Here is a 576,716-nt window from a genome sequence, read left to right as displayed (position 1 = left end):
ATTTCTTACTGATTTATCCTGCAATCATTATCTTGAAGTCAGAAGCATCCTCAGGGTGGCATTTTCTGTGTGACTTCAGTTCAGTGATTTCAAGATAGCTTGACAGTAGGTGTCCTTCTATCTTAGAGCTGCCAGTGGCATTTTCTGCCTCAGCCACGAAGAATTTGTCATTTGCTAATGGAATAAAATCAGACAGAGGGGCCTTAGCTGCCTTCCCGGTTTCCAGTAGAAACACTTTTGTGACGGAATAAGTGGCACTTGTAAAGCGGTTCCTCAAATCACAAGAAAGAAAATGTTTTTCTCACTGACTAAAATTTCGGAAGCACAATGGAGTGATTTCCCCCTTATTTTGCCTTAGTTGGGGAATCCTCATGCTCAATAATGCCCCACTAGCCTGTGTCTTTTATGAAGTGGTGTCCAGCTCCTGCTCTCAAAGAGCTTACCATTGGTTTGGCACGAGAAAGTTGAAAGCAATTTAGGGCGTGACATGGTGAGGGGTGTGTGAATCTCTCAGGAAGCAAGTCCTGGAATTCAGGAATGTGAGTGATTTCTAAAGAGCTTATGTTGATCTCCCAAGAAGAAGACTTTTTACTTCAATTTTCGCATGATTACTGTAATTTCATTCATGTCTCTGGTCCAAGGTCCAAGGTCACCTCCCTGGAGAAGCCTTTCCTTACTACTAGGTCTAAAAAAAAAAAACACACCTGGTACCATTCTTTACCCCTTTATCATGCTTGATTTCACAGTTTCCCTACCAGACGCAAGCTCCAACAGCAGAGGATTTTGTTCTGATCATCGCTGGGTCCCCAGCACCTGGAACGTTGTTGGCACGTAGTAATGTTCATATTGCTTGTTGAAGAAATGGGTGAGGGTGGGGGTGACTGAATACACGGGGAAAAAGGAAACTCAGATGGGAGAAATGTCCTGAGCAAAAGAATGGAGGCTGGCATACAGCAGGCCATTTTGATGGGAGGGGGTGGCTCCTTTGAATGAACAAGGGAAGAGTGGGCAGTTAGTTTATGAGTTAGGGTGGGGCTAGATCGTAAAAAGCTTTGAACAGCCAACTGTGGAGTTGCTATAATTGAGGGATATGTGGGTTGGGCCCTGGTCGAGGGACATGGCAATGAGAATGCAAAGGTGGGGAGATGCTATACAGAAGCCATTAGTAGGATTGGGAAAGTGACTGGATGCTGGGGAGAGGGAATCCACAGAGATGGTTCAGCTGTTGAACCTCCAGGGTTGTTGGTGCTCTGATGATATTAGTAAATTCAAAGTAGACACTGAGTTTGGAGACAGGCAGGTGGGCTTAGTTTAATCTAGGTGGAGGTTAGGGGAATGGCAGGACCTTCAGCAGAGATGCCGTGCAGCCATTGGTGCTGTCAAATGGATGCTTCCAGATGAGGCTGAGTCCTGTTTCTAGCCTGCCCTGGGAGCTGGCTCATGGAATGACTCGTTCCCACTACACTTTTTCTACAGTGCACACCCAATTCTTGTCATCAGTCCCCGGCGGGACCAGCTGCTCACCTCCCAGGTCTTCCTCTCTTTCTTGTACTTCCCCGTCCCCCGCCCCCAGAAAGAGATGTTTCCTGTCCTTAGCCTTTTCTTGATAGAGGCCAGTGTTCATGTAGATTGACAGATACTTCACTTTGAGAGTAAGATCAAGGGTAACTATAGAAAAGTACAAGTTGTCTTTGGACCCTCTACCTCCACGCAGTGGCCTGTCGTGGTCACCCTCTCCCTCCTTCTGTAGCCGCCCACTCAGGTCCGCTCGTCTCAGTAGGTTTCCCCTTCTTCCCTCCTCTTGTTAGAGTTTATGGTTGGAAAGGGGTCAGGTGGGACAGAAGGGGTTTTAGGGGCAGAGAGACTTTGGGTTAAATCTAGGGCCTGCTCCCATCAGCTGACTGACTTTGAACAGTATTCTTAACATTCTGAGCTTAATTTCACCATATGTCAAATGCAGAAAATACCATCTCAGAGGGTCAGTGTGAGCAATCACCCGTTTGGTGATCTTCACCATTGAGTGTGAATGTGATGCCAGTGCCCATGGGAACGTTCCATAGAAGTTAGCTTCTCTGTATGCTTTTCTGGGACAGGATCGGCTGAGGATGGTCTACTCCATGCTAAGGTATTAAGAGCCGACAAGGCTGAAATTTCCCTTACTCCAGGGAAGAGAGCAGTGGTGAGTTTTTAGGCACATCCAAGAGTCTCTGAACTTCTGGGAGGGGCAGCCTGTGGAGCCCCGAGGCTCCCATATTGCGGCAGCAGGACAGGTGGCTGTTGGGGGCACTCTCTCTTCTTTTCCCTTTTAGCCAGGTGTGGACCTGTTCTCTTTTTCTTCTGAAAAAGCCAGGAGTGATCTGAAGCAGCGTTCCTCAAAGCCTGGGCCTCTGTTTACCTGCTTGTTAAAGGTTAAGCCTACCAACTGGCTCTTCTGGGGGCGGGGGGTGAAATTTGGGAATCCGCTTTATAAACAATTTCCCAATGATCCACAGGTCTAGAGAACCACAGATCTAGAACTTAAAAGAGGATCGTTTTACTTGGGTTCCAGAGGTGACCCAGCAAATAAATAGAGGTACAGTGAACCAAAATGATAGCGGTTAGGGCTCTGGCTGCATCAGGATCCTGAACAGATACTCACATGTCCATCAGGGGTCTATCTGGGTTGGAAGACCTTCCATCCTCTCAGATCCTTCAGCGTTCTTCCGTCTCAAGCCTTGATTCCAGGTACCCCCATGACTGCTCAGAGTTAACCTGCAAATCTGGTTTGGGTACCCCTGTTGGAGACAGGAACTTCCCTAACAAGCTGGCCAATTCATTGTCTCCATGAGGCCAGTCCTGGATCGTTTACACATCTTTTGACCCATGATCTTCCCATCTTCTAAACACATTGCACCTTTTCCCCTTCCTTCCTGTTCTCCACATAGATCACGAATGTGCAAGCATGTACACACACATGCACTGACACGCCCAAAGAGTTCAAAGCCTCCATAATTTGATGAGGCCAGTGCCTAGCACAAAGTAGGTACCTTATAAATATCACTTCTCTTCCTCTGACCACTTTCTGTCTTCCAGCTGCTTCACGTGAGTGCAAAAATGTACCCCAGATTGAGAAGGACTTAGAGAGGAAGGTACATTACTACTAAATTCCAAAATCTAATCATTGCATGGGCTGGCTGCTGGGTTTCCATGCCTGCATACCGATGACTCTGCGTCTGGAGTGGAATAGTCGGTGCGCGCAAACCATGACCTTCATTATCTGTGGAGGCGGCCAGCAGTGGCAGTCCCTGTAGAAATCTTCCCCATCCCTATTGCGAGGGTGGCGGAGGAGACGAGTTCTCACCATTCATCTTGGCAGCGCTAACAAATGCTTTCTACAGGGTTGTGTGAAGTACATTCTCCCCCTATTCTTTCTGGCTGGAATAGGCTTTTTTTTTCCCAATTAAAAATTAAAATAGCTGCTAAATTTATATTCATTTGGGGGGCTGCAATTCATGCTCCATTTCTCATAAGCTGCCTACATTATCATGGAGCTCATCTACTTACATTGCCTTTTTGGAAACAGCCACTTAAATCATAGCTTGGTTACAAATGGTTCTCTCATGCCAGAGTCCCAGAGGGCAGTGTCACATGGAATCAAGTCTCCCGAGAGTGACATGAGGCCATGCAGCTCAAGCCCCTTACTCGGATGGAACTCACCCAATGCCACCTTGTGGGTGTCTTGCCTCTTCCTCAGTCATAGGGGAGCAGCTCTAACTTTTAGAAAGTTCTTTCTAAGTAGCTGTAATTTGCATCCCTGTAACTTCCATTTCCTGTTCTATGTTCTTCCATTTGAGCCACACAAATCAAATCTACTACAAGAGAGCTCTCTGAATATATGTTGAAGTCCCAAACCCCAGTATCTTATTTGGGAATAGGATCATTGTACATGCATTTAAAGTTAAAATGAGGTCATAGTGGAGCAGGTGGGGCCTTTAATCAGAGATGACTGATGCCCTTGTGAGAAGACACACAGACACACAGGGAAAACACCTTGTGAGGATGGAGGCAGAGATGGGAATGAGGCAGCCAGGAGCCAGGGAACCCCTCAGGCTATAGAAGTTGGAAGAGGCAAGGAAGGGTCCTTTCTTAGAGATTTCTGAGGAAGCATGGCCCTGTGGACACCTTGTTTCTGGACCTTGGCCTCCAACGCTGTGAGAGAATAGATTGCAGTAGTTTTAAGCCCCCTGGTGTGTGGTACTTTGTTGTGGCAGCTCGGGAAACCAATGCACCTGCTGAGACTTCCTCGAGCTGAACACGTCCAGCTCCTTCTGTTGTTTCTCATGGTATAATCTCCACCCGGTCCTCAATTTCCCTCCTTTGAGCATATTTCAGGTACCAAGCCACTTGCTGGAGTGGTGGTCTGAGCAGCACGCTTTGTTCTGGGACCATCACCTTTCCCACTTCTGGATTCTGTACCTCAGAGCACACTGACTTTCCAGGCAGCTTTTTCGCACCTCAAATTCCCACTGAGTGTATGGTCAGTTAAGTCCCACGACTCTTTTGTGCTGCTAACCCACATCTCTCCACTGGCATGGCAAGTCTGTTCAAACTCTCATCATTATGCACATTATTGTTCTGCCTTGTTCAGATATTTTGAATCCTGCATTGATTCACCAATATATTCAAAAATCTTTTCAGCTCCATTCTTATTTTATGTATTTTCCCCAGAAATCCCTTTATGTTTTCATTAAATTATTAATCATGACAAGCTGAGGACAGAGAACTCTGGAATATTATCAGACTTCTCCGCAGACTTCCTGTGACTCCACCATACATTTGTTCACTCAGTAAATATTTACTGAGTTCCCACTGCACACCAGACATTCTGGGCACCCAGCGTTTGGTGATGAGTGAGACCAACCTCGGTCTTCATGGAAATGAGTGTAACACGTTCGTTAGTCACACTTGGGGATACACCTGACCATTAGTGGAATGTGTGACTATCTGGGATCTGGCAGATTCCTTATCTTTTCACAAATGTCAGTTCTGAATTTCCTGAGCCGGGGGCCTGGGGTAATGCTGTTCCTGAGCGAGGGACTGAATGTAGGGCTGTTCTTCTCAGCAAGCAAGAAGGTTCTCCTCGTTCTTCCCTTCTCTGTGACCAGGCGTAGTCCCCTCTGGGCTTTGGGCTCATTTTGCCACTTTTTCTGTTTATCTGCTGATCATCAGGGCAGCTTAGGGTTTGGGTGAGTGGAGTTGGGAAAAGCTGAGCTCCAAGCTGCCCCCACCGTTTGCTCTTTGTACTCCATCAGGGCCTAGCATACTGTTTTATTTTCTCCCTCCTTGAGTGCCAGAAAAGCTCTTATTTATGTTCCGAACACACTGTAGACATCACCTTCTCTGGGAAGTCTACTTTGGCAACCACGTCTGCTGCTGCTTCAGAGCTAATCACTTTCTCCTCTGTGTATTGTACATGATTCTATTGTTGTACTTATCATGCTGCATTAGAATTTCCTTTTAAACATTTATTTCTCTCCTAGTAATTTGCATTCTCAGACCAGGAGCTATTTGTCATGCATATTTGCAACTCCAACACTTGCCACTCGTGCCTCAGTGCCTCGATAAAGGCTTGTTGAATAAATGGATGAGGAATTGATTGAGAAGAAGATAAACTAACCTGTTACAGGCCAGGCATTGTGCTAAGGGCTTTACATACATAATCTCCTGTAAATTCTCATAACAGGAAGATAACAAAAGAGAGGGCCTCAGGCAAATCCAGCACCTTTTCCCAAGGTCAGGCAGCTAATGAGTGGTCGAACTGGAATTGGAGCCCTGGTTTGTCTGATGCCAAAGCCCTTGCTGTTTTTTACTGTGTAAGCTGCTTCTGTTGCACTGATTGTATCAGTTTTCATTTGCCAGAGTCCTCACTTTGACGGCGAGGAAACTCCATTTCTTTAACACGACCCTTTCTCCTTTCTGTCTGTCCACTCCCATTCTTAATCAGTAAGCCCTTACTTAGGTCATCAAATTCTGGTCCGTATTAAACTGTCAGTATTAGACTGTCTTAGGAGCAAAGCCTGTGTTGACCACACAAAGAGAGTTTTGGTCGAGCTAAAGGTAACATCTTGACTTTGGCTGTGTTTCAGCCCCAGACCCATGGAAGAAGACTACCCTAGGGACCTCACCCTCATGACAACAGACAAGAAGTGCCATAGCTGACATTGGGACCTGATATAATGATCAGCTACTCCTTATCCTGCCCCAAACCAATCAGTAGAGCCCATGACCCCATCTCCTTTAGCCTCATGATGGATAACTTCCCTCCATGTAACCCATCCCCAGGAAGCCATGGGAGAACCAGGTCTTTTAGCACTAGCTCACCTGTGACTCTGGGCTGGGCAGCATTTCCTTAACTAATCGACCTCTACTTTCTTTGCTGCAAACTCCTCTTTGTGTTTGACTGGGCAGGTGAATGGACACCTTTAGTCCAGTAACATCACCACTCCCTCTGCTCGTTTGTAGGCATCTGAGTCCTCTTCCCTGAAACTCTTTGCTCCATTAAATGATGCTTCTTGGTTATAGTTAATCTGCCAACTATGAACCTGTTTCACTAACTAATTCTCTGGCCTTTACCTCACTAGCCCCTCCACAGGGCCCCACAAGACACCTTGTCAGACCTTCTGGAAGCTCAGATACATGCCCTCTACTTAATTTCCTTGGTCTGTAGATCTAATAACCCATGAAAAAAGGAAAGGACAGTACCTGTTCTTGGAAAACCTGCGCTGGTTCCTGGTGCTGCTTCATTTTTAAGTGTTTAGGAATTGATTAGGCAATATTCCCAAGCAGGAATAGAGGATGAGCTATAGCTTGGGGTTTGAGGCTGCAGCAAACTGATCTCCCCAGGGAGGACCATGGCATGGAGAAAGGGGCAGGGGCTTTAGATAGAAAAAAGAAACCAGTGTTTGAGTTTGTTTCAGCCACTTATGAGTGTCTTTGGGCAAATCCCTCCTCTGTAGGCTTTGGTCTCATCTACACACAGGGGCTGATTTGCTAAATGTGGCCTCAACCTATGGAATGAAGCAACTATTTCTCAGCTAAAAAGGTTACCATGTGTTTGACTCCCTTTCCCATCCCTTCCTTCCCCTCTGCTAACCACCATTCTGTTGCCTGTGTCTATGCGTTTCTTTTTGTTTTGTTTTCTTTGTTCATTACTTTTATTTGTTTTATAGTCTACATTTTAGTGAAATCATAGGTTTTTGTCCTTTTCTGTCTACAACTGCAAAAATGAGTAGTTACAACAGAGTTGGCGGGTCTCACAAAGACAGAAACACTGGTCACTTATGGAAAGAGTTTTTGGACCCCTGTGGTTACCACACTTTGTGAATTCTTAAAAAGCTCTTTTCAAGAGTGAAGTGCATTGATGGGCGGAAAGGAGAGAGGAAGAGTGGGGAAAGGCCTCTAGGCCCTTAGCCAGTGTGTGCTTTCAGAGGTTTCTGCTCTAAGGGAGGGGAGCAGACCTGGGAAGCCTGGGATTCTGTCTACACCCTGGAGCCTTTGGTAGCTCCAGTTTTGGGTTCATGGACCTGTGTGGAAGTGCCACAGGACATGGCTTCTGAATTAGTGCTGTGGGCGGAAGGTGGGAGGAACAGGACTGCACCTGGTTTCCAGGCCCAGATTTTGCAGCTGGGGTCTAGGAGATGTCTAGTAGTGAGGTGGCAAATGGCAGGTCTCACTTTGTACTCTCCCTCCCTTAGTTCTTAGTGGAAAAGTTATGGTTTTCATTGCCACTGGCCTATGCTTTGACAGATGCTGGGTTGTTACCAAGTCTTTGGGCAGCCTGTCCCTCTGGCCTGCTGCCTTGCTGATGTGTGACGAATGTAGGCTGCCATTGTGTTTGAGACGAGGAGACCTGGAGTGTGTCCTTGGCACCAGGGAGATGTGATGATGCCTCTCTCAAATGAAACATGACAGGTAGCACCTCAGGAACTGGGGTTAGGATTGGTTACTAAGAATAGGTGAGACAGATTTTTTTTTGTTAATTAGGAACAAATGTCCATATGCCCCTTGTCCAGCTCGTAGAGACAGTGGCATGGAACTCTTTGTGAGGTGGCACAGTTGGCTTTCTATTTGAGGATCACTTGTCTCTGTGTAGGCCCACTTATAGAAATGCATTCAGCTCAGTTCCTGTCCTGCATGTTTTACAAAAACAGATTGTAGGGTTTAGTAGCATGTATATGTAGTGCATACTTCCATGTGTGTGCATGCATTTACCTGTATGGAGTATAAGTCACGGGTATAGATCGCTAATGACTATAGCAAGGAAATGTTTAGCAAGTGATTGAAGTGTGCTACTCTTTAGACTGTTGTTGCAAAGGCTTGCTGTTGGCTTATTTTCAATAATGATGATGAGAGTAATACCAAGTACTTATTGGGTACCTACTATGTGTCAGGTACTATAGTAAATGCTATAATACATTTTTTAAAATACAGTTTTAATCCCAGGATCCCTTTCAAAGTAGATGTATTCATCTCCATTTATCCCAGAAGAGTGACTAGAGTTGCCTGAACTCACAAAATCTCCAGCTTGCTGCTCTGCAGGTAGATAAGGGGAGCCCTGGGTGCCCACCGTCCACCCCCAACCTCCCACCAGCTCTGCCCACTGGGTGTCTTCATTGCATTGGGAGGACTCAGTTGGGGTTTGCTGTTGAATAGACTCCATCATGCACTGGCTGCTAATCACATTACCACTCTCTGCCACAGTTCCTCACTGGGCTGTTGAGGGGGGTAGATATGGCAACACTGTGGTCTTCATACTATCAGTGGCTTTTGGGTTTAACCAGGGGCTTCGGGGGCTTCTGTGAAACAATGAGGGGCATCAAGCAGAGGCTCCTATGCAGCTCTGTTCAAATCTGTTCTGCTGTTCTCTGTTTTGTAGGAAGAGGTTCTATATAAGACTTCAACAGAAAAGCTTGTATTGTCCCTACACATACGCGGGCACACATGCATAGGCACATTTACACACAGGGTTGAAAGTGCTGTGCGTGAAGTGTCTGGCACATATTAGAGATTTCATCAATACATACAATATGCATCTGTCGTGCTTCTACTGTGTGAGTGCCAAGGGCTGTGTTAGCAGCTGAGGACACAGTGGGAAACAAAACAAGTGCGGACTCTGCCCTCACGGAGCTTCCATTCCAGGGGGAATGCATCACTGTAAAGCGCAAGAAAGGTCGAGAAGACAGAGTATAAGGTTCCATCCGAGTATATACCAGGGTGATATGCTCCAGACCAGCCCCAGCCAACAGAAATACGCTGTGAGGCTTAAATACAGCCACACACGTAATTTAAAATTTTCTGGTAGCCACATTAGCAAAGCTTAAAAAGAAAAGAGAAGTGAAATTAGTTTTAGTATAATATTTTATGTATGTCTAAAATATGATTAGCCTTTCAACATTTAATCAATATTACAAAATTATCAGTGAGATGTTTTGCATTCTTACCTTCATACTAAGTTTTCAAAAACCCGCTGTGTATTTTACATGTGTGGCACCTCTCAGTTGGGACCAGCCACATTTCGAGTGCTTAGTAGCCACATGTGGCTAGTGGCTACCTACCGTGTTAGTGCAGCTCCAGGCCAGGGGGGTCAAGGAAAGGCCCCCTAAGAAGAGGACTTTTAGCTGAGATCTGAAGGATGAGGAGAAGTTGAGGAGGCAAACAGGGGGCTTATGGGGAGAGTGGTCCTGAGGAAGGAACAGCACATTCCTGGGGGCAGGGCACATTGGGAAGACCTGAGAGACAGTCAGTGTGGCCGGGACCTGGTGCCTTGGGCAGAGCATCCACAGTGAGCCTCACACAGTGCCTGGAAGCTGCCTGGAAGCTTAGGTTAAAACATATGTTTCATGTTCTTTAAGTTTTTTCTTTTTTAAATTTTAGTAACAACAAGAAGCCACTAACAAATTTTAAGGTCAACATTCAATACATGGAAATGGAGCCCAGAAATGCTTTGAGGCCTCCCGAAGATCCTCAGCTCTTTCCCCAGGTTTCTGTGGAGGCTGAAGCCTTCCTCCAGGCTCCGAGCTGCCTGGGCTCACTGAGCAGCTCTGTTCTGCGTGTCTATCTAGAGCCACTAGCGTGTGGCCCACACGTAGTTGCGTCCTGGGACAGTGCTCATCAGAGGAGGGGCAGGGGACGGTAAGCTTGCCTCCTTTTGTGCTGTGATGACCACCCAAAGGACCAGCCCTAGAACTGCTCTGGGTTTGGAGGTGACAAAGCCATGCTCCCTGCTGGGGGAAGCCTGTTCCGTGATGTCTCTGGAGCCCACCAAGGCTTCCTCACGCCAGGCTCCAGGTTCCCCCTGCTCAGGGGCCCCGCCTCCCTCTGTTCTCTGGTCTCTTTCCTTCTGTCTGGGCATCTTCCTGCCTGGTGTCGTTGAAGGTAGGCCTGGGAGGAAGGGAGACCAGTGCTCAGACCTCCCCCTTTCTCTCTTTCCTCAGAATCCTACCCTGACCTGGGGAAGGTACTAGGGGCATGGAACTTGAGAAAAGCCTCTGATACAGGCTTCTCACGTGTAAAGGGAAACCTTAAGAAAAGAGACAGTAAGCATGTTCTGGGTCAAGGCAGAACCAAGACCAACGTGTGGGAGTTGCAGAGAGACATGTTTGTTTTTCTAGAAAGAAGTGCCACTGAGTAATCTGAGCTGTCAACCGCATCTGGCTGCCAGGCAGTGAGGGTGAGCAGAGGGTCCTGGAGACCCTCTTGGGCAGTGGCTCCAAAATTCCAGGTCCTCGGGCTGAGGCTGATCCAGGATCATTTCCTGCTGGTCTCTGGTAAAACAGAGAAAGTGCAGAAATTTTCCAGAGAACTAATTTCTCAAAAGCTGAGACTGTCTTCCCTGCTTTTTTTTTGGTAATAACATTTAGCTTCTTCTGTGAAATGGTGGTGATTGCAGATTATTGTTATATTTATTTCCCTTATCTGGTTGCCAACATTATAAAATCTCTCAAAGGGTAGTTTTGAAATTGTGCTGGTCCATAAAATCCAAATGCCTGAAATCATTGATCTAACATAACTGTCCTGTTCTTCCCAGAAAATCTAAATCATCAGAATGTGCTCCACACCGCTCAGCCGGCACCACGTGCAACGGCAGCCCCAGCACTTCTCACCGCTGAGGTCTTGTCCTTGAGCCTCAAACCTCAGTTGCATGTCTTGCCGACCTGTGGGAACATTGAGAAATGCCAGTCTCCCATTCACAACCTGGGAAGGGCCTGGCCCCTGAGCACACCAGGACCTCACCAACAGAGACCAATGGGGACTAAAGGGAACTGGCACTGGGTAGGCTGGGGACTGACACATGGCCTGGCTGTGGGTCTGGTGCCAGTGGGTGTAGTGGGTCCTCTATTGTCCAAAAGCCAAGAAGTTTGACATCCTTGGGTATAGACTACACACATCCATGCCAGGGGCCGGTTGGTGGGTGAGGTCAGAGTCCCTTGGGTGGTAGATAATTGGTGAAGCCACGTGGGCAGAGGCACTGTAGTGGTCTCAGTAAACATTCCAGCTGTAGGAGGCTCCCAGGAAGAAACAGAATATCTGGTTGCAGAACACAGCCCCTGAGGAGTGGGTGGCAAGAAGAGGCAAGGGTCAGTGTCCCACCAAATGGGGTAAGGTTCAGAATGGGGTTCAAGTTCAAGTGCTGGGCAAAGAAACTGGACAGAAGCCCAGCTGTAAGGAGTGAACCACCTATGGTGAGGAAGAAGGTCAGAAGCTTGAGCAGGTTATGCTCAGCAGGCACTTGGAAGTCAAGGTGTTTCTTCTTTGTCCGTATGATCTCCTTGAGGCCCCCCGTTGGTGAGGCTGAGATCACTGTTGTCCTCCTGCCCTGGTCAGATTCTGCCCAGTTGGGCTGGACAGGATCTTCAGGTAGGGGACTCAGCATCTGGAGCTTAGAGGAGAAAGGAAGGTCAGAGCTTATGTGGAAGAAAGCAGTTCCCGTTGTGTGCTCCCTGTAACACGGTGGGCAGAGGGATTTGGTCAATTCTGCAGACTCTGCCCTGCCCTTGGAGGCTCACAGCACCTGTGAATGTGCTCGAAGTCCTGAGGAGTCCTGTGGGAAGCAGGTGACTGCTTACTCCCGCATTCTCCAGATGATCAGAGCATAGGACCCTCTGTGAGCCCCAAGCCTATTAACCTTCCTTGACACGAGTGTTGACAGACACCCTGTGGGAAATGCTGCTTCATCTCAGGTTGGACCTTGAGGCCAACAAAACCCCTCATGTTTTGAGGGGTGTTTGTGTGAATGTGCACACACATGTACATGAGAGAGGGAGAGAGAGATATGAATCTTCAAATTAACCATGGGAATTGCACATTAATACCACCATCTGCTAGCTGAACTGGTCACCTTAATGGGCTCTGACAAGAACACTGAGTCTTTGCTTTGCTTTGGGTGCCTTCAATTCATTCTCAGGGAGGGTCTGGTCAATTTACTTTGACAGCAGAAATATGAAAAATTCAACAGGACAGATTTCCCATAACAATGCTGTGACTCCTCCTATTCCCTCCTGGTGTCAGGGCAGTTATATTTCAATTTGTTTTTTCATGGTATTTATTGCCAGCAGCTGCTCTGGGATGTATCACGGCTGCCTGGCAAGGGCTCAGCTCAGCAGGTGGCAGCCCCCATCTCCATGCAAAGAGGGTGAGCTGTGCCCTGGAGGGCTCTACTTGTTAGAACAAAACCCAGAAGTTGGTCTCAGCTCTCAAGAAGGAGTCTTTAACTTGCAAAGGATGTCTGACCGACCAGAGGTGACCTGGTTTCCTTGAGCCTCCCCTTCTTGGAGGAGGCAGCATTGCTTTGTGGCTTAGAGACATGTGTGCTGGAGCCTGACTGCCTGCATTTGAGTGTTGGCTGCAACACTAACCAGCTGTTTGGCCTTGGGCAAGTTGTTTAACCCCTCTGGGCCCTAGTTTCCTCACCTCATGTAGCATCTAGTCCTTGGGTTATAGTGAAGACTCAATATATGCAAAACTCTTAAACTACAGTAAAGTGTGCTATACATGCTAGATATCACAACTATTGGGGGTTTTCTTCTTCTAATGTTTACACCTTCCTTGGTTTCAGATTCAGAGGGGCAGGGAAAGTCTTTGCCTTTCAATACTTGGTTCAGATGTAGATATACACTCCCTCTTTAATTTTAAAGAGTCTATGGAATAAGAGAAACAAATGTGAAGGCTACAAGCATCATCCTCCCAGTCCAATCACGCAACACAGCATTTACCTGTTCTCAGGATTTAGGGAATAGGATAGTGTGTGCACAGCACTTAGCACAGTGTATCTGCATAGCAAAGATTCACTAAATTCTATCAAGGTGCTCCCAGCGTTTGAGTGGGAAGATGAATTTGTAGAGGGCTCCATGTGTTTCTAATTTACTTTCTCTGTAATAAGGCACTAGGATGAGGGATCAAGGGCTCAGCATATAGTCAACTCCCATCTTCGCACAAGATCTGCTTGTCTCCATCAATGTGTAAAGAGTCTGGCTTTTTAAAAAATGGTTATTGATTTTTAGAGAGAGAGAAAGGGAGGGAGAGAAAGAGGGAGAGAAGCACTGACTGGCTGCCTCTCATTTTGCCCTGACTAGGACAGAACCCACAACCTAGGTATGCACCCTAACCAGGTACCGACCCTGTGACCTTTTGGTTTCTGGTATTACATTTCAACCAACTGAGCCACATTGGCCAGGGCAGAGACTTGCTTTATAGTTGAGGAAGATAATGAGAAGTTGGCTGGAGTCAGGGGCTACAAGGGAAAATGGAGACGAAGACAACAGAACATGACTTTTGTTCTCTTTTTGATCCCTTGGATGTTGTCTGCGTCTCCAAGGTTAGGAGGGTGAGGCTAACCAATTTCTGTAAGACGGTTTGGTGAGTTGCGGGCACAAGTAGAAGTGCTTTGGAGTCTCAGGAAAAAGCCAAATACAGATTTGGGAACTTGCCAGTCTCTCCAATCCTGCATGGAACCCAGCATGTTTCTGGCTTCCCAGGAATATTCTGGGTACATTGGGAAATGACAACCTGGCAGAGCATGGTAGACCCTGTGTTCTAATGGTAGGAGATAGTTTTGTAGGTCTGTGTGAGTCTATTTGAGTTTGGGGGGCAGTATCTCTAGCAGCACTAGCAAATCTACAACATCCTTGCTGCCGTAGTAGTCCCCCCTTAGACGCAGGGGCCATGTTTCGAGATGTTCTGGATGCCTGAGACCATGGAAAGTACCAAACCTAATATATACTATTTTGTTCCTACATGTACATACCTATGCTAAAGTTTTACTTATGAACTAGACACAGTAAGCTGTTAACAACAATAACTAACAATAAAAAGAAAACATTTATAACAATACATTGTAATAAAAGTTATGTGCATGTGCGCTCTCTCTCAAAAATATCTTATTGTACTGTACTCACTGTTTCACCTAAAGGGAGCACTTTATGGGTTCTCATTGGCTTGTCAGAATTGCCAGCACCACTGCTCTTGAATCTTGGGGCCACGATAAGTGAAATAAGGGTTATTTGAACACAAGCACAGTGATAGAAACTGATGTTCTTGTAAAAGAGGAAGAGGCCTCCAAGATTTCTCTCTTTCTCTCCATAGTGTGAGGACGCAGGGAGAAGGTAGCCATTTGCAAGCCAGGAAGAGAACTCTCAGCAGAAGGTGGACCCTGCCAGAACCTTAATCTTGGACTTTCCAGCATATGAGAACAATTTTCTGTGGTTTAAGCCACACAGATATGGTATTTTGTAATGGCAGACCAAGCTGGCTAATATATTCACACATCTTATGTGTGGGGCCCTGTGGTCCGCACTGAGGGTACCCAAATCAGAAGGGTATAGGATCCAACTTCAAAGACTTCATTGCCTTTGCTAAGAGGGGCAGATAAAGACAACCATATGACCAGAGGCTAAGGGACACCACATTAGATCTATGTTTTGGTAAAAGTGAACACGGTGTGGTATATAGCACAGTGTTTGGGTTTTGGAGTCACACAGACCTTGGTGTGAAACCTTCAGTCACAATATGACCTCAGTCAAGTTAATTATCCTCTATGAATCTTAGTTTTTTCACTGTAAAATAAAGTTTTCATGAGGATTAAATGAGGTTAAGCAGGGAAGGTACTTAGCGTAGACACATGGGAAAGTACTAATAGTTATTTACAATATTATTGTGAATAGCACTTGGGAAGGGCATCATATTGTTGGAAGGATGGTCAAAATGTTCTGAGAAGAGATCAAACTAGAGCTGTGTTTTATAGGATGAGTAGCAGTTAACCAGAAGAAACGTGTGAAAGACATTTCAGATGGAGTGGATATGGTATTTCTAATTTGGGGGGACAGGAAATAACATGCTACATTTGAAGGACCTGATAAACTCAGTACAAGGGCTACGGTGGGAGCATGTAGGAAGTGGTGGGGATGTGGAGCAAGAAAGATAGTCAAGCCCCTGCTGGTGTGGCTCAGTGGATTGAGTGCCCGCCTGCAAACCAAACAGTCACCAATTTGATTCCCAGTTGGGGCACATGTCTGGTTTGCAGGTCAGGTCCCCAACATGGGGCACACAAGAGGTATTTACACATTGATGTTTCTCTCTCTCTTTTTCTCCCTCCCCTCCCCTCTGTCAAAAAACAAATAAATAAAATATTTTAAAAAAAGAAGTTGGTGAGTCCCTTAAAGAGAGCAACCACTTCATCAAAAAGAGAGAGAGAGGTAGTTAGGAGTTATGGGGGCAGAGTTTGACCTTTATTCTGAAGACTTTGAGGAGCCACTGAAGAACGCTGAACAGTAGGGCTTAGAGTCATCATCAGATTTACATTATTCAAAGCTCTCACTGGCACTAATGTGGAAGATAGACTGGGAAAGGGTGGATAGGGGGTGGAGAGGCTTAAATGGATATTTTAGTAACCAGAGGAGATGTGACAAAGGGTCTGAATTAGGACAATAACAATGGGGGCAGAGAGGTTGCCGGATCTAAGACATTGAGAGATTAGATGGGGAAAGTGTTAAGGAGAGGCAGCAGGTAAGGAGAAAGTAAAAGAGAGAAAGGACAGACTTGACTCCAAGTTTCTCTCTTGGCTTCAGGATGGATGGTGGTCTAATTCTTTGAGATTGGAAAGGATTGGAAAGGACTTGGGGGGTTGGGGGATGTGTATGTGAGACACAGGCCTTTGGTGTCTGTGGGTCTTCCACATGGAAATGCCCTTCAGTAAAAAACTGAATGTAGAATTCTAAAACTCTGTGGAGAGTTCTGAGTTGGAGAGTTAGATTTGGGTTTATCTTTATGTTGGAAGTTGAAGTTAAGGTTTGAATGAGGTCACTTAGGGAAGATGTATGTAAGCAGAACACTAAGGAAATAGCACGGTGAACATAGACATTTCAGGAACGAGGACCAAAGGGACTGAATGAGGCTAGAGTAGTCATAGGGTCAGGAGGAGGGAGTGGTGTCACTTAATCGAATGGAGGAGAAAGCTTTGGGAAGGAGGACATGTCACCTGCGCAAATGCCACAGAGAATCAGACACAGTAAGGCACATTTGATCCAACAGTCAGTCACAGGTGGCATTTTGGGAATTTTTCAAAGCTGATTATTGAGAAAGCTTGACCTTAATTAAGGGCTAGGTGTGTTCATGGGTATCTATGGTGGCTGAAGTTAACACTAGAAAGTTTCTGGATTAAAAATGGCCAGGAATTATGAGGGGCAGGGTCTTGGGAGGGTCTTCTACATCAGTGATTCTAAAATTTTAATGTCTGTGTGGGTCACTAGGGGATATCGTTAACATACAGATTCTGACTCGTGAAGTCTGGGGAATGCCCCTGCGATCCTTCATTTCAATAAGCATCCTCAGTGACACTGGTTTCGTTGGTCTACAGACCACACTTTGAAGTGCAATGTCCAAATGAACACTGAAATGGTCCAGGACGACCAGGATGCTAGGTCCAGGGTTGGAGAGGATGTTCTTACCTGTGGCCTTCCTTGTTAAAGGTGCTTCTGACTTCTCTCATGGAAGGGAGATGGAGTGGGACTGAGGAAAGGTGAGAGGGGGAGCCAGCTCTCTCTGGCATGTCCCACAATTTCCCCATAATAAGAGAAAAGCCTGCTAATTGGCTAGTAGCACTTGATATTAATTAACTCAATAGAATCGTTCCCTTGAAGCCTGTTTTGCATAATTAATGAATGCTTAGCTAAAATCTGCTGAAAACACTAAAGCCAAAGTGTTACAATTTTCCGATCAGCTAAGCAGAAACACCACAATCCATACTGTTTGTGGACACAGTGAAAAGCTTAACTCTTGCTAAGTACAGAGATTGGCTATAGAGCCCTTGGCTTTCCCTTGTCCTCAGAGGGGGAGGCAGGGCTGGACTGAGACACGTGGGCACCCCAGGCAGATTGATAATTTGATGCCTCTTCGATGAAATATTCTTAAATATTTGCTCAACATTTGTTAAGAGAAGATGCTGAGTGCAGCATTGAGGAGAAGCAGAATAAAAAAATGCTGGGTCAGTGCAGTTTTCCCTGTTATTTCAAGCAATTCAGCTCTGGCCCAAACTTTCATAACGTACTCTGCAGAGTAAGACTGTAGTTAAAGGCCCACCCTCCTTAGAAAGCAGGTTTGCTGTACCTCTGAAGATGATTAGAGATGCCTCTAAGAGGTGCTGTCTTCTGTACCAAGTTGTTCATGGAAGGATCCTTTTTAAGGGCTCTTTCAACAAATAGATTTTTTAACCTTGTTACATGTAGGCAGAAGTTTAGCTTCACTTTTCAAATGGAGCCATGAGCAACTGCTCAAATGGCAGTGTCTTTGTTTGACTCTGGGGGATGGTGCTGGGATAGGTTAGTGTTCTTAGCACTCAACCAGGACAGAAGGTAGTGAGGAGAGCTCATGCACTTTTGTTATTAGAAGTTACTACCTGGCTATGGGTAAGTAACTTCTCTGAACCTTGTGTATCAGAAGACTTAATATTGGTAAGATGGCACTGTTCCAAAACTGGTGTACAGATTCAAGACAATTCCTATAATCCTATATCTTCTTTGCAGAAACTGAAAGGCTGATCTTACAATCATACAGAAATTCAAGGAGACATTAATAGCCAAACAATCTTGAAAAAGAGAAAAAGTTGGAGGACTCACACTTCCTGATTTCAAAACTTTGGCATAAGGATACGCCAATGACATAAAGATAGGCATAAAGATCAATGAAATAGAATTGAGAGTCCAGAAATAAACCTTCATGACATTTTTGATCAATAGATTTTTGATAAGGTGACAAAACAACTCAATGAGGGAAAGAATTGTCTTTTCATCAAATGATTCTGGGACAATGAGCTATTTCAATGCAAGAGAGTGAATCTAAGATCACATTATAAGATCTTAAGTATAAGATCTTATTATAAGTATAAGATCACATTATATGCAAAAACTAATTTAAAACAGATCAAAGACTCAAATGTGAGATGTATTTAACCCTATGTTTCCTGATTTTGAATTAGGCAATAGCTTCTTTGCACAGGTAACAAAAGAAAGCCAACCTCATATTTGGAGGTGCCGACTAAGAGCCTATGGGGTTTACCAGGATCCTGCCCCTCTGGAAGAAAGTGTCAGCCAGAAATAAATGAGCCCTCACAGGTCTGAAACTCAACTTCGAATCACCTAATATCTGATTATAATTAAAGGAGATCTGCCAGAAGCAAAAGTAAATCCTCTCTGGAGTAAGATACCAGAGCCATAAATTATCTCTACAGTTTGTCAGACACAATGTACAGCATGCAATAAAAACAATCAGGCATGCGAGAATGATAAGGGACTCTTCATTCTTAGGAGTTAGAAAATTTTAGTGTAAGTAATAGCTAATACGCTTAGTAATCAAGGCATGTAAAAGCTATTGTTCCAGGAACTGAAGGTATGACCCACCCTGACTCCAGGAGACCAAAAGCATTCCACCTTTGTGCCTCAGGAGGACCGCAAGCAATTCAGGATGGGATCTGAGCCTTCGTGGTCCAGGGTGAGACGATCACCGCCCAGGACACTGCTAAAGACCACCGCCCAGGGCAAGAATGCTGAAGATTTTTTGTAAACCAATTAACTTTCCCCTTAATTCCGAACCCCTTGCCTACACTTTGTTCTCCTTATAAAAAGGGCCATTTTGGAATGGAATTTAAGTTATCTGGGTATGAATCCGCTGTCTTCTCAGATCTCTGTCCATCTGAATAAAGTGCCCATGAAGATTCAATCCTTGTCTGTGTGTGTGTGTGTGTGTGTGTGTGTGTGTGGCTTTGTTTATTGGGTTTGGTGTGTGACAGGCAGCATGGGTGCTGGTCCTCTCTGGTTTCAAGAAGACAAAATTTGCCTAAAAATATGAGAGAAGAAAGCAAACAAAAAGACATATTCAAAAAGATCCTGACATTAGCATTTTCCCACACAGATTTTTGAATAATTATATTAATAATTTTAAAGATTAAATATCAAGGCAAAAATATTTGGCAACTATTTAGAAACTATAAAAAATAACTAAATTAACATTCTGGAACTGAAAACTCCTTCCTTCTTGAAAAACCATGACCCCCCCCCCCTTTTTTTGGGCATCAAGCTATGTGATTTCAGAAAACTTTGCTCAGTGCCTCAGCCTCTCAATCATAGCTTTTGGAATTGGCTCCTGCCTCTAGAGAAATCCCAAATGCTAGTCTAAACTCTCATTTCTCTATTTTATCCTTACCATGCTGTAAATTTAAAAAAAAATAATCTTAGAAGCTTTCCTATGCCTTCCAACAGATTTTCAAAATATATTGTTTGCATTGTGTAATCATTTTTAGAGAGAGACTTGGGCTGAAGCAACCTACGCAGACAGAAGCAGAAGCCACCAGAGTTTTTCAAGCTGTCACCTGGGCTTAATTTACGCTGCAAAACAAGACCCTAGTCCTGTTTCCTACCAACCAGAATCTGGATGACCACCACACCCTAGATCTGTTGCCCCTGAAAACCACAGGCTTTCTGTTACACACAAATTAAATCTAAGTTCCCCTGTGAGAACTGCCTTATGGTCAGCAAGGCAGGTGCTGAGCTTTGATAGGAAAGGTCTCATGAGACTGGGAAGAAGTAGGGGAACCTAGTAGTCCTGTGTTAGGGAATTTCAGAACTATTTGTAAGAGATGCCGATAGCCCATGCTGACATAAGAAATATCCAAACTTGTAGAGAATATTTATGAGTTCATTTGACTCAAACTGATAATATATGCCAGGGAGAAAGGTCTTGAGTGCTCCCACAGAATAATGGATTGCAGCTTCTTTCATGCATTTGAAATTAATGCGGGGGTGGGATCAAGGGTGGGAAGTGGGGATGGCGGGGATGGGGCAGGAGTGGTGGGAAGAAAATGGAGACAGCTGTATTTGAACAACAATAAAATGTGGGAAAAATAAAATAAAATAATCCAAAAAAATAAAGAAATTAAGGTGGGAGCTAAGGAAGATTACATGGAGGTGGGAGAAAGCAAGGTAGGGGCCAGATTACAGGACAGTTAACAAGATTGTGTGCTCTTTTGAGGGTTGATACTCTCAGTGAGGGGTAGTGCTTCTGGTGTTTCCAAGGTGGATTAACCCAGATGTACAAGAACAGTGGTCAGGTCTGGCTTCAAACCCTCCACTAAAGAAGTTGTGTGCTGGGAGCATGGCTTCCCACCATGACCTGCCCAGTTAGGGATTTAAGATCCGAAGTGACTCTGTGAAGTGGCTTTCCACAGAACCCCCCTTTTTTATCCACACGTGCATTGTAGATGATGTCCACCATCGTGCCGAGGGTTTAACTTTCTTTGACAGACAGCTCACATGGTATGCCTCTCTCTCTGTTGTAATGGGCAGGGCTGATTTCTTTATCCCTCGCTTCTGGCTAGTACTGTTTCAGTTGGGGAAAGAGTCTGGGACAAGAGTATGCATTCCAATATTTGGTAGAAAGAAGGCATTTACCACTCTGTCCCCTTCCTGGTTCCCTGTCATAAAAGGGACTGGGGAGCTTCTGGAAAGAAGCTGGTCTCATTTCTGGGAAGTTCCCCTATCCAAACAATTACTTTGGCTGAACTTGATGCTGCCCTTGGAGGCTGCTGATAATTCCCTACATTGTGTACTGATACGTTGAGAATTTCCAAAGTGGCTGTCACTTTGAGTGGCATAATTATAGTTTGTGCACACCCCTTGACAGGAACATGGAGAAGAAAAAAACAACAAGATTTTTAAAAAGCACCCGAAGATAATGAAGGTGGTAATAAACTCCAAGAGCACAGAATTGCTTTGTTTTCCAGGGGTGAGGAGGAAAGGAATAGAGAGAAAAGTTCCTTGTTGAACCCAGGGGCAATTCTGTCCTTCTAGTTCCTCTGGCAATCAGGAAAGCAATGACTAGAGTGAGAAGAGGCTGCATGGAAAAGCTTGGGCTTTAGAGAGAGAAGGATTTTGGTTCTGCCACTTACTCAGTGCCTGATCTGAGAATACTACTCCCTCCTTTGAACCTCATCTGGAAGACGGTGGTGATCACTCCTGCGTCACAGGGTTGTTGCGAGGATGAAACGTGGAAACCATGTGCAAGTGTTACATTCAGCACTATTAGGCAGAAAAAGGGGAAAGCCTGGTGTGGTTAGTGCTGTGGTTAAATATGCAGGTTGTGGAGTCCAGAGGCCTGGGTTTGAATCCTGTGTCCTTCTTCCTCATCTGTCAGGATTAAGTGCGATGATGCACATCGTGTTTAGCAGTTTCTGCCACGTGGCAAATGCTCCGTGCCGGTTATCTGCTGTCATTGTTGTTGTTTGGGGGGGATGGTGATTCGTTTTTGCTCCTTATTTTCTGTTCTGAGAGGAGGACGTTGTTTGCTGTAGTCAGATGAGGTCTTCCATGTCTGAATACTGCGTGGCCTTTGAATGTAAGATCGAGAGAGAAAGACAACAGGATTTCTGGAGAATTTCTGAACTCTTGCTACAGAATGAGACTTAAACATAGTTCATTCTACCTTGACCTGAGCACAGGTATACATGGCTAATTATAAACGACTAGAGAGCATTCTGGTGAAAATATCTACTGGTTCCTCATGAAGGGACCAATGAGCATCCTCACAACGGAAGCCTCTCGGTAGGTTCTAAAGAGTCCCTTTTGTGCTGTTTGAGGCTCCTTTCCTCCAACATTGGAGCTGAAATCTCACCTCCCCAAATGTCAGGGACCTTACCACCACAATCAGCTCCTCATCTTCCAGGGCCAGACCAGTCTGAGGAGCACAGTGTAGCAGCATCCTGGTAAATGCTCCCCTTCCCAGAAGGCCCTGGACAGCAGGTGAGCTGCCATTCATCCTCCCTTCCTTGGGAGTGGGCAAGGAAGGACAGAATTGGAGGCTGAGCCTGAGTGATGGTGGAGAAGCCGGGAAAGAGGGAAGGTCCTGGTGTCAGGCAGCTGCAGGCTTGGAGGCAGCATTTGGCTGGCGATACAGAACACACTGAATTTATTTTTTAATTAATGATTCTCTCCTGCCTTATTGGGTTTTTTTCCCCAAAGTTTTTGATTTCAATGCTCAATTTATTTGAGGCAGAAGATGTATGTTGGTAATGAAACAGATGGATTTTTAAATAAGGACTTTCTCTAAAGAATGCTTTGGCTGTACCCTATGGATTTTAATATGTAATATTTTCATTTTTATTATTTCTCAGATATTTTTACAGCAGGTAGAATTCTTTCAGCAGCAAATAACAGAAAGCCCAGACTCACATGCCTGGACTTACTGTTTTCCATAATGAGAAGTCTGAGGTAGGAGTTTCAGGGCTGGTTTCTTTAGCAGTTCACGTTCCTTCAGGCACCCATGTCCCTGCCTGTCCTGTTCTGCCATCATCAGCGTCCTGGGCTTGTCCTCAGGCCATTTCCTTCAGGGTGGGAAGATGCAGCTTTGAACTTCACAGGCCTACAATGGTTTCCAGTTGCAGAAAAGGGCTATTTTTGATTAGCATTGAAGGAAGCCTTTCCCGGAAATCACTCACCAGATTTTCCTTCCTTCAAAGTTTATTTGCTAGGATTGTTTTCTGTGTCCACCCTGAACTCATCACTGATTTAACGTAAGCCAATCAAGATTCACCTTCTGTGGGTGGGAGTAGAGCCCACTTCACCTGAAGCAGATGGCTGCCTGGAAAAGAGATTTGGAAGAAGAGATTTAGAAGATTTAGAAGACTAAATCAGGGTGAAGTTTGAAATAAGGGAAGAAGAAAAATAGTTATAGAAGAATGCAACTAGCAGTAATCACTTCCATCTGCGATTGTGGTTTTAATTTCTTCCTAAATTAAGACTTGTTTAGGGTATGGGAGAAAGTTTTAAAATTTAAAAATGGCCAGAGACTTCATTTTGTTTCTGACTTAATTTTGAATTATAAATAATAAGGTTTGATGTTTTTACTTTTTAGAAATTTTGAGGTTTTTTTCCTAATATATAGAGTGTTTATTGTTCATGGCTACAGGAGAATAGAGAGTAATTTCTGTTCTTAAGTTGATATCATTAATTATGTCATGTAGCTTTTCTATATCTTTTTCTTTTATTAACTTGATTTTCTTCTAGAATTTCTATTTTGGAATAACTTTAGATTTACAGAAAAGTTGGCGAACATAGTACAGATAGTTATCCTCTGGGGTGAATTCTCTGGTTTCGGGCTCACACGATGCTGGTGAAGTTCAGTGTGTTGGGGAGTAGGGGCTCTGGGTGGGCGTTGCACTTTGTCTATGGCCAGTGATAGCCCTCCTTCCCCCTCCTCCAAGCTGGGTGTGGAAATGCAAACATTAGTAAGATTTTAAAGAATGGTTTTTTTTTTTTAGTCTCCTTGACTCTATTTTGCATCCTCTCTCTGACGATTCCTATAGTCAAATACCTTCTAATTCAGTTTTAGGTTACTTCTTGAAATTTGTGATGTGAGATTCAAATCCTACTATAGTTTCAATGTCAGTGATCTATTTGCTATTTTCTTCTTTTTGTTTACTTATGTGGGTTTTGGACAGTAGAGTTTTATATATTTGCTCATGTGCTCTCATCTTTTTCTGAATATTTTATTTTTATAATAAAAATTCAAATTTTAATCTTTCATTTATATGGTGCTTATTTTTCTGTGTGGTATAAGGTGGAGACCTGACTTCACTTTGGCCTAGTGGTTAGTATTTTGCATCAAATAATTTATTGAATAACCATGGTTTCCTTGGTCATTTGAAAAACGACTTCTACTGTAAGCTAAAGCCTCATACACACTGGGATCTATTTTTAGTTTTCTATTCTGTTTCACTGAGCTTACAGATTTTTGTCATTGTTCCACCTTTCCATCCCTTGCCACCCCAGACCCATTCATGGTGTTTGGGGTGTGACAACCTGAGCCAATGACCAGACTCGAATCCAGTGCGTTCTTTATTTTCCTGCTCTTTGAAAGCAAGGTGTGTGCTGTCCCCTCCGGTCTGGCCTCATCAGTGTCCCTCCCTCAGAGATTCGTCTGAGTCTTCAGAGGTTCCTGATGAAGTCCTGCCACCCTCTCACTCAGTTTGTGTTTCACAGAGGACAGGGATGGCTTCCAGCACCTGAGACGTCTGCTACCACCCAGTCCCGAGGAAGGAGTGGGTGAGCTTTGTAGGGCACAGACTTGCAGTCATCTGCAGCCCACAGGCCCACCAACTCCTTCCTCAGATCCTCAGTGTGGCCACTGGGAGACCCCACACCCTCTCGTCTCAACATCAGCAAGATTTTTTTCTAGCAACCTCTTTGTAGAACTGTGTGACTACATCCTATGGAGCATCTGAACTATTTGAAATTTGAGAGTGTATCTGTCTTCCCCAATCCCAGGGGTGTACGGGCAGCTCCACAAGCTCCCTTGTTCCCCTCAGAAGAGATCAGAGCTGAAGACAGCATGTGGTGTGTGTGAGTGTTCAGAGCTGCAGAAGGACTCTTAATTTGTTTAGCAACTTCAACTTTTCAGGAAGTCTGAACCTACTAGAGGGGAGACATTGACAGGAATATAATTTTTTCCCGCTTCATTAAAAAAAGGGCAATTTTAGGGAAAATTGAAATTTATGATAGAGTTTTTTTAGCACTCTGTAAATCTGAAGCCACCTTGATAGCTGCAGAACATAAAAATGTATTATGGATAACTTGGTTTGCTCATAAAATGATCATGCTTGGCATATTAAATGTCAAAGTATGGTTTATGAAGGCAGCGATTTTACTAATTGGGTTGACTGTCGGATGCATCCTGGTGTGTAACGGACAGAACGGCAGCACGGCGGGGTTTTGGGAGCGGGGCACCTCAGAGTGCTCATACAACAGCACATTTCTCTCGGCTCCTGTATGGATTTCATGGCCAGCAAAGCAAGTGGAACCCAGTCACCAATGTCAGCTTCCAGAACAGGAGTTGTCTTCTTCCTCTGTATCTCGAGAGGCAGGGTCGTGTAGTGGTAGAGACCATGGGCTCTAGAGCCAGGCCGTGGGGTCTGAACCCCAGCTGTGCCACTAACTGGCTGAATGACTCTGGTCAAGCCTCTTCCTCCCTCTGTGCTTCAGTTTCCCCATATACACAGTGATATTATTGTAAGGATTAAATGAACATGTGTAAAGTCTTTAGAGGAAGTCTTAGCATATAATATGGATTGTATAAATGTTAGTTAACATTACTGTCAAGACTTCGTATCAATTGTCTAGGATCTATCCCTCAGTAGGAGGAAATACCCCCAAATTTCTTTTTTCCTTTTCATTGAATATATTGGGGTGACACTGGTTAACAAAATTATACAGGTTTAAGGTATGCAATTCTACAACACATCACCTCTACACTGTATTTATTGTGTGTTGACCACCGGAAGTCAAGTCTCTATCCATCAGCATTCATCCTCTCTCTGCCCAAAAACTTCTTAAAGGAAGGAATACATCAGTCTCTAGTTTAAGGACCACAAGTCTGTAGCACTGGGAAAGCAAATTCAGTTCACAGATGCGTTTTGTTTGACTTGGAAGTGTTTACAGTTTTTGAAGGCCTTTGGGAGGGAAATGTATTCCTTGGTTAGCTATAGTCCCCAACCTTCCCTAATACTTTTTACCTGGCTAAATTTATTAATTTGTGTTAATAAATTATAGGCCCTTATAGGCATTTCATTTAAGCCAACAAGAAAGCATCTATAAGCAAAGAGAATACAGAGTTCTTTATTCTTTTTCCTTGGCAACAGAAATGCAATAGCAGAAACAGCTAATAACAGGAATAATTCCACAGAGGATTCAGATATTGAAGTTATCAGGCAAATCTAAAATAACTGTGGTTACTATGTTCAAGAGAATAATAGAGAAGGCTGAAAATCTTGGTAGGTATCTAAAAACTATAAAAAAATACAATACAGTAACTATAAAGACTCAGAATTCTTCCCTACACCCAGGTTATAGAAGAATGTTTTCCTCTAGTATTTATGTAGTTTAATTTTGTGTATTTAGATAGTTGATTTATTTCAACTTTACTCTTGTATTTGGTATGAGTAAAGGATATGATTTTTACAAGTGGCTCTCATTTTCCCAACCATTTATAAAAGTAATTTTTGCCCCAGTGATCTGAGATATTCCCTAGACTATACCTGTGTTTTCCACATGTGCTTAAATCTGTTTCTTGAATTTCTGTTCCATTTTAACAGTCATTCTGTCTGTTCATGCGTTAGTGCCACACTGTTTCAGTTAGAGAGGATTTGTAATATGTTTAATAACTGAGAAGGCTATTCCATCTCAAAGTCCTTGCTTTTCAGTATTTTTCCCAGTTATTCTGTGTGCATGTTTTTCCATGAACTTTAGTATCAGCTTGTCTAGCTTCAGAAAAATAAGTTTCCACCCAATAAATTAAAACTAGAACATTTGTTCTAATTGGCCTTATGCTGGGTCACAAAACATGTCTCAACAAACTTCAGAGAACTTAAATCATACCAAATATGTTCTCTGACTAAAATGCAGTTAAGCCTGAAATCAATAGCAAAGGCATAATAAAAATTTTCTGGTTTTCTTTAGAAATTTAGAAATACATTTCAAAATAGCTTGTGGGTCAAAAAAGAAGTCACAAGGAACATTAGAAAAAAATTTTGACCTAAATAATAAAAGTATCAAAATTTTTGTGTGTAGGTATGTAAAGAAGAAAGTATTTTTATACTGTGATACTACAAGGTAACACATCAAGGTTTTTTTTTTTGTCAGGAAGTTAGGAAAAGAATGACACCTTAATAGCAAAGAAAATAAAAGTAAATGAATAATAAATACATGCAGAAATTAATGAAACAAAGAAAATACAATGGAGAGGGTCAACAAACCCCAAAATTGGTCCTTTGAAAAGACTAATATTTTTGATATACTTCTACTGAGTATATCAGGAAGAAAAGAGAGAAGTAGCATATCCTTAATAGCATATCCAAAGTTAGGAATGAAAAAGACAATGTTGCTAGAGATTCTGCTAGTATTAAAAATGATATGATGATAATAATATGTATTATTAATAACATTGCCTAAGTTTATGAGCTATATTCTGGAGTAAATGAAACAACAAAAGTAAAGATCTTCATAAATTTGGTGTATGGAAAGATTCCTTAAACAGGATATTAAACAAGTGCTAACTGTAAATAAAAATATTAATGCAGTATACTCTATTGAGATCATGTTTGTTCATCAAATAACACCATTGAAACAGTGAAAATTTAGCCAAGAATGGGAGAAAATATTTGCTGTATACATATCAAACAGCTGATACTAAGAATGTACAAAGAACTTCGACAAACTGACAAGAAAAAATCAAACAACCAAATACAAAAAGGCAGATGATTTGAATAAGCACTTCACAGTCAAAGATATCTAAATGATTAACAAACGAATGAGAAGATATTGGACCCCATTTTCTATCATGGACCATAGGTTAAAACCATGAGATACCACTACACTCAATGAAAATGGATAAATTTTTAAAGTCTGGTGGTAACAAGTGCTGGAATAGACGTGGGATGATTGGAACTCTTCTTAACATCTATTGCTGCTGGAAGTATAAAGTCACACAACCTCTATGGAAAAGAGTTGTCATTACATTCTAAAGTTGATCGTATGCATATTCCATGACCCGACAATCTGTCCCCGTTTATACCCAACGGCATCCATGCACCTGTGTACTAAGATGTTTATATAAGAACACTCAGAGCTACTTCATTCACCATGGTCCCAAACTGGAAACAGCCGAAATGGGCATAGCTAGTCAAGATGAATGGTCTAGAGCTCTATGCCAGTGGGAAAGTTTGACTCAAAAGAATAAATATTGTATGATTCTATTTATATGAAATGTAAAAACCAGGCGAAATGTTACTCTTTAGGGGTATATATTTATGTAGCGAAATGATAAGCATGGAAGTAATTGCTATAAAAATCAGGATAACTGTTGAGAAGAAAGCATGATATGGCTTCTGGGGTGTTAATAATCATCTAAATCAGAGGCCAGCACATTAGTCTGGTGCTTGTTTTTGTAAATAAAGTTTTATTGGAACAAGTCAGGCCCACCTATTGAGTATTGTCTGTGGCTGCTTTTGTGGTACTCTGGTAGAGCTGAGTATTTGCTAAAGGGACCATGTCAGCTAAGTATAGTATTTACTATCTGGCTTTTTGTAGAAAAAGTTTCCTGACCCCTGACCTAAATCTTCACCTGGAAATTGATTTCACAGGTGTTTCTTTGTGACAAACGCTGCCCCTCCACATTCTTTCTTTTTCTTTGCTGTACATTTTTATTTTGTGTGTTTTTTTAAAAATAAATGTTATATTTTACAATAAAAATGATATTTAAAATCTCTAGTTGAGTTCAAGTGGAGACCACCAGAGCTGGGTGGAGCTGTAGGTACTGCGCAGTGGGTGATCCACTCCCTTAGAACCATCTAACATACAGTTTGTCTGACCCTAAGGGGTCAGATGAATTTGCTAAGGCAAATTCACCCTTCATGGGTTTTCAGGGTTACTCAATGACAGTCAAAATAGCAATGTCCCCCAAACTAAGGCTCAGAGAGAGGCAGTGTCCTGCTAGGATCTCAGAGCTTGGGTGGGTTAACCGGCAGACGGGACGTGCACCCATTCTGTCTCGCTGTAACATCCACGATCTTTCTGGCATAGACCACGGGGGATGTGTTGTTAGAAACAAAACAGATCAGGAGGGAAAGGAAAGCAGCCTCATTTTCAAGCATTTTAAGGACTATGTTCAGCCCCTAAATTTTTACAGTGCACTTTTTTCCCTTCAGAACACAGTAAAAGAATGCTTACCAAATCATATTTTTAGTGTCCTGAATAAATTGCTTCAACAAAAGGTTTGTGGGGCAGGTGGGTGGGGGAAGAATGGGGCTTTGGAAACATCTAGTAACTTACATAGGAACTTACATTGTAGTTACAGAGGGGAACTCACCTTCAAATCCAAGACTCCCAAGGCTGGTGGAGGCCTGCTGGTGATAGATGACTTTAATCAGCACCACCCCTCCAAACCTTCCTATAAGCCATTAGCACGAAATGACAGGACTGGCCTGAGGCCACTCATTCCCTGTGGGTGCTTGTTTCCTCTGCACTGTGCCCAGAGTCACAAATGAAACAACTGCCTTTTTCCGAGTAACAAGTAAGGCAGGGAGGTCTTTGCAGGTTCTGCTCTGTTCTGCTTTGGCAAAACCATTAATGCCTCTCTGCTCAACAGTTTACACAGTATAAATAATGGAGCAGATTAACCTGCCTATTATTACAATTGTTCACTACCCCTTACACCAGGAGCCATTACACGGAAATTAGTGGGAGTGCTATTTACAGCTGCTGGCCAACTACCCTGTGGATGCTCCTAAATTCATTTACATGCTTCTTCCATGGAAATCCTCAAAGGATTTGGGTTACCAAGCTTGTTCTCCAATCTTTAAGTAACTTTAAGTTGTCCAGGTCATTTATAGTGGCATTTTCTTTGCCATCATACTTGAGATTATTTATGTAACAGGCAACGTTATGTCCCCCAGGCTCACCAGACCTGAAGATATTAGGGGCAGTACAGAATAATGTGCTTGATTTCGGCATCAGACAGCCAGGGGTTCAAATCCCAGCTTTTCCTCTTGCTAGATTGGTGATGTGGATAAGTTATTTAATCTCTAAAAGGGTAAGGTTCTTTACATATGAAATGCACAGTTGTTGCCCTGGCCAGGTGGCTCAGTTGGTTGGCACATTGTTGCATACACCAAAAGGCTGTGGGCTGGGATTCCTGGTCAGGACACATACTTGGGTTTTGGGTTTGTTTTCTGGTTGCGGTGCATGTGGGAGGCAACGGATGTTTCTCATATCGGTATTTCTCTCTCTTCTCTCTCTCTCTGTCTCTCCCCCTTCCTCTTTCTCTAAAATCACTAAAACATATCCTTGGGTAGGATTAACAAAAACACACATTGTTAAGATTCAATGAGATAATAGATAATATTGAACACGGCATCAAGACTCTGGGAGATATGGTAGCCGGCATATCCAGTATCCATTGTTACTGTTGTTTAATGAGACACTAATTTTACTTACGGACTAGACAGGCTAGGAGTGGCCAGAAGGAATGGGGAGGGCTCATGGGGCCTGTTGCTGCCCAGGTGGTCTGAGCGCGTTTAGTCAGGAGGAGGCTTGGGAACAGCACATCTGTGGCGAACCCCCGACACCCCAACCCTGCCCTTCTACCAACCACCCACATTCCTGGGTTCCAGTGCCCAACCTTTTTTTCCTACCAATTTGTGAATTTTAATGGTCAACTTAAAAGTTATATTTTTCACCTTTTTATAGTGGCAAAATATACATAATATAAACTTTACCATGTTAACCATTTTTAAGTTCAGTGGCCATAAGTACATTCACGTGGTAGTGAACGCATCAATTCTATCCATCTCCAGGAGTCTTTCACCTTCCCAGACTGAAATTCTGTACCCACTTCACCATAATGCCCTGTTCAGCCCTTCCCTGTTACCTGGCAATCATCATTCTACTTTCTGTCTCTGTGAATTTTAATATATGGCACTACAGGTACCTCATATGAGTGAAGTCATACAATATTGGTCCTTTTTGTGACTAGCGTATTTTATTTAATATAATGTCCTCAAGGTTCACCCATGTAATATGTGTCAGAACAGAGCCCAAAATATTAAACTCGGTATCCTTGAGCAATTTCCTTTACTGCTTACGTTTCCTCACCTGTAACAGTAGTGAGTGGCAATAAAGTACCATGTAAAATACTCACATTGAGAGCTCAGTAAATGCAATCTACTATTACTACAGTCTTCTCTGATATGGTTCCAGGGTTCTTTTTCAAGATCGCCTGTTCTGCTCAGTATGGTGTTCTCTGGCCATCACACATGCAGCACCTGGCCTGGTGGCTCTCAGTACGCATTTGAGGCATACGTGTATGAATGAAACTTTTTCTCTCCCCAGTTCTGACCCTAGAGGGTCCGGTGAGAGACCAACTCTCTAAGATGTGACAGGGAGAAAAATAAGACTTTCTTGAGGACCACAGTTACTTAAACTCTAATCGTTTTTTTAAAGTATAGTTGACATACAATATTATATTCAACAGTTTTTAATGTGGTGCTGAGCCCCAGTGGGAATGAGTTAACACGTTGAGGTCAGGATGAAATAGGAAGCGCCACTGTCTACACTTGGAGTCGACAGGCCCAATGTAGGACTGAAGACCTCGCTTTGCTACTTGTTGGGGGCACAACCTTGGACGACTGATTTCCTCTTGATGAGCCTCAGTTTCCTCATCTGCCAATGGGGACGATAAGCCCTGCTTTCCAGGGCTGTGGCGGGCAGAGCATGAGGGTGTGACGGGAATGTGTGCTCTCTATTTCTGCACGCCCGGAGCCGGCCCTTCCCTGGGGAGAGGCCTTGCTCCGAGGGTCCCAGCTGCCAGGCAAGCAGCACGTTATTTGCAGTCTGAATTCAATTTCCTCCTGGTTCTTCTTTTTGTTATAAATATAATAAAAGTGTAAGAGACAGATGGCAAGACTTGATTCACTTTCACCAAATGTTTTCAGCGTGTGAATATAAAACTGAAAACGAGGAGAATGAGAAGGTGGTTTGGCCTCTGGGAGAAGGCAAAGCCAGGCCGTGGAGGCCTGTGGCTCGGACAGCGCCATGTGGCCTGTCCTTCCGCCATCCTGGCCACGATGGAGACTCTGCTCTCAGTGAGGAGAGATGGAGAGTGGAGGGGCTTCTGCCTGAATATGGCCCCACCTCTAAGGTACACAAGAAGGCAAGACACTGGCTCTGGGGTCAGATCTAAGGACGCCACCTTTTCCAGAAGGGTGAGGACAACAGTCTCCAGCCCACACAAGGGCAGCTCAGTGCCTGCCCTGAGCCAGGGTTCACCTGCAACATTTTGTTAGACTGGGGGTTCTCAGCCTTGGCATCACCAACATCGCGGGCTGGATGATTCTTTGTTGTGGGGGCTGCCTTGTGAACGTTTCCATGTTTTGTGGCATCTCTGTCCTCTACCCTACAAGGGCCAGTAACATCCCTCCGCCTTCCCTCCTCAAATTGAAAAGGGCAAACTGTGTGCAGACAGTGCGCAATATCCCCCAGGGGACAGAGTTGCCCTGCTTACTGAGGCCATCAGTGAGGCCCGACTGCCCGCCTTTGCCCTCCTCACGGGGTGGGTAACTCAGAATGGCATAGGCAGAGTTATTTAACAGCTGGATCCTTCCGGGTCTCTCTCCACCCCTGTCTGCCACGAATAAAGGGGGTCCTCTGCCCTCTGGCTTCCAATGGGCTTAGGGCAGTGGAGAATGAAGGAGGAGATTTGAGGAAGGGGAGGGAGTGAGGTCTCTACAGGTAGAAAGGGGCCGGCTGCCCCCTTATGAAAGGCCACAGCTCGGGTCAGGTGGCCTTCTCCAGGTTGGGTCACTGCCCCTCCCTTGGTTCCACCAGGCCTGGGGTGACAACAGCTCTGTCTCCCCTCACTGCTACCAGCCCAGGGTGCTGCTTGCCCTGGCCAGTGCCTTAGGCTATCTTGACCTTGTAAACTCCTCTCAGGACCCAACGTGGATGTGTTCTCTGTTGCTGAAACTTGACTGACCCAAACATATCATGTGACCTTTAAAAAACATTTTCGTGAACAAATTTTTGTGTGTGTGTGTTAGTTCATTTGACCATTTATTGATTCAATTCATTGTTTTTTACATCTGCTTATTCTGGGCTTGGTATGATGCCCAGTTCTGGGGGCACAGACAGGGATCAAACATGCCCTTGCCCAAAGGGAGCTTCCGGTCTGACAGTGGAGTCAGGTGTGCGGATGGTCATGGTCAGAGACAGGTGCTCAGGTGCTCTGTGAGAGCTGGGACAGACCTCCTGTCTCCCGAAGGAAGGGCATGGAGAGAGTGTGGCCTGAGGGAAAACATGCCGGATCCCCCCGAAAGATGTCATGTCATCCAGTGGCTCCATGAAGAAGTCGTCAGATCCTGCCAGTGTGTCCTTGAAAAGTAAAGATGGTCTGTGGGCTCCTCTCTCCAGGCCCTGAGCGCTCTGTCCTGGGAGGAGCAAGCTCCACATCTCCCGGCTGAAAGCCTCCTCCCACGGGCCCCAGAGCACATTCACCCCAGGGCCCCCCCCCCCCCCTTGGCTGCCTGATGTCAGGAAGAAAGAGAACATTCCGCAGCAGAGAAGTCCCTCCCTGCAGCTGCTACTGAACAGGCCCCTCCTGTCCAAGTGCCTTCCTGCGGCCCGCCCACCGGCCCGCCCACCGGCCCGCCCACCTGCCCGCCAGCCGCACAGCAGGGTCACTGTTTCCTCCTGGCGGTTTTCAGCCGAGCTGGAGTCTCCAGGACCCCAAAATAAATTAAAATATCGATTGAGTCTTAATATTCTTTCAAATCTCCCGAAATCTCTGGGTCTTATATAAATCAATGTGCCAGTTACAAGGATTTATTTAATAACCCGCAAAGTATCCTGGTAATTACTTTTGGGTTCACCCTATGGTAGAGGTGGGCCACCTTTCCATTATTGTTAGGGCCCTGGGCACAATAAGCTATTGGGGGACTCTCATTTCTTTTTTTAAAAAATTTTAATTACTTCAGCACAGTGCATGCTCGGCAGAAGGAAGCCCACATGCTGGGATGAATCTGCGGGGCAGACCCAGGTCAGGAACCCGCAAACTCGCCACCTCTTTGCTGTCTCCTCTGCCTCCCTGGCTCTCCCTCTCTACCTGTGACTCCACTGTCCTTCGCTTTCTGGCAATGACAGTTCAGAAATTAATTTAATAGCACCTCATTTCCCGGATTAAGTAGAAAAGCTTGCTTATTAGGGAAAAGCTGTCTGAAAGCTGCAAGCACATCCACCCCTCTGATGGGGCCTGAGGCGGCTGCCTGGACTTTGGGAGTGGAGGTGGGCTGGGGAGGAGGACCAGGGAGATGGGCCATAAGCCTCCTAGAGCAGCGCTTGCTTCCTTTGTGGTAAGTTAACAAAGTGACTTCAGCTCATTAGGGACTAATGAGCTTCTCTAGGAAGCGGGCGTGCTCCTAACGAAGCTGGAGGTGCCGCTTTCTGCCAGGCCCTCCCCATCTGGCCCCTGTTATTTCTGAGCCCTGCGTTCTGCTCTGACTCCCTCCCATGCTAAGCTCCAGCCAGATGGAAGGCCAACCATCCCCGGAACATGGTTTTCTAAACATTTTTAAATTTGTTTATTTTTATTTTTATAGGGAGGGGAAGGAGAGAGGGAGAGAAACAGCAATGTGTGACTGTGTCCTGCACGTCCCTCACTGGGGACCTGGCCCACAACCTGGGCATGTGCCCTGATGGGGAATCAAACCAGCGACCCTTTGGTTTGCAGGCCCATGCTCAATCCACTGAGCTACACCAGCCGGGGCCATGTTTTACTTTTTTCATCATTCTTAACTTGTGAATTTCTTCTCTCTCCATCTGGGATGCTTTCCTCTTTTTTTCCCCACGCAACAAACACCTGGTCATCCTTCAAAGCCTAGTTTTAATGTGAAGTCTTATGGGGAGCTCCATGCCCCTTGCTACACATACCCTACATTTTCCTCTGTGAATCCAGATAAAGCTCAAAGGTATTTTCAGACATGTCTAGGGGGATCTGGCTCTCACTGTGAACTACAAGGCGCTTCGTTATCCACCTTCTACTGCCTCTCAGCTGGCTCATCTCCTGCACTCGCCACTGCCCACCAGGCTCCAGCCACACTGGTTGCTTTACTGTCCATCCAGATGCTGGGCATGGTCTGCCCTCAGGCTCTTTGCATTTGCAGTTCCCTCTGCCTGGGATGCCCTTCCCCACTGACCTGTGTGCTTCACTTGCTCACCCCTTGCAGGTTTCTGCTCATCAAATGTCATCTGTCCATAGTGTCCTTCCCTGACCACTGTATTTAATTAATTTATTTTTAGAGTGAGGAGAAGGGAGGGAGAAAGAGAGGGAGAGAAACATTGATGTGCAAAAGAAATATTGGTCTGTTGCCTCTCACATACCCCCAACCAGGGATTGAACCCATGGTGAGCTTTTGGTTCACAGGCTGGCACTCAATCCATTAAGCCATGCCAGACAGGGCTGCTTTTATTTATTTATTATCTATATTTCAAACTAAATTTTAAGTTGTACGAGGGCAAGGATGTTTGTCTGCTTTTTTTCATTGTCATGCCTTGGAATTTAAACAGTGCCTGATATACCAGGTGCTGTTGAAAAAATGTATATATAGTTTATAGGAAAATATATATATATACAGCTTATGTTATGAAATGAATGAATTAATGGCGAAGCTCTAGCTGTGGGAGTTGATTTGCTATCTGGCCCATCTCCAGCCCCTGGACGGGTGCCCCAGTCCCGTTTGGGGAAGAGGCTGCAGGCAGAAGCCGAAGGAACTGTTCTCACAGAGCGGACATGTGGGGTACACACTCCTGATCTCCACATGAGCACGTGAATCGGGGTCAGAGAGTGGGGCCTTCTGCCCGCCTCTGCCTGGGACCCAGCAGTGTGACGGCACACAGCAAGCCTCAGGGCCTCCGTGGAGGTACTCTGTGAAGGAGGAGCTGGGAGACTGGAGATCACGAGACCTGGTGGGAAATGGAGAATGGAGAATGCCACTCAAGGCGTCACATGGGGACCCGGTGCTGCAGTCTTGTATAGCAGAGGAAGTAATGAGACAGTGAAATCTGAGCTATTACTGTTCCTGGGAACTCATTTCTACCCACGGGCTTGAAGAGCGAGCAGTTTATCGTAGTCTTGATGGGGTGCCCTGGGTGACAAACAGATTTTAACCTGAGACATGTGTACCTGTTCAAAGCAGCTGTAGGTTTAGGTCATCATTGCGAATAACATTTTTTAGCCAACCTCCTCAGGCCTTTTGGGAATGTGGACAAATATTCAAGTGTATTGTCTTCAAATAGCTGAGCGGGGCATAAGACAATGTTTTGGTATGTCTTCCCCCAGGCCGAGCAGGTGAGGCGACTGAACCTTTTAGCAGAGTGTGGCCAAGGATCTGTGTAATCTGTGGAGGGGCCACCTGGCTGTAGGTGGTGAGTAATCCCTCCTGCTCCCCAGACAATGGGACATACAGATCCTTCTAGGGGGGAAGAGAGCGCATTTCCCCCCAACACCCTTTCTTTTGGTGACCCAGGCCGCCCCCCCCCCCCCTCGGTGGCTCCATTGGCTCTGTCGGCCAGCCGTGGTGCTCCTTCACCCCAGCCCCACCTCCTGACAATGCAGTCAGTCCAGGGCTGGGCATACAGTCCTCAGGCAGTCACCTTCTCTGACATCCTGCTCTTCCCTTTGGAGAGTTAGCTCTGAGGACAGGGACTTGAGTCACGGAGAGCGTCTTCATAGAAGCAAGTCGTCACCTCGGTGGCAGCCAGGCAGAGGGAGGGAGAGTCGGAGCACCGTTGACGCCTTTTGAGCCCTGGTTCTGGCTAAGCCTGTCAGTGCACCCTGAGCTTGTGAGGTAACAACACCCAGTCAACCCCCTTTTGCTGTGGCTAGTTTGAGCGCGACCTGTCACTCGCAGCCAAAACGTCCTGACTGAGACAGTTCAGTTTCCTCCGCTCTGCAAACCACCGGGCCTGGGGTCCCAGTGAAGGTACAGAGATAGGAGAAAATGGGGAGAGTGAGGAATCTTCTTCCTAGAGCCCTTTCCTTCCCTTCTTACCTCCCCCACNCCGGTGCTGCAGTCTTGTATAGCAGAGGAAGTAATGAGACAGTGAAATCTGAGCTATTACTGTTCCTGGGAACTCATTTCTACCCACGGGCTTGAAGAGCGAGCAGTTTATCGTAGTCTTGATGGGGTGCCCTGGGTGACAAACAGATTTTAACCTGAGACATGTGTACCTGTTCAAAGCAGCTGTAGGTTTAGGTCATCATTGCGAATAACATTTTTTAGCCAACCTCCTCAGGCCTTTTGGGAATGTGGACAAATATTCAAGTGTATTGTCTTCAAATAGCTGAGCGGGGCATGAGATAACGTTTTGGTATGTCTTCGCCCAGGCCGAGCAGGTGGGGCGACTGAACCTTTTAGCAGAGTGTGGCCAAGGATCTGTGTAATCTATGGAGGGGCCACCTGGCTGTAGGTGGTGAGTAATCCCTCCTGCTCCCCAGACAATGGGACATACAGATCCTTCTAGGGGAGAAGAGAGCGCATTTCCCCCCAACACCCTTTCTTTTGGTGACCCAGGCCGCCCCCCCCCCCTCGGTGGCTCCATTGGCTCTGTCGGCCAGCCGTGGTGCTCCTTCACCCCAGCCCCACCTCCTGACAATGCAGTCAGTCCAGGGTTGGGCATACAGTCCTCAGGCAGTCACCTTCTCTGACATCCTGCTCTTCCCTTTGGAGAGTTAGCTCTGAGGACAGGGACTTGAGTCACGGAGAGCGTCTTCGTAGAAGCAAGTCGTCACCTCGGTGGCAGCCAGGCAGAGGGAGGGAGAGTCGGAGCACCGTTGACGCCTTTTGAGCCCTGGTTCTGGCTAAGCCTGTCAGTGCACCCTGAGCTTGTGAGGTAACAACACCCAGTCAACCCCCTTTTGCTGTGGCTAGTTTGAGCGCGACCTGTCACTCGCAGCCAAAACGTCCTGACTGAGACAGTTCAGTTTCCTCCGCTCTGCAAACCACCGGGCCTGGGGTCCCAGTGAAGGTACAGAGATAGGAGAAAATGGGGAGAGTGAGGAATCTTCTTCCTAGAGCCCTTTCCTTCCCTTCTTACCTCCCCCACAACCCCCCACCCACCCACCCACGGACGTGTGCCTGCCGCCACACGTTTACCAGCAGCTGCCCTGGCCTTTCAGCCAGCTCTGTGGTCTTTCTCTTTTTGTCTCACAGCTCTAAAGTCTCAGGAAAAGATGTGGAGAGTTGTCATAACCTCATCCCTCACTCCTAGGTGAGAACTCAGGTTGTGAGACAAAATGTCTAAATTCTTTCTACAAGAGAGGACTAGGGGCTAGCCTAGCACAGGCCCTCCCTGGGGCCGCATCTAGAGAATGGAGTCTCTCAGTAGGACAGTAGGAGATGTTAAATAAGACAGGGCTCAGGGCTACGCAGAAAGCTGAGGTCCAAGGGGAGGCAAATTAAGTGACTAATCTGATGAGGCCAGAAGAAATGTCAAAACTGGGGCATAGACTCAGAAATCTGGGGACCAGGGAGACGAGAGCAGGCATAGTGGGCACAGAGGAAGCGAGGAGGCTCTGAGACAGTTACCTGGAACAGGTACCGTGTTTGCTGTTAGCTTTCACAGATCCCCGAAGTGGGATCAATGGGTGGGTGGGGCAAATTCTCCCGGGTGGTTGACTTCTGTGGACATTAACTGCTTCTTCTGTCCTAGTCTTGCCTTTACATGCAGGTGGGCAAAGTAGGTTTACAGTTGTAATGCAAGTAAATAATACAATAAATAATAATACAAGCATGAACTCTGTGTTTTGCCTACTGTGGCAACCCCTGTAGTTTTCTTACTTCCTTTAAACTAATGAGGGATAGTATTTATTAGAATTTTTTTCTTAAGAGAAGTCAGATCTGAACTTATCCATCTTCATTCATTCCGCCCTTGTTTTCTTTATGACAACCAACACGGCTCTCATTCTACACGTCCTTCAAGGAGACACTTTCAAAGACTTTCATTTCTCTTACCCCAGGGGACGCTGTAGCCCTCAGCAGAGACTCAGGACTCTGGAGTTCTAGATCCTTCCTTACGGGCTGTGTGACCTTGAGTATGTCACCCACCCCCTGTGGGTAGTTTACACCATCTTTAAGGTCTCCCTGCTCTGCTACACTGGGATTCTGTAAGTCTGCCTTCCTTACCGACTGATCTCTAAACCGCAAGCCCCACCGGAAATGCCATTCAGAATTCTCACTGGTGGGCAGGTGTCTGCCTACAGACCCTGTTTCCCAGATGCGACAGACAATTTGGGAACTATATTTTTAAAGTCACCACAGATGGGAAGACTAAAGTGAAACGAGACTTGTTGGAAATGCTGCTTTTAGCTCCGTAGCCCCATCTCTTCATCCCTCATTGCATTCAGCTTTTTGGATAGCTGCCCAAATAGCCCATGGTCTTCCAGACTGCCCGACACAGTGTCCTGGAGAAGGGCCTTGGATCTCTGCCGGCGCTACGGCCCCTCCTCCCTGCCACCCCACCATTCGTACTCCGGTCCACTGTAGGGCTATTCCAACCCCATGTGATCAATGTTATGGCCTTTCTAACAGCCTCTGTTATCTGCATAAACATGGGCAGATTTGCTTTTTCATTGTGCCCCAGAGATCTGTAACAGCTTCTATTATATTCCCTACCAGATCAGTCTGTAACCTTAATCTAACTTCTTGGCTCTGCTGGGTTCATTTTTATATGTCATCTTTTTATCCACACAGTAATGCTCTTCCTGCCTCTGTATTGCTGTTTTCCTTGTTTGGAATTAGTCTCTTTTCACATAATATCTCCAGAACTGGGACTGTTTATAACTCTAACAACATCGACCCTGGCGTGGCCCAGGGGCTGGTCATGTTCTTGGGGCAGCATAGCGGTGGGCAGAGCCTCAGGATGGTGGGTGGAGAGTGAGTTGGGAGCCAGGCCCAGGCCAGGGTGCAGGTGTGGGCAGCACTGGAGTCAGGACAGGTGAAGTCGAAGCCGGGAACCAGGAATCAGGGATAGATAGTGGATTTCACAGGTGAGAGCTGGATCCAGAAGCTGGGGAGCTGAAACCCAGGGCAGCTACGCTCGATCAGTAAAGGAGGTGGATATTGCCTGGAGCCCAGGTCACGTGGCAGCCCAGGGCCCAGAGAGGCACCTGCCCGGGACCTTGCATGAAAATCAGGGCGAGGTAGTCTGAGTTTAAATCCTGGCTACGCTATTATTACAGCTAAACGACTTGGAGCAAGTTATTTAACTTTTCTGTGCTTCAGTTTCCCCATCTGTAAGTTGCATAACTATAATAGTAACTTCCTCATGGGGTTGTTTAAGTAAGTTAGAACTTGTAAAGTTCTTAGAAGTAGTACTTGGCCCATATTGGCATTAAATACAGCTATTGTCTTTAACTTCTAAAAGAAAATAAAGAAACTAGATCACTTTGCAAGTGGAGAATTCTGCCCCGAGGCTATGTCGCAGGTTTGGATCAGCTTCTGACGTGTGGGTCTCCTACCCAGGGAAGGTGTGGCGCTGGTTAGCAAGGTGCTCCGGTCCCAGTTCTTGCTGTCTCCTAGTGCTTATTGGTTGGGTAATTGGACAACTATCCCTTTTTATTTCTAAGTTTCACTGGAGAGGTGGAAAATGAACACTGTATTTCTGAAATAGTCAGAATGTGGGCTTTGGCATTAGTCAGTCCTGGGTTCAGACCCCCATTCTTCTATTCCCTTGTCACATGCCATTTGGCATGTTTTAACCTGTTCAAGTCTTGGTTTCCTCATCCACACACTGGGGGTACTAATATCTACCTCACAGAATGAATTTGACATACAGTGTGTAAAGCACATGACTCAACTCTGGGCCAGCCAGGGCTGCAACTTTATTTGGGGAGTATCCACTTCCAAGCCCACTCTGATGGATTTTGGCAGGATTCAGTTCCCCAAGGGCTGGTGGACTGGGGACTATCAGCTGGCTCTGGGCAGGAGACCACCCTCAGCCCTTGCATATAGGTCTCTCACAAGATGGCAGCCTGCTTCCCTCGGGGCAAGCAAGCGAGAGAGCAACAGAGGATGAGCAAGATGGAAGCCAGAGTACTTCGGTAACTTAATATCAGAAGTGATATCCCACCACTATTCATTAGCAACCCACCCTCCAGGGGAGGGATTACAAAGGGATGTGAACACCAGGAGGTGGGGGTCACTGGGGCCCGTGTTGGAGGCTGCCTACCTCCCTCTGAAACAGCCTCCCCTGGACGCAAGTCCTCATTAGCCACAAGCTCTTCAAAGGCCCGCCCCCTCCACAGGACTCAGCAGCCACAGCCTCTGAGTCACTCTTCACTTCACCATCTTCTCACTCTCACCCAGAGCCAAACCCCACATGCATTGAGGTCGTCCTTTGACAGCAAGAGATTTACCTTAACAGAGGCTTCTAATATGGGAATTACTATTTTTCACTTGAAGACTTCTTTTCTTTTTTCCCCTCTGTAGCCCTCTAAAGTTCCCATTTCTTTTAACAGAGAAAGGGCAGCTTTCCCTTCCACCCACCCTCCAAGGACTGCAGTATTCTGTCTGAAGCCTGTGTTTCACTGTAGGCCAGTTGAAATCCTTTACCTGGTGTCCGGAAAACTTCTCACGTCAGGAAATCACCTGTGGCCTGGCTCGGATGGCACGTTTCTTCGAGAGGTGGGGAGGTGGATTAGCACTGCCTTTTATGCCGCAGCTGAGACACATCTGTTCAGAGTTTGCTGATTCCTTCTGCCAGGACGCATGCTGGGCTTCAGTAACGGTCAGGTTGAAAAGGAAACAGCAAAGAGATGTTGAGATGGAAAAGCTGAGAGCCAAGCGGGACCAGCCCTGAGAGGAGGCAGAGAACCATGGGATGGAGATGGTCATGAGTCTTGGCGCTCCGCTGACTGTCTGTGCCACAACCCTACATCCAAGCCAGGGGTCAACATTCAAAGCAGGTTAGAAGCAGCAGTAAAATCAGCAGCTGGAATAATCCTAGAGACTTAATAAAGTACTGAGAGGCAGGCACTAGTATTAATGGAAACCTGAGGCTCAGAAAGGTAGAGCACTTTGCTTAGAGAGGTAGAGCAGCTTGCTCGGGGCCACACAACCTTGAAGTGGCACCTGGGTGGCATATTCCGCATACCCCTTCCTCCAGGCCAGGTCCAGAGCCCTGGCCCCGGGAGGAGGAATCAGACAAGCCCAGGCCCTTTATGACACAGGCGTGAAAATAGACCCAGCAAGGAAAGGGACTTGCCCGAGGTCACATAGCCAGGCAGCAGCCCAGAGTTCCCTTGTAGCTGCACACTACATCTACTACAATGAAATGTATGGCTTTTTGCTGGGACAGGCTGCATCCAATCCAACCACCTTTCCTGAGCTCCTGCCCCAGCCCCTTATCTCAGTGCTCCCAGCCTTCCCATCACCACGGATACCTCTGTGTTGTTTTCTCCCTTGAACTTTCTGTTTTGGAAAATCTATCTACCATGTACTCTTCACGTGCTGACAACAAACTTAGTTTTACAGTTTTATTCCTTAAAACCAGATATAACTACCAATCAGATCTTCTGCTCCATAAGTGACAGCATAATTAGTAGAAAGATTGAGTTGATATAAATGAAAGCTTGCAGCTTCATTTAGTTTTTCGGTGGGGGGTTTACTGACAAAAACATGCAGTTGCACGAGGATCTTACAGTGTTTGAAAATAGCGTGTGGAGATCTGTGACTGTGGAAGTACCACAGGGCCCTGACGCCCCACCTTTCAATACGAAGCTCCCTGAGCCCCCACCTACAGCGGCCTAAGGGCAACATTTCCTCCCGTCAGGCATTAAACCCCCTTTCTTGGGCTCTAGGGGCCCACAGGAGCCTTGTGGGCAGGACCAGATGCCTTCTCATTTAAGGGGAACCAGGCAGGGCTCTCTGTCCTGTGACCCCATTTTCACCGCTCACCTTTGAGCTCCATTTTTTTTTTTTGATGAAGCAAATATACTTGGGAAGGCGGACAAGTTGGCACAATTCAAACTATGATGAACAATTTAGTCCTTGTTATCGGCTAAGCTCTTTGTAGAGCTTCCTGACAGCTCCTTAAACGAAGTGATCTGAGGTCCCTGCAAAGCCTCTGGGAGGTGGTGGCGGGTGAAGGTGGCCTGGGAATGGTTCCCAGTCCTCCGGGTCCTGTGTCTGTGGACAGGGTGTATCCAGGCCTAACGAAGAGGTGGGCGGCCTGGTTAGCTGCTGGCACCCCGACTCAGCACACCATCCCCAGTTCGGACACGTTGATTTCACACTTGCCTTCAGGATGCTGTTGGCAGGAGTGCAGGCCTGGGGCTGAGCCCACACAGGGCAGAAAGGTGATCTCCATAGAGATGAGGGGGAGATAGAGGTGCCCAGAGAGACTGGCTCTGTCTTCCCCACGTGCTGAGGTCCTCTTCCTGCCCAATTCTCCGCAGACTTTCTGCTGCTCTCCCCATACTCTACTGAGAGCGTCGCAATGGACCTGGGGCATGATGAGGAGGCCAGACCTTGCAGGAGGGAGGCCATGGCCCATGGGACTGATCTCTCATTCTCCAGGTGAGGCTGATCCTGTCAGTACCCTACTCTGAGGGACCTTCTGTGAGGGACCGCCCATGCTATGCTGGAGACCAGATTATTACTTTTTCCCCCCCCTGACAATAAAAGGTAGGATACGGCGGATTAACTTTGCCTTCTTCGGTAAATATATCTACTATGTAAATGTGTATTTAAATACATATGCATTTCATTATTGAATCTTTATTAAAGGAATCATAAAAGATACATATGATACTTTCAATAAAATTTAAAATAATTTAAAGTTTTTAATTTATTAGTAGGAACTGGGGAAGCTACTTAAAGATTCAGGTTAAAAATGCTGATGGAACTGTTGAGTCTTTAGAAGTACATAAAAAGGTAAATAATGAGTTTAAAAAATCCTTGCCTTTCAACAAATACTGCAGAAAAGCACCAGTTTATGTCTAGATAGTCTGATCTAGGATGCCCAACTGTTTAATAAGAGGTAGTATATTGTAAGAGGAAAACATCAATAATGAAAAAAATAATAGTAATAAATAAAATAAATCCTATAGGAAAAAAAGCTGACCCAGACTGAATTGTCAAGGAGTTGTCAGAAGGAGCTTATTACATGCATTTTTCAGCAATTTAAAATTAGGTCAGGCTCCAGTGGGCCCAGAGACCTGGTTTTAGGGATACATCCACACCTATCAAGCATGAATCCTGTGCCTTTAACACCTCTAATTGTTTGGGTTTCTTCCAGTCCCAAAGGCAGTAATTCAAATGTCTCATTGACTTCTTAAGCCATCCCGATTTTTAGAAGCTTAAGCAACGCATCTCTTTTCACGCCTAGAACCTGAACTTGGCTTCAACAGACTCTTTTTTCTTTTCCTTAAACTCCTAAAAATACTGCTCCTGGTCAGTGAGTGAGCCTGTGCTGTCCTTCAAACCAATTTTCAGGGTCAAGGGCAAAGTGGGAGGTACAGGGGGAGTGGTCCCCTCTGACCTGTGGAGGAGGACTGCCTTCAGTGCGGGCACTAGGGGACCGGGGCCTGAGATCAAAGGGCCCCAAAGAAAGGACTCTCACGTTTTCGGCTCTAAAGCTTCTGACAATTCAAGCTGCAGCATTAAAGTTGGTAAAATAGGTTGGAAAGGACCTTTCTTCTCTTAAAACCTCAAAATTGTTTCCTATACTTCTCTAAGTTTAGCCCTATGGGCTGTAGGAGGTGTCCTCAGGTGACTACCTCAGACCTATTCTCTCCCTAATAACATTTTTGTGTACGCAGATTCGTGCTGCTTGACAGCTGTCTTGTCACCCTGGCCACAGCTGACTGGACCAGTGCCCCTGGTGTTGGACCAGAGGGAAGACACTCCCACCAAGGGGTATTGGCATGAAACCCCTCAAGGATCCTCCATTAATAATAATATCCTCCAATACTAATATCTAAATATTATTAGATATTGATGAACCAGCTCAACGAAACCTTTAGTTTGGGAAAGAGTACATTCAAGATACACACAGTGGAGTGGCAGTTACTTGAATTCCAGTTGCTTCCCAAACGATAATGAGTTATACAGTTCCGCTTCTCTGGGAGAGGCCAGAGTGCATGTGGAGGTGGGGTGTGGCATCCCGGGTTCCTGGCTGTATTAGTTTCCTACGGCTGCTGTAAAAAAACAAAACAAAACAAAACAAAACCCCCCCCACAGACTTGGTAGCTTAAAACCACACAAATTCATTCTCTTGGAGTTCGGGAGTTCAGAAGTCTAAAGTCAAAATGTAGGTGGGGCTGTGTTCCTTCAGGAGGCTTCAGTAGAGAGTCCATCTCCCTGCACTGTTTTTTAGCTTCCAGAGGCTGCCTGCGTTCCCTTAGCTTGGGACCTGTTCCTCGTATCGCTCCAGTTTCCTGTTTCTGTTGTCTCATCTCCCACGCTGTCTTTGACCTCCCCACCTCCCTCTTCCAAGAACTCTTGTGATTACACTGGGCCCACCTAGATGACCCAGCATAATTGTCCCATCTCAAGATCCTTATTCATACCTGCAAGCCCATTTTGCCGTATAAGGTAAACACTTTGTCAGGTTCCCAGGATTAAGACGTGAACATCCTTGGGGGACCGTTGTTCAGGCCTACCACCCCTGCTTTGCTATGTATTCTTTCAACAAGGCTGCATCTCTGATAGTATGGGATCATCTGTACAATCCCATACCATCTGGGCTTCAGCATCGGCCCTGCTCATGTGCCCTGGAAGGGACAGAGCAAGTATGACAGGACTCCTCTCTCCTTGGCATGGCAATGGTCGGTGAATAGCTGATGTGTTTTCTGGTTAATGACCTGTTGGCCTACTGACTTGCCTTTTACCAGCCAGTGCTTCTGTTCTAAAGAATTTGGATGAAATTCCACAGGGACTGTAGCCAGCTGATGGCGGTTTCTTTAGGCTAAACAAATAAAGTCACCTAGAGTCTGGACTAATGGCTGCCATAGTGGGCCAAGTACAGTGTGTGTAAGCAGAGGAAGCCGCTTAAGTAGAAACAACTAGAAAGACCATGTGGCCTTAGAGACGCCAAGATATTCACAGGCCTAGACCCCAAGGGGCCTGGCTATGCCTCCTGTCGTGTCCGTCTAGTCTCAGTTCTCTCTGTGTCACTGTAATAAACCACATCTCTGTTCCTGAGCCAGTTGGAGTGACATTTGATTTGTTGCAACAAAAGCAGCTCCAAATAGAACAGTCTTTTTCCCCTTGGTAAGAAAGGTGACTTACACGGCGCTTTAAACCAAAGACCATGGATTGGAAGAATTAACATCATCAAAATGTCCATACTACCCAAAGCAATTTATAGATTCAATGCAATACCTATTAAAGTTCCAATGGCATATTTCACAGGCATAGAACAAACACTTCAAAAATTTATATGGAACCATAAAAGACCCCGAATAGCAGCCGCAATTTTGAGAAAGAAGAACAAAGTAGGAGGGATCACAATGCCTGATATCAAACTGTATTACAAGGCCACTGTACTCAAAACAGCCTGGTACTGGTATAAAAAACAGGCACATAGACCAATGGAATAGAACAGAGAGCCCAGAAATAAACCCAACTCTCTACAGTCAATTAATATTTGACAAAGGGGGCAATAACATAAAATGGGGTAAAGATAGCCTCTGCAACAAATGGTGTTGGGAGAACTGGACAGCTACATGCAAAAAAATGAAACTCGAGCACCAACTTACACCATACATCAAAATTAATTCAAGGTAGATAAAAGACTTAAATATAAGCCGTGAAACCATTAAAGCCCTAGAGGAGAACATTGGCAGGAAAATCTCAGATATTCCACGCAGCAAGATTTTTACTGATATGTCCCCCAGAGCAAGGGACATAAAGGAAAGAATAAACAAATAGGATCTCATCAAACTTAAAAGCTTCTGCATGGCCAAAGAAAACAGTATCAAGATAAAAAGAGAAGCAACAGTGTGAGTGAAGAGCAAGGAGGGCTGTGTGTCTAAACACTGATCCAGGGGAGATGGTGATGACGGAGAGCGTGTGTGCGGGGGACAGGGGTGGGTCAGTGGGTATGATGTAGGTCATCTTAAGGCCTTGTAAGCTGCTGATTGAAGAATGGGTTCAAGAAAGAATGGAGGCCCTGGCTGGTGTAGCTCAGTGGATTGAGCGCGGGCCTGCGAACCAGACAATCGCGGTTGGAATCCCAGTCAGGGCACATGCTTGGGTTGCAGGCCAGTTTCCGGCAGGGGTCAGTTCCCTGCAGGGGATGCACCAGAAGCAACCATACATTGATGTTTCCTTCCTCTCACCGTCCCTTCCCCTCTAAAGATAAATAAATAAAATATTAAAAATAAAATAAAATAGTTATTAAAAAAAGAAAGAATGGGAAGGGAAGGACTGGATATTTTGAGTATGGATAACTCTTGAGGAATTCTATAAAGGAAAGTGGAGGNAGCAAGCAAAATATGTCCAATGACACTCAAATACGGAACAGGCTGACAGGGTCCAGAGGGGAGAGGGGAGAGAATCATAGGGGAAAAGGGAATGGACTCACATGAACAAGTATAAAGGACACATGGACAATAACTAAGTGTGAGGGGCGGAAATGGGAGCGAGGCGGGGAGCATGGGGCGGGGGCCAGGGCTGGGAATACAAGAAAGAAAACTGTACTTGAACAAGAGTTAAATAAAAATAAAAATAAAAAAACAACCAAAGACCCATGTTCAGAAGGGGTCGTTGAAAGTGTGGAGGAGAACGATTGAGGAGAAGGTGGGTTATTTCTGCTCGTGGTCTCCTTGGGTCGGAGGTGCGTCGGCTCCACTTCCTGGTGGGCCTCACCTCCCCCAGCTAGAACGATTGAAGCCCTAAGGGCAGACCCGCGTTCTCCAACTCTGATCAGGACAAGGAGTTACTGACAATTTTCTCAGGGTTGACTTGCTGAGAAAAACAAAAAACAAAAACAAAGCCTCTACTCCCACATTCCTACCCTCACCATATTATCTCAGCCCATAGGTCTAGACTTCTGCCTCAGTTTCCCTGTGCTGAGCTCTGATCTTTCACTCTCAACTCCCCCTGCCCAACCCTCCTCTCCAGGGTTGGCTGCCCCTGGTTTCACCCCTAGACATCGGATGGAGCTGTGCTGTGGCTGAGCCATCACTCAGAACCTTGTTGCTGAAGTGCCTTCTGCTGTCTGGACTGCTGTTGCAGCCCACCCACCAGGGACTGGCCCCTGCTCCCACCGTGCCTGGCTTTGCCTTGTCCTCTGAACACCACAACCTGCATCTTCCAACCTCCTGGTGGGCTCCTTTGGGTCATGCCACTGTTCTGCCCAATCGGGGCTTCCTCTTGTTCCCCCTCCGTGGATGTGAGTGACAACCTCACCACCTCAGGCTCCTAGCCACTCTCTACCTGCCTGAGGTGGGAGGCTTCATAAAACACCTGGAATCCTGCTAATGACTTGATTTTTGTTCATCAGCATGCATTCTGTGCAACAAAGTCTTAATGGGGTCTCTGCTGCCTCTCAGGCCTTCGCTGTCTGGGGAAAAATGAAGAAAACCTGAAACTGCTGGGGAGCCAGCTGGTGATTTAATTTTTCCTACCTCTGGGGAAATTGCCAAACTCATTGAAAGCCAGACCTCTCGGCTCTGCGGCAGTGTGTGAGCGGTTGCCCCAGGAATGCAGATCCACGGGCTCAGCTGGGGGGTTTCAGGTCCTGTGGTACAGGACCACTGGGGGTCCTGAGATAGTCATTCCTGTCCCCCTGCTGCCCTGCCACAGGATCCAGGGCCCGTCCCAGGGAAATCCTGCTCTGCAAGGCTGCTGAGAGCAACTCTGCTCTTGAGTGACACTGCCAGAGGCTGCTCTTCAGCATTATTTCCCCCCCTGTGGCTTTGTTTTTTTCTGTAATTTTGGGGGGATGCCAGACAAGACCTGGGTGTGCAGACAGGAACCCAAGGTGTAACGCATTGGTTTCCTAAGCCCTGAGCATGGAGCTGAGAGTCCTGCTGTTGGTGCTGTGAGTCCAAGATTGGGTTCAGTGTGCAGTGTTTCCCAGGTGTGTTTGGGTTTGGAGCACTCGGGTCTTAGAGCCCGGATTAACATCTCCCTCTAATAGTAGTGTTCAGTGGGACACATTAGGAAAATGTTACTCTATTATAAGATTTATCATACCATATAGCCATGATTTATTTGCACGTCCACTTTCCCTGCCAGGCAATGTTTTCTGAAAGGGCAACAAATGTATCTTATTCATCTTTTTATCTCCAGCACTAGCACAGTACTTCTTCTTAGAGTTGGCCCTCTAAACACCTCTTGCCAAGGTCACAAAACAACCTTCCTCTCTGTTCTCAGCTTATTCAAATCCCCAGTAACCTTTTGCTCCTTTTGGCACTGCTTCCTCCTTCAAACACCGTTCTCTCTTGGTCCTGTGGCACCACCCTTTCCTGGTTTCCTTCCACAAACCAGCAGCTCCTTTGCAGTCCCCCTGCTGAATCTTTCTCCCTGCCAGTTACCTAAAGATGGGAGTGTCCAGGCTCCATCCTTGGACAGTTTCTCTGCTCCGGCTACACTCTTTCCCCAGGGAACCTCAAGCAGACCCGCAGCATAGAATGCTTCCTCTAAGTGGATAATCATCAGGCGTAGTTCTCTAGATGTGACCTTTCTCTTGAGCCCTGGACTCACATCTAGCTGCCTATTTGACATCTCCTCTTAGGTGCCAACATTTAATAAGTTTAAACTCTTGCTTTTACCCAGCACCCTGGTCATTTTCTGGTCCTTCCTATATTAGCAAATAGCATCAACATCCACTCAGCTGTTCATATCCAGACTCCAAGAGTCATCCCTTTTCTTTTTCTTCCCTTCCCATCCTTTAGGATGTCCTACCAGTACCACCTCTGTGATGTTTAGACTATTATTCAGCAAATGTTCACTCCCCTCCCTCCTCTGAGTATATTGCATCCCACCCCCTGCCATTGATATTGGACTTGGTTAGGTGACTTGCTTTGGCCATTGGGATGTTAGTAAATGTGTCCAGAGCCAAGACCCAAACTGTTTGAGAAGTGTGGTTTGGCACTTACATCCTATGTCAGTTATCAACATGTTACCTGTCAGTTCCAAACTCAGTTTGTTGCCTGCACTATGGAAAGCAATAAGAGCCCTTTACAATCTTTTTCCTTTGCCAGCTAGCATGATGTTAAGCTTTGTTAGCAGAGGGCCCTGGAAGTGCCTGACTCCCTCTGCACAGCTGGGCACCAGCCCACAACCCCTGCTCCCCAGAGGTGTCCCTGCTTGCCTGGTGGCTGTGGAGCTGCTCTGGCTTAGGAACCCAGGGAGCTCATCTGCCATCGTATTTCTCTTGGACTAGGCTCGTAGCCTCTTGATTGGTTTTCTTTTTTCCATTCTTGCTACTCTGCAGTGTATCTTGATCCCAAATGATTAATGATGCTTCAGTTATTATACATCAAGTTTTAATATATATCAAGTTCTGCTTCAGACTAATTTATCCTATTCTAGCATATTGATCCATCTATTTATTTGATTTTTATGTCCTTACACATCAGAATTATAATATCTTCTAAATAATCAGTTACTCTTTCCTGTTCACTCTTCCAGATAAATTTTAGAATTATTTGTCATATTCCAAAACCCCTCCAATATTATAAATTCATTTAGAAAAATTAATATCTTTAAAACTTTATTGATTTTTTTTAAAGATTTTATTTCTTTATTTTCAAACAGAAGGAGAGGGAGGGAAAAAAGAGAGTGAGAGAGACACCGATGTGTTGGAGAAACATCGATTTGTTGCCTCTCACATGCCCCTACTGGGGACTTGGCCCACAACCCAGGCATGGCCTGCCCCCAATCCACTGAGCCACACCAGCCAGGGCTATTTATTTATTTTAGAGAGAGAGGACGGGGAGAAGAAAGAGAAGGAGAGAAACATCGATGTAAGAGAGAAACATTGATTGGTTGCCTTTGGTTACACACCCCCACCAGGGACCGAACCCACAACCCAGGCCTGTGCCCTGACCAAAAAGTGAACCAGTGGCCTTTCGATTTGCGGGACAATGTCCAGCCAACCGAGTCACACAAGTTATGGTGGAACAATGAATATCTTTAGACTATTGAGTTGTTTCCATCTAAGAAATTGGTATATCTATATTTAGTTAATTTGTTCAGTAAAGCTTTCTGATTTTCATCACATAGGCCGTGCCCTTTCTTCGTTAAGATTAGTTGTAGGTCTAATCATCAGAGAAACACAAATTAAAACCACAATGGGATATCACCTCACGCCTGTCAGAATTGGTATCATCAATAAATCCACAAATGGCAAATGTTGGCAACGACATGGAGAAAAGGGAACCGTCACGCTCTGTTGGTGGGAGTGCAGGTTGGAGCAGCCACTGTGGGAAACAGTCTGGAGAGCCCTCGAAAAATTAAACATGAAGCTGCCTTGTAACCCAGTGATTCCACTTCTGGGTATTGATGCAAAGAATCCCAATACACTAATTTGAAGGAATCCGTGCACAGCTGTGCTCATTGCAGCATTATTTACAATAGCCAACCAAGCAAACCAAGCCCCCATCAATAGATGAGTGGGTAAAAAACTGTTATATAAAGGATGGAATATTATTTAGCCATAAAGAGAATGAAATTCTACCATTTGCAGCAGCACGGATGCACCCAGAGGGTACTATGCTCAGTACAATGAGTCCGACAGAGATTTCACTTACATATGGAAATTCAAGGACAAAATAAGCCCCCCAAACTGAAACAGACTCATAGACACAGACAGCAGACTGGTGGTTGCCAGAGGAGAGAGGGTTGGGGGAGGAGACGGAAGAGGTACAGGGATGAGGAAGTACAGACTGGTAGCTGCAGAACAGTCACAGGGATGCGGTCAATGAGACTTCAACAACTATGTAGGTGCCAGGTGGGTAGGGGAAATATTGAGGGGAACACTTTGTAAAACATATGATCGTCCAACCACGATGCTGCACACCTGAAACCCATATAAAATAATAGTGAAAGTAAACTGTGATTGAAAAATAAAAAAATAAACATACCACACAAAAAAATGAGTTGTAGGCATCTATGTCTTTTGTACTATTGTGTACAGGATTCCTTATTTTTCTATTATATCCTTTAAATGATTGATACTGTATAGAGAATTATTGGTTTTTGCATATTTATTCTGTAAGGAATCATTTCATTGAATTCTCCTTATTAATTCTATGTGTTTTCAATGGATTCTCTCGAGATTTGGGAGTATGGAATCATACTGACTGTAAATAATGATGTTTTTTCTCCTTGTTTCCGATAATTTTATCTCTTATGTTTGTATTTTATTATGCCAAACAGAACTTACAGAACTTTGTTATATTAAACTACTATTGTAGAAAAATTTTATGTTTATATGCAAAAAACAAACCCTTTCTTACTCTGTATACAAAATTTAACTCAAATGAATCATAGACTCAAAAGTAAAAGTCAAAACTATAAAATTTTTAGAAGCAAGCATAAGGGAAAAATGCTTTGTGTTCTTGAATTAGGCATTAATTTTCTGGATAGGACACATAAAACATGAATCATAAAGGAAAAAAATTAAAAATTAAACTTTATCACAATCAAACTTTTGCTCTTTGAAAGACACTTTTAAATTTTATTTTTCTACTTTATTTTTATTGCTTATTCTATTATAGTTGTCCCAATTTCCCCCTTTTGCCCCCCTCCATTAACCCACCTTTTCTCCCACAGTCCGTCCCCTCTCCATTATCCATGTCCGTGGGTCACTCATACATGTTCTTTAACTAATCCCTCCCCTTTCCTTTCTTCCTTCCTTCAGATACTCTTAAGAAAATGAAAAGACAAACAAGAGCGAGAAAATATTTGCAAAACAAAAATCTGCTACAGAACTTATGTTCAAAATATGTAAAGAAATCTCAATAATGAGAAGATAAATGACTACATAAAAAATTAGATGAACAGTTTGAACAGATGCGTCACCAAAAAAGATATATTGGTGGCAAAGAGACACATGAAAAGATGCTCAACATCATCAGTTATGAAAGAAATAAAAAGTAAATCAAACCAAGATACTACTGCACATCTACTAGACAGCTAAAATGGAAAGATGGACAATACCAAGCGCTGCTGAGAATGAGGGCAAACGGCAAGTCTCGTAGAGCGTTAGTGGGAATGCGAGACAGGACAGCCCTTGGGAGAGTAGTTTGGCAGTTTCTTAAAAGCACCTAACATGACCCAGCGTGTCCTACTCTTAGATATTTACCCAATAAAAAAAATACATGTTTACATAAAAACCTTTACAAAAATGTTTATAGAAGCTTTACTCATAACAGTCCGAAACTGAAAACAACCCCAGTGTCATTGAATGGATAAGCAAATTCTGGTGCATTCATGCAACGGAATGGTGCTCAGGCACCAGTATGGGTGAAACTCAAAAGCCCTGTGCTGAGGGAAAGACGAAAGACACCAAAGGCTACTGTCTGGTTTCACTACATGAGATTCCACAGGAGGCCAAACGATGGAGAAAGAAATCAGATCAATGGGTTAACCAGGGCTGGGTTAGGAGAGGCAGTTACATTTAAGGAAGCTTGAGGGAACTTTGGGGGGAAACAGAAATAGTTTATATGTATATTGAATCCCATGGTGCTTAAATGACTGCATGTATTTGCTACAACCCATCAAAGTATATGCACTTTAAAAGGGTAAATTTTAGTGTATGCAAATTGTACTTTAACAAACCTTTTTTTAAAAAAGGCGTGGATGCATAGACAAAAAAGCAATCATGGTCTTAGCTATAATCCTTGTTTTGTTCTTTGTTTTAATAAGAATATAGGTTTTATGGTTATTTATTATTTTTTGGCCACAGGTTTGGAAAAAACAGACATTGTTTCTTACGTTAAGGATGTAGCCTTCTGTATTACTGAGGTTTCTTAGCTGCCAATAACATAAATTGATTCTGGATGATTAATGCAGACACGGAATTTATCAAGAGGATTCTGGGTAGCTCAAAGAATCACCAGAAGGCCAGGTGCAAAGGGGGCCCGGGCACCTTGTGCCAACCTCAGGTCTTGATGTAGAACAGGGAGGACAGGCTGCTGCCGTGTGGGGATGTGATGTCCCCCAGCTGGCCTCGCCAGCACGGTGACCCCCGGAACCCAGGGGCAGCGACCTGCGTTATGGCTGCTGCTGGCCCTGCAAACCGATGTTGCTGTGATTACTGGAACCACACAAAAAACTCTCCTCTCAAAAAAGCTAAAATTAAAAAAGAAAAAAATGTCTGTGCCTATCTTTGCGCCACCATCTGAGCTGAAGCCAAGTGCCTCGTGGCTGTTGCAAGGGTGGGACCCGTGCCCAGAACAGCACACATCTGTTTTCCCCATTTCTAGAGCAGGAAGTCACTCTGCCTCCTGTCAAAACTCAGACTGTGGGGAACTTCCCGAACCTAGGGAGGGGACTCCGATGTGGAGTCCCCTCCCTCCACAACCCCCCCCAAATGTCCACTTGTACATCTATCTATTCCTAGTACTTCAGAGAATGTCTCCCTTAGGAATGGATGTTGAGTCTTCGTAAATGATTTTTCCACTCCTATTGAGATAGTCATATGGTTTCTCTTATTTGACCCATCAGCGTTCTATAAACAGATTTACTCGTTTTAAAACAGATTCACATTCTTTGGGCAAACCCCACTTAAAATTATTCTTTTAATATACTGTTGAATTCATGTTGCCGGCATTTTGTCTAGAATGTCTGTGTATATTCGAGTGAGATCAGTCTTGTTTCCTTTTATGTTATGCTTTCTCTGTTTGCTTCAGTGACATTCTGGACTCTCCCTCTCAGGGGTTCCATGCTCCCTGTTTGGGACTGAGCCCTGAAACCTTTTTCATTAATCACATACCTTATGACAGTGCACATGCCTCCAGTGTTAGGAAATGATGGGGGTGGGCCTAGACATGATTGGCAAGTCCAGATGTCTGAAGTGCCCCTTTAATTACTCTGAGGGCTGACCCTGTGCCAGCTGCTCAATTATCTAAGCTTCAGCTTAAATAGGCTTCTCCTCTGTGGAAGTGGAGACTGTAAGAGGAGACCTGAAAGGCCATCTCATCTACCTGTGTTTTATCACCATGAAGAGGAAACAGAGAAGGGAAGAGATCCACCCAAGGTGTATACCTGGGTTTTCCTGACTCTCTGAACTTTGCTTCTCCACTTCATCATAGACGGGGTAGCCAAAAAACCCAGCTGAGATCCTGGTGAAACATTTCACCAGCAGGGGCAGACAAGCCAAAATCCTTACCACAGTTAGTACTAAGAGGCTACATAGCTGGGTCCTAGAGCCACCTCCTAGACACCTGGGCCCCTGGAGACCTGTGCCAGCCTGCCCACCCCTGACTAGTCCTATCTAAAAATAGGTCCATGAAGCATCAGATACAGCCAGATGTTAAGTCAAAGGTGTGGGGTCAGGCTGCTTGGATTCAAACCTTGTGTCTACCATATCGGAGCCGTGATACCTGGGATTCCGAAGCCTCAGTTCCTCATCTGCAAAATGGGATAATGAGAGTGCTTAAGATCCAGCCTGTCCTGGGACCCGAGAGAAAGCACTCAGCTATTTCTGTAAGGAGCCTGCTCTGTGCCACACCTGCATCTGACAGTGAAGCAACAGGGGTGTCTTAGACTCAAAATGATGCATTATTGCAGTGCAAACACCTGTTTGTGCCCTGTAATGGAGAAGTGGGAACCGACACGACACACCCCTGTAGCCGGGTGTCCGGTGCCCCCACTAAGGCTGGGAAGTCAACGTGTGTGGAAAGGGCTGTGCTCTGCTGTGGGGCCCCTGCAGCCATGCTGAGGGCCGTGCTCGGAAGTCCGCAGGCCCCGGAGGCACCAAGCGGAGCTTCACAGTGTTCCAGGGAACACCCAGGCTGATTCACTGCCTCTCCTCAGAGCTTGCTAGAAACAGGCAGACAGTTCCTATGATGTCACCTACTACAGGCCTCCCCAGGACAGTCTAGGTATATGTTCTCTTGCCTCCAAATTCCCCGACTCCATCTGTGGTGATAGAAAGCCACCGTATACCCTGTACCCACACCCTCCAGACCGAGCCAAAACAGGGAATGTTTATTCTGAGAAACTTGCTTGGGTTCTGGGGATTGAATGGTGAGCAAACAGGTAATGTTTCTACCCTGAGCTTATGGCCTAGAGCAGAAGGCAGGTGAATCCACACTGTGCTGTGAAAGGGAGGAAGGAGCAGGAACTACAAGAACACTGACCTGACGGGGTGGGGGGGGAGGTGGGGGCCACTCCAGGGATGACCTCCCTTGAGGAAGGATGCTTGGATTGACGTGTGGCGATGATGAATGAATGACATTTCTGAGTGCCCACAATGTGCCTGGCACTAACTGCTGTACCAGCACCATCTCCTTTATTCCTGCAGCTGCAGGTACTGGTATCACCTCCTTTTACAGATGAGACTGAGATGCGGAGGGCTTTTGTAAATTGCTCAAAGCCACACAGCTGAAAAAGTGCTGGAGCTGGGGGTGTGAAGCCAGACCTTCTGCCTGCAGGTGCAGCACACTTAACTACTATCCACAGTGGAGGATAAGTAGGCAAAAGTGGGGGGAGAGAGCAGGACAGCCTGGAAGGCACTGGGGCGGGGGTGGGGAGGCCAGCCTGGCTGGAGCTGGCAGATGAGGCACGAGGCCTTGGGGGTGCTCAGAGGCCACCCAAAGAATTTTAATCTTCATCTGGAGCACAGTAAGCAAGAAGACACTGAGGGAATTTGAGGACAGGAAATACATAATCAGAATTGTATTTTTTTAAAGATCATTTTGTTTGTAGAATGGAGAACAGATGGGAAGGGGGTAGGCATAGATGTGAGGAGTCTAATTTAGAGGCCACTTCTGGGCCCCAGAGGAGGGATGGTGGCAGCTAGAAGGAGGGGACAGTGACGAGAGATGTGGGAGGCAGGACTGAAATGTTCTCTAAAAGGTAAAATTGACAGGGTTTGGTGACAAGGGGGCTGCAGGGGAGGGAGGTGTCAAGCAGAATCCTCAGATTCTCGCCCGTCCCCGTGGAGGGAGAGTGGGGCCAGTCACTGAGCTGGAAGACGCTGGCAGGCTGTGCCTATTTCCTGCCTTTGTCCACAGTGTCATGACTGTGCCACTCACAATCTAAGGGCAATCTGACTTTGAGGTTTAAGAATAGCTGTGTGCAAGGGGGTGGTTGATACCTCTGCGAAATGACAAAATGTCAGCTAGTCTTTCCTGCCACTTACAGACATTGCACTGTCACTTAGAAAGCGTCTTGGAGGATGGCACCAGAGCCCACCACCAGCAGAGTAAAGGGAATGAGATTTTTGGCAGCCTCTCTGGAGGCGGTCTCAGCCCTGCTTTCCAAGCTCGCTTTGTGGGAATTCGATATTGCCTGTGAGAATTCTGCATTCCCCAGAGCCTGGGTTCTGCCAGGGAAGCCTGAGAATGGGTACATCCATGTAACAAGATGAAGAAGGTGTGAAAAAGTTGAACAGACAATCCCAAGGAAGGCATGGGAAGGTCCATCTCTAGCCACTGGAGTAAAGGCCAGGCAGACTCCAGGCCCAGTCCTGGGTACCAGGCATCAGGGTGACCTGATTTGTGGGACTCAGTGCAAAAATGAAAATGTGGGGCTCCTTGTTCAAATGATTAAGAACTTCAAGACAGTAATGGCAGAACATTAAACCAAGCACTGGGCCTTTGAGCGCAGGGCCCTGGTGATGGTGCAGGTTGTATGCCTAGTTTGGGGGCTGTGAGGAGTTAGGGATCAAGTCCAGCCCTGTTACCTGGATGAGTCCTAAGGCAGTGCTGCTCACCTCCGCTGTGAATGGGCATCACCAGGGGCTGTGAATATGCAGATTCTGACTCCAGAGGTCAGGGTGGGACCTGAGGGGTTAAGGCTTCCTTGTCTGACCAGTGGTCAGCCTTCGCTATGTTGCTTGGGCTCAGCACCCTGGCCTCCACGTTCCAGATTTCTATTCGGCTAACATTTCAGGAAGAAGCTTGTGGTTGAGAATTGTTGTCCATCCATATGGAGCATATCTAACCTTCAAAGAAACTGAAACACCAACGTTCTCTTTGAGTGTGACAGAGCAGCAACAGCTCACACTGGGGTAAGAAGGTTTTGGTTCTGATCACAGCTGTGCCATTGGGCAGCTGTGTGACGTTGGAAATATCACCCAAATTCTCTGAGCCATGGTTTCCCCATCTAAAGAGTGAAGGAGTTGGACTAAATTTAAGTTTTTACAAAAGTGCCCTGAGCTCCCACTCCAAGCTGGGCCCAGTGCGGGGCACTAGGGATGTAAAAATCAGACGCCAAGGCCCCTTGCCCCAAGAGGCTTCATCCCAGGGCAGTGAAACGCCCCAGCGGCGGGATGAATTATCTACTAGTCATTTGTGGCTCTGGCGTTCTGGAATTATTCCCATTCTCACTCCTGGCTCCTGTCAGCAATGCTGGGCTGAGCAGGGAACAAATCAATATGTCTGGGGCTAGTCTTTGCTCTTTCTCCAGGTACCCATTCTGGTTGAAGAAAAATTCCTTTAGGTGGCAATCTGAGTTCTGAACCACTGGCTTAATGTAGCACCTGTCCCCAACAAGGTCTTCCTACTGGTCAAAGTCCAGTGGCTTCTGAAATTCAGATCCAGTGATACTCAATGTGACCCCGAGCTTCTTTGTGTTGATGAAGACAGGCATTGTGAGGTCACCTCTGACATTCTACGAGCTCACCTCTACCCTTTTCCAGGAGGCCTCTGGCTGGTGCTTCAAATCAGCAGTCCTGGAGCCTTCTGTCTTTGTAATTCAACAACTACAGCAGCTGGTTCTTTCCCCTTAAGATTTAATACTTGTCATTTATCTGTGTCAAAACTGCAAAGGAGCAAGTTTCCAAAGACACATTTATTATGTGTGCTGAGTGTCTCAGGTGCAGCAGTGCATAGAGATGGGCTGAATTCCCTATTTTCCTGGGGGTTTTGTTCTGTAAAAATAGCCACTTTTACTTTGCATTCAGACAAGTGAGAAATACACAGTCTTGAGCTGTGAGTCACCACGGGGCACACAGAAAAGCGACATCAATGTGGAACTGAGTTCTACCTAGTGCTTTCGGGGTCAGCTGCCAGGCTTGCACAAGTGTTGGCTTATGTGAGGAGCGACTTGTCACCAGAACTGGCTACATAATTTGTGAGGTTCATTGCAAAATGAAAATATGGGTCCCTAAGGTTAAAATGCAGAAAAAAGTGCTGTTCTACATAAAGCTTTTTCCTTTTTGTCTGCTGTTTCTCTCACTTGTCATCGTGTTTTTTACCTGCTATTTAATGTCATTCTAAGAAAAAGTAGTTTTCAATTATTAGCATCAATTTCACTGTTTATCTTTATATTGTGCAATGCAAATATAGTAGCATGTAATTTCTAGGGTGGAACCACTGAAATTATACAATTCCTATTTTGTAGCTCTCTCCTAGAGGGTGCCTTGAGCTGGCTAGAGAGACAAATCCAAGCCAGCCTCCAGAAGGTTGAAAAAGGAATACAGGATTTCCCCAGGCATGGAGCTGGCTGAGGGGTGCTCTAGGCATGGGGACACTTGTAGGGGAGTATGCATCCTCACTGGTGTCCCGGGGCCTCCTCCCACTATGCAAGCTCTTCCTGGCCTCAGGGCTGACAGCTTCCCCCTCCGGGCCCTTCTCCTGATTAAAGCTTCCTGCAGCCACTGAGGGTCTGAAAGAATCAAGCCAGGAATCTCCCCTTAACCAAGAGCTCACCACCCCAAAGCACAGCAGATGTGCTTAAAAAGTCTACCCACTGACTTTTTAAAGACCATGCTGAAATGTTATGGTACCTGGATTGTGGGTAGGCGAGAGGCTCCACCCCCTGGAGCCTTGGCTTCTGGCTGGCTGTCCACCAGAGGCATGGTGTGCTGCTAAGCCCTGCCCCCAAATGCTGCATGTAGGGTGTGTGCTGGACCCCAGTCCTCCCTGTGCCTTGACTGGGGAGGGGGCAGGGAGAGAGAAACTCTACAGCACCTCCCACCCTGAGATTGTGGTTTTTTTTGGAAAGATTTTATTCATTTTTAGAGAGGGGAAAGGAGGGAGAAAGAGAAGGAGACAAACATTGGTTGCCTCTTGCATGCCCCCAACTGGGGACTGGGCTGCAACCCAGACATGTGCCCTGACCAAGAATCAAACTGGTGAACTTTCACTTTGTGAGATGACGTCCAACACACTGAACCACATGGTTTAAGACTCTCCCTGAGAATGGTTTTTGAGAGGTGTCAGGAGGCAGGACCATGAGCAACCTGAAGCCCTAGGCCCCGTGTGAATGCTCCCTTGTCCCATCAGACCTCACTCAGCAAACACAATTCAAAAATAACATTATGAAGAATTTTAAGATAGTGACGACAGAGCATTAAAGCCCAAGCACAGGGCCCTTCTGAGGAAGCAGCCCTATACGACTGCACTGCCCACGAGGCCCACCCTCATTGTGACCCTCGATCCATAGCACTGCAAGGACTGATAATCTGCTGCCTGGAAGTCCATGGGGCGCCGGCCCCTTCAGGACCATCAGCCAGCAAGCCAGGGGCTGTCAGGCCATGGGTTGGAGAGGAACAAATGCAGGACTTAGAGGCAGAAACCCTGGTCTCTAGGCCTGCTTCTGACCCTATTGTCTGTGTGGTCTTCCTAAAGTCATTTCACTTTTCTTTGCATGGATTTTATCATCCAGGTGAGAATGATAATGCCTCCCTTTCTCCTTTGCCTCCCCAGGATACTTGCACACAGAACTCTGAATGCACCTGATGCAAGTGTCTTCAGTCCTTAGGAAGCAAATGTCAGAGTCACAGGGATAATAAGAAACTAGAAGCCAGCTGGTCAGTTTCTTGTTTCAGGCTTCAATTCCTCCCTCCACATTGCCACTAAGAGGTCGCCTTGCCTCTGCTTGAACATATCTTGTGACACAGAGCTCATTACCTTCCAAGGCATCTCATTCAATGGTTGAATAGCTCCTATTGCTATAATGCACCTAGAATAGTTTGGGCACATATTAGGTTCTCAATAAATGTTTGTTATGATCAAAATACTCTTTATGTTGAGCCCAACTCTCCCTTTCTGTAGTTTTCACCTGAGGTTTCAGTTTTCCTTTCTGGCGCAGAATAAGGAAACCTAATCCATCTTCCAGGATATTCAGGAGATTGAAGAAACTTCTCCTCCTTGGGCCCCCTGCCCCTAGGTCCTGCTTCAATGCAAACAGGAGTCCTCAGGTGCAATGGTTCTGGGTCCACTCACCATCAGACTGCGGTGCCCAGTGTCAGCCACAGTGTGCCTGATGTGCTCTAACTGTCCTCTGTTTTCTCCCAAATAGAGTCTAATGGGCTCCATTGAGCGTGGTCGCCATGCTCCTGCTGTGTGAAGAGCTGCCCTAAAAGAGGCTATGGAGGAGGAACTAGCTCCTCCTTGTTCCCTCAGGGCTCGAATTGCATCCCCTCTTCCCTTGCTGGGGACTTTGACCAGGCAGCGTGAACCTCTCACCCCGGCATTGGCTTTGGAGGCTCAGGCCTGCTCACTCCTGTCGTCCACAAGCAGAGCCACGCTGACCAGCCCAACAGCGCATACTACACCCGCAGGTGCCCAGAGATATTGTGGGGCCAGCACTGGCACCTCCTAATTGACGAGCAGTCAGGTTCTAAAGGCATGAGCTCAAAAGCCAGGCTTCACTGGGTTACTCAGCGTTCCTGGCCTCCATTTTCCTAATTCCCTAATTCTGCCCTAGAGGTGAGTCAGCCCATCCCCCACTTGGGAGAGTAACTTCAGGTCTCCAGGTTCCCCCCCCACCAGCCAATCTTCTTGCCTGGAATGTTCTTTTTGTCTTTTCTGCCACTGCCTTCAAAATTTAGCTCACAAGTTATTAATATAAAAATAAAAAAGAAAACCAACAAACATTCTTAGCTTGTAGGCCACACCAAAAGCAGGCTGAAGACAGGATTTGGCCCTTGGGCTGTTGTCTGCTGACCCCTGATTCAGGAACCACACAACAAGAGTACTCTGTTGTTGAGTCAGATGGTGTTTCCCAAAGAGATAAAGCATCTTTATTCGGGTCTGCCTCCTGTGTAATTAACATCTCAAAGTCTTGCTACTCCTCTTTGGTGATTAAAATATCAGATATCACCCCCTGTTTTTATAGAAAGTTGAAGATACCATAGTTTAAATTCATGAGCCAAAATGGAATTTGCTAGATAACTTACTACTATCTAATTAATGTTATAAAGAAGGACTACAGATCAAAATCTTCTAAAAACAAAGTCATCATTCTGGGTAGAGGGCCTCCAACATTAAACTGACTTATGGGCCATAACCCTAAGGAACAAGTTAACTGATTCAGTCCCATAGTCATATATTTCGCAAACAATTTAGCTTAGAGAGGGCATCAAGAAACTATATTTCTCAAGGTTAAATGTTCCTTGGGTGCTTATAGAGATGTTTTATGGACAAGATGGGTATTTGGTTCACCTGATTTAAATTTTTTCCAAGCAGAAATTACTGCCGTTTGTGCTCAGGAGGAGAACTTTGGGCGCTTGATTGCTCTTTTGTCTGCGCTGGAGTGCAGCCCAGGTGCTTCCTGAGGAGGGTCCTGGCCCACCGACGACTCCTTTTCCTTCCTTCTTCCACGCACAGGTCCTCGCCGAGCTCCTCAGCTTTCCAAAGGGGGCACTGATCCTTACCCTGCTAGCTGAATATCGAGGCAGATTTTCCCCGTGCTCAAGTCTGCAACATGGCGAGCTGTATCACATGTCCACAAATAAAAGTATCTACCTGGAAGATCAGCTGGGCCCTTGAGAGACTCCTGTATGGTTAGAGAATTGTCAAAAAGATAGCCCATGAACTCTTCTCTTCCAGAGGTTCTGAAACTTTGGGGAGCTCAAAGCCACCACTCATAATCTGATGAAAACTGCAAAGCCTCTCCTCAGTGGGAAAAAAGTTGCTTTAATTTCATGAATCCTCGTGTAAGCAGCTGTTCTACGCACTCTAAACTGGGACATCCAAACCTGCAGCCTGAGGGCTGCATGCGGCTCAGGATGGCTATGAATTCAGCCAACACACAATCGTAAATCTACTTAAAACACAAGATTTGTGTGTGTGTGTGTGTGATTATGTTTCACAGTGTATTTAATGTGAGGCCCAAGGCAACTCTTCTTCCGGTGTGGCCCAGAGATGCCAAAGGCCTGGACACCCTGCACCCATTCCTACGGGAAGCCAGGCAGCAGGGACGTTTTGCCAGCCCTGTGGAAGTGCTTGCCTGGATGGTGCTTTGGGATTATCCGGAAAGTCACCTGCAGGGACACTTCAGTATTTCAGGATGTTGTTGAGGACGTTGTTTAGTGTACCACATGTGCCCTGTAAATGAGGAGCCATGGGGGGACTTTCTCTCTATGGTCTCAGCAACACTTCTGTACTTCCCTTAAGGAACTGTTAATGTTTGACTCGTTATTCATTTTTCTTTCTATATATTATGAATACAACTCAGTGACTTTCCATCCTGGCCACACTTTTGAACCACATAAGAGCTTTTGCAACATAAAGATGCCCATCCAGACTGATAAGTCAGGGTCTCTGGGGCGGAGCCTGGGAGTGTTTTTTTCAGATGCTCTCCAGGGTCCCCAGTGCAGAGTCAGGGGTGAGAGCAACTGATGCCTCCTGACTCGTGCTCTTTGTCATTTGCCGACCGGTAGCAGCAAACTCACGAGATCTCGTGGCTGCCGTTGGTATCCCCTCCTCTCTCCTGACATCATACTAGCGTTCAGGTCTCATTTTCTATTTTGTCAACACATTTTAAGTGTGAGGTTATCTTGTTGCAATGCGTTTTATTTTAGCTAGAGACTGTGGATAACCTACTTGATACTAGCTTAAGCTAAAAAGTATTAGGAGGGAGTTATTGTAATATTCCAGGTTATCTCATGGACACAGGGGAGGAATGGGGACAAAAACTGGGATTGAGAGAAATAACAGAAATGAAGGCATCCCTTCCCCCAGTCTCTCTCCTTTTTCTTCCCCAAACACCCGATTTCTATTTTTTGCCTGTTCCTCTGTTTCCTTTTGTCTGCCTCTGTAGACCACCTTTGTTCTAAAAGGTAGGTTGACGTGGTCTCATTGAGCCAGTTAGTGGGAGGTAACTTCTGTCTCCAAGTACCAAGTTCACATTCTCAGGAGAAAGATGGCTGTTGGCCCAGCCTGGGTCAGTCACCTGCACCAGGTCTCTTCACCCAGGATCATGGGGGAGGGGTACTGAAGTTCAAACTTGGCTTCCAGACCCACCACTATAAGAGAGAGGAAGCCCTCAGAGGAGGGTGGTCACGGGCCAGGCAGTCACCCTAAAGACGGCTCCAGCAGCAGTATTTGTGGGAGCCACTACGAGCCTTTCTGACATAAGGAGGAGGAGTGTAGGTGTACAAATGGACAGGGCACTCAACATGAATTCCACCTGAACCCATCTGAGAATTTGTTGTAGGACCCTTATAATATAGGGAGACGATAAAAAGCTTCATACCGATGGCAAATGGACACTTTCGGAGTCTCAAATGCTATCCAAATACATTGGCTCCTCCAAAAGACCCACATGAAGCCATTTCTCAATCTCGCCTAGATAACACACCTGCATGTGAAATCCACGTGGGACATGATTCTAGGAAACCTTAGTCATTGCCCTTTCAAGGATTTTGACCTCCCTTGCCAGAACTGCTTTAGAAAACTGTTCAAAGCAGAGGGCAATAATTCCATGTTAACAGACGTTACTGTTCATTGGGGTTCCGTTCACACGTCTGATGATGCTCAGCACGGCTGCACAGATTTTGACAAATGTCAGAGTCACTGCAGCAGAGTCAGGGCTGGACAGGGCTTCATTTGTCTGCACAGTGAAATGAAGTGGGTAGTGTTAGCTGTAGCTCATGTTTATCGTGGAATAATTTATACTGTGGAGCCGCAATAAAAATAGTTGTGATTTACTTGAATAATTACTGTGTGCCAGGACCTGTGCCAAGAAATTACTGTCCTCAGTCTTGGTTATAACACTATAGCATAGGTGAGATTTCATAAACTTTTTTTGTTTTTTAAAGTATATTTTATCCATTGCGTATTACAGTTTTCCCAATTTTTCCCCCTTACCCCCACTCTGCCCTGCACCCCCAACCCTCCAGCACTCCCTCCCTTAGTTCATGTCCATGGGCTGTACATATAAGTTCTTTGACTTCTCTGTTTCCTATACTATTCTTAACCTCTCCCCATCTATTTTTATGTCTACCAATTAGGCTTCTTGTTCCCTGTGCCTTTTCCCCTCATTCTCCTCCTGTTCCCCACTGAAAACCCTCCATGTAATGTCCATTTCTCTGATTCTGTTGCTGTTCTAGTTGTTTGCTTAGTATTTATTTTCATTGTTTGTTTTTTTTTTAGTTTCGGTTGTTGATACTTTGTTCATTTTACTGTTCATAGTTTTTATCTTCTTTTTCTTAGATTAAGTCCCTTTAACATTTCATATAATAATGCCTGGGTGATGATGAACTCCTTTTTTTTAAAGATTTTTATTTATTTATCTTAGAGGGGAATGGAAGAAGAGAGAGAGAGAGAGAGAGAGAGAAAAATATCAATGTATGGCTGCCTCTCGTGCATCCCCTGCCAGGAACTGGGAACTGGCCTGCAACCCAGGCATGTGCCCTGACTGGGAATCGAACCGCGATCGTGTGGTTCGCAGGCCTGCGCTCAATGCACTGAGCTACACCAGCCAGGGCTTGATGATGAACTCCTTTAACCTGACCTTAACTGGGAAGCACTTGATCGGCCCTTCCATTCTAAATGATAGCTTTGCTGGATAGAGTCATCTTGGATGTAGATCCTTGCTGTCCATGACTTGGAATACTTCTTTCCAGCCCTTTCGCACCTGTGAGGTTTCTTTGGAGAAATCAGCTGATAGTCTTTGAGGAACTCCATTGTAGGTAGCTGTCTTCTTTTCTCTTGCTGCTTTTAAGATTCTCTCCTTATCTTTAATCTTGGGTAACTTAATGATGATGTGCCTTGGTGTGTTCCTCTTTGGGTCCAACTTCTTTGGGACTCTCTGGGCTTCCTGGACTTCCTAGAAGTCTATTTCCTTTGCCAGACTGGGGAGGTTTTCCTTTATTATTTGTTCAAACAAGTCTTCTATTTCTTGCTATTGTTATTCTCTTTCTGGCACCCCTATAATTCAGATGTTGGAACATTTCAAGTTGTCCCAGAGGTTCTTAAGCATCTCCTCATTTTTTTTGAATTCTTGTTTCTTCATTTTGTTCCAGTTGGATGTTTATTTCTTTCTTTTGTTCCAAATAATTGATCTGAGTCCTGGTTTCCTTCCTGTCACTGTTAGTTCCCTAAATATTTTGCTTTATTTCACTTTGGGTAGCCTTCACTTGTTCTTTCCTTTTTTGACCAAGCTCAATCAGTTCTGTGAGCATCCTGATTACCAGTGTTTTGAACTCTGCCTCAAATATGGGGCTATCTTCTTGTTGCTTAGTTCTTTTTCTGCAGTTTTGCTGTGTTCTTTCTTTTGGGCCCTTTTTCTTTGTATTGGTGCACCTATTAAGGGGGTTGGGCCTCAGGTATTTTCCAGGGCAAGGTGAACCTCCTTGCTGCATTGTGGTGCTGTCTGGGGAGGGGGGGGGTGTTCAGAGGGGGAACAAGTCAGCTCCATTGCTGGGCTCTAGCCTACTTTCCGATGAACACTTGTGTGAGACTGGGACTTTCTCCCACTGTGGCAATCGCCGTAGCCCACAGTCAGCTCTGAGTCTCAGTTCCCTGTTCAGCCAGCTCTGCCTGCCCTGTTCGCCATCTTGTTTGGGGTTCTCTCAGCCTTGCTGTGCAGTCTGGTCAGCTGCCTTGCTGCAGGTTGTTTCAGCCAGCCCTGCCCTCGCTGTCCACTACTTTGCCTGGGTTCTCTCTGTCTACCTGTCTCCCTTCTACTGATCTGATTGGTCTGGTTGATTGTTCCTTTAATTCTTTGGTTTTCAGAGTTCCATGCAGTTTGATTTTCTGGAACTTCCTGTTGTTCATTGTTTTTAGATTGGTTGTTATCCTCTATTTGGTTGTGTGAGTAAGCTAAGGGTTTCTACCGATGACTCCATTTTGGCCAGAACTCTTGACAAAATCAGATTTTATGAAGTTTATAGTGATGCATAATGAATGTCTCTGGTGCACATAGTATAAATGTGGAGCTCAGTGAGTTTTCACAAATGAAACACGCATAAGTAATTAACACCAAGATCCAGAAACATCATGACCAGTACCCTGAAGTCCCTCTTTGTGGTTCCTTCCAGTTACTACACCTACTCAAAAGTGATCGTTGTCCTGTCCTAATGGCTAACAGTACAAGCTAGTTTTGTCTTTCACTGTACTCTGTATAAATGGAATCATGAATAGAGACTCGTTGGAGTCTGCCTTTTCTCACTCGATATTATGCCTTCTGAATTTCATACGTATTGGTGCCTACATGTCCATTCTGTGGAATGCATAGTATAGCATTCCATTAGGTCTCCATTTGTTAGTTCATTCCGTCCTCTGCTGATGCACATGCGGGCAATATCCAGTTTTTTCTCTGTTACAAAAGGTGCTGCCGTGATCATTAGAGCGCATATTGTTTGGTGGACACATGAGTGCATTTCTAGTGTATAACTAGAAGTACAATAGCTGGGTAATAAGGCACACAGATGTTCAGCTTTATGAGACACTGAAAAACAGTTTATGGAAATAATTGCACCAATTTACACATGCACCAACAGTGTAGAAGAGTTCACTTGGCTCCACATTCTCACCAGCCTTGATTTGGAACTTTCTGATTTTTCTTTTTAGCCCTTTTGGTGGAGGTGTGGTGATATCCTGTGGCTTTACTTTGCATTTCCTTGAGGATTAGTGAAGTTTATTTTATTTTATTTTTTTCAATTACAGTTGACATTCAACATTATATTAGCTTCGGGTGTACAGCATAGTGGTTTGACATTTATATAATTTTACAATAAGTGATCCCCCCAATAAATCTAGTACCCGCCTGGCACCATACACAATTATCACGATATTATTGACTGTATTCTCTATGTTGTACTTTACATCCCCATGACTATTTTGTAGCCACCAATTTGTACTTCTTGATCCCTTCAGCTCTTTCATCCAGCCTCCCGCCCCCCACCAGTCTGGCCACCATCGGTTTGCTCTCTGTATCTATGAGTCTATTTCTATGATGGTTAATGAAGCTTAGTACCTTTTCATATGGTTGGTTTGGGGTTTGGGGTTTTTTTAAGACAAAAAATCAGAAGGATAATATTTTGTGGCACATAAAAATGTTACAATATTCACATTTCGGTGTCCAAGTATAAACCCTTCCTGGAACCCAGCCGCGCACAGGCGTTTGGGTGCCGTCTGTGGCTGCTGTCCTGCTTCAGTGGCAGAGCCGAGGAGTTGCTGCCCAGACTGCGTGGCCCCCACACCCTGACGTTTGCTACCTTCCCCTCCGTAGACAAAGCCTATAGATCCTATTCTAGATGAACATAAACAACATCTATAGTGAGCGCATGTGACCTGGGTCCACAGATCAGGCCACAGAAATGCCGAATACCACCAGTGACCTGACACTGTCCTCAGATTTTTCCCTTTAAGGAAAAATACAACAGTCAGGAGTAGTAGAATAACTAATATGAAACACTGGCTTGAGAAACTTAGGTTTACCTTTTGATTGGAAAACAAAAAGCAATGACATACATTTAGATGAAATATCGAAAAACAATAGGGCACACAATGAATGGTCTTAAAGATGGCAGATACGATTTGTTGAGGTATTATTTCAATGAATGTTTATAGGTAATTTACTATGTGCCTAAACCATCATGTCCAGAGTATTCATGAACAGAACCAGACTCCAAAATCCAACTGTTGAGACCCTCCTTGAGAAGTTCTGGGTGCAGACAATTTTCTTCAGGGGTTTTATTTAGCTTGAGGACTTTGTTTTAATCAACTGTATAAAATAAGAGATTATTTACCAGGCCTCAGTCAGAAAGTGGCCTGGGATCCACAAGGTTTGAATAACTGACCTCACATTGTGAAGCTGTAAACATTAAATAGCCTTTTCCTCAATCACCAAACACATGCCTCCTGTAATTATTTTCTAGACTTTGGTCCCGTTGCTAGTCCTATGGCCTGAGTCAATCACACCTGTGGAAGCTTGGAGTACAATCAGGAGCCATTGGTGAGGTTTCTCTCCTCCTCAAGGTTATTGTTTAACTGAAAACTAGGTGAGCACCTCATTTCCTCGGATACAACAACACAGGCAGAAGTGTATTTAAGTAATCAACTTTCTGTTTGGTAGGAAGTCAGAGAGAAAGCATCTCCCATGAGGCAATGGTAGCAGAGTTGAATAGCCCCATAGATGGAAACCGGTCCCAGCAGGGTCTTAATGACTTGGAGATGAAGGACTTAACGACAGGAAGTCTCTCCCATGGTGTTGGAGGGTATGAGGTGGTAGGCAGCGACAGCGTAGCCTCCATCGAGTGTGTCAGCTGTACAAAGAGAATTAGAATTCTGGGGAGGGTTAATGGGGGTCTTCCGGAGTTTTAGGGTGGTGGCGTGGAGCAGAGCTCCTTGAATAGGAAGGGATAGCTTCTGAAAGGAACAGAGTGTAGGACAAATGCAAGGAAAAAGGGCCCCAACCTCCTCTCCTTATTGGCAGACTTTTCTCTTGCAGCTATAGCTATTGCTGGCTGGCCGTGGTAAGAAGAAATGAAAATTTTAACATACAGGGTCTGGCAGAAGTAACGCCTGCTTGAGGTAGGGTAGGCACCTGCCTCACACAAGATGGATGGCAATTTGAACATTTCATCTAAACTGTCATATGGTGTGCTTGAGTGTGATATTGTTATGTTACAGAATTACACGCTTATGATTTTATAATGAAAAAGAGGTGTTATTTGTGCCCGACCCTGTGTATGAGGGAAAAATGAGTAAGATTATTTCAATCATGAGAGGCAGTATGGAAGGTTAGGAGATTGAAACAACAATAAAAAAGAAATTCACATTTTAAAAATATAAATCATAACAAAGGCAAAAGGCTAGCAACTTAGAAATAACAGTGGAATAAAATGGATGAGATTTAAAAGAAAATATAAAGGGCTATAAGCCCACAAAAATAAAAGGTTAAAAACATAAAAGTAAATGAGATGAAAGATTAAGATGAAAGGGTAAAAGTAAAGTAAGAAGTAAAAATAAGCACGCGTAGATGAGATTTAAGGACTAAAAACTAAAAGTAAAAATTAAAATTGTAAAGGTAAAAGCATATAAAGACACAGAAATAGTAAGATTAGAGGAACATCTGTAAACAATTTTTAAATGTGTATGTGAGGGCAAGAGCCGGAACCAGCTGGAAGAAACAAAAGAATGTCCTGGGGTGGCCCCAGGGGGTGGGCCAAACCTTCCAAGTAGGGCACAAACGGGGAAAGCGGTGCCTTACATTTTCAGAACCGCCTTCTCTGTAGAAATGAGCGCTGTAAAACCAGGCAGGGCTGTGCTCTTGCCTGCAACAGAAGGAGGCATGACTCCTTCTCACAAACAGCTGGGGGTCAGGGTCCGCCCCCGTCTGCCTTTGGGCAACTTTCCAGTAAGAGCAATCATTTCAGGTGGGTATCAACATCTCCACAGTCCAGGTAAATACGGTCGCTTAAAATCAGACAGGAGAACCGCGAATTGAACACAAGTCTAGTCTTTATCCTATAGCTTTGCTCATCCTAAAGCCTCTGAAGTCTAGTCCTCAGTTGCCAGACTCAGTTGCCCTCCCTGTTCAGTTAGTTTTGAATGGTAGCTACTGACTCCCACCTATTGAGAATGAAGTAAGCGAATGATGAAAACATTCGCTTGTTTTCATCCTACCATACTTCACAACTCACTCTTCTCTCACTTCTAAATTCATGGAGTGCGTACTATTTATCTGCTATGAGGTCACTTTTACCTCCACATTTGTTTTTATTTTGACTCTTTGGTTAAATATATTTAATGCTCACTGTCAATCTTTTTGTCTGGTTTTCCCTAATGACCTCATTAGATGAGAATTCTTTTTTTACTGTAGTAGTTGTAAGTCAGAGTTCTCCAGAAAAACAGGTTGTACAAAGTCTGCCTGGAAAAAGTTCAGCCATTGTTAATACAACAAGAATGGTTTGTGTGACTTCAATGTAACCTGGCAGGCAAGGGGAGTGGACTAGCATGTACATTGGTGAACAGTGACGACTTTACTGTACTAGTTAGTGGGGGCTGCAGATGCCATTGAGTGAGCATGCTGTCACATTCAAAATGGCTGAGTACGTAGAGCAAGAAATCTGCATCAACTTTTGCTATAAGCTTGAACATTTCTCTGGGAAAACTATTCAGAAGATTCAGAAGGCCACAGCTATGGGCAACTGATGATTCGTGGCATGCACATGCCTCATGCAGAGTGTTCTGGTGAAATGTCAAGTTACCCAGGTGCCTCAGCACCCCTACAGCCCAAATTTGGCACCCTGTGAGTTCTTGCTTTTCTCAAAACTAAAATCACCTTTGAAAGGGAAGAGATTTCAGAACGTTGACGAGATTCAGGAAAATCCAACGGGGTGGCTGATGGCAATTGGGAGAAGTGTGTGAGGTCCCAAGGTGCTTACTTTGAAGGGGACTGAGGCATTGTTGTCCTAAGTACAATCTTTCTTGTATCTTCTTCAATAAATGTGTCTATTTTTCATAGCCCATGGCTGGATACTTTCTGGACAGACCTCTCGTGTGTGTGTGTGTGTGTGTGTGTGTGTGTGTGTGTGTGAGTTATTATAAGGAATTGCTCACACTCTTGTGGACACTGAGAAGCCCAAGGTCTGCAGTTGGCAAGATGGAGACTCATGAGAGCCATGATATAAGTTCTAGTTTGAAAGCAGGCAGGGTTGAGACCTAAAAAGAGCTAATGTTCCAGTTCCAGTTTGAAAGTCAGAAAAGACCAATGCTCCTGCTTGAATAGTCAGGCAGAAGAAATTCTCTCTTACTTTGGGGAAAGTCAGGCTTTTTGCTCTAGTTAGGACTTGAACTGATTGGACAAGGCCCATCCACATTGGGGAGGGAAATCTGCTTTCCTCAGTCTATCAGATCTTCTTATTGAAAAATGCCTGCCCTGACCAGGTGGCTCAGTTGGTTGGAGTGTCTTCCCATACACCAATTTTGCACGTTTTATTCTCAGTCAGGGCACATACCTGGGTTGTGGGTTTGTGTTGGGGTGGGTACAGGTGGCAACCAATTGGTGTTTAGCACATCAGTGTTTCTCTCTCTCTTCCTGTCTCTGTGAAAAACAAAGCCTGCTATTCTGTCTTTAAAACAAAAGGGACTATCAGATGGTAACATTCGCCCACTACTTTAGTGTTGTTAGCTGTAGCCAGGAGACTTAGGAGGGGTAATCAGGAGTCTGGGTAATAATTACTGTGGTTCTGGTTTCCATGGTCTTGTCTATCAAGCCACTGCAACTCCCGATTCCCTTCTGCTTTACAACTCTTTCTCAAAGAACTTAAAACATACTCCCCAGGAGCAGAAGGCAAGTGACTATGTTAATAATTAGGGAAAAAAGCACTTCTAATTTTACATACACTGGCACAGAAAATTATGTTGCTAAAGAAAAATCGCCATATGGACCATATATGGCATGTCTTATTTTGTAAATTAATAAGAAGCTATTTATATACATATAGGTACGTATCTATCTTTAGACAGAAAATGTCAGGAAGGATGGACAATGGTTATTATGGCAAAGAGGGGAATTCATGTTAGGATAGAGAAAAAGAGTTTCATTTCTTATTTTAGTAATTTAAAAAGGTATAGTGAGTTTATACATAATTTGTTTCTTATTGTTTCAAACATATTTTTCAAATAAAAAATAAAAATAAAGTGCACCTCTTCTCATGACAGCCAGTGTCCTGAGCAGGGTCATGTGCCTTCAGCTCTTATGTTGAAGTGAGCTTTCTGCTCTCTCCCCACACGGGTCTAAGGCAGCCTTTGTCCCCTCTTTTGCAGGGAGTCCAAGGGCTGGACAGTTAGGGTCAAAGTCTGCAACCCTATTTCTCCAGGACATCCTAGTGGCCTTCACTGATATCTCAGGGTTCCTAGGCTCACCTTGAAAGTTAGCCTCCTCTCCCCACTTCCAGTTTTTATTTTTTAAAATGACTGAGGAGATACATGAAACATAAACAGTCCCAAACAAAGAAGCTATTAAGATGCCTCCTTTTCTCCATCTCTGGAAGCCCTTATTTGAGTTTTGAGCTGGATTTATGACCAGGAGCCCTGCTATGGGGTTGCTAACCCCAGCCCCCTGTGGTTCTCCTCTGGGCCAGTGTCCATGTATGTCACTGGGAAAGGACAGAAGTGCCTTGGTTACCCATCTTCAGTGGGAAGGTGAGGCTTCCTCCAGGGACTGGATGTGGCTGGCGGGATGGAGGGCAATGGTAGGTGTTGGCCTAAACTGAAATCCAAACATGGTTGACAAACAGAAGGACAGGGGATCGTGGTGGGGGCTTCCCTACAGACTCACAGACATTTTCCATCATTTCCTAAAAGTTTCTTCAAAATCTCAAACTTGCTATTTTATCAAGAAAAAATGAAATAGTTGTTTTTATTAATAGCAAAACTTCTGAGACATCTCCTTGTCAGGCAAGACTCTATTGCTCCTACAAATAGAGTTCATTATTTTGTCAAAGTGAGTTAAAATAGAATGTCACTTACTGAATGTCACTTTTTTGGATGTGACATTGTATATAAAAGGTCCTTTTAAGGAAAGAAAATATGAAGACTTGGTAGGAAGCTCACTTGAAGAAGAAGAAATATAGATGTTTAAAAATCCCACTTGGGTTTTAAAAATTCCTTTCCAAAGTGACAGTCTGGTAGAAATCAAGTAGATTTTAGCTTCCAAAATACAATTTTGATTAAAAATTTATAAAGCTACGTGGAGAAAAGATACTACATAAATTGAGAATAAGTCTTATAGGTCCCTTAGAGAGCTGGGAAATTTCCACATTGAAGTGGTAAACAGTCCTCACTGCTACAAGCATCCTCTTCAGTGTCTGGAGTGAATCTCTCTCCACATTCCAGTGGTTTATGCCTGTGGAAGCATTAGCATGACCAGAGACACTGGAGCATGTTGGTACCATGAGGACTGGGCTCAGTCTAGGTGGGCTGGGTGGCCCCCGGCAGGATCTCCTATACTCAGGAGTCCATGTCTTCCTTACCTCCGATCATTTCCTGAAAATTGGAAATCATCACCTCTGTCTCCTGGTGACAGGTAGAAGTGGGCAGATAAAGAGAGGAATGTTTTATCTTCTCCTGCTCACATAAATCCTCCCCAGAGCACAGGATTCATGATAGAAATCTGAGATAATTGTGAAGTAGAAACTATGGGAGCCATGGGCCCATTTCCAGGTGGTTGTATTTTGTGTGCTCGCCTGTCCTCACCCAACTCCTTCTCTGCTTGATGAACTCTCACTCAAGTATTCCTTCTCCAGTCAAGATTCCCCCTCACTTCTAAGCAGGAATAATCAATTCTGGACTTACAAAATACATTGTATATCTCTCCCGGGAACCAAAAATGTTCTAATGCAATTATGTATATAAATGACTATCAAATCCAATAGACTGTGAGTTCCTTATGATTAGAATTTTGTCTTCGGGAACTATATTGCTAACACATAGTATGGTACTTAGCACAGAGTAGGTGTTCAGGAAAGGTTTGTTGAATAAATAATTAGCTACATAGTGAATAGGTAAATGAATAAATGAGTGAGTGATTGAATAAATGAAAATGCAAGTGAATAAAAAATTCAAGAATAAAAAATATGAATGAATGAACCAATGAATAAGTTATGAATAGACATTTATCTATTCTGTTACCTATCTATCTATCCATATACATATAAACTTCACAACACATGTTATTTATTTTGAAGTAACTTATCCCACATTAAAATTTATTTCCTCATCCTCAAGAAAGATACCAGTAGGATTTGAGATCATTCAGTTAAGGAAATTTGGGAAACAGAGTAGTCTGTCCCTGTTGGAGATTCCTGGGGGAAGTTACTTCTTGGGGATTGGCCATAGTGGCCTTATTACTGACAGTCTCCCCATTTAAGGACCTGCTCTCCATTTTTGACCCTGAACATCTCCTTGACTCATTGGCTTTAAGTCCTTGAAGAATATCCCTGAATTCCAACAAATATCAGCCAGAACATGACCATGACCATTAGTACCTGCTACCAGCCCCTGATATCTGCCCTCCCTCCATGGAGAATGGGGCAAGAGGCCTAAGGCCTGAAGTGTGCAGACACTTCCACTGCAATGAGGTCCCAATTTACACCCCAGAGTATTGTGATCCAGGGATGTGCCCAGGTACACAGAGTACAGCATATCTTGCTCCAAATCCTTCTTTTGCCCCTTACTTGCTATGTGACTAGAGTAACCTCTTTGAGTCTCAGTTTACTCAGTTGTTGAATGGGGATAATAATATATGGGAAAAGGGCAGACATGATAAGCACATAATAAAGGGCAATTTCATTCCTGTCTGATAAAAAAATTAAAAATAGTGGCATTTGAAGGAGAGAAGCTGCTCCTTAGCATGAAGTCCTTGACATTGACCACCTAAGACAAGGCTCCAGAAGGGCATTGACTCCACTGAATTTCCCCCATTGGCCCCATCCCCTCACCCTTAATGAAGCGAGGGATCCTGGATCGTCTCCCAAGGCAGCCAATAGCTCCCAGGGGCCACAAAGAGCTGCTCTGCTGAGCAATTACACAAGCACCAGGAGAGTGCCATGTGGATAAGGACTAAAGACAAGGACATGGGAGATAGCTTGGCTCTCACTTCAGGACAAAACTTGTTCTGCTATCTTTGTTGACCAAAGACCAAGAATCTTGCAATGGCCTCAGTGAGAATAATGGGTCCTCATTACTGCAGACACTGCTGTCCTCATCGTGTTTGTTAGAACGGCAGAGGAGAGGGCGGCCGCAGTTTCTGCAGAGAGAACCCAGCCATCAAACCAGTGTGGGCCCAGAGAAGCCCCTCCATCCTTTGGGGGTCATTTTCCAAAATAAGGTTGGCAAAGCCAGGAAGGAGAGCTAAGAGAAAACGGTGTCTTAATGAGAGCAGAAGGACCCTGGAGTCATCTGGATGTGGATTCGAGCTGAGCAGAAGTGGGCAAGTCACACTGGCAGGGCTTGGAGGGGGCAGCCACACAGAGAAAGCATCGTAAGTTTTGCACCCTAAGTGCCTGCCTCACTTGCCTCACCCAATACTGGTGTTGGTCACAGAACCTTAGGTGCCTCATCTATAAACTGGACAATATATAATAGCCCTAATGTATCAGGAGTATTATATTAGGTTAATAAATAACCTAATATAACAGTTAATGCGGTTGAGCAGGGGTGTCCAAACTTTTGGCATCTCTGGGCCACACTGTAAAAGAAGAGTTGTCTTGGGCTGCACGTTAAATACATTACAACACATAATCATACACACACACAATCTCATAATGTTTTAAGTAAATTTATGAGTTTGTGCTGGGCCGCACTCATAGCCATCCAGGGGCCGTGGGTTGGACTCTCTGTTTGGGCATTATGATGTTCACTTAACTTGTACTAACTGATTTGGCCCTCGCAGCAATGATTAGCCCCATTTTACAAATGTCAAAACTGAGGCACTGTGCTATTTAGCAGTGACTTACCCATATTCCCCCATCTAGTAGGCAGCAGAGCTGGGATTTGAACCCTGGAAGCCTGGCCCCAGTGTCCATTCTCATCACTGTTATGTCAAACAAGCTGCAATGCAGAGAGATGTGAGGAGGACCATGGAGGGTAAGAAAAACAGGAGATCTATGCTGAAAGAGAGGAACTTTCATTAATAAACTGAGAGGGCACTCAGTCACCCTCTCATCTTAGCTTCTTCTTGATGCATAGCCAAGCAGTTACAAGGGAACAACACCCTGAAGACTTATTACAGGCACCAATAATGTTGAGACAGTTTTTTTAAAAAACATATTTTACTGATTATGCTATTACAGTTGTCCCATTTCCCCACCTTGATTCCGCTCCACCCTGCACACCTCCTCCCACCGGCATTCTCCACCTTTAGTACATGTCCGTGGGTCATACATATAAGTTCCTTGACTTCTACATTTCCTATGTCATTCTTAACCTCCCTCCCTCTATTTTCTACCTACCATTTATGCTACTTATTCCCTGTACCTTTTTTCCCCTCTCTTCTCATCCCACTTCCCTGCTGATAACCCTCCATGTGATCTCCATTTCTGTGATTCTGTTCCTGTTCTCGTTGTTTGCTTAGTTCTTTTTTTTTTAGGTTCGGTTGTTGATAGTTCTGATTTTGTTTTGATTATTCTGTTCATACTTTTGATCAACTTCTTTTACTTAGATAAGTCCCTTTAACATTTCATGTAATAATGGCTTGGTGATGATGAAGTCCTTTAACTTGACCTTATCTGGAAAGCACTTTATCTTCCTTTCCATTCTAAGCGAAAGCTTTGCTGGATGGAGCAATCTTGGATGTAGGTCATGGTTTATTATGACTTTGAATATTTCTTCCCAGTCCTTTTTCACCTGTAAGTTTCTTGAGAAATCAGCTGATGGTATTATGGGAACTCCTTTGTAGGTAACTGTCTCCTTTTCTCTTGCTGCTTCTATGACTTTCTCTTTATCTTTAATCCTGGGTAATGTAATTATGATGTGCCTTGGTGTGTGCTTCCTTGGCTCCAACTTCTTTGGGACATTCTGAGCTTCCTGGACTTCCTGGAAGTCTATTTCCTTGGCCAGATTGGGGAAGTTCTCCATTATGTTTTCAAATGAATTTTCAATTTCTTATTCTTTCTCTTCTTCTTCTGGCACCCCTATGATTCGGATGTGGGAACATTTAAAGTTGTCCTGGAGGTTCCTCAACCTCTCACTCAATTCTGGTTGAATATTCATTTCTTCCTTCTGTTCCAAACCATTGATTTGAGTCCCGGCTTCCTTCCCATCACTGTTGGTTCTCTGTACATTTTTCATTATTTCACTTTGCATAGTCTTCACTTTTTCCTCTATTTTGCAACCATAGTCAACCAATTTGCTGAGCTTCTGGATTACCAGTGTTTTGAACTGTGCATATGATAGGCTGGCTATCTCTTCACTGCTTAGTTGTATTTTTTCTGGAGCTTTGATCTGTTCTTTCAGTTGGGCCTTTTTTTTTTGTCTTGGCACACCTGTTATATAGTAAGGGGGAAGAGCCTTAGGTGTTCACCAGGGCAGGGCAACCTAGTTGCTGCGTTGTGGTGCTATATGTGGAGAGAGGTCCGAGAGGGAACAGTGCCACTTACTCTGCTCTCTGCCGGTTTTCAGTCACTTCCTCCACTACCCACAAACAAATTGGGTCTTTCTGATGCTGATTCCCAGGTGGGTGGGTTTGTGTACCTTCTAGGACCCTGTAGGTCTCTCCAATGAACCTCTTCTGTGAGGCTGGGAGTTTCTCCCCACACCACAACACTCACAGGTTTTTCAGTCAGAGGTTTTGGGGCTTTCTTTTCCTGCACTGGGACCCTGGGTTGTGCGGTCTGTCTCACTCCCCAGTTTTTTTCCCAGTTATCCTCACGCAAATGTGGGTCCGCCCACCCCACCCGCCACCACCTCACCTGCTCCACCAGCCGCCCCCTTGCCGTGAGTCCTCTCGGTCCTGGCTGCCCATCTCTGTCCCTCCTACTGGTCTGGATGAATGTTTCTTCTTTAACTCCTTGGTTGTCAGACTTCCATACAGTTCGATTTTCTGTCAGTTGTGGTTGTTTTTTGTGTTTAAATTTGTTGTTGTCTTTCTTTTGGTTATGCGAGGAGGCACAGTGTGTCTATCGACACCTCCATCTTGGTCTGAAGCACCTTGAGACACTCTTGCTCCAGCAGATTCTGGAGCCAGGGTTTTCTGGAACACACTCAAGACCTGTGCTCTGGGTGGTTGACTTCTCTCCCAGGGCCACCACCTTGACATTCTCTTTTTCTCTTTCTTTTATTTATCCTCATCCCAGGACATGCTTATTGGTTTTAGAGAGAGGAGAAGGGAGGGAGAATGAGAGAGAGAGAAACACCCATGTGAGAGAGAAACATTGGCTGGTTGCCTCCTGTGCACACCTCGACTGGGGACCGAACCCACAACCTAGGCATGTGCCCTGACCAGGAAACAAACACATGACCTTTCGGTTACAGGATGACACTCTAACCAAATGAGCCACACCGGCCAGGGCTTGACATTCTTGACATCTGTAATCCAGCCCCTGTGAAGCTGTTACAAGTTTCATTCACATGCATATTAGATAATACCCAGTAGTGATACCCATTAATTAAGCAGAGCAATTTGTTTATAATTAACTTGAGAAATTTATGACTTTAGAAAACAATTACAGGAGCTGATATAAACACATTAGGTAGCGATAGCAATGCCAAATTTAATTGCTTTCAAGAACCACTGCTATGAATGCTGTAGCCATAACTTGTCACATTTGACAGTAACTTGTCAATTCATTGGTTCATCTCTGAGCCAACAGCCCTGGTGATGTAGAATGGGGAACTCCAGCTCTCAGAAAATGCTGATGCTACAGTGCTAACTAAAAAAAGCAGGCTTGAAAATTATGTACAATTCATTCTCGACTTGGTAAGAACTAGTCTTTGTATGCTATTTCCTGCATAATGTATATAATATATATTTATGTGATACTTGCACTTATGAATATATATGTAGACATATAAGTAAAAATATTTCTTTCTGGGGAAAGAAATACATAAATATGAAAAATATGTGTGGAATACATATAAAACAGAAATAAACATTGGTGGTTTTCCATGGATAATGAAATTACTATTTTAATTTTTTTCTTTATGACTTTTTAAATTGATTTTAGAGAGAGAGGAAGGGAGTGGGGGAGAAACATCAGTTTGTTGTTCCACTATTGATGCATTCATTTGTTGATTCTTGTATGTGCCCTGACTGGAGACTAAACCCTCGACCGCGGCATAGCAGGACGATGCCAGACACACTGAGCTACTTGGCCAGGGTCTTCTTTATGACTTTTTGCATTTTTCCAAATTTTATAGGAAGATTTACTCTTTTAATACTAAAAAAATAGGAATTATTGAAAGGGTAGAAATAAAAGAGAAAAGAATGAAAAGATAGATATAGTTCTTTTTCAAGTAAATTACTTTGAAAAGATAAGCAGACCCTGCTGTAATCACTGTGTGTGCTCCTGTGTTGGCATTTTAAGGTTATTTCCATTTTCATATGAGAAAATGGGAAAATGAACGCACCATGTTCACAGACGTGGTCGTCATCCTGGGCCCATTCCTGCCCTGGCTCTGCAACTGGGGAAGACAAGCAACAGCCTTTACCTTTTAAAAATATCAATGCATGAAAATACTGCAAGAAGCTTCTGGCCCAGCTCCGACACTGTGGGTGCCTGCAGATTCATGATAAAATGCACCAACCAGTCATTCTGGACAAGGACAAATTCTCGAAAGACTCTGAATAAACCTCCTGCTGACAAGCATATGTATTTAGAAGAGGGGCGAGGACCCAGCCTTGCCACATAATTCGTCTTCCCATGATGTCACAAGGAAAGAAAAGGGGAATCTGGCTAAAAGCAGTGAATACCCTTTCATAAAATGCACTCCCAGAGCATCAGAGGGCATCTGATCCCACCTGCTCCCTTCCCAGATGAGGGGCGATAGTGTGACCTATGGGGTCATTGGCCAGTGAGAGACACTGCTCATTGTGAACACAGTTCGAATACCTTTTCTGTTAACATTTAATGAACACCAACACTGGGTCAGGCAGTGGCCTCCTAGCTTTCATATTGCAACACACTTATCGTGATAATTCAGCCTCTCCTTGATAAAGATTTTTTAAGCCCATGATCTGGGGCTCCCCAAATGTAGCCATTAGAACATTCGTGTGGCTAGGTGTTCCTTGAAAAGGGTTCTGTAGTCCAGAAGGTTTGGGAAGCCCCAATTATTCTCTTTTCTGGAGATTCCTAAAACATCAGTTTATCAAAGTCTTGGGGGGACCCCACAACATAGAAGTTTACCCTTGTTTAATAAAGTGTTTTTCAAACTTTTTGCTGGCATGGAACACTCTTGGTCCTATACTATTTTTTTAAAGCATAACTTTTTAAAAATTATATATTTATTTATTTTTACAGAGAGAGGAAGGGAGGGAGAAAGAGAAGGAGAGAAACGTCGATCAGTTGCCTCTCATAGGCTCCTGATCGGGAATAGAAGTGGCCGCCTTTCCCTTTACAGGACAGTGTGGAGCCAACTGAACACCAGTCAGGGCCTGCAACCTCTTTCAACCGCTGGAATTAGAGTTCCTCAAAAGATCCTTTGGGAAAAGTCAGCAAGTTCACTTAGTTTGAAGATGCAGATCAATTGAATTTAGGACTGTATCAGCCCGGCAAGTTATTGCCTCCACACCTGACCAGGTTGTAGCTAACACAGAGCACTCCCTCATCAAACGTTAGTGGAATCAGAGGACGCTACGAAGACCACATCAGGGAACAATGGGCTCAATCACACACTCACGATCAGGGCTCTGTTTTATTTCGTTTTTTCATTTGTGATATTTTCTTGTTTATGCTATTACAAATGTCCCATTTTCCCCTCCCTTGCCCCCTCCACCTAGCCAGCCCCCCACCCTCTGTGTTATTTTTATGGCACACACAGGAACATCCTACATCAAATAAAGTAGAAATGTCGTCTGTAGAATTTTATTCATTTGGCAGTGAGCACATTCTCTTGCTTGGCTTGGAAACGAAGAACTGTGGGCCTAAGAAATCCAACGCACCATGTCAGTTTAGGGGTGAAACTGGTGTTCACAAAGCTGCGTGATGTGTCCAGAGTCACAGGGCTAGGAAGGAGGTCCAGGACTTCACTGAAGTCTCCTCCCTCCAAGCTGGGGTGCTTCCCAGGTTCCGACCCTGTGCATGCTCTCCTCCCCGCAGCATGGCCACTCTGAACTGGTGCAATGTGAACGAATGAACAGGGTCTTTTAAATGAGGTGGATTTGAATGTTAACCCTTGATCTGCAAACCAGCAGTTGTGTGACACAGGGCAAGTGGCCTAAACTCTTTGTGCCTCAGTTTCCCCACCTGTTAAATGGTAATCATAATCTCACCTCACAGAGTCATTGAGAAGATGAAGTGAGATCATTCATAAAAAAACTTATTGTTTTTTTATTGCTCAGTAGGTATATGGGATCAATTTTATTTCCTTTTTATTGTAATTTTGGAGAGGTCTTGATTACTTTTTCTGCTCAGGATAGGAATTCAAGTTTTTTTTTCTCTGTGGCTGTCACTCTGGAGTGGTCCTTTATGTATAGTAGTAAGAACCTTTCAATATTAATAGAATAAAAATGAAATTAATAAATAAATTGCCTAATAATGAAAAATTGATGTTGAATTCTAAGGGTGTGATATTGAGAAAATAAGAGCATGGGATTTATCATACTCTGGGCTTTGTCTTCCAATAGTGCTTGTAGACATGGAAACCGGGTCACCTCAGAAGGAGGGACTGAGGGCCCTGTTCTGACTGACACATTGTCATTAGTTCTGGCCTAGTGGGACAGCCACGGTGACTTGGAACCTGGCACTATCACAGACAGGCTCTTGTTGCAGACAGCAGTACATTTCCCTAGGTGGGTCATCAACTTCAGGCTGGCAAGAGGGCTTGCTTCCACTGACTGCCACACGGGCTTGGAGCATTTTGCAGACAGATGGGCCCTGTGCATGTCTCACCATGCTGTTTGCCCACAGCAAAATAAACATTTATTTACTCCTTTGAGATAGACTTGCTTTCAGCGTCTAAAGAGACACCCTCCCTCTTCTTTGCCTCCTCTCATTACCCCCTCTCCACGCCTTTACTCCAGGCTCCATTGTGCCAACCTCCTAACTGGCCTTCCAGCCTCACCTCTAGACCCCTTCCTTATTGATCCTCCACAGCCAGAATCATTTTCCCAAACTGCTGACCTCCGATGGCTTCCTATGGTTAACAGAAAGAAGTCCAAAAAACTTAATTTGACATTTAGGATTCTCCAAATATGGCTAGTCTACCGTTAACCTTATTTTATATTTCTCTCATATCTGCTTCCTTCACACCAATCATTTTAATCTTTTTATTTCATATTGAGCTTCTTGACATTTGTTTTTTTCTGTTCATACCCCGTGTTTTAAGCCTTTAAGTTATTGCAGTGGCTATTTCCTCTGATTGGCATCTCCCACTGTTTTCATCTTCAACACTCAACACTTCAAATGTCAGCTTTCTGATGTCATATTTCCATACTTGTTAGAATGAATCATCTCTCTTGGATTCTCACGCTATTTCTTCATTACTCTTCACAAACATTTGTAAAACTTTTCACTCCCCCCACTGGATTAGGAGCTTTTTAGTGCTAGGCCTATAGTTACTTGGTGTCTAGCACATGGTATCTGTTCAATAAATGGATGGGTTAATGGATGATGAGTGGATGAATGGGTGGATGAATGAATGAGTAGAGGAAAGGAAGGAAGGACTGGTGAGTGACTATGTAGATGTGGTAGGGGAAAAGTACCCCAAATAAATTTAAAAGCTTGAAGTCCTCTCAAGGACAACAGTCAGAAGGTTGCAATTGATTTTGTGATAAAACTAAAGGAAGCTGAAATAGAAAGTAGTCAGAAAAGGAGATTTTTTCCCCCTGAAGAAGTCTGGGTTTCTGAGAAACTGTAAGAATAACGGAGCACTAAGGGAACAAGAAGTCACGTTGTTCCTGCCAATACTTGGAGAGAGACAATGAGGAAGGAATCAGGCTAGAGAAAACCACTGTAACAAAAAAAGGTGAGTAAAAGTCCAAACCATGGAGAAGGGTTTTGGCATTCATCTCTGAATTGCCTAGAGTCTAGCACAGTGGCTGGCACACAGTAGGTGCTCAATGGATCCTTACTGAATGAATGAACACATGTGAAAAGGACCTATAGGACCCTAAGCAGATATATTCTTCCCCAGGAGCAATAGGTGATCTGGAGAGTTCCTTGTCTCTGAGCATCACTGAAAGAGAATTTTGTAATTTCTACAGATGCCAAATTATACCTAGGGGCTCAGGTAACATTGGTTGACTTTCCTCTTATTCGTTTTTTTTTTGTGTGTGTGTTACTATTATTTTCAAACACTGAAACTTTATGAATTCACTGCTCTGGGCTATTGAGTAGAAGGCCTTTCCCCCCTGAGCACAGAGGCATGGGCAGGAGAAAAAACCTATTTTCCCTTGATGGTGGGGCCAGAAGAATTGGACACAGCACTACAACTGTGTCTCACCTGTCCACAAGATATAAGGTCCTGAGGCTCTGAAGTGGAGACACAGCTCCAATTTTAAAGGATTAAAACAACAAAATGGAATGTGAGACAAGGAAACATCCTTACAAAAGTTTACCTGGCTATTGGGAGAGCGGGATGCTTGTGCTGGTTGGATTCAGTTGCTAAAGGATTTGGTCTGGCTTCGGTGTTTTGGGTCTGTGATTAGAAAGACGCCAACATAAAATCCAGTTTCTATATTCTTCAGATATGGGAGCAAAGGGATTTTGAAAGGCTCCTGCCCTCTTTATTATAGTATTTTTAGGCCCACAAAACAGTTTTGAAGCATTTACTGTTTTCTAAGAACTGAGTTAGACTCTCCTCCGGAACAGCCAGAGGCAACAAGAGCCCGGGGCTTCTGTGTGAGGGGCTGTGAGTCCAGCAAAGGGGGCGGGGTGCTGATGGCATTAACACGGAATCCCCATGGCCCCACTTCTTCAAGTTTTAAGGTGTTCTTATCTTCTGGGTGCCCAAAGCAGAAAGGGGCATAGCAGAGGTGGCAGGAAGAAGGCCTGAGCACTGCTGGGTGGATGCTTCAGCCCTCACCCTTCCTCATGTTCAACCACAAGGGGCGCACTGCCGCCAGCTCTCCTGATTTCCAGCCTCTCTGTGTGGGGAGGAAAGACTCCTTGATGGTGTTTCAGGCCTGTGTTTCTCAGACTGAATCAGTGTTCTTCCCTTGACATTGGATATGTTTCCTGTCACTTCTCAGAAGGGATTGGTGGGTGGGAAGAAAAATTCCTTCAGTTAGGAGCAAGTTCTGCTCAGATTCAAATATTCACTCCCTGCTTCCCCCCAACTGTGGGGACGAATTTGCCCTCAAGTCCCCCCGTCCACCATGGATGAAAGTAAACACTACCAAGACATGATCTGCTTGGGGAGGAGAGGTGGCCAGTTTCTCAGAGGAAAAAGTCCTGGAGCCTTTTCCTTCCTCCAGGGGCTTTTATTGGGTTGTAATACACAGGAATACAGGCGGCAAGGATCAAACAGTAGATAACATTTCAAAGAAATCTGAGGGATTGGTTCTAGTCAGTGTCTGTCAGGAAAGGGGTTTGCAGCAACTTTGGGAGATGCACTCATTTCCTTCTCGGACCCTTAACATATGAATGGAAGCACTCCTAGCAAAGCAGGTTTCACAGGAATTTTAGAAATTCTTATGCCAGATTTACCCCAGATCCTGCTCTAGCAAGGCAAGGAGCTGCACCCCCTCCCCATCAGGTTTTCAGGCTTAAGTGGATTTGAGCCAGGAAGTGCTTCTCCCAGAGAACATGGGGACTCAGGCTATGTCACATAGCCAGGGGGCAAGGGTCCATTGCTCCCTCTTTGTCACAGCCCTCCGAGTCCTTCCATGATGAACTCCCAAATAATCGAGTCTGGCTTAGGTTGCCCCTCGCTGTGAGGAGTCGTACCCGTCGTCAACATCGACCATGCTTTGGGGGCAGGGGGAGTAAACTGAGGCAGCATTTGAGAGACAAGCTTTTGTCTCCTGTGGCTCAAATTCCAGAGGTCGCTCGCTCATCTTTAGCCATGGGGGGTAGTTAAAATTCCTGAAACCGGGCAGAGCAGTTCCCAACACCCAACCCTGCCCCACTCAGCTCCCCACTACAACCCAAAAAGACCCCCTGAATATCCCACACAAAAGACAATGTCCTAGACTTGGTGATGGGCCTGGATGGGAGGGGCCTCCAGAGGCTGGACCAAGTGATAGAGAGGATGGGGGGTAGTTAAGAGTGTTCAGTGGCCTGCTCTGGCCATCACCAGCTATGTGACTGGAGGCATGACCCTATGGGCCCTTTTGCCTTAGTGTCCTTACCTGTCTGGGAAATGCCAGAGGCAGAAAGGGTACACGTAACTAGTTTTGGGAATTTTTTTTGATAGTTAGTTCCAAAGTAAGTGGAATAGAGGGTGTGGCTCTACTTCCTACCCCTCCTACATATTTCCACATGTGAACACACATGTAAACACCCATTCACACACATGTACACACTCACTCTTCTGGCAGAGTCAGAAACTGCCATGCCTGGACTCCCTGAAGGTGGATCTCAGAGTGTTGTACAGATTGCAATCTAAGATAAAGTCAGGACAAGAAATAACATTTATGGGCTCCCACCACGGGGCAGACTGTATGCTGTGAATTTTTCTGCATTACCTTATTTAGCCCTCACAGAATTCTGTGTAAGGATTCAGAGACGCTAACCCATTTACCCAAGGTAATTCAGCGAGTGAGTGACTTGAACCCCAGGATGTCTGGCTCCCAATGCCATGCCCTCTTAGTCCCGCTGTGCTTCCTCTGACAAAGGATGTCTATTACTGTGCACCTTGCCTAGCCCTCTCCAGTCTGGGCTCTAACCAAGCTCGTGCTCATCCAGGTGACTTACTGAGAGCTCCCTGACACAGGTATCTGATGCCCCTTCCTGTGCCCCAGTTCTCTGACTCCTATCATCCTTAGTTTGCAACCCAGCTCAGGGTCCAGAGTCTCACCTTCAGAATTTTCCTTTAAGTCAACTTCCTAACCCGTGTCATTTCTGACTGGTGTTTTCTCAGCTTCTATTTTAGACAATATGTTCCCTCCCTATTTTCCAGCTACTAGTTCCCCCTGTTAGTACAGGGTCAAATTGACAACTGTTCTCTCCAAGGGACAGACACTGGTCAGGGCTCTAGTGCTGGGTGGGGAAGTTCCCTTTGGGCTTAACTAGCAGAAATGACCTTAGAACTCCAACTCATCCCCATTTCCAGGCTCTTGACTGTGCTTTTCCTGTTTCTTCACCTTTGTTGCTGACTTTGGGTCAGAGGGTTTGACACTTGTTCTGCTCTTGGCTTTCCCAGAGGCTTCCATGTGAGGACTCTGGTTGCCAGTCCAAGATTTTGTCTCTTGGACCATGGAAAGATCTTGCTAATAAATAAGGCAGTGATCGATACTCTCCCTGCATGCTGTCTTGTCTCTTTCCGCTATTGCAAGCCCAGGGCTGTGGGTGTGTGATAGACGCTCTGCCCATCTACTCTCACCACTCACCACTCACTACTGACGGCTCCCTCTGCAACCCTCTGCCTGAGGGAGGAGGCTGGAGGTACTGGGGAGCTGACACTCCTGGAAGCAGCCCTTAGCCAGTGATGGACGGGACTTGGAGGGTAAATTGCCCAGCTTCCTCATCCCTCAGGTGAGACATCCTGGGGTGTATTGGTCACTGTCAGGTGTTCCCACCGAGGTTACCTCAGTTCCCTGCAGCAGTAACCTATTCGTTTGTTCACCCAAGCTGACCCTCTTCTTGTCCTGATCTCACTCCTCATTCCAGTAAAAGGACTTCTTGTACAAGTTGCTTATACTCAAATCTTTCTTAGGATCTGCTTCTGGGGGAGCCCGACCTGGGACAGAATCTTTAAGCTGATGGTCTCAGTGGCTCTGGCTTTCACGTGACTCCATTTCTGTGGGGCCATAGTCCCCAAACTCCCATAATGGTTTCAGGATGCAGGCAGTATATATGTCAAAGCTCCGGCGAGTGTGGGAGTAAAGTGAAAATTGTTTAACATAGTCATCTTTAATGGAAGCAAGTTATGGAACTAATAATACTGATATTTTCAATAGACTGGATTAAATTATGCTTCCCATCTTGTATCTTAATTAAAGGGATACAAACTGTTTCACATTTTAATTAGCAAGTATGCCTTGGAAAGACTTAAATTAATATGGGAGGCATCACCACAGGAGAGCAGCCTTCTGCCAAGATTCACGAGGCCAGAGAGAGCACAGAGAGCAGAGTGGGGTTTTCATTGTGAGCGAGTGCAGCCACGGCTGGAACTCGGAAACCTTGGCTCTTCAAAATTTCTAGGAGGATCAAAGCAGGAGCTTGGCGCATTGTGTACCTGGGAGGTACGGCCATTTTCTTTTCTGGAGGGATCCACTTGCTATGTATGATTCTTCTTTAAGATGTCTGAATGCTGGGTCTAGAAAATGTGAGAGTAACAAGGACCCTTTTAATGATAGCTCTGCCTCCGCTCATTCTCGGATGAGCGTCCCTGTGGGTTCTGGAAGCCTCCTGGACAGAGCCTGAGAGCACAAGGAGCTGTGGCCATGGGGCTGGCCTAGCAAGTGTCCTGTGCGGGTTTCAGAGAGGGGCCAGGCTCCAGTGGCTGAGTGTGCTTCCTCTGTCCAAGAAGGAACATGGTCTGCAGCAATGCTTACTCCCTCCTACATGTCAGTAAACTTGTTTTTTTTATTTCTACTTTTTACAAGTAATACACACTTATTTAAAAATTTGAAAATACATATAGGCAAAGAAGAAATTTTTTAAAAAAAGCATAATCCTGTCACCCAGAGAAAACCACTGATAATACTTGATGTGGTTTCTTCTGGATTTTCTTGGTGGCGTCTGCTTCCTGGAGTCCTCTCGGCTAAGGAGGATTCTGGGCAATGGGGGAGGAGGGGAAGAGTCCAGTGCCCACGAGTGCTTGCTGCTCTTGTGCTAAACTCTTGCTCCAGTCGCCATCTACAGCCTTATCTTACCATCTTCCATTGCTCTTGTCAGCTGTCCCAGCTTTTTCTGTTCATTTGATTTTAATCAAGAGCTGGCTGGCTCTTCCCCCTTCACTTCCCACAGGATAGTTCACATAAGTCTATTGCATAAAGACCTGAATTAAAGGGTTTGGGTAAAATGGGATTTTAACGCAGAAAAAGGAACATTAGACATCATTACTCGTTTCTTGAGAACTTCTTACTGCCTTTGTCTGCTTGCTCCGAGATCTTGCTGGGCCCTGCTCTGTCCTCTAACTCTTCTCCTACCTTCTCCCTTCTTGGCTGTCTCACATTTCCCCAAACTCCTTTCTCCTGAGTGGCCAAGGGACAGCTTCGGAATTCCTATGCCTTTCTTATGCTAGGTAACTTTGTTTGTTTGTTTGTTTGTTTTTGTCTGTGTCTCTCACATACAGACTAGTCCAAAGCTTTTTCCTTTCATTGCCAAAAGGCCAGGCATTTTCTAAATGGGATAGGCAATTACTCTTGAGATGAATGTGCCAAAAAAAAAGTAGTGGAAGTTTCATTTATTTACTGTGTTTTGCCATGTATAATGCACACTTTTTCGTTCAAATTTTTGAGGGAAAAATAAGGGTGTGCATTATACATGGGTATAATGATTGCATGCCATGGGTATAATAATGGGTATAATAATCCCACGCATAATGCACACAAAATGTGGGAGCACATTATACACAGGAGCTCATTATATACAGCAAACTATGGTATCTCACTTCCCCTCTTTTTATTTATTTTCTCCTTCCCCTGAGATAAAGTTTTAATGAACATTCTTTTAGCTAAATTGGAGAGGGGTGGGGTGTGCGTACAAACCCTCAACTATATTTTTAGACTCATTTCTTAGAAGTGAAAGGCTGGGTCAGGAAATAGGAACAAGTTCAAGGCTATTGCTTCTTTCTGCCCAATTGCCATTCAGGAGGGAAGTGTCATCTCACATTCCTCCAGTGCTGCAGTGTGAGCTTCTGCTTCTGCCTACCCTGGCCAGCCTTGGATATGATATACTGTAGGGCAGGGGTGGGGTGGCGGGGTGGGAGGATGGCAGGGGGAGGGGCAGAGAATTAGTCATTTTGAAGGGTAAAAGTCACACCCCAGTGTTGGTGTACCTTCAAAAGCAGTTTCAGAGTCATGTGTGGGCACAGCCTGGGAAGCAAGTGCCCTCTGCGGAAACCCCACATGTCACCTCTTGGACATCAAGGTTCCAAATGGAATCTTAAGTTCTGCACAGCCACTTATCAAAGAGTTTCAAATGTCACTTTCCAATCTGCATTGGCCCTTTTTTACATATTAGATAATGTGATTCTATTACTAATGTATATGTTTTTGGGGCTCTACCTAAATTTGCATTGGAAACTCAGATGAGGCTACAGAATGAGCCAGCTTCCTGGGGGAAATGGTCCAGTTGCTTCCACTTGTGGCTGGTTCATGAGGATGTTGTCAAAGGGGTCACAAAAAGGTCAGCATCCACTTGAGCAGCCCATTCTCAGTCTCTGTCATCTCTGATGCTCAGCTTGGCTCCAGCCCAGCGCTTGACCATTCTGTCCTCATGCTCTGGGCAAAGCTAGGTTTGATTCTATGGTTTCTCTTGTTCAGGACAATGACCCTACACTAGAGGGGTTTGGCCCCTTGCTTTGCCCAGGGGTTTTGTCTGTGGGGGTCTTCCAGGCCTGGAACTATGTTAGGAGTTTCTGCAGAGGTGACATGCAGGGCAGGGAGAACCAGGTGGCAAAACCAAGTTCGAGTTCTTTGGGAAAAATTTTTCCTAGCATTTGATGATGCCTTCGCTGCGTCCTCCTGGGGTCCCAAAGGCAATAGGTGCCTTTGAGCATCACTGTGCTTGGCAGGGCCTCAGGTCCACTGGGTTTTCACCCTACTCTGGAGTGTTTACCACTACCTATTCTGCCAGCCTTTTCTCTGCTCCTCCCCTTCCCAGGCTTGAACTTGAAGACAGATTCACTCCCAGTTGGACTTTAGTGGCTTCTTTAGAGGTTTTGGAGGAAGGGGAGAATTTGATTCTCTGCACTGAAGCCCAGTGTGATGACTTGACCTTTCTAGCTGAGCATAGGGCTCCCTGGCTGGCACCACATTACCTTGAACCCTTTAAATTGGCTTCCCCTCACCCCAGTCATGCACTGAGGTCCTGCTGTCCCTCCAAGGGGAGCAACAGTCTTTCAGGACGACAGCACTGGGGCTGGTTGTCGTGGCCTGCTTTCCCTCCAAACTCCATTTTTGCCCCATTCTGAATTCTTGGCTCTATACCCTGATTTTGATTCTGCATTTTGAGACTTTGGTGCTGTGGCTTGTCTTCCAGGTGGCTGAGTCTTAGTTTTCCCTGGGACTCTGAGATACATCCGTTACTCTGTTTTTCAGGCTCCTGTCTAAACTCAGTCCTGGCCCCTGACCTAGGGACCCTCAGCCAGGCCCCTTCAGGGTCAGCACCAGACTGTCCTTCCCTTGTGCACATGGGTGATTACTGGGTGCACTGTGGAGAGGAGAAAATGAAACTCCATGTCAGAGAAACTGAGCCCAACTTGCAGAGAGTTGGGAGAGAGTTAACTGGCCTTGCACCTGTTCTTTCAAATGTACAGTCAATCCATGGAAACAAGGTCAGATGTGCTCATTTCCCCTCCCCCATACACACCTGTCAGACCACACACCTTTCCATAGGGCATCATAGAAATCTTTGGAATTGTTTGACCTTGGACCCAGGTCCTGCTCCTGCTTGCCCCATCTCTACTCAGCAGCAGCAATAAACCTCTTCACCATAAGACCATGAACCCACTCTGACTAGGACCAGGAGGGCATTTGAAGCCTCAGCCACACTGTCAAGTGGAGGGAGGAGTTTCTGAGCTTCTATCATCAGTGTGCAGTTCTTTGGGAGAGACCCAGGCCCCTCATCTCTGACCCAGGGCCAGCCTCTGCTTAGAGCCACTGAAAACACCCGTAGCTAGTATTTCCTGGTTTGTCCCTAAGTCTTTCCAGAAATTGAGCCTGTGTTGGTTTGCTAGGGGTGCTGTGATGAATAGCCACAGACTGGCTAGCTTAAAACAACAGAACTTAGCCTCTCACAGTGAGGAGGCCTGAAGTCCAAAATCCAGAGGCCGAAAAGATTGGTTTCTTCCTCAGGCCCCAAGAGAGATGTCTCTCCAGTAGTCCTTGGTGCACCATAGATTGTAGATGCATTGTGCCAGTCTCTGCCTCTGCCAGCGCACCACCTTCTCTGTATGTCTCATTGCCCCTTCTTCCGCTTTTGTAGGATGCCAATAATTGAATTTAGAGCCCACCCGGGTAATTCAACCAACCACAGAACCTTACCCTGAATTGCAGCTGACATGGCTGGATTCACATCCTTATTTGGGTTCCCCAGAAGATGGGCTTTGTCCCCAAGACACTGGAACCCTTGCTGATTTGATGTTCCAGCCTGGGACCCAGGACAACCTTGTTTAGCTCCAAGCACTACCTATGCCTGAGCTCCTCCGGCAATGCTCTCCCTATTTGTTGACCAAATTCTTTGCTCAACATGTCAGAATTAAGCCAGAGTCCACCGTACCATGAGACATAGAATAATGGATCCTGGACCCTGGCTAGGCCAGGACACAGGAGAGGGCATGGGCTTTGGTGAGACAAATCTTGGGTCTTGGCTCCAAGACTCATTCCCTATATTAGAGGACACTCAACGTTTCTGAGTTTGGTTCTGTCAGGTGACAGAAGGGGTTGGACCATGATGTGAGAAACACATGGTGAAGGGGCCTAGGGTGCTCGTGGTGGCACAGGATATTCTTACTTCCTTTTCTCTTCTCCCTGCCCACCTGCTAGGGTGAGGGTCTTGTCTTTGTAGAGACAAGACGTGACATCCCTACAGTGTGGTAATATTGTGATATGGCGACATAGCAGAGTTATGCTAGTGAGGAAAAGCATATGCCATCGCTGTACCCCACCGCCTCCTCTTCCTAATATAAAATAATATAGAACTAAAGGCCCTTGATCCAGGACCCCGGGGATTCAACAACAGGGTAAAAAGACTGAGGGGACTCTGGGAAAGAGAAGAGAAAGAGAAGTGACCCTCAACATCCACCTGAGACAGATTCTGTATGAAACGCCCACTCTTGTAATATGCTGCACTTGCAGAACTTTCCAGAATTTGCAGGTACAATTAAGGGGTTGCCAACAAGAAGTACTGAATAAATGTGCATTTTTTTCTCCTCCTGAAACCAGTGCTCTCAGTCCTAGCTCCATCCTTTGTGCCCCAAGCCACCACTAAGTCAAAGTTTGACCCAATGACAGCGCACAAATCTAATATCCCCACCATTCCCAGTATTCTCACCATGAATGAATTAATCCAGAGCCCTGGGTGCCAAGCTCAAAGCCACCATCATCATGACTGGGCAGGAAGAATGTTTACTGCCATCCTGATTCAGAACTGGGCTGATGATTGCCAGGGGGTTGGGGCTGGGAGTGGGTGGGATGGGGTAGGAATGGGAGAGAGGGTGGGTTGTGTTTAAATGTAGATATTGGTTAGTTTAATTTAGTTGGCGTCTACCTTTAATTGTAAGTTTCACACAAGGCAGATTGACAGTCTATTGTATTCCAAAGCAAAATGCAAAACCGAAAAGTCTTATCATTTTTTGACAGTCACTACGGATTTCTGTGTATGATTGAATTTAGTTTAAACAACTCACAATTGACAATGAATATGCAAATAGATGTTAATTAAAGCTTTTGCCTATCTCCCTATTCCATTTCCTGTACTAGGCCACATCTGGTCTTGCTAGTATACCTGTCCATGCCCACCTGGAGTTCCTGCTGGATTGTCCCCAGGTTGTCCTCAATCTCCCAATGTTACTCAGGGCTTGAATGACATACAACTGAGTTCAGGTCAGCCTTTCTCCTCCACTGAGGGAGCACCCACTCACACAGCCATCTGAATAATTAACTGAGTTCTGCTGAGGGCCTTTTTCATGGATGGATGGAGAAGAGAGAGCATGTAGCCCTTTAAACATGCTTAATTAAGCTGGATGAAATACTGGACTCCTTAGCAACGGGCTGGGCCTCAAAGACAGCCTTTGGCATATTTACACAACGTGTTCTGTGTCTGTGTCTATGTGTTTGAAATGGCATTGATCTGTCTGGGGGAGGCCTTAGAACATATCGACATAATTTTTCTTGGCAAGGTCAAATTAGAGGAGAGCTCAGAGGTTCTCTCCAGGACTCTCCTTCTAGATGAGCTCGGATTCTCCTGTTGAGGGAGCTAGGCCAGCTGGTTCCATTCAAGGGATACAAGATGTAGAATTGTAGTGTTAGTCAGAAGTGGTATTGAATAAGCACAGGCTCCAACCATCAGGACAAACAATAACTATAAACAACAGGTAGTGTGGTTCTGGTGTGTACCCGCTGAATTTCAGCCATGGAAAAAGATATAGTATACAAAGAGTTTTACCCATAATGTATTTCCCATTTCATCATAGCCACAATTCCATGAGATGTGCCTGAATACTTTTCTAATTATAGAGATGGGAAAGCTGAGGTTCAGACAGACTATGTGGCTTCCCCAATATCACACAGTTAATGCCAAAGCTGGAAGCCAAGCACCCTCCTTGTTCTTTCTACTGTGTTACTTGGCTTGTGCCTGTACAGATCCACCAGGTCCAGGAAGATCAGGGTGGTGGCTGGGCCAGATACTGGTAGCCCAGGGCCAACATGAGAGTGAGGGCAGGAGCGGAGGGTGGCAACGCTCTGAGACTTGTAGTCAGTTAGGGTGGTGCCCAGAGCCAAGTTTGGGCCTTTTTGTGCCCTGTGATCCCATGCGAGCCTCAGAGGAAGAGAGGATGATGCCAAGTAAGCACAGAGAGGAGCATTTTTGGAGGTCAAGGACATCGATATTTAGGTGGAAGGTGATCCTAGAAAGTGCAGGGAGGAAGTTGGGCAAGTTGGATATGGAAGAAGAGAATACTAATGAACAAGTCACCAACATGGGCAGCAAGGCTCAGTCCCCTGGGGACCTTCTTAAAACCATGTGGCTGGCTGTGGCCACCGAATTGTGCCAGTGGAGGATGATGGGAAAGGGACTGGGGAAGGCTGGGGCACTCATCTAGCCAATGCCATTCCCCAGTCCCAGGCATTTCCCTGCGCTTCACTGTGCCTGGTGATTGAGAGAGGCTGACAAGACGGAGAAGAGAGACTGGGTGCTGGGAGCGAGGGTTGACAACTGTCTTCACAACTCAGGTGAACTCTGCCGGAGGGAAATGGAATGGGCGTCCACAGCACCTGCTATGCCCACAGATTCCAAAGTTTGCCGGAAACAACAAGTGGGCTTTCGCCTTTGGGGACTGGTTTTCTCCAGGTGAGGGAGGGAGGCCAAGGCCAGGACAGAGCTCAATTTTCTGGGAAACTCTGGGAATGTGCTCCTCGACTCTCCAGCTACAACATGTTCCTGTTTAGACTTCCCACTCCTCATCTTCTGAGTTACTTGGGGAGCCTCTGTGGTTTGGAGGTGACTTGCTTGTAGCTGTAGTGGAAATGCCACCCTCTCCCCCAAGGCTGACTGTCTCATCTCCCCCACCACCCCTACCCTCACACCAAGCTGTTGCTGGCACCTGTACCCCGCCAGCGTGCCTGGTGGGGAACATCTGACAGATACAGAACATTTTAATTTTGGGAGCCATTGATCTAGAGCACATTAACAAATGGCACCTGTCTGTCCAAATGTTGTTTACCATCCATCTTGCTTTATCTGAGCAGCAACTGCATCTAGTTAGGAGATGTGTCGGTCTTTAGGGACAGACTGTGTGCAGCCTGCCTCTACTCCCCCCAAACCAAGAGGAACTGTCCCACAAGCCTGTTAATAACAAGGGCAATGCCCCTGAGAATGGCTCAGGGGCCAAGGATTAGAGAAAGTAGCAGGGAATTTCCTGAGACTGGCTAAGGAAAAGGTCTCTCTGACTCCATTCTAGGGGGTAGTGTTCAGGTACATCTTAGTGGTTAAGGAGAGCCTAGACTATGATCCCTAACAGCCATCAATAAGCAGCTTCATTTATATAAAAGGTGCTAGGCCAGAGATTCATCATGGGGACCTTGCCTCTGTCCAACTGTGGGAACCTGGGCACTTTGTTTGCTTTTTTTCCCTCATCATACTACCTATAAAACAAGCATAGAAGTCTCTGCCTTGCTCCCTTTCATTAGGCTACTGAATAGAGTTGAGGCAGGAGAGCATTGAGAAAAGCCAAAGGAACCACAGGGATGCGTTTCATTCAAGTCCATGTGGGCGAATCAAAGCCAAGAAAACCTGCGTGGGATGGGTGAGGCTGGGCAGTGATTCACTGGTAGCTCTGAGACAGAATCAGGGATGCTATCTCTTCCCAACAGAGACAGACAGAGCCAGCACAAGGGAGGAGGTCCAGCACAGAAACTGGCCATCAGAGAGGAGGGTTGTTATTCCATCCTCAGCTCTGCTCTAGAGATGGTCTTCTGCTTTGGGAGATGGGCAATTCCTGGATCTTGGTGCAAATAATCCTTCCCACTTCCGAGTATTCCTCTTGCCTTATTCTGACACATCAGGCTGGCTTCTAAAGAATGTTTCTGTGTACTCGATGCTATAAAGGAATCTCCTGGTAGAGGAACCACCAGTTGGTTTTGCTGTCTGGTATTGTGGTCCCCGTACACATTTTCCCTCTCTTTTACCTACTCTCAGCCCTGGGCTTTGCACCAACTCTTGGTTTAGGGATGAAAGGTCCCTAGTTTCCTAGGTAATCTAGGCCTCAGGCAATCAGAATATAACATTCCTCTGCTGGCCACAGGGATTAGATCAGGGATGGCTACAAGACCTGCAAAGAGCTGACAAGATGCAATGCGGTGCTTTATTGGGTTTTCCAGAATAGAATCTTTCACTCTTGCTAACTAGACTTAAAGCTGAGAAGATGGGATCCAGGTCATCAGAAAAGCCATCTTGCCACCAGGTCTAGCTGAAGATGGAAGAAGACAGACCCAGAGAAAGAAAAAACATTGAGTCCCATGGCTACCATTTGAGCCCTGAATCCAACTTTACCTGAAACCAGACTCATCTGTGGGGCTTTCAGCTTTGAGAGACAATAAATTCCTTTTGTGTTTTAAGTCATCCTGAAATAGGATCTGTCTCTTCTAACCTACAGGGTATCAGCTGAAACACCTGGACAAGGGAGAGCAGCACTCTGGTCATCTTCATAAATAGTTCACTGGCCTTCTCACTTTGCACCAGTATCTTTTAAGCCTGGATTGTGTGAGTTTTCCCTGCAAGACGGATTATTTTGGTTAAACGGAGAAAATCCACTGTTCGAACCTGGATGGCTGAGAACTTTGCCAGGGTTTAACCCACGGAAGGAAGATCCTGCCAGAGTGGCCATCACTGGCACTGAATGGCATCTCTGTGGTCACTGTGGGTGGCATCCTCTTTGTGGACCCTCCAGCCCACCCACATACTGTCATGGACCTTCTTTCATGATGAGGCTAGGGAGATAGCAGGTGCTAGGTCATCTATCATTCACACTTTTATTCATTCAGGCATTCTTTAATTCATTCAACAAATAAATGAAGAAGAGAATGGTGAACAATAAATCTAATAAAGTTGACTGAGGCAGGGGTAGTCTTTAAAATATTGCACTTAACAGCCAGCATGTGGTATTCTGTGTGTGGTTTTCAATGTGGTGTACTGCCAAAGCTATAGTTCCCAAAAGTGCCCACGGAAGAGATTCTTTAGGGAATGATGGTCCATATCGAGGGCCTGAGCCCAGCAAATGCCAGCTGGCGAGCCAGTGCCAAATGCCATCAGAGGCTCCATCTTTCCCACCAGGGTTCTGGCCAGGAGCCATGTGGGCAAGGGTGGTGGCTGGTGAGTGGCAAAGGGTCATTGGAGAAGCACAGAGGTATTTCAATATTTTAACAGCTTTATGGGTGAGTATTGGTTGCATTTCAGGCCTAAATGGAGACCAAATCTTGAAAGACTTTGCATTCTGAGTTGAAGGACCTTTATTCTACCTTGAAGACAATGGGAGCCACTGAGGGTATTACGAAGGAGTCCAACGTGACCAGATTTGTGATCTAGAGACACATTTCTAATGACAATCTGGAAGATGTTGGGATGAAGTACCAGAGACAGGTAGCCTGGAAAAGAGGCTGACTGCAGCGGTCCAGGCACAGGGGGCGGTCCGCATGAGAACAATCTCTTCCCCTTCAGGAGCTACTGAAGCAAGTGGCTTGGAAAGCTGTGGCTTTGAGGTGACATGTGTGGGTTAGTTAGGTTTCTATAAAACTTGACACTTTTTCTGACGGCGTGGGTTAAAAGCTGGTTGTTTCAGGCTTTTCATTTCTTACCGTATTTAGGAAGTTCCCGAACACTCCTGGGAAACCTGCCCTCTCGAGATAACATCCTCTATCCCTTAGCCTGGATGTTCCCACTGGGGCTCCGAAAAGCTTCAGTTTGCTGATGTACATCGGGAGGAGCTGCTGAGCTGTTTAATCTTCTGTCTCTATCAGAAAGGCCTGAGATACAGTTTCCTGAAGAAAGGTACTTCCTTCCTTTATTGCCTGAGGGAAGGGCACCAAAGTGGCTTAGATCCTCAACCAGCCACACCCAACAAGCAACCTGGAGAGCCCCCAGAATGTTAACTTCATGACTGGAAGCGAGTGGATCATCCACCTCTGGGAAATTCACTCGTCAGACATTGCCTCTGATGGGCTAGGCGCTCTGCTCCTCTCACACCTGCACGTCATCAAGCACTTCACTAGCCTGTAGATGGAAGTGGTGCTGGCAAATCCAACGGCCCTCTTCGATTTTCCTTTAAGGCAAAGCCCGCTCTGCACCTGGGCAGCGTCAGTAGCCAGGTCAATGTAGGAGCTCCAGGAACTGTCCCCTTCCTGGGTCTTCCATTTCCCTAAGGTAATTCTTAGGTGTCCAAAGACTATAGTTGTAAGAAGCCACAAGTCAAAAGCAGTAAGCAGCATAATACGTCACCTTTGTCATTCTTGAGTGTAGGAGAGCAAAGCTCCCACCAACATTCTCTATTGTACCATGATGTCTTCTGGGGAACCTGAAAGCAGTAGTTATGAGGGTCCAAATTGGCCACTTATCCCAGACTAGACTTTGGCCTTAGGGATGGTTTTGCAATTAAGTATGCAATATGGTTCTCTGCTGATAATCTTCTTCCTGCTGCTGGGAAGCAGGCTCAAAGCTTATTTTCACTGGAAAGCTTTTTAAAAAAAAATTCAAAATTGGGCTCTTAAAGGAGATAACTAACTCTTCCTATATTGAACATTCAAAAATTGCCCTGGATGGTGTAGCTCAGTGGATTGAGCACGGGCCTGCGAACCAGAGGATCGCGGTTCGATTCCCAGTCAGGGCACATGCCTGGGTTGCAGGCCAGTTCCCGGCAGGGGTCACACGATACATTGTGTGTCCTCGGCAGAGGCAACCATACATTGATATTTCTCTCCCTCTCTCCTTCCCTTCCCCTCTAAAGATAAATAAATAAAATATTTAAAAAAAACTTATACTCATTAAAAAAAAACCCCTATCATTGTGAAGGACACCTTTTGAATGACAAAGACAGAGTAGGTTCCTCACATGGACTCTCGGGGTAGCTGGTCTGATATCGGGTGGGTGTGGGGAGGGGGTCTCGTGGGGAGGAACTGTTGAGGGTGGAAGGGGACATAATGGGATCCAAGGGAAGGGCACAGAGGAGACAGGCTGAGGGAGGATCCTTGTTCTGAGGGCCGGCCTTGCGGATGGGCGCAGAGGGGGTGGACAACTCCCCGAGGGTGCCCAGGAATGCCCAGGCACCCAACAGCAAGGATCCAATGGGATCCTGGATCAGGATTAATGCTAATAATAGCTAATATGTCTCTTGTACTTATGATGCACCAAGCGTTATTCTATGTTCTTTGCACATATTAATGCATTTAATCCTCACAACAACCCTTCAAGATAAATGACATCATTGTTACGATTATTTTCCAGATGAGGAAATTGAGACAGAGGGAAGTTGAGTAATTTGTCCAAGTCACAGAGCCAGTGAGGGTAAAGCAGAGCTGTGGAATCAGCTCCAGAGACAGTGCTGAGGACCTCTGTGTGCAAAAGGGGGTGGGAAGGGAGCCCCACCCTGCACCAGCAGGAGGGCCCATGGTAAGGTCCTGGGACCCTTGTTTTTTCACCTTGGCAATGGGGGAAGGGTGGATCATGTTGGGTCATGGTGAAGGGTGAGTGAGACAGCATGAGGGAAAAGTGCTTTGTGGGCTGGGGGGCTCTGTACACATGTTCAGTGAAGTTATTTAGTTTGTTCTTGGAGCGAGGAAGAAAAGGGAGGCCGAAAGACTGGCTCTTCTAAGGAGAACCCGCTGGTGCCCCAGAGACTATGGGATTCCAGGAGGCTGGAGAGATGAAGGAGGCAGGGAAGAAGCACTCTGGGAGGGAAGTGAGCCTGGCAGTCAGCCCTCTTCAGGGACCCGTCCAGACACAGAAGTGAAGGTGGAGTGCCTACTTCATGCAAGATCCCATCTGTGGAGCCCTCTTGGGGTCTCTAAAGAGCTGACTGGGGCCCAACAAAGTGCTTCTACAGCTGACCTGGCTGCTGGCTCTGCTCTTCACAGCCCAGGGTTTCCAGATACTCTGTCATTTGGACCCTCCCTCAAGCCCTTTTCCCTCCTCCCCAAACTCTACTCATCTTTTAAGGCACAGCTTAAAGGCTGCATCTTCCATGCTATTTCGATGGCTAAAAAAACCTCAGCCTCCTAGGACTCACAGTGCTGTGTATTCTGCTTTCTTCCTTCATCAGATTTATGTGCATCGATGTCCTGTGAGCTAATGGAGCATGGGGAACTTGCTTACTCACAGAGCAGGCCCTGGACACAGTTTGGAAGTGGCCAGAGCTTTCTTGCTAGCTGTACTGTGTGACCATGAGTTAGTCACAAAACTTGCCTGGGTCACAGTATTCTTGTCTGACTAGCTGTACTGTGTGACCATGAGTTAGTCACAAAACTTGCCTGGGTCACAGTATTCTTGTCTGATGGAGAGATGGTTGAGCTGGCTAATTTTGAGGGTCCCTCAGCCACCACCTTCCCAGTGTTCTAGAGATGAAGTGCCACCAAGTGGGAAATCAGTGAGCAAGTGCGGGGTCAGCCTGCATGTCTGACAGTCACATTGGCCTTCGTCGTGGTCTTGGTAGGCCAGACTCTGTGCCTACCCTGTCTTTCATGCCCATTGGTTCTCTGGGAGGGGGGCATCTGAAAAGTCGTTTAGGACCCTGAGTAGGTAGAATCAACACTTTATTTGCCTGACAACAAGAATTGGCTGGCAATACACTGCTCTGCCAATGAGAGAGTAATCACTTCTCTTGAGATTTCCCCTCACCAGTAGCTGTTCTCAAGTCCTTTTCTGGGCTGAACTGGCTCTGAATCTGAAGGAAAAAAGTTAAAAATGAATTAGATGCCAGGATGATGGATTTAACAAAGGTCAAAGGTACCTTGAGGTTTTTCCTCCTGTAGAGAGTCCCAGGAAGTGGGGAGTGGGTCACACACAACCTGAAGAAGCTGGCAAAGGAATCTGGGGTGGCGAGAGCTAGCTGCTCCCCGCAGCCTCACTGCCAGGTTGTACGAAAATGGGATTCAAACCCAATCCCACCACACGGGCAGACATCTCTTCCCTGGCCAAGCGGGCGATAGGAGTTCCCACACTTGCTCTGTGAGCTCAGTAAACCCCAGATCTCCACCCTCTTGTCATACATCCACCCACACCTGCATGACCAGATGAGACAGACGCAACCAAATTCCAGATGCGGGATTCTGTGCTTCTCATCACCCTCAGACAACAAGAAAGCCCCTAAGAACGATGGCAGACCCAGAACCCATGCCTCAGGGGTCGGGGGCACGGCCTGCCTGGATTCTTAGGTCCTGTTCAGGGAAAGCAAGTATCGTTTCTGTGTTTTCAGCCAGTTCACATATCTGAACGCCAATCATTCCACCAATGCAAGCTAATTTCTGATATTCATCTTGCTAGTCAACAGGCCACTCTTTTTTTTACCAATAAATCTCATTCCGGATATGCAGCATGCTAATTTTCAGAATCTCAGCTGTTCTTTGAAATACAAATAACAGAAGTGCTAGTGTGAGTTCTGACACATGGGCTTCTTCTTGAGCGTGCATGTTAGCTGATAACCCCTGATCTGTGGATTCTCCATCAGGGCCAACACTTTGAAAATTGAGTTCCTTTCTATGCTGAAGTATTTGAAAGTAAATTATGGCCATCATAACAAGGAACCAAAAATGAGAAACCTTGCAACCATGCAAATCAGTGAGCTTGGGAAGAGTTATTCACTAAACCTTATCTCATATGCAGGTTCTATTCCTGGCTGGAGATTAGGTCACTGAGATTAGATCCTGGCATGACTCCTGACCCTCATTAGTAGCTGACCTCTGACCTGGGCCACAAAGGGAGTCAGCTAATGCTCCAGAGCCTGGGACCCAAGCCACCTTCACCTCAGCCACAGAGGAGCCTAGCGCAGATCTTAGGACAGTACATGATCATGGCAACTAAGTCACAGGATGAGTCTTCAAGCCTGAGAGTTCTCTTCATAAATTCAGTTTGGTTTGAATTTTATGTCAGTTGCATTCCTGGGAGAGACATGGGTTTTTACCTCCTTATTATACAAGCCACTAATTCAGGCCTCCAGGAGTTATTTTGTGAGGGGCTTTTGCTTCCTGTAAACATACTGCCTAGCTTTTTGGCACATTTGGGGACTCAGAGTCAGTTTAGCATTTTAAAGAAGCTAAAGAATATGTGAAGCATCCTAATAAAAATATAGTTAGAGCCCAGGTGGGAGGAATAATCATTACATTAACGCATCGGCTCATATTCCCAAAGGCGCTTTTGCTTATGTAAAATCTTTCCCCCTCTGGTTTCGGTTCTCAGGGAATGGCAATGTATTTACATTGAGAACATTGGAATTTCAGACTCTGGTTTTTGAAGTTCCATCACTGTTTTATTTATGAAGCAAGGCATAATATAGACAGGGCTATGAATGAATCCCGAGTTTTGGAATCAGGCACCCTGGTTGCCTACTGCAGCTCTGCTTCTGCCCAGCAGGGTGACCGTGGGATCTTATTTTCACCTCTCTGAGCCTCAGGGTCTAGACTGGCAAAATGGGGCAAATACAACTTATCCTACTGGGGGAACTAGGCTGATCGATGTGTATAGTACTTGTCATTGGTATGTGCCTGGTGAAGGCAGTTGCTGTTAGCCAAGGTCAACCCAGCACAGAGGCTGTGCGTGGACACCCATGGGGAATGCTGCAGTAGATGCGGTGAGTGCTTCTATTCTGAAGAATAATTATTTGTGAGTCTTAGTGGACCTAAGGCCTGGCTGAGGGTGGTGGTGGGGCCTCGAATGAGGGGTACAATGCACTTAACACTTGATCATGGGGATCCCTGGCTCTGGGCACTGCTCAATAAGCTCCAGAACTATAGTCACGGCGTGGGAGCCAGAAATGGGCTAGAGCAGCTCTCCTTGGGTGAGGTTGACTTAGTTTCCCACAGTCCTTCCCAGAGTTCACTGTGCCTCTGAATCCCTGGGGGATCTTATAAGTGGATTAAGATTCAGCAGGTCTGGGGCAAGGCCTGAGAGTCTGCACTGCTAACTAGCTCCCAGGTGATGTTGATGTTGCTAGCCCATGGACCAGACCTCCAATAGCAAAGCTCTCAAACAGAGGTACTCAGACCTGGCTACACATTATAGTCACCCGAAGAGCTTTAAAAAATACCACATCTACAAAATACCTTCACAACAACACCTAGCTTAGCATTTGATTAAATCACTGGGTGATTGTAGCCTAGCTTAGCTGACATATAAAATGAATTCTTACACTCTCTAGTGAGTCCCCTTCTGTAGTTGCAGAATGCAAGTGCCTTAGAGGGAGTGTGGGTTTGCCTGTGCATCTGTACCCACAGATGTATACTGGTGTCCAATGTATAAACAAGATGTTCAGTGGGATGGGAGGAGGCCCCCTCCTCCTCCACCCCTGCCCAAGTTCAGGTCCCTGTCACTCAACGCCCGGACCACTGCCACAGTGTCCTAACCATCGCTTCCAGCCTCTTTTTTCACCACAGTATTTTTCTCTGCTGTGCTACTGCCAGAGAGATCTTCTTAAAGGACAAGGCTGTTCAGCTCACTCTTTGTCTCCCTCTTTAAAGTACTGGTGTCCCATGGGGTCCCCTTCGGGCCGATTAGCATCATGTTCTTTCTCCCAATGGGCTGAACAGAGGGGAATAAGGGTAGTACAAGCAATAGCTTGAAGGTCCTGAGTACTTACTACATGCCAAGCTTTACATTACTTTTTGAATTTTCACAACTCTGACAGACAAGTACTTTTTTTGTCCCCACTTTGCTGGTGAGAAAACCAAGGCTCAGAAAAGGCAACTCAGGCAGGAAAGGGAAGCCAGTGCTTGAACTGACGTCAGAGTCCACCCTCAGCCCCCATGCTATGTACCCCCCCCCCCCCCCAGGCAGCGGGAGTGTGCAACTGGGCTGAACACTTCTGTGAAAGCACTTTGTTCAAAGCAGCTTGATTCAGACCACGATTTGATTTTAAAATAGCATTTCCACATTTATATTTACAGGTAATATCCATGCATGATGAGGTTCCTTCTAATTTGTTTATTTTTAATTAAGATGTGATTCATATATCATGAATTCATCTCTTTCCAGTAGACAATTCAGTAGTTTTTAGTATATTCATGAAGTTGAGCTCCATCACCAATCACTATCTAATTTCAGAACTTTTTAATCCCCCCCCCAAAAAAAACCCCACATACTCATTAGCAGGCATTTCCCACCTCTCCTCCCTTCAGTCCTGACGATCACTAAGCTACTTTCTGTCATTGTGGGTGTGTTTATGCTGGACATTCCATGTAAATGGAGTCGTACATTATGTGGCATTTTGGGTCACTTCTTTAACTTAGCCTGTTTCAGGTGTTGTCAAAGCTGTAGCATGTATTAGTACCTCATTCCTTTTTATGGACACTGTTCTATTGTACGGTAAGCTAACAGTGACTCCCAAAGATATCCATGACCCTGAACTGTTACCTTATATAGGAAAGGGGGCCTTTTAGATGTGATTGAGGAAGGATCTGGAGGAGGGAAAATTATCCCGAATGATCCAGGCAATTGTGATGATAAAAGCAGACTGGAGCGTTGCACTGTGAAGATGGAGGAAGGGACCACAAACCAAGGAATAAGGTGGGCACTAGAAGCTGAAGAAGGTGAGGAAATAGGTTCTTCCTCCACAGCCTCCAGAAGAAAATAGCCCTGCCAATGACTTGACTCTACCCAATGAAACAGATGAAGGACTTCTGGCCTCTGAAATGTAACAATAAATCTGTTTTGTTCGAAGCCACAAAGTGTCTGGTGATTTGTAACAGCAGTCATAGGAAACTAATAATATGGATATACCATAGTTTGTTTATTCATTCATCAATTGACGGACTTTTGTTTTGTTTTGTTTTACTTTTTGGCTTTATGAATAATGCTGCTATAAATATGCATGTGCAAGTTTTGTGTGGACGTATTTATCAATTCTCTTGGTTGTTCTCTAGGATTGGAATTGCTGGGTCATAATGGAACTCCCTGCTTAACTCGATGGGGTTTGTTTCGCAAACTTCTGCACATCCTGAGAGACCAGTGAACTGCTTCAAATAGGGCAAGCTGATTATCAAGCAAGACCTCGCAGATGCCAGGAAGCCTGGAAGTTCCAAAGAGCATTTCTAAAATTCAAACTGTCATTTCATGTGTATGTAGTCCTCCCAGAACACCAATGAAAAACAGGATTGTAGGTTGTTTTTGGTACGAATTTGTTTGAAAATAGAAGCAGGTGTGCTATTTTCTAAAACTGGTGCTGAAACAGTATAGATATGACTAATTTGGTAAACATAGCCAATAAGAATTTCACAGGACTCTCACAGCAGGCACAAACAGATAAGGGCTGTGTTTGTCCAGTGGATTCAGACATAACCTATATTGCCTGAGTTACTTACGTGAGTCTCAGGCCAGGCCCTGGCATGGGCTTTTAAATATTGTTCTTTGGAGTTAGTTTTCACTAGAACCCTATCGAGGAAGTATTACTTTTCTCCATGTGTTAATTGAGGATGATGCGGAAGCTGAGAGAGCAGGGTGTTTGCCCAGGTCACAGGGCTGTTAGGGGATGGAGTCAGAATTCAAATCATATCTGCCTGCCTTGAATTACTTTTAGTTGTTTTCTTTTTTTAAAAATCCTCACCCCAGGATATGTTTTTTAAAAATTGATTTGAGAGAGAGAGAGAAAGAGAAACGTCGATGTGAGATAGAAACATTGATCTGTTGCCTCCTGTATGCACCCCGATCAGGGATTGAACCCACAACCTAGGTATGTGCCCTGACAGAGAATCGAACTTGCAACATTCTGGTGCATGGGATGACGCTCCAACCAACTGAGCCAGCCAGCAAGGGCACGGATTACTTTTATTTCAATGGAAAATAAAGACATTTTTTAAGGTATTTGTTTGCGTTTTTAAGTACACACACTGAGAGGCCTCCAGCAGTCATTCAGTCTGAAACTTCTTTGGGTCACTTTACAGTGGGACGTCCTTGTGAGGGAAATGAGGTGGAGACAAATGTCTTATAACTCCCATAGGAAGTGAGCAGGGCAGTGGTATTAAGCAGTCTGGTGGCGGTTTTGTTTTGTTGTCGTTTTTTTTGTTTGTTTTGTTTCTTGAACACCTACTACTAGGCAAGCTTCTCTCTCGGTGCTCACAGCATCCTTTTGAGGTAGTCACTATTATCTCCACTTTTTGGACCAACGGAAGGGTATAAGGAGAGGTTACATCCCCAAGGTTATTCAGCTGGTTAATATCAAAGCCAGGATCTAATTACAAACTTAGTGCTTTTTGGTTTGGAATCTGAGACTCAGAAAGAATTAGGATTCTTCTTCCTGGGAAACAGTGAGTGAAATGAGAGAGCAGAGAGGCCCAAACAAATGAGGAGTGCGTTTGGGAAGGAAGGGTAGACTCCCAAGCTGGGGTGGGCCAGAGGGACGCTCTGGGTCCAACACTGAAGCTCAGGCCAGGAATGGGCGCACAGCCTGGCTCTGGACAGTGTGGGGCTGAGGGGAGAGCACGAGCTGGGGACCAAACCTGCTCCACCACTTACCACTGGGCACACACTGGAGCAAGTGGTTTAACCAGAGACATAGTCTTTCCATTTAAAATGTGGATGAGAGACCCTGTGAAAGTTAGAGAAATAGGAAGTGACCTAGCAACAGGTGTTCAGGAGGCCCTGGCTTTCCCGGGCCACGTAGCCCTAAAGGGTGAAGCAGAGCAACCCCTCCTTGCCTAGCCATTCTTGGAAGCTCTTTTGAGTCACATGAGGCAGGAGAGGCTCCAGCACTTTGTTTTTTCAGTCAATGCTGGGAGGCTGAGTTCTCACTCATCGGCTCATGGGCTCTGTAGGTCACTGACAACAGCAGGACCTCGGGTGAGTGGTCAACACTCTTGGGCAAAGAGCTTTGCAGGGGTTGGAAACCCAGCTCAGCTTTTCCTCAGCCTGCCTCCCAGTGAGACTTAAGTAACAAAGATAGAGCAATCCCGCCAGAGGCTGCTTCCTTGTTGCTAAGCAACCAAGTATTTGATATTAAGTTCCTGTTGATGAAGCTAATTGCAAAGGTTAATTGTCCTCTGAGAAGAGAAATGCTCCAGGAATGTATTTAAGAGCTGGTCTTTGTGAACTTCCAAAGAGAATGTGATTTTGAAAAAAACCCTGTATTTCAGACAATGATGGCATCAGTGCTTGGTTCTTCCTGCTTTGTTCATCCCTTAGTGAGGAAGTTTCCAAACTTAACAAAAGAGCTATTCAAGGGGACTCTTATATAGAAACTAACTATAAGGAAAAGATCAAGATTAGCTAACAGGGAAGAGGTGGGGTGGAGGGTAGAGCCCCGCCCAGTGGGACACGCCCACTCATAACCACACCCACTCAGAGTCCTCTCCACCCCTCATTCCCCTCACTCAGTAGCTCACCTGTTGGGCTGGTTGCTGGTTTCCTATTTGCCTCACCTCTATTAGACTGTGAAGTCCTTGAAAGGTAAAGCTGTGCTATTTACCTCTGTGTCCCAAGTGCCCTGCATAAAACCTGTTCAAGTGAATAGCAAATGCATCTCTCACAAATGGCAACCTTATCTGTCCTGGACTAGGCTGGGTCAGGAGAATGCAGCTAAAGTGTTTGGTTCAAAGAACAATGTGCCAATACTGTTCCAGTGGCTGGGTTATGGGCCCCTAGGGAAGCAGGTGAGTGACATGACAAGAGAGGAAATAGTTTAACGTACGGTTATGTGACCTTGGGCAAGGGCCTCGGTTTCCTCATCTTTAAATGCATGTGATTAAGCCATTTGCCTCTCTGGGCTGTTCTAAGAACTGGTGTTGATTATGTAGAGTATGAGGCCCCAGTGCCTGGCACAGAGCAGGAGCTCAGTGAATGGCAGCTATTTTCTTCGTAGTTGCCGTTTTCCACCGAGAGACGGAAGCATTCACTGTGGGGCAGCCGCCTCGCACGGACAGGCAATTCTGATGTGCACAGGAGGTTCAAGGACAAACGGAGCATCCCCGGGGGCAGGAGGCAGAGTTACCGAACAAGGGTCCGAAGCGGGGGCAATACTTGGCCCACCGAGGGATGCCAAAAACTGCTACAGAAAACAGGGGCCTCTCCCAAGGACAGTACACTAATATCTATAGGGCTCTTCTGTCCACCACCAATTGGAAAGACATCTCTCAATGCCAGAGATTTGTGAAAAGGAAACAAAATGTTTATTTAATGCTATTCAGGCCTAATGCCTTCCTTAAAATATTAAAGTCTTTAAGGGTATACACCTACACACACACACACAGCCACACAGCGCTCCCTTCTCCCACTGTCCCAACTCCGGGTACCGTAAATCAGGAAAAGAGCACACGTCCGTTTTCAGGTCGCTGGCACGTGAGCTGTGTCGCCTGCCTGTCCAGGCAGGATCTCCAATTAATCCAAAGTCATGTGGCACCTTTCACTGGCAAGAGTTCTTTGTACCAAGTCCTAGTCAAAGTCTCTCCTGGTTTCCAGGCCACTCAGCCAAAGCTGCGTGGGCCTCTTCTACCAAAGCCGCACTCCACCAAAAGCGCGTCTTTCTTCTTCACCTGGCTGCAGGGATCTCCATTCTGGCCAAGCTGCGTGGTTTTCCCTTTCACCTGGCCAAGAGGGGGGTCTGCACTCTGCTGAAACCGCATGGCTCTCCCTCCTAATGGTACAGGGGTCTACATCTTTCCAAAACAGCGTGGCTCTCCTCCTCACCTGGCCAAGAGGGGGTCTTCACTCTGCTAAAGCCACATAGCTCTCTCGCAGGCACTCTCTCAGAGAAGCAGCCCCAGTTCCAGCCTGGTTAGCCACCACTCACTTCTCCCTGGCCCAAAACTTGGCCACAGCTCTTTAACATATCTATGAAACCAGTTAAAGGTTATAGATATGTTAAATGACCATTCCAAAGGTTAGCTGCAAAACTGTTGCTATGCAACACAGCTCTCAATGGCCCTGCTCCATTCGTCCCTTCCCCCAACTGACACCTTGGGGGAGGGTGAGGATATCTTAATATTTCCTCCAATATTCCTGTACACTTTGAGTTCTGGACACCATTCCAAATCTTTTCTGGGGCCCCCCTTGGCTGCACCCTGTATCAGCAGGGCACAAAAAGGAGTGGGGTGTGGCTCTCCAAATTAACTCCATTCACAAGTGAAGACTGAAAAGGGGTTTCCTTCCCAGGAGATGCTCATCCTCTCACATGAGAGCTGCAAGTGATACTGGGATAGTGATGTAGAGCCCTGCTACTGGTTCCTTGTCAGTGCCCCCTTGGGGACCGCTCTGCAGTTAGTGACATCACAAAGCCGTGGAGCTTCCCAGTGATACAGGGTGGAGCCAAGGGGGGGCCCAGAAAAGATTTGGAATGGTGTCTAGAACTCAAAATGTACAGGAATATTGGAGGAAATATTAAGGTATCCTCACCCCCCCCCCCAAGGTGTCAGTTGGGGGAAGGGATGAATGGAGCGGAGCCCTTGAGAGCTGTTTTGCATAGGAACAGTTTTGCAGCTAACCTCTGGAATGGTTATTTAACATATCTATAACCTTTAACTGGTTTCATAGATATGTTAAAGAGCTGTGGCCAAGTTTTGGGCCAGGGAGAAGAGAGTGGCTGCGAACCAGGCTGGAACTGGAGCTGCTTCTCTGAGAGAGTGCCTGCTTGAGAGCCATGTGGCTTTAGCAGAGTGGCGGCTAACTAGGCTGGAACTGGGGCTGCTTCTCGGAGTCAGAGTGCCTGAGAAAGAGGCATGTGGCTTTAGCAGAGTGAAGACCCCCTCTTGGCCAGGTGAGGAGGAGAGCCATGCTGTTTTGGAAAGATGTAGACCCCTGTAGCCATTAGGAGGGAGAGCCACGCGGTTTCAGCAGAGTGCAGACCCCCTTCTTGGCCAGGTGAAAGGGAAAACCACGCAGCTTGGCCAGAATGGAGATCCCTGCAGCCAGGTGAAGAAGAAAGACGCGCTTTTGGTGGAGTGCGGCTTTGGTAGAAGAGGCCCACGCAGCTTTGGCTGAGTGGCCTGGAAACCAGGAGAGACTTTGACTAGGACTTGGTACAAAGAACTCTTGCCAGTGAAAGGTGCCACATGACTTTGGATTAATTGGAGATCCTGCCTGGACAGGCAGGCGACACAGCTCACGTGCCAGCGACCTGAAAACGGACGTGTGCTCTTTTCCTGATTTACGGTACCCGGAGTTGGGACAGTGGGAGAAGGGAGCGCTGTGTGTGTGTGTGTAGGTGTATACCCTTAAAGACTTTAATATTTTAAGGAAGGCATTAGGCCTGAATAGCATTAAATAAACATTTTGTTTCCTTTTCACAAATCTCTGGCATTGAGAGATGTCTTTCCAATTGGCGGCGGACAGAAGAGCCCTATAGATATTAGTGTATCGTCCTTGGGAGGGGCCCCTGTTTTCTGTAGCAGTTTTTGGCATCCCTCGGTGGGCCAAGTATTGCCCCCCCCTTGGACCCTTTGTTCGGTAACACCAGGATCTGGGTGCCACTCAGAGCCTGACACCTGGGCTCCTAAGGAAATAATTTCTTCAGAAATGGCATCCATTCAAGTCTGCCACACATTTACTCATTCCTTCACCCACCCCATGTTTAGGGAGCCATTGTGGGCTGAGATGAGGGTGTACAGAGATGGAAGACATGAGTACCACTTTATGGAGCTCACAGTCTAATGCAGGGGCTGGCAAACTTTTTCCATAAAGGGCCAGCTTGTAAATATTTTTAGCATTGCAAACCAAATGGTCTCTGTTGCAATCACTTCACTCTGCTATTGCAGTGTGAAAGCAGCCGTAGACATTAGAAAAACAAATGGACAGACTGTTACAATTAAAGTTTAATTAAGGAATTAAGTGTGGCCCAAAGGCTGTAGTTCTCTAACCCTTAGAGAAAGACAAAGGGGTAAGAAGGTCCTCACAGAATGACGCAGTGTCATTGGCAGATGTCACATGGTATCTTTTTTTGTTTGAGAAGCTTCCCAAAGAGATCAGCTGCATGCCTTTGGGAAAGTCACTTTCTACATCTTGGCTTCTTCAATGGAATATTAACATTACAAAGATCACAGGATAAATAGGAGGGTTTACACACCTAACATAGTGTCTGGGTCACAGTTATCTTTATAAGCCAACTCAATAAATGTTAGCTAATGTTTTTGAGGGCCTTCGATATGCTGGGCACTCTTTCAGGCATTTTATATATATTATTTCATTTAAATCTTGTAACGACACTACGAGAGATTTACCATTATTCCTTCCACTTTACATATGAAATAACTAAGGCACAAAGAGGTTAAATAATTTATCTAGTAAGGGCAGAGCCAGGATGCAAAGGCAGAATCCAGAGCCAGAACTCTAGCCACTGTGCCCACAATTACCACTGATGTTACAATTTTGGCCCCAGTCAAGCCAGGAAGAACAACTGCTGGTCAGCAGGCCTGTTTCTGTGGACCAAGGGTTGTGGGCTCCACTGCTTACCCTCTGGAAAAAGAGCCTGACCCCGAGTGTCTGGGTCTGGCCGGAGACGAGGGATGCTCATGCCCTGCTGTGATGACCCCAGGTGGTCATTCCAACGGTGTCTGCCTCAAGCACTCAAAGACAGGTGTGTGGTGGTGTCTTCCAACCCTCTGTACCTTGCTAGAAAGGATATAACACACACATACACGTACATCCCCACACACATTGTTTCTACTAGGGTCAGAATCCACTTGCAAAGAAGGTAGGATTCTCACAACCAGATCAAGATTTCTGTTTTAGACAACAAACTCACAGCTATTAACAACTGGACCTAAAACAAAAACAAAAACAAACTAAGCAAACAACTAGAACAGGAATAGAATCACAGAAATGGAGATCACATGGAGGGCTATCAGTGGGGGAGTGGGAGGGGAGAGAAGGGGAAAAGGTACAGAGAATAAGTAGCATAGATGGTAGGTAGAAAATAGACAGGGGGAGGGTAAGAATAGTATAGGAAATGTAGAAGCCAAAGAACTTACATGTATGTATGACCCGTGGACATGAACTAAAAGGGGGGGATGTGGGTGGGAGGGGGTGTGCGGGGCAGAGGGGAATAAAGGGGAGGAAATGAAACAACTGTAATAGCATAATCAATAAAATATGTTTTTAAAAAGATTTCTGTTTTACTTTACAATTGAGAAAGCAAGCTTGGTAAGGTCACGTAAATTGCTCCTGGTTACACAGTGTGGAGGAGACACAGCTGGAGGTTTTTTTTGGTTTGTTCGGTTTTTTTTTTTTTTTTTTTTGACAATCAGCATCATCTATCTCATCAAGTGGATACCGATTGACATCATCGGCAGAGCTGGAATTGACACCAGAGTGTTCTCATTTTAAATCCAGTGTGCTTCTCATCACATCAAACCTCGCTCCTCCCCACCCCTTGCTCCTCTTACCTCCAATCACCAGATACTCCCCAAAACAAAAGAAATATATATGGAGTCCTGCAAGGGTGGGCGATGATATCCTTACTCACCATTTGGAGCCTTCTTTCTAGAGTTAGATGTTTATGCTGTACCCACCATAGGGGTGAATGAGCCAACTCTATCAAGACACAGAGCCATAAGCACTGTGAGCTTAAGGATGCCTTTGTTTGCTCCTTGACTGATGGTCTCCCAGGGACTGGGTGATCTGACTTGCCATCTGTGCTTTTAGCAGCTAATTGCATTTCTTAACTCTGCTGCTTCAGACCACGTTACAGAAAGCACAATTCCTGGAAGTCTGACACAGCGTGTCAGAGCACAGGGCAGAGCTCCTCTTACCGGAAATCTCCCTTGGTCCCTGGAGGGGACTCCGTGCTGCAACAGTCAGGAGCCCCAGTGCCCTTACAGCCTCCAGGGCTTCCAAAGACAGTTGGCCCTTGAAGTTGGGGTGTGAGTCAGCACAAGTAGTCCTGTTACAGACAGCTTTTCTCTGTCTGGGTCCTGTCTAGGTCAGAAGTGTATGCCCTGTAAAGAGGGACTGAACTTTGGTTCAAAGTTAAAATTCAGAGCATCGGAGTCTAGGGTAGAGGTCCATNACAGAAAGCGCAATTCCTGGAAGTCTGACACAGCGTGTCAGAGCACAGGGCAGAGCTCCTCTTATCGGAAATCTCCCTTGGTCCCTGGAGGGGACTCCGTGCTGCAACAGTCGGGACCCCCAGTGCCCTTACAGCCTCCAGGGCTTCCAAAGACAGTTGGCCCTTGAAGTTGGGGTGTGAGTCAGCACAAGTAGTCCTGTTACAGACAGCTTTTCTCTGTCTGGGTCCTGTCTAGGTCAGAAGTGTATGCCCTGTAAAGAGGGACTGAACTTTGGTTCAAAGTTAAAATTCAGAGCATCGGAGTCTAGGGTAGAGGTCCATGTCCAAGGACTGGCATCTGTACCCAGTTCATAATGATGCTAATCATCGTCATCGTCATCACAACAATAGATAATATTGATTGAGTTCCTGTGGCTCAAGAACCACTTTTGCCACACTCGCCAATATCGTCTTGCTCTACTATAAGGGCCAGTTCTTCGTGGGCTTTGACCAGCCTTCAACAGGTACAGTCGGAGAGTTTCTCCCCTCAGGTACGTACATGTGACCCCTTGCATCCCACAGGGGGACTTTCCCATGGATGCCACTGTAAAACCTCACTCTGCACCCACACAAGTGGAACACAGAAGTGCCAGGGCGTTAGTGCTGCGTGAGATGTTGACCAACAGAAGGTAGAGCCACAGGATATGTTTCCCCCTTCCTCTCCCTGATAGATGGCCCCGAGACACGGTTCACATGGCCTAAAAGTTCTCAGAGATACCACTATAATGAAAGCATTATGGGATTGCTTCTATTAGTCATAGCCAGAATCCAGTGGCTACATGTGCTCAGGATGGAGGATTTCAGGCATGGGTTAGGGGAGATGGTCCCTGGAGCAGGGTTTCTCTGGGATACAAAGTTCCCACTAAGGGTTAAAAGGCATCAGTTTCAGTGGTGAAGATGAGCCAGATTGGGTTAAACTGGAATCCGATAAATGACCACAATACCAAAGAGTTCTGACCTACATTCTTGACTTTCTGAGGATGTCAGCTAGTTGCTAACACAAATGAAAAATAAATTGAAAGCTCCCTTCCTGCTCTGGCATGCCCTCCCTTTCGTTGGTCCCAGGGTTGAGCTATGTAGCTAGCCAAGAGCTTTCTGGCCCAAGCATTAATGGAATATTAGGTAGAAGAGGGATATTTTTAGATAGTATTACATCAGCACTTGAGCCAAAGCACCCACACAGCCTGTAAAATCCCAGACAAGAAAGACCTTGGGTTTGGTAATATCTGTCTTCAGCACTACGTTGATGCAGAGCCTGGAGTTCTTTGCTGCATCATGCACGTTGGGAGGAGAGTTACATGCTAACATGTGGGGAACAAAGAGGAGATGGTCCAGTCTAGGGTTGTTTCTGCCTGTGCTGGGGGTCGCTCTTCTGCTGGCTTTAACTAGCAATGATTTTACCCAGTAGTCACCAGTGGAGTGTGGCAGAGACAATGCTGGTATAGGAACATAGGGATATTGTATTTCACAATTTCCCCTGCTGTTGGAAGTGGCCCTGGAATAGGTTCTAGCCAATGGGAGACAGGCAGATATATGCTATGTTTGGTCTTGGCCATGAAACTCTGTGTACATTCTCCCACTCTTTCTCTTTTTTCTCCTTCATGTTGCTGGGAGGAAAAAACTCCAGCTACATGGAGCCCACGATGAAAGAAGCTCGAGCCTTGACACACAGGAAAGGCACCTGCCCCACATCAGGCTGGGTCAGGCCACTGAGATCTGGCTTATTGGGTCGTCGCTCACTAATGCTAGCAAAGTGGAGGGCCAGTGCTCGTCCAGCCCTCTTACTCCCAAATCACCACAAGATGGTTAGGAGCAATTATGTTTCCTCCCCTGACACCTCCTGGCTCACCTGTCTTTGCCATCTGGGTCCTGATGGTGGCAAAGGAAGGTTTTCCTGAAGGGCCAGGTAGGTTTCAGAAGAACAGCGTGCTGGGGGAGGAGCAGAGTTGGAAACTTAGCACGATCATTTCTCTGTGGGCGTGGGGGAGGGACCCTGGAGGAGCAGTCGGAGAAACTCCAGAGCTTTTCCTTGGTGCCATCTGGTGGCTCTTCAAGTCCCTCGGGTTTTGTCCCCATCTTTGGTTCCTCACAGGTAGATGAGATTCCACCTCAGAAATCCTTTAGGTCTTGTGAACTGGGGCACTTCAGACTTCCTCTCAGCTGATAACGGTGTTGATTCTACTGCCCCTGGGAAGGAGAGGTCGGGGTGCCTGGGAGATGGTGCCACAATCTCCTCCCGGCAACACTCACGGGGCTGAGGCCGATTTCCTCGCCGGCTCAGGCGTATCGGAGAAGCAAGCGAACCTCTCCACAGAGCATTACTTTTTCTCGCAGACAACCTAGCACAGGCTCATCTGAGGAAAGGCCATTTTTCTTGGTAGGAAGTTTTGACCCGTAAGTGTCACCAAAGAGTGACACTTGTCACGAGTGTGTAGGATGCTTGGCTCTTGTCTGGGCCTGGCTTAGTTTGTGAAGGCCACCAACTGAGCTATCAATAGCTTCCTTTTTTGCCACCCAGAAGAGACGATAGCCCCTCCTTTGGGGAAAAATGGTTCCCAAGTTATTTTAGGCTTTTGGGGGCATTCTCAAGTTATTTCCATACTCTTCCCAATAATGTATGTAACTATACATGTACACACACATACAACCATAGAAGATAGATAACTGTATTTCCAGGGCACATTCTCACCTCAGGGCCTTTACACTTGCTGCTCCCTCTGCTCGGAACACCCTCCCTCAGATCTCTGCCTGGCTTGCTCCCTTCTTTCCTTCAGGGTATTGTTCAGGGAGGTATTTGCTGAACCGTCTAATAAAATTGCATTCCTCACCCCCCAGCATTTGATCTTTTTTCTCTGCTTTGTGTAATTACCCAGCACTTACCACATTTCAACATGCTGTGTATTTTACTTGTCCATTGTTCCCTTCTCCTAAACAACTTAAAAGTTCTAAGGAAACAGGATTTTAAAAAAAATCTGTGTTCTTTCCTGCTCTATCCCCTGCATCTAAATCAATGCCTTGGAACATGGCAGATGTTCAATAGATATTTGCTATATGAATTAATGATTCCCTTTTACAGAAAAAGAAGCAAAGTCTCAGAGGTGGTACTTAGACTCAGAGCTAGTGAATGTCAAGAAAGATTTTAAGCCCAAGAATTTCTGCTTCAAAGCCTTATTTTCTGCTCTAACATCAGACTTCCGGCATGTGCAATGCGGCCATGGGGCTGTTGTTATAAACCGATGCAGCCACGAGGAGATTATCTGCTGTCCGACCCCAGGCACCAACGAACAGACTGCTCCAGTGGCTGTGAACTGTTGGCAACATTTCTGTTCTACCCACAGAGGCATTGACCTGGTCAGTAGCATCTGAATTCTTCAAAAATGCTTCACTTCTCTGTGGCTTCACCTTCAGCTTCCCACCTGCAAATACTGCCTTTGAGGTTTTCAAGCCATGCTTAAATCCCATCAGTCTTGACAGGACCCTGGTCAGGTGTTTTGTGACCCTGTTGGCAGCCAATCATGCCTTCCTTTCCCAGGTGGCCCTCGCTCCATAGGAGGTGACTTGTGATTAGCCACTCATATCCCGCTGATTAGGATTGGAACTGCCATAGTCACCTTCACTTCAAGCCTTGAATCAGTGCGGGCTTCAAATAATGCTGATGCCTGCACGCCACCCACAGCGATTCTGACTCCATTGGTCAGGGCATTGGAATGTTTAAAATCTCCCCAGGTGATTTTAAATGCTCAGCCAAGGTTGGGAATGCTGCTTTGTTGGCTGTAAAGCCTCTTTCTGAGGAGAGATAAGAAAACATATTGCAGTTAAAAGCAGAAGCATTTCAGAAACAGTCACATCTCGTCTCCAAATTCTCCTGTGCTTCCTCATCTGATGTGCTGGAGACTGCATTCTCCCTCATTTTGTTGCAGAATTCTGATATTTCTGTTTCCTAGATGCTTTTCTTTCTACAAATGATGGCAACTCTGGCGAGGATGGGGTTCTTTCCCCTGACTACATGTACTTTAGTTTTCTCATCAGTAAAATAGGCATAGTAATAATACCACTGATACTGTAGGTCTGTTGAGGTTTCAGTGAGCTAATACATATAAATTAGTAGTCAAGTGCCTGGCACAGTTGGGTGACTACTATTTTTGCTATTAGGCATCTGGCTTATAAAATGCTACCTCCAAAGTCCATTGCTTCAGATTTGGTATCAGCTACAAAATGACCTTTCACCTAGGTTTTGCACAACTCTTAAGGGCCTTGGGCTTAGCCATGAATCTGGCACACTCTGAAGGGGTTACATGGAAAGTCTCACCCCATGTCTCTTTAAACCTGAATGGCATTATTGCAAATCTTAGGCCCCTTGTTGAGAATTTCCTGCTGGGGTATAGGCAAACCTTACCTGCTTTTAGGTCAGCTTTCTGGACCTGATGCCGTAGTGATGACTATTCCAGGAGTGGCTGTGACTACACCTCCTATAGTCAGGACCCTGTTTTGGGCCTTTGGACGGAGAATCAGGAGCCTAGCAGCTGGGAACTGCTGCCAGTGGAGGCAGGGCTGACACAGCAATGAAAAAGACATATGGTCCATTCAAGAGATAGCTAGTTAGTGAAGAAATTGCTCTGGAAGTAGAATGTTTCAGAGATGGATGCAAAATTCACAGGTTTTAACCATAGATCACGTCATGTTTTCAAATGCATTTCTCTGTGTCAACAATATCACTTATTCTGCAGCTTGTTCCCGATTCAAGAGCTGTAATTCCTGCCAATGAGGCTGGAGTCATGTCATTTGGGTTCCTAAATTAGGCCTGTATATTGCAGCTAAAAGGCTGTCTCTCAGTTTAGGGGAGCTGCAATTTGAGGATGCACCATCAGCACAGCCACAATGACAGATGAAAAACCTTCAGTTGGGCAGGGCTGCCCAAAACAGAGCTGACTATGCCCTGGCAGGCCCTGTCCACACCTGCTGGCAATTCTCCTCATGTGTGGCCCTCTGCTTTGGGGAAAATACATGGATACTAGAGGCAGCTGGTGCCCAGAACTCAAAGGTCATATGTGGTACCTTGGACAGCTGCCTCCAAGATTCCACAAGTCACAGTTCACAAGGACCAGCAAAGCGTAGAGACACTGGGATGCCCTGAAACCCAGAACAACCTCCTGGGGACCTTGGAGTTCTGTGTAAGGCAAGGCACCTGCAGTGATGAGGAGCCTGGTTGAGTCAGGCTTTGTGAGTTCAAAGAGGAGACATGCACAGACAAGCTGCAGTGGTGGGGGTTCTTATAGGTATACTGGGCAATGTGGGATACCTTGGGCATCTCCTCAACTGATACACACATTTCCTCTGTGTCCCAGAGTTCCTGGGACTGGGCCAAGATGCCAGATTCCTAGGGAACCCATAGCTCTGTATTATGCGGGCAGAGGATTTTTTTTCTTTGCAATAAGATTTTGGATGGGGCTTCATCTGCTTTCTTGGAATTGTAAGTAAAAACCCAAATTTGAAATCAACAGGTGACATGTATTCCCACATTTCTAAATGGGACTACTCGATGCAGCTGCTCAGGACACCACTCTCACACACCACCTGTGTATACGAGCAGGCGACAAGGGGTGCTTGGGGCCATGACTTATCACTGTCAGGGTAGAGTGCTGGGGCTTTTCCCTCTCCCCTGGTAGGGAGAGAGTAGGGGTATCTGCCCCCTGCCCCCAGCTGAGTGAGTGCAACTCCAAGGAAATGGTGGGATCCGAGGATGAGGAGGGCTGCTGCCTCACCCCCTGGGAGGATTCCTACTGGGCCACTAGGGCATTAGACTTACCTGCGTTCACAGGAAGGTGGAGAGGGAGACTGGAGGGGGACAGGGGCAGAATGAAATAGAAGATGAGCAGCACTTATGCCCCTTGTCCCCTCAGTGTGATGTGACAAAGGGACACAGATTCCATGGGACAGGAGTATCCTGTGAAGGCAGCATGGCTGAGCTGTCTTCCCAGCACCTCACCTAAGAGACTGTGGGGCTTATCATTGCAGGCAGGAAATGAGAGGGTCAAAGTCGGTCACCGGTCTGCCTCTCAGAGGGCTAAACTCTTCAGGAAGGTACACAGCAGGTGCATGGCATCCACAAGTTGGACAAGTGACATTTGCCCCTCCCAGCCTCCCACAGAAGAGGGAGGGGTGCAAGAACAAGCCAAACTCCTCTCCATACTGCAGGTGTCCTGGGCCAGGTCTTTAACACTGCCAATGTTTTCCCATGGTCATTCAAGATTTTGATTTTGGGGGATTAATGTAAGTAATTTGAATTTTGCTAGAAAACTGTTCACTTCCTCTAGGGTTTTAGAAGTGTTGATGGAAAAAAGTCCCTCTGGTTTCTGGTCCAGCTTGTAAGAAGTTTGGGAATCACCACTCTGCCTAATGAATAAAAAGCTGAACAAATGGAGAACTCAGCAACTCTTCTCAGATCCATAAGAAGAGAGAGGTCACAAGGTGAACTGCTACCTCCTTACCTGGAAAGACCAACAAGTGAATACAGAGAATCACAGCTTGCAGGAACAGAAACCCATGCGCTGAAGCCTTCTTGGGAACAGGGCTAGGTGACAGAACCCTGACTATAACTGATGGCTAAAGAACAAGGGCAACAGTGAAAACACAGTACCAAGCATGGTAACCATTAGTGAAACTATATCAATAATCACTAAATCCACCAATTGAAATATCATCAAAGTGGGTCAAAAAGAAGACCCAAGAAACTATTTAAATATAAAGATACATATATTAAAACTAAGCAGATACAGAAAGATATGCCATGCTAACACTAATCAAAAGAAAGCAGGAGTTGCTATATCAATTTCAGTGAACTTCAGACCAGGAAAGTTATCAGGGATAAAATGGGCGTTACATAACCAATTCTCCGAGCAGACACAATTCTTAATATGGATGCTCCTAACAACAGGGAGTCAAAAGTACTGCCATCTAGTAGCATGTGCTGTTCTTTTATCGTTTGTTTGCTTCCCCACTCTCAACTACTACCCACACTATTATCCCTCTGAAACTACAGAGAATTTAGCTTACCTCAGAGCTGCCAAAGGTCTGAAGATACATACTGTCCAGACCCAGGGTTGAAACAAGGGCTTTGTACAAGGAATTAAGGGAGGAAGTGTTGGCTTTTCACGGAGGGAGGACTGCTTTGTATCAGGGCAACATGCAGAGCTGGGAAAGGCGACAAGAGCTAGACCTTGGGTGGTTCAAGAGAACTGGGGAGAACAGGTAAATGGGGATTTGGTTTAGCTAGGGCTCAGGTCTGTTTCCTTGCTCCTCCAAAGAGGTGCTGGGGCTAGGTCTCAGGGATGAGCTAGGCAAGGTCTACCTTCATTGGGAAAGAAAGGATCTACAAGTACATCTCTGACAGAGGCTTCTAACGTTTGAGCTGTCTTCATTACAGCCTTTGCTGCTATGCAGACCAGTATGGGAAGATAAAAAAATATGCAGATGTCAGTTCAAATATATTTAGTTCTACCTCAAATGGCCCTTCTCAGCATGTCACAGAGACACAGGTTAACTCCATAGGGTAACAGATGAAGCATATGAGCTCAAAATAATGCTTAAAAATTTATGAAGATCCATTGGGTTCATATGAGCAAACCACAGATGCTCTTGGTATACTTTGATGAGTCATCCAGCCAGAGACTCAAGCATACATACATACATTTTTTTCTTTAGATAATTAACTGAAAATGCAGAACCTATGTTTTATTTAAATTTTTTGTCCCCCAGAGCCTGCATGTATGCTTAGAAGCCAGGTCTTAAAAATATTAAGTTTGTTTCTTTGGGGTGTTGGGCTTCTTAGAGCAAACCAGCCCTAGTTGACATTTCAGCATGGCATGTCTCAAAGTGACAAGGGTCCCTGTGATTTACTGCAGGACAGACCATCTCTGTCCCCTTTCTTTGCTAAGTGATGGTAGCAGTTAACCTAAAAAGAGCATGCAGAGTGAAGTCAGAAACTTCCAGGCTTTCCTGTTCCATTTCATTCACCTCTCCACAGAGCTCCTGGTTTCTGGTGGAGCTGAACCAGGAGGTGATTCTCACTGGCAGATACCAGGCTGCTCTCAGAGTCACCCCTCCCCCAATCTAATGGGTCAAACAAGAATAATAGCAGCCAATGTTTATCAGGTGCTTACCATATGCTAGGTACTGTGTTAGGCACTTTGTATACTTTATTGTTGACTATTATGAGTTGACTCAATTCTCAATAACTGTACTAGTCAAGATTCTTTCAGTTGTAAGTTACAGAAACTCCAACTACAACTAGCTTAAGCTTAAAAGGCCACTTAATGGAACTTTTGGCCAAGATGGAGGTGTAGGTAGCAACACTTTGCCTCCTCACACAACAAAAAGAAGGACAACAACAAATTTAAAAATAAAAACAACCAGAACTGTCAGAAAATTGAACTGTATGGAAGTCCAACAACCAAGGAGTTAAAGAAGAAACATTCATTCAGACTGGTAGGAGGGGTGGAGACAGGCAGCCAGGGTGGAGAGGATGGGCAGCAAGGTGGCAGCTGGAGGACTGGGTAGGCAAGGCAGTGGCTGGTGGATTGGGCAGTCCCAGATTTGCATGTGGATAAACTAGGAGGAACAACCGGGGAGTGAGACAGAACTACAACCAAGGATTCCAGTGCAGGAAAAGAAAGCTTCAAAACCTGGTGGTAAAAACCTATGGGGGTTGTGGCAGCAGGAGAAACTCCCAGACACACAGGAGAGTTCATTGGAGAAACCCACAGGGTCCTAAAATGTACACAAACCCACTCACCCAGGAATCAGCACCAGAAGGGCCCAATTTGCTTGTGAGTAGTAGTGAGGGGAGCGACTGAAAGCTGGCCAAGAGCTGGGCAAGTGGCATTGTTCCCTCTTGGGCACCTCCCCAACAGACAGCGCTGCAACACAGCAAAGTGGGTTACCCCACCCTGGTTAATACCTAAGGCTCCACCCCTTACAGCACATCAGGTGTGTTGAATCAGAGAAATATGACCTGAAAGAAAGAACAGATCAAAACTCCAAAAATAGAACTAAGGGATGAGGAGATAGCCAACCTAACAGAGGCATAGTTCAAAATACTGGTGATCAGGATGCTCACAAAAATGGTTGAGTATGGTTGTAAAATAGAGGAAAAAGTGAAGGCTATGCAAAGTGAAATAAAGAAAAATATACAGGGAACCGACACTGTAGGGAAGGAAACTGGTACTCAAATCAACAATTTAGAGCAGAAGGAAGAAATAAATGTTCAACCAGAACAGAATGAAGAACCAAGAGTTACAAATAATGAGGAGAGGCTTAAGAAGCTCCGGGACAACTTTAAACATTCCAACATCTGAATCATAGGGGTGCCAGAAGAAGAGGAAGAGTAAGAAATGGAAAACTGATTTGAAAAAATAATCAAGGAGAACTTCCGTAATCTGGCAATGAAAATAAACTCCCAGGAAGTCCAGGAAGCTCAGAGAGTCCCAAAGAAGTTGGACCCAAGAAAGCACACACCAAAGCACATCATAATTACATTAGCCAAGATTAAAGATAAGGTGAGAATCTTAAAAGCAGCAAGAAAAAAGGAGACAGTTACCTACAAAGGAGTTTCCATAAGACTGATTTCTGCTTCCATATCAGCTGATTTCTCAAAAGAAACCTCACAGGCAAGAAGGGTCTGAAAAGAAGTATCCAAAGTCAGGAAAGGCAAGGATCTACATCCAACATTACTCTATCCAGTAAAGCTATCATTTAGGACGAAAGGGCAGATAAAGTGCTTCCCAGATAGGGTCAGGTTAAAAGAGTTCATCATCACCAAACCTGTATCATATGAAATGTTAAGGGACTTATCTAAGAAAAAGAAGATGATCAAAACTATGAATGGTAAAATGACAAGAAACTAACAATTATCAACAACTGAACCTAAAAACAAACAAAATAAAAGCAAACTAAGCAAACAACTAGAACTGGAATAGAATCACAGAAATGGAGATCATGAGGAGGGTTATCAGTGGGGAAGGGAAGGAGGAGAATGGGGAAAAGGTACATGGAATAAGAAGCATAAACGGTAGGTAGAAAATAGACAGGGAGAGGTTAAGAATAGTATAGGAAATGGAGAAGCTGAAGAACTTGTATGTATAACTCATGGACATGAACTAAGGGGGGCAGGCGGAATGCTGGTGGGAGGGAGGTGCAGGGCAGAGGAGAATAAAGGGAAGAAAAAAGTGGGACAACTGTAATAGCATAATCAATAAAATATACTTTAAAAGAAGGACAAAAGTCAACTTATTGACTTAAGAAACTGGAGAGTCCAATGCAAGCACAAGCCAAAATTAAACAAAACAGGGCATGGCTACCTCTGGGTGGATGTTAGATACTTTATCTTTTCCTTTGTACGTCTCTGTTAAGTACTCATTGACACTAGATGTTTACTATTTACTATTTTCATAACCAGAGAGACTTTATTTAAATGGGCTGACCTTCCATTGTGTCATACATTACAACCAACTGTGACTCTTGTTCCCTGGACTGTCCCCTCCTCAAAGGCAGGGACATTTCCTTATGTGTCTTTGTAGCCCCTTCCTTGCCTTTTCAGTCTGTGCTCAAGGATATCTGTAAAGTGGACTGAATTCACCTTTCTCATAAAGGCAGCGTTTTGCAGTTCCAATTCTTCCGGAAGGCAGATGATAATAAGAAAGTAGTTTACACTTGATCCAATACAAGATTTCTCAGGACAAACCATGTAACCTCGAATGGTGGCAATAATCCCAGGTTATTGTGAAACTCAAATGACTTCGAGCCCAGTGTGAGCTGTAAAACTCTGAACACATGGCAATTGGCAATGACTGGGTTTGCAGAGCCTTCTCATTCTAAGGCCTCTATCCAAGGTGAGCCAAATCTATCTCTAAATTTTCCAAGGACTGTCATTATCTCTTGATGAAAAGAAATGATCCAGGAGAGGGAGAAACTGGGGACATCAATTCAGGACACGTTATTGGTCTGCTGTCATGTGCACACTCCACACCCACGTGTCCTATATGGTTGGACATCAGAGTCTTCAGAGAGAGCTTGATGGGCCCTTAGAGTCAATAGGTTTAAGACGACAGGATCCTGCTTCCCAGATTGGTCCTCTTGAAGTGTTCTCCATCCCAGGAATGATGCCTCCCTCCATCCCCAATTCTTCTCTCTTCTTCAGGTTCCACATTCAAGCCACTGCTGTGATCTGCCTACTTTACCCACTGCACAGGGCTGAGAAAAGGTAGGTTTACCACTGTTCATATGGAAAAAGACATGCAGGTTATGATTATTGTGACAGCTTTACTAACCCTTTGTTTTGTGTATTACAACTGTAAACCTACTTTTTGCCCACTGTATGGCTTTGGACTTTATTCTTCTCTCCATCTTCACTCATGACCCCAGTCCAGGCTGCTACCCTTCCTCCCTCCTGATACACCCACATAAAGGTTTGCCTTCCTTCAATCAAGTCCACTTAGCCAAACAAAACTCTGATTATGTCACCTGCCACTTAAAACCCTTCTGGGGCTTCCCTCACTCTGAGGACACAGGCCCCGTCTTTACCCAAGCATACCAAGGCCCTGCATAGCACTTGCCTTCCACCCTTGGCTTTCACCCCCTGACTCTTTCAGCCCCATGTGAGCTTTCTCACAGGCCCTCCCACCTGCCCCTCCCTGTGCTGTTCGGCAGAATAGAGGGGCATCGCGCCAGCCCCCCGTTCATCCTTCTCAATGCACACATCCACTCAAATGTCACTTCCTGGGCATCGTCTCTCATTTTCTTGACTAGTTTAATCTTCTTTATATACTCTGTCAGTATATAAAGCAGATTCTGTGTGTCTCCTTCTTAGTACCTACTAACAGTTGCAATTTTACATTGTTTGTTTAATTATTTGATTACTACTCATCTTTTCTACTGGACTATAAGCTCTATGAGGGTAGGGACTTCATCTCTTTTCATTCACTGTTGTATCTCCAGCATACAGTGCCCAGAAGACAATAGATACATAAGTGTGAATGAGTGCCTGAATGAGTGAGTGAATACAGGTATGCATGTCAGGCTCTGTGCTGTGAGCTGGGGATACAATGTATTGTTGCTACCTGGGAAGTCCTCCTGGCCTAGTAGGAGAGACAGTACAGGTAGAGAGATGATTTCAAAAGCTCTGTAAAGACCCTTCAAAAAACTGTTTGTTGGGAATAAAATACATATAAAAGGGAGTGAAGAAGGGTCAAGGTACACCAATGTCAAAAAAACTAACTTGTATATATACTCATGTACACACACAAAACGGGGCTATGCATAGGTGCACACAAACATGCATTCACAGGCATGCAAACTATCTCACAACACATTCACTGAGGGATACAAATAGCATCCTTGTGCACACAGGCACATGTGCACAAGCAAGCATGCCTACCTGCACTCACAAATGCTCCGCACACCTGCCCCCATGCACATGCCCATGCACAGGCACGCACACAGGCTCACCCAGGAAAGGTGGACACTGGTCTTCCTTTGTTTGCAAAGGGTGGAAGTCCCAAGGGTTTTGACGATGGGTCAGTGTGTGAGACAGTCTCAGGGAGGGGTTATCTTGCAGCCAGACCCAGTGTTCAGTCCCAAGCGAGGGGGCAGGGAGGGGGCCCAGGGCCAACAGGAGGTCCCGGCCCAGGCCTAGCAGGGCCGCAGCCTGTGAGAATGGAATGTTAACCAGGAAGCGAGCAAGTGTAAGACAGATCCCTTCACTCCCAAGAAATGATAGACGAAGCACAGTGACCATGTTTTAATCAGACTCCTTTCTCATCTCTTACACCTCACACCCAGTCAGCCATTCACCTGGCTTGATAACTTTTTTAAATCTCCTCTCCTTTCCCATAATGTTACTCGAATTCGGATCTTTCTTGCTGGCATGTCTTTCTTTTGCCTTTCTCATTCAGAAAATTCCTATTCACCCAACACTTGGTTGTAACTAGCACCGCTTACCTGTAGCATGCTCTGACTGTTTCTGGAAGACTGCACACACACCATATGTACATCTCACTCGTATCTCTGTGAAAAACAGCAACAACACTGGTCTTGGAGTCTGAAGACCTAGAAACAAATCTGAACTGTTTCACTTCCACTTGCCGGCTCTGAGGCCTCAGGCAACAAGGCTTTGAGCCCATCTGACCCTCTTCCGAGTCTCTTCTGTAAGACGAGGACTTAATTTTACCTCACGGACTATTGTGATTGTGAGACTTAATAAGGTGTGTGCCAAAGCGTGTAGAAGATAAACGTGCTTTGTAAACAACTCAATGGCTGACTATATTTTACTTCTGGTCACCTTGAACCCTGGAGATGTGCCCTCCAACCTAAGATATCCTTCAGACCATGGGTGCCCCACAGGAGACATCTGCTTCTGCCTTTGGCTCAAGGAGAAGGTCCCAGGCCAGGAAGGTCCTAAAAATAATCATCACAACAAAGATTTGATTAAAACCTCAGTGCCAGGTACTGAGGTAAGTACTTTCCATTTATTTTCTCATTTAATATTCATTATCATTATTACTCCCATTTCACATCTAAGAAAATGGAGGCACAGAAAGGGATCTATGGAAGATAGGCAGCTGAATACATGCCTATGCAAGCTTGCACGGCCACTGGACGGGAGGGAGCTGAGGGCCTTTTTCAGTGTGGCCCATTGGGTGGAGTCTGGACAGACCGTTCTTATTTGATACCCCCGGCTTGGCCAAACCACCCAAATCCGACACAGAGGAGAGAGGCGTTCTGCCCCTCCTGCGCCCTTGTCCATCCGGGTGATTTCCCTTGAACCTTCAATTGTGAAGCTGCGTTCTGAGTCTCCCTGAGGGCGGTGCTGTACCCAGGCATCCACGGCCATGGGCACAGGGCTCCGAGCACCCTGCCTTCTGCCCACCCTCCCCCCGGTCCTGCCTTTCCCCGTGGCCCTGCCTGGCGGTGTTGTTGTCAACACCGAAGGGTAAATGCAGTCCTATATTTCAAAGTCACTGGGCAGATCTGATTAATTTTAGAAATAAACAACATGAAGATTCATCACAAACTTTCAGGTATGAACAGCAATAAACAAACCTCGGTGTGGAGCACTATTTATTTATTAAAACAGTAAATTGAAGGGAAATGGGCTATTTATTCTGCACGATGTCTTCCACAGAAATAATTGGCTCATTAATCACACTCTCACTGTGGTCACGTTTGGAAGGTCAGGCTCATCAGGGAAGTGAAACAGGGGGCAGTGTTTATAGTTCTGTTTGCCTGCGGAGCCCCGCGGGGCTGCCTTCTGGGGGGCCTTGGCATGGTCTGTAGGTTCCTTATCACACAGAGGCAGCCAGGTGGCTGCGGGGTGGCACTGCCCAGAGGTTGACAGCGCAACCTCACAGCAGGGGGCCTGAGTTCAAATTCTGACTACTACCACTTGCTAGCTATATGATCTTGGGCAAGCTATTTAACTTCTATGCCTTGGTTTCTTCATCTACATAACGATGCTAATAATGGAACTTCCCTTGTAGGGTGTGGTGTGTATAATTGAGTTGGCAAAGAACCAGTACAGGTCCTGGTCAGGTCTGGTGCCCCTCTAGGTATTAGTGAAATTTGCTCCTTTGATCCAGGTAGAGCCTCAGGGTGGGGCACTCTGGTATCAATGAACACTTGGAATATAAGGTTATTGTGGGGCTCCCTGGGCTCCCAAGGGTGGCAGAGTGGTATAGCAGAGGCTAAGAGAACAGGCTTTACAGTCAGTCTCCCTGAGTTCAAATCCAACCTCTGTCTCTTACTAGTTATATGTCTTTATAGGGTGGTTTGGCCTTCCCATGCCTCAGTTTTCTTAACTATAAAATGGGGTGGTGAAAATGGTGCTACTCGATAAGTTGCAATGACCACTAAATTAGAAAATAAATGGAAAGTACTTACCTCAGTACCCGCTCCCAGAAGAATCAGATGTTTGTTGTGATGCTGATTATTTTTAGGATCTTTCTGGCCTGTGACTTCCACCTAAACACAAAGCATGGTAGCACAGTTAGTGAGTGGGCACACCGAACTTCAGCCCTGTCCCCTGGTAGGCAGGGGGAGGGGGCAAAAGCCCACAGCGGGAGGGGCTGAGGGGAGTACACGTACAGCAAAGGCAGATGCCACACTGCAGCTGGAGGGTCTATGCAATTTGGGCAGGTGACCGCAAAGACCAGGGGTTGGGGTCTGTGGGCAGGGCACAGCACTGATGAGTAGGTAGCCTCTTGGCAGCAGCACCCCAGCCAAGGAGGGGCTTCGGAGCCTCTACCCAGCAAGCTGAAGTTCGTGGAGAGGCCCAGTCCCATCTGAGAATCCAACTTCTGGAGCAGCACAGTGGAGTGGGGTGCAAGGGCAGGACGGAAAGACCAAATAGGTAACACACCTGCATGTCTTGCCTCTCTCAGGCTCATCTGCTCTAGTTCTCTTGCCTATGGAAGCCAGAGCTTCAGAATTGTTCCCAATGCATCAGTCCAGGCAGCCGTGACCAATCAAATGCACTCACGTAGGAGGGGTCTGTTAGCTAGTTCAATGCTACAAGGCTGAGGCCCATCCTAGGCTCTTCTATGACATTGAGACCAACTCTAGGCCCCCAGGTGATGGTCAGGAGGACCTTAGATTATTGAAAGAGGCCTCAGTCTTATTGATGCANCGGAAAGGCCAAATAGATAACACACCTGCATGTCTTGCCTCTCTCAGGCTCATCCACTCTAGTTCTCTTGCCTATGGAAGCCAGAGCTTTCAGAATTGTTCCCAACGCATCAGTCCAGGCAGCCGTGACCAATCAAATGCACTCACGTAGGAGGGGTCTGTTAGCTAGTTCAATGCTACAAGGCTGAGGCCCATCCTAGGCTCTTCTATGACATTGAGACCAACTCTAGGCCCCCAGGTGATGGTCAGGAGGACCTTAGATTATTGAAAGAGGCCTCAGTCTTATTGATGCAAGTGCAATTGGAGAGGAGGAGGCAAAGTTGACAATGTCCTCAGGGACTCAAGCTGGATGTGGGACACCTCTCTCCTTCCTCCCCTCTCTTTCACATCAGAGAAGGAAGAGTTAAATGGGAAAGTATGGGTGTGGTTAGTTTCTGTGCAGGAGGCATTCCGATGCTGAGGGAGGGATGTGAGCTGGGAAGACGGGAGAGGCGGTTAGGTGGCCTGGGCTGTCCAGACCAGAGCGAGCTCGAGGTCTTTGCTGGCTACTCTCTGGTCTGCTCTGTGGACTGCGCCGGTGGCTCCTCTACCTCTGCCTCCAGTTGGGTTGGGCCAATGGGCGGCTCTGGTAGAACATCTGGTGGCAGGAAGAAGAAGATGTGGAGGTATTTTCCCCAAGTCTTACGGCTGCCCCCCAAAGGCTCCCTCCCTGCTGGGTTGTGGGTTCTACGGTGGGGGCTCCACCTAATTTGCCTTGGATCCTGTTGGGCAGCCCACTTCCACGGACAGAGCTGTCAGTGGGGTTTGGAAGCACCCCTCCCTCTCCCTCTCTGTTCCATTAACTAGAGGAGTAGGAGGCGCTTTCACTCTCACTGCCCTTGGGAGCTCCGCCTGACCCCGCCCACACCGCTATCACGCCATTCAGCTCTCACCCCAGTTAACCCCTGAGTGCACCATCTGTGTCCAGCTGAGGTCCTGACTCATACACTGAGTACGGAAGGGTCTTTTTTCCCCCTGGTCAGGAAGGGGTCAGGTCATACCGGGGCTATTTCCACCATCAGGATCTAAAGATGACCAGGTCCACAGAAAGATGTGACTAGAACATATGGGAGCAGAAAGTATGGAAGAAAATAACTCCCAGGCTGTCTCATTGGTCTGGGGATCATTCTTTTGGAGTCCCCCTTTAGTAGTTCAATCCTTCTCAGGAATCCTAGTGTTCCTCATGAAGGAATGCAGGGATGGGATTTGGGTCCACACTTCAGACAGAGCACAAGGGAGCACAGCACCCCCTAGAGACTGTTGTGAGGGTGGCAGCAGAAGCCAGGGGAACGGGGTGGAGAAGCCCATTTTGAAGAGGAAGGGGGTGGGATGGGGAAAGGGAATAGGGGAGGGTCACAGGATCTGGACCCCTGGCTGAGTTGCCTCTCTCACCAGGAGCAGCTCATCCTGGGAGAACGTTCTGTGCTGGGGGCACAATTGGGCATTTTCTACAAAAATGCTGTGTCACCGGCAGGATCTGCTATATCACTTGTTGGGCCTGGTATAAAATGAAAATATAGAGCCCCTTATGCAGAAATTAGGAAGAATTTCAAGACCACGACACCAGAGCAGTAAACTAAGCTTGTGTACGTGTGGGTGTGTGTGTGGGGGGGTGCGGGGAGCTCAGGGTCCCATGCCGCACACCCACGAAGCTGGCGCTGGACACAGGTTCTGCCCTGTGGAAACCGTGGAAACCGTGGTGAGGCCCCCTCCCCTGGGTCCAGCAACAGGGGGGTCGACCACAGAGACAGGGGCATTATATGTGGATGGACAGTCTTGAAAGGGTGGCTCCCAGGTGTGGCCACACTGTGTGATTTGAAAACACACCCCTACTAGAACTAATGCCTCCATAAGCTCTTCCCAGCTAATCAAGTCCACAAAACACCAAGGAAGGACAACGTTCCTGCCTGAGGGCGGAGAGAGGAGGGCAGAGGCCGCAGGACCAGGCAGGGCACTTGAGGGGCCTGTGGGTGAGGGGTGTGGTGTGGTCTGAGGGGACCGCCTCACTGTCATCCCTTCTCTTTGGCACCGAGGCCGCAGAAGGAGCGTGGCCGAGGGAGGGCACGTGTTTGGGGAACCCCATCTCGCGTTTGTTTTCCTGAGCTCCAGGCTGCTGTGGTCATGGGGAAAATAAACACGGAATCTTAAGGCCAGAGAGCCCCTCGTCTTGCCTTCAGGACTCCTTTGTGTTTCTTGCCTGTGGTTAGAACAAAAAGGTGAGAATGAAAGAGCTTCCATTTCCAATAGCCTCTTTTTTGCAAAGGCCATGTTAACTGATGCTAAATGATGGTGGCCTTATCTTTACAGAAAGGATTTTTGGGGAGTGGGCAGAAATAACTTTTCTCATTGGGGTCAGGGCGAGTGTCTCTCTCTGCACATTTCTGTGTGGCACACTGCATGTCTGTGCACACGTGTGCTATGTGAGCCTGTGCTTGTGTGTTTGTGTATACCGAAGGTGCAGGTGCATGCCCCTGTGTTGCACATGTGCACAGCAGTGGTAGGGATTGTGTATGATTCACACACGTGTGCGGGTCCGTGCATGAGTAGGTCCTGGTGTCTAAAATCTTTCCTCCTGCTTCAGTCAGTCTTGTTGGTTGTAAAGGTGCCACCCAATAAGCTCACAGAAGAGGAGAATCAGCAGCAGCACGTCTCTGGGGTGGGTCTGGGGTGAGGAGGAAACTCAGGCAGCTGTGAGGCTGTCGGTTGTCTCCGTCTCTGTCATGGCCACATGCGACTGCTCCCTCTTGATGGCTGTGCTGCCTCTGTGTGTCAGCTCCTTTCTCTCCTCCGCCCAGCGGTGGTCTCCCCCGGTGGCCACAGCCTACACAGGGCCCTCTGTACCCCAGGAGCATCTCTCTGCATGGCTGTGGCTCGTGGCTTCCTCACTAACGGGCTGATGCTTTACGTGGGTCATGGTGCCGGTGCACCGACAGAATTCGATTGGCCCGGCTCATCGTTCCTTGGGCTGAGTCATTGACTGCTGTTCAGTGTGTGGACACCTGCCCTGCGGTCAGGCCAAATCGGCTGTGAAGAGAAGAGAGCGCAGTCATGGCACAAACGGGGTCATCCCTGGGACCGTGGTTGGGGCAGTTTTCCTTAAAGAGGTGTGGACACGAAGGGCAATGCTGAACAAATACCTCAGGTCCTTATGTGCAAATCCCTGTCACGTGTGCAGGGCCCAGCATTTTCCCTGTAGAGACAAGGACGAGTGGGGGCGTGCCAGGCGAGGACGGTGTGAGTGTAGGCAGCATCCAGGAGCCTGGGGTCTTCCCACCCCTCCCCTGCTCCCCTGTAATGGGTTGAACTGTGCCACCCAAATTTATTAATATAGGTTGTAGTCCTCACCTCTTGTTCCTTAGAATGTGACTTTATTTGGAGAGAAGTTCTTCATGGAGGTCGCTAAGATAGGCCCTAATCCGGTACAACTGGTGTCCTTTTAAGAAGAGGAATTTTGGAAGCAGAGATGGGCCTGCGCAGCGAGCAGATGATACAAAGAGACACAGAGATAAACAGCCATCTCTAGGCCCAGGAGAGGGGCCTGGCACATGTCCTTCCCTTCCAGCCCTCAGAGGAACCAACATTGACCTTGGACCTCTGGGCCTCCAAACTGTGAAACTGCACATTTCTGTTAAGCCACCCAGTCCACGGCACCATGGCACCACAGCACCATTTACAGGAGCTCTAGCAAACCAACACCCTCCTGAGGGGGGTCTTCTTGAAAACAGGAAGACATGGAGCATGAACGTCCTTGGAAGGGTGGACAACCAAGGGTGTCCAGTGGGTGACAGCCAAGAAGCCAGGGCTCCTCGCAGCCACTGCCCACCCTTGTGTCTAAAGTCCCTGACCTGGAAGCTTCCCACCCTCAGCCTCTGGGTTCACTGAAGGAGAGATCTCCGAGTCTGGCACCTCAGTTCGATTTTTTAGCATTTGTGGTAAGACTCACTGAAGGTGTTAGGCCAGGAAGGAGTATGAGCACATTTGCATTTCAGAAAGAGCCCTGTGATTACCAGGGTGGGCAGGTGGGGGAGGAGTGGGGGAGACTGGAGGCCAGGAGGCAGGTTCACATGAGTGATGGAGAGGCCAGGGGACTTCATGGGGTCATGAGGAGGCATCACTGCCTGGGGACGGGCAGGAGGTTGAGGAGTAAGTGGTTAGGGACCAGAGGAGCCCTCTGACTTGAGCTCCTGGTGGAAGGTGGTGCAAGTGCAGGTGGGCCTGCGAGGAAGAGTGATAGGTCTGTTTTTAGCACATAGGCCAGCACTGTCTGAGGGACAGCCACCCAGCTGCCCAGAGCCCATCAGCAGTGGAAGGTCAGGTCTGGGGCTCAGAGGAGAGGCCTGGGGTACGGATATGCCTTTGGGTGGCACTGGTGCTCGTGGGTGTGGGGGCCACTGCACAGGAGGGTTGGGGTGGGCTGCATCTCCCTGGAGCAGCCCTAGAGATGGGCTTTTGGGAGGTGACAGTGCAGCACAGGGAGGGAGGGGGGAGATAAGAGGGGAGGAGAAGAGGGTGCATCAAGGTGGGCCACTGGGGCTCAGTCCCACTGGGGCCCTTTAAGAGTCTGGAGGCTCAGACCTCGCATTTATTCCTCTGGAAGGTTGGAGGCCTGCTTCTCACTGATTGAAGGTTGCTCCTGAGGGATAAACTCTGGTATGTCCAGTCCGAGCATGTGCCTGTGGCCAGAAGGGCCTCAGACAGAGATGCAGGAAGCCACAGGAGCTGTAGGACTGTGGCTGTTGGCAGGTGACCTTCGGGGCCAGTCAGGATATGGCCAGGTCACTGCCGGCTTGTGCTACTATTCTGCAAACAGTCAAGTCCATCTTCCAGTGTGGAGAGGGGAGCCTGTCTTCCTCCTTCTTTACTCATAGCAGGTGGGGCCTGGGTGGGGCCGGCTGTGGAGCTGAGCTGTGGCCGCAGGGCTGGCTGTCCAGGGAATCCCACTGTGCAGGCTAAAAAGGCTTTTCCAGCATCAGCCAAGCCAGTTGAAATGGGAAACAAAGTTGTTCAATGTGCAAATCATTAAAAAAATAATGATCTCACTCCAGGGTGTTCATGAGCCCCTAAACAGCTGTTAATGAGCTGTTAATAGAGCAACAGCAGAAAAAGCAGCCAGCCAGGCTGGGGTGGGCTGCGGCCTCCTTGCCCGCCTCCTTTCTTTGTGCACTCACCTCCTGCCTGCCCCACACCCACCGGTGCTTCTGCTTCAGGTACACAGGGCCCTGGGCCTCTGACCTCTGACCCCCAACATACAGTGGGGCCTGGACTGGCCACGGAGTCCCCACTCCTAGGAGGTGAGGGCCCTCAGGGTCATCCCAAAGCCTGGGCAACTGGGCTCAGGGAGACAGTGCGTGGTGTCCCAGGAAGGAGCTGCCCTGTCCTGTTTTAACCACCACCAGGTTAGCTTCTGGAGGAGGGTGCCATTCTTGGCTTTGCTTCTCAGGGTGAAGACGTTGCTGGGAGTGCTTGATGTCAAAGTGCCTACGGTAGAGGGCAGGGTGTGTGGAGCTTGCAAGGCTGCGGCGTAGGTGACGAGGAGGATGAAGACAGGTGCCTCAGGCAGGTGGTACAGACACGGGTGGGTGTTAGTGTGGGAGGGGTGGGCTACGGATGTCCACAGGCATGGCGAAACGTGGGTGTAGGTAGATATAAAGGTGCGGATACTGGTGAGAGCGGATACTGGAGTCAGGATGTCAATGGGGGAGATAATAATAGCTAAGACTTTGTAGCACTTATTACGTACCTATCACTGCTCTGTTTTACATGAATTTACTCATTTCATTTTCATAACAACCCCACAAAAGAGATACTATTAGTCTCCCCATGTTTTAAGGGGAGGAAATGGAGGTACAAAGAGGTTAAGCATCTGTTCAAGATCATTCAGCTAAGTAAGTAGCAGGGCTGGGAGTTGAACTTGGGCTGGCTGGCTCCGGAGCCCATGCTCTTGCTCCTTCGGCTCTGCATGGGTTACAGTGTGGCTGTGACAGTGCAAGTGTGGGTGAACATGGGAACACTCTGGATGGGGTGTGAAGTGAACAGGTGCAGTGGTGTGAGTGGACGTGATTGTGGGCGGAGGAAGGGCATGTGTGCACTGGCTGAGATGGGCTGGGCAGCCATCCTCAGACTTCAGCAGGGAGTCACATCAGCTGGCTGGCTTGTTAAAACCAGAGTTGTTTCTGATTTGGGAGGTCTGGGTGGGGCTAGAGAATTGCACTGCTAGTAAGTTCCCAAGTGACGCTGATGCTGCTGGTCCAAAACCTGGACTTTGGGAACACCAGGGGAGGGAAGTATATTATGTATGCCTGGGAAGTATAGGAATTGGTATTTTAGAGGGGAAGAGGGAGGCCGGGAGAGTGAGACCAGAACAGAGTGTGACTTGAGAAGTGTGGGGTGGTTACCATGGTAGGGAGGCGTTTGTTTGAGTGAGAGCAGGGATGCGTATGGCTGAGGGAGGCAGGGAGGAAGGGGAGCCTGTGACAGTGGCCTGAGAAGCCCCTGGTGGCCCCTCTAGGGTGAATCCTGTGCTTGATGCAGTTGTCAGTGTGCAAAGGTGGCCGAGACAAGGTGGCTCTTCCCTTGGGTCCCTTAGTGCAAGGGGCTTCTCTAGGTTCATCAATTGATTTTTCAACTATAAATTACTGATCCCAAACAAGTGACTGCCAGGGTCCCAGAGAGCTTGAGGGGGTCCTGAAACCCAGAAAGGGTTTCCTCTCCTAGGTCAGTCTTTGAGCTCATCACTTACCATGGTTCTATACAAATGTGTTGGAGGTGGTGTTGGGGAGGAGGGTGCTCCAAACTAAGTAGGAGCCCCATCCTTGGACCAAGACAGGAAACATTCAGCGGAAGCTAATGGAGGGACAGAGGATTGGGCAACAGGCTGCTAGTACAGTTCCACTCTGATGGTCACCAGTTTCCCCAGGCTGGGCCTGCAGGGGTGAGTTGGAGCCATAACTGACTAAGCCATGGTATGGGTTGTGTCCCCCTCAAAAGATGTGTCCTCAACCCCAGTCCCTTAGAATGTGGTTGCTTTTGAAAACAGCCTTTACAGAGGTATCAAGTTCAAATGAGGTCATTAGGCTGAGTCTTAATCCATTGGGACTGGTGTCCTTATGAAATCAGGAAATTTGGACACAGAAACACATACGGAGGAAAGACAATGGGGAGGCACAGGAAGAAGATGGCCTTCTACAAGCCAGGGGATGCCTGAGGCCACCAGAAGCTGGGAGAGGGGCCTGGAACACACTCCCCCTCTCCGCTCTCTGAGGGAACCAACCCTGCAGACACCTCGGTTTTGGACTCCCAGCTTCCAGAGCTATGGCAGAGTGACTCTGTTGCTTAAGCCATGAAGTCTCTGGTGCCTGGTTAGAGCAGCCTGAGGAAATGAATGCACTGTGATTCATGGAAGGAGCCAGCTGGCATTAGCAACTGGAAGGGGTATTTGCTGTAGGCACATGTCACTGCTGAGGGCTGGAGCAGTGGACAGCTTTGGGAGGTGATGGAGGTGACTTCAGGAAAGGGCAGTGTGACTTCAGGGGGTGGCCAGCAGATGACTGCCCAGTGGCCCATGAGCAGTCCTCATTTCTCCAGGAGCGAGGAACTGAGGCCGTGTCCCAGAGGAGGCATGCCCTGAGCTAGTGGTGGCCTTCCTGCCACCCTGGGCCTAGCAAAGACAGCTGGCAGCTTGCACAACAAGCTCCCACCGTTTGCAGGAACTCAGAGCCTCCTTTCTCAGGATGTGGAGCAGGAAGGGCCAACGGGGATACGTCTTTGGCTATAGAACTCCAGGTTCAGAGGAGCCAGGCATGGATCTCCGCCACACATGAAACCACTGCAAAACACCTTTTTTAATCAATAGTATTTATTGACAGTTATAAATATTTTCCATTTGTCCCCTATTTACAGTTGCAAAATAGTTTATGATATTATACCTTCACCCACCATTCAGCATCTTTCTAGAAACTCCATGAAAATTGGATAGGAAATAAAAAGCTCTTCAGGGGGCCCACTAACCTGGTTCCCCAGACCTCAAACAACCCCACAGGGACAGCAGACGACGTTGCAGCAGGTGCTACACAGTAGCAAAGGGGCGGGCAGGCAGCTCCCGGTGGGGTCAGGACGCCAAGCTCCTCAGGACATTGGTGATGCTCCAGTGCTGGCCCGAACACTTCTGCAGCACCAGCTGGAAGCCGAACTCTGAGTCACTGTTCTCCTGCAGCTCCAGACAGCGCTTGGACTTGCGGTTCTGGATGGCGCCTCCCTAGGGGCCAGGGTGGAGAGTGGGGTCAGAGGGTGTAGTGGCCACACCGGGAAGTCTGGGGAGCCTGAGGGCTCAAGGCTGGTGCAGGCTGGGGCTATCTGTGCGTCTAGATGTCTGGGATCCAGTGAGGCTATGGAGGGTCTGGGGCCAGCATACCCATGAAGCCTTGGGCTCCCTGTCTCTGGTGTGTGGGTCTCCTCTCTGAGACTGAACTTGTGCTTCCATTTTCCTCCCAGAGCCCTAGTTCTTTGCTAGAACAGAGACACCCCACCCTCTGCCCGTCTATCTGGCTGGGGTGTGGCATGCTGGATTTCTCCTATAGCTCCTGTCTGGGGGTGGGGTCCCTGCTCCCCATAGCCATAGGCTGGGCTCTGCTCTGAAAAGCCTAGTTCCTTGTGACCATCCCACAATCAGCCTGAATGTGAGTATCTCCAGACCTGCTGCTTGTAGGGTCTGTGCCCCCCAGTTGGACCCCTGAGTCATCAGTGTTGGCCTCAACCAAACTCAGTCTCCTGGATTCTGTCTATAAAGCCACAGGGCTCCCTCATTCCTGGATATGCATGCTTTCCCCAGGCGACTGATGTTCCAGAATGTTCTGTAGCTGTGCATACTCAGTTTATACCCCAAACACTCTGGGGCTGCTGGCTCTGCGCCTTTGTCTGTGGCAGTGTCTGAGTATCTGTGAGTGCTGCTGGTAATCTGCTCAGCTGGGCTTTGCCCACAAATGAGCAGAATGGCTTGGGCTGGGAGGTGGCTGATGTGAGTGGGCCCCCTGTAGCTTAATGGGACCTGAGTACATGCTCAAATCCCCCTTTCCCCAGAACCTACTGTACTTCCCATCCTGGCAATAACCAGGCAGGCGTCTCTGTGAGGAAGCTGGGCATTTTCGGTGACACCTCCACCTCTCCCCAGCATCTGATTAGCCACTGATTCCTGTCAATTCCGCCTCCTTCAGGCCTTGTGACTGTGCCCTTACCCCTGGCCCATCGTACTTGCCCTGATTCGGGCCAACATCTTCTGTCCCCTGGACAACCGCTACGAGCCTCCTTGCAGATCCCCCATCCCACTTCCAGAGGCAGGAGGAGTAATTTTTCCCAGTGCACACTTGGCCTTGAAGAGGGAGCCCAAGCTCCACAGCACAGCACTGGCGGCCTTTGTGGCATGGTGCTATTTCTCCCTGGCCTCGTCTCCCTCAACTTTCACACATTCTGCTGCAGCAATACTGAACTCAGCATAGTTTTCTGACCCTACCTGCATCTTCTCAGGATTCCTAGACTGTGAGCAAGCTGCGCCCTGTGCCTGGGGTCCTTCCTTCTCCATGCTTCTGTTGCAGGCTAGGCCATAGTCACTTGAGGCTCAGCTCTGGCTTTGTTTCATCCAGAAGCCTCTCACTGCCCACCCCAGCCCCACCACTCTGTCCTCCAGTCCACCCGGCTGGCAAGGTGCCTTCCACCATGTGCTTTCTCCTGCTCAGCACTAATTGAATGACAGTAAGACTTCTTATTTACAAGTCTTTTCCCCCACTAGACTGAGAGCTCTATGCCTTACCAATTTCTGTCCCCTCAACATCCAGCAAAAAGGTTGCAACACGATAGGTGATCATTAATGTGGGCTGTTACAACCTACATAGGTGAGAAGGGAATCGGTCACAGGACAGGGTGACCATGTTGTGGAGTTCACCCTCAAGTGGCCCTGGCAGGCTGGTGGCAGGGAGAGGGAGGCCCCCACTTCTTAACACTCCGCAGCTCACCCCTAGCTGCATCCCTGCCCATCCCAGGGAACAGCCCACTGGGAGAGGGAGATGGCAAGCCCCTTCTGGAAGTCATTCCATCTACCACCACCATCCCCATGGCAACAGCTGACATCTCAAGAGAACATCAAGACTCAGTTCTCACAACCACCTAGAAAATTGGCAGCATCTGTCGCACTTGGACAGACACCGACTTCCCTGGGACCAGCAGTTCTGTGCCTGTAGCCAGCTCCAAACCTGGCAGGAAGGTGGGCACCAAAGGCATGCACCTGAGTGCTTTCTGAAACATGGTTTGCAGAAGCTTCAATCTGGAAACAGCCCAGACATTCATCAATAGTAGATAAGTAACTTGTAGTGATTCACATAATGGAACACCATACGCCATCAAAAATGAACCCACCAGAGCTCTGCTCAATAAGGACGAATTTTGTAACTGTGATGTTAGCAGAAGAAGCCAGGCAAAACATGTATACATAACCCTACTTCTATAGACTTCCCAGACAGGCAAAATAAGACCACAGTGTGCAAGTCAGAGTGATGTTACCTTTGGGGGGGAGGGGGGGCGCAACAGGAAGCAGGAAGGGGCTTCTGGGTGCTGGCAGGGTGCTGTTTTCTGACCTGGGTGGCGCTTACATGGGTGTTTTCTTTAAATCATTAAGTCGAGTACTTATTTTTGTATATATGTTGGCATGGTTTTGTATGTATGTGTTATTCTTCAGTTTAAAAAAATTAAGAAAAAAGAAAATCCAGCTCCCCAGACGGGACTTCGAGTGGGTGAAGGAGGCAAAGAGTGAGAAGCCAGATGGCAGAGGGGGTCAGGAGTGTGTGTGTGTGTGTGTGTGTGTGTAGGGACCAGGTATGGAATTCCCAATGTCCCGTGTGTAGGAAAGGGCCCTGCGGTTGGCAACCCCCTTCAGAAGCATTCGAGGGAGTACAGAGGTCCCTCTTGCTGTGTCCCCAGCTCAGCACCTCCTCTGAGGAGAGCAGTGACTCACTGCCCCCAGGAGCACAGAGACATCAGGACGAAGGGGAACAGAAAGAGCAAGCCTGTGGTGGAGCCACAGAAAAACCCACAAGCTCGGGCCCTGAGAGGGGACAGGCCAGTGGCCATGGGACAAGGGCTCTGAAAGGACCCTACAGCCTTCATGTTGGAAGACTTGGAAGGCTGACTGTCTTGTTCTCATCTGCAATCTGAGTGGTCTCGGTACTTCAGCCACGGGGCCCTTCAGCTCTGCGTCTCCACCCACAGGGACAAAGCACTGAGCCCCCCGAACCAGCACCTCCTTTCCCAGCTGGCTCCCCCGAGGAGCATTCTCTTCCTCCTGAGTAAGAACATGTCTCAGGGGCATCTGGTCTGGGGCCCAGACCATGCATCAGGTCCCCATACTTGGGTCGGCTCCGGCTTCTCCGCCCCTTCCCTTCCAACAGGGGTTGCTGAGGCCTATGTCCCCCAGCTCTACGCCTTTCTTCCACATTAAACACTCCCAGTTCCTTGTGGAGCAATTCTGTATAATTTTTCCATTCTGGCTGTCCTTTCATTTTGTGTTACTCCGAACCGACCACAGAGCACAGGCCTCTTCATTTCCACTGGACAATAGGCTCTTTCAACGCAGGCAAGGAATCGGCACCTTTGGTGGCCACACCACTGTCCTGAACTGCACAGGGGTGACTGTAGAGGACTGTCTCAAGTTGTCCCCTCAGAAGCTGTGGTCTGTCTTGGTCATCCATCCTGTCCCTCAGAGGCTGGACTTTTGGGCCCAGGGGTATCCCTTGTGACACTGGCTCCAAGCGAGGCCAGCCCATCGCTGCGCCTGGCCCAGGTCTCTGTGGCTTCTATGTGAAAGCTTGCAGCCTCCAGGCCAGAGCACATCTGCTGCCCACCCACAGGCTGGGCCGTGCCACTGGGGCTTCTCTGGTGGGCCTGCAGCCAGCTTCTCTGGACCCTCCCACACCCCGGCCAGCCCAGCGGCATGGCCAGCTGGTGGCATGTCCTACCCCACTATTGGGGGTGGAGCTCATTCACAAGGCCTGCTGGGGTTTCGGCACTTCTGGCGGGGACATGGAAAGGGGACAATGCTAAACCAGGATGCTTCTCCTCTGGTTGTCAGCTGCATGGCCTTGGGCAAGCCACTCCACCCTTATGGTCCCACTAACAGGAGATCATTTCTGTCCTGATTACTGGAGGATGAGCTGAAGGACACATGAGAAATTCCCTTTTCAGAGAGAAAACCACAAGTGGATTTGCGGCTGTTCACAGGGTCAGGGTGGGTACTCCCGAAGAAGTGCCAGCAAGCAGAGGGGCCAGGTTGAGTGCCTGACATTCTGAAGATTCTGGCTGTGCAGAATTTCCTCAGGGGCTGGGCTGGGCCGGGCTGGGCCAGGCCTTGCCAACGGTGAGGCTGCTTCAGCACCCCCTGGGCCATGGAAGCTTGGAGAAGCTGTTCCAAAACAGGAGGCTGCAGCCCCTGCCCCGTTTCCTGCCAGCCACACAGGCACATTCTAAGCCTTTTGCAGGGCACCTTGCCAAAGCCAAGAGAGAGGATGAGGGGCAGAGAAGTAAAGTGTTCCTTTAGGGATTCAACTATGACATTTCCCAGGCCCTGTCCTGGCTCAACCATGCCCTCAGCACCCCAGAGACAGGAAGCACGGTGACCCTGGGGCAGAAACAGCCAGGGTGGCCTCTGGGAAGAATGTGGAAGAAGCGGAATGAGGCCAAGAGCAGGGGGGTTGGGGGGTGGAGGAGACACAGCCTCTGTGAGAGCATCTGGGTCCCAGGGAGGGCGGAGTGTGAGGCCAAGGAGGTTCCGAAAGGGGAACCGTCTGCAATAGAGCAGAGGCCACCTTGGAGGCCTCGATGAGCAGAGCCCTGGCATGCGTCTGGGGACACTTCTGGAGAGAAGCGCCGGGCCACCCTTCAGTGCTAGAGCCCACCAGCCCTGGCGCTGCCTCCCTCCTGTCTGCCTCCTCAGACCTCAGACCTGGACAAACTCAGGGGTCATGCCCTCTCCCTGGGCACTTCCATTACCCACAGTAGGAGAGGAGCCTTCCTCCCCTCCACTCAGTCCCTTCCTGGTAAGTTCAGCACCCTTGGGAGAAGCCTGGCATTGTTACTACCTGTACCTCTACCCGGAGGCTTTGCCCCCAGGATAAACGTAATAACAGAGAGCACTTGTTCACCATGTGCCCAGCGTTGTGTCGGATACTTCACATGCCCAATCTCATGTGTTCCTCACAGTAACCCTGAAAGGTGGAGATGCTAATGGTCGCCATGCTATAGAATTGGAGATGAGGCTCAGAGATGCGTGGCTTAGATATTTACCAAGGATCATGTGCTCAGTAAGTGTGGAGCCAGGCTGGGAGCCCAAAACTTGGCCCCAACCATTTGTTCCTCCCCATGTCTGTCTCAAGGGAGCAGACTAGACTGACCGCTGTTGGTGTCCCAACACCTGGGGTCATCTTGACTAGAGAAGAAGGTCACCTTGATCTCTGAGGGGCTGCGGGGAGCCAGTGTCATCTAGTTCTTTTGACGGCTCTCAGCAGAGACACATTTTATCCATCCATCCATCCATCCATCCATCCATCCATCCATCCATCTTTAATGAGTGCCTACTATGTGCCGGGAACATCAGAGACTAAACAGGAAAGAATCCTTATCTTTGTGGAGACTATCCTAGTGAGGGAGGAAATAGCAAATACTAAAGTCTACAGTGTTAGAAGGTGTTAAGGCTACGCACGAAAATGTAGAGCAGCGCTATGGGCGGTGTGTCTGTGCCCCTAGGATTCATGTTGAAGCCCTGGTCCCCTATGTGATGGTATTTGGGGGTGGGCATCTGGGAGGTACTTAGGCTATGAGGGTGGAGCTCTCGTGAATGGGGTTATGTGAAGAGACACGGTGAGAAGGCTGCCATAGGCAAACCAGGAAGAGGGCTCTCACCAGACAGTGAATATTTTGGCACCTTGATCTTGGACTTTCTAGCCTTCAAAACTGTGAGAAATAAATGTTCGTTGTTTAAGCCACCCAGTCTATGGTTGCTCTGGTAAAGAAGCCTGAATGGACAAAGACAAGCAGGGCAAGCAGAGGGATTGGAAATGGTGGTGAGGCAGGCTGCAAGTATAAGAGGTGGTCAGGGTGGTCCTCATTCAGAAGGTGAGACCTGAGCAAGACATGATGCCCGGTAGCCTAGGGGACATCTGGGGAGAGTCCCAGAGCCCAGAGCAAAGCTCCCATACCAGCAGAGGCCTGGTGTGTTCAGAGAACAGCACAGGAGGCCCCAGTGCGGAGTAGGCATGGGGGAAAGGGTAGGAGAGGAGGCCCAAGAGGCTCTGGGTGGCAAACACAAGGCCTGCGGGCTGAATCCGGCCCTCCACCTTGTTTTATCTGGCCCAGCACCTTGTTTCTACCTGGCAGCAGCACTGAGCTCTCACTTAACTGTTAAGTAGTTACATTTATACAGTCCTAGAATTACATTTGGCCGTTTGAAGGCAACCAGGAGGCTGATGTGGGCCCCGGTGAAAATGAGTTTGACACCCCTGCCTGAGAGGCGAGTGTGGGCAGGTTGTGTGGGGCCTCATAGCCACACAACAAGGATTTTGGCTTTTAACCTGGTGACAGGGCCAGCCAGTACAGAGTAGGGCTGACATGTTAACCAGGTCACCCTGACTGCTGCGCTGAGCACAGAGCATCGGACGGGCAAGGAAGCAGGGACACCTGTTGGCGGGCTCTTGTCCTCACACCCCGGGCCAGCCGGCAGCCTCTGGGCCAGCCCCAGGGCTCTGGGGCCTGAGGCTTGACGCAGAACCCCTGACTGGCCCCGACCCCTGTGGAGGGCACAGTCACTTGGTTTACTAGTCCAGCCATCTAAATTATTTGTGTAATACTTAAAACTACAGGATCTGGAAACATACAATACTTTTAATTAAAGAATTTAAGTAAGGGCAATTAAACCTGGCAGGAGAGATGCTGTGGCACACAGCAAGCTTAATTGGAATGGGAAACAAATTAAATATAGAAACGGCATTAGAAAAATTGAGAGCTGAATGTATAGAATTAAGGAGGCTAATAATAATTCCTAGAGCTGGGTGCCCAGCCTCCAGCCTAGTTGCTGCTCCTTCTGGGCCTCTCTGGAGTGGTGAGTAGAGAGGGAATGGGAGGCGGTATGAGCAGAAGCCAGAACAAGGCACTCTGCTCCTAGCCCTGCCTCTGGCTCTCCCTGGCCATGACCCTGGACTAAGTGGCTGAGCCACTTTGGCCTTCAGTCCTCTCCTTTGTAAAGGGTTCCAGAGCACCGGGGACACTGATTTTGTCTCCACATGGAGCAGTGACCGTGTGAATAGTGGCTCATGGATCCATGGTCTGTCAGCCCCTTGGGCGGAGGCACTGAGGAGCTGACCCTAGATCACACAGCTGTGTTTCCCCAGGTGTGAGCCTGTGGCGGCTGGGGGTGGAGCAGCTAGTGTCAGACTAAGGCACCTGGTTCCTCCCAAAGATGCAGGCTGGGTAGGTGGATTAGACAGAGTTCCTAAAGGGCTTGTTAAGCCATAGGTCACTGGGCCCCACAGTTCTGGTCTAGTAGGCCTCCAGTGAGGCCACAAATGTTTCTCTTTAAATTTCCAGGTTTTGCGGGTGGTCCTGGTCTAGGCACCACACTCTGAGGACCACCAATAGCCACCACCCTGTCTCAGTAAAGGGCTGGGCCCAGCTGATTGCTTGCACTGGCTTCCCTGAGGTGCAGAATTTGGAGTGTCAGGACTGAGCTCAAGCTGGTCTCCCATTTGCAAGCAAGGTGCTCATGAGGAGGTGGTGTGCAGACTGAATCCCACATTGTGAAGATTGCCCTGTTTGCGGCAGGGCTCCTGTTCTGCTATTCTTTCTAATTAGTTTTCCATGGGCAAGTGGTCCGGGGGGCTTTAATCACAGTGGGCTTGGGAGTTTCCAGGTTAAGTAGTTCATAATTAGTAATCAAATACTTCAAAGCATAGGTGGGAATTTAGTGCTGATTACAGAAACCTGAATTAAGCCTTTTTGTAGAGGAGAGTGGTCTTTCGGTGATACGATAATTCCACACCCATTTATTCCATGGGTATGATGGTGTTCACCTTTCTTCAAGGAGTCTTGGGTGCCTGAGGAGATCTGCTTGGGATTTGTGGTGAAGCTCTCTCAGACTGAAGATGGCTCAATGACAATGTCAAGGGGGAAAGAAAAGGTGAAGGGGGGAGGTTGTGAAGACAGCAGAATGGCAGGAGGGGGGTTTGCTGAAGAGGCGGGAATCCAGCCAGTCCCGGCGCATCTGCAGACCGGCTGGGCAGTGACACCGCAGCCCCAGTCCCATGGCAGCCACCCGCTGACTCTCCAGAGCCGAGACAAAGGCCCCAAGAACAAAAGAGCATGGACCCCATATTTGACAGAATTCCCAGATTTGACTTTGGACAAATTATTCAATTTTTCTGTGCCTCAGTTTCCTCATCTGTAGAATGAGGATGATTAAAGTACCTAGGGCACTACCATGGAAATTAAGTACTATTTATGAAGCAGTTATGATACTAATACTACCTGGCACATAGTAAGTACCGCGTAAATGTTCGATATATGCATTTCGAAGTCTCCTCGGGTCTAAGTGGTGGGGAACCGAGCCACCACACCTGGCCCCAGCCCCTGAGCTCTGCGGGGTGAACAGGGGAAAAGGGGAGTGCCAACTGCCGTCAACTAAAAATAACTAGGGAGACATCCAGGGCCTGAACAAGGCCCTGTCAGTCCCTCCCAACTGGACAGTTCCATACTTGCCCCTTCTTATGACACAGAAATGAAAAGCTGTTTTGTTCCAAAGCTGTAATGAAATACTCAACTATGGTCTTTTGTTCTCAGTACAAAAGGTTCTTCAAGTTAGGCTTCCTGATGGAGCTTGGGGATTGGAGTGAGAGAATGTCAAGGACTCCTCCTCCTTGCATGTTGGGAAATTCTTGGGCAGAATTAGTGGTGCTCCCTGGGAAATGTGCTCTGTAAATAGGTTCTGTTTTGTGTGAGTTACTCATCTTGCATCAAATGGTCAAATTACACTCCACAAGTCAGAGCCGATAGTCCCTGGATGGGTGGGCTTGGCTCTGGTCAGTCCTCTTTCGGAAGTCTCCTCATACTCTGGAAAATCTCTCGCTATCCAGGATGTTCCTCATTTAGAAACCTCAGAAAGGCTGCACTGAGAAGGGGGCAGACACACAGCTGAGGTGTGGAGACAGCCCGCCAATGGGAACCCTGATCTGTGTGCCCTTGAACTCCTTGAGGGGTCTTACCAACATTTCCACCAAAGAACCCTGCTGACCATGGGAGTTAGGGCATACCCCAGTCCGGGGCCAGCAGATACAGTCTGAATGCCTGAGGGTCATCAAAGCCTCCTGTTTTATGATATTTGTACAAATTTGTAGTTCCCCCAAATCTGCAGTTACAGGGCGGAGTGCATGTTTATCCTGTAACTTGGAGAACCCCACTTAGTATATGCAGCTGGGATGTATTACCACCTAAAACTTTTCTTCGTAGAACTAGGGATTTTCCAGTTGAGCAGGGCCCTTTGATTATTCTATTGAAATGTCCTTGGAATACTGCAGTACTAGTTTGTTTCTTTTTGGCATGGGTGGATGTGTGCAAGGAAAGTCACTGAAGATTGGGTTTTGTTTGTCTTTGAATCTCCCACAAACTGAGCTCAAGACTTGGCACATCAGTGGCTTTTCATTAATATTTGTGAATTTTAAAATAAGGGACTCCTTCCTCCAGTCAACAGCACATTGGGTGCCTCCTCTTTCCCAGGCTATCATCAGGGGTGGGAGACACTGAAAGTGTCAGTCCTGCCCTCCAGTCTGTTGGCTGACAGAAGACAGGGGCATGGAATGAAATAACAATTCCATAAAGTGGGGTCAAAATGACTCTCATACAAGAAACTCAGCTCATTTTCAAATTCAAGCTGATTTATGAAGGCAGGCCACTCTAGAGGGGCTTCCAGGTACGAGAGCCCTTCTGAGGACTGCTGTCTAACTTCAGCTTGGGATTACAGCCCCCAGGGCTGGTGGGCCCTGCAGGCCACCCCATGCAGCTCCATCTAGAGCTGCAGGCCTTAGATGCCTGCGGAGTGTCTGGACAGCTCTATGAGAAAGCTGTTCTGTAAACTGTCCTTGATTGTCCCCACTGGTCCTCCCTCTGTGCCACACAGGACAAGTCTGCTCTCTCTTGCACAGGGCAGTTCTTCACATTTTGAAGGCGCAGCTCAGGTGCTCCTGATGTCTTCCTGGTCCAACAGTCCCCAATCCTTCAACTACACAGTCAAAGGGATAGTCAGCTTTTAAGGAAACTGGATCTTAGAGGACACCCACCGTAACAGCCTTCCTATGGCAAGAACCCTTTCAGTAATGCCAGCATTTACTGGACCACTCAAAGTAATGGTGGCAGAGGGGAGATTGGGTGTCTCGTGACCACCGAGGGGCAGTCCACTGCTTTGCTTGACAGGCGTCTCACCACAAAGTTCTCTTCCACAATGACTTGATATCTGCTTTGTCCCTCTCTTTCCATTGGCCCAGGGGCCACTGACTAAATGCCCCTTCACTAACCCACGTCAGCAAATTGCAGAATTTCCCGAATCTCAGAATGCAGCGTACTCTCGGAAGATCAAAAGTCTATACCACATGCACATAATTTATAATCCCAGTAGGTAGTTTAGGGAATTCTTTAAACCTGCAGGAGTCACAAGTAGACAAATCAGTGAAGGCAATGCTTACCACTTCTAATGCTAATCAAGTTTCACCATGCGTTGGTGGGGGGAACGTAGGCTGTTCAGAGGCACGGGCATTGCTTGAGAGGGATGACTCGGACTGCCCACAGGCTCTTCTTCAAACCCAGAGCCCGGGGCGGTCAGGATTAATAAGCCTCCCTCATAACTACTTCTGTTTCACCCATCGCTGCTTTCAGTAGACTGTGAAATGTCTCTCAAAGTCCTCCCAACAGCTGCCTGGCTCCACAGGCCCCTGGAGGCCAAGCCACCCTGGTTTCCCAGGGGTAGTGGAACAGCCCCTTAGCTTTCTGGCCATCTGAAGCTTCTTTTCTTCCAACCCCTCCGCAGTCTGCTGCCAGAGGGACTCGGACCCCTCATCGCAGTCACTGCTTAAGAACCTCCCTCAGTTCCTGCCTTCGCTGTTAGAGTGCAGTCCAAACTGAGCGTAGTTTTCAACACCCACCATTATCTGCTCAAATTGACTCCAGTCCGATCTCTCGCTTGCTCCACTGAAAATTCTAAATTCCGCTCACACCAAAACTGGATTTCTATTTCTCAAGTGTGCTCTGCTTTTTCTTGCCTTTGCCCAGGCTGAGCCTCTACATAGAAAGTTCTTCTCTCTTTCTACACATGGGAACTGTCCAACGACTTTCAAGATCCAGATCAAACAAGCCTCAAATGTTCCCTGAGTTCTGCAGACAGAGCCTGTCACACGGGGCTCCCAGAACACTGGCCCCTCCTCATTTTTGCTCTCATCACCGAGTTTGGTTGTGTTTACATGCCCACCAACTCCTCCAGGGCACACAGGCTGTGTCTGATTCATACCTGCACCTGCCTCGCCCAGGCCCTGTGCTCCATAAATGTTTGATGAAAGACCAAAGGAAAGAATGTTCGTTATTGGAAAACCGCTCGTCAGAGCTTTGTGCATCAGGGTTGCCAAGAGATGATCTCGTCAAACGTGGTTTCTGTGTCAGAATAGAGCGCTGCCCTGATTCATCCCCAAGCATTAGAGATTCAAAAGAGCTTCCCAGGGTTAGAGGAAAGGCATGTTATTTGTTAAACAGAAAACCAGGGTATGAGTTGGAACACTATGCAAATGTCTATCTTCTTTGTAGGAGAATGGGGGAGAATCATACTAGATTATTTTGAAATTAATTCAGCCTGAGTGTCTGTAGAGTTTAAATGCAGTCCTCAGGGGAGTAAATAATGCAGAATGTGAAACAGGAAAAGAGATTTGAAATCTCTTTTCAAAAGAAAAAGAGAAAAAGCTCCTCTCAGTCCAACTTCTGTATCAGGAAATTCTAGTTGGTAGGATCCCCACGTAATTTCAAAGATGAAGACCTGTTGCAAGAAAATCCGCCCGAGCACCTGACTGTAATCATTTCAGAGTCCCCCAGCTTCCTCTGGCTTTATCAATAGTAGCTCCTAACCAATGTGGGCTTGGGGACAGATTTTTGGTGGCTTGATAAATATTAATGATTTTGCCTAAAACAAAAATTTCACATATGTTAATTTTAAGATATCAGGTAAGAGTAGATGTTCTGGATTTACAAATAGGGATTTAAAAATGCTCTTTCCAAACAGTTTCCTTGCTAGAAGGATTAAAGATGTGGCTGCCAAAGTACTCTGGGAGTTTAATTAGATAGATGCCTAAGTGGCCGATGGCTGCCCCGTCCCCAGGGCTCCACATGCCAACATGGCCCGAGTCATTGGTCACTGTGTCCCTTCAGGCAGGAGTCATGTGTGGCTGCCTTTTCAATGCCGTATGCTGAGATGAGGGGAGGAAGGAGCTGGATTTGGGGGTGTCTGTTTCAAGAACACGCATCTTAGTGGAATGTTCCTTTCTCTGTCCCCATGAGGGATAGAGAGACGAGATGAAGGCCAGCTAGGGCAGCAATGCATCCAGACCTGCCCAGGTGAGCGGAATCACCACAGCCCATGGCCCTGGGGCATGTGTGGGGAGGCCGTCTGTCTGTCTGTCTGTGAGGGCTGGAGAGGAGACAGATAGGCCTGCCTGGGTGGCTGGGGTACTGAAGCAGCCTGGGTTCAGATGCAGCCAGCCTGCTGGAACTCCAGCCCCACCGCTCTCAGGCTGTGTGATGGTGCCCAGGTCATTTACTCTCACTGTGTCATCTTTGAGATGGAGTTGCCATGCTTGTCAACATCAGACTGCACGAGGCTGGACACAGGGGGGCCAAGGCCTCACACATGGAGCTTTATTTCCCTGGTGATGCCACAGCCCCTGGGAGGAGCCAGGCCTCTGAAGGGGCCAGGGATCTTGCTTTAGTTCAAGAACATGTGTATCCAGGGGACACAAAGTCCCCACAGCAGCAGGTGCCTGGCTGGGCCTTGACCTCCAAGAGCTATTCTAGGAAATCCCTGGTCCTCTCCCCGCCTCCTCTCCCACTGTATTGAAGCAGACTACCCTCCACAAAATGACCTAGAAACACTGCCCTGGGTGGAAACCTGCCCCTAGAGCGACCCCTACTGGGAGGAAGGAAGGGAGGTCATGGATCAGACGTGACCCAGCACTGTCTACACCTGGGACACTGGGGCTTCAGCTCCTGAGAAGGGGCTTGTGGAGAAGAAATTTGAGGTTTTAAAGCCAGAGAAACCCAAGTTTAAATCCCAGCCCCGACCCTTGCTGTGTGACTTTGTACAGGCGACTCCCCACTCTGAGCCTGTTTCCTTCTATCTAGAAATTAAATAAAAGTGATAATAAACCAGTAACAACAATATAATAACCTCCCTCAGAGCCCATATTAGGAGTCCATGAGCTAATGTATGTGAAACCCCTGGCGTGTAGTAAGTGCTCCGTAAACCCCGAGAACTGGCTGGAGTCACAGCCTTCCTGTAGCCACGGTACCCCTCTCCTCCCACACCCTTCCTGGCCCGGGCAGCCCCTCTCCCCACCATCTTCCCTCTTGTTCTTCCCGGGGGCTCTGGGCTGTTACCTGAGAGAACTGCCAGTGCAGCTTCATTCTCTTGGCTTTGGCATAGCTGCACTCGATGAGCCGCGGCCGGCTGTTGACGTCCACCAGGCACCGGTTGTCATCGTCGTCGACCGTGGGGCTGAGGATGCCCACGTGGATCTGCTGGCCGCTCGTGTAGTACACGTTCTGGGGGGCGGGAGAATGGGATTAATTGCAAATGACCAGAGAGGCGGGGAGGGTAAGCTGGGCTTCTCCCCAAGCGGCTGCTGAAGAGATCAGAATCCAGAGGTCTTCAGATATTTTCTATTGCAATGGACAAGAGGAAACCCGTGTACATTACGATCCGGTATAGCATCGGGTCCACATGTGTTACTAAAACAAATTTTTCAAGAAATGAAATTTAGACTCCCTATATGCAACGCACTCTACTTCCTATTCTATTCTTCCATTGAAAGGCATTGGTTAAAACCTTTTAAATTGATTTTACCACCCATTCTTTAAAAATTACTTCTTGAATCCATTCTCTACAGGCTTGCTGACTTCCTCCCTCCATAAATTGTTTCTGTAAGATACTGTGAATGGCCAGGAGCTATAGAGCAAAAGACCTGGGCCACAATTCTAGGAAGTTCAGAGTCTTGTGGGATGGGAGATATATAACAGGACACTTCCATCCGTTCTAAGACTATAGAGTAGGGGTTGGAAAACTTCTCCTTGAAGGGCCAGATAGCAGATACTTTCTGGCTTTGAGAGGTCCCTAAGAGCCCCGGTTTCAATGATTTGCTAAGACTCACAGGCCTCAGCATATGGTTGTACTCATGGCTGTGATTCGTTACAGTGAAAGGGTACAAACCAGATCAGTGACGGGAAAAGGCACGTGGGGCAAAGTCTGGGGAAACCAGGTGTAAGCTCCTGCAAGGGTCCTCTCCCAGGGGCTGCACAGGATGCACAGAACTCCCCCGGCAAGGAGCCGAGTCAGCCTGTGGGAAGTGCTGTTACAGACTCAGCACCCATAGTTTCTATTGGGGGTTCGTCACGTAGGCAGCCTCTGCCTGGTACGTTACAAAAATTCCAGACTTCCAGAAGGAAAGCAGGTATTGTTTGTACAGTCAGTTTAGGTCCAGTGAGCCACTCTTATCAGCGTGGGGATGGTGGGAACTCTCCTAAAATCTGAGTTCCCAGATGTCAGTCAAGGGCTGACCTTGTAAGCAGGCCCTTCCAAGGAGGCCAGTCCCTGCTGTGTTGACTGTTTTCTGCACGAAGGACCAGATAGTCTCTACCAACCCCACTCTGCCCATGTAGCATGAACAAAGCCACAGGTAACACATTGAGGAATGACTGCATTCCAGGAATGTTTTATTTGCAAAAATGGGGGCTGTCTCATGGCTGTAGTTTGCTGGCCCCGGTGTAGAGGAAAGCCACGTGACTCTTGGCCTCCAAAGTCTCCAGTCACTTCCCTGAGTGCTGGTTCCCGACAGGGCTCTACGTGTGCAGTCACACGGCTCTGTGAGCCCTTTCTCGGCACTCCTAAAGGAAGTAGCGCCCCACCCGTGATCAGACCTCTGGGCAAATCAAGATCCCACATTCTTTTGCTTTAGGATAGAATTCAGGATAGGCCCTCCTATTATCTTGATCTACTGAAAAATTCTCACTGGTAAACATTTGGGATTCATTCCAAACGGCAAAACTAAGTATTTCTTGCTTTAGTAAAAGAAGGCGGCTGACACTGACCCTCAAACATGGGCATAAGAGGGGTCGTGGGGTGAGAGGGCAGCGTACTTGAGGAGGGTGAGTAGGGGGCGGTTCTGCAGGGCCAAGGTCTTCCTGATGCTTAGAAGGCCAGGGAAGAGGTGGAGAGACAGGCAGCGTCACTTCAGACCTTAGAACATAAGCCAGGGTGTAAGTCAAGGTACTAACAGGAAACAGATGGTACACTCAACATAGGGGAACCACCAAGGACGTACTAAAGACACAATTGTCAATGCTGCAGGTAGGGGTAAGGTCCCACAGGGATAATAGAGTTCCCTGAGGATGGTGCCATGGAGCCATTACCACTCCGAGGCCCAAAGGTATGAGAGGAGAGAGCAGCTGCTGGAACCTGTAAAGGAAAAGTTACATATTGATAGAGAAGGTTGACTATCAGTGAGAAGATTCAGGGAGGGAGCTTTGGGAGTAATGGTGAGTGGTGGTAAATAAATACCCCGATGCAACCTCCCATCCCCGCTCCATCCTTCCGCTGGACCAGCCCACTGGCAGAACCCATCTGGAAGCCAGAGAACACAGGAGCCCACTGAAACGTCCACAGAGTCAGCCTCACAGGGTGGAAGGAGAAGGGTGGAGAGCGGGTCTAGCGGGACAGACGGAGACCCTCATTACAGTGAGGGTCTGCTCTATAAGGTAACCTTACAAATGATCAGGTTTGGTGAGTCCACAGAAATAGACGATGGAACTGCTCAAGTTGACTGGTCCTTCCCATAGATCACAGTGACAAAGGTTCTGAGCAGCGGCCACATGCAGAACACCTGGCTTCAGTGTGGAAATGTGACCAGAACACAGGGGCCAGGGGAGATGATTCGACACCTAAACTGGGTGAGAAGTGGGCTTTGCCTCAGCCTCCTGAGACCATTGTCGTGTGGCCTGGATTTCTAGTTGACCACCAAGGAAAGCCAATGACCTGCTGTGGCTTCCAGTTCACTGGAGCTGAGGGGGAGTTTGATAACTGATAAGGTTTAGGAAATTCAACAGATGCAGTTAAGCATCTCCTCCATCCACTCACCCACCCATTCAACAACAAATAATCTCTAACTTGGTTCTTAGAGATGAGAAAGCTATGATCCTGTCTGGAGGATCCAACAGCCAAGTTGGGAAAACTAACATTTCAGGAAACGATGGCCCGAATCACACTAGCATAAGAACCGTCTCTGCTTCTTCCACTTGCCTCCCCCGGCTCTTGTTACTTGGAGGACAGAAATGAAAACTCAGCACCTCCAGAAAGCCTTCCTCAATGTGCAAGCCTCCGCCTGCCACCTGGGCTCCCTCCCAGAGATGTACAGCTATTTCTGCCCTTGGGTTAAATGCACCACACTCCCCCCTGGGGACAGAGTGTAGCTCTTAATCACCTTGCATGCCAGGACCCAGATTTCCTGAGGCTCAGGGGCAAGGCAAGGACAGTCAGGGAGCCCGTCACGGCTGCCCTTTCCTTCATCCCTGTCCTGTGGTTTCCAGTGCAGGATCCACAGACACAAGGGGCCACCCAGGTAATAGCTGAAATCAGTTGTCCCCGTTTAGTGGCTCTGAAGCGCCAGGGGGAGACACTTGAGAGATGAGTGCACTTACTATCTGGTACAGCTGTCATCCGAGCTGTTTACTGTTCTGGTGTCTGGGAAAATCATAATAGGACAGACAGTTGTTTGTTATTTACAGAGCCAACAACGAAGTGCATTTTGAGTGGTGCAACTGCAAAACCAGCCAATCACAGGGAGGTTCAACAGAGCTTCTCCGGGTGTCACCTGGACACCTCAGAAGCCCAGCCAGTAGTGGACTGAATCAATTAATGGTCCAAACACAAGAGAGAGAGAACGGGTAAGTACCACATGCCCCACTGGAGTGCCTGTGGGCCCAGCAAGCACAGCTGTGCTTTCTGAGCGATGGGAGCCTGGAAGATTCGAGGAAGAAATGACTCAGACTGTGGTCATCAACAGGGGGCAGCTTTGCCACCCAGGGGCTATCTGACCCTGTCTGGAAACAAGTTTGGTTGTCGTGATGGGAGCAGGGAACGGGCTGCTACTGGCATCTATGGGGTAGAGGTCAGGGACGCTGCCCACATCCTGCAGAGCACAGGTTGGCCCCCACAACAAAGAATTACCCAGTCTAAAGTGTCGGCACAGCTGAGGCTGCGAATGCTGACTTAGACTGCTAGCAATGAAAGCTGAAATACTTTTAGGTCTTACTCTCTGTCAGATTTAAAATAATGTATATGCTTTATGCCAGTGAATCCTAAGAATAACTATGAGACAGGGGCTATTATTCTTACCCCCATCTTGCAGATGAGGAAACTGAGGTGCAGAGGTAACTTGTCCAATGTCACACAGGTGGAGAACAGCTGACAGGCAGAGGCAGTTCGACTCTAGAGCCACGCATGACCTCTCACCTCACTCGCCTCCCTCCCTTGGGTCACTCCAGGTCCAGCGGCCAGGCCGGAGAGAAAGAGGCTGGAGGCTGGCTTGGAAGCTTCCCCGAGATCCCTTCGAGCCACGAGGGCAGCCTGGACTAAGGCAGTAGCAAAGGACTGGAGGGGACATTACTGAACGGCCCATAACACAAGATGGTACAGAGTGCTGAGGGTGACATCCCTCCTGTAACTCGCATCGGAGGCGGAGGACGAAATGTTAGTCTGTCTGTAGGTATTTTACAACCTCCCCCCGCCCCCCGCCAGGCACAGCAACGACATCCCGACCACAAAGCTCCTCCTCAGCTGCAAATGATGGATTCCACTCATTCTCCACATGGCCCAGAAAGCTAGGTAGGGTTATAGACCCCAGCTTCGTGTTTCATTCCTATGCTTACAGGAGAAAGACAAAAATCACAGGTGAGGTGAAAGAACAAACGCATCTGATCTCAGGTCTCACTGGTGGCATTTTCCTCTCCCCCAGACTGGGGACAGAAGTAAGGGGTAATAGCTAAGCTGCACAGCCTGCGAGAGAGCCAGCCCACAGCGCCAACTCAAGCACACTTCTGCCCTCAGGGCCACAGAGCCTGGGCCAGGCAAAGACCGCCCCCCCCCCCCCCTNCCCCCCCCCCCCCCCCCCCCGGGCTGGAGGTTCCCCTTGCTCTGTCACTTTATCTCCAGGACGAGCAATGGTCCCTGTGCTGCGGGATGAAGGTGGTCCACCTGTGAGGTGTCCTCAGCATCCCGTCTCTTCCAGGCAGGCATGGAGACGGGTCTGCCTCTCTCAGAGACCGAGGACAGGACTTGCCCTCACAGGTATCAAACATCACCTCCCTGATGGGATGAAACTGCCTCAGGAGGGGGAGGGGGAGAGGAAAACACACATATTTTCGTATGCCTGTACACCAGGCCCTCTGCTTGGTACCTCCCATGCCTGTGGTCACCTTCCAGTTTTGAGGCTAGAAAACTGAGGCTAAGAGAGTTTAAAAACCTCACCAGGTGCACATGTAGACGGCTGCCCTCTCCCCTACTGCCCTGGGGGAGGTTCCAGGGGAGGCTGAGTCCCCGGCAATTCAGGGCATGCATCCCACTCCCTGGGTCCCCAGTCCACGGCAGGTCCTTCCCTCAGCCTGGGCTGGAGCTGGGGCACCACCTCCAACCAAGTCCCAAACCGGCTCAGGCCCAGGAGCATGGCTCCCTCAGAACCATTCTGAACTCACTCGTCCCTCAGAACCAGCAACAGAACCACCACAGCCATTTCCATCAGGTTGTTCGCACTGAGCCCTGGGAGCTCCAAGAACTGGGTTCAGGGGCCCCTGAGGGGGTCAGGTCTGGGAGGACCCGGCCTGGTGGATGGGGTTTAGGGCCCTCTCCCAGCCCAATCTAGGAAGATCTGTCTTTCTTACGTTTGGTTTTCACATAGCATTTCGGTCAAACACATGGTTACAAAGAGTGAGAAGGCAATGAGAAAGGTTTAAAAAGTGTGGAAAGCACTGTGCTAAAACAGAGGCGTTCCTCCGGGGCGGGGAACCTTAAGGCTGAGTAAACCTCCATTCTTAGCTTCTGCTCCACCAACGGAATTTGTAAATGCTCAGACGAATAGCTCTAACTTCCTGCTTCCCACCAGCTCTCTTGCATTCTTTAATCAGACCAATTGACCTACTTTTCCATCATCCCATCCCTCTTCTATCCAGACTTCCATAGCCCCTTCAGGATGCCTTTGCCCCTCTGGAAACTCTGGAGCCAGAGCTGTCCCCAGGCTGAGCCAGCCCTGGATGAAAGAATCGTGGAATGGGCAGAGGGAGCGGGCAGGGGGGCCTCCCAGACAAGCCAGGCACGTGGAGCAAAATGGGGCTGGTTAAATAACTTGATAATAGAAACATTTCAAGATGCAACTGAGGTACCAGTTCTCTCCCACACACCCGGCATGTAGATTTTGAGGAGCTTTATTTTCCCCATTAAGTGCCGTTTCCTTGGCAACACTGCCAGCCTCTGCTGTGGGGGCCCTTGAAGAGGGAGGCATCTTGGAGATGGTGTTAGGGGTCCTCTTGCTAGAGCACAGAGGGGCACTGGTGGTCTTCAGCTAAAACCTTCCTCAGCCTGGAGAGCGGTGAGGAGGGTGCAAGGGAGAGTCACCGTGGGACACTCTTTGTAAGAGGTTCTAGAACCTAGCACACGGGAGAAACAACTCTGTTTGGAGGGTGCTTTCATGAGCAAAGTGACCCAGGGTGACCCCGCATCCTCATGGTGACTTCTTTGCATACTCAGAAGGCATCTGTGTCCTAGGGGACTGTTACAGTCCACAGAGCTGTAGAAGCCCAACTCTCTGAGGAAGGGACACAGTCTAGGGGTCAAAAATCACACATAATGGGGTGATTATAGTGTCAAAATAGGGGGCAATGGCAAAAAATAGGGGAAAGGCCAACCTGTGGGCTGGACCACTGCAATGGGGTGGGCTTCCTGGAGGAGGGGACGTGTGCTGGACCTTGGAAGAGAAGAAAGATGAGTGAACAAATGAAGTGGGGGAGGACAGAGCAATCAACAAGACAGTCCTCAATGCAACGCTCTGCGCCTTGCCTGCACACTGGGATCATCCAGAGAGCCTCAATGCCCACAAATCACAGTCTCGGCAGGTGGGGCCTAGACATGGGCTTCTGCTTCAGGTGGTTCCATTGTGCAGCCAGGTTAGACACCAGCTGTATGAAGGAGACACAGAGCAGCTGAGGGAGGAATGCAGAGACAGCACCGAGACCTCCCAGGTTCCAAGCCTCCCTCTGATTTTCGGGAGATGGCTGGATCCCCTATTTGCAGGGGCTTTGTTTTTATAACTCTGATGAGGGTGGCCAGGAGGTTGAAGAGCACTGCTGGTTAGGGCAATGGTCCTCAAAATGTGGTCTCAGCATCACCTAGGAACTTGTTAGACATGTACATTTTTGCACCCAATTCTGCAGACCAACTGGATCAGAAACTCTGACAGCAGGGACCAGGAACCTGTGTTTTAACAAGCCCTCCAGGTGAGTCTGATGGGGGTGAACATCTGAGAACCACTGGTCTAGGACAAGGGTGGCCGCTGGGAATAGAGAGAACTTGAGCTTCCAAGTTGGGCAGGTCTCCACCCTTACCTCCTGGCCGGGAAGTCACTCTGAGTTTTGGTTTCCTGATCCATAAAACACAGCTGTGCGGACTGAATATTGATAGCTCCTACTCTGGCCACAGGAACTGCGGGGCAAGAACAAGGCAGCAGGGACAGAGGCATTCATTGGAGGGCAGCAGAAACCCTGGTGAGGGCCCAGCTGCCCTGCCTCCTCAGCCCTGATCTCTGTGACCTCAAACCTCATCCTGAGTTTGATTGGCCTGGAGGCCTGTGGGAACAGCTGGGGCGGGGTGGGGGGGAGGGAGGGGGCAAGAGCATGGTGGGGGGTAGGTGGAGAAAGAGCAGAGAGCCTTGCTTTGTGAAATTTTGTTAGAGTGGTGGCTGTGACATCCATACTACATTTTGCCATGTCTAATGCGCAATTTCCTTTTTGGCCCAAATTTTTGAGGGGGAAAAAAAAGGATGCTCATTATACATGGGTAGTGCCTGAAATACCTTGTATTTGTTCTTGTGTTTTGTAATTATTTGTTACATGAAGTGTCTTGTACCATAATACATTCAAAAATAAATGCTAAAACTCCTTTATAATACAAAGACCAAGTCTCTAAATGTAAGTAAATAAAAAATTGCATTAAAAAATGAAAACAAAAGACTTTTCCCTGGATGTTTGAGCCCACAACGTGGGTGTGCATTGTACACGGGTGTGCATTGTACACGGGTGTGCGTTTACAGGGCAAAACACGGAATGTGCTAGAAATGGGCTCTTTGTGCTCGTCACCAACAATGAGCACCGCGGGGCCCCTCCGCAGTGGGGTGGGCTGATTTAAGGGTTTGGGCACCGGTCATTAGCCCCTCGACACAGAGGTTAGTTCCCTTGCTCAGGGCCCCAGGGCACTGATGCTAAATCAGGAATAAAGGGTGGCCCTTTCCAAAATGATCTTACGCTCACTAACCACAGAACCAGGTAGACATAGGGACCGGAAACATCGATAGGGGTTCTGCTGGCTGTAGCTCCGAAGGAGCAGGAACGTGGAAGCCAGGTCCCTAGCACAGAGTGGAAGCCCATTTCCCTGGAGAGGGGGGAACAGGCTAGGCTTAGCACAGGGGCTGGAGAGAGATTCGTAACTGGCACTCAGCCCATGGTGAGCAGTTGATCCGGTTTAATCCAGCAAATGCTCCTCTGTGCCCTCTAGGGTATAGGCCTGAGCTGGGCATGGGGGAGCAGAGAGGAGGCAGACATACCCTCCTTGGAGAAGCTCTCAGTGTGGTGGGGAGACAGTCATGCTGAAGGGTGAAGGGAACAGCCTCGTGGCAGGCTGATAGCAGACTGTGCAGGTGGGAAAGCAGGGGGAAGATGAGGCTGGGGCTGAAGAGTCGGGACAGCAGGAAGCCAGAGGCATGACTGACTTCATGTCCACTGTCCCTCTGCTTATCAGCACATCTGAGGGGTGCTCAGAATCTTCTGAGTCAAAAGCATTCAAGGGTCTTGGAAAGCAAACTTGGCCTAGAAGTGACTTGGGCCACTTCTGCAGGCCAGTCTGGAAGAGCTGAGTTGTGGGCCTGCAGGGAGGCAGGAAGACCAGCAGTGCTTGGACCAAGGAACTCTCTTTGAACAGAACACAATAGAAAAGGCTAAGCTAGGCTTGATTTCGGTCCCCCACCGCGCACCTGAGCTGGGCAGCTGGGGAGGCAGCTGCTCGGCACTCTTGCCAGGCAGGGGGGAGCCAGATTCATAGCTGCTTGTCTCTGTGTGTCCTTGCTTCATTCTAGGCCTTGTGCCCATAGCACAGGTGTCAGCCATCTCCCTATCACTGGCTGGGGGGGTTGTATGCAGCCCAAACTGTCTGATCAGCAACCCTAATCTGCCACCTTGCTGTGTTTCCTCTTCCTGTGTCATGCTGAGCTCCTGGTGTCCCCTTGATCCAATGTTTCCCTGGAAGCCCCTCTGTCCCAGGAGGGAGCCAGGTGACAGGAGTCATCCTGGGCTTCCTGCATGGAAACTGAGGTTTGATGAGTAGTGAATTACCACTGAGAGACCAGAAACAAACCAGATATGAGGGCTGCAGGATTCTTGATGCTGAGAGTTTTATTTGCTTTCTTATAATAGCGTTTTGGACTCACTCTTGCCATAAGGGTAGGCATGTTTCACAGGCTGGCCAGTCAGAGAAGCCCCTTGCCTTGACCCAGGGGTTGCTTCTAGAATGGGAATGTGATCCAGTCTGGGTCAATAAAAGTCTTTCCCGAGATTTTCTGTTAGTAGGATCACGTTGGAAGGCTCTGAGCCCAGTGCTACCTGCTGCCTTCTTCCTCAGGTAAATCAGGGAAGCTCCTGAACCAGAGCCAGATACGGACTGGTCAGTTACATGAGATGATAAAATTTCTTTTGCGTTTAAATTGGGTTGAGTTGGGATTCTGTCACGTACAAACAAGAGTCTTGACTGATACAAAACATACAGGAGACATTTCCAGAACGCCAGAGGGGGTGAGGCAAAATGTTCATTAAGTCACATAGTCCAGTGGTCCTTATCCACAGGGTGAGTGTAGGTGTTGTGTGTGTGTATAAGGTTTATTCATTCATTATGACGAAGCAAGTCACTTGTTTTAATAATAAAGTACTGAATTTATAAATGTCTCCCCTTTTTTTTTTACGAGATAAGGAAATGTCTCACTCACTTGCACGTCAGCGTGCTTTCTTCAGTGGGAGAAGACCTAGTGAGCCTGGAGGTTCACACAGCCTTAGTAGCCCCTGGGAGTGGGCTGAGTATGTGACTATCACCCAGCATTTGGGTAGAAGTAGAGAAGATGAAAACTGCAGAGAAAGCTTGAGTTATGGGGAGATAAGGTCACCGTGGGGCAGGATAAGAACGAATGCCCTGGACTGGGGTCACAGGCTGAGCCCTGTTCTTCTGTAGCCTCCTGCATCTGTCTGTAGGGAGCAATGCTTCCAGCTGCTTCGCCTGGGCCTTTGCCCTCACCTGGGTCTGCTGCTGTGGCTGCCCCTCCCCGTTCCTCCTGGTCTTGGCCTGCACTCCTGAGGATCAGCCTGGCTGCCTGACATGGGTGCTTGTCTTCGTAGCTCCCTCCAGCAGAGCCCTCTGACACAGACAGGGGCTATAAGCAAAGGCTGCTTCCGACAGAAACATGCTGCTGAGGGAGAGACTGCAGAGGAGGCCCAATCACCAGCAGTGCCAAGGCGGCAGGTGAGGCCCCAGCAGCGGAAGACCTGGCCTTGTTGTGACGAAGAACGGTGTGTGTGCACTGGACAGGTGCTGCTGTGAGACAAGACAAGAGGGTGCAGAGCCAGGGATCCGGGCAGGCAACTGTGAAGGGGCAGAAGGAGATGTCATTGCACTTGGCCTTCCATGTTTAACAATGAAGAATGGCTCTGAGAATGGCTCTGACCAAGGGTAGACCCCGAATGATCTGTATTCTGTGACTCTATGTGCCCATTGGCGAGAGGGGAAGTGTGTAGAGGCCAAGAAGGCTCTCTCCTCCCGGGAATTTAAAACATGAAATGAAGAGAGAGAGAGATGAGGCAGCTCTGCAGCTGAGGCACGTTTAGGTGGAGAAGATCCGTGAACTTTTACTGCTGAGGCAGTTGGAGCAGCCCCCATTCCTGCCTCCACCAGCCAATCCTCCCTTTGAGTCTACAAGATGAGTCACCCCAGGTTTTCTCTTTGTTTCTGGCTTCGGCTACCCAGATTTGTTTTAGTTCTCATTGTTGGTCATAACCCCCTTCCCTGAAATGAACAAACACAGTTCACGGGTTCATCATGAAGTGGTCTTCAGGAAATCTCCAACACCTGCTAGCTGGCTGCTGGGTGCCATCTGGGCCCCTGTTCTGGAAGGTACGGCTCAAAGCTCTTTAGAGCTGTCTGTTCGTCTTCCGCGAGCTGTGTCCACTCACCGACAAACAGTTAAGATGGAGCATGTCAAGTGCACTGCAGAAAAGTGTCCTGACTTCCTCGTATCCAAGCATAACAGTCTGCCAGCCCCGCATCAATGCGTGACAGTCAGCGCAGGCTCCTTAACTCCTCTGAGAGATGGACATATTGCTCCGTCCTGTCAGGCCCTTCTGTGTTCCCCTCCCCACTGAGCCATTACACACCACCTCGTCGTTAGGTCAGACCTGGCCACGTGTCCTTAACCTCTGCACTGTCAGTGGGAGAGACACGCCCTTTCCAGTCACAAGCCCTAAGAGCAGTCATGGAGCCTACCCAGCAGTCTGGCACTGTCCCAGAGGGGCTGGTCCTCTGGTCCTGGAAGAAGGTGAGGGGTACAATGCTGAAGCTGAGCCATAATGGCAATGAAGCAGCAGCAAGAAACAATCATTTCCTGTTTTAAGCCACTGCAATTTGGGGATCATCAGTCTAAGCTGAATGATAGAGAAACCGATACTAGAGGAGGAGTGGTGCCAAACCTTAAAGTGTGGGACATTGACCTTGGGGCCAGGAGGTGGGTGGTGAGGGGCTGTCTCTGGATGCTGGAAAGGTGGTGGCCTCTTTTATGCAGTGCAAAACATTTGGCAAAACTGCTGCCTGCAGTAACTTGGTAGATGGATCGCATGGCCAAAGAGCTGAGCTGTGGATGACGAGCATCCCTTTGTTACTATCGGCTGCTTTTGACAAGGCACTGCAAAAGGAAGAGAAGGTGGGAAAACGCTTGGACATGTAGCATGACCGAGAAATGTTTATTTTTGTACAGCCACGTGGGTTTTGAGGTCATTTGTTACTGGAGCACAACGGGGCCTGAACTGACAGTTTTGCTCTGCTCCTTCACCAAATAATGCCACAGAATAGAACCACAGATGCAATGCATGCTCTTAAGGAAAAGTACAAGGGGATTGAGAAGTACGTACTGAGGGGACTTGACCTAGTGGGGGTAGAAGGAAGGGCATTGATCCAAAAAAGACTAACTCTGGATCTAAACTGCCTGGTTCAAGTTGCCACCATCAGTCCATTTGCTGCATGACTACAGACAATTACTTGGCCATTCGTGCTCTCCATTTCTTCTTCTGTAAAAGCAGGAGACAATATGGTACCTCTCAAATAGGGCTGTCAGGGAGTTCTACGGACTCAGTGCTGGTTAGTGTTAGCGTTAGTAATTCTCTTCCAACACTGGCCACTCCCTATCAGGTTCCAAGTCCCCTGAGGGCAGGGACCGTGCTTGCCTTGCTCACTATTGTACCTCCACTATCTAACCCAGCGGTTCCCGACCTTTTTGTCACCAGGGACGAGTTTCACGGAAGACAGTTTTTCCACAGACCAGGGTGGGGGGATGGTTTCAAGATGATTCAAGTACATTACATTTAATGTGCAGTTTATTTCTATTGTTATTACACTGTGATACATAATGAAATAACTACACAACTCACCATAATGCTGAATAAGTGGGAGCCCTGAGCTTGTCTTCCTGCAACTAGAGGGTCCCACGGGGGAGCGATGGGAGACAGTGATACGGGGAGTGTATCACGTGCGTCCAGTCCACTCCGTAATCTTGTCTTGGCTGCTGTCACTGCAGAAAACCCTGCTTCACAAACAGGATGTTGGAAACGGATGCAGACTTTTCAGTGCTTTTGTGGCAACCTCAGGATATTCCACCTCGACTTTAATCTAGAACGTATGGAGACTTGAAGTTGTCTCATACATACTTTCAAAGCCACCGTCATTTGCGACCTCAGGCAGTTGATCTTCTTCTATCACGGACAAAGTTGGTTCACCTGGCTTGTTCACAAACAGGTTGGACGCTCGTTTCTTACTCGTTTTGGCTGGGGTCAGCGGGTGGGCTCATCACAACTGTGCCCGTGACAAGTGCGCAGCACCGGAAAGAGGCACGGACAGAAGTGGCGAATAAAATAATGGGTGGGCCATGTGTGGACTAACATGAGTGTCGGATTCTGGCTTAAAGCCAGCCACCAGATGCAGCTGTACAATTGAAGTTGTACACTTGCCACTCCAAAGCCTGCCACCAGATGCAGCCTAATTGTCCCCTGCCGCTCTCTGCTAGGGTTTTGATATGAGTCTGCAAGCAACTGATTTATTGTGGTCTCTGCGCAGTCCAACCTCTCTGCTAATGACGATCTGTATTTGCAGCCACCCCCAGTGCTAGCTTCACCGCCTCAGCTCCACCTCAGACCACCAGGCAGTAGATTCTCATAAGGAGAACGCGACCTAGACCTTCAAATGCGCGGTTCACAGCAGTGTTCGAGGTCCTATGAGAGTCTAATGCCTCTGCTGATCTGACAGGAGGTGGGGCTCAGGTGGTAATGCAAGCAATGGGGAGCGGTAAATACAGATGAAGCTTGGCTTGCTTGTCTGCTGCTCACCTCTTGTGGTGTGGCCCAGCTCCTAACAGGCCTCGGCTGGTACCTGTCCGTGGCCCAGGGGTTGGGGACCCTGATCTAACCCACTGCTTGATGTACACATATACTCATCACATACTGGTTGATCACATGAATAGCAAACTGTACCAGGGGCTCTTAACTTTAGCTCAGAAATCCACCCAGGCTCCCTCCCTGGTACCTGTTTCATACTCTTACTCTCAAACTCCTCTGAGTTTCTCTCTGCCCAAGGTTTGGACCAGTATCTTGGACACCACCCTCCATGGAGCCCTGAGGGTTAATAGCTTGGATGGAACAGGATCCTCTCTGCAGCACAAGGTCCTCAGTATTTACCCCTAATAACAAAGTCTGTGTTATTTACCCCTTAATATTTAATATTTATCCCTAAAGACACAGTCTGTGCCAGGCCCACCTGGCTCTGGGAGCAATGAGGGGGCTTGTGACAACGGTTTCTCTGCACTGAGCCGGGAGTTCAGAAAGCTCCCCAGGGAGAAAGAGTATGTGTGTGCATTTGTGCACACATGTGCATGTGTAACAGAGATTTTAACATAAGGACAATGGGGGTCTGGACTCACCAGCAGACTCAGTGATCAGAAAGATGGGAGGAGAGAGCAGGGTAGTAGAACCTGCAGGCTAAGGTCCAGCAGGGAGAAAGAAGTTAGCCCACAAAAAGAGACTTCATGTGGATGGAACAGTGGTGCCTGATTTTAATTTGTACATATAAGTCTCTTTATTTTGCCTCTTCCCAAACCATCTCTATTTCCATCTCCCTCTTCCCTGGGAAGAGGATAACTGTTTCAACGGGGAAAGAAGGTCCAGCCCTGTCTTCCCTGGATGTTGCGGACCTCAGAGAGCAATGGCGGATACACTGCACCACGACAGAGAAAGTGTTAGAAAACCAGCGCCACTCTTTGTAGGGGCTCTTTTCTTGCCATACCACAAGGCAGGTGCTCAATGAATACTTTGGGGTGAATAAATGAATGAGCAAATGAGTGACTAAATAATACAAAGTGAACACAATAGGGTATTATGATAGGTCAGATTTTCCCTGTCCTTGCATACAAACCACTTTGCAATTTAACTTTGTAGCTCCTCTTTTCAAAGGAATCTATTTTCTGTCCTTTGAATCTGACCATGTGACTTTGGCCAATGGCAAAATTTCCATAGCAAATGTGACATGAGCGAAGCACTCACGCAGTAGCACTTGCTGCTCTTAGACACCCCGGTCACCACTGTCGTGGGAAGGAGCCGGGCCGAGCCTGTTGGACGATGTGGCCCAGAGGCTCCCTCACTACAGATGCCGGGGTGAGCCCAGCTGGGACTAGCAGAAGAAAGGGCCAGCCCGGTCTTGCCCAAATGGCTGACCTGCACAGTCTTGAGCTAAATAAATGGATAAATAAGTAAGTCACTAAATTTTGGGGTAGTTCATTATGTAGCAAACATGGTCTGTTGTAGGTGGCCCATTCCACAGGTGTGTTTGTAAAGCATATGTCGCAGAGTGTAGGCGCTCAGCAAATTGCTGTTCTTTTTTTCCCTCCCGATTGAAAAAATAAAATAAATAATTATCATAATAATATTTCCCATTTAATGAGCTCTTTCTAAATGTCAGGGATGCTAAGTGCCTTACAAATACACTTATTTAATCCTCAAAATAACTCTGAATAAGTGGGATAAAGCGATCTGCATTTTTAGGTGAGAAAACAGAATCAGAGGGAAAGGAATGGATAGCAAACAGCAGAGCTGGGAACTGAACTCAAGTCAGCTGGCTCCAAACCCAGCTCCCAACCATTATGATATCCCACTTCTTTTTAAGGAGAGGAGGGATTCCACCCCTTCTACCTGTGCCCCTGCTGCTGAAGAGCTCTTCCCACTCTGCTTTCTCTCCACACACCCTGCAGTTCCTTCATGGCCCAGGTGCAGCTGCTCCTCCTCCAGGAAGGCTTCCCTGACCTCTCAAAGTCTCTGTGCTTTACTCCTCAGCGGCTGGACTCCGTCCCCTTCCTCTGGCAGAGTGGAGTCTCCGCAAAGCCCTGCTGATCCTGGACTGAATGCAGCGTGATGTGATGGGGAAGCGGTTCAGTTGTGAGGACAAAACGAGCTTCGAAGTGGTTGCTTTGTGCGGCGCACACAAGCTGGGAAGCAAGGGTGACTGCAGTGGCCACAGTACAGAGATGTGTTCCCCCAAACTGGTCCTGCCACCCCTTTTCCCCCAACCTCCTAGTTCCCATGGGGCCTAAGTGTGTACATACAATTTAATTTTTGTTGTCTTTATGAGGCTTTCTAGTCCTCTCTAAACTCCTGATACGCTGTTCTTCCCCTGGCTTCTTTCCCCTCCCTCATGTGTCTTCTGAAACTGCACATCAAGCTGGCGGTACCTTTCAAGGACAGTCTTTTCTTCATCTTTTTAAAAAATATGTTATTTATTTATTTTTAGATAGAGGGAAAGGGAGGGAGCGAGGGAGGGAGGGAGCGAGGGAGAGGAAGAGAAACATCAGTGTGTGGTTGCCTCTTCCATGCCCCCTCCTGGCCCACAACCCAAGCATGCTCCCTGACTGGGAATCAAACTGGCAGCCCCTTGGTTTTCAGGCTGGCACTCAATCCACTGAGCCACAGCAGCCATGGCAAGTACAGCCCTTTCTAACCAAAAGGGACTCCTCCTGTCCCTACCAAAATGGCTCTTCCCAGGGGACAGTGCCACTTTTGTATGCTATTATCATCAGGGACACAGATTGGAGCTGACACTCTTCTCTCCCTGTGTCACCCCTACTATATGTCTCAGCTATGCCATCCTCATATAAAAATATTTTCTTCTGATTCAGCAGAAAGGAAAAAGGACTCAAGGACATGAACAACAGTGCTGTGATTGCTGGGGTATAGGTATAAGGGGACATAGGTATAAGGAGACTAAATGGTAATGGAAAAAATAAAATAAAGATTACATTTTCAAAAATCTCTTCCTGAAGCCTCTGACGGCACACACCACCATGCTCTGCCCTCCTGTTCTTCTCAGCCGAGTGTGTCCCAGGCACTCTGCCACGCCCATCAAGGTCATTGGCATCAGGCTCACAGCTTCCTCTACGTTCCACCGGGCAGTACTTCAGGGTCTCAGACAATGAATGAGGCAACCTGCACCGTGGCCTCCGGTTCCAGGGAGAGCCACTTGCATCCCACACCCAGACCCTGGCTCTCAGTGAAACCTTTCCCTCCATTCCCTGCTTTCACCCAACTACCTGGTAGGTAAGGCTCACTCCCTTACTTCCAAAGCACCTGCTCATCAACCTAACAGAGACCTTTGGAATAATAACCTTTATTCCTTTCCTCCCATTCTTTCGCCTCCTTCTGGAATCTCCACGTCCTTAGAAAGGCTGCTCCCAAATTCCTTCAACTACCCCCTTGCCAGCATCTTCAAGTCTGTAATTCCTGGTTCTTTCTGCCTTCGACACCCGGTAAATCTCACCTCCGCAGCCTTGTTCAGCTTCTCCACACCTGTTCCCTGGATGCTGGGTGCTAACCAAGAAAATCACGGAACTGGGCAAATGAGACCCAGCACAGTCTCCCGGTCTTCAGCTTTAGCTGGGTCCCCCCACACCACCTGCTTTCAGCCTGCTCGGCCACGGAGCCAGTTCCCCTTAACAGACTTCCTAAAGCTTCTCCACGCTTTAATGAAACCAGATCCTTCTGGCTTTACCTGCAAGACAGCCTGGAGGTTCCTCTTGAACCCCCTCCATCCCGCCCTCAGGCCTCAGAGGCAGAAGGTCCTCTCTTGCAGCCCAGGGCCACACCCACTGGCTTTGGACCCCATCCTCTCCTGTCCTTGCCCTGTCCCCACTCCCAGATTGTTGCTTCATTCTCTCCACATGCATCCGGTCTGCTTCTCTACTAACTTCTTTCTCTCACCTTCAAAACATGCTCCCTTATTGCTTTCCTTCAAAATCAAATCAGGACACACTTTCTCTCAACACCACACCCTTTCTGGTGGCCAGGCCCCCTTCTCTATCCCTTGGTAGCGACCTCCAGAGAGGAGGAGTCCACTCGCTGACTCCGATTCCTCACTCACTTCCCTGGACAAAGGCGCTCTTGCTACCACGTCCTCCTGGACATTCCACAGCCACCACGTGTGTCATGGGGGACAAGACGCTCCTGCGGCATCACCTGTCTTCATTTCCAGGATCAGGTGTCAGGGCGAAACTTGCCACCCAAAAGTCCCCAGAGGGACTGAGAGAGGGAACACTGGCTCGGTCCATCTTGTTAGCATCACTTAAAAGGCTTCGATTTTTCCATGAGTTTCCTCATTCCTTTATTCAGCATGCACTTACTGAGCACCTGTAACACCCCAGGCCAATATGATTGAGTGACTTCTGAACGGCCCAGAATACTCCAAGGAGCTAAAGAGACTGCAGAGATGTAAATGTGTTCTGCAGCCCAGTTCTACATGAATTAAGACCAGCAAGTCCTTCTTCCTGCAGAGAAAAATGCTATACAATTTTCTTTTTAAAGCATGTTCTTCCTCCTGTGCCAACCTCCCCCACCACACACACACACACACACACACACACACATGCGTGCGCGTTTGTGCATTTAATAGTATATGTCTGAGCAAGAAAAAAAGAAGAAAGCCGTTTTGGTGATTGATTTGGAGGGCCCAGCTCTGCTAATATGTCCAGTATAACACGGTGCTAACCTCAAGGCCTCCACTAAAGCTCTGTGTTGGCAGGATTAATGTGCAGCGAGAAACAGATTTCAGAGAAAGCAGCTGGGACGAAGGCAGTGCGGGGCAATGGAGTTAGCGGGGAAAATCAAATCTAATAATCCATTTATGCCCATGATATATTCTGAACACATCTACTTAGGAACTTTCTTGAAATAAACAAGTACATCCTTAAGCTGCCCTGATATGAACACCATTCAAATGTCCCCACTCAGTGCCACCAACTATTCCCAAATCCCAGGGCCAGTTTCTTATGCTCCTTCTTGGTCACATTCTCAGTTAGGGGTGGTACCATCTCCTCCAGGGCCCCTTTGAAATGCACGGGAGTGTCTGGGCCCCACATTGACACTGTTGCTGGTCAGGGCCCAGGAAGGGGCAACATCCCGCACTTGAGTAGAGCAGTCAGTCCCACACAAGGAAGAACCACCTAGCCCAAAATGCCACTGGCACCCTACTGAGAAACAGCAGCAAGGAGCAGAGAATAATGCCGCTCACTACTTGAGGGTCTGTACTCTGTGCAAAGAGCAGCATAGCACTCACATGGACTATGAGGAAAGCTCCCCACTTTCTGCTCCAATTAGATGAAAGAGGAAGTCCCTGGGTGGGGGGCGGGGCAGGGGGGTTTGTACCTGTGCTATTCAAGAGCTGACTCCCTCCTAAGACAGAATGCTTACAACTTATCCTCTGTTGCTGGCTCACTGCTCTTGTGCTGGGCTTTCCTGGATGCAGTTCTTCAAGGCAGTCTGGAGTGGAGACTGAGTTATGGAAAGCTCCAAGGCAGGTGTGGGAGGCAATATCAGTCAATGTGGCCTTACCATTAGGAGAACCCTGGGGCCTGGGGAGTTTCTTGAACCTGGGAGTTGAGTCAAATGAAAAGGCAGGCCAACTTCCATGTGCCAGCAAGTCTTGGCAGCAGGAGAGACCTTGATGGAAGGAGGTGTCTCCCATTCCTGCCCAAATGCACACAGTGGTTGGCCCTCATCAATCAAGCAAATGGCCAGGATCTGGCTTCCATCCCAGAGGAGCAGGGCGCACCTCCCAAGCTCCCATCCCTGGGTCTCCAGGAAAAAAAGAGACCAGGACTAAAGGAGGCCCCACCAGACCTCACCTTGACTAATAATAACTAATGCCACCGATAAAAGCAAGAGCAACCTCAACATACTGGTTGAGGACTTACTGTGTGCCAGGCATAGGGCTAAGAACCCTATGTATCTCTCCATTTAATCCTCACAAAACTCTATCAGATGGATGGCTTTTGCTCCATTTTACAGAGGGGAAGTCAGGCTCTGGGTCGAGGCTGGTAGGTGGCAAAGCCAGTGTGTCTGAGCGGATTGCTAGGAAACTCCCTTCACTGACTCAAAAATTCACCAGCTTGATGCACAGATCCATGTACCCACCAGAGGTGCATGAGCGCCTGCTCCTAGCCAGGCAGTGTGCTGGGCACAGTGGATGTGCTTACATACGGTACGAGAACTGTGACGCAGGGATCAGGTGCAGAGACTGGAGAATAACGAGTGCAGTAGACAGGGTGGTCAGGAAAGACCACCTCAGGAAGTGGTCTTAGGCTGAGACTGAAGGATAAGAGGTGGGGCAAGTCGGGGGCTTTGGATCTGATGCAGTGGCCCTGCAATGCTGAGACTAGACACCTTCCAATGGGGAGATGGTTGCCCCAGTTCCTGGGAGGAAGAGGGGACCCCAAAGGCAAGAAGCACATGCAGACCCCCCTCATGAGTCAGAGCTGAGAGAGCTGGACTCCCTGCGTCCTGCGTCCTGCGTCCTGGCCCAGGGTGTGCGGGCAGGGCAGTGTCAGTGGCGGGGGGGCATTTTCAAATCTCTTCGGTCCAGTTTCAGGGGCCTGCCACAAGATCTTCCAGGGAGAAAACTACAAATTAGACTCAGTCTTCCTTTACATCCTAAGAAGAAAAGCACGCCCAGTGGTTGGGTAAATCAGCTGAGGCCCCTCCCCCGACCTCTCACTGCAGCCTTTATTCACCCAGCAAGCGTGCTCTGACACCTCCCAGACACCAAGCTTCGGCACACCCCACTGGGGAGGCTCACTGTCTCATCTGGTGTCCAGAGAACGTCCTGGGAGCAGAAGCTACACACTGAATGAAACCAGGGAGGCAGTCCCGAGTCCAGCTCTGAGCACGGGCTCTGCGGTCAGGCAGCCGGGTTCTCCCATGTAGTAACTTTGTGCCTTGGGGCCCAGTTTTCTCCCCTGTACAAGTGGGTGAGAGCAGAACCTACTTCTCAGGGCTGCTGAGAGTATTAACTGAGATTATATGTGCAAAGAAACATGCTTAAACGTAAGCTGTTGTTAAGTATTATCATCTCTGGGCAGACCAGCAAGGTCTCAAAAAATGTTGACAGACTTCCCTGATTAGAACGAGAAACTAACGTCACTGAGCCCAGTTCTACGTCAGTTTTGGTCCAAGGCACATATGGATTTGTTACTTTATCTACATCTCCAACCCGTGACATCTTCCTGACCAGGAAGCTGAGGCCCAGAGAGGCAAAGTGCCTTGTCAGAGAGAGCAGGGCCAACGCGAGATCTAAGCTCAGCTCCTCTGACGCTGGCTCAGGGACCTGTTCCCATGTCCACGTAGGGCTGAGGAGCAAAGCTCTGAGGAGGCTCAGCCTCCCTCTGGGTAGTGAGCTGGAACCACTTTCCTCAGCGTTGCTCCACTGTGGTGCTGCTAATAACTGCTTCTTCCCAGCCTGTGGGAGCTTAATAAAAGTCATGCAAAACTTGCTGTTTAGCACTCTAATTGAAGAGTTTGGACGTGAAGAACATATCATGTGGAGTGAATAACAAATCAGGCAGCTCCTTTTTTAGCGCCGAAGCTAAAAAAGCGAGGGGAGCAGCCATCACTCCGTGAGAGAGAAGGTCACCACTGAGGCAGCCACATCTGTGTGCCCAGCACACCCGCCCACCCCCTCCCTGGGGACCCGCACCCCACACTGAGCTGATGTGCTGGGGCCACCAGCTCTGCTCCATGTGCAGTGACCAAAAAGGATGTGGAAACAAGGTGCTTTCCAAAAGCAGGGTGATGGAGAGGGAGCCCCACCCTGTGGAAGCAGACTGACTCTGGAGGAGCCAGTGCTGGGAGAGAGAGCACCCCTGTCAGCTCCTTCCTCACCCAGGAGAGGACGCTCTCGGGTGTGACGCAATTACCCCTACCCCCATGTTCTAAGCACCACGTGTCTGCCTCCACCTCGTATTAGGAGTGGGGACTTGGGTACACCTCTATGTCTTTGAGCCAGCATCTTTAAAGTGGGAATAAGCTGACAAAGTGGTTTTAAGATGAAGTGAATTGACATATGGAAAGTCTAGAGACTGACACAATAATTACGTATAAACACACGTATCTTTTATAAACATAATGTATATTAGTAAACAAAAAATAACATAGTTAAGTACAATTTACTATGAAGCGCATTTTGTTTTAAACTACAGATATTTAAGGTAAGAAGAAATGAAGTATCCTGTCCCAGGTGACACGGCTAAGACGTGGCCGAGCAGGGGTTTGCACCCAAGCAGCCCACGGGTCCAGCACAGGCTAGATCACGTTCTTTCAATGGGGCTGGAGGGAAGAGCGAGGCTGCAGGCTCCAGTAACGAGACCACTCACTCATTCATCAGTTACTGAGGAGCAGTCAGAGAGGAGCTCCTGAGCCCTGGGAAATAAGCCAGGTGCAGTGGGCACCTGGTCTCCATAGACGTCTCCAAGAGCTGTAAGGATGAAGGGGGCCACTTCAGCCCTGGGGATCCTGGGCTGGGGAGGGGAGACTTGACTGCAGGTGGTCAGCCCTACTCATTCCAGCCTCAGGTGCACCCCTCGTTCACTCTGGAAGAGGCTGCCGTCCGGGTTGACATTAATAACACCTACCACGTAGTCTAGGCACCGGGCTACGTGCTGTCACATACAGACCATCAGCACCCTCCCAGTTTTTCAGTGTATGTTGCTGTCCTGCATCCACAGATGAAAGCATCACTGGGCATGAGCGAGAGGAAGCCACTTGCCCTGATCACACGTGTGGTATGGGCAGAACTAGCGCTAGGTGCCAGCCTTGCCTGACCCCAAGCTTGTGAGTGCACTGTCACTGCCCTGGGTCCCCAGGAGCAACAACTACTCCCTCAGACATCCAGCCTGCACTGTGGATGTGGAATTGCCACAGGGAGGAGGTGAGGGATCACCGTCCAGAGGGAGTGCGGAGAGCAGGGCCATTACGGGGCCGGGCCACTGCACCGCCCAGAGGCACCACGCCCTGTGCATCCTATGGGAACCATGGCCCCCGGAATGAAACGAGGCTTCAGCTCAGAGGCCAATAAACAATGAGATCCAAACAACTCTAGCTGGACTAGGCCCCAAATAATGCAGGCCTGAAGGGACCAGCCAAATTTGCAGGGCTGGTTGAGGCTCCCTTTAAACTGTAACCCAGTCAGGGCCCCACACCACCATTCACCAGCGATCAGAGGGCACCTGGGCAATACAGCCACACACAAGGAGTGGTGGAGGGCGCAATTTCATCCCATCAGAGCCGAGGGGTAAACCCAGGGAAGTTTTACAAAACCTCACAGCCAATCAGTGTCTGGCACTCTAATTTATTTAGAAAGAAAAATCACAGAGAAGTGGAGAAATCTCTCAAAGTTCACAGAAAAGTGGCTGATGACTTAAATTCTTGGCCCACAAAATGAAACCTTTTCACTTGTCCCCGAGATGTTACTTGAAAGGTCTGGGGGTTCAAGCACAATCCATGAGAGGCCTCTAATGTTCCACGCACTGTCACTGGGTAACTGCCAAACAGTGGGGATGAAGGCATCACTCTGACCCCATGTGTGATTGGCAGTTTCTAGAGAAGTAGCATATGGAGAAATAAGCAAGTTTGCTCATTCATCTCTCTCTCTCTCTGTCTGTGTGTATATAGATGTATAGCCAAATAAGAACTTTCACAAATGATAAATAAATTCCAAGAAGCAACGGTACCAAAGTCCATTACAACCCCACACTTTCCTTACTTTTATTATACCTGATCTAACACGCGAATTCAGCTCTGGGTAAAAATAGAACACTCCTTTCAACTCGACTCTAATCTTTACACCTTGAGTCAGAAAGCACTTCCTGAAGCATAAATGTGGCAGCTTCGGTATTTCAAAAGCTTTAGAAGGAATTAAAGTCTCTTTCATCTTCCTTCTTCTACAGCCAAGAATTTACCTTCCCATAGAAAAATTTTCCCTGGGTCTTTTATAGTCTAGAAGATTTAGGCAGAAAGAATGAGCGGAGTCCCCAGACACTGTCCTGTCCTGTAGTCCCTCCTTTGATGGGCTGATGAGAACGTGGTTTGGGGCAGTAGGTTGCACGTGCTTGCCTTGTACGAACTGTAATGATCTGTTAATAAGTGCCTGCCTCCCTCTCTAGATCGGGACTCTGCCAGCTCGGGGACCTGGGCAAAGATGCCTTTGTCTGTCATAATTCTTGGCTTAAAATATTGCTCAATGCATGTTTCTTGAATGAGCAAATGAATGAATGAATGAATGAGTGACTGATTGAATAAGTAAAAAGTCAATGGGGAGACCCTATTGTTGTAGTTTTCCCAGTAGAAGAAATTTTCCAAGCTATTACACTAATTAGGACTAATATTCTCAGTTATTTTGAGAATTGCTTGAAATTTGCTGCTAATTTAAATGAAATGCTTATGTTTACTCATTAATTAATTAGCATGCTTCCCGCAGCTTCCCTTCACTAATTTGGTTAGTTGTACTATGCTTTCTTCTACCCGGGGCTTTCCCTGAGACCTGGGTATATCATAACCGTATCAGAGTGAACTTTTGAAACAAAATTTAAGCAAAATTTCCGAAAGGGTTTAAACCCAAATGAGAACCCAGCCTCACTTTGTGACCCAAGGTGTCTTTGGGTCCCTAATGTCTTAGGACCCTGCTGTCAGCCATATGATAAGTTGCTGTAGGGGGAAAAAGACAAAAAAAAATTCCTACCCTAGACCAAATCAGTTTTTCAGGGGAAGCGAAACTTTCTAAAACATGAGGACTTTCTGAAAGACAAGCTATCCTATGTTTAATGAGTAAAACTGGAGGAGAAACTGGAAGTCAACATATAGGCCTCTTTCCTAGTTCTGCCTTTGCCAGTAGCTTGTGCTGTGACCTCAGGCAGGTCAGTTCACATCCCCAGAGGCCATTTCCTTGTTTTCTTACTTGCCCGAAGTGAGACTGATTTAGAAACCATCCTAAGCGGTGTGACAGTGACCAGGCTTCCTGGGTATGCAGAAAACCCTACCTGCCCACACGCTCTGCAGTTAGGCAGGCCCAGGTGGCCCACTCGGGCCAAAGACTTGAGAGGAAGTCACACGAAGCACTTTCCAGCCAAGGCATGGAGGTCAGATTTCTAGTCACACTTTTCTCTTGTAGTGGTACTATGCATTGAGTTGCGTACCTCAAAAATTCCTATGTTGAAGCCCTAAACTCCAGTACCTCCAAATGTGACCTTATTTGGAAATGGGGTTGTTGCAGATGTCATTAATTAAGTTAGGATGAGGTCAGATTGGTGTGGGGTGAGCTCCTAACCCAATAGGATTGGCATCCTTACGAAGAGGATGAATTTGGACACAGACAAGTGCACGGGAGAACGGCAGCCTGTGAAGCTGGAGGGATGCTGCCACAAGCCAAGGAGCTACCAGGAGCTCAGAGAGGGAACACACCCTTCCCTAGTGCCTCCAGAGGGGGCACGACCCTACTCAGGCCTTGATCTTGGACATCTAGCCTCCAGCACTGTGATACAATAACTTTCTGTTGATCAAGCCATCCAGTCTGTGTTCCTTTGCTGCAGCTGTCCTAGGAAACAATATAGGAGTAGAGGGACTCTGGCCAGGAACACACAACCCATCTGCAGGATGACCCAGTCCTCTTTGGCTCTTCTGGCTCACTGGGCAGGACAGATTCAACAAGATCCTGCCACAGCAGAGTCCTTATACCATCCTGTTCTGGGACATATGTCTGATCTGAGGCTGGTTTAAAGCAACCTTTCCTCCGAGCAGGACAGCTGTGCACCCCAGCTATGGGCCTGGTGGGAGAGGGCAACAGGACCCAGTGTTCTCTGTGTAGCCCAGGTACATGAGGGTGCTGTGGCTTTGAGGAATGGGGAGGGGGGCCAAGTCTTTAAGACTTGCTATAGCTCACATCAAGAAGCTGACTTACACAGCTTCAAGGGAAGACAGCTCCCGGTATTCCTGGCAAGCACAGGACAAACTCACAGATTCCCAGGCAAAGTGAATTCAAAACAAAAGGATTCAAGGTAAACAGATCATCAGAGCTGGCAGAGCTGGGCATGGAGCTGGCCAGTCCAGCTTCCTCACTTGCAGATACAAGGACAGGCCCAGACGAACCCAGTCAGTGGTACTGGAGACTAGAACTGTTGGCTTTGGGCAGAGATATTGACCAAGAGGAGGGAGGAGGAGCCTCAGTGGGATGAGGGCTTCATAGGGGTGGTAACTGTACAGTGTCTACCAACAGAAATTCATTGAGCTGCACACTGTGCGCTTTATAGTAAGACTATACATTAGTAAAAGACTAAAACAAAATAAAGTCCCAGGGGCAGTTAAGGGGACATCACAAGTATGCTGCAAGATCAAGCCTAGGACTCAGGCTTCCTGATGCCCTGCTCCCTGTCGGTTCCCCTAATCTGCTGTATTTTTGCTGCCGTAGCAACTCAGTGATGCCAGTCTATAGGTGGGCTTTGACCAGGGAAGAAACCCATGGAACATGGAACATGAAGTCAAGGAAGGTTCGTCTAGTGTAGTTTGGAGCTAAAACCTTGAGGGTATTTACACTGAGCAAGGCTAAATGAGCTCTATTATTACTATCATTATAGCAATACCGATGGCTAACATTTATTGAGTACTTACCATATGCCAGGCATGCTTTAAATGCCTTCATGTATTAAATCTTCATAACAAGCTTTATGGTATATGCCATTACTAATCATATTTTACAAATAAGAAAACAGCCCGGATTTGAAAACCTGCTCGAGGTTATACAACTAAAAATTGTCAAAGCGGACATTTGAATTTAGACAATCTGGCTCTAGAACCCACGCTCCTAACCATAATACAGATCGTCCCACACTGAACCGTCTGCACCTGGCAGACTGCCAGCCTCTGTTCAGGCAGTCACCCATCATGCCACAGGGGAAACACCGACATTTGTCCAATGGTCCAGGTTAGCCCCAGCCCTGCAGATTTCCACGTAGAGTTGTTAAAAGCAGGTTCACCCATGGTCTCCTGGATGGTAAGTATTAAAAAGCAGAAAGGAAATTTACCAAAAGGCCAAACTACTTGTGACCTGGCCACCTTGGTCTACTCTTGAGAACTAGGCAGGGTGTTCTGAGCTGAAAATTTAGGTGCCTGACTGCATTAACAATCAGAGAAATGCAAATTAAAATCACAGTGTGATACCACTACAGACCTACTACAATGCCTATAATTTAAAATGACAGATAATACCAAATGCTGGCAAGGTTGTATAGCAACCAGTACTCTAATATATGGTTGGTGGGAGTAAAAATTGATACAACCAATTTGGAAAACTGTTTGAAATATTATTAGTTGCCCCTGGCTGTCACAACAAAACACCACAGGTAGGTTGGCTCAAACAGCAGAAACTTATTTTCACATGGTTCTGGGAAGTCCAAGGTCAAGGTGCTGGCCTATTTAGTGTCTGGTGAGAGCTCTCCTCCTAGCTTGCTGTGTCCAACTTCTTACTGTGTCCTCACATGGCCGAGAGAGAGGGAGAGAGCTCTCTGGTGTCTCTTCTAATAAGGACACCAATCCTAAAGGATCAGGGCTCCACTTTTGTGACCTTATATATCCCAAATTACTTCCATGCTCCACGTGCAGTCAGGATTAGCAAGCACTTCCACATATAAATTTGGCAGTGACACAGTTCAGTCCATAGCATTCTGCTCCTGGCCCCTCACCCCCAAAATTCATTTCCTTTTCCCATGCAAAATATATTTAATTCATCCCAGCAGCCCCCAAAGTTTTAATTCATTCCAGTGTCAACTCTAAAGTCTAAGGTCCAAAGAGCTTCTAAATGAGACATGCATGAGATTCCAGGTATGATTTATCTGGAGGGAAAACTTCTCTTCAGCTAAGAACCTGTAAACTGACAAGTTAGGTGCTTCCAAAATATGATGATGGGACAGGCACATTCCAAAAGGGAGAGAGTAGAAGGGAAAAAGGGCTGATGGGTCCGACCAAGTCCTAAACCCAGCAAGGCAAATTCCACGAGATCTGAAGGCTCAAGAAGTATCCTCTTTGGCTCAGTACTCTGACCTGCAGGCCCAGTGTGGTGGCAGCAACACCCCCATGGCTCTATAGGGCTCCCTGCCCCTTTGGCTCTCTGGGGTGGTCCTGCCCAAGCTTCTCACTGCTTTGGTCCCACCCAGAGACCCCTCGCAGGGTCATCCTGGCCCACTGAAACCCAAGAGGCATGCCTACCCTTTGAGGAAACAGCCTTACCTTCGGGCCTGTGGTGGGGCGGCAGCCCTGATAATCTCCCAATTGCCTTTGGCACCATTCTTCCCTTTTCTTCAGGAATAGGGCCTGAAGAACTGAATAGCTCTATGGTCCCATTTTGGAGACGCCAAGAATCCAACAGCCTGCCTTCATCCTGTCTCCCTTTCTCTTTAGTTCAAACTGGCAGTGTCTCTGCTGGTATAGCCCCATCTCTATCTCTGGCTTCTGTCCCTGCGATGGCTGATTCATTCCGTGAGTCCCACCCATGATCTCTTAGTCAAATGATGATTCAGTCACGCTTCTAGTATTCTCTTCAGAACAAGCTTCCTCATGTTTCTGCAATATGGGTAGGCTGAGAATTTTCCAAATTTTCAAGTTAAGGTTGAATGAAGTCATAAGAGTAGAGCACCGATCTGATAGGACTAGTGTCCTTTTAAGAAGATACACCAGAGCGCTCACTCATTCCCTGTCTTTGCTATGTGAGGACACACTGAGAACGTGACCACCTGCAAGCCAGAAAGAGAGTTCTCACCTGAAACCAAATCGGTGGCACTTTGATCTCAGCCTGCCCAGCCTGCAGAACTGTGAGGAAATACACCCCTGTTTAAGCCACCCGGCCGTGACGTTTTGTCACAGCAGCCCTCGCAGACTCATCCAGGCAGTGCCTGCTGAAAGTGAACATGTCAACCCCACGACTCAGTGATTCAGCTCCCAGGTATAACACAGAAGAGATGACTGTATATGGGCATCAAAAGCCGTGAACAAAGATGATCACAGCAGCAGCCCTGGTAATACTCCCGAACCGGCAACGGCCCATGTGCCCGTCAGCAATAGAATATGTAGTGAATATGGTATATTCACAAATGGATTACTACATAGTAATAAAATTGAACAAATTACAACTCCATGTAACGGCATAGATATGCTTTATGAATATACTGGTGAAAGAAAGAAGCCAACATGAGAAAGCATACTCTGTGATTCTATTTATGCAAGATTCAAAATCAAGCAACAATGTCCTTTTTCTTGATCTGGGTGCTGGTTACAGGAGTATGTTTGCTCTGAAAAGATAATAATCTGTATATTTTGATTTTTCCATTTTCTGTAGCCTATGTCATATGTTAGTACAAGGTTTACATAAAACACAGGCATCCATGGCAAAAGTCACATCGTTGTAAGAATGAAGTGTGAGTTGCTATGCTGTGCAGTGTGGGGACAGTGTGTTGTGCTGACCTGTGACTGACCAGTCGGTGATGTCACAGCAGCTCAGCACCAGAACAAACGAGGTGGTGGGGGTAACAGTGGGCGATTGCCGGGAAGTCTCAGCACAGCACATCAGGTGACACACACATCGTATTATCTGTCCTTCAGTTGTGTTTAGGAAGGTAATGACTATTTGACACACTAACTTGTAATTGCACAAATACATGTATCTTCTATACTTTTTAAAAAAATACCTTTTTTAAAAATACCTTTAAAAAAAGGTATTTTTTAAATCATTGTGCATTTCTGGAGGTAAGATAAATAAACTCTGAAAAGGCTGTCAAGTCAGAACAGGTTAGTCTATGGTATTCCTGGTCGATGATTGTCCATCGTACATTATTGAATAAGCCATTTCTCTTGCCTGTGTCCTTGACATCCTCTTTAGGCATATAAAGCCTGGGCTATGGATGGGCGGGCACAGTATGGTGTTTCTAGAACCTATTTCCTGGCAGCTGCTCTTTAGTCTCCACCAGGAGAATGTCATGGTGTTAGAGAGGGCCTTGTGGCTATAAAGTCGGGCCTTAGCTGTGATCTGCTGAAGGGCAGAGGCTGGAGGCCTTGAACTGGCACTCCGAAAGGACTCTGAGGTACCCGGGAGTTTGGGGGGCCCGGGGTTCTTCCTGCTAGGGAAGGGCATGGCTGCCAGAGCCAGGGCTGCAGTTGGCCTCGAGCCCCTAGAGGAGGCAGGCGCTCCTCTGTAGAAAACTGCCGCCTTGCTTGCTCTCCACACTGGAAGACCCTGGCATCTGCACCCCCTTGCCTCCTTCCAGGGGAGGCAGTCAGGACTCTCCTTTTTGGCCCTTGACAACACTTCTTAATGAAAAGCCCCTGAGGCCCCTGGGCCCAGAGTGGCGACAGAGTCTAACCATCCTTCCCCACACCAGCCACACACTGCCCCACCTGGGGCAGGAGCTCTCAGAGCACTCACCTGGGGCGTCATTCCATGGCAGATATACACGATGGGAACGTTCTCTGTGTCTGGGCCCTGATCAAGACACAAATCGGTCTTCATAGAGTTCTGCAGCTGAACACCAGGGCAGGGGCGGCCACACCAAAGGGAAAGGAACAGAAAGACAAATGCATCAATTCAGGAGAAACAAGCTTTCCACTGAGACAGGCCCCATTTTCGCAATCAACCTAAGGCCCCTTGGATACTATGGAAACCAGCAAGCACCGGCTTTTGCTTTGTGTAAAGGTGCTAAGGTCAAGACCAGTCCCTTTGAAGGAGAAGTATTCACATGTTAAACAGCAAGCTGGGTCTGGGGAGCTGAGCCAGACTAAGTGAAAACAAAAGGTACACATGCACGCACATACACGAGATAGTGCTAGGTGTTTCACCTCTCCATTTCCACAGGAGTAGTGCAATGGCCTTCAGAGGTGCCTGGATGGATAGAAGTGTTTGCTCTTGAGGGTTGGGGCGAGTGAGCAACATGCCAGCTATTTGGGGGGCCTGGGACCAGGCCCTCTCTGCTGTCTGCAGATCCAGCAGTGGTTGGCCAGGCCCCAGTAGAGGCCCGGTTGATGAGGGTTCTCCACAGTCGGGGTTTGGCAGGTGAATAAGAGAGAAGAGGGCCAGGGTCGGGGCAGGGAAGAGAGGTAATTCTAACCCCCACCTACAGGCAATCAACATAAGACAATCAACAGAACAAATGTGGTGGCCACTAGAATGATAAGGCTAGGTAGATTGGGGATGGGGGGTCTGTTGGGCTGTGTGCAAGCAGAGAAACCCAGTTGCGATCAAGGAGGAGGTGAAGCATGAGGCGAACAGAATTAGAGACAAGAGAGATCACCTTGCCCCTGCTGTGGTTTTAGTGGCCCCCAGCTCGAGTACCCCTGTCCGGCTGTCCTTCAGTTCCTACGTCCATGAGAGAGTCTGTGGTATCTCTAACCACCTTAACTTGAGTTAGCTTAAACAGCTTATCTTAGCAATCAAAGCACTCTATTTAGAACAAGGAGGCTGGAAACAGAAATCTAGGGGGCCCTGGCCAGTGTGGCTCAGTTGGAGGATTGACCCATAACCAAAAGTTTGTGGGTTCAATTCCCAGTGAGGGGATGTAACTAGGTGGCTGGGTGTGCACAGGAGAAAAGCAACCAATAGATGCTTTTCTCTCACATTGGTCCCCTCTCCCTTCCTTTCTCTCTGGAAGCAATGAAAAGATGCCCTCAGTGAGGACAAAAAACAAAATCCAAAGGGATACCAGGGCGATGGACCACAGGTGAGTCATCTGTTGGGGAAAGCCAGTGACAGGCCATGGCTGAGTTTTGGTAGTCCGGACGGATTGTGGCAGGAGCTCAGAGACCCCCAGTTAAGGGATGTGAAATGGAACAGACAGCCGGAGGTACATGTGTGGTCTGTGCATACTCTATTCTTGACAGTGGACAAGGAACAGAGTCAAATTCTTTTCTCTTGAGCCTCCTTTCCTTTACTGGTAGCAGCTTAATCTCAAACTTATGGTGCTGAGGTTCTGAAGAAATATGACCATGTGCCAGCTCCCTGGGCAGGGCCCCAGAAGTATCTATGTAGCCAGTCCTCTATGACAAACCGACTACTTGGCTGGCCTGTGTGGGAGGAGCACATGCAAACACTCTGGACTGCTCCCGCAGCCCGGAGACGGGTGGCACATCCAAGGCCTGACACTGTAACCATGAGCGAGGTGTGCTAACTGCTCCTGCAAAGAGAAAGGCCCAGAGACCCCTGATGTCAGACTTGGTTCTTGCTGGGATCTCAGTCAGCTTCTGAGTGAGGGTGTGGGTGGGGTCTCTGATAAAGCCCACCACCTTGGCTGTGTCCTCACTCTCCCATTAAGCAGGTGGTCTATCAACACAGTCGGAAGAGAGACTGGGATGGACTCCTGGCTCCAGCTGTGTGGTCTTGGACAAAGCAACATAATTCCTTCTCGTCTGTTTTCTTCTCTGTCAAATAGACGTAAGAGTGCTGACCTCATAGGGCTGTTATGAGGCTGAAGAGAAACAATATCTACAAGGGCTTAGCTCAGGACCTGGCAAATGGCAAATGTGCAAAAATGGTTAGCGCCTCTTATGACTGCTGTACTTTCCTGAAAGCCATTCATGGAATCCTGCTTTTGTGACCGCATCTATGTGCTGGGTACCACTGAAGTGAGTTCCATTCATTATCCCACCTAATCCTCAAAATAACCCAGCCAGGTTGGTAATATTATCTCCGTCAAGGATGAGGGCCCACGGTCAGGAGCTCCGCCTCACCTCTGTCTGTAATGCTATTCATTGTCACTGCATGGGTGCTCTGCTTTGGCCTCCTCTTGCCTGACTAAATCCTCCTCCTCCCTTGGCTCTCAGCTTTTCTGTCACTTTGGAAGCCTTTCCTAACCCAAGTCTCTGTGTGAACCCACTACTCTATACTTCACCAGGACCCCCACTTCTCTTATTCTAGCGCTTGGCATACTGCATGCTGGTTGCCTCTTCTCTTGTCTGTCTCCTCTATTAGTAAGTCACCAGACTAGGTCTCAGTCTTTCTCATGGGCTGGCTCTGGTACACAGTAGATGGTAAACACACGTGGAATGAATGAATGAATAAAATGAACAAATGAATGGCATCGCCAAATGAATGGCATCATAGCTGAACAAGTGGCAGAGCTGGAGTTTGTCTGTCTCCAAAGTCTAGGGTCTTTCTATTGTGTAAATGGCGACAATCCTGAGACGGGGAAAGATGCTTCATGAAACGGTATGACCAGAACCTTTAAGGTTTTGTAAATTGTCAAGGTTACACCGTGATTAAGTAGCAGAGATAATGTTCAGAAACCAGGTATGTCTGTCTCCAGATGCTGCTCCAGCTCTACTGTCAGCACCAGAGCTGGATGTTCTCCAAAGCCACTCTGTCTCCCAGACGTGGAGCTCAATGATCCAGGGGAAACCCATGCCCACAGGACAGGTCCACAGCCTGCAGCCTGCAGGAGTCACTAATGGGGCCTATTAGTGGGTTAATGGACTGGTTTATACAGACTTGACACTGGCCCAACTGACAGTCCCAGGGGGTTATTTGACCTGAGCAAGGTGGTTTAGGCACGGGTTGGAAGGGAAAATAAGAAACTCTGTGACTGAGAAGACATCTGGTCTCTCCATGGCAGAATGAAAATAATCCCCAGGAAGAGCATTTCAGCAGATCCTCTTGCTCTTGCAGCAGCACCCTGCTTTGCCTGCCTTCGCCCCATTGCTCTCATTGAGGGTTCATTATGCTCCCTGACAATCAAGCGCATCTATGCTCATGTCAGAGGTGAGCCTGTGGAGGAGGTGGGAGCTATGGGGAGGCTGAAAGGGCCCTACACAGGGGCTGGCAGATAACCACCCAGGGTCAGAGCCCTCCGTCAGCCCCATGGACTGGGTCTGGTGGTGAGAATGTTCCACGGTCAACCTGCTGTATGTGTTCATAAGAGGGGACTCTTTTGCTTGGAAAAAAAGAATGCCTTTGGCCAAGACCCAGAATTGCAATGGCCGCATGCACACACCTCCACTGTTACTGCTTTCCCTGCATCTTTGGCTGAATTTGGCTAATATTGTTCTATTACAACTGACAGCTTGGTGAGAACAGGAGTCTAGAAGCTTGCCCTGGCTCAGAGGCTTGGGGACAATAGTTTCTCTAGAGCCACATTAGCCTAACTGTCCTTTTTGGACTGGCACCAAGAATGGCCAAAGAGCACACACAACTTGGTACGATAGTGTGGAGGCACCAGTAGCAACTGTGCCCTCAGAATGGTGCTGGGGAGGTAGGTGAGCTAATGGGCACTTCACAGGCCAATGTGTTTCCATGGTGACAACAGGCTCTTGAGTCTCAGGTGATCACTGGGCAGCACCAACTAAGGATATTCCAATACACCAGCCTGAGAAGTGGAGAGGCAAGAGGCAACTGGGCCATTCTCTGAGGACATGTCAACCATGCCATGGGGACTCTTGTGGGAGGATTGACACCTTCATGCAGGCTGGTCTCCAGGGAGGAGAGGTTCCTGGGATCTTGGCTCTGTTTCTGTTCGAATCCAAGGATGTTAGAGTTGGGAGGCCCACATGGCCCACTCACAGAGCACACTCACAGAGCACACTCTCAGAGCACACTCACAGAGCACACTGAGACCAATTCTTACACAAGGATCCATCGCCTCCAGGCAGAGGCAGAGCCCATCACATTCCTGCTGAGACAGGCCTCAAACTCCATTCTGACCACAGACCAATAAAGGAAGAGGCCTCAGTTCTCCTTTAGTGTTTCACCCTGGGACATCAGAAAGGTCTGAGGGGACACTCTCCAAAGGGAGGAACTGAAGTGATGTCAGCAGCTGATGTTTTACACTCAGTGTGACAACTGATTACGTGTGTACAGATGGGCAAGTCACTTTGCCACTCTGTTTCCTCATCTGTAACACGGGGTGAGGTAGGTAGCCCCAGGGGGTAGTTTTGAGGGCTTGAATGTCAGAAGAAAAAATTTACATGTTTGTTTAGTCAGCAAATATCAAATAAGATACCCCCAAATTAATCAGGTGTCATTTAAAATGCTGTAAGACTACTATGGTCCCGAGGATATTGGAAGAAATGAGAGAGTTTATCACAGTCAAAGTACCTTAGATATTACTCATGTGTATCTATCTTATGCTTTCTCCTACCCTTTGCCACATGAACACACTGAGGCCCACAGGGCAGGTGTCCTGATCAGGACTAGAACCAGGTCTGCCTGGATGCAAGCCCTGTGCCCTGCCCTCCACCTTGCTGCCTCCCTCCGGGGGAACTGCTCTGCACCAGTCAACAAGCAGTACTAAAATATCCCTCAAAATACAGCAAACTCACAAAGGTTCTATTTCCCAGAACCCCCCTCAGGAGGCTCTGGGTGAGCAGAGTCATGCGGACTGGTTGAGAGAACCTTAGGCGCCCACGTTTGGGGAACACGGGTGTTTGTTATGTGGCCTTGTGAACTTAACCTAACTGCAGGTTTTTGTTTTATCACATGGAATAGGCAGGCGAGGGCCAGAGCTGAGTCGCTCAGGACTATTTGGGAGAGTCTAAGCACCTCTCCCAAGGGACTGGAGAGGTCTGGTGCAAACCAAAGCAAAGGCTGCCTTGCGTGCGACTCTAGAAGGCAGCCTCTCAGCCACAGGTCTGCCGCTGGCCCCTGGGGAGGCCGAGAGGCCCTCTCCCTCCTTTCCCCGACTCTCTCTGGGCTTGCTCTCCATCTGTGGCTGAACAGAACTCCGAGGGACTGGCTCCTTACCACCCCATAGGCGATGATGTCTGAGTACATCCTCATCTCTGGGTACACGCTGACCAGGTACCACCGGAAGGTCTTGCACTGCAGCTGTTTCCGCAGAGCTTTCCTTGCAGTAATGTCCCCGATGTCGATTCCTGAGTCCTACACGGGGATGCAAACACAGAGATGCAGCCACCACCGGGGCACAGCCCCCAGACCTCCCCACTCAGATTCCCGGGGACGGTCTAATGAGGGGACAATGGGAACTTAACTCACATTTCCCTACACGTACATTAATTAACCCATAACCCCATTTGGAGTTTGGAATGTGAGCTTGATGGGGACTGTCATCAGGGGCCACTGAAAAGAAATCCTTAAGTTTTAAACTAAAAAAAAAAAAAAAGCTGTAGTCCAGCTGTAGGTGGCAGAGTGGGAGGAATACAGTCAGAGTGAACGTTTCCTACCTGAAGAGAGAAGCCAGAGGTTCTGAGTTGGGAGGGGAGAGGGAGGTGGAAGGGAAAAGAGCAGAAGGTGGGATAATGCTGATTCCAATACTATTCCTAACAGTCATGTGCTAGACAAACATATGTGTTTATATTCATATACTTAGATTCATTTATATTTATGTATATTGTTCCATTTAAACCTATGGATTAGGTACAGACAAGGAGTTAAGACAAGAGAGGTTCAGTGATCTCTTTGGTGACCTGCCTAAAGCCCCACAGTTGGTAAATGGAGCTGAGAGTTGAGCCCAATCAACCTGGGTCTGGAGTGTGGACTTTCCAACCTTACCCTGTGAATTTGCAAGAGTGGGCCCTTCCGCTGCCTCAGCCCAAGCCCCTGTGAGAGAAGCAGACTCCCTTTTAAGCTGGGGGGTCTCAGCACAGACAGCACTTGTGTCCCACACTTCCCAGGTGTGTCAGGAAGGTGGTCCCTGAGCCATTCAGGTGCAGCAGGCAAGGAGCAGTAATGGGGCCATGAATGTGCTCTTGAGTGAGGGGGGAGAGACGCCGTCATGTTTCTGGTGGCCCCAGAGCCGAGTGCAGAACGTGCGAGTCCCTGGGCCTGCACCCCAGCTGTGGAGCCGAGCACACAATCCACTGGGCAAGAGCTGATGCCACCGCAGACAGTGGAGACTCGCTGACACCTCAGAGGTAACACCGTGGAGCCAGGGGCCATGGGATCTGGTGAGACAGATGCCCCGAGCGCAGACAGAGGAAGACGGGGTGGCACGGCCTGCCCACTGACACTGTGGTCTGCGTGGTGGCTGCACCAGCGCTCTGGCTCTAGGCTCAGCCCTGGGGATGGAGTAACTGGGGTGGGAAGATAGTGAAACTGGCAGAGTGCAGGTCTGAGATGTCTGAGAAAAACCACACAGAGGGCTGCTGCATGTACCGGAACGTGATCATAACAGGTCTTTTATATCAGACAATGGGGGCTTGTGTAAAGAAAAAAATGTAAATGTGGAAGAAATACACTTATTTTTGCCCATCAGAGTTCAGGTAATGTGAAAATTTAAACTTGCTCCAGCCCGAAGGTTGAAGATCCTAGGGAGAAATTTCAGCGGGTACTTTTTACCTCATCTATAATTTGTCTACTCTTGGCTCCTGCCCTGCGCCCTCTCAGCAACCGCTGCCTGGCCTCTGTGCCCGACCCCGGCTCCATGGTCGGGAAACATGCTGGACTCATCTCTGTGCCCTGGCCTAGCACCTCACCTGAACTGCATTGACAAGCCCAGTGCAGACAATATCCATGAAGCGGCAAACACAGCAACTGGCAATAAATGGAACCAGCTCACGCCCACCCCCACCGCCACCCCACCCCAAGGGATCTCTGTAAGTACTGTCCCTTTAAACTTGTCTGCACTTTATCCTTGTATCACAAAGCTATGTACCTGGGCGCAGGCCTTCCCCTTTCGTGGTATAACTGCCTTTGTACGGCACAAACTAACACTGTGCCTCAGCTTTTACTGGGAGCCACTGGAAGGACGTGTCTCAGGAAGGCCTCTGTTTTCCTAAAACTCTGGGTTCCCGTGGGAGAACTTTCTTTCTACTGTCAGGATCAGGGAAAGTTGGTCTCACTCCTAGCTGAAGGTGGGAGGGCTGCAGTCTGTCAGGGTCCACCTGTGCTTTAACTTCTAAGAGACTCAAGAATCAGAGTTTCCTCAGTTTATATTGCGGGATATCGTGATCCTTTCCTCCTCCCATTTATTAATTGACCTACGCCTTTGTGTTTTGTTGGTTCGGCACTTCTGAGTGTTTGCTGTAAACGGCATCAGGCTCTTTCAGACCAGGGGCAGGAATTAACAAACAAGCAAACTTTCACAGAGAAGTTCACCTTGGCCCTTATTATTAGAAAACAATACACATGTGTTTTTTCCTTTGCTGAATACTTAGTGGAGTGGGTTGAAGCATGTTTCGCCCAATTTTTGCCTACCTGGACTTCCTAACCTCACTTTATTTGGAAATAGGATCTTTGTAGATATAATTAATTAGAGACCTTGAGATGAAATCACTGTGGATTTAGGGTAAGCCTAAGTATTTATAAGAGAAACGAGAGGGACATTAGGACACAGAGAGAGAGGCAGAGATTGGAGTGATGTATTTATCACCCAAGGAACACCAGGAGCCTCCAGAAGCTGCAACAGGCAAGGGAAGACACCCCCACCCCCACACGAGCCTGCGGAGGAAGCACAGCCCTGCAGCACGTCCACTATGGGTGTCCGACTGCCAGAACTGTGACAGAATACATTTCTGCTGTTGGAAGCCGCTCTGTAGTAACTTCATTGGCAGCCGTAAGAAACTCATACACTTAGCCACACAAGAAGCTGTCCAGTATTCCTGCCTGAGTCTTGCAGCCGCACACTATTCCCTGTAGCCAGACCTAAAGAAGGGCCGTTGCCTGAGCACCATGGGGAGTCATCCCTGGCACTCAGTCTGCCTTCCAGCAAGAAGCAGCAGGAGCAGGTCAGGAGGCCCTGAACCCTGTGTAAAAAAAAATATTGATGCTTTGCTGCATATTGACTTTCAGTTTGTTGAAAAGCAAACTGATTTTCAATTGAAGTAGAAGGAAGCAAGAGCTGGAGGCTCCTCTAGCCTTCTAAATGCTTGAGACTGGACACGGTAAGGGAGTGGGTGAGAGAGTCACTGCTGTTCGGTGCACAGCCTAGCAGGACTCAGCACAGAAGGCAGCAGGACAGGGTGACTGCCCAGCAAGGGCACTTTAACGCTGGGTGCAAAAGCAGAAGGCATAGCAATAGCATCCACAAGAGTTAACACTTACCTAGGGCTTTCCATTTGCCAAGCACTGATTCAAGCCTTTACAGATTATTAACTCACTTAATTCTCAAGAGAGACAGGAGGCGGGGTTGAGGGTTCCAGCTCTACGTTTGCAGCTGAGATGAAAGGGTAAGTAAATAGAACACAGACGTGCTCACTATTGAGCTGATGGTACAGTATTGGGATGTCACCACAAGGGCAGCTGGGCAAACATGAAGGCCACGCAGCACCTACACTTCCTCTGTCTTCTTTGTTCTTAGCTCAGCCTTACTGGGTGCCTAGCATACGTTAGGTGCTGTCCTAAGCACTATGTATCCATATAGGAAGACGTCACAGTGTGCCAGAAGGAAAGTCTGGAAGACCCAGACAAGTAAACAGACTCTCTGCACACTGTGTGAAGCATGGAGGGAAGAGAGACAACAGAGGAGGGGCCCTTAGTCCACCTCATGGTGTGGGGAAGCTGGGGCAGTGGGGAAAAGGAAGTGAGCAGTCAAGGAAGGCTTCCTGGAGTAGGTGATGCTAAAAGTGAGTTTGGAAAGACGAGCATGATAAGCTAAACAAGTGTTGCCCAAACTTGACTGCCCCAAACCAGCACCTAGAGAACTTTTTACAGATCCTGGCACTATTATACATCAGAATGTTTGAAGAAAAGACCCAGAATTACTATTTTTTAAAAGTTCTCCAAGTGATTCTGCTATAGTTGGTCTGCAGATCTACCTTTAGAAGCCACTAACCAAGGGAGGAAGGGATTAGACACACGGCCAGCAGATTCATTTGTTAATAAGCATTAGCAGATTTCACTGAGTTCTGACCAGGTGCCCCTCCTTGTGCTCGGCACGTTAACACCAATATGAATAACACAATCTGTCAGGAAGCCCCTGGTCTAGTGGGGTGGTTCAAAGACTGGGTGGACATTAGAATCCCTGAGGAATTTTCCAAAAATAAAAGGATCCCTGATCTCTGTCCAAACGAATTAAGTCATAATCTCGGGGGGCTGAAGCCCAAGTGGTTTTCAAGTCCAGCCAGATTTGAGAACCTCCGGTCTCTGAGAGAGAGACTCAGATAACAGAACATTCTTTTATAGGGTGGTGATGCAATGACAGAGACATCCATGCGAAAAGGAACATTCTCCCCAGCTCACGCCAGCTCCCCAGAGGGGAGGTCAGTGGGGCTGTGTGTAAGAGGATGGAGGGGAACTGGTAAGGGTGGAGGCTGGGAAAGGATTTGCACATGAAATCCCAAGCTGAGAAGACAAAGTTGGCAAACACACAGAGGTGAGACAGCATGGAATGGACAGGTTGCTACAGGTAGATTTTCAGGAAACACTTTGACCCCCTTTCTTCTCCATCTAAGGCTTTATCCTGGATACCACGTCTCATTTGCTGGCCTGGTATCCACCACCACTGCCCTGCCTTCGCTTGGTTTGGATCATCCTCCTGAGGAGTCACAGACAGACACTGAATTTCATCATTTCCAATTATTTTTAACTCACTCTGTTCTCACTGGATTTGCTCTGGATTTCAACATCTAGCAGCTGCAATTAGGAGAGGAGGTCTGCAGGTTCGGAATACAGAGAGAAGGGAGCAGGAGTATGAACAGGACTCTGGTCCTTTTGCAGAGCCTGGGGATCTACAATGCCTCACTGGTGAGCTCCTGGGAGTCTGAGTGTTTGTAACGTTTTTCTACCAGAGGACACCTACTGCGGGGCTCAGCGTGCTGCCCAGAACACTGTGATCCAATGCCCACAGCCACAGATGGGCCCAGAGGCACCTCTGTTTCCTTAGAAACACTCCCACTATCAGGGATGCGATCCTGGGGCTGGTTCATTAGGGTTGGGCACACGCCGACTGGTACTCACTGGCTTCTCGTTCTTTCTCCCAAATGTTGCAATCTCACAGCTGGTGGGAGTATGCACACATCCAGTCCCTCCCCCAAGGTGGTGGTGGTGGTCGGGGGAGTGGGGTTGCCTAAAAGCTTGTACCCATAGCCCAGCCTACTCAATCACTCAGCCAGAGAAACATCAGCTTAGGGGAGAGATCAGGAAACAGGACTTTCACATGGAAACTTCAAGCAAAGATCAATCATTTCCCTGTTGGGAAGAGAGAGCGGAGGCATCCTAACGGACTCCCAAGGGGAATCCCGGCCTCAGGAGGAAAGAAGGAGGTCATGAGGTCAACAGCTCTGACTCACACAAAATGCAACAATGGGCAATGACCTCCAGGCAGACAGGCTACTGAGCAGGTTGGGATCCTGTGGCTGGCATCAGTTGGGCTCTTCCAACTCAGTGGTCCAAGGTCATTTCCATATGACACATGACAAGGCTGAACAAATTGACTAGACAAACATTGTTTTCTCTCTTGTACTTCTTAAGTATACATGACTAGAGGGATGGTGGACAGTGGCAGGCAATGGTGGGATTCTGTGAAAATTAGAAGCAGCCTAAAAAATGTCCAGAATAGTTCCATTCTCCTGAGGGCCCCTGTGGGAGTATATCCCATCTCCATTCATGTGGCTTGAGAAATCCCAAAGGCATGTGGACATTCCTTATTTCTTCAGTCAAGGATTTGATGGCCATGGTTTGGTGGCACAGTTGGCTGGAGCATAGTCCCATACGCCAAAACGTTGAGGGTTTGATACCCAATTGGGGCGTGTACGAGAGGCAACTGATCCATAATTCCTCTCTCACATCAATATTTCTCTCTCTCCCTGCCTCTTGCTCTAAAATAAATAAACACATCCTCAGGTGAGGATTGAAAAGAAAAAAAGACTTGATGGAGAGTCTTGAATCCAAACTATAGGGAGGTTAAGGTGCACGTTGTGAATTTTGGTAATGACTGGTATATTTCTAAGTCAGGACCACAAAGTAACCTTGAACTACCTGGTCAACTTTTCTCATTTAAAATGAGGACACTAAGATCTGGAGAGAAAAATTCCCCCCTCAAGCATATTGACCAGGGATGGGGGTGGGGACAAGCCCTGGCTTAGCACCTCATTGTCAGCCCCTTCCTTCAACAGTGGTATATTTTGGGGTTGAGTCAACTTTACATGGTAAACAAGACTCTGGTCTACCCATGGGAAGAAGGACTTAGTCCCATGTCTGTTTGTTTTTTCCCACCACACCCCAATAAACCTATCCCACGGGGGCTCCCTACCTCTTGGGGTATGTTCCATGCCATGTACACATGGCTTTTAAATTCATCCATCCAGACTTCAGCCACCCTGAGGGCATTCCTGCGCACGTGAGCAGTGAGGTCCTCAGTGTAGGGCTTGTGGGCTCGCTCAATGTGGGCAATCCGAGAGCAGGGCAGGACCTCCACGCTCCCACCACACTGCCACACCTGCAGAAGACACACAGCCACTGTCAGTTCCCAGACCTACCTCTGTGCCTCTAAGCCAGGCCGCAGGTGACCATGCAACATGAGATGGATCCATGGATGAATCCAGCTCTCTTCACCTTGTCTCTCCAGAACACTGTCTGCAAAGGGAGACAGCTGTACCTTATTTTCACTCCTACTCAAAGAGATTGTTAGGTCCTTAATTTGTGTCTTGTTTCTTCTTGCTATGGATTTACCAGCAAATAGTTATTATACGTTCTCTCTCCATACCTTTCACCCCTCCAAAGACTCTAGACATTTTGTTCCCAAAGATCTGGGTTCTCTTTGCCCCAAAGGAGAAATGAACAAAACCCTGACAGTGATCCCTGCAGCAGCGCTGACAGGGAGGGACTGGCAGGGACTGCCAGCAGACATGTCGCCTTTACGTGGACTACATGGCCCTGGGCGAGGACTGGTGATCACCACAGGGAGAGGGCAGGCACGCTTCTCCTCCATCTTTCCAGGGCCCTGAATTCTGATAGAACCCAAGGGAGAGAGAGCTGCAAAGAGGGTGATATCAAACTTCTCCATATCCTTGGTGAGTAGGAGCTTCGACTAGATGCGGTTTGATTTTGAATTTTTAAAAAAATGCCCCTGCATTCTGAGCATCAAGAGCAGCGTTTTGGAGCTGCTGCCACAGTCATTCCAGCCACTCTGAACTTTCAATGTCCCAGAGCATGTCCGTGCCCCTGTGTCTTGAGGCTCTTGTCCACCCTGTTTATGATTCTAGAATGCTCTCCTCACTCCTTCTCCAGGCGAAAAAAAATGTCATCTCTCAAGACCTCGGCCAAATGACCCCTCTGTTGTGAGGACTTAGCTCAATTCTTGGGGCACAGCCAATTGCTTCCTCCTCTGGCCCTCGGAGCGCTCGATATCACAGCGTACCTGCTGACAGGTCAGCCTGCCTCCCTCCCTCTTGTTCCCAGAGGGCACAGCCCCTGTCATATCTCATTCATTTCTCATTTCTGGCACCAAAGACAAGGTCTGGTACCTACAGGTACTTTTTAAATATTTGTTGGATAAATAAAAGATTAATGCTTAATCATTTAATCAATCAACACGTGGTTGATACTTAGTAAACTTGGGATGAGTCTGAAACGCCAGGCCAGAGCTGATGAATGAGGCTTCTGAGGGAAAGCAATCAAGGTCTCTCGGTGGGCAACAGTGGACACTTGTCAGGAATTGTCAACCGGACAATTGGTGGGCAGTGTTTACACTTAGAAAGTGTACTCCTCAACAACCACATGTCTTCATCCAAGATAAGGTCAGCTTTGGATTTGGCCTACTTTCCCTATGTCGCTTAGGAAGAGAATTCCTTCTCTTCCCTCAGTCTCTCTCACACCAGTTGGTCCCTACAAGCTGTTAGAGTTGGAAGGCAGTTTATTGATTTACCACTTTCTAAGCTTGTCTTGCACTTAGCATATTATTTAGGGACAATAACAAGAAAATAAGCACTCCCACTGAGCATCTACTACACTCCAGGCCCTGGACTGTGCTTGTGGGGAGGCAGTATAGCCTGGTGGTTATGAGCCAACAGGTTGCAATCAAGTCCTGGCTGTTTCTTACTACCTACGTGACCTTGAATAAGTCGCTTGATCTCCTTGTGGTTCAGTCTCTCCATCTCAAATAGGGATCATAAAAGTACCTATCTCCGGAAGTTGTTGAGAAGATTAAAGTTATTGTGTGCAAAGTGCTTACACAAATGGCTGGCACAAGATAAGCACTCCATGAAGCTCAGCTATTACTGCAGAATTTACACAGCAGACTCTTCAGAACACCCCGTGAGGCAGTTGCCGAGACTAACGGCTGTCCCCTGCCGGAGACCTCAACTGGAAATGATGACAAAAGGATCTTTCTGACTCCCACCAAAGTTAAAGGATGACCCCATGCTCCCCCAGGATGGCCCCCCTTTTAAAGCGTTTCCACACCCAGAGTGGTCCTGAGGACCAGAGATGCGAGCCATGGAAGGCTCTGGACTGGGCCCCTTCATTTCCATGACCTGTATGCTCAGGGAATTGTGCTGATTTTTAGTTCACTTTGCTTAGATTTTCCATGGAAGTCTGTTAATACTGTGAATGTTATTGACAACATGAAGAGTTGGGGTAATTATTCTTTTTGCAGCCAGAACCAGAGGCTATTACTTGACACATTTCAGCAACACAATACAGAACATGATTCATAACAGATGCCTTTTATTATGGAGCCTGTTTCTCAAAGAGTCAGTTCGCCATTTCACTGTAGAGTGGGTGATTCTCCTAGTTGTAATAAGAGGGTGGTGGTGGCACCTCCCATCATACCCTTAGACACAGGAAAAGGAGCCATGTGGACTCACTGTGGACTCTTGAACACCCCCCTTTCCCTGTCTTGCTGCCACCACCCTGTGTAGACTAAGTCTTGTCTCATTCGGACTCTGCAACAGCTTCCAAACAACTGATTCCCTCCTGCCTTCCCCCTCCAGTCTCTTCTCCCCCACAGCCAGTGGAATCTTCTGAAGGTGTAGGTAGGACCACCTGCCTCCTGTCCCATGCCCTCCCCAGCATAGCCCCCCCTGAAGCTCCTCAGGGCCTGGCCCCGGCACACGGATCCAGTCTCCTGCCTGCTTCCCCACACTCTCTGTGTTATGGCCACGCTGAAATGTTTTTACTTCCTCTGGAGTGCCAGGTCTTTCTCTCACCTCTGGACTTATATACATGTGATTACATGCCCCACCTTGGCCCACATCCCTACTCATCCTCAGGGTATCAGTTCAGCATCCCATCACTGCGCCCCCTTCAACCAGGCCAGCCTGCTGTACTCCGTGGTCCCTGCCCTGTCTTTCCCAATCATAGCACCCTTGGACTTGTTTAGTTTTATCCTTCCCTCTTTCAAAGTGTTCCTAAGCTTCACCAGATCCTACTGTAGACATGTGCTAAATGGGGCCTGGAGAGGGGACCTCCGGCCAGATGGGAGCAGCACGTTGAGTTCTAATGCACAGCTGTGGAGCCAGCAGGAACTGGAGTCCTGTTTCCTGGCCACCACCTGCTGCTGTGTCACCTTTGGCAGGTTGCTTCTCTCATGCCTCAGTTTCTCCCAGTGAAGAGGGAGATGATGTGAGGAGAGCTGTTACCCTGTGCCTGCCTCAGTGTGAGCACTATAGAGTGGCAGTCAAGGGGGTGTGGACAGGCCATCGGGTTGGTTCTAACCCTGCTGTGTGCTGGCTGAGTGGCGACTTTAGGCTACCTAACCTCACGTCTGTGAAAAGCACATGATGGAGCTTTCCCCACTGGACGTGGGCTTGGGAAGCTCCTGCCACAGTGCTGGGAATGTTGTAAGCCCCCAGTCTGTGCCCATTACTATTACTTTATAGTAACCATTATAATTGCTACTATTTGGCGCTTCCTGTACATCTACCTTCAGGGAGCAGAGGACTCACATGACGGAAGCCCAGGACAGATGGGTTGCCTTCCAGAGTCCCCTGCTCTACCCTCACCCCTGGAGATGGGCAGCACTTACTAACCTAGGGGTCATCCCCCCCTCTCCTGTCTTTGGTGAAAAGGATCACCTATGAAAAGGATGACAGCCTTTGGGTTCCTGGCAGCTTCTGGGCATTGGGCACTGGGCATGCGTTCCTACCACTTCTGGGCCCTGGCCAATGACACTGAAGTAAACACGAGAAAGCCTGTGCTCTCTCATCCCCGGGTGATGAGCAGCTCCTGCTGACCAATGGCTGAGACAGAGATTCTCAGGAGTCTTACGGCTGATCTTAGAGACCCTCTCATGGTTGGCAAAGGATAGGAAAGGAAATCCCTGGCATTTGGACTCCATGGAGGGAGACATCAGGAAACTTCTGTGGGGGCTTGGGAAGGGTAGGGAAAGAGAAATCAGAGAGGCAGCTGGGCCTGGGACGCATGGCACAGCTGGTGTGATGAAGGAAGACCCAAAGTAGATGGAGGCTATAGATGGCAAGGACTGTGCCAGGGAAGTACAGTCACTGAAGGAGGACAAAGACACAGGGAAGAACAAAGGCTTAGCACTGCAGATTCTAAGGGGATGGAGATGCCAAGAGGAGAGAGGGCAGGGGAAGTGGATACCAAAGAGGTGGTTGAGAACTGAAGACCAAGGATTAGTAACCAAGAAAGCAGGTGAGGTCATGAGGCACGGGAAGCAACTGCCAAAAGGCAGAACTTAATTTTTACATAAAGTGCTTGTGACTTATGCTCGTTATAAGAAGTGAGACACGTGCCAGTCTTACAGGCACAGAGGACCCCTGACAGGATGTCAGCCCAGAGCTAGACCTGTGGTTTCCAGATGGGCACTGGTCAGCATGTTTCTTGACCACACCAGGTTCTTTCCTGTCTCTGTATCTTTGCACCTGCTGTTCCGTCTTTCTGAAATAATCTCCCCCTCCCACCCCTCTTGTTACCCAGCTCAGATATTACCTCCTTTGACCCCCCCAATTTAATAAGATCCCCTTTAAATACTTTTAGTGCCCTGTCCTCTTTATAAATAACACTTATTCACAATACTTCTATTTATGTATTTATTCTTTCAATGTCATCTCCTCACCCATCACTAGACTCTAAGCTCCAGGAAGACAAGGATCACATTGTACAGACCAGCACCAGGCATCTACTACATATTCAATAACTGTTACTTGAATGAGTGATTTTAGCAATCCAAGAGCCCTGGACTTTAACTATAGAGAGAGGTGGTTTTAAGCAGCTCAGCAAGATCCTCTGATAAAGGCAATAAACATAAAATGTGGCCAGATTTTACTGAACATAATGACTTCCTTCAGACCCAAGTGGTTTTTCAGCAAAGTTCTGATACTTCAGTGCGTACTGCAGCGACCAAAAAGAGTTACTTTGGCTGCCGCACTTAAATGAACACCATAAAACCTGGGAAACCATCAAATGAGGATGGGCGATGGCAGGTGGCTTCTTTTTGTAGAACCCTGGACTCTCTGGAGCAGCAATTTCAACCCCTTTCATCTCCTGGCATGCATAAACTAATCACTAGAATTCTGTGGCACACCAAAAAATATAGTTTTTGCCCACCTGACAAAAAGTAAGTATAATTTGTGTTCATTCATACTGTACAGCTATCGTTGTGTTGGCTCTTGTCATTGTTTTACTTGACAACCTAAGGAAAAAGAGGTCGGGCTAAATAGCCAGGCATTGCACGTTTTAAAACTTATTGCAGTACACCGGTTAAAAATCGGTGCCCTAGAGAAAGCCCCCAACCGCGCCAATGCCTGCTTTCGCCCACAAAGCAGCTGCTGGGACCCAGACGTGACCGAGAACCTGAAGAGGAAGACATCAGTTATGCGGTAACGTCCCACTCACCACCAGCTTTTCCCAGAGAGCCCTGACTGTGTGACTGTTTCTGAAAAATGCTCGAAGCATCCACCTGGAAACCAGGAGAAGGGGCGCAGGTCTTGGCAACTGGTGGGAGGGTTTAAATCTTGCCACTGTCCCAATTTAACCTTTGAATTGGGCCAATCTTTGGATGCCAGTTGCCTTCTTGGGGGGAATAATGATAGCCTGGGAGGTTTAAAAGAGATGCTGTATGAAAAGTTCCCATCGGCAGAGATAGGCACATAGTGAGTTCTTAGAGAAGGTCAGGTTCCTTTCTCTTCCCAGGACTGGGAGCAGCTGGTACAAAGTCAGGGTCATAAGACTGAGTATAGGCTTGTCTCTTACATAAATAAGCATTTCCCTCCTAAACCTCGGGTTTTTCAGCTGCCAAATGGAGGAGCTGGACTCAGTAAGGCCTTAGATCCCTTCTACTTCTTTCATGGCGTGATTCTGGGTTTTCTTGCCAGCACCTCAAATGACACCTGATATTTGAGACGCGATAGGCAGAGCTGTAACCTGAGAGCTGTGAAATAGGGAGACACTGGGGGCGATCCAACAGGACACACACTGTGACCGTCTCTCCTACTCAGAGCCTCGTGATCACTCTGTAGTCTATGGAGGGAACAGCAGATAACACTCCTGTGTTAAATCCACGTGCTTGTTAATGTCCTTCTGAAGCACTGTGTTGAGAAGGATTCTGAGGCTCTCCCTGGGTTTAGTGGAATAGCACGCCATAATTTATTACTACTGTTTATGTGGATAAGTGATTGGGGGTGGTAGCACTCCAGCATTTTACTTTATAGCTACGGTTCCCAGCTTAAGATCACAAATCTTTTCCAGCTTTTATCTTCTTCTGACTTTTAATGAGCTCTTTGCTCTTGGCAACATGTTCCCACTGTTCCCTTAGCCCAGAAAGCCTTTCCTGCTCCCCATCCATCCAAAGCCAGTCTGGTCCTGTTCCTCCGAACTCCCAAAACACATAATTTGTACCACTCATGTGGTCCATATTTCTTGGCTCATGTTGTTAATTATCTTTTTACGTGTAGCTGTTTTGCCTAACTTGGCTGTGAAATGCCGAGACAAGAGGAGAAAACCAAACCAGGAATGCTGGGGGGAGAAAGACAAGGAGGATGGAGGCTGCAGCTGAGGCCTGAGAAAAGCTGGCAGGAGACCAGAGTCATTCGCATAGTGGCTGTAGGGTCAGACACACAGGCAAACAAAGACACTGAACAGGGCACCACAGGCCCCTCACCCATCTCACCCTCGTCCTGGCCCAAAAGGGGAATAAGAAGGGAAGAACAGTCGAATCTGGGCAAGGCTAAGACAAAAGCCAGGAGCCATCAGCAGGCCAGGGCCAAGGGTGGGCAGTAGAGGAGGAGCTGGGAGGGGGACGATGTAAAACGTGGAGTAAACCTCCTTTTAAAATGCATCTCATTCCCACACTTGCAACCGCTGGTCTCCAGAGAAGATCACACGCCTTCCCATCACCTGCAGGGTCTCTGAGATCTGGGCCCTCCTTTCCACTGCGGCTTCACTCTACCTCTGCTGTCCAGCTTCTCTAGCTTCCATAGTTCTGAGGGTGGGCCATGTTCTTGGCCCCCCTCCCCCACCTCCCATGCAGTCCCCTTTACTGGAATCTCTTCCCTCTACCTCTATTTAGTTGCCTGGCTAATTCCTATCTACTTTCCCTACTGCCCTTAAATGCCTCCGCTGTGCATTTCCATAGCACCTGTACTCCCTCTTGCACAGCACTTACGACTGCTCTGTGTGTGTGTAAAATGCATATGTACAGTTTAAAGACATGTAATACATGTGACAACTGTTTCCTTACCACCTGATTCTTAAGAAACAGTAAGTTGGCGAGAACTTAGAAATCTCTGCATGCTCCTCCTCACCTCCAAAGGTAATCCATTATCCTGAATTTTGTTAACAATTCCCTTGCCGTCAACCTGAACTACCTGTTCAGTTTTAGTTTCTGCTGTTTTTGAATGCTACACAAATGGAAGCATATTGTCTGCATTCTGCAACTTGCTTCTCGCTTCATTTATTTTCATCGCCATTGTGTTCTACAGCATAAACACACAGCAGCTTGTTTAGGCATTGCCCTGCTGGTTGGCAGTTGGGTCGTTTCCAGTACTGTGAACAGTGCTCCCTGGAACAATCTTACGTGAATCTCCTGGTGCCCGAGAGTGGGAGCCTCTCTCAGTGTCCTTACGTTGCAGTGGAATATTTGAGGCACAGGTCACACACACAGTCCTCTCACCTACGAAAGTGAAGCTCTTCCAAAGTCAGTCCCCAAGTTCTAGTCCCCCAACACGAATGAGCATGCATGTTGCTTCACAATTTCACCAATGTTTGGCATTTCCAACGTTTTAATTTTTGCCAATCCAATGGATATGAAATTCATTGTCATTGCAGTTTAATTTGCAATTCCCTGATTACTACTGAGATGGAGCTTTTCTTCCTATTGCTTATGGGCCTGCAATATCAGACATGGAGAAGGCCCACAGCCACCTCGCTCTCATTAAGGAACCTCCAGGGCCTAAGCAGGGTTGGCCCCTGACAGGTGCTTCCTGCACGAATGAAGGACAAAGAGCTGGGCTTCTGTTCTGAGTTGTCCCACTATACTTTACTTGGTACTCTCTCGGGTTCCCAAGGGTAGATATTTTGTTACTTTTGAGTAGAAAGAAACATTTTTAAAGTCTGACAATGCTTATGCTTCCTCCAGACCCCACTGCAAAACACTCCCCGGGGACACAGTTTCCTGAGCCCTCCTCTTACAAGAGACACTGCCAAAGAGTCTTCCGGGCAGAACTGCTGCTTGAGGAAAAACGATGCTTTTTCTTGGAAGGTGTCCCTGAAGGGGTCTGACTTTGGATGGGCCCTACGAAGCCCTTGAAGCAGTTTCCTGGCTTGAAAGGGATTCTTCGTAACTATCAGAAGGCAGCAGCAGGAGTCGTCTGGCAGAATTCCAAGGAGAGACCAGCTGGGCTAGAATGTCTGGAAGCTTTGTGTGGAAAAAAAAGTTAAAAGGCTGCTTTGCAGAGATTGGAGATTTGTTGAAATAGCTGTTTACCTACAGGAAAGCCAGGGGCAGCAATGGCAGCGAGCTCAGCACGCTGGCCTGTCACATAGAGGGGACCCTGCTTTCCCTGGGACCCTGACACTCGGACTATGAAGAGTGTGGCCATGGTAGTTCGTTTTCTCATGAGAGATTTCATGAGGATTTCTTGGCAAATGCAGTCATTGCAATGAGAAGACATCCTTTAATGGTTCCTACTTAGGAGAGTTTGTTCACGATTATCTCAAATCTCACATTAGCCAATAGGCCTTATTAATGTTGTTGAAACTCAGGCTAAGTTGGACTCAAGGCAAAAATGAGGAAAAGGAAGAAGTCAGGCCTGGACATGCCGGGGTCAGGGAAGCAGAGGCAGTGTTGGGTGGTCTCCGGGTGTGGTGGACTCCTGTGGTGGACTCACTAAGGTCTGCCTGCCCCTCTGTATCTTTCAGACACCCCTGCAGTCCAGAGGGGCCGTGTGAGCAAGCTCAGACCAATGGAATGAGAGAGGAAATGATGGCAAAGGTGTTAGGCACCCACTGTGGGAAGCCCGTAAGCATAGTCACCACTTGGAGAATAGCTGTCCAGGAGAGCCTCCCACACTTCAGGGGCTGTGATGCGAAACCTCTGGGGTTTGGGGCCTGCTATTGGAGCCTGTGATCATTTCCTTGATGAATACAATCTGCCAGTGTGTAGAGAGCCAAGGTGGCTGGGAGGCTTGGGCCCTGCAGCACTGATAACCAGGAGTCCAGTCTACTGGGTGGGACTTTGTAGCAGAAGGCTGTAGACCTGGGAAGAGATCATTTAGAAAGTGACAACTCCTCAGATCCAGGTGATGAGTCCATTCAGAGCAGCACCTCACTAGGCTGAAGATTAAGCTTCCTATCAAAGAGGAGATTTAGTCCCAAGGGATGAGAGAGGAAGCTGCCAGGAGCAGGCAGGGCGTTAGGACACTAGCAAAGATGAGAACCAGAGCAGAGGTCTGAAAACTCAGGGAGAAGTCAGTCAGCAGGGTAGAAGAAGAAAAGGCCAGGGCTTAGAGATCAGGCATAGCTCAGGGTTCATCAGACAACCACAGACAGCAGCCCTGTGATGGTCTCACCAGACCCAGAATAAGTGAGGGAGGCTGGGAAGGCTGGCTAGTCCTGGTCCCCACATCTCTACAGAACCAAAACTACAGAAGCTGTGCTCAGAGGCAGCAGTATTGGCCAAGTTCTAAATCAGAGTCCCATTGACACATGCGTTGTCTGCTCTAATCACGTCTTTGTTTTGAACTAAGATCTCTGGCCCCATTGCCATCACTGGGGCTGCCAGAGAACGACAAGGAGCTTGACTGTCACAGGGAGCCAGGGAGCAATTTTCTGAAGTCCAGGTGAAACCCTTTCCATCCTGAGTCTGAGAGTCATTTTTGTAACTTGGTCCACCCATCTCCTTGGGAGTGTTACGAGCCCTCTCTGGTGGGTTAAGTCCCTCTGAATCACAGGGAGGCCTTCTCTTTGTGGGCGTATCCAGAAAAGCGCCATCCATGCAGCTGCTGTTCAGAGCAGATCTCCTGGGCTCTGTTTAATTTCTACTTTTCTACATGAAGATGAACCACTTACTCATTTAAAGTGTTTCCTTTTTTATGTCTTTAATCAGTGGCTGTTTCTTTACTCCCTCAGAAGTTTAATCTAATCAGAAACGAATCCTACACGTATGCATGGCTCATTAGCATATCCCAGTCAAATTCAAATTGACTGTCCATATCAGATGCCCCTCAAAAGGGTGACACTGGCCCATGAAAAGTCAGGAGGGTCCTTTCTGAAATGCAGGGCCATCAAGAATCACTGAAGGGAAGAATATACTCTGTCACCCAGAAGAGAGGGGGCCATCTAACAGGTGGGTGACTCGTGTGTCATTGAGACAGCATAGGTGGGGAACTTGGGCAGTTGGGCAGACCCTGGCACAGACATTAGAGGAAGCTGTGCGTCTGGCCCAGGCATTACCCCACTTTTGGCTCCAGGGGACCCTCGAGGTCATCATTCAGATGATAAAAATGAACCTGAGATGCTGACCATTCTCTCACTCTGAAACGATATTTGTTTTAAGAAGCTTTTGTCTTACTCCCTTGGAATTCAGATTAAGAAAGCTGAGGTGCTGGGTCTTCACTTAAAGGGATTAGTCCATTTCATACACATCAAAATGAATTGCCAGGTGGGTATCATCTCTGAAAGGCACCTACAGAAAACTCACAATGAGCCCTGGCTGGTGTAGCTCAGTGGATTGAGCGCAGGCCTGTGAACCAGAGGATCGCGGTTCGATTCCCAGTCAGGGCACATGCCTGGGTTGCAGGCCGGTTCCTTGCAGGCCAACTACCAGCAGGGGATGCACGAAAGGCAACCATACATTGATGTTTCTCTCCCTCTCTCCTTCCCCTCTAAATATAAACAAATAAATAAAGTCTTTAAAAAAAAAGAAAGAAAACTCACAATGAAATGGGATTTATGAAAGAGATCAGCCTTGCAGTATAGTAGAACTGTGGGGAACCTAATGGATCATTCCCACCATTCCTTGGTGAGCAAACTGAGGTTCAAGGTCACATGATAATTTAGAAGCAGAGTAGAAAATGTATCCAAGACCTCTGCTTGTTGGAAGACAGAAGATCCCTGTGTTCAGAGCATGGGCTCTACAGTTAAACAGTCTTGGTATCAAAGCCTGCATTTCCCATTTGCTGGGTTGGTGACTTCAGGTTATCAATTTTACCTTCTAACATCCAATTACCTTGTCTGCGAAATGCAGACAAAAATGACACACTGCAAAATAGTTGTTTTGAGAATTCAATGAGGTGATGCATGCAGAGGGTTTATTTCAACACACAGCACAAGTTTAAAGTCCATTAATATTAGGTCTAATTATTTTCACTGTAAGATTCATTGAAGGTAAGATTCAGGGAGGAGGACATACTACATTCCTCTGAGCTTGAGATTTGTACATCTACTGCCTACATGTCACCCTCACTTGTGTGACTCTCAGGCACCATAGGCTCACCTTGTCCACAACCAAGTTCTTTATTTTCTTCCCTGCCTCCCCATCTGTCCTTTGGTTTCCTCCTCATCCACCTAATAGCCCGAGTCTAAAGCCTACATAAATAATTATATAATTCATCTATAATTACATCATCTTTCTCCTCCTCCACATCCAATTACATCAGCAAATGTAGTCAGTTCTACTACCTAAATATAGCTTAAATTTAATCACATCTCTCGATCTGCACAGCCAACACTCTGGCCCATGCTGCCATCACGGTTGTGTGGACAGCTCTCTCAACAGCCTCCTAACAAGTCTCTTCACTTCAACCCTTGTTGACCTCCAATCCCTCCTCTGAAATTATAAATCAGATCATGCCCTCTCTCTGCTTTAATTCAATTCAACAATTATTGAGCACTTACCATGTGCCAGGTACTGTTGTATGAGATGGGAATTTTGTCACGGAACAAAACGTACAAAATCCTTGACTTTCTGGAACTTACATTCTATGTCTTCTGTTATAGCACTTGCTATAGACTCGGTTGTGCTCCCTACAATTCATATGCTAAAGGCCTAACACCCATGTGATTGTATTGGAGACAGAGCTTTAAGAAGATGATTAAGGTTAAGGGAGGTCAGAAGGGTGAACCCCTGATCAGACAGAACTGGCATCCTTATAAGAAAAGGAAGAGACACCAGAGCTCTCTGTCTGCCATTTAAGGACAGGCAAGAAGGCGGAAGTCTGAAAGTCAGGAGGAGGGTTCTCACCCGATCCCAACCACACTGGCTTCGTGACTCAGACTTCCAGCCTCTGGAACTGTGAGAAAATAAATTCTTATTGCTTAAGCCGCCCGGTGGATGGTATGTTATGGCAGCCTGAGTTAACTAATACAGCACTTACTGCAATTTGTAACTACACATCTATTTCTTGTTCCCTTTTATCAGATGTCTGTCCCATTATACCATGAGGTCCTGCAAGATGAAAGGTGCTGTGTTTACTTTTTAAACATTGTATGTTCTACGTTAAACACTAAACCCAATGTCAGGTATGGTAGGCATCTAATGCAGTCAAGTGAATGAACTACATTTACTGTACATATAAAATTATGAATCCAGTGACCATATGTCCTGGTTTGCCCATGACCATACTGGTTTATACCTGTTGTTCCAATGTAATTATTAATGGTACCCACTTCATTCTCAGAAGTGAGATAATAAATTGTAATTATCTCACTTGTGTTGTGAGCTTAGCATTAGGGTAGAGAGAAATGTAGTATCTGGATCATGACATCAACAGGAAATCAGAAATATGTAACTAAAGGTAAAGAGAAGGCTCAGAGGCAAGACAAGGGGAACAGGTATCTTCTGTGTGCCCATTGAAGGTAAGAGGATAGAGGAGCCCAGTGAGGATGTTGGATCTGAGAAGAGATTTTAGAACTGAGTGTGAGCACAGGAAAGGGAAGGTGGGGGCAGAGTGATGCTCCAGTTATGGAGAAGAATTGACTGGGAAGATAAGAGCTAGATTGGTGGGAATAATCACAGATTTTATTTATCTCACTTTATTAATTTTTTATCTCACTGGTTTGGATAATAAATTGTAATTTATTTCTATATGTATTATTTATTTATATATGCCCAGTTTATAAGGCAAACTCGATTTCAGAAATATTAAACTCCAAAATAAGTACTGTATGTTACCATGTATAATGTGCACCCACATTTTTGGCCCAAACTTTCAGGGAAACAATCTTTTAATTTTTTTAAATTCAATTAATTATTTGTTTACTTATATATTTAGATACTTGTGTTTTGTATTATAAAGGAATTTTAGCATTTATTTTTGAACACCTGGATATTGTTATTGCTTTCTAGAGTTACATTTTTAATGCATTCACATAAATAAAATAATATAAAACATTTATATAGATACAGAATTAGTACTACTTAAGTATAATGCACATCCTATTTTTCCCTCAAAAAATCTGGACCAAAAGTTCTCATTTATACATGGTAAAATACAGTATCTGTCTTGAAATCACAGTATTACTAATATTTTCTCTCTCCTACTCCACAGTTTCTTTACATGATTTCTTTGCTACAATTCCAATGCAGTGAAAATAAGCAAGTTTTCAAGACCCTCACTAACGATGGGCAGGACTTGAAGCAGGCAAGAAGAATAACGCAGGGCCCACCACGTTCAGTGTTCTGGCACTGCTGGGCACTGCACCAAGGAAGGAGAGGGACTGGGGACCTGTCCCTTGGATTTCCCAAACTAGACAGGCTGCACAGACATAGAGAGAGGACCTAAAGGAGTAAATGTTGTTCCCTGGGGCAATTCACCAGGGATTAACTCTTTATTTTCAGCACTGACTTTTCATTCTGGTAAGCCTTGCTTGGCAGAAAAATTTGTGTAGGGGTAATTTCTGTAAATCATCCCTGACAAGTGCTGGGAAAATTTCTTCATAGGGACATTTTCCCTTGCACAGCTTCACAAAGTAAAGGGTATCTGCATATGTAAATAATATGTAAATGTGCAAAGTAAAGAACATTTCAACCATTCTCTCAAGGACAAGTCTGTGATTTCCCGGCTCTGCCACTTGGCCTCTGCCTACAAACAGGCACCAGGTTACCAGTGTTTGATGACTCCCTCTCCCTCCATTCCTGGTTAAATAGAATCTCTAAACTCTCTGCCTCCTTTCAACCCTTAGCCACTCTGTCCCTAGTTCTTTGAATCCGTCTTATATTGTTCCCCTTTGACTCCACTTGTCCCTTCAAAGTCTTCTTCCAGCAACACTTATATGCCCTTTCTCTGCTCACATTCTTTATTTTATTTTTTAAAGATTTTATTTATTTGTTTTTAGAAAGAGAAAAAGGGAGGGAGAAAAAGAGGGAAACATCAATGTATGGTTGCCTCTCGTGCGTCCCCTGCTGGGAACTGGCCTGCAACCCAGGCATGTGCCCTGGCTGGGAATTGAACCGTGATCATGTGGTTTGCAGGCCCATGCTCAATCCACTGAGCTACACCAGCCAGGGCTCTGCTCACATTCTTATAGTACGGGGTGGGGAGTTAGAGTCTTCAGCATCAGACAGAACTGTGTTCAGATTCAAGCTCCACCACTCGTTCTCTGTGGGACCTGGGCAAGTGGACCAATCTCCCTGAGGGTCAGTGTTTGTATCTGTAAAATGAGGATAATAATTCTAGCCCACCGTGGTTCCCTGAGGGAGTAAATAACATACAGCATAAAACGCACTAGAACGTAAGCTCTCTGAGGGCACAGCCAAGACTCTCCTGTTCATCACCCAGTGTTCAGCACATTGTGCAATATTAAGTAAATAAGTTCACTAAGCACACAATGTTTGCTAAGTGATAACTATTAACATTACTATTCATGCCCTGGCTGGTGTGGCTCAGTGGATTGAGTGTCGACCTGCAAAGCAAAGGGTCACTGGTTTGATTCCCAGTCAGGTTACCTGGCTGAGTTGCAGGCCAGGTCACCAGCTGGGGGCACGTGAGAGGCAGCCACACATTGATGTTTCCCTCTTTTTCTCCCTCCCTTTTTCTCTTTCTAAAAACAAATAAATAAAATCTTAAAAAAACATTAGTGTTCATCTTAGCTTGGTTATTGCACTCCTGAAATACTGTCTTCCCCTAAAATCTGTGATTTTTCCCACCAATCTAGCTCTTTATCTTCCCAGTCAATTCTTCTCCATAACTGGAGCATCACTCTGCCCCCACCTTCCCTTTCCTGTGCTCACACTCAGTTCTAAAATCTCTTCTCAGATCCAGCATCCTCACTGGGCTCCTCTGTCCTCTTACCTTCAATGGGCACACAGAGGACACCCGTTCCCCTTGTCTTGCCTCTGAGCCTTCTCTTTACCTTTAGTTACATACTTCTGATTTCCTGTTGATGTCATGATCCAGATACTACATTTCTCTGTACCCTAATGCTGAGTTTATAACACAAGCAGCATAATAAATGTTCACTGTATGAATGAATAAATATAGGTGAATAAGGCAAGGTTTTGGTTATTTCCATTATTACTTCTAATATCAAACTTGCTCAATTTTCCACTGCCCCCACACCAATTCTCTATCCAAATGCCCCTTTCTCAGCCAGTGGCACCCCCAAATCTCCCATCACCTGGGATTAAAATCTCAATGCTATCTTTCTCCGACCTGTAGTGACTCATTTATGAGGACCAGGAAAGACTAAGTCTCGACCTCCAATGATCCCTAAAACCACTATTAACATACAGTTAAGGGAACATTACTAACAGTGCTAAGGGAACATGTAGATGACGCCTGAGCTAAAGCTTTGAGTCACTGGAAAAATTCCCTTGGAAAGCATAAACGCCTGCAAATGCAAAAACTGTGTTTAGTGTATTTTGAAATCCTTGGCCTCAAAAGACCACATAGATGAACACTGATTCTGTTGTATGGTTGTCAGCCTCTGTAGGCTTCACCCCATGCAGCAGCCAAAGGACAATGCCACAGCAGATTCCAGCTTGCGACAAAATGAGACAAAACAGAGGCAGGGCTCAGTATCTTCACCCTCACCACACACACAAACACAAATGCACACATGCACACACACACGGGGATGTGCTATTCTGAGCTCTCAGGTAATTCTGAACTCTAGCTCCAGCTGGCTTAGACTGACCCTAATGTTTATAAGCAACCAGAGACTAAAATCCAATTTAAGGGGTTGAATTTTCTTTCTCCAGGCATGGGTTTCCTGAGACCTTTCCAACTGAGCAGGAATGGCAGTGCCCACACCCCCTCTCTTCTTAAGTCTCTCGGACTGTGCTGGCAGAGACTAGCTGATTTGCCTGAAACTGGGCAGCCAGTGTTTTTACTTATCTTCCTCATGGCTGGGTGAGAACAGCCATAATGCTAGCAGTGAGCTGAGATTACTGAGACCTCCAAGTCCAAGGCCTCTGGGGAAAACCATAATGTCCCTCATGTGCTTCGGTTCACAGCAGGCTAGCTAAGCACGTATTAACCTGCCCGACCACTTTTAGCAAAGTCTCTAGCCCTTTAACCCTGGCTATATTTTGTAAAAAGCCCCAGATGATGGCGATGCCGGTCTAGGCAGTTGCTACAGACCCTTCTTTGCTCTTTTCCTCCTTTGTGTTTGTGGTTACCTGAACTCAGACTCCTGGCTTTCTGTTTCTGGTTCCTCTCTTTTGGCAGATCTTCAGTCTACCTCCTTTCTGACTCTGGGTTTAGGATCAGCTCTTGTCTTTTTCACCTCCTCCAGTTCTGAAGTCTCCTGAGACCTCAGGCACAGACATTGTATGGTATTATCTAATCCTGGTCCCGGCCACCATGATGGATTTGGGCTAAATCATCAAGTACTCAAACAGAACTGCCACCATTTTCCAAAGCGACGCCAGCCCAAGTTAGCCCCTGGAATTGAACTGTGTGCCATGGGTGATTTTAAACCTTGAAAGTAGAGGCGGACAAGCAACATGACACAGTGATAAGTCATGAGCCTTGAAACCAGTCAGGCTGATTCTAATCTTGAGTCATCTCGGGAAGCATTTAATCCTGTTACCTCCAGGTTCCTCATTTACAAAATGGGGATAACAGCCGGGCTATTATAAAAATTAATGAGAAAACATACACAGGGTAATGGGTCAACAGCCTGTAATCACTGGAAGCTCGTACCATCATCATTGTTTTCCAGATTAGGCCTAATATGCTAACAATGATGGAACATGTAGTGTGTATCTGCTTTATGAAACAACAACCTCCTCCTGTTGCCCAAGAGTTACGTCACTAAGCCAAATCTTAGATAGTCCAGACTTAGAAATGCCAATGTTGGTACCCACGAAGTGTTTGAACTCTCTTAGCTCCAGGTCATCTGCCACAAGTACCCTTTTCCCCTTTAACTTAAGTCTCTGATGAAAATGTTGGACAAGCCAGGATGAGCAAAGAATCCACAAAAGGCTGCCTTCTGATTGCCAATGACCAGTTTCCTCACCATCTGATACCTCTACCTTTTCTGTCTCTGAGCCTCTGTCTTAGCTTTCTGTCCTGTTATAGAACCCTAGTTCCCAAGCATACAGTTCAGCCCTGTTCCTTCTCAGCTCTCAATCTACACATCATCCTGGCTCCCTGGACCACCTGTCCTTTTTCCTGCCTGAAGAACTCACTCTAATTCCTCAGCACCTAGCCTAAATGTCATCTCCTCTGTGGTGTCTGACCCCAAGTGTTGAGTGGTCACTCTGTCCTGGGTGCTGCTTCAAAGCAGATGGGTGCTGTCATGCTTATCATTTTGACCCTGAGTGGGTTATACCTTACTCAGTGCTTGACTCAAAACTATATTCACAGTGATAAATTTCCATCCAGAAAGTATTTTCTGAAGTATATGTCAGTAGTGCAATTTAATTTTCGTGGTCAATTTTCTACAGAATTATAATACATTTCCTTTTATAGTAATTTTCCAGTTTGATTTTACTGCACTTACTTTCATTGAGGGTAATATTTTTTGCATTGATTTAACAGTTAAGGTATGATTCATCTATCAGTATTTTTAAATCCATACCACATTTTACAATTATGGTTTCTTTTGTGATTGTGACTTCCACCAAGTTTAGTTTTCTTGAATCAAATTTGGCAGATGAAAATGATATTGTTATTCATTTCTTCAATCAATTTTTTAATTTAAAACATTTTTACTGTGTTCATTTTTATTTGTTGTTTTAGTTTGTGTTGATTACCTTTATTATTACACAATTTGGAAAAAGTATAATTGTTTGTTTAAAAAAATTTAGGAAAATCACAAGAAAAAGTGTGAGCAGGTTTTCCAGGTTGTGCATGCACTAGAGTTGCCATTGGCGCACTGAAGAACACGGAAGTCCCTGAAGTCAACCTGGACTGAGGGGTTAAAAGATCTAGTCTAAGCTCATGACATTTTGTATAATCTTCTCTCAGTCCTGCACTTAGAGGACGGTAAGGTGGTTGGCACTCCAGCTAGACAGAGAGCCAGCAAAAGGCAGGGTTCGTCATTCACCTCTAGTTTCCTAGCACCTGGCAAGTGGGTGTTTAAAGAAACATATTTACTCATTTAATGAGTAAATTTGAACCCATGGGTGGTCATGAGAAATTTTGTCTTGCTGAAGGCCATTACACTATGCCTACCTATGTAAGGCACAATGCCTTCTGAAGCCATCCTTCTTGGGTTCAAATCTCAGCTTTACCATTTACCAGTCATTGGACATGGGGCAAATTATATCATCTCTCTATGCTTTGGTATATCCACCTGTTAGTGGGGGTAATATAAGTACCTAAATCACAAGGATGTTACAAGGATTAAGTTAATACATGTAAAGCACTTAGGACAGTAGTTCACATATAATTACAGCTATATTACTATTAACTCTTAGTACTATGACCATAAATCTCATCTACCTTTCCAATAATACAAAGAGGAGGCCATGCCTTAAACATATCCAATTATCCCAAAAGGCATTCCTTTGTCTTTTAAATGGGTCTAATATCTGTTTCTTACACTGAATTGATAACTACATCTATTACAGCTTCCACTCTTCTGTTCAGGCTGTGACCTTATAAGATATATAGAATGTATTCTCTTATATTTGACTGGCCTTCAAATTCAAAACCTGCTAATTGAGTACCTATTATATTCCAAGTGTCAGTATGAAAGTCAAGTATCCATAAACCCTGAAATCAAGTTTTTATAGTTTAACCAGGAAAGAACAGAGAAAGACGACATTTGGGCCTCTCACTGACCTTCTCCTTCGGATTCAAGATCTCCATGACACATGATGGGCAAGCCAGATCCCAATTTACAAACATAGTATAATTTACAAACATTTATAAGCTTGGACTTGCAAACACAACATAAAGCCTACATAATTGAAATTGTGTGATATTAGTACACAAATATACCAACATGTCAGTAGAACCAGAATAGAAAATCTGGAAACAGATCCAAATACGTATGGTGATTCAGTGTATAATAAAGGCAGTATTATAAACCAGTGAGGGAAAGGTGTTATTTTAAGTAGAAGGTGTCAGGATAACTGGATGGCTATAAGGAAAATTAAGACATCGGGTCCATTCCTTATACCATCCATCAGGATTAATTTGAATGAATCAGAAATTAAAAGGTGAAAATTATAATCATACAGGTATTAGAAGAAAACATAGGTGAATATTTCTATAACCTGATAGTGGGTAAGTTTTTCTACAGCAAAATTCTGGAAGCGAGAAGGAAAAGGCTAACGCATTTTCTTACTTAAAAAAAAAAACAACCCTTTGCATGACAAAAACAAAAACAAAACACCCAGAAGCAAAATCAAAAGACAAGCAACAAACTGCAAGAAAATATTTGCAATGTATATGATAGGCAAAAAATTACCATACCTAATGTTAAAGAGATTCTAAAAATAGACAAAAGACTAAAATCCTAAAAAAAAAAATGGGCCAAAGAAATGAAAAGCTCATGGAAAAAGAAATGCAAATTGCCTTAATCATATGAAAAGCTGCTCAATCTAGCTCTTCATTAGAAAAATGCAAGTTAAAACCACTTTGAAGGCTGTTTTTCACCTGTCAGATTGGCAAAAACCCAAATATGCAGCAACACACCTTGTTGGTTGGCTGTGAGGAAGCAGACACCTTCATCACTCCTGGTGGGAAAAGTACTACCCCTCTGGAGATTTGTTCTCCTTCTGGCCTCACAACTCTAGTTTTAGGAATCTATTAATACAATAACCTAGTAAAATATAAAAAACATGTGTACAAGACTATTATAGCACTATGCCCTCAAAGGGAAACTGGCAGACTAAACCATGGAATGGTCGTGTACTGGAGTACTATGCTGCTATAACAAAAAGCAATGAGCCCTGACTATGTGGCTCGGTGGGTTGGGCAGCATCCTGTGAACCAGAAAGTTACAAGTTCAATTCCAGGTCAGGGCACATGCCTGGGTTTTGGGCCAGGTGTCCAGGTCAGGGCATGTGAGAGGCAACTTATCTTTTAGACATGGATGTTTCCCTCCCTCCCTTCTTCTCTCTCTAAAAATAAATAAAATTTTAAAATTTCTCTTAAAAAAACAAGCAATGAGAAACATCTCTACATACCAGCAATCTTTAACTGGCCTGCCACAAGAATTTTTAAAACATGCAATACCTGACTATTTAGTTAGAGGCACTCACCTCTTCTCCCTTAGATTACCAAATAAAAAAATGACAATAGCTAACATAACAAGAGCCATCTGGTGTGAATGAACCAAAATTATACCTATTTTTTTGTGAAATCAGCAACAAAAATAACACATTTTTTGGTGTGCTGCAAAATTTTATTAATTAGTTTATGTGTGGCATGAGATGAAAAAGATTGAAAATTGCTGCTATATACTACATAAGATGATATTCAGAAAAAATATATATCATGAAAAAAACAAGGTAGTGAAATGTGTGCATAGCGTACTACCATTTATCTAAGAAAGCTATCTGAATATGTACACATAGCGCCTCATACAGTCATGTGCCACTTAACGTGGGGATATGCTCTGAGAAATCTGTCTTTAGAAAATCTCATTGTCGTGTGCAGACATCATAGAGTGCATGCACATGAACCTGATGGCACAGCCTAGGCTGCACGGTATAGCCTACTGCTCCTAGGCTATAACACGTTCCTGCACAAAACACAAGATTAAATCAAGCAAGAGACACAGCAAACACGAGACATGATATGAGACTGCTGCCAGAGTAACATGGCATACCGTTTCACAACAAACTTTTTTTATAGGTAGAAAGACTATACTCTGAGAGCAAGATAAAAAGTATAGGATGGCAAATACATAAACCAGTAACAAAGTTGTTTATTATTATCATTATCAAGGATTATGTACTATACACCATTCTATGTGCTATGCTTTTATGTGACTGGTGGTGCAGCAGGTTTGTTTATACCGACATCACCACAAACACGTGAGTAACACATTGTGCCAGGACACTATGGCCACTCTGTCACTAGGTGATGGGAATTTTTCAGCTGCATCATAAGCTTATGTGACCACCATCATATACGTCACCCATCACTGACCAAAGCATCATTGTGCTGCACACAACTGTAGGTTTTAAAGTATAAAGTAAAAAAGAAAAACCCAAAACACTTTTTTAGAGGTAGTGAGGAAATAGTATGAAGAGGGCAGTGGTAGAAGGTAGATTTTTCTGAATATACTTTCTTTTATATATTTCACTTTGAAATTATGCTAATTAGTAATTATAAAGAATTAAATATGAAAAAATCTATTCCTAAAACTCAAAAGTCAAATGACTCAAATGGGCTTTTTTACTAGGGTGGTAATATATCACAGAGAGAGGAACTGTTGTAGATGACTTTAAATCATGGTAATTTGACAGTATATCCCTCTTGGAATATAACCTAAAGACAAAGAGAAATGCAAAAAATATTAAACTGTTTCCAGTAATCATATTGTTAAAGGTAGTGTTGTTATTAGTATTCTGAGACAGTTGTGTGCATAGTGAGGAATCAAATAAACAAGTAATTATGTTGGGTCATTAAAAACCAGAATATTTGGCATGGGAGAAAGGAAATAGATGTAAGATTGATAAGGTTAAGTAAAAACCCAGTAGTCCTAAATTTGAAATAGTTCATCACCAATGCCTGGGGCATTTTATTTCTACAAAGATAATAATTTCTATTTCTGCCTACTGAAAAGACCTATGAACATGGACCAACCCAGCAGCAAAAGGCACCCCTAGTGACCAAGACTGAGGTTTTAAATACCATTGCTCACTGAAAGAAAGCTGGGCTCAAGGAACATGTACAAGGGACTCAAGGGCAAGGACAATGGGGTGGGGAATGTGTTTGGGATCAGGGGTTGGACAGGGCAGGGGAGAGCAATGGGGGAAAATGGGGACAACTGTGACTGGACAACAATATAAATGAATGAATGAATGAATGAATGAATGAATGAATGAATAAAATTTTTTAAAAAGGAAAGCTGGACTCCTTAGGGAAATGGATGATTACAATTCTGGAGCAGGAAATGCAAAGATGAGCCTGGAACGTCTCTGAACACAGGGGAGCTATTTAAGAGGCAAAGGACCCATGAGTATGGACAATAGTAGGGAAGGACCTACGAATATGGACAATAGTAGGGGAACTGACTGGGGGAGCAGGGGAGGGAGGGGGATGGGCAGAGGAGGGCAAAGGGGGAAAACTGGGACAACTGTGATAGAATAACAATTTAAAATGATTTAATTTTTAAAAAATAGGCAAAGGGACTCAGGAACTTAATATTAATTGATCTCAATGGCCAAAGGTGAAAATTTGTAAAACAATAAGGATATTAAAATGTGATAAATTAAAATATGTCACATATATAAACTCATAATAATACTAAAAATACTAAAAGTGAAATGTTCCCCTTCGGAAGGTGGTAGAGAATCTATTCAGTATTTTGAAAGCTGTTATAGACTTATTTATTCTGATACTTCCAAATATATTTGGTGTGCTCCTGAGCAATCAAAGAATAGGATGACTGTGAATGTCTCTTTATAAAAGTTATTCCAGCTAATAAATAAGGAAAGAGAAATAAAATGAACATGCTATCATTTTGCAACCCCTGATGAATCAGGGGATCTAGTCAATAATCAGCAATGACTGCTAGCCTCACACACGGGTAGGCAGCCAGACATTACGCAGTACATAGTAGGAGTACACAAATCCTGTCCATGGAAAATTCCTGCTACAAAATTGAACCTACAGCTCTATGTCTAACTACCAATTGGGAAGAAATATATGGGACAGAGAGACATGTTAAATGACATTGGGGGAATGCAATCAGGAAAATCTAGACTGTGGGAGTTGTCACAGGACAAATGGCCTGATCTTTTTAAAAATAAATTACAAGGGGGAACAAAATACATGGAGGAGAAATACAGTAGATTAATAAACATTTGAAAAGATTTATTAATCAACTGGATCTTGACTCAAGCAAACAAATTATACAACAAAAATGTTAGGAGAGAATTAGGAAATGATGAACACTGAGTATTTGATGGTATTAAGAAATTTTTTTCAACACTTTTAGGACTGAAAGTCATATTGTGGTAATGGTTTTTTAAAGACCTCATCATTTTATTTTATTTTATTATTTTATTTTATTATTATTTTTTTACCCTAGATGTTTCCTGCAGGTTTGTCTCCTCGGTGGGTGTCCACAGGACTCCGAGAAGCTGCAGGGATGTGTGGATACAGACTCCAGACACGGCTTTCTCTCCAAAACTGTGGAAAGGGACTGTACATCACGGAGCAGAAGACCATCCATTTCAGATGCACACTGAAATACTTTTTCATAATATAATGGCTAGGACTTGCTTTCAAATAACTGGAGTTGGGAGAGGATTGGACAGGGGTACAGATTACAACCAAATGGCCATGAGTTGACAATGTTAAAATTGTGTGATAGAATGATTGTGAATGTCTCTTTATAAGTTTTGTCTTATAAAGAGGAGTAGGAGTTATACTCCTACTATAAATGTCTACTATTATACTCCTACTATAAATGTCTCTTTGCTGCCTTCATCCCTCCATCTCAGTCTGAAGTACTGAGAAATTATTAATTACTGAGATAGATGCAAGGGGATTTATTACGCAATAGTATTCTCTTTATTTTTGCATATGCTTGAAATTGTTCATGATACAGAGGAATTTTCTTTTAAAAATTCCATTTATGATAAAATATCCAGCATATAGTGCATAGTAGTCTAGATCCAGGGTCCCCAACCTCCAGGCCATGGACTGGCACTAGTCGGAGCCTGTTAGAAACTGGGCTACACAGCAGGAGGTGAGCTCGAATGGAACACGACTAAATCATCCTAAAACCATTCCTCACCAACCCTCCTGTCCATGAAAAAACTGTCTTCCATAAAACTGATCTCTGGTGCCAAAAAGGTTGGGGACCACTGGCCTAGACTATATTACTTGGTTACTTGTAGAGGACACCTAAGCCCAAGTTTAAATCCCCTTTCTATATTAGGGACCATGTAATGTGTAATTTTGGGGCTTCTGGACACTGAAAGGAGGCATGGCCCTGTTACCTGGAAGCTAAGGCATGGAGGTATCACCTAAGTTTAGTCAACACTGTGCTCTCACTCAGAACTTTGCATCTTGGTGATGATCATTGATACCCGAGCAACGGTGCCCACTATCCAGCTGTAGGACATCTAGTCATGGCAAAGCAGTCAGGATATTACTCCAAAGAGACCATTCTTACCACTGGACTTTGCCTATGGTTTCTGCTATCTAGTCTTTCTTTGTTTCTGCTTGTTTTCTGAATCTGCTTCTCTAGACTTGTTAATTACTTGGGATATCCAATGACTTCCCAGCACATCCCCTTTTCTCTTTCAGTTAGCCTGAGTCAATTTTCTTTGCTTATGACACAGATTTCTGAGTGTTATCTGAATATAAAGTTCACTAGAACTACAATAATATGAATTAAAGCATGTTTTTAAAAATAAGACACTACACGAACTGTATGGTAGTATATTTATACAATATATATATTTACATGTATAATAGATATGATCATATGTTTTGTATGGTATAGATGAAGCATTTTATAGTCTACAAAGTAGTTAAATTGACTTCTTATTATCTTTATTGTTAAAATAATGATTATAATATCAAGATAATAAAGTATGAGAATTAATTAACTCTTTTGGTCCACACAAATATTTTTCATCTTAAAACACTATTAGGGTGTTTTAATATTTGGCTTACAGTACTCGATTGCTGTATGCATTTAATAGGGACAAGTATTGAAATCATATATGAAAGGCATTATCACTGTTACTTAGTTGATACAGAAGCCGCAGCTGAACCTAGTCCAGGGACTAAGACACTTTGATACCTGGTGACTATGCAGTTTTCGAAGCCTACTCCTCCCACTGTATCCATACCTTCTTTGCTGCCTTCATCCCTCATGCCCTGTGGAATAGCCACTGGCATTTTCCCAGGGCATGCAGAGATCCCTGATTCTCCATGGCTGGGAAAGATGTACGAGAGAAGATGATAACTGGTAGACTAGGACAATAGAAAGATGTCATAGATTTAAAACAAAGTCACTGTCTGAAGTACTGAGAAATCTCGAATGCAGATTTCTGCTTCATTAAGCTATTAAATAAAGATACCCAGGGGAGGAGAACCTTTAACAATCTTTTGGTGACCTCAAGGCTAAAACGTGGTGCGAGTTGGCTGGACTTTCTCCTGTTGTAGATGTTGCTCAGCTGCATAGAGAGAAAAGGCTGACTCATTGACAGGGAGCTATCCTACACCCAGTCAGACTTATGATGAGGCTACGCAAGAACAGTTAAAAGATGTGAGGTTGGCACAAGGATGACCTGGGTGAGCCAGAGTAAAGGTAGTTGTCCAGTGTTGGCATAGATGATAAAAGGTCAGTCAGCCCCAGGGGTGAAAATGCTGTTTAAGGGGCATTATAATAGCAGACCATATTCTAAAAGAGACAGATCATAACAAATGGTCAAAGATAGAGACTCTAAAATGCCAGTAAGAGACCCCCAAATAAGTAAAGCACAGATATCCAAATAATCGGTGACTTGCAGATATGCCTAAATGGGGATCCAACAGAGAGTCCTGTCTGGAAGGCTAGACTCCCTTCTGTGTGATACATTTCAAAGAGCTCAGTGCAGTCAAGAGCCAGCCACAGCTCATGTGGGACAGGGAGCAGTGGGTCTCTTTCATTCAACTGCCTACTCTGGACACCATGGGTAGGCCACAGGCTGAGTTGTGACGGCGTGCTTTCCCTTCCCCTCCTCCTTCTACGCTTTGCATTCCAGAAAAGTGGAGACAGCAGTTATTCGTATTAAAGAATTTAATTCCAAGGAATAATAAACAGCCTAGGCGTCCAGATCCGTTTTCCTGTGTCAGTTCCACATAACTAAGGAGCTGCCTCTTTCAATATCTCAAGTTTAACACATTTTACATTTCCCAAAGAAATCTTTAGATATGTATATGCATCTTTTGTCGTATTGAACAGAGTACAAAGAATACAGTTTAAACTTTTCTTTATGACTCAAGACTATTATTAAGATCAAGAATTGTGCTATAAACCTGGGGATCTGCCTGGATGTTTGGTCCTACAAGAAAGAGACCCTGGCTGCTGTGCTTTTGGTCACTTAGTATCTGTTCTGCAGTCTATGTCCAAATAATTCACATAAGTTTGAAATATTTTGGTTTTTGAAAGTTAAGCAGTACTTGATGGTAAAAAAATAAATGGTCTTAGTTTTTTTATTTGTGAGAAAGTTTTTATTTATGAACATATCCTTAACTACCAATTCAACTTCTTTCATGGTTATAGGACAACTTCAGTTTTTGATTTCTTCCTGTGTCAGTTTCATAGGCTATATTTTTCTATAAACTTCTTCATACTGTTGTTTATTGACCTCTCTTCCTCTCTCCTTCTCTCTATCCTACTAAAAGTTAGTCAATTTTATTAGTCTTTTAAATAACCAAGCTTTGGTTTTATTAGTTCTTTTTAATACATATTTCTATTTCATTAATTTCTGTTATCTTTTATTATTTTTGTCTAGTTTTATTTTGACTATTTTCTAATTATATATTTAGCTCATTAACTTTCAGCTTTTCTTTTTTATACAAGAATATGATGCTACACAATTTCTCTTAAGCACTATTTTAACTGCATTTCATATAATGTAATATATAGTATATGTATTTTAAGTCAATTCCAAATATTTTCAAATTTCCAAAGTAATTTCTTCTTTGATATGTGAGTTATTGAGAAGTATTTCACAATTTCCAAAAATATTGCTTCACCTATCATTTTTTGGTTATGGATTCCTAATTTAATTCTATTGTGGTCAAAGGACATAATCTACATGATGTTAATCCCTTGAAATTTGTTGAATCTTATTGTTGTTAGATGAAATATTCTATATATGCCCATTTGATTCAAACTATTAATTGTGTTGGTCTTTCAATCACTTGGAAAAATCCATTACAATCCTCTACTATATCAGTGGAGCTGTTGATATCTTATAATTCTGTTAATTTTTAGTTCATAGAAATTAAAGTTGTAGCACTAAGTGTACAAAAGCTTATAATCATTATATATTCCTGATGAATTGGACATATTAGCACATTTAGAAATCTCCTTTTTATACCAAAGCATGCTATAATGGTACTTTTTCTAATGTTAATATAACTACAGCAACTTTTTAAAAAGATTTTATTTATTTATTTTTAGAGAGAGGACAAGGGAAAGAGAAAGAAAGAAAAATGAATGCATGGTTGCCTCTTGCATGCCCCCTGCTGGAGACCTGGACTGCAACCTGACTGGGAGTAGAACTGGCAAAACTTTGGTTCACATGCTCAATCCACTGAGCTACCCCAGGTAGGGCAGCAACTTCCTTTTAACTGGCGTTTGCCTGTTATGACTCCTTCCATCCATTTAGATTTGAACCTTTCTGTATTATATTTCAGATATGTTTCTTATAAATAGCTTATAATTTAAAAAATTTAGTCTAAAAATGTCTTTTAATTTAGTACATGCTAATTTAGTGCATTTACTGACACATTTAAATTTGTTTCTATCGCCCTGGCTGGTGTAGCTCAGTGGATTGAGCATGGGCCTTCGAACCACACGATCGCGGTTCGATTCCCAGTCAGGGCACATGCCTGGGTTGCAGGCTGGTTCCCAGCAGGGGACTCACGAGAGGCAACCATACATTGATATTTCTCTCCTTCTCTCCTTCCCTTCCCCTCTAAAGATAAATAAATAAACATCTAAAAAAAGTGTTAAAAATGTTTAAAAAATATAAATTTGTTTCTATCATCTTGTGTTATTATAATTTAAAGTTGACTAGTATCCTATCTTCATTAACAACATAAGCATTTTAGAGCACCTTAAATACATTCACCCCTCCCAACTTATTTGCAATTTACATCATGCATTGCTGTTTTAATTTTTTGTAACCCCACAAGACATTGCTATTGTGCTACACATCATCAATATTTCTTTAAAGTTAAACATGTAAGTACTACTCGTGTGAACTTAGTATTCTTTTATCTGCTTACTTTCTGGGACCATTTTCCTTACATCCAAAGTATATCCTTTATAGTTCCATTCACCTATTAGTGGCAAACTCTTACATCGGGAGGTGGGATGAACAGGTGGGGTGAACAGGGCAGGGGAGAGCAGTGGGGAAAGTGGGACAACTGTAATTGGACAATAAAAAAGTTTTTTGAAAAGGAAATGACTTTCTTTTTTACATTCATTTATAAGAGATATTTAATGAGTATACATATATGTTAATAATTATTTTCTCTTAGCATATTTAAAATATGATTCTATGGTTTTCTAGATTCTACTATTGCCTTTAAAAAGTCAACTGTTATTCTACCATCAATCTTTAGGTATCTATTTTTTCTGCTACAAGATCTCCTTGTCTTTGGCATTCTGTAGTTTCACTATGATATATCGAATGTGAATATGTTTGTATTTATCTTGCTTTGAATAGACTGACTTCATGAATCTGAGGAGTGATCTTTCACCAGTTTGGACATATTTTCAGTGATTATCTATTTAAATATTGCTTTTGTCTAATCTCTTTTTATTGTCTCCATTTGGAATTCTAAAGTATTAGACATTCTCCTTCAATTCCACATGTCTCTCAATTTTTTTTAAAGAAAGTATTTTTTATCTTTCCAGGCTCATTTTAAATAATTTCTTTGGGTCTATTGTCCAGTTTACTAATTTCTTTCCTTTAATAATGTCCATCTAGCTGTCTAACCCATCCATTAAGCTTTTACTTTCATTTTTTTATCTTTATCATGCTTGAAATTCTATCTTATCCTCATATGACTATTTTTGTATCATTTTTGCTTCTTATTCATATTTTCAATCTGTTAAATATTTTTAAATATATTACACAACTTATTTCATATCATGTATCTGATAGATTCCATACCTGAAGGCCTTGTGGATCAAATCTGGCTGTCCAGCCCTGGCTTGTGTGGCTCAGTGGATTGAGCATCAGCCTATGAACCTGAAGTTTGTTGGTTTGATTCCCAGCCAGGGCACATGCCTAGATTGTGGGCCAGGTTCCCAGCTGGGGGTGTGCAAGAGGCAACCACGCACTCATGTTTCTCTCACACATTGATGTTTTTCTCCCTCTCTTCCTCCCTCCTCCCCTTTCTCTAAAAAAAATGGAGCAAAAACAAAATTGCTGTCCAATGTTTCTGCTGGTATTTGCTCTCGGCACTTTTTCTCTTGTCTGTTTTGTTTGCGTGTGTGTGTGTGTAAGTGACTTCCCATTCCTTGGAGGTCTAGCTGGTGCAAGCTTGCGTTCCAAGTTAAAAGGGTCTTTTGCCAGAGAAAATTGTATGTGCTTTTGCAGATGCCTAAGAACTTCCAATAACTTTAAGTTAAATATTATTCTTGAGGTTTCCCGGACTAGTAAGTATTTTGATTTTAAGGTATAAATTTAAGGAAGGGATTCACAGAAGACAATTTTTCTTATCTTCACAGCACAAGACTGAGACAGGAAATCTTTGACCTACCACCAGGGGTGAGGATGGAAGCATTTGTAGTTCATCTTTATACTGATACAATTGGCCTTTGGAGCCCCAGCTTTATGGGAGCTGTGTGTGGTGGGTGGGGGTGCTGCTTATTTTATTATACTCTTCATCTTGGGCAAGCCTTAGGCTTTATATCCTGTTCCCTGTACTCCATGAAATTGAGACAACATAAGCTTAAAGTCACCAGGTTCTTCAAACATAACAGACTCAGGCTTTCTCTAGGTTCCTACTTTCACTTAATTTTTCATCTCTGTATTAGTTTCTGTGGGCTGTTATAACAAAGTACCACAGCCCAGATCACCAAAAAACCAGAAAACAAACAATGAAACAGAACAACGCAGAAATGTATTCTCTCACAGTTCCGGAGGCTAGAGGTCTAGAATCAGGTGTTGGCTATGCTCCCTCCAACACCTTTAGGGAAGAAACCTGCCCGGAAAGGAGGGTCCTTCGTTCAGCATCTGGTGGTCTCAGGCTTTCCTTGGCTTGTGGCATCAGAAGTCCAGTCTCTGCCTCCATCATCTCATTGTCATCTTTCCTGTGTGTGTCTGTCTGTGTCTCTCATCCAGGCACAATCACATTGCATTAGGGTCCACCCTGCTCCAGTATGACCTCACCTTAAACTAATGACATCTGTGAAGACCCTATTTCCAAATAAGATTGTATTTCACAGGTACAAGGGGTTAGAATTTCAACATATTTTTGAGGGGATGCAATTCAACCCATATCATTCTCTAACATTTTTAATCCCTTTCCAGCTATTGAATGCTTTCTTATATATTCTAGCATTTTTATAGCCACCAACTATACAATCACCAACTATACAATCTTTGTGAATTCTATTCAATGTCTCATTTCTCACTCTTTGTTCTGCTTGGCTGTGGTGGCTCTCTTCCTTCTCCCATTGAGTTGTGGACTTAGAAATCATAAATTTAATAAAGGTACCACCTTTTTTTAAGCTCTAAGGGCTTTTATCTCCAGATCACTGTGGTATATCTATCTGGTCTTTCAAATCATAAAGACCTGGGGTTGAATCCTTTCTCGACATCTTATAAATTATAGGGCCTTGAGAACATATGTAAGCTCTTAATTTCACAATTTCTTTATCTGAAAAGGGGGTATTAATATAGCAGCTACTTTTCAGGGTGTTTTATAGATGGACGGCATAAGTAAAGTGCTAAGTACAATCCCTGGCCCAGGGTAGTCATTGAATAACTGTGAACAACTCTATCTCTGTGTTACCAATGGGTAAGGACTTTGAATGATGCCCTGTGACTAAATCAGGTGAGAAAAGCAATGTCTCTCAGTTTTACACAAAATCCTATGGGAAATTGAGGGGAGATTCTACAAGAGGAAAGTGAGGTCCTGAGATTTGAACTCATAAAGCATGAAAGAAAGACACTGATAACCACACAAAATGTGAAAATCTATTTTAGAGATGCTCCGTGGCTCTGGATCCTTTAAGATCAAGGGGGGGAAAGCCAGGCAACATTTCATACTGTATTTTACAGCCTGAACACAAAGTCACTCAAAGATTTTTAATAGGTATTTGAAAGCCTCACCCAGGCCCACACTCAGAGCTTTACAATCTAGGCCAGGAGAAGCCAGAAATCTCCCACCACTTGGTGACTGGCTCACATACATGTTGGAAGCAGAGTTCACAAGTCTAATTCCTTTCTCTGTTCCTGGACATTTTTATCCAGAGTGCATAAGTGACTAGAGGCGATCCTGTCCACTCAGCCAATTCCTGGCGGCAGCTCCTGGAGAAAAATACTATGTTTGGAGGCAAGCATTTATCCAGGAGTGGTGCTGAAATGAGATGGTTAGGATGCAAGTGGTGGATAAATAACCAGTGTAGGGAGAGCTTTAAAAATGAGGGTGATTATGCAGGCACTATCCTCTATGAATATATTAGCTTCCCAATAAGCCCATGCATTTGACTGCCTCCACAGCAATTTCTCTGGGTTTTCGTGAAAACAGTTGTCTGGGAGTGTTTTCTAAGCTTAACTTCAGAGAAACTGCTCCTGCTGTCAGTCCTCAAAGCCCTGGCATTAAGTCTGAGTGACAAGTCAGGTCACTGCAGGTGATATGAGAATCTCTTTGAAGGCACTCAGTCTCCTCTCAGGGCAGGATGAGAGTTGTGGGGGGCCCACTGACTGCCCAGTGTGGGTGGGAGGGCTCAGGGGGTCAGAGTCAACAGGAAGGTGTACCCAAGCTGGAGTCCTTGTGGGGCTGAGCATCAGGACCTGGAGATGCCAGATACAGACACAAAGGCCAAAGGGGTACGAGGGGCATCACCGGTAGGAATCAGGCAGGTGTGGCTGCACTGTGGACAGCTCACTGTGAGGAAGAACATCTTGACCACCATGAACGCTAGCAGGTATGGGGCTTCCTCCAAGGGCTGGCAAGGGCTGGCAAGCCTGCAATGTGTGGAAGTGTCAGGCTGCTTAAAGATCCCCATGGAGTGGACAGTGAGGACCACCCTGGGGCTAGGGTTAGGGTATAACAAAAAGGTTGTTCCATTGAGTTGGGAGCTCAACTCTTCCATGTCTCCACCTCCAGCCAAAGCAGTTTCTAAAGTCTTTTTCTTCCTGAAAACTCTGTAGGTCCCATCCTGTGTCTCTATCCTATCCCCATTAGCCCTGACCACAAACTTAGGGAATGGTCATTCAGAATCAGTCCATGACACTCAAACTTGAGCTCCATTTCTCCAGCCCATAGACTCATTCACACTTTGGGGAGCTGAGCCAAGACCTGTGGGTGAGAAACCCTGCTCACCCTGATCCCGAGCTCGACGTTCTCGCCTCCATAAACCTCCATGCCTTCATCCAATAAGCCGATCTCCTGGAAGTACTGGCGGTCCACGATGAAGCAGCCAATGAGAGCTGGGCTCCTGCAGGGGTGAGGGGAGATGGACCAGCTGTTAGCAGAGGGGTAGAACCATGATGTGGCCAGAGGAGAGAGAGAAGAGGTTCCTTTCTACCAGAAGCCTCAGGTCCTTTTCCTTCCTTTGCTGCCAAAGCTGGTGCAGAGCTCACTCACCGCGTAGCCCTCCTAGGTCTACCCTTACCAGATACTCCAGGGAGTGTATTTCACCAGGGCTGCCTCAGCCAGGTCCCAACCTGGGCCCAGCCACCACTCCCATGGAGCTTGCATTGGTATTAGCCCATAGAAGCAGTACTCAGACTGTCAGTCTGAATTGAACATCTCTATCTCTAGCTTCCTGGTCCCTGAACTCTCACCTGCAAAGCCAGTCTGTTTCTACCTGGGCACTCTGCCAACTTTCTGTCCTTCCCCAACTTGGATTCTACACACAGACCAAGTAGAAAAATCAGCTGAGACTTTGGATAACATGGCAAATAATTCGGATTTTATCTATAGGTAATGGAGAATCAACAAGGACTTTTAAGCAGACAGTGATATGAGCAGATCTGTGTTTTTAAAGATCTGTATTTTAATCCTTAGGTAGCTGAGGGAAGACAGGTTGGAGGAAGACAGAACGGGTGATGCTGAGGAGTGCAGTTGGGAAGCTTATTGCTATATCCAGGTAAGAAATGATGAAAACCTGACCATAGTATCAAGAATGGAGACGGATCCCTGGCTGGTGTGGCTCAGTAGATTGAGTGCCAGCTTATGAACCAAAGGGTCACTGGTTCAATTCCCAGTCAGGGCATATGCCTGGGTTGCAGGCCAGATCCCCAGTAGGGGGTGTGAGAGGCAACCACACATTGATGTTTCTCTCCCTCTCTTTCGCCTTCCCTTCCTCTCTCTCCAAAAATAAATAAAATCTTTTTTAAAAAGAGAATGGAGATGGAAATTGTTTGAAGATATATTTTGATATAAAATCAGCAGAACTGTGAAATGAATGAATTATGAAGGTGAGAGAGAGACACAGAAATCTGGATGGCAGCTGGCTTTTCTGGCTTGGGTGATGGTGGGGTGGGGGCCACACATCAATATCGGCAGAGAGAAAAGGCCGGCTTTAGACGGAAGAAGTATTCCTTGCTGGGAACGCTGATCATAAGGTGCCTGTGGGACACTAGGGGGAAATATTCAACAGGCTCAGATAGACCGCCTGGATCTGGAATTCAACAGGGGTCTTAGGCTGGAGCAACACCTCCACAGCTCATAGGTCCAGAAGCTGGAAAGCCCTCCTTAGTGGGCATGTGAGTGCAGGGCTCACTGGCTATGTGCAGACACCCAGTACAGGACTTCACAGGGAGTGACCCACATCGGGCGGATCAGCACAAGCGTGTGTGGGCTGCTTCTCTGCTGGGAGCACTAACTTTTGCAAATGACTCTGGATGGTTCCACTGCACACTGCTACCAGTTCTAGCTTTTGTATAGCAATCTGTCAGTTGGTGGCTGAAGGATTGGAAGGTAAGAGAAAAGAATGGAGAAATGAGGACTCTTCGGCCATAAGAAAACTTAGTCACGGGCAAATACAACTATCTTTGAAACTGGAAACTCACCCAGGTGGAGAAACAGCCCTTTTGCAGGCTCTGTCTTTGGAGAACACTGATGCAGGAGGCAGCTCCGTGGAGACTGGTGCCCTGGGGTCCCTGCCCCTCTGCCTTTTAAATCATGGCATTGCATTCTGAATGGCTTCACCTTCCATAGACCACAGATACCCAGGAAGGTCAATCCACCTCGACCTGCCCCTCCTAAAGTAGACTGAGGTCCTGCCTCTGGTAGGGGATGCTTGATCCTGGTTTTGCAGGGCTTTGGGGGAATAAACCCCCTTCTGGCTGTATCTGAGCAAAGTCCCCTAGCCTCAGGCAGGGGGCTGAGGCAGCCTCTGATTCTGTCAGTGATGTAGAATAAATCAGTGACGTAGAATAAACTATGCAACCTCACAGGATTAAATTAAGTAAAGCACTTTAAAACCTCTGGGAACTAACTGCTACTTAGAAATCATTTTTAAAAGATGAACCGCACACTGAAGAAGCCCAGAGAATCTCCTCTCCAAATCACGATGACTTAAAAACATCATCCCAACAGGTGGACAGAGTAGCGTTTTGGCCTTTTCCTCAGCATTCCTGAAACATTGTACTTAGCTGGGCACGACTGGATATGCAGGAAGTGGCCTTGCCCACATGGCCAGACCCCGTCAGGGAAAGGCAGAATCCCAAACGGCTCCTCTGGGGCGGGCACAGGCCAGCTCAGGCTGTCCACTGATTATTAACTGGCTGGGGTATTAGGTGGACTGAGTCAGCCTGAACGTCTTATTGATTTATACCTTGTCTCATTGAGAAATACAGATGAGAAATAGCTTACAATAAAAATGTAAAATACATTGGAAAATAAAATAGATAAATGTCTGAAAAGCCCCAGAAGTCACAGCACCTCTGGAATAGAGGGCTAGTAGAATGCCTGTGTAGCATTAGGTCCTCCTTCGTGCTTCTTAAAGCGCATCCACAAAGGAGACTCTGTCTGAGCTTCCCGGTGCCGAGCGGAAAACAGACATACATGTTCTTGGAAATAAGATTTACAGTTCCCACGTGGAAATATCACACTAATTCCTCAGGGCTAACAAGGCTTTCTTTGACTAACAGTGAATTTGAAAGAAAGTCCTTGTCAGTCTTCTTTAAAAGATCACTTTGGGACGTCGTGAACAACCGCCTCAAAGACCTCCCTTTAGAATGCACCAGGAGGTACTTCTGGGCACATTTTATAGCTTACACCGCATGTGGACAAAGCACTCAAGTTCAGCTCCACGGAAACAGGAGCCAAGGGGGACAAGGTCAATGTATATAACCTACAACTTTCAGTGGGGCTGTCTTTATCTAGAGATAAAACCAGGAATGTTCTTCCAAAAACATTGCATTAATATAATTTATCTCAGCCAAGCTGTTGATAAAAATTAGGTGATGGAAAATTTGGGATTGAGACAATATTCTTTGTGAAGGACCTAGAAGGCAGTGTACGAGGACCAGGCTGATACATTTGGAGATGAGCTGAACAGAAGCAGCTGACACCAGTGCAGTCTTCTGCAAGAATGCTTGTTGCATGGTCATGCATCTCCCCCCAGGAGCATCCAACAGACCTGGGGGAAGGACTCAGCCATTCCAGTTCTGAGCCCTGGAGTGGGCAACTAGGGGGGTGACAACGACCTGGGTTTGGACCCTGGCTCCACCGCCCAGAGCCTTTGGCAGGGCCCCTCTCTTTTGTCAGCCTTGCTTTCCATATGGTATAAAACAGGATGACACAATGAGCTGTCACCAGATTATAATGAGGAGCAAATAAGACCATGTATATGAAAGGCCCTTGTACACAGGGACCTTCAAAGAAATACCGAACAACACAAAATTGTGGCACGTGACTAGCTGACAGGCCACAGAGATAACCACAGGAAAGCCAGGTGGAGTTCTCTTCCCCCTCATTCTCTCATTATATATATATGAATATAGTTTATTTTTACTTCTGGCAAGGAAAATGTGATCTCAGATCATAATCACCCACTTTCAATTAAATTTTTCATAATCTTGCTTCCTCACATAATGCAAAGCGACATCAGTTTCTAATCTCTTTCATTCCAGGAACTGTCCCCTAGGCCACCTTCTGGTGTTGGCTGTGTGTTTAACAGGCAGGACCTAGCAGGGAGCATAAAGGTGCCTGCTCTGTGATTAACCAGACAGAGAAGAGGGCTTGTGGGGATGGCTGTTTCGGGAGCCCTGAGCCGTAAAACAGAGGCTGCACAGGGGAGTCATTTGGGTGGTCTGTGAAGGCAGCAGCAAAGGCTCAGTTTGGGGCCTTTGAAATGTACTTTGAAGCTCCTTTTGTCTGAGTCTATAGGATAAGCTCAAACGTATCAGCAGGGCCTACGGTGCTGTGAGGTCTGGGCCCGCCTCTCCTTCCCTCCAGCCTCATGATCTGAGGCTGCCCCTGTCTAGTCTGGTCCCCTTTCTAGAGCACAGGTGGCGACACAAGACCCGTGGGCCAAATCCGGCCTCCACCTTGTTTTATCTGGCCTGGCACCTTGTTTCTACCCAGTGGCAGTGCCAAGCTCTCGCTTAACTGTTAAGGAGTAGTTACATTTATACAGTTCTAGAATTACATTCGGTCCTTTGAAGGCAACCGTGAGGCTGATGTGGCCCCTGGTGAAAATGAGTTTGACACCCTTGTTCTAGACCCTTTGAACCTCCTCTGTGCCCATGAACTCATTCTACTCCTTCACATGTGGGTGCCCCTGCCCCAAGCTTACAATCTCCAACTTGCCCTTAGAAACAAGTGCAAATGCTACTTGTTTTTGAAAACAAGGATTCTGAAAAGGATTCTCCCCAGTTTCCATGCAGTTTCTACCAGCATGGTGAAATAACAATATTCTAACTGTTTTGTCTGTCTGTGCTAGACTCTAGGATTTTGGTGGCAGGGATTGAGTCTGAATCACTCTGGATCCCAAGCACTCAGCATAGTGGTGGCTCCCAGCAGGTGTTCCACAGTGATGTGTTGGAATGAATGACTTTGAGCTTCTGAATGAATTCTGGGAGCCACGGCTCTTTGAAAAGGAATCACCAAAGCCTATGAGCAGTGACTGAAGGCCATTTGTTACTCCTTTCCACCACCACCCACCTCGCTCTACCTGGCTGTCCAATGATGGGACTGGACTTAGGGGCTGGGAGGGGAGCCCTCACCTGGAAGACAAGGCAGAGTGATCCGCAGGTGAGGAGGCTTTACCTGATCGGGGCTGTGGAGTTCTCCAGCTTCCACCAGGCCTTGGGGGGGTTTAGGTAGCGGCACCACAGCTCCCAGTCAAAGCCCTGGGCGGCCAGGGGGTACTCTTCTATCTCAAAGTTGTCATATTTGATATTGTCAAAGGATGGTGAGATGACTCGCTTCCGGTTCTCCTTTATTCGGGTGAGCACGGGTTCAGCCCTGAGCAGGAGAGAGGGAGAGAGGGGTCACTGCTTCCAAGGTGGACAAACGCCATACTAACAACTCCTGAAGCTCCCTCTCCTGTAGAAAGAGAAGGGGACACCTGGCCATCTCCTCCAGGGGAAAGCTGCTCTCCCTCCCAGGGAGGAGGCCCTGGCAACCTCCCATCCCCCCCACTTCTGGGCTGGCAAGAGGCCTGACCACTCTTCCAGTACCTCCTGGGCTGAGCTAAGAGAGTCTTAGTGCCTTACATATTTATGTCTGCTTGCTTTCCCTTTTTCCACTCAAAAAAAAGAAAAAAGATTTAAGAACGAAGAAAGAAACAGATCTGAGGTTCCATGGGAAGCTTTCAACATGGCCTTTTGTTTTGCTAAAATTTGGTGCATTAACCAGGAGACAAAGGCATACAAAGACAGCAGAGATACGAGGTGAGAACAAACTTACTTCATGTTGCTTAGGTCCTTCCATCTGTGCCCCACCCCCACCCCATGTGTTCCCCTCTGCCCAAAAAAAGGTGGCAGGTCTGGCTTCCAGGGAGCCAAGGGCCCAGGTGAGTAAAGTGTTTGCACACAGGAATGATAAGCTTCTCATTAATAATGCAGTTGTTGCATAACTGTTTATTTAAATCAGCTTGAAATAGTATGTGTCCTTCTCCTCTCCTGGCTGTAAATCCAATGAAAATGCTTTTTAAATAGTCACAAATGGCAAGCAGAGACTTCAGCGATGATAAATGGCGGCACTGCAAATCTTAATTTGGCCTGTTATGTAAAAGTATCTCCAGATCCAGCCTTGCCGCTCCTCCCTGCTAAATGGTGCTTCTCACCCCACTCCAGAGAGGCAGAGGATGGCACGTGGAGGCTGGGGAGGAGAGCAGATCCCTGTGCGAGCAGGCATAGTGGTTAGCAGGATGGTGCACTCAGTTACCCACCCCACCCCCCACTTCGCCCCGTGCCTATACTGCGCATGCCCAGGCTCTCTGCAAAGAGACCATGGTGGGCCACAGCATGCCCTCTGGCCTGTAGGGATCTCAGTGTCAGGTGTCCCACGCCGGCTCAGATGCAGCCTCGGAAGCCTCATATCTGTTCTCTTCCCCCTCGCAGCACCTGAGCAACCCTGAAAGGTTTTCTAGGACTTAAGCTTCACCAGGAGGGAGAATCTGAGATACTGTGCTACCATTGGCCTGGCTTCCAGGGAACCCAGAGCACCTGTGACATCAAACCACTGTAGCCCCCTCTGCCGACTAGGCCTTGGCCCCGTCTGTGTGGTTGGCCCTGTCTTTCATCTCCTGTCTGGTCCAGCTCTCACTTTCCTGGGGGTCGCAGCCCTGTCCCCAGGTAGACCGGCACTCTTGGCTTTGTCCTTAGCATTTACCCCTCTGCCAGATCATGGCCCCTACAGTCCCACAGCAGCCAGAGTCACACCTAATGTCATCATACCTTTTAGACACTTTGTGTTGACCCTTTTGACCCCCGACCCTTCCCCACCCTAAAGGGCCAGACCTGTTGCCTGTGTCACTCACACACCCAGATCTCACCTGTTCTGAGAATTCTCTGCTTACCCCAGCTATGCCTGAGATCCCAGCATGCTTTGCACCCACTTGAGCCAAAGTCTCTGGTCCATGTTGGGACCCATCCTCCTCCCCTGACAAGCACTTACCAGCCCACATTGAACTCCACATGGGCATCAAAGAGTGCCACTACTGGGGCGGTGGCCACCCTCCAGCCGCTGACCCTGGAGCGGATGAGACCCTCCTGCTTGCTGTGGCGCACGACTTTGATGAAGCCCGGCTTCTGGCCATTCACCTTATCCACGTACTCTGTCAGCTTCTCCTTCAGTTCCTCTGTGGGGGAGAAAATGCAGCGTTAGCATAATGGGGGCAGGGGACAATCAAAACAGGATATAAGAGGAAATAGGAGGAGGAACTAAAGACATTCATTTGACCGAAAGACATCCTCAGTCAGGCCTGAAGGAAGGTCTTCAACTCTCAGTGGTTAGCAGTGTGGGAAATGGACTTGATCGGCCCACTATGGCTGGGACCAAGGAGTAGAAGGTAAAGGGATCCTGGTACTTGGAGGGCAAAAGAGAAAAGAACATCTCATAGTTGGAGTGGCGCCATGAGGACAGCAGAGAATTTGTCACTGGAGGGGATGCGTCACTCACCAGGATAGACACAGGTCATTCAAACCTGAGGTGGGTAATTGGTTCAAAACGGACTTTAAAATCCTGTCCCACTAACTCTGAGGTCTTGGGATCTGTAGGGACTTGCCCAAGGTCACAGAGCACGTTAGCAGCTGTCCAGGACCAGAGCCTCCCACTTCTCCATGAGCGCTTCTGCCTCGGAGGTCCAGTTCCCTCGCCTCCTGGATGATAACTCAACCAGGGGCGCAGAAAGCAGTCCAGGGCCACGTCCTGCCCATCCATCCAGGCCTGTTGGTTTGGGAGCATCATGCGTAATAAGATCTGAAATCAATGTCGTGAACTTCCTTCTAAATATGTTCGTTTTTCTCTAACACCTTTAAACTATGCACCTAGAAACTGGTCTAATACTTCTGGAGTAAAGTGGGCTATACAGAATAGAGGGAACTAATCATCTCCCCCTTATTCTGGAATCTATGTCCCTTCTCATGTGGTTCAAGATCACATTAACTTTGCTTACTTTTGACTCAAATTGGGTTTACTGGAAACACACACCTACTGGTTCTTTTCACGTGGTGCTGCTAAGTCAAGCCTCCCCCATTCCATCTGTTCATGGATGCATGTGTGGGTGAGTGCATGCATGCATGCTTATTGTGTGTGTGTACCTGCATGCTCTGAGCCAAAGTACAGGATCTTCTGTTTATTTCTCTTTAATTAATCTTTTTATAGATTTACAGTGTTTATCCAATGTCCATATGTTTCTCCCAACCTGCCAGTTCTGTCGTCCAATGTCTCCTACCAGCCCTTCCAGTTTTCAGCTTCTGCAAGTGATAAGCACATGGACCTTATTGTCATTCAAGTCATTCTTTAAGAAAGTGTGAACCACCCTGACCGGTGTGGCTCAGTTGGGTTGGGCATTGTCCTGCAGAGTGAAAGGTGGCTGGTTCGATTCCCAGTCAGGGCACACGCCTGGGTTGCGGGCCAGGTTCCCAGTTGGGATGCGCAAGAAGCAACCAATCGATGTTTCTCTCACACGTTGATGTTTTTATCCCTCTCTTTCTCCCTCCCTTTTCCTCTCTCTAAGAATAAATAAATAAAATCTTTAAAAGAAAAGCATGACCCTGGTCCAGATCTAATGGGGGCTGTCAGGCATTCCCTTTCCAGCCCAGAGGAAATTCAGCTGACTTTTGGGCTAACTCCCAAAAGTCTCACTTTAGTGGACATGAAAACGACCCTGTGATCTCAGACTGCATAGCTGACTGGGGTGGCCTGGAAATGCCACTGCCTCACAAAGACCAGGAAGTTGGCCAAGACCAGCATAACCCCATGTGCCCTGGGCTTACCAGGTCCTCGGGTATGGTTGACAGGAGGCCTCTTAAAACACTTACTGTTTCATCTTTTCTGAGTCCACACCTCATAAGTCCTTCTTGAAAGTGTTAAGTAGAGAGCTCATCGGCCTGGTATCTGTCAGTTCAGTAATAGGGCACAGAATTTAGAGTGAGACCTGGGTACTACCTCAGCCTTCAGGTGAGAATCACTGCCCGTGGGGACCACCATTACTATGGTATTTATTGATGGGACAGGGCTCTGGATAATTGCCACCAATGATCAACCATGAATCCACCTCTGAATTCACATCCTTGTGTGGTACTTCCTGCTGAATCTGGGCTGACCATATGACAACAGGGTGCAGCCAGAGGGACCTCTAGTCAGTCCCAGGCCTTAGGAGGCCTCGTAGCTTTTGCTTTCATTCTCTTGCTGCCCTAAGTAAGGACACCCAAGCCATACTCCTCGTGGATGAGAGGCACAGAGGGTCTCCAGGCATTTAGCCTACCCTGCTGACACCCCGGACATGGGAGATGTCTCAGATCCTTCAGCCACTGGCTGACAGTGAATGCTGACACCTCGTAGAGCACAGACACACTGCCCTTATTATAGAATTATGGTTCTAGCCATTATTGAGGAATTATGAGCCAATGAATGGTTGCTGTTTTTAAGCCACTAACTTCTAGGATGGTTTGTTATACACAAAGGCCATCAAAACATGATCTATTGTTCCAGTATGATGCTAGGGTTAAAGTTAGATTGTGAACTCCTGATGCACAGGAAATGAATTCAGACACAGAAGAGCCAGCTTAGAACTTGGCAGCAAGAGATGAATAGGTTTTGTTTCTCGTGGGAGCTGCTTGCCTTTCTGTACCTCTGAGCTTTGTCAACAGTGAACTAGAATAAAGGTTTCAGGTGGCTCAGCTAGAGAAATATTCTGTTCTCTGCCAGCTACATCCTGAACCTTGGCTGTTGATTAGAAGAAAGGATTCCTTTAGCCTCAACCAAACAACTGCTGTCAAAAATTTTTAAAAGGCCACCCTGGCTGGATGGCTCAGTTGATTGGAACATTGTCCTATACACCAAAAGGTTGCAAGTTCGATCCCTGGTCAGGGAACATACCTATGTTGAGGATTCAGTGCCTCAGTAGGGTCATGTATAAGAGACAACTGATTGATGTTTCTCTCTCATTGATGTTTCTCTCTCTATCTATTGTTCTTGCTCTCTTTCTCCCTCCCTCCCCCCTCTCTCTCTAAAATTAATAAATATATTCTTGGGTGAAGATTAAAAATAAATAAATAAAAGATTTTAAAAGGCCTATAATACCCTAGATAACACTGGCTTAGTTTTTGCAAAATACCTTTGCTTGATAATGTTTTCATGTTTTCCTTCAATCTTTGTTAATTGCAAAAGCAAGAAAGATTTCAGTAGCACTTTTGTATTTGCTAGAAAAATGTTGTCCAAAGTATTGCTTATTACATCTTACACATAATATATGATACATACTTTTCAGAACTTAGCTTAAAAAAGCATATAAAGAGTTGTGTTCTTCTTTATACCTAAAGAAAAAAACCCACATAACCCATTGTATTTACCTTTTTGCCAAGGCTGCCAGGAAGCTCAGAGACAAATATAATGACTAATCACAGGGTTCTACCAGCATTTTGGCTTCTCTACGTCTACTAAAGCTTTGATTTTCAAGTTCTAGCCTACAAGCTACATTGTCTTTTCCCCTTTTCCCCTACATAAGTTACTCTTAATTATTTTTGAAATATTTATAAATAACTTTTAATAAAATGTCTTGGTAGCGTATGACAGGAGTGTAATTGTGGAAAGAAGAGGAAAACTGTACTTCGTGTTTGTTTTAATATGGTGAGGAAAGGGGACATAGGGAGTCAGCCCTCTGTGACTCTGCCAAATTTAGAATTGACCGCAGAGCTGGAGATAGTGGCCAGGATTAACAAAGAAATACAATTTGCACTCTACATGGGGCCAGGTGTTATCCTGCTTGTACTGCCCCTCCAGCCCTCTCCTGCTGTCCACAAATCCCTGCTCTGCTGACATTGGGATGAGCTCTGTAAATCAGCACGCCCAGAAGCCGTGCTGATAAAACACCATTTGCCTCCACCTTCGAGGAGGTCACGGGCCACTCTCCATCATCTCCGTGCAGACTGCTTGCCTGCTCTCCCTCCTTCAAACTTACATGCCAAATAACAATGCAAAATTTACCAGCCTGTTCAAACAGAGCCCTTTCTTCCCTCCCTATATATGTCCCTTGTACTGATCCCATAAAAAGCAATTAGCTCCATGGAGTCACCCTAAAAGAAAACAGACGCAGACTGAGCAGAAGTCTGGTACCAACGACTGTTAATCTGATTTAAACACCTAATGAGATACTCTTTATCTCTTGCATAAAAGGAAATAAAGAATCAGGAAATCAATGCCCAATGGGGCTTCGTTCTTTGGAAGGCAGCTGCACAAACATCATGCAAAACGGCCCCCCAAGCTTGCTGCAGAGAGCAGGTTCAGCTCCCCGTCCTCCCCTCACTGTGCAGGGGATTGCCTCCCATGTTTGCTACTGGTTTGGGGGAAGCAGGAGTGAAGGGCAAGGCCACTCATTCATTCATTCAATGACTACTGAACATTCATTACACAACTAGTACTGATCTAGCTGCTGTGACAACAACTGTGAACAAGACAGTCCCTACGAAACATTCATTCTACTACTAGATGTTTCAAAGGTATGTTATATGATGTACTCCACTGAAGAAGCAGGGGAGCTTGGGGAGAGAGGGAGAAGGAAAGATGGAGGAAGAGGGGAAGAAAGAAGGGGTGTAAAGAGGAAAAGGAAGAGAAAGGAGGAAGAATGGGGGCAGAGAAAAGAAAGGAAGAGGAAGAAGGAGATTTTTGAACAAGAAAAGAAAATCGGAAACTAATTCAGTGCTTCCAGACACAGAGGCCTCTTGAACGATGGGCCTCCTGGGCCTGAGAAGCAGTGCTTGGTGCACCCCTGGGAGGGGACTACTAGGCATGGATGAGACATCCTGCAATGCACGGACAGCCCTCCACAGTAAAGAATTACCCAGTTCAAAGTGTCAATAGCACTGTATCGGAGAAACCTTGCACAGCTCTTACAGTAAGTAGTCCCCCCTTATCCAGAGGGGATTCATTCCAAAACCCCCAGTGGATGCCTGAAACAGCAGATAGTACCAAACACTATATAGGCTATGTTTTTTCCCCTGTATATACACTATGATAAAGTTTAATTTACAAACTGGGTACAGTAAGGAATTAACAGTAACTAATAACATAGAACAATTATAACAGTATAGTGTAATAAAAGTTACGTGAATGTGATCTCTCTCTCTTTCTGACAGCTGATCTGATCATCTGATAACCAAGATGACTACTAAGTGACTAATGGGTGGCGAGTGCATTTACAGTTTGGATAAGCTGGACAAAGGGATGATGCACACCCCAGATGGGCTGGAGGGGGATGGTGTGAGATTTCATCATGCTACACCACTCAGAATGGTTCTCAATTTAAAACTTACGAATTGTTTATTTGGGGAATTTTCCATTTCATATTTCTGGGCTGTGACTGAGTGTGTGTGTGTCAAAACAATGCAAAGCAAAACCATGGATAAGGGTAAACTACTGTAATTAATGAGGGGGGTCTTATTCTGGAAATCTGAGCCTGGACTTTTGCTGCCTTTTCAAACTGGCAGCCCCAGGTCTGCATCTGCTCAGAGACATCTTTGTCCTGTACGACACTCCTGCTTGGTGATGACTGGCCAGAGCTGGGTAGGAGCTGCCCCTCTAGGAGGGCCCCGTAACACCTACTGCCGGCTGGCCAGGGTCCAAGCCCAGAAGGGCCTGCACGCGGTTTATGTTCCTGACTACGGTGCCCCCTTGGCACTCAGCTTCCCCCACACACTGCTGGCTTCCTTCTCTCCACCTGAGGGCTTTCTCCACCACAGGGGCCACTAGACATGACCTTCACAGACTGTCCAGTTAGGACTAGAGCTTGGGAGATAAATACCACTTATTATGGGTTGAGTCCCAATTCATGTGTTGAAGTCTTAACCTCCAGTATCTTAGGGTATGCCTTATCTGTATATAGGGTTGTTGTACAAGTCATTAGCTGAGATGAGGTCATAATGGAGTAGAGGGGCCTCTAATCCAATATGACTGACGTCCTTAGAGTAAGGCAGCGTATGAAGATAAGCACAAGGGGAGAATGCCACATGATGACAAAGGCATAGATTGGAGTGACGCATGTACAAGCCAAGGGACACCTTGATCTTAAACTCCCAGCCTCCAGAACTATGAGACAAGCTCTGTTGTTCAGCCACCTGTTTGGTGGTCCTTTGCTATCACAGTCCTAGGAGATGAATACTTCCCAGCTCCCTCACTCCACAGGAGGGACGTTGTTGAGGCAGCTTGTACACAGCCTCCTGGTGGCTCCCAGGATGACTGGGACCCAGAGCCCATAGCAGTACCTTGCTCGTTATCCATGATATTAGCTTTCTTCTCTGCCCTGTCTCACGTCCCCGCATCCTCACCACTCTCTCCTTGGATATTCTCCCAGACAAATGAGTTGGTCTCAACTCCTTGGTCTCAAGGTCCATCTCTGGTAAAACTCAAATTAAGTCATATGTTCTCCAAGTCACTACAGTCCCAGGAGGTGCTTCCCTCTTGCCTGGTCCTCAAAACCATGTTTATTTTCAACCCTTAACCTATGCACACCATGTGTATGTAAATACATGTGTTCACTTACATCCCTCTACTTCTACACCTCTGCATCAACTGGTTAATGTTTAATAGAGTAAACAATAATAAAAGTGACATGCTCCACATTATTCTAAGCGTTTTGCACACATATCTCATTTAAGCCTTTTGACAACCTTATGGTGTACTTTCTATTATCATCATTCTATTTTGAAGATAAGGAAACTAAGGTACACTGTGACCTGGGTAGGAAGTGGTGGAGTCAGGACCTAAATCTAACCAGGCTGTCCCCAGAGTCCATACTCTTTACCTCCACACTTACTGCCTCCCTAGGATAAAAAACTGACCTGCTTAAGAATCAGCTGGTTAAAAACACAGGTTCCAGGCACCACCCCATGCACAGTCTGATTAGCAGATCTTGGCAGGGCCAGAGACTCTGAACTTCATATAAGTTCCCTGTGAGATTCTGATAGGCAGGCAAGCCTGGTAACAACTGACAGAAATGAAGATGGGCTCTGTAAGTGGGTGAGAGGAGCCTCCTCTGGAATGATGTGAGGCTCCAGCCCTTAACTAAAGGCCTCAGACTCTGAAAAAGGCTCCCCAATACCTAGCCGGATCATTTTCCTCCTTTTTCTCTGAGGCCCATGGGCTCTGTCTTGCTGCCCCCAGTTGCAGACCCTTTACTTTGCGGTCCGTTTCCATATTACTGTGTGGCCCTCTTTGGATCTGATGCCTTGGACTGTTCCTCTGTAGTTCCCCAGCTGCCCCCACGCCCTGCACAGAGTATTGCCTTTTGTCCCCTCTTCCTACCCCGACAGTTTCAGGCCCGCCCAGCTCTCCTCTAACTCAGTGCTGTCCCCACAAGCCCATCTTGGATTAGCGTGGCCACCTCCTCTCTCCGGTTGCCTGGAAAGGGAGGGTGAACACCCCACTGAGAAGCACTAATAGTTGTTAGTCTCCAGTGGTGCTAATTTAAAGATTAAAAGCACAGTACATTTCTGTTTATTCCTCTAAGAGAACAGTAGCTGGTCTTCCTTAGATCAGAAGATTAACTGGCTTTCCTCTAAAGCCATTCAGGGCCATTGAAACACAGATGGTATGCCAACACACTTTCAGAAGAGATTATTCATTAGGATGTGAGGACTGTCAAATTTAGATGAGCATTCACTCGCCTGAAAAGCACAGAAATAAATACATATAGATGCCACCAGACCCTCACCCTCTGAAGAATCTGGAGGAGGTCTCTGGACTCCTGTGGCCCTGCTGATGAACAATGGTGAGCCCGACCTGGAGAGCTAGGATCCAGGGAAGAACAGACAGCCTGAGCTGGGGGCAGCCTCGTTTGGGGCGCTTCTCTCAAAGATCACTCCAGGCAAGCTTTCAAAGCCCAGGCAGTTGGCAAATGCCTTCCATGGGCTTTCCTCTGCTGTCCAATAAATACCCTTAACAGCTGCACTTCTGTCCAGCTACTTTAATAGTGGCATTTCTCCAAAGTCAGTTGATACTGAAGTAGATTTGAAATGGTCTTAAATTTTTCCCCTTACTCAGGACTTGGGGAAAGAAAAGCTCCACCCAGGACCCCCACTGATGGCATATAAATATGGCTATAGGACCTAAGCAGTGTCACAATCTTCCTGGGAAGCTCCTTGCATTAATTCAGCCTTAGCAAGTTTTAGAAAGACCCCAAATTAGCACCTGATAGCCACCTATTTCTAGGTCTACTCTTCCATGTCATAACCAGGCATTGGTGACCACAAACACCCACAAGCAATATGCACTCCTCACTAGTGTTCTCCAAAGCCAGGCTCTCAAAATGCACTAATGCCCTTTCACCTGTTATAAAAATGGCTCATTTTCCAAAAAATCCTGTATGCTGTAACAAAATGGTCAGAACTGGTTTCTGAAGATGATTGTGGTAGACGATATAAAAATGGTCCCCTGAACAGTCAGGGATACGCTGGGTGCTGATCAAAGTTTCTCTCTCTCTCTCTCTCTCTCTCTCTCTCTCTCTCAAGGACAATCAAAGCCCTGATTTATAACATTTGCCCATGTCAGTGGTGTAAATACTCCCACCACAGCTCACTTCACCCTACTAACCTAATGCCACTGACTCTGAGTTGAAAAGAAACGTGCAGGGGTAGGAAAGCGTGCGCGTGACCAGCAGGCGATGGTCCGGGCCAGGCCCCCGCACACTGGTTCTGACGCCGGGCAGGAGGCTGCTGCTCTGTGGGCCTCTCCCTGACTCACTGTGTAACGGGCTCAGTACTTTACATCAACACACCCCACTCTTTATTCATTCATTCAGCAATTACACATTAAGCCCATATTATTCTATATTATTATTATTCTATATTCTCATCTTATTGAAATCTCACTAATCCCTGCAAACAATGACATCTATAGCTAATGCTTACTTATTTAGTGCTAACTAAGCACATGCCAGGTACCATTCTAAACCCACTTTATATACGAAGTGGGGGTGGGGCAAAAGTAGGTTTATAATTATGAGCACATGAATAATCTTGTATTATTATTTATCAATTTTTATATTATTTTCTTTTTTATTCTTATTTATTCTATTAAAGTTTTCCTAATTTTTTCCTCTTTGCCCTCTTCTGCTCATCCCACCCCGGATCCCACAGTCAATCCCCACACCACTGTCCATGTCCATGGGTCATTTATACATGTTGTTTGACTAATCCCTTCCCTTTCTTGTATTATTTTCTGTAAGAGTAACTGTGAACCTACTTTTTCTTCCCGCTGTATTGCTCATTCAATCTCCTTAACAACCATAATACTACTCTAGGTAGGTAGTATTATTATCCCCATTCGACAGATTAAGAAATCAGAGCTCAGAGTGGAGGGATTTGCTCAGGAACAGGGCTGGGATGTAAATCCAAGCACCCTGCCTGGTTCTTCATGTTCTTAATCCCTCATATTATCTTCAGTGACAAAGGAGAAAACTCAAGGACCAGACTTTAAATGACACACCCAAAACAATAGGGACGGTAAGGAGGGAGCAGGGGTTCAAACTCACCTCTGCCCTATCTAAGGCTTCACTCTTTGTCCCCCAGCCCCACAGCCTGCCAAAGGAGCCTTGTATCCCAGGCCTCAACGGCACTCTCTGATCAGGGATTCATTTCAGGAAGAAAAGTTCCTCTTTTTTACAACGACATATGCTTAGAACCCAAGCGAAGGGATTAGACGGCCAAGTTCAGCTTCTCTTTGACTAGAAGGCTGATATAGAGTATTCACACACAAAATCCAATTTCTCTGGAATACAAATCCCTGAGCAAGCAAGACCAAGGAATAACAGAAAGGGCTTCAGTTTGGGTAAAGTTTTCCTGGAGTGCTTGTTTCTCACTTTTGGGATTCCATCTAATAGGCGTCCCAGGACAAAAGGTTGCCTGAATCAATCTGAGTGTTCACAGGTTCAACCACACTCGTCAACTGGAAGGGGATTCTGAACTCTTACATCCTCTGCTCCTGATGGCCCCAGTCTTGCCCAAGGTCACAGAGCTGGTAATCAGCATGGCCAAGAAGAGAATCCAACCCTCCTTCCCCCAGGGCCAGACCTCCAGGCTCTCTATTCCACCAACTCTATTTGACCACCATGAGTGATTATAAAAATGAAAATGAGAATAATGGACTAATAGAATTCAGTTGTCTTCATGGACTAAATGACCTCGGAAAAGGGCCAGCTTGCTTTTGAGCTCCCTGGGGCTGTGTAAGGAGGAGATTCCTATAAAGCAAAGGTGGGACTGCAGCCCAAACACTGTGAAATTACTTACAGGGAATAAAATACTCTGGCTACTCTGATGGTTTTCAGCAGGAATCCGAGGACTTATTAAAACTGCCATTGCGGGTGATTCATGTCCTCCCGATTCAGCGGGCCCAGTGGGCTCCACACACACATTTACAGCCCAGCTTGCTGTCGGTGTTTGTCAGATCAGGAGGTCTGACGCTCTTTCCCTCAGCTCACAGAACACCTTCAGGCCACCTATTCTCAAAGGAAGGATCCCATGTAAGACTGGGTGACAAGGCAGAACCCAAGTGTCCTGCTCTTAGCCCTCCATTTTAGTTCTCTATTGAAAGATGCCACGTGGAGCAGAAAGAACAGGGCTCAGGGGAGACACAGACCTCATTTCAGTTCCCAGTGTAGCCACTTAGTAGCTGTATGACTTAACCTCTCTGAACCTCAGTTTCCTCATCTTGGAGATGGGAAAAATCTTATCTACCCCTCAGGTTGCTGTGGGGTTCTGTGAGATAATGCCTGACAAGTTGTAAGTGCTTCCTAGTAGTACCGTTATTACTGTTAATAGTTGTCCATTAGTCTGAACTTTTGTTCCCTTCCTCACTTTCAAAAGAAGATGCTAAGCCTGGGAGCAGGGATCCCCACAGTTTTGGAAAGCCGGGACTGTAGCAAATTACCCCAGGATTTTCCCAGGCACAGAACACTACTGCTCCTCCTCAAGGGCCACCCAAAATCTGGCTGCTCCACGTTTGGCCCCCAACCCCCTTCCTACCCCAGTCTGTCAACCATTGACTTAACAACCCCTTATACGGCAATTTCTATGTGCAAGGCATTCCTAAGAGCTCTGTGTTTATTAAAGTCACTTAACCCTCCTAAGAACCCTACTAGGTAAGTCCGACCAGTAGCCCATTTTAGAAATGAGGAAATGGAAGCACACACAGTTTAAGAAACTTGTCCAAGTTCAAATAATTAGCAAGTGGCAGAGCCAGTATTCCAAGTTTGGCGGTTTGGCCCCAGAGTCCATGTTCTTAACACATTTCCTATCTTTGGGACTAAGTGTGGGAGGGTGCATTTAATAAGCAACTCAGAACATCTCAGCTGTCTTGCTTTGTGATTTAAAGCAGGTCAAAAAAATAAAAGAAGCCTACATTGTATCTGTTCTCATTCACAGTAATCCCATGAGGCAGGAACCTGGTACGTTCTTAGGCCCATTTTCCAAATAGAAGAAATGAGGCTAGGGAGAGGGTGCCAGGGTATTCACATGCCCATTCCTGCTGTCACTGTTGAGGTCCCCTCCTGGGTGTTAATTCCCAGCACACCCAGCCTGCTCTGTGCGTGGCAGAGAAACCTCCCATGGCTTTGGAGGAAGCTCCCAGGTAACGAGAGGCAGGGGTGGGCCATGGGTGGTGGGCTGTGCACACCTAAGAGGCAAGGGCAGCATGTGGCTCAGCACCACCTGCTCTGCACAGTCTTGGCTCAGGGCGCTCACAGAGCCTGGCCCACAGCAGGGATACCGTAGGTGTTTGTTTTGTTTTAATAAATATGTTTACAAGAATGAAAGAATGATAAGTGATGTCTCAGCTTAGTGCTTTCTAGTGACTAAGACTTAAACTCCTCCAGGAAGACTCAGGGACTCTCTTTTTTTCAGTTCCTTTTGCCCTTTGGCCCTATCTCCCTCACTGTGGTGGTCTGTTGAAATGTCCTGCTAAACTGTGAGTTCCTTGGGAGGAAATGGGCTCTTCCTCTTCCTGGTACTTAGCCTGCTGTTTAATGGAGGGCTGTTGGCTGGCTGGGTAGCACATGGAACAGAAGACCTTGGACTGAGGTTTAAGGCTCTGTCTGGAAAATAACCAGAAAACCCCAGTGGTCCTACTGTGAAGCCTCATGACTCCTTAGGAATGAAAGAGCCACTCTGTCTGCAGCCTGCTTTCTGAAGTTTCAGCACCAACATGGCTCCTGACACATGGTGGACACGTGGGCTCACTGGGTTTGTCTCACACACATCATCCCACTCAGCCCTTACGGGACCTTGCGAGTTAAACCGTACTGTAGCCATTGTGAACAGAAGGAAACTGAGGCTCAACAGCACTAGACTCTTGCTTGAAGCCATACAGCTCATGAATGTCAAGGCCCACCTTCAATTCCAGCACCACAAGGCAGGTCAGAGGATGAGTTTTGTCATCTGTTCTCCTTAAGAGTACTGTTAACCTTTAGAAATTTTGCCTGTTCAGCCACTTCAAGGGTAAATGAAATAAGAATGGGAAAGATGACATCCTTTCTCCAGCAGTCCCCCTGCTGGCCACTGGGCTTTCTGCTGGTGCCCGCTGCTTCCTGGGGGTTGGCTCAAGCCAAGTGGGCCATGCTCCCTCAGACCACCCATCTTGGCCATGGTGTTTGGAAACATTTGAGAGCTATCAAGTGTGGGGTATTGTACATATGCACCAGGCAATGGCTTAGGGCCTTCACGTGATTTAGCACACTAAGTCCTTGCCCTGCCCTTGGAGGGGACTATTATGATCTCCACTTTGTAGATGAGAAAGGAGAGTGACCTTGCCCAACATCCCACCACTAGTGGTAAAGCCCTGACCCAAATCACATCTGTCTGACTCAAGTCCAGTGCCAGCATCCAGTCACTAGGACATGGACCTTTCACAGAGTAATGTGGACATGGTGAACTCTGGCTTGAGAGGGAGACATCACATTGTCTGGGCATCTACTCATTCAACAAATATTCCGTCAAGGAGCTCAGTCTAGTAGGGGGGGCTGGCAATGCATAGATACATAAATGAATGTATTCTATGGTGTCAGGCAGTGAGTTTGTGCCATGTGGGGAAAGTGAGCACAGTGAGGGGCAGACAGAGATGGGAGAGGGGATCTAGCAGCTGTGGTCTCTAGGCAGGGGTAACATTAACCACAGAGGGACAGCAATGTCACTTATCCAATATGCAGGGGGAAGTTGCTGCTGTTTGTGATGCCAGAGTCATGGCTGTGGACCTCAGGAGAAACTGTAGCAAAGGGTTAGGCACGCGGTCTGGCCTAAGCAAGGAGCTGGGGCAGCTCCTAAGCAGGGAAAAGGTCCCCAGGTGAGACGTGAAGTGAGATGTTCTTTCAGCCTGGCAGGGCACATCCAGATAAACAAGGCAGGCTGCCCCGCCACAAGGTAGGGTCAGCTCTCAGGAGTCTCTCCAGGCTCTCTGGGCCTGAAGATACTTAGCCTTAGCCAGGAAACTGAGCAGAGATGGGGCTGAGTGAAAGGAGGTCTAGCATAGCCCCCCAAGGCAAAGCTCTTTCTATGCATGCTTCAGGTTCCAGTCGGCGGGGATGGGCTGGGACTGAGGGAGGCTCAGATCCAGCCTTGGACTCCGGGTGGGCCGTTGCCCACACTCCTGGCACAGAGCTGTCCGATAAAAGTCACTACATGCTTGAGTCTGGTTAGGCCTGCACTGGATCCCAAGTGTCACTCAAAACAATCAACTGCTGAAAACCCTTTCTTTTTTTTCTTTTTATGTTTAGAGTGCTAACCTGGGTCTGCTTCTGGGCGCTGCCCCAGACCACCCAGGCTTCCCTGCCCACTCCCCTTGTGCATTTCTCTTCCCCCACCAAGGCAAAGTCTGGGGCTCAGGGGTGCTGTGAGAACGCCCCACCAAAGGCAAGCACAGGTGTGGCACCCACTGGTCAGGAGAATCCAGACAGGGAGGTGAATCACCTCGCGAGGACCTGCCCTCTGGAGTCTAAAACCTTTGCAGCTGGCATGCTGCCAGCATCTTTTTTGCCAGGTCTTTTGGAAGTATTGATTTTTTTCAGACCCTTCTATTTCAGCAACATCTATCATCACATTTCTCTAGTGAGACATATTCCAGAAAGCCAAAGAAATATTATTTCCTTGGTAGACATGCCCCCAATATTGGAAACATGGCCCCCCCTCACTCCGTGGCCCCATGGTGTTCCTTTCACCCATGTGTGCTGAGCACATGCCGTGTGACGGGCCCGGCAGTCAGTGCTGGGATGCAGAGTAAGTCAGAGTCCCACCCTGAAGAAGCTCACACTGTGGTAGGAGGAAATAATTAGACAGATCGCTTCAGTGCACTGAAATATGTGCTGAAAGTGGTTGTCACAAGGTGCTGGGTTATTCTAGCGCAGGACGGGACAAGCTTTCAGGGCGATATTTCAGTCTGTCTCAAACAGATGGATGGGAGACTTTGCTAGAAAGATAAAGAAAAAGAGTGTCCGGCTGGAAAAGGCAGCATGCATACAGGCCACGTGGAGTGAACGCACAGCATGTTTTCAGGAAGTGGTGAGGAGCAGGTGTGCCCAGGGGTGGGTTTTGGCCAAACTTGGGGGTGCAGATTAAATGAGGGGAGAGGATACTGGATATGTGTATGGTGGGCAGACTGCAAACAGCCCTGAAAGCTGGGCCAGAAAATATTAGGAGGCTGCAAGGAAGCTTTATTCAGAGTCCTCCCACCTAAACTCTCTTAGAATGCACTGAAGTGTCAGGAAAGACTTTTTTTGTAACCAATGCATTAATTTCATAATGTACTGCAACAGCAAAAGGAACTGCCCAATTCCAGAAACCCAAGCAAGTGAGGTTTTTGGTTTTTGCTTTTCTCCCCCAAATAATATAAGATATGAGCTCCCCACTCAGCTCTAAGCCTCAATCGGACCTATCCTGGGTCTCTAACAGGGGCCGGAGACCACTGCCAACTCAGCATGCTGGATATGATAGAGACAGCACAGAGAGGCCTCTGCCAGGACCACCGAAGTCTTTCCTGATCATGTCCTGACTTTGCCTAGCATGTGGTGGATTCCTTACTCCCCCGGTAAATTTCAAGTTACACTCTCCCCTGATGCTCTCATCACAAGCCTGGCCCCCGAGCAGGACCTGACTTGGTACCCAGTCTTTCGATGAGAACTCAGCACATAGAATCAGCTCTATCTCATCAGCCTGCACAGGACTCCAGCTTCAGAATCTGGGCTTATTGCCACCTTTCTCAAATCATTCATTCACTCATTCGGCATAAACACAGAGGACATGGTGCCAGACAACCCCCCTCAGCTAAGATCCAGTCTCTGACAAGCTGGGCCTGGCAAGGTTCCCATGTTAGAACTTCAGGTGCACATACATGTGGTCTCTTGTGTCTATGACTGGTTTACAATGCTGCCAGCCAAAGCTACAGACGAAAGGCTGGTCAGAGTGAAGTAACTGTGTGTGACCGGAAGTGGAGAGCATGGCCCCAGAGAAAGCAGAAAGAAGAGAAGGAGAAGGAACTTGGCCTGTCTGGGTACCTACTGTGGGCTAGGTGCTTCATCTGCATTATTTGCTCTTTACTACAATCTCATGAGACAGACAAACTGGGACCCACAAACTAGCAGGAAGGGGAGGAGGCAACTTCAGAACCTCGGGAGCTTTGGGTCTTCCTGCCAGAGACGAGGTATTGCTGGATGTGTATCAGGGGTAAGTGGTCACCACCCTTGACGAGAAGAAGAGGAAACATGAAAATCCAGCTACCAACAGGGTATCTTCCTACAGGGCAGAGGGAACATACAAAAAAAAAAAAAGAGAGAGAGAGAGAAAGAGAAGGGGAAGGGAGGGAGGGAAAGAGGAAGGAGAGGGAACCAAACTCCGAGTGAAGAAGTAAGACAAGGAGAAGGAAGAGGAAGCTGTGGAACACTGGGAAAATGTGAGTGGAAAGCTAGACCTTCCACAGGCACAGCATGTCGACCATCAACCTGATGCAAATGGCAATAAAGAGCGACTCCCCAGCACTGGTGGGTATAAGGACAGCATTTTCACTCACTGCTGAGGGTCATAGCCAGGTGGGACAGGTGCCACCTCCCTGGGGTATGGCTGAGCCTTACCCAACCACACCCTGCTACTTTCCTTTTGTTAACCCACCTGGGGCTGGACAACCCCAGAGAGAGAGAGGCACATCTTTAAGGGCCGGGCAGGACACTGAGGAACTGGGATGGCTCAGTGGTACTTCTGTTGCTTTTCCCCACTGACTTTCAAAGGGCAAAGAACTGGCAGGTCATCAGCGGCATCTGAAACGGTGTTTACGAGCAGTACTTGGCGTTCTCGATTCTGGACTAGAATCCACAAATGCTGGACCAAGAAGGGCAACACTTCTGTGAGGAGAGGAAGAGGGGTTTGCTTAGAAATTAAGCGATGCCAGAGGAGAAATGTGTGCACTGGTTACTACGGAGAGCAGCAGGGATGGCAGAGAAAGAGTGCCCACGTGGGAAGGGACCATGAGTCAGAGGAGGAACTACTGAGGTGGGATTTGAAAACGAACCTTTTCTCCTCAGCAGTCGACTTAGCAACATGGACAGCGTGGGCAATGAGCAAGGAGCACTTGAGGCTGGAAGCCAGGCAAGGGGATGATCCCACAGGTACTGCAAAGATCTGATTGTGACTTGAGTCTGGGGAATAATGCTGCTGAAATGGGAAGGCTTACCTCCTGCCCAGAACCACCTACCCCAAGAGTGAAGCCAAAAGGGGAGAAAAACAGAGGCAAGGGCTCTGGGTCTTTAATCTGCCACTGGTGCTCTGACCAGATGGAGCAAGAGGGAGGCTGTGTTTGGCCCTCTGGCCCTCGCAGGGCTGGTGGGGAAGCAGAGGGAGGGCCCTGGCTGCCCAGATGCCAAGGGAAGGCTCCCATTCAAACCAGAATGTTCGACAACATATAAGCTAACTATTCTTTCCCCCCATGGCTAGAGGGAATGACGCCATGGTTGTTGACTCTGTGTGCATCTTTGAGATCTGAGAGTCTGATGAAACCTACTGGTCTTCCCCCCTGAAAAAAAGTACTCACACAAACAGACACACACATGCACACAGATACACAGACACAAAGGCACCCTTTTGCCTATTTCAGGAGGATTAGGAAGTCTCCAAGGGCCACTCCTGGCTCTTCTAGGTTTCTATGGGCTCTGATTAAAACCCTTTCTTTCTTCAGCCCTGGACCTGTGCAGTGGTGCTCCCCACCTCACAGATCTCCAGTCTCTGCAGGGCTAACTCCCTGGGTCTGGTTTCTGCTTGAACATCACAGCCTCAGGAAGGCTTTCCCTGACCATCTCACCACCACGTTCCTCCAATCTACTCCTCTCCATCCATCCCTACATGTTCTGTAACCGACCCCGTCTTATTTTCCTGCAAGTATTTTTAACTATCTAAAACGTGTATTAGTCCTTATTTGGTTATTTTGATGTTGTTGGTGGTGTCTGCAATTAAAATGTATGATCTATGAGTGCTAAAACTGCTTGATAGACAGTAGGGGAGCAATAAATATATTTTTTAAAAATTTTGCTCTTCTGGGCTTATCAATTTCTATCAACCATGAAGAGTTGGTGAAGCGGAATGCTGGGAAATCTTGGGAAAAATGTCTGTATCTTCTCTCTATGCCTGTTAGAGAGAGATGGGTAGCCGGGTATACCCAAAGCCTGGGTTTTAGTACACAGACTTCAAAGAATAGATGGAAAAGAAAGCTGTGATTCCATGGATGACAGGCTTTGGAAGGAGGCCCTCAGAACAAAATGCTGCTTGTATAACCAGCAATGACCCAAAACAAGGAGAACACATCATAATATCCAGAAAATCAGACCCTGGGAAACTCTGGAGGGGAGGCTCATGTTTTTAAAAGGTCATGTAGAGGAAACAGAAAGGAGATTCAAATTTTCAGCTGATTGGAATCTGTAAGAACAGAATTAAGAAGGGGAGGGAGAAGGGGCCTATAATTGGGGCCAGTGGCATGTTATACGAGATACCCAAGAGAAAGCCCTGCGCCTTTGCCTCCATTCTGCAGTTACTATCTATGCCCACGAGAATAATGCTTGATTTGAAGGGAAGAGGAAAGAAATTAACATTTATTAAATAACTGCTATGTTCCCACGCTAAAGTGCTTCACACATTATAGGCATTATTTAATCTGCGAAACAACCCTGAGAGGAGCTATTGGTACTTTCATTTTATAGATGAGAAAACTGAGGGGTTAAGCAACATGTCCAAGATTTCATACTTAATAAGCAGCAGAGGCTAGATTCCAGTCTTCAAAGTGAGCTCCTTCCTTGCCCTCTGCTGTCTCTCTCAAAGTCTTAAGAGGTCAGGGGATGAAGCCCGCACCTGGGCATGACCGCCCTGTGCCAGCTCTGCCTGAACTCACTGGGCAGAGGGTTGAAGGGGAGGACGGAAGAGGCAATCGCCGCAGGAAACACTGACTGTGGGTCAGTGAGCATGTTCTAAGCACTTTACACAACTAACTCATTTGCTCCTCACGGCAAGCGTATAGGAAAGTTTATTTTAAATGAGTCTCCCTATTTTAAAGATGAGAAATTCAAACTGCAGCGACATCAGGGTTGAGNATGTCCAAGATTTCATACTTAATAAGCAGCAGAGGCTAGATTCCAGTCTTCAAAGTGAGCTCAACACTGACTGTGGGTCAGTGAGCATGTTCTAAGCACTTTACACAACTAACTCATTTGCTCCTCACGGCAAGCGTATAGGAAAGTTTATTTTAAATGAGTCTCCCTATTTTAAAGATGAGAAATTCAAACTGCAGCGACATCAGGGTTGAGTCACCAGCTTCTCACTGGCAGGATCAGGATTTGAATCCAGGGAGCCAGGTTTCAGTCCTGGGTATCTAACCACATTGGTAAAAATGAACATGAAGAGAGTGCCTGTCTGTTCCCAGGAAGCTCCAGTCTCCTGGCCCAGAAGACCACATCTCAGGACCCCGAGACCCACTGGAGACAATAACTCTGAACCGATACAGATAAGAAAGGGGCTGGAGAACCAGATGCACAGGTGGTGTTCTGACCCAAGAAAAGGGAAAGAATTATTCACATACAGGCAAAAAGGAATTTAGTATCACACACAGTCAATCATTCTTTTTTTAAGAGAGAAAAGACGATGACGCAGGCATATAAAACCAGCCTGTGCAAGTATCCTGAAAATGGAAGGGGGATGGCGCTCAAGATCGGCTGAAGCTGCTGAAGCCAGGGCAGAGAGTGCTGCAGGGGAGAGGAGTGCGGTGGAGTGCGAGGGAGGGCGGGCGAACCCCCGCAGAAGAGGCCCCGCACACCGTGTTTAAGTGACCTGCTCTGAAGGAACAGAATGCGGCAGAAGTGGAAGTGTGTCATTTCTGAGACTCAGTCGTAAGAAACACCGCAGCTTAGCCCATCTCCCCGGGACCACTCGCTCTGGGGGAAGCCGGCTGCCGCGTCACTAGGGAAGGTCCAGGCAAGTCTTCCAGCCCCAGTCAAGCCTCAGCCAACACCTTAACGATAGCCTCATGATCCGGAACCATCCAGTTCAAACGCTCTGAATTCCTGGCCCTCAAAGACTGTGCGAGATAACAAATATTTGTTGTTTTAGCCTGTTAAAGTTGGGGTAATTTGTTACACAGCAATAGATAACTAATACAATGATCATTAGACAAAGTCTCCTTTCTTTTCCTTCAGACGGTTGTAAACTCAAGACCTAAATGGGTAACGGAAGAGTGTGCTGAGCCTCAGGGAACGTGCCTGTCTAACCAAGGCACCTGCCACTCAGCTCCAGCTGATCATTAGTAAGGACTTTTCAAAAGAAGCCAGAAATCGGAATAGCTTGGTGAGAAATTTGATTTAAATGTTTAGAAATACTGTGCTGGCCAAACAAAACAATTTGCCAGAAAGCCATCACTTTGAAACATATGGACTGCAAGCTTGGAAAATCTGAACTGGATGCTTCTATATTCAAGTGGAACAGCCACTAATTGAATGACTATGTCCAAAGTGATTGATTTACGGTTCCACATCAACACAAAAGGGGTTTCTAGCAGCAGGCAAAAAGCTCTGTCTTTAATTCCCTCCCAGATATGTATTTTTTCTTGGTAGCTTAGATAGAAATAAAGAAGGAATACTTCTCAAAATTTGGAACTTATAAGATGGTGAGGGTAATGGTAGTAGACCAAAGAAAAAAGTTTAATAAGAGAAAATGAGGCATCAAATCTAACAAGATGGAATATGACAGACATTAAATTAGAAGCTGTGCACCCATGCCTCAAACTCAAGTGCACAAGACAGACAGTGGGAGCCAAAATTTATGTGTTGGTCCTGAGGCAGCTCATATGGGAAGGGGTAAGTGAGATACGCCATTGACCTTGGGTGGGTGGGGTAGGTCCTAGAAACAGAGAGGAAGAAGATGGACTAGACATAGAGTCAGGCTCAGGGGAGTCTGGCAATAGGTAGGTCCCAGTCAGTGGTCAGCACGAGATTGAAGGGGGTACCTAGGGTAGGTATGGCAGGGATCCCATTCCAGGTGATGGACAGCCAACAACAGTCCAAAACTCAGAGGATGGACTCCCCAGCAGAGAACATAGCCCATCTACCTGGATAGGAGTCAGGGGCTTGGTCACCTGGGAAAAACAAGAACTCAGTTTCAACTCATTTACAACGGCCAGCATTCAACAAGCAAGTTGTAAACACTTGCCACGGTCATCCTCTAACTTGTGCCGGAGACTTGCTTCACTAAGGTGCACTGGGAGGGGAGAAGGGGAAGGAGTCCAGATGGGGGCCATGATGATGGGCACCTGGAAGCCAGCTGGGGATTCGCCGCATTTGGTACCGGTAGAGTTCTCAGACTTCAGCATTGGATCCCACACCCCTCTTAAATATACTTCTTAACCTGGCTTTAATGTCACCATGAAAATCTGTGCTCTCCCCTGGCTAATCCTGACTTGACTTAAGTGGCTGGAAGGTCATGGACGGAACAGGTCTCCAGCTCCTGTTCCATTTCTTGCCAGTTTCTTTCTATTGGAACCATGTTGTGAGTCTATACCACTGAGTTACTGATCTAAAACCCTTAATCTCCCCTAAACTCAGGACAAAACTGGCTCCAGTGCCTGCAGCAGGGCTAAGCACCCCGCTCTTCAATGGTTGAAGGCAGACTGGGGCAGGAACTCAGGCAGTTCTTGGATACAGGACACAGAAGACAGAAGTGAGATGAGCCCAGGGGGGACAGTGGAAGTCGAATCACGGAAGATGCCAACAAGAGGCTAAGCTGTCTGGCTTTAAGCTGCCACCTAACAGGAAGCTATAGAACAGTTTTGAACAGGGGTGTAATGTGATCGGAGATTTCCTTTGGCAAGACACTTCCAGCAACGGGGTGTATTCTAGGAGTTGGGGAGACACCAGTTGGAAGGGGGTAGCTGCCTTCATCTTGGAGTTGACCAGCAGGGCCCTAGAATTCCCACAAACCAAAGCTTTCAGGCCACTTATAGTAATCACAGTACACTTAAGCTCCTTCTTCATTTTGGCCTGTCTGACTAATTTCAAGTGTCAGGAAGTCCTCACTTCTGGACTAAGCCTGCAAAGACTGGGCTGGATGCCCTTCCCCCGAAGCTCAGTGCTTCCTAGTCCACCTTCCCAGTAGATGGTAGGTTCCTCAACGGCTGTGCCCAACGCTTGCTCAGTGATAGCTCCAGAGCCTCGTACTGAAATTTGTAGAGAGAATGGGATCCAGAGAGGCTTTTTGAAAAGCAAAGCAAATGGTTCACTCCTGTCTATAGGAGGTGGGCGGTGCACCCAATCAGGTGAATTTTTTCTATTGCTTCTATCAAAACACTCAAGGGATCACTTGTAGGATTGATGAGCTCTACATTCCTCCGTGCAGCCAGACGAACACCCACACCCACACCCCTGAATTAAGTCTGCAGGAAATAGACAGTAGGGCAAACTGGCTTGGCTCCTTAAAAAACTCTCTATCTGGCCCATTGCAGGTCTCCAAACCCCCACATCAGGGAGATTGGTGCTTCTGGGTCCTCTGCCATCCACAGGAAGGCCAGGAAATCATGACGTGTTTGCCCTCAGAGACTCCAGGCCTGGGAGCTCAGAGTACAGAAAACTTAACTTCTTTCCTAAGTAACAAAAAAATATAAATACACAGTCTCGGATCAACCTCCTGGATGTGGCAGATAAATGTGCTCCTTCCTGCTTTTGTGGGGGAGCAAAGTGAAGATTTAGGTACAGTGTGAACTCCCTGCGGGACTTTGGTGCTGAGTGGCCTGCTCAAGTTGGCCTGGTACCAGCACCCAGCCCTAAAGCATCAGGCCCCCAGTCCCCACTGCGCTGGCTCTTGTAATGTTGGGGGAGGCTGAGCGGGGGCCTCTCTGGGCCCCCCTCAGATATTCCAGGTATAAAACACATGTAGGAATAAAATTCCTGGGGTCCCTCTACTAGAGAATAGACCCTTCTGTTATTCTGAGCAAATATATTACTTTTACATGTTTACTATCACCATTTAAAGTAGTAAACAAGAGGCTCTGGCTGGTGTGGCTGAGTTGGCTAGAGTGTCATCGCCTGGACTGAATGGTTGCAAGTTCAATTCCTGGTTGGGGCACATGCCTAGGCAACAGGTTTAATCCCCAGTTGGGGTGCAAGAAGCAATCAATTGATATTTCTTCCCTCTCTCTTTCCCTCCTTCCCTCCTTCCTTCCCCTCTCTTCTCTCTAAAATCAATAAGCATGCCCTCAGGTAACGATTTCAAAAAATGAGAAAAATAACAAGAGAGAGGCCAGGTTGCTTTGTATACAGTAGAAAAAGCACATTTAGCAAACTCTTATTGAGGACCTACTATGTGCCAGGCACTGTCCCTAGCACGGCAGAGGCACAGTCCCTGGTCTCAAGGAGTTCCAGCCCCATGGGATGCAGACAACAGATAAACAGGCTTCTCTCTAACTGGTTAGTGCTGCAGTAGAGGTAAATACCAACAGCTCAGGGGACTCCCAACAACTAACTATTCTCAAGAATAAAGAGGGCTTTACAGAGGAGGTGGCATCTCAGCTGGGCTTTATGGGATGAAGAGAAGTTTGCCAGATGAACAAAGGTGAAAATATCCTCCTAGTTACAGTAATAGCAGGCACCAAAGCCAGAAGCTGTGCAATGAGTTTATATATTGAGCAAATTAAAGTAACCACGGGTGGCTGGCACCAAATTCTCCACGTAAAAGAGAATGAGGCCGAAAGGCTGGGAAGCAAACAGTAGGGCGACCGAAGAACCACGTAATCACGGTTTATTTTATGTCACCTTGGGAATGCTACCTACCCTTCAGTGTGTTTATAGAACGGGGATTGTCTTTAAATGATCCAGCCCAGTGGAATTAGATTTCGTTCCCCCTCATCTATGAAGTGTAAGCAACGTATTCAGTATCCTCATAAAAAATAACTGTTGTCGTTCGGGGCACAGACATGTTTCAATCCGTGATAACAGTTTGTTTTGAATCGGACACTGCTTGTATCTTACTGAACCAGGCTTTGACGGCAGGCAGCTTCCTCTGATTGGCAGCCATGCTGAGCAGAACTTCACAGCAGTGGGACGCAAAATAATGAGCTCCTTTTGTCAAGGTGCCCATGGGCCTGTGCTCAGTACGTGGAGCTATGTGAGAGCGAGGACAGCAGCCACAGCTCCTGTGGAGAAGGATTTCACATGGCACCATCTGAGGGCCTAAGTCCTCCTCTTCGCGGATGTGCCAGGATCCCAAGCCCTCTTTGGGGAACTAAGTGTCAGTCCTTTCCACGGCCACAGTGTGACATCCTGATGTACTTGTGCTGCAGCTGCAGGCAGGAACAGAGGCTGAGGGAGGGAAATGGGGAGATATGAAGGCCTGGGGTAGTGCTGTTAGTGCCTGACAAGGAGCCTCAGGTGTCCCTGTGGGCCCTGGGGATGGTGTGTTGCTTATTTTTCGTTGGAGGCAGCGCAGGTCTGGCAGGTGGGTGCTTCTCTCTTCCCTGCCCCAAGCACTTCCCTGAGGAAAAGAAAATGATCCTCAAAGCCAGGAAAGAAAAGCGGTCATTTAGGGAAACCCGTGCTCTCCTCAGGGCAGAAAGGATAGCAATGCTCAAACACAGTGTGGAGGAGAGAGTAGGATACAAGGCAAGAAGTAGATGCTAGACAGTAGAGAAGTATGCAGAAAGCCAAGTAGGACCTGTAATGAAGCACTTGGCCTTGAGTCCTGGACTCACATTTCTGATATGTGGTCCCTGCTCTGCTTGATTACCTCCTGTCATGAGGAAGTCAGTACCTCACTAAGTAGCTCATTCTCCTGTTGAATAGCTCTGGCTAAAAGAAAGTGCCTTCTCAAGGAGAGGAAATTTGCCTTGTTGTCACTTCTACCCACTGGCCCTAAGTTTTGCCCTGGTAAACTCTGCTACAAGCCAGACCTTTTGAAATGTGAAGATGCCTTGGACATTCTGAGTCCCTCCTTCTGGAAGCAGAATACTTCTGAGTCTCTCAACTACTCTTTTACCCCTTGTTGCTGAGAGATCAGAACACATTTTCCTCCCGCTGGACTTCCTCTTCCTAGAAATCCCCAAGTGGGGTCTTAATCCTGGGCTATACCCGCTCCTACTGTTGCCCTTTGTGAAGGCAAAGAAAGGCTTTGATCCAGGCTAGTGTCCAGCACCTGGGGCAGATAGCCTGCCCAGCAGACAGCAGCCTCTTCTCACTCTGAGCAGTGTCTGTGGTCATTTCTCAGCCATTCTATGCACTCTGTCGACTGTTATGCCTACTTTCACCCTGGCCAAACACTGCTGAAAAGGGCGAGGTTGCTCATGATCCTGAGATCAGTTGCTGTGGATGGCGCTAAGAGAACTCCACCCTGCGGCCAGCACCTCTGCCTCTGCTCCCCAGACGGGTAGGGGACTTCGGTCCCTGACCCCCAGCCCCTGCTCCCAGGGAGTGGTGCGCAGTGGGCAGAACTTAGGAAACAACATTCAGAGTCACTTCCAGGCAGCCTGGCCATTTCGAGGAACCTGTGCCCAGAGATGTCAGGCAAATGATGAGCTGAAGTCCTGCCACATGCCTGGCCGCAGGAGAAGAGTGCCCCCATTTCTCGTGGGCTCCTTACCAGGTGGGTTTTTGTCTGAAAAGGACTGTCAAGAGGAGTGCATGCATGCACGACATGGAGCCAATTATCTCTGCTCCAGGAAATGGGGATGGCGTCGATCGCTGGACTCCCCAGAGGGCCCCTCAGCACCAGTGCCCGTGCCCCCCCAGCACCATCCATCTGCAGATGGGCAAGACAAGGGCCTGTATTAGTGGGATTCAGCTCAGCCACTTTTATTCTTGTGCCTTCTCTCAGGGAAAAGCTAATGTTCCCCAAATATGGGAAGGCAGGAGGGACGGGAGCACTCAAATGTTGGTAGGAGCCCTGTGCCCTGAGGGAGTTAAGGTTCAAACAGCCCCCAGGGGAGTGGGCCAAACATTGGTGTTAGAAGCCTAAGGGGAATCTGACCCTCTGGAAACACAGCACCCCCCCAAAGCTAACCCAGATCTCAAACTCTACCACCCACAGCCATATTACGATTCAAGTGCTCTTCTGCCTTATCTTAGCTCTAATCTCAACCTAACTCTGACTTCACCTTGACTTTGATCTCCCCTTGAGCACGACCATACCACCACCCAACCCCACCCGGACCCTGACCATATCCTGGTGACTCCACCAGCCAGGACTTGAGCACCACTCTGGCCTCAACCTGAACGTCCAGCCTAATCCAGCCCTCAGCAGGCCTGACTCCGCTCCCAGCCTGAGGCCTGCTGCAGAAGGCAGAGGATGGGAGGGGCCCACCCATAGCTGTGTAACAGACTCTAAGCCACAGAACTGCTTTGCCATGATGTGCTTCTCCTTCCTACCCCTACCCTCCCCCACACCAGTACACTTCACGTGGCCCGGACACCTTCTTCCTTGAGCCCGACGTGGTTGTGTGTTGCTTTTGTGTCCTCAGTCATGGGACTCAGCTGCAGGTACTGGCCCTCACTCTTCCTTCCCTCCTACTGTGTGATGGGGGCGGGGGGGGGGGGTGCAGCCAGGTGNTGGGGGGGGGGGGGGGGGGGGGGTGGTGCAGACAGGTGGTCAGGGCAAGGTGAATACAGGAAACCATCTCCTCTTCCCTTCCCTCCCTTTGTCTTAGTGTTCTAGGCTGTGAAGAAGACATGGGAGGAAATCACCATATCATGATTTAAAAATCATTTGGTTTTGCTCCAATTATATTTAAAATGTTCTTAGGATAAAACTAAGACTGTGGTTATTTTCCTAGCAGAGACCGGGGAAATAATTTTAAAGTGAATTTGATATGGCTAGGCCTTGTAAGGGGCAAGGTGAAAGTGAAGAGGGCCAGGCAGTTTTTTGCTGGCTGGGGGCTGTGGGGGCTGGTGCACAGGACGCCTTGGCACGGGGCTTCTTCCTCCAGCCACAGAAGCAGGAGGACTCTTTGTTAGGGGTCAAGTCTCCCAGGTCTACAGAACAGGAAAGTATAGTATTTCCTCCTTAGGAAAATGGAGAGAAACGCTGAATGAAGACCACAAGTGGAAGCCCTCTGAGGGTTCCTTTGATCCTACCCAGGAGCTGGAAAATGCCTTTTCAATGCCTAAGAGCTATCAGAGTGGGGAAGGTTAAAGTTAAAGCTATCAGAGTGAGGAAATATGACTTTTACCTAAGTGGGTATGGTTTGGACCCCTGCATATCTGTCTTTCTCTATGCAGGGAGCTTTACTGATGCTCTGGTCCTAACTTGGTTTTTAGCTGCCTCCGTGTGGTGCTTTACACCGAGCAGGGTGTCAGTGGTCCTGCTGAACCAGAGGCCTAGAGGTTTGTATTGGAGAGATTTGAAAGCCTCAATGAGCTATAAGCAGAGAAGGCATTTCCCATTATATGTCTCCCTATTGCAAATTTCTTATTGTGAATAACTCTGTAACTTACATTGTCATTTTGATAAAAATTGCATCCACTAGAGAAATAAATCGGTCATTGAATTTTAAAATAATAGTTCCTATTTAGTGAGTACCTACTATGGGCCAAGTGTGTAGGCTGGATTAATAGCTGCTGGGATTGTTGTAAAAAAAATCCTTCATTAAATAGGAGGATAATCATCATGATGCCCGCAGCTTCCAACATCAGAATCTATCATAATAACTCAGCGATTTGCTGCACCTTTTCTGATCTTCCATGCTGGCGTCTGGGGACAAGTATTAAATTGCAGGTGAAGATTTAAATAATGCTGTCTCCATAGGGCTAGCTTTTATACTAAGTACACTAAGCTGGTAAACATCACAAAACACTGGTATTTCCAGGCCTGTTTCTATCTCTAAAGGCACTTACAAAAATGGTTCAATATCTATATGTTATTTCAACCATGTCAGAAGGAGGGGATGTTCTCAGGGGCCACTGTAGTGCAATAAAGGCAAAATTGAACATGAGGGGGCCATAGAGTTAAGAGTCAAAATGTCACGAAAGCCGGGGCTGGATACCAAAATAATTTCAGAATGTGACCAAAGCCATATTCTAGAATTACAACCATCAAAACAAATCTGACGATCAGAATTCATGGAGAAAGCCCACGATAAACCCAGCAGGACAGAAAGGACACGAGAGTCCTCAGACACAGTCTAGCATCATCTCCTTGACCAGAGGGTATTCCCTCCATTTCCGTTGTTAAAGCCCAAGGCCTTGTTGCCATGGGTCCTTTCCAGCAGCTCAAACCTTGAGTATTACCCATGGGGGCTGGTGCTGACAAGAGAGTCCTGGGACCAGGCTGAACCAGGAGGGACACTTACCTAGCATAACCTCCAGTAGGATCACTGGGGAAAGACTCCTAATCAGAGTCAAGGAGGGAGGTGAGCTTGTGCCAAGGTGCAGAGCCTACACGGATGTGAGCCAACAGATTCTCAATCCTGGGAACGGGGAACAGGCTGCATATACAATGGACTGAAGTAAGGTGCTTGGGCGGAGGATGGTAGCGTGTAGGGCTGGCTGTGGACTGCAGGGGTTGGCTTTAAGGGCTACCATTCAGCCTCTCTTTGTAACTGTTTGGCTTTCTGACAGACCAAGCAAAGGGCTGGAGCTGAATAGCTAAAAGCGGCTTGTACGCTGGCGAGCAAATTGTCCCTTGAGGAAACAGGCCAGGCAACGCCCACAATGGAGAGGTAATTAGGGAAGCTGCCTTCTCCTGAGGGAGTCACCACCCCTGAGACATAACCTGCATCCCTTAAGCACACACATCTCTGCTCTGCAGAACCAGAGATAAATAGCAAAGGCCCCCGAGCTCCAGGCCCATTTATTATTATTCAGAAATAGCCTGTGGGGCTTTCTCAGAGTCAGCTGCACGATGTAGCCAGCAATGACTCAGTCAGAGTCATTGGGACAAGGAAAACGTAGAGCTTCATTTGGCTACTGAACTTAATAAACCTAAGGGGAGGGCACAGTGGATGGAGGAACATGTCCAAACAAAGGTTTACTAGGCTAAAGGAGAAAGGATCAAATCCCCCAGGAACGTGAGCTCCATTGGTGAAAAGTTGGAAGCCACCAGAGAAGAGAGAGAAGGGCAGGTAGAAATTCCCAATTACCCATTAGAGGCACTGAGTGGAGACCCCCTCCCTCAACCATTCACAACTTGAACAAGGGCGTCCTGTGGGAGACACTGTATCTAAGATGTGGCTCTTTTCCCCCCAAATTTACAACACAGCTAGCTGGAGAAGATATACAAAGAGTACATCAGAGAACTTGACAAAGAACGAAAACGCATCTATCTACTATGTGGCCCAGGGGAATGTTCCCCTCAATGGACAGGTCCTAGAACCCCCAAGTCCTATGCGGAGAAGGCTCTGGAAGGAGTTACTCCAGATGGGAGAAGGCATATGTGCACTAATTCAGACTCTCCTTTGGAGAGTTGCTATCTCTGTGGGGTCACATGTGTGATTCCTACTCTCCCTGTTAAACAAACATTTCTTTAATAAATAAAAACTGCTTATTCCTTCATTCTCTGTTAGTGGCTGGAGAAACACCCATGCCCTGTTCCTGGTCATGAGGGAAGAGGTCTAATTTTGCTATGTTCTAGGCACTGATCTGATGTGCTAAAAATCAGATTAGCCATTGGCTGGCTACATCGTGCAGCTGACTCTGAGAAAGCTCCACAGGCTATTTCCAAATAATAATAAATGGGGCTGGAGGTCAGGGGCCTTTGCTATTTATCTCTGGTTCTGCAGAGCAGAGATGTGTGTGCTTAAGGGATGCAGGTTATGTCTCAGGGGTGGTGACTCCCTCAGGAGAAGGCAGCTTCCCTAATTACCTCTCCATTTGGCTAATGGGCCAAAACTGGTTTTCGTGGCTTCTTGAGCTCCTGTCCTTATCCACTGACTCTGAGCTCCTTGAGGACAAGGGCTGAGTTTATGCAACAGAGAATGTGCCAGTGCCTGGGTTACAGGAGTGCTGTGTGAAGGAGCTGCCTGATTTGGGTCAGGTACAAGCTGAATTCCAAGACTGTTCCCAAGGCAGACAGAAGAACCCACATAGTGAAAACGGCTGTGTCCCATGAACCAAGGTATATCCTAATCTCCTCCGTCTGCCATTTCTGACCTGGTGGGGTGGCACTAAGTTGTCAATGTGGATTTTTAGAGGGAAGACATTTTTAATTAAGAACAGTCCAGGTACCAATCGCAGCCTGAAGGTGAGATCAGTATTCGCTTCCAAATGCTACTGACAGACCTCTTTCCCCTGCTGAGACACAGGGAGCAGGCTGGCAGCTCTCTGGGCCTGTCCACCCTTCTAGCTGCTGACTTGTTGGGGGACCCCCATGCCCTTCTCCTGAGCTCAGGGTCAGCAGGGAAGAGGGCTTAGCTCGCTCCCTAGTTCCCATAGCTCGAGCATCCCGAAGGCAGTGTGTAACCCCTGACCCAAAGGGCAGGCTCAACAGGGGTCACAGAGCCAGAACAGCCCCTGTTTTCCACATAGTCTGGTCTGGCTAAGGGGAAAAGCCCGGAAAAAGCTCAGGGCACTGCCTGGCCACAGTCCTGGGCTTCAGCAGCACACTAGCTCCACTGTGGCCTGGCCTTTAGGTCTGGGAGAACCCAGCCCACAGAATGAGGCTCCATAGGTAGACCCCATCCCCAGAGACTTCTTCTCCCCTCTGTCCAGTCCCACCCCAGCTCTGCCCTCCCCCATCACCTGGGGCAGCGCCACACAGGAATCTCAGATCTCACCTTGCCCTGCATTGTATTCAGCAGTGACCTGGCTTCTGGCTTTGTCCCCAACTCACTGTGTGACCTTGAACAGGTCACTTCCATTCTGAGGGCTCCGTTCCTCATCTGAAAAATAAGGGGACTGAACCAAGTTCTGTTGTCCCCCTGCTCTATTGGTCTCTGGTGGCTGACATCTAATGAACGTTTTCTTTCTTTGTTTAAGGGCCTCTCTATGCCTCCAGCAAACAGAGACTAACACACACTGACAAGGACACAACTAACCCTTCCAATCCCCTCTGATTGCCATCAGAGAAATCAGAAGTTGAACTCTTTTTTTCTCCAAGATTTTATTTATTTATTTTCAAAGAGAGGGGAAAGGAAGGAGAAAGAAAGGGAGAGAAACATCAGTGTGTGGTTGCCTCTCACACACCCCCTACTGGGGACCTGGCCTGCAACCCAGGCATGTGCCCTGATTGGGAATTGAACCAGTGACCTTTTGGTTCACAGGTCAGAGCTCAATCCACTGAGCCACACAGCCAGGGTTCCCCCTTCTCCCAGTTTTCAATGGCACACATGAAAGTCTGTTTTGCTTCATGGCAAAGAATATGCACATGGCACAGCATTTCCCCTGAGTCTGGAGCTCCCGTTCAATGATCACTAACTGTCTAACTGTACGGCTCAGAGCTGGCGGCTCCTGCCTCCTGTCTTAACGTGGCTGCAGAAAGGCAGCAGCACCTGATGGTTCAGGTGGAAGGCCTCAGCGACCCTCATTTATCTCAGACTGTTCCCTGTCACTGAGCCGGTATTTCTCAAACCCTCCCCAGTATACACAACAGTTAGCTGAAAAATAAAATTTAAGAAAAAAAAATTAATGAGGGAATATCTAAAAAAAGAAGAAGAGTCCTGTGGCCATCGCTCTCCAGGAGAGCTTCCTGTCGGAACCTGTGGGAGATGGCAGAGCCCTCGGTTGGCTCGGTCTATCCCTCTCACAAGAGCACAAATGTCGGGGAGAATCGCAGCTTTTTTTCTTTTTTTGGCCTGGGTTTCCTTCATCTATCCCAAGATCACGTTGCCAAAACCTCCTCACCCACTCTGTCTGTTGCCTTATCTCCCTTTTCCTTGTCCCAACTTCCAGTTCCCTCTTTCATTTTTTTGGACACCTACCCACAGGGAGTGACTAAAATGACTAGAAGTGGAATCCCCATGACGGAAGGAGAGGCTAACAGAAATAAACCCTTGCTTAGTTGAATTTCACGGAAGATACGTTTTCGTGTTTCACTTTCAGTCCCCACTGAATCTAGCACAGCTCTGGGCTCGCACAGGAACCCAGCTCATTCCAACGGAGACTCTGGCTGACAGGGTGACCGCCCATCCTCTTTTGCTCAGGAGGCTCTGGTTTGGCCTGGAAATTCCCGCCATCCCAACACAATGGGAGGGCTGGATGCCCATCTCTAGCACACTTCTTACCCACTCAGCCTGGTACTGCTGCCTTATTTCACACACTTCAGAAGTCTTAGACCACGTTCTCTAAAAGCAGAGCCTGAGATAGGGACTCTCGGGTGGGTGGTTTTATTGGAGACAGGGCTCGTGATTATCTCCTTTAAGAGAGTGGGGGAAGCAGGTTGGGGTGGGGGAAGAAGCTGGGCAAAGATCTGACTTCAGCTGCAGTCGAGGCTCAGTGCTCCCACAGGAAGCTCTGGAGCACGAATGGCACCTCAGGGTTATCTCATTTGAGGCAAGGGGTGGTGTTTTAGATACCCACAACAATCAGGCACTAGTTCTGGGCCATCTCCGGAAGAAGACTCTCCCAGGCATGTCTAGGCAAGGCAACTCTCTACTGAGCGCAAGTTCAAGGAGAAGGATGCAGCTCTGAGCTGCTGGCCACCAACACTCACAGAACCTGGCGGACAGGTGAACTGGCCAGGAAAGGGGATTTGGGTGGGCACCAACAGTGTGCACAACTCCGACCAAGGCTACAGCTCAGCACCTGAGGAGCGGATAGAGTGCCCTCAGCCCTTGTTGCCAGGAACACGGCAGCTTCCTCCTACTCCCCTGAAGCATACACAGACCTTACAAGTGGGGTTCTACCACAGTTTTCTGGTTTGCATTCTTAGAACTTACCTGAGACCCTTCTTGGCTATGGCCTGAACCTTCACTAGAATTTGTCACGGTTTTCCCCAAACACTGCGCCTTACCCTCAATCTCCCAGACCTAGATGGGCTTGTGCTTCAAAATTGCTGAAGCTGTGGCTCTCTTGTCCCTACCCCTGCCCGGCAAGTATCTATAATCCTAAACCACAGCTTCCTGCAGGTGTTCTGTCTGTTGGTTGCACCTGCTGGACAGACAAAATATGAAACAGAGCCCCGTGTCTCAGAGCACCATGGGCTCTGCCTACAGGCACCAAGTCAGCCTCACGGGGCAGGAGACACTCTAACCCTGGGCTTACTCAACTCGGGGGATAGCTCCATCCTGCTTCACAGATTCCAGCATGCCTTGGCCTATGAAGATTTGGGTGGAGCCAGTACTGGGCTTTTTTAAATACAATCTTTAAAAGTATTCAAAACATATACCTCATGGCCCTTGTGGTAGATGCAATGGCCCACCCATATCCTTGTAGCCTCACTCTGCCAGTGTTCCCGTCTCCCCCGCCATGGTTCAACGAGGGTACACTTATCCATGAGCTTCATTCAAAGCCACAGAAGACTGCTCTGTCCCAGCACTTGGAGTGCTGAAATGCTAGAAATTAACACCCCTTGAGTGCTGCCCTGAACAAACAACTGAAGGGAGCTGGCATATAAATGCCCCATCTCCCACCACACCTCTCAGGGGTGCTCATTCTAGAATATGTTTTACACCGTTTTCCAGCGTTTCCCTGTAGGATTAAGTTCCACCTGCCCACGGTGGTGCCTGATTTGTTAACATATTCTTATTGGCTATTTCCCTCCCTTATCTTAATGCCCACACTAATGGTATTTCTCAAACTTCCTAAAGAAACTACTTGCTGTTGAATCCATGTCTCAGAGGCTACACGCAGGGGAACAGCCCCTCCAAGGCATGGTGGAGAAGCCAGAGCACAACCTGCCATGTGTGGCCTAGGGCTTCAGTCGGGAGCCACCACCTCCCTGAGCCCAAGCGTCAGATTCCTGTGGGAGCTCTTTCCACGGCAGCCTGTGCTGCACCGGGTGGCCCTGGAAAAGGAAGAGGCAGCCTGGCCAAACATCCTGTCAGAATTGCAGACACCCCATTAGGATTCAGATACTCTCCACTTTCTCTAGAGGCCACTGGATCCTGCGAGGTGATTTTAATCAGGGACTTGATCATCCTGCAGACAATTCCTTGTTCAAGCTCATTCTTCCCATGCTCCCCTAGGCCCCGTAACACTAGACTGCAATTTCAGGTTTATGTAACGTGGTGCTTGACGTGCCTAACTACTAGCCCAGAACAACTGAACTAGCTCACTGAGGTGTCAGCGTCACAGCAGAGCCCCTCCATCCCCCTCTGGGTGTGTGGCTGCACCCAGGGCTCAACACAGGGACAGGGGGGCCCAGGAAGAGTGACTGCTTCGGAGGCCCAGGCGTGGGCCCAGGTATAGACCCAGGTACTCTGCCACTCTCCAGGGGATGACCAAGGAGCTGGCTGTGCTGCCAAGCCAGGTCAGCTGGTCCTGATGTCCTTGAGCGTGGGCACCACCCCTGTTCAGCAGTGCCTACTACCTGTCCAAATGGGTGCCTGAGCTGTCCCCTCAAGTGTTGCACATTCAGCATGTCCAAGACATGACTCTGGTCTTACTCCCCAAACCTTTTGTCCCCCTAAGCCAGTCCTTCCCATCTCGGTAAGTGGCATTGTCATTCACCTCATCACTCAAGCCAGAAATTTGAACTTCATCTTTGATTCTCACCTTTTCTTCACCTATTTCCAATTCACCAGCAAATCCAGTAACATCTCAGTCCATCGTCTGCTTCTCTCTCTCTCTAAACAGACACCATATTCCAAAGCACCACCATTTCTGGCCTGGAGTATTTTCAGCCTTCCAAATGATTTCCCTGCTTCCACTCTTACCCATGATCCAAACTGTTTACTACAGAGCAGCCAGAGAGATCTCCCAAAAATGTCGATCAGAAAACTCATCGATGCTGCGCATTGCACTGAGAGAAATAAACTACAAGGTCGTGCATGGCAGGCCCTGGTTAATTCTTCAACATTATCTCAAGCCATCCTTTGCCTCCCTTCCCACCCTTCAGCCACATTTGCCTTCTTGTGACTGGTAACATGTCAGGCTTGTTTCCCACCTCAGGGTCTTGGCATATGCTGTTCCTTCTGCCTGAAACACTTTTCCATGGCTCTTCATGTGGTTGACTCCTTTTCATCATTTAGTGCTCAACTCAGAGGGGCCAGCTCTAGTCATCTAATCTGAATGATGTTTCCCTCCACATTGATTTATTTCAGATCATTATATTTATATATTTGATGGCATTTACCACAGTCTATTATCATTTGCTTATGATTTGTCTAACACACCGGACTGGAAGTCCCTGAGGGCAGGGACCATGCCAACCTCACATACCTAGTGGCCAGCACAGTGGCTGGCATGCTGTAGGTGGCTGTATTAGGATTCCATTACTGTGTCACAAAATACCACAAATTCAGCAGCTTAAAACAACACATTAATTATCTCACAGTTTCTATGGGTCGTAAGTTCAGGTGTGGTGTGGCGGGATCCTCTTCTCAGGGTTCCAGTGGGTTGAAATCAGTGTCGGCAAGCACTGTAGTGTGCATCTGGGCCTCGGGGTCCTGTTTTAGCTTTACTAGGTGTTGGCACAATTCATCTCCTTGCCACTGTAGGCCTGATATCCATGTTCTCCTGCCAGCAGTCAGCCAGGGCCACTCGCAGCAGTGAGAGGCCACCTGCAGTTTCTGCCACACGGCCCCACAGACAGCTCACAGCAGAGACATCTGCTTTCTTTCAGCCCACCAGAGTATAGCTCTGTGACTTCCTTTTCTGCAACCAGCCAGAGGAAACTGCTGTTAAAGAACTCATGCGATTAGATCAGGCCCACCAAACTGATTGGGCCTTAATTGCATCAGCAAAGTCCCTTCGTAACAGTACCTAGATCAGTGTTTGATTGAATAACTGGCAGATTCGAGGGTACACCAGGGGCCAGAAGTCTGGAGGCTCCATCTTGGAATTCTGCCTGCACAGTGATCAATAAATATTGTTGAACGAAAAAACAGGTCTTTTTCTGGCCAACTATTTGTAGAAGAAGTTCATACAAACTCATGTGAGTTCATTTCTAGGTACAAGGCAGGCAGTTTTTTTAAGAAAAGCCTAGTAGGCAACAACAGAAAGGACAAGTGAGACTCATTGAACTTGGAATTGGGAAATGTGGACTCAATTCCCAGCTCTACCACCATCTTACAATAGGAACTTTGGTTATTCTCTCATAATTTGCTCTGATCCCCGATTCTTTCATCTCTAAAATAAACATAAAATGCCTATGTCATGGAATGAAAGAAGATTAAATTCATCTATCCATCCACCCATCTCCCCACTGACCCATTCATCCATCCATCTTTCTCTCTTTCTCTCTCTTTCCCCTTCCTTCCTTCTCTCCTCCCTCCCTCCCTCTCTCCCTCCACCCAACCATCCATCCTCTCTCTCCCTCCCTAGTGGATGCACCTGGCATAATGTAGAAGCTGAATAATTGGGAAGTGGGAGAATGGGGCTTGTTTTTCCTGCCACGTAGAATTCCGGAATTTAGTGAACAGTGGGAATCCGCCCGCCGATGGACGGATGATGTATCACGGGGTACACAGTACACAGGATCAGAGGGCATTAGTCGGACACCTAAGATTATAGAAACTCACTGCAGAAAGATTAAACAACAACCTTGAATGTTCTTTTTGGAGGAAATATAATCACTTCAGCCAATATCTAAGCCTCATGCCTGAGCAGCCTCAGTCAGGAGCATTCAGCAAGCAACTCTGTTTTCTTTGATTCTCTGCATTAGTTCTCATGTTTAAGCCAAATGAAATTTGACAACACAGACAAGCTTGCAGACACATTCAGTCCACAGGACTTAGCCAGAACCCTCTTTCAATGCAGGTGAAAATATCCCTTTCTTCAGTGCCTAAGCACCTTAGGGCAGATAGAGCGAGGTAATGTTGCCGCTGCACAGCCTGGCATTGAGGTCTGCCGTGTGGCTGGGATTTTCTGTTGCATCAGTTAAGTGTCAACTAATGACAAATTCAGTCCTTTCCACTGTTGGGTAGAGAACCCTCTCTCCACCTTGATCTCATCAGTGGGATCCTTCAATCAATTCCCCTCTGAGACCCTGGGCGGGGCACTCTGCCAAGACATATTGGAAGCCTCACCTTCACCATTGACCCTACCAGAGACACTCTTTCTAGTTTCCATTTGGCTAGGAACCCTTGTAAACGCCGAGCACTGGTCTAATTTCTAATTCATTTCTGTCTCCCCAACAAATTCACCGGGTGAGAAAGGGTTTAAAGATCTGGGCTTGTAAAGTTCTAATTCATACTCCTTTCCCCATGTGAGAGAAACATGAGACCTAGCACTTTTCTCCCTGGTTCTTGTTCAGCTTTGAAATGCTTTGGTTACTCACTCCCAGGCGACAACCAACACAGCATCAACCACAAGGACCACAAGCACACTCCACAACCATCCTCACGGGTGGCAGGTCACTGTCACTGTGAAGAGGAGGAGCCGACACAGAGGGAAAGAACTAGGCAAGCCAGGGTGAGCCCTGGTGGGCTGTGGCACACCCACATCACAGTCACCCACACCCAAAGTTGCTTTGAATGAAGGCCTAAGCTTCTGCCTCCCTCCTCTGGCTCCTCCCCTACCTCCTGCCCTGGGAGAAGTCCCGTGAGATGAGCTTAACGGGACTGACGTGGTGCAGTCAGTGAGTCTCCACTACGTGTCTTGTCTCAGCCTGGTCAGCTTTCCTGGGTTCTGGTCATCCTCCTCTCTCACTACTAGCCTGACACAGGGTTTCTGATGCAAGCTGCTTATATTGTCTCAAGATGCAGGGATGTCCCTGGCCGGGAAGCTCACTTGGGTAGAGTGTTGTCCCAATATGCCAAGGTTGCAGGTTTGATCCCCAGGCAGGGAGCATAAAAAAAAAAAAAGAACCACTGAATGAATAAATAAGTAGAACAACAAAATGATGTTTCTTTTCCTCTCTCTCACTTTCTCTCAAATCAATAAATAAAAATTTAATTTTTTTAAAATGAAGGAATGGGACCAAGAATGGCATCTGAGTCCACAACCTTCCTGCTCATTGACCTGACATTGTCGTGGTTTCTTTCTGTGCAAGGACCTCTCTCCCTAAAATTCTACTTCCATCTTGAGCTCCCAAGATAGAAGCTTCTAAAAACAACTAGAAATGAGGCAGCTCATTTCTGCATCTGTGTCAAATGAGGGCCGTGGAGCCTGGCTGCTTGCCTGCTGCCATCCCCAACTAAAACTCATCAGAGGCAGGAACTACACGTGGTTCACCACTGTCCCCCAGCTCAGAGCTTAGAGCTTGGTACTTGGTTTGTTGAATGGACGCATGTGAATGACTGTCAGAGCAGAAGAGGTATAAGTCCCTGTAAGCCTGAGCAGACTGGTGAGGCAGTCCCTGAGGGAAAAATGGAGTCCCCCCCACAATTTAGGGCCCCTGAGAGTGGGTTAGAATCCTGGTAAAATGAAAAATAAAATCCTGCCCTTCCTGCACCCCACCACCACTGTAAGTGCCAATTTCTGTTCATATGCCACATAGGTGGGTCCACACCTGCCGTTAGGCCCTCAGGTCCCAGTTATTTGTACTGGCTTCCCTACCCTGAATGCTATCTCCTGCACACCCTCCCACCCTGATGTCACACCAGGGGCACGGTGATCTCCCGAGAGCTGGGAAAGCTAATTTGCAGGAGAGATCTGGGCAGCAGTTGAGGTGACTGCAGGCTCCAACCCTTCACACACACCTGTGTTTGAGCACTTGGCCCTAGGAGCTGCTTCACTGTACGGTTTGGGAAAGCCTCTCCAAAATCAACCCCACCAGAAGGCATTCCACACTCCAAATATTTGATATCCACAGGAAGTATCTGATTTGCTGAGTCTTGAGTTGTGTTCACTGTCTGGGAAGGCAGAGAAGGATCTGGGCTTCCCAGCAGAGCCTGAGTTCAGTTCTTCTTATACGGTTAGCCCCAGTTTGCCTTTTCAAGCTGCTGAGCAAGATAGGGTGGGAGCCAAAAGTGAGCAAGGAGACTTCTGCTGTCTGCGTGGCAGGCTGTGTCCCTGACCTTTCCCAGGGAAGGCTTGGCCCCCAGCTGCTGGCAGCGGGGCCCCTCACCTGAGGGCAAGAGACACCTCTCTTGATTTCCTCCCACACTCCACTCACTGCTCCCACTCTGGGAATTTCCCCTTTGACAGATGCTCACACAGTTGACCAGGGGAAGAGGCCTTGTCTTTGGTTCCTGCCAGCTTTGTTAATCACATACTGGTCACCCTGACTGGTCTGCAAAGCAAAATGATCCAAAGCCCACTGTAGCAGACTGCTTACAGGGAGCTCATCAGAAAATAAGTAAATAAATAAATACATAAAAATGCAGGTCTGCAGTCCTCTAGGGATTATTCTTGGTTCTTGGTTAGTGGGGAAGTGTGCTGGGGCGCTCCTGATTCTCTAAGTCAGTCTCCTCTTTCAGAATAGGAACCCAAAAGGGGTGATGAGTTAATTACCCTCACTACTGCTGGACTCAGGCAGGCTTGGCTGTGTGGAGTGCTGGGACCTCAGCAGAGTGGCTAGTGAGGACAGAAAACGGGCTGGTAATAAGCAAGTCTGGAGCTGGGGAAACTGAGCTCTGGGGCAAGTCCACAAAGAGGCAGTGTCCCCAGGGACTGGGCACACCCAGGCATTACTAACTAAGAATGCTCATTCCAGGGGGAGGGATCTATCAGTGGGAGGTCCCAGCCCTCAGGACGCAGGAAATCAAGTGGATCAAACCAGGGGCCAGCTTGGTGGTACAGGGTGCAGAGGTCAGCCTCTCAAGGGAGAGGGTTGGCCAGGGCTAGATGGGGGGCCAGGCCCCAGATTAGGAGGTGAGGGGTGTTGGAACAAGACTCCATCCCAGCAGGGAACTGAGGACTGATAGAGAACAGAGGCAGAAGGCCACGTGTAGGACCGACTCAGAGAAGGTCGAGGAAAGCTGGGGTTTGGAGGTCAGCAGGTGCGAGGAACACACGCCAGCCTGCAGCAGCTCTGTTGGGCCCAGGCTGCCCACTGGCAAAGAGAGACTGCTGCTCTTCTCTGCAGAGGTCAGGGCTGGCTGGGTGGCAAACACCTGGCACCTTGATATGCATCGCAGAAAAGCACTCCCTCTGGGACCCTCCGTTATAAAAAGGCACCTGTGAGACAGACGCATACCTGTATGCACGGTTTAGCAAATAGAGAGCATAGGCTAGATGGTATCTCCCCCAAGTCCTCCTTGTCTGGGTACCCCGGTGAAGGGCACAGCCTGCAGAAGCATGTGAGGATTTGCTCAGAAGCTGACACAGGAAATCAGATATTTCTCTGATTCCCCTCCACCCCATCTTCACAGGCTGTGGTAGGACCCAGCCCTAGGGTCAGGGCCTGAGTTGGCAGGGAGAGCTGGGCATTTGTCAGAAGGAGCAGCCAGAAGTTCAAGAGCCATATACACCATTCCTCAGGAGAGTGATGGCGGACAACACCCAAGGACATCAATATGTGGCTGTGGCCAGGAGTAATCCAGGCTGGCGATGAATGATGAACTTCGGCAGAGGTAGAGGCAGCCCAGGCAGTAAGGAGCAAAGGTGAGCGTCGCCAGAACCGCTGCAGAATTCAGCACTGGCTGCCTCCATCTCGAGGTTGCTGGGCACCCACTCCCAGTCCTGTGGGTGGGCCACTCCAGTCACTCTGGTCAAAGGAATAGTAGTGGGTGGTGACAAAAAGCCTTCAGCTGAGCGAGCTGACAGCCCACAGGCCTGGCTGTATAAACACCTTTAAGCTGCCTGAGCCTTGGTTATAATTAGATTAACTATACGGCTTCTTTAAGCTCCGTAACATACAATACTGTCTGACCGTTCTTTTCCTCTGCTTTTTTTTTTTTTTGCAATTATTCCAGCTGCATGCAAAGCTGTTGGTATTTTTACAGCCTAGAATGTGTATCTCTTGTGTAGGACAGCATCTTTGAAACATTAAACAATGATTAGGCAGGCTCTGGGCCAAGGGATGGCAGGGGCTTTGCAGGGGGGAGGGGGGAAGGGGACCCAGCAGCTGGTGGCAAGCAGTTGGGGAACTGATTCTATTTCATCACTAAACTGGGATTTTCTTACCAACAATTAAAAATAACAATGATTCACAGTTGTGCAATTACTTGTCATTCATCAGGATGGTGAGGATGGCTCCAGGTAGTGATGGAAGAGGCTAAGCCACTGTTGGTGTGGTCTTGCACGCACACCACTGCTCACACGAGCACACACGCACCCAGTGCTGTGGACTGAACGTGCATGCTCCAAAATTCAGATGTCAGGTCCTACTCCCCAATATGCTGGCATTTGGGAGGTAATCAGGGTTAATTAAGGTCATGAGGATAGAACCCCCATGATGGGATTAGTGCCCTCACAAAAAAAGAATGAGATACGAGAACTTTCTCTCTACACCCACACACTGAGAAAAGGCCATGTGAGGACACGCAGAGAAGGCAGCTGTCTACAAGCCAGGAAGCAAGCTCTCCTCAGACACCGGATCTACTGACCTTGATCGTGGACTTCCCAGCCTCCAGAACTTGAGAAGTAAATGTGTTGTTTCAGCCGTCCAGTCTATGGTATTTTGTTATAGCCACCCTAATGGACCAGGTGCATAAATGCTTGCACATCCTGTTTACACATGCTTACACTGCATAAATGTGCACTCACAGGTACACATTCACTCACCCACATGTTCAGATGCACACATGTGTAAATACCTGCACATAGATGTGCACACATACAGGCACGCCAACTTCTCCGTATTTCAAAGGAAATAGGAAACTGCCTGCCTCTCACAAAGTGACCTAGAGCATAGCTGGCAACTCTTTGATTTCCTCTCACCCCAACAGGAGCCTCTGTGGGAACGCCTCACCTTATTTGACCCTAGGGAAAGCCCCAGCTGAGGAAAAGAGCCACACCCTTCTCTCAAGTTCCTTCACTGCTTTCTTCTCCACTGGTGCCACTGCCCAGCATCTCTCTCTCCAGAGTCCATGGAGGGAAGAGAATGAGGGGAAAACTCAAAGTCATCTGGAGTCACAGAACCGCAGTGCACCAGGGGCAGCTTCATTAAATAGTCAAGGGTGTAGCTCTGAAACCAGAGACCTAGATTCAAGTCCCTCTTCGGTGTGACTTTGGACAAGGTCCTAACTCCTCTGTGCCTGCTTCCTTGTTACATAAAATGACATTGATAATGGTTCTTACTATTGTCATGGAGCACTAATTAATTTCTATAAAGTTCTTAGAATAGTCTCCAGCACATACTAAGTGCTTACTGACTGGGCTGCTTAATTAGGGCTCTGACTTGCGAGCACTGGAAGTCACTCCGGTGTAAGGCCCAGCTCTGGATTAGCAGGGGTCAAACTATGACCCTGGGCAAAGGTAGCCCCCTCAGTGGTTTAGCCAGGGGCCTAGAAGCCAGTCTGGGGAACCCCTGCTGGTGACACCTGCCTGCTGCCCGGCACTGAAGTGGATCCAGGACCTGTACCCCAGAAAGGAATGGAGGAGGTAACCCACATCGGGACTCTAGGACACAGGCACACCTTTCCAATGTGTGTATGGGTCACACTGGCTCTGATTTGCCCTCCCCAAGAAGCAGTGGGGTGGCTGGCTATCAGGGGTATCCACATGGGACTGAACTTATGCCCACATGTCCCCCAGGCTCCCAGAAGTGTGATGAGTAGCAGAGACATGGATTCCAGGGCCAGAGGATCTGAGTTTGAATTCTGAGCCCAATACTTTCTGGCTATGTGAACTTGAGCCCTGCCTGGTCACTTTAAAAATTTTTATTGTTTTTACTTATCTGAGACTTAGCTTCTTCATCTATGAAATGGAGATAGTAATCACATCTACCTCCCTGTTCACTTGTCACAAAATTGATTTAGTGACTCGTATGTGCAGGGCACCGTGCTAGTTGGAGGGACACTGAGATGCTCGGCACTGTGTCCCTCCCACACAGTCACCTTAGCTAGTCTGTATTAAGTGGCTCACTGAAATTTAGTGAGCAAATAACCAGTTCAAACATTGTGAGAGGGAGGAAGGTAGCGCCTGTGTGTGCACTCCCGGATCCAGCCTGTGCGGGAGCAGTGCAAAGTGATGAAGACTTTCTGCAAGCGGTGGCACCTGAGTGGACCCTGAAGCTTGGAGCTGGGCAAAGGGGGTTAAAGTGTGGGTGGGCAGTAGTTTCTAGAAAAGGGCTAAGCAGGGCAATTGCTTCTGAGCCACCGTAACCAAACCTGGGCTTCCTTGCCGCGGGCCACCATGTCCACATACAGTGGAGGCAGCAGGAAGGTTGGCCACTGGGCCAAGCAGGGACACAGGCTGGGATGGGAGTCAGAAGACTGAAGGTCCTATCTCAGCTCTGCTGTTCACATGCTGTGGGGCCCTGGTGAGTCTCTGCCAGATGTAGGGCCTCAGTTTCCTCCCAAGAGCCAGCTGGGACTTTACTAGCAGCCTATCTGCTTCCCTGATGCTGTACTGGGGAAGGGACACCTCTGTTCTCCTTGTCTCTTAGGGCCTGTCTAGTTCTTTGCCTCTTCCTGCCAACAGACATGGGAAGCTTTGAGCAAATGAGGTCAGTGAGAAGGTAGGAATTACAAGGAAAGGATCTCAATAGCCCATGGGAGAGGCCACTTCATCCCAGCTTCAGGTGTGTGAGGTGCTAGAAACCAGCCATTCTCTTGTTGGAAAGCAGCAGGAGAGTTCAGACATCAAGCTGGGTTAGGCTGAGCAAGTCACTGCCAGCCAAGAGCAGGTCAAAGTCTCCAGGGATTGGGATTCTTAAAAAAAGTATTTGAATTTGTAGTAGTAGTCACAAAATTCAGATTCATTTTGAAGGGCCAAGTAGCACGAGAGAAGAGTGTGTAACTTTTAAGTTTATCAAAAGAGGATATGAATTTAAAAAGGAAACAGAAACTGAATACAAAGAACAAACTTTTTGGAAGTGGGAGTGGCTAGATGGTGGGATGTGGTGACTCTGGGGCAGCTGATGAAGGAGACTGAACGGGCTCATCTCACTGAGCACCTGCCCTGTGACGTCTACAGGAACACCTGTGTCACATGAGTGAGTTCACAAGGGAAGGGGGGATGGCTTAGCCATGTGTCAAAGGACTTGGCACAAAATTCATGGTCATCAAAAACCTGATGAGGCAATGAAGGAAGGAAGGAAGAAAGGAACGAACAAGAAAATGAATGCCAAGACTTAAAGGCAGAGATGACTCTATCAGCTGTAAATCCTGGGGCTTCCTTCCCTCTGGAGGTCTGTAAAGGTTGAATCACTCAGCCCCAGCTAAAGACATTGGCCCACTGGGAGTCACTGAAAAGCACAGTAATTAAAACTAGGAGGCTGCAAGCCGGGTTCCCACCACTTCCTTGAGATAACAAGGAAGGGGAGCCAGGGAGGAGAAGCACTGCCCCGGAGTTGCAAGGAGGACAGGGCAAGGCCGGGGGGCTGGGTGACACTGAAAGGGGAAGCTCAGAGTTGGCCATGTGACTCTGTGCATGGGTCCTAAGTTCAGGCCTGCTTCAGGTAACAGCAAGAGAAGGTCCCTGCCCTGCTCTGCATTCTACCCACCACTCATGCCATCTCCTCGGGATGCAGCAGGGGGTCCCAGGGCCCCATCCCAGGAAAACACACTGTAGTCCACAGTGCCAATGGAGGACGACAATTAGAATGGCCCACTGCATCAGAATGGTCTGGGATGCTTATTAAAATGCAGACACCTAGCAATTGCTCCAGACCCACAGAATCAAAACTCACTCATTCTTTTCATTGAATTAATATTTATTGAACACCTACAAGTAGCAGGTACTATTCTAGGTGCTAGAGATACAGCAATAAACAAAATAAATCTCCCTGTCTTCATGGAACTTACATACTGGTGGAGAGAAAGCACCCCAGTAAATAAGGAAGTCATCAAGTAAGTGCAGTGTATCAGATGGTGATAGGTGCTTTAAAGGAAAAGAAGGAAGGAAGGGATGAGGAGTAATAGAGGTAAGGGCTGCCATTTTAAATAGGGTGACAAGGTGGTATTTGAACAAAGACCTGAAGAGGCAAAGGAACAAGCTGTACAGATATGGGGGGAGGGAGGGGTGGCGGTGGGGCAAGAGCATTCTAGATGGTGAGAACAGCAAGAACAAATATCCTAACGCAGGAATGAGGCTGATCAGAATCTCCCTATTTTTAGTCAAGCTTAAACACTAAAGTTTGAGATCACGTTAGCATAGTGTCAGCATCCTATATTGGAGTCAGTCCCCGAAAGAGGGAAGCTTGTTTAGGAAATTGCTTAAGAGGCAGAGAACAGACCCTCAGATTCCTACACAGGGAGCACTTGCAGAGCCTTCAGCCCTTGGCTTCTGTGACCCAGCTAAAGGTCCGAAGGGCTTGGATAAAGGAAGCGGTAATCAACTTCCCCTTTCCCGCACTTACGGAAACACAGCACAAACCCAAAGCAAAGGTGCCTGCAGAAGAGGTCGCAAGGAACCAGGACACACAGAACTGTGACCAACACCTGGGAAGGAAGGCTTAACAAGGAAGACATTCTGAAAGCTCCGTACTCCTGATTCACTTTCAGCTTTAAATGCCAACGTCCTTGCATCCTCCGTTATCTTGTTCAAGCCTCCAAATAATCCCAGAGGTAGGAATTATACATCCCAATTTTAAAGATAAGGAAAATAGGGCTCACAGAGGTTAAGAACTCACAGCTAGGAAGAAGCTAGAAAGAGCTGGAACTGAAAGGCTGGCCTAATGCCAAATTCCATGCCCTTCTCATCGGCAAGCACACTGTTTCAGGAAAGACAAAAACAGGGGCTGCGTCTAAGCAGTGGCTACATGCCAGGTATTCTAGTTGTTATTTTTATTACTGCTGCTTTAACTCTCTCTTAGAACCTTGCAGCTTCCGTGGCACTTTCAATCTCATTGCCTCACGTGATCTTCAGTGACTGAGGGACAGGCAGGGCAGGGCAGGGCCTGAGGTCCTCATATAAAAAAACAAAGCAAAAGACTGACAACCAGGAAGTGGTAGGGCTGAGATCTGAAGCCAAGTCCTGTTACGTTTCATCCCCATTTTACATTTATTTGCACGATTCCCTGATGTCAGGAACTGGATGGGACCTGTCATTCATTCCCTTCCTGCCCTTGGCCCAGGCAGGGCACTCTGCCTTTGTGGCATGAAGGGAGCTGAGCTGGCCGGGTGTGAGATCAGTGGAAGTCCTGTGCTGAGTGAGACGATGCCGGACAGAAACAGGCCCCAAAGGCAGCCTGCCCAGGAGGGGGCCATAGCTGCCCTCTCCCAAGTCAGGCTGGGAGGCTCTGAAGGACCCTTCAGCCCTCCGCTGAGGCTAGAAGCAGCTCACTTCCTCCAAGAGCCATAACCTGAAGTGCCTGTTCCTCCCCTCCTAAGAGCTTAGCTCAGGCTGCTCTGAGGGAGTCCCATGACTGGTCACCTCGCTGTCCCATTCCACACAGGGGCACTCCAGCAGGCACCAGACCCCTTACCACCAGGCCCTGCACCCCACCTCAGGGTCCTGCAAACCCGAGGGTGGTGCTATTGCTCCGCCAGCCTCTCAGCCCCCATTGCCACACCCTCACTGCCTCTAGCTATCTCCCTAATCCCCCATCAGATCCTCCTGAGGGGGAGGAAGATGGGCTCTTTCTTCCCAGAGGCAACACTGGTTTCCCAGCCCAGGATTCCACTCTGCCCTCCTCACAGGCCCTGCTCCACCACTTGGCCTCAGGGGACTCAGTGATTCCACCCAAGACCAAAGGCCTCAAGCACCTGCTTCTCAGACCAATCAAATGACCAGAGCTAAGGGATGGTCCTGTGGATTTCTTAGAAGCTCTCTAAGCAATTCTAATGTGCAGTTAGGGTCTTGAGAACAACCTGACTTTCAAACAAGAGAGAAATACAATACAATACAATACAATACAATACAATACAATACAATACAATACAGTAACATAGACCAGACTACAATAGAAAATAGCATGCTTCACACATTTATAAGGTTAACTATTGTTTCTTAAATGTTTTGTTTCAGTGGTACGTGCATGTAATTGGGTGTGAGTAGGCGTGCCATCCTGGGTCATGATATAAATGTATTTTTGCTGTAGATTATGGTTAAATTTTAAAATTGTTTTACAATGTAATGTGTGTGTGTAAAATGTTGCTCCGGTTCCTGCCTCAGCTCCTGATCCCTCTCACAGTCGCAATTCCTGACAGAAAATCGACCTCCACACCTGCTCTTCACCTTGACCCGGCTTCTGCAGCCCCATCCCAACACTTTAAGCTTCTTGCTGAGGTGTCCATGCCCCAAACCTTCCAAATCCTCTGGCTCCTCCCCAGCCTCTGTGTCCTCCCACCTGTCTGCGGATTCATCCAAACAGATGATGCTCATTCCTGAAATTCTCTTGCCCGTGTATCCGTGTCACCCTCTAGATGCTCCTGCCGTCCCTCCTGCCTCTCGCCAGTTAACCCTCTTCCTCCTGAGTCCTACCTGTCGTATACTCAGTTTTCTCTCAACTTCTGTTTTTTGTTCATCTCTCTTCCCTTTGCCACCCTCTCCTCCCAGTCAATGGCCTCAATTACTCTGTGTACAAGGCTCCAAGTTCATGTCCCCACATTTTGCTCTTGAGCTCCAGCTGTGTAGTATGCTATCTATGTGGCAGTCTCCTGGAAATGAGGCAGGGGCTGGGGAAGGGTAACACTGACAGCGTTCGATGCGCAGCCCCACACTTGACCATGACAGGCAGGTGAGGCAGGCAAGGGAGGATTATCAGCCCCATTTACAGGGGAAGAAACTGAGATTCTGAGAAGTTGAGAAACATTCCTGTGGTCACTCATCCATGGTCAAGAAGGTCCTAGAACCCGAGACTTTAGACTTTAGTCCAGAGTTCTTTCTCTTCACACCATGCACTGAAACTCACCATGTGCAAAAGCAGACCTACATCTTTCTTATTTAGTCAGAGGGTCTCAATCAGAGCTGTGCAACAGAAGAGTCACTAAGGATGCTTTTTAAAACCAGAGGGGGTGAGATTCCACCTCACACAGAATTAGACTCTTCTGGGAGAGACTTGTTTGTTTTATGCTGCATGTTGAAGTAATTGCAGCTTTACAGGGAAGTACACAGAAATGTACAAAGAGGTCCCCTGCACCCTTCAGCCAGCCTCTCCTAACATTAACATCTTAACACAACTGGAGAACCACATGTAAATGTGGACACTGATGTTCCCACAATCTGCAGAGCTTGTTCAGATCTCTCTCTGCAGATCTATATCCATATTTTGTCATGTATGGCTCTGGGTTATCACCACCACAGCTAAGCCACTTAACGGTACCACCTCTACAATACTCCCTAAAGCTCTGTGCTTGCACGTTCCCCATCTCTGATGAAAAACCACTGTACCCATCCCACTGTTCCTCCTGCCTCCCTTTTCCGGGAATGCACCATCATCCCAAGTCATCCTGGCTTGAAGCTGAGTCATTCACCAGCCCACCTTTGGCCCAGCTGCCCATGGCCTATCAGTCAAGAGATCCAGTAGATGCTTCCTTCCTAGAATCTCTCAGGCCCATATCTTGCCTTCGGTTTCCACACCCACAACAACCCCAGGCCCCTTGATTGCTTGGCTGTAGTGCTGCAATTGCCTTCTCATCTAGTTCCTTCTTCTAGCTGTTGCTTTCCCACAACCAATGCCATAAACCACAGCCAAACCTCCCCATTGGCCAGTTCTGACTGCGTCATTCCTCTTACCAAAAACTTTCAGTGGTCATCGCCCTTTACAAAATAAAGTCCTACTCTTTAAATTCAAATATGAAGTCCTCTCTATTTGGCTCACTTTCTGTATCCAAATGTCTCAAATTCAATATCAGTTTCCCTTTTCTTCCCCCCATAAGAACCAAAGAACAAAGGCATCCTTAAGGCCACGATAAGGTTCTCACTGCAGGAGAAATGAAAGACTCCAAGGCTTCCTTCTTTCTAGTATCTCATTCCCTTCCCTCTTTTGTGACACGAGGAACTGCAGTGGAATGAGGCCTGGGGATGCATCTTGCTTGAGGCGTGCCCTCACTCTGGGAAGGATGGCTTTTCCATTCCTAGGCTTCTTACAGTGGAAGAGGTGAGGGGGGACAGCAGGTGTGGGTGGAGCGAGGTAGGGTGGCTAGACAGGCTATCCTCATGTTAGCCATTGGGGAATGAGAGTTTTTTAGGCTTGCATTCCTAGGACACAAGCGAGGTGATGGTGGGTAGCCACTGAAGATGTGGAAGCCAGTCCCCTGCCTGTCTCCCTCATGATAAATGTCAGCCACAGAGCAAGGGGCTCAATCACTCACCATTGCTGCTGTTGTCATCGACCAGGATGATTTCCTTGAGCAGGTGGGACGGCGTGCGTTCAATGGCTGAGTGGATGGAGCGCAGGAGCACCGAGAGTGCTTCATTGACAAAGATGAACACGATGCTCACCTCTGGCAGGCTGTCAGGAAATGAGAGGTTGCGGCACCTGGAAAGAAGAATAGCTAGGATCTTACATCTTTCAATGACTCCTTTGGAGTCACCCCAGGTGTTGTATACCCTGTGTCTCGGCTCCAGTTTTTCTGGAGGGCTCAGAACTCCAGGTTCCTCCACAGACCCCTCCTTTGATACACTTAAGACAGGCCACAAACGTATGGCAGACTGGCTCCCAATTATTAAAACTGTTCTCCCCACAGCAGAGTCTGAATTTGTCAATGACTATGCCAGCTAAATAGACCCTTGGCACCTAGTGCAGTACCTGAACCCCAGTAAGTAGTCACTGAATATTTACTGGGAGATTGACTCAACATTTCTAAAACCAACAGGATAGGAGATGTCTGGCCAAGATGGAGATATAAGTAGATACACTTTGCCTCCTCACACAACCAAAAGAAAGACAACAAAAAATTTAAGAAACAAAAAATAACCAGAACTTTCAGAAAATCAAACTGTATGGAAGACTGACAACCAAGAAATTAAAGAAGAAATATTCACCCAGATCAGTAGCAGGGGCAAAGATGGGCAGTGGTGGCAGAGAGGACGCACAGCATGGTGGTGGCAGGTAGACCAGGCAGTCCCACATCTGTGTGAGGACTAAACCAGGAGGAGTAACTGGGGAGCAAGACAGACCACAGAGTTCCAGTGTGGGGAAATAAAACCTCGCACTGTAAAAATCTGTCGGGGTTGCAGCAGCAGGAGAAATTGCCAGCCTCATAGGAGAGTGTTGGAGAGACCCACAGGGTCCTACAATGTACACAAACCCATCCACCCAGGAATCAGCACCAGAAGGGATCAATTTGCTTGTGGGTAGCAAGGGAAGTGACTGAAAGCAAGCTGAGAGCTGAGCAAGCGGCATTGTTCCCTCTTGTACCCCTCCTCCATATACAGTGCCACAGTGCAGCAACATGGATTGCCTGCCTAGTGAATACCTAAGGCTCTGCCCCTTACAACATATCACATGTGCTGAATCAAAGAAATATGGCCCAAATGAAAGAACAGATCAAAACTCCACAAATAGAGCTAAGTGATGAAGAGAGAGCCAACCTATCAGATGCATAGTTCAAAACACTGGTAATCAGGATGCTCACAGAAATGGTTGAGTATGGTCATAAAATAGAGGAAAAAGTGAAGTAAAGCAAAGTATACAGGGAACCAACACTTAAGGGAAGGAAACCAGGACTCAAATAAAAGATTTGGAGCAGAAGAAAGAAACAAACATTCAACCAGAACAGAATAAAGAAACAAAAATTCAAAAAAAAATGAGGAAAGGCTTAGGAACCTCCAAGACAACTTTAAACATTCCAACATTTGAATCATAGGGGTGCCAAAAGGAGAAGAGGAAAAGCAAGAAATTGAAAATTTATTTAAACAAATAATGAAGGAGAACTTCCCCAGTCTGGCAAAGGAAATAGACTTCCAGGAAATCCAGGAAGCTCAGAGAGTCCCAAAGATGTTGGACCCAAGGAAGCACACACCAAGGCACATCATAATTACCTTACCCAAGATTAAAGATAAGGAGAGAATCTTAAAAGCAGCAAGAGAAAAGGAGACAGTTACCTACAAAGGAGTTCCCATAAGACCATCAGCTGATTTCTCAAAGGAAATCTTGCAGGCAAGAAGAGGCTGGAAAGAAGTATTCAAAGTCATGAAAGGCAAGGACCTACATCCAAGATTACTCTATCCAGCAAAGCTTTCATTTAGAATGGAAGGGCAGATAAAGTGCTTTCCAGATAAGGTCAAGTTAGAGGAGTTCATCATCACCAAGCCTTTATTATATGAAATGTTAAAGGGACTTATCTAAGAAAAAGAAGAAGATCAAAACTATGAAGAGTAAAATGACAACAAACTCACAAATATCAACAACTAAACTTAAAAAAATACAAAAACAAACTAAGCAAATGACTAGAATAGGAACAGAATCACAGAAATAGAGATCACATGGAGGTTTATCAGTGTGGAGGGGAAGAGAGGAGAATGGGGAGAAAGGTACAGGTAATAAGACACAGAAATTGTAGGTACAAAATAGACAGGGAGGGGTTAAGAATAGTTTGGGAAATGGAGAAGCCAAAGAACTTAATATGTATGATCCATGGACATGAATTAAGGTAGGGGAATGCTGGTGGGAGGGTGGATACAGGGTGGAGGAGAATAAAGGGTAGAAAAAAGTGGGACAACTGTAATAGCATAATCAACAAAATATATAAAAAAATAAATAAAACCAATGGGATAGAAAATTCAACCAACAGAAAGTCTTAGTTTTTCTAAAATGGTAGCCACGCCTGGATGAGGCTACTAGACCTCAGATGATCTGCCTCAGGAGGGAACTAGGTCTCCTCCCAGGGACTTCTACTGCCAGAACCCACCCAGGCTCACTCCAGCAGGCATACCGCCCTTCATTCATCACAGGGGGCCAGCCTTCAGAACAAGGATGAAGTTAGGGTCAGAGTCTCAGCATGAATGAATGAGAGATGGAAGGACAAGTGCAGTCCCATTTCACAGATGAGGACACTGAGATTCAGAGGGGTTGAGTCCCCACCATCAGTTGGCTGCCAAGATATCAACTCTGTTCTGATATCTACACCAGGGTGTTTTCCTTAAGAAGAAATAAGTGTAGAAGAGACTGCCTTGAACTGTCTCATTGCCCCTCATTCCACTGAAACCCTGAAGCCATTTGGAGATCTCTTATCCAAAGGACATGGGGCAAACTCATGAAAGTCTGCATGTCATTCCCTGTGGGAGGAGGAACATGTAGCCCTGAAATCAGACCACATTAAAGATTCCAAATAAGAAGGAGTGCCATGGTTCCCCAGGGACATGTCCAGTTCCTCCCCTGCAAGCATCGCCTTAGTGGTCAGGAAACCATGCCCATGCACTTCTCTGGCTGAAAGTAAACACTGTTCCAGAAGGCACTGAGATCCCATCTTCGGGAAAGTTAAAGGAAAGGACAGAGCAGAAATGACAGCCCTGTCCCAGGCCCTGGGCTCAGAGAGGAGGTTGCCCACACCCACCACCAGCCACCAAAGGCTCCAGGGGTTCAGGGCTGGTGACCATGTTGCATTGCTCCAAAGTGGGAGGCACAGCTAGGTTAGCACATGAAATAATGAGCATAATAACACAGGGTTTCTGTTTGTCAGTAATTAAAGTGCTGCAGAATAGGACCAGGCCTGCTCTTCCTTAATGAGGAAGGCTGGGGGACAACCAGCACCGAGCAATTTGGCGAAATCGCCACGGGGCCCCAGCCTGCTTAAGAGGAGGAAATTAATAAACTATAATCACCGTCTCTATGGTTACCAGAAATTTACAGAAACTTCTCCCCTTCTATTTCAAGCTCTCCTGTTCTCTCATCAAAAAAAATGGTGGAGCAAGGGAAAGAACAGAGCCTTTTCCTAAATCCACTACCTACTTACAATTTTAATAAAGCCATCAGATTAACAGATTGGTGCAGAGTTCATTCATTCTTACATTCAATGGAATTAATGCTTACTGAGTTTCTTCCAGGAGGTAGGTTCTGCACCAAGGATGCAGGAGGATGCAGACAAAGTGCCTGTCCTAGTGGAGTTTGCGCTTTGACTGGGGAACCAGACAAACATGGAAGTGAACAGGTGAACAGTTTTATGAAAGTGCGGAGATGAAAGTAACACCGGGTGAGAGGATAGTGGGTTGTGCTAGAAGTGGTCAGGGGAGGGCTCTGCCAGGAGGAGAGGTTTGATCAGAAACTCAATGGGCACTCAGAAGCTGAGCCATACAAAGGCCAGTGGGGCCCAGGGAACCGTGCTGTGATGGAGGAGGGGCAAGAAAAGGGAAGCAGCTCATTTAACTGCAGTGAAGGGACCAAGGAGATGGGGAGGTGGAGGGGAGCCTTAATGAGAAAGGCCAGAATGATTCCTTAAGCATGCCATGCCTTTTCCAATTTTTGAAATATGATTTTTTAATAGCAATCAAAGGACCAGCCACCCTATCAAGCCACTGTTAATGGGAAGTTAAATGTGAGCTACCTAAGAAGGCAGAAGCAGAAGTTCAGGACAGCAGATGGGGCAGGAAGCAGAACGTTGGCAGCAAGCAAGCTGTGGACACAGACAGTCCCCATTAGAGATACAGCTCTCTGAGAAGGGAGCAAAGAGGATGCACAGGTGAGGATGTCCTGAACCGATCCATCCCCCTCCACAGTCTAGACCTGCAGCCTCTGATTGTGTGATTATGTGATCATGTGCAGGCATCAGTCTACCAGGAATCCCAGCCACCTGCAGGCATCTGTGAGTTCAGTTCCTCCCTGAGAGCACATGCCTGACCTCTGAACCTCCTGGGCTGAAATTCATCCCACTAGACTCCCACCGCATCCTTTGCTTTTCTTTCACGACACATATATACTACTGCAATACGTTTTTATGGTATTAAGACAGCACTGTCTCAACTAGACTATAAGCTGAGTGAGGTCAAGGCCACATCTCCTTTGCTCACCTGGTACCCCCTGTGCCTCCCGCAATGTCTACCCAGAAAGCACTGGGTGTCCAGCTAAATAAATAAACTAATAAATACTAGAATGGTGAATAGTAGCATGAATTCAGGCTTATGCAAGCTCTGTGAGAGGGAATTTCACTGTGATCTGATGGAACAGAAACCCTTGAGTTGAACATGCACCAAATTTTCAGACTAAAAGACATCACCTGCCCTCCCGCAATTTGGGAGGAAATTTAGTCTACAGTCTAAATGTAGCTTTATATTTACACTGGTGAAGTATTATGTTACTTGTGTTAATAAATATTTTCCACATCTTTGGCTTCAATTTTTCCCCCTATTTTCCTCCTCTAAAACCTAGGTGCGTCTCATGGTCCGAAAATACGGTACTTCCTGCCTGACTGCAACAATAATCCAATAATAATCCAAGAACAAACAACCCAACAAGCCAAAGGGTCTGTAAAGGAGGGGATATGCTGGCAGGATAGCGATACTTAGCGTAGCCAGGGCCTTCGGGGATCTGGCAAAACACCCCCTCTCACTCAGAGGTGGAGGAGACAGTGGACACCTGAAAATGGGGAGTTTGAACAGTTTGTAAGGCGAGAGAAAGGAGCCAGCGGATCCAGGAACAGAATCCAGCACGGGAATCGCTCACAACCAAACTACTAAGTACACGTGATCACCAGGACGGCCAACTGTCAACCAGAGGCGAAATTCTACAAACATCCTTTCAGGTGACGCTACCTATTTGGGAAAGGATCTGCTCTGTCAGACGTAGACTGCAAGTAGGACAACGGAAAAACAAATCACTTAAAATATAAACATCGCTTCTCGGCCTCTTGGCTAAGATCAAGTATAGTATCTGTTCTTATCAGTTTAAAATATAAACAGTCAATGAAAAGCCGGGCGGCTCTTTGTTCCTATATCTTAGAAACATGGGGACAATGGGATCCCTGGGGCTCCATGGACGGCCACTCAGGGGACAAAAGTCAGCTGGCTATGGTGGAGAAGCCATGAAGAGGACTGAGCATTTGTCGGTGAGCTGGACAGGTCTGTGGCAAGGAGAGCTGAGGGATGTGGGGGAAGGGTAGGTGGGGCCCATGGGTCCGAGAAAGGAGGACGGGGCATCTTTGCTGTCCAGCAGAGCCTGGCCGCAGCCTCTGGTGCCCAGAATACAGACAGGGGAGAAATCGCTCTCCAGGACCTCTGTCTGACTGGTCTTGCAGGGCCTGCCCTCTTCTCTCCAGTGCCAGGGCAGGTAGCCTGTCCTGTGTGGCTCCTTGTTCACACAGTGGTCCTTCAGATAGTTAAAACCAGGATAGCATCCTCCAAGCCATCTCTTTGAAAAATCAGAGATCCAGCTAATAAAAGTAACAAAAAGCTAAATAGCAGTTATTACACGGTAGGCAATGTTCTAAGGGTTCTACATTTATTCCAATTTAATCTTTGTATTACCATCACTAATTCACAGAAAAGCAAGGCACAGAGAAGCTAAGCAATTTGCTGGTAGTCAACCAGCTTGTAAATGAGAGACCCGACTTTGGAACCCAGGTAATCAGGGTTTAAATACTCTAAAATCTAAGCAGAAGCTTCATCTGTTTGTCAAGTTACCCAGTGTTTCTGCCAGGTTGTTCTCTTTGAAGCATGTATGTTCTCTACTTCCCTTACAATCCATTTCTGCCGTTGTGATTTGAGTAGCAGAGTAAAATAAAACTGTCACATCCCCTTTTAAAGACCTTCTATCTCTATTAATATAGCTCAAGATTACATTACCTTTAAAAACAACTGAAAGCCAGGGGCATCTCTCAGGACAACTGGCACAAGCACTGCAAGACCAGGGACAAGCGAAAGCCCCACCACAAGAAGCGAAAATATGAGCTGGGACGTCCTGCTGCCAACACTAGGATGTGCCCCTGCCGCGTACGTACAGCCTGTGTGGGGTAGGCAACAGAAAGTTCCGAGCCTGGAGGCTGGACGTGGGCGACTGCTCCTGGGGTTCCGCGTGTTGTACGTGCACAGCGAGGATTATCGATGTTGTCCACAATGCATCCAGTGACAAACCGCTCCGTACCAAGACCCTAGTAAAGAACTGCTTTGTGCTCATTGGCGGCACACCGCACTGACAGTGTTACGAGTCCTGCTGTGCACTGCCCCTGGGCCGCAAGAAGCAGGCCAAGCTGACTCTCAGGGAGGAAGAGATTTTAAACAAAAAACCATCAAGGAAAATCCAGAAGAAATAAGATGAAAGGGAAAGGAACGGCACAAGCAGCGGTCCTCCACAGGAGCAGGCCTGGCCGGGCGAGCTGCTTGCGTGCATTGTGGCCGAGCAGGTGGCCGTGTGCTGGAGGGCAAGGGGCTGGAGCTCTGCCTGGGGAAAGGCAAATAAATCCTCTTGCCCCTCTTTTTTAAAAGCTCCTTAAAGCAGGGGGAAAAGCTCCTGTAATGAAGGTGTTTATTCTTGGGAGGAAAAAAAAGAACATCCACATGACACTACTGGCCCATAACAAGCTTAACATTTACCAAGAACCAGAAATATTTTCCCCAGACTGCTTTACTTCAGAATTATTTCCTTGTGACTGTGTTTGTGCAGTTCATATTTTTAATGCAACAGCAGGATCATTACCCAAGGGTGTTTCTTGGGCCCCTTTGTCCTCAGGCTGCCGTCAAGGAACACACACTTTCATCGGACTTTCAGGTCTTCTCCACAGAGCCAAGCTCCCAAACCTGGAGAAGCCCCGGGTGCCAAGGTAGTGCCCTGCAGACACAAGCCCCAGGTAAAACTACCAACTCTGCCCCATACAGCCTGTGGGAACTTAAACTAAGTTGCTTAACCTTGCAAATAGTCAGTCTTCTACTATATAAAATGGAAATAGTAACTACCTCGGAGGGAAGTGAGGATAAAGTAAAAGAAATAAAAGCAGACATCAGGCTGTTTGCACAGCACCTGGCACACAGTAAGTAAGTAAGTGAGTGGTGGCCCTGGTGGAAATCATCAGCCTCTGGGGGGCAAATCCCAGAGGGTCCCGCAGGCATGATCCCGGTTGCTCCCCCTAGAACCACCCCCTTTCCCCCAGGACCAGCTACGTAATTTGTGGGGCCCAGTGCAAAAAGACAGTATGGTGGTGCCCATTCAAAAATGATTCAGAATTTTAACAAAGTGACAGAAAAGCATTAAGCCAAGCAGAGTTCTTCCAGTCTTCTTGGGATCCTCTGCAATAGGCCACATGCTATGTCCGTTTCCTAATACTAATGTTGTGGCTGTAAAATATCACTACAAACTTGGTGGCTTAAAACAACACAAATGTAAAGTGGAGACATCTGCGCAGGTTCAATTCCCAGTCGGGGCACATGCCCGAGTTAAGCAGCAGGTCCCCAGTTGGGGGCGTGCAAGAGGCAACCGATGGATGTATCTCTCACACATTGATGTTTCTCTCCCTCTCTTTCTCCCTCCCTTTCCTTCTCTCTAAAAAATAAATATATATAAAAAATCTTTAAAGTGGGGACATTTGTAATAGTGTCAATAATAAAAATAAAGGAAAATTCAAATGAAAATAAATTTAAAAACACAGATGTATTGTCTCATAGTTCCAGAGGTCAGAAGCATGACACAGGCCACACTGGGCTAAAATCTAGGTGTTGGCAGGACTTTGTTGCTTTCTGGGTGCTCCAGGAGGTAATCTGTTTTCATGCCTGTTCTAGTATCTGAAGGTTGCTCACGTTCCTTGGCTTATGGCTCTTCCCAAATTCAAAGCCAGCAGCAGCTGGTCAAGTCCTCACGTTGCCACTTCTGATTCTTCTACATCTCTTTTCCACTTTTAAGTGCCCTCACAGTTGATACAGTGGGCCCATCCAGATAAGCCAGGATAATCTTATGTTGAAGGCAGCTGATTAGCACCCTAATTAACTCCATCTGCAACCGTCACTCGCAGCCGTGTAACACACTGTCTTCATCAGTTCCAGGCAGTAGGACATCCCTGGGGGGCCTTGGTTCTACCTGCCACACACACCCATGAAGCCAGCCCAGCTGGCCCCTGAAACTGAGGTCTTAGATGTCTATCTAGAGATCATGAAGATCCCCCCAGTCCTCCAACCCATACACACACACCTGTGGCCATACCCAGGGTGGCGGCAGCAAACACCACAGCCACCTTGGATGGACCCTAACCTGCTCCCAGATGGACTGAGGCCCTGGTTCCAGGCTGCATCCTCTCTTCTCTCATCCTGTCCTGCTCCTCTCCACTTGAATGTTCACACAAGATTTCTCGAGCTCAGGACCCAGAGCACCCTTGGGAGTGTGTGTGGATCTGTCCCAGCCACTCCCACCTGGGCTGCAGAAAATAGTCCATCTCCTTTACCAATCCCTCATGCCTCAGCCTTAGGCTCTAACCCATCAGTCAACCTGGAGAGCCTGTTCTATGAAAGGGAGGGCGTGGTCCTCAGGGGACTGCAGGAGAGAAAGGTGACATCATTTAGCCAGGAGCCTCTGAAGCTCTGCTAACAAGAGGCAGGAAGCAGCACCTGCTGGAGGCTCTGCCCTGATCCATCTTGGAGGTAGGTCAGGGAGTTGCCATGGCAACATGATAGCCCTGAAGCTTGACACTGGAAAGCCCCTTCCTTCTTACCCAAACACCCCAGGGCCCTGTTTGGAAATAACCACTGCCTGTAGAAAAAACACAGTATGTGCCTGCTGTTGTAGACTGGCGGTCACCCACCTGCCTGAGCCACCGCATCTGGGGTGGAGGGCCCACCTCTACCCCCCCTGCCCCAGATGGCAAGCTTGCCTTAACCCCTGCCCCCAGGATCATCCTTCTCCCCAGCCACAACCCGTCCTCTCAAAACCCACCAACCTCCCCCGTGTCTCCTCCATCCTCCCTCTCCAAAGGGCTTCCCTGATTTCTTTCTCACACTCACTTTTAAAAAATAATTGATGTTTCATTTACATGCAAAAAAATGTACAAATCTTAACTACATAGTTTGATGTGTTTTGACAAATGTATATACTTATGTAGTCCACATGTCTGTCAAAACTTGTTTTTAGCTTTTTCTCTTTGGCTCCTAGGAGGCTGGTCCTTGGGCACCTACAGAGGTGGTGGAGGAGCGTGGTCTCTGGGAGCAGAAGCATGGGAACGTTTAGAGCTCGAACCTGGGGACCTGAGTGATAAAGCAAAGTCCAGCCCGGCTGAGATGCACCTTTTCTCTCTTACTTGGTGCCTGGCATACACTAGGTGCTCAATAAATATTTATTGACTGAATAAATTAATGAAGCCTAACAACTAGTGGGATGGACATTTGTCCTTCTGGTTATGTCTTGTCCTACATATAAGACACTAAGTACAGTTCAGTCTTCTCTCAGATAGGTGACAAGGTGAGTCATCTTTCAGCACCAAGAAAGAGATAAAACAAGGAATTGGCCAAAGGTGAGGAGAGCAAGAATGGGGCAGGATTCAGAACACCCACCTTCTGGTCCAAGACCAAAGTCCAGCATAATGTCAAGAAGAGCAAAACCAAGAACACAAAGAGCAAAGTGCTGACCCCAACAACACCTCCGGCAGCAGATGTCCCCACGGGTAAACCGAAAGAACAGGAGGGAGAGGCACGGCGCCTGGGGCTGAAGCCAGATCCACCTGGAGCGGCTCTTCTGCAGACTGGCATTTGGCCTGGTGTTTCCTCTCCAGATGCTGCCCCACCCCCACCCACCACGTTCCGAATCCCAACCCTAGCTGTGGCTGCGGCATCTCTCTCCTCCTGGGTAGCAGGTCTAATGGCCACTAACACAATGTTTCCAACACTTAAGAGATAGACCTTCCTGACCCAGACAAACTGATCAGCTCTTTGGAGCAGATCAGAACTGATCAGAACTGATCAGAACTGTTGAAGCAGTCGCTACCCCCATCCCTGTCAGAGTGACACAAATTGACACCCAAAGGCAGTAAAGCACAGATTCCTTTGCCAGGATGCCTGGGTTCAAACCCCAGCTCTGCCAACTGGTGACCATAAACACATTATATAATCTCTCCGTATCTCATTACCTCAGTTTCCTCTTCTGTAAAGTGGAGGCTAAAAATCTTCAGTGAAATTATTAGAAATATATGTATTGGTCTGCCCCCAGTGCCTGCTAACGTTTGGTCTTTGACCGGAGTTCCTGACACAGAGCTAAAACCCTTGGAATTTCTCACCTGATAAGAAATTAGTTTTTAGTGTAATGAGGTGGCGCTTCCTAGGCTCCTGCAGGAGGGCTGGTTACCAGAGAGACCAAGCCATGCTTGGAAGTTCAGGACTTTCGGCCCTACACCTTATCCTTTGGGGAGAGGAGAGGAGCTGGGAAATGAGTTAATAATCGGTCATGCCTATGAGACGAAGCATCCATCAAACCCACTAACGCATGGGATTCAGAGAGCTTCAAGGCTGGTGGACACATTCACTCACTGGGAGGGTGACACACCCCAACTCCACAAGGACGGAAGGGGACTGTACTTGGGACCCTCTGTATCTCTTCAAAAGCTGTTCATCTCTATCTCCTATCCTCTCCTCAATAATAAACTGGTAAGCATCAGTAAATGTTTCCCTGAGTTCCGTGAGCCATTCTAGCAACTTATTGAACCCAAGGAGGGGGTTATGGGAACCCCAGTTTATTGTCAGTTGGTCAAAAGACCAATGACAATGACAACCTGGGACTTGTGACTGACATCTAAATGGGGGCAATCTGGGGGAACTGAGCCATTAACTGTGGGGGATGATGCTAACTCCAGGTACGCAGTGTCAAAACTGAACTGAATTGTGGACACCCAGCTGGTGTCAGAGGAGTGGGTTGTATAGGGGGAAAAAAAGTCACATTTGGGGCCAGAAGTATTGTGAGTATGAGAGTGAGGAAAGGCATTTTTCCGAAGCAAGGCCCTATTCCAGAAGGCCACCGTGATGAATGAGTCAAGAGTTAATACAATTAAAGTGCCAAACGTGTCCCTGGGTGTTGGCCAGTATAATTTGAAATAGGATGATAGTAACGGATATTGAAAAGATGTTTCCAAAATGAGCTAAACAGAGTAAGCCAAGCAATGACCTTGTTACAAGGCAGGGATGTTTTACGAAAATAACGGAGAAGCGCTGTTTTACCTACACACATGCTCGTGTGGGGTGTTCCCTGGCACCTCAGTCCGAGGGGGTGTCTGCACGGAGGCTGTGCACAGCGCCCCGAGTATTTGTGCAAAGAGAACCCGCATCGTTAATGCCACTGAGGGAGCCCCGGTGCAGGAGCGCTCTACCTCGTATCAGAGATGCTCCATTCTTCCAGCTATAAAAAGGGGCTGGTGAACATGGCCTTGCCCCACAGGGAGACGCGAAAGCTCCATAAACTACAGCTCTGCACAGAGGGAAAGTCTGTCCCTGCCCCACAGCTCAGGAAGAAATTGCAGGCTCCGACCCCCTGGAGTCCTTCAGAGACCTTTTCTCAGCAAAGTCAGGGGTCTCGGCTGCCTCTGAAAATGTACTTCCTTCAGGGGGAATGTGCTTGCCAGGGCGCCCTGCCCTGCTGAGAAAGGCCATATGGCCTCTGTCCCCACCACCCGCTGGCTTCCTGTTCCTCTCCCGTGGAAGTAGAAAGAAATGGCCCACAGGGCACCTCTCTCGGTGAAGGGGAAGGTGTGACCTCAGACATTACTCTTACTCTCTCCGCTCCACGGTTTCCATGCCTCTGAATGGGAAGAGCACACCAGTTCCTTCACTGCAGGTTGGCGTGGTCCAAAGGGGAAGGGCATTCTCTATAGGCCAACCCTGTGTAATTACCCGTCATTGTTACAGCCATGCTAGAGTCTGTAGGAGCCGTTCTTTCCTTGGCTTCCTTCTTATTTCCCCTTTAGTTTAGAAAAACATGTACTGAGCTGGGTCTGTGTTATGCATCAGAGCTGGCTGCAAAGTCACGGCCAAGACCCCTGTAGGAGTCCAACTCCTCTTGAGGACCCTTTCCCCAGAGTCTCTCGGTTTTGCCTACATCAGACCTGCTTCTCTCCCAGCCCTAGGGGTGGTCTCTTTGTAGTGCTCCCGGGCGGCTGAGACCCTGTGGCACCTAGTGGAAGTCACCTTCAGGACGTTCCCAGAACCCAGCCCTGTCTCAGCTGCCCCACAGCTGTCAATCCAAGCCACCACCACCTCTCACCTAGATTTCTGCAGGAACCTCCTAACTGGTCTCCCTGCCTCCTCCCTGGCCTCTTCGGTCTCTCCTCAATGCCACAGCCAGGGGGACCTCTGTAAAGGACAACCAAAGCGCCCTACTAATCTGCTCAAGCTCTTCCCTGGACCCCCGCCTTAGAGCACAGTAAAAGCCGCACACCTTGCAGCTGCCTGCGAAGCCTTCCCTGCATCAGCCGAACATTGGAATCACCCGAGAACTATAAACAACTCGATACTGAGTGTCTCCTCTGGAAACTCTTGTCTAATTGGTCTGGGTGTAGCCCAGCGTGAGGATCGTTTTAAAGCTCTGGATGAGTCCAATGCACAGCCCAGATTGAGAACCATTGCCTTACTTGACCCGTTTCCTATTGCCCCTCTAACCTCATCTCCACCTACTGCCCTCTTGCTTGCTCTGTTCCAGCCACATGGGCTTCCTTCCTCTTCTTCAAACACGCCAAACACATTTCTACCTCAGGGCCTTTGCACTTGCTGGTCTCTCTGCCTAGAAAGCTTTACCCCCAGGCACTCACATGACTTGCTTCCTCATCTCTGGGTCTTTGTTCCAATGTCACCTTCTTACTGAGGCCTTCTCTGACCACTTCATTAAAAATTCAACCCCTTCTCCTATTCCAGGCAGTCTCTGTTTCTCTTTCCCACTTTGTGTTTCTCCATAGCATTTGCTGTCACTTAACATGCAGCAGAGTAGACTTCTTTGTTTTGTTCATTATCTGCCTCCCCACAACTAGAATGCAAGAGCGTGGGGGCCAGGGCTCCTGCCTGCTTTATTCACTGCGCTGTCCCCATGCCTAGACTGTTGGCACACAGTACGTGCTCAGTAAATATGCCTTACGTGGACACGTACTCTTCTCTTCCCTTGTAGGTCCTCAGCTGCTTTCTCTTTCCTCTCTAGAGCCCACCCAGATTCTCCCCAGGCCAGGAAAAAATGATATCTAATTATACAGCACACAGCAGGTGCTCAATTAGTGTCTGCAGAACTGAGCTCTCCTCCCCAAAGAACCCAGACCCAGCAGCCAAACCCAGCAGCACGATCTTTCCTGAAAACTCCAGGTATAAGCTTACTGTGGTTTGAAGCTTTAAGACAATTTTTAAAATAAGGAGAAGGGAAAAGAAGGTGTGTTGGGGGGAGCTCACACAAGTTAATGAGATTTTTCTCAGCTGTGGTACGTGCCCACGTTTTTAATAATTAGTAGGAATAAAAAATCTAACTGAACCTTAAAGGAATGTCTTCTGTGACAAAGAGAGAAGTCAAGACAGACTTCTCTATCAGGTGTAATGACTTGTTAGCTCCGGAAGACGGATGCACTTTAAAAACCTAATTTACAGAAAAAAATATAATTGTCCATACAAATGCAACTAATTGGGTTAAAATAACTTATTAACAGAAATGCTAGATGATTCTAGTGCCCTTAAGAAGTAAATTAGGTTATTCATCCTCAAAATCTCGAATGGAAGAAAGCCTTCCCCTTGCTTAGCAGATGGAGAAACCGAGGCTAAAGAAGGTGAAGGGGGAGAGGGACTTGCCCAGTGCTGGCCAAGGAGACAGACCCCGGGTAAAGCAGGAAAAGGACCCAGGAATCCAAATGCCCAGTCCTGGCTCTGTCCCCGGTGACCCCCATCTCCCCCACCCCCCGCCCAGGCAGGTCAACAAGAGCCCAGCCACTGGCTCTGCTCACCCACTGGGTCTGAGGTCAGGCAGGGGCCGGTCGAGGGGCAGGCGGTCACTGAGATAGGCGTTGTAGCCGTAGTACTGGAACTGCTTCAGGGCCACGCGCCGGCCTTCGGGGCTGAGCTCCTGGCCCCAGTGTGCAAACAGAGAGGAGTCTGTGAAGGGCTCAGCCTCGGCCTCCTCAGGCTTGGCGGGAGCCTCTGGAGAAAGAAGGGATAAGGAGACAGTGGGTCAGAGTGCACACCGACATGTGCCATGACAACCCCTTTCTCATCTTCACCATGGCTTTGGGTAAAACAATTTTTGCTCCATCTTTGGGGGCAGGAGGAAAAGACTGGAATCTTTATCCTTCCTCAAACTCGTTTATTCTTCTGTCCAACCATTCTTCTACCCAATAAGCACTAGGCCCAAGGGATATAGAAATATACCCACCAGGGTCTTCTGAGGAGCTGAGAGATGTGACCTGATGCCCAATGGCTTCCAGTCAGAAACCCGTCCTTTCTCAGTCTGCTTTCCTGCCAGAATGCTGGCCTCGACCCTACAAGGGGCTATCTGTTTTTCTTTTCTCAAATTGTACCCCGACTCCCTGCCAGTCCTGAGCCTGGCCCATACCCTCGTCCCTTAGCTGGGGGTCTGCTCCCTTACCCAGTTCTTGCCAGCCCACGTCCTCCTCCACGGTCTGGCCCTGCTGTGAATCACCTGGCCCCACCACATGACCTTCACCTGGCTCCCAGGGCCCCCCACAGACTGCCTCCTGCTGCTTCCAGACTCTGCCCACCAGAAACGGGAGTCAGCAGCACAGGAGATGGCCAGTCCAGCCCCAGAGCCCCCACACTCGGGGCACTGCTCACTGGATCCCTGGTAGACTTTGAGGGGCAGCCCCCACCACAAGTCAAGAAGAGCTCACGGCTTCCCTGGAACTCTCCAAGAAAATAAGACAGAGTCTTTGGATTAACACAACCGTGGTGTCAAACAAACCCCTGCTCCACGGGGCACTGGCTACATGACCACAAGCAAACACTCAACTTCTTTACCCTGCAATTTCCCCACCTGTAATGTGAGGGTAATAATACTCACTCATCTACCCTGAGATCTGTGAGGACTACATAAAATAATGTATATAAAGCACTTAGACCAGCCTATGTCTCAAAATAAGTGCATAAAATATGACAATTAGGTTGTTATAGGAAGGGAAATCGGGCAGGTCATTTGAATCCCTTCTTTATGGTGGTGATAGGCAGGTCTTGTCAGGACTTAGGCTGATGGGTCAGGACTTTGAAATTTGTTCCCAGAGACAGGTAGTCAGGGTAGACCATTCAAAGTCAGAAATCAGAGAAACTGGAGAGATGCCTCGTCCACTGGACTATGCCTTCTGTGGTTTGGGGCGTGATATAGGTAAGATAGAGCCGGGAGACCAGAAAGAAGCAAATTAGGATCAGGAGAGACAGGTTCGGGGCACTTGCCAACGTCCCCTCAGGTGTCCACATAGAGCCAGTAGGTGTATGACACACCCATGCCAGGTAACTTCAAGGTACAGGCTGGGGATAGGCAGGGGTCTAGGGTTTTAGCGTCCTCAAGGTCGGGTATGCCATCTTGGTGGCCAACTAGCCCTAAAGATACAGAAGGAAACTCAGACGCTGTAAATAGATCAGGATATATGAAGGAGACAAATGCAGATCATGAGTGCATTTCTATCACGAAACAAATGTTAGTGTGGTGGCTGCTCAAAGCTCCACCCCAGAACTCAGGACGCCCCTGCCTGCGCTCCCCGACTAGACGTACTGAAAGGAAGTACAGGGCTCGCGTGGCCCTGGAGATCCTTTTTATCTTGAAAAAGACGCGTAACTCATTCATTTGGAATGGGGGTAGTAGAAACCTGAACCAGTGAGCCAACCCAATACGGAGGAGAAGTGCTGCTTTACTGCCCTCACGTACCTAAAGGGGTGTTGCCAAGTAAAGTGGGGTCAGTTAATGAAAAATTATAATTCCTAATTAAACCTGTGTTGCCTAATATTGCATTATGAACATATTAAAGTCCTGAGTTCTACCACATGCTTCTACCTTTTTACTCAGTATGCATACGGATGATAATGAACTTGAAAGCACTGCGTCCGGAACGAGCTAAGGCTGTCACAGCAGGAAGAAGGTGCTCTCTGTTGAGCTCCTGCCCAGAGCCCAGCACAGTGCTGGCTGCTGTCCATGCCTCAGGTTACCCCTGTCATGCTCATGACTGGGGACTCCGTGAGGGTGGGATGACGTCTGTCTTGTTCCCTGAGGTGTCCTGGCTCCCAGCATAATACGCAGCTCTTCTGAGAGACTCCATATGTCATTTTAAAATAAATTAGTTAGCCCTTGCTGGTGTAGCTCAGTGGACTGAGCACGGGCCTGTGAACCACACGATCGCAGTTTGATTCCCAGTCAGGGCACATGCCTGGGTTGCAGGCCTGGTCCCAGCAGGGGACTCATGAGAGGCAACCACACATTGATATTTCTCTCCTTCTCTCCTTCCCTTCTCCTCTAAAGATAAGATAAGATAAATAGATAAATAATGTTTTAAAATAAATTAGTTAATATGTACCCCATAGTGGTCAGTTGTTAGACAAGGATAAATGACTAATCCAAGGTCACCCAGGTGTTGGGGGCATCAAAGAAAGGCCTGGCTTCCTCCAAATTCCACATTCTTGTTCTCTCCAATGTGAGGGGCAAACTATGGTCCACGGCCCAAATCTGGCCCCTCACCTATTGTGTAAATACGGATTTACTGAAACGCAGTCTCCGAGCTAGGAGGGCAGAGTTGAGCAGGTACAACAGAGACCATCCGGCCCTTTAAGTGTGCTGTCCCCCGCTCTCCACCTTACATTTGACATCTCTTACGTACAGAGGACTTGCCTCTGCTAACTCCATCTCTTCCCAAAGAACTGGGTAAGAGCAGCAGCTATAGAGGCAGAATCCTGGAGCTTATACTCCAGCTCTACCATTTCCCAGTTTAGTCTAGCTCATCCTACATTTCAGTTTCCCCGTCTATAATAACAGTGGTCCCTTCTTCATGGAACATGTGTGTGTATTCAAGAGATGGTTCATGGAAGGAGCTTAGCACGGTGCCTGGCACATATTGTTGGCTCAATAAATGTTAGCTGCTAAGGACACATGAAGCCCCACAGCCCCACCAGGGTACTTTTCCACCAACACCTCCTGAGTGCAGGTGGGGAAGATGGCCCTTCCCTGAGGTCCTGACTCTGGAAGATGCTGCTGCCGTCCAGTCCCCAGATGAAGGGTCTCTGCATCCAAAGACAGAGGCCTACCTGAATCCACCCAAGGCTGATTCCCTTCTCTCTCCAGTAAGAAATCAGACCTATTTGGTCATCAGCAAAGGAGGAACACCTTTAACACGTTGAGGTGGTAAAGACATCTCAGGGAAGTGCCTAGGCTGGGTCCTTTGCAGGGACCTAGAAGTGTTTGGACGCATGTGGTGATGGGCCAGACCCATGGATGGTGCTCTCCTCCCAGGAGCAGACTCTGGCTGTGGCCCCCTTCTAGGGTTCAGACCTATATGAGCATGCCTGACCGAATGAGGAGTGACTCCAGAGAAGCATATATCCAGGGGGCTGAGGGTTGCCCAAGGGAGAGCCCATTCAGGGCAGACATTGATCAGGGCACAGTGAACTCAGCCAGTAGCTGAACCAGAGAGTTTGGAGGGTTTCTCAGTATAGAAGGAAGCCGTCATCCCAGCCCATTCTGAACCAGCCAGGTGCTGGGCTGGGTCGTAGGAAGGAATAGACTAAGAAAGAAAACTGAATGGCCATTTCACCAGATGGCACCTGTGTAACCCAGGGCAGGAGGCATCCCTCCACCTTCCCTGACCCACCATGAGCCAAATGGTGTGGGCAGGAGGGGAGCCCCCAGCAGGGCCGAGGAGATCCACAGGCTGGGGGAGACACTACCATGCTATGTCCTCTCTGGGAAGGACCCTTTGATTGCCTTCTGTCTCCCTTGGCATAAAAGACAGTCTCTGTTAATGCCCACAAGGCCCTGGGTGATGGGGACCCTGCAGCCCCCTTGGCGGATCTCACCTGAGACCCTTTGGTGCTTCCCACTTCCCTCTACCCACTCGTGGCTAACTCCCCCCACTTCTTTACTCAAAAGTCACTTGCTGCCCTGACCAGTGTGGCTCAATGGGCTGGGCATTTCCCACAAATCAAAGGGTCACTGGTTCAATTCCCAGTCATGGCACATGCCTAGATTGTGGGTTTGGTCCCTGGTCCATTTGCATTCAAGAGGCAACCAATCGATGTTTCTCTCTCACATCAGTGTTTCTCTCCCTCTCTTCCTGCCTCCTAAAATCTTTTACTAAAAAAGTCACTTGTTAGTCCTGGCCAACAGTGTTGTCCCAACATGCCAAGGTTGTGGGTTTGATCCTGGTCAGGGCATATACAAGAATCGACCAATAAATACATAAGTAAGAGAAAAAGCAAATTGATGTTTCTCTCTCTTGTTCACTCTTCCTCTCTAAAATGAAGTTTTTAAAAAAGTCACTTGCTCTGCAAGGCCCTTCTTAAACAGTTAACTCCCTCAGATAGTTCCATGGAATGTGATCACTGGTAGATGACCTGCACCCCTCATTGTGCATGACCTGTTTTCCAGAAAGTTCTGCCACATGGGGCACTGGGGAAATGCCACAAGATGGTCTCAGAGAGGTGTCCACCACGCCTGACATGCAGCACACTCATACAGGCCCTGACGGCCTTCATGCTGATTCATGGAGACAGGAGGGAAGTGGGGCAGGAAGGCAGCATGGGAAGCTTGGAGCACTTAATGCAACGAAAGCCGTAGCTCTGAGCGTTGTGCACAGGCTCACCAGCCAGGCATGAGAAGCACATCTGCAGGCCCTGCCAAAGCTTTTCAGGCTCCCGAAGCCACTGCTGCAGAAAGCAGAAAGGATACCTGCAGCAGCGTGGCTGCTTCAGTGAGCAGCACTGTGGGGGCTCACCCAGCTGCTTTTGTTCCCCGGGTTTTGGTGTTGCTGAGGCTGCACGATGGAGCAGAAGGGAAACACATTTTGGAGTAAAACAGACAGTGTAATGCTGCCTAGCCCTGTTCACTTCCAACTGCCTGTCCTCTTCAGGACCATGCATCTAGAGAACCCCATCTTTTGAAGCTGGGGTTTTGCCAGCTCCTGCCATGCACTTTAGTGGCAACTTTGAGGTGTTGGTGGATTTGTAGGAGCTGCAGGAGAATTAAAAGTCAAGAGCTCTCTCCAACTAAGAAGCCAGCATCCACCTCTGCTCCTGGGATGTTGGGATGAATCCTAAAAGGCAATAGAAGGGGTGACATTGCACGGTTGCTGCTGGAGGTCAAAGTGGTTTTGGCGTCCCACTTTGGGGTTGGGCAGGGGAGCCAAGGGTGCAGACACAGCCAACTGGGACACAGCTCATATTCCTGAGTTCCCCCTAGCCTACTGCCCAAGCTGGACCACATGCTGATTGGAAGTGGCAGGTCTGCTTCTAGACCCTCATTTTGAGTACCTTCAGGGATACTTTCCCAGGAAATAGGTGGAGGCTTCTAGTTTCTTGTGGGTGTACTCAGTTTGCTGTGTGTCCCTCTTTCAGGGATAGGAGACAGCTAAGGAGGCTCCAGGGGTGGTTGGAAGGGGGCCTAGCTTCTGCCCTGAAGCCAGTCTCCCAGCCACTGCTATTTCTGTTTCTGCCCTCAGGCCACGCTCACAGCTGAAGCTTTGCATGTTTGACAACAAGATCCAGAACCCAGGGATGGGGAGGCAGGGAGGAAGAGGGACAGGCAGGTCTGTCCTCAGACACTGGGGCTGTGTGTCTAAAGTTCATCTGAGGAACGGGCAGGGGGTCTCGTGTCCTGAACACCAGTGTCGTGGGGGCCCCTTCTCTCCTCACTCCTGGATGTGCTATGTACTCTCTCTGGACATGTCCCGCGGCCCTTTCAGGCCTCCATTGTCTTCACTTGGGAAATGGGTCAGGCTGCCACAATGAGGGGCAGTGATGTCAGCTCTAGGAAGATGAAAGCTAAGCGTTAAATGGTGGCGTGAGCACCGCTGAATGTCCCTGATAAAACTCCATAAAGGACGTTTCCTTTTCTTGCACTTGTTTTGTTTTTTTAAAAAAACAGTTTTACTCAGGTATAATTTACATTCCACAAAATTCACCTTTTTCAAATGTACAATTCAATGATTTTTACAAAACTTCCTTCCACTCTTGAGGTGCCCTGTTGCATGTTTTATTTTGGGTTAAAAAGCAAGGGGCTAATTGAATGCCCAGAAATGTACATTTCTCTTGTCACTTTCAGTAAACTCCTGCCTGCTGGCTACCTGCTAATGTGAAGTCATCATTATCTCCACTAAACAGGCTGATGCTTGTGCCTCCCTTGATCCAGAAGCTCAGGCTGCATTTGTAGAGCATCAAAGCTCACTCCTTGGAGCCTGGCTGACGAGGAAGAATGCACACACCAACACAGAGAGGGATTTCACACCCAAACCGCAGGCCGGCCCTGGCTGCCTCCAGGCTGCTCCCTGCTTCTGCTCTGTGTCTCCCCTTCCTCCTCTTGCAACACCCGACCCAGGGGGCAAAGCCCTGCCACTGTGCCTGGTGCCAGCCAAAGCGAGGCAGTAGCAGCAGGCTGGCCTGGGAAGCAGGAGGCCTCAGCCAACCCTCCCCTCCAACACTGGCAAACCCCCTAATCCCTAGGCCTCTGCTTCTCTTTTGTAACATGGAGCCAGTGTTTGGGTTTTATTTGGGAGAAAAAGGAGGATTTTTGGCACATCATCATGGTGCTTTTCTTATATCCAGCAAAGTGATACATTATGACTCCACTTGTAGTTGGGTTCCCAAGGGAAAAGGTTCATATTGTTACCCCTCACCCCCCCCATTTGATGTGCAATACTCTGTTGTGTTGGGGGGGGGTCTCCCCATTCCCGACTTCTGGAGGTGCATTAGAACATGAGTTGTAAGTCTTTTGCCAGCAGCCCCCCCACAATTACACTTTCTCTTCCAGGGATCCTCAGAATTGTTAAGAGACAGAAGTGGAATCTGAAGGGAAAGGGCCTGGAGCCAATTGGAAGGAAGGAGCCCTGACAGTTTCCCATCCCTCACCATTAAACGCCCCTGAACACTGGCTTTATTCACTGTGGCAAAAGCTTCCTCTGGCAGAGCGTCTGGGGGGAGAAGAGAGGCTCCCCCGAATGCCCCGTTACAAGGCAGGGCCAGGGCCTGCACTGCAAAGGCAGGCTGCTGCGGGAGCTCTGCTCTGGCATCAGCTCTGCCCTTGACCAGCTCTATGTGACCTTCAGCGAGCTCATGAACCTCTCCGAATCTCAGCCCAGTCATCTGTTTAGTCTGTTCAATGGAAACAAGAATATTCACCTCCAGCTCATTGCAAAGAGTAAGTGAGGGGGTGGATTCCAGTAAAGCTCCCAGCAAACTATCACACTCGTGATAAGTGGATTAGTTTCCTGCTCTTGTTCTGATAAATAACCACACATTTAGTGGTTTAAGACAATAAGAAATATATTCTCTTGTAGTTTTGGAGTTCAGGAGTCTGACAGGGTCTCCATGATTAATCAAGGTGCTGGTAGGGCTGTGTTCTTTTCTGGGTGTTCTAGAGGACAATCCATTTCCTCGGAGTCTAGAACACTTGAATCCTCTTTTCCAGCTTTTAGAGGGTGTCTGCATTCCATGGTCAATGTCAAAGCCGTGAGCTGAGTCCTTTCCATGTGGCACCACTCTGACCTCGTCTTCTGATACTCTCTTCCACTTTCAAAGATCCTGTGATAACCCCTGGTTGACCTGGATAATCCAGGGCAATCTCTTTATTATAATAATCTTATTGTTAGCTGATTAACAACCATAATTCCCTATTGTCATCTAAGATAACATAGTCACAGGTTTCAGAGATAAAGATGTGGACATCTTTCAGGGGCCCGTTATTCTGCCTACCCCAGTAAAACCTCCATCATTGTGAGTTTTTGCCATCCATAAAAAGGAGATTCTGATACCTGGCCTCAGGGTTGTAGTGAGACAAAGGAACAAGAGAGTTCTGGTTTGTTGAGAGCCAGCCATGCTCCTGCATGGCTTTCTCTGACACTGCATTGAGACTGAACAGGCAGGTACCCCCAGTACAAGCAGGGCAGGGCTGCCAGCCAGGTTCTCCAAACAAGCAGGTGCACATGAAGCCAGCAGGTGGCCATGAGCTGTTGAGGGGCCTCACACTCGACCTTGAGGCCACAGTGGCTCTGCCTCTCTCATATGCCGAGCTAATAAACAACAAAGGAGAGTCTCAGACGGTGCTAGGCAGTCACTCACCTGCTTCTGTTTCTTCCCACTAGCCCTAATTGAATCGATGAACTCTCATCTCAGTCTCGCTTTCCAACTGGCTCCTGACATCTGACCCTGCCTCCTTCTGCTCTGCTTTGGACTGGAGCCAGCACTTGGCTACCCCAAACCCCTCTAAAGCTGCAGTTCTAAGGTTTTGGGGGGGTTCCCATCTACGAGTCAGATGAAGACTATGGCCACTCCCCAGAAAAATGTCCATTGGCACATGCACAGAATAATCTGCTTCCAAATTCACAAAAGTCATGAGTGGCAGTATGATTTAGAACAGGGGCTGGCTCACCTTGTTCTGTAAAGGACCAGTTGTGAGTAGTTTTGGCTTTGCAGGTCACCTGGTCTCAGTTACAACTACTCGGCTCTGCCTTTGTATTGAGAAAGTAGCCACAGACAATACAGTAGTCCCTCCTTCTCTCTGGGGGCTGTGTTGTAAGACCCCCAGTGGATGCCTGAAACCCCAGATAGTACCAAACCCTATATATACTATGCTTTATGCATACACACATACACACACTCTTATGATAGTTCAATTTATTGGGCACAGTAAGAGATTAGCAATAAGAACTAATAATGAAATAGAACACATATAATACCCCACTGTGATCAAAGTTGCATGAATGGCTCTGGGGCCACTATTAAGTAAAATAAGGACGACCTGAACACAAGCACTGCGATACCATGACAGTGGATCCAAAACCCAGGTGGCTGGTGCCTACGGCGTGTATAACACTGGACAAAGGGATAGAGTCATGTCCTGGGTGGGAGAGAGCGGCAGGAAGTAAGATTTCATCGCGACCCAGGATGGCACGCAATTTAAAACTTATGAATTGTTCATTTCTGAAATTTTTCATTGAATATTTTCACACCTTGGTTGACCATAGGCAACTAAAACTATGAGAAGTGAAACCAAGGACAAGGGGAGACCACTTGTCCGTGAGCAAGTGGGTGTGGCTTCATTCTTAGAAAACTCTCGACAGCAGGCGGCAGGTCAGACCCGGCTCTTGGACGTCACCTTCCCAACCCCCGGCCTAGTGGCAGCACAAACTGCGGGTCCCAGCTGCTGCTCTGTTCATGGTACAGTCCCTGCCTCAGGTGGCCGTGGTGAGGAACAAAGGAAAGAATCTGCGTCAAGCTCCCAGAGCAGTGCCTGACACCTAGTCAGGCCTGAGAGCGTTAGGGAGGATCTGCCTGCTGGCCATGGGCCTCTGTCTCCAGGATGCTGGCCCTGATACACCTCTTTGCCTTGTTCCGCTGAGGACCCTGGTATTGGCCTCAAAAGACACAACCTCAGCCCACCTAGCTTGGAACAGGGGTGGCTGAATTCACCCCCAGCTGGGAAGAACAAAAGGCAGTTATGATTCCAGATGTTCAAAGTCGCTGGGAATAAAACCCTGGGCAAGGCCAAGGACCGACGAATCAGGCCCCACACCCTGGTTGGAGCTGGCAAGGGTTAGGGGAGCCAGCCCCAGCCACGAGGGCTAGGATTCAGGAAGGGTGGCAGCAAGTCCTAGCAAGGAACAGAGAATAAGTCAGGGAACTAGGGCGAAGCTCAGCCATTTCCATCTGGGCTGACACAGCAGGCAAGGAACAGGAATTCTTCTGACTGTGGGAGCCAACTCCATACACTGTATGACAGCCTCTCACAGCCAAATCCCACACCCACTCCTGTGCTGGGCCGGGGCTGCCCTGCCCTCCCCTGCCAGCCCAGGGTGGGCTCTGGGCATGGGTGTGGCTCAGGGCTGAGACTAATGGGCAGGTAGCAGCAGCCAGAGCTCTGTGCACACACACTCATGGAAATGGACTTCGGTTGGAAATTACGCAGAATGAAAACCACTATTAAAAGTCCAAGATTTTACGCTCCAAGCCAACCAATATAAAGAACATGTGAAAAACTCATTTTAGGGAGTGACAAATGTCCATATCTTTAGGAATCAGGATTTATAGGCGCCGTTATGTGCTACTTTAAAATAGCCCTTTAAACCTACAATTCTGCCTAGGAGATATAATGAAGTCTGAAGCACATACCATCATTTTTCTTTCCTGAGAGGTGACAGCGTGGAGCTGAGCACCTGGACTCCTAAATATACACCTCACTGTTCACACATAAAACAGTGTTTCTACACATCAATTTCTTGGAATGAACTAGCTGGCCAACACTGTGGATGTTAAAACGGCAGACTTCTCCTGCCAGAGAGGCTCAGATGGGAACAGCTGGGTTCAGCCGGGAGAAAGAAAGGAGGCGCTTTGCTGTGGGACGGCCTGTGGCTGGGCCAACTTCAGATGCCAGCCTGCAGAAGCCTGTGCCTCCTCAGTGCCGGGATAGGCTGCACTAGAGCCCTTGCTTGGGGAAACCTGCAGCCTGACGTTAGCTGGGAAGAGCATGCGCGCCTTTCCTGTGTAATGTTGCTCTACCCTTTTCTCTCCGGTGTCTCAGGAAAGCATGCTGGTTTCCAATGTCTTTCTTCTGGTCTTAAAGGAGCAGCCAAGTGCCATATTTCAGTAGTTCCCAGATGTTGGCAAGCACCAGACGGAACCAGTGGGGTTGTAAATCCACAGACCATCGCTGGACTCCACCCCTGAGTTCTGATTTCACAAGTCTGGAGTGTGGCCTGAAAATGTGCATTTCTAGCAAATTCCCAGGGAGTGCTGAGGCTGCTGCTTGGGCCCCTCCCTGAGAATCGAGTTGAAGAGGTGACTGGGGACCACAGGCTCGTCTAGGTCCTGCTCTGCAACTCATTCACTCCTGTGGCCTTGGGCAAGTCCCCCCTCTCTTCAGGCCTAAGTTTTCTTATGGGTAAAGGAAAGGAGGGGAATCAGAGAATGTTTCCCATCCTAAAATGCCATTGTTATAAAGTGGTTCAGATTACAGATTCAGCCTCACACAGGGACCGGTGGCTTCACTTGAAAACAGAAAGCTCAGTGGAATCCTTGTACCTCCTGTTCAACTCTTTATTGTATAAATACACGGATGCAGGTCCAGAGAGGTTAAGTGACTTGCAGATGTAACACAGCTAGGTAACAGCTGAGTCTCGGACTAGGAGAGGAGACAAAGACCCTGAATGCCCTCAATCCCTGCTCAGGGCTCCCTCCACCGCACAGGAGGTTCCTGCACAGTGCTCTAAGGAACAGCATCTGTTTGACCACCCAGTATTTCCAGCACCTCGGAGGTAGCCAAACCCCACAGGTTGAGCCCCAGGGAGACTGGCAAATCCTCCCTCGGTGACCCTCACCAGTGCTGGTACCTGGGTCTGATCTACAGAAGCACCTGCAACCTATGTGTCAGGCTGACAGGAAGGTAAGAGATGCTCTGCAGGTCTGCATGGAAAGGGTATTAATCACAAGATCCCTTGACTGTTAACCCAGGCTCCCAGAGGACAGCAGGGTTCCTGTGTTTCTCAGTTACCTCCAGCTGCGTCCTCACACGGGTACACATGCACATGGTCACAGAGGGCCACAGCTGCCACAAAGGCTTGTCCTAAAAACAGATTCTTGTAGTCCCAAGTGGCTGCTCACTGCATGCAGAAGACCACTAAAAAGATTACATTTCAAAGACAAGAGAGGAACACCTGTAAAGACAAACCTGCGTGAAGAAGTATTATGGGGCTCCACCCTGGCTCAATAGCCACATCTGAATCTTTATCGCAGGTGGCAAACACAAGGCCTGCGGGCCGAACCCCACCCTCCTCCCTGTTTTATCTGGCCCAGCACCTTGTTTCTACTTGGCAGCAGTTCCAAGCTCTCGCTTAACAGTTAAGGAGTAGTTACATTTATATAGTCCTAAAATTACATTCGGCTCTTTGAAGGCAACCGCAAGGCTGATGTGGCCCCCGGTGAAAATGACTTTGGCATCCCTGAAGTGCAATTTACAGCAAAGAAGGATACACAGGAGCCAGGGCCCTGGTGGGTCTGCTCATAGGGGTCTGGGGGCCCCAGCTGCGGGGGCCCCAGGGCTGAGCCTGCCATCACTCCCAGCATCTGTTGGCTCACGGGACATTTTTTCATACTGTCCTCGGTCATCTATCTCCCAGCCCTGGCAGCCATGGCTCTATTTTGGTGAAAAGAAGTAGATTTGTCCTTTGAAAAAAGTTAACAAAGAGACCCTTCCAACCTCAGGCTCCTGCAGGACCAGAAAAAGCTTTGAATCCACGTCAAAGAAACCATCAAAAGAAATAGGCCATTTTCAAACAAAATCCATTTCTTGAGCATGATGCTAAAAATATTTATCCCATGAAAGATGTGAAAACCTTTATGATGTCTCAACACTCTGTATTAAGAATGCAGATGTGTCCAGCAGAATGTGTGCAAAAAAGAAAAAAAGAGAGAAGAAAAACCGTCATGCCTATAATTTTGAAAGGGGGAAAAATTAGTCCTTTCCATCTGCTAAAGTCTTACTTTATCAACCCAGCTGCGCTGCACAGGCACCTGAGGCAGAAGGAAGGAGGTGGGCCCAATGCTCAGCCAGACAAAATAAGCAAAGTTTCAGACAAAGAAACTCTCCACGTCCGGGACACAATGAGTAAGTGGCCCCATGCTTATCTGTGTCTGTCAGCCATGGGCCTTGGAAAGCATCCACACTAATATCTTGTACACAAGGTCGGACAATGTCACTTTATGGGGTCTCAGGATTATCTACAGGATCTGAACTTCCTTCATGGACCTTCAGAGTCATGAGTGTTTGCTCTACAAAATGCATTTTCAAAGTGCATGAGGAAGCCTGTTCCTATGCCGGTAAAGAATCACGAGAGGCGAGATGGCCTTCCTGGGGGACCTGAGTCCGCCGGGCTCAGACCTGAGGATAAGAGCTCTGTTCAGAGCAGAGGCCCTATGGCCCTGAGGTTCCACCTCTAGGCCATGGGTGACCAGAGAGGACACCTGGAGGCACAGCCTCTCTTGGGATCCTGAGCATGTCCTTCTTTTCTTCAGGAAGATGCACCCAGTTCTAATTCCCTTACCTGTGGGCAGTGGCTCAGACGGGAGCTCCCTGGTGGACCCCAGCACACTGAAGAAGATACACTGGCTTGTCCCACCTTTCCTGGGTACCCACAGAGAGGCGAACATTAAACTCCACGCATGTGAACTTATGAATGAAAGTTAATTCACTTACTCAAAGAATATGCATCAGGCTGCAGTTGTGCAGAGGGGAGCCTAATCTGGCACACCCAGCACAAGTCACTTAACCTCTCTGTGCCTCGGTTTCCTAACATGGAAAACTGGGGGAAAACCGGGGTCCATTATGATTACAATACTGCTTCCCTGTGCAGTTACTGGGAATTGAATGAGTTAACAGAGCCTCTCACATTCTATGTACCATATTATCCTGGCGGTTATTGCTATTGTTATGGGTCAGGAACTGTGCTGATGGTTGGGACAGAATTATGAGCAAATACGGTTGAGTGTTATTGAGGTGGCTGCTCATCACTTTACTGTCTTCCATACCAGTGTCTGGTACACAGAAAAACAAGGCTCCCCCACCCTCCCTAAGAGGAAGAAGAGGACCCAGAGCCCACTGGCACCCTGGAGTGAGCTGCCTTGGGATGCCGAGGAAGGTCTCCCTCCATTCCCAGCTCCTCACCCCCTCCTGCCAAGGCCAGGGGAGGAAGGGGAGTTGGGGAAGCCCCATGGGTGTGGGGGAGCCCAGAGCCATCGTCTGAGGGCCTCAGCATCCATACTGATCCTCCCTGGGCTGCAGAGTTGGGCAGAAAGTGGACACTTTTCCTGCCAAGCTGATCTGCCATGCTGTGCAGCCCAGGGCAAGGAAACAGGATTCCCACCCCATGGGGCTATCACTCTGCAGGGAGACACCACTGATCTGTTACGGCTTGTGCACTAATCCTCCAGACTGTCCTCCACTCCTGAGGCTCATGGCACCTCGGCAACCACAGAAGCTGAGGCAACCTGGAGCATGAGGCTGGGAGGAGGCACAGTTCAGGCAGGGTCCTGAGAGCACCTCCAGGAACCAGAGAGACCTGGAGGTGAAAAGCCTCTCTGGAGTTGGGAATAATCAAGGCCGGGCCCCTACCCTGCCTCACACACCCGCATCACTTGCCTTGTATAAGACATACCATGATTAGCTCCCTGGACCATGGATTTAGGCAAAGTTGGCCCCGTGCTCACCTCCATGCCTCTTGCCAGGTGCCAGTAGGAGGAATGCTATTGTCAAACATTTGTGGGGCGCTGGGCTCCCTTGAGGGGAGGGGCTCACCCCTCCCCCAGCAGTCCTGCCTTCCTGACCCCTCATCTCTGTGCATTGGTTACCAGCACCCTGCTCAGCACGGCGGGTTGGAAGCTGCCCAAATGCAGATGTGAGGTATAGTCAGAGCCCGAAAGAACAGCAGGGACCATCCATTCAGACCAGCTCTTGGCTCCTTTTGACCACAACCCACAGTAAGAACCACATTTCGCATCACACACACACACACACACACACACACGTACACAAGGGAAACCACGATTTGCTCTGCGTGACTAATCGTGGTGTATTCCGTTTTATGCTACAATGTCCTGCTAAGGAGGAAAGCTGGTCCCGACCGAGAACACTGATTCCGTGACCCATTCATGGGCGGTAACCCGCAGCTGAAAAGCTCTGATCTAGATCAACGGGTTACAACCTTTCAGGAATCAGGGTCCACTTTTCACAAATGTTAAAACTCTCTACCCTTCCATATCACTTGAAATTTGGAAATAAATAAAAAATTGAATGTCACAACTGGAAACAAATAAAAACAATGGTCACACTTTTTAAAGTGTGCACGCCACTTAACCCTACTGGCTCAAGATTTTCACATGGACCTCCACACCCACTGAAAATAACGTACCCACGACAGTGCTGTTCAAGAGCTTCTGTGAAGCCCCTGGTGGAAGATAGGCCCTGAGCGGAGGGTAGGGGAGGTCTGAGGTCATTCTTTCCCTTTTTACCAGTCAGCCTCTAATTTCGTGTTATTACGTATCAGATTTTTTTCATAGGAAACCCTTTAAAGAGAGCATTAATGGCTAAAGAAGATGTTTTGAATCCCACAAGCTAGTGAGTTACTGAGTTAGTTTGTGTGTGTTATTTGCCAGGAGAGAGAATGAGGCCACAATAGTCCTTCCATTGGAAAGGTTCAGGGACTTGCTAAAGATGACACAGAGGCCAGGTTGGAGCAGAAGCAAGAGGGACACAGGATAGGAGGTGAGTCCTGGACGTAGAATTCCCAGGGTCCTCGAACTTCACAAAGGTCTAGCAATAAGGACACACACAGATCAATGAAGGAACCCCATTCCTTGGCTTCGGTTAGATTTCTAGAAGACTTGGGGTAAAACAAATGCCGTATCTATTGGGAGTCAGAAGCCCCGCACAACAGCTACACATGCCTTCCATTGATAAAATGTGGGAAATAAATGGATCATCTCTGAATAGGGGCAGTATTTTTAGAAGACAAGCACCTTCCCAACCTGGGGTCCGGGAGGCAGGAGGCCACTGATGGAGAGAAGACCGGCATCCCTGCTGGCCACGTACCCTAGGCCCTGGTGGGAGTGGGAGGGTGGGCAGGAGGGCTCCGCTGGCTCTTCCACTGACAGGCAGAAGCTGATGCAGAGCATCAAGCCCATGGCCCTACAGCACTCACTATAGGAGGTGCTGCTGCCCTAGGCCAGGTGGCCTTGATGGTTAGATCCCCCCAGGACTGACTGGTTCTAGCTGCAGCTGCCACTCTCTGCTCCTTCCAAGGGGCTTTCCTTACCCACAGCCAGACAGGATCCAGCAAGATCCTCAGCAAGATCCTCCAGTCAAAGCAGAGGCTGCTGTGACAAGGTTTGGTGACCAGGCAAAGGCATTTAAAGGGAACCAACATGTGTCCTGGAGTGAGCACAGCTCCCAGCCACAAATGCCTCCACGAGTTGGAGTCAGCCTAGGAGACACCCCTGACACACTCCTGTATGGGCAGGGCACAGACAGGCACCACCCACCAGGGCAGAGCTACCGTATTTTTCAGACCATAAGACACACCTAGGTTTTAGAGGAGGAAAATAGGGGGGAATTTTTGAAGCAAAAAATGTGGTAAAATATTTAATAACATAAATAACATAATATTTCACCAATGTAAATGTAAACAGAACTCAACAGCAGCATTAACAACCATTATTCCTCCCAAATTGAGGGGTGAGATGCCTCTTATAATCTGAAAAATATGGTAACCCTGACTTCCCAACTCTGGCTGCACAGGAAAACCTACTGGGGAACAAGACAATGACAGAAATTATGGATGCCCAAGCCCCACCTAATCAAACTGTCTGGAGGTGGGCTCAGGCAACTCGTTTTGTTTCATTTTTATTCTTTTACCTTCCCAGGTGACTCCAGCATGCAGCCAAGGTTTGGAGCCATGTGTCTGGGGAAAGGCCTCCAAACTTCGGTGTGAACACAGAAGCCACCTGGAAAGTCTGGTGAAAACACAGATTCACCCTGAGCTGGGTGATCCCCAGAGATTCTGAAGCAGAACTTCTGGATCAGGGTAATTATTAACATCTCACATCTCAAATAATAAAGCAACCCTGAATCCCCTGAACAAATACTGTAATCCCGTCATATACCATGAATGTTTTATTAGACAGATAGTATGCCTTCTCTCAGATGGTAATGTTATCATTACCCTCTTTTAGAAAGTCTTTTGGAAGTTTAATAACTGATAACTTCAGGGCCTATTTCCCTCATTTGAACATCATGATGTCTCATTTTCCTACCTGAGCATACATAGGCCCCTCCTCCCCAAAGCAAATCATGGAGGGCTCTCGAATACACTTGGATATAGAGAAGAAGGAAACCCACCAAGGACCCGGGCTATGGTGGTCCCTAGCCTTCGGCTGGTGGGTGCAATCCTCCTTCCTTCCTGCCTTACAATTCTTTTTTTTCCTGTGTATCTAAAATTCTTTTTTTTTAATTTAATTCTCGTTCAAGTACAGTTTTCTGTCTTATATTCCCAGCCCTGCCCCCCCCAGTGCTCCCCACCTCCCTCCCATTTTCGCCCCCCACCTTAGTTATTGTCCATGTGTCCTTTATACTTGTTCATGTGAGTCCTTCCCCTTTTCCCCTGTGATTCTCTCCCCTCTCCGCTCTGGTCCCTGTCAGCCTGTTCCTTATTTGAGTGTCTTTGGTCACATTTTGCTTCCTTGTTTGTTTTGTTGTTTAGCTTCCTGTTAACGGTGATGTCATATGGTTTTGTCTTTCACTGCCTGGCTTATTTTGCTCAGCATAATGCTTTCCAGTTCCATCCATCATGTTGCAAAGGGTAGGAGCTCCTTCTTCCTTTCTGCAGCATAGAATTCCATTGTGTAAATGTACCATAGTTTTTTGATCCAGTCATTGACCGATGGGCATCTAGGTTGCTCCCAACTTTTGGCTATCATGAATTGTGCTGCTATGAACATCAGGGTGCATAGGTTCTTTTGGATTGGTGTTTCAGCGTTCTTAGGATATACTCCTAACAGTGGAATTGCTGGGTCAAAAGGCACGTTCATTTTTAGTTTTCTTAGACAATTCCATACTGTTTTCCATAGTGGTTGTACCAGTCTGCAATCCCACCAACAGTGAACTAGGGTCCCCTTTTCCACACAACCTCTCCAGCACTTGTTGTTTGTTTCTTTGTTTATGATAGCCATTCTGACTGGTGTAAAGTGGTATCTCATTGTGGTTTTAATTTGCATCTCTGTGATAGGTAGTGATATTGAGCTTCTTTTCATGTGTCTCTGGATCCTCTGTATGTCCTCCTTGGAGAAGTATCTGTTCCAGTCCTTTACCCATTTTTTTAATTGGGTGTCTCGTCTTCTTTGAGTGGAGTTGAGTGAGTTCTTTTTATATTTTGGAGAGTAAACCTGCCTTACAGTTCTTATAAATGCCCAGGTCTTGTTTTAAGATTCTGGGTCATTGTTCTACACCATTAACCCTTGTGGTGTTTCTGACTCAGTGTTCCCCGGAACACACTTTGAGAAACAGGGTGACTGAGACTGGGCTGCAGGGAGGTTGCTGGGGAATAAAAGCAAGACCAGATTGGGGGATGGAGGACCTCATGGGCTCTTCACTGAGCCCCAGTCACCTGAGTCACATGTAGGCAGGACTCTCAGGACTCTCAGGACTAGGGGCTTGTACAAACAGGATCCCCCCAAATCAGTATAAACCTTCAAGAATGCCTGGATTAATGAGCAGCCACACAGACAGTGTGTAGCAGATTCCACAGGTCTAGCAGGTGATGGGATAGGTTGTGAACCACTGCAGGAAAGCTACAGAGTAAGGCCAACAGGCTCCCACCATCAGCAGCTTCACACACTGGGATGAGACGAACAGGTAAACAGCTGCATTGTCAATGTATCACTATTCCATGTTGGGCTGGCTAGGTGGATGGACAGCCATCCAGACAGATGGTCAGACAGCTGCAGCCAGGGTTTGGTAGGGAGAGTATGTCAGGCACAGCTGCTGCCTCTTGGGATGGGCCAGCAGAACGCAGCAGTCTTTGCATCTCTGTAAATAAGCCAGCTCTGAGGATACTGTTTTGGATCCCAGGAGCCAGAAAAGGTGGTCTGAGTTGCTATAAACTGAAAGGAGCCAGTCAGCTTTCTTGCTTTTGTGGATGTCTCAGATGTTGCCAGGTTAATGAAGGAAGGCCCCAAACCACAGTCCCAGACCTTGCATGGGGACTCCACAATGCGAGCAGATGGAAGGCATCGGGACAGCTCTGAACACCTGCCCCCATTAAATGCGAAGTCTCACACAGCTGGTGTGCCTCACTGTATTCATCTACAGGCTTCCTCTTCTGCAGTGGCCCAGAGAGGCCCTTGGAGGCAGGGGAGGCAGGGGAGGCAGGTGAGGCAGGTGAGGCAGCAGGAGCAGCAGGGGATAGGCGGCACTTCCCCGCCAGCATCCTCAGGCCCTGTTCATACACACCACTCAGCCATCACTGATACCCACTTCATGTGGGAGCACAGCCAAATGGTTAAGAACACAATCTCCCAATTTAACAGGCCAGGGTTAGGCCCCCAGCTCCTTAACTAACAACCTGTATGAGTTGGAGCAAGTTCCTGAATCTCTCTCAGCACCTTGGTTTGCTCAGCTGTAGAAAGAGAATGAAAAGAACCCTAGGAATTGGGAAGAGTACATGAACTATTTAATGAGAAGTGCCTCCAATGCCTGGGAAACAGTAAGCATCCGAGTGATGTCAGCTACGTGCAGTGGGGGCAGCACAGAATACAGAAAGACCAAGGTCTGAGAAGCAAAATTCCCGAGCCCAGGTTCCTGCTCTGTCCTGTGTTAGCTGCAGGACCTGCCCACCTAACCTTTTTGAGCCTCAGCCTCCTCCTCTCTGAAACGGACATGATAATGACACTTGCCCTGTCTGCTACAAAGGGTTTGCATGTGTGTGTTGAACTCTGTGTTTGTGCAAGTTCTTATCAGCACATCTAGCATAGTTTCTTCCTCTCCCTCAGCCTGGGGAAGGCGTGTGGTGTCTGCCACCCTAAAGCATAGCTAATGGGACAGCAGCCCATTGCAACAGTAACTTTTCCTTCCCCAGCAATACTGGAGGGATCTTGTTTTAAAGACAACCGAGGAATTCAAAGGGCCATTCAGTGGTTAACCAGCAGGGGTAGGGAGGCACCGCCCCTGCCCACTGCCATGATTGTGTCTTTTACAGGGTCCGGCAGCAATCTCTAAGGTGGGAAAGGGGTCAAGCAAAGTCCAGCTGGAGGCCTGTCTTCTGGTCCCTAAACCCTCATTTTCTCCTTCTCTAAACTCTGTCAGCACACTGGGTCTGTGTCTTGAGGTTAATCTCTGACTTGTTCTCAGATTGGTCTGCAAGGGCCACCTGGAGCTCCTCGGGTAGACTGGGATCTCTCTGAGTTGCCTTGCTCAACTCTGGATTCACAGCACCACATGGCCCAAGGCTGGTGTCATAGCCAGTGCCAATCAGATTTGCTGATGGCTGGGTATAGCTTAGTTGTTTGGAAATAAATGCAGACTCTGTGTGGCGTTTCCAGCTTCCTCTTGCAGCCTTTCCAAGGGGGGCTGGAGGGCTCCAGTGGCTGACAGAGAAGGGCTTGGACCTCAGGAATGACCTAAGAACCCCCCTTCCTGTCCCCCCTGAGCACCATTGGACAGGTGCACATTCACAAACATCAGTGATTCCCTCAGGTCCCAGGAACAAGGTCCCTAGTCATGAGCTTCCCCAAAATTCAGTCTCCAAATAGATTTTTGTCCTTTGAATGAACCAAAGACCCATTCTCTTGCTTCCTTGACCACTTCCTGTAATGACCTTCAGAGAATGCACTTAAACCAAGACAGCTGTAACCACATCAAACAGAAGGACTGTCCCTCTGATCTGCTTTTGCCTCTCATGTCACCTTTGCCAACTGACAGGGACATACAGAACGGGATGATTTTGAGACTGTACCCATGGTATTTTCTGGCCTTGCAGGGGTCAGCCACTACTTCATGCTTGGCCACAGCTGTTACTCTCATTACACCCCTTAAACTGCCTGGCTCAGGCCAGATCTTGTACCCCCACATTTTCTGTCCATGCGTGATCCTATTGCTGGCACAGAGGAAATTAACTCTGACACGCCTCACAATTCTGTCCTGGCCCACTGATGGGAAATTTTGGCTTTTCCAAAGACGGGGAAAATCTTCCTACCCTTTCCCATACAGCTCACTTTCAATCATGAGGGTGTGAGGTGGGCACCGCCCTCCATGCAGTTGGCTGGGGAAGTTGGCAGGGTGCTGAAGACCTTGCGATTTTTCCCACATAGGCTTGGGAACACTTATAGGATGCCTGTTCACTGGCAAAGTTTTGATCTCTCTATGCCTCCTTTTTAATATTCGACCACTTGAGATATTGGCAGATGTAGGGCATTTCCTTAAAATTCCACTATCTAGGTCCCCTAGCCAATTCCTAGACCCCTTCCTTTCTCCAGAGAGCTTCTTCCTGCCATTGTGAGCCCCACGCTTGGCCTGTAGCAGCAACTCCCCAGGGCCTGTCCCCACGTTTAAACACCAGGAAGGACCTGCCAGGACCTGCCATGGAGAACCCATGGTGCACTACTGGCCTCCAGCCTTCTGGCCCTAGGACACAACTTCTGTGACCCATGGGATGCTTCCCCCTTTTATGTCTCCATCCTAAAAATCTTTGCCTGGGGGTTAAATGTCCCTCCAAATGACTTCTTGATTCTTCCTGAGCTGACTCGAGAGCCCCTGCATATCAGTCATCACTCTCACCCTTATCCTCAGCCCCCAGCTTTCCTCTGAATCACTCTCCTTACGTAATTTACATGCCCAGGCTCCCCCATCTGATGGAACCTTGTCCTGGGTCCCCTTCACCCTCTCCTCTCACTTTCTCCCGTTTTTTCAAGTCCAGTCTTCTTGTAGAAGAAGTCTACGTCGACTGCGTCCTTCTCTAACCCCCTCGTGGTTGAGTGATTCCCTGGGTGCAGACTGCACACTGAAGGCATGCCTGTATCCCTAGAACATGGTGCAGGGCTTAGATATGACAGAAGCCCAACAGATGTGTGATGAATAATGAATGCATGTGTAAATGAATGAAAGAGCAAGTGAACAACACTGAAATGATTCACACCCCACTTTGGGCTTCATTTTCTCATCTTTAAAGCAGGGAGGCAGGGAGGCCTGATCTAGCTTTGACATGGCATTGCTCTGGGTCTTCCCTCTCCATGTCACTATGACAGGCAGGTAGCAACTGGCCGCTTGGCACAGCCAGTTGCTACCTGCCTGTGGTGGGCACGGGGGTAGCAACATTAATCCCAGGCAGCTTTTTCTTGCTGTGATTCCCTGGCTCTCTTCCCAACCTCCTTTTTTCTCACTTTGTTCAATACACCAGCTCTGCCATGAAATTTTGAGTTCATAATTTAGATCATGTTTATAATATTCATAGCACAGGGCTTGGTACATGAAAAGAGAAACCTTATAGAACCATGTTAAGCAGGAAAATGAGACTCAGAGAAGTTCAATAACTTGTCTGGGGAGACCCAGCAAGAAAATAAGGTTGGTGGGATCCAAACCCTGGGATACTTTTTCTATAGCTCTTCTTGCCCCATGGCTCATTAGCCTCTTGGGCTCCTGCTCTGCTCTGACCCTGACAAATAAAACAGCTTGGTAGCCTGACTCCTTCTGTCAGCAGCACAGCTGTCCAGGGCTCATGAAGAGCCCAGCCAAGAGGCCCAGAAAGTGAAGGGGGCACCACTGAGCAACAGGGAGCACAGCAGTGGCCTCAGCAGAAAGCTACCTGCAGGGAGCAGCTTGTCCTTTAGTTGGAGTTGACTTGCAGGCTAAGTAGGCTTCTTTGGGGTGTGCGGCCAGGAAAGAATGGGTGGTCTGTCTCACACGAGGAGCAGCTGACAGCACCTAAATCTGACGGGAGGACAGGTGCTCTGCTGTCTGGATGTGGGCCGTGTTTCCCATGGTTCTGCACCGCCTGGCAGAGGCACGGAGACGGGGTCTGCAGGGCTCTGGGCCAAGGCTCGGAGTCAGACTCTGGCTCTGCGCAGGCCCAGGGTGAAAGGCAAAGAGGGGGCTCATGCCAGTTGGGGTGCATCAGGGGCAACCCTTCCCTCATTTTCTCTCTGGCCTCATTACTGCTCATGGCTGCCTTTCTACACCCCTAGTAAATCTAAATAAAGTCTATTTTAGGCAGGTCCACTGCAAGAGAAGAGAGGCAGAGAATACTAAAGCATTAGCACTAATTTCTGGATTGTTCAGTGGGTGATGATTATTAGTTCTATAATGAGAAAATAACAAATGACAATTTTAAGGGTTTATTGAGCTTCTACTGAATGTATAGGATGGAGCAAAGATACACTTACATGAAGTCTGTCCAGAAGGTAGGTACCCAGCCATGTAATATGAAAAATAGAGACATTTATTGAAGAAGATACAAGGAACGTTGTACACAGGACAATGACGCCTCAGTCCCCTTCACAATAGGCACCCTAGGACCTCACACAGCTCTCCCACTCTCCATCAGCTGCCCTGTTGCATTTTCCTGAATCTCATTGACATTCTGATATCTCTTCCTTTTCAAAGATGATTTTAGTTTTGGGAAAAGCCAGACGTCACAGGGTGCCAAGTTTGGGCCATAGGGGGACTAAGTCACCTGGGTGATTTGATGTTTCACCAGAAAACTCTGCACAAGACATGATCCATGAGCGGGTGCGTTATTGTGGTGAGGCTGCCAATCACCAGTTGCCCATAGCTGCCGTCTCCTGAATCATCCAAATAGTTTCCAAAGAGGAATGTTTAAGCTTAATGCAAAATCTGATGCAGATTCCTTGCTCTACTTGCCCAGTCATTTTGAATACAAAGGCCATACAGTACAAGTACTCATTCAATGGCATCAACGGCCCCCACTTACTTAATACAGTGAAGTTGTCATTTTTGATCCACAGTCAAATGCTCTCCCACTGAGCTGTACCCCCACCTCCAAAGTTGTTGTTTTTCATGCAAGTGCATTCCAGTCCACTCTCCTTGGCTGCCAGGTCACATCCATGTTGTGTAAACCGTTCTTGTTATTTAACAATGGCTGGACTTTTTCCAGGCAGACCTCATATACTAAATCTAGGTGGACTAGGCTGTGTAAGTAAAATGAATTCAGCTATGCTATGTTTGTGAAAACACTAATTATGTGCTAGAAAGTGTGCTAAGTGTCTTCATGGTTATTAATTATATCATTTCGTCTTCCAAATAATCCCATGGGGATAGGAATTACTACACCTGTTCGATAAATGAGGAAAGGAAAACCCTAAGAAGTATCTTGGACCAGATGATACAGGAAGTAGGGGGCAGGGTGCCAACCATGTCACCGAGCTTACCTTACCCAATTAGGCCCTGCTGCCCCAATTACAACCCCCACCCCCACATGGTACTAAACAAAACACTTTCAACACATCTCTGGGACACAAAGGCCCAGAAAATCTCTGGAACCAGGCAGAACATTATTGAATCAAATTAGAATGAACTTGCCCTGACCAGTGTGGCTCAGTTGGTGGGGTGTCATCCCACCAAGCAAAAGGTCACTGGTTTGACTCCCAATGAGGGCACATGTCTGGGTTGCAGGTTTGGTCCATGATTTTCCTCTCACAACAATGTTTCCCTCTCTCTCTCTCTCTCCTTCCCTTCTCCTCTCTCTAGAAATAAACAAGCAAACTATTTAAAAATATTAAATAGGACTCAGTAGGCTACTGTCACTTACTTGACTATCTCAGTGCAAAATACTCTGAGGCAAGAGCTTGGATAAGTGAAAGTGTGTTCCCCGAGTAATAAAATGAATGTGCTCAGGGCCCAGAATATGCTCTTGCATATAACTGACTTTATAAATACAAACCCAGTCTTATTCAAAGGTTGGAGAAGAAAGATTTGCCTTTCAGTAGAAAAATCTGCATTTTAACATAACGGTGTCTAGTTATTCACCAGAGATGCAAGATTCGATTATGTCACGTATTTAGCATTTAGAAAGCCAGAGGATTCCAGAAGGCTCATTACAGGCCTGAAGGTGGCAGCGTGCACAGACGGTGTAGAGTGAAATATGTGAGCATCATTTTCAGTAACTTGAGTACCGTCTCTAAAGAAAGTCTCCAGGGACAGCAGCATCAGTGCTGTTTTTTGGGCAAAGCCAAGGAGTGTATGTGCGCAGGGGGAGAGAGAAGCAAGCTCACTCCCAAGCCATTAACTTTGTTATGCTAATTGAGCACCTGGTGCTGTGGTTATAACTGAACTTGCCAGGCAAATCTGCCAAGTGAAGCCTCCATTCTATTGATGGAGACAAACGTTAAGTAAAATAAACCAAGAATGGAGGTCACTGCAGATCGTGACCTTCATTGTTATGAAGGGAATAAACTTAGCATAATAAAGAAAGATGGAAGGGAGGCAATGTTTTAGATAGAGTGGTCCGGACCAGTCTTACTTAAGGACTCATTTCAGCTGGCACGTGAAGGATGAGAATGTCAGCCACAGGACAAGGAGGGAAGCAAGTATGAGAGTCTTGTGGCCAGAAAGAACTCAGGGGTCCAAAGAACTAAAATGAGACCAGCATGACTAGAAGCTGGGGGGAGGATCATGCAAGATCCCGAAGAGAGTGGGTCTTGTTCTAACAGCAGTGGGGAAACTTTGAAGGACTTTAGCAAAGGAGCAGCACAATCTGGTTAACATTAAAAAATTTATTCTGGTCCAAGAAGGAACAGGAAGAGCCCAGTTAGGGGCTGTTGAGTAGCACAGGTGAGTGGCCTGAATGTGGCTAGTAGTTGGAGATGGAGAGAGGAGTTGGAGTTAAAGTCCACTTTGGAATTAGAAACACCAGGCTTTAAAGTTTAGTAAAGGTGAATTCATTATTCATTCATTATACAAACATTTAAGATTAAGAAATGAACGATTCTCAACCATAGGAAGAATTGCTGGAGCAGAGACAATGGTGTCAGAAGCCTTAAATTCACCACGGATTACACACACACACACACACACACACACGCACACATCCACTGTCCAGGGGAAAGATAGCACATCACTCAACAAACAAAAATAAAGGGACTACTAAATACCATGTAAATTTCAACATGTAGGTTTCAACTTTCTCCCATTCTAATTTCATCTCAATAAAGAGAATAACCAAACAAAATCTCCTATTTCTTTTAATTCTGCTTGGTGTCTTTTCTCTTGGTGCTTTCTACCTGCATAATACATCTTATTATCATATTTCATATTATCATATTACAGTCACTGCATCACAAACAGCTGATAATTATCATATTTCTAGAGCATATTAACATCCACTTTCCACAGTGATATCCTTCTCAATCTCCATGTGAGCCATTCATTCCATTTTTTATGAAGATCACAGGTAGGTGCTCAGTGGAAAAATAATCACTAACCTCATTAGAACAGCAGGATAAGAACCCAAGAGCACAGCTCTTGACATCCAGAGAGTTTACAGTTACAGCTCCCGAGACCCCAACTTGAAATTTGTTCCTTTTAGTCATAACAATGTTAAAGTCCAAAAATGTACTTTAAAACAAAGTCTTTGAAACTTGTCCAGAAGCCGCTGGGTCCTGTTGCTTCTGCTGAGCATGGCGCTTTACCAGCACTGCCCACCCACCCCGAGAGGAGCCGTGCAGACCGCTGTACCCATCCAACTTCTGCTAATTGTATTTTCAGGAGATGCTCATCTTTGGGCAGAGTGACATTAGAAAACTGGAAATGTGCTGGTCTGAATGTCCCATCCCCAACAGCCCTTCTACAGGAAGCCTCAGGTGAAACACGTCCCCAGGGGCCTTCTGGGTCGTCATAGACGTGGTCCCCACTTATCTGCCACACGGGAGGCTTGGCATCATAGACCTCCAAGCCCTGCAGACCCTGAGTCCACTGTCTACCCAAGAGGATACAACAGGCACCGTATCCAGGAACAGAGTTGGAAGCCATGGTGTTCACAACCCATTTCATTCTCTAAGCTCAACACTTTCCTTCCTGTATGGAAAGATGGTTCATACAATAGAAACACGGACATGGAGAACTTCTCTGTTTGACCTTCCCTTCTTATCCCCCCAAGGCTATGATCTCCCATCATACTTGTTCAAGAATCAAATATTCCCTTATCTTCCCGCCAGGTCCATGGAAATCAGAAACCATAGGTCAGTCCTCCCCCAACCCAACTGATAACTAGCTCAGTGCCCAGGTTCTCACGAGCAGCAGTGGAATTGAGGTTCATCGTAACATCAATGACAGCAGGAAGAGGTAGCCCCTCAGAGTCATGTCCCTGGAATATATATATCTCTGGTCTCCTTCTGTGTTCTCCTGTGGTTATTCAGAAATACTCAGAGCCAGGGAACATGATTCCTCTTGGGTAAACAGAGCTAACTGGACACATTCAGAAGGGAGAAATTTCTCCCATAGCCTATAAAATTAAAGGCAGTAAATAAGCAAACAAAACGTGTTTCGTCTGACTCCTGAGGTGCCGTGGCATCCTCCTTCACTGGCTCATAAAGCACGGCCTGGCACTCTTGCTCCGCTATCGACAGCTCCAGTGACAAGGCTGAGCCATCAGCTCACTAACTGCAATGTCCTTTTACAGGAAACTCTCTTTCTGAAGGAATCAGATTTGCAGCCCCCACCCCGGCTTTTCAGGGGCCGTTGCTTGGAGGCAACCAGCTGTCTCAGGTGGCTACTCCACTCCACAGCGACCTTGGCATGGCGTGATGGGGTGTAACGGTGGAGCCACAGCCCGGGCTGCAGCGGAAGGATCAGCCAGGAAACCCAATGAATAAATGGATTATATGAAATATTCAAACATTTGAAAAGTAATATCAAATGTGTACAACAGACTTGATAGAGGCACATAGAGAAAAATCAATGCGAAATATTTATGTAATTATTTTTAATCAAAAGGGCAAATGTTAATATTAGTGTGCCTGGTATTAGCCTGCTTTCCCTCATATCCATTTGTTGCTCTTCTCCAACCTGTTCTGTATTATGGGAATTAAATAGGGGAGAGGGGCGTGGACTCCTGAAGACTATGTTTCTCAACTGTGTTCCATCTGCATTTGGCCAACGGGAGGCACTGAATGGAGATGTAGGAGGAAGAGAGAAGCCAGGGTATTTCTACCCCTTGCTCTCTGCTTCGTGTGGTATCTCCCACAGAGGTGGCACCTCTTCACCAGCTTCGATGCCTCTCACACAGGCCCACTTGGTACCACCTTCTGCCAGGTGACCCTGTATCCTGGGCTCCAGGAAGGAAAGACTGCCCACACCCTTGGCTCTCCAGCCTCAGACATGGTAGCAGCTTCCTGCATGTGCTAACTGTTGGCGGCCTGAAAGTTCTCCTGTTTGCCTTTCCAGCTCTTCCGTCACCTATGTGACCAATTCCTTACCTTATTCCCTTCCCATTAAAATGCTTAGTGATTTCTGTTTACCCAAGTGGACCCCGATTCAACCAGGAAAACAAATGTTTACATTGTGGAAATCTACTTAACAGTGAGTGATGCTTTCACAGTATACAGTATAAACACTGTCCACTGTTTTAACCCAAAGTGTGAGGACTGGGGGAGAGGAGGTGTGTGTTTGGGAGAAGTGGAGAATGTAAGAAACTCTAACCCCCAAGGACCATGACAGAAAATCCATATATACAGTGCCTGATACTGCAAATCGGGAAATAGTGGTAATAGCATGTTATTTAGAAATGTGGCCGCAAATATGCTAAAAGCGTTAAACAGAACTACTTTGGGGGTCAGGACTGGGAAGATGAGTCTGGTGAAGTATAGAACTATTTTATTTTATTATGGGAACTACTTGAGGTTTTCTACTATGTAAAGAATTACTTTGGTAAAATTCAAGACTGATTTTTAAAATCATGATACATTCTTACAGTTTCTTGAGGGATGACATTAAACTCACTAGCACATCATTTACAAAGCTGACCTTCTGCCCCCGGGAAAAATCAACACATTTATTTATCTATGGTCTTCGCCCCCTGTCTGACACCCTACCACACCCTCGAGTCCTTGGTTGATGTACCAGTGTTTTCTCTGGCAAAGTCACCTTCTGCAAAGCCTCTTTTGGTGGGGCCCAGGACAGAAATGTAAATTCCTATCTCTCTCTCTCTCAGTTATATGCCATAACTCACCCTTAGTCACTGTTATTTGGGTTTTTTGCTCTGCTCATCCTGGGTTTTAGTTTATCCCTCTAATAATGGTCTGGACATGCTCTGTCCATTCTTACTTGTCTATCCATCTTTCATTGGCCTAATGGTCTGATTTAGTTCCAGGGAGTGGTTTCTCTCATCTCTCAGGCTGCCTTCTCTCAGCTGCAACTGTGTCTGGTGCACATTATGCATTTGTTAGAAACTTTGCTTCTAGTCTCTGGCAGAAAAAGGCTCCAGGTGTCTCTGGCCACTGCTGGTCCCAGTGCTGGTTTGCGACCTGACTGTGGGATGTACTGGCTGCCAGGTTTGCTGGAAGTCTCTGACAGCAAGAGAGTGAACTGGCAGGCCAGCTCCAGCCCTCCTGAGTCTTCTCCGACTCCCCAGGTGAGCTCTCCCATCCTACATCAGCACGCCCTGCAGTGTGCTCTGCAGAACCTTCCTTCTGTGCGGAGTTATTAAGTGCTGTGAAATAGGAGGTTTCATGGTCAAATGACTATGGAAATGTTGGTTAATCCTGCTCAAGTGAAAGAGAATTGTGAGTGACTCAGGATTTCTCAGGCCTTTGATGTACACCAGGAACCTCCAAGAGCGAAGTATAATTGCAGCACTCGGCAAGCTCATGTGAACGGGGAGCCATCCTTTAAGGGGCAAATCTCAGGCCTGCTGCTCTATGGAACTTGCTCTGAGAAGTGTTTGCATCAATAGTTTTCCCCAACTTATTGAACACTGATCCTCCAATCAAATGAAATTGTTTAAATTGCTTCCAGAGGCCTACTCCAATGGGACCCCAGTGACAGGCTTTGCGTGGGTCTAAGAGGATACACACAGGAGCTGGGTGAGAGAGCTCATGACCGGGAGGGTGCTGGAGTTTCCCAAGGCAAGACAAGTCTTCCCTAAGTTCCTACAAGAGAAAACAGCCCGGGCCACCGCCATCCCACCTACAGCATAGCACCCACACTTTTCTATACACTATCTGCTTCCACACCTCTCCCCTCTCGCTCCTGTAGTTGCCTCTTCTGAAATACAGACCCCTCCTTCTTTATTGTCTCAGTGTAGGTTTGCCCAAAAGCCAACTCTGGGACAAGCATTAGAGTTTGAGTAGGAGGTGAAGAAAATCCTGGTAAGAGAGAACAGTGAGACAAGGAAGGGAAGGCAGCCAGTACTGTGGGTGACTGGGGCCGAATCCTGCTGGGGAAACTCAGTGTAGACCCCATACCTCAGAGTTGTCTTCCTTAGGGCGAGCGGCCTCGGGTATTTCTACACCATGTCCTGACAGTCTTTGGTTGACAACTGCTGTGGGGGGCAGGAATATCACTTTCCCAGCACTCGGGCTTGTCTCAGCAGAGACATCAGTGGAAAGAGACAACACCTGAGCAAAGACACGCATGCACTGGTAGTTGGAAGTTGGGCCACTGAAGCTGCACTGAGCGAGCCAGGGGAGAGGCTTTGGGCACAGACAGATCCTGCTACACCTGCCCAGGACGTTTAGGTGATCACTTAACCAGGATTGACCAATATTTCCATAGTCATTTGACCATGAAACCTCCTATTTCACAGCACTTAATAACTCTGCACGGAAGGAAGGTTCTGCAGAGCACACTGCAGGGAGTGCTGATGTAGGATGGGAGGGCTCACCTGGGGAGTCGGAGAAGACTCAGGAGGGCTGGAGCTGGCCTGCCAATTCACTCCTGCTGTCAGAGTCTTCCAGCAGGAATGGCAGCCAGTACATCCCACAGTCAGGTCGCAAACCAGCACTGGGACCAGCAGTGGCCGGAGATACCTGGAGCCTTTTTCTGCCAGATCCTCCCCCACCCTCACCCCGCCACCACCCTAGCAGGCCCTCTGGGCTCAGTCCTTGTCTCTTTTCATAACTGTATCCCACTGCTTCACTCAGTGTCAGCCTGCGTAAGTATCTGCTGGATGAAGGGATCTCACTAAGTGCAGCTTACATACATTTTGAATTTATCCATCCCAGTCTATGGCCACACCACCCTGAATGCACCAAATCTCATCTGAATGTATCCATCCTATTCCGCAGAATCATTCGCCCCCTATTTAGTTCCCCATAGTCCCCTTACTCCCCTCTAACAACAGTGAATAATGTCAATGTCCTTATCTCTTTTTCCTATTGAGATGTGACTTCGTGAGAAGGACCTTTGTTTCCCCACCCATGACTGATACTTAACATGCAGTTTCTAAACTGGACTGAATGGAACCAACTTCCCACTAGAACCTTGGGGATGGTGACCCCAGGGTAAGAAAAAACAGCATGCCATAAAAAATGAGGGGGTGGGCATGATGCTCCACACTGGCTGCCGAGAAGCCTAGGTACAGCGAGACTGCACCTGAGGGCGAGACGACGCCGCTGTCACCCTCCCCAAGCTACACTGGCCTCCGTGAGACCAGCACACCTGTCTGGGTGCATCGCTCCACCCTGGAGCTGGGCCTCCACACTGCTCACAGGGCCTCGATTATTAAAGCTCCCTGTCAACCCATAGCCCCACAGAGCCAGGGGTCAAGGCAACCAGAGGACTCCGGGCAGGAGGCCTGGCTTAAATTACTGTGCAGTGTGGGAAAATGCCCAGAAGCAGAGAGAAGGAGAGATGGCATCTCTGGAGTCACTGAAAGAGGGGAGCTATCCCCCACAAGGGTGAGACCCCGGCTCTTTATGTTCACACAGAAGCTATGCGGACCATCACACCAGCCTGGGCTCCCACTGACAGGACAGTCTGTCTTCCTCATGGAGGCCCTTGCCCTGTCCCAGTGGGCATTCAGAAACATGGCTGCTGAAGGCAAATGTCACTAAGAAGAGGATAAAAACAAACTACTACCCACACTCAAGTGTGGTCTGCAGACTGGCAGCATGAGCTTCACCTGGGAGCTTGTTAGAAATTCAGACTCTTGGATCCCAGCCCAGACCTACCTAAGCATAATGTGCATTTACTAATTCCCCAGGTGATTCACATGCACACTAAAATTTGAGGCACCTTTGCTCAGACTCACTCCATTGGCTCAGGGTCTTCTTCTTTAAACCACAAAAAGCTTATAGGTTTGCCAGTCTGAAATCTTGACTGCCTCCCCAACAGTCCAATCTGATGTCCACCATTGTGCCTAAGAGAGAGAGTCATGCCCCTCCTCTGTACCCTTTCTATTCCCTTTACCCAGAGTACCCTCCTTTTTCCAGCTCTATTCTTAGCCTGGCTAAATGTTCCTCCAAAATTCAGCTTCTGGGAAGCTGCTCCTGACCCTCGGGACTGGGAGAGGTCCTCCTCTCTCCCCCGTGACATTCGGCACCCAGCCTCAGCAGAGCCTCTGTCAGATTGTGCAGGTGCTGACTTTTCTGTCTCGCTCATCGTTGGGAGCTGTGTGGTCACCTTCATACAACCAACTGCTAGCAAAGATACTTAAAACATCTTGGTTGAAGGTGAAAGAATGCCCATGGGAGGTTTCTCAGAGGGTCAAATTGTCAATTCGTTCTGGAGAAGCCCATGGAAAAGTGGATCTGAAAATAAGCCCCTGGCCTGCCCTTGGACTGTTACACAGAGCTCCTGGGAACCAAGGCACCAGAAGAGTTGGGAAAGGCCAGAGTGTTCTCAAACACACGTTTCCTCTCAATCGAGGCAAGCCTCCAAAGGGCAGCAGGCACCGCAGCCAGCTCTTGGTGATGCAAATGAGTTGCAGGAGGGCAAGTAGATGGGCACCCAGGATGCACCAAAGGCTCTTCAATAAATAATAAGCTCAATATCTGTGGGTGAGTTGGTATTTTAGGCTCCTTCCTGTGTGCTTTTTGAGGGTTGATTAATGTGGCCCTAAAAGAGAAGCTGTGCAGGCTGAAATGAAGGCCCAGAGCAAGAAAGCAATCTCTGGGCAGACTGGGTGCAATGCATAAACCTCCCTCACCCCAAGAAACAGCATCTATTGTGTGCCAAAGCCTCTCCACCCCTTTTGTCGCTTAATTTTCAGTGAGATTAAATAAGCTCAGTGAGATTATCCATTATTTGCTGCATGTTACAAATAAGGAACCAGAAGCTTGGAGTGGTTAAAAATAGACCACCTGAAGCCACAGAGCAGGTGAGTGCCTGAGTCTGGATGGCTATTTGGGGTGGGCCCCTTCTAAGGACAGAGCTCTGGCAAAATGCAACAGGCCTCCTGCTAACCATTGGGAACTCAGGCTGATTCTGAGCAATGTGCTTGTCTTCAAAAATAGACCATTGAGATGTTAATGAAACACCCCAAGGTATCTGCTGCCTTCAATGATGGAATGTGCACAGGATAGAGTGTGTGGAGTCATGTGGTTTACAGGAATGAGAGTCCCAGGGATTGGAGGGACAGGCCCTCAGCAGCCCTGCCAAAGGGGAGAGGGGAGCTAGGACCAGGTCCGGGAGGCATGAGGAGAAACTGAGCAGCTGAGCATGGCCCTTGGAAATGCCACTCAGCATGAACCCTTGAACAACTCGCTCAACATTTTCAAGCCTCAGTTTTCTCATCAGTAAGATGTTATCATTATGCCAATCTTCAGGTGAGCCTGTCATGAGACAACATAAGGATAACCATTGTTTGTTATGTTAAGGCTACAGCAGAATTGCTCCTAGGAAGAGTAGTCTTTAGAAGCCAATCTGATGAGTGCCGGGTGGAAGGTGAACACACACGGCCTCCCCCTCAGACCAGGGCACCATCTGAGGCTAAGGAGTCACAGGAGGGGAGGAGGCCCTCCTGGGCCAGGGTGAAGGACTGGGCATTTACTCCTAAAAAAGAGAATGCAGGACGGCGAGTGCCAGGCCTGAGAGATGATGTGCAACTGGGATGAAGTATGGGTAGTAAAACCCCTTGAGGTAAAGGGGTCAGCAGGCGTTTTGAGAACGTCCAGGTTTCTGAGGACAAAGCTGCTTGCACTACGAAATCTTCTTCAGGAAGGCCTACCATGTCCCTGAACCCTCGGTGAATTCTCCGGTGGAACTCCCCAACTATGAGCACAGCGAGCACATCTCAGAGGGAGTCCAAGGAAGACAGGAGCCCAGGCGTCAGGGCAGCCTGGAGTCCCTGGGAGTGAGCAGGAATCTGCAAGGAGGACACTGGACTCCCGGGGGCTGTGGAATTAGCCAGAATGATGTGTAGACCTTGAGCAGTGAATGAGCTCCAGCTGACCCCTGGCCATGTTGGTCAGATGTTTGACCATCCCCAGTGCCTCACACCTCTGGCCCTTCTTGCCTTCCTTTTTCTCCTGCATTCATCTCCCCCCGAATTTTCTGCTTGTCACTGGGCTCTCTGAAGGTCAGAAATGCATTCTCCACCAAGTCTACTCCCACCACTGGAAAGAAAACAAAAGAAACATGCAGAGTTTTAAAATAAAACTCCAAGGTCGTTGTGTTCCACAGGGCACTAGTGCTCCTGTCGAGAAGGGATGGAGGTAAGGAGGAGATCTGAAAGTTAAGTAACCCTGAGAAGGGTTTCATCTTCATCCTATTTTTAATAATTCATGTGCCAGACAGGTTGACAACTTATTGAAAATGGTTCCTCACCTGGAAAGTGCTTATTACCTCCAGTGTACCATCTTTATTACATAGATACTGACATTTAACACTCAATAAATCTCCGCCCCCTCCACGGAGATGTGCCTGACAGCCAACAGGAGTTCCTGCCTATTCTCTGCACTCTGGCATGGTTTCAGTATCAGCAACAAAAAGCAGTCCTGGAATGCCTTTGTCCAAACTGATGGACAACCCAACCCAGCCAAGACTCCTAACCTGCTAACAGTGGCTGACACATGTTTGTTAAGGGAGTTAATAACAGTTGAGTGAGTGAAGGAGGCAGGGAATGTTCCTGGTTCGCCCCACCACATGGTCTGCTTGGACGGCCAAGGCTCCTCCCAATCCAGCCCCCTCCACCAGCACTCTCCTCCCTGGGAATAACCAGGCACTGTTCCCCGATTAGCCAGTATGACTCTCGACTTCTGGGCTTCAGCTTACACGGTTCTCTCTGCCCTGTGTGCAGACTGCCCACGGTTCCACTCAGCACAGCTGTCGGTTACTCTGCAAGATGCTTCCGGATAGAGGCTGGTCTTAATTCACTTCAGTAGCTGACCTACCAAAGGCCCAGAATCAAACCATCTATAATGAACAAGTGAGTGAGTGAGTGAGTGAGTGAGCACACAGATTTCCTACCCTCTCCCCCTTCTTCCCACTCTGCCCTTACTGCCTCTACCTCTAACTGGTGATTCCACAGGCCCTGCCTTCTTTGGTGTGGTTAAATCCTTAAAATAGTAGATAAAAATAGATAATGTTTGGGTCTCTGAAGTCAGACAAATCTGTCTTTTTGGTCCTGCCCTGAAGCTTGCCTGTTTTTGTGGCCTCCTAACCTTATCTGACAAAAGGGAACAATAACACATACCCCCACTAGGCGGCTGGGAGGATTGAATGAGGTGCATGCAAAGGGCTTGCAAAGGCGCATGGGAGCCATTCTTATTCATGATTCTGTGCTCTGGGAAGACAACAGTGTCTCCTGTCCTGCTTGACTCAGGTGACAAGTCAAGGCAGGCCAGGTGTCCCAATGGCCTGCAGTATAGGAACACCCAGTGCAAAGCCAGTCTGGACCGGCAGAAAGCCAGCACAGTTGCCTGTTTATAGAGATATGCAAAAGCATCCCTTCCAAAGCCATGTAGCCACATGAATGTGGGACCGTGTGTTGGTCTAGAGTTTGAAATTAGAGCATCGTGCACATGAGTTCTGCTCCAAAGACTATGAACATTTCTTCCCTACAGGGTTTGACTTTCTTTTTGCTGCTACAAGTAGCTTATGCTGATCACTGGCTCAGCAAATGTCACGGGCCTCTTAGGCTGTGCCAGGGCAACATAGAGCCCACCCAGCCCGCTGGGACTCTCACTCCAGTCCTTTTGCTGTATGTGGGGGGAGGGGTGCCAGAAGCCCAGGTCCCCTGGGCTAGAAAAGGATGGGCAGAGCAGATTTCCAGGGGAGAGGTGGGGAGAGGCAAACTCTGCTACAGGAGCTGATCAGTGACTGGGCAGGTGTTCTGGGGCAAGATATCCTTCTGAGGCACAGAGTTTCTGACCTGTAGTGAGTCACTCAGTGTGTGAGACCTCAGTGCAGTCTTCAGGGACCCACAGAGATTGACACTGTTGTTTCCAGGATGGCAGATGGTGTGACAGAGGTTCAGAGGAATGCAAGCCCTCTGTGGGACCATCTCTGACTTGTGTATCAGAAACAGCCCTGCCCAGAAGGTCCTTACTAGCAGATGCAGCCAAGAACCTTTGTGATGCCTTTGACTGTGGTCTTTCCAAATCATGCTGTCCTGGGCCTGGTTCTCTCCGAGGAAACCGAGACAGTTCAGCATAGACTGTTATAGGGTCTGTCTGCTGTACCCAAAATTGGATAAGGCAACCTAAGGGCATTATCACTCTGGCATAGCCACATGTACAAGACCTGAGAGCCCAGTCCCTAAAGGATGGCTCTGAAAAATACTGGGTCATGGAACTCAGTGCAGGGCAGAAATGTGTCCACTGAGGCAGGAAGGAGCACCCATAGAGCCAGATCTGGGAGCCCAGCAAGTGTCCAGGGAGAGATGGTCCTCTCTGGTCCATCTCACTTGTCTCTTTGACCCACATGGGGTCATTATCATGAGGGAGGCCAGGCTCAAGATGCCAGTACTACAGAACATCAGGTGTCATGTTCATACAAGGACACCTTGCCTCTCTGTCATCCCAGGAGCCCTGTGGCTACTCAGATGTAAAACTTATCTTAGGAATCACTTGCAAGAGTCAGATGGCAGAAAAGACTCACTGTCATCAGAGAGCCACAAGCAGTGATATGCAAAGGCATGAACATCTTCCAGGCCTCCTTCCCAGGCTCAGAGCACCAATCTATTCACTGAATGCAAAGAACAATTAGTCTTGCCAGATGGGGTATGTATCAAAAAACCCTCTCCCAGGGCATAACCAATTAAAGCCTGAGTTATAAAAAGCCGATTGATTCACTCAAAGGAGCAAACTGTGGGTTGTGGCTTCTCTTCCTGCTGAGCCATTTCTCTGCATTTCCCAAAGCAGATCTAATACCTCCCGATGGACTTGGTTTTCATATGGCTCTCTCTGTATACGGATAATCTCTACGCTTCAAAGCACTCACTGGGCATTTTCTGATGCATACTTGTTTAATCATTCAACACAATTTCACTTTGCTCTTTCGCTCCAGAGTCTGAGCCCTGGGAAGGCTGATGGCAGAGTGCTGGGGCAGCAGGTTGCGTGGACCAAGCCATCTCTGCTGGCGCAGTCTACACCCACAGCCACAGAAGCAAGCTCAGAATGGGAGCTCTGGGACACCACTTCCCTCCACAAGCAAGACCATCTCACTTGGCATCCTCAGCTCTGCTAGCCAGAGGAACAAAGCCTGCCCAGTACAGGTGATTCAAATGGATAGAATGGGTAATGAAAAGCTCATCTCTCACAGAAGAAAAGATTATCTGTGATCCATTTAGCATTGACCCCAAATTTGATTTTTAAATTCTAAAATGAATAATGTGTGATGAGTTTTATTGGCTGAACCAGAATTAATAAGTTAATGGGGGAAAAAGGGAAAGGACAAGGTCTTTCAGGGCAGAGGAAAATCACTCTGAATTGTATCCTGGTGTTTAAGGAACTACCAGGCATCCTTCTATCAGCACCAAGTACTTTAGCCAAGGTTTTTGCACCAATGTCCTGCCAGCTCAGTGTCAGGCAGTAGGCACACAGACATGAGAGGACACCAGGCGCTGCCTTCCAGGCCACTTTCCTACTCATCTCACAGTCCCACAAGGGCGTCTCCAGTTCCTGGCAGCCACCAGCTTAGAGCCAACAACAGCTGCACCACAGAAGCCGAGAATGCTGTGAACAGAGGGAAGAAGTAGCCCAAGCCAGCAGCACAAAAAAGCACATGGCTAGTGATGAACCTATGCTCTGAAGCTCCCAAGGCCAAGTCCTTGCCCAGAACTCTCCAATCTCTGGGCTCCAGAGAGCAGGGCAGCTTCCCCTCAGCTGGACGAATCTTTTTATTTGGCTTCTCTTCACAATCCAATGCCAGAGACAACTCAAGAAAACAGAATTTCTCATTCATTAAAACCTCATAGTTTTGCACACATGTTTTTGTACACAAGCTCAACTTTGTTGCACAAGCTTGGGAAGTTGTGTAACTCCTGGAAGCCTCAGCTTTTTCATCTGTAAAAAGGGATAATATTAGCAGATTGAAGAATCGCGAGGAGAATTAGGGATAAGGTTGGAAGTTTCTAGGGCAGTCTCCAGAGCACCGTGGTGCTTAGTGAGTGGTTGTTGGTTACAAAACCAACAACCAATGTGGAAATGATAATGTCTATATCTCAGGGGTTTTTTTTTAAAGAAAGCATGTGGGGAACAGGCACCACGGGGCCTATAAGTTGGTTACCACAGGGGTATGAGCAGGAATCTCCAACATGTTCACATCCCAGCTCGGAGCAGCAGACCAGAGGCCATGTCATAATGGTGCAGAGCCTGGCTCCAGTATCAGCCTGCCTATCTTCAGATCCAAGAGGGCAGGTTACTTACCTTCTTGGTGCCTCTGTTTTCTCATTTACACAATGAGGTTGAGCTTAATAAAAAAAAAGTAGCTCAGAGGGCTGCTGCAGGGATTTAACGACACCATGATATATAATAATTTAGCTTGGTACCTGGCACCTATTAAGTGCTCAGTAAATGTTTATGATGCATGCGAGTTTATGTCTTTCCATACCAAGTGTATCTCCATACCAAGCAGCTCTCCGACACTGGCTGGGTGTCCTACAACTCAACTAATTTCTGACAGATCTCACAGGTTCAGGGCTCAGTCCTACCAGACTGTCCCCCACCTCATCCCACTTGAGATGCCAATTGGAAGTCCAGGTTGTCACCTGTACTTCTGATGAACTGGTTCTAGAACCCTCTTCTTGGGTGTGATTAATCTGCTGGAATGGTTCACAGAACTCAGAAACATTTTACTTACCAGATCACTGGTTTACTACGAAGGGATAAAACTCAGAAACAGCCAGTGGAAGAGATGCACAGGGCAAGGTGTGTGGGAAGGGGTGTGATGCTTCCTTGCTCTCTGAGTTCATCTTCTCCCTGAACCTTCATGTGTTCACCCACCTGGAGCTCTCTGAGCCCAGTCGTTTGGGATTTTTATGGAGGCTTTACTACTTAGGCGTGACTGATCATCAAATCACTGGTGACTGAACTCAATCTCTAGTCCCTCTCCCCTCCCCTCCCAGGAGATCATGGGGTAGGACTAAAAGTTCTCACTAACCCTCCAATTACAGGTTTGGTTCCTCTGTTGACCAGCCCCCATATTTAGGTGGCTTAGGAACTTTCCAAAGATAGCACATTAACATTACAAAAGACACATTTATGGTTCTCCACACTTAGGAAATTTTGAGGGTTTAGGAGCTCTGTGCCAGGAACTTAGCTGAAGATCAATTCTATTTTTCTTATTATAAATCACAGTATCACAACGTTAAACACTATCAACCTCATCATCATCACCATCACCAGCAACACACTTAAGAGAAGGAAGAAAAGAATAAAGTGCTGGGAGTAGAATCTGAACACAGGAAGATGACATTCAAGTTTCCAACAGAAAATTAATGATGTTAAGGGGCAGTGCACGTCCCTTCCCCAGAACCTCCAGTCTAGGAGCCCATGTGTCCCAGAGAGTGTTTCCCCCACTCTTTATCTGTCCCGGGCTACCTTACCCGAGAACAACAACTGACTCCAGGCTATGCTCCGAGCTACCGTGTCCAGGACTATTGGAATGACCTTTGTGCTGTACAAGGCTTAGTTCAAACTCACTGCCTTCCCCACAGCACTAACCACCACCGAGACTCACCCAGCTCGGCCACCTTGAAGGCACTTTGCAGGGTGACCTGGGTGCAGAGACATGCCTCATAATTTGTTAATTTCCCTATTTCCTTCTGTAACATGTCACACACACATTTCTACACAGCCATGGCCTTTTTTTGTTTTCAAGTCTGCAGAGAATGAGGGTAAGTTTGACAGCATTTCCCCTCCCGTTCTCTCGGTAGGCACACTCATCTTAGGGCATTCCCACTGTAGCAGATCAGAGAGAGAAATTGAGCCCATGGTGCCACTATTCAAAGCTGGTCTAAGACTCATGTTCTCATTGGAGGGAAAGTATTTTAATCTCACAACCTCAACCATGATCATCCGGGAGTGTCACAAATCAGATGCTTCTACCAAAGGAAAATGCAACACCACAGAGTTATAAGCAAATCATGCTCCCTGAGGTTTGAGCATATGAATGTAGACGTTTCAACATGAATCTTCAAGATCACCTTGGTGTTTCCAAGGGAAGGGGGAGAATGAGGAGTGCCTACATAAACTTTGAAATTACATCTTAAATGAAAAATCTGATCAAGCCCATGATATGTGACTAGAAAGGTCCTAGGAATCAGGTCAGCAATTTTGCTAGCCATTTGAACTTCTGAGCTGAGGGTTTGGAGCCTCAGATTTCCGACTTTCATTCCTAAAGTCCACCCTACAAAATAAGATGAAAAGAAATGATTTCCATGGCCCTGGCTGGTGTAGCTCAGTGGATTGAGCTCAGGCCTGTGAACTACACGATTGCGGTTCGATTCCCAGTCAGGGCACATGCCTGGGTTGTAGGCCAGTTCCCAGCGGGGGATGCACGAGAGGCAACCATACATTGATATTTCTCTCCTTCCCTTCCCCTCTAAAGATAAATAAATAAAAAATATTTTTTTAAAAAAGAAATGATTTCCAAAGTGGGGACAGGAATGGAAGGTTAAACAAAATTAAACATATTTCTTTTTTTAAAGATTTTATTTATTTATCTTAGAGGGGAAGGGAAGGAGAGAGAGAGAAATATCAATGTATGGTTGCCTCTCATGCATCCCCTGCCAGGAACTGGGAACTGGCCTGCAACCCAGGCATGTGCCCTGACTGGGAATCGAACCTCGATCGTGTGGTTCGCAGGCCCACGCTCAATCCACTGAGCTACACCAGCCAGGGCACAAAATTAAACATGTTTCTTTATGAAAGTGAAATATTTCTCAAAGCTTTGACTATGCTAAGGATGACTATGAATCTCCAGTAGGGGGTTTAGAATACAAATATTCCCCAAATGAATTTAACATTTGGAGAAGGGTGACTTGTGGGATTAGGTTTTACAGGCCACACACCAAGAACCACCAAGTCAAGGAATCAAGGAACCTGTACAAGCAGGGTTGTAAGCCCTCCAGAGGAAACCAAATGAGTTCCTCCCTTACCTTCTCTGAGACCCCAACTTGAATATGCACCAGGCATTTTGCAAAGTGTATTACACCCATTCTTTCCTTTCGTCTTCATAATCCTAAGAGGTACGTGCTATCAATATCCTTATGAGCACCCCCCTAAAAATTAGAATTATCTTCTGGAAGGCAGGCCCCTTGTAGTACTGACCCCACCAGCTAGTTGAGTGTCCACCTGTATTAGTGTACCAGCTGGCATTGTTTTGAGAGGCTGCATTTAGCCTCAGTGAATTTTTTAAAGACTCTTTGAATGTGTTTGCCCATTTCTTGATGGGTGATTTACAAGTGCACCTGCCCATAGTTTTTGACCAAAAACAACATAACCTTCATGCCTTACCCTCCCTATTCACCCAATCTGGTCCCAGGAACTTTTTTTTTTGTTTCCTTGGATAAAAAAAGTCCTCATAGGGAAATGTTTTGCTGATGTGGCACATGTGAAACAAAAAACAGCAGAAGCACTAAAAGGCATAAAAATCAACAAGTTCAAAAACTGTTCTGAGTAGCGGAAAAAAATGTCTCAATAGGTGCATTGCATCAAATGGCACACACTCTGAAGGTGACTGAAGTTTAAATATGTAAGAATAAATACACAATTTTTTATAAATAAATTCCAGAGTTATTTTGGTCCCCCCTCATATTTCATAGCTGAAGCTTAGGAAGGTCAGTTACTTGTTTAAGGACACAAAAAGCAAGGAATAAGCTGGGAGCTTGTTACAAGTCTGTTGAATAAGCAAACAAATGAATGAATGAATGAATATGCCAAAATGGTCTTTGCAAACACTTTTCCACATACTTTGAAAGACTCGTATAAAATATAGCAGGAAAGTTACGTCATGATGGTGGCACATGTAAACACAGCTCACCTCCTCGCACAACCACATCAAAATTACAACTAAATTGTAGAACAACCATCACCCAGAACCATCAGAAATCAAGTTGAATGGAAGTCTGACATAACTACAGAACTAAAGAAACCACATCCATCCAGACTGGTAGGAGGGGCAGAGATGCAGAACGGGCTGGTAAATGAGTAAATTCAGAAAGGATGTCTCAGGAGCAAGGAGTCCTAGCCCCCCACGAGGACCCCCCAGCCCAGGGTTTCAGTGCCAGAAAGATAAGTCCCCATTACTTCTGGCTGCAAAAAACCAGTGAGGACTCAGTCGGTAGAAGAAACTTCTAGAGTCTCAAGTGTCCTTCTTAAAGAACCCATGCATGGACTCACCTCCTCCGACTCACTCCCTCTGAGCTCTGGCACTAGGGTAGCAGCTTGAAAGACACCATAGGCACAGAGGGAGTAAGTGAAAGGTCTGGCACCAAGGTGAGACCTGGGGGAAAGCTTTCTCCCAGACTGAAAGGCCATTGTTCCTTTTCTGAACCCTACCCCCACAAAACCACAGAGCCAGCAGGCCATTGCATATCTGAGACTCCATCAACCTGGCTAACACTGTTTGCCCCACCCTGGAGGTCCCCTGAGACTCCACCCCACCCAATTTATGGGCCCACCCAAGCTGTTAACAGAGACTTTCCCATGTGAATGGCTGATCTTGGCTCATGGTTCACAACTTCCTAACTCCTTTTAAACAAGCAATGGCCAAACTCAGTGAGCACCCCAGCCCATGTACCTCTTGCTAAGTGGCCCCAGGAACTAGCGGCAGCCAGCCTAGATTCAGTTTGGCTTCACCTGGGAACCTCCAAGTCCAGCATAAGTAGCAACCACCTCAGATTGCTTTATAGCCCAGGGAGGAGTGGCCCTGGGCAAAACACAGGTGGGAGCTGACCTTGACCTGTATCACCTAGAAAACCCCAGGGCCTGCATACCCAGTGGACAGCTACCAACCACACTGGAGCACCAGCACCATGTCCCTGCATAGCTGATCCTCCACAAAGGGTGAAGGTTGGTGTTCAGTGGTCACAGCCAGTCCTTGTGGCTGACTGGCCCGGGTAAATCCTTCTCTTTGACCTGCCAACAGCAACCAAGGCTTAACTATAAGAGGAGGGTATACTCAGTCCACAAGAAGGGTGCACATCAAGTACCCAGCTTGGGTGATAGGGGAGGCTGTGCCATTGGGCCCTATAGGACACATACTACATTAGGCCATGATACAAAGACAGGGAGTCAAAGAAGCTCTACCTAATACATAGAAACAAACACAGAGAAGCTGGTAAAATGAGAAGACAGAGAAATATGGCCCAAGTGAAAGAACAGATCAAAACTCAGAAAAAGAGCTAAACAAAATGAAGATAAGCAATCTATCAGATGCCGAATTCAAAACACTGGTTATAAGGATGCTCAGGGAACTTAGTGAGGACCTTGGCAGCATAAAAAAAAATCCAGTCAGGCCCTGGCTGGTGTAGCTCAGTGGATTGAGCATGGGCTGTGAACCAAAGGGTTGCCGGTTCGATTCCCAGTCAGGGCACATGCCTAGGCTGTGGGCCAGATCCCCAGTGGGGGCCATGTGAGAGGCAACCACACACTGATGTTTCTCTAACTCTCTCTCTCCTTCCTTTCCCCTCTCTCTAAAAATAAATAAATAAAATCTTTAAAAAAATTTAGTCAGAAATAAAGGACTCACTAGTTAAAAGAAAGAACAGTTTACAGTAAGACAACAGTAAAGTGAATAAAGCTGAGAATCAAATCAAGGATTTGGAACATGCAAAAGCAAAAAACAAACAATCAGAACAAGAATAAGAAAAAAGAATTAAAATAAATAAGGATCATGTAAGCAGCCAGTGGACAACTTCAAACATTCCAACATATACATATACATCATAAGGATACCAGAGGAGAAGAGAAAGAGCAAGAAATTGAAAATGTATTTGAAAAAATAATGAAAGAAAAGATCTCTAATTTGGTGAAGAAAATAGACATGCAAGTCCAGGAAATACAGAGAGTCCCGAACAAGATAGATGCAAAGAGGCCCACTCCAAGACACATAATAATAAATTGCAAAAGGTTAAAGATAAAGAGAGAATTTAAAAGCAGTAAGAAAAAAGCAGTTAGTTACCTGCAGAGGAGTCCGAATAAGATTGTCAGCTGATTTCTCAAAAGAAACTTTGTAGGCTAGAAGGGATTGGCAAGAAATATGCAAAGTCATGAAAAGCAGGGACCTACAGCCAATATTGTTCTGCCCTGGAAACCTATTATTTAGAATCAAAGGGCAGATAAAGAGCTTCCCAAAGGAGAAAAATAACTAAAGGAAAGATCAAAACTATGAACAAAATATGGCAATAAACATATTGATCAACAATTGAATCTAAAAAACAAACTAAGCAAACAAGAACAGAGACAGAATCATGAATATGGAGAGCATTTTGATGGTTGCCAGATAGGAAAGGGTTTGGGGGAGTGGGTGAAGAGGTGAGGGGACTGAGAAGTACAAATAGGTAGTTACAGAATAGCCATGGGGATGTAAGGTACCGTATAAAAAATGGAGTAGCCAGCGCGGGCCTGCGAACCAGACAATCACGGTTCGATTCCCAGTCAGGGCACATACCTGGGTTGCAGGCTGGTTCCTTGCAGGCTAACTACCAGCAGGGGGCGCACAAAAGGCAACCATACATTGATGTTTCTCTCCCTCTCTCCTTCCCCTCTAAAGATAAATAAATAAATAAAATCTTAAAAAAAAAAATGGAGTAGCCAAAGAATTTATATACACCACCCAAGGATGTAAACAATGGTGTGGGGATTGCCTGAGGGAGTGGGGGTTGTTGGGTGGATAGGGGCAAAAGGGGAAAAATTGGGACTACTGTAATAGCATACTCAATAAAATATAATTAAAAATATAGCAATAAGATTTTGATGACTTACTGACCTTGATTTATTACTAGACAGTCATTGTCTGCTTGGAAAATTGGCAGGCCCGTCCCCATCACCAAGAAACCTGGGATCTCCCCCATCCATCAGCAATACTCCAGAGAGCACCAAACTGCAAACTGGGTCCAATTATAGGGAGGATGAGCTATTGCCTGAATCAGCAGCTCCTGGGTTTAGCCATCAGCCCACAGTTACCCAGCAATAGACTGCTATCTACTTCAATAATGGGGCATGCCAGGAAAACAAAAGAAGACACTTGTCCTTGTGCGGAAAGAGGTATATTCTTCATCAATTACACTTTTCTAAAGAATAGCAGCTCACTATCTCTTAGTGGGTTCTGATAGACACTGCAGAGGAGGAGATGAAGGGTTATTATAAAGAGGGTGGGAGGGAGGAAAGATCGTACCGAGGGAGGGCAGCCCTACATACAGAGTGAGCTGGCAGAGGCACCGAATTTCCTTGTGCAGGTCTCATACTACTCTGATTCCTACCCCTCTGCCTCTGCTGTTCACCCTGCAGTCTACATGCTCAGCATTTCTGGTCTGGCCTGCAATGGCCTCCTAGCTAGTCTAACCACTTCTATGCCTGTCCCCTTGCCCTCTACAATCCTTCAGCCACGCTAACCAGGGTAGACATGTAAAAACATAAATCAGATCACGTCATTCCCTCACTTAAAACTCAACAGTAGTTTCCCTTCTCAATCACAATGACATCCAAATTCTTCACCCTGGTCTTCAGGGGCCTCTCTGCTCCTGCTCATCCCACCCTTCCTCTCATTCACTAACTATGCTCCAGCCTCACTGGCCTTCCTTCTTCCAGGCTCACTCCTACCTCAGGACCTTGGCACCTGCTGTGACCCCACGACCAGGTGCTTCTTGTTATTCGAGTCTCAGCCCCTTTGTTGCCTGCTACAGAGAGGGTTTCCCTGGCAACTGATATCAGGACCCTGAACTGCTCCCTTGCCAGTAGCTCCATCATAACTTTGCATTTTGTGTTCTTTACAACAATTATTATTACATAAAATGATATTGTTTGCTATTTATATTCTGCCTCCCCTCACCCAGCACATGAACACTAGAATCTACCTCCCTGAGAACAAGGACCTGGCTAACCTCGTTCACCCACATCTCCAGTATCCAGAGCAGTGTTCCACACCAAATAGCTAATTAATAAATTCTTCCTGGATGAACCAGTACCCGAAAGAGTCCTTTATGAATTAAATGAGATAATTATATATTATGAGTCATGCAGAGGCCCTGGAGTGTAATCAGCACCTAAAACACAGTAATCCAAGTACTGACTCCCTTATCTAACATAATAAGGACCAGTGAATTAGTTCATCAAAAAAGTTGAATAGCAGAGAGATCACTAAAATTATACATATATACTATACAAAGCTATTTCAACTTATTCTGGCTAATCTTTTGATGAAGCAATAAGGCTGCTATATGTATTTTTTTACGAATTCATAAGTTTTATATATCATCTGTGATTTTCAAATTTGGCCTAGAAGACAAAAATAACTTAAACTCCCATATGAAATAATTTAAGTGCAAAAGTTTTCTAGGATTATGTACAAACTTCTTCTAATCTATATCAGCTGCCCTGCCCACCACTCATTTGACATTGATATTGACTGACTTGTCAAGCCATTCAACACATGTAACCTGATTTTCCTAAAAACAGCTCTTTTCACTCATATTTCACTGGGTCACTTAATAGTTCATTGAATTACTTACTACAATAACAAGTTCACCCAGTGTGAGAAGGATGGGGAATGAAGGCGGCTCTCCGACCCCTGTAAGCACTCACCACAAGGTGAGGGCAGCTGCTCCTAGGAACACCAGGCACCCCTGAGCTGTGAGAGCCCCGTGGGCCAGGGGCCTGGGCCAGCGGGCTGTACAGAAGGAAGGGGAGGGAGAACATCGGTGAGTTCATGAGTTGGTTACATAGGGATGGGTTCAAAGAGATTCTGTTGTAGTGGGAGCAGTTGTTGATAGCAGTAATTACAGTTGTAGTCAAAAAAGATTAAATGGAAAGATGCCAAATGTTTTTTATGGTAGACAGTTATTTTCCTTTTTAACAATTTCCCATATCTTTCAAATTTTGACAACATTACAAATAGTATTTCACAAAAGCAGGGAGTAAATTTTGCTCTTGGCTGAGTCGAGGGATGCTGTTGAGAGTTGCCATTTCTGGAGCTCCTGCCATACACCAGCAATTTACACGTTGCCTCTTGTCTCCGTGCTCCTTCCGCAAGGCAGGTGCTATGATGCCCAGCTTTATGACTGTAGGACTCTGTTCGCTTATTAGGTTCAAAATTCAAGCCCTGATCTCCGTCCCAATACCACATCCCCTTCTCTGGCCCATGAAGCCACCAAATGCAGTCAGCATGCCCCCCGAGTTGGCAGGGGGTTAAGTTCATGAGCCATCAGCCTGACCAAATCCTCACTGACGTCACTTGCCCTCTGCTTTGCAATTTAATTAGAAACAAAGCTTTTCCTCACCATTTCTGCCCTCCCTCTCCTGCTTCCACTGCCCTTTCACCCCTGGCCGCAGCCCGTCATTCACCTTCCTCACCTATGGGCTCAGGACCCCCATCCTGGGGCGGATGCAGCCTCATCGGCATGTCCCTCCTGAGACTATGCCTGCATCACTCTGTCTCGCCTCCCTTCTGGACTGTGGACTGCTTGACCTGCTCTCTGCTGTGTGCCCCATGCCCACCTGGATTTCTGCATGACTCCAGCCCTGACCTTTAAGAGCACCAGCCTTGCCCTCCAAGAAGCACAACCTCCCACCTGGTCTATTCACCTGTGCACCTGTGCTCTACATGGTTCCCACAGCCATGCCTTATATCCTGGTGACCCAAGCTCTGGTCTGAACCATGGCCCCTGAGTGTGACCCCCACAAAAGACCCAAACTCTGTTTCCCCAACTTAGTACTGACACAGCCCATGAAAATATTAAGGTGGAGGGTTTATAGGGAGTGGGTAATAGGTATGGGGAGAGATGGAGCCCTCCCAGCCATTGAAGCAGTTAGCTTCCAACAGCCCCAAACCCAAAAGACTCAATGGCTCCAATTATCAAAGAGATTAAAACTGAGACCTAGAAAGACAGATGCAGAAAAAGGATCAAGAGAATGGGAGCAAAGGCCAAAAGAAAGGCCAAATGTTGTTGAAACTCGACACTTTCACCACATTTGTTCTCATCCCATTCTCTTCTGCAAAAAAAACTTCACTGGCAGCCCAAACAGGACCTCCAAGCAAGTGGAAATCTTGACAGATCACTGGAGGACTTGCAAGAGGCCAGCCTCTCGGGATTTCCTGGCACTACTTGACAGACAAGGGTTTCAAACTCCAGGGTCATCACGCCCCCTTCCTCTATCCTTAGGCACGTGTCAACTTCTGCGAGGCTTCATTTTATCAAGTGGAAGACCACAATAGGAACACCTGAGGACTCGTGGATTACTGAAGTTTGAATGAGTTAATACAGGCCAAGTACCTAAACCAGTGGCAACATTGGTTTGTGGACACATTTTTGGTAGTGGGAGGGGAGGGCACACTCCTGGCATCAATGGGTAGAAGCCAGAAGCCAGAAGCCAGGAATGCTGGTAACAGTAGTAATCATCCCACCACAAACAGGACAGCCTCCACAACAAAACCAGCTCAGTCCAAAATATCAATTGGGCCACGACTGAGAAATTTTTCGAAGCCCAGAGTAGAGACTAGCAAGCATTAGTTCCCTATCCCATTCTCTCCCTCTTTCTCTTTCTGGACAGTGCATCTCATTAGCTAAAAAACCAGGGGTCTCCTTTTCTTACGTTGTCCATACAAATGGAGAAGGTAAGGTGCTAAGCACAGCACAGTGCCTAGCTCCTTCTGTGCCTGGCAGTTCCTTTCCTGCCTGGTCTTTCCGCAGAGCTGTGCCCAGCTCACAGCTGGGTACACAGCAGGGATGCATAAGAGACAGACCTGTTAGCTGACTGGCACAGAGGCCTCTGTGCAGTACCAGCTTCAACTGGAAACTGGAGAGAAGCTGCAAAGAGGCTGAACTCAGAGAGCAAGGCTGGGCCTGGGAGGTACTTCTAAGAGGACCCCTTTCCTATTCTCACTCACAGAGACAAAACACACACACACACACACACACACACACACACACACAATTGTCCAATTGACCCAGAATGCACTATTTCTCTGAGACTTGATAACAATTCCATATTCAAAAGGTAGAAGTCAGAATTTATTCCTTCACTCAATTATTCAGCAAACATTGATCTCATACTATGGTGTGCACAGCACGTTAATGATCTGTTAGAAAAAGTTCTGTTATTATTTTTCCAGCCCTGTAACTATTTAACCAAGACATCGATGGGAATGAACAAGTAACCAAGGGAAAGAGATGTTTAAATCTCACAGAATCTTGGATGTGACCAGCCCCATTTAAAATGGTGGAAAAACCCACTTGATAAAGCAGCAAAAGCTAATATTATTCTATTATTCACTCTCTCTTTATTAAGATGATTCATTGAGTTCCTAAAGGACAGTATTTTTTTAAACGTNTTCAAAAGGTAGAAGTCAGAATTTATTCCTTCACTCAATTATTCAACAAACATTGATCTCATACTGTGGTGTGCACAGCACGTTAATGATCTGTTAGAAAAAGTTCTGTTATTATTTTTCCAGCCCTGTAACTATTTAAACAAGACATCGATGGGAATGAACAAGTAACCAAGGGAAAGAGATGTTTAAATCTCACAGAATCTTGGATGTGACCAGCCCCATTTAAAACGGTGGAAAAACCCACTTGATAAAGCAGCAAAAGCTAATATTATTCTATTATTCACTCTCTCTTTATTAAGATGATTCATTGAGTTCCTAAAGGACAGTATTTTTTTAAACGTTACTCTCTCATAAACAAACCATTCCAATTCACAATCTGCCTATATTATACAATAATGAGTCTGCCATAGAGAAGGCCCAAAGTGAAGCCACTTATTTCTCATTCCTAAATTCAAAAACGCCTATTTATACCCTGAGTATCTCAGGGGATACAAGGGGAAAATGCCTTGAGAACCAGACTGCCTGGTACAAACACTGGCTCCTATTATCAGTAGTAGCCACCATAATTTCTAAATTCCCAGGGGGTGGAACAAGATTCTGGTGGTGTTTCTAGATTCCGGATTCCAAGTAGCTAAGAAGCCTGTGCTTTTTCCCAATTACTGACTCTCTGGTCCAGGGAAGATGAAAGCAAGTGCAGTCCAGGAAAACCTGAGATCTTTCTCCGAGGCCTTGCTCCCTTGCCCAGTGCCTTGCTGCCCCATACACTCTGCATCCCCCATCAGATCCTCTGTAAGGGCCTTGAACTGGAGCGTTCTCCTCTGGAAGGAGCCCAGAGGAGCTTTCCACGATGCCAAATGCCGGCCTGGCCCAAAGCAGGAAGTCTGCAAGAACACACCCACAGCGCTTCGTGGAGAGTCCATCTGAGGATCAGTGCTTTCCCGCTGACTCAGCTCAGCACCTCATAAAGCTCAGCTCAGACTGCACAAACAAGATTCTAAGGTGAGCTGGGGCTGGCAGGATTCATGTGCTCTGAGGCCCCTTGCAAACAAGCTTAAACCAATAGCACCTGACATTCCTCTTTTCTGTGAACTGCGGGCCTTGGCTACAAAGGCTGGAGTAAAAGGTCCTTGTGTTTGCCTGGGGTGAGCAGGGCGGCAGGCAGGGTCATGTGTGGCCTTTAGAGGACTGAGTCCCTGAGTCCCTCTTGGGAGCACAGAAAGGAAGCCTCTGACACAGTCCGCTGGCTTCTGTGTAAAGGAAAACAGGTAGAGAGAGCCAGGAAAGGCACAGGAAGGAAAGTCATTTACAGGAACAGCCTGAGCGGAAAAACCAGATGTGGGCTGGTGTCCGCAGCAGGGACAGCCCGCTGCATAATTTGTCCTTTGTGATTGTGTTTATGTGTCTGTTTTTTAAGGTTAATCGTGTGTTTGTTTGACTGAGACCTCCTCCTCTGATCGCTTCTGTTAGCACATGAACAGGATGCTTGGTATGAAATGCAAACATCCTCATTTGGCAGACGCACAGTTTGCTAAATTATCCCTCCAGCTGCAGATAAGTTGTGACATTTGTAATAAGTTGCCAGTCATGAGGGGCACAGCGCATCCACAAATTCACAGCTGAATTTCTTACCAGCTTCAGACCTTAACTCTCTCTGAATTCAGGAAATGTACTTTCCAGCCCAGGAGGCAAACCGTTTGAGATAGAAGCATAGTCACTCACTCTTGGACTGTGGCCTAAACCCATGAGCACCCCATTGGCCCAGACTCTGGTGCCCATTAAAATGTTTGCAATACACAGGCCAGGCAAACACAAAGAGAAGAGGGGGGCCCGGTCCCTACACACTGACAGCCTCACCTCTGTCTTCAGGGCAGAAGCAAACAGGCTGCTCTTCCCAGCAGCCAACCCTGAGGAAGTAGACAGACTCTAAGAATTGCTGCAGGATGCCAGGGCTGGGACCAGACATTGAAGGTATCTGAGGTGCTATAGGAGAACGAGCAAGGCTTTGAGGTAAGAGCAGCTGGATTTCAAATGCCAGCTTTGTCCTATTTATTGGGTGAGCTGCCTCGGATAAAATACTTCATCTCTTCGAACCTCAGTTTCTTTCAAAGTAAGCAAGGCTGTTACGAAGGCAAGGGAGGACGTGTGTGAAGGACCTGGCAGGCACACTGGAATTGCCTGATAAAGAATAGCTATTGCTATCACCATTATTGAAGTAAATCCAATCAGGTGCCCATCTCTGCTGCAACCTCCACCTGAAGCCTGGCTGATACCTCGGGCTGCAGGCTTTCATTTTTCCATCATTTCACAAAGACACAGTGCTGACCTGCCCAGACCAGGCCCTGTTCTGGCGCCATGGGTTCAGCAACCAATAAAAATAGTTCTCCTCCTGCTCCCTCCAAAAAGCTGAGTTCATCTGTGGGTAATGAGACAGAATTTCATAATTTTGAGTCAAAACGATCACAATGCAACAGTGTTCCCCGTGGTTGGGGAGGGTTAAGAGAAAACTCCACTGCCTTCCACAATGTTCCAACTTATTTCCAAGCACCATCTTCTTTCCCCCTTTTTTTTGGATATATGATGTACACACGGAAAAGTACACCTAAAACAACAGTACAGTCTGATGAACCATCACAAGCGGCACACCTCCATATAACCATCACCCAGAGCAAGATCACCACCAGTGCCCCAGACACCCCTAGCCCTCCCTACAACATCATTCAACCAAGGATAACTGCAATGCTCAATTCTGGCTGTATACATTCACTTGCCTGGTTCACTATTTTGACAATATACTTCAAAAAAGTATTTGTACTGGGTTCTTCTCTCTCGGTCCGCTTTCACATAAGTTGGGCATTTAAAGGCAAACAATTAAAAGGTTTCCTTTTATATCATGAAGTTCTATCCTTACATAGTTTTCTTTTCTGAGGAGCCCCTGGGGGGTGGGGACTGTGTCCCCAGTGCCTGCCAGTGGTAGGTGCTCAGTATGTGTTGAGTAAATGAATGATGACACCTGCTTCCTCAACAGTCACTGCTCCTGACCAAAAGGAGGACCAGAGCACACAAATTCACAGGACAAGGTTACGGTGATGAGGTCTTAGAAGGAGCTATAGACCAGAGGCCTCTTTTCCATGTCACTTAGTCCTCTGGACTAGAGAGCCCAGGCCTATTCCTGATTCACTGAAGCTCTGTTGAGTACCAGGCATTTTTGTTTTGCCTTTGAACATATTCACACTTTCCTTATTAAAAAGCAGCAGAAAACTGACCACAAATAAATCAGGTCATCAAACATGAAATGAAGCCTCCGCTAAGCGGGAAGAGAGGCAGTTCACTGAGTGGCAATTACGTACTTGGCGTTTTGTTTGTCTTTGATGACTCAGAGACGAATCAGGCCCCATGATGCCCACAGGAAGCTTCCAGCTAGAGGAAGATGCGGGCACATAAACCACTGCCACGTTAAAGGGTGTAAGTGCTATCATCCAGATACACACCATGTGTCACGGAGGCATAGATGAAGGTGCAAAGCCTAAAGGAAATGCCACACTGAGAAGACAAAATATAAAGACGGTTTTAAGAATGAGTGGGTTTCACTAGATCGACACAGTGGGAGAACGAGACAGATTCAGCAAACAACACAAGTAACACGGGGCCGATGTTTGACGACACATTCCCCTGTGGGCACACTGGTTGTTTACCGCCAGTGTCTGCTGTGATTAGTCGTGGGCTGCTTGTGACATATCACGAATATTAGCTCTGAGTAAAAACAGGGGGACAAGAAAGGCCAGGCCATGCACAGGGAATGGTGATGAATTACCAGCTCCTTGAACATCTTATCTCTGCCAAGGATGGTACAGAGGGGCCAGGTATGCCAACATCCTATGCCCACTCCTATGCCCGTGTCAGACATTAATAATCAATCAAAGCACTCCTACCCGTTTCACCCAGAAGCAACCTTATAATCCTTCTCCACAAAGAGCTCTAGGCAAGACAACAAGTAATAGAAGCTGGCACCATACTGGGTTGCACATCATGACTTCCACTGCTTTTCCACCTCCTCCTCATAAATGCCCCAGAGCCTGGCTTCAGTCACTCCACTGAAACTGTCCTCTTGAAAATTTCCATTACCTCCCTCCTCCCCAGACTACACTGAGGAGTACTCCTGTCTCAGGCTCAGGCTCTCTGGAAGAGGGCCGACCGTGAATCAACGGGCACTATTGATTCCTGTCACTGCTAGTTTCTGCTAGAAAGTAGGGCATCTGTCTTAGATTAATTAAAAATGAACTAGGAGAAAGAGCGGTGTCGTTATAAATGTGAAGGCAAGTGAAGAAACTTCTAAGACCATGCTGCTTCCAGGTTCCAAGTAGACAAAACGTCTAGTCAGTGGGCAAAAAATGCTCAGGAGACTCGTGGCAGGTCAGGCTGGGACGGGGGCAGAGATGCCCTGGTGTCCTTGGGGATGGCTAGCTATAGAGGAGGGTAGATAGCAAGTCAGTAAAACGGCCTGCCGATCTTCACTCAGGAGGTCAGACAGTCCTACATCCCTTTCTGGACCACACTCTGCATTCTCCCCTTCCACACTAGGGAGACAAGAGCAAGGAACGGACAGGGCAACCCCCCCAGGGATGCTGCTCCTGGAGAGGGCACCGCACGAAGGCCTCTCACTGGCGGAGGCAGCTCCCTATACACTGGGGACCTGAAAACACAGGCAAACGGAGATAAACGTGACCTGCAACACAGGCTGGCTGTCATGGCATTGCTTTCCAGGGCCATCACGTGGACACCACTGTCTGATGAGTAATGAGTGAACAGATAGATTTTTCCGTTAAGAATTTCTACTTTCTAAAGTCTTTCAAAACAAAAGGAGAAATCATGGAAATAAGCATTTATTAAAGACTTACTTTGTAGCAGGAAATATTTAATTCTCATACAAACCCACCAGAAAAGACATATTTCCCCTATCTAATAAATGAGGAAGCTGAGGCTGATAAAAACCCCAAACTGAGTCAGTCTCCAAACCCCCGTCCCCAAAGCTCTTCCCTTTTAATTTTTTCTCCTTTCTTTTCCTCTTCTTCTTCCCCTCATCACCAATTTTTAGTTCTTATATTATCCCACTTTTATATGTACAAAAATTAAAAGGGCCAATTTCTTTCATAAACCTTGCAAAAGGCACCTCTTTACCTTGCTCCACCTCTAGTTCTCAAATTTCCTAAGGCAAGTGCTTTAAACTCTTCTAGCTTTTTCCTCTCAGTTTTGACTGCCTATTTCTATATAATATGTTTATATTCTCCCTAATTTTTCCAGTTTAAAGCATTATCTGTTGACTTACCTAATAAAAGATAAAAATGTAATTTCCATAAGCATTTTCTGCCCCTCTTCCCCACCCAGTTCCCACTGTTCATTTCTGAGAGTGACTTGATTCATATCTACACTAATAGTTTAGGTGGGTATAGAATACCAAGTTGGAAACCATTTACCCTCGGAATGTTAAGGGCATTGTACTATCTTCTAGTTTCCAATATTGTTTTTGAGTAATCTGAACTTATTATAATTTGCAATCCTTTTTCTTTCAATGTATGGGAGCTTCAAGGAGTTTCATTTTGTTCACAATATTCTTAAAATTCGCTTCATATGCCTTGATTTGGGTTAGTTTTCATCCATTATGATAAGCACTCAGTGGAACCTTTCAACCCTGAGATGTACTTCAGTAATGGAAAATTTTCTCGAGTTCTTTGTTCCTTTTTTTGTGTCTGGATCGCCTGTTACTTAGACCTCCAGGGATGATGCTCTAATTACTGCCATTTCTCTTACTTCCCATAACTTTGTCTTTGTCTCTACTTTCTAAAAGATACCTCAGTGTTTGAGCTTCTAACAAATTTGCCAAGTGTTTCATTTTTGCTAACATATTATTAATTCCCAAGAGCCCTTGATTGCGGTCTAGCCTTTTAAAAAGCACCTTCTTTCCAAATGCAACTTCCGCTCTTATCTGAGAATATCTAAAAATTTAAAAAATTTCCATTTCCCTGGATTGTCCGTTTGCTTTAGGTTGCCTTCCCTGGTTTGTTTGCGTTATGTCTGTCTTTCATGTTGCTTCTTGCCGTTCTTTTTTGACGTCGGGTGACGCTGGAGCGCCTCGTCTTATCTAAAGTGGTTGCACTAAAAGGTTCATCGGAAACTCTGGTGGGGGGCTCTGTGACTATGAGCCTCACAGCAGAGTATCCTGGTTGGCCCATTTGTAAGGAAAATACCCATGATCAATATCTTTGGTGGGGCAGTGGGGGTTTGAAAGGCTGACTAGTTCCCCAGAGAAGAATCTTCTCATAACCAAACTAGAATGAAAAAACCTGGCTCTCCCTGTTCTAGGAGCCAACTAAAGGACAACGTCTGGGGAGGCCTCTCTATTCAGTGTGAGACAGGCTTTTACTTTGTCCTGCTTTTTTGGTATAGCACCCCACTTTGTGCTGGGTGTCCCTCAACTCAAAACCTGTTTATTGTCCGGAGAGAACAAACCTCCAGTTCTCTGTTAAAGTCGCTGCTGGGGGATGGCATCTATTTACCCGACTCCACAGAGCAAAAGAGGAGACCTCAGGGTCTTCAACCAACACTCCTGCTTCCAGCCCTGATCACAACCACACTTCCAGCTGCGGCTGCTAAGATAGGTATGGAGGAAACAGAGATTACAAGGATACTCCTAGAATAGTATCTGTTGGGAAGTGGGCAGGAATGAGACCATGATGAGGCTGATGAATGAAAGAATAGCAAAGATGTGTTCGAGGAACCTCAGGTTCAAAGCAGAGGTTCACAGCCCAGTGAGAGTTTGGGAGGACAAGAAGATTGTAGTCCAGGAGAAGAGACTTAGGGTGTGGAACGTTGTACGCAAATCAGGACCAAATGATGAGGAGGTTCCAGTAGGAGGATCCTCTCTGGGTACCACCCACCACCCTCTGGACCCCAGGACACCCATCTTCACTCCTTAGCCCTCAGGCCACATGAGGACAGAGAACCCTGAGGACGATTAAGAATGGTCAGAGCTGCTAATGAGAGAAAATGACACTGACTACACTAAGTGCGAGCTCAGGCTGGGCTCAAAGCACAGGGCCCTCGTCTTCCCCCAACCAGGCTCCAAGCCTCCCATTCCTTAGTGCTTCTAGCGTCCATGCCCGAATCCCACCCCTATTTGTCATCTGCAGATATCCAGCAGATAACTACTCAAAGCAACTACCCAAATGCATCCGCTATCTGCTCTGTCTGCTTAAACTGCCTTTCATGAGATAAAAAGCTCTCCCCATGCCACTCAGAGACCAACAGCATGGAAGCCAGTTTCCCTGGGAGGGGACACACTGCAGTCACTAAAGGTTGAAAGAGCACAGGCCTCACTGCTAGACTGGGAAGGTTTAAGTCCTGGTTCTGCATTTGCCTCTCACCACGTGACTGTGGCAACTTACTCGGCCTCTCTGAGCCTCAGTTTCTATCCTTGTAGAATGTAAATAACAACATTCACTTCACAGGACTTTTCTTAGAATTACATATATAACTGTTCAGTACCTACTATAGTGTCTGGCAGGCAACAGACAGTGAAAGTAGCAGTAACAAACAGTAGAGTAATAGCAAGTAATGTACTATTAATGACACTAAATATCATAAACAAAAACAACAATGAAAAAAACAACTTCCACCATGGCTGGTGTGGCTCAGTGGACTGAACACCGGCCTGCAAACCAACAGGTCGCCGGTTTGATTCCCAGTCAGAACACGAGCCTGGGTTTTGAGACAAGTACCCCGTGGGTGGGGGGGGCGCATGAGAGTCAACCACACACTGATGTTTCTCTCCCTGTTTCTCCCTCCCTTCCTCTCTGTGTAAAAGTAAATAAATAAAATCTTTTAAAAAACCATATAAACCACCTTTCCAGCTCTATCAGCTTCTCTTTGAGACTGACCTTGACCCTCTGTTTGCCCCAGGACACTGTGCAGAGCGGCTTGTCCTCGTCTCCGAGTGTTAACTAGGTGCCGCAATCATGAAACACCTGGAGCTACAGTTCTTCTAAAAGTCCTCTAGTTTAAGTAAAAACCTGAATTCAACTTTCGTTTACAGCATTGATAAAAAAAAATTACAGAGACATTTTTTAAGAGAGAAAAAGCATCTTTTATTAAGAATGTATTTTTTTAATAAAATTTAAGTTTTAGTTTTTGATTTTTTTCTTCGAAGCCTATTTATTTATTTATTTATTTTTATTTAATTCTTATTCTACATCATGTAGCTTCAGACTTAGAAAAAGTTTCACATTGTTGCTCAGCGACACTTACTGGCAAATGATGGCAGGGCAGCCTAGCTCTCTTAGACACTGGGGGGTGGGGGACGACTGTCAGAACAATGTCCCGAGGGCTGCACATTATTAGATATTGGAGACACCCCAGCATGGCAGAACACATTATCTTAGCAAGAGTAAAGCGAAAAAGACACACAAAGGGAAGCAAAATATCTAATCAAAAACATTTCCACAAAGCCCTGAAATACCTGTACAAACATCCCTGTAATTAATGGTTCATTCCAAACTGTTCTCTTAGCAAACATTGTCACTTCACTCTATTCGAGATTATTCTTCATTTTTGCAATGGGGATAAAGAGAAAATAGGATTTACTGCCATAATGCACTTTGCAGTCAGTTCTAATACACATCTCTTTTATTAACCAAGGGGTATGTATATTTGGCTCAGGGTAGCTTTATAACACATCAAGTTAACTTCATGAAAATCTCAGATCACAGTTCTAAACACTCCCATTATTCTATATGGCTGCGCAAGGAGTTGCTATTGCTTTGTTTTGAGATAGCACTTTGAAAATTTCAAACCTATGAAAAGTTAAGAGTAGCGAACTCTTGTGCAGCCTCCCCCTTAGATTATCAGTTGTTAACATCTTACCGCCCTTAGGATCTCGCTCATGCGCTCTCTCTCTCTCTCTCTCTCTCTCTGTCACCACATCTCTAAATATATTGTCAGGCATCACCTAAGTACCAAGAAACTCAACATTGATAGAATATACTATTACCTACTATACATTCCATATTGAAAATATCCTATAATAATTTTCCAGTAATGTCCTTTATAGCTCTTTGCTCAGTTTTCTAATTCATGATCCAAAGATTACGCATGTGTTTGTTTTCTTATCTCCTTAGTCTCCTTGAACCTAGAACAGTTCATCTGCACACACATACACACATACCCTTTCTAAAATTTTTATTTTTATTTTTTCCCTTTATTTTTATTGTCGACACTGATACAGATGTCCCCATCTTCCTCCCTTTGCCCACCTCCACCCATCTCCCACCGCCTTCCCTCTGGCCATCACCACCCTGTCATCTGTATCCATGAGGAAACCCTGGTGCCCTGATGCTGGGAACAGGGTCTGGTGCAAACACACTTTTTTCCCCAACAAACATTGAGAGTTTTAGAGTCTATGTGATTTGAATTGAAAAATATCCTACAATGAAAAGTGTCTGATTAATTTTCTTTATTATATTCAGGTCAAATATTTTTTGGCAGGAATACTATTAAGAGACGCTGCATCCTTCCCATTGCATTCCATCAAAAGTCACATTTATCCCATTACTGGTAATGCCAAGTGTGATCACTTAAAGTGGTTTCTGCCATATTTCTCCACCGTAAAATTGCTTTGTTCCTTTGTAACTAATAAGTAATTGGTGGGGAGTTAACTTTGAGGCCATGCAAATACTGCTTCCCCAAACTGTTGTTGTTTTTTAATCACTGTAATTATTATGATCCCTCCCCAACAGAACTGAACCGTAATGAGAAAACAGAGGCACGGTCTGCACTCACTTCACTATCTCTGCAAATCCCATTTGGCACTGGTTAATGATAATGAAGCCTTTGGCACTTTTTTCCTATAGATGCGCTTAGAGGCTAGAACTTCATTTTAAAAATGTATCACACCAAAGCACAGTGAAAGCGATTACCAATACTCAGTTACTCTGGTATTACTTCATCACTGTAGATAGTCTCGTACGCAATGTAAGGATGGTTTTGAATATCCTGAGGGTGAAAACCACTCTACCATAGGAGGCTCAGAAACATTCAGGGACTCCAGGGACCATTTTAATAAAATCCAAACTCTGTGTCCTGGCACTCAGGGACAGGACTGCCCACACCTTTATACTGTCTCCCATGCCTCCCTTTCTCATCCCCACCAAATGAAGCTTCCCTCTTTTTACACGACCCAATGCTTTGCTTTGCTCATTCCTCCTCCTTTGCTGGAATACCCTGATCTCCATCAGGAACTTGCAAACCTTAACCAGCTTTGAAGCCCAGCACCAGGTTTTTGCTTATCCACAAGCATTTGTTGAAAAAGTAACTACCCCTTGTCTGAGTTGTCTTAGCCTATGGCAATTAGAGCAACCAGTACACGTCAGTGTTCTGTGTGTTTTACCTCACCGTAGGCTGAAACAGGGCTGCAGTGATGAAACATCACACTGGGCTTGTGCTTGGGACACCAATGAAGCTCAAGCACCAAAATACTTTCGAAAGAATTTGATATATATGTAAAACTTAAGCACTTAAGTAGTTATCATGAGAAAAATTAGAACTGACTGGTATTCCTCATAAATATTTATAATTTAATACATTTTTATTTTGAATTACACGTGTGGGAGAGGGGGAGGGAGAACTATAATTCATAGGTCCCTATATATCTTAATCTAGCCCTGGCTGAAAACTCCAAAAACAGAATTCATGTTATTCCTTCCCTAGCCCCGGGCCCAGCACAATGTGTTATGCACGGTAACTGTGCAATAGGTAGGTACTGAGTGACTGAGAGAAAACTGGGTTACACCAACTGTTTTTGCTCCTTTGAAGAGGGAATGACTTTCTCCCACTCTGCTATCCCACCACCCTCGGCACGTCTTATCAGAAGAAAGAGGCCTAGGCCCTCTGTGTCTTCTCTGATGAAGTCTCCCCATGTTCCTACCTTTGTGTGGGTCATTCACTCTGCAAACCTTCCATGAGTACAACTAACCCTCTGGCCTCATACCAGGCACTAGGGACAAAGGAAGTCCCTTTGAGCACTGACCATATACAAGGCATTTATTCATTAAGTGACACAATTTTGGGGCCTGACTCTGGGCTCAGTGCAAGAAATACAGAAATAACAGTACCTGCCCATTAGGAGTTCTCCAGCTATTATTCACTTTTCACAACATCTAGTGGGACCTGTTGCCCCATCTGTCTCTTCTTCCAGGCTACAATCTTTTTTGGAAAAGGGGAATTTCTGTAGCCTCAGGGCAAATCTCAGGGCTGAGCACACTGCAACTGATTTCAGAGACAGTCTCAGAGCCCAGCCCTGCACATGCGCCCACTGAGTTTAGGGGAGGGGTCACCCTTCAGGCTGCAGGCCCTCCTGCCAGGATCAACTGTCTGCAGCCTCTATACACTCTCCACAGCTCTACTGGTGAGGGAGGTGCCTGGGGAAGCCTGGTTCAGTGAGGCTCCTGCAGACCCAGGTGGCACCCTACTGTCTCAGGTGGGTGTGCAGCTGGCATTACCTTCCACATGACCCCTGTCAAAGAGAGCATGGTCAGCCGGATGGCACAGAGGAGGGGCAGGCTGCAGCTGAGAGCCTACTCTCTTGGAAATTCTAAAAACAGGTGCCCTCCCCTTGGATAGACTGAGGTTTTCTGCTGGGAATCAGGACACTGGTGTGTCCACAGACCGCCTCCAGGGACTGACTCCTGAAATCTCAGCCAAGGAATCTGCTGAAGACAGGAAGTACCAGCTGTCCAGTGCCATGTGGAAAGAGCTCCCCAAAGCTACCCCTGCCACCAGGCCCTGGTCTCAAACCTCATAGACTGGTCCACAGAAAGCTCCATCTTGAGCTTTCTCTGTCCTCCACAGTCACCAATGAAGACCAACCCAGCCAGTAATCTGCAGTGGACAGGGACAAACCCCACACACGTGATCCTCAGAGAAGGTCTCCCCAATTCTGGGAAACCTTGCTGGTTCCATAGTTATGCTAATGAAGTGTTCTTTTCTTTGTGGTCACATACCCCTTGGAAAATCTGAGGAAAGTATTGGACCATCTCCTTGGAAAATGCACACCCACACCCACACATGTACACACACATGTGTGCATATGCACACATGCATACATGCACACAAGGTATATGTTCACACACGCACACCTACACATGTATATGTGTTTGCTCATGTTTACATGCACGTGTGCTTATATACATGCGTGCATGTGCATACTTGCATATATTCATATATGTGCATGTTTTTGCATATAAAAACAGAATTATTCCCATAATTTTTCATGTTCACAAATTCACTAAAGCTCATTCGTGAAGTCCAGGTTAAAAATCCTTGTTTTTAGATTGTCCCAGGGACCTAACAACCCTAAGTTCTTCGCAATCTCCTTCATTAAAGTCACCAAAGAAGAAGTCAATTTTCCATGTGAAACCTCCTGCCTCCACAGGATCAGCAGAGTTAATCCAGCCGCAGGTCCAAGTGGCATGTGACCTCACACGCGGCGTGGAGGACAGTCTGTCTCATGTGCGGGCACCCTTGACCCCCATCTCACAGCTGTCAGACGCTGCCGACGCAGATCTGCCCGACGGACACTGTGCTCCCCTTTGTGGGAACAGTTCATGGCCCTTTGTCAAGCACAGGCACTCGCCCCAGGTTCTCCTAGAGACGGAGGGAAGCGGCCCAGTACTGCAGAAGTTCCTCACTCCGAGTGGCACTGGGGACGCAGGAGAGAGACGTGGAGTGGGGGTCTGTGTGAGGGAAGGCACACGCTTACACACAAACGTAGTTTCTTTCTGTGCCTAGGACAGTGACAGCGAATTAGCCCTTTCCTCGGGATGGCTCAACCCAGCTGACCTTATCCAACATGATTTAAGTGACAGATACTTCATTCCAAAATACTCCCATCCATGAGGTCCAGGTTAAGAATCCTTGCTTTTAGATCGTCCCAGGAACCTAACAACCCAAAGTTCATTCTGGTTGACAGCTTGTGCAGGGACTAAGTGTCTAGAAGGTGCGGTGGAGGGTTTGGCAGCCCTGGAGGCCTGGGCTCACTATGTGCCTTAAGCCAGGGGTATTATCTGTGCTTGGCTAGCCTCTTAGTCCCTCTGTCGATGCAACCAAGACACGAGGTGCTGGCTAGAGAAAGAATGCCTTTTGACAAAGTCCCAGAATGAAGCTAATTCCTCTCATCAATCAGGTGGCTCCTGTGTGTGTATTTGTGTGTGTGTATGTGTGTGGTATATGGGTGTGGGTGTCTTTGTATGTGTATGCATACACATTCAAGGTTAAACACAGAAAAAGCAATGGACAGTAAGTATTGATGTAGGTTTCCTAGCAGACAGACCCTGGAACAATGGGCTGCCCCTCCCCTCTGGGCCATGGGTACACATTAGAGAAGAAAAGGGCAGCTTGGGTCAGAGAAGAAATCTTGTCCAGAATTCTCATACCCTTTCGAATCAGAGACACCTGGACCCAGGTTCAGGTCCAGACTCCAGCACTTACTCCCTGCGTGGCCTTAGAGAAGGCACTGCATATCTCTGAACCTCAATGTCCTCTTCTGTAATACAGGGATCAGACCCTGCCTCATGGGGTTGGGAGCAATAAATGCAAGAACCGAAGATAAGAATTAGCACCATGCTTGGCATATTGAAGATGTCAGTACCAGTCCATGACTTTTCTGTACCTTGCTCCACTCCCGAGCAACTCCTAATGGAATCATTTGGGTAGAAATCTCACTCTGGCCTTTTAAACCCTTCATTGCCACAGGGTCCACCTCTTTCAAAGGCATGAGTCCCACAAAGGATGCTCCCACATCATGAATGGCCCATCTCAAAGAGGGCCTGGGTGATGAAAGTGATCACACTCAATTTCCCACTAACGTAAATCCCGCCGCCCACCTGCCTTACCCGTGCACTTTGTCTTCTCTGCTAAGCCTCCAGCTCCCACTTCTCAAGTAATCTAATCTGTTTTGTTCAAGACAAGGGGCAAATGGGTTTTAAAGAACGGGAAGTCAGTTTATTTCCTGGGATATTTACCAGGTCACAGTAAAGCAGTGTAGGTCTGCAATGACATTTCTCCAGGGACTGTTCACAAGGAATGTAATTTATTTATTTATTTTTGTTTGTGGAACTTTCAAGATTGTCCTTTTATTGTATATGAGACTGAAAATATATTTCTAGGCACTTACAGGCTACCATTTGCCAATTCTGGTGGGACTTCTAAAAAGAAAGCATCAGGCTTGAATGGATCAAAGATGGAGAATAGGGCCAGTGGGCTGAGGGGCCAGTGGGCAGCTGAGACCCTTTGTGCTGGCCCTAGTGGGGTTAAGGGAGGGCCACCGAGAATGCAGGGGCCTCTCCCCTGAGACCTCCTATGACCCCAGAGGGGTCACAACCGGAAAGGAGGTTGTCTAAAACACCTTCACTTAAAGAGAACCTTGGACCCAAACCTGCTCAGCTATTCCCACATCACAGATGGGGAGTCTGAGGTCGCTTATTTAAGGTTACTCAAGTAAGTTTAGGAGCTTGGGTTTGAACTGGGGTTAGGTTTCTAGAACTCCAAAGCTCATGCTTGCAGTTGCCTGCCCCAGGTCGGCCCTTCCGGGAAATCGCCTCTGACATGAGGCTGAGGCTCCCATGTAAAATGGCACAGACTTGGTCCTTCACCCAGCTGCATCCCTAAACTGTCCCTTAGGAAGGAGCTTCCCGAGTACTGCTTTTGCAGTGACAAGTGGGTGGCAGGACTGTCTAGTGGCTCAAGGGTCACCAACCCTGGCATTTCTGAGTCCGGATAAGAAAAAGAACAATCACACCAATCATTCTTTTTTCTGAATGTGAAATTTACATTTCTCACTGTTGGTCACTAATCTGGCTATGGCCATGAGTCACTGGTCCTATGTCCCTCTCCCGCTCTTACCCTATACATGGTAAACTCAGAGAAGCTATCAGACGTTCTCACAGACTTCCACCCTAGGTAGCGCTAAGCTCGTACCTGTCTTGCAGCTGCTGCCATCCTGGTGGCAGGCAGTGGGACTAGAGAACATGGGAGCATCTGACCGAACTATGACAGCCAGGACTGTGTACCTACAGAGGCAAGAACAACTGGACCAGGGCAGGCTAAAGCCTGGAGCCCAAGAGGGTCCCAGGGGTGATGGAAAGCCAAGGGTCTGGTCACTCTTGGGAGGACAAGGGACCAGGAATCCAAAAGGAGGCCTGGCCCCAGAAGATAATTTAGCCATGGGAAAAGGCAGATCTTATTAAGGAGAAGAGCTACCACTTATTGGGGGCCTCATCGGCACTGGGCACACGTTGCCCAATGAGAGGCATTATAGAGGAGAAAGTGTTGTGTCTAGATCTGGACCCTGGGCTCAAGTGCTGAACCTGCCATTTGCTAGCTATAGAACAGTGGGCAAGTCACCTCACCATTCTGTGTCTCAGGTAACCCATCTATAAAGCTAGAAAGTAATGGTCCCCTTCCTGAGGTATTACAAGGATGAAATCAGGTCATCCTTGCAAAATGCTTGGCGCATGCATGACGAACACTCAGTAAATGTTAGCTATTATTGAGAATCTTCACTATAGTCCAAGAAGTCAGAATTAGTATGCCCATTTTGCAGATAAATGAACTGGATACAGGGAGGTTGGGGTACACCTGAGGTCACACACCTGTAAGTGGCAAAGGCAGTTTGAAATCTTGGTCTCTGTCTGACCCCCAGGTCCTCTGCTCTTTTCATAGGTGAGCTACCCCTCAGGCCTAGTGCATGAGACCAATGTAGGCCCTACCCTCACAACCTGACATTCTAGGAGGAAGGAAACACCTCAGACAGTGCTAAGTGTCACGGGGAAAAAGAAGCAGGGTAAGCGATATGGAGAGTGACTGGGCCAGTGGGCTATTTGATATAGGTGGCCAGGGAAGGCCTCTTTGACAAGTGGAAACCTGAGCAAAGACCTGGAGGAAGGAAGGAAGGGAGGGAAGAAGCCACATGGACATCAGCCGAGAGGAAGAGGAGGTGCAGAGACCCCAGGGAGGCGGAGTGGCAGAAGAACAGTGGAAGGCCCAGTGCTTGGGACACAGGAGTGAGAGCAGAGCTGGCTCCCTCAGGGGCAGAGAAGCACCATCAGCAAGGCACCCCAGCAGAGATGGGGGGCCAGGGTTCCTTTTCAAGCCCAGAGCTCTGGCAGGTGTGTTGGGAGGAACAGTGACACTGGTCAGGAGCTTAGGAACTCAGGAACTGGGCTCTACTCACTAGGAGGATAAGGAAAGGGCAAAGCTTTGAGGAGCTGGGTAGACCAGAGTGGCAGTCCAGGCACAGGGACCTGGGTCCTGACTCTAGCAGGGATAGCACTGAGAAAGATCCTCTCCACAGCCTCCTTCCAGTCCGCACTCAGCCCCACAGTGACCACAGAGCAAGCTGCGAAGAGAACCCAGCTGCAATGGAAGAAAGATCAGAGACAGGAAGCCAAACCACTGTATGCAATGTAGATCACTGAAAAGCAAACATCTTACAGACTCTGAAATGTCAAACAGAATTTCCCTCCAATAGCCCCATCCCTGGACAATTGGAGTGAAAGAGGCCTGGACTTAAATTCTCAGCTCTGCACTTAGTGGTCTTAAGAAAGTGCTGACCCCTCTGAGTCTCCATTTCCTACCAGTAACGAGACCCACCTTCAGGCATTTCTGAGCACCCAGCATGTGCTGGCACACAGTAGGTCCTCTGTAAGCGGTAGTTGTCTCGGCTGCCTTTGCAGCACATAGGTGGGCTAAAGCCAAGAGAGACACCAAGGCCATGGCTGATGTTGGCTGACCAAGCCACAACATGACCAGACAGTCAATCCTATAAAAAAGGCCACCTGGAGGTCACTGTGGTCAGGGGACAATCAGACAGCTCAAGTGAAACCTGCGATGTGGCCTCTACCAACCCCAAACTGCCGGGACTGCCTACCCTGTTAGCATTCACATGCCACTTCACTGCTCTGTGAGAACGCTTCTTCCCACCCTGGAAGAAACAAAGAGGGGAAAGGAGGGTGCATAGGAACTATACACCAATATATGCACATATGGATTCATTTTAATCAATTACAACGAATATTTGTGGTGCATCAGTTGTGCTCAGACAGCTAATGGCCAAGCAGACCTTCACGCACAGCTTTGTCATCCCTGCTCTGGGGCTGCTCAGATTTGATCTGTCCTAAAAGATATTTAAAACCAGGCAATCACTCTCTCCTCTGTTTTCTTGTGAGAGGCTGGCTACCTGGATGGGGCTGGCAGTCACAGAGCGCCCGCTGCAACCTCCAGCCCCAGCGGCCTGCCTGCCCTGGGACACCCAGGTGGGACACCCAGGGTCCCTTCTTCTCACTCCCTGGGATACCAACCCCCAGCCCCTGAGCTTCAAAACCTACTCAGAAGGCAGCTTGACAACGACTGTCACCAAGGTGAGGACACTGATGACCCTCCAAAAAAAGCCTCCTGAGACAAACAGTCTGCATTGTCCCATTATTACCGGCTTCAGCTAGAGGGATTCTGCAGTAATGGGGGGTGGAAGGCACCCTAGGAGCAGCAGGCTTGTCCAGGCCCTGGGCCTACTCTGGACCAGTTCAACGGCTCTGCCCTAAAAGGCTGTCTTCCTCCCACAATCCGCAGGGTGGCAGAGCCCCAAAGACGCCAGCAGAAGAGTACCGTCTTCTAACACAATGCCAAGCTCCAGAGAACTTCTCAGGGGCCATGGCGTACCAGTCTGACTTTGGGCTTGGCTGCACAGGACCCTGCCTGTCCCGAGGCTGGACCCCCTCTAGCACCAACTAAAAGCCCCTTTTCCACCTTTGCCCAATACAGACACAAACTGCATTTCATGGCTGGAAAAGCCAGTGACGGGATAAGTAGTGTTTGTTATCTAACTAAATTGTAGAGGAAATGATGTGTGAATGAGAAAACGCTAACACAACCGTGCATCACTTCTGACAGCTTCGATTATGGTTTTGTTTAGTTAAGCACTGTGTATTCTAATGAGCTGTCTTACAGAATTATTAATTGGGTCTGGGATTTCCAGGATTTTCCACTGCCCCGAATCCTTCCTAATAGACACAATGTGTCTTTGGGTGTCTTGATTACAGAGGTTGGTTTTCTACTAAAAAATCCTGGGGCTAAAGCCCAGAATAAACTAGACCTTGATGTCTAAACTGAAACGGAGGGAACAGCTCTTGGTCTTCCCGCCAAGTTGAAGACACAGAGAAGCAACTTCTTGAAAATACAAGGACATAGAATGAAACCGATTTAGGGACACTGTGGTCTGAGTCTTTTCATTAGAAAATGACTCCAGTTGAGAAATAAGCCAGAACGAGTAGATCGCCTGTTCAGGAGCAGAGCGCCACTTGGAACAGGGAGGGAGCCCTGGAGCCATCAGCTTCTCTAAACACAGACCAGGGAAAACTGAAAGCAGCCCAGGCCCACGTCCCTGAGAACACCCCAGGGCCTACTCTCCTGGCTTTGCACCAGCTGTACCGCCAGGCTCCTTCTGTCCCATTCTCTCCCTCAGAACATTGCTGCAGCTTCCCTGATGAAACCAAACTCAGATCTTCTGCTACTGACAATGGAAGGGACACTCCTCAAAGAGAACAAAGAAGTTCCCACCCAGTGCTGCCACACACAATTGTGTGGATTGTGCCCTGCACGTGGGCACCCAGGGATGGAGGGAAAGCTGCAGTCCAGACCACACCCACCCACTAAACCAAGGGTATGTGGGGTGGAGTCAGCCCAGAGGGCTGTGTGTCACTCAGGGTCCTGGCAGGGAGCTGGCCAAGAAGGTTTAATAAGAAACTGTTTATAAAAGTGAGCAGTGTTAAGGGAAGTCAACAGGAATAGAGGCAGCCTAGGCCAGCAAGAAGAGGAGCCTTACCACCTCGGGCCTGATGGGATTAGGAGAGGGAGCCCTCTGAGGACGCTGGCGGAGCTGTGGCTAAGGGGGTGAGTGTAGAACACAGCCATTGCCAACAGAGACCCTGCCAGGAGGAGGCTTGGAGAGGAAATGCCCTGCTTCTTGCCTTCAGATACTCCTGCTGGTGCTGCCCATGAGCTGCTCCCACCTGGAAGCCAGAGGCAGCGTCAACAAAGGTGGAGAAGGGACGTGGAGAGGCAAAGGGGACTCTCCCAGGCCAGGAACCCACCCTCTGATTTCCACAAGGGCCGTACGGGCCAAGACCCATCTGCATCTTCTTTTCACTCCCATCTTTCCCTCAGGGGGCCTCTCGTAGTTGGTCCCACCACCACCACCACATTCCAGGCACTCTCCCATTTCCATATGCCCCCACCCCATCCCTCCCTGTCTGCAGGAGAAATCGCAGGAAGGTGAGGCAGTAACCCATCATTAAAGTGCAGTCAAGGAAATCTGGAGACAGTCCCCTGAGATGATCTGGCGCCTGGGGACCCACTCTGCTCTCTCCCCTAGCATCTGTGGGTAAGATGGGCCCTCCCTGCTGTGCAAGTGGCCCAGCAACTGCCCCCAGGCCCTGCCAGGGGTTGGTTTTATATACAAGAAGAGAAACTGGTGCTGGTCTGCCAACCAAGTACTGAACAAAAGCTGCCCCCCAAAATGGCGTGCTGGAGCAAGGGGCAGCAAGGACGACAAGAAGCTCACCATCCTATCCATCCTTCCTCCGTGGTCAGCCGCCTAGAGAGTGTCCCTGTGAGTGTTCTGGGTGATGTGTAACACACGCTTCTACAGTGCTCACTACATGCCCTGCAGGCACTGTTTGTTCTAAAAGCTTTACAAAGATTTCCCCATTTAACATCACTAGAACACTAGGAGGGAGATGTAATTATCTTCCCCACTTTACAGACAAGAAAACTGAGGTGCAGAGGAATTAAATAACCTGCCTCAGATGGATCACACAGGAAGCGAATGGTAGAGCAAGATTCACAGTCAGGCAACCTGGCCTTTAGCTCTGCTCTCGATGGGTATACCTTCCTAGTCCTGGCAGCCAGACACTAATGGTCAGCCAGCTCAATGGCCCTCCAGCACTCCTCCCTGACCAGACATTTAAGGAATCTCTGGAAATACCACTTGCTACTCATGAAGCAAACCGGAACGGTCTCAGAGTTTACCCAGGGCCTCTCTAGCTTGAAAGGAGGAGCTGGGGAGGGTTCCTGGGAGGCAACTTCTGAGACAGAAACGGGCATGCCGGAAGTTCAGGAGGGAAAGCACTCAGAACCCACACCTCCAGAGGTGGGAGGAAGCAGGACGGGGCAGAAGGACAAGCCGGGCTACGATGCAACTGCAAAGGCAACATGGCTGACCCTGAGGGGAGTTTTAAAGATGGGGTGACCTCCCAGAACAGTTGTGAGTTGGGGTGAGGGTGCCCCATACTGGCTGTCATTTCATGTAGAACCGCCTGGGGAGGGCCCGCAACCTGGGCCAACAAGGCAGCCCTCTCAGCTGCAGCAACCCTGTAGGCAGCGGCGGCTTTCTGCTGCTCTCAGCACGACGGGGAACCAGTCTGTCGTCCACAGAGGGGATCTGGGAAGCACACTGAGCACGTGTCACAGCGAGTAAATCGGAGACTGGCTGCCTGTCCACAGCCATCAAGGAAGTTTTCCAAGCCCTTGTGTCCTGACTACCAGGCCAAGACCCCAGAGGCATTAAGAATCCTAAACACAAGGCCACCACCTTCTAGCTCACTTTTATCCTCTATAATGGGCACTGACACCTCTACTCCTGAGCTAAAAGTTCTCTAAAAGCCTTAAAGATCACAATGGTCTGGATAGCAGTGACAAACCGGCAGACATTTATAGCATGCAGGTCCAACCCTGCCTGCTGGCCTTCTCAGTAAGCCCTTGGCCAATGGCTGGATTTACTCGCCATCCCTGGCTCTTTGGTCCATATCTGTGGCTCCCTCTGTCCCATCAGTTGGGCTTGCTCTCCAGTTCTTGAGGACTCGGCAGGCCTTTCCAGGAAGGCAAAGGAGTGCTCTGAGAGGGGCAAGAGCATTCTGTCTGCCTCTCAGAAGAAATGCCAGACAGGCCAACCAATTTCGTGAGCTCTGACTTTGCCTCTAAACTGTCCAGTCTTTATTCACAATCAGAAAATGCCAGAGAAGGTTCCAGTGGGGAAAATCCAAACAATTACTCAAAGCTACCTTCATCCTAAATATAATTTACACTACCCTTACAGTGTTGCTGGTAGCTTAACTGAAGGGAACCAGAGTGGCTCAAACAAGCCCTCTGGCAGCACCAACCAGCGCCACCCTGGCCAAGGAATCCCTGACCTTCTCCACAGTGGCCATAGCCCTCGGCCCCTGCTCCTGCACCATAACCACTGGTTTAGGAGACCCAGAACCAGCTGTCCCAAGAGTCGACCATCAGGACCACTTTCCTGGGTTCCCAGAAAAGGCAAGAACCAAAGAGCAGGGACATAGGGTGGTTCTAAAGTGGAGAAAACCCTAGAGCCACATCGGCCATCCCTGGAGAGAGATGGCTGCTCACCCCACGATATGCGAAGCGAGGCCCCAGGCCTCTTGTCTCACAGGAGTACTCCTTCACAGGGCTTCTGGCCCCACTTCAGCTTGTCCTCATTCCAGAGAATCACCAGATCCCACACACATCATCCCTACCCCACAAACTCTATGCTTGCTGCTGCACCGCCAAGAGAGGTCTGCCCTTCCCTGAAGCCCTTGCAGCTGACCTGCACTCCTGCTACCAGCCAATAAGGGTGTATGGATGAGGACAGGGATGGAGTCATGTTGGACAGTCCTCCCCCCAGAGGGGAGGAGGGGATGGGAGCCTGCGCTGATCTTCGGCAGCTGCTCTTGACCCAGGGTGCTGGCACACAGCATAGACAAGAAGCATGCCCGCAGAAATGCACAGCTCTGCCCTGCTGTCCCACCCCTGCTGAGCTCAGAAGGCAAATAGAAGACCTCTGACTGGCCCATGCCACACACTAAGCTCCTCAGGACCGCTACAGGAAAGCTCAGAGAATGCTAGATTCCTGATACAACCACTGCAACTGCTTTTTTCCCTGCATTTTGGAAAACAGACAACTCACTGTATCCATGGAACCCCAGGTCTCCAATGTCTCAGTGGCAGCTCCTCCTCTACTGACAAGGGCACTTGGCCGCTGGCGTGTAGCCAGCAGTGCACTGCTTGCACCTGTGTTTAGGAACCCCGGAGCACGCATTTGCCACGCCAACTGCATGGAATAGACTCACTTCCTACCCAAAGCTCAGTTCTGCACGCTACCACATTCATGCTGAAATTCCCACAGAGCTGTCAAATCCTGGACATCACTCCTCCTCTCAGATTGGGGGCAGATGAGAGTACAGTAAGGGATGGCGCTCAGTGCCCGTCACCAACAGTTCAGATGGAGGTTCTCCTTAATAAGGTAGTTGCCAGGAGAGTAGCAATTTCTGTGCTCTTTTCTCACACGAGCCCTTTTATCAGGTCTGCAAGGTAAAGTCCACATGAGTGAAGGTCCACAGGCACCACTTCTGGAGCCAGCAGGTCCACCTTCTGGACTCAGTTTGGCCCCCAGTATCCTTTACGCACTGGAGAGTGTCCTTCAGCCTTCTGGTAAAGCACAGTAATCTTACTAGCTCCTGGCCCCCCTCCATGTGTACTGTCTCCTTTAATACAACAACCCTATGAGGCAGGTCTTCTCAATGTTCCCATTTTGCAGATAAGGGGACTAAAGTTTGTGAAAGTTAAGTAGGTGACCCCAAATGGTAGCAGGAAGCCAGAGGTCTTCCAACTCAAGTCCTTTCAAAGCTGACATTCAACAACCTAACATATTGCCTCCCCAGGAAAGGTGGTGGACGAGCCGGGATACACGGCTGTGAGCAACCGCAACAGCACTGGCTGATTGAATCAGAAAGAATTACTAGAGATTGGTCACCTTGTGGAATTCCCAGGAGAGCCAGAGGACCAGGCTCTCAGTTATGTCGCCAAGCACCTCACCCAAGTCTTCCTTCAGTGGAAGCTCCCCAGCACCTCCACCGCGGCCAACAGTGAGTACTGGGATATAATGTAAACTGTGCCCTAGCAGAATCTTTAGGAGCCATTGCACAGAAGGCTTCTTTTGCCCCTTCCGGGAACATGGCATGGCCCAAATAAGGGTTGTTCCTTCAGCCCGCACCTCAGAATGGGAAGACACATGGAGCAGCAGAGCCCAGCAGAGCCTGGTAGCAACCACAGCCGGTGCACACAGCCTCCAGCTCTAATACATGAGCAAGAAGTAAATGCTTCTTGTTCTCAGTCACGGGTCGGGGTTGGCGGAGCATTTATTACAACAAAATTATCTGGTACATGCATATTGAGAACCACTCCGAACCACCATCTACTAAACAGAGGAAATACATCAATCAGTAGGACCCGTCTCTGCCTGCATGGCTTTTCCTGCGTGGGGTTTACAGGAAAGCCCCCCAGAGGATGTGAGACTTCAACTGGACCTTGAAGGTTAAGTCCAGTGTTATCAGAGAAGGTTGAAGAAAAGAGAGGAGGGAATTCCATGCAGAGGAANGTCTACAGGCACCACTTCTGGAGCCGGCAGGTCCACCTTCTGGACTCAGTTTGGCCACCGGTATCCTTTATGCACTGGAGAGTGTCCTTCGGCCTTCTGGTAAAGCACAATAATCTTACTAGCTCCTGGCCCCCCCTCCATGTGTACTGTCTCCTTTAATACAACAACCCTATGAGGCAGGTCTTGTTAATGTTCCCATTTTGCAGATAAGGGGACTAAAGTTTGTGAAAGTTAAGTAGGTGACCCCAAGTGGTAGCAGGAAGCCAGAGGTCTTCCAACTCAAGTCCTTTCAAAGCTGACGTTCAACAACCTAACATATTGCCTCCCCAGGAAAGGTGGTGGACGAGCCGGGATACACGGCTGTGAGCAACCGCAACAGCACTGGCTGATTGAATCAGAAAGAATTACTAGAGATTGGTCACCTCGTGGAATTCCCAGGAGAGCCAGAGGACCAGGCTCTCAGTTATGTCGCCAAGCACCTCACCCAAGTCTTCCTTCAGTGGAAGCTCCCCAGCACCTCCACCGCGGCCAACAGTGAGTACTGGGATATAATGTAAACTGTGCCCTAACAGAATCTTTAGGAGCCATTGCACAGAAGGCTTCTTTTGCCCCTTCCGGGAACATGGCATGGCCCAAATAAGGGTTGTTCCTTCAGCCCGCACCTCAGAATGGGAAGACACATGGAGCAGCAGAGCCCAGCAGAGCCTGGTAGCAACCACAGCCGGTGCACACAGCCTCCAGCTCTAATACATGAGCAAGAAGTAAATGCTTCTTGTTCTCAGTCACGGGTCGGGGTTGGCGGAGCATTTATTACAACAAAATTATCTGGTACATGCATATTGAGAACCACTCCGAACCACCATCTACTAAACAGAGGAAATACATCAATCAGTAGGACCCGTCTCTGCCTGCATGGCTTTTCCTGCGTGGGGTTTACAGGAAAGCCCCCCAGAGGATGTGAGACTTCAACTGGACCTTGAAGGTTAAGTCCAGTGTTATCAGAGAAGGTTGAAGAAAAGAGAGGAGGGAATTCCATGCAGAGGAAACAATATGAAAATTCAGAGAAGTACAATTTTAAAAAGCACATATACGTACAAGAATATACCCTGGGCCCTGGCTGGTGTAACCCAGTGGATCGAGTGCAGCTGCGAACCAAAGGGTCACCAGTTGGATTCCCAGTCAGGGCACATGCCTGGGGTGCGGGCCAGGTCCCCAGTGAGGGCCACGGGAAAGGCAACCACGCATTGATGTTTCTCTCTCTCTTTCTCCCTCCCTCCTCCTCCCTCTAAAAAAAATAAATAAATAATCTTAAAAAAAAAGAATATATTCTGGTTTGGCTGGAGCATAGGCTAGTAAGTAGGAGAAGTGGTAAGAAGAACAAGCCAAATGGAAAAGCAGATTTCAAAATGGAAAATGGCCCAGAATGTCATGCTGTCAGATTTCAACCTCAGGCTCAAGACAAGGGCAGTGACAAAAGTTTCCAGCAGACCTCCATTTTAGAAATATCGCCCAGAAGTGGTAGAGTAGAAGGTGAGTGAGAAGCAGAGAGAACAACAAACAAGAAAGCTGCAACATTAAAACCAGTGCCAGATAATAAGAACCTGAACTGCTACCGTGATAATATATCTTATATCTTCAAAAACATCTCAGAGGTGAAATCAGTAAGATTTGGTGGGATGAGAGATGAGACAAGATATAAGGAAGGATGGCGCAGAAGGCAATGTTATAAATCTGGTCACTAAATAGATGGTGGAGTCATTCGTGGATTGGGGGAAGCAGAATGGGGAATAAGCTTGGGGAAAGGTAGTTTGGTGTTGAACATACCACATTTAAGCTGTCTCTGGGAAAAACTGGTGGAGGTGTCCAGTTTGCACTTAGAGGACATGGAAGAAATTCCCACCTGCCTGGCGTGGGAGAAGGCTTTGGAGAAGGCTCCGGAGGCCGTGTTAACATTTGCATGAAGTACACTAGGTATTTACTAAGGGGACAAAATGCTGGAAGAGAAGAGAATGGCGGTGCTCTAGGCAGGGTGTGGAGCAGGCACAGAGGCATGAAGACACGACGTAATCAGAGAAGAACCAGTAATGGCTACGGCTGAAGGGAGCGAAGCCTACATGTGACGGCTCCCCTTTGTGACATTTCCCCACAATCCATGGGGCTCGTCACAAACGGATCATTTCCGTGAGTAAGAGAATGTCTGTGTGACAGTGACATAGTATGGCTTTGTGAACAAATTTGCAGACACTTAAAAGTAGACTCCTGGGTCCTTGATGTTCCCTTATAAACTCAGCTGTTGATCCATTTATGGCATGTACTTCTCTCTCTTACTGTCCTTCTGCTATAAAAATCAGAATATATCTAGTTATTCACAGAAGTAATAAATACCATATGCTTCTTCCTTTTATAAATATTGCATATTTGTCCGGAGAGACTGGATAAGACTGCAGTAATAAGCACTCCCAAAATATCAGCGGCTTACACAACACAAGTTTACTTCTTCCTGGTGCCACATCCGTCAGGAGTCAGCCAGGACTCCCTGTGGTCATTGGCATCCTCCCACTGGGATCCAGGCTGACAGAGCACCTGTACCACTGACCTCCGTGTCTATGGCAGAGAGAAGAGAGAAGAAGGTGAAGCACAGGCCGGCTCTTAAAGCTTCTACCTGGAAGTGACACGTGTCACTTCTGTTCACATTTCCTTGTCCAAAATAAGTCACACAGCCAAGTGTGGCACGCAGGGCAGTGGGAAGTACCCTCTCAGAGGAGTGCATCAGAACTCATTGAGCAGCAAGGCAGTCTCTGACATACCACACACTAAGTGGCTAGCTTCTTTGATGTCCACAATGGGTTTCACCTGTAATCTGGCAATTCTCATTTAATGTAGACATCGCTTCCAAGAGAGAGTTCAATACAGGGATTACATTTTTCCTTTTAGAAATGGATCTCTCAGCTCTTGGCTCCAGACTGCCAATGGCCTTAGTACACCCAGCCAAGAATACTTCAGCCTGCACCTGTACTCCTTGCAGTATAAACCTTCCAAAGTCTTAATTATCTTGGAGATGCACCTAACCCTGGACTAAGGATGGAGCCAAGAAGTATCTGCTTCTGCTTCCACTCTGACCTTTCTCTGCATAGAGGAAAAAAAAAACTGGAACAGAACCTACATTTTACTATCGGAGGCACTGTTAGATCAAATGTCACCTATTATTTACTGCTGGGTTGGGGGTTTCTTTGTATGCCTGCAGAAACTCGTTTGCCTTGCAAGTCTCTAGTCCGACGCAGCCGACTCATTTCAGCACCAAACAGGAACAATAATTATTATTCCTGGTTGTTCTGCATTAAACAGAGTTTTCCTAAGTAAATGTGCACGGGAGCTTCATTCAACCCAACTGTCAACAGACGACACAAAGCGTTGCCTCTGCCACCACAGTTCACCAGTGAGAGGTGCCGGGCCATGAGCAATGACCCGTGAGATATTTAAATTCCTTCAAGAGTAAGTACATATACACATATATTTAAACCTTAAGTCAGATTTCATTTTCTCTGTTCTACTTTCTCAAGTAGAGCTTTCTGGGCATAAATAATCCCTCTCCCCACCCCACTCCCCCCACCCAACCATTCCCCAATCCTGCAATGGCCCACCAAGGCAGGCGTTCACATGGGCTGTTTCCTATTTACTGCCTGATGGACACCATGACTCTCTATTGCTTTAACTGTGAGTGGTAAAAGCCTGTCACCAGGCTTTTGTCCAGGGCACAATGTCACCAGCTTTGTCCTTACTTTGTGCCAAGCAAGTAAACCTAAGTCAATCTAAGTCAGCAGATTTAGCTGGGTGCGGCAGACAGGCAGTGACCTCCACTACCAGGTTTACTGTTCTGACCAAGCCCGATCTCTGTGTGTGTAGGTGTCTGTATATGTGTGAATGAATGAGGCTGTGTGTGTGAGAGAAAGTGTGTGTAAGAGACAGTGTGTGTGAGAGTAAGTATATATGTATGTGTGAGAGTGTGAAACAGAGAACCTGCATATGGGTGTGTGTGTCAAAATACAGCATGGAGCACTGGGAAGGGCCAGGGCCCTGAATCACTGTGGGCGAATGCATGTATGTGTGCATGTATGTATAAGTGTGTTTGCTGTGTTTAACTGTGTGTATCTGTGTGTGAATATTAGTATGTGCATGTATATGACTGCCTTTGGTACCTGCCTGTATGTATATACATGTGTATAGCTCTCCTTGGTTTTCCAAACTCAATATGGATTCTTCTACAGAAATCTTCCTGTGTTTTCCAGAAGTTCCAAGTCCAGTCCTCAGCACTGCAGGACTCTTGGNAGTAAGTATATATGTATGTGTGAGAGTGTGAAACAGAGAACCTGCATATGGGTGTGTGTGTGTATGTATGTATAAGTGTGTTTGCTGTGTTTAACTGTGTGTATCTGTGTGTGAATGTTAGTATGTGTATGTATATGACTGCCTTTGGTACCTGCCTGTATGTATATACATGTGTATAGCTCTCCTTGGTTTTCCAAACTCAATATGGATTCTTCTACAGAAATCTTCCTGTGTTTTCCAGAAGTTCCGAGTCCAGTCCTCAGCACTGCAGGACTCTTGGACAGGGCAGCTGGGAGAAGGCTCAAGTGCCACAACCCTAGCGCATCCCACATGGGCAGCTTGTCCTGCAGCCAAGACCGTCCACATCCCTCAGGGCTGGTGAGCCAGGCCCTCTGCCTCTCCTCCCCAACACAGGCTCATTCACAGCACGGACTTGCAATAAGACTCACAGCAAGGCCAAGCTAGCCAGAGAGAAGGCTGGCCTAAAATAGCCAGGGAGAGGAACTAGCTCCCTGCCACCTTTAACATATGGTCAATACCTTAAGGCAGTTTTAAAATAAAGTGAGCAAATGCTCTCCCTCCACAGGAAACTGTAAGGTAGTCCTCTCCCCGGGCTGCCCACAGGTCTTGCCTCTGCCTACAGGAGAGGCATTCAGGCAGGGCCCCCGCAGCAACAGCAGGGCCATGTCACCTGAACCAAACTCCAAAGCCACTCTGGGCAGACACACTCGACATGAAATGAACAACTTTCATTTGAAAAAGGCTCATTGGGCTTTGTTATCCTGGGTGCATTTTGCAGTTAAGCCTTCTGGAAGCCAACCTGCTCAAAACAGGCGTGCTGCAGGCGTGCTGCAGGCGTGCTGCAGGCGTGCACGCAGAGGCAGACAACTGACGTAACACTTGTGGAGTCCCCACAAGCCACGCCAAGCCGAGATTTGAGACCAAGCTCCAGACCACCACTCTAGGCTACTCACCACCTGAACTAAACCACCCATGGGGTCCCTCAGTGTTCACACCCAAAGGCCACTTTGGTCAGCTATGCCAGCCAATGAGGAGGGCACAAGAGCCCTTATCACTCAACACGCCAGACATACTGTCCATCGGCTGGACAGTTCCTGGCAAAACCCCGATGAGACTAGCAGTGTTGCGAGGCAGAGCCAGGGAGCTGGGGTCAAGTGGGAGAGAGCCTGAGATCACTGCTGGGTCCTTGAGAAGGTGAGGGAGACAACAAGCCACCCGCTGAGGACAGCGCTGGAATGCCTGCAGCTGGGCCTGCTCCAAGGACATGCCTTGTCTGAGCCTTCACTGTGCCTCTCATGCCTGCTGAGCCTGGTGCTAGGGCAGAAAGATAAAATACTACACATGGATTTATCTCAAATACATGTAAACACACAACTGCCGGAGCAAAGACCAGGGAGGCTGGAAGCCAATCTTGGTTTCTCATAAACTGTAGCAACAAAGTGTATGGGCTTTGAGAAACCCTGCAGGAAGCCCCGCCCAGAGGTCTCTGGGAGCCCTGCCCAGCATTATGGACGTGTGGGACGGGCTTGGAAACCATCCATTGGAACCACCCCTGCCCTTGCCACCCTCACGCCTCACAACCTGAGGGTCATGCAGGAAGAAGCTCCGGCCAGCCTGTACATGCCTGTACATGAGAACACATAAATGCATTCATATCCCTGCTCCTGCCTCCCCACTTGCATGCCCTTCCAAGATTCCACTCTCTACTCTTCTCCTGGGCTATATGCCCATGAAGGAGGCTCCTGACCATGGTATCATACTGCCTCCCTCGTGGGGGCTCAGCCAATGGGAGGCATCAGCAGATCAGAGGAAGAGCAGTCAGGAGATTTCTTCCCCTCCTGCAGCACTTCAGGGCCACATCTCTGGCACTAGCTGTGTCCCGCTGTGGCTCTCACTCCCTCCAGGCGGCATCACTGCCAAGGCTGACGCTCTTTCCTGCCCTGGTAAGACTGTCTCCCCACTTGTCCCATAAGAACCTACGTGTAGCAGAACTTCCTCCAATCATGAGTCTCTGGGCACCTCACCACGCCTTGTCTGCACCCTTAATTCTGTCCTTTTCTCTTCATTAAGGTCTCCTCAAGTGAACCAATGGCGCAAGTCCTACTTCATGTCAGGCCCTTCTGATAAGTATGAATGCATGTGCGTCCATATGTATGGACGCACATGTATGTGAGTGTGGGCACAGGCAGCTACAAACACATTCACCTACGTGGTGCATCCTGACATACTCACATGACAGCTCTACCCTGAACTTCCAAGGCTGACAGAAGGAAGCCATCTGGGGACATCTGTATCTCAGAGTTCACTGTACTTACTCCCAACCTGATGCCATTTGAAGTGTCTGGTCTAGGTCTCTGCCTGGCCCCACAACTCAATGATAAACTCCTTGAAGTCAAGGAAAGAAGGGGGAGTGGGAGAAAGTAGGGAGGAGGGTGGGAGAGAGGCAAGAAGAGCAGAATAAAATAATTGTCATTCACTAAGTGTCTGTGATGGAGCATTTTTTCTATTCTAAAAACCATGTAGAAATTCTCATTTTACAAGTGGGGAACCATGGCTCAGAGGCTTTGGGTAACTATTCTGAAGCCACACAGCTAATGAACAGTGTGAAGGCATTCGCCCACAGTGATTCAGGGCCCTGGCCCTTCCCAGTGCTCCATGCTGTATTTTTGCTCCCCTAGTAGGAGCACAATTATAAACACAAGGTAGGTGCTCAATCAATGCTTGCAAAACTGAACTGAAGCTGAGGAGGACATCCAAGAGCATGCTTAAACCCAAAGAGGAAGACCGCCAGTCATGAAGACAGCCACACTGCTCAGGGCCTGAGCCCACTTGGGGTCTGTTCAGGAGCCAAAGCTGGGGCTTTGCACAGCATCCTAATGACATGCATGTAGCCCTAAAGCCCTGGCTGTCCCTGCCATTCCCTAGCCTTTAGGTAATTCCAGGCCCCTGAAAATATTACAACCGTCTGGCTTCAGAAATACCTGCCTATCTTGCCAAAGCTGGAAAGAACTCCTACTGGCCCTCCCCCAGGAACAAACTCCATGCCCACAGCAACCTATTAGTCATGTACCACTACCTGCAGTGCACAGAGGGAGAATGAGGCCTGGCCCACTTGCCCACAGTCACATAGCTGGCAAGTGATGGAGCGGGACTCAAACCCAGGTCTTCCCTGTTCTAAACCGTGCCGTCTTTGACATCCCCAATGATCCCATGCCCTCCAACCCCATTCAAATGCCCCAGTGCTCCTTATCCTCCAAGCTGAGGCACATAGCTTTCCCCAGGGAGCTACCAGGAGTGAGGCAAGTCCCTCAGAGGCAGACACATGTAACATCACCGGGCTTGCAGAGCCGGGGCCCAGGGCACTGAGTCAGGGCTCACTGTGGGCACCCCAACCTCTCCATGCTGCCTGCTCTCCAGAATAGTTATAAACCTCATTTGGACAATCATAGCAGAGTATTCTCATTTTCCCCCTGCACTTTCAACAGGTTATGGATGAAGGAAACAGAACAGAAATAATATCCAGTCGTGGGCTTGCCCCCACGAACATCTGTGCACCTGACCGTTTCTCCCAGCATCCTTTCTGTTAGACTCCTCTCCTCTCTGCTTCATTATCTCCTGTGCTCCTTTGTGCTCCTAATCAGAGACAACGTGGGCACACACGCAGGGCCTGCTCACTGCCCAGCTGGCAGAGGGAGTGGGACGAGACCTGGGCTCCCTCAGCCCCTCCCAGCATGACAGTACAAAGACCTAACACGGACTGAGCCCTTACTCGGTACCAGAATGTACACAGTCTCATTCAGTCCTCAGCATTTCCCCTGCTAGTACACCTACTTTACAGACTAGAAAATAGACCCTTGAGAGGTCACACAGCTAAAAAGTGACAAAACCAAGACTTGAACTGAAGCCACCTGACCCTGGCATGTAGGCCTCTGACCATGGCCAGTTGATCCAGGCCTTCGATCGCACTAGTCAGCACTGACAAACTCTGGCAGTGATCCCTCTCACCAAGCTAATGGTTCTCAAGGCTGATGCTCAGAGGAGAGGATCACTGTGGGATCTCCCAGAGCCCCGTGTGGAACAAACCTGGAGGCACTGGAGATCACAGGAGGCATAATATGAAAGGAGGGGAGAGCTACTGACCAGCCATTTGGTCTCACCCTTACCTGAGTAACGGTTTGCAACCATTCATTCAGTTAGTTATCAACAAACATTTCCTGAATGCCTGCTCCATGCCAGACCTGCTGCTGATGCCAAGGTTAGTAGAATACAGTGTTGTCCTCGAGATGCTCAGCCCGTCAGCCAGACAGGTGAGGAGGTGGCTGAACCAAAGTCACGAACACACCCTCCCAGTGAGGTACAGGTCTGTCCACACGCAGGACACGGTACGCTGCCCCTCCTGCCATTCTGCATGACTCGAAAACTGCCGTCTTCTCCCCAATCCATCTTCTTCTCCACTGGCATTTCCCTTGTTTTAATTAGCAGACAAACAGAGCCTGTGCAATCTTTGCCAGCCTCTTGATGTGTTCTTCATGCTGTGTTTACAAATGCAACTACAGACCCACATTACTGCTGCCACCTGTCCTGTGAGACGTGCTGCTGGTGGTCTCTAATGTTTGATGCTGCTCTTGTTCCTCGTGGAGCCCGGCACATAATGAGTTGCCCATATCTTCTACAGCACGGGAGGGAAACGATTCATGCAGTGGAGACAATGGGGTGCAGGGAGCCAGCAGACCTAGTTTAGGTCCTGGCTCAGCTACTGTCTTCTAGTTAACCCAGGCAAGGCTGTTGCCTCTCTGAACCTCCTTTCCTTTCCTTTAATTTGAGGAGTTGGACAAGGAGCCCTGTCAGGTTCCTTCCAAAGTCCCATGGAGCACTACCAGGCTCTCAGTCCACACAGTTGTGCTTTTTACACAACACAAAAGAACAAGTATAAAAAACTGTAGGAGGAGCAGATGCTGGCCCCTGGACAACTGGAGATGGAAGTACTCTCGTACCTGGAGAAGAACCTGAGAATCTGAGCAGGGAGACCCGGCAATTCCTAGTTCTGTGCTGAGCAGCCCTGGGTAAGGCAGTTACCTTAAATGAGTCTCAGTTTATTCACCAGTAACATGGAGATAATAACACTTTCTTCATTGGGTTGGTATGAAAATCGTTTGAAATAATGTGATTTTGGGCACACGGTAAAGTTCTACATTACTAGAACAATCTTCTGTGTTATTTTTTCTGCCCTGCCTTTGTTGATCTTTGGGACCAAGTTCCAGTACCCTAAGGTTGACTCCCCCATTTGCATGGTCTCCAGTTCCCAGAGCTGGGCCCTGAGCTCATGCTGCTCCTTCCCAGTGAGCAGAGTCCTGCCCTGCCACCAGCCCGATGGCTAGGCCAGGCCTCCTGAGCTCCCAAAGGCTGCCCTGTGAGGTCTGCCTGCGTGACTGGAATGCAGTGACTCCCTCCTTGCAAATGCGGGTGCTGCCTGCCGGAAGGTGTGTTTCCGACCTTCTCTGCCACCCCAGTGGTCCAAGCCCACCCTGCCTGCGCGGCCAGGCCCCACCCTTCCTCTGCATCTTCCTTGGGGATCGTCTGCCACACCGTGCTGCGCCCTGCCCCCTGGGGCCTGCTTGCTGAGATGCCTTCTTCTGCCTCTTCTTTCACTTCCCGCAGCTGCTTCTGGAACACCCAGTAAAGTCACAGGAAATACTTTAAAAAGGCCTTTACCATGGGGAAGGTGGTCCCTGCACAAATGGCTCCAAGTCTCCTACCCACTTCCTGTCGAGACACACACAGTAATTCATGGGCTGGCCCAAGTACACTGTCTTTCAATCTATGTTTTTTCTCTAGCTGTTCTTGACTATAATTTTAAGGAGCCTATAGAGGGAAACACGTGAATTATCAAGACCTTGGACTAGACTGGGCACATGGAAAAGACTACTCGCTAATAAATAAAAAGCTTTCATTTTTTGCATTCCAGGCACCTTATATACATTGCCTTGCTGAACTTGATGCAACAATTCAGCAACATGGGTACTATTATTATCTTTATTCTACAGAGAAGAATTAGGCTAGTCAGCAAAGTTCCCGAGATCACACAGCTAATAGGTACCAGGCCAGGCTGCCCAGGGTCCAAGTGCTAAGCCAGGTTGTTATCTTGCCTCCCAAAGGCAGGCTCTGACCTGGCAGGAGGGAGAGGGAGGAAAGTGGGGCTTCCGTGCCCTTGCCCTTCATCACCACTAAGGGTGGGATGGACACTGCTGCTCTGGCCTCTGCTGGTTCCTCCCTTCATTACCTCAGATTCTCCCTCAACAGCTCTGTAGTCGAGGAAACCAAGACCTTCAGCAACTCCGCATCTTAGAAATGATAATGAGACGAAGAGAAAAAGTCCCCAGTCCCTCATGCCCCTGAGGTCACAGCTAGACTGATTCTGCAGAACAGACTGTGTGGAGTTTCCTAATGAGGTTTAACCAAAATGACACTCAGCTTCACCCATGGTGGTCACAGGGATGGCTTCTTCCACCACTATCGTGACTTGTTCATTCCTGCTTTGCACAAACAATGACAGGAGTGTAGCAAAGGGGCACTTCAAAGGCACAATTATACATTAGGAAAGAACAGGGCTTGGCTGAAGCCAGTCAGCACCACTGTCTAGTTTCCCATTTAATTTCCTCACGTGTCTGCAATGTCCACGCTCCCCGAGTGTGTCCAGGTGGTCTCATACAGTTACATTTTGCTCTCTGTGATGAAGACACTCTGTAAGTGCTTTACCAATATTAACTCAGCCAGTCCCCATAACAACTCTATGGGACAGGCATTGGTGTTAGTCCTGTGATAAAGATGAGGAAACTGAGGCACAGAGATGTTACATAACTTGCCCAAGGTCACAGAGCTAATAAGAGACAAGCTATCACTTAAACCCAGGCTGTCCAGAGCCACAGTCTATATTTTTAACTACTAGGCTACCCTACTCTGCGTCTGCTAGCTATCTGTTCAATATACCAATAAAAGCAAATATATTGCACCTTTGTAACACTTGTAAGACAGATTCCCAAGACAGAAGAAAAAAAACCCTCTAACCACGTTTCTTAGGGGAGAGTTTAGAAAATGTGGTCACCAGGAGACAGGCGATCATGTTGTATAAGGAGAAAAGATGCTGTTGGCCTACATGGTGTCTAGACAGGGAACGAGGAGATAGGGTGTGCCCGCCTGTCTCCAGGGCAGCCCAGGGAATAGGTGCCTGACTTAAGGCAACAGCTTCTAGTGACTAGACAGAAATAGTTCGGCCGTGGTAGCCGTGGAGGGGAGTCAGCCACCAAGCTGGACCGCCAGGGCTAAAGGAAACAGCTTAGAAAGCAGCGCTGCCCAGAACATTGTCCTTGGGACTTCCTGCAACAGAACCACTTCAGAATCTTACTAAAAATGAAGAATCAAGACCTTACTCCAGACCCATGAATTAAAATCTCTGGGGAAGGGGGAGGGAACGGGGGGGGAGGGTAATCCCCAAACCTGAACTTCAACCAGCTCCCAGGTGTTCTGGTGGCAGGTTGGAATCTTCTGCCATTAAGTCTGACAGCTCTACTTGCCGGAAGTCTCCTTACCCTGTGACTCCTTTACCCTTGGGAAATATGACTCAACCACCGTTATAAACCATGACTTACGGCCCAGCCCACAACCAAGTTGAATCTGATACTAGCATAATACAATAACAATGAAGAGAGCCACCGATTTCTGAGCACCCACCAGATGCCAGACACCGCTGAGTGCTTTGTCAATCTTATTTATGCTCATTCTCATCATGGCCTTGTGCCGTGGTTACTGTCGACTTTATTGTGCTGATGATAAAATTAAGGCTTTAAGGGAAGTCTGGGTAACTAACTCCGGGCTGGAAAACAAAAGCATGCTGGGAGACGGCATGCAAACCTGGTATGTCTCCCTGACCACTCTGGCTCTGAGCCCAAGGCAAGCGCTGTGAGCAGCCCACCCACCACCGCTGTCCCCAGGACCATGACTGCGGCTGGTAAGGCCCTTGGGTGAGAAAGGCCCAATGTCCTTGTCCAGCAGGAAACGTGGAGCTGCTCTTCTAGCTGCACTCCCATGTCAACTGACACCCCTGGGACACCTGTCCTATTCTGACACCAGCCAACTTGCTGGACCAACGCCAGCTTTGGTACGTCTGAGCCTGAAGGGTAGGAGAGACCAGGGTGTTGCCAGCACCTCCCAGTACTAGCAACCGAAGCAAATACTTTCTTGTTGGAAACAATGACCCCAGGGACCCCAAAACTGAGGACCTCTTCTTGGGACCTCACACAGCTCCCCTTCTCAGTGGAATGATGTCTGGCTGACCTGAGAGGCCTTCCAAGATGTATGCCTTGGGCGTGCCGTTCACCCTCCCAGCTGATCTATAAGTGGCGATAACAAAAAGGACCTCACTGGGTCTTTGGGAGGGTTACAGGAGACACCATACGGAAGGCTTCTGGCGCCCTGCCCACATGCTGTAGGTGTGCAGGTCTCCTCAGCTTACTATTGCTGTTGCTGTCTTTAATTTCTCGGTGTCATCTCCATTGGGCGGCACTGCCAGGTCTCCCACCCAGCCCTCAGGCCAGAGGCTCCAGTAAACTCTGGGGCTCCTTCACTAGCTGGCATACCCCCCATGCCCCCTTCCTCCCACCACCAGAGCTATGGGGGTGCTGGTCCCTTCTTCTTATTTGCTCAGCTGCAGGATATAGGCTTCCTGAGTCCAACAAAACTTCAATCTCTTGTCCTCTGCTATATCCCCCGGCTAGAAGAGTGCCTGGCAGGGAGCAGGGACCCACAACATACAAAATGAGTGAATTCAGTCATTCAAGGAATGGGCACTGTGCACACCTGATCTGTGTGGGGCCCTGTGTTGAAGACAATCCTACGTGGATTGTCTTCACCCCACCCTCAGACAATCCACCCTCAGATCTAATGCCTAAGGCTCCCCCTCACTGCCTCAAGACTAATCAAAGACCCCTTCCCACCCACAAGCTCCTCTTGCCTGTAAGTGTGTCTAAGTCAGCAGTGAAGGTGTGCTCCTTTCCTCCCAACTCCTCCCTTCATTTCTGTCCTGGAGACAGGCCTCCCAGAGAGAGGTGCTGAGACCACCCCTTTGTTATGGAACTTTCCATGTAAGCCCAGAGTTGGAACCAAGCCCAGAGGCCTCTCCTAAAGAGGGAGCTCGGCCACCCCTCAAAGAGCTGTCCTGACACATTCTCACTGCTCACAACCTCCAACAGAAAAATCTACAGGCAAGTCAGATGGAGATACCAGTCTCAGCCAAGGAGAAGCCTCACACCCTCCCCTCTGGAGGCCCCTGGAGGACAGAGCTCAACAGTGAAAACGTCAAGCAGCTACAACAGAGCATTGCTGGGAACACTGAGGGAAGCTGGCCACGGGGGAGGCTGCAGAAGGTTCCAGGCCCCTCTGCCCCCCCCCCCAATGAGCTAATGGATCCATCCCAACCACTTAAGTTTGTTTACTGATCATTACAAACTCTGCCCAAAGTCTAGAAGAAAAGCCATGTCTGGATCACAGGAAGCAAAGCAAAACGAAACCTTATCTCCAAAGTACTAGATGGTTCTGCCAAGAAGATTGATCAGAATAAAGATAAAAGAGTCTCTTAGACTATAAAGGAAGTCAATGGCAGGCAGGAATTTGCTCTGCACAGTTTTGAGACACAGCCCCTGGCAGAGGCGAGGGGCACCTGCCTTCCCAGTACCAATTCCAGGGAGAGTAGAAAAGGGCACTGGGCGGGGACCGGAAAGCCAGGATGGCCCCTCCCAAGCTGGGCAACTTGGGGGCACGGCTTAACCCCTCTGGGTCTCAGTTTCCTTCACTGAAAACCGAAAGAGTTGGACAAGATTATTCTAAACCTACTTTATGGTTTCAAAAACTGTTTCTCACCTCCAGGTCGATACTTCAAAGACGGAGAAAGTCAGTTTCGTCGTCTTCTCCAGGGCTTGGATGGTGTCCTTGTAACCTTGGCGAAGGGCCCTAGAAGGTTTGAGATAATTGTTTCTCTGCCTCGTTGCTATGGAAACTTGCAACTCCTCCATCCCTGATGCTAGGAGAATGGTGTGCCCGGAGCTCCTGGGTGGTTTGGGCTTGTTTTGTCCACACGCGTCGCATGAGTACTGAAGTGTTTCAGAGCTGAGAGGGATGGCTTGCTGATACGAGTTGCTGCCGCTCCCTCTTTAATTAGCAAGTTTTGTTTTAGGAAGCTTGGGATCTGGGCATGCGGCAATCACATTGGCAGCTCTGAGGCTGCCCCGCAGGGCCACCACAATCAGAGCACCCCGTGGCCCTGACAACCGATGCCCAGTCTTGTGTTCTGCGGGCTTCCTGCAGCTGCTCTGTGACTTTGGCATGAAGCTTTACAACTTTCCCGCGACCTCTAAGGAAATGTCCACTTCAAAACAGTGCCTGCACAGGCACTGAAAGATTGACAGCATTTCTATGTGACACTCTGATGATGAAGACACATCAGCTCGGCAGAAATATGTGTCGGAGAGCAGGTCTTCGAGGCCCCGAATTGAAACAAAATTAGCAGAAAGGCCGATGTTGGTGGTGCTGCCTATTCAGACTCTGAATTTGTGAAAGTCAGAGGGGAAATGGGTTGGAAAGGCCTCTGTACTGACCCTATAAAATACATCTGACCTGCTGAAAGGTTTGTGCACTGGCCAGTTCTCTTTTCACTAGAATAGACAGCCACTTTGGAAAACAGAAATGTGATTGTATAGAGGTGCTCCTGACGAAACAGGGGCAGACAACAGGCGTCCTTACTTGCCAGTCCTAAGACTGCAGTGTTCCCCTCCGGCTGAGGTTAATGGCGTGACACTGTGGCTGCCAAGGTTTCTCACCACGAGGCTCTACCCCTACAAGCTCTTTCACCCACCCCCTCCCCAAAGAGGGGCAGCCTGCCTCCACCTGAATAATCACCAGCATTTCCACGCATGCTTCAGACTCAAAATCGTCCCCAACTCCCCCATCTCTCTCACCTTCCCGTGCCTGATCAGTCACCAAATCCGCCTCCAGCTGCACTTCCATTGCCACCATCACTGCCCTAGTTTCCAGGTACGGCCTGTCTTACCTGCACTGTTCCAACCATCTCCCCGTTGGGCTCCTGGCCTCTAGTCTTATCCTCTCCAAACCATCCTCCACCAGAGTGGTCCTTGTAAACCACGGACCTCATCATGTCACTCCCTACTTAAAACTCTTCCCCTTCTCTCCAAGGCTTACAACATCAAGTCTTAGTCCATTAGCCAGGACATGTAAGGCCCTTCCTAAGCTGGCACCCACCCCCACCCCCCCACGGTGGGAACAGTTCATCTATCTCAAATCCCTCCTCCTATCAGAGCTTTCCCTCACCCACTCTACCCTCCTAGACAGAGCAAGCCATGGTCACCTCTGTACTACCATAGCAACCTGGGCTTCCTTTCCGTAGCTCCCCTCCTTCTGCGAGATCTGAATGTTTCTTCATATATGTCTCCCCTTCATACCATGAATTCTCTGTGGGCAGACGCCCTATCCCAGTCATCCCAGCTAGGAGCATAATGCTAGTAAACACTTAACAATTCTTCAAAAACGAATGAATACGTACATGCATAAATTAGGAAACTGCCACATGCTACTTACTTTTAACATGCCAATAAATAACTTTTCCTGCACCCCAGTTACAGAAACAGTCATGCCAAGTTCAAAGAGGAAGAGCTGGGGTATTAAGAAGAGATTATGGAGTAAACAGGTTAAGGGTTAAGCTGCTTGAGTTCAAATCCTATCTCCACCACTTTCTAGCTATGTGTCCTTGGTCAACTCTCTTCACCTCTCAGAATATCCACTTTCCCAACTGTAATATGGAGAGAGGGGAAGTAAATGGACCTTGCTCATAGATTCTTGTGTGCATTAAATGTGTAAGTATACATTTTCAAACCCAGAGGTACAATAGCTTAGCTTCTACTTTTAAACGGATAAATATAAAAGACAGAAATAATCATACCTGCACTGTAGAGCTGTTGTGAGGATTAAATGAGAAAACGTGCAGAAAAAGCATTTAGCCCTGTGCCCAGCACACAGCAGGTGCACAGTAATCAGCAGACACTGTTGCCGGAACGAGGGCCTACGTGTGAGCCCCTTCCAGTGGGCAGGACCCAGGTCCTCCAGTCTCATCTAGTCCTGGGTGAGATGGATCTGCCCTGAAGGCTGGAGTGAAGGGTAAAGGGCAGCCACAGAGGCCTACTTTGCACAGTTTTAGGCTTGGGCAAGGCTCCAGACAGTAAGTGATGCAAAGATCACTCAAAGCCTGCTGCAGATAATGAGGCCAGGGTGCCCAGGACAGCTCTCCCGAGCAGGGGCTGCTCCGCCAGGGGGCCCAGGGCTCTCACCCAGCCTCTGGCGGTGCCTGCAACTCAGGCCTCTGCTTAGTTGCCAGGCATGCCCCCCACACCACAAACTAAGGAACGCTGTCATCCCAGGCTGGAGGGAAGCTGCTCACCAGTACCTATATGGAAAGGCAGGAAGAGTTAGGACAAAGCTGTTCCACATAACACAAAGGTCTGCTTATCCAAACCAGCCCTCTAGCTCCTGCTATCATGATTCTTGGGGCCCTCACAGGTCTCCCTGCAACCATACTCTCTAGCCCATCTTCCATCTGTACCCAGGGTGAGCAGTACAAACACAGATCTAGTTCTATCCCACAAACCATTCAGTGGTGGTTCCCTACCTCCCTCCAGGGAAAGTCCAAATTCCTTGGCATATCATTCAAGGCCTTCATAGCCTTTCTGGCCTCTCATCCTGCCCCACACACTCTGCCTGCCATTCCTGGGACGCGCCACATTCACTCACATTCGCAGCATCTGTGTGTGCTCTTCCTTCTGCCTGGAATCCCCCAGAGTCACTCAGCAGGAAGGTGACAGAGCCGGTACTCAGGCCCCTCCTTCTGACTCTGAGTTGCACACCTTTTGGGTGGGAAGAGCTTGAGGATCCCAGCACAGCCCAGCACCGCGGTGCTGAGATGCCATGACAGACCTTGGCCATTTCTCATGTCCCAGATTCTTTGAATTTTCCCCCACAACAAATCACTGTGTGACCGTGAGCACCTAGCTGATGGCTGCCCAAATAAAGCCAGCACAGGCTGAAAGTTCCAACGGTCTGAATAGCTCAGCTGCAAAAGAGAACGCAGGCTGACATTTCCAATTAACCTTGTTCTTACCCTCGTCACTGTGCACGGTGTGGCATACCCTCGTGGGACTAGAAGAGGCAGAAGTTCAGGGAGGGGAGGGCACTCAAAGGGGCGGCACCCTTCCCTTTGGGAAGGCACCATAAGCTGAGATAAAACTGCTCCATCTAACACAAAGACTCTTGTCCAGCCGGCCCTCTGAGTCCTGCCACTCTGCTCACAGAAGCGCCTCTGCAGCCTCCATTCCCTCTGACATCCAGACCTCCTGGGGCCCCTGGACCAGGAACCTCCCATCTGTCAGGAGGAGGTTCCTCCCAAGGTCTTCTGGCCAGGATTACAAAACCATCACTTCCCTCCATTAATAACGACCTCACAGCCAAACAAGTTTTGAATCACAGCAAGTGTCAGGCACACAAGGGTAAACACATATACAACGTATTACTTTTCCCAGTTCAACAAACTCGACTTTTGCATGCTAAAAGTCTCCTATTCAAGGCAGTAACTGTAAATTCAATAAATAGATCTCTAGGCTGAGAGCAGAAGATTCAACACAAATACAAAATTATTTAGCTGATCATGATAGATGTTTTCCTGGTAAACAGTGTGGCAGAGGTTGCTAGTTAGAACAGCCTGGGCACGAGACTATCTGGAAAAAAAGACTCTATTTCCCAGCTTCCCTTAAAACTAGGTGTGCCACATGACTATATTCTGGACAATAGGGTATAGGAGAAAATGGTATGTGTAACTTCCAGGAATTGTCCTGCAAGGGTAAGGATGTGCCCTTCTCTTCCCGCCTTTTCCCTGCTGGCTGGAATGCCCATAAAATGGCTGGAGCTAAAACAACCATTTTGGACAACGAATTGGAAGGCTCGTGTTGAGGGTAACAGTGATAAGCTAAAAAAGAGTCCAGGCCCCTGATACTGAAACAGCCATCCCACCCCAGACTTCTTGGATGTGAGGGCCAAACACACTTCCCATCCTTCTGAAGCCACGGTTATATTCAGTTTTCTGCCAACTCCCTGCTGAACCTACTTTTAATTGATAGCCCAGATGACCTAAAATGGCTTGATTTGCCTCTTTAAGCGTCTTCCTCTGCATCAGTGCCAAACACTTCATGCGGGGCTCCTCTGTCCCACACGCACGGGCTTCTTTAAGAGGCCACTTCCATCTAAATGGACTATGTGATCCCGGTTCTTAGCTAGAACTTGACATTGGCAAAGTCTCCGTTGGTCCTTGAGTTTTTTTCTCCACTCCTCTATCTGCCCTGACTTTGCAGTTGACATCCACTGGCCAGCTCTTCTAGCCTACAGCTCTTTCCTGTTATTCCCAGTTCCTCTTCCATGTTGCATACAGGCAGTGTTTATTTCGTGTGGTGGTTTCCAGGTGACTAGCTCCTTTGAACTGTTCTGCTTATAAACCCAGTGGCTGGGCTGGGACACTAAGGTTTTCGCCTCCCCCATGCCCTCCCCATCTAGGAGAGCCCAGCCCACACAAAGATCTTTATGGACTTGCCTCCTTCATTATTCAATGTACCCTAAGACATGGTGGGGAAACAAAGATAAGGGCCTGTTCTGGCTGATTTGCCTCTCAGAACGTCCAGCTTCCAGCCAGTCCTGATCTGGGTTAGCTAGGGAGGAGGAGGGCTCACATAATGGAGTGGCAGATGCCATTGAAAAGGCAGGCTTTGCTGACTCGACCTGGCGCTAGTGGCAGCCCTGGGGAGCAGAGAATCAGCCAGCATTACAGGATTACAAGTCAATAAGTCACATTGGAAAGACTATGGAAAAGACAGAAGCCGGGAGTGCCCAGCTCTCAGCCCCTGCTGGGAGTAGCACAGGTAGTCTCTGCCCAGGTGGGACCACACAGTGCAGTGTCTTGAGTACAGACCACATGACAGTTTCTAAACCTCCTTGGGCTCCAGTCTCCTGGATAGGCAGGTTAATGGTCCCTGTCTCCCCAGGAACTACATGCTTGGGACCTCTGACAGGAAGACGCAAGGGCCTCAGTCCCATTCTCCCAGTTTTCCAAATAAACGTGCTGAGCATGGCATCCTGCAGCTGGGGAACCCTTGACCAACCTTTTGCTATGTGGGGCCCAGAACTGAGCAATCCCCAAGCCGTGCTCTTGTCACACCCCCACACTGTTCTTCCAAGAGCCTTTCTCCTCTATTTCCCCCTTCCCTCCCCGCTTTCCCTTTCGCTCTCTCTGCCTTACCCTCTCTCCTCTCTCTCTGCCCCCTATAATTTAGAAATAAGCATGTTTAAAGTTTCACTAGACCCTCCGACCCCAGTTGCATGGAATATTCACTCTATAAGACAAAGAAGGGCCGTGAGCATCACAGGTACACGGGAACGGGGCAGTCTAGTGCACTGCAGTCCAACAGAGCTCTCCTGACAAAAAGGTCTGCACCTGCGCCGGGCAGGGCAGCAGCCACCAGCCACATGTGGCTTTGAGCCCTCGAAATGTAGCTCGTGCAACTGAGAAGCCGAATCTTAAATTTTATTTGATTTAATTTAATTTAAATTAAATAGCCACACGTAGTTAGTGCCTGCCATCTTGAACGCCACAGATCTAGAGAAGTCAAACAAATAAGCAGATAGCCGTCCTAATATAGATCTAGTCATTACTGATTGCAACAAGGACCATGGAGGGGTCGGCGGTGCGGAGGGAGGATGAGGGCATTTCATCTTCCCTGGCAGTGAGGGAGCGCTCCTGCGAAGCTGTCGCAGGCTTTTAGTGGGTGACCCAGCTATAGGCATAAAAACAAAACCCTATACAAGGAAAACAAAAGCCTGAAAGGAAATACACCAAAAATGTTTTTAAATGCTTCATACTAAATTTCATTTTATTTATATAAAGAAAAATAAACTTTTTAAAAAAGTGGGTCAGCTCAACACGATATATTTCTGAGGAAAGGTAAACAAAATAAAGTTGTGTCTGTTTACATGTGGGCCAACCTGACTCTTTTTTCTTACGCAACAGAGGTCTGCCAGAGAACAGAGCGTTCCCTGCCACATCCCGGAGAAAGCGGAGAGGCTGGCTTCAGGACCACTGCCTCGGCCTGACTCCTCAAACTCCATGCCCTGACTCCCACCGTTACAGCCACTGGGGCCTAGTCACTAAGCCCAGGGAGCCCAGAGATTTCCAAGGCCCAGCAATTTCCATGACCCTTGGCCTCTCTAGGCTTCCTTAGAATTAAGGGTGCAATGGCCTTGCCTGAAGGGCCGTTACTGCTCACTCTCCTGGTGAGGACAGAGCAGGCTGAAGGCTTTGGAAAAAGCCGGTGGATAGATTTGCTGTTACTGCTCATTTCCTGGACCGAAACAAGAATTCCTAAAAAGGAACATGACAATAATATTTACAAATGCATTCGCTAAAAAGAAGGAAAAGGAGACCGCAGCCAGCAATGTCTCTGGAGGCTCACGTCTTCTCCTACGAGGCAGGAAATCAGGCCTCTGCCCCTCTGGTCAGGGGGTTCCGGGCAGCAAGCGGTGGCATGTGTGAGTTGTGGCATTTGCTTCATTCCCCTGCCAGGGCCAAACTGTGGCAAGGAGCCTAGGACCCCAGAAACAGTTCTGCCCCGCCGGCCCACATAACTCTTTGTTCGGATGTCAGCAGTGACAGTCCATATGTGTCCGTCCACATGTGTCTGTGTTATGTTTATGCTTCCTGCACTTCAGAGAGGACAGAGGCTTGCGCAGGGTGGGTGCTGATTTGATCCATCCCAGCACCCGGCGCCCAGCCAGAGCAGGGCCCGACTGGATACGGGCAGCACAGTGTTCAAACTCCATCCCAGCTTCCTAATGGCTGTGAGAAGTAGGCAAATTACTTAACCTTGGAGAGCCTTACAGCTAGGATTAAATATGAGGAAGCAACTTAGGCACAGCCTGGAGCCTGGCTCCTGATAAGGGTTCCATAGGTGGGGGCTTATTTGGGACAGAGCTGGAGGAAGGTGAGATCCCACTGAACGCAGAACACTCCCCAGAGACACCTCACCCTGACTTAGAGAAGTTGCCTTTGGCCAGAGTTGGGCCTAGCCTGCTAGCTTCAACAGGATTCTGTTGGCTTTTCTCAGGGAATACAAAAGTCTCCTTGATTAAATAACCACCTCATCTCCAGGCCTGTGCCCCCCGGCCCAGTCCTGATGCCCCACCCACAGAGAAGCCACTCCAGACAGAGAAGCAGTTTTCCAGGAGACACAGCTGCCCACCGGAGGAGCCTTCTGGGTAGACAGGCTGCTGCCTCCATCACTAGCAACCCCAGAGCCCAGGTACTGGGCTCACCTTCCCATCACAGCTCTGTGCTTTTCCTATTTGTAGTAATTCTTGAGCTATTGACCTGAGAACCACATAACCAGCACCACCTAGATATGCAAATTACGGAGCCCCCTTCACACCTACTGAACCACAACAGGAGGTGGGGCTCAGGCTCAAAAATCTACATTTTTCACAAGCCCTCCAGGGGATTCTAAAACATTCTCAAGTTTGAGAACAACTCTGAAGCCCTGCCTTGTTCCTCAGTATGGCACCTCTTCCTGTCCCCCAGTTGGGCCTCCCTCCAATGTCTCGGCCAGAGCTGGCACTGAGGTCCTGAGCAGACCTTCCTGTCTGCTGCCTAGATTTCAAGCTGGCCCCGTTTAGGTATACTTCGCCTTCCTGACCCAGTGCCCAGGGCCAACCGCTATTGGAGTCAAGACACCAGCCCCCAAGCCCATGTGCACAGCCACAGCTGCCCTCCCCCCCCACAACACACACATACAGACGTAGCCAGGGCCTCCATCACACACCCACCCCCACCTGCCCCTCCCAGAATCCTGTAGCCAGGGGGATCCACAGCAGAGACAGGAGGGACAACAGCCCAGCGATGGGAAATGCCTTTGGAAGTCACTGAAGGAAGAAATGAGAGAAACCCATGGAAGCCCCGGAGCAGAAGGGAGGAATGCAGAGGGCTAAGGAACAGCAGGCTCCCACACCGTCTGTCCGTCCCGGGTTCGACCCACAAAGGGCCCTGCTAACCAGCTGCTCCCCCCCGGAGCCCTTTTATCAGTCCTCCTTTTAAGTTTCACTTTCTGCTCAGCGCAATCGCAATCGCTCACTGCTGGGTGCCAAGGTTGCCTGCCATGTCCCTGATTGCAAGTCCACAAATGTAGCCCAGAAATCCATTTAACTCCTAGAAAATGCATGGGCACATCCCTAAGGGAGCACTGGAGTATTTGCCTCATAAGACACAGCCTCTCCAGCTCTGTCTGCCTGATACTTTGTAATCATGCATTGATTACAGCCCTCCCCCCCGCAGGCCCCTGCTCAGCACTTCATAACCACAAAAGGATCTGTTGGTTAAGGGCCAGGAATTCATCCAAGGTGAGTGGATTTCTCTGCGCCACTGCCCCCGCAGCTCAGGTTCATCTCTCTGCCCCTGGGTGGTGTCCCTATCAGAAGAGGCCACGCATCCCTGTGACAGCAACATCTCTGGAGCCGTGGCTTGTGGCCACCTTAGCGGCTCCCATTCCTGTCCTGTGCCCCTCTTTAGACGTCTCCCCAGTCAGCCTGCCTGCTCCTCTCTGCCCTAGCCCACCCCCAAACGCTGCCCAACTGCCCCGTCAGCCCTGTCTCTTTTCCAAGAGCAGCTGGATTCTGGAGGAAGCACTGTCACTGTGAGGACGGGGGGCCGCAGAGAAATGGGGGTCAGTGGTGAGTGAGGGGAACAGAGCAGCCTCAGAGGTGCCATGGTCTAAAATACAGCAGGAAGCACCTATAACCTGTTTTTCCAGTGTTTTCTAATGTGCTTTCCATGAAGGACATAACCTTTGGCTGTTAGCAGGTGTTACACGGGGAAAAAAAGGGTTAGGGGACTTCTGTGACCCGATTCATTTGGGACACCCTGGAAGAGAACCAGGTTTTCTTGCTGTAAGGTATCATAAGAGCCTTCGGTGCAGTTACTATAGTTAGGTGGTCTTTAAGAGAAGATTTTCAAGTGTATTTACCCATGGAACTTGATTAGTGTTCCAGGGGACATGCTTTGAGATCTGGGGCTCTCACAGCAGTTGTGTTGTGGGAAGTGTGGCTGGTTCCCACACATGATTCCTACACACACACACATACACACCCACCTCTCCTGGAGACACCCTGTATGGCAGTGTTAACGGAGAGGCGAGAAGAGCCAGACGCGGGGCCTGCAGGGCCCTGTTGCCAGCACTGCCTGCAGGAGCCTGTGGTCCCCCGGCAGAAGGACGGGTGTTCTGGCAGGGCAGGCACGGAGGAGGGAGCAACCGGGGCTGCTCCTGAACAGCCCGCTCGTCAGGAAGACTGTAATCCTCGCACCTACTGTCGCAGGCATCTTCCCAGGCTCTTTGAAACCGTGCCCTGTGAAATCCTACCAACAACCCAGTGACGTATCATTATTGTCATTTTACAGATGTAGAAACCGAGACTCAAAGATGCTCTGGAGGGAGCCCTGGATGCTGGGGAAGGCAGAGGCAGAGCCGACTGCCAAGCAAGATGCTGAGGACAGAGCCCCTCTCTGCCAGCCAGAGGCTGCAGGAGCTGCTTTTATCAGATCTGACTTGTGAGCATTTTTCTGACACGGTCTAAACATTTGCCAAGAACAGGGTTCTTATCCTCCCCAACCCCAGCTTAATCTGCGCTCCAGTGCTTGGAAGAGTCAGACCGAGACAGCATGGTCCAGGAGTGGGCATGTGAAAACACGGTGTAGCAGGCGTCCCTGTGACAACACCTACCTGGGCTCTGGTTTCTGACTTAAACCTGCTCTGCTTGGTACGGGGAAATCTAATTACTCTCCGCAAAGTAATTTCTGCTCCCCATAATTCCCAACAGATTCAGTCTTGTGCCTGGCAAAGACATTCAGGAGCAGCTTCTGCCCCTCCCAACACACGGTACTTTCCCAGCCTCCACGAGGCCTGGAAGTTCTACAAGAAGAGAGGAAGCGGGGAGAGGACTCTCAGTGCCAGAGGAAGCAGAGGGCTCACACTCCGGACCCTCAGAGCACGGGGGCTGCTGAGACCCTCTGAAGACAGATAGCCCTTTACTACATTGCCCCATCTGCCCACAAACTTTTATTCAGCACCCACTGTGCCAAGGGAAGACTCCAGAAGTTTCCCTGATCAACAAAATATGCCTGTCTGATGGGGTCTCAGTTAAAAGTAAATGGAATTGGGCTAATTTTCGTGAGCACCGGCTATGTGACACAGTTTCACCCCACTGAATCTTCACTGTAATGCTACGAGGTAGGCAATCGTATCCCCATTTTTAGAGGAGAGACCAAAGTGGAGGCAAGTTAAATTACTCGGAAAGCGTCGCGTATCCATGCTGATCTGTGACCAGGAGCCAACCTCTTTCCTCCTCACCAGGCTGCCTTCCTGGGCTTTAAAAGGTGTGGAAGCACCAGGCTCTTCTCAGAGGTCTGTAACGAGTCCTGAAGAGCAGGGAACATTGGCACCAAGCATCCTGCAGCTCTGGTCTCTGTGGAGAGTAAGTGGATTCTAGACTGCAGAATCTGGAACGGGGTGGCGCCCATGAGAGAGTCTAGCAGAATTATCCCAGTGAGTATTTGAGCATTAGGAGCCCAGATGGCCCATTGCACTGGGTTGAATAATGTCCCCCCCAAAAGTCCATCTAGAAACTTCAGAACATGACTTTATTTGGAAATAGGGTCTTTGCAAATGTAGTTAAAATGAGGTCACATTGGATTGCAGTGGGCCCTAATCCAATGACTGACGTTCTTATAGGAAGAGAAAACAGACGAAGGGACACACAGGTAAGGATGCCATGTGAAGATGAGGCAGAGATTGGACCGATACACCTACAAGCCAGGAAATACCAAGGACTCCTGACAGCCAGGAGCTAGGAAGGAACAAGAAAGGATTCTTCCCCAGAAACCTATTGAAAATTCTTCCCTAGAACCATATCAGTAGGCATGGCCCTGCTGATACCTTGGTTTTGGACTTCCAGCCTGCAGAACTGAGAAAGAGTAAATTTCTATTGTTTAAAGCTGCCCACTCGGTGGCACTTTGTTACAGCAGCCCCAGGAAACCAATACACCCACCAAGGACACACCCTATCAGACTTACCACGCTTCTTGAACAGAATTACTGGAGCATATAGGCCACCCTGCTTCCTGCAAGGGTGTGCCTCCCTCAGCCAACAGGCCCCCTGGTCAAATGGAAACACCTGGCTAAGGAGGTGCTGGACCAAGTAGACTCTTTCTCAGGGACATGGACTCTTCTCCAAAGAATTCCAGCATGACACAGGAAAGGCTAAGGTCCAGGGCAATGCAGAGCAGGACCACCTGAGCATTAATCTGGTCTACTTTCTCTCATTTCCTTGCAGTCCTATAACGCAGATCAGACATAAGCCAAAACCAGAAATCAGCAGATCATCAGCACCAAGTTCAAGAATAAAGCAAATCACATGTAGCTGATCAAACCTGAAAGGTCACCTTGCATAAACACTTTCAGTATAAAGGAAGAAACTGGGACCCAGAGAAGGGAGTGGCATTAGTTACCCAAGGATGCACAGTGAGATAGAGCAAGAGATGAACCCAAGATTCCCGCTGTCGAGCAATTGGGGTAAATGCACGGAACAAACCTGAAACTCCACCATACGGTTGAGAAGTCATTGTCAGAGCCCAGCAGGTTGTAAGTGCAGGTGATAAAACTAGGGTACACCATCTACCTTAGAATTATGCAGTACACACCCTGTACCCCAAACATGGCAGCCCTGACAGGCATCTGGACTGCCACCTGTAGGGATTGCAAAAATGTCACTGGAGTCCATCAGCAATATGGCAACAGTTAACTCAGGGTTCCACGGGCAACTATGGAACAGACATAAATGGTGGAAAGTGGGTCAATCTCACCTCTGTACAAGACAGGTTCCTCAAGGAAAGAAATAATTAGACATAAACATAAGACTTCTCACTGGCTCCAGCTTGCGTCTCCATTGAGTATTTTTGCAATTTGCACGTGGAAGTTGCAGACCATGCCACCAACCTCGCGTGATGCCAGCTGCCAGCAGCTTGAACGCTGCAGCAGCGGTCAACCCAGGTTTTGAAAGGAGTAAAGCAGAACACAGCACTGTTTGCAGGGAGCAAACATCGTATGATGCGTCAGTCAATGTAAGCTACCACTATCTTTGGCAAATAAGGCTGACTGATGCTATCTGGCTACGAGTGATAGAAAAGTGTACACTAGACTACAGTTCCAAGTGAGTTCAAATATCAAGTTCAGTGCCTGTTATAGCCTAAAGAAACATAAAGAAAATGTGTTGTGATTTTATCACTAGAAAATTTTGTTTTTCCCTGGTCCTAACAAATAAATGTTAAACAAATATTTCAAAAACATTAGATAGGAGAGGTGCACCGCATCACTGGCCTGTGTTGGAGGCCCTCGGATCTCAGGGAGGGCCCGGTGCCCGACCTTTGTCTTTTCTAACAACCCTAGGATGTGGGCCTTTGGTGGCCCTTAAAGACTGTCCAGTCTGGCCGTTTACACACGGTCTCAAGGAGCCCCATGATGTCACAGGGGTGCCTGCAGGCCCCTGCAAACAGGATAGTCTCAGGCTTTCTGCCCAACCAGAAAGTCTGCTGTTTTGTTTTATTTTTGGAGCCCTACGTTGGATTTTACTTTTAAAAGGATTATGTTGACTCGTTTAAATAAAATCACAATTGCTCTAACCTAGTACCCTCATGATTAATGTAGCATGAACATTTTAACCAGAGAGCCTGGATTCAACTCTTATTTCTGCCACTTAGCAGCTGTGTGACTTCGGAAAAATTCTTTCATTGCCCTGCGCTTCCTTTTTTCATTTTGAAAGCAGAAATAGTAACAGTATCTAACTCACAGAGTTGTTGTGAAGATTAAATGAACTAGTACTTATAAGACACATGGAATAGTGCATGGCATGTGCTAAGCATTCAGCGATATTAGCTGCCATAACTATTGTTGTGCATCCTCACTATATAGAAGGAGAATCTGGGCCACAGGCAGGCAAAGCAAGGCATCCGAGTTTGCCTAGATTAGAGCTCCGGTCCCTTGACCCCAAGGCTCCAAGGGCAAGGTGCTCTCATGTCGCCCAGCAGGCTCCAATTACCACTCATCCTCCGAGAAGATGGGCAAGGTGCCTGCTGATCAGAGGACCCTTGCAACCACTGAGTTCGCCACTTCCCAGCTTGAAGTGGGAGCTGATTGTTTGTTAAACCCGATGGAAGAATGAATTCAGCTGTGAGTGTTTTTGAGCTCCTGGTCCCCAGGGTGGGCCTGCATGATGGACGCTGGACGCAGCTGACGCAGGCTCAGACAGAAGTGACAGCCACCACCCTGCCTTGCCCTGCCCCTGCCAGCCGGCACCACCCCTGCCCCTTGCTAGACAAGCCCCCCTCGCCGGTGCCTTCACACAGCAACACTATTTTTAGAAAATACCACATTCTCTGGATTCTAAGCTGCTCATTTTGCTTTTACATTCCAATGTTTCTGAAATGGTGAAAAATCTTACAATCAATGTGTACACTTAATGTGGCAGTTTCTTTTTTTCCTCTGAAAAACTGTTATTAAATCAATGATGAGTCTTATAATTGGTGGCATGCTAAAATTGAGAAAAGATCATACCTTGCAACAGATGCAGTGGGACTCTCGCTTTTCTCTAGAAAAAGACGAGTGAGAAAAGAATGGCTAAGCCCTACCGTGGAGAGCTGGCAAATGCCCCTGCTTGTGTGCTTCACACATGTCCGAGGTGTCAGGCGGGGTGAGGCAGGGCTCTCGAGGAGGAAGCTCTCGTCCCTGTGGGTGGAGCCTGGGTGTGCCCCAGGCCAGAGGTGAGCAGGGGCAGGCATGGGCACACATCAAGCCTGGAACCAGGCTGCATTTCTCACCCTCCTCCACAAACAGCAGCGATGGGAAGTCCAGCCCAGGCTCAGAGTTTCCTGGCCTAGAGCCCCAGCAGCTGTGAAGCTGCCGGATTGCCCCAGCTTCCCTGGCAGGAAAACACAGCAGAGGTGGAGGAAAGGTGGCCCTGGCTCCTGCTGCTCCACTGTGACACAGGGAGAGTGAGAGCTTGGCTCAGCGAGACCGCACAGAGGAAATTGTATCTGCACCACAGGAGTGGTTACTGGAGTCCCCATTACTGTCCCCGACCGAGATCAAGGACAGCACCGCTTCTCACCTCTGTGTATGCGATGTCCTCCCTGCCGTAGCAGAGCGGTGACAAGGCCTGGCGACTGAAGCCGCAGTCTGCCTGGGTCTGAACCCCAGCTCGACCACTAAACTGGACCACGTTGTGCCTCTGTTTCCTCATTTGGAAAATGGAGGTGACGAGAAGAGCACCTCCCTCAGGGGCTGTTATGCGGAGTAGATTAGTTCTAACAGGTAAATGCCAGGAATGCAAGTTCCATTTAAGCTCTAGTTGAGAGATTTGCCGTTTACCTGATAAACTCCTATTCATCCTTTAAAAAGTCAACCTAATAATCACCTTTGGGAAACCTTCTCTGACTACCCCAACTACCCTATTTTTTCCTCCAGCAGCCTCTTCTCCTTGGACGTATACACATGATTGACACTGTGGGAGAAAGAGGAAGGCCAATCTCTATTGTCTTCACCCACTGCAATTGCCTGTGTATGTCCCCTGTTAGAGTGAGAGCTTCATAAAGGCACGAACTTAAGTCTTGACCAATACTTAATACAGGACCTGGAACCAAGTGCACCCTCATGACTATTTAAAGCATAGGGAGGAACGGCCTGGAATGAAATGGCAGGGAAGAGGATGGGAGGGGAGGGGATGGGATGGGATGGGACAGGGATAAGATGCAATGGGATAGAACAAAATAGTTGTGATAAGATCTTTTCAAATCACAACAAAGAGGTGATTAAATCAATGATGCTTAAGGCATCACTTGCTTAAGGCAAATTCAAGAAGAAAAATAACCTTAATCTGGAAGGCAATTCACCAATGGGTACTCAAGGCCTTCAAGGCCTGGGACAAGCAGGTCTGGGGACATCAGACTCCTGCCAGCCCTCCAGGCACCTCCCGTGGGAGAAGCCTCCTGCAGAGCCAGCAGGGAGCTCAGATCCAGGCCCTCTCAGGCTGCAGGCTCCACTCACCAGGCTGGGCACTGACCCGGGTCAAGCAGCCACTGGCAGCTCTGCTTGCCTGCCCACTTGGCAGGGCCGACGGAGACCATTTTCCTGGGACTTCTGACCTGAGGGGGTCCCCAGGGTGCTGAGACTGCCGCCGGGCCTTTCTAGGGGAATCCCTCCTTCTTGCTGGGAGAAAGGTGTTGTTGGCCCAAGATTCCCCAGCTCTGCCACTGGGGAGCTGATGAGCCTACAGCTCGGCTGCCCGAGGATCCTGTCCTGCAGAGGCCCCTTGGTTGTCACTTCTGCCGTGGAAAACTCATTTTATTTAAACTTTTTTTCCATTTCGGCATTTTTTTAAACTAAGAAGTCACTTAGGGCCTGCAGTAAAAAACACATTTTACTAGAACAATGCATAACCCAAATATCAACTGCCTTTTCTTATCAATTATTGACTCATTTATCATCTTCATTAAAAATCCATGAAGAAACCACGGCCTTGGAAACTGCTTGGTGCCTTTTTCAGGAAGGTGAGGGGGGAAGAAGAGAAGAGAAGGGAGGGGAAGGAAATCTGTATTCTCTGTGAGCACAACAGCCCTGCAACCCCACCTGCAACCCCATCCCTGTAACTCCAAAGTCTGGGACCAAAAATCAATACTTTTCCTACCAATGAAGCACCATGTTATAGGGAAATGAATCATGTAGTTCTGGATTCAAATCCCTGCACTGCTATTTATAAGCCATCTGACTTCAGGCAAGCCACTTAAGCTCTGCAAAATGGGTTTGATAATACCTACTCCACAGGAATTCGGTAAGGATTCAACGAGAAAGCAAATGTGAAAACACCTAGCAGAGTCAGACAAAAAACAGATGCCCAGTAAAGGCTGATTGCTTCACTAACTCATCCCAAAAGCACGCAGCTGAGGGAAACCTTTCTGGTCCAGCGTGGCAGCAGGGGTAGGAGAGTCAATAAACTTCAGTGCAGAACTGAGCCCAAGGGTCCACCTCCAAGCCTTCCAGGGACCATACGTGTGGCTTTCCCAGGGAAACAAGGCAGTGCTTCCAGAAATCCTGAGCTTCCAAACAGCAGAGGAGCAATCAGCTGCTGGGCAGAGCCAATTTAGGGGGAGGCGTCTGTGTGGAAAGGGGAAGTCCGAATAGGAGGGGAATGAGTAGGAACAGCAGTTACCACACACCGCTGCATTTCACCTGGCCACAGATCTTCAAGGAGGGCAGATAGCTTATCACTCCATGTCCTGATGAGGAAGCCACGGTGCACAGGGGTGAAGGGACCTGCCCAGGGTCACCCAGTGAATAAGGGCAGGGCTCCAGCCAAGCCATCTGAATGCCTCCAGAGACCACACCCTTAACGCCTGCTCTTTACTAAAGGGGTGGGGGCCACTCCCCCAGATGCTGCGTCTTCCAGGAAGCAGAAGAAACACCCACCAGCACAGTCTCTGCCAAGCTAGCCTCTGTCCCCCGTCAATTCCAAGGTAAACGGCACAATTTCAAAGCTGTATGCATGGCCCCCCATGGACTTTGTGAAGAGCAAAATCATTCAGTAGATGAGCAACTAATGTATTATTTACTATGAAATTCTATGGGAAAGAAGAATCAATCATATATTAAGTTCACCCGAATACTAAGTGCCATGCCTTTAACCCCCACTTTAATGGTGGGCACTTTGAGGCTGAGGGAGACTATTTTAACCTGGGCCACATGGAAGAAAGTGGCAAAACAAACTTGACCTTGGTCTGCCAAGCTTGGGACCTTGGCCTTCTCTTCACATCACAATGGCTGAGGCTTCTTTCACTCCCCTGTGGTCCTCAAGTTCACGGATAAAGAGATGGAACTGCCTGTTGCCACTGTGTGCTGGTTCTCTCCCTGCTTTCCAGTTTGCTATCTGATGTTTCCTGCTTAAGCTTCCCCTTGCAAATAAGACCCCCACCACCAGCTCAGGAGCTGCCTCCCTGACCCCCACCGCACCCAGCAGAGACACCCTCAGGAAGTCCCTGAGTTTGCAGGAGAATGAATGTCCCAACTGGTCCTCCTCCAGTGTGTGGCTGTTGGTCTCATGCCTCCCTGGGTCTGGGGACTTGAATTTGCTCCCATGGTACCACTTTAGCTCAGTCTGTAGTCTGTTCTTTCCAGAAGCTTGGTCCCAGTAGCCTAAATAGGGCCCCTTGGTAAAGGAATGGGGGAAAGCTGGGAAGACAGGCTCTGCTGCCTTTAACTGCCTCTGAGCTGCTTCTATCTGGGAGCCCTACTATACAAGGCCCCAGTAGCTTCCAACCATTGGGCCTGAACATTTAAGTCAAAAAAAGGATTTAAATGCTCATATTCAACAGACACTCACAGTGTCTTCTATGTACAGGCAGAGGGCTGGGCATACCTGTGGATGTTAGTTCATTTGACTATCACTCTATGCCCATTTCACAAGTCAGGAACCTGAGGCTCAGAATATTTACATCACTTGTGGTTGGAGGTGAGGGGTCACACAGCTAGTAAGTGGGATTCAAGCCCAGGTCTTTTGCTGCCAAGTCCAACACTCTGTCTACCCAGCCCTGCCTCTCAACACCACGCTTTTGTGGAAACTATTCTGAGAAATCAAAGCAACTCTTTTCTACCCAGAACTATAAATACCCAGAGACAGAGAGATGAAATGAGATGAGAAAACACATTCTTTCCCAAGATTTGGGAGCAAATTCTTGCAAATATCCTAAAAAGCATTTTGAGTTCTGAAAGCAAGAAATTGTCAGTACAGAAAAAAAGAAAAAGAAAAAGAAAAAGCAGAGTGCAGAAAAAAGCGCTATGCCAGAAGCATGTAACCAGAAGCATCATGGCTGGCCCAACACCCTAAACCAGCAGAGACCTACTAGATGCTGACTACCAGGGAGGCATGTACTAAACATACATTAGCTTGTTTAACTCTTACAACAGCCCATGAGTTAGGCACTGACATCACCCCTGTTCTACAGATGGATAAACTTGAGCACAGAGAGGTGAAATGCCTTGCCCAAGGCCACAGCACTGGTAAGCGTTTACGCCAGGACATGTGGCTCCGAAGTCCAGGTTCATGGCCACTGTGTTCTACTGCATCCAGCTGAACAGCCCAGCTTAAGAGGCCACACACCCAACTCTCCACCAGGACCCCATTCCAGGTCCTACGAGGACAAATCTATTCCAGGGAATCCACACTCGACTGTCAATTCCTGCTGAGAGCCCACATCCAGCCCTGCACTCCCAGGTCCCCAGAAGGATGGAGCGCAACTACTTGGAAGAGCTGACCTAAAGTAAACGTGTAACAGCTCCTCCACTCAGGTCTTTGGGTCCTCTTTTCCACGCCTCCCTTCTTTTCCTCCTCATGGGCCCAGGCCTGTCCTCTGCCTATGTGAGGGCTGGAGGATTCATTTGTCTCAAATGTACACCTGAAACCTGTCACTCATCATCAGTGTGGTGGCAATGCAGGCAGTCCCCACTCCAGAACAAATCAGTTGCTAATCAAGTTGTTTGGAATTTAATGCTAATTTTTCTATGAGAACCATGCTAACCCGAGGAGAAGTCTCCAGCCAGCCAACCCGCACAGCACATTTACCCAGAATGAACTCTGCCAACATTTACTCTAGTCTGCACCATCCATTACAGGAAGCACTAGCCCATGTGGTTATTTAAATATGTTAATTAAAATTAATAAGTCACATGAGCCACATTTCAAGCGTTTATAAGTAGCACATGGTTACTGGATAGATATCCTGTGGAACCAAGCAGATCTAGAATATTTCCATCATTCTAGAAAGTTCTATTGGACAGCCCTGATCTAAATCCTAACCCCAAATGTAACACTGCCAAGAACAGTTCTTTCAGAAGGAGGACACCACCCCTTCTGAGGGAAATCATGGTAAACGACAGGGATGGGGGTCTTCGGGATCACACAGCTCCCAGTCTGCCCCAGCTCTAATGCTTCCTAGCCATACCATTAACTTCGCTGTGCCTCGGTTGCCTCATTGGAGCATGAGGACAATGCCCTCTTCTCAGGTATCTATGGGGACCAAGTGAGATGGTGCTCAGCACATAGCTAATGCTTCCTCTGTCCACTACTAATGCTACCGGCCACATAACGGTGTTCGGGGACCCCAACTCTCAGCACTCACCAATGACTGCCACAGTCTGGAGCAGAGGTGTGAGGGTTGAAATGGGACTCCGGGTTGCAAAGGGGCAGTGGTGGGGAGGCAGGGCGCTGGGAGGCTTCCGGCCTCCGTACTGTGCCCTGCTGTCGTCGCTCCTTCTCCTCTCATTTCCGTCTGTTTCACAATGATCTAAGGCCACTTTGAAGTCACCCACCACAAGGCTATGTAACCCAGTCACAGGCACTGGGAGGGAAAGGGCAGGAAATCCCATGAGGTGCCCCTGGGAATGAGAAGGAAGCCCTTGAGCCATTTAAGAATCTATTCATTGACTGAATAAACAATTACTGAGCCTGTTAGGACTGTGTATTGGAAACCAAGGAGATGCAGATGAATAAGACACGGTCCCTGTCCTCCAGGCCTCCACAAACCGGTGGGTGAGACCAACAGAATAGGAATCTGTGCATTAGTGTGGTAAGTACTCTGATACTAAAAAATCCAGTGCGTCTCACCTGCTTAAACAATCAGGTGGTGGGTAAAGGGGCCTTGGGCATGGGAAGTGAAAAGGGTCTGGGAGGCGTCCCACAGGTGGTGCTTGCTCGAACTCTTCAGTGTGGAGCGACATCCAGGCAGAGGAAACTGCAGGAATGAAGATATTTGGGCTGTGAGTACTTTGTGTCACTACATCAAGCCGCTCCACAGAGCCAGGGGCTTCTGGGGGAGTGACAGGAGATGAGGGTGGAGGGAGCAGCTCCTGAAGTCTTAGGACACCAGGCCATGGCTCCGCCCCACGTTTTCTCATTCCACGACAGGCCCCCTTCACGGGGACTGAGAAGAACAAGAGGCTGAGCCGAGTCACACAGTCACATTTCCAATTTCTTTTTTTTAAGATTTTATTTATTTATCTTTAGAGGGGAAGGGAAGGAGAGAAGGAGAGAAATATCAATGTATGGTTGCCTCTCATGAGTCCCCTGCTGGGAACTGGCCTGCAACCCAGGCATGTGCCCTGACTGGGAATCGAACTGCGATCATGTGCTTCGCAGGCCCACGCTCAATCCACTGAGCTACACCAGCCAGGGCTCCAATTTCTGTTCAGACTCGGCATACTTCATGTCTGCTCACATTCCAACAGGGAGCCCCTTGTCATTGTGTGTGGGGAACATTCATAAGCTGGGGATCATTTATACGTTTTCTAAAAATGAAAAACATGCAAAGAGTGAGTCTTGATTGGCTCCCAGATACAGTCAATACACAGGTTAGCACACTTTTTGTTAAAGGGTCAGATAGTGAACTATTTCTGGCTTTGTGGGACATACAGTCCCTGTCACAGCTACGCAATTCTCTAGCTATAGCACAAAAACCACCATAAACAATACAGAAGTGACTGACCATGGCTGTGTTCCAAGAAAACTTTATTCATGAAAACAGGCAGGGGGCACAATGTGGCCCCTGGAGCCAATCCCTGCTAAAAGAACATCCTTGGTTCCAGCAGGGAAATATAAGTAAGAATCCTACGTACCAGTATCGTGCTGACATTAATTTTCCCGAGTGTGATAGGCACGCTGTGGTTCTGCAGGAGATGTCTGTGTTCTTAGGAGACACACGCTGAAGTATGTAGAGGGCATAAAGGCTACAACTAATTCTCTAGTCATCCAGGGAGATAACAAGCATACGTAGAAAGAGAGATTCGGCAAATATGAAATGTGGCAACACATTGAGAATATGGATGAATATCCCTTGTACTCATCTTGCAACTTCTTTTAGGTTTGAAATAATTCGAAGTAAAAAGTTTGAAGGAAAAACAACTCAAGCCGCTTCAAAGGAACAGAAAGATCTTCATGAACAGACTGTTCTGAACTCCCTCATCCTTCCAAGCTCTCTGACCTCACCTAGCACAGGCTTGTCTTTCTGTGGAGGGGTGCGGGTTCCCTGTGGATCGTGTGCCTCGCCTTTCTGATTAGCTCTGCAATACCAGAGAAGGTCATTTGGATGCAGAAATGGGTGCAGGTTCTTGGCTCCTTCTCAGGACTCTTTGTTTGAATCCTTGTTTTTCTCAGCCACAGCCTGGAGCCCAGTTTCCCGCTGACACTGGCCTCGGAAGCAGTGGGAGAACAAGCAGCCCTAGGAACCGTGAACGCGCCCCATTGTGGGATTTTCTGCAGAAGACAGACTCGGGGGAGCAGTGATTGAGAAAGGGAGGTCTTAAGCACTCTGTCTGATCAAAGGCCACCTGGAACCCACAGGTGCTTAGTGCGGCCCTCTCTGCTGAGCCAGGAGCCGCTGATACTGCTAAAAAGGTTGTCGGCAGTGTTCTCCCAAGTAACTCAGACCCCAGACTCCAATGCTCCCACTGCAGAGCATTCCTAATTCTTGACTTATCAATAATAAATAGAATGAAGAAAACTAACATCTCCATTAGAGTGGGCATCTCCTGACTTTCATGAGGAAGGTAGAGTAATTTGGAGGCCTCGTATCTCAAATCGCTTCTGTTTTGACTTTTCTTCTGTCAAAACAATACCATCAGGTACAGAATGTACAATTCCTGGAAGGGATAAGGGGAGACTTAGTGGGAATGACCCCTCCAGGCCTCCCGCCTTCCAACTCTCTGCAAAGCATGGCCTTAAAGCAATGTCGGTCAGTGGCACTCCTTTAGCCTGCCTGGGCACCACACCTGGCCAGCCCCACCAGGGATGCTTATCACTGCCTCCACAAGGCAGCTCAGGCCCTTATGCTCTTCTGGGGGTGGTGGGGAGAGGAAAAGAGAAGTCCTTCACAAGAGACATGTGGTATTGCTTGGGTACCAGAGCTCTGAGAGGCTTGGCACAGACTTTTGTAGCTCTTTCAAGCACTGGGATCCAAAGACCTTAAAGGCTCTTTCTATCTCCAAAGAAAATGTCCTGTGGAAATAAGCACCCTGTATGCCTCCCACCAATTCCCCCCAAACACTCTTTGTGATAGACATCATTCACTTGCAATTACACACTACCCTGACCCTCATCTATAAGAGAATTTCCCTTTGCCTTGTGATTTACAAAGGCATCCCCTCCCCAACTGACAGGCTCTGTCATGTGACTTGTTTTGGCCAATGGAATGTGAACAGATACGAAGTATGCCAACTCTGAGCAGAAGTTTTAAACGTGACTATGCAAATCTGGCTCAGCCTCTAGTTCTCTCAACAGCAATAAAACGGTCATGCTGTGGAATGAGAAAATTATATGGAGCAAAACCAGAGCCAACTCAGAACCCGCATGTGACACAGGAAGAAATAAATCTTTGTTTTGTAAGCCACTGAGATCTGGGGGCTGTTTGTTATGCAGCCAAACTTAGCAACAACTGATTAATCACCCTCAATATAGAAGTGGCAAGTAGGCTGCTAGGAGTCTGCCAGCTCTTTATACCTATATCCTATGGCTCATATCTGCCACCTAACAAAGCCCAGGCCTAATATCTTCACTGTGATTCACTTTCCATCCATTTACATTGAAGACTCCTTAAGGAGTGAATCTTTCCAGCAGTGATCTTAGCTCATGACTCATTTCTACTAAGGACTCTAGTTAGGAGGAAAAAAAGGCCTGATGTTTCAAGAACACCATGGGGGATCTCAGAGTGAATGTTCCCCTGCTTTCCTCTCCCAGAGAGACTCTGCACCCAGGGCTGATGGATACTCGTTGTCTAAGAAACAGAGCTCAATATACGGGAGAAAACATGGGGGTAGCAGTTGGAACACTCAGCTCCAGTTCGGGCAAAGTCACTAGGCCATGTTACCTCCTTAAACCATGAATCTCCAAGGGCCTGGGTGACACGGGCAAGTCACTCTTCCTATCTGAACTAATCAGTGGTTTTCAAACCCAGCCTTGGATTCCTCAGAGAAGCCTCAGGAGACACCTGAGGCGAGAAGCCTGTGGCTAGTGGGCCCTCATCTCTTGCTTTAGCCAGGTCAGTTCTGCTTTGATCCATTATACTCATTAGGTTTCCAGGTAAGATTTTGTTCGGCCAAAAATTCTGTGACAAATATAACTCAAAACCAGTGATCTCTGAGCACATTTTCAGCTCTGATGCACTCACTGTGAGTCTTCCCAACCCCCTACTTCTTGTGCATTCTGTGGTCACCTGCTTCACGGGCTATAGTTAAGGATTTACTAACACCCCAGAGGGCAGCCAGAGACAGCTGACTGACTAGCAAGAATACAATGAGGTAGATTCACAACAACTCAAGTAAGAGCTATAAAAGAACTGCCCCTAGTTCTGGACTTTGGAAGGCTAGAGTAAAAACCAGTTCAGAGACACTACTGTGGAAGAAAGCACAAAGGTTTACCTTTCTACTTGAGGTTCACTTTCTGCCTAGAGTGTCTGGGTAAGACCACTGCCTGCCCCGCCCCCAACATCCCAACTGGAAAAGGGTCCTTTGGAGTAAGAGTCATACTTTGAGACCACATTACATGGCCAAAGTGCCCTGAAAACTATCTCAGGGTGTGAAACTTTGTTGAGGTATCTGTCGATCCAAATTCTGAATCTCACCTGCCATACTCCCTGCTTTCTGTCACATTCTCCCAAAATTCTTTAAAAAAAAAAAACCTTTTGTCTCAGGGAGCATATAAGTCATGGGGTCTCTACTCCAGGGACAAAGAGCCTCTGGGTTTTCCAAAGTCCCTGTAGGTAGACTCACGTTCTGAGCCCAGAGCAACAGGGCAGAGTGCTGATTGTCAGGCTTTCACTGCACCGAGGGTCACAGCCCGTCTGCCCAGGAAAACTGTGCTTCCTGAAATGACTGGATGATACTCAATGAGGCCAGAAATCTTTCTTTCACCCACCACAGACCATGAGACAGGGGGTGGTCTGGATACCAGTGCAGAACCAGGGGTGACCGTGATCTACGTTCAAGTCTCTGATAAGTGGGCACACAGGGTGAAGATAAGTAGGTGCCAGAAAATATGACATATTGCTGGAGCAGCCAGAAGCCATTAACTGAAACAGACAGAAGCTGGTCCACGGAGACAGGAAATCCTCGGAAACAAACTCTGGCTCGGAGAGGTTTATATAAGGCAGACATGAGCAGAGCAGGCTGCCCAGGAAGTAAGGCCCTGCTTCATGGGAAAGGCAGCCTGGGCTACAAAACCACTCACATAGAGCCTAGATTCCTGGGAGAGGAGACGTGAGTGAGTTCAGCCAGGCTGAGAGTCAAAGTAAAGGTGAGCCCTCGACTGTGACTGGAAGAGCACACCCCATCTAATGAATCACTCTTTGCCCTGGAGAGCTCAGCAGTGGGCTGAGCACACAGTATGAGATTTGACGTGCTAGACTGAGGCTGCCATGAACCACTCCAGCAGCCTTCCCTGCTGCTTCCTTGCTCCCATCCCCTCTCTGCTCCATGCTGCGGTCAGAGAAGCCTTTTAATACGGTTGATCTCTAGGTCTCCTCCCTTTTACATGCCCGGGCTGGCCTGGCATTGCCCACATCTGCTGGCCTCTTCTTGCAGCTCAGCCCACCAGGCCTTGCATGATCTACCTCTGCCCACAACTCCACCCTCCTCTGGCCTCTTTCCCTTCATAGCCTAGGTTTCTTGAATACTCCAGGCTCTTTTCCTTCTTGGGGACTTTCATTTTATAGAGGAGAAAATTAAGGCTTAAAGCAAATTCAGTTATTTGCCCAAGAGCATATGGCTAATGAGTGTCGGAGACTGATCCTTGGCCCACGTGTCTGGCTACCACCAACACGGAAACTTTAGGACACCAAAGGGAAAGGTCCCGAGGATGTGTGTCTTTGGAGAATCAACTCCCGGCTCTGTGTGATGGAAGAAGAAAACCAATGAGCCTGCCATGCTGTTCCTTAGTATGCTAGGAAATAAGGCTATTTTGGTGATAAAATGTAGCTCTTCAAAATTAATGCCACCCTCTGGGTCTGGGCCCCTGTGTTTCCAGAAGCCCCCCAAGGCTGTAGTTCGCCCAATAACTAGGTCAGATCAAAGCCAGAGGAAGTGCCTGATGAACTCTAGGCTCTTCTGGTCACAGCTACCTTTCCCTAGGCAGGGAGAATGTGCTGTGGGGGGTGCTGCACAATTTTCAGATCAACCACTTCTCCAGGGGTCCTTTGCAACGGGCTGGGTTGGCTTTGGCAACTTCCTGTCAATGAACTGTGTGCAGGCCAAACATAACATCTTGACAAAGAATGGTTCGATTCAATTCGAATAGACTTTCTCCACAGGGCCTATAATACCTAATGAGGTTATTCAATCTAGAAAGAAATCCAATGACCTGGAAGGAAATTGGTGTGTGTTAAAGTGACTCTTTCCTTCACAAACATCTCTGCCAGCCCCTACTTAACCTGCAGATGGCCTGTCTTCCTGGGCTGCACATCGTGAAGGTGTCTGTTCACTCCAGGTTCCCTGCCCTGTCCCTCTGTCTTAGAATGACAGTAATCTGTGTACGCAGAGATGGAGGTCGCAACCCCAACACTGACTGGATCCCCAACAGCATTAGTAGGGATCCCTTGGAAGGCACTTTGCAATACAGATTTCCAGGCCCCACCCCTGGAGATGCAGGTCTAAGGTGGGGCCCACAGATCTGTTTCTTCCGATGCAAACAGGCCTGTAGAGCAATGTTTGGACATCACCAAGTAGTGGTGCAGATGCTACCGTCATTCAGTGTCTTACAGAGATGGAGGCTTGGTCACTCCTGCCAGTGAGATCCTTGACCGTGGGACGTCTCGGTCTCAGTTTCCTTACCTAGAGAATATGATAAGTGGCCTACTTGCTCTTTGAGTGGCTCATAGGGATCATGGGAAATGATACAAGTAAAATATTAAAATCGCCAACATTTATTAACTATTGACTATATGCCAGGCACTAAAGGAAGCACTTTGCCTGCATCACTCAGTCTTCATAAAAAAATCATACGAGGGAGTTACGATTTTTATCTGTCTTAAAGATGAGTAAACTGAGGCCCCAAGAGGCTAGGCTGCCCCCTGTCCAAAGTCGCTGAGCTTGGGATGTAAGTTTGGCAAGAGTCCAGGGCCAGGCTCCTCTCCAGTCCTACCCATGAAACCTGGCAGGGACCTGGCACGTGGGAGATGGCAGATCCGAATGCAGCTTCCCTGCCCTATCCTTCACTGACAGCATCGGGAAGTGAGGTCTGAGCCCAGGGGTGGGCTAGGAGGAGCCATGAACACTAAACATGGTCCGCCAATGCCCTTCTGCAGGAGGGCAAGGAACAGATGGCCCTCAAGTGGCCCTGACTTCCTGCTCATTGTCAGGGGTGCAGGCGCAGCCACCAGTTTCTGCTGACGGGAAAGAAGGAAAACACAAGGACAGCAACAGCTCCGACTAGGGCACAGGTTGCCATTTTGAATTTACAAGGCCAGAAGGCAAACACATTGAGAAGAATTCTTAAATTAACAGCTTCTGCTTATACCTTTGACAAAGCAGAGAGAGTGCTACCATTTATGGAGAACCAACTCTATACAAACCCTTTCAAGTTACTTTTTTAACCCCCTGAAGCAGAACTTTTTCATATTCTGTTCTACAGGTGAGAAACCCAGGTCTCAGAGGTACTAATTAAGGTGTCCCAGGGCCAGCAAGCAGTGGACACAGGACACTGTGGGCCTCACTCTGCAGCCCTGCCTTTCCTGAGCCACAGCACTCCCCACAGAGCACTTCACGACCAGGCTGAGAAGACTGGCTGAAAGGGCCTTCAGCCTTATGCTAAGGCAGAGGTGCCCACCTCAATGGGTCAGGCCAAGATGTAAAATCACAGTGAAGCAAGCACTGCTTAGTACTAGGAACTTGTTCATAGATAGCATTAACGTTTCACCACAACCATGCCAGACTGAGTTTTATTATCCCATTTACAGGGGCATAACCTGAAGCTCTGTGAAGAGAAAGGGAAAGAGGGAGGTGGGGACACTATTCAACCCCACACCTCCCCAACGACCTTGGCCTCCCTAGGAAGACACTCGCCTGTGTCAGCAAAAGGCTGATGGGAAACAAGGAGCTGCTGTGAACAAATCTTCAGACTCCTAGGGGGGAAGTATTAGATGTGAGGGCAGATTTTTCTCTCCACTAAGGGTTCTGTGTGATTTCAGCAAATGTTCTATTTCCTATCTTTTATCCTAGCCATTGTTTCAATAAACCCAATTGGAAGACACCATGGAGCATAGGCAGACACTCTGTGAGGCTACCCTCAATCCTGCACTCCCCAGGAGGCTGGCCTGCTGTCCCCACTGTGTTTGAAGTGCTGTCCTGGGGCTTCTGTGATGTTTCATTTGTTGCTCATGATGATGTTACGGGCTGGCGTGTTCTATCAAGATTCTCATTTTAGAAGAAACAGTCAGGGGGATTAGGCTGATTCCTCAAGCCTCCCAACTAGTCCCAGGTGAAACCGGGACTTAAATCCAGGCCCCTGAGCCTAACTAAGCTCTCCACCTGGCACCGCAGGGTCTTTCCATGCTGGATGAGAACCTAAGCAAATCAGTTACTGTGGGTATGGCTCCCTCCTCTCCCGGGAGAGGGAGATTGCTAATCGCATGACTGACAGGGAGGCTGCCTTTCCCAGTGGTTGCCTGCAGGGAAATGGCCTCTCCGTAGGACAACTGCTGGGTGAGTCAGACAAAAGAAACTGGGCCCCCATTTTACAAAAGGGGGCCAGAGAAGGCAAATGGCTTCTGAAGGCTGCGAATGTGCCACTGGCCCTGGTAGGACCAGAAAGCTGCTCCCTCAGACTGGGTGAGTAGAATGAGCCTTCCCTTTACTCAGGGATAGATAGTCCTATACTTTTGTATAATCCTGCATTACCTTTACAATATCAAAACACAAGACCCTCCCTCAATCTCCGACCACACCCCAGCTCTGGCTAATCCCATAGGTATATCCTCCAGGAGGAGGCAATCAGTCCTAGCCTCTGGCTTCACCTTTCACCCAGAGCATCACGGCCACCAGGAGGTCACATGAGGTTTATTTAGGGTCAACATCTATTTCATGTCACGAAAAGTACACCCACCAGCACTGACCACTTTCCAAGATGGCAAAAGCCACTCTGGACACAGGCAGGAGCCAGTGTCAAAGGGAAATTGCTTCTGCGTGATGACCAGGAGAGCCACACGAAACAGGTGAAGCCAGTTCCATCCCTCTCCCAGCGAGACAGTCATGCTGGGAAAGCAAGGAGGAACAGAAGCATTAGTATAAATTACTCGGAATGTTCACAAAGGCTTGATGCTCAACAGTCCCTGGAAGCTAAAGAACTGTTTGCTGCAGCCTAGCAGACCCAAAGCATGCAAATTAATAGCCATGATTTATCATGAGGTGTTTTTCACCAGCATTCTTGGACCAGGTTCCTTTAAGTATTTGGGTTCATCTGTCTAGCATGTGTCCAGTCTAGTTACTGCTACTGCTATGTAAAATGCATCATAAATCCAACATTTAAGAGAGGTTTATTTCAGTCGGCCTGGTGTCCAGGGTCCAAATTCATTACCACGAAAACAATTAATTCCTGGCAGGGCACTGGAGTGTAGAAGCCAGTCCGCTGCCTCTGTGAGCCACTGGATGGTCATTCATGGTCCCTGTGGGGCCCCCAAGTCGCCGTTCCCTACTCCAGAGCCACTCACCATCCCTGGATCAGCCTTGACTTTCAGGCTGCCAGTCTTTTGCTCAAGCTCTCCTTCCTCCTAGCATGGCCTCCCTGTACCATACCTTTGCCTGCCAAAATTCTGAACAGTCTTCAAGGCCCAGGTCAAGGGCTTGCTCCACTAAAGCTTGTCCTGATCACCCAAGGCAAGACCCTCCCTCTTGCCTCTCCAACCTAAACAAGGGCAGATAAAGAGGCTACATGTGAGTTAGCAGACCCTGGGCACCATCTCTTCTTCCAAAGCCTCAGTTTCCTCATTTGATAAGATGGCCTCAAAGTTCCTTTTAGGCAATAATTGAATGTAGCTCCCGTGCCTTGGAATTTATGCCCTACGTTATCTTCTCTAGGAGGCCATAAGTTCCTCAAGTATGTAAATTGCTCCCCAGCACCTACAACAGTGTGTCTGGCAAACAGCAGATGCCATGAAATGATGGGAGTGAGGAAGGATAGGGGGAAGGAAGAGAAGGAGGGAAGGGGGAAGGAAAGTGAGCCACTTAGCTAAGTAAGTGACTCCATTTATGAGCCATAAACCGTTCTAGAGCAAACAAATTATCATTGTGGTCGCTCCTTTGAGGAGGAAATGTGATATCAACCTCAAATGTCGAAAGTAATATCCGTATGTATTAAGAACGCACAATGATACTAGGAGGGAGTGACCTGACCAGCATTTCACAGAAGAGCAAACTGGTTCATAGAGGTGCGGCAATGAAACCAGGGTCCTCCAGACCCAGAAAGAGACACAGCCAGGGTTTCGGGCTCTTCTGTGGAACCACCTGGCTATCAATAGTCTGTCTGCTTCTGGAAGGCAAGGCAGCCTGGCAGGCACTAACGCCCGGTCAGGTAAGAGTACACGGTGCCCTTTTCTAGCCAGCTGAGCCCCGAGCTGCGACTGCACCCGACTAGGTCCCAGAGCACTGACTCCAGGGTGGGGTGCTGGTCGGGTCCCCCATCCCTGCTGGCCAACCTGCAGTTCTGTGCAGAGCCTCATCCTGGCTTCGTGACTTGGCTTTGGAATAACAAACAGAAAAATCTAAATGATAGAGCATCATATCATTCCAATAAATTTCCCCAAAGGGAACAACCACAAGATGTTGCTTTAACCAGAGGTAGCGGGAAAAGAAGAGAGCAAGGTGGAGGGGTACGGGGGGAGGAAGAGGAAGTATCAGCATTCACTGACATGTTCATTTACAATGTGCAGTCACACATTCTATCGCACCAGGTATCTCTTGTGTGGCCTTCTTTTAAGTCTTACATTGAAATTACCATCCCATTTTATATCAAGAAACTGAGGCTCCGAGAGACTGAATATTCCACCTAGGGTCACACAGCTAGAAGGAGATGGGGCTAGAATTCAGCCCCATGCCCACCAGCTCAGAAGCTCAAGCTGGGGTCAGCCTGCTACCATAGCTGGGTTAGCACGTGGTGCCAGTGAGGTCAGGGCTCTGGGTGCAAGGTCCAAATTACCCCAGAATGAGAATGTGCTTGGTAAACTGACACCCAATAATTTTAAAAGTTTTTATTTCTGCACAGAATAAATATCTCTTCTTTGGCCACAGCCTGAGTCCCAGTTGTCACAGTGTGCACAGACACCATTAGCCCCAGAGAAGGAACAAGGTGGGGTGGCTAGCTGAGGGCAGGCTGTCACCACTCCTCCAGGGAAGGACCCTGGTCCTGGACCATCACTGCTGGGGGTCTGGGCTGTCTCTTCTAGACACACCCCCAAAACTCAGACTTCAGCAGTTCTTTGTAGTCTCTCTCTGTAGCCTCTCAGACCACCAGACTGTCACCCTGAGGCAAGACCACATATCTGCATCACTGACCGGCTGTGTGGCCTGAGCTCAGTTTCCTCATCTGTAAGATGGGGCTGATGACACTCACCTCGGAGGGTGGTGGTAGGGATCAAATAAAATGATGTATGGGCCGCGCTCAGCAAGTACCTGGGCCATACCAAGGGTACAGTAATGTTAGCCATTATTCTGATTATTACCACCAACTTCACACCTACCAGGTCCTAGTGAAGACCAATGTGGGAACCACTGTACCAGCCATCACGCCAGGCCACAGAACAGAGCTTGGGCCCTACAGGGGACGCCTGTTCATCCAGCCCTACTCCTGGGCAGGCACCCTCTGAACCTTCCCTGCCCACTCTCTGGAAAATTCCTGGTATATCAGAAGTTAAGACCACTGAGATCCTGAGAAAGAAATTATTCACAATCTCCCCAAAGTAAAAAGACTCTGCCCCTTCCAGCTTCTATTTCATCAGATACAGTGTCACTGGTAAAGGGCACGTACCCACTCTCCCCTCTGACCCAGGGGTTCTGAGTGAAGCTCACAGGATCCTGGGCTCTACACTCAGAAGCCAGAGGGACAGAACAATTTGGAGATCGGCAGACGGAACCTTTATCTTAGTAGAAAGAAGATGCAGACAAGCTCTCAGCTAGAACACTGAGGAAGAAAGTGTCTTTCTCAGGAAGACTCTTGGTTTGAGAAGTGCTTACAGAAAAGGAAGAAGACAGAGACTGGCTTCCAAGAGGCAGGAAACTACCCTATAGAATGAGAGGAAAGTCGTCGCTATTTGGGAGGAGAAGGCGCAAGCAAGGCTTTGGTCTTAGGACGTGACCTTCCCCATGGCCTTTCCAATATTCTGTAAAGTGGAGGTGCTGAAAATGCCTTACGTAGGTAAGGTTTTCTTCCTGTGCTGACTTGGGGCAAAGCAGAGCCTACAGGTGCACAGCCAGACATGGAAGAGGCCCCAAGATGGGCTCCTAGATACGCTGAAATCCGTGCAAGCTGATGACATCTCTGGGCCATGGAATCCGGGACTGGGAGGAAGTGAGCCAAGAGTACCCTACCAGCCTTGGGTTTGTGCAAGGACCCTAAGCAGACCCTCCCATAGGTCACTGGCTAAGAAAAGACTGATACCCTTGAGTAGGAACCGAAAGGAATAAAAAGGGTGGGGGGGAATCACACTCAATAAGCTAAGTGATCTCCTCACTTTCTCCTGTAACTGCTCCCCAACACACCCTTTTCAAGTGAGAGAACACTGGGCCAATGTTCAGCTTTGCTAGAGGTAGAAAAAACTAATTAAAAAATAAACTGCAGCTTGAGTGCACCTAGTAATGTGTGCAATGGCCTTCAGCCAATTAAGAAGAGGTTTTCTCTTTTATCCTTTCCTTTGTCAAGATGGATTTATTGACTGACTTAAAAAAAAAAAAAAAACAAGAGAAAAAGCACCAAGGTGTCTCAGGAAGAGACCCCCTCTCCTGGAGTCAGAGGAAAGAGGGCATCAGGGCTGCATGTTATAGGAAGGCCTAGGCCTCCCATGTGCATGACAAATGGGCACTGCCACTTCCTTGCCACCTGCCTTCCTCCTGGCCTCCTACTGCGTATGCAAAGGCAATGATAAGGAGAAGAAAGGAAAGTGCAATCCCAACCCACCTTTCCCTACCAGCTGTTTCCTAAAATTAGCCTTCTGATGCTTTGTGCTTTCTTGGACATTGAAAAGGTATATCAACAGCAAGGAACTTGACGCTTGGACCAACTGGCTTTCTGGAGATCCAAAAGGGGTAGACTGACCTCTCCCTGGCCTGGGCCTCAGGAAGGAAGGAAGGAAGGAGGTGAGAGCGGCACCACTGGGCAGCTGGGGAAGGGACAGGCCACTTCCAGATCTGTAGCCAGCCAGGAGGGCGACTGGAGCTTCCTGCCCAGTGGTATCCGGCAGACAAACAGCGGTGGCTGGAAACCGTGGATAGACACAGCCTCAGTGGGGGGGAATGGAAGTCTGGGCATACGTTTGGCCCAGTGCTGACAACAGGGGAAGCATCTCGCTCTGCTGCCAGGGCATGGGGCCACCCTGGCCTGCCCACAGCTCGCTCTGGTGAGGCCCAGCTGCCGCCATCTCTCCAGGCTCGACCAGGGCTTAGAGGAGATGGGCAGCAGCCTGCCTGGCCTGCTCATTCTAATGACTTCCAAGCCTGTTTTAGTCATGAGATATGTGTCCACATAAATTCCTATGTGAACCCCAACATTTAATACAGATAAAGCACAGCTGCTCCGGTGAAAGGGGGTTGAGTTGAAGTCTCTATCCCTCCCCCTCCCCATCAGGCCCACAGCTCCTGGGTCACTGTCAAGGTCCCCTGGGACCTTATAGGGCACAATTAGAAACCAGGAAGATTATATGCTGGCTTTGGAACTGACACCAGAGGTCCAGTGTGGGAGGGGAAATGAAAAAGCAGGTATGATTAAGATTAATTGATAATCTGTCTCATTCTAAATAAACTTATTCCTGTGTACTCTGAAGCCATGCTAATAGATGATTTTGTAAATCAATGTGCTAAGCCCTGGAATGCTCAAGAACTAATTCCCACATTTAACCCTGTTTCAGTGAGGAAAGTCCTAGGAGCGCTGTGGAGGGAGGTAGTCAGGATGTGGCTTTAATAGCCTGGGTCTGTACCCAGCTTACAGCTGAATTGTGACTCAGTAAGTCCACCTGTAGAATGGCTTCACAGGGCCTGAGAACTCAATGAAAGATGCTCCCCACACCCTCAGTGTGGTGGGTTTCCTACAGGAATGGAAAAGAAGGCCAGAATGGAGGGAGTTTAGAGGATGGAAAGTCCCGTGTCACTCAACTTTGGACAAGAAAGCAAAAGAGAGGGTAAGAGGATTACAGACAGGGTGGCAGAGGATGAATGGAAGGAAGAAATGAAGGAATGAAGGAAGGAGGGAAGAAAGGAAAGGAGGGAGGGAAGAAGGAAGGAAGGAGCAAGCAAGGCTACATTCAGCAATCTGATAAACTCTGACTTTACCACTCCCTCACCTTGTCCCCTTTGACATGTAGCATTCTGTGTTTGGGTCCACATTTTCCAGTCTGTTCCCAACAGGCAGGGAAAGACCTTTGTGAAAGTCCGTTGCTGGGCCCAGGGCAAATCTGATCTGTTAGTGATCCTAAAGGCTAAGGAAGGTGTTACCCTGTTCCATCTCCATTCTCTGTCCCGAGGCCTAACTTTGGGTTCTCTTTACCAAAGGCTTTCATAAATAATTCCCAAGATGTTAACCCCTTAATAGTTCAGGCTTTCTCATGCCTCTGGGCCTTTGCTCAGGCTGTTTCCTCAGCTTGGAATCCTTCCCTTCACCATTCTGCTACTGAACTCTTACTCATTTTCAAGTTCAAATGCCTACAGTTCTATGGCCAGAGAGTTCAGTTACTATAAGTTATAGATTAATGAGAACCCCACGCAAGAATAATATACAACATATTTGATAGTGGAATAGGGTGGGCAATGCCCAAACAGAACACCCAACAAACAATCCAGATACTGATCAAGATGGCCCATATGGCCACACCAGCATGTTGTAGTGACCATCTGCTTTGCCCCTGCCTGTCATCGCCCAATTCCAGGGCTCTCTCTCCTCTTGACCTAAAGTGGAACTCACTCATTCCTAGGCTCAGCAGGGGTGAGGGCAGAGGGTGAGTGACTCTCTACCAGCCCACAAACACTGCTGAGGGCAGTCGACATAAACACAGGATTGGGGGTTACTTCTATCCTGCTCTGGATGGGACAATCACATTGAAAAGATCACATTGGGGCTCCGGTGACTTTTACCCTCCTCCAGTACAAGGGCACCAAGGGCACCCAGTGAAAGGACAGCAAGGATTGTGCCTCTTCCATGGTGCCACCCTGAAGCCTGCTTTGCAGCTTCCAGTGGCTCTTGGTGAAAGAGACAGTGAGTGTGTTGATGAGGACAACACACGCCCTATGTGAGCTTAGACTGTTTGCTGGTGTCCCAAGCAAAGCAGGTTTGCTGAGCTCCAGCTGCCACAGCTAGAAAGGCCTCATCTTTACTAAATTCTTCAAAGACACAGGACAGAAGTGCCCTGAGGCCTGAGGGGTGGGGCCTGAACTCAGGGGTAGGTTAACAGGTAGCATAGCCCACACTGATGCTAGGTGAGTATAAGCACAGGGCAGAGAGGGGAGATACAGGGCAGGGAGAGCCTGGGCAAGAGGCAGGACCCAGGCGGGCCTGGCTTTCTGGCTGTTCCCTAGATTCAGGGAATTGCTGAGTCCCGTGAGATCTGACTGATGTGACAAATTCATTTTTCATCTGGGTACAAACAGGTTCTAAATAGAGCCAGGTGCTGGGCATGTGTAATTCATGCCTTCTGGGGATGCCCACCAGGATTTTCTGCTTTCCTTGCCTACATGTAATGGTTGCTAACTTCTCTGCTACTTTCAGTCTAAAAATGATCCAGGCAGAAATAGGAGCAACTACAACCCCAGCCACCCACGCACCATCCTCTTCATCCCACACACCAACCCAGCTGCAAGCCAAGATCATCTACAACAGTCACACAGAGCAAGGTTGAAGAAGGGTTCAGCTCCTTAATTCCACAGGGACTACTGCTGATGGTGTGCTTTGTAATGGCCGGTTCCAGCTACCCCTCCTGGCTAAACCAGAATATGAAGGAGGAAGTCCCCATAGAGGGGCCTAAAGAGGATGCATGTGGCTGTCTTATGTTTGGCAGGGCGGAAGCATCCAGGCTGACTGGAGGCCTATGCTTATTCCCAAAGGGGCTGCTACCTTTGGCCCCCATGTGCTAGAAGCCTGTCTGCTTTGGGACTGCTTTGGTTATCCTGCAGGTGAGCAGCCATTCATCCCACATGTATTACTGAAAGCCTGCCCAAGGTCAGACACCTGTCCTATGAGATGCCAAGAGCAGGACCAAGTCCCTGCCCTCATGACAGTTAAGTCTACTGGAGCAGAAAAACAGCACATGAGCAGGTATATCACGTAACCTCAGTGGTTGTACATGGACAAAGGAAAACTAAGCAGAGGCGGAGGCAAAGAGGAGGACAGTTGTCAGAAAGAGCCTCTCAGAGGAGGCGAGATCTGGGCAAAGAGCTGAATGAAGTGAAGAGGAGCTGTGTGAAGAACCGGGTATCCCGGGCAGAGGCCCTGGGGCAGGGACATAGCTGTGTGTTTGAGGAACCCTGCCAGGCTGATGGAGCCCGAGCAGAATGAGAGGTCAGAGGGAAGGGTGGTGGCGGGCAGGCGGCGGGGGGAGGTGGGCAAAACCAGAGAGCAAAGGGCCATTGCAGGGACTGTGTTGTTGCTCCCAATTATTTGCTACCCTCCTGTAAGGGAGTTAAACATGCCCATCTATTGCCCTGTAATTTGCAGTGCTATCCAGTGGGGTCTATACACCCACCTCCACCTGCACGGGCCAGTGGGATATAAGCATTAGTGGTGTATGAATGGCACTTTGAACTGAAGCTCTATGATCCAGTATCATGTTCAGCCATTGCTGCTCCCTCAGCCTAGATCCTGGAATGATGAAGACATGTGAAGTAAGGCTGATACTCAATGTGAATGAGAAATACATTCACAAGGTTGAGATGTTACTACAGCACAACCTAAAAAACTCACTGATGCAGCATTGCAGGACCCATTAAAGGAGGTAGAATTTATTCTTCATATAATGAATAACCATTAAAGGGCTTTAACCCTGACTGTGTTTTTATAAGACTGCCCTGTCTGCTAAGTGGAGGGCAGACATTCCCCACATCAGCTGTATCCACACTACCCCCACCCTCACCCCAGGCACACAGCATGTCCACTGCCACACACCCTGTGAAGACGCAGCCACCCTCAGCCGGCAGCAGGAGGGGTCTGAGACACCCCCAAGCCACCTTATCCCCCATGTTAGCTTGTATCCCAAATTAAAAGGAACTGGCCTTTCTATAAGTCCTGTCCACACACGCCTTGGAAAGGATGCTCACACACTCTTCTGAGAAAGCCGTGAGGGCCAGCAAAGACATGGTACTTTCCAGACCTTCGCCAATAAGCTGCACTCAATTTGTCACTATATGAGGGCATTTTCCAAATCAACACAGATCCAGGTCTCCCACTCAATTACCAGTCATGGAAGATATAGCCAATTCTTCTGTTCTTCACAGGACCATCTCTTGGGTTCTCTCTCCCGGCACCTGGTCCTCCTGGATGTTCATTCTCTGTGTGTATATATCACATCCTCTGACAGATGATGACCTATTCAATGCCTCTGTATTCTTCATAGCATCTCATGCAGTGCCCAGTACATAGTAGATGTTTAATTAGCATATTTTGAATGAATGAGTAAATGCATACTATCAGAATCCACAAGCCAAAATAAAATTCAGAGGGTGAAAAGGTTACTAGTTCTGTTTCTGGCTACAAAGCACATGAAAGCTGGGTTTAATCAATAAATGAAAAAGGTTGTAGCACTAAATTCCTCTCCACCTGGCAGCAGTAAAGGACACATTTACATCTCATTCCCCAAAGGCAGAACATCAAAGACCAGAGGTCCTACGAGGTGTCACTTCTTTAAATGCAGACCTTCAGAGGGACACACAGCATAGGTGGCAATGGAAAATGCTGAGGTCTTCAGCTCCTGTAGTAAAGCAAAAACCAAATTGGCAATTTGTGCACTGTGAGCCAGTCGTGGTTGAATCCTCACAATGTGCCGGGCTTTAGCTGGACCGGGAAGGAGAGATGAGGCTGTCAATTGCAAAGTCTAGTGTCCAAAGAGTATATGGTCTCAACATCAATAGAAGACCCAAGTAAGTGAATTTTGGTCTTGGGTAAGTTAACATCTCTCTACAAAATGAAAGCACAAGGTCACACCATGAAATGGAGATGAACAAATTCTCAAGAGGGCATAAGAATTCAGAAAGGCATGACATCATGAGCAGGCTGGCTGGAGGAGATTTAAGCCTTGCAGAGGATAAGCAGGCAGAGAGGAGTAGAGAGAACACACACAGAGAAGCAAAAAGGTGCAGTAGAAGTGGCCCCTGGATTCCAGGAACTTGTTTCCAAAAGGCTGGACAAGTGGCCAGAGGCAATAAAATTAAAGCAAACTGTCCTGCCAACAGTTAGGGACAGGAAGCTCAAAGATAGACAGACGCTGTGCTGTGCCAGGAAGTTATGTCCAGGAAAGAAAAAAAAAAAAACACAAGGGGATAGCTTGTATTTTACACTCTTAAAAAAGTAAACCAAAGTAAATAGGAACCTTGGAGACATCAGGTTACCGACGGATGGGAAGCTGATTGCAGACTCCATGACAGGGAGTGGTTCCTGTTCTCCAGGACATTCCAAGTGGCCTGTGCATGGGGCGGGCAGCGTGCAGAGGGGCCCTTCCGAACACAGAAGGGTGGACGGAAAAGCCTATAGTGAAAACACCCAGAGAGTCGTTTGCTCTCTATATCCCTGGGGAGCATGGAGCACAAACAGGCAAAACCAATGAGCCATAGTCTAAATTATTCCTATTATTCTGCAGTATCTTTAAACACACCCACACATAAGGCACTTCTGCTGCAGGTTAAAGAATGATGGTCATCTTGAGAAAAAAGGGCTTGTATGGGTGTTTGAGTTTCCAACTGAACTGGCCACCTATCCCGTGGAACACTGTTTTTACATGAAAGACCAACTGACTGACAGACCATAATTATTCAAAGTCAGAAACTTGCTAGATTTTTAGCATAAATAAAGGGTGTGAACTTGTCAATTCAAGAAACATTACTGATAGTATTTATCCCAATGATAAAATTTAAGATCTTAAGCAAAAGTTAGAATTTTGGAAAACTTGCATCCACCATCAGGAGGTTGACAGCTTCCTAGTATTCAAAGATTTCTGATGAGATCAACAGTAATATTAATAAAGGTGATTGTTGATACTGTGCAATAAAAATGTATAAATATTTAGATTTCATAATTTATCTTTTCCAAATGAACAGTGCAGAGTGTTGTAAAATCATTGTTTGGGTAGAAGATACAAGCATAGAAGCACAAGACAGATCAGAGGACTGTAATGTAAGAGTGTAAAAAAGTTTATAGGACATTCCAGGTCAAGATGGCAGCACAGGTGAACATGGCTCACCTCTTCACACAACCACATCAAAATTACAGCTAAACTATAGAATAGCCATCACTCAGAACCAGCAGCAATTGAGTTAAATAGAAGTCTGACAACTACGGAATTAATAAACCACATCCATCCAGGCTGGTAGGAGGGGCAGAGACACAGAACAGGATGGCCCCACATCCACACGTGGTGGATAAAAATTCCAGAGGGCTATCACAGGAGCAAAGAGTCCAAGCCCCAAACCAGGCCCCCCAGCCCAGGGTACAAGTGCCAAGAAGGTAAATCCCCATAACTTCTGACTGCAGAAATGAGCAGAGAATTGGGTTGGTGGAAGAAACCATTACAGTCCCAAGCAGTTCCTCTTAAAGAATCCACACACGGACTTACTCAAACTCACTCCCTCTGAGCTCCAGAACTGGGGTAGCACCTTGAAAGGCATCAGTGGCATACAGGAAGGAACTGAAGTGTCTGGCATCAGGGTGAGAGCTGGGGGACAGCTTTTTTGCAGACAGAAAACTTGGCAGAGCCACAAAGCTGGCTGGAAGGTGCCATATCTGAGACTCTGTCAACCTGGCTAAACATGTTGGCCCTTCCCTGTGTCCCACCCAACTTATAGCTGCTAACAGTAGCTTTTCCATATGAATGGCTGGTCTTGGCTCAAGCTTCACAACTTCCTCAATCCTTTCAAACAAGCAACAGCTGGCCTCAGTGAGCCCCCAACCCCCTCCCACCCCACCCCATACCTTGGCACAAGGAAGAGCCTGCCTAGATTCACAGCTTGGCTTCATCTGGGAATCTCTAAGCCCAGCATAAGTACCAGCTATCCCAGATTACTCTAATGCTCAGGCAGGGTGGCCCAGGGCAAAACACAGGAGGGGACTGACCTTGCCTTGCACCATCCAGGAAACCCCAAGGCCTATGCACCCAGTGGACAGCTCCAGACCACATCAGAGCACCACCACCCTGTCCTTGCACAGCTGAGCCTCCACAGAGGGCAAAAATTGGTGGTCAGTGGTCACAGCCAATCCTTGCAGCTGACTGGCCTGGGTAAATTCTTCCCACTGACCTGCCAAAAGCAACCAAGGCTCAACTATAAGAGGAGGGTGTTCTCAGATTACACAAAGGACACACCTCAAGTACCCACCTTGGGTGATAGGGGAGGCTGTGCCACTGGACCCTACAGGACACCTACTACTTTAGGCCATACAACCAAGACAGGGGGTCCTAGTAGCTCCACCTAATACATAGAAACAAACACAAGGAGCCTGCCAAAATAAAGAGACAACGAAATGTGGTCCAAATGAAAGAACAGATCAAAACTAAAAAAAAACCCAACTAAACAAAATGGAGACAAGCAATTTATCAGATGTAGAGTTCAAAACACTGGTTATAAGAATGTTCAAGGAACTTAAGTGAGGACCTCAATATCATAAAAAAGCTCCAATCAGAAATGAAGGATATGCTAATTGAAATGAAGAACAATTTACAGGGAAACAACAGTAGAGTGGATAAAGCTGAGAATGAAATCAATGATTTACATAGAACATAAGGAGCAAAAAAAATCAAAACAACCAGAAGAAAAAATAATTCAAACAAATCAGGATAGTATAAGCAGCCTCTAGGACAACTTCAAGTATTCCAACATTCACATTGTAAGGTACCAGAGGAGAAGAGAAAGAGCAAGATATTGAAAGTCTATTTGAAAAAATAGTGAACTAAAACTTCCCTAATTTAATGAAGGAAATAGACATGCAAATCTAGGAAGCACAGAGAGTCCCAAACAAGACGGATGCAAAGAGGCCCACTCCAAGACACATCATCATTATAGTGCCAAAGGTTAAAGAGAAAAACTCTTAAAAGCAGCAAGAGAAAATCAGTTAGTCAGCTACAGGAGAGTTCCCATAAGACTGCTACCTGATTTCTCAAAAGAAACTTGGCAGGCTAGAAAATACTGGCAATAACTATTCAAAGTCATTAAAAGCAAGGACCTACAGCCAAGATTGGTCTACCCAGCAAAGATGTCATTTAGAATCGAAGGGCAGATAGTTTCCTAGACAAGAAATACTCAAGGAGTTCATCATCATGAAACCATTACTGTATGAAATATTAAAGGGACTTATTCAAGAAAAGAAGATCAAAACTATGAACAATAAAATGGCAATAAATACATACCTGTCAGGAACTAAATCTAAAAAACAAACTGAGCAAACAAGAACAGAGACAGATTCATGGATACGAAGAGCATTTTGATGGTTTCCAGACGGCAGGGCTGTGTGGGGGGAAACGGTTAAGAAAGTGAGGGGATTAAGAAGTACAAACAGGTAGTAGCCTTGGGGATGTAAAGTACAATATAGGAAATGGAGTAGCTAAAGAACTTATATGTATGACCCAAGGAGATGAACAATGGTGTGGGGATTGCTTGAGAGAGTGGGAGGTGCTGGGTGGAGGAGGACAAAGGGGAAAAAATTGAGACAGTTATAATAGCATAATCAATAAAATGTAAAAAATAGTAATAATAAATATTCAGGCTAATAAAAATGTTAAATTTGAAAAAATATATTTCTATAATTTCAGATTCACACATTGCAACTAGCCTCTAAAAACCTACCTTTTGTCCACCTTTCTTTGAGTATAGCATCAAAGAAAAATTTCCATAATTGTCTGAAAATGCTATTAAAGTACTCCTCCCTTTCCCATCTACATATCCATGTAAAGAATGTTCTTCAAGCAAAATAACATATTGCGGCAGAGTGAATGCAGAAGCAGGCATGAGAATCCTGCTCTCTTCTTTCAAGTCAGACATTAAAGAAATTTGTGAAAATACAAAACAATGCAACTCTTCTCAATAGTGTTCTGTTTTAGAAACTACAGTTCTTTTTCATTAAAAAATGTTATTTATCTTGACATACAATTGGGTTTATTTTTGTCATTGGTAAATAATTATTTTTTAAATTTTCTGTTTAAATTTCTGGTGTGCTAAATAGATGAACAAAAGCTCTTTGGGCTCCTCAATAATTTTTAAGAGCATAAAAGAGGCCTGTAACAAAATACTTGAAAAGAATAGGTTTAAATTATTGTTAGAAGATAGGAAATTCTACTTGTTCAGACCTAACAACTGTAAGATTCAGGCTCAGCCTCCCCCAAGTCCCAGTGATAAGATTTACTGTATCAACAAGCGGAAGCCATCTGGGACCTTTCTGTTTGGGCTGTAAACAGTCAAGGACAGGTTGATAAAATAATTTGTTTCAGAGTTGGTATTTAGCTGGTAGACACTGGCCCCACCATATCAGTTCTTAAAATACAAAAATAATTTCTTTCCATTTGACAAAAAGTCACTTCGGAGTTAACCTTGCACCACCACCACCCACTATCCTGGCCCCTTCCCCAATATTCCAATGGTCCTCAGAAACCAGCACCTAAACAGTTACTATCTGTCACTGTAGAAGGTCTCTAGCACCAGCTCTAGCATTATAGCCAGGATGTGTTCTGATTGGACACTGCCAAATCAGGATGTGTTCTGATTGGACACTGCCAGATGCCAAGTCAGTTGTACAAATTTTTGAATAGCAACCTCCTTTGGCTCACTCCATCAAGGATGAGAAAAGTTGGATGTAACTTGAGACATGTAACTTGGGGACAACATTCCGGAAGCATGAACACTGACTGGAAACACCAAGATGCCCAAGTCACTGTCAGGTGGACTAACTCTATCAGCAAAGCAAGATTGTCTCTAATGAATGAGTTATATACCAGATCAATGACAGCTGCAAAAGGTGGCTGCTGAGACTCCCAGCTTCTCTGTGACATGAGAATGAGCGGCAACCATACATAAGCCAGGGTCTGGAAAGATGCTCCTTGTAGCTCAGCCTAGTCTTTAAACAGGAGCTCGAGACACAGCTTTGCAGGACTACCCACAGTCAAGCAGGGGAAACACTCAAAAAAGGGAAAAGCCAAGACTGATGCTTAAAATCCAATGTCCCCACAAGTTCCGTTTCGGAAGTTATATCCTAGTGGAGGAATCCCGGTCTGCAACCTTAAAGCCAACCTGTAACAAGGAAAAGTAATGGGCAATTTTTTCCCTGACTTTCCCTGATGGGTGCTCACAATGAAAGGAGGGTAAAGCCCACGGTTGGTGAAGGCAAGGTGAAGCCACACTCCCAGTTTAGCCCCTGCACTCCCATTGCAAAGACCTCTTCATGACTCCAAAGTAACACGAACTCAAACTCCAGAAATCGGAGGCAAAAGAGGGAAAGAAGGACAAAGAAAGCTCTTCCTCCAATTCCCTGAGTAGTGTATCTCTACTAATTGATTATAGATTAGGCATTTCACAAATCTATATCTTCTTTCCTAACTTCCACACCTTTATTTATACAGACAGGTCCTTATGCCTTGAAACTCCTAACTCATTTCCCCAACCTTTTGTAGTTGAAATCTGACCATCTTTCAGTGATCAGAATTCAGCTACCCCTTTCTTCATGAAAGTTTCCAAACCTATTCACACACCTGTTCGGCTGGAAGTGAGCCCACCCACTGCTCACCTTCCCTCACACATTCCTGTTGGTCCCTTTGTTGGTCTTGTTGGGTCACACATCCCACCTAGGGGCTGGATTACATCTGTCCTTGCCTTCACCCGCATATTAGTCTATGAACTTGTGGGCAGGTACTACATCTGCTCATTTGCATTCCTCTGGGCACCTAGCATAGAATCTGGCTCTGTCTGTTAACCAAATCAATGGATGCATGAATCAGTTGGGAAGAAAGGAAAGGAGGGAGGGGTGAAGGAGGGAGGGAGGGAGGGGAAGTTATGCCTTGCTTTCTGCCAGGTGAGTTAATTCTTACCTCTGCCTACTGGTTATGAATTCTATCCCCAGATCAGGCAGATCCAAGGCTCAGCAATACCGCTCTTTCTTTGTACCTCAGCATCCTGACTAAGCCTATCTTCTTCCCCCCAAATCTGCTAGATGCCATGAAGCAAGAAGAGATTCTCCTGGGTCAGCTCTGATATCCTGGGCAATTTAATTGTTTTCTTTATTCAAAGAAAATACTGCGAACACCCTAGGTACTAAGATAAACAGATTGCACTCTTGATCTCAGACCTCCAGCTCAAGGACTGATTGAGAGTGACTTGTGATTTGTACTTTTCCACTCTCCCTTTTGATGAGAACAGATGTCATTTGTCTCTAACTCCCAGATACCTGGAACTAGAAATATTCCCAGTGCCCACTTAATTACCACCCAACAGTAGAACTCTTTACCTACAAGGCCTGTCTCGGCCCAGGACTGAGGAAGTGGGATCGGTTACACCAGTGACCACAGTGACTGCGGTCAAAACTGACATGGTACAACTAAGCCTTTATTTTGGGAGGACTACATGCTTGGATTCACTTTCTCAACTGACAGCAGAATATGAAATGATGCTGAAGCCATGAATAAAGGGATGAAGTGTTTGAACCATGATGTTTAGCTGTGAGCCCTTCTCCTGAGAGTCCCCAGAAAAGTGGAGGGAGAGGCTTGGAGGCAAAGATCCCCTCTGTGACCCAAGTCTCCTGCTATGGACCCGTGCAAAGGTGTGTGAAGAGGCGGTAAGTCCAGCATTTTTTTCTCCAGGGGAGAAGCACACTTATGAAACCAATAGATCTTTCTTGCCCCTCCAAATAAGCAAGGTCTAGAGCTCTAAAAAAGAGTAAGCCATGCCCTTTGCTAAAGATAGAAAATGCCCACATTCCAAGAGCATCTTAATATTTAGCCATGTTGCTGAAAATGACTCCTAAATATGCTCCCAAAGGAAAACACTATACTATGGTTCTCCTTTTGCTGTTCAACAATCTTGAGAAACTGGTAGCTTCACTCATAGGAGCTTCAACCAAGAGAAGCATTCAGCAGTTTTAAAGCCTCAAACAGCTGATTTGTACAAGACTCACAGCTTTGCTGAATGCTAATGACAACCCAAGCTCTGCTGGGGAGTGCGACACAATTAGTCCACCGTTCATCACGCCCAGCTTAGCCACTGAGCACCATATAAGCTAGGAGCTCCAAAGAACTGGTCTTGAGCCAGCTGCTTACAAAAATCCCTAACAACCTATTCTCAGATCCACAGCCCAAATAGTCCAGGGCAGGACACAGGGAGGGCATCTACATTTCAGAGAACTGATGTGACCCAGGAAGGCAAATGCCACGTGCAGTACCCACAGTGTCCAGGGCCACAGAATTCGATCCAGCCATCAGAGGAAAATGAGAGACTGCAAGGAATCCAGATCTTGGGTTACACATGCTGGCTTTGTGACTTCATCTAGGGCAAACCTCAAATATACAACCGTCAGTATATTTGAGGCACAGACTGCTGTGTGCTCACTACAACTCCTTTCCTTCTCCTCCTGGGCAACCAGCTAGACTACATTTCCCAGCTTCCCTTGAAGTTAGAGAGTTCCCGCCAGTAAAATATGGTGGAAATTATGTGTTCCACTTCTATTCCTGACCCATAGAAACCCACCTGGAAAGTTCTCCACATTCTTTCTCTTCCTGTGCCTGTCAGCTGTATGCAAAGGGTTCAGGAAAAGTCTTCGTGGCCTGATCCAGTATCCTGGGATGGAAGGAACTTCTGGCTCACCATAAATTTCTACACTGGTCATTGGGTAAGTAAGGAATACATTTTTACTAGTCAAAGCCACTTAGGTTCATAAGTTGGTACTGCAGTTAACTTTCTTTAAATAAAAAAGGGCACCAACCAATCAGAAGGGCCCTGGCTGTTATGCTGCACCAATGTACCTAGTATATACTAGCGGGATATCAACCCCCAACTTGCTTCTGAAATGTCCATTTCCTCACTGATGAAACAAAGATATCTTCTCAACAAGGTTATTATGAGGACTGACTGAGATCAGGTATGTAAAGTGTCTAGCGTGGTACTTGGCCCCTGGTTGACTGAACTGGATGGACCTCACTGAGTTCCTTCTCATCTATGTTTCTCAGGTTCCCCATTTGAAACTGAAAGGTGTTCTAAACACTCCCTTTCTACTTTAGAGACAACTGGTGAAGAAGACCTTAACAGCCTAAATTTTCTCTTCTTCACTTACATTGTCTTTTTTTCGGGATGCTATTAAAGCTCATTTTAGCTTTATTTTACAATGGCCAGATCTTTTGAAACAGTGCGTGTGCGTGTCTAAGAGTTTTTCTTCTTCTTAACCCCTTCACCGTTTTCACCCATCCCCAAAACGCTCCTCCCCACTGACAGCTGTCAGTCTGTTCTCTATAAGCTCACGCTTTCAACCAGTCATTCTGTCCACAAGGACAGCAGTCCCCTAGCGGCATACTGCTGTCGTTTTCAAACCGTTTTACGGAAATGCTCCTTTCTGGGTGAATGTGCAGGAAGGTATCAAAGACAGTGATGGAAGTACATTCTGTTTAGTGTCACATATAAATACGATAAGCCCAGCCATACCACTGGGCTCCGATACTACCCAAAAGGACCAAAATATACCAGTTACTAGGTTTCTCCCTGAGAACACACCTGTAATTCTGAAATCCAATACCCAGCTGTGATTATATGCTACAACAACTTTAAAATTCTCATTTTCATGTAACACGGTTGTCAAGAGTTCAGACTCTACTATCGGATCACAAGGGGTTGATTCCTTTCCCACCATGTGCTAAGCATGTGACCCTGGCTACGTTATTTAATATTCATGTGACTCAATTTTAATAGTAGAAAAGGGAAAATTTTTAAAGTACCTATTCTCAGGCTGTTTCTAGGAAGTGAGACAATTTGTACATGCCATTTGGCGTGACTCCTGGCACACAGTACACTAAATAAACATTAGCCACTTCTTTCTGTTCAGCACAGATGAGAACAAACTTTTCAACCTGTTAAGGAAATTCCTATTTCTCTAAGCAAGTCCCTAGAAACACCATTAATTCACCTCCAACAGACATTTTTCTATTTAATGACCCTAAAGAGTCTCTTTAGAGACAGGAAAGCTTTAATCAATTCCCGGAAATAGAATGCTAAGAAATACATGCACAATTACAAAAAATAAAATCAAAGATGTTTCCCATACATTGTCCACGAAACAAAAACATATTGACATGTTGCTCCTGTACGGAAATGGGCTGAGTTTTCTAGATCCTTCCCGCTACTGCCTTCCACTCCCCAGGGCCAAAGGGTACCTCCAGCCAAATAAGGGCTCCCTCCCCCAAGTTCCTCCCATGCCCCCCGCCCCCACTTATGGGCACACCAGACACATCTTGAGTCTGGCACAAGCTCAAAACAACATTAAATGCAGAAAAGGATGCATACTACAGCTCCTCCTTAGAAAACCAAAGAAGTGAGAACTAGTGGGAACATGCTTCACATAAACATTCTACCACTCCCCAAAGCACATTTGGGAGCCCCAGCTCTGTAAAACACCAAAGGCAGGACAGAGGCTCATTTCCGAAGGAGTCCGAGACTAATCATCAGAAATCTTTTTATGTCGCTCCAAAGTGTAAAAAGAAGGCACAGTACCCTGTGAAGTCATTTCCTTCTCAAGGCATCTGGTCACCTTTCTTGTAGATAAAATATCAGGAGTCAGACCAGAACAAAGGTCACCCAAGCTCTCCTTTAAATATGTCCACTGCAGTCATCTCTAGCCGGGACACACTGTGTCCATTTCTCTGTGGTCCCAACTGCTCCCTGTTGTATTATAACAAACCCTTATCACCCATTTAAGTTACCTGCCTGGCATTTGAATTTGTGGCCCCTCGACTGGAGGGTCTCATGGGATGCTTCCAGCTTGTCAGCTAATGAGCTAAAATATCTATGACATGAATAGTCCATACTAAATTTCACACTCAATTCCCCAAAAATCTGAAAGGCACCAGGAAGCTTGGCCTTTCTTCTCTGGAGACACACTGATGCTAACAAAAGGGTTGTAAGGTGTGGAAGGGATCTTGTTCCCTTTTCTCCACATAAAATATCTCAAAATACCTCAGTGAGATATTTATGTAACTGGACCATATCTGATTGTTTTCCTACAATCTCCAGTGGATACTACAAGTGATGTTTCCCATTTAAAATTTCCCAGGCTTTCTCAAATGCACTCTCAAGTTCTGTGGATAAGATTTCAAAGACAAGCCCCATGCTCATGGAAACGTGATTTTCCTGTGCTATTTGTGGGTTTTCAAAGAACTGGTCCTTATGTTTGTAGTATGGGGAGTGGTAGAATTTTAAACAAGGGGTACGCTTCTATGGCTTCTCAACTCCTCTCTTTTGCTAGAAAAGAAACTTAGTAAATACTTATTTTTTAAGTGAAAATAGTTTCCACTCTGCACCAGACTCTGAGCGTGTGTATCTGCCTGTAAGAGAGAGAAGAAAGTGCAGTTCTTAAAGGACTGTTGGGTCTAAATGACCACAGTTTATTAGTAGCTGCAGTTCCTCCCCAGGTGAACCTCACTCCAGAAATAAATCTTGAATGAAGAAAGACTCTCCTCCATCCACCAACAACGGAAAACCACTAGCCTAAATCAGATCTTAACATTAATAACCCTATGCAGCTTTCAACAGTTTTATTAATGCATAATCTCCACATCATTCCACTGGCCCACTTAAAGGGTACAATTCCATTGTTCTTAGGATATTCACAGAGCTGTGCACATCCATTACCACAATCTAATTTTAGAACATATTCATCACTCCCCAAACTGTACCCACTAGCAGCCACTCCCCGTTTTCTACTCCCACCCACACCCCTAGCCAAACATAAATCTACTTTCTTTTCTGTCTCTATGGACTTGCCTATTCCTTTTCATCAAATGATACAGTATATAGTTTTTTGCATCTGGCTTCTTACACTTAGCACACTGTTTTCAAAGTTTATCCATGCTGTAGCATGCATTAGTACTTCATTCCCCGTCCTGCCTGAATAACCTTTCATTGCACGGACATACTATATTTTGTTTACCAGTTCATCAGTTGAGAGACATTTGGGTTGTTTCCATTTTTTGTCTGTTATAAATAATACTGCTATAAACATTCATATAAGTTTCTGTGTGGACATATGTTTTCAATTACCTTGGGTATACATGTAGGAGTGAAATTACTAGGTCATATGATAACTCCAAGTGTAAAACCTTGAAGAATTCTCAGCCTGTTTCCAAAGTGATTGCACCATCTTATTTCCCACCAGCAGTGGGCAGCATTCCAGTGCCTCCACATCCTCTCACCACTCATTATAGCTCATTTTAATTAAGCCGGTCCTAGTGGGTGAGAAGCCATATCTTGATGTCGAACGTTTTTTTCATGTGCTTATTGAAGATTTGTGTATTTTCTTTGGGAAAATGTCTCTTCAGACATGTTGCCCATTTTTTAACTGGGTTATTTATCACAATTTAAGCCGAGTTATAACTTTTTATATACTTTTAAGTGAAATTAATCACTTAACAGATATAGGATTTCCAAATATCTCCTCCAATTTTATGGATTATCATTTCAGTCACTCGATAGTGTCCTTTGATGCACAAAACCTTTTAATTTTCATTAAGTTAAACTCAATGACTATTTTTTTCTTTTGTCACTTGTGCTTTTCGTATCTTATCTAAGACCTCTGCCTAACCCAAGGTCATAAAGATTTATGACTGTTTTCTTCTAAGAATGTTTTAGTTTTAGCTCTTCCATTTAGGTCTATGATCCACTTTGATTTAGTTTTTATGTACGGAGTGAGGCAGGGGTACAACTTCTAATGTCCCTTTTGATTTCTTCTATAATTCATTAACTATTCAGGAATGTTTTGTTAAATTTCTACATTTAACAAAATGTAGACATCCCCATCTGAGATGGGGAATTCACAAATGTTCTTCTCTTATTTATTCCTTATGTCACTCCCTGTGGTCAGAAAATGGACTCTGTAGCTCAGTCCTTAAATTTATTGAGGCTCGTTTTATGACCACACATATATTCTAGCATAGAAAAGGTTTCATGTGTGCTTGAGAAAAATGTATATTCTGCTTTTGTTGAGTGGACTGTGCTATAGATATCTGTTAGGTTTTGTTGGTGTATAGCTGTGTTCAGGTATTCTACATCCTTGTTGTACTTTGCCTAATTGTTTTATTCCTTATTTAAAGGAGGTAACGAAGTCTTCCCACTATTATTGTTGAACTGCCTATAAGTACTTTCAATTATTTCCTTTTTTGCTCCATGCATTTTGGGACTCTGCTACTAGGTGTATATGTTGTTTATAATTGCTATTTTTATTATTATAAAATGTACGTCTTTTTCTCTAGCAACAAGTTTTTTTTTTTAAAGACTCTATTTATTTATCTTTAGAGGGGAACGGAAGGAGAGAGGGAGAGAAACAACAGTGTGTGGTTGCCTTTCGTGCGTCCCCTGCTGGGAACTGGCCTGCAGGGAACTGGCCTGCAACCCAGGCATGTGCCCTGACTGAGAATCGAACCCGTGATCGTCTGAGTCGCAGGCCCGCGCTCAAAAGTTTTTTATTTTATAGTCTATTTTGTCTGATGTTAATATAGCCACTGCATCTTTCTTATTCTTATATCTTTTTCCATCCTTTCCTCTTTAAGCAATTTGTACTTTGATTTAACAGCACATCTTCTTTAGACATTATATAGCTGAATCTTATGTTTACATCCAGTCTGACAATCTACATTCATTTTTCTTTTTTTATTGGTGTTCTATTATAGTTGTCTCAATTTTCCCCATGCTCACCCCTACCCTAGCCCCCCTCCCACCCTCACTCCCAGAATTAATCCCCACCCTGTTGTCCAGGTCCATGGTCATTTATACCTGCTCTTTGACTGGGGCCCTCCCCTTCTGTTGGGAATTGCTCTGCCTGGGTTCAGGAGTTGTAACTACCCCCCATGGCTAAGGCTGAGTGAGCGACCTCTGGAATGGGAGCCACTAAGGAGACAAAGCTTGTCTTTGGTATCAAACACTGCCTCTGCTTACTCCCCTGCCCCCAGTACAAGGTTGGTTAGTCAGTGACCAGTAAGACCCCTCAGAGGAGGGGCAACCTAAGCCAGACACGATCACTTGGGAGGCCATCATGGAAGGACTCGGGGGGCTATAATAAAGAGGGAGTGATGGACCCTCGCCCCCTGGTTATTCTGACATACCCCAGTCCCCATGTCTTCTGGGAGAAGAACTTCTTGGCTCTAATCCACTTAACCCTGAAAACCTGTGATGGGGGAGGAGGTACAGCCCCTTGCCTGGCTAGAGCGGGATCCAGGGTGATCAGGCATAAGAAAGAATTCCTAAAAGTCCTGTGAAGCCTGCTTTGCTAAGAGTGCTTTCATTCATATGTTAAGGGTCCGAGCAGGAAATGAGTATGTCTCCGAAAGTTTCTGCAACCCCCTTTCCTGACAGACACTGACTCGGACTAAGCCCTCAGATTTTTTTGAAATGTTATCTACTATTTGATCCTTACCGCCTGGATTCCTGTGTATTACAATCCAATAAAAGCCCCTTGAGGAAGGGGTTCCTGGCCTTTTCCCTCTAAGAAACTGGCCACTTCTTCTCCCCCAAGCAGATCATGTCTTGGTAGTGTTACTTTCATCCGTGGGGGATGGGGAGACTTGCTGGCAAAGGTGCCCCCACACCCTTCTTCTTCCTTCATCTGCCTCCCCCCTCCCTTCTCGACACTATCAGTCTGTTCCTTGGTTCTATGCTTCTGGCTCTATTTTGCTCCATTGTTTCTTTTGCTCATTAGGTTCCTCCTATAGGTGAGATCATGTGGTATTTGTCCTTCACTGCCTGGCTTATTTTACTTAGCATAATACAGTCCAGTTCCAACTATGCTGTCATGAAGGGTAGAAGCTCTTTCTTTCTTTCTGCTGCATAGAATTCCATTGTGTAAATGTACCACAGTTGTTTGATCCACTCATTTACTGATGGACACTTAGGCTGTTCCCAGCACTTGGCTATTGTAAATTGTGCTGCTATGAACACTGGGGTGCATTGGTTCTTTTAAATTGGTATTTCAGGATTCTTAGCATATAATCCCAGCAGTGTGATCACTGGATCAAAAGACAGTTCCATTTTTCATTTTTTGAGGAAATTCCGTACTGTTTTCCACAGCAGCTGCACCAGTCTGCGTTCCCATTACAATCTACTTTTTGAGTGGATAGTTTGATATAGTCGGATTTACATGTGCAACTGTACTTTGTGTTTCCTATATACCTCATTTATTCGTTTGTTGTTTTCCCTCTTTCCTTCCTTTACTGCTTTCTTGGGCATTCAGTGAATAAAGCACAACATTTTTATTTCTTTAATGATTTTTAACTACATTTCTTGAGTTATTTTCTTAGTGGCTAGGGTTCTCAATATACATTGTAATGCATCTAACTCCATTCATTTAATTCTGGTGCTTAATTCCTTTATGCTATTATTATCAAATATTATATTTCTGCGTTCTAGATCCAGCTATACAATATGATATACACTGCTTTATGTTGTTCCCCTTTAAATCAGTTTATCTCTTTTCTTCACATTTCATAATCCCTATCGATCTGTGTTCTCATTTCCATCTGCCCAGGGAGCAGCTCCTACCTCTTCGAGCTGGGCTGCAGGAAAGGAGCTCCAAAGGCACGGATTGCTGCTCTTCTCACTGAGACTTAGATTTTCCTGAAAAAGTGTTTCTCCGTTCTGCGTATGCTCTTATAACAACTTCCAGAGACTTTAATGTGTTGGGTTTTGGGTTTTTTTTTTTTGTTGTTAACTGGGGAGAGGGTCCACAGAGTTCCTTACACTGCCATTGTTGAAATGCTTCTCCTAACCCCATGTGATCTGCACTGGGGAAAAAATCATTTAGGGAACAGCTGGCTCCGTTTACCAGTGTTCTGCCTACTTCATTGTGACCATATTGTCTAAATGAAAAATAAGGCGTGTGTGGTCTGGCAAGGGCTTGCACTGCTTCCAGGTACAGGAATCAATATGAGCAGGAAACTTTGGAAATACTAGCTTTTACAATTTGTCTAGGTGGTTTCTGGGGACAGTAGATCAGAATATTTAACACTGATTTGTCCCAGAAAACCTAAGGATACATACAAGGTGGGACAAAAGTAGGTTTACAGTTATTTGAGTGGAAAATAATACAATCATTAATAAAATAATAATATAATAATAAACTGTTTCATTGCTCACAACTGTAAACTTACTTTTGCCCCATCCTGCAGTTGCTAAAACTCTGATTCTCCTGAAAAGTTAGAAGAAATTCCGGACTGATGCAAAGTTTCCTTTGAAAGGGGATGATTCTAAGCTGTGTCTTCCCATCATCCATCTCAGTATGCATTTGGTGCTTCTCCAAAGACAATCAATTAATTCCAGTGGGAATTCAACATGAGAGAACTGGGCTATAAACAAAACACAGCCAAGAAAAAGCATTGCCACATAACAGCCATCCTCCAAGGCTGGAAGCTGGCTGCTTTGCTTCCATTCCGGTTAGCTCCTTAGCATTCAGAATCTAGGGAACTTTTTCTCAGGCAGCTTGGTAAATTCTTGACTAAAGTCAAGGTATATGGTTGTAGGCAAGGGGAATGCGGCCTGGCAAAGGAAGGGAAGGAAATAGGACTGTCTGAGAGAATTCATTCCCAGATTTCACTAAAATAAGACTCTGAAGTCACCAAGGAAGTCTGGTTTTGAAATGACAGACAGCCCTAGTGCCCTCAGCCACCAGGGCAACACGTCCCCCCGGAAATATGCATCTGCCTAATTGCTTGAGATTGTGCGCAAGCTGAATAGTCATGATTTTCATGCTGTCACAAAAGCTGTGCTTCCATCAATATTTAAAACTCTTTTTCTGTCCTAAAAAGACCCATAGATATTACTAGACCCACTCCTACCTGAGATGTCTGGCTAGCTGGGGACCGCATGGACTTTGGGCCACAGATCTCCAGAGTGGGGGAAGGGGGGACAGAGTGTCCTGGAGCCAGAATTATTGCAAAGCATAACAACTGTTTTATCTATAGATTAAATAAATATGTCTTACTCATATTTATATAATCACTTTTCAAAGATGTGTATTGGCTTGATTAATAAGTTAAGAATCCATTTAAATCATTACTGAATTTCTGGTTATGCATTGTCAGGTGTGGTCTCCACAGGTGACAGACACCACGCTGACCATGCCATGCACCTGCCTGGGTCTCTGTATACAGATCAGTCAAGTGAGGCAGCCTTGCTATTCAGGTGACACTTTGTTGAGCCCACGTGGCTGTGAAGGGGATAGGGACGAGGTGGACCAGCAATCTGTTTCCAGTCCTAGATACTCAGGGCAGCCTCGGGTGACATCACGCCAGTGAGTGGTAGCGCCAGAATTTGAGCCAAGTGTATCTGACTCCAAAAGTCAGCACCTCATCCGAGCTGGAAAAGGCAGGGCTGCTGTGTACCAGAAGGTCACTTTTGCAAACCAAACCCAGAGCGCCATTTCAGAGCTTCCAGAAGCTTCTTGGATGTTGCTTCTGCTCTTTCAAACTGGCAAAAACCAAAAGGTGCCCTCTCCCTAGGCAAAGAGAAAGAGATAAGGAATCTGGGAGGCTTTTCTGCCCCAGGGAAGAATCAGCCCCAATGACAGTTTGGTATTAACTAGCTCAGCCATGCAGGGAGGCATAATTAGTTTCCCAGCCCAGAGTTTCATTCCACTGGTCCCCTACACCCCAAGGGCTATACAATCTGTTTGAAATGAAAAGAAAAATAAAATCACTGCTCTTTTTGCTGACCCACTGGGCTATCGCTCCTGGCTGTGGGCAAAAGGTGAGGCAGCCATCTGTCTGCTAAGGTAAAAAAAAGAATGGGATAGTCATTTTTAATGATATTTTCAATTTTTTTCTATGCCTACTATGCCCTCTCCCACCCTACCACTTAAATGACTCCCAAATTGAAAATATCAGGGCATAATAGGAAAAGAAAAACGGTAGTAATCTATGGCTCCTGCTAGCAGGCTGCTCTGTCCAGATGGGCTGAGGCAGAAAAGAAACTTCTTCCTGTGCTCATCTCCTGCCTGTGGTGCCCAAAGAACTTCAACAGGGGCTGAAGGAAGACCATCTCCTGACTCCAGAGTTGCCCTCTCTGACAGTCCTTCCCCCTCCCTGCAGACAGTTCCTGCCACCTCTCTCCTGAATGTAAAAGGACAAGCCCCAACTCACTTCCACCACCCTAAAGATACCTCAGGATGGTGGAATCCATTCTGAGGGTGGGCCACAGCACGGACAGGAAGCCAAGAAGTCGCCACTTAAGCTGGGAAGCCAAATGACAACTTTCCCTTCACTCAAGAGCCCGGAGGAAGTCCTTACTTCCTTGGCAATCAAACCATGCTTCCTCCTCCCTACTGACCCTTCTTAGACCTGAAGCCAGGTCCCATTTAAATGACCTCAACTCTGCCCCTGGTTTTGCAGCAGAGTATCCCTGCTCAGCTGCATCTATTCTGGCATTAGTTTCTGCTTTTGGTTCAGGTTTATTTTCCCCCTTCTGTACCCACAAGATTGCCTTTGTTTGAAAGTGACCACAAGTGACAGCTTTATTAAAATAAAGACATTGAGGGTCCCCTGAAGGCTTCATGCTTCTCTCGCCAGCTGACTCCTAGGGGAATCTCCGTGTAGGAAAGCACATTTTACACACACATACACACATACACACACACACACACACACACACACACACCACTGAGCTGAAGCTTCCCTGGTATGAAACCTTGAAACAACAGTATAAGCTGTGAGGTGCCATGAAAGAGACCCAGAAGCATGTGTTTTCCTGTCCCCGAATTACAAGGAGGAAGCAATATGAGATCACCTCCCACAAGCCACCTGCATACCACCCGCAAGCTTGGAGGGATGAGAACCAGCTCTTCAGTCCCCTGACCTCCCTTCCAGGCAGCTTGGAAGCTAGAGACATGGACATGAATCCTCTTACTACGTGGCTGTAAGCAGGCCTGCTTATTTATTCCTTCCGTCATTCAACAAATTCCTACTTAGTCCTAACTACATGTCTGCCATTGTGTGAAACTGAAAAAGGGAAAAAAACAGGACCTTGTCTCCACCCCCAAGGAACTCGTGGTGTGATGAGAAAAGCAGATTAGTAGTTACAGCATAGTACAACTTCATCATCTGTAAAAGGGGGTCAATGATCTCACAGGTTTATTGTAAGGGTTAAATGAGAAGAAGTGGATGGAACAGCACCAAACATCTAGTTGGTGCCTGATAAATGTCAATTTTCTGTCTTTTTCTCTCCTTGATATCAAATCTCTGCTCCTCCTCCATCCGCACCACCTCTGGGATTTGAAAAGCTGGGAAGAAAACTGCTCCCAATACAGAGACCGACGGCATCAGGCCCCACCACGCACTTCTTAGACCCGAAGCCAATTCGAGGGTGCTACACGCCCAACCCTGACAGCAATCCCAGCTGGTAGGGTGCAGGGACCCGGACAGGCCAGGGAAAGGGGACTGAGGACCCCTCTAGCATCATCCCCTGGGACCCCATGTAAGGAAATCTGCCCATTTGAAAATCTACCCATCCACTGCCCTTAATCACCTGCCTTCATCTGAGAATGCACAACTAAGGATTTTACCTTCTCATGGCAGAAGTTTCTTCTGAGGTTGAGAGAAGTAAGTGGATGTAGAAGGAAACTTTCTAGACCTGATTCGGGAGCCCTGGGTCGCCATTCTGGAGGCTCCAGAGCCCAAGAGAGGGCACCCAGAGCTGTCACCATGTGGCAAGCCTTGGGGCCCTCAGCAAACAGTCTGAGGGGAGGATGCTGATGTTGCCTACTGGCTCTAGGCTCCGATTCTAAGCACAGATCCTTCGAACTAGAACCTTCACAACTGAGATTTGACGTGAGAAAGCTCACTCTTCCTTGCTAATAAATGAGAAAAGAGGAAAGGATTGCACGGAGCTGCACAACACAATACTCTAAGTCTCTAAGATGGGTCAGGGTGAAATAAGACATTGAATTTTCTATTTAAAAAAAAATAACTGCATACTTTCTATACTTCTAAAGCATTTACAAAGATATACATTTTGCTAAAAAAATCTGACTATTGTTGAAAATACTCAAAATCCACAATTGTACAGTTTTAAGTAAATAAAATAATAATTTTTATGGTTCATTAAGACAGTTAACTTCCTACTAATAAGTGACCAAAATAACCCCTGCTAATCAAGAAATGGTTAATTGCCCAGGAAGTTTCCTAATGATTTGCTGAAGTTCTCTCTAGTAAGAAAGCAAAACTCATCCTAGAAAGGAATCTTTTTCAAAGGGACTTAAAGTAGGTAAGTACTAAAAAAAAAAAAAAAAAACTAGAGCGTGCTGTCCCAGTGTGAAACTACATCTATCTCTGAGTTGTAAAGAATGTATACTAAAATTATATCATGCAACAAAATGCACACTTTGTAGAGGGGGAAGAAAAAAAATTAAATTGAATCTTCCTGACAATTGTCTTAAATCACACCTTCCTGCCTGCAGTTGAAATTATAAGTCACATTGCTTCGAGTTAAATCATACGCACCCTGGAAGGAAGACAGGCTGACACGGCTCCAATTCTGCTGGGAGGTCGAGACAGAAGAAAACACGAGTCTCTCCTCAAGGAGACTCCCCCTCAGAGACTCTGGCCAGGTAACTGGACAGCTTGCATAACTCTCCCGCCAGCCAAGGTTTCAATAAACACATTCCTGACATCGTCTGCTGCCTACTGCAATGACAAGTAGGTCTTCCAAAATAAATGCTTCTCTACAAACAGGGGCAGGTCCCCATCTGGAAGGCTTAGAATTTCAGAAGAGTCAGGTCAACTTGAGCCACTGCGACATGTCTCAGCTGAGAAGCTGTCACCAGCGTCGGTCTGGACTCACCCCAATCTCACCAGACTACCTCAGCCTGGATTTTACTGGGGAAGTCCGAGCACCCACATGGTGTCTAACTGCACTGCAATGGGCTTCTAATCTGATACACTAGGTGTTACAACAAGAAAATATACTCCTGACCACATTTTCTATGCAAACTCCAAAAAGGAAAGGTAGTGGGAGTGAAGGAAAGAGGGGGGGAAAAGAAAGACTAAAGGAAAGAACATGCACCCCGTGCCTACCTGGTGATAGGTAGGGTGGGACTGCTTTCCTGCTGGTCACCTCATTTAAACGGCATAGCAATCCTGCAGTGTTTAAGGAGTAACTGTTCTCATTTCTATAGTTAGGGAAACTGAGGCACTGGGAAGTGAAGAGACTTGCCCAAGGTCACCCAGCATGTAAAGGGCAGTGCCGATTTCCATCGCGGTCTACATGCACACTAAATGGGAGAACTCAGGTTTCCCTCTACAAGGAAACTGCTGATTTTACTTAATATCTAACTTGCACCCTGATAATCTTCCTAACTCCACTCTAAATCCTACTCATTCTTCAAAGGTGTGTCATAAATCCCAGTTCCTCCCTGAAGTCTGTTCCAACAGCACATTCTTCTAGAATTCAATTTTTCCCTTCATTGCATTAGCTTACAAACAAGCCACAACTGTTTCTTGTGTTGTCTTTCCGGCCTGATTGTGAGCTTTTAAAAGAAAAGGGCCATTGTCCTCTATGTTTTGTCCTCGCCCACCACACCTGGCACAGTGCCGAGACCATGAGCCGCGCTCAGGAAGCAGCCACAGAACCACCTGGGTTGATGCCTTTAAGAGCCAGGCTCCTCTTCTCACCCCTTCCAGCGGCTCCCCATTCCTTCCAGCGCAGTCCTCACGCAGTGGTCTCCAAAGCCTGCACAACCTGCTCCCCAGCCGCCCCCATCTGCCCCTCCCCCAGTCCTTTCTCCCACCATTACTCTACTCTGGCCACACCGACCACGCCACTGTTCCTTAAACACACAAGACAAATGGCACATTCCTGCTTCAGGGTCTTCACACTGGCCGTTCCCTCCACCTGGAACTCTCTTGCCCTAGACAGAGTTCACACCTCACTTTCTTCAAGGCTCCACTTGTAGCTGAGCCCCTGGTTGCCTCAGTTCATTGTAACCCCATCACATTTTTGCGTTTGTTCCACTGATGTGTTTCCAAGCCCTAATAGGTGTTCAGAACATGCTGGTCGAAGGAAGGAAGGGAAGAAGGCGAGCACGTGACTGTCAGAAGGGAGGAGTACATTTTAGGCCACCACCAAACTCCCAACCAAAGTAGAGGAGAATAGAAACTGGAAGCAGGTCTGTAGTTTCTCCCAACCATCTCACTGGGCTCCCAGGCTGCAATAAACAACGTGAACCTTGAGTTCTACCTGCCACATCTGCCCGCAGAGCTTGGGGCCCGTTGTCTTTATCCACTTCACCCTGAATAATCCTCCTCATTTAAATGGGAAGTTCCTGGCAGACACTGACACGCCTGGTGTTTCCTTTGTGTGCCCCAGAGCTCTCTGGGGTGCCTGACCTGACTGCACGCTGAGCCTGGAGGACCCCGAACAGAGCTGTGATCTGAATGAGTGGAAGAGATGGTCCTGTTCACACTAAGTCCTCTCCTGGAAAAAGCAACACTGCCCGCTGCCGAGAGCCCTGTCTGGAGTCCCGCTCAGCCTTCTAGGCGGCTCTGTCCCTGGTGCGCTCCTGTGTCTCCCGGGAAGGAGACACAGAACATCCGCTTTGCACCCATCTCAGAGGCTTGCCACTCTCGTGAACCCTTCTTCCAGTCTCATCTGAGAACTACCTGCTAGGAGAAAGGGATGAGCCTGTTTTCTCTGGATCAGCATCAGTAGAGCAGAAAAACAAGAGGGTCCCTAGCCCCTTCCTGAGGGGCTGACAAGCAGTAACGAGGTTTTGTCTCCTACTCACTGCATGACCTGGGACAGTAAAGGACAGGCAAAGGACAGGTGCTAAGCCTCAGTTTCCTCAACTATAAACTTCGGGAGGGGTACCAACACCATTCCACATTAAAATAGTGTAACAAATGTAAGGCATTTAGCACTTAACAGGTGCTCAACAAATACTAATTCTCCTCCCCTTCCCATCTCCCAGGCAAGCTCAGACCAATTTCTACATCTCCTCACTGGTGCTTTCTTCCAGTTTTTGAATCACTAATGAAAGTTTCTTTTACCAACTTTCCACTGGCTTCCCCTTCTAACGTAACTCCCCCGATTATAATTTTTTTAAAGCCTGGCCCAATTCTAGACTTGGAGGGTCTACATCATAATTCCTGCATGTTATACTTTCCTCCACACTCTCTTTTAGAAAACAAAACAAATCAGAGGATCAGTTCATTATTAAACTGAGATTTAGAAGCAGAAGGAACCAAATGCTAAAAGACTTTCTCCAAGTCCGTGAACACAGAGGCAGGTCTAAAGCCTCTCCCATAGCCCCCCAAACTACCCCCTCCCCCCTCCCCCATGGCTCCCTCTCTCCCACCAGGGAGACAATATGATGATTATCATACCGCAATCAAGAGAAACCAGAAAACCCACTCCTCTGCTCTGGGACCCTAACGAAGACACAGCTAAGTAAATCTGCAACAGAAGATCCAACAGTCTTGCACATGGATAGTAGGAAATGTCACCAGCACACACAGGAAGAGAGATTGGTTCAATAAAGGGATAAAGTCACACTTGCAGGGCTCAAGTAAGATTTCTGCTTACTTTTAACTTTCCAGCATCTATCACAAGGTTATTAATACAGACTCCCACTGTTTTGGGCAAATAAACTGCTGCTGATGTTTTGTGCCCAAACCACTTTATTAGAGTTTTCATTTACAGCAATTGTTGGGGCTTTTTTTTTCTTCCCAAATCCTGAGAGGCTGGACCACTGAAAAACAAAGAATGCCAAGGGGGAACGGATAACAATGGAGAGAGGAGGCAACACGTGTGGGCTGGAGGGAGAAGGGGGTAGGACAAGGGTGGCTGTCCTCTTTATTGCTCATGGACAAAGTCAACGTTCAAGCACAGAGAGCAGAAGACACAGGCACGGTGCAATCAGTAGGGTGATTTTGCCCCGCTGCGAGGAGTTACCATTGAACAGAACTCACTGAGAAGACAAGGATGACCAACCGTCCAGGTCTGCCCAGGGCTAAGGGGCCTCCTGGGAATCAGCACGATTCATTTTAAAACACCAAATGTCCTAGCCAAACAGGACGAGTTGGTCACCCTGGAAGGCATGTCACTTATGCCAGTGCATAGAAAAGTACTCAGCACAGTGACTGGCACTCAACAGGTGCTCAAAAGTCCTGTGTAGAACCTGAATGAGCTTTAGCCTGCACTTGGTACACTGTACTTTTCTACAAGAACAGGTTTGCGGGGGCCCCACAGGAACCAAATGGATCCAGGGTAGCCCAGAAAAAAAGGTTCCCCACAGCCCTCACAGCGGCACCTCACACTGCTTTCCAAAGCAAGGCCTTCTCCCCCTGGCACCCCAGCCTCCAGGTTCCTTGCTCACACAAGGACCGACGGGACCACCTGCCTGTCTCTCTTGCCCACCAGTCTCCCACCTGACTAGAGGCCTCTGAGCTTAGACTCTAACACAGTCTTTGATAAAAATGACCTCCTGGCCCTGTCTCGGTGACAGTGCCATAGTCATACTTTCTGTTCTGTAAAGAGCACACACGTTGGAGACAGCACCCCTCCTTGGCTCTACCACTCATCAGCCCTGTGGCCTTGGGAAAACTCTCTGAGTCTCTACGCCTCAATGTTTTCCCCTCTAAAACTCTCCCCACTAGGTTGCAAAGATACAAAGCAATACGCACGGACAGTACCTAGCCTGGGCCCTGGCACTCAGAAGTAGTTCTTCCTCCATTCCCCTGATCCAATCTTCAACTCTTTATATACCTGTTGCTCTTAAAATAAATCAAGAGTTTGGTTAGAATTCTCATTTGTCGCTTCTGTAGCTCCAATTCTCTCCTTGGCTTCCTTCCTCACATATTCATAGGCTCAGACAATTTTGGGACTGTCCCCCTGGATCCCCAGATGACACTCATAAACCTACGTTTCCAATCCTGTCCTGCCCGAGTCCCTGAATCACCTCCCCAGTCCTCTGGGATCTCAATGGCCTTTAACCCTAAGTTCCCAGAGGACAGAGATGGGCACGTCAGGCTGCTGAAGCCAAACGACGTGCCAGAGCTTGCTCAGATGCAGCACCCAGCCACCTCAAATAGGGTGCTCCGCTCCAAGACAAACTCTGGACACTGGTGAAATGAGCCCATTCATGTCAAAGACTTTACGCCAAGTCTCTTGTTCAGGCACCATTTTTCATTGTCCTCTTCTGTCCTGAGATGTCTGCCGATGCCGCTTCCCTGGATCTTTCCAAACACTGCACTTTTGTGAGCTCTTAAGCAGCAGTGTAACACGACGTAACCCAGCAAAGTATGTTGGCTGGTCTAATGCCATTTTAGCAGTGGCATCACACAGAAGCTTGTCACCGTCTCATTGGGGCTGGACACCGAGGGCTCTCAGCAAACCCAGTTCACATAACTGAAAATGAATGTCAGGCAGCGAAAGAGAACTACATCTCAGAGCTGCGTAGCAACGGGATGATCTATTCGATCAACATATTTTAATCTGTAATTATGTAGCCAGACAAACTACCAAAGCATCCTATAATGAGGTGTCCTTTGCTTAAAGTTACTGTTGGCTACACTCAGCTGTGCGCACAAAAAGTGCATAGACCCACACAGAAGATTCCAGAACACTAGTTGTTCCCAATCACTGCCACTACATACCGTACGTGGGAACACTTGTTCAGTAATTCATTATTAACAATATTTTAAGCACCAATACTTATGAACGATTAAGTTTAATGAATTGAAGGAATTTCAAGGTTATCACACTCTCTTATATACTACTATGCTTTCTGAAGTGGGAGGAAAAAGAAATGGAGAGAAAGTAAATGCGATGTGTTGGGACATGCATCCTGGCCCTGCCCTGGGCCATGCGCCCTGCATGTGGAGGCACGTGTGGGTGTGGGGAAGGGAATAATCAAGAATTCCTTGCTCAAGCACTGTACTGTGGAATGGAGCAGGCCCCACCCCCAGAGGCAAACTGGGTAAGATGACTATTGTCAGTGCCAACAAATAATCACATCTCTGAAAATTCAAGGCAGCACTCCCAGCCCTAGAGAGGCCTTAAAGACCCACATAAAAAGTACAGCTCACCATTCATGAAATCTGGATCATCAGCTGGCAGACCTAACCCTTGCTGCCCCTTGCTCCCCACCACAGTGCTCATTCAACGTGTGCTCACTTCCGCCTCTTCAGCTCCGTGCCTAATCCCCTATCTCCAAAAATGCCACCTCGCTGACTTCTAGCTGCCCCCATCACTCACATTCAGCTTAGTTCTTGCCCAAAGGACCTTCTGTGCAACATCACCTACAAATAGACCACTTTCCGTGTGACTCTCCACAGGGCAGCTTGCCTATCCCAGACTCCTAAACAGAACCCAAGCAACTAAAAAGGCCAACGATGATAAAGGGACCTTCAAGCCTCAGGTCAAGGCTATAGCCCATTCAGCTTTTCAAGGTAAGAGAAGTCAGAAATCCTACAGGATGGTAATGAAGACACTCCAGTAACCTTGTATGTGGCTCTGAATCCAAGTAATATCTTTGGACAAGCACAGACCAGCCCAACCCAAGCAACTGAAGCTGACCTTCAAGGCCCTCACAAACCAGAAAACCAGACCATGGCTCTCCGACATTTCATTCTGAATTCTCCTTGAGATTCTACATCAACCTACTTATCAAGGGCAAACAACAATTTATGTCAAGTGAGTGGGAAAGAATGTGGAACTCATTTATTTTACAGCCTACATGCTTCTGGATAAAAATAAAAATTCTTTGGCCATCGGAAAAAGTTGTATTCTTTGGCAAGGTTTTTCTAGTCCATAAAGATGTGGTCCTGAGCTATTAATAAAGGTAATTGGGCTCAACTTGTACATTGTGCTATTGAACTCTCTCAAAATATCCAGCACTGTTACCCATATAATTTCACATGCCACAGTTCATTCTGAAGGAAAAACAGTCTTATTGTTTAAGTGACACCCTTTCTTCAAGCAAACTACAAGCATTTGGCAAACATTTTCACAACCTTGCCAAGTCAGAGATCAGACGAGGAGGACACCAGCCAATTCCAGGTAACACCTAAAAACTTTAGGAAGCGAAAATACCTCCCAGCCTCCTAACCTAGAACACCTTCTGATTTTTAAGGACCATATCTGGTCTGCTATTACCATGAGCAACCTGCGGTTACTGAGCTGATATACATTAATATGCACATAATATACCTAATAAACTTTTAGGAAACAAAAAGCAGTTAATAATCCATTTCTCCCATTGTTGGGATAATCTTGAGTCAATGAAGTAAGATAATGGATTTAGAAATTAGTCATAATTGTAATGCATTATTAATCACAGTATTCAGGAGGGTAAAGAGCTGTTATGAGAACACCATCCAGGAATTCAATTTCCTTTTAGATCTGTTTACTTTTCTGAATTCTCTATGCTACTATCATCCCTCACAAAAATGTAACAGTCTGATATTTCCTGCTCGAAAGTCACGATTTCAAACTTTTCAACTTAAAAAAAAAAGAGCCTTTCTAAAACTGAAATATTTCACACAACACCAAGCACAAGACAGTTGAGAGAGGAGCTGCATTGGCTGGAACGAGGGAAGAGGACGGGTGCAGGAGAGGCCCAGGAGAAGCGCGCCCCTTCACTTCTTAGGGCCAGATCAAACCTCCTAGAAGCCTGGGGCTCCTACAGACGGAGTTGGAGAACCCCTGCCCTAAGGTATCTATGTAAAGCAAAAATTGCCTATTATATTAGAGAATATTAGGGCATTATTTATTTATGATATATCAAAACAGAATACAACTATCCAAAAACACAAAGCACAAACACTGATAGCCCAAGAGAAAATGGGACAAAAGGGTACCAACGCAAGGTGAAGTCAAACATGGGGGCAGGGGGAGGATATTATGTTCTATAGTAATCAGAGGAGTAGAAATTTTAAAAAATAGAACATTTGTCAGTGATTATATTTGCCCAGGAAATGCTGAATGACAACACCCAACACTGGCCAGGCTCCATGAAGCCAGTACAATAATAACTGCTGGCAGCTACGCCCAAAGGCTTTTGAAAAACAATCTTTCACAAAAATGTTCACATTTCTGGAGTCACTAATAATTCTACTTCTGGAAATACACCCTTAAAAGTAATTCAAATGAAGAGAACAGTGAGGTGAGGGTGTTTATTTCTGCATTATTTGTGACAGAAAATCAAGTGCTCAAGAATAAGGAAGTGGTTAAGTCAATAATGGTATACTGGTGCTGGAATACTATGCAGTCAGTAAAAATACAGTGAACGTTCCCTTTAAAAACCCTCCACTGAATCACCTCCAGAGGAACCACTGGGCAACAGCATAAATATAGCTCTCGCTCCCCTTGTGAAGCAGACCCAGGACTCCTCTGTCCCTGTCGGCTTTTCTCTCCTACCCCCACTCCGATCTCCCGCTAGGAACTGAGTTGCATGCTGTTTTCCAGTGAGTTTGTTCCCAAATGTGTTTATACTTGTGGTACTTGTCACGGTAACAGCATAATTTTATTATGTATTACACGAACCAATGCAATATGACTAAAAAGATGAGAGTTGCTATTTCTAAGAAAATTAATTTAAATACTTGGAAAGACTTTATAAAGCTAGTCACTTAAATAGCAGTCAAATTATACGTGAGCAAAATGACTGCAAAATACCAGACAGAAATCATAAAAATTTAACCTACTGCACTGAGATTGCTTCAGAAGCATCTTTAAGTTCTCAATGAATTAAAAAATAAAAATAAAAATAAAAACTCAGACTTTGTAAACAGCACATTATGGGAGTATTTATACAAGGAAGAAGATCAGAAAGCATGGTTGGCCTTACATGGGAAGGCTGATAAATGATTGTACCTACTGAATGCAAGTAAAACAAAATATTTAATTACATGTATATACTATCTTGTTTTATTCTCCATTTCAACCAATTTTTCCATTAACTGACTAACAAGCCCTAACTCTGCTGAATAGGAGGGATTACACTGTTCTTGAAGAACAAATCTACAACTATGATAGGAACCAAAAGTGTCTTGATTCACTTCTGTACCCAAAGTTACCAACCCAGGGTTGTGCCTGGCACATTTGAGTCTCCAGTAAGTAAGGACTCAACCATGTAGCAAACATGGGAAAAAAATGCCACTAACGAAAAGCAAATTGAAAAAAAGGTATTAAAACTGCATGTACAACACGAATATACCTTTGTTTTTAAGTGGGGAGACAGAGGGTCAAAGCTGGAAGGAAATGCTCAAAATGCAAATAATCGTATTAGGGTTGTATAAACTAGAGGCACTTTCATCCATTTAAAAATATTTTCCTTCATATGGGCACATTCATTTACATATTCAAAAAGATGCTAATCAACAAAAAGAGAATGCTGTTTGAGGACTTCCAAAATAAGCAAGTCAACATTTCCATGTCCTAAGTCCTCCGACACTCAGGCCTACTTTAGCCCACCTTTACTTCATCCACCTCAACAACACAAGCAACCTGACCTTTCTCCTCCTAACACCAAACCTGTTCTAATAATTATGTTGTGTTTCCAAACCATCAGGATGCTATTTTTTAAATCTGAATTTATTTACCGTCTATTTGGCTAAAAACAAAATTCTCAAAACTACAATTCACATTCTCAAGAGAGTCCCAAACACCATCTAATTAAATCATTCAATCAGAAAACAAATTAAAATGAAATACCACTGCAACCCCCATGAGGGAAATAAACTTTTCAGTCATGACTATAGCAGACCTCTAGGGTGATGATCCAAAGCCTCTTCTAATTGCAAGTCCTATGGAACATCTTGCAGAACATTTTGTGACATTTGCAAGTTCCGGGACAACTCTCCTTCCAAAGCAAAGAGGAGCCTGAGCAAGGCTCCAAAGCAAAACACATTCATTTAAGAATGGAAATGCTTTCATTAATGACTAATCGGTGCACAGGGCATCCACACTATGTACTCATTCATTCACCCACTTGTCCGTCCAATACCTACTCTGTGAATGCCTGGCTGTTCCACAAACACTTTTTAAGTGAATGTAACCTCTGCCTCTAAGCGTGAAACAAAACACAAAACAAACAACAACAACCAAAACCCCAGAGCTTCCTGAGTTTATTTAGGAAGTCTCCAAGCTGTGAGGCTATGATGTCATCACTCCTGGACCACCCTTTGAGGTCTCTAACTCTGATATCAAATTCCATCAAAGACTCTAGGGAAGCACAGTTTCCCCTTTGACCCACTGGCCCTCTTAGGAGACAATAAAGTATGAGATTAAAAACACATATTCTAAAGCCACAGTAGCTGGGTTTACATCCACTACCACATGCCAGTGGTGTGACCTTCAACAAGTCATATAACCTTTCCATCTGTAAAATGAAGTTACTATTACCTATCTCATATGGGTGTGGGGATTAAAGATGTCAATATACATAATGTACTTAGAATAGTGTCTGGCACATAATAGGTGCTGCATAATATTTAGCTATTATTATTATTATTATTATTATTATCCTTTATCCCCCCAACTCAGCAAAGTAAACTGAATTGCTCAAAAGTCTCTACTGACCACAGGAAACCTGACAGTGGTATACACATCAACAGCCCGTATCATCAACTATAAGAGTCTAATCTTGTGCTTTCCCATCGTCTGCCTTCAGAGAGATGCACTTCGCCAGTCCGAAGCTTTGTAGGCCCCTAACCTAAATAAGGTAAATCCCTAAATTTCCCTAAACCCCAGCTCAGACACAGCTCTGGCACCACCAAGGGATTTGTCACTAGTCGTCGCTATATCACCATGGTCCAACCGACCATGTAACCTCTGCCCTCCACCTGCCTGGGGCCCAATCTTCTCCCTGTTGCCAACCCTTCCCATCTCCACGTGGGTTGTGGCTTTCTGTCCTGAGAATCTGGTCATCTCCGAATATCCACAGGAGTCATAATACAGTCATCTCACACAAGCAAGAGAACTGTATCAACACCTATTTTAAGGATTCTGCTTCCCCCTCTTATTCCACCCCATCATTGTTTTCAGGTGTACATGTATGACTGAAAATTCCAAATGATGCAAAGTTATAAGGTTTCCTGGGAGAAAAAAAATCACAAAGTCTCCTTTCAACTTCGACATTGCATTCATTTTCATGTAGAGCCTTCCGCCATGTGATGTGGTCTCCTCACTGCCTTTCAAAGTAGTACTTTGCTCACTTCCTCCCTGACCAGCCTGGGAAGCACAGAGAATCATTTTCCCGGAACATATTCATACACACACAGATTCTGTGAATAAAAATCTCTCAAAATCCGTGGCAAACTGGAAACATCAAAGTAAGGAATGGCCTTGTATCTCCCCAGGAAGGTTCTGAATCATCTCGGGGCAAATACTGTACTGCTGTTGCTGATGACTTGTCAATCCAGACCCATGGGGTGGAAATGGACAAGGAAATGGGAGCAGCAACAGGCACCATCAGGAAGATAAATTGCTCTGCCAAGCCCAGTGCCAGGTTGAGAGGCAGAGGCAGGTATGGAGGAGAAGCTGTCAACAGTCTCCTTTTCTGGGCAAGTGTCAGAGCCATGAACTTGCTCTGAAGTCAACAGTCAGGAAGCAACGGATAGGTACATCTCTCCTGTGCTCACCTGAACCTCCCTTGGGAAGGAACTATTCTGGACAAGCGAGGAAACACCAAATGTGGACAGAGCAGCTGCCCCCACCCTGGCAGGAGCAGAAGGTGCAAGAGTTGGATCTAGACACCCACGTGTAATCAAAAGGGAGTGTTTCTCCGGGCTGCTGGAATCAAAACCTCCTGGGCCTGCCAGACCTACAGACGAACGAGGTTCAGCTGGACCTGCCCTTAGAAAGCAGGGGGAGTGAGCAGTGAAGAAAAGGTAAGTGTAAATGTGAGAGACCTGCGTGCGTATGAATAGCTGGCACTGGGAGTGCCGGGGATTCTCCACCCCTGGCCTCTGACAGCTCTTTGGATGGGCACCTCTATGGTTGGGGGGGGGGGGGGGGTACCCCACCCTCCCCTTGGCCCCGCCCTGGGCTGGAGCGCAACCTCCCAGCACAGCCTTAGACTCCACACTCATTGGGAGCGGGTGTATCTGCTCCACCCCAGCCACTCCCTGGACCCGGGAGTGGAGCTACAAAGAGGAACAGCCTTCACCCAGCCGCCAGCGGCTCTGTGAGGAAGGCGCAGCCCAGGGCGGGTTCTCCTGGTCCTGAGCGAAGGCGCCACCGCAATGCACAGAGCTCCAGGCTCCAGTATTTCTTCTCCACGTCCACACCTGCTCCTGGAGAGGGTCTTAGAGCCCATGGCTGTGATGGAGGTGAAGGCAAGCAGCACCCCTAGCCTCAGATTCCCCTGCATTTCCCCCTAGTGACCAAGCACGCTGGGGCTGGGGCTACGCAATCCTCCTAGCTCCAGCTAGTCCCGCAGCTTGTGGATTCTAAATTCCAATGTCTGGAGCCGCACAGGCATCTCACCGTGGACCCCTACAGTGGCCAAAGGAGATGGGTAGCCCGAGTGCGCACTCTTTTACACACAGGCATTCACACGTAGGTCGGACCTGTGTGCAATTCCGAGAGCCGGCGAGCAACCAGCCCAGAGTCACACGTACATTTGGACACGTGCGCAGCGCGCCCCCACACTGCCAGTGAGCTGCACACACGTGTGCCCTGGAGAAGCGCGCACGACAGCAGACATGAGGGTCCCGCACTCAGGCAATAGCATGCACGCAGCCCCCAAGCATCTGCGGCTAGCCCCGCATTCGCTAGTTGGATATGAACCAGCCCCAATGCACCCTGTGCTGCGCTAAGCATTCCCAGGCCTCCTGGGCTGCCCAAGTTTCCCGGGACGCCCGTATACCTTGGATATGCTGCTTGATGACATTCTCCAGGTGGTCCAGCCGTTCAATAATTTTCAGGGTGTCCCCTTTGTCTTCCTCCACCTTCTTGTCGGGCACCGGCTCCTGCCCCCGTACATACACGCTGGCGATGTAGTTGGTGACCCAGCCCACATAGAGCAGACATATTATGTTGGTCATGCCACTCAAGATCACGCAAGTGGACACCAAAGTTTTGGTCTTCCTGGTGCACACCATTATGGGCTCCCTCCTCCATATAGAGCTCCCGGGGCCCCTCCTCACCGTGCGCGCCCTGTACTACCCGCGCTTACACCTCCTAGCCCGCCGTGGGTAGCTGGGCACCGCAGCACCTGAGTCCCGAGGTTCTCCAAAGCTATGTCCACTGACTGTGGAGCTGCCGTGCCCAAGTTTGGAGCTCCCGCCGTTGGCCGCCCGGAGAGAGCTTGACAAAGGATATGAGGTGGATTTTTTTTCCAAATTAAAAATCTCCGAGCCCTTCTTTTAGCAGTCACTGGTGGCCAGCAGCTGCAAGCCCCGATACACGCGTCTGGGAAACTTTGCCACAGCCTGGGTCCGCGACCGCGCCACTTCCCATAGCCAGGCGCTGGTTGCCTAGGCGGTCCAAACGGCCCGCACTGCTAGAAGGACAGCAGAAGCAGAGGCAGCAAGAGCCGCGGAACCAAGCAGCCCGGCCCCCTCCGAGCGACAAGCGCTGCCACCAATCGCACTCCGGCTTGGGAGAGGGGCCGGTGCTCGGCGGCAGGACCAGCGCGGAGGGCGCCGGGGCAGGAGGCGGAGTCCAGCCCCCAGGCCCCACCTGCTGGCTGCGCTTGGCTCCCGCCCTCCAGGGACGCGCCTGAGTCTACACCCTCGCCCGGTGCCTATTCTTTTGGCCCCAGACCCAAAGCTCCCGAAGAGGACGCACAGCCAGTCCCCACCCTTGGCCGGACAATTCTACCTCTAGAGAAATTCCACCTTTTAATCTTGCATAGGAACCTCCGGATGAGGCCTCTCTGGCTGGTCCCACCAGCCGATTCCTGAACTGCTTTTTCTGGCTGCAGGAGACAGAGAGACCAGGAAAGCCTGGACTGTCCTGTCCCGCCCTTGCTCAAGGCCTGTGGGCATTCACTTCTTCCTCGACCTCACATTGACCTCCACCCTGCCCACTGGCCCCCTGGATGTCTCCAAATTTGGCAACTGTCAAAGGAACCCTCCTAGGAATTCAGGATTCCTAGATTTTGGACCACCACCATCTATCTCCCTTGAAGGCTCTTGCCCTGAATCTAGATTTTTTTTTTTTAAGTCTGTGCATTCCCAGGACAAAGCTGTGTCCCAAAACCCCGGTTGTCATCCGTGGGGGACCAGGTTTATCTCAGCATAGGAAAACCCTGCACAGAATTATCCCTGAGGAAGGGGGGCGGGGTTTAAACTCTGTGCACGGTAGGATCCCTACGCATTTTTTTGTGTGTGTGCGCGCGTATGATTGGAGCTAGAACCGTGACCGTCAGCAAAGTGGCAAGGCTGGACTCCAATGATTGACACTATTTTGTTTGTTATTAGAGCAAATATTCATATCATCCCCTTTGGCTGAACTCACTTCTTCTCAGCACCTGAATAGAATATCTTTAAACAAAGACTTTTAAAAACACATTTATTCCCTCTTCTCTGTGGCATGCGTTCCACTGGCCTGAGGAGTCAGGGCAGCAGCCCGCTGCGTGCCCACCGGGTGCGCCAGCACTTCAACCAGTCTTGGTGCTACCACTCCGGGGGCTCCCTCGGGTGATACCTTCTAGATTCAGGGGACTGGCCCACAAAAGAAGGAGAGCACAAACCACAGAAGGGGCATTCGATGGCCATCAGCCGGGGCCCTTCGACTAAGGCTTTGCTTACAAAAGCCCCCAAAAGATGTTGTGGAAATGGACACCAACTAGGGATCCTGGAAGATTTCTCTTTACCCACAGCTGGAAGACAGAACAACAGATGTGGGGCGGGGGGGCGGGGGGGAGGAGAAAAGGATAGTATGTATGTGTCAAGAAGTAAGAGAGAAAAAGAACATACTATTTGTGAAAAAAATCAAGGTATAGAAATCTTTACTAACAAATCTTTACTAAGGGAATAAAACTTAATTTCTCTCTTTCTTCTCCTCTGGAAGTATAACCAGATTACAAATAAAGGGTCTGGACTTCCCTCTCGCTGGCTAGATTTACAAGCTGTGGCCTTGAGTACAGCTAATGACAATGGTCTAATTCTTCCTTCTAGTCTACGCCCTCCCAGGAGGAGCCCTGGAAGTTTGGCTGCTTCCGGAATCTTCCTAAACTGCCACAGGCCTAGACACAGAAGACCACTACTCGTTTTTCACATTCTTAATGGGGGGAAATGCCCCAAGTTTAAAAGTAAGGTTCAAGGAGACGGTAAAGTGGATTGTGTGCCCTTAAATGTTTTCCCTCAAATTTTTGTGTGCCCTCTGAGATAACTGGTGATGAATGCAACAAAAATGAATGCGGAACAGGCTCTTCTCTCCCAAAGGTCACAGGGTCGAGTTGATGAGCTCAAAGAATATTCACCTGAGGTTGAGCCAGACTCCAGAATTCTAATCCTGGATACACCGCTTATTAGTTATGTGAGCTTGGACACGTTTCAAAAAGCCACCGGGGCTCAATTTCTCCATATGTCAACTGTAAACAAGATTTTCTGAAGGGACTGGTTGTGAAGATTAAATGAGAGAATGCACCAGAAAGGGCTTTAATTGGTTCAGAACACCTAGTGGGTTCTCAGGATCAGATGAATTTCTTTCCAGGAACGGGTGCCTCTCCTCCCAGGCCAGAGTTCAACTCCCCGAACGGCAGTCTGCTTCATAGCAACATTTGGTTTCCCCACCAGTTAGCATCAGAGCTCTCTCTCTCTCTAATGTAAGCTAACAGGAGCTAAAGCCATAGGCAGTGAGGTGCTCAGCTCGCCAAATTTAGTGCTCCCCCACCTTGGTTTTCTAGTCATAATGTGTGTCTTCACCAGCAGTAGCGCAGTGACCTGCGTAGGTTGATAGGATGTTCAAAATGGAAAGCTGGTTTTCAGGGACTGTTGCTCTCGGTACCCTCACCCTTCTACTTAAGACCCCCAACCCCATGTCTATAAACCAGTACATTGGGAGGGAGCACAAGCACTTTACCCACAAAGGTTTTACAGCCACAGGCCAGGAAAGAGGTAGCCCCTGTAAACAATACCTGCATCGAGGCTCACATCTTTGCCCTTCGATTCAATTGCATTCAATCCAACAAATAATTATTGAGCCCTTGAGGTTCTGTCTAACAACCAGCTGCCCTGAGCCCTGCCCAGTGTACTGCAGAGATGCGGGTGTAGCCTAAGTCTCATAGTCTCCAGGCCAGCCTCCTTTCTGAGCCTGGAAAGCAGCTAAAAATCTTCCTTGAATTAGAAGAATGTTTCTGATTCTCAAGTTAGGTCATTTATCTAACTCCTAAGTGTCCCCTTACCTTTCTTTTAAATAAGTCCTGCCTCAGGAGAGCACTGTGAAGCCAATCAGGTAATGGATGTGAGCAGGCCTAGCACAGAACCGAGAACAATATATTTCTTTAAATTTATGCCTAGCATTTAAGCTTGGGTCTCCTTCTGCTCCTGCTGCAGGAGGAAAGTAAGTGCCTTGAGGAATCCACAAAAGTGGCTGGAGATTCCTGGTAAGGTCTTCCCAGCACAGCCTCTGGATTTCACACATCTTTTATACTGGGTAAGCAGCTGCCCTCTTCGTGTGATTTGAGGGCGAGTTAAGTAGGACTTCTCACCCTAAGGACAGCCACACTGTTATCCCACCAATACTAAGCCTTCATTTGGAATATCTTTGATACCAGGATTGGAAAAGCCAGTCATTACTGGAGTTGAACTACCCGTTGAATACATTCTAAGTGGCCTGGGGGTTAAAAAGGGTACAGTGGACCAATCTCCGCCAATGGTAGGGGTCCACTTATCAGAGAGTGACATCAGTGGCCATCTACCTCCACCAGATGGCAGCACTATGCAAAGCTGTGGGCCCAGAGAGGTACCAGCTGGAATTTGGGGGCTATAGGACAAAAATGGGCCCGGAATGTGGAAAGCCTCAATTCCTGGCCTGGCTGCATGGGAAGTAGGGTTTCTGGATCCCTAGAACAAAAGAGATTTTTGGGGCTTCCTGCAAGAATGGATCTAAGGTTCAGAGACAAAGGAGATAAAGGAACAATAGGTCCAAGACTGGATTCTTCCAAGCTACAGGACTGAGAGCAGCCGTTGACAGAAAAGGTACACTTCTTGGGGAGGAAGGGGAACAGAGAGAGCAGTATCTGTTTACCACCTACATCATGTCAGGCCCAGTGCTTTTCATACGTTGTCTCTTGAGCACAAACAGCTGGGTTCATATTCCAGTTCTGCCACTTACTAGTTGCATGACCATGAGCAAGTTACTTAACCAATCTGTGCCTTGGTTCCTTCATCTATAAATGGGGATAATAATAGTAATATTTATTGTATGGAAACATTTTTAGAATTAGATGAATTCATGCATATGACATGCATTAAAGTCACTATATAAGTATTGGCTATTGTTCTTATTACTATCTCTGAGCACCACAGTATCTGAAAGGTAAACAAAAGGAGAAAAGATAAGCCACTCAGAGAAAATTTTACCATAACCAGGAGCAAAGAATCTAAGAAACAAATTCTTGGCTTCTCTTCTTTCACCTTATTGCAGGGCCCAAGGCCATTCCTAGCAGAATTGCAGGACAGATCCTGACAGGAATCCTGCAACTAGACCCATTTAGCCATCTGTCCACTAATTCATTCACTAAATATTTCTCAGTGCCTGCTCTGTGCTAGGCCCAATGCTAGGTACTGAGGATGCAGAGATGCAGAGATGCAGAGATGCAGAGATGGCTCAGGGACCTGCACCCTGTTCCCGAGGAGATCGCTGGTTAGTGGAGGAGGCCAACAAATAAACAACTGTGATCCAGTCAGATATGCTCTAATTTGATACATTACGTTAGTACGAAAGACAGAGGCATCGGCAGTTGACAAAGTCATCACGTTCTTCCCAACAAGGAGTTCTGTAATCTCTGAATGGCTCTGCTTCCATTTAATGGCTAGACAGCTCTGCTGAGCGGGAATTTGTTCTTTAGACCTAGAGGAAAATATTTGTAAGATATTTAATAGGCCAGGGATTGGTATCCAGACCATATTAAAAATCATGCAAGCCAATAAAACACAGAGGCAAAAATACACAAATGGAAAAGTGAAGCAAGAATATGAGCAAGCAATTACCTAAAGAGAAAGCATAAATTCCCAATAAATAGATGAATGGATGCTTAAACTTGTTAGAACTCAAGAAAATGCATTTTTAAAATAGAGACACCATATCTCACCTTATCAGATTGACAAATTTAATGTGATAATTTTCGAGTATTTCAAGTATTAGAGAGCATGTAAGAGAAAGAAGCACTCACATATCCTGCAGATGAAAGTGTCATTGGTACGATCACTTTGACATGCAGTTTGGCGTTGATGACAAAATTAAAAATGCACATACTCTGTGACCTTGCACTCCAAGTGTGGTCCATGCACCAGCAGCATCAGCACCAGATCAGTGCTCACTAAAGCTGCAAAATATCAGGCCCGTCACACATATATGGAATCAGAGCCCAGGGTTTAACAAAATCTCCAGATCAGTTACATACCCCCCCAAAATTCTGAGAAGCTATACATACAAAACTGTTAACCATCAGCTTTCTTTGGGAAAAGATCTATAATTAAGGGTAGTGGCCAACTTCTGGACTTCTCACCAGGTTCGTCTGTAACATCTGAAAAATGAATCCTTCTTAATGTAATAACTTCTGAAGCTTGAATTATTTTTTTAATTTAAAATTGATTCCTTTGGTTGAGCATTTTACAGACGAGAAGACCGCATTTAAGGTCAAACATTGATATGCAAAAGTAGTAGAGGGCTTCTAACGCCAAGCCTTGAACTCTCCCTATAAACCACAGCCCTCCTTGATATCTGTTAAGGGATAGCTATCTTCAGTGAAGAAATTACTGGCTGATTAAGTCTCAAAAGTGAGAGACCTCTTCAAGTATTTGCATCTGTGAAGAAGGACGGCTGAAAACAGAACTACTTACAAACCCTAACAGGATATTGACACCCCGCCCCACCCCACCCCCGCCTCCAGCAAGGACAAGCCTACTAAACTCAGTTTAGTAGGCTTCCCTTTCCAAAAAAGAGAATCTGGTTGGTAGAGTGGAGGAAAGTCATTTATGGAGCCCCTACTAGGAGCAGAAATACAGTCACAGGTTTCCTCATACCCATAAAAGGTGTTCCCCTGGAAACTTCTGCAGGCTTTAGGAACACAGGGTAAAGAGGATCTGGGGTAGTTAAATGCTCCTCTTCTCAGGAAAAGGCTGGAAACTACCCTAATGCCTGGGTAAAAGGAGAAGAAGCTCCTTCAGCTGCTTCACCACAGAGAGCTCCCCTTTCCAAAACCTCAGAGGGAGCAGAGGACCCTGGGCATGAGGGATTTCTGGTGCCCACCAGCCAGGAGAAGTAAGCAGCCTTTTCCGGATGGGTGTACGATGGTCTGGGGCATTGTTGGCCCTTAAGTATGTTCTGTGCTGTGCTGCCAGCCAGATGGTAAATAAAATATTCAGCAAACACACAACCTTCTCACAGCAGTGAGGTGACTGGCTTGTACAGGACAGAATTATCCTGTAGAAAGCACAAATTGCACATGGCAAGAAGCAGCTGGAGGACAGTCAACAGTCTGCTTCCCGTGACAGAGCCAGAGACCAGAGATGGGGACGGCTTGCATTTGCAGCAGGCCCAGAGGCCCTGCACAGAGAACCGTGTGACCTGTCATCCAAAGACTTCTCTAAACTTAGTTCCAGAACGCATGCAGGTGTACGAAAGTACACAGTACTCAAATGGATGATTCCAGATAAAGCAGCCTCAGCAGCTGCCAATGGATCGGTTGGTGTGGCAGGATGTGTTTGCAGATACCAGTATAATCGCTCTCTGACAGAGTCCAAACCCAAAGAATGTCTGGAAATTTGCTAGTAATTCTCCACGCTGTGTGGGCCCCCTTACCCAGGCATTCGCCAGCGTGATGAGGGAGCTGACAGAATCCAGAATAAAGTACTTAGGACCCCAGGGTTCCCTAGTAGTTTGACAGACATAGCCAATTCCTTGGCAACCCACCCTAACTTCATTGCAGATGACTATGGTGTTGAAGGGGTAGGCCCAGTATTTTAAGGTTGTGCTCATTCATCAAGCTTATTTCTGTAAGCCTTAACAGGGAACATTTTTATTTGTAATGTATTCTGGTATCAAAACACAACAATGCAAATTCATTTATTTTCCAATAAAATCTCACTTCACACTCTGTCTTCAACTATAATAATCACCTTCAAAAGAGCTCTTAATAATGTTACCAACAGTTACAATGTGGTTAAATCTAACAGCATTCCTTTCTCAGTCCTCACCTTACTTTTCAGTGATTTCTTTCTGAGACTGTTAAATTTCTCCTTTCTTAAAACATGCCATTTCCTTAGCTTCTGGGACAACGCACTCTCCTAGACTTCCTCTTGCCTCTCCCCACTGCCAGCCTTTCTTTCTTCACCTGCCCATTAAACGTGGTAGCTCCTCTAGATTCCATCCGAGCCTCTCTCTTCTTCCTTTGTTCTCTCCAGCTTAGCCAACTTCATCAGTTACCAAACCATCAATTACCCTCCACAGGCAGAGGGTTCCAGCCAGGTCGCTCCTCCAAGCTCCAGACCAGTGTAGAAAATTGCCTGCTAACATCCCTCCTGAAATGACTCATAAGCATCTCAAAACCAAAATGGCAAAACCAAATTCAAGAGCACTCCCTCCTCCCTACCTTCCCAAATCTGGTCCTCTTTCAGTGTGCCCCATCTCAGGGAATGACAGCATCCATTCAGTCGTGCAAACCAGACACCCTACCCTCTGCTCCTCATTCCCAATCCATGACCAAGTGGGGCTGGTTTAACTATTAATTGTGTCACAAATCCCTGCACAACATTCCATGTCTTCCACTATGATCTTAACTAAACTGTTTTCGTGTCTCACCTGGACCATTCACTAGTAAACCTTAGTCTGTTAGCTTCAGAAGGGCAGAAATGCTCTGAATTTTACTCATAGTAATATTCCTAAAGCCTATCATGGTACTAAATACTTAATAGATTAATGAATAATATTTCTACTTAAATCATGTATTATTTGACAGTGTCAGAGAACAATAAATCTGACATATAAGGATATGCAGGTAATTTAAACTTGATTCACTTGTTCCCCTATATTTGAATCCATTTGGAAAAGAATCTTTCTAAAATATCCTTTTTTTTCTTTCCAAAAAGATAAAATCAAACTGTCACTACTCTGAGAAGATTATACACATAAAGAACTCCAAATAAATGCCAATTTATTATAATTAATAAGGTACTTTAACAAGTCGCTAGATACTAAAAAATCAATAAACAAAAGTCCATTGCTTTTCTACACTCCTAAAAACAATTTGGAAACAATTTAAAAATTGCATATGCCTAAAACGCAAGCCAGTAAAAGTTGTGCAAGAGACGCGATAGCTCCAGCAGTCACACTGCGGAGGGTTACATCCAACAGTTCCCAGCCGGAAGGCCGTAACTGAGCAAAAGGTTGAGGTCCAGGCTCACGTCTCAGACCAACCCAACTATCTCCTCCTGGAGATTTTTACACTAGTGGGCCTCCCAGATGGAGCCAGACTACCGCCAGTAACTCAGTGGAGGAGGCAAGAGGGGATCTAAGACTTTACGGAATGGAGGCCTGAGCAGCACCCCGAGTCTTCAGACAGCATTTTTTTTCCTACCACAGCCGCCTAGATACTCCGCAAATAACATTTGTAAAAGTCTCTTACGCTAACAACCACACAGTAAGTCACCTGAAATAGAAGTGGTGCAGGAGTCTTCCACCTACCCAGCTCCAGGGGCCATACCTCTCACACTGCCAACTGTGCAAGGGGGTGTGTGGTCCGTGTGATGGTGTGTCCTGCCTGAATGGCTGAGCTCCGCGGCGCTGGGAGCATCAGTCCACCAAGGCTAGAGAACAGCGAATCCAAACCCTTAAAGATCCGGAGAATTCCCACACATTCTCTAGGCCCCCGCCCACTAAGGCGCCGTGAGAGGGCGGGGCCGGGGCTGGGGCCAGGCCCTCCGGGGTCAAATCCGAGATTCCAAGCGCAGAGGAGTCTTGTACATGCTGTGCTTCTCTGCGTCAGCTCCCTAGCAGCTGCAACCTCTTGTCACTCCCTAGAAGGATGCAGCAGCATAGAAAATGTTCTGGCGGAGCTTCTGACCGAGGAGGCCCACCACCACTGTGGCCGCTTTGTCATCCTGCCTCGGCGCAAGTTCCAGGTTCACTGAACAGAGGAGGGAGGCCTTGACCGACCCCCAGGCCCTCCACTCCAGCAATGCTAGGATGGACGCCCTCCACGGGGGAGACAGAGCGCTGGCTGTGCAGACCGGAGCTGGAACACCGAGCTCCACACTTTGTTCCCCAACAGCTCGCAAGGGTTTCTGGGAGGCTTGCTTTTCTCCCCCTGACTTAAATTAAAGAGAGGCTATTTCAGATCACACTTTGTTGTTGGCTCAAATTAATCACTAAGGTTATCAAATACTCGGTTAAAATGTGAGGATGACATTGGTGTAGGGCTATTTGTCTTTCAGTTAAATAATACCAACCTGCTGAGCAATTTAGGTTTGTTTAATATTTTTAACCTATGTCTTTTCCTAGGAATCAAACTGTCAGTTTTCACAATTTCTAGTGTTTTTTACCCACTGCACTCCCAAATTCTTTCTTAAATTGTTTCTCTTAATCTGCTATCAATTGGGAAAATGAACAGCTAAATTATTAGAATCGGATGTAAATGAGGAGGAAAAGGTTTTGAGAAACAGACTGAGAGACTCTCCTATGAATAAAGTATTCAAGGGTTTGACATATTTATTGGTTCGGTTATTTCTTGCTTCTCAACTTCCTCACTGTTCCAGCTGCTTGCATTCCTGGCCCCACTAATCAATTCCCCACAAGGCAGCCAGAGTGATCTCCTAAAAATACAAAATGGATTGTCACACACACACACACATGCCTCCCCACTTAGCTAACCCTTCAGTGGCTTCTCATTGACCTCAGCATGAAGTCTAGTCTCCCTGCCGAGCATTCAGAGTTCTGTCAGATCTGTCCCCTCCTGCCGGCCCCCTTCACCACTTCTGGGCCACTCCTACTTGATCTCATCACCCCAGTCCATGCTACAGGTTTCATCTTAACTCCTTCCTTTAGAAAGCCTCCCTGACCCTGTGAACAAAGTCCTGTACCCAACATTGACCCATGCTTTCGTCTACCTCCCCATTCAAACATTGAGTCCAAAGTCATCACTGACTAACAGCATGAAAGATTTGTAGCTCCACCATATCCTAGCTGTGTTGCTTTGGGCAAATTACTTAACTTCTCTAAGGCCCCATTGCTTTATCTGTAAAATGGAGATAATGATCTCACCTACCTCTCAACCTCCCAGCGAAGACTGAAATGGTACATAGAACAGTTAGCACGATAAACGTGGCTACTATTTTTTGGTTCTCTGTCTTCCTCGCCAAAATGCAAATCATGTGAAGCCAGGAGTCATGCCTGTCTTTTGCTCCTTGTGGCACACACAGCGCTGAACACTAAATCTGAAGCCTAGCTAGCCATTCAAGCATATGCTGTGAATATCTGCTGAATGAATAAATGTCCATTTTCTTACCCTCCTCCCCCCCCCCAAAATCTGCAGGAGCTCCCATTTCGAACGTGAACACAGGCCCATTCTTCTGCATGGTATTCTTCAATCTGCACCACCACCAGCCTCTTCTGCTTCTCTCTGATGCACCTTAACAGCTTGTCTGGTGAAAATCCCCATTACCTCCTCTCTTCATCAAATCCTCCCTGAGGCCTGAGTCTTCCCTCCTCTGGCAAGCTTTCCTGTGCCCACTGTTCAGATGTTTTTAGAACTCCTACTTAGCATCACCCATTCTGTTCTCCATCATTTCCCAACTTCTTTCATGCCTCACCTCACTTCCGGTTAACATGCAGTGGCCTTGAAGGCAAGCTCTGTTCTACTTCTCCTTCTGTGCCCTTATCCCCACGCCAGCCCCTGGTCAGGGTCTCCCTGCCTCCTGCTCCTTCCAAAGAGGAATTCCTTTTGATAATGTTCTCTCAAAAATTACGTCCTCACAGTGTTTACCTCGGGTTCCTGAGCTTCACCCTGCTTCATGTCACAGGTACTGACTTTTTAATTCATGATAAATTATTCAGCAGCTCATTTTCAACCAAAAATCCTCTTTTCTTCAGTGCCCATTCTCCTCCAGCCCCCATCTCAGGGCATCTCTTCTATCTAATGACGTGCTTACAATCTGGGCTCTGCCAAATATTAAAGCAACAGCATGCACTCAAGAACAAAGAGCATTACTTGGAAGTCTCAGCAGAGAGAAGGGCCTAACAAGAGAGTTAGCCTACTTTTTATCAAGAACAAAGGTCTTTGCCTCCACTACAAAGGATCCACATGCAGAAGAGTTCTGGCTCAAAGGCAGGCGTTTTGCTGGGACTTTCCAAACTGCTCGAAAAAGCAGCCCAGCAGCTGATGGGCACAGCTGGATCTGCTCCCATCAACTTTAGGATTGAGGATTTTTCCGTCTCTGTGACACCAGGTTGGTGTTGGGGGGAAGGGCTAAAAAAAAGAAGCAAGTAGAAAGAAAGAAGAAAAGAAAGGAAAGAAGAAAAGAAAGGAAAGAAGAAAGGAAGGAAGGAAGGAAGGAAGGAAGGAAGGGCAGGAAAAGGAAGAGAGGAAGGGGAGAGGAGGCAAGGAGAGGGAAAGGGAAGGGAGGGAAAAGGAAACCATAAATTCTCCCTGACCAGGGACATCTGAGGAAGTGAGCAAACAGGAACACGGAATTAGTGTTGGGTTGTTAAGGTGGAATCTTCTCATTTGGCTCAAAGGACCATGACCAGCCCCTCCTCCAGCCCTTCCTGTTGAACTACCTTAGAGCCTAGTACAAAGCCCAGTACAGCACTCCACTTTCTCTTACCTTTGTGTCGGCCCCAGGCCTCCAAGGCTCCCCGTTGGAGACCCAGCTCTCCCAGCAGCCACCGAACCCCAGTGTGCCTCAGACCACAGGTCATTTATGTAGATTCAGGGCTATCAGACACATTAATGTGAATTTATGTTATCAGCAACGGGGGAAGAAGGGCAAGGGAAGGGGATGAGGCTGCCCATTGTCTTAGGTGTTGCTAACATCTGTAACTTCATTTTCTCTGTAATTGTTTGATCGACTAAGCCTCCTCCTGAGGATTTATTCAATGACTGCCCTCAGGGGACTGACCCTGAGAAGACCAGGACTGAGGAGGGAGCCCCACCAGGAACATCTGCTCAGTTTTGACAGGATTCAAAGTGACAGGACTTCTTTGAATCCTGTCAAAACTGAGCAGATGTTCCTGGTGGCACCACAAAAGGGTTAAAAGCAAACACAAAACAAATTTAAAGAAACAAGAAAGACAACATGTGCAATAGTCAGAGGGAATAAAAGTCAAGTTAGTTGACACGGTAGCCATTTCTGCTTTGCCAAAAAACGTTCATCTTTCCCTCCTCATTCCTCTTTCTTTTACTGAACAGTGAAAGGAGGCAAAGCCCAAGAGGGCAGGACACTGGACCAGAAGCACCCACACTCTCTTCCTGGAGCAACCCTCAGATTTGGCGGGTGCATTCTGCCACCCCGCTTTTCCCACCACTCTCAGACCCACTTCTTTATATATACATATTTTATTGATTATGCTATTACAGTTATCCCATCTCCCCCCTTTTATTCGCCTCTGCCCTGCACCCCCCTCCCACCCACATTCCCCCTCTTCAGTTCATGTCCGTGGGTCATATACATAATTTCTTTGGCTTCTCCATTTCCTTTACTATTCTTAACTCCCTCCCCCATCTATTTTCTACCTACCTTTTATACTACTTATTCTCCTACCTTTCCCCCCTCTCTCTCCCTCCCAATCCTCTGCTGATAACCCTCCATGGGATCTCCATTTCTGTGATTCTGTTCCTGTTCTAGTTGTTTGCTTAGTGTTTGTTTTAGGTGTGGTTGTTAATAACTGTGAGTTTGTTGTCATTTTACTGTTCTTATTTTTTATCTTCTTTTTCTTAGATAAGTCCCTTTAACATTTCACATAATAAGGGCTGGGTGATGATGAACTCCTTTAACCTGACCTTATGTGAGAAGCACTTTATCTGCCCTTCCATTCTAAATAACACCTTTGCTGGCTAGATTAATCTTGGATATAGGTCCTTGCCTTTCATGACTTCTGATAAAGTTGATTGGCCAAGAGGTAGGGACCTCTTGGCCAAAGCTTAGTCCAACTAGATTCTTTCTCCCCAGAATTTGTCACTGAGGGACAAAAAATCGAATCTCTTAGCAGTGGGGAGTAAAGGGGGGTAGTGGTTCACAGCTGGGCGAGCGCCATTGTAGGAGCCATTGTGGGCTCTGTGCAAGGAGTAAGAGAGAGATTGATTCTGTGATTGTATAAGATGTCCCTAACCCTAGTTGGGCTTCACTGAATGAGCATCCTTGCCACACAAAGATCCTTGACTTACACAGAACTAAAGTCCCTACCTCCATGTTACTCACAAGCTTACTAAAGAAATAATTCACCTGGCAACGCAAGGTAAAATAACTAACATTTAGTGAGCACCTACTATGGTGAGCTATGGATTAGAATGCACCAGTGCTAATCTTAAACAATCCAACAAGGTTGCTAGATTTACAACCACTTTACAGCTAAGGCCATGGGTGATCACAAAGCTTAGGCCACCACTCCGAGGCCCTGTAACTAAAACGTAGCAGAGTTGGGACATGACCTTGGTGGGGCTAACTGCGCACCCCCACTCCCCAGTCTCCACTCTCCTCTCTAGTGTGAAAGGATATATGGTCGTCATGCTGGCACCATCAAGAAACTAGCACGTACACATCAATGAAGTTTCTGAATAAATGAAGCACACCCTTCAAGGAAAAAAAGTCTTTGTTTTTTACACATGTTAGTTGGAAATCCTAAACATATATGAGATTTTCCTGCCTACTTAAACTGATTGCTCACTGAACACAAGATAACATTTTTCTGACTAATTCATTCATTCGAAAATATTTGGAGGCCCTCCTACAGGCCTGGAACTGTGCTAAGAACTGAGAGTACAAAATTGCATAAAACAAGACATCTGCCCTCAAGAAGTTCATAGTCTGGTAGGGGAGATCCAAAAATAATATTCGTCATCATAACCATGATGGTGGTGGTTTACATCTATGGTTAGCTTGTACTTTATTTTCATTATCTTATACATCATAGTAACTCTGTGCAGAAAATACTATTGTTACTGTTGTTATTATTATTATTATTCTCATTTTACAGAAGAACAAACTGAGGTTCAGGGAGTCCAAGAACCTTACAGCTGCTAAATATCTAGAGCCCGGGCTCTTAGCCCTGCACCGACTGTCTCCTCCAAGTAAGCAAGGAACTGCAAGCCATATGGTCAGGACAGACTACAGTCAGACACTGGCTAGACAGCACAAGGAAAGAGTGATCAGACCAGCAGGATCGGGATTTCTTTGGGTGGATGAGGGAGAACATCCAGATAAAGAGCCCATGCAAAAAAAAAACCCAAAAAACCAGAGATGGGAAAGAGCATAGAACACCAAGAATGTTGCAAACAGTTTCACACATTTGGAGCATAGATGTGGGAAAATGAAGGACGGGGGTGAAAGAGGAGCATAATGAGGTACAAATACCGAAAGGACCCAGATTTGGGGCAACCTCATATTATGCCTAACTTTCCTGGCAGAAATGAGGAGGCAATGAAGGAGTCAGGTAAAGAGGAGGATGGGACAATATTTGTGTTTTAGGGAGATTTTTTCAGGCTGTAGTGTGGAGGGTAAGAATGATGAGATGGTGTTTTTACAGGAGGGAGGGACACTGTCCCCCTGGGACATTAGGAAATGGTGTATGTGGAGAGGAGGGGATGGTCTCAATGAATAACTGAGAATGCAGCCCTTGAGTCCAGAGATGTCACATATCCTGCTCTACATGGTGCTCAGTGAGAAACCTGGTGCTAGAGAAAGAGAAACTTGGGCATGATTCTGGATGGTCTTTCCCATCACCAGCCCTCACCCCTCTCCCTATGAAAACACATATTCATAGTTCCAAAGCTCCGTGTCTTCCACTACTCCTATGTCTCTAAGTGCAGGACTCACCATTTTCTCTTTAGACTATGTGCTATTTGTCTTTGAATTCTTGGCACCTGACACTGTGCTCAGAACAGAGTGGGTGATGGCTACTGTTTGTTGAACCCAGAGAGACTGCTTAATCCTGTGGGATAAATGTTCCCTGTACAATGAATGCCCTTGACTCAAGTGAAATCAATTGAAGTCCTCCTCACTTGTGATCGTGGCATGAGTATTTCTCCCAGGTCTCAGCAAAGCTGGTGATTTCTGCTTGGCTTCCTGAGTACATTAGAGATAGCAGGTTTCATCACCAATTGCTATTCTCTTCAAAAACTCTTTATATTGCCCAGCATCCCCTGGGTAATCAGAGCAAATATAATGTCTTTACTGCATCTATTTGTCACTTGGAATGCATAGCAAGCCTTCATGGAAAATTTCTTCAAGTTCACATTTCCTTTCAAAATGAGTCTTTTTCTATGTTAACTCTTGAGCTACCATTCCCTCTCTCTGTTTTGCTCTTGCTCTCCCTCTCATTTTCTCCCTTGCTCTATTGGCTCTCACACCCACACACTCACACACTCACATGCGCATGCTTACTCACTGTGATAGTCAATGGTAGTGTCCCCCAGACATGTTCACTAGGAAATGCCTCCTGGGCACATGGTAGGATTGTACTTCTTGACCCCTTTGGGGTTGAGTAGGAGCATGTGACTGGTTTTGACCCATGTGACGAAGTATTAGTGCTATGTGTCACTTCCAAATCACAGAATTTAATGGCGAATGCAGTCCTCTTCAGAGTTTTTTCTTTTCCTCTGCTGGGGCCACCAGCCATGTTTAAGATGATGGCTCTCCCATTTGCTGGTGTCCTAGAGTGAGGAGTGCTGAGCCAAGCCCAGGTCCATGGATGACAACACAGCATGAACAAGGTAAACATTTCTTGTGACAGCTGATGAGTAGAGGGTGGTTTTCTGCTGCCCATGATCTAGCCTAGCCCGACTAAAGGGCACACACACACACACACACACACACACACAGTCACACCTCAACCAGAGCAACTCTCTACTTATCTGTGTTAGATATTAGACTTCTGGGTAAGATTTTGTTTGACAAGTGCATCCCAAAATTTTTTAAAAATTTAAAACTTGATTTCTGAGGACCTTTCCAATCAGAAATCCATGATGTTATACAGATTCTAACACTTAAGCTATCTTTCCTATGCTCTTTACATATTTGACTTTATTTCTGTAAGCTTTTCTTCATTTGATAGGTACCTCCCATGGATATTTACTTTCACAAAAAAAATGTCTGTCACTTTTTGGTCTGAAAATGGTGACCTGCATTTTCTGCACCACACATTCTTGCACATATCACAGCCACCGAAGCAGACTCACCTGCCAAAGTTGACCATTACACTCTGACAAGGTGGGACTTGTTGCAAGCTGTCCCCACACTGTTTCCTTGAGACACCAATGAAAATACGTGTCCTCACTCTAAAGTAACAGCTAGTCTGAGTGTTTTAGTCAACTACTGTCCTCTACTGTGTCCGGTCAGAGTTCCATGCAAATAAGGTTTTCAGTAAATTTATCGATGGTTTCTTTGGAAACAGTGGATACCCGTAACATCAATTCTGTTTGTTTGATCGTCTGCTGACTTAAGAAACCTCCCCTTTTCAAGGCCCACACTGACCAGAAGGGTCCTTTTACTACTACGGGTGGCTTTACTACCATCTCAAACTCATCTTTGAGATGGATTAAATAAGCAAATATCCAATTTTATTGTATCCAATCATCTATCTAATAATGTCTCCAGTTCAGCTTCTCTAGGGCTCAGAATCCATACTTTTCATAAGCTGACTCAATGCAGGTCATCACAGAACCACAATTTGAGAAATTCTATTTAAGCTTTTTAAAACTCTAGGCAACTGTGGTTAATTTCAAATTTCAGATATGCAAGAGAGTTTAAAAGTTCGGCTAAAATTACCATGGGCAAAAGCTCTGGTCATTTTTAAATATTCCTCTACTGTCAGGGGAGCCAAGGCATTTGAAGAAGCTAAGATTTTGCTCAGCCAACAAGGGCTCTCACAAACTGGAGACTGGAGGGAGGGTCTCTTAACTAATGGCACCAGTGATGCCAAAACAGAGTCAAGAGCGGGTGAGTAGCTGTGGTGGGTGAATCAAGAACATGAAAGGGCCCTGGCTAGTGTGGCTCAGTTGGTTGGGTGCCATGCTGCGAAGTGAGGGGTCCCCAGTTTGGTTCCCATTCGGAGCATGAACAGAAGGCAACAGACTGATATTTGTCTCTCACCATCAATGTTTCTCTCTTTTTTCCTCCCTTTCCTTTTCTCTAAAAAGAAATCTTAAAAAAAAGAACATGAAAGGGTCTCCAAACCAAGGTGAGGAAGGAGTCCAAAGCAGGATCTGAATGTAAAGCTTAAGGGCAGAGGGATAGAGGGTGAACATACAAATGGCAAACCCAGGCAGTGAGCTGGAGGCTAGATCCGAGTGAGTCCTAGGGATAGACACGGTGGCCTACACACCTAGTTGCTGCTTGTAGAGGACTCAGGCAAGCCAACAGGGGTGCACCCAGCATAGTGATCCCTGGAGTAAAGATAAAGGGTTTCTGGGAACTAGATCCAAGAAAAATTGCGTTGGGCTTTCGTCCAAAGTAGCCAGGAGTGGAAAATGTCAAAGGAGGAGTGTAATCGATGTCTCAGGGAGAACCAAGAGTTGAAGCCAATCAATCTGGACATTAAGTTAAATGTTGACTCAGTGGGGTTCAAAATAGAAGACAAAGCTATAGAAACCAGAATGGAGTAGAGAGTAAAACACAGAGCAGGAGTGAAGAGAGAAGTCGAAGGCAATTGCCCTGTGCGGTTGTGAGACTGGTCTCTCACTTTTAATGGCTCCGTGGTGTGTGGCTTAATGTGAGGACAAATAAGGCAGGCACTAACCTGTCCCCACTGGATTGCAGAAGGGGCCTTTGTATCTAAGACCTCTTTTTACAGCCAGAACTTGGCCAAGATCTGTTTATCCAGCTTGGCAACAGGAACTGAATAACAGATGCCAAATGCAGCACTGAGGAATTAAGGTAGATAGTTGGTACTGTTTGGGCTGTGCATCTCACTAGGCTCATGTTGGGCAAACAGACACAGCCTCATAGACAGACAAAAGACTTTGAGAACAAAGGACAGCGTTCTCCCTCTCCTCATCTTCTTTCTCCTTCCATTATAGAATGCCTTTGCTGAAACAATGGTCCATGGCGCAGTAACTCCACTGAGGCTGTGTTAATTGTTTCTCATCACAAATTTGGGCACATCCTTTCCCCATTAAAAATTCTTTGTGCTCAAGGAGAAAATAATGTAGGGCTCATTGCAGTTTTGTTTTCCAATTAGTTAATAAAACGTGGTAGGTAATGGAGGGAGAAGGCAGAACTGGGCTGGAAGACTGGAAAATTAATTCTGTTCCCAGTTCTGACATTCACTAGCCATGTGACCTTAAGCAAATTGCTTCATCTCTTTAGGCTTTTGTTTCCTGGTTTGTAAAAATAAGGTTATTGAACTTGATGGTTTCTTACTGTCCTTCCAGTTCAGACATTCCCTTATACACGTAACTCAGTAAATCTGGATTGTACTTTCTTCCTACCTAAATATAAGGCTTAAGAAGATGTATCTTGCTCTCTTTGCACAAATGGGCACTTAAAAGTTGGATGAATAGATGGAAGGGTCAGTGAGTGAGTGACTTCCTACAACACATTTCAGAGCACCTCCAATGAAAGGGTTGCCACACCAAAGTGAGGAGGAGAACTAAAGCAAGTGATGAAAGTAAGTTTTAAAATTAGGGAAACGGGGAGGTGGACAGATGAGCAGTACATCTAGACCCACTTTGACAGTCACTGATGTCTCCCAATGTCAAATCAACCCATTTGACAGGTAGTGAAACTAAGACTAGGAAAAGTGACTTGCCTATAGTCCCAGAGCTAGCTAGAAACAGCGAGCTAGACCAGCTTCTCTGCCTCTCCCCACTGGGCTTTGCCTCTGTACCTTGCTGCCTCACATTTCCCGAAAGAGAAGCTAAAAATGGAGCTGAGGCTTTAGACAAAGGCCTAGAGTTCAAGGACCCAATGTGACTTCAATGGCAACCTAATCCTGGAGCAAAATAAATAAATAAATAAATACTTTGCAAAATGCTCCAAGAGAAGTCCTATATCCCTTATCCCAATCTGTACTCCAGAAACTGCCCTTACCCAATTGCAACTGAAAAGGCACACTTTGTCTAGCATGTGTTGTTTCTTTGTCATTTTGTGCTCCCACTAAAATAATAAAATAATTATTTAGAATGACATAGAGAATGGAAAAGGGGACATCAGCATGTGAAAAAATCTCTAAATTTTTAGAACAACGAAAGTTGTTGGAGGAATGGTTACTCAATCTGGCAAGATAAAAGAATGCAGAAGAAGGGCACAAAAACACCCCAGCAATTTACTCCATAAAAGCCTGGAAAGTTGATGAATTCAGTGGAGCCAGTACACCTAAATGAAGAAGATGTCTGATACTCACTTCTTCCTCAGGCAAGAAGATCTGAATCTTCTCTTCTGGCGAAACTAACAGGAGAAGTGCGGGGCTCCAAAGCCCCTTAGAGATGGAGGGCAGGAGTCATGACAAAGAGATTAACTGGAAGTTCGTAAAATGAAAAGATGGGACTAAGTCCTTTTCCACCATCATCCTTTTCCTCCACCACCCAGATATTACCAAGTATCTCCCTGGTGGCGCTTGGAGGTGTCTTCTCTGGCATTTGGGGAGCAGCAGTAAAACGATCAATGAATTGTTGGAGTATCTTCGGGTGGAACCCATCGATTAAAAAGCACCACCATCAAGTCCCGTACATATTTTTACTCGGACAAACACATTCACATTTTTATGACTTACTCTTAAATATGTATGAAAAAATTAAGATTTACCAAATAGTTGAGAAAAATCTCTAATATGAAAGTGGAAGATCAAAACGAACAGAAAAAGCACCTTTATGTAACAGAGATAATGCAAAACAGAAGAAAAGATTTCCCCTGATTGTTATCCTGAGTTACATATGAAAAAAAAATACATATATTAAGCAGTAGAAACCAAGACAGAAAACACTCAGAGGGTAGGAAAAAGCTCTTGGAAATGAACATACATGGTTGACAAAATTAAAAACTTGAACAGAACTCCTGGAAAATAAAGTCAAAAAGAAATTTGAAGAAAAATAGAACAAAACACCAAGAGATTACCAATGGTAAGGGGAAATAAAATTAGAGAGAAGATAACTGTATCATACAAATTACAAGAGCTATAGGAAGAAAGAACAGAGAAAATGAGGCAAAAGGAATTGGAGGGTATTATTACTTCCTCAAAGATAAGTCTCTAGATTGAAAGGACCCATGGGCTATCTAGCACAATAAGTGAAAGAAGAACCACATTAAAAGTTCATGAATATGAAATTTCAGGGACCAGGGAATAAAGAGACAATTATAAGATATTCTAAAAATTTTTAAAATGCAAAGAAGGAGTAAGAATTATGAGGCTTCAGACTTTTCCTTAGCAACACTACATAGCAGAAGACTGTAAACCAAGGTTTTCAAAGTTCTACTGAAAACTTTTTTAACTTAAAATTTTACACATAGTTAAATTATCCAACAAATTTAATGATAGAACAAAGAGTTAAGGCATTTCATAACCCCCAAATTATTTTCATTTGTTTGGAATCTATTTGAAGACAAACTCCCACAAAGGAGAGGAAGTAAACCAAGAAAGATGATAACAGGAAAGAGGGAGCAAAGATTCCAAGTTAAAAAAGGGTTTTGGGAGACCTCTGGGTAATATATGTGTAACCTCCCAGCATCACAGAGAATTCCAAGAGGGTCACCTCAAATAAAAAGTGAGGGACACTCCATATAATATTTTTAAAAATATTTGGAGCATTTGGAATAAAATTAAGACCACACGAATAGCAAAATATGCATATATTTTTAAATCAAGCAATTATAAATTTGAAGACTATTTTAAAAACTAATTTTTGGCTTTTTGCACAGCAAAGGAAACCATCAGAGAAATTAAAAAGACAACCCACTGACCCTGGCTGGTATGGCCTAGTGGTTTTGGAGCATCATCCCAGAATTGAAAGGTTGCAGGTTCAATCCCTGGTCCCAGTGGGTACAATCCCCAGTCCAGGGACATACAAGAGACAACCAATCAACACTTCTCTCTTGAATCGATGTTTCTCTCTCTCTCTCTCTCTCTTCCTCTTTCCCTCCATCTCTAGGGAGGGAAAAGCAATAAAAACAATAAAAACAAAAAAAGCAATAAAAACAATTGTCATTGGGTAAGGATACATAATTAAGAAATAAAAGACAACCCCTTGAATGGGAGAACATATTTGCCACATCTTCCCTCTGTTCTACTACTTTATTAAGCTTCCATTCCATCTTCCTCCTTCTTCTAAGTTTCCAAAGCATGGATACAATAGGCTGTTTTTATCAACATCAGTCATGCATCCTCTTCAACTCACTGTAATTGTATTGTAAAAAAAAATGTTCCATAGAACCAGCCCCATCTATAGCTTCATATACTCAGCCCCATCTGCCCAACACCCAACCCCCCAAAAATGCACACACACACATCTAGCACTGAATTGAACTAGTGATGACTGTTTGACCCCAAAGTAGCCAAATGTTAGTTGGTTAAAAATCTGACTTTGTGTGACTTTGCACCAAGAGATGAGCCATGCTGAACAAATCTTGTCTTAAGAACCTGATACAATTATCTCATTTGATTGTTACCCAGGTTCTTTGAAAAAAATAGAGCAAATTTACAAGCCTTTAACTAGATTCATCAAGAAAAAAAAGAAAGGACTGAAATAAATAAAATAAGAAATGAAAGAGGAGAAATTACAACTGATACCACAGAAATACAAAAGATTATAAGAGATTACTACAAGCAACTATATGTCAAGAAATTTGACAACCTGGGTGGATTGGACAAATTTTTAGAAATATATAATCTTCCCAAACTGAATCAAGAAGAAGCAGAAAGCCTGAACAGACTGATGATATCTAGTAAAATTGAAGCGGTAATCAAAAAAATTCTGGTACACAAAAGCCCTGGACTACATGGCTTCACGGGTGAATTTTACCAAACATTTAGGGAGGAGCTAACTCCTATCCTTCTCAAATTATTCCAAAAAATTCAAGAGGAGGGAAGACTCCCAAACTCTTTTTTAAAGTATATTTTATTTATTATGCTATTACAGTTATCCCATTTTTTCTCCCCTTTATTCTTCTCTTCCCTGCACCTTCCCACCAGCATTCCTTCCCTTTGTTCATGTTCATGGGGCGTGCATATAAGTTCTTTGGCTTCTCCATTTCCTATACTATTCTTAACTTCTCCCTGCTTATCTTGTACCTACTGATTATGCTTCTTATTCCCTGCACATTTTCCCCATTCTTTGCCCTCCCACTCCCTGCTGATAACCCTCTATATGATTTCCATTCCTGTGATTCTCTTCCTGTTCTAGTTGTTTGTTTGATTTGTTTGTTTGTTTTTGGTTCAGTTGTTGATAGTTGTTTGTTGTCATTTTACTGTTCATATTTTTTTATCTTCTTCTTTTGCTTAGATAAGTCCCATTAACATTTCATATAATAAGGACTTGGTGAAGATGAACTCCTTTAAGTTGACCTTATCTGGAAAGAACTTTATCTGACTTTTCATTCTAAGTTATAGTTTTGCTGGATCAGACATCTGGACAAGATAGAGACATAGGTAGATATGCTTTGCTTCCTCACACAACCAAAAGGACAACAACAAATTTAAAAAAAAATAGAAGTGGCAGAAAATCGAACTGTATGAAAGTCCGACAACCAAGGAGTTAAAGAAGAAACATTTACTCAGACTAGTAGGAGGGGTGGAGATGGGCAGCCAGGCAAAGAAGACATTTGTTGCGGACCAGGCAGGTGAGGCGGTGGCTTCTAGACTGGGCTATTCTAATATCATGTGTGGATAAGCTGGGAAGAACAAGTGGGGGGAGAAGACAGACCGTGCAACCCAGGGTTCCAGCGTGGGAAACTAAAGCCTCAAAACCTCTGACTGTAAAAATCTGTGTGGGTTGCAGCATCGGGAGAAACTCACAACCTCACAGGAGAGTTCATTGAAGAGACCCACATGGTCCTAGAACATATGCAAACTCACCCACCAAGGAATCAGCACTAGAAGGGCCCAGTTTGTTTGTGGATAGTGGAAGTGACTGAAAGCCAGCCAAGAGCCAAGCGAGTGGTATTGTTCCCTCTCAGATCCTTCACTCACATACAGCACCACAATGCAGCAACTTAGTTTGCCTTGCCCTGGCAAATACCTAAGGCTCCAATCCTTACAACATAACAAGTGTGCCAAGACAAAAATATTTGGCCAAATGAAAGAAGAGATCAAAGCTCTAAAAATAGAACTAAGTGATGAGAAGACAGCCAACCTATCAGATGCAGAGTTCAAAACACTGGTAATTGGGGTGCTCACAGAAATCATTGAGTATGGATGCAAAATAAAGGAAGAAGTGAAGGCTATGCAAAGTGAAATAAAGAAAAATATACAGGCAGCCAACAGTGAAGGGGAGGAAACTGGGACTCAAATCAACGATTTAGAGCAGAAGGAAGAAATAAACATTCAACCAGAACAGAATGAAGAAACAAGAATTCAGAAAAATAAGAAGAGTCTTAGGAACCTCTGGGACAACTTCAAATGTTCCACCATTTGAATCATAGGGATGCCAGAAGGTGAAGAGAAAGAGCAAGAAATGGAAAACTGATTTGAACAAATAATGTAAAAATACCTCCCTAATTTGGCAAAGGAAATAGACATATAAGTCCAGGAAGCACAGAGAGTCCTAAACAAGTTGGACTCAAAAAGGAATGCACTAAGACACATCATAATTAAAAAGCCAAAGTTAAAGATGAAGAGAGAATCTTAAAAGCAGCAAGAGAAAAGGAGAAAGTTACCCATAAAGGAGTTCCCATAAAACTGTCAGCTGATATCTCAAAAGAAACCTTTCAGGCAAAAAGGGACTGGAGAAAAGTATTCAAAATCATGGGAGTCAAGGACCTACATCCAAGATTACTCTACCCATCAAAACTGTCATTTAGAATGAAAGGGCAGATAAAGTGCTTCCCAGATAAGGTCAAGTTAAAGGACTTCATCTGCACCAAGCCCTTGTTCTATGAAATTTTAAAGGGACTTACCTAAGAAAAAGAGGAAGATCAAAATTATGAATAGTAAAATGACAACAGACTCACAGCAATCAACAACTGAACCTTAAAAAAACTCAAACTAGATAAATAATAAGAAAATAAGCAAACAACTAGAACAGGAACACAGAAATGGAGATCACCATGGAAGATTATGAGGGGGGACAGGGAGGGCAGAGAGTGGGTGTAAAGGTACAGGGAATAAGAAGCATAACTGGTAGGTACAATAGACAGGGGGAGGTTAAGAATAGTATAGGAAATGGAGAAGCCAAAGAACTCGTATCTATGACCCATGGACATGAACTAAGGGGGAGGGGATGCTGGTGGGAGGGGATCAGGGCAGAGGGGGATAAAGGGGAGAAAAATGGGACAACTGTAATAGCATAATCAATAAAATATACTTTAAAATACAATTTTTAAAAGAAGCAGAGAGGTGAGCCTGTGGCCCAAGAGAGGGAAGAGCAGGTAGTAACTAGCTCCTCTCAGTCTCCCCAGATGCTCATCTGAAACTGATTTCACATCCTTTGGTTCTATGAGAACTCTGTATCCTTGCCATAAACACTAATCTCTACTTGAGTAATTTTTAATGAGTTTTGTTTTCTGGCAATCATAATTTGAACAATTTCATGTGCCCTTTTAATTGTATCCCAACATTACATAGTAACTTTTTTAAGGGTAAGCAGTATATTTTATTTCATCTGCATAAAACAATGCATAGTGCCATGACGGAATTAAATGTATGTTGATAAGGTTAATAATGAATAAATTCATTAATCTGGTTATTGACACCTTTCAGACTATCAGAATAATGAATCACTTGTTTTGTCTTTCCTACATTGATCTCATTGTAAAACAGGTTTTTCTCTACTCCCTGTGGCTCTGATGGGACAAAGAATCTCAGGCCTCCACCCCTGACCTACTGAAGCAGACACATGGTCCACAATATAGGTCAGTCAGGTTCACCCCCAGGATATTGAATCTAAGTCATTGGCATGAAGTTCCCTAAAAATGATTGGTCAGTTTCTGCAGTTGAGAACTCTGGATCTCCCCTGGCTTCTGGCCTGTTAGGGCTCACATTGTTCAGGGTTTTCTTCAATCTTAAGGCTATTCACTATCCTTCCAACAAGTTTCCTTTTCTTGTCTAAGTAGACAGAGTCCATTTCTACTACTTTCAACCTAAGAATCTTCTCTGATATAGCTTGGTTCCGAGGAAGGCCAGCTTCTCCTGTGGTCCCTTTAGAATAACTGGAATACCTCTTTCTTTTTGGAAAGAGCAGCTATCTTTGAAGCATATTATGTCTGAAACAAGTAAAATATTTCTTTATTGATCGGTTGCTCCACTGCTGTCTACTTTGGTATTAGTTACTGACCCAGCCTTCGAGGCCACTTTTTATGTAAGAGGCACCCATTGGTTCTGCCTCAGTTGTTTATTTACAACCCCATCTTCATCTCCTAAGGCTCTTTGGGATGAAAAAGTCATGAACATAAATTAAGTATTTGAGAACCCAGGCAACAGAGACTAACTTTATTTAGCCAAGTTAACACTTTTTCTATAGCAACATAAAACAGACTTTATTCTTGGGGTAAGCAGCGTTTGCACCCTAGCTGACAGGGCATCTCCCAGCCTCGAGCCTGGTGTCCCAGTTTCTGATGATGTAGCCACTCCGGTCCTTCCCTTCAGCATCCCTCCTTATCAGACACGATTAGGGTGTTTGTCCTGATTCTCCCAACACCTCAAGTTACAAGGCAGTTTGTCTCCCCTCACCACTCTAACTCATTACCCTATTTTACTGAAGTACTTAGAATGAGAGCTTTTGGAAAGTGCTCTGTGCAATTACATAAATGAATAGGCACACTTATTTTAAATGTTTTCAGATTTCCTAGAAGGAAATCTCATGTTCTTACCCAGCCCTAATTTTTTAAAGTGGTTAACAGTCCTGGGCGATATCCTGCCCGATCCAGGGACCTGCATTCCCAAGGCGATCTAAAAGCCAGTCAATAGATATTCATTTGTTTTGCAAATCCTGTTGAGCACCTACTGCATGCTAGGCACCGAGAGCTGAGTGAGGAAAACAGACATGGCTCTGCCTTCAAGAAGAACACAGTCTAGTGGAGGAGAGAGAAAAAATATGGGACTTCAAAAATAATCACACATGAGATAAGGCCTGGAGGTGGGAAAGAGCTTCATGTATTTGAAGGACCAAGTGGAGCAGGTGAAGGGTAGAGTTAAATAAGGATACAGAGGAAAGAAGTTGGGGCCTCATAAGGAGTTTAAGTTTCATGTTAAATGGAATGAAAATGTAGCCACTTTGGAAGTAGTTTGGCAGTTTCTTTAAAAGTTAAACAAAATTCTACCATACAGCCCAGTAATTACACTACTAATTGGATAGTAATTACACTACCCAAGGGAAATGAACACACGTATCTACATATAGATTTGTATGTGAATGTTCACAGTGGCATTATTCATAGTAGCCCAACACTGAAAACAACTCAGTTGTCATCAATAAGAGCATGAATAAACAAACTGTTGTGTGTGCACCCAGGGGAATACTGCTAAGCAAGTAAAAAGAACGAACTACTCCTACAAGATCCACCTTGTTTGGGTGGGCAACAACTTGGATGTTCATAATTATGAAAACTCATTGAATGGACTATATAAGATTTGCACCCTTTACTGCATGAAACTTACAGCTCAATATTTTACAATGCAGTGGAAATATACAAAAGGGGTTGAAAGTGAGGAAGAAATGTAACTTGATTTGTTCTTAACAGGTTCCTCTGACCATTTTGTGAAAATAGATTTGAAGGGAGCTAGAAAAAAAAGGGTGACCATTAAAAGGGATATTACAGTAGTCCCAGAAAAAAATGCCAAAGACTTTTTAACTAATGAAGAATAAGGCAAGCTGATATATAGGTTTCAGATGTGTTAGAGGATAGAAAAGACAGGACTTGTTTATTAGAAAAAAAGAGGAAGAAGTAAAGGATAACAGCTACATTTTGGGTTTGAGCAAATGAGTGGATAGACTCATTATTTACTGAAATGGATTAACAGACTGTTAATGGAGTACATTTGGGAGGAGATAGAGGGGAGAAAGAATCAAGAGCTCTGTGTTGGGTATAGTTGGACTGAGAATGCCTACAAGGTACCCAACTGGAAAATTTAAGTAGACAGTTGGATATGCTTGTTTAAGCCCCAAATAATAGATTGAAATGGCAACATCAACTTCAGCCTCGTCAGAATGTAGATGATATTTTAGGCCAGAAAAATAGATTATTGAGGAAAACAGTGTAGAAAGAAAACACGTGCTGGAAAACATCAAAATGTGGATATTGGGAAAGAAGAGGAACTGTAAGAGAGACTGAAAAGAAACTGAAGAAAACCAATGGTGTAATGTCAATAATGGAGTGGTTATCTGGGTCTGACGTCACTGAGAGACTAAATAAGACATGACAACTATTCTGAGGCATTAAGATGTAAAGGCAAGTAGAGAAATCAGTAGTCATTAGAGAGGCGTGAGGGACCCAAAGGAGGACTTTTAGGGATAAAGGAGAGTTAATCATGTTGGTGAGCTAAAGAGAATGGCCCCATAGAAAAGGGGAAGACTGGTCATTTACAAGGGATGGGGGGTAATTAGAGATAGGAGATAATTTAAACCTTTAGAAAGCGAGAGAGAATGAGATCCAGCTCCAGGAGGAGCTGGGCTGTGACGGCAAAAGAGCACATTCTCCTCATTCCAGGAGGGCAGAAGGGGAAAATGCAAATGAGCGCAGATGTAGATGAGGGGAGTTCTTATCTGATGGTTCTAATTTTTCAATTAGGTACGACTGACTTGGGATAATTAGATAAGAATGAGTGGTGCAGGAATGAAGTAAGAGATCTGAGAACAAAGGTGAATGTTACGAAATGTCATAAAGGACAAAATAGCAAGTTTATTAGATAATTAGAAATTCTCAGCAGTGGATTGAAATTATAAGTTTAAAGGGAAGATTCTTAGTTATATGATTTTTTCTATAGCAATAATTAGTTATTCAAATTCATGCAGGTGGCTGGTTGAGTTCATCTAGGCCTGGAGTTTTGCCAAGTGAGTGTGTGTCTCTCTACAGTCACGTCATGTAGAGACTGTAGAGAGACACATGGGACTGATGGAGTGATGAAAGCCAAGGACTACATGACGGGTGCTCAGCAGAAGGGACGTGTAGATAGGAAGGTGAGGTTCTGTGACAATTTCTAGTTTCCGTGTCTGTGCTTCGCCTCCCTCCCATCTCCTCCCGAGCACCACATATTGCATTTGCATCAATCCGTGCATGTGCCCAGAGTGAGTCCCATATCCCTGGTTCACAGAACTGGGCTGTCCCCACCTTGAGTCCCTTTCCCAGACCCATGCTCCCGTAAAGTGGAGTCCTTCAGATTGCTGGTCAAAGTCTTACCACCTGCTCCCCAACTGTCTCATTTCAATCCTTCCCACCACACACTTTTCTCTGCCTCTCGTATGACTGGACCTAAAGGAGGAGACACTGTAACCTGATTAATCAAAACCTGGACAGTCAATGTGCCATACTTTACTAATGGTCACTGAAGTCCATTGGCTTGCCCAGTGTTTAGTCTCCAATTTGGCTAATGTTGCTTGTGGGTACCTCCTTTGGTGAAGAGTCAAGTGGGAAGAAGAGTCAACAGCCAGGCATTCCTGTGCACCTGGCCAGAATGGCATCAAAAGGGAATATAACCCTCCCTGTGAATCCTGAACCATTTAATAATTTACCAGAATTCTTGAAAAATTTCATCCCAAATTCTCCATCATTTAGTTCCACCCACTTAATGAGATCCCAAACCTTCATTCTGACCCCCTCTGCAATATTACTGTAATGAATAGAACTGTGTCCTCCAAAAAGGTATGCCAAAGCCCAAAGTCCTAACCCCTAGTACCTCGGAATGTGACTTTATTTGAAAATAGGGGCACTGCAGATGTAATCAGTTCAGGTGAGGTCAAACCAGAGTAGGGTGGGCCCTTCATCCAATATGACTGGTTTCCTTAGAAATAGAGGAGAAGAGACACAGACAGACACATGAAGGAAGAATGCCAGGTGGTGACAGCAGCAGGGATTGAAATGCTGCAATCCAAGCAACACCAAGGATTGCTGGCAAACCACCAGAGCCAGGAAGAGGCAAGGCAGGATTCTCCCCTGCAGAGGTCAGAGAGCATGGCCCTGCGCACATGCTGATTTTGGACTCAGCCTCCAGAACTTTGAGACCGTTGGTTTCTGTTGCTTTAAGCCACCCAGGCAGTGGTACTCTGCTATGGCAGCCCTAGACACTAATGCAATTACTGCTTTTACTGTGGTCCCCACAGACACTTGCTTTCATGCCAGACTGACACTTCCCTGAGTGACAGAACCTGACTGCCTGGTGTTCTGCTCCCTTTTTGGTGGGTGGCTGCATTTCAGGTCCTACATCTTTCCTGTGCTGCCTTGGCAGGGCTTAGCTCCCTGCTAGGTTAGCTAGTCAGACACAAATTTGCTTTGACTGTATGAGGGCCAACATATCCCAGCCTTAGCTCCTAGTAGGGTCAATGTCACACAGTGGTCATGACGACTATCGAGATGAAGACACACTGAGTAGTCCAGTTGGCCAGCGGGAAAATGCCACTCTTTTTTCTAGCAACGTAGGTAAAAGTTCTGAAAGGGATCAGGAGGGATTCACCCTGAGCCCCCTGCACAGTGGACCAGGGAAACTAGGGCCATTCTGTGCCATGGTGTTTGAATGCACTTGATGGTGGGCACAGAATGAAGAAAGCAGGGGTCAACCAATAGCATGTGGAAGAGGGATGATGTCAAATTGGGTAGGAGGAGGGGCTACACTAACCAACGTGCTGATGGAGTTTAAATATGCTCCATATTGGAGTAAGGGACAGAAAGGGAGTGTCGGGTTTGCTGTCTAAATGGACATGCAGAAGAAAACAGAAGAGCCCACGAGGAACAGGAAGCTGTACCACGCCTTGTACAGGGCAACGTCACCATGCCAGAAATCTGTCTGTCCAGGTTGGATTCAAGCAGTGTTGGGTCTGGTCCCTCAGGAAGAGGGCTGTGACAGCTAGGTAAGGCTCGGCCAAGAGGGCTGGGCTCAGGGAAGACCCTAATCTGAGAGAAAGCCACAACAGCACTTCACACCGTGGATGGAGTCCACATAATAAGAAGCAGAAAGGCAGGGAATTCTTCAACTTGTGTGCTGCACAAATACCCAAGGCTTGCCTGGGGTCATCTGGTTCTGGGTCTGGTTCATTCAACAAATATTTATTGAACCTTTACTGTGTTAAGTCCAAAGCGTGCTAAGAATACAAAAGGAACACCAAACAGATTCTTCCCTAGAGGAACCTGGTGTGGCCAGGAAAATAGACCCATCAGCAAATAATGACCATGCGGTGTGATAAATAGCAAACTGAGATATGAACAAAGTGCTGTGGAAGGCAGAGGGGAGGAACACGTTCTGCCTGGGGGCCTTAGGATGGCAATAAATATATTGCATTAGTTTCATGGTGACCTAGATAAATTATAAAATAAAAGGAAAAGTGGAATTTTGTTACAGCCTCATACCCCACATCCTCAATTCCATACTCCAGACATCATTTCATTCTTGTTTGCTGTCCTCTTTGAATTCAAAGGATGAAAAATCACACATTGGAATTATTCACCACTGTACCAGAGAAACATTACCTGTGATCAAAGTGCAGTGGCTTTCTAGGTACAAAACCTTCACATCCTCAAAGTCTGGTAGTCTCTGTTCCCTGAAGTCAGATGACAGGCCTGGATGCCACAGGAAGTGTTCCAAGTGACTCCTCTCTCAGGTTAACACAGAGCATCCGGTGAGCTCTCTTCTTCCTTTTGTCAAAATACCAGAAAGAAAGGCAATAAACCGATGACCACTGTGGCAGACACGTCCTCATTTCCCTGCCCTGCCATCCTCACTCCCAGATTACCGTGGCCTCTACTGACTGGTCAGTAGGCTTGTGGGCCCACAACCTTGCTAGAGCTGATTGACCCACTGAAGAACTCCTGACCCAAACTGACCAATGCGATTCTTTCTTTCCAGACTTTAAAACTGCAACACAGGAGTTCTACTTGGTCTCTCTAGAGCCCTTCAACTAGGGAAGTGTGTAAAGCTGGGGCTAGGGCAGCCATATTCACGTCACGTTGAAGTGGAACAGAAGAAAGCACTCCACAAAAGTGGGTGAATGAGACAGATCCACTGAGAGAAGCAGACAGCAGCGGTGATGAGGCAGGAAACAGGAGGGGAAGAGAGACACCGCCTTAGACGCTGATGATATTCACTTCCTGGTTCAGGTTATTTTGGAATGCCTCATCTGGGTGCGTTAGTCTTTTCCTTTGATGAAAAAGGAAGACTTAACATTGGCCTCGGTCTGCTCCTGAGGACCTCTCTTATTTATGTAGATGTAAGGCAGGCGGTCCCAGCCAGGAGGAAGACTCAGTGGGCCCCTTTTACTTGCTTAGGGTGTGCAGAGTTCTGGTGAGAAAGTGGGAAAATTTGCATAATAGACTCCGAGTTCTGGGAAGGAAGAAACCCATATCTCTAATGCATTCCCTTCAAGATTTGAGGTAGGAATGTCTCTAGGGTAAACTTAGATGCCCCTAAATATAACCCAGCAGCAGTGACAGGCATAAGAATCCCCCCAGGAAGGCCCCAAAATAAGCTGCCAGTAAGAGTAAAAGACAAGTAGAACTTATGCGTTAGTCTTGTTGTCCTGTCATTAAGTCCCAACTGAAGCGAGGTTTGTGGGTCAGTAGGCACTAAAGCCGGTCTGCCTCAGGTCTTTCAGGAACTGCCGTGAGCCTCATTCTCGGGCCATGAATTGAACTGAAAAGGCCAATTACTGAATGTTCTAACATGCAGGCTTAAAACATGGAGCTGTCCCACCTAAAACCCTTGAGGAGCCACAGCAGTCGAAGAGGGTTCCACACCAACATCAGTAGCAGAGACTTGAGAGAAGATAAACCTGAGATATCATTATGCTCCACGAATTATTTCCCACAGCAGAGAGCAGGGTTTGCTTTTTACCCTAACAACCCACAAGGTGGGGAAACCTGTGCAAACTGAGCCGCCCATGGTGCAGCCTCCATACATTGCAGGAAGGCCTGGGCAGCACCGTTAATTTACTGGGGGTCCCTTTCACTAGGCAGGGGGCTCACCACTCCTCACAATGGCTGGGGCAAGACAGAGCTCTGGTTCCTGCCGCAGCCACCAGGCTTCAGACCTGACTCCCTGGGGCCAGCTTTAACTCAGCGGCCAGCACCCTCCTACCATAGTGCGCACCACGCTGAGACGAACAGGACCCCTGAGTTAGAGGCATAAGCACTGTACATATAAAGGGAGAGGTGTTGAGGCCTTGCAAGTGTTCACCTGGATTTCTGAGCTTCTCACTACAACCAGCATGGGGAGCATTTACTCTGACTCTTGGCCAAGACGTGCTAATCACATCCCACAGTATAAATCAGAGCACTTTGGCTTCCCAGTCCCTCGTGGGGCTTAACTTCATTTCCTACCCTTGGGTTTTGAGCACCTCCTTCGTCCTTCCAATTAACCCTTAAATTATGGTAGCTTTCATGGTTCTGTCACTTGCAACTAAATAATCTCTGAACAAGGCATAAACTAGGACTAAAAAAAAAGATTACTGCCTGAACCAAGGTAGGAATTTCTCCAAGGTAAAGAGCTGATTTAAAAAGCGAACATTTAGTTTGCTCCTCCCAAGGTTGGATCGAGATATGCAGTAGTGACTAAATACTCTGCCCTCTGAACCCAAGGCAGAGAATGGGGGTGAGGGCAGTAAAAAGCTTTATATGCTGCTCCCATCCCCCACCATTTTCCCCTGGCTTGGGCATGTGAGTATCAGCCGAATGCAAGAGAGCTCCCCAACTTACTGTTCAATATTTATTTGGAGACAGCCAAATTCACCTCCCTCAGCCCTATTTTCCGGAACTGTTCAGAAACAAAAACTCTAATACAATAGGGTTGAAAGTGGAGGATACTGCACCTTAGAAAACCATAAGTGAGGGCAGAGACAGACCCCTAGGAGCCAGTGGGGCCAGACCTCAGGGCGTACTACGTGGGACATGCAGACAGAAAGAACAGTGCTTGAGCTCGTGTTTAGAAAACAGAGACCTCAGAACAAGACATGGTGCCTCTGTGTGAAGGCAGGTTAGCGGCTGCGGGGAACCTGACGCTGGGGTAGAGGCCACGCTCCTCCCATCACTCAGCAGCTCAGGATGCGGGCAGAGATGCCAGGACCCAGAGGAATTGGGAAGTCGGTTGGCAAAATGACAATCTAGTTTAATTTCTTCTCACAAACGAACAAACAACCAAAAAATCCAATATGAAGACAACAAAGAAAGATAAAGTGATATCTTTGAAAGATTATTTACCACAAGAGACAGAATGAATTATTTAAAACCTGCCTGATGTTTCAACACCATGAGAGAAGTCTTCATCTCTGTAAAGTGCACTGAAAGAGTCACGAGTGGAAACGGGGCTCAGACAAAATCTGGGGTGCCAAGGGAACTGGATGGAGTTTGAAAGATTACAGAACCTAAAATAAAACCGTAAAAAAATACCCCTAAATGGCAGTGATTAGCAAAATTGACTCACCCCCCCCAAAAACTAATCTGCGATATAGGACAAACTTGGTGAAATCTCCAAGATTAGAGATAAGGGGAGAAAGAGATAGAAATGATGAGAGAGGAAGTGATTACCATGGAAACAGAAGGAGTAACAAATCACAAAATAGCTGGTACCCAGAACAAGAAGCTATTGCTGAGCTAGTACAGGACCACTGCTAAGCAAGAGGGGTCCCTGGCATGGCACCCACACTTTAGAGAGCCCTGCTTTGGATCTCCACTCTCCACGCCCCGCCCCCCTCTATGAAGCAAAGAGTCCCCAGGGTCTGGAGGATGAGCCCACCCTCTGCTTGTCCCACACTCTGCACCCAGAAGCGCTCTGGGCACCCTGAATTAAATGCTTTCCCCAGACAGCCTGAGTCTGCTTCCCAGGCTTGAGCAGACCTCCTCCTTGGACCCACCCTCTGAAGTCAGACCATTCTGATAGTACGGACACCCCTAGGCTTGAGCTCGCAGGGCTCACAGACGAAGCTTGGACGAGCATGCTGGGACGTCTCCCGAGTGTGGGCAATGGCCCTTGTGAGGGGGCCAGAGCTGGAAAGAGGAAAGAAAAGAGAAGCAGCCTGGGGGCTGGGGGCCTGTGTCGATTCTCCCTCTAGCAGCATATTCTCAGAACTCAGAGGAGGCCAACGATTCTCATTTCAAATAGGCCTTCCAGGTGCCTACAAAGGTGTATTTGACCAGGCAGGATAGAACATATTTTATTTAACAGTGTGTTTCCATGGCTTATAACTCTTAAATATTTTAGCATATGGTATGTTGTCCTCCATCTGTGTGCTTTCTCTGGGCCCCACAGCTGTGGGCGAGGCCTGACAGTTGCATTATTATTCTCGGTGATCATCTCCAGGTCACCTCTGTTAAGAAATGTAACCTTTTAGCACTGGCCAGTGTGGCTCAGTGGGTTGGGTGTCATCCCACAAACCAAAAGGTCACGGGTTCAATTTCTGGTCAGGACACATGCATAGGCTGTGGGTTCAGTCCTGGGTCAGGACCCTTATGAGAGGCAATTGATCAACGTTTCTCACATCAATGTTTCTCTCTCTCTTTCTCTCCCACCCTTCTCCTTTCTCTAAACCCTCTCTCTCTTTCTCTATCTCTCAAGCAATGAAAATGTCCTCAGGTGAGGAGAAAAAAAAAGAGAGAAAGAAAGAAATGTAGCCTTTGAGCACTGCCTGCACTGAAAGCAGCAGCCGGCCTCTTTTATGGGAAAGGGAGGGAAGACTTTCTGGTAGGGCACCTTGCTACAGTTACAACCAGGAGCGGGAACATCAAAACCTGACATCTCTCTTTCTGTTTCCCTTTGGAATTAGGCCTCTGAGGGCAGAAGGGCCCCATAGCAGGCCATGGACGGCTACTTGAGGTGGCAGGTGGAGCAGAGGGCTCCATCTCCGATGTCATGCTGCGGACACTACCTCCGGGGTGGCCGACCTGCTTCTGCTTCCTGCTGCTGAGATTCAATCGCTTAGTTCCTAAATGTCGTGGTGCCCAGCCAGTGGCATTTTGTTTCCAGGTACACAGGTCTGCCATAGCGAACCGTACCTCTTCATGCCTGGGAATTTAACCTGAAGGGAGCTGATCAGTCTCACTGCATACCCTCCCCTTAGGGAAATGCTGGGGACAGCTTCTACTGCTATTTATGGTGACTCCTATGTGTGGTCACTACTGCTGCCTCTGTGTGAGGCACTCCCCATACGCCAAGGAGCCGTGGGGGGGAGGGGGGGGCCGGACTGCACTTCTGGTCTTGCTGCTGTTATTCACAAGGGGTACTTGTGATGATTAACTGTATGTGTCAACTTGGCTAGGCTGTGATGCCCTGCTGTTTGTTCAAACACCAGTCTAGATGTTGCTGTGGAGGTATTTTTGTAGATGTGAGTAAATTTTAAATCAGTAGACTTAGAGCAAAGCAGATTGCCCTCTATAACATGGGTGGGCCACGTGTAATCAGTTGAAGGCCTTAGGAACAAAGACTGAGGATTCTCAAAGAAGAAGGAATTCTCCTTGAGACTGCAATATAAAAACTCAAACTCCTGTTTGAGTTTCCAGCCCACTGCTGTGAAGAATTCAGAATCATGATCGCAATGCCAACTTCTGCTTGAGTCTACAGCCTGCCAACCTGCCTTACAGATTTCAGACTTGCCAGCCCCCACAGTTACTGAGCTAATTCCTTACAATAAATAACCCTCCCTCTACATATATGTATATATACATTTGTGTGTATGAAACCTGTTGGCTCTGTTCTCTGTAGAACCCTGAGTAATAAAGTACTCAAGCATCGCATTCTTGGAATGCACTGGGGTTGCTGTTTGTACCTCATTCTGTGTAATGGGGCATCTATCTTGCTTGGCCAAGATATGCTCAAGTCAGATCAAAGCCCCAGATCAAAGGCTGAGAGTCAAGACCATTCTCCAGGCCCACTGAGGGCTGTGATACAAGGGCAGCAAACCAGTGTCCTGGCATAAGGTGAGGCAGGCAGAGAGGGGTCTGGGAGGGAGCCTACAGCTGGATGTGCCTGCAGTCACCTCCTGCTCAGCTCCCATGTTCTGGACAACCTGGTTATAGGCCATGGGGCAGCAGAAGTCACTCTCTGATGGGGGTTAATCTTCATTGTGCCCGACTAAGCTCCCAGTGGCTGTGGGCCTGGGCACAGTGACTGGTTATGAAACCTGGCAGCTGGAGAGGCCTGGAAACAGTAAGCCAGCACAGCTTGGTGGGGAGCTTGGTGGGGTTCCCAATGGCATCCACACACAATGGGCTGAGCATAGGGTCGCTACTCTGTGGGTGACAGCAAGGAGAGCAGCAGCCAGAATAATAATACAACCTCTGACAATTCTTTCTCTGAGACTTGAATCCTTGTCTGAAAAGTAGGGCTAATAATATATCAGAGCTGTGCAATGGGAACTGAAGCGGCTGACATACATGTGGAAGCTCCAGACACCATAGCTCGAGCCCAGGAAATGCCAGTGTCCTTCCTTCTCTCCCAGGAAGGAAGGGCCATCATCACCAGGAACAGTGAAGTGAGCAAGCTCTGGAGCCCCATCAGAACCCCCGCTGGCATCTTCCTTTGTAAGGGTAGACCCTCGCCCCCAGAAGGCTATTGCAAGGGCACCTGTGGAGCACCCCACAGAGCAGGCCTTTAGCAAACGCTGCAAAAAGAAAGCTGTGTGCCCCCCTGCTCTTCAGGAAGAAACAAACGACTGGGCGTGTTTAATTTGCTCTTGTAACACCACAGGATGGAGCAACGGCAAATGTCAGTGGTACGATTTGAAAGGGGGTGCCAGCTCTGCTCTGGAGAGCTGGGTCTGATCAGCACGAGTGTTGGCCTGTGGCAGAAACCTTCAGCCTATAATATTGTGCTTTGCCACCTGTCACCCTGGCTGATTAGTCCGAGGCAGCAAGCAGACATGCCTGATGACAGATGCAGCCCTGTGTGCAGACTGGAGGCCGAGGAGCCAGTCTGGCCAGTCTCCTCTCCAGGCTGAAAAGGGAGGCCTGCAGCTCCAGACAGATGGTTCTGACCCTTTGTCTTGCTCCGATCAAGAGGAAGTGTCTTCCCGTTCATGGAGCATCCTCACTTGTCCTTCTTCAACACATAAGTCTGGAAACCCTCTTGGTCTGAGTATGCAGTGGGTGCGGGGCAAGTTATAAGCACACCTCCCACCTGAGGAGAGTGGGTCCCCTTTGCTGAAAGCCCCTTCCAGAAGAAAATGCAAAAGCGGCTGGGAGCTGAATTGAAGAAGAGTGGTTAGTTACTGGAGGAAGCAAAGAGGGGAGGGGAAGAATAGGAAGCAATGCTCCCAGCTGAGGATGGCTAAGGTTTATTCTCAGAACAGGGATGTCTATTATTCCATTTTAAGTTATGTGCCTTTTTTATGTATCCAAATATTCCGTAAAGTCTGGTAGACACACAGCTCCATGTGTGAGTTTGTGTGTGTGTAAATTTAAAAGAGGGATGAGTTCCACAATCGGAGTACACAGTTGCAGGTGTAAGGCCCCAGGGGATTACAGAAACCTTAGAGAGAAGCTGGACTCTCCAGTCCTGGAATGGGATTTACTTACTTCAATCTCCTCCAGAGCTTAAGGGACAGGGAGGTCCCGGCTGATGTCAAATAGGCATCAAGATGGGTCTGACGATCATCACTAGAGCTCTAGTCTTGCAAATCTGCTCAAATGATCGGGACTCAGTTTTAAGCAGACACTCCAGGCCTTGCCTTATTCTGCTCCTGCTTTCCAAGGTGAACAGCTATGCCTCGGAACGAAGCCATTTGTCATGAGTGCTCTGAGTCCTATATAGCAGATGAAAATCAGACTTGTCCCCTGAATTCTTCCCAGGATACCAAAGACAGCAACCTGGCTTTGGTTACACTAGGCTTTCTAAGGCCTCTGATTTCTTTCTTTCTTGGGTGCGGGGGAAGCATCATTTGGAACTTAGAATCCTACCACCTCGAAAGTACCTAGCAGGCCAAAATGTCCTTTGCATTATCCCTGACCCTTCTCCTGCTTCTCCATCCAATTCCCCCACACCTAACACTCCCAGGCCGGCTGGAGTGGGGAGAGCCGAGTGCCCCTGAGGGGTGTTATTTATCGTTTCATGTTTTCAAATGAACCACATTATAAAGCTCCCCAAGCCTGCACAGTCGATAATAATAACAACAGGGAAGAGATATTGCACACCCAGTGTATGACAGGCACGCAGCTAGGCTCTTTGCACAGACTGTCCCACTTTGTTCTCACAGCAGCTGCGTGCAGAGCAGGTGTGATTAATAGTGCTCTCATTTCCACAGATAAGGAAATTGATGACACTCAGATTTGTCTGATTACCTTGATCACCTATTTGGCAGCAGGCTATCTGCTTTCACTTTAATCACTCTTTGTTAAAAAAACCATTTACAGAATACCCACTCTGAGTGTCGACATGGTAAACATTGTTATTCCTCCAATAAAACCTAACTGGAGGCAGTGAATTGAAAGTGCACAGGGTTGCTCAATCCACAGATGATCCTTGTGATTGCGCCTAAGGACTGGACCCACGGGGAACTGAGTAACGAGCTGGTCAGTGGTCCATTTTCATCAGGTTTCCAACCCTAGAAGAGATTTATGGAACATGACACAAACCACGCTGGCAGAAAGAGAGAAGTGGGAATCCACCAGGCAGCAAGAAATCCAGGGGCTTCCCAAATCCAGCGCACTTGGATCAAGAGAATAAAGGAATCGTCCCATCTAGGGCCAGATTTCACCCTGCCCATCCCCATCACCCTGCAGGCCCAGGCCACATTTGCATTTGTAGTCATTCCCACGTGACTGGACACCAAGAGCCCAGTGGAGCTAGTGGGTGCCTCTGCAGCCCGGGCCTGCTAGGGGAGGATGAAGCACTGACCAGGTGGAACTAAGGATCTCACCTACCACTCAGCCAGGCCCAAAAGGGATGGCAGAATGAGCTAGAATAGTACCTTAAAGCGTATAGCTCTCTAAGGTTCTGCAGTGCTTTCCAGATGCCAGAGGCAGCCATTTCTAGGCAATGCATGGCCAACAACTAGACCAATCATCTGTCTGAGCAGGGGTTTGGGACAGGACAGACCTCTTAAGAAGGAACAATAGACACAGTCTGGGAGGTTTTTGTGCCTTAGAATTGTTCAGAGCTCTGGAGTTTATATGGTGTGTTCATTGCGTCTCCTCCCCAAGATGAACTGTGACAGGTGGCAGCTACTCTCTTTCTTCCTCAGAAGATGGGGAAACTGAGCTCAAAGAGGCACTGTAACTTAGCCAAGGTCACTCAGAGAACAGGCAGCAGGACTGGACAGTACCTATTTAACTCCTGCCACTACCATAGTGTAGCACTTCTTAGGGGTCAATCAGGGGACACCTTCTTAGGTGTCCGGCATTGTGGCCACCAACAGGAACAGAGATGAATAAAGGGCCTCACCCTTCCCCTGCCCCTACCTCCGACCTTCACCTTCAAAGCTGGGTATCTTTCCCCACATTTAAAGCACCTCCTCCTCTGTGCTTGTACCTGGTAGCACACAGGGAGCCATAAAACCAACAATTCCACTAACTCAAACAATTTCCAAGGAGGTGCAGCCCAAGGGCCCCTGGCTCCCTTCACTCCATCCATCCCCTCCAGGTGCTCCAGGCTCAGCCCAGACTCAGCAGGACTGGCCCCACCCATCCCCCACCCATCCCATGAGGCAAGCCCCTCTGGGGACATCTTCCCTTCCCCCATCTTCTTGGCTTCCTTTCTCTTCTGTGAGTTCCCCCATTATTTCACTATTTTGAGAAAGTAATAACTAATAATAATAATAGCAACATTTTTTGAGCAGCAAGAGTGATAGGAAAAGGATGAGAAGACCATTTTGAAAATAGATTCCGGGCAAGGAGCTGACTGAATCTCTCTCTCTCTCTCTCTCTCCCTCCCCTCCCCTCACTCTCATCCTTCTCCACCCCCTCCCCCACCAATTCCACTTCTCTTCTTTCTCTTCTATCTCTTCCTTTCTCCTCCCTAACATCAGCCAGCAGTCTCTGGATCATTAACATTCCACATTAGAGCACATTAGATTACAAAGGCATTTCAGACAATTAGAAGTCAAAGCCATGGGCCCAATGGGTCCAACCACAGGATGAGTTAACCATACTTCCTGACCACAGCTTGAGTGATCAGTTCTCTGACATAATTAAATCTGCAACATTGGAGACTGTGCGCCGAGAGGTCCATCTCTGCTTCCAGCCAGGCTGAGCTGTGCATCTCAGTGAAATCCACTGGAGACCCTGGCCTGAGGGGTGAGGGGCATGGAGCCTGGGGTCGCCTAGAACTGGTCTTCCATCCAGACTCTGTTCATTGGTTGTGTGACTTTGAACAAGTTATTTAACTTAATCTTTCTGTGTCCTGATTTCTTTATCCGTGCGATGGAAAAAAGATATTTCTGGTAAATTAGAAACTGTAAAGACTCCGGGATTTTGTCTGCTTTGCATTTTACTTAAAGAAAATCCAGGCTCCCTGGGGTTGCTGACAAAGCTCTGCACGATCAACTTAGCTCTACTCTTTAGCCACACCGGCCTCCTTTGGGTTCTAGAACAGGTCTGATTTGTTTTCCTGCCTTGAAACCTTTGCTCATGTCATTCTCTCTGACTGGAATAACCAAGATTTTGAGCATAAAAGCCATGTCCTCAGAAAACCTTTCTCGACTACCCTAACCAAGTAGACTCATCTCCTCACCCACCCTGCTTTCTACTATTCTCTATCTTTATTTCCTTTCTAGCACTTTAGGGGTCAACAGAAAGGCCAGTTCTCAGATCCCTGGGAAGCCTAGGGAAGGCACAAGATTAAAGATTGTACTTTGAGGGGGGAGGGGAGACCAGAAAGACAACACTCTTTTTAAAATGCAAGCATTTCTAAGAAGGCACAAATTAGCAAGTTTAACAAGTTCTTCTCCTTTCTTATGGGAGAAGTTTCTGGCCTCAAGTGCCTTGAACATGGAAGAAAGGAGATGGAAGAGTATGAAGTAATGATAGCAAAATACTACTTCCCTAAAATTATGGGTTCAAATTTTGAGTTATCCCCAACTCCCAACCCCACCCCCAGGCACTGGATAGCAAAAATGGGGTCTGCATTTTTGGTAGTAGACTTTAACCTGCAAATATGTACCGATGGTGCCCATACATTCATTTTCTCGTGGCTGCTGTAAAAAAATCATCACAAACTTGGTGCTTTAAAAGTACAGAAATTTTTTCTGTTATGGTTCTGGAGGTCCTAAGTTTGAAATTGGTATCATTGGGCCCAAATCAAAGGATTGGTGGAGCTCTGCTCGTGCAGGGGGTCTAGGGAAGAATCTGTTCCGTGTTCCTTCCAGCTCCTGGTGCCTGCCAACACTCCCTGGCTCACAGCCACGTCTCGCCAACCTTCAAACCTTTGTTTTGTCTTCACATAACCTTCTCCTCTTCTCAGTCTTTGACACCAGATGATGTCAAATCTCTTTCTGCTTCTCTCTCATAAAGACATGTGATTGCATTTAGTGTCTATACCTAGATAATCCAGGATAAACTCATACCCAAATCCTTAACTTATTCATGTCTGTAAATATCTCTTCTTTGACATTTACAGTAGCATTAGAAGATTCCAGGGATTAGGAGGTGGGTGTCTATTACAGGGCTATATTTCAGACAACCACTCCCCAGTTGGTTGTAAGAGAAAACTTGAAAAAAGGAGTAAAGATCCCTGGGCAGGAAGCAGAGGAGGAAGAGGAACTGGGAATCAAGAGTGTGCTGGGAATAGAGTCAGAGGCCAGGTCCTGTGAACTGGAAAGCAGGAGAGCTGGGTCCAGGCCTGTGTGGGGGGAGGAGATGGGCCTGGCTTCGGAGCACCCCCTCAGGAACCAAGACTGGGAGGGATTTGAAGTCTCAGAGCTGGAGGAGCTTGGAGAGAGCCCTTGTGGAAAAGAGGGCCAGAAACATCCGTGTAGTCAGAGGAAGGCCCAGGACACAAATCAGCCTCTTCCAGAAACCAGAAAATGGGCTCCGTGAGGACAGGTCCCCTTGGGCCTGGATGGGAGACCAGCATGGAGAAATCCCATTCGGCCCTTCTGCTCACTTGACACTGATCGTCTTCCTTCTCGAGAGACTCCCTTCCGGTTCGCCCACCTCTCTGTTTCTCAGAGTCCCTTTCTTTAGCTCTGGTTGTCCACAGTAGTCACCTGCTTCTAGTGGGCCCATCATTGGCTTTTTCCCCTCCCAGATACACTTTCTCCAAAATTAGCAGATTGAGACAGTAGATGTTAAAAAGCATTGTGTCTTGAGTACCACTGCCTGACTTTCGATTCTGGCTGCACTGACTCCTAGGTGTGTTCTCAGACAAGTGCCTTGCAGGCTCTATAGCTGAGCTTTAGAACCTTCTTGTATTAAATACGGACCATCAGGTTGTTTGAAGGGTGGAGATGAAGCATGCAGGTGGCTGGCAGCTCATGGACAGTGTTAGCTGCCATGGTCATTTGCTCTTGCTGCCTGCCTGTTTCAGCTCTCTGCTTGTCTTCTCTTGCCACCTGCACCCAGTGGAGCTGGTAGGCTGTGGTCAGCACGGACAGGGGCAGAGCTGGAAGGAAGAGCTGGGGTGGAGGCTGTCCCTTGGTGGAAAGCATCTTTCTTCTTTTCATCCATTGGGCGGAGGCAGTAAGGGAAGAGGCTGAGGTTGTGTGCAAGCTGACCTGGGGCGACAGAGAGTGCTGTGGGCTGTCCCCCACCCCGGCTGCCCTTGGCCCTTACCCCTCCTCAAGCAGTGGTCTCTAGTGTTTGGCTGACACCTCAGCTTCCTGGTTTCCTGGTCACGTAGGGAAGATGGAGGGGCTCGGACCAATCTGTACAGAGTGGAAAAACTGGACCTGCGGAGAAAGGTGAAAGGAGCAGGAATTATTTAGTCGGAGAAGAGGCAGCCAGGGAGAGATTTAATAACAGTCTTTGAGGATCTGAAGGGTTATTATATCGAAATTGGTGACCAGGTGGCCCTTCTCAGCTCAGAGCACAGGACCAAAAGAAATGAGTTTACACTCCAGAGGATGAGATGCTCGGGTCAGGTTAAAAACAAAACAACATGAAAAAGAACAATCTTCCTGTCAGAGTGGAAAGGGGCCACTAAAGGAATTGGAGTGGATGCGTTAGAGGTGTAGCACGATGCCCGCAGGACCAGCCTCCTGCGTTCATGAGGACGCCTCCATCCAGGTCCGGCTGTGGGCATGGACGCCCACTCACCGGGGTGACAAATCTCTTTCCTGCTGATGCAGGGAAGGCCCCTCGGGCTTACTCCAGACCCCCATCCCACCTCCTATCCCCAGGGGAAAAAATCTGAGAATTGTGTGCAGAAACAGAAGTCATCCTTTTGGGAGTGGGCTGATGGGGAACCAGGCACGTGTCCCCCTTTTCTGATACTAAAAAGTAGAATGCCCCCCAACACCATACAGATGCACCAGAAGCTCAGGAGTGGCCCCTCTGCCTTCTCTCAGAGATGAGCTTTGATTGTGCGTGAGGAAACAGCCTTTTGCCCTGGAATACACAATACCCAAAACAGCTACAAGTGACTGATGACCCCTTGGCTCAGTCATTCAACCGACATGTATGGAGTGCTCGGGCTGTTCCCAAGAAGGGGACAAGAAGCTTCACGAAACAGAACTATTATGTTTAGTGGAGAAAATCAAAGAGAACGCAGGTATCTGTCCAGCTCAGGGTCGGCTCTGCTCACAAATGGAGGATGGTGGCAGAGAAGAGCTGGCCCGTGTGTCTTTCTTGGAGCTACAATCAACCGTGTTACCTAATATTTAGCCCCTACTCACTGCCAGGTGAAGTACTTGCATAAATAGTATCTTATTTAATCTTCATGAGCTCATACTGAGGTTGCTGTTATTAACTCCCTGGCAAAATAACAGTTTCAACCTTCTGGGGTTGTTGCAAGTTAAACAAAATTAATGCAGTAAAGCACACCAGGCTCCTAGCAAGTGCTATACGAGTAGCTGCGGCTGCTGTTGCAGTTGTTGCTGTTGCCCAAGTTTACACAGCTCATAAGGTGAAGCCAGGCCTATCTGACACCACAATTCACGCCCTTTCTGTCCACTCTCCTCATACCAAGGCCCCACACACAGCAGACAAAGGTATGCAGCCGCTTGGGGTTAGAAAGACAGGACAGATTCAAACTGCAGTTCTGCCGGTGACCGACCAGCTGTGTGCCTTGAACAAGATACTTTGCTTCTCTGAACTTTAGTTTGTGAATCTTTACATGGGTGTGATAATGGTACCCGCCTCCAAGTTAGTTTGAAGGATCAAGTGTTGTAAGATACAAAAGCTCTCAGTAAGTGCTTAATGTATTTAATTATTGTAATTCTCATCAGCCACTAAAAGGGCAGGCAAAGACATAATTCGGCCAATAAGAAGTCTGTGCTGACACAGAGGAGATGCACCGTGTGGGGCTTCAGGTCACCAGGAGACCCCTCCCAGCACGGGTCAATACTCTGTCAAAGGGAAGTTTTATTGGTAGTTGAAGATTTTGCCAAAGACTGTGTGTTTCTTTCATTAAATTCACAAATGCTGTCCAGAAACTTTCTGAGTGACGCTTTGAGCACTCCACGTACATCAATCACAGTTTCAGAGATTTCAGCTTTAATGCAGCCAAGCAGCCAACACATCCCTCAGTGGCACTATTACTATTTTGAAGGTCAGAGGTCAGCTTTAATGCTAAAAATCAGTGCATGGAGAGCACAGGGAACTGCCTGGCACTCCCGAGAGCCCCACACACTTGGCACGTGCCTGCATCTAGAAACCAAGGTCAACAGTCAGGAACGCATGGGGTGGCTTCAAAGACCTCGGCTGCCACTGAAGGAGATAAAATGGCTCCAGTTGTCTTTCCGCTGAGGCCCACGGTCTCAGCTTACTTTACTTACTTTACTGACCTTCTCTAAGTCAGATTTTATTTTTTAATTCTACAGTTGTTTTGGAGAATAAATACCAATGACCCACTAATTAAACCCCTTGCAATAAATATCATCTTTTATTAAAAATGGCAGACTCCTTGCTCAAAGCACAGGGGAGAGAGACCCAAAGCCTGAAGTAGTGGCCCGGCCCTGGCCAGAAACCCGGGGACCACCCAGAACCTTCCAACTTCAAACCCTGGCACAGCTTCCCATCCTCCCAGCACTACGTTTGAAGTGCTCTGTGTATATTTACTCATTTAATCCTCACAGCAACTCTATGATAATGTTGGCAACATTACCATCTTTATTCTACAAGTGGGGAAACTGAGGTACGGAGAGGACAATACCTAGCCCGAGATCAAACTGCTATAATCTGCTGAACCAGGATTTGGACACAAGTATAAAGCCTCGGAATCTCTGCTCTTGACCTGTGGGCCAGATGCAGGCCTCGCCTTTTGGGCAGGAGCAGGGGCAAATGGCTGAGACCTCAGAACCCCTAAAGGAAACTCAAGCAACATTTTGGGGTGGCAGGAGGGAAACAATCGGCATGAGCCTTACATCAGGAAGTGAGCGGTAGAATCGGCTTCTTTCTTTTTATGTTTTCTTGTTTGTGACGGTACAGGGGACTGGTTTACTATCACCTGCTAGTTTCACCCCCCAGAAAGGGTATTTACACCTAGACACAAGTCTAAGTGTGGAGCCTGGAGTGAGGTCTTCCGCCAGCAGACAAGCCCCTAAGCATCCCACGCATCCAGGACCAGGGACAGCGGGAGCAGGCCGGTCCACTGCTGCATGTGGAGTGTGTTGTGAACCATGAACTGCAAGGATCTGTGTGGCCCTGTCAGGGCCTAGAGCTTTGTGCGGCCAAGGGTCACAAGCACCGAGTTCCATTTACAGCAAGAGTCTCGGCATGAACTCCTCCCTCTCAGTGTAGCCACAGTGACCCCAGGCCTCTAAATAACAAACGTTTCCGGAGAGCCTGGAAAGAAGGTGAAGGGAAGAGCAGGCAGGGGGAGGGAAGTGAAAGGGGTGGGTGACTCTAGGTGTGTGTGTGTGTGTGTGTGGATCAGGGCCATTCCAGGCAGAGACAGGTCTGACATCTCAGGGCTGTGGTCTTGGCTCAGTTCACCCAGAACCCCTCTTATGAGAGTTGACCCTTACCCACTCAAGATCCAAGTTCATTTCCAAGACCACCTTGGAAATCTGTGGAAGTTCCCCAAACCTTACCTAGGTCTATGGAAATGATGTTAACTGCAACCTAAGGCATCTGTCTCCCACGACCTAAGAAACCAAGCTTAGTCAAACTCACTTAGCTCTAGGCTTGCAAGAGGGACAGCAAGCAGGGCCTTTTGTCGCTCCCATGTGGAGCCCACACCAGGCCTTTCAATAGAACTGTTTCAGGTGTACCACTGAGGCACAGAGGTCTAGGGCGGAGAGCTGACTGGCGCCAGTGCTAGGAGAGATGCAGAGCAGGGGTGAGTCTAGAAAGAAGTCAGCCTTCGTACTGGGTCTTGAGGGGACGTGGTACCATATAGGCACCACTGGGTCAGCTCCCACACTGACCACAGACAACCATGTGGGTTGTGCTGGTGCGTTCTAGCCCGGGCTTAGAGGAGGGCACCTTCACAGCCAAAAAGTACTTTCTGGTTGCTCCATGCATGTGTACTGTCTTCTCCTGCCACCCCCAACAAGTCCTTGAGCTATTAAAGAACCTTGTCACAGGAGATGATATTTTAAACATTTATCTCAAAAAGTAACAATTAGCCCCATTGACTGATGGTTTGGTTAATGAACTGGGAGGACTAGCTGAGGGTGTTAGTGAACTACGTGACTCATCTCCACTCATCAGCTACCCTCAAATAGGAGCAGGGGAGTCTTCGAGCGGGGAGGCCAAGATTAGACTGCTAAGCACCAGCTCTGAGCCAGGCTCCCTGCCCACACCATTGTGCTTGTTCTGCGCAACCCCCTTGAGAGGGAGCCATTGCGGTTGGAAAGGAAAACACACGTACAAAGCTGTGGTATTCTGGGAGAGGCCTTCTTTGGGCACTTGGGCCATCTTGGTGAATTCATCATGCCTCCTTGGTCTTGCAGGATCAGAAAACTCACTAGGTTGAAACCAAGGGCAGGCCTATTTCTCAGGGACAGACTCGTGGGAACCAAGCTTAAGAGCAGATGCTAACATGGCCATGGAAATGAGAAGTGCACCCACCACTTGGACCTGCACAGCGCACTGTTGCCCTATGGATGTTGAAAGCCAAATTATTCATCCCTGGCCACCTAGAGAGTATGGAATCAGAAGGGGGGTGGCCACTGTCAGGGATCCACAGTAGAGCTCAGAGGACTCTGTATTCCAGTTCATCCACTGAGTGTCAGCGTATGAGCCTCCTTCTATGGGAAACTGCTCTGTCCGCATCTCCCAGCCCCTACACCACAGCTGGGCCCAGCACACTGCTCTGTGTCCCCAGAGCACACGGTCCCCTCATGGCTCTGACCACACTGCTCAGCGGTCTTCACAGTCACACAGCAGTCTGCTTGCCCTCTGCATATTGCACTCCTTTGCATGTCGTGCTCCTGAAGGCCGGGAGGGTGCCTTATCCCTACCATGTCCCCACCACCTGCTAGGCTGCTCAGGAAATGTTTACTGAGACATGAAGATTCTACATCTTTGTAGAATCACAAGGCCTCCCTCCTCACTGGTCAGCTGCCTGAATGAGTCTGTCAACGTTGGGTCCTTCTCTTGTCCAGGCTGTGTGCCAACGTCACCCTTTTGTTTGTCATCCAAACAGGACACTGACTGCTGTGAGTTTGTTTCCTACTAGCAAACTAATAATCACACACCTTCCCAGGAGTGTGGCCAGTCACCTCCACTGAAGCTGTGTGTATCTGCAGACACATAATCAGTTCCATGGGACCTGTGGGGTCGCTCCACCCATGACGCCTGTGGTGTTTGAGGAGCTTTCAGTATTTAGCTCTCAGGCAGGAAACAGTCTAATGAGAGAGGACTGGTTAACCAAACCATACCTCATGACAATGGAATATTGTGCAGCCAACACGTTTAATCTTTCATATTATGGGGAAAACAACTAGATTAAAAATTTGTGTGCATCATATGATTTTAGCTAGGTGAATAGAGGGTAAAGATAAAATTCTGGAAAAGATATATTAAATTGTTAAAAATAGCTGCTTCTACATGGTGAGGTATTAGGTGATTTCTACCCTTTTTCTTTATGTTGTATGTTTTTCCCAATTTATAGTAAATATGATGCTGCTTTTATAATTAAGTAAAACAATAAACTTTAAGAGAAAAGTCCATAAAAAGAACACTTTTCATTTCTCTTAAAATATATTCCTCTTTAATTATATACCCTGTGATCAATTTTTTTTTTTGGTCATAGAGAAATTGAATGGAAAAAACGTCTCCTCCCTTCCATGTGCCAGGCGGAAGGAATGCCCCAGTGTGTCTTGAACCGGAGTCTAACTCCTCTGCCTGGCCTCTTGTCCTGTCCCCGTCACGTTCTTTCACCCCGAACACTGTCCCGGGATACCCCTGGTTAACACATGCGGTTGCCCTGCTGCCATGGGGCGCATGCCGCTCGCTGGGAATGTGGGAGGAGGAGGAGATACACTGCGCTTCCTCTGAAGGACTAGGTAGTTGCTGACATGACTTCAAACCCATGATGCTTTAATCAAGTATCTGTTACACAGCATTTTTAAAATGTTAGCCTGCTCTATGAGGTGAGATTCACATAACATAAAGTTAACCGTCTGAAGGTGGACAATTCAGTGGCATTTAGCAGAGTCACAGTGCTCTGTGACCACTGCCTCTATCTGGTTCCAACGTGTTTCCCTCACCCCAGCAGGATACACGTAACAGCTCTTCTCCATTCTCCTCTCCCCTCAGCCCCTAGCAACACCAACCTGCGCCTGTCCCCGTGAGCTCACCCATCCTGGATATTTCATATCAATGGAACCATGTGAAGCTGAGAGTCTAGCTTTGATACTTCGCACAATATTTTCAAGATCCATTCCCTTTTGCGGCCAAATAATATTTGGTTGTAGGAATCTACCACATTTTGTTCATCCGCATATCCACTGATGGACACTAGAGTGACTTCCACCTCTCAGCTACTGTGAATAGGGCTGCTGTGAGCATGTACTTGATTCCTATGTCATATTAATGAGCTTATACTCTAAGAAAAATATCTATGCTCGCCATCTCAAGGCTCGCATCTGGGGACCCCCACCTCCAGGAGCGAACTAGGACACAGTCCCCAGCAACTCAAATGATGAAAAGGATTGTAGATTGGGAAATAATCACCTACCACAAGCCTTGAATTGTAGGTGGGTTTCAGGAACAAAGAAGTGGGAGGAAAGGGGGCCATGGCAGAGAATAAGCAATTACTACTACACATCTCTGGGAGTGTCATTTAATCAAGCAAGTGCTGGCGATAGAATTAGCCACATGCTACCTTCTCGTGTTATTCATTATATATGCCTGTGATCTCCTGTTACTCATTATGCCTGTGAGTACACCCCATTGTGTTTCTCTGGCACCTCAGGGTACAGCTCTGGCTGGGGCCCCAGACATGTTCAAAAATAGCACCGTGCAACTCAGCTGACCACCAGCTCCCAGATGCTCCAAGTCTCACCAACTAGTTTCTCCGAACCCCCAGAGAATGGCTTCATCCAAGCAAAGAGGGCAAACTAGGCATCATCCTACCTCTATTGGCGTCTCCTGAGCAGCGAGATACAAACAGGGAAGACAGAGGGGAGTGTAGTTTCGTGGTTAGAAGCCCAGATTCTGGAGCTGCAGAGACACCAGCTTGTGGTGACCCCTGGTTCACTTCTTACTGACTGTGTGATCTTGTGAAACACAACCATTTTAAGCCCAAGCTTTCTAAGGGTCAAACTGGGGATAGTGAAAAGCACCGATCAAGTGCTGTGAAAATTAAAAAGAGAGAATAGGGCACTCTACTGTAAGGTCTCAATAAATGACTCTAGCTAGAGAGTGGTATTGGGAACAAGGAGTAGACCCAGGTTTATAGCCCCGACCAGCAAATTGCGAGACCCTCCATTCAGGAAGGCCCCTGGAGGCGTATTTAACTTTCCTAGTCTCCCCGAGGCAACTGCTTCCCCAGCCTCGGTCACACACAGCCCCAAAGACCCCCACCCAGCTGGAGTGGATCCCACCAAGTCCATGGAGCCATTCATTCTTCAGGGGGCACAGATTGTCTCGGGCTTCACTTAGTCACCGGCAGCACCTGAAATGCAGCCCTCACACGCCAAGCAGGGCACAGAGGCCAACGCTGGGAAAACTCCCACAGGGAGATGGGTTGAGGGGGCTAGCAATTCTTTGGACTTTTGTTTTCTTTTTAAGGAATGGAATTTGTGCATTTTCAAATGAGTACATTAAAAGACATTGAGCTAAAAATTGGTAGTGCATCCGTATGGCAAGAATGCATACAGAGATGGGTAAACTCTGAAAAACACTGATTCTGGTCTAGGGGATCTTCTGGACCTGTGGCTGGGATTTGCATACTACCCCCTCCATGTCATTGGATTTCTCTAACTCAATGCCATGTTCGCCAAACAGCCCTTTTCTTATTTCCACTCGCTCTGAGCCAGGTGCTATGTTAAGTGTTGAGAGACACAAAGATGAGGAAGACGTGGCCTTGTCCTCCTCACATCCAGGGGAGGAGGCAGATGCACCCACCAACAGCACAAGGGAGGGAGCGGCCTGAAGGAACTCCTCCTTCAGATGTTGTCAGCGGTGCTTCTGGGCTGGGCTTAAAGACCCCCAAAATACTTGGACTCTCAGCTGATGAGACTCCATTAAGGAAATTGGTCAAAACAGGTAATAGGGGTTAGAACTTTGCAAGATGGTGGCGTATTGTCAGGGCATTATGACATCGTGATGTGCATGTGATAATATGATATGTGCGCAGTGGTGCTCTGAGGCTGTCGCATTATAATCCCAGCTTTAGAGCACTGTGGTATCTGGGGTGGAGCCTGGTTATAATATCACAGAGTGGAGTTTTGTTGGTGCCAAGTCCGATTCTGGCAGGGTATAGTGTTCTGGTCACAGGCTGTTGCAGTCGTGTCACAGTGGTATGGTGCCAGCTTGCCAGGATGTTCCAGAGCTACGGTGACTTTGCCGTATTCTGGCTGTGTGAGCCTGCAACGTGGAGTGGCAGTGGGTGTGTGTGAGGCTGCCTTTCCTGCATCTTGTCTCTGTAAGGCACACACATCATGGCCTCTTTGTGCTTAGGAACAGTAGATAGCACTATACTGGGGGCATTTTAGACAGTGAAATCGCCATCAAAGAGCACAACATGCAAAAGAAAACCTGGCACTAACTAGACTGTGGGAAGGACACTCACAGTGTGAGCGCTAAAACAAGAAGGCAGAGCATCCACTCAGTTCAACCTCAGCAGGGAACACACACATCGGGCAACTTAAATTCTTCTCCACCAATGACACGACAACACCATGAGTATTGACGCCGGGGTCACAAATATATTTTAGCCAGTAGGCAAATTGCAAACACAGAATCTGCAAAGAACAAGGATGGATTATAATTAGAAAGAACATACATAGAGACTCACAGGGCAGAAGGAATCATTCTAAGAGTTTTATGTGTATTGACTCATTTAATCCCACCGACAACACAGTGAAGCAAATGCTACCGTTGTGTCATTTCACAACTCAGGAAATGGAGGCAAAAAGAAGTGAAGGATCCTGCTGGAGGTCCCACATCCACGAAGTGACAGAGCCAGGGTGTGAGTCCAGGCAGCGACTGCCACCTGGGAGTCTGGCTCATCAGAGCAAGGAAAGCTCTCCTGATACTTGTGCCCAGGCTGGCCTGTCGTTTGGTGACCTGCACTGAAGCTTCTACTAGTGGCCGTGTCTCTACTGAACGTCCACCTTGGCTGCCCTGCCTGACTGGGGAGGGCCCTCTCTTCCTACCATTGAACTATTGAGTGGCCTCTTTCTTATGATACCGTTTCAAAAGTGTTTCTTTTGGTTGGGTAGAGAGTTGCACTGTGTCCTCCAGATAAGTCATTAAGGCTAGGCACCTGGGGCCATCCCCACGACTCAGGCAGGAGTCCAGGTACCTACATGAGAGTGGTTCCCTGACTCTCTGAGCCCTTCATCCACTGGTGTATATGTGCAAAGATGGGAGGCGGGCACGGTAGAATGGCTACAAGCACCAGCTTTGAAGTGCCAGAGATCTGTGTGACTGTGGAAAAGTTATAAACCACTCTACCCCTCATTTTCAACGCTGTAAAGTAAAAGGGACACTACCTGCCTTATAATAAAAGTGATCAAAGTAGGGGGTAATAACAGTACCTGCTTTATAGGGTGGTTGAGAAACTTAATTAAGAAAATCATCCAAAACACTTCATGCAATACCGGGTACCAAGAAGAACTCAGTGAGAAGCATCTTACTTTACTCTCTACTTTTATTTCACAAGTGTTATTGTTGTTAGTGTCTGGGCCTATCACCATCAAATCTGAAGGTCTTTTGTAGTTTCTCAGAAGAGTTTTAACACTTTCAAAATGAAATAGGGCTCTTGGTGGCTTGTATATATTGCCTAAACTCCTCAGGTGGGCATGTAATTCGCTATCTCTATGTGCACCTTCACCATAAACTTTCCAGATACATCCAGGGACTCTAGGAAGGTGTCAGCCGTAGTGGTATAGTTTTTTATCTTTTTGAGCCACTCTACAAAAAAAAAAAAAACAGTCTAAGATTGCAACATCAAAATCCCGCAGACAACATCTACAGCAAAACAAGATTATCAGCTCAAAAATACAAACAATTGAGAAAAAACCACAAATATCACCTGGACCATCTGACATCAACAAGTGTGTAGGGAAAGCAAAGCAGACACAGGATTTATGTCGAACCTGATAGCCAGGTAACCCCAAATTGCCAACAGACATGCCTTAGGGAAGGGAAACACAATTTGGGAAAAACAGCCATGACCTGCAAGGGGCCTTGCAGGCTTCAGTCTGTGACTACATATGTGCTCAGAGGATGCTGAAGCTGTCTGGGTTCTGTGAACTCCTAGGACTTACAAGAGCTCCCTTCTAGGACAAAGTCCTGCGCTGGATAGAAATTATTTGCGGTAGAATCGAACTTACATAGGACAAGGCACTGGGAAAAATGAAAAGAAAATTTCCTGATAAAATTGGGGGAGGTTTCCCTGATCAGTGTGGCTCAGTTGGTTGGAGCTTCATCCCATAAACAGAAAGGTTGCAGATTTGATTCCCAGTCAGGGCACATGCCTGGGTTGTGGACTAGGTTTTTAATTGGGGTGCACAGTGAGAGGCACTGATTGATATTTCTATCTCTTGTTCTCTCCCCCTCTTCCCCTCTTTCTAAAATCAATTAGCATATCCTCAGCTGAGGACAAAAAGGAGAAGAAAAAGAAAAGAAAGAAAAAAAACTGGGGGAGGTTAACTGAGGCAGCAGATGTTAGAATACATAAGCTATATATTTGAACACTTGGTAATAACAACAGAATAGTGAACTCCACAACTAAAGAGCTAGGAAAACAATCCCAGCCCACTCTCCTTACCAAAGTGAATAGAATAACTCCTGCCCTTTAAGCATAAACAGCAAAAATGGATTGTGTTTCAATCCCACACAAAGTTATTTTAAGAAAAAAAAAATTAAGCAGAATAATGCCTCCACAGACAATGAAGCATGCCAGAAGTAAAGACTAAAAATGCAAAGAAGAAAGAAAACTCCAGGCACAGATGGCTGCCCTGGTGAAATCTATCAAAACATTTCAAAGAAATAATGTCAATCATACTAAAACTCTTAAAAAGTAGAATAATGTTGGTACCAAAACCTTACAAAGACACTAGACATTAAAGATTGATATCCCCATTAATAAAGATAAAAAAACCTTGAAATATGCACCTAAGATACAACAGTATATAAAAACAATGTAACTTCCTGACAATTAAAATTTATCTCAGGAATGCAAGGTTGGCTTTACTTTCAAAAAGTAATTAATGTTACTATGTTAACAAAAAAAAGAGAAATCATCTGATTGTTTCAGTAAATGCAGAAATATTTTTTCACAAAGTTCAATACATATTCAGGATTAAGTTTTTTTAAAAAACCCTTTAGCAAACAAGGAATAGAACAGGAATTCCTTAATCTCCGGGTTAGTATGGGTCTTCTGGAAAGCAGATCACAAGACAATATCAGACGTGCAAGAAATTTACTAGAGGAAATGCTTGTGAGAGAGAATGGGGACAAAAGGCCTAGAAGAGAATTAGAGACGCACCAGATCACCGTGCAAATCTGACCCCAGGTGAAACAGGAGGAGATTAGAGGGCAGGTGATGGAGAAGCATCTGAAACTCCAGTGCAGCCTTCAGAGAGCTAGGCAAAGCCATCAGGGCGCCTGCAAGCCAAAGTCACCCACCCGAGGAATGCCACAGCTCCTAGGCATTGGCTGGGAGGGGGCTGTGGGAAGTGTGGCCTCGGCCCAAACGAAGGGGTGGATTTCAGAATGCAGCTGTTGGGCTCTCGGCCCTCAAGCTTCGCACACTGGGAAATCTGAAAGATACACTTACATAGCTACCAAATTGGTAAAGGGTATCTGTGGAAAATCTAAAATCAACCTCAGTCTTAATGCTAACACCTATAATACTTTCCTCCAAGATCAGGAAGACGTCAAGGCTGTCTACTCTTACCATTTCTGTTCTGCACTATACTGAAGGTCCTGGCCAATGCAAAAAAGCAAGAAAAAGGTATAAAGATCACAAAGAAACTAGTAAAATCATGAATTTAACAAGATTTCAAGATATAACATAGAAAAAATAACTGCATTTCTATACATTAGCCATAAACAATTGGAAAATTTTAAAATAGCATTTATAATAGCAGCAAAAGACCCACAAAATATATCTAGGAGTAAATGTAACAAAGTACATGCAAGCCCTCTACACTAAACACTATAAAACATCTCTGGGAAATGAAAGACTTAGATATATGGAGAGATATAACATGCTCTTGGATTAGAAGGCTCGATATTGTTAAGGGATCAAGCATCTCAACACCAATTTATAGACCCAATACAGTCCTGTCATAAATTGAATTGTGTCCTCCCAAAGGATCATATGTTGAAGCCTTAAGGCCCAGCACCTCAGAAGTGACCTATCTGGAGGCAGGGCCTTAAAGAGGTAATTAAGTTAAAAATAAAGCTTTGGGGGTGAGCCCTAATCCAATATGACTGGCATTCTTATATAAAGAGGACATTTGGGCACATAAAAAGGCACCAAGGATGACCACACACAGAGGAAAGGAAATGTGAAGACACAACGTGAAGGCAGCCGCCTGCAAGCCAAAAGGAAACTAAACCCACCAACTCCGTGATCTTGGACTTCAGTACCGGAACTGTGAGAATGACTAAAAGATTGCTGGTTCTGTTTGTCAGTGAGGATACTGAGCAATTGGAACATCCATATATATATATCTTCGGTGGACTGTTAGTGGCAAAACACTTTGGAAAAATAACTGTTTCCTTATTTTTTAAAAAAATTGAACTGAGATATAATTGACATAGAGTATTACATCAGTGTATGACAAAATTATTTGATATCTTCATATATTGTAAAACTATCACCACAGTAAGTCTAGTTAACATATGTCACCCTGCACAGTTACAGTTTTTTCTTGTGATGATAATTTTTAAGATCTCTCTTAGCAACTTTAAAATATACAATACAGTTTTATTAACTATAGTCACCCAGGACTATACATTACATTCCCAGGACTTACTTCTTTTTTAACTGAAGCTTGTACCTTTTGTCCACCTTCACTCATTTGGGACCCTGCCACCAATCTGTTCTCTGTATTTGAGAATTCAGAGGTTTTGTTTTGTTGGTCCGTTGGTTTAGATTCCATATACAAGTGGAATCATTCAGTATTTATCATTGCCTGCCTGACTTATGTCACTTAGCATAATGCCCTCAAGGTCCACTCATGTTGTCACAAATGGCAAGATTTCCTTAGGTTTTATGGCTCAGCAAAGGAACGACAGAAATGCAATTCTATCTGCAAAATGGGGAATGACCTGGCCTCTTCAACAAATGAATTGCAAGGGAATACAAAGAGAGTGGGGGAATCTATCAATTGAAGAGACTATGAGAAATACCAACCACTTGCTATGTGTGTGAATCTTATTTCTATTCAACTGAAAAAAATTTCAGAAACAGCTGTGGAAATTTGAGCACTGAGTAAAAAATCCATTAACTGCACATAACTCACCCAAAATTGTATCTTTTCTTTTTGTCATTTTAGGCAGCCTCACTTTTTGCTAGGGCTGGATGAGTTGTTAATACAAACGCTCCACTCAGGGCGGCATGCCGACAGACCTCTCCGTCTGGAGAGGCTGCCAAGCCTTCCTGCTGGACACTGGCAGCCCAAGCCACTTTCCCAAGCTAAAACAGCTTTTCCTAAAATCTGGGCTAGGGCATTCCGCCAACCCACAGTCAGGCGGTGGGCACCATGCCAGCACATGCAGCAACATATTTCCAACACTCAGTCAGCTCAGTCACCTCTCCCACCAAGAAGTCCCCTCTGACCTTTCCTATCCATGGGTTTCTGTACACAGAGAGTGAGAGAGAGAGAGAGAGGGAGAGAGAGAAGCTAGCAGTGCCTTATAAGAATAGGCAAGGCAGAAGTGCTTGCTTCAGCAGCACATATCCTAAAATGGAAGGATACAAAGATTAGTATGGCCCTGGGCAAAGATGACATAAAAATTCATGAAGTATTCCGTATTTTAATTTTTTAAAAAAAATAGGCACCATATACTTATCTATCACCTGCCATGTGAGGCATTGCATTCAAGCCTCACAATGACCCTGCGAGAAGGCATTATTATCCCATTTTACAGATAAGGAAGTGGAGGTGGAAGCTTTAAGTAACTTAATGAAAGCCACACAGCTTGTAAATGACAGAGCTGGCATTCAAATCCAGGTCTATCTGATTGCAAAGTGTATTTATTTAACCACCACACTGAATTGCCTCCTCAGAAGCAAGGTGGCCATTCAGTCAGTGTTTGCTGGGAGATACATGACCCTAACTGAGGGATTCAGGCATCCTGCCCATGTCTCCCCTTCCACATCTTCATTATGTTCCAGCGCTGAGCATCCGCTCTGCTGCATGTAGTGAGGGGCTGAAGGATGCATTTCACTGGGCCTGGAAGAATATAAACACATCTGGAAGGAGACTGCTGCAGAGGAAACCATATGCCCCCCAGAGTATGGACAGGATAGGGTGCCTATAAATAATATTAAGAGTGTGAAGAGATTCTCTCTCCTGGGGCTCCCTTTGCAAAGGTTGATGGTAATTGATGAGGCTACAGGGACATGCCAAACCTTCTGCTCTTAGAACCAGGTGTGGTTATTTAAAGAAATGTCACATTCCCAGCCCTCCCTCTCTCCTTCCCTCCCTCCCCGTCTCTGTCAGAGGCTTGGAGATCAGCAAATATCAATTTACTGCTGCCCCGGGGCACAGGCAGTGAGACACCTGTATACCTCACTGCCTACAAAATAGGCGCAGGTTGCTGCTCAGGCTGAGAGGTGTTTCCTTTTTGGAAATTTGGAGAGAAAGAGAAAGATCACAGATTTGTCCCCCTTTTAGGCAGAGGGAAGTCAGGTGACCTCCCTGGAATCATATCACAAACCCCCAAGTCAATAAAATTTGGAGTTCCCACATTGCCCACTTTTACTGAGGCAAATACATTGGCCGCTGGACCAGGGGTCAGAAGTGTGTACACCAACCCCAGATAGACCATTTGTTAGTAATCGATGTCCAAGTTCCAGTTTTCATGTCTGTGAAAAGAGGCCAGTCTTCCATCACATGCTAACCACAAAGGGTTTTTGAAAAGAATTAATTAAGTGATGGCATTAACCAATGCGTACTGTGGGAGAGATCATTGTTACTATAGCCACTATTACAACGTAGCCCTGTATACCTCCATTAGCAGTGCCGGTGACAGGTCTCAGGAGACACCTGCAAGTGTACTGCCGGCACGCACAGGGTCTTGCTGGCCAGTGGCAAGAGCAATGTGAAAACACAGCATACAAGTTTGATTTCTGAATTGTAGGTGAATATTATTTTGTTTTAACAAAGCTTATACAAAAAAATGTTACAATTAAATAAAACACTTTTAGGAATCAGAGGGCAGAGCTGCATTACAAGGTTGCTCAAGCTGGCTCAAGGACTTACCCGGAATTACTGGATCCCAACCAGCAGTGGATGGAAGCTTGTCGTGCTCCTTCCTGACTGAGGACAAGAGACCACACCAAAGGCTCCCCACTGCCAAGATGCTGAGCCAACTACACAGACAGGCCAGAGGGAGTGAAAAACTAATGGGCAACAAGATGCCTCGGCCTGATATCTGGCTTCTTCTGGGGGCTCCATGGTGGCACTTCTGGCCATAGTGCCCTTGTGCGGTGGATCTCCTGGGTGCTACACACCCTGTGCGTCTCCCAGAGGTGACCCCTTTCAGCCCTATCAGATGGGAAATTTGACCTGTGACCAACAGAGCTGGAGTTCAAAACCAGGTCCATCTATTTCCAAAGGACCATAACATACCCCCAGTCTCTAACTAGTTCCCATTGCAGGGAAGTGCAGTTAGAGTCAACAGGACTTCAGGTCCAAAGGAACTATGTCTTATTTCCTTTCATCAGACATCTCCTTCGCCCACCTGGCCCTTTTCTGCTTCCACGGGATGGGCTTGTATTTTGAAAGCAAAGCCCTAAAGCTGCCCCCTCTAAAGAGGGCAACAGACTGGAAGGCCCAGGGTAGTGTCTGTACCCCTCAGTCAGAAAAGGAGTCTTCTTCCTTTCCTCAGAGGTTCTAAGTACCACCCCCGCCTCCCAAAACAATTAAATCACGTACAAAAAAGTAACTGGGTTTTATTTCTTTCCTTAGGTGGAGATCTTTTAGAAGAAGTTCTACCTGTCAGATTTTGTATTAGGAAGAAACATAAACAATAATTTTATGAGCCATAATAACAGGTAACATTCATAAACACTTTTATTCATGTCACAATTTATGGTGAGTAATTTACATGGATTATCTCAAATGATTAAACAAGGTGCTTTATCCCTATTTTACAGATGAGGGACTGGCTCAGAGTATTTTACCCCAGACCACACGATAGAGAGGCAGCTTCAATTCAACACCCCGCTGTTTATTTGGAGCCAAAGGTCCTACAGAACCTGAAGCCCCACGTCAGCTATACAGGATCCATGCGTTCTTCTGCAGAACCTACTCAATATCCTTTAAAAATTCTTTTTTTGGATTAAAAACATGATATACCCATTCAATGAAATATTATTCAGTCCTTGAAAGGAAAGAAATACCGATACATGCTATGATGCAGATAAACGTTGAAGACAGTATGCTAAGGGCAGTAAGCAGATCAGAAATACCCCATGAATATTTCATTATTCCACTTCCATGAGATATGTAGGATAGGCAAACTCACAGAGACAGAAAGTAGTATTCAGGTTACTAAGGGCTGGGGGAAGAGGAAAAATAGAGATTTATTGCTTGATGGATACAGAGTTTCCTCACAGGTTGATGAAAAGGTTTTGAAAATAGTGGTGATGGTGGCACATTGTGAATGTAATTAATGCCACTGAGTTGTAAATTTAAAAATAGTTAAAATTGCAAATTTTAGGTTATATATATTTATGTGTCTCCATGTTATAAAAATTTGTTTTCTACTTAACTTTCCTTTCCTATTAACAAAAAAATTGATTTTTGTTGCTTGCAACCGAGACCCTGCCTGCTCCGCCAGGTGAGCTGGAGCTCCCGCTGCAGGTCGCAGCAGTAATGGGCTAGCCCAGGTCACCTCGGAAGCGGGTGAGCCAAAGAGGTGAATAAAAGCCAGAAAGTAAACAACAATTGGCCTATTACAGACTAGATTTGGGAAAGTGGCTTCATCTATAAATGTTATTTAAAAAGGAAGCCCATTTGGCCCAGAAAAAAATAAAAGGACAGGTGAGGGGTTTAATTCTTTCTTCCTACCCATTGCGGCATCACCCCCTTCCTGGGGTAGTTGTTCTCCGCCTTGCTGCACGCTGGAGTCACCTGGAGGATTTTATACATGACTGACACCGGATCCCACCACCAGGCACTCTGGTTCAGTTATCGGGGGTATAGCCTGTGCATAGTGAGGTTTGGGGGTCGCCCAGGGCTGGGTTTCACACCCCTGCCATGGGCCTTGCTCTCCCAGGTGTTTATTGACTTCCTAGGGACATGACTGAGAGCTCCCCCACCTTATGTCACTGAAGGGGGTGAAGAAGGTTCTGATGCTCCACCAGGAGGTTCTCAACAAGCAGATGGGATTGAACAGACAGCTGGCTTGTCACAAGAAGAACTAAGACAGTTGTTCCCTCCAGAAGTGGCTAACAAAGCACAACGGTCACCTGGCTGGGACTTTGCTTCCCTATCTCCTGATTTCTGTTCTCCCTCAGGCTGCTGCCTCAGGTCACCTGGGTTAAAGATGTCCTCACCTAGGCTCTCCCTGCTCCTGCAAGGAAGTGGGCTTCCAGTTTGGTGGTTTATTCTGAACATAGTCCTCATTGTTTCGGAATAAACATCTCAGTACAGAAAAGTTGTCATCAGATCTGTGCTTGGAAAGATAGCTCTGACAGTGTGGTTTTTATGCGTACTATAATATCTTCCAGTCCACAAACCTTTACTGCATTTTTTAAAATACCAATCACTGAGCTAGGGGCAGGAAATAAAAAATAATAATAAGACTCAATCCCTCCTTTCCATAAACTACTGGGGGATATAGGCTAGTAACCAATACACAGAGGTGAAATGGGAAGCTAAGGCTGTGTCTGAGGTATTGCGGGAGGCTGGAAGACAATTCCTGAACTCACAGAGGATGGGAGGGAGGGAGCCAGGTGCGGGAGAACGTCCAAGGCCAAGGGGTCAATGCAAGCAAAGGCTAGTTGAACAAAAATAAGGGAGAGCCTTACTGAGAGAGGAAACCACACTGTGGGGAGGAGAGCATGAGGAATTGTGGAGCATGGTGTATGGGAAAGGAGTCACAACAGCAAATGCTTACACAGTGCTTACTGTGTGGCTGGCACTATTCTCTCTCTCTCTCTCTCTCTCTCTCTCTCTCTGTGTATACACTTTTATTTTATTTACTCAATTATCATAGCAGCCTAATGATGAGGTGTGATGATCATCCCCATTTCAGATGAGAAAACCAAGGCATGGGCAGTATAAGCACCTGCACCAAATCATACAGCAAGGAGCAGGCTGGCTCCAGATATACTCCTATCTGTCCCACTCCACTACCTCTGTGGCAGATTACTGAAACGAGCCATGCTTAGGGGAGTCGATGTGATCGTGTGGGGAAAAGGGAGCTACTGAAGAATTTGATGCAGAGAGTGGGAACATCACATGCATGCAGAGACAAAGTTGAGGGGGAAGACTTGAGGGAAGAAGTGTCCAGTGGCAGGCTGGTAGTAGAAGAGGAAAGAGACAAGTCTGAACTGGGCTGCTGTACGACACTAAGGGTAGAAAGGAGAAAACGGCTGAGAGAAATTCTGGCATTTGAACTAGTGGGACTTGGTGATTGATCAGAATCAGATGTACAGGGTGGAGTCAAGAATGCCACCCAGCATGTGGGGGGAGGGATGACAGTCAGTTTTAGACATGCTGAGTTTGGGGTGTCCCAGTGGGAATGGAGGACAGGCATTTGGATGTGCGGACTTCTACAATGGCTGGGTGGCCAAGAGCTTTGTGCGAGCACAGTGGGAGGGGGCGAGGGTGAACGCTGCAGCAGGCCCCACTGTGTCTTCCCCTGCCTCTGAGCCTCTCTCCACAGAGTGAGTTATTGTTATCCATTATTTATCACACTCTCCAAGGTACCGAAACATTCATTTTGGGCTGACACTCAGCTCTTTCTCTAAAAGCAGGCAAAGTTAGATTTTCACTTATCAAACTCTATTCATTATTCTAATCTAATTTCCCTGCAACCAGAGTTAGAAGTGTTTTTCAAGCATAAAGTTTTTCTGATCTGAAAGACACAATTGCTTCATACCATCATGACAGGTCAATTTAGGAAGATAAGAGGGTGATAGTGTAATTCCAGGCACATTTCTAAGAGCTAAAACTCCTTCCAGTGGTTCGGGGCTTCTCAGGCAGTTTGCTGAAGTAGCAAAACTCCTTTGACTACTGCTATAGGTTCAGCTCAGGACATTTGAGCCAGAGAAATGGCCCTGAGTGCCAACGACCTCCTGGTAGTCTCTCTAGCTTTCCCCATCTCCGATTCAGACAGAGAGTGGCCCCTCGACTCCAGAAGACACAGCTTCACGCGTGCTTCTTCCCCAAAGTCTGCCCCAAGGACGCCACTTCTTTCTGAGTCAGCCTCCCATCGGCTCTGCCACTTCACCTCATCTCCATCCTTCACTCTGTGATGAGTCCCCACTCATCACCCCAGGAATACAAATCAACATTAATCATGCCATTGAAAGCCACAGTACCACAAGACTTTGTCATTGGCTCAGTGTGACCTCTCTCTCATCCATCTTTATTTTTGAACAAGATGTGAGAAATCTCGAGGTGATGGGAAGAGCTAACATTCAATTGGTGGATGTTGCAGTAACCAATAGTTGTCTCTGCAGCAACCGCTACCCCTCGCTCTTCTGTAGGGGACAGCAAAGTGCCCAGCAAACAGACTCAAACAGGTAGGTGGCCACGGCTTCCAGGAAACCACTCGAAAAAGGGCTGACTCGGCTGAGAGTGAGCAACTTCTGTCCCTTCATCTTTTCTCTTCTTCCTGCCGGCATGTTGACGTGACAGCTGGAGCGCCTCAGCCCTAGCCCCTGACCCCCAGGCTTCGTTTACAAGTCGCAAATCGATCCAATAGGGTGGTTAAGCCATTGTATTTAAGTTCCAGTTCCTAGCAGCTCTGCTACTGTGAGTCCCCCTGTGACAGTGGAAAAATGAGGGGACCCTTGTCCAGCTTTGGCAGATGTTTCTTCGGGAACAGCCATCAGAGCGGTGCATTGAAATTACTATTATGTGTGTCCGATTTTCATCTGAAATAGTGAGTCCCTTAAAAGCAAACATTCACAGTTATGTAACAGCACCTAGTGAAGTGAGAACTCTGCAAATATCTGTTGGATGAACTAGTGAAAACTGGGCTGGGGTCTGGCATTAATGACTGAGTCCCTGGAATTGGCTAATTAATCAAGCTATGTGCCATGAGGCCTGTACGTAGGATACTGTTATTGCTACCAAAATGCAAAATATACAGTTCCCATGGACTCCATGCAGTGGTTGTTAAATCAATGCCTCGATGGGGTAAGAGAAAAAACCTTCCTGGGCATTATAATATTCTGCTATGATTAGCTGCTCAGTGAAAAAGCATTATATGGTTTATAGCCTAGTCCACTTTTTAAGCAAATTTTTACTGAGAAATCTGATAGCACTTGATCATTAATCTTAACATCTGCTTTGTGAGTGAAATATCCCCTTTACTGCCGAGAAGCCTGAGGTCGGAGGGTGAAGTCATTTGTCCAGAGTCATGTACTATTTGCAGTAAGGCCGGGCTAAGGCAGGGGCAAGTCATGTTGCTGCTTTTCTGCTTCATAGTTGTTCTGGAAAAGAGGCTCAGATGTTCTCAATTCCAAAAGAGAAAACATGGTGCAATAGATGAGGCCTATATTTCCAACCCTGTGATCTCTAGGCACTGCCTGCCCCAAGGGAAGAAGTGGGAGTGGGGTGGGGCAGGGCCCGTGAGCCACTGCAGTCTGAAGCCCTAAGACCTGAAAATGTGGGCAATGCCCAAATTAAAATCAATATGTTGCTTGGTTGGGAGGCTGTGCAATTGTTTTTGAAGCCGGGTATATGATGTTCTAAATGTTTAATCTGGCAGAGGCCATAAAAGATGAGTTCCAGGCCATTTGAAGCTTATATTGCAGACAAGATGGTCTGGGAGCCAGCTAAAACCAAAAAGATGATAGCAACCCCAATAGAGTGGCACAAATTGATCTGGCTCTGGCTTGGGTGCTAGGTAGCAATTTTGGAGGGAAAGAGACTCCTTCATTGACAAGAGAAAGGCAATGATAAAAGCAAAACTGTCAGCCATCAGTTTTCACTTTCTAATGCTTATAATGCTTGGGGAGGCAGGCCTGAGATGGCAAGAAAATTCAATTTTGTCTAAGGCAGACATGTTGACCCAAAGCACCAGACGGTCGAGAGAAGCAATCCTATGTTCCAAATGTCAAGAGATGGCAATTTAGCATGCGCAGGTCTGATGCACTGTAAGCGGGAAAATCCTCCCAACTCAAAGCCTGCGACTGAAATAAGCATATGCATAGTCCCAGCAAGGGATCCTCTTATGGAAGGCTTCCCAACTGAGGGGCAAAGCACAGCACGGTGATTAGATGTTCAGCCGTAACTGTCAGAGAAATGTGAATTCAAATTCTAGCTTTTCTACCCATTAGGTACATGCCTCTCTGTAATCTATCTAGGTCTCTTATTTCCTGATCCATTCTGTCCCTCACAGGACTAGAAAGAGTACTGGTCTACCAGCATTGTGGTGAGTATTAAACAAGATCATTGATACAATAAGCATTGAGTAAGTGTTAGCTGTTAGTATAAAGGTTTTCGGCATTCAAAAGAGCATGGACCAGGTAGAGCAATAATGAAACGCTGGGAGAGGGCTCAGCCTGGCCTCCCTTTCTGTACTGCAGGCACAAAGTACATTCCTGGCAATAGACAGTGTCTGGCATCTCTGTTACTATTATGCCAAGGGCGTGATATTAGGGCTTCAGAGCAGGGTGGAACTTAAAAAAAGAATCTCCCTGAAGGGTGCCTAGGGTTTATTAGATTGAGTCCTCCTCCTGAAAATATCATCAGGGAACAAGGAGCATCACACATTGTACCCTAATTACATGCTAGGCACTGTGTCAAGCACTTCTCAGCTATTTACGCTGATTTCTCACAACTTTGTGAACAAACTGGAGCACAGAGAGGGTAGGAAATTTGAGCAGAGTCACACAGCAACCTTGGGAGGAGGGAAAAAAACATGATTTTTTAAAATTTAGCTTTCTAAATTCAGTATTCTTCCTTCTACATCACAGCTGTGCCTTTATTTATAGAAACAGAAATAAGATTGCAAAGGAAACGTTTAGCTTACTTAAGAAAGCTAACAGTTTTTGAGTAAATTAAAAATGTAACTCATCTGTTTGCAAAAAAATTACTACATTAATTACAAATGTTACCTGTTCATGTAAAGAAGAATATATGTATAATTGCTACTTATAATATGATGTTATGCCTATTGTGCGCACTGCCTGGTTTCTTACTGAGAGACATCACTGTGTAGCAAGCAGCAAATATGGAGTTTTGAAGGGTTCAGATCCTGGCTCCGCCATGCACCAGTTCTGTGGCCTTGGATAATCTCCTTACTTCATCAAACCTCAATTTCCTCACATGTGAAAGGTAGTTATCAATACCAACTTCAGAGTTACTGGGAGGATTAAGTCAGATAATATATGTAAGGCACCTAATACAATGTCTGGTGCCTAACAGGTACTAAAAAATGGATGCTGTCATTATTCTTAAGAATGAACTATATTTCTGTAAAATATCCTCCAATTTAGACATATTACCAGTTCAAATAAGCAATTTTCACTAAATGCAGCCTTCTGATAAGCCAGCAATTACATTTCTAGGAATACAGCCCAAGGAAATGCTCACATCTGCAAAGAAAGATGTGTGTGCAATGATATTAACTACAGATGATTTATAAAAATAATGAGAAACAAGCCATGTGCATCAAAAGAAAAATGGTGAAAAAATGATAATTTGTCGATATCAGAGCAAATTATTTTCTATAAAAAGTCAGTTTATAAAATTTCGTATGGGCCATACAGCCTATGCCACAACTACTCAGCTCTGCTGGTGCAGCAGAAAATCAGCCACAGACAATACAAAAAAGAATGGACATGCCTCTGTCTAAAAAAATAAGACCTTTCTTTACAAAGACATCAGGAAGGCCAGATTTGGCCTCAGGATTTGCTGACTCCAGATGTATATGGTTAAATGCTATGAAAGCATTAAAAAAAAGTAGAATAGACCTGTGTGTGTGCATGCATTTAGACAGAAGGATATCCACAAGGACTCCTACAAATCATAAAAATGGTGAACAATGCAATAAAATCAAGGAAAGGATATGAATAGACAATTCATAAATGAGAAAATTCAAACAGGCAGTGTGAATATTTGCTCAACTATCTAAATTGATTAACTTCTAAGTGAAACTAAAACAAGAAGATTCTGTGTTTTTCATCAGACCTGCAAAATTTAAAACACTGACAATATCAATCGCTGGTGATACTGTAGAGAAAAGAGTACTCTCACACTGCTGGAAAAAACATAATAAGGATGAAAAATGTGGGAGGTCCTTTGGCAGTCTATTAAAACTGTAAATGTGCATATCCCATGACCGAGAATTTTCTTTTCTATGTCTCTACCCCAGGGAATCACTTTAACATGCATGGGAGAAGACTAAATAAGGAAGCCAACTGAAGCATCCTAATAGCACGAATGGTCTGTTGGTGATGGAATGGACAAATCTACTCAATACATTCATGTGAGGGAATGCAGTCCAGAAGCGAAAATGAATAAAACACATCTATGTTTTTAAGTGCAGACAGATCTCAGAAACACAATGCCAAGTCTCCGAACAACTTTTACAGTATGACGTGGTTAGGTAAGAACATGGACACAAACAACAAGCAGCATTGTACATTGACTGTGGATACCTGTGCATGTGTACAAAGGTATTTAAAGGAAAATCCAGAAGGATAAGCATTAAACTCACACAGCTGTCCTCGCAAGGCACAGAGGAGAAGGGCAGCATTGAAAGTCGGGGATTGTAGCTTTACCCATAATGTTCTAATTTTGTGAAAAGAATGATCTGTGTATTATTCTATAACTAAAATAAATTTAATAAAAGAGGCATTCATAATGTATTACATGAATGACCAAGTTAGAAAACCACATATATTATTTTAAATTATTATGTATTATTTTGCCCTGGCTGGCGTAGCTCAGTGGATTGAGCGCAGGCCTGCGAACCACATGATTGTGGTTTGATTCCCAGTCAGGGCACATGCCTGGGTTGCAGGCCAGTTCCCAGCAGGGGACTCAGAGAGGCAACCATACATTGATAGTTTTCTCCTTCTCTCCTTCCCTTCCTCTCTAAAGATAAATAAATAAAATCTTAAAAAAATTATTATGTATTATTTTTGTGTGAGTTTGTGTGTGTGCAAATGTGTCTGTCTGAAAGGGAATATGCTGACCGTTAACACAAGTGTGTGCTTGTGGGACAGGAGTCGGGGCCTGGGGAAGGATAGTGTTATGAGTCCACTCAGGCTGCCAATAACAAAATACCATGGACGAAGTGGCTTCAACAACAAATCAATTTCTCATAGTTCTGGAGGCTGAAAGTCCCAGCTCCAGGTGCTGGCAAATTTGATTTATTGTGAGGCCTCTCTTCCTGACTTGTAGATGGCTGTCTTCTTGCCATGTCCTCAATGGCCTTTTCCTCTCCTATGTATGGGAAAGAGGGTCACGGGGGACTGAGCTTACAGGACACTAAACCTGGAAGATCTGGGCCTCAGCTCATTTAACCTTAATTAACCTTGCAGGCCCATCCTCAAATGTAGTTACACTGGAGACTGGCACTTCAACCCGTGAATTTCGAGGGAATACAAACTTTCGCTCCGTAACAGATACTTTCCTTCTGTCGGTGAGTAAGTATGGTGTGGAAACCATGCCGCAGCTGGACTGGCTGCGTTCTAACCCCGGCTCTGGCCCTTCAGAGCCACAGGACTGTCATGCGGAAAGTCAACCTCGGTTTTTCCATCTGAAAAATCAGGATAATATTATGGTCCAATATGGTACTTCCTGTGTGCCAGGTACTTTCATGAGTACTTTATCTGTACCACCTCACTGAACCCTCGCTTCAGCCCTGTGAGGTAGGATCACATTCCCACCGTGGAGAGGAGGAAGCTGAGATGCAAAGAGGCTCCGTGACCAGCCTGATCACAGTGCTAGAATGTGGCAGGCCTGGCTGCAGGGACCACAGCTGTAAGTCACAGCCAGTGCTGTGTGTTATTGCTATTTTTGCTTTATACAATATGCACAAATACATATAAGTTTTATATTCCTTGAATTTTTAAACTCAGAGTATGTATGTATATATATGCTCATACACATACATGTATATGCAGGCCATACATATATGTAGCATTGGTTTCCTATTGCTGTGGTAATAAATTGCACAAGTTAGTGCTTAAAGTGATAAAAATTTCCTTATAGCTATGGGGGTCAGAAGTCTGAAACCAAGGTGGTAGCAGGGCTTTAGGAAAGAGTCATTTCTTTGTGCCTTCCAGCTTCTAGAGGCTGCCCACATTCCGTGGCTCATGGTCTCTTCCTCCTCCTGCAACGTGGATCATTGCACCCTCTGGCTCCATCACCACATCTTCTTTTTCCGACTCTGACTCCTCCTTTGTCCTTCTTGTAAGGACTTTGCCATTACACTGGGCTCACCCAGATAATCCAACACAACCTCCCTTCAGGATCCTTCAATTAATCATATCTGCAAAGTCCTTTTCTATCATGTAAGGCAACATATTCACAGGTCTCAGGGATTAGGATGTGGTCATTTTTATACGTAGATAATGTACACTGATTAACAGCACATTTGCCTTCACAGCACATTAGATGTAAAGTTTATTTCCGAACATATATTATTTTGATAAAAGAAATCTGAGCTTAGGAAAAGGGAACCTGGCTGGGCCTCCTGCCCAAAAGATGAGAGATCTGGAGAGGTCAAGTCTCATTTTTTCCATGCAGTCAGGAATCGCTGATTTAGTCCAATGTAGCAGGGTGAGGGAAAGAGCGGTGAGTCACTGGACACACAAGTGCCCTGGTCCCCATAGCACAGCAGATGTTTGATTTGAGACAGTGGGATGACCTAAGGAGCCCACCTCCACCAGTGAGTTGGGCAAAAAGATCAAGACAGAATCAAAAGGCTGCTTGTCCAAACTGGTCCCAAGGCTGGGTCTGCATCAACTCTGACACAACTCTCAGACACCTCTTGCTCAGGCTTTGGCAATGTCTCCTTGAACAGCTTTACTCTAACCAACCTAAACACCAAAACTTCAGCTCCAGGAAGGAAGAGAGACTTGTGGCTTTTTGGACCAATCCTTGCATCTGGTGTTTGGCTATAGGAGCCTCAATAGTGTCACAAACTTGATTCTGTTTCTTCTTGAAAACACCCCCCACACAATTCCACACATTTAAATTTCCAACCAGCAATGTTTTGTCAAGGTACCGCAATGCTGCTGAATGACAAGTCTCAATAGCTGCTGTACAGACCTACAATTACCTCCCATCTGAGCATGTTTCCAGAGACCGTCCACAGTTCTGAGCTATGCACAACCCACACTACTCCTGCTGGGCTGCCCGACCTGACCCAGCTCCCGCCATGTGTAAGCCCCACCAAGATGCTCCTTTGCTTTGACTTTCCATCTCTACTAGACCTTTTTCTAGTAGTTCATGAGAAAAATATGGGAGCTTGGTAAGTACACTCAACTTACAATGTATCACTCTAGCTGTGCTGGGCAGGTGAATCTAGTCCACAGTGGGAGGGCGTAGAGGAAGGTCAGAGGCCAGAGAAGCCAGTGTCCCTGCATGTCCTGCTGTTTCCAACTGGTCAAGAGTAAGGCAAGTGACTCCCAACTGCAATATGAGGAATAAGCCTGAAGCAGACCAATGCAATGTCATTGTCACTAACCCTGCACCACGTCTTAATCAAGACATTTCTACTCAGCTGAGTCTGAGTTTCCCTATTGGACCAGTTTACAAGACAACAAACATCCCTAATAATAGCCTATGACACTGTCACATTTATTACAGATCATCATTAAGATTTATTCCAGTTCAAAGAGTCTACAACATTTTATCGAGTTAGCTTTGAATTATGCATAAGAAATGAACAGCCCTTTGATTTTTTTAAATCGAAATTATTCAAAATAAAAAGTTGGTACTACTGAATTTTTAAGGTTGGTCAAATATGTGATTGTTTAAACATGTCTTCCATTCCTTCATCCTTACAAAAATCTTTAAAAGGAAATGGGTGTTGAAATTGACAAACGGCATATATTCTCCGGAGTCAAGTTGTAATTCCCATTTTATGAGACGCAACAACACACTTCTTGATACTCTAAGCCATATGGCTCAGGGTTTTTTCTTCCTCATTTGACACATGATTTATAGCCATTACAGGTAGCAAACTTTCAGAGGACCTAAGACATAGCAGCAAAGAAAGAGAAAGAATGGCTATGAACTCACAAATGGGGGATATTTATTGAGCATCTATTGATATTATGTATCAGCCTCTGTACCAGACACTTTCTATGAGACAGAGGTTACCCCTACATTTCAAATGGGGAGATGCTCTCAGAGATGTCACATTAGTGACCCAGGTCACACAGCTAATTATGTGGATGTTGAGATTCTTAACCTATCTCTAAATTCCATGCTATTTTTTTTACCATGCTCTCTTCCAGCCTGTTAAAGCGAGATAAGTTTTCAAATAACCACAGAGAAAAGGATATTAGATGTGACCATAAAATATGCAAGTGAGCAATATAAAAGATTATGACAAATAAAGCCAGGTTCAGTTATTCATAAAACTGAGTTCTGGTTCTCTCAACATTTAACTGAACATTTATGAGTACATTACCCTAGGGACAAAGTCCAAACTTGTAAGCATATTTTTGGCATTTGGCCATGGAAACCAGGTCAAGATTTCTTTTTTCCTCCAGAAAAATTTCCAGAGGCCTTAGTGCCTCCCATAAGTCTGTTTCGCACTCTCCATTCCTTTCCTTCATTAACAACACAGGCTCAGCCTGGGCCTGTCAGAGCTCTGACAGCCTGGTAGGGCTGGAGAAATCACCGGGGATGGTGGGAAACAGCGCTGCAATATGTTGTGACTGGACAGCGTCATCCCCAAGAAGATGCCAAGAGGCGAGAGACACACAGAATGGCCCGATAGCCCTGCTCTCTTTTCTACACTACTATGTGTTTTGACTAGGTCCTGTCAAAAATTGTTACATTTGATGAACATAGAACATGTTTAAAATGAGGAAGCAAAAAAAGCTCATTCAAATAGCTTATAGTATCAAGGGTCCTGCATCTCTGAAAAGACAGGACTTTCAAACTGACACTAGATGAAGGTTTTTTAAACTTCACATTATTGACATTTTGAGCCAGATAATACTTTCTAGGAATTACACAGTGGGGTGGTCTGTGTCCCTCAATTTCACCACCCTCTCCCTAGCTCACTCCTACTCATCCTTTAGATTTCTACCTAAAGTCACTTCCTCTGGGTGGTCTTCCCAGCCTTCCTGAAGTCTTGATGACATATCCTCCGCAAGGCACCCTGAACTTCCCCTACAGAGCATTATCTTGTTATAGTCTGTTTACTTAGATGACCCGGCAGAGAAAGTACATAATCTTCTGATCCACAGTCTGTTCTATTTGTTGCTCTCCCAGTCTAACTCCTTGTTTGTTACTTTTGTCCCTACAGCATCTTTGCCAAATTGTCATCGAGACTCTACCTTAATGACTTCGATAATGGAGAACCCACTACATTTCAAGACCTCAATCTTACCACTGGAGAGTTAAAGTTATGTTCTCCTAGTAACTCCTCATCCTCCTTCTAACCACTTCTTGACTCTGGATTTACCCCTGGGGGACACCATTGCCAGAATGACAGGTAGACGTAAGCAGCTCAGATTCGTTTAACATTCTCAACACAAGCTGACTTCTGCCAACTACCCAAACTCCTCTGAGTTCACATCTCCTTGGCCACTCAGATGTGCATATTCAGGGAATAGAGACTCTTGCTTTCCGGATGAGAGATGAGTGATAAGAAAGGTAAATCACGGGAGGGATGAATAAATCTCTTTTGGGCCCAGCCTATGTCGTTGGCTCTGGGTCCGGGTCTGGGTCCTGGCCCCCACTCAGCAGGGAGAGTATCAACTATGCAACATCTAGGAACAGAAGCCCCCCCTGCTCCTGTCCAGTTTTTATAAGTGCTCTTGTGGTACTAGGTAGAGGCGAATGCTGCATGCACCTTTGGGAAGTCCAAATGTGTGTTCCAAGCCCCAAACCTGGCTGTTTGTCCAATGCAGGTATTATGGATGGAATTTTTGCATCACCCCCAAATGTGTATGTTGAAGCCCTAATCCCCAACATGGTGGTGTTTGGAAATGGGGGCCTTCGGGAGGTAACCAGAGTTAGAGTATGCCATGAGGGTGGAACATTCATGATGGGAATAGTGGCCTTAAAAGAGGATGAGGAGAAAAATTACTCCGATGGACTAGAAAGACTATGTGAGGATGTAGTAAAAAGGTAGCCACCTGCAAGCCAGGAACAGACCCCTCACCATGAACCCAGCTGGCCACACCTTGATCACAGGCTTCCCAGCTTCCAAAACTGGGATAAATAGATATCTGTTGTTTCATTCGGTCTATGGGATTTTGTGATGGCAGGAAAACTAATACAGCAGGTAACCCAGAGAAAAGTTCACGCATGCATAGGAAGAATAGGAATGAAAGACGCAGGGTAATCCAGTCAGCTCTCACCTCAAGGTTCACCCGGCTCAAGTTACCCACCCTCGTGTACCACAGGCAAACACATTTCTCTCTCCAAAGGAAGGTTTTCCTGGTGCCATGCCAGGTTCTTTGCTCTCCCTGAAGCCAGATTCAGACCTTCCAGCACCCTGCACCCCAGACATCCCCACCATGTCTCAGAAGAGAGCAGTGAGTTTTACATCTGGCCAGCAGCGCTTACTACTTTAGATGGGACTTCAGGATCTCTCACAGAAAGAAAAGTTTGTCTTCCCCAGGGACTCCTGTCTCCTGTCTCCTCTAAATCATTGTCCACACTGCTGCCAAAGGGTCTTTCTAGAACACAAATCTGATCTTGTGCTCCCTACTTAAAGCCCTTTGAATGATTGCCCACTACCTTCAGAGTAAAATCCAAACTCCTTTATTCCACTCCTACCCTCTTCCTAGGGGTCGTGGCTGACTATTCACCACTTGTACCCTATAGTACATATCTCACACATCTGGAAGTCCTCCCAAAGGTGAAAACTTCTTAGTACTGTACTCATACCTGTGCCAGTTCCTCTGCTTGGGAAGACCATTTCCCCCATCTTCTTCACCTGGGAGAACCCCTACTGGTCCTTTGAGAATCAGCTCCACTTCCCTGAGAGGTATACTGTGACCTACTTAGCCCACTCCATACCCCCCAGGGTGATTTAGTGGCTCGTCCTTTATATTCCCACAGTTCGTATGCTAGCCTTTAATATAAACAACACTTCAACCTTCTGAATGGCTTTTAGTCTGCTTATTTCTCCCTTTACCTTTAAGTCAGGACAATAATTAGTCTTTATTTATAGCCCCTCTGATCATTGCAGAGCCTGGCACACAACAGGTACTCAATGCATGGGCTTTGAATGAATGAAGAAATGAATGAGTGACCTGTGATGATTGAGATAATGCACAATCTCACCATTATGACTATCCCTGTACCCTGCATGTAGACTACAATCTTGTTAATGCTGTATTTACATCTCTTGTATATCCCCTCCCAAATCACAATAAGTTTCCAAATCCATGAACCATAGCATAAGTTTGTACTGTCCAATATGGTAACTGCTAGCCACAGATAGAATTTAAATTGTATTATATTAAATAAATTAAAATTTTAGTTCTGTGCTCACACTCGCCACTAATGGCTATCATATTGGGCATTGTAGATATAGAACATTTCTATCATCACAGAAAGTATTATCAGATAGTGTAGGCCTAAGATAAGACACATGGATTGGGGATATAAAACAGAGAATATGTATGCCTTTGTCCTCAAAAGGTCAAAATCTGACCTACTTGATTCTGGTTCATCAAAAATCAGCTAAGCATTTCTAACTTACCTATGGCTCTGAATATTCATTTTTATGTGTATGTAAATGACTTCTCTGTTATGATAAAGTAAACAATCATTTTTAAATTTCTTGCTCCATAAAATTATCCCTTTTTTATAATTGCCATATGGCTCACTGATTTACAGGGTGTTAAGAGACTTAATTAATGTTTGTTTGGAGCTTTGCCTGTCAAGGCTGTTATTAGAGGATGCATGCAGATTCTGGGGAAGTTTAGGGGAAGAGCCTCGCTTATTCAAATACAGACTCAATTAGTAGGAAGAATTCTCTAGTCAGATTTAATTTATCACTTACCTTTATCAAGTATTTACTGAGCATGTACCACGTTTGGTAGTGAATGGCAGGAAGAAAACGTGGTTCCTGCAGGAGATTTGTCACTACTTCCTAGTAATAAACTCCCTGATGCTGAAACTTAAAGGAGATGAGCTTGTGATATGGAGGACACTGGCTGGTGGCTCAGGTTGTCCCTGCTTTGATGGGGTCACCAGAACCCTGATTGTTCACTGTGTGAGTCTAGAACTGAATTGTGCACATATACCCAAAGGAGATGAGTCATCATCACCACCACCACAATGACAATCATTAACACCTAGATAATATTACTGTTTCAGGCACTACTCTAAGTCATCGGTCAAAAATAGATGACGTATTCACCAAGTATTTGCCAAATGTGATCACATTTCCCCATGACCTAACCCTACTATTTGCATCTGTTCCATAATCAGCACATTTTGGGAACCGGCTTTAGAAGTCCAGAAGTTGCTTGGTGGGCCCTGATGGTTATACTGGACCCATCCATGGGGTATCTAGCACCCCCACTTCATCCTACCCAATTTATATAGTTCCTGGTATACCTTCTGAATTCTTTCATTTACTTCACCTTCATTCTTTACTAGACACACATGATGGTCCTGGATGGATACCTGGCCCAAATGAGCCATAAACTTCCTCCCCAGGATGTGTGACCTGGGACAGGAGAAAGGAGAGTGAATCCTTCTTTAGTGGTGGAGGCTATAAGATAAAACTCAAAAGCTACAGGTGTCCATTTTCTCTACCATTTGAAGAACACCCTGCACCTATGGTTTTCTCTATCATAGGTATAGGGAAAGAGCTAGAATCCAGCAACATGTGAGAGGCAGGGAAAGTCTTAGCCAGGTTCAAGCTCTGGATCCCCTAGAGTCCTCGGTTCACCCTCCTCTCAGATCCTTCTATCAGTGTATAATGTTCATCTCTTCCTTGGATGCCAGACCATTCAATTTCCCTTTTGGCCTTAGGTCATTCAAGTTAAGTTTCCTTCACTTGCAATGAAATATGTTCTGATTAACACAGTCGCCCTCAGAATAAGGCTCAAACCCCTTGGCAGGGAGCAAAGGCCCTCCGTGACCTGGGCCCAACTTCCTCACCTGTGTCACAGACTGCCGCTTTCCCTGTCTCAGTGCCCAGATCACACCATGCTCACTCCCTCCTCAGGGACTTTCTTACACAACTCTCTGTATTTTCTGCTCAACTAAAAGCTCCATGGTAGGGACTCTATCTGTTTTTTCTACTTCTTTATTCCCGGGGACCAACAAAGCATTTGTCATGCAGCTTGTGCCTAATAAATATGGAATTAATTCACAAGACAATCCATCAACAGAAACTGAATAGGCCTGAAGAACTTGATACCCAACCACTGTGAACACCTGTGAAGCATCCCCATCTGTATCCAGAAGTGTTTCTCCAGATTAAGAATGCTCTGTCTTCCTGATTTTCAGACCTGCTTCCCTGGACAATGCTGGGAACTTGGTGGCAAATCTGGCCATAAGGGACCCCCCCCCTGCAAGCCCCTTGCAGACCAGCCTTCTCTACTGCAAATCTCCTTTGGTCATCAACCCCTGGTTAGATTTCATGAATATGTGAGATTCTCTAGCTTGACTGAGGCTTGATAGACTAGGTTCTCCTAAATTCCTTTTTAATGACTGCCTTTTACTAAGTTCCCATTTTATGAACTCTTCAGGACATCTACAGGACATTTCTATAAAGCAATGATCTCATTTTGTGACATTTGTGTTCTTCCTAATTTCACTGATAGAAGGTAACCTTGACTTAAAGCTCTAGGCAGGGGTGTCCAACATTTTGGTGTCTCTGGGACACATTGGAAGAAGAGTTGTCTTGGGTCACACTTTAAACACATGAACACTAAGGGCAACTGATGAGCAAAAAAAGATTTTAAGTAAATTTACAATTTTATGTTGGGCCACATTTGGCCTATGGGCCACAGCTTGGACATGCCTGCAGGGTTTCCGTGTCTGTTGTCACTCACCAATGGAATCCCCATCATCGAAATAACTGTACCAACAGCCTCAGCAGCAGCCAAAACCTCAGTGATGGGGCAAGCACCACCAGCTGCCCCATCACCTTAGTGGCAGTAGCAACAGCAACTCATAGTGAGGTGGAGAATAACAGTTCTTTGAGATTTTTTTTGCTCTTCTTCGTCATTTAAATCCATGCAGGCCTCTTTAATCTCCTCTTTGTGCCCTGCCCTGCCTTCTCTTCACTCCCCTGTGCTCTCAAGATCACTGCTAAGGTGGTATAGGAGGGAATGAAAGGAAGAAGGAGAGGTCATAAAGAGAAGGTGCTTCAATCTCTCCTCCTCTGTACCTCACTCAAGTGCTCTCTTTCCCTGGGTTCCCAACCCCCTCCCGCTTATCCCCACACCCCTCCTTACACAGGTTGGCACCTGGATTCTGACTTCCCTTGCTCCGGCCAATCTCCAGTGTCCTACTTTGATGGCAGGTTCCTGGGCTTTGCAGCTGACAGTGTGGAGCCCTTGGCTGGCTGCCAGGGTGCTCCACTCATTACTTTTCTCACTGCAATTCATTTCCCTGTGATTGGAGACAATTAGGATGCCAACAAACAGCTGGCCCAGCCCTATTTGGCAGATACACAACCACAAACATGTGTGCACTGCCCCATCAGAAGCAAGTGAGATGCTAATAGGAGGGTTAATTACAAAGTGAGAGTCACTCCAGAATGGCCCCTCACCGCATTTCACCCACTGTTGGAGAGAGGCCAGGCACCAAAGCCTTGGATACAAGGACAAAAATAACTCTATAGTGGCCCTTTTGGAAAGAGAATTGTCCAGCCCTGTTTGTGGGGGCAGAAAGAGATAGGGAGCGGCCTGGCTCTCTGATACGCCTGTGTCTGAGAACCTTGTGGCATAACCCTCCGGGGTTACCCTTTGACCTGCATGCTATACTCCTCTTCCTTAGCCCCCCCCCCAATGATTCATGGCTTTGAGTCCCTATTTCAGGGTCCTGCTTCAAGATGCTGAAATACTCCCAGGGGTCTCTTTGATGTTCAATTCTCCTAAACATTTTAGTGAGTGCTGCCCTAAAGAACCACCAACCAGCCATGAAAGTATAATGGGGAAAAGCAACATAGGGGAATATCCATCCGACATCATCCGTGGGCTCCCAGCTGGGTCACTTTTGAAAAGCCGCATCTGTGTTCCTTCAGGTTTCCCCTTCCGTACCTTTCTATAAAGACCCAGCAAGAGCAGCTTCTTTGATGCCGTACTCTCTCCCTCTTCAAGCTGCCATAGTTGTGTCCAGCATCACTTTTGATGTCATAAATTAGAAGACAAGTTCCAACGTCAGAAATGGAAAGAATTAGGAGGAAGACTTTACTCTGAGAATGAGACGAATTAGGCATGCGGCTCAGAGTTGAGGCTTGATTGGAAGTCCACTTTGTGATGGGGAGCGATTCGGATGTTTGCAGGGATCTACCCGGCCTTGGCTCCCTTTTGCATATTTTGAGAGTTTTCTTATGTTCTGGGGGTAGTGAAAGTCTTCTCCAGGTCATTGTTGGCCATTCCTTTCCCACACATGGAGCAAATTAGACTAATCCCTACACAAAGTTTGACTTCTGTCTCATCCTCCACAACTATCTCATCTTTCAATGTGTTTGCTATATTTGTGATTGAATAATAACATACCAATATCGACAGATGTTTTCAGATTTATTATCAGAAGACTGTGTCTATTTCATGTCTAAACGCCAGGAGATGTACCTTTCTAAAATACTAGAAACGTAATTTATTCTCAGAAATCTGATGGTCCCACCACCCCCCCCTTTTAGCCCACATTTTCAGTTTATAATATGGACTACAATATGGGCCCCTTCTCACCCAAGACTACAACCTCTGGCTTATAAAAAAAAAGTCTTTACGTATTTCACTTATTTATAAGCCAAACTTTTCTACTGGTAGAAAGTTAAATCAATATGAAACAAGAGGTAAGGACTAGTGAGTGTATAGTATAAGGTAGCAAATGGCAGAGAATGAGTCTGATGGAGCAAGCCGATGCCAAATAATGAAGGCTAAAAGCTTTGTAGCCTATCTGGTAGACAAGTAGCAATACTTAACATTTCTTCTGTAGACAAATGATGATACGGTTCAGATGCGCACTGCCAAAGGCATACCCAGATTTACACACAATTCCCCGACTAGTAGCTATAAATTTCCCTTCCATTCCCCATTAAGGAACACCTCACCATGCAAGTGATTTAGGGAAATGTTACTGCGGAAATAAATATGTATCCACTATGTATCCAAACAGATAAATCACTCACAATCTTCAAGACTTTAACTCTTATTTCTAAGAAGTTTCTGACAACGTGCGGAAATTTTTCTTTTCTTTTTCTGATGTACCCTTCAAGCACCTAACCTACCACAGTAGCTGACACATAGTAGATGCTCAATAAATATTTGTTTAACGGATAGATGGATGAATCTGCCTTACAACTGATGTGACGAACCAGCATGTTATACCAACAGAGGCTGAGATCCATGAAGGCGAGAAAGCACACCACCACTGAAGGCTCTGAAGTAGAGAGTTGACGGAATCATATGCATGTTCTTGAAAGATCACTGTCTGCTATGTGAGGGATGAACAGGAGAGTTAGAACCCAGCAGCACGAATGGTGCAGTGGTGCATATAGGAAATGATGGGTTGCTAAATATGACAGTGGTGAGGAACTGGAGAGGAAGGAATGGAATTCAAAAAATATTTAATAAAACTGAACCAAACTCACTCACTCACTCTCTCACTCACTGAACCAAATAGAACTGAACCAAACTCACTCACTCTCTTCCATCACGTCTTTGAACAGGATCAATTACATAGGCTGAAGCCAAGGACCAGGAATGATCCTCAGACTGAAATCACAGTAGCAAAGCCCAGATGCCATTATATGTAGGCAGAATAAGAAGTCACTTCTATGCAATAATGTCAGGAGCACATGGAGGAAGGGCAATCCAAAAATATCTATGCCACCCATTGCCTGAAATTACACCATTAAAGCAGCATCTTGGTTTTAATCCTTGCATATACAGATAACTTAAAAAAAAGCAATGAGTGCAAACAATATATAAGGTACTCTGCATACTTTTTTAATCCTCACAATAACCTTGCAATTTTAATATTACTAAAAGCAAATTGAACCACAGTTCATAAGTGGCAAAGCTAGGATTTGAACCCAGATCTTTGTCATTTACTTTTTCTTGAGTGAATCCTGAGTGATACCATTAACATTATTGTTACTATCCCTATTTCTATTTTGTTCCTTTTTGCAAGTATGAGAGTAAGTGGGCCTAAAGGAAGAGGAAGTGGTGAAGACTCAGAGAGTTGTATATGGCACAGTCAAGCTATAATAAGTTCATAGATAATAAATACGTTCAACATCATGACTTTCCCTAAGATCACACATGAGCACAGGCCTGGAGCGGAAAGCAGCCAGCAACAATCAGGGCCAGACTGGTCTGATCTGGGATTCCAAGCCACTCTCATTCGCATGAGCTACAAGTTATCAGATCAAAGCAAAAACTCCCAATAGAAGATCCCTTCGGTCTGGAAATAATGATTAAACCCAAACCAAAGACCTGAAAATAAAGACCAGGAAGAGTAATTTCCTCCATTTTTTCCCAGAATAATGGAAGGAAACTAGCTGGTCGTGGCCCCAAGAGAGATATGCTGTAGATCCAGAAATTTACTTTTCTTTTGTACATATTCTCATTTTATTCATTCTGCCTTGTTCCTACTCTCCAGAACTCAGTATTCTACATTTGAGCAGTCCACAAGTCCCACTTCACATCTCCCAGAATTATGCCTTCTTTGTTCACCTGGACACTTGTAACATGTGACAGAGCTGAGTATAATACCCTATTTCACCAGCAAGGGTTGCCAGGTTAATAAATTAGTTTCTCTCTATTGATACAAAGACTTAATGGCTCTTAAGTTTTAAATGTGTCCATCGAGTTTACTATATCAAGGCATACAATGGGAAGAAGAGAGCTGGTACAAGCTGATGGGAGAAAGGCCCAGGGCCAGAAAGTGGCGACAGAGTAGGCAGGACCAGAGCTGAATATCCTGAGTAAGCGCAGAGTGGGAGCTGGGTCAGAGCCAAACGATGGGTAGTTATCAGGGCTGAGTGCCCATGAGAGACGAAGGTGCAAAACACCCTCCACTGATGAGATTTGTCAGCTCTCAGAAACGATCAGGTTAAGCATTCTAATGCATGCTAACTGAACTTATAGGGTACTGATTAATAAACCAAATACCGAGCCATTGATTTTCAAAGAAAATCGTAAGTGGTAATTGGTCTAGAACCCAGGACCTCCCCTTACAATGCTAGATAAGTTGACAATATCTTGGTCTCTTGTTCTCAGTTTTTCTGGATCCTTTGAAACCTTCCCCTCTGTGAGCAATACCAAACCACATACACACACCGGTGTAGCTGGTTAGGTTAAAGCTCTTTCTAGCTATCACATTCAAGAAAAGTCTTCCAGAGACTACTTCAAATTTTTACAAGCAATTACATCCATCTATTCTTTCTTTTGTTCAATTAATACTTATTGATGCCCGTGGTATGTCCAGCAATGTGCTGGCAGCCGGAGATACAACTGATAAATGAGAGAGGCGTGGCCTCAGTTCTTGTGAAACGTACACTAGTATGGGGAAACAGAGAACCAACTGGGAATGAAATCGCCACACAGTGTGTGAGCGGTATGAGGCACAGAATGCTGTAAGGCAGGATACTTGAAGGGCTTCCTTGGGGTGAAAACATGACTTTTAACCTGAGACATGAAGAACCAGCCTTACAAAGAAAGATGGAGAACCTGGGGTGGGAGCTGGGATTCCAGGCAGAGGCAAGGTGTGTGCGAAGCCTCTGAGCTCAGTAAGAACTTGGTATAAAAAATGGTCAGTGTTGCTCGGGAACAGATCACACAGAGCCTTGTGTGTAATAATAAGGGGTTTAAATTTTATTTGAAGTGAAATAGGAGTCATGGAAGAGTTTTGAGAAGCAGGGTGATATGAGTTGCATATTTAAAAGATCACCCTGTTGGTGTTTCGGTGGGGGTGGCATTGCTCTAGACGGGAGGAAGTAAACTGAATTGAGAGAGATTTAGGAAGGAGAACTGACAGCCTCACTGAGAGATTGGGTGTGGAGGAGGGAAAAACGTTGAGTATGACTCCCAGGTTTCTGGTAGGTGGTGGGACCATGAACTAACACAAAGACGAATCATCTCCTGGGAAAGATTTCTTCTATGGAGGCCACTAGTGCATGCTCTCAAAATGCTGGGCATAAGTCTCTGTATTACTAGAGATTCTCCCCAAAGAATCTCTGGACCTGTTAAAATCAACTGGAAATGGCCAGACAGAGTGGCTGGCAATTATGATTCTCCTAAAAGAAATCAGCTCCAACAATTACGTTAAGGACCATCTCCCTCCTGTTTTAACCTCCTTAATACAGTGGAGCAACGCAACGCGGTTTTAATTTGCCATCTCAATTAAATCACAATATGAAGGTCACTCTTTAGACACTCAGACACAACATTATTAAATCCTATCCACTTATCATTACTACTGTTGCTGTTACTAAAACTTTATAGGTGTCTCTGAAGACCTTTTGGATAAACTAGAAATCCAGAAGAGATTGAATCTTATTTTTATGAGGATAAATGTTCTGGTTCTTCTTCAAGAACTAGAACTGAATCCATTAACAACGTTCAATAGATTTTTTTTACCTAACCACTTATTGACGGCCTACTATGCGCTAAGCTCTCCTAGAGCATCCCAATTGCTCCATGAAGTGGGAGCCATTGTTCTTACCTGAAGCCTGAGAAAACGGAAGCCCACAGAGCATGTGACTGGGCCATAGACACGAGCAGCAATTGCTACTAGGGGACCTTGGGCACAATAGCCATGCTCTTTTTCACTGTGCTCTTGTGAATGTGCTTCTATTTATGATTTCCTTGGGGTTATCAGCAACCTCATGCATAATTGACATCTTTACAAGAATCAGGGAAAAAGAAGCCATATGCCAGGGACTGCAAAATCAAGTGCCCACTGGACCGAGGCAGATGCTGTTAATCAGTGAACAGGCCTGAAAAATCAGGAGTCACAGGGACTGTGGCACTGGGGAGCACACCCCCTTCCAGGAAGGGCAGCCTCTTCTCATCTCCACGTGACTGCCACTCCTAGGAATGCGGACCACGTGTCCAGACCTTCTGTTTCATCAGGAATCAAGAAATCCAGATTCCCACGTGAGTTCCCTCGGGTTTTAAAAGTTTATAACAAAAGTCAGGCATTCTTTTTAAAATTTCTTTTCAGATATTATTAAAAAGATTGTATGCTGACATTGTGCAAGGCTCACAAGATGGGTATGTGGGCAGAATCCAGCCTACAGGCTGGCTGCCAGTTTCTGACCTCTCCTGTACGGATTGTTGAAGCGTTATTTATGACCTGGAGAACTGTAAACATTCTTAATATGCGGTAATATGGGTTGGCTCAGATATCTGATTGAATTTTTAAAGCCTTTAATAGTCAGCAGTATGAAGACAATGTTGCATACTAAAAAATTCTTAAACGGCAGGATAACATGATTCTATATGACATGAAATTTGAAAATCAAACTACATGATGATACCCAGTCAAGTGTTTTGTATCTTGAACTGGGGCAGTTACAAGAGTGAACACATGTGAAATCATCAAGCGGTACAAATATGGGCATTTTGCAGCGTGAATGTCATGCACACCACAAAAAAAATTAATGATGCCCGGGCTTTGATTACCATTCTGTTCATTTTTTGGAAAAAATATGAACAAGAATTTCAAGGAAGCATGGGCAAAGAAAACAATTTGTGTTGATTGTGAGATCATAGAAAATTCTTTTCGCCCTTTCCTACATGTCAATTTCTTTTACTGTTACTGTAATATGGTATTTTTGTGTGTGTGGAGGAAATGCCTCAAAATATCTTATCCGAGAAGAGTAAGAGTAGAAGGTAAGCTGATTAAAAATAAATAAATTATTAAGTAACGACTTTCCCATATCAGTGCAGATTAAAAGCCCAAAAGAGGGCTATTTGATCACTATTTCTTGTTTGATCTGGGTCATTTTCCATCCCTTCCCAACTATGGGCATGAAGGCCTTCCCCCGCTGCCTCCGCTCCACCCCTGAGCTGGGCAGAAGGCAAACTGGGAGCTCTAGCCCTATAAGGAAACTAAGTGACATGAGGCTACTACCCCTGGTCCCTGTTTCTGGAAAGCTGCCAGCAAGACAAAGACACCTTTGTGTCCACTGAGCTCCCATTGCCACCCACTTTATATCAATCTAGCCAAATGGCTTAAAGACTGGAAAAGTTTATTGTATCACACATCCGAATTCCAGGTAGGGTGGGCTCTGATGCCCTACAACCAGCAACTCAACAACGTCAGCAAAGGCTCAGCCGCTTTCTGTAAATCGGCCTTCCTGTGGCTGTCCCCTCCAGTCTTGTAGCAGTGGTGGTCAGAGACACAAGTACTCAAAGACCATGGTCAAATACAAGTTCTTGGTTCACATTCATCAGCACAAGAATGATATCGTTTTCCTCTGAGTCTCTCTTTAAGAATAGGGTTGTTGTTCCCCAAAAGCCCCCATTGGACTTCTCATGTCTCAGAAACAGACAGCACTGAATCACATGACCATCACATGACCATTGTAATATTAATCCCCAGAAAATAGAATGATGAAATTACCATGAGTAAGTTGGACTAGTAATCTGGATTATGGCTGATGTGGAGTGTCAACCCTAATGTTTTTTCTAACCCTCATCAATTTTACCTCCTGAAATATATCTTAAATGTGTCCACTTCATGGGTTGCCAAGTTACTGTAATCTCTTGCATGGAATATTGGTTACTGTAGCTAACCAATCAAGCTACAAGTTCCTGAGGGGTAAGGGCTATCATTGCACACTCAGCTCAATCAAGGAGCCAGAGTCAATCTGCCTAGTAAAGAGACTGTCAGAAATTAGAGGTTAGGACGGGGAGAGAAAGATGAGCTAGAAATGGAAGGAACATTTATTTTGGTGTTGAACTGTGCTTCTTTGCCTGTGACACTGCACCGAGATTAAACTGTGCAGTACTTTGGCTTCCATACAGGCTAAAATGTGATTCTCAGAACTAAATGTACTTAGTAATTAGTTTCTCCTAGAAATGCCAAGTTTAAATCTCAGAAATAACCACCTGTCAAGGCAAAAAAAAAAAAATACAAGAAAGATATTTATTCATCCAATGCATTTTTGAGGACTTTCTCTACCCAAGGCAATGTGCTCGACTCTGGACATACAAAGGTGAACGGGACTGACACAGCTTCTGCTCTCTCAGAGCTAACAGTGTGGCAGGAAAGGCAGTCATAAAACAACTAATTACAGACTAATTATTTAATTGCAGTTTTGACAAATGCTATTAATAGAGAAATATAGGAGACTAAGACCATATAACGGTTTGAGGTGAGAGGTCTGAAATCAGAAAATGTTTCCCCAAGGAAGTGAAACTGAATGGAGTCTGGCTCAGACAAAATACAAGATACATGAATGCAAGGCAGAGGAAACTGTGTACAAAGCCTCTGGGGCTGAGTGAAACTGGGGAGGACTGAAAGTCAGTGTGTCTAGAACAGAGACTAAAGATGCACTGGGGGAGCAGGGGTGGAGGGGACGGCAAGCGGGGAAGACCAAAGGTTTAAGAAAGTGATACGATCAGAAGCCAGACGATGACATGACAAGTAATGGGGAAGAGACTGCCAAAAACAAAAAATAAGTAAGATGTTTCTAGAATTCTGGGAGAAATGGGGCAGCCTTGCCAGGGATTGGAGCTCCTGTTAATTTGTTTATTTTTGTCTGATTTACCTTCCCACCTGGTTGTCACAACACAGTCACCATAAAGCCACAGATCTCAATGAATTTCATGGTGCTCCCTTTCCAGTGCCCATAGGGCTGATGTGACCAAAGTTCCCAGGTACCAGGGACATGGTGTCCCCCGTGCCCTGGCCCTGTAGCCAGCCTCCTTCTTACCCTAAGCTTTTGCATTCTGAACAGGAGCCTTGTCCATTCCTCCAGCCTAGGCTGCACAGAGGGGTTAATTTGCCTTTAATTTTCCACATGAGATAATACGCACGATGAAGCGCAAATGAGAGGCAAGACATCAATAGTGTCTCCAGCTAAGAAATCAATTCATACTTCAATTATTCTAGGTGACCCAAGTAACTGCTGGGTGCCTATTTCCACCTATCCTGATTTGCAGGAAGCTGTCCTCCTGAAGCATGCAGCCCTCAGGGTGCCCTGGGAGGCTTCGCGGATGCACCCCAGTGACACACGAATAGCCCAGTAAGGAGGGGAGCCAAGATCGACAGCAGCGCACCCCCTGGGCAGACAGGTAGCACCTACTACACAGCAGGAGTGACAAGGCCTGCTGGGCCTGTGCTATTGTTCAGCGTCAGCCACAGCATCAGCCAGCCTGGGGTGTGGCAGGCTGATGCCTGGGGTTCAGAGGCCACTCCCCTCTCTCTGCCACCTGATATCTCAGCTGATTAATTGCCTGGATTATTCATCCAGTTCATAAATACATACATGAGTGCCATATACTCTGCTTTGTTCATAGGAGAGAAAAAGATTTTGAAAAAGATTTTTAAAAAGATCCCCACATACCTTACACTGGAGATTAAAGGGAAAAAAACAATCTGGGCATGAGTCCCTGCTCTTCCATTTAATAGAAAGGGGACCCTTGGCCTCTGTAGAACCTCTCTGTGCTTCAGGCTCCTCACCTGTGACATGGAGACAGCATTTTCCAAAGCAGTCCTAACATTACATATATGGAAATAAAATTAAGTTTCCGTGCATTTACTTGTCACTGCATCACACAAAATACATTTTGTGGATTGTCACCAGATGTGGAGATTATAAATGGGATGGTCTCCTATAAAATACAAGCTATGTGAAAGGTCACTTATTGTATAACTCCATTTAGTATGAAATATTCTGAGGACGCAAATCCATAGAGACAGAAAGCAGACTAGTGGGTGCCAGAGGATACCCACTAAGGGGATGGGGATATGGGAAGTGACAGAAACGGGTGCAAGGTTTCTCGTAGGGGTGACGAAGAGGTTCTGGAGTTCGATCGTGGCAATGGTTGTACAACTCTCTGAATATTCTAAAACCAATGAATTACACACTTTAAAGGGGATGAAGTTTATGGTATGTGAATTATATGTCAATAAGCTATTACATTAAATATGTGTGTATGCCTTTAAGTGGAACCTAATCAACAGAACAAACAAGCAAGTGAAATATAACCAGAGACACTGAAATTAAGAACAATCTGACAGTAACCAGGGGGAGAGGTAGGAGGGTATAATGGGGGGAAAGGGGAGCAAAGGATTCCAGAAACATCTATAAAGGACACATGGACAAAACCAAGGAGGGTGTGGAATCAGGAGAGGTAGGTGGGGATGGCTGGGGTGGGGGAAACAACAATTAAAAAAACGTATGTGTGTATGCCATGTGACCTATATAAAATGTACCTTAGAAATATCTTGGAAAGAAACACATGTAACATGAATCAAGATGATGTGAATGGAAAAAAGAAACTAAATTTCAGGATTGGCCCAGAGCAGGAATTACAACTAAAGGGGCTTTCAGGAGTTAGGGTGCAGTCCTGATGCTTCCCACATAGCTGGTCCATCTCAAATGCACCAGCCGCATCTCCAGTGTCTGTGGCTGCCTGTGGCTGATGCCATCATATTGGACAGCTCAGTTTTTGAAGAAAAACTGAAAAGAAAAGAAAAATACACCCAGTGATGGAAACCTCCCGGGAACCGGCCATGCTACGTAATACTACCTAATTCTACATACTCAAAGCCCTGCAAGGGAGACGGCACTAGCTCCAATCTGACATTGGAGCAAACTGAGGCTTGAAGAGGTTAAGCAAGCTTAAAGAAAGCGGAGTTTTGTTTTAAAGTTGAGAGAGAAGGTCCCTGAGGAGAGGGGACAACTGAGATTTAAAAAGCGAGGGAGGGGAATGATGATCAGAGGAAGATGGATCCACGTCCCAGAGGATGTACGTGGAAGGTCACTTCAGAAGGACAAAATCCCACAGGACGGAAGACGTTTTTTACACTCCATGGCAGCTGTGGGGTTAGTTCTACTTTGTAGAATTCTCCCATGCCGGCACCAAGAGGGTGGGCCCCCTCCATCGTCAGCGGGGGTCCGCTTGAACGTGAGCATCAACAGAAACACATCTCTTCTCAGCAGAAGCTGAGATCCCAGCCCCAACGGTTTGTGACGACGACAGACCAGCGGGGCTGCCATTCACTCGGCGCCTCCCAGCTGCCTTCTCCCGCTGACCTCACCCACGCCCCCACTCCACGCCCCAACCCCAGCAGCAGTCCTGGTCTCTTTCTCTTCTCCCTCTCCCCTCTCCAGTGCCTTTCTCTCTCCTTGCCTTTGCATCACCTGGCTCCTTTTCACTACAGGTCTTTATTTCCAAGCCTCTTTCCTCTCCATCTTCATTAATAATCCAGCAGAGGTGCTTTCAGCAGCTCCTCTTTCATGAGCGTAATTAGAGTGGGCCTCTTGGAGTTGTCTCCTGCCTGAATCATTCATCACATGAGGTAACTGGGAGAGCGGGCGACACAGCACCCACTCCTCCGGAGGCATTTTCCCTTCACACACGAAACAGGCCTGTGTGCCGGGCAGATGTGATGGGACTGCCCCGGGCATGACTATTGTCTCCGCCCTATGACCGACTCAGCAGGCTCCCCAGCTTGCAGGGAGACACTGCTCTCGCCAACTTCTTAAAATATGTTTTTATCACCCAAGGAATAGGAAAGATGAAACAAAGCTGATTTCTAGTTCACCTTCCAGCTTGCAATACACCCCAAGCGGCATTAAGTTTGGCGTCCTGATATTATGGTGAAAGGCCCTGGGTTTTCAGGTATTCCGACTTCAGCCTGAGTCTTTACTCTGCCACTGAGGTGTGTGGCTTTGAGCAAGCTACTTAACACCCTTCCCCCACCCCCAAAAGCTTGGTTGCCTTATGTTTTAAAGTTTTTTTTTAAATTTTATTTATTTATCTTTAGAGAGGAAGGGAAGGAGAGAAGGAGAGAAATATCAATGTATGGTTGCTTTTGGTGCATCCCCTGCTGGGAACTGGCCCCTGCTGGGAACTGGCCTGCAACCCAGGCATATGCCCTAATGGGGAATCGAACCAAGGTCTTCTGGTTCGCAGGCCCGCACTCAATTCGCTGAGCTACACCAGCCAGGGCTTAAAGGTTTTTTTTAAGAATAGAGAGATTTAAAAAACAAAATAAAAGAATGGCTTGCCCGGTTGCCTTATTAAAATATATCAGGTACACAAGAAGACCAGCTCTTCACCTTCTCATGGCCATTACTTTACTTAGTTCTTTTCTTTGGCTAGGAAAAATGCCAGCCTAACTCTGGAGGCCAGTGCAGACAAGAGGTTATGACCTTGTAAGACTCCACAACCTGTGCACCACCCTGTGCCCACCCCATAGATCAGATACTCCCTTGCTTGTTCAGTGTCCCCTAAGCTGAGCGAAAGAGATGCCAACCTTTTCCCTGATCGTGCATCTTCTGTCTGCAAGGTCACACACAAAACCTCTACCCTTTTACTCCCTCCTATACAAACTTTATGTCACTAATGTCAGAACTGACTCCTTTTATGTTGTGTATCCATGAACAAATTTTTATGGCTGTAGTTATTTTTAGTACTTCTATTCTGGGTTTCAAAGTAATTTACACAACACCATTACAGTATTACATTATTCTGTTTTGTCTATCCATTAATAAATTGTGTCCACTAACACATTTTCCTGATTATATACATATTTAGCTTTATCAGTGTGATTTTTTACTTTCATGTATTGTCCTGTTCTGTTTAGCATATGTTCATTTCAGTTTGGAGAACTCCCTTTAGCAATTCTTTTTTAAGTAGTTTTTATTGATTATGCTATTATAGTTTTCCCAATTTTCCCCCTTTTATCCCCCCTTCACCCTGCCCCCCCACCCCTCCAGCATCCCCCCACTTAGTTCATGTCCATGGGTTGTACATATAAGTTTTCTGAGTCCTCTGTTTCCTATACCATTTTTATCTTTCCCCATTTATTTTAAACCTACTAATTATGCTTCTTCTTCCCTGGACCTTCCCCCCCCACTCTTTTCTTCCCCCTCCCCACTGAACTCCCTCTGTGTGATGTCCATTTCTCTGATTCTGTTCCTGTTCTGACTGTTTGCTTAGTTTTGTTTTCATTTCTTTTAGGTTCCTTTGTGGATAGTTATGAGTTTGCTATCATTTTATTATTCATATTTTTTATCTTTTTTCTTAGCTAAATCCCTTTAACGTTTCACATAGTAAGGTCTTGGTGATGATGCACTCCTTTAACTTGACTTTATCTGGGAAGCACTTTATCTGCCCTTCCATTCTAACTGAAAGCTTTGCTAGATAGGGTAATCTTGGATGTAGGTCCTTGCCTTTCATGACTTCAAATACTTCTTTCTAGCCCCTTCTTGCCTATATGGTTTCTTTTGAAAAATCAACTGATTGCCTTATGGGAACTCTTTTGTAGGTAACCGTCTCCTTTTCTCTTGCTGCTGTCAGAATTTTCTCTTTGCCTTTAATCTTGGATAACTTTATGATGATGAGCCTTGGTGTGTTCCTCTTTGGGTCCAACTTCTTTGGGACTCTCTGGGTTTCCTGGAAGTCTATTTCCTTTGCCAGATTGAAGAAGTTTTCCTTCATTATTTGTTCAAGTAAGTTTTCAATTTCTTGCTCTTCCTCTTCTCCTTCTGGCACCCCTGTAATTCAGATATTGAAACGTTTCAGGTTGCCCAGAGAATCCTCAGCCTCTCTTCATTTTTTTGGATTCTTGTTTCTTCATTCTCATCCAGTTGGATGTTTATTTCTTCCTTTTGTTCCAAATCATTGCTTTGAACCCTGGTTTCCTTCTTGTCACTGTTGGTTCCCTGAATATTTTGCTTTATTTCATTTGGGGTATATTTCATTTGTTCTTTCATTTTTCAACCAAGCTCAATGAGTTCTGTGAGCATTTTGATTACCAGAGCTTTAAATTCTCCATCAGTTAGGCTGGCAATGTCCTGATTGGTTAGTTCTGAGGCTTTGCTCTGTTCTTTCATTTGGGCCATATTTCTTTGTCTTGTCTTTGACTTAACTGCACTAAAATTTGGAAATTCTATTTACAAAAAGACAAGACATAGACAAGAGATGCAAGAGTATGAAAACAAGCCTCAGGCTAGTAAAAGATATTTGCAATATGAATATATGATATACAAAGAACTGTATCAAGAACACATAGAGAATCCCTTAAAAATAAGGAAGAGGCAGTTTGTCAAATAGAAAAGGAGGATTTTCAAATCACCAACAAACATATAAAAAGATGTACTTCAAGGAAACGCCAGTTAAAATCACAAGGTCCACCCAAAAGAATGGCTGCTATTTAAATATCAAATGTTGTCAAAGACATGGAGCAACTGGAACTTTCAGATCATACTGCTCCAAGTGCAAATTTTCACAACCACTGTAGAAAACTGTTCAGCAATGTCTATAGAAGTGAACTGTATTCACAACTCATAATTCAGCAATTTCCTCAGACAGTAGAAACAATCTAAATGCTCATCAATAACAGAATGGATAAATAAATTGCAGTATATCATGCAACAGAATATTGCAATGAAAATGAGTGAACTCTTGCTATACACAGCAACATTATCAAACCTCATAACATGAAACTGAGTAAAAAAACAAGGCACAAAGAATATTGGGTGATTCTATTTATACAGGTATAGAGTTCAAAACATTCGAAAATCTATGACATCAAATTCAAAGTTATATGTTTATCTTAAAAAAGAAGACTGGGAGCAATGACTGGAAGGTGGCATTGGGTGTCTTCGGGGTGTTGCAAACATTCTATTGTTTAACCTGTATGTGGGTGATATGAGTGTGTTTCCTTGGTAAACATTCACTTAGCTCACTTAAGCTTATGTGTTTTTCTGTAAGAATGTTACCTTTCCACAAAAATTGTACAAAGAAGTTAAATTTGAAGTGGTGATGACCAGCAAATACTACACACAAAAGAGGGAAGAAACTTAGATGGAGATTGTCCATGGAGGATGTGAGGAAATACCAACCACAGAGGGGGCCAGATGCCCGGAAATGAGGGCCCTGTCAGGGTGAGTGCCCGAGACCAGGAGCAGGTGAGGGCGGCAACGGAGGCCCAAAGCCAGATCAAGAAGAGGTGAAGCAGGAAGATTCCGAAAATACACGGGCTGAAATATGAGATCGGAAGCTGCAAAGGAAGGAAGTGGCACCCGGGGGATCATCTACTACAAGGATTATAGAGCAATGAGGTGATCTGAAATAGTGACTTGTTTTAGCCATTCATCCTAGTCATTTTTTAGTTTTACTGTGCAGTACTTGTTTCTGAACTAACACAGGTCACCTTGCAATCTGAAGACTGTAGAACTTAACTTCTATCTGGCCATCCCCAAAGGCTTTCAGTGGAGGAAGGAACTTGTCACCATGATAGATGTCACATATTCAAAACCACCCCTTTTCTATCTCTCCTTGGTCTTTGAAAAACCAAGAATGTTTATAATACAATAATGAAATAAAAACAAAGTCATTCATCAAGAACCTTGTATATATTTTCTTTATGTCTGAAGGTTGTTAAATCCTAATTATCCTGAACTATTTTCCTATTGCCAAGCAGCCTCCACTTATGAAGTCAGTAATTAATATTCAATTTGCCTAGAGCTTTCAGATTTGCATGTTAATTGTTGATTTCTTAATCACCAGGATGGATATTTGAGAGCTTAGAGAACACTGACATTTCAGTAAATGTTACAAAGTGATTGTCTCTGTAGATTGTGGTTTTTAGGAAAATATCTAGCAATCTTTTATTTTCAGATTTCCTCTCCACCTACAGCTCTGATTCTTTTTCTGAGGCATCTTCTTAGCTTTGCATTGCTGTTATTGATAGATTTGCAAGTATGAATCTGGAAAGAGACAATATTATCTTTTGTGGTCTTAGCCTGACCATCTCTCTACTAGTATCATTCCCTCTAGCAGGGGAGAAAGTAAGGAACATTGGCAACACAAGCAGAGTAGAGGCAGATGAAGCTTGGACTACTTTGGCTAAACATTAAGGAAGTGACCTGGCTATGGTGGTTGATCTAGCTGAGATATATGGATTATCCAAAGCACAGGACTCAAAAAGAAAGACTCCAGTTGAGTAACTGAGAAAATTGATGAGGGGAAGCTCTGATGGCAAGCAAGACTTGATGCTCAGGCAGTAGCAGCATTAAGTTGTGTCCAATCAGGTCTTTCACAGCAGGACTCCCACCAATCATGAAAGAACTCAAGAAACAGGTCTATCCAGTTCCCAGAGGAAAGGCATTGACAAGGACTGAACATGTTCTCATAAACTTAATCGACTGGGATGGTGCTCATATCAGAGCCCTGGATTGAGTTGGGAGCCTGAGTACCTCCTGACTGCGGTTTTTCTGTGGCTGCAGTCAAAGCAACACACAAACACACACATGGGCTCATCGGTATGGGGCCATTCATGGAGTATTTCATGAGTGAGGGCCCTGGAAAAAAGACCAATATGCCAAGTCCATCCAAGCCATGTTTGAATCAAGCAGGAGGAGAATAGTCAAAAGCCAGAAGAAGATGTGCACGTCCAAATGCTGAAAGAAATGGGATGGAAGGAAAAGACATTGCAGTGACGTAAGAGGTTGGATAACAAATAGGCAGAGAGAGAAGACTCTTTGGATATGGAGTGGATATGGAGTGGGGCAGCTTAGAAATTAGTCTTGAAAATACAACTGCTAAATCCTTTTACTTGCTGTTTGGGTCCCTACTGCCCAGACAGTAAACAGGTTTCAAGATGAAAGGCTCCCACCAGACAAGTGTTAAGAGGGTTGGGATTGGAAATGCTGGGTTTAGGTACTCTGTAGCAACCAATCACCCTGGAATAGCAGTTCTACAACAACAGCTTACTAATGAACTTCATCCATCATGGTGGGTCTAATACAACACAAATTTCATTCCTGCTGTCAGGATTGGCTAATTAATGGAGAGGGCCCAAGGTCACAGAGGGAGCTGGTCAAGATGAAAGGAATGAGGCTTGACAGAAAGTTACTATGAAATTCCAGGCTCCTAATTCACGCTGACTGTTGCACTGATTCTACTGAGTTGATTCAAACAAGACATTTCTTGGCAAGAAATTTAACCATTAAAATAACATATAATATCAATGGCCTATATATCTTTAAGTCCCTTAGTGTGGTTTTCAATATCTACTGACCATCCTTCCACTATGCAAGAGAAATGGGTTTGGGACACTCAATGACAGACAGTATTTTTTAATTACCCAAGGTGGTAAACATGAACCCACTTTCTTAGTAACTCTTTTGGCAACATTTCAAACTGGGGCATCATCCTTGCAATTAACCCAAGGTACGAAGCAACTCAGAAGAAAGCCAGATGTTTGGCCATGTACACATGCAATATCACTTTTATATTCTACTCCATCCTTTTCCTAAAACATTTCTGACTGGCTTCCAAGTGTTCCAACATAGCTCAATGTAGCAGTCACTCTAGATGGCTCTCCCAATGGTGAATCATGACCCTCTTCTCACTTATCTGGTAGATTGTGTCAATAACTCCAAATCTCAATCTCTCCTGAATCCATTCCCTTTCATTGTGATGCTGCAATTCCTCCTACTAAAAAGGCAAAGAATATTCCAGCACACACCCCTACTCTGTCCCAAACCTGGGTTCTGTCACGTGACTTGCTTTGCCAAAGTGAGTGTGAGTGGGCATGAGTAAGCCAATTTTGAAAAGAGCTTTTTCTGGTCTTGGCTTAGAGAATCTTCTGGCTCTCTGACATACTCTCGGCTAACTCCCACCTCCCTCTCAAGAATATATGAAAAATCCAAGTGCTTTCTCATATTTCTTGGGCAAGCGGGAACTCAGTAGCTTGTCTAAGGTCCTCTCTACCCCAATACCCCTATTTATTATCCTACTCCCATGCCATGGCAGTAGGAGAATTACCAATAGGTTGCCATCTCCTAGGATCCCACTGACTCTCAGATCCCTGATATTTTCTTCAGGTTACATCCCTTTCAAAACTAACTTGAAGCTAACACTGGGGAAACCGTTCTCAGTGACCCTCACTCACTTGCTCTCTTCCTTCACTCCCAACTCTTTCTCTCTTCAAGTACAAAGATTTTTCTTTCTCTTCTATTAATAGAAATAGGGAGAAGGGGGAACTGGCTAGCCAAGTATTTTTCCAAACCAGTTTCTATGTGAAGATATTTCATTCTGCTTTTGATATTCTTCCCATTTCTGCCATGGCCTCCTTTCCCTGAAAGCCAAGGTTTAGTATGAATGGTAGAAATGGTAACAAAACAAAATAAGAAACTGAGGCAATAGCAGCAACACCAGCAGAAATCGATTACTACCCCTATTTGTTCATCTGTACATCAAATGAATAAATGTCAAATCACAGACAGGTTCAGGGAAATAGACAAATATCAAGCCAAAGACAGGAACTCAGGAAGAGTATCAAGTCATACACACCAAAGTAGACTAAGCTATCAGTAGAAACCTCAAGCCATAGAGGCACCCATGAAAAAAAGCCAAGTAAGAGAAGATAAAATGGAAAAATCCCACTGTTGGCAGGGGCATAAAATTCAGGGGAAGAAAAATTAAGGCTGGGGTGCATTGTGCGTATTTAAGGGCGGGCCCCATAGATAACACTGTGGCCATGACTTGCTATTTTGACATATTTGTGTTTCAACCGCTGCCTAAAGAGTCTAAAAAGGATTTCCCCCCAAAAGGATACAAACAAGGGCTCACTGCTCATTTTTTAGTTTTGCCAACTTCGCATGTCTAAGGGATGCTTTGGGTCATGAAATTACAAGTACAAACATTGCTCTTCCACCCCCTTCGTCTGCATGAGTCCCTTTCCTGCAGTGACTCAAGCCTTTAAAAGAGCCTCCCTGATATTTTGAGAGTCTTGATGATCAGAACTAAACATTTCAGATGCTGATGTACTTATCAGTCCTACATTAATATTGTAAAAGATGGAAGCAAAGCCATATCCAAGCTTACAAGGTCCGACATGTAAAAGGATACAATATGCCCCCCTTCTCCTTCCAAGCCATTGTCTTATAGTAGTTGAGGCTCTTTTTCTTTTTCTGCTGTCTTCAATTTGGTCCTGAAGTTCTTGTCCATTTGTCCTAATGTAGGTCTAATGACCATTGATCCCCACTCGCAGGCTAGGTCAGAGGCCCCTTTCCTGTGCTCCAGGAGGCACCATGAATCTTTCTGTCATTGTACTTCTAATTATTCTAAAACTCCCTGTGTATAAGCCTCACTGGGGTCATTTTGTCTCTTCTCTATCTAATTCATCACTGTATCCCCAAGGGTCATGTGTATGGATATGTGGGGGTGTGTGTGTGTCTCTTTTGGAGGGAGGCAATGGGAGAAGGTGTCTGATCTGTATAAGCACCACAGGAACAGCCTAGCATAGGGCCTGGCATAGATTAGACTTCAGGAACCTATAGTCATGGTCAAAACACACTTAAAAGCAATTTCAGGCCCTGGCTGGTATAGCTCAGTGGATTGAGCGCGGGCCTGTGAACCACACGATCGCAGTTTGATTCCCAGTCAGGGCACATGCCTGGGTTGCAGGCTAGTTCCCAGCAGGGGACTCACAAGAGGCAACCATACATTGATATTTCTCTCCTTCTCTCCTTCCCTTCCCCTCTAAAAATAAATAAATAAAAATTTTTAAAAAGCAATTTCAGTATCACTGATCCTAGTACAAAACTCTGGACCATGACTTTGGGGACCTTCCTGGCACAAGTGTCAAAATTTCCCAGTGATTTCCAGCTCTTGGCCTTTATCTATTATCTTGACCATGAACTAAGTCTCCCATGGACTCACATGGTTCTAATATTGACCTAGACTTGTTTCTGCTGAGCTACCAGTCTCAAAACCCTAAAGAAATATCTGGAGAAGAAAATAAGTATTTGAGTAAGTGCAACCTGAACATTATCAGAGACAGCCTGTGGCAGAGTAAACATCTTCCACCTAAAAAATGATGTGCAAGCACTCTGTGCTGCCTTAGCTGTGTGGCAAGTGCAAGGTGCTGTCTGGGTCAAGAATGATCATTATCTCCGCTGTCTGGACCACTGAAGTCAGAATCTATGACCCCTGTGCATCTTTTTCCTCTTCGACACATATTACACTATGAACTTTTGATGTTTCAATCTGTGTACTTTGGGAAGAATAGCGCTGATTACAAAAGAGCACTTTCCTTTCTCCTGGGTGCGTGATGGATGGCTGGTTTCAGAGCACGCCTGCAGCAGGAAGAGCTGAGGAGGCATTACACGAGCTGTGAGCAGCTCTTACATACACCACTTTTGAAAGGCAGGCTAAACCCTTTCAAGATAGAAAGTGGTGGGTTTGCCTCTTCTTCATTTCGGCAATTATCCTTGGGCTGCTCTGTTTCATACAGTTATAGAGTGGTTATTCGGGATTAAAGGAGCCATTGAATCTGTTTCAAAAATAAGTTTGAGATTCCTCACCTCCCTGACAAACGTGTTATTACTGCCTTCGCAAAAAGGCATTTTACCTGTCTGTCAGAAATATACTATGTTTTCGTCTTGTGTGAAATCCTCTTTTGCTTCAAGACACCTCTGTGGAATCAAATGAATGCTTCTGACAGACATTTCCCAAGGGGAAGCATGAGTTTTCACCCTGCCCACGTGGGTCCTGGCCTTTAAGGAGCACCATTTTGCTGATAAAATGCAGTCATGGAACTGTGTGCTTTAAAAATAGAACCCCACAGATTTCCTTCATTTCCAAGGTCTCCACAGGTACCCTCATTCATATGCTATTTAAGAGATTCCTTTCCTGAACATTCTCCTTAGTTTTTCCAGAAGTAAGCACTTTTCATTGAAAAGGGGGTGAGTTGTGGCTCTGTGACTGTGGAGTCCCTACCTAATTAAGATCCCCAGGACGCAAGTTCTCTCCTGTTCCTCACCTGTGCTCAGAGTGAGCAGCACATCATCTTTGGGGTGAGTCAGCCTGTTTTCAGGACACCATCCCTTCCAGTTAATGAGAACCTTGGAAGTGTGTTATCAAGAGCCAGCTCTAATATGAGTGTTAATACCTATCTAGAGCTTTAGGTTTGCAGACTGTTTTCACATTCACTTCCTCTTCTGGGGCTTTTAACAATTCAAGGAACTAGATGTTTTCCCAATTTCCAGATCAGAAAATGAAGGCTGGTGAAGATGAGGGTCTTTTTGCCAAAGTCAAAGAACTCTATAGATCACATAACCTGGCTCTACTGAGTAGACACCCCAGGCTTCTTCTACTGAAAATAAAAACCATTACCGATTAGACTAAAAGTTATGAAATTGAAGTCTGACCTCAGGTGTACCTTGGCTGTGCCCACAGTGTCTTGGGGGACTCTAAGATGCAGACAGGGCTAAGAACAGCTGCATTCCCCCACAAAGCCCTCCTCCAGAACCTGGCCCTATGCTTGGGGATGAGTGTGTTCCTCTTCACATAGGAACACACTGGGGGGTCGTGAATATGAATGTGCGGGGGTGAGTGTGTGTCTATGTTTGGGGGAGGGATGGGAAGAGGTGTCTAATCTGTATATGCACCTCAGGAACTGAGTAGTCAGGCCAGTAGGCTCCCCCTTCCTTAAAGATCTTAGGCTCACTAACAGAAACAGTGAAGGAGTGTTAGAGAAACAAATTTAAGATGGTCTTTGTATATTGTACATTTTTTTTCAGAGTCTCTCAACCTGTGCACCATTTATACCTGAGGCCGGATAAGCCCTTGTTGCGGAGGCTGTTCTGCGCACTGTAGGATGTGTGGCAACATCCCTGTCCTCAACCCACTGAGGCCAGTAGCAACCCCTCCCCCCCAGTTGTGACAGCCAAAAAATGTCTCCAGGTTCCCAAATGACTCCAGGGAAACAAAATTATCTGTCCCCAGCTGACAACTGCTGCTCTATTACATTGTATCTAATGTACACTTATCTGTCTCCCCTTCACTGGGGGCTGGGTGAAGACAGGGGCTATGGTGCACTTACCTCTTTGATCCCCAAATCTGGCAGACACAGTAGAGACCTTTCAATTTACAGTGACCACTTAAACTGACCTGTTGTTCCCACGAGCGATCCTCTGAGCTTTTGCGCTTCATAGTCCTGGTCCCTTGGCCATAGTTTCTTAGAGAAATGGCAGGTACCTAATTCAAACTCAATGAATCAGATTCTCTCTCCTGTTGGAACTGAGACTGATAGACTGACTCTGTGTCAGCGTGGGCTGGTCTTTGGCACATAGGAGTTGGGAGCTGTGAACAGCCTCTTGCACCTACCACGTGAATGGAGATGCAGAGAAGGCCAATCCTCCAAGAATGAGAGGGAAACAGATGTTCAAGCAGAGACTAAGGGCCAGATGAAAGTATCTCTGGGTGCCTGATGGCTTTCCAGACACTGTCTGATGATGTTTTCAGGCCTTTCCTGAGGCCTGGCTGTGTTCCTGTACTTGAGTTCGATGACACATCCCTCCGTCGTTATGACAGACTTCCTTTTGCTATGTAAAATAGCTTGAATTCAATTTTTATATTTGTAATCAAAGAAACCTTAGTAATTCATGGAATCTGGCACTAGGTTGATATTAAAAAAAATTTTATTTAATGAATTGGTTAATTAACTAATGGGCTGAAAGCCAAATTAAGAGGTAATGAGAGCAGCAGGATTCTGCCACAGTGGTAGAGATAGACTCGTCCTCTAGACAGTGCCCAACCCCACTGGAAGTACAGGCAGACCCAGACACTGGGAGAGGAGTTCGGTGGCAGAGTGAGATGTACCAGGAAAACTGATAGGAAGCTGACAAGAATCCCATCCTCTGGGATTCTAATTTAAACCATTGTGTCTTTCCAAGTGGGCCAGTCTGGGGGAAGCGGGGTCCAACCGGCCTGCAGAGCATCTAGTTATGCATTCAGCCAAAGCAGCTGCTCCTAAAGCATCTCAGGGAAGCATCTTAATTCTCAGCCATCCACATCACAATGCAGTTTTGTTCCCACCTTCCAAGATGAGTCGAGATACCTCTTGGATGTAGGTCTGCTACAGACCAGGATTCAGGAAAAGTCCTCCCAGCTCCTCCCTGGGCACACTGGGATGCATTCGGTTCTAAAAGGCAAAGGCCTGAGGCCAGAGAGAAGAGGCATGGAAGTCCCTGGCCTCCTGAAAGATGAGCAGATTAATGTGGGGGCGGCACTGACTCCAGCTGTAGCTAGGAAGGCTCTGCCTCATTAACAGTGGCTGCTGATTGTGGCATCAAATAAATGAAGTCAAAACCACANGATTCAGGAAAAGTCCTCCCAGCTCCTCCCTGGGCACACTGGGATGCATTCGGTTCTAAAAGGCAAAGGACATACAGTGAGGAGACCAGGTCCTAAGTGATGCATCGGGCGAGCAAACCCCACTCCTGCCTGAGGCCAGACAGAAGAGGCATGGAAGTCCCTGGCCTCCTGAAAGATGAGCAGATTAATGTGGGGGCGGCACTGACTCCAGCTGTAGCTAGGAAGGCTCTGCCTCATTAACAGTGGCTGCTGATTGTGGCATCAAATAAATGAAGTCAAAACCACAACTGTGACACAATGAAAAAGTACTCAACATGACTAACTAGGAAAATGTAATTCAAAACCACATTGAGATACTATCTCACATCCATTAGGATGACTACTATCAAAATAAATAAGATAGAGAAGTGTTGGCGGGGTTGTGAAGAATTGGAACTCTTGCATTGCTGGTGAAAATAGAAAATGATACAGGCACCAAGGAAAATAGTATGGCAGTTCTTCAAAAAATACAAAATTAAAGTTACCATATGATCCAGCAATTCTACTTCTGGGTATATATATACCCAAAAGAATTAAAAGCAGAGTCTGAAACAGGTGCTTCTACACTCATATTCAGAACAGCATTATTCACAAGAGCCAAAAGGTAGAAACAACCCAAATGTCTATTGGCAGATGAATTGATAAACAAATGTGGCATACACACCATGGAATATCATTCCACCATAAAAGGAAGGAAATTCTGGTACATACTACAAAATAAATGAACATTGAGGACATTATGTTAAGTGAAATATACCAGTCAAAAAACACAAATGCTGTGTGATGCCTCTTCTATAAACTACCCAGTGTAGTCAAGTTCATAGAAACAGAAAGTGAATAGTGGTTGCCACGGGCTGAAGGGAGGGAGTTATGAAGAGCTGTTGTTTAAAGGATGTAGTTACAGTTTTTCAAGGTGAAAACAGCCCTGGAGATTGGTTGCACGATAGTGTGAATGTACTTAGCAATACTGAACAGTGAGCTTACAAAGGTTAAGATGATACATTTTGTTATGTGTATTTCACTACAATTAAAAAAAAAGCTATAATGGCTGAGAGAGTCACCAACATGCCACTGCTAGAGAAAGTAGACAGCCAACTTTAGCTCATGGGTCTTTGTGAATGGCTCATAGCATAAGGCAAATACCACCAGCTCGGACTTGCAGGCAAGGGACTGCTCTGCCTGGGTAGTTTCTTTCAGACGATGTTTCCCTGTAAGACTCCCAAGGCACCTGCACAGCATGTTCCTGGGTCCATCCTTGCTAATCTGTTGTAGCATCTAAGGCTGTCTGGGGAAGCCATGGTGCAATGGCAACCCAAAGAAGCTACTAATCCCCTTTGTCAGCCTTGTAGGTGTGGGCCATCTTCGTCACTGGAAGATCGTAGGAGTTGGGGTCACAAAGCAGAGAACAGATGGGTGAGAACTTTGATGCTGTTAATGCTGGAGACCACTGAGATCGCAGGGTATCAAGGTAGATGCTACCATTGTTGTATGTTTTGGTTGGGAAAGCAATCTTTGGTGGCTTGGAAGAGTCACCTATAGGAAAGTGAATGGTCAGGAAGAAACTGCCTCCTTGGTAAGGACTACCATTCAGTTAGCCCTCAGAATAAATCATCACCGCCAGCACCACTGAACCCTAGCCAGGAGGATCCCTCTGGCGACACCACATAAGAGTGAGCCACCCCTTCCTAGGGAGCCCAGAGGTTCCAAATGCCCTCCTAATTCAACTGTATCAGGGACAACAGGCAGGACCTCTACAGGTTTGATGCAGGAACGAACCAGGGAGGGACACAGGTCCTGACAGCAGGAGATGCGTTGTAGGGGTTTCTGCCTCCTGCCCCAGCAGCCAGAGAGGGGATTTCTTCCACTGACCCCAGAGAAAGCTCAAGGGCCTACAGTGCAATCTGGGAATAAGAATTTCTGGTGTGGCAAGTGACCTATAAAGTGTGGTATCTCTAGCCCCAGCATTAAAGCGTAGGAAACAAACCACTGGGCCATACACAGCACAGAAAGTTCCCCACTTCCCAAAGAGCTATGTCTCCAGCCTTTCTTCTTTTATTCAGTAATACAGTCTGCAACACTAATTACGCATGTGGCAGATATGGTGCTAGACCCAGGAAAACAAGGGTGAGAAGTAGAGATGGCCCTTGATGTCATGGAACTTACATTCTAAGGCGAAGGGCACCTTTGCCCACTGAAATGTAAATGAATGTGGGGCACAGGCACCCAGCGCCATTACCCAGGGGGCTCACAGGAGGCTTGTGTGCATGTGCCACATGGGTTTATCAAGTCATCCGCCGAAGGCCTTCGGGTCTTTGACTAACAAAACTTGATGTGAGCACCACATTCTTTTGGAAAGATTGTTATAGCAGGACCATGCTTTAAGCCTCAAGTCTTTCTGATAACAAAATCATGAAGATTCTCTACCCCCTCCCAAGAGTATATCTTTCAAATCAGCATCTTAGGAGCCCACCCTGGGAAAAAAAGTTGAGTCTCTCATCCTGGCCCACAAAGAAGTTTATCCTCTTATAATCAGACTGTATGTCATATTGGCTCAGAGCAATGGCTTTCAGAGTCAGACAACTTGATTCTACCACTCATTCTGTGCCTCAAAACCAACTCTTTGTTTCCCTGCGTGTAAAGTGAAGACAATAACTCAAACTTCCCAGGGTTTCTAAGTGCATTGAAAGAGGTCCTGTGTGGAAAGCACCTGCACCAGCCGTGGTATGTGAGACTCAGCAAATTTCAGCAGCTTCCCTTCTGCCACTAGGCTGACTCTCCCTTCTCCCACCCCTGACCTGGACCACAGATGATCCTCTAGGGCAGCGGCCCCCAACATTTTGGGGGACCCCACCAGGGTTTTGTGGAAGATGGAACAAAAGGAGGCGAAGCTCAGGCGAGCTTTGACTGCAGCCCTGTTGTCAAAAGGCCACAGACTGATACCAGACTGCTGCCTGAGGACCGGGGACTTCAGCTCTAAGATACCCCACACAGGCTTCCTTCCCCTACCAAGCTAGTGCTTGTTTCACCCAATTCCACCCATGCACCTAGTTTCTGTCCTCAGATAACCATCAGAACCTGGTATGTGCCTAGGACTCCAGGTGTGTGAGCCCCCCTCACTTACCTGCAGACCCAAGAGAACATTCAGGTTGTATGGAATTCTGATAAGGGACTATTGGGGATAAAGAGACATTCAAAAATCCCCAGGAACAGAGTCATTTATCTGACAAGCATAACAGGACAGCCCTTTAGCAATAAAACAACAACTAAAAATCCTTCCACCGACAGACCACCTGGTCAATTTTCCCTGAACCACTCCCGCCCCCCACCATCCTCCTCCTTCTAAGACAGAGAACTCAAGGGTGGATGAATTGTTTGTTTGTACAGTAATGTCTCCCAGTTTTGTTGTAAATTAAACACGAACACATTATAAACAAACAATTAATGTCTCTAGAGTAAATATACAGCTTTCAGACCCCTCATAAAATCTTCAAGAGGAGCTCTGAAGAGTTTACAACCTCAATACAATTCTGAGTGAGTTGCAGCCCTATGTGGAATGTCAGGAGGAGACTGCTCCCTTAGGGGGGGTTAGAGTGAGACTCTCCACTCTCCCAAGTTGCTGCAAACTTATTCAGGGTTGCAGCATGGTAAGTTCCAGTCCCCATCTTTTCTCCATGCCTTTTGTTTTTCTGTGAGATTCTCTTTCTCTGACAAGCTCAGAATTCAACCCTGCTCACCAAGTACCAGGATTCTGGGACTGAGGAAATTGTGTCCACTCACCTACTCCTACTTCCTTAGAGTCTGGCGTGGTTAGACCAAAACAAGAGAAGTGGAGAACCTTAGCAAGAAGCAGAGCCAGGGTTAGAACACAGATCTGGCTCCCAGCTCAGGGCTCTCCCTGACTCAAATGAAAGGGCTTGGCATACTCAAAACTCAGGATGACCAAGTGCTGTAAAGAGATCAGAGGAAGGATCTAGAGGGTAGTTGTGGGAGATAGAATCAGAATGCCAAAACCAAAATCTGGAGGTAAATGGAAGGAGCAGAATGGAATGAGTGTGTGGCCAGAGTCTCATTTCTGAGGACACACAAGAGACACGGCATGCAGGACTGGTGGAAAGCAGGGAGACAGACAGGAAGCACAGGGTTTTCCATTACTGAACTTGGGAACAGATTTGCCCTTAGGACATTCCTCTTTTCCATAGGATAAGGCACTAAACCTTTAGAGAACCTCTACCTCACAACCAACTCTTTCTTCTGTGTTTTAGAGTAACGCAATGGGGGCACACATTCAAGCAGGTCCTGGGCTCAAGTGGGTGATTTCCATCTCAGGAAACTGGGAAAATGCCCCATCGCACACAGCAAATGGAATCTTGGGGTCTCCAGTAAGCTTCATGTGACCCGATAGGGACTGACTTCAACAGAGGCAGATACTTGAAAATTAGCTCTTGCCCTACCATATTCAGATGGAGAAACTGAGGCTCAGAGAGGCCAGCTTACAGAAAATGACACAGCTGGCAGCCAGAAGACCCCTTATTTAACTCTGTCCTTCAGATTCTCCATCTGGTGCTCTGCCACCTCAGCAGGCCCCCCGCTAAACTACCTAACCTTCCTCCTAAACTTCTTGCCTTCCCAAACAATGATGTTATGGGGGACAATGTTTTTACCATTAATGAAACTTTATATTTTGAGAATGTTGTCAGTGTCATGATACCCCGTGAGATTATTGTCAAAGCTCCAGAAGATCTATTTATTTATTTATTTCTCTTTCTTTCTTTCTCTCTCTTTTCTTCTTCCTCTCTCTCTCTCTCCCCCCTCTCTCTCTGCCTCCCTCCCCCACTCATGCATAGAGTCTGAGGAAGGGTGACAGAAAACAGTCAATAGTAGAAAACAGCAGGTCAAGGTGAGCCAGTGATGCTTCCATGCATCATGATTCCCTAGCCCTTCTCCTGCTTCTTGTGAAATTCTCTCCTTCAGAAGGTAGGAAGCACCATGAAGACAGCTACTTTTTCTCTCTTTACGCCCTCCCTGGGTATTTCCATTTCACTCTGGGCAGTTAAGACTATCTCTCCTAGAGGAAATAATCTGTAATACTGAAAAAGCAAAAAAATAAAATAAAATAAAATAGGAAAAATTCTAAATGTCCAATAAGAGAAGATGATAAAAATTATGTTGTAGTCATTAACTAGGATACTATGTAGCCTTTACAAGTGACATCTCTGAAGCTTACAACAAAATGCAGTATGCAGAATCTTCAGTAGAGAAAGATCACATCCACATGAGAATAACTATAAGAGAATAGGGAGCAGGCTGGGTAGAATTATAATTAAATATTAACCATGGATTATCTGAGTCGTAAGGCTACAGGACATGGTCACGGACTGAATGTTGATGCCCACCAAAATCCACACGTTGAGACCCTAATCCCCTACGTGATGTTAGTAGCACGTGGAACATTTGGGAAATGATTAGATCATGAGGGTAAAGCCTTCAGGAATGGATTTAGTAAACCCCATTAAAGAGACCCCAGAGAGCTTTCTCACCATTCCTGCCAGATGGGAACAGAGCAAGAAGACAGCCGTCCATGAACCAGGAAGCAGGCTCTTGCCAGGCACCAATCAACTGATGCCTTGGTCTTAGACTTTCCTGCCTCCAGAACTGTGAGAGATCAGTGTTTGTTGTTTAATTGACCCTGTAAATGGTTTTCTGTTATAGCAGCTCAGTTGTATTTTTCTCTACTTTCGGCTTCTCTAGTTTCCAATTTTTTACACTGAATATAATTTTTATAACAGAAAAAAAAGTAAACCTTTTAAAAGTGTCTGTCCAAATGGTTCCAAAAGTTTAGCAAAAATAGAGTGTAGTGGGAGGACTTCCGGCCAAGATGGAGGCGTAGATAGAAACAGTGTGCCTCCTCACACAACCAAAATAAGGACAACAACAATTTAGAAACAAAATAACAACCAGAACTGACAGAAAATTGAACTGTATGGAAGTTGGACAACCAAGGAGATAATATAGACACATTCATCCAGACCGGTAGCTGAGGCAGAGTCGGGCAGCCAGGTGAAGAGGGGTCATGGCACAAAAAGCAGTGGCACTGGACACACAAGGCACCCTGAGGCACACAGGTGGCAGCTGGCAGACCCAGTGAGGCAGGGATTGTGAAACGAGGCACTGCACACAAGGTGGCTGGTGGACCAAGTGGTCCCACATTCACGTGCAGACAAATGAGGTGAAATTGAGGAGCGAGACAGACCATGCAACCCAGGATCCAAATACTGGGAAATAAAGCCTAAAAGCACCAATTGAAAACACCTGTGGGGGTTGAGGCTCAGGAGAGTTCGCTGGAGAGACCCATGGGGTCCTAGAACGTACACAAGCCCACCCACACGGGAATCAGCACCAAAAAGGCCCAGTTTGCTTGGGGGAAGCAGCGGAAGGGACTGAAATCCTGCAGAGAGTGGAGCAAAGTGCCATTGTTCCCTCTCAGACCCCTGTCCCACATACAGTGTCACAACCCAGCAACTGGTTAAGACTGGAACTCAGGTAGACTTGTTTGCATCCCAGGGTGTACTGTTGTTTCATCCTTCTGCACCTCCATTCCCTCTTTTGTGCAATTTGGATAAAAACAATACCTACTTCTCACTGTCATTGTGAGAATTACACAGGATGAAGTGTGAAAAGCACCTTTCCCAACACCTGGCACATAATAAGTTCTTCGTAAGTTGGCAATTTTTCCTATTGTCATTGTTGCTATTATTGCTAAACCCAGTTGGTGGTGGTCACAAGTGCATACGGATTAAGAAGAGCCTGGATCCTCCCTCTGGGTGGACTGGACCCTGAAGATACTGAATGCGGATGGCAGTACTAGGAGAGCTTTGAACTTTTCAGTCCCTAAAGTGCTCCCATCTGGCCTGCAGTGAGAGGAAGTTCATGTGCAAAGGACATCGATCAGTTAGCTGCACCACCGTTCTGCCTTGCTGTAAGTGTTTCTAGCTCTAGACTCTCTCGAACAGAACTGCACTTTCTGGGAGGCTCACTGTGTATAAATTTTCCCAAGGAGAAAGACTCCCAAGCTGTTTTCAAGGTTCATCTATGTTCTTTTGATTAAAACCTAAATTCTTACCTTACCAGGAATGTTCCTGCTGCCAAAGAGCTTTCATCAATAAATGATGAGAGATGGGACAGGATAATAATGAAATTCCAAGTAGCAATTGAGTTCCTCTGAAGAACATGACTATTTCATGTCCAAGAAGTTCTTTTAGCTTTTTGGCACTGAAGATACGTGACTGGGAAATATCAGTAATTTCTTCCAAAGTGACAGATTTCAATAGAATAAATGAATAGATGCCCTATATCTCAGGTCCATAAAACCTCATCTGATCAGATTCTAGCCCATCACATCGCTGGTCTCAGAGTCATACTGTTCCTTTACAGACAATATGGGGTTATTAGGTACATAGAAGATACTTTGTAGAGAGGACGCTCCTTGCTGCTTGCAGACCTTAAATAGAAACTGGTATCCATAACGAAGATGAATCAGAGAATTACTATCAATAAAGCACCTTAGCGATGCCTGTGGGGGTCTGCGGGACTGAAGGTTACTGTTCCCAAGATATGTTGATAACACACTTGGTTTAAAATAACTGAGTCCACTGAGCCTAGGGCTTTCTGCCATAGTTTAGCTTAATGATGACAAGCTCAGTCCAAACTGCCATGCCTTCCTTCAGAGGGGTCCAGAACACTTTGTGCACGTGTCCATCAGTGGCACTCTAATCATCAGCAGGCTGATCAGTCCCTGTGGGGGGACTGAGGGTGCTCAGTACCAAAGAACAAGGACTGAGCGTAGCAACTCCTTGTTTTGTTTCCATGTGTCAGCATCTCCTGGTACATACCCCCACACTTTCACCCATAACCAGTGCTGGCAGGATAAATGTTAACAGAGAATAAAATTCGTATTATGGAGTGAGGGTTTTAATGAGTACAGAGATGTATTTATCACCCCCCCCATTTATCCTCTGCATTTTGGCAATAAAATCTGACTGTATCTGATGGAGATTTTCATAGTTCTATAAAGAAAGGCAGCTTAGAGCATGAAAAATGTATCGCTTTTCAGAGAAAAAAGAAAAATTGAAGCTGGAGATGGTTAAAAAATATTTCCCATATCCCTTACACAAAATGAACTCTCCTATCCATACCCAGGGTCTTTGAGATTTGTAGCAGAAAATCCTCCCAGCATCTGACGATTCCATTTCCACAGTGACTGGCACATTTCAGAAGCACAGTGTATGGCTTTTTTCCAGATTTCTTTCCAGCATTATCATCATTATTGCCATCATTGTTAGGTTAGGCACTAGTTTTGCCTCAAGCAAAAAGCCATCAAAAACTCACAGTCTTCAAGGCTCTCCCTAAGTTATTAGTATACCTATGATGGATCTTATATTATCATTTTTGCATTATTATTTCTATCAGACTAAGACTCTCCAGAAATCTGAAAAATCTCCCTTTAGCTTGTGAACAGAGAAGTATTCCCAAGCTCCACGGATTTCCCCCAGACAAATGAAAGTATTATTGCCTGGAGAATTCAGACCCCAGTGTTGCTTTTGCCTGAACTAACAAGATTTCATTTTGCATTGCTTTCATACTTCTCTCCAGCTGTGAGAAATTCTACCATACTGGATGGGAGACTTTAATGCAATGCATGGTTGGCTTCCTGCAATGGGGGCCCACCAACATGGGGAGAGTACTATTGTGGGCCATCCTGTGACCTCCTGAAGGTAGGAACTACCTTGTTCTCTATTTACTTATACTTACTTGTTCTCTATTCTCCGGCACCTGGCCAAAGTTCTTTGAATCCATCTCAACTGAAGAGTCTGATTCCAGTAAGAGCAACCAGATAGCCCAAGGCTCAGGGTCTGACAGATACAGTTTATTCTGACATAGGCAGGATTGTTGGGGTGTGACAGGTGAGAGAGAGAATGGAAGGAGTGATGGTGTGATGAGTGGGAGAGAGAGTGCAGGGGGTGACAGTGTACTGAAGTGGAAGAACTTGGTCTTGGGAGAGAAACATACAGACAGGTGATGGCAATTCTAGTTACCTGTCCATTCCTAGCAGGACTTCAGGTAGTAACTTGGGAAGGGCATTTCAGAAAGATTTCAGCATCGTTATATCACCATCCCCAACAGGCATGGAAAAAACTGAACTGGGTGTAAGTGCCAATCTCAGAGACAGAGTTTAAGTCGGGCCCCAGTCCTAGAGAGATTATAATACAAGGCGTGATACTTAGGTAACTACAGAGGTTGAGACAAATGCACAGTCTGGCAAGGTCTAATACTGAATCAGAAAGTACCAGGACCAGGCAGTCCCTCAAACAAACAGTACTCACTCTTGACACTCAAACGTCAAGTCTGGGCTTGTGACTTAACTCCAGGTACCACCCCTACACACACCCTATGATAAGTTCAGGCTACAGATGTAAGCTTTGTCTTAGTCAGGAATGGCTGGAAGATTTATGAGGTTCTGGACCCACAGGTAACAGGAGCTAATCAAGGCCAAGATACAAACAGTAGAAAACCTGTAGCCCCTCTCTGACCGATTTCTACTGAGGGTTCAGAAACATGGTAGTTCAGCCTTGATTTGAACCAGAACCACATATTCTGGCAGAATTATTATTAGAATACGATCTTGGTCTGATTCGTTTTCTTTGTTATTTGAAGGAAAAGAGCAGGTTCCACGATATCTCCTTTCTAGACAGCAAATCTAAGTTCTTGACTCCTCAAGTATCTGGCACTGCATTGGGAAGACTAATGAGTAGGCTGGATGTGTCTTGCTTTGGGGGAATCTTGGGGAATCTTGCCCATTGTTGGCTGTGCTCCCTCAGTGTAACCAGGCAACCAGATGATTTTATCAAAACTGTAAAGGCAGAAAAGCTGGTCAGGTTCCATAAATTAGTTATCTGGGAGAGGTGTGCTGGTGACTTTTAGAAGTTGGTGAGGAGAGACAGGAGAAAAGAAAGCGTGCACAATGACCACAGCACAGAGAGTAGGAAAGAGAGGTCACTATGGGAAGAGGAAAGGGACTTGTTCACTCAAGATTCAAGGTGTCCAGGGATTAATGATGGGTGTGCCTCTTGTGGTCAACTGGATTCTAAAAAAGGACACAGAATCTCTACCTTTCCCAGGTCCCACCATCATCCAACTCTGAGTTTTTAAAGATAAATACTCTATACCCATTGTAGAGTCAGAGTTAAATCAGAAAAAAAGAGATTCCTCCAGGTTTTCCAAATAGGTAAGATTTGAGTATAGGGAATTAGACACACACACAGCCATTGAAAGAACTTGAGGGACAAAGATTGGGGTAGCAGCTATTGAAATTCATGAAATCAAAAACCAGAGCAAGGAAGTGGCTGCTGACAATTTCTGCTGTCCGCAGCTCAAAGCAAGTGATAAGAGAGTCTGCCCAAAGGTGCTGCACATCTCCGGAGTTGTAGAGAAGCTACGATCTCAGTTCCTATAGCAGGTGGTTCACCGGTACTCACTTGGAAGCTTCTGCCAACCTCTCCTTTGCCCCTTTCCCATCTGTCACAATTGTGCCAGGGCATAATGGCCTCGCTTGCTCTGCCACACTTCAAGTTGTACATGAGTTTACAGAATCTGACACAAAACCATCCTGGAGAGGAAGTCTGGGAAATGTACTTGCAGACTTCTCTGTAATGATGATGCAATGATGAAGATAATGCAGAAACAGACAAGAAGATACGGAGTTAACAACAGACAATCTGGCAACCCCGTTGATGAGGGTTTTGCCAGTTTTTTAATCCTTGGCATGTGACTGGTAGATTTGAAGTGTGTTAGTGGTTCATTCCATTTTGAGTTTATCTCCTTCCGCAGGTTTGCATTGAGTCCTTGAAAAGGAGAGAGATTGCTAGACTCTTTATTCACTCATTCCCTGAGCATTTGCTGAGCTCTTATTATGGGGCAGGTGCTGGCCCAGGTGCTGGGGACACCCTGGTGAACAAGATAAACAAGGGCCCTGCTCTCCGTGGCCTGACGCTAGTCAAAGAACGCATGACAGTAATAAAGGGAACAAACTGAACAAGGCAATCTCTTTTTCCTAACAGATTTATTGAGGTATATTTTACATATCATAAAATTCACCCATTTTAAGTGTGCAACTCGATGACTTTTAGTGGATTTACTGAGTGGTGCAATAATCACCATCAATCAGGTTTAGAGTCTTCATCACCACAGTAAGATCCCTCAGGCCAACGTACAGTTAATCCCATTCCCATGCCCAGCCCAGGCCACCACAAATCTCTTTTCTGACTACGTACATTTGCCTTTTCTAAACATTTCACATAAATAGAATCACACCGATCATTTCAATTTGATCCAAATATGACTTAAATAAATGATTTAAATATAATAGAGTAACTGGAGAAGAGGGGTTCACTTTAATTTTGGGTGGTGAAAGGGGGCCTTCTTGAAGAAAAAAAACTAACATTTGACCTGAGCTATATTTTTTCACATATATCAAGAATGTATTGTCAAGAACGATTGTGTTCATTTTCTACATTAAAAACACCAATATGCTAAAATTGGGCCTTGGGGACCAGGTGAGGATGACATTACCCTCACAATAATCATCTTATGGCAACAGTCATGCCTAAGGAGGGTCTGCTGTGGAGAAGTGTGTGTGGGCTTTTAGAAGGGCACATTCTGGTGGAGGGAATAGGACCAAGGATGGGAGAGAAGGAAGAAAGGGATGGAGGGCTATGTGTTCTCACTAAAGGACAAGCACTCAGAGGCCAATGACAGACGTGTCCCAGCACCTACCAGAATACTCAAACGTAAGAAGAGTTGGAACCGAAGAGCACCATCTGCCTCACTCTCCCTCTGCCCTAGGAGTTAAGCTGGGGTGCAGCAAGCTTCCAGCCCTCAGAGCAGTATGGGGAGCCCTCAGAGCAGTAACCCATGGGGAGCCATGGGTTAAGACTAGTGCACTTTCCTTGGCTGCCAGGTTACACTGATGTCACAAAAACCATTCTCGTTATATTAATAGTGGCTGGACTTTTTCCAGACAGACCTAGTGTACCATTTGTTACATGAATTTTTGACTGATTTAACTACTCTAGCTGCCACACTTACATAAAAAGACAGGTGCCAGGGCTGCTACCAGGCAGAATTAAATAATGACTTGTCTTTCAGAAGCAGCCAGGGACAGGTGAAACTGAACTGACTGTACAAACAGAGGAGCTTAGAGCATAAGATGACCGTGAGATTGAGAACCCTGACGCCAACTAGGGAATGCTCTAATATCTTGGGTTGTCCACTGGATATGTGCTGAGCTGGAATGGGGTTAGAGCCATCCTATTTTAAGTTTAAGAAACACAAAAGATATAAGGGTTAGAGCAGCTATTACTACTACTACCAGTACTATTATTATTATCATTCTCCCACCTCAGCTCAATTTGGCAGATGAGTAAGAGCTAGGCAGACAAGCAGATGGAAAGTTCAAAAAGCCGTGGGTCATGAAAAGCTGAAATACGAAGTTGAGGGAGAGAGGCAGTAAAAACAAAGAGGCCACAGGACCTGGGGAATCTGAGGCATAGTTGTCATCACCACATCACCATCATCTCCCAAATTCCCTTTCAGGACTTTTTATGAAAACAGAGATACAAACCCTATAAGGATTGTCCTTAGCTAGTACAACCCATTAACAGAATGAAAATCGTATTCTGCGTGGGTCATTGCTTGCACAGTCTCATCTCAGAATTCAGCAAACAACTCAAATGAAATACAAGGAAATATCCACCACTTAGCCCCAGGGCATCTAAAAAGTGGTATTAATTAGTACTGACTAATGAAAAGCCAGCCACCAACTATCTTTCCCCTCCATTTTCCAAAGGGGTTGATTTTACTTCTTTTCCAGATCTGGAGAAAAGACTTGAGGAGCCCTGCTGTGTTACGATTGTACCCTTCTAAGCCAAGCCCTACAGGAAAGCAGCAGTGGACTCCTCTGAGTGGGCAGATAATTAGAAGGTGCTCTGTGACTAGTAGACACAGAACGGTCTGTTATCCACTTTCAAGTGCAAAGCTTCAGCTGTCATGACAACCAGATTTAAATCCTGGCTCTGCCATTTAAGCAAGTGACTTAATCTCTCTGTGCCTCAATTTCCTTCTCTGTAAAGTGGGACTAATAGCAGTTCCCACATTGTAGAGTCATAATAAGAATTAAGAGAGAAAATTTCTGCAAAGCACTTTGTAGAGTACCTATCACATTGTCAATGCAAATAATAATGATTATTCTTTTTTTAATTTTATTTTTTATTTTTATTTTTTAACATATTTTATTGATTATACCATTACAGTTGTTCTATTCCCCCCTTCATTCCCCTCCACCCACACACTCCCTCCCCCACCATTCTCCCCCCTCCTTAGTTTATAACGTGTCTCAAGTTCTTTAGATTCTATATTTCCCCCACTATTCTCGCCCTCCCCCTATCCATTTTCTGCCTACCATCTATGCTATTTTCTGTGCCTTCTCACCCCTTCTCCTCCTCCCACTCCTGTTGCTAACCTTCCATGTGTTCTTCATTTCTATGGTTCCACTCCTGATCTAGCTGTCCTCTTGGTTTGCTTTTGTTTTAGGTGTGGTTGTTAATAACTGTGAGTTTGCTGTCCTTTCACTGTTCATATTTTTCATCTTCTTTTTCTTATATAAGTCCCTTTAGCATTTCATATAATAAGGGCTTGGTGATGATGAACTCCTTGAACTTGACCTTATCTGAGAAGCACTTTATCTGTCCTTCCATTCTAAATGAAAGTTTTGCTGGATAAAGCAATCTTGGCTGTAGGTCTTTGGATTTCATGACTTGGAATACTTCTTTCCAGCCCCTTCTTGCCTGTAAGGTCTCTTTTGAGAAATCCGCTGACAGTCTGATGGGTACTCCTTTGTAGGTGACTGTCCCCTTATCCCTTGCTGCTTCTAGGATTCTCTCCTTCATTTTAGTCTTGGCTAATGTAATTATGATGTGCCTTGGTGTGTTCCTTCTTGGGTCCAACTTCTTTGGCACTCTCTGAGCTTCCTGGATTTCCTGGAAGTCTATTTCCTTTGCCAGACTGGGGAAGTTCTCCTTTATTATTTGTTCAAATACGTTTTCCACTCGTGGCTGTTTCTTTCCCCTCTGGTACCCCTATAATCCGGATGTTGGAATGTTTAAAGATGTCCTGGAGGTTCCAGAGCCTCTCCTCATTTTTTTGAATTCTCATTTCTTCATGCCTTTCTGGTTGGATGTTTTGTTCTTCCTTCTGGTCCAATCCATTGATTTGGGTCCCAGTTTCCTTTCCATCACTATTGGTTTCCTAGACATTTCCCTTCATTTCAATTAGTTTAGCCTTCATATGTTCCTCTAATTTGTGACTATAATCAGCCAGTTCTGTTAGCAGCCTGATAAACAGTGTCTTGAACTGTGCTTCTGAGAGGCTGGCAATTTCTCGGTCGCTTAGAGTTATCGGCTATGGGACTTTGAGTTCTTCTGGCGCCATCTTTTGGGCTGTTTGTGCCTGTTAAGTAGCAGGATCGGAGCCCTAGGTCTTCACCAGAGCAGGGCAACTGAGTCTCTGGGTTGTGATGTTGTATGTGGGGGCGGGGTCAAAGAGGAACAATGGCGACCCATCTGCCGCCTCCCGCTGCCGCAGCCACAGGTGCCACAGCTGCCACCATCACCGGGCCCACACATTTCATCCCACTGCACACGAGTGTGCCACCGCCGTCAGCCCTCGCCCCCTGGGGCCTGCGTGGTCCGTCTCACTGTGCAAGAATATGCAACCACGGTCAGTCTGCCTGACACCCTGATTGGGTCTGGGCCACTTGCACACCTAGGTCTGGGGATCTTTCCTGCCCAATCCTGTTCTGCTGCTGGCTGCACCCCTCTTACCGTCCCTGTGAAATGGTTAGTTGCAGTCGGACTTCCGTATAATTCAATTTTCTGTTCTTTGGCTGTGTCTTTGTTCTCCAAACCTTTGTTGTATTCAAACTTGGTTGTGGGAGAAGGCACAGTGTTTCCACCTATGCCTCCATCTTGGCGGAATCTATCTTTTCTATTTTGGTACCAACCAGAGTGAGGGGAGGGAAGGAGGGCAAACTGACATAAATCTCAGTCCACTTTATCAGGTATTGTTAATCCTATAGTATTTCTGATAAGAGAATAATGTGAAGATATGATTACACAGGACCTGGAGAGGGAATACATTTCCACTTTCCCGGGTAAATATGGTTCATATGAAGAGATCAGGCTTTAAAATCACATCCGTGTTCCAACTCTTAGAAAATCCTTATTCCACTCTTTATGCCAGTGTGACCAGGGGTGAATCACTTAACCTCTCCAAGCCTCAATTTCATCTACAAAATAAGAGTAAGTACACATAACGTTTAGAGCTGTTAGGTTTAAATACAAAATAGGTAAAACAGTATTTGGACAGATAAGGTGCTCAATAAGTTGTAGCATTCTAAATTGAAAGTTTATTTTAAGACTTTCAAGTCCTAACCATGGTAATGATCTTTTAGCACTACCAAGATCTTTTTATGAAATAAAGTCCGAACCAGCTGACAGATTCAAATGCAGCAACTCGTTATCCTTTCCTTCCTCTCAGACCCATGCTTCTTGCCTCCCCAGACATCGTGTTGTAATTCATCAAATCACTAGATCATACATAATAGCTCTTTGCGGCATCTCCCAAGCTTCTTGCTTTCAAACTAGCAGTTTTGTCCTTCATAGCAGCATGTATCTATAGGATGAATCACTCTCTGGAATAAGTGTTCAGTCAGTAAAGGTGTACTACATGTACCATGGGCAAACAAGCACTGTAAGGCACCTGGGATAGGTAATTGTGGAATGAACAGTCCCCAACCTTCGAGGGAGACAGACCTGTTCACATCAACAGTGCCACACACCAAGGCTCTGATGGCATAATACCTGAAGTTCTGTGAGAATCAACACTGCACAGCCTGAGATGATGACCTTTAGACTGGGCCTTGGAGGATGGAAAAGAGTCTGACAGTTTGTCAAGGAAAGGAAAGAAGTGTTATGTGTAAAGGAATAGAAACGTGAATGATGAGAAGTTTGGGTTGACTGAAATACGTTAGAAAAGTGGTTGGAGAAGAGATTGGAGATGCAGCATAAGAAAAGATGATAAAGATCTGAACTAGAGCAGTGATGCTGAAGGTAAAGAGGAAGAAAAGATATGAGACACTTCTGAGGTTGCATCATCAATTCTTAGCAACCAAAAGACGTCAGCAGAGGGTTGTTTGCCCAAGAGATCTCTCAGGTGCTCGGCCTGGATGACTGAGTGGGTAGGAGACAGAAACATTTATGAAGGTGACATGGGTAGGAGGAACAGGTAGGGGGCATCAGTTTTCACCTCAGTCTGGCATGCTGCACTTGAGATGTATGTGGAGACCTTCCAGGCCAAGGCAGGTTCTCAGACAGAAACATGTTCAATGTGTGACTCTGTTGAAGCTCTGGGGACCATGCTGGTTGGAATGTACATCCTTCTGTCTCATAAGGATGATGTCCAGTAGACCTGCAGGTGTGTCCACACTAGACAGAGGGTTTGAGCAGTCATTGTCATGAATGCAATTGCTAATTCAGAGATGGAAAATGTTCCCCCAGCAGAGAAAGGAGCTTGGGGTACAGCTACTGGGTTGACTCTTGGCACAGCTCTCCTCCCCACCCACCTCATCTTTTCTATCATATTCATATCTTCTTGCTTTCATCTCCTCATGCTCCTCCTTTGCAATTCCTAGTGAATGCTTAATGAATCCTAGCTTAGTGAATATGCTAAAACTTCCACTTAGAAAACAAGCCCTTGCTTTTATCTTCCTCTGTGGATTTGGTTCTGCTAGAATCAGAGTAACATTAGCACAATTTGTTTGGATTAGCATGAAGACTTCTAATCCACTCCTTTGCAATTTTCCATATTTTAATAACTTTAATAATTACTGCTTCCTTTTTCTAATTAAGAGCTTAGAGACAGAGACCTTGGAAAGGGACCAGAATGGTGGCATTTGATGTTGAGGAGGATGGGAAGAAATGTTTGCATAGCAGAATCAACATTCAGAGCCAGCTAAGAAGCACTTGGATTTCAATTCAGCAAGCATTTATTGTGCCCCACTGTGGACAAGCTTGGAGATTCAGATGTAGCAGGAGACTCCTCCAGCTACAAACTCTATTCTGATTGTCCAGGTTGCACTCTGACAATAGCATAAACTCCATAGTAATATCCTTCTAGTAATGCACCTGGCCATCCCTAGAGGTTAGGAAAAGCCCAGACCTCCCTGGTTCTACCTCACTGTTCTGATTTCAGGGAGGGGCACTGGTGTCTGAGCAGAAGTTCCTCTGGGGGAGTTGTCTTCAAACCACAGAAGTGTCTCCAAGTCCTCAGCTCCAGTAATACTTCCTTTCAGGGTGCGTCCTCTCCACCGGAAGCTACCCTAAAGGACCCAGCAGGATCCTCAGGCTAACCTTTTCCCCAACTGGAGGCACGGCATGGGTTGGAAGCCATGACAGCAGAAAGCTCTAGCCTCTGGGCATGTGGGGGGCCTGGAGGCTTGGCAGAAGAGAACCTCCAGGGGAGCAAAGTGCTAGCTATGCTGGCAAAGGGCCCCTCCTGTAAGAGTAGGCAGGAGAAGGCCCAGGAGATGGGCCTTCTCCTCCGATGTCAATCCAGCCCAGACACAGTTCTCACGCAGCATGTCTTTCTGTTAGAAGCCTAGCTCAGAATGAGCTGGTCTGGGGTGGGTTCTAGGGTCCCCGACTTCTCGGACCACCAATCATCATCCTCTTCCCTCTTCCAGAACTGAGCAGCTTTTATTTTGAATTCTCACACATCTGCTTTTGTAATGCCCCTTTTCCTTGATCATATTACACCTCCTCTTTTAAGAAAATTTATTTTTAGTCATTACAAGGGGCTTTGCCTTTCTCAGAGAGACCCTCCCAAGGATTTCACTGCCATACTTCCAAGGAATGCCAGCCTCAGGGAGTCATGGGTGACTTCCTGCATCCCTGCCACTAAAAAAGAGAAAGAATGCACACATTCGATCTCTAGGAGGCCACCCCTCTGACAGGGACTCCAAACCCCAGAGATAAGTCTGATGCCAGCTTTGACTCACAAAATGCCATGGACTGCTGGAGGAATCTGATATGGGCAGTAACACTCTTAAAAGACAGAATAGACTAAGTGCTAAACACAGGTTCAAAAAAGTCCTTATTAATTCTGACTCAGTGGATTAGGGAGAGTTTCTCAGAGGAGGTATTTGATCTGGTCCTTTGAGGATAAGAATGGTTTAATAGATGGATGATAAGAGAAATGGCATTCCAAGGTAGGGGAGCAAAATGAGCCAGCCAGAGATGCTTGAAAAGGCAAGCTTTTGAAATTGAAAAATAAACTTTAAGTTTTTTAAACAAGAAAATGTAAGTTTTATTAAGGGAACAATGAGAGATCTGGTATTAATAAAGAGTGTACCAGGCAGGATAGGACATGAAGCTGAAATGTGCAATGACATCCCACCATGAGGCCTTGAGTGCTGTGGTAAGGAGTTGGGTCTTCCTTCTGGAGGGGTTGGAAAAGCAGCGTGGACAGTTTCTCAAGGGAGGAGTAATCCAAACCTGCCCCAGATGAATGAGCTTTCGGATGATTACTGCTCATCCATGTGAAGAATGGAGAAATTAACAATAGGCCACCAGCTTGGAAGATATTGCTACCTGTCCAGAAATGAGAGACAAAAGCAGGGTAAAGAGAGTAGGAAGCCAAAGGAGAAAAAGCTCAGAGAAAATGAGTAGGTTTCTGCAACTGAGCAGCTAAGCTATCACTGTCTGGGTATATGTCTGATCCCCTCACCAGAGTATAAGCCCCTTGAGGGCAGGAGCCATGTCTTATTTATCTTTGTGTCCTTAGAGTTTAACCCAGGTGGCTCTCCCCAAAGAAGTCTTCATCTGGAGTGGGCTTCAGGGGTGGCTTCAAATCCCCCCAAAATTATATGCAGAATTTTGTGCCTATACGCATGTGCACCATTCTGCTGCAGAAGGTCTATATCCTTTGTCACATCCTGAAAGGGCTCTGTGACCCAAGAAATGGTTAAAAACAACTACTCTAGAAATTTATCACCTTCGTACATGTTTCTGACTCGGTTTCTGTTTTCTTTCCTTCTCTAAGTACCAACTTCCTATTTAAAAAAAAAAACAAGGTCAAAAATATTAAATGGTGCTGTAATTACATTACATGTAAACATTATTACGTTATTTGTAGTAAAAACTCAACATAGAAATCCAGTTATGAGTCTAAGGCATTCTGAAACTTTGAAAGACATTTTCCCTGCCCATACCTGCCCTCATTCTCTGGTAATGCACACCTTATCAGAACCTACTCGATAACAGTTGTTGCTTCTATGAGGCAGTACATCCATTTTAATTTGCACTTAAGCTTCTGTAGCAAGTGCCTTTGAAGAAGCACCTTCCTGAGAATGCCAACTTGCACTTTTCAATTATGGCCAGATAATTAGGATGGGGCTCTGACCTGCTGCTTATTCCGTATCTCTGTGGGGGACAAGGGGCAGATGTGGCATTTCTGAGTGACTAACACTTTCACCAAGCATTGAAAGAGATCATTGTTGTCCAAACCCAGGCCACAGGACTTTCTACTACTTGTACATGCCAGAGAGGTCAGGGACTCCTAGCTTAAATGCCAAACTATTAGATTTTCTGTGACATCCCCAGTGGTTTGGGGGACTACACAACAGTATTTAAAAGTGGGACTGGATTGAAGGATCTGAAATATATGTTCCCTAGGAAAAAAAAATCCTCTGACCTAAAAAAATATATACAGTTACATTGGAGAGATCAGACATATGCAAAGAAAAAAAGGAAGTGTACCTCAGTGAAGGTTCATTATTAAGATTAGGGAAAAAGAGGCTATAGGGATTCAGATAAATAAGGGCCTGCTATGCAAGGACGTGCATTAAAGAAGGGACTGAAAGAGGAGGCAAATGGAAGGAACCAGCAGGCTCTGCACCACACACTGTTTCACTTAACCTTATTTCTTGTCTTCTAACAATTAGGGAACACCTACTATGTGCCAGATACTTGACCACGTGATTTCATATGCACAGGGTGGGGCAAAAGTAGGTTTACAGTTGTTCAAATGGAAAATAATGCGGTAGTTAATAAACAATAGTACAAGAATAAACTCTGTGTTTCGTGTACTTACAACTATAAAGCTCCTTTTGCCCACCCTGTGTGCTCTGTTAATTCTCACAACTATATATGAGGTAGGGATTATTATTATCCTTTCATGAATAAGAACTGAAGTTCTGAAATAGTAAATAACTTTCCTAGGATCCATGACTATTAAGTCATAAATAACTTTCCTAGGACCAAGAAATAAAACCCAGGTCTGCTTGACTCCAAATATTAAATTCCTTTCATACCACACAGGGTGTCCCTAAACAGCGATTAGGGTCATGTGGATGAACCTCAACAACTTTGTGCTAAGTGAAAGAAGCCAGATGCAAAAGCTCACGTGTTGTGGGACTCCATTTATATGAAACATCCAGAAGGGTAAATCTATTGAGACAGAAACCTAGTGCCTGTCAGGGGCTGGGGGGAGAGGGGAATTTGAAGGGAATTCCCTCAGCCTATTTGTGGGACAGCGAGGTGCCTGAGTCAAGAGAAGCAGCAGAGTAAGCCAACATTTCCTTCCTGATTCAAGTGAAGAATTTGAATAAAGGCATACCTCTCCTTAGCTGAGAGGGAGAGTTCCCTGGCACCAACACCTGTGTTTGTTAATCACAGTAGAAGGAGCTGCCCACGATGGTCCAAAATGCCCCTGGGGATATTTATGAGTGGTAGATGTCACCCCTCTGTGGGTCCCCTAGACACAGATAACCCAAAATTCTGTTTGATCATTCTCAAATGACTCTACAGGCCCATAAAATATCATTTTTGTGTCATTTTAGTTACTTATGAGCACCTCTGAATCTCTAGGACTCTGAAATGTATAGGAAAATCTCTTAATGAAGGTGCCTAGCCAGCCAGCCAGCATCCCATCTCAACTCTGCTTTGTTCTTGGCATTGAGGGGGCAGAAATTCTCGGAAAGGGCCTGAGGGGTCACTCGAGACACTTAATTTGGCTGTTCTGCCTTTTATGTGGGCAATCATAGGCAACATGAAAATGGGGACTTGCCAAGGCCTCAGAAAAAGCAAGGGTCTGTCACCCAAGCAGTAGGAATCCTGGACACAGACCTGACCTTAGATGCAGGGGTGTCCAACCTGAGGCCCCTGGGCTACATGCAGGCCCAGGATGGCTAAGAATGTGGCCCAACACAAAATCATAAATTTACTTAAAACATTATGAGATTTTTTTGTGACTACATGTTGCAATGTATTTAATGTGTGACCCAAGACAACTAACTCTTCTTCCAGTGTGGCTCACAGATGCCAAAAGGTTGGGCACCTCTGCAAGCTCCATTCTCCTTCCAATTCCTTGGGAACTGTTTGCCTTCGTTTCAAGCTACTCTCAGAAGTATCTGTGCTGTTGACAGTGGCTTCTGTTTATTTGGAGCTTCACATAGCAAACTGACCCTTCAAAACACCTGTGGCCTTTCCAGAAGCAAGAAGGAGGTGGCACATGTGAGTGAGCTCTACTGTGTCTAGTCTACCTTCCTCATCGCCATATTTCTCACAGGGAGCTCTGGCAGAGAGGACATGGCTGTCCTGGTGGGCTTGTAGCTCAGTTTCATCCTTAGCATGGGCTCTGTTCCTGGAAGATGTCCACCGAGAGAGCCAGGGATGCAAGAATCAGACTCCAGTTGTCCATCCATAGCCATTACTGGGGTCACAGAGGTGTCCAGAAAAGCGTGCTTGCTGGGGATCAGCTCAGAGTTCTGCATGAGGCCAACTATGATGCAGAAAGGCACAGTCCATGTAGAGTTCAGTAAGTGTTCTTTTGAGTGTCTAGTTCAGTGGCACACAGAGAATTCCATCCTGTGCCTAGTGTGTGCCCTAGTCAGGGGCTCTACACAATGACTGCCCTGAGCCCAGTGAGGTGCAATGTGTGACAGCCTGGGAAAAGCCAGTGAGATGACCTCAGCCATCCCAAACATAATATCTGGTCAGCAGTTCTACACCGTGCTCAGCAAAATTCCCCTTAAAGCATTCTGAGCTGTGCCCAGTGAGAGGTTCGACATGGTGCTAAGTACAATGCCTAGGGCCCAGCAAGTGACCACTTGTTGGCCTCTATGGAACCCAACGAATGGCCTTCAAAACCCAGAGAGTGATGCAACTAGGATGCTTCTCTCCTGCCCACCACCCCTAAACCATTCCCTGGGACTGTCCTTCCGGCCTCCGTATGACTCCACCCCATAGACAGCCTCTCCACAGGCCCTTGGGGCCTTTAAAAAGCCACATAATATCGTTTTATCAAAATAAGCAACTTGTTCTGAACCTGAAGACAGCCAAGAAATATAGAACTCCAAATACCAAGGTAATGAACTTTTGTTTTGAGATCTTTTCCCATCATTTTTAAAATAACATGCAATAAATATGCATAACAAAAAATAACAAGCAAATAGTACAGAAATCTTTTTAAGTATAAAATGAAATTCCCTGCTCCCCCATCTCTCATCAA

The 576,716-nt window shown here is 46.6% G+C and overlaps 1 protein-coding gene, 1 non-coding gene and 2 pseudogenes across 2 annotated transcripts; 2 read left to right on the top strand and 2 right to left on the bottom strand.

The window, feature by feature from the left end:
* Window positions 1-137,415: 137,415 nt before the first annotated feature.
* GALNT18 (polypeptide N-acetylgalactosaminyltransferase 18) lies at window positions 137,416-454,153 on the bottom strand. The gene is made up of 11 exons (XM_037050063.1): window positions 453,427-454,153; window positions 296,116-296,308; window positions 281,626-281,792; window positions 232,762-232,945; window positions 230,908-231,105; window positions 226,009-226,123; window positions 192,990-193,175; window positions 186,584-186,721; window positions 181,286-181,381; window positions 151,282-151,446; window positions 137,416-137,827 (listed from the first exon to the last, which is right to left on the bottom strand). Exons 1-11 carry the CDS (start codon window positions 453,659-453,661, stop codon window positions 137,681-137,683), a joined length of 1,824 nt encoding a protein of 607 aa, XP_036905958.1. The 5' UTR covers window positions 453,662-454,153; the 3' UTR covers window positions 137,416-137,680.
* Window positions 216,798-216,987, bottom strand: LOC118989830 (uncharacterized; annotated as a pseudogene).
* Window positions 287,082-287,214, top strand: LOC118989821 (uncharacterized; annotated as a pseudogene).
* A 56,670-nt stretch (window positions 454,154-510,823) lies between the features above and the next one.
* On the top strand, window positions 510,824-510,925 carry LOC118989827 (U6 spliceosomal RNA). The gene has a single exon (XR_005067097.1). It is a non-coding gene; the product is annotated as a U6 spliceosomal RNA (small nuclear RNA).
* The last annotated feature ends 65,791 nt before the right edge of the window (window positions 510,926-576,716 follow it).

This window comes from Sturnira hondurensis, unplaced genomic scaffold, assembly GCF_014824575.4.
Source record: "Sturnira hondurensis isolate 20B ecotype Veracruz unplaced genomic scaffold, ASM1482457v3 Scaffold0006505, whole genome shotgun sequence".
Classification (NCBI taxonomy): domain Eukaryota; kingdom Metazoa; phylum Chordata; class Mammalia; order Chiroptera; family Phyllostomidae; genus Sturnira; species Sturnira hondurensis.
Note: the sequence above shows the minus strand (reverse complement) of the source record. Positions and strands in the feature narration are given on the sequence as shown.

Excerpts from the sequence above, each read along its gene's own strand:
- GALNT18 (XM_037050063.1), bottom strand. The coding sequence starts at position 453,661 with ATGGTGTGCACCAGGAAGACCAAAACTTTGGTGTCCACTTGCGTGATC. Across the intron at positions 193,176-226,008 it reads ACGTCGAGCTCGGGATCAGG|GTGTGGCAGTGTGGTGGGAG; the intron begins GTGAGCAGGGTT and ends TGTCTTCTGCAG. Across the intron at positions 137,828-151,281 it reads TGCACTGGCAGTTCTCTCAG|GGAGGCGCCATCCAGAACCG; the intron begins GTAACAGCCCAG and ends CCTGGCCCCTAG.